The sequence below is a fragment of the Peromyscus leucopus genome, chromosome X, assembly GCF_004664715.2.
Source record: "Peromyscus leucopus breed LL Stock chromosome X, UCI_PerLeu_2.1, whole genome shotgun sequence".
NCBI classification, from domain to species: Eukaryota; Metazoa; Chordata; class Mammalia; order Rodentia; family Cricetidae; genus Peromyscus; species Peromyscus leucopus.
The window spans coordinates 57,952,803-58,529,518 of record NC_051083.1 but is presented as its reverse complement, the minus strand read 5'-3'; the positions used below and the strand labels follow the sequence as shown (position 1 = coordinate 58,529,518).

The window sequence follows — 576,716 nt, the reverse complement described above, 5'->3', positions numbered from 1 at the left end:
ACCCATTCTAAATGCAGGATGCACCATTTCATGGGCTGGGGTCCCAGACTGCATAAAAAGTGAACACAAGCGTCCATCCATTCACTGCTTTCTGCTTTCTCACTGTGGACAAAGCCTGGCAAGCCGCCTCCTGCTGCCCTACCATCTCTAAAGTAGACTCATAAAACCTTCTTTACTTAAGTTGATTTTCATATTCTGGCTTCTTTTCAGATCACATAAATATTTCACCTTTTAAAAGTTGTTGGTTTTTTTTTTTTGCCAGAGATTTTGTTGCAACAATGAGAAAAATAACGAATACAGAGAAAACAGACATGAAGAATGGGGCCACCGCTGTGATAATCCTGAACGGGTGCTTCTTGGGCTTCTGGAAATGTTTTGTGAGAGGAAAGTGGAAGAGTTTAGAACTTGGGGCTAGAAAAATCCTTGATGCTGTAAGTAGAGGCTAATGGTGGTAATTCAGAAGACCTGTCTATGAGGAGAAATTCACACAGTGGAGGCCCAGCTCATGATGTTTCAGAAGGGACTGAGCCAGGTTCAAAAGAAGCTGTAATTGTTTTTCAATTTAATTTTGTTTCTTATTACAGTGCATGTGATGTGTGTGTGGTCTGCATGCATGTGTGACACAGAATGTGTGTGGAGGTTACAGGACAACTTTGGGGAGTTGGTTCTCTCCCTCTACTATGAAGTACAGGGATTGAACTCAGGTTGTCAACCTTGCATGACAAACACTTTTTTTTTTGTATTTCAAATAAATTTATTTATTATTTATTTTACATCCTGGCAGAACTTTCCTCTCCCTCCTCTGCTCCCAGCCCCTTCCCCAACCCCCTCCTCTGTTTTCACCCCCCCAATCCACTCCTCCTCTGTTTCTGTTTAGGAAAGGACAGGTCTCCCATGAGTATCAACAAAACACGGCATATCAAGCTGTAGTAAGACTAAGCACCTCCCAATTATTCAGACCCAGTATGAGGAGTAGAGTCTCAAAAGCCAGTAAAAGAGTCAGAGACAGCCTGTTCCCATTGTTAGGAGTCCCACAAGAGGACCAAGCTACACAACTATAACATATATGCAGAGAGCCTAGGTCAGTCCCATGCAGCATGGAGTCTTCCTTGTAGATTACTGGGAGATTTCCTTGCACCATATTTTTACCTGACCCCATAATGCTCCCCCCCCCATTTCCAGTAGGTTCTTTCAGTACTCTCTCCCTCCACCCACCCCCAATCTGATTGTCCATGTTCCCATCCCCACCAATCCTCAGCCCACTCACGAAATCTCTTCTATTTCCCCTTCTCAGGGAGTTCTGGGTGTCCCTTCCCCCATGAACCTGCCTTGTTACCTAGTCTCTCTGGATCTGTGGTTTGCAGCATATTTATCTTTTATTTTATAGCCAATATCCACTTATGAGTGAGTACATGCCATTTGTCTTTCTTGGTCTGGGTTACCTCACTCAGGATGATTTTTTCTAGTTCCATCCATTTACCTGCAAATTTCCTGGTGTCCTTGTTTTGAATAGCTGAATGATACTCCATTGTGTAAATGTACCACATTTTCCTTATCCATTCCTCAGGTGAGGGACATCTAGGTTGTTTCCAGTTTCTGAATATTCTGAATAAAGATGCTATAAACATAGTTGAGTTAGTGTCCTTGTGGTATGATTGAGAATTCTTTGGGTATATGCCCAGAAGTAGTATAGCTAGGTCTTGTAGATTGATTCCCAGTTTTCTGAGAAACCACCACACTGACGTCCAAAGTGGCTGTAAAAGTTTACATTTCCACCAGCAATGGAGGAGGGTTCCCCTTGCTCCAGATCCTCTCCAGCATGAGCTGTCCCTTGTGTTTTTTATCTTAGCTATTCTGACAGTTGTAGGATGGAATCTCAGAGTCATTTTGATTTGCATTTCTCTGATGGCTAAGGATGATGAACATCTCCTTAAGTGTTTCTCAGCCATTTGAGAGTCTTCTGTTGAGACTGTTTAGATATGTATTCAATTTTTAATTGGATTATTTGGGTTTTTTGATATCTAGTTTCTTGAGTCTTTATGTATTTAGGAAATAAGCCCTCTGTCTGATGTGGGGTCAGTGAAGATCTTTTCCTATTCTGTGGGCTGCTGTTTTGTCCTATTGATGGTGTCATTTGCTTTACAGAAACTTTTCAATTTCATAAGGTCCCATTTATTAATTGTCAATCTTAGTGTCTGTACTGTTGGTGTTCTTTTCAGGAAGTTGTCTCCAATGCCAATGCATTTGAGATTATTTCCTACTTTCTCTTTTAGGTTCAGTGTATCTGATTTCATGTTGAGGTCTTTGATTTACTTGGACTTGAGTTTTGTTCAGGGTGATAGATATGGATCAACTTGCATTCTTCTACATGCCAACATCCAGATAGACCAGCACTATTTATTGAAGATGTTTTCTATTTTCCATTGTATAATTTTGGCTTCTTTGTCAAAAATCAGGTTGTCCAAAGGTGTGTGGATTTATGTCTGGGTCTTCAGTTGGATTCCATTGATCATCTGTCTGTTTTTATGCCAATATCATGTGGGTTTTATTACTATAGCTCTGTAGTAGAGCTTGAATCAGGGATGGTGATACCTCTGGAAGTTGCTTTATTGTACAGGATTGTTTTAGCTATCCTGGGTTTTTTGTTTTTCCATATGAAGTTGAGTACTGTTCTTTCAAGGTCTGTAAAGTTGTGATGGGATTTTAATGGGGATTGAAATGAATATGTAGATTACTTTTGATAAGATGGCCATTTTTACTATGTTAATCCTACCAATCAATGATCCCTGGAGATCTTTCCTTCTTCTGATATCTTCTTCAATTTCTTTCTTCAAAGACTTGAAGTTCTTGTCATACAGTTCTTTCACATGCTTGGTTAGAATTACACCAAGATATTTTATATTATTTGAGGCTATTGTAAAGGGTATTGACTCTCTGATTTCTTTCTCAGTTCATTACCATTTGTATATAGGAGGGCTACAGATTTTTTGAATTAACCTTATATCCAGCACTTGACTAACAGGGTTTATCAGCTGTAAGAGTTCCCTGGTAGTGTTTTTGGGGTCGCTTATACTATCATTGTCATCTGCGAATAATGATACTTTGATTTCTTCCTTTTCAATATGTATCCCCTTGGTCTCCTTTTGTTGTCTTATCGCTCTAGCTAGAACTTTGAATACTATATTAAATAGATATGGAGAGATCGGACAACATTGTCTTGTTCTTGATTTTAATGGAATTGCTTTGAGTTTCTCTCCATTTAATTTGATGTTGGTTATCATCTTGCTGTATATTGCTTTTTATCATGTTTAGGTATGTTCCTTGTATTCCTGATCTCGCCCAGACTTTTATCATGAAGGAGTGTTGGATTTATGACAAGCACTTTTATATACTGATCCTTCTCACCGGCCCCAAAGTAGCTATAACTGTTAAAGAGATTAACACTGTTAAAGAGAAGTCTTAGAACAGCTGCTCAGCAGGTAAAGGCATGTATAAACAAACCTGGAGAGTTGAGCTCCATTTCCAGAACTTATACAAAGGTAGATGGAGAGAGTCAATTTCACAACATTGTCCTTTGACCTCCACATGCACACTGTGATACACACACACACACACACACACACACACACACACACACACACTCACTCACTCACTCACTAATAAATATAAAAACTTTTTTAAAAAGAAACCTGAACTATGCATTGTGACAATAGGAAAGTTGCTCTGGTATGGTGATGGTGAGGAATTCATGGGACCTTTATCATATGAAAATACAAATTAATTTGAAAAGAGAGTCTAAACTGAATATTCCACTACAATAGTTCCCTGCTTAAAATAAAAAAAAAAATACAAACTGGCCAGGCGGTGGTGGCGCACGCCTTTAATTCCAGCACTCGGGAGGCAGAGTCAGGTGGATCTCTGTGAGTTCGAGGCCAGCCTGGTCTACAGAGCAAGATCCAGGACAGGCTCAAAAATTACACAGAGAAACCCTGTCTTGAAAACAAACAAATAAACAAAACCCCCCTAAAAAACAAAAAAAAACAAACTACAAGCTGAACATAGTGGCACATACCTTTAATTCCAACACTCCGGTTGCAGAGGTAGATAGATCTGTGTGAGTTTGAGGCCAGCTTGGTCTACATAATGAGTTCCAGGATAATCAGGGCTACATAGTGGAACCCTTCTGAAAAAAAAAAAAACTAGGAAAATGTTTCTCCAGGCTAGACAATGTGAGGCCAGGTCAGGTCCCCTATATTGCCTGTATATTGCATGGATGAAGATGTGAATGTTAAACCTAAGTTCCAAGATGTTGGTGATGCCAGAACCATGGAATGTCTATCGTAAGAAATTGGAGGCAGAGTAGGGTTGGTCCAAGAATGAGACTAAGTGTGCTCCAGGCAGCAGATATGGAAGGGCAGGGCTACTCAAACCCTTTGGAATCCAGATGATTTCATTACAAGTTCCAGATGCTGGACATAGAGATGTAGGATTTGGTGTTGCCCTCCTGAATTTGTCTAGCTTTGGTCCAATTTTTCCTGCTATGCCTCCATTCTTCTCTTTTAAACAAGGGATGTTTACTCTGTGCCATTGTATATTGGAAATATGTGGCTAGTTTTTTTTTTTTATGTTATAGGTACTCACAGTTAAGAAATGGTCTTGAGTCTCAGATGAGACTTGGACTTTTAGAGAGTATTGAAACTTTTAAAGTTCGACAGATTGCATTTTGCATTATGAGATGGGCAAAAGCCTATGGAGAGAAGGGATGGAAAGTTATGGATTACAACTGATATGCTTGGTTGTGATAGTTGATATTGTCAACTTGATAGACTCAAGAATTACAGAAGAGATAAGCTTCTGGACATGTCTGTGAGGGCATTTCTGAATTAGGTTGAGGGGAAACCCCACTCTAAATGTGGGCAGTACCATCCCATGGGCTTTGGTCATAAACTGAATAAAATAATGAAAGCTAGCATAATGTAAGCATTACCCATCACTCTTTTCTTACTAACTGTGCATGCAATGTGATCAGCCATCTCCTTCTCTTCTTGTCTTATCTTTCCTACCATGATGAAATTTATCCCCCAGACTTGTAAGCCAAGATAAACCTTCCCCAACTGAAGTTGTTTTTGTTATGTATCCTCTTGGAGAAAGACAAGTAACTAATACAGATGCCTAAGCTACACCCCATATATGCTTAATGAGAACCTTAAGGAGTATAGCTTGACACTGGTGATTCTGATGAATGGGTGTGTTTACAAACCAGCTAGCCAGGTGATCCTAAGAGACCTTCTAGTTCAATTCTTCTTTGTGATTAACTCAAGGCAGACTACACCTTTATGCAGTTAAGTTCATGAAACCCTTCTGGCTCCTGAGTTTACTCATCAGCAAGGCTTAAACATTTTCACCAATGTCTTGAATCTCCCTTTTATTTCTCCCCCAAATTTCCAGAGGCCACCATGTTAAATGTTCCAAGCACGGGGAGTTCTGGCAGCTGGGAAGCAGCCAATAATTTCCTTTCTGAAAAATGTCCCTTTCCTTGGAAGAAATTTCTTCCAAGGTAGAGGACCTCTGGATGGCAGAGAGATGGGGTAGAGACTGAAATCCTGTATGTCACAGGAGCATCCAAACTAAGGCCTGAATATGATCTCTAGAAAAGAGATGAGATTCCTTGGAGAAGTGAAATTCCGGCCATTGAAAATTCTGGTCTTCCAGTCATCAGTGCACATAGACTGAGAAATAAGACTTCCCAGCTTAGGAACACAGGGTTCCTGACCATTGGCACACTTGGCTGCTGACCATTAATACACCCACTCAGCACTTCCTAGCCCCAGCAGCTCTTTTCTCAGCTGTCAGAGAGCTCGGTGTATTGAAAGGTAGAGGCGGAGCAGGAGATAGAAAGTCCACAAACAAGTTCATCTATGTTTTCTTGCCAGGCCTAGGAGCCCCTGCCTTAAACCAACCTATTCTATCACTCCAGGAGGCTTTCAGCTTCATCTCCAAACATGAGAGCTCTTCCAGGATACAACTATCTCAGTGGAGCCTCAGCTAGGGTTGAGTGGAGTGGGCCAGCAGTGATTGAGTGCCTTGAAGGGATAGATGTTAGGCATCCTAGAGAATCAAGTCCATCCTGGGCTGTCTGCCTCCCAGTAATCGACACAAGCCAGCTTATATAGCTGACTCAGATCCTGCCATAGTGGAAATAAGGCTCCCTAGAGACTTGGGCTTCTGAGAGGAAGCCCCACATTCAGAAGTGTGTCCTTCTGTGCTGGACCACGAGACCTAGGATAAGGCACTATTAGGTTTCTGGACCATGATTGCCCCATCTACCAATGATGCACAGAGATGGAGGAAGTAAAATATCTGGGCTGTATAGAAGAATAAAAATATAAACAACAATAAAGATGACAAGGATGGTAAAAAAATCTGATAACAGTAAAGAGAAAATATAATGATGAATTGTACCAAAACAGCCACAGTTGTGGCTAATGTACATTGAGCACTTACAACGCACCAGACATTGCTGTACATTTCATGGACTGCCTCATTTATCCCTCACACAAATCTTGTGGATTTGTAGTGATGAGAGTCTTGAGGAGGTTCCAAGAGCTTTGCCCAAATCCATACCGCTGCTAAGTAGTAGGGCCAGGCTTCTAATCCTGGCAGGCTTGCTCCTGAGTCCACACGAGCAGCCTTCATGCTCAACTGGCTTCTGCAAGCAAGTTCTTTTAAAAGAGAGATGTAAGACAATCTCCTTGCAGTTCTTCTTTTGAAAGGTCCCTATTCAGATCATGTGCCGCTTTTTATAAAACTGCTTGACTCACAGATTTTTGTTGTTTTTAAAGTTTTGAGTTCTTTATATATTCTGAATATCAGTGATATTATCAGACAAAGTGTTGGCGAATATTTTCCCGTTCTTGTCTCCTTTTGCTCTGTTGATTGCTTATGTTGCTTTTCTGCTCTCAATGTTGGCAAGAAGTAGCAAAAAAGGAATTCATGTATTGGTAGTAAAGATTAAATTAATACTGTCATTATGGAAAGCAGTATGAAGAGTCCTCAAAAATAGGGATGGGGAGATTGTTCAATGGGTAAGGTGTTTTCTTGTCAAGCATGAGGCCTAAGTTTTGATCCCCAGTATCCACATATACCCCAAATTCCTGCACTGGGAGGTGGAAGCAGGAGGATCCCAGAGTGGTGGGGGGCCAGCAATTCTAACCAATCAGTGAGCTCCAGATCCAGTGAGAGACCCTGTCTCAAAAATAAGGAGGAAACCAATAGAAGACAGCAATGTCAACCTCTGACCCCCACAGACACCACAGAGACACACACAAAGGCACACATACATATACAGACAGATGTATAACACACACACACACACACACACACACACACACACACACACACACACACTAAAACTACCAGGTCTGGAAAGACAGCTCATTAGTTAAGAGTGTGCAGTAGTTTGAATGAGAAATGTCCCCGTAATTTCAGGTCTTTAAACACCTGGTCCCCGTTGGTGGTGCTGTTTGGGGGATGCTGTGGAATCGCTGGGAGAGGAGGTCTTATTGGAGAAAGCATGTTACTGGTGGTTGAGTGCTTACAGTCTCACCACCACCTTCCTGCTGCTTTCTGCTTCGTGCTGGGGTTTGAGGACGGGAGCTCCCAGCTTCCAGTTCCTGCAGCCATGCGTGTCTCTTGAAGCTATCTTTCCATTCCATGGTGGACTCTCAACCCTAAGGATCTATAAGCCCAAATAAAGTCTTTCTTCCCTAAGGCACTTTGGGTCATGGTATTTTATCACACCAATAGAAAAGCAACTAAAGCAGAGTGCTCACTGCTCTTGAGGAATATCCAGTTCAGTTCCCAGCACTCATGTGGGGCCTCTGAGAAATCCTATAACACCAGCTCTAGGAGATCCAGCATCCTCTTCTGACCTCCATGACTACCAGCCCACATGTGCACACAAACACACACTCACAAACATACAAACAAAAATAAAAAGAAATCTTTAAAAAAAAAAACCTGTCAAATGATTCAGAGATGCAGTTCCTGGAGAAATATCCAAAGGAAACAAAACTAGTATGTCAAATAGATGTTTGTACTTCCCTGTTCACGGTAGCACTATACACAATAGCAGAAAAATGGAGGCAATCCAACTGCCTAGCAAATGATTCATGAATAGAGAAAACATGGTATACAACAGAATACTATTCATCCAAGAAAAGAATGAAATCTTGTCATTTGCAGCAAAATGGGAGGAACCAGCAGGTATAATGTTAATGAACTAAGCTAGACAGACACAGAGAGATTAACAGTAAATGTCCTGTCTTTTAAATACAAGCTAAAAAGAATTGACTTGAAAGTAGAATTGAGATTACTAGAGGTTAGGAAGAAGAGAATGGAGGATAAAGGGAGGTTGGATTTAATCAGTGCACATTGTGTTCATGCATGCAAACATCACATTGAATATTAATATATACTATTAAACACTCATCATTTTTCAAGCTCCAGCTACCCCTGCTATCTCATTTTCAGCTAACTGAAGTGTCTACAGTACTGAGGATTAGGGGGTCATGATGCACATTTTCTTCAGTCTCTTAGACTACTGAATGGTTTTAGCCAGCCAGACCTGAGGGCACAGGTTGTGGCTAAGAACATTCCTCTGGAGACAGCTTAAGACACGGCAATTGCAATCGACTTGTTGACACAGATCCTGTCCACGACATCAAATGCCCCTTCTAGGGGACATCCAGTGTACAATCAGTGATGTGATGGTAAACCTTGACTCCGGAGGAGCAGAGATCATTGCCATGAGAGGCAGGACAAAGAGGTCTGGATTAAAAGCCTGTGTCAGCCAGCATCCTCCAACAAGGCCACACCTCCTAATAGTGCCACTCCCTATGAGCTTATGGGGGCCAATTACATGCAAACTACCACACAGCGTAACCAAGGCTGGCCCTGAATTTGAGATCCGACTGCAGTAGCCTACTGAGTGCTGGCATCGTACCCATGTTCTACAGCACGGGGCTCTGGACACGGAATTTCGGATCAATCTCTTCTTTGTATATCTTCAGTTCCCTGTTTGTGCATTTCATTTATGCAAGGAGCCAATAGTTACGCTCCTACAGGAGTCAATTTTCCAATCACTAGCAACACAACAGGAAATGGTCTGGGTCCAGGTCCTGCCCTTCTGGTGCTTATACTCCAGTGGGGAACACAAACGAGAAATAACTAAATACAGAGTAAAAGCAGAAGTGCCGATGATAGAGGCCATACAAGATATGGCTGTGGAAGAAGATGACAGAGATCAGACTGGTGGCCTATTCCAGGGAGGGTGTCTTTAGAGTTCTGGGGACAACGGCCCCTACCTCTCCTTTTGTGACTGAGTCTGGCATTTCAAAGTTGGAAAAAGTGAGTCTTATTTCTGGCCCTGGTGCCCAGCAAGTTCTCCTTTGCCTTTTGCTTGTTCAAAAGAGTTCTTTCTTAATTATGTGGGTGTGTGGGGAGGGTCTGTGCACATGAGTGCAGGTACCCGGAGGAAGCAGAGGTGTACCCGGAGAAAGCTGGAGTTAATCGCCATGGGAACTAAGCAGTGTGGGCGCTGGGAATCAAACTCCTGGTCCTCTGCAAGAGCAGGGTGTGCTCTTAACTGCTGAGCACTCACCCCAGCCCTGCCTGTCTTGGTTTTGTGTCCACAGAGACCCCCTTCTCCCAGCGCCTGCCTCAAGGATACTTCCCGTCCCCTGCTACTTCTGCTTGGTCCCTTCCCAGCTGCCTCAGAAGTTCCCCTTTCCAGAAAGGACACTTCCCAATGAAGAAGGCAGAGCAGATGCCAGAAGCCCAAGTTGCTGCTCCTGTGCGGAGGAAGTGGCACTTCTGGATTTCCGGGCCTTCCACCCAGGAAAGCCAGAGGACCAGGCCAGAGAGGACAGGGCTGGGGAAGTTATCTCTAGATAGCCCCATGCCACTCCTGGGAGGAGACTAGGATGTGTTCTTAGAGGCAACCAGAGATGCCCATCAGCCACCTTGCTTAGTATTGCCCATGGGAGAAGCATGGAGGGACCCCAGTGATGGCCTAGCCTAGTGCTTCATAAAACAAGTGAGAGTTCAGCAGAAAGCACCAGGAACTGTGTGCGAAGACACAGCTGCGATCCGGCCTTCTGACCGGGGATGAGGCCTGTGTACCTACCTACATGTTTGGAAAGAAACTTCTCATAGTGTGCTCTTAAGCAGTCCTGGCTGAGAGCGACTGCTCTAAATTAACAGGGCCTGTGTAGAAGAAAGCGAAACTGAGAAGACAACAAATGTCTGTCTGAAATCACAGCCTGGATCAAGGACCTCCAGGCTAGAACTAGAGCCCCAGTATATCATAGCTCAGCTCAGGCTTCCTTTCAGGGCATCCAACTTTCTCTTTCCCCTCCATCCCACTTTTTACCAGCCTCATCAGAACTCCTGCGTTCCAAATCACCTAGCAAACCCAGGGTGCAGGGTGTATGCCGAGTAGTTTCTACCATAGGCAACGTCCTTTTGCTAGCTGTTAGGAACAGCCGCTCAAATTTATCTTTGTATTTCTCTCTGCATCCCACGCTTATGCTGACCCCTAGTGGCAAGGCCGGGCAATGGGCAGAGAGGCTAGTTTTCTTGGAAGTTCTAGGAACTCATTCCTCACAGTGATCATGGACAATGCTCTGCATCACTCCATGCCTCAGAATCCTCCACAGAAAAACTCTAGGCAAAAGTCTCTGTCCTTCCTCAAACGTCAGCCTACAGAATGGGAAAAGATCTTCACCAACCCCACATCCGACAGTGGACTGATTTCCAAAATATATAAAGACTCAAGAAACTAGACACTATGCAACTCACAACTCCAGGGAGGCTACCTAGTAAAGAGGACCCTAAGAAAGACACGGGGATTGCCCAACGACAGAGAAATTGATGAGATTTACCAATTTACAGAGAAATTGATGAGCAAACTGGGGGTTAAGGGATAATGGATGGCAAGGGTCGGGGGAAAGAGAGCTTAGGGGAGCAGGAGGTCCCAGCTGGATCAGGAGCAGAGTGGGAGTATGGGGAGGGAGATACCATGATGAATGAAGGCCCCAGGGGAATAGGAAGAAGAAATCCACAAAAATACCCACTGTAAACTACTGGCAATGGTCGAGAGAGTGCCTGAGCTGACCTGCTCTGGTGAGCAGATGGCCGAACACCCTAACTGTCATGATAGAACTCTCATCCAGTGACTGATGGAAGCAGATGCAGAGATCCACAGCCAAGCTCCAGGTGGAGCTCCAGGAGTCCAATAGGTGAGAGAGGAGGGATTGTATGAGCGAGAGATATTGAGACCATGACTGGAAAAAGCACAGGGACAAATAACCAAACTAGTGGAAACACATGAACTGTGAACCAATAGCTGAGGAGCCTCCATGGAACTGGACCAGGCCCTCTGGATAAGTGAGACAGTTGATTAGCTTGAACTGTTTAGGAGGCCCCCAGGCAGTGGAGCCGGGACCTGTCCTTAGTGCTTTTTGGAGCCTGGGGTCTATGCTGGGACACTTTGCTCAGAGTTGGTGTAGGGAGGAAGGGACTGGACCTGCCTCGGCTGAGTCTACCAGGCTGGGCTGAGTCCCCAGGGGAGACCTTGCCTTGGAGGAGGTGGAAATGGGGGGTGGATTGGGGAGGAGGGCTGGGGGGTGGGAGGAGGGAGGACTGGGGGAATCCGTGGCTGACATGTGAAATTAAGTTCATTATAAAATAAAAATATTTTTAAAAAAGAAACTAGACATTAACAAGCCAAATAATCCAATTAAAAAATGGGGTACAGGTCGGGTGGTGGCAGTGCACTCCTTTAATCCCAGCACTCGGGAGGCAGAACCAGGTGGATCTTTGTGAGTTCGAGGCTAGCCTGGTCTACAGAGCGATATCCAGGACAGGCACCAAAACTACACAGGGAAACCCTGCCTCAAAAAAAAAAAAAAAATGAGGTACAGCGCTAAACAGAGAATTCTCAACAGAAGACTCTCAGATGGCCGAGGAACACTTAAAGAAATGCTCAACATCCTTAGCCAAGAGGGGAATGCAAATCCGAGTGACTCTGAGATTCCATCCTACACCCGTCAGAAGGGGTAAGGTCAAAAACACAAGTGACAGCTTGTGCTGGAGAGGATGTGAGACAAGGGGAACACTCCTCCATTGCTGGTGGGAGTGCAAACTTGTACAGCCACTTTGGAAATCAATATGGCACTTTCTCCGAGAATTGGGAATCAATCTACCTCAGGATCCAGCTATATCAATCTTGGGCATATACCCAAAGGATGCTCAACCATACTACAAGGACACTTGCTCAGCTATGTTCATAGGAGCGTTATTCATAATAGCTAGAACCTGGAAACAACCTAGATGCTCCTCAGTCAAAGAATGGATAAAGAAAATGTGATACCTTTACACAATGGAGTATTACTCAGCTGTTAAAAACAATGACCTCAACAATGCCCCAGGAGCCACCAAGTCCACCCAGGCCTGAATCTCTGATAGATACAGATGGTGCCCCACTTCCAGACTTTTGGGTCTACAGGGGCCACAACCGACCAGGAGCCCGCCCGGCACCTCTGGCGATCAGGCACCATCATACCAAGAACTGCCCAGGGTCTCTAGGCTGGAGAACAGGAGAAAGGAAAGGCAAGAGCTCCCAACAACTCCACACCATCCTTTATAGCTGGGGCAGGCATTACTCAACCAAGCACCACTTGTGATCCTACCAAGAGCCCTGGCGCTAGGCGGTTGGCCACCATTGTGGTGAGAGAGTGCAGGATGGGGAGGTGGAAGAGAGGGAGAGGCAGAACGGTTTGTGGATTGGGAAGAGAGGCGGATCTGGAAAGGTGAGGCTAGTGAGGAATGGGCTGACATGAATGGTCAGCTGGTCAAACAACTCAAGGGAGATATCTGGGCTTGGGCTGGGATCGAGGGGCAGGTCTTTATCCAGGGCTCTGGAGCCACTGAGGGGGCCTGAGTTAAGGCCTGTGGCTTCTGTTGTCACTGGGGTCCATACAGGGGCCTGTGGTCTGCGCTGCCACCTGGGGCCATGTTGGTGTCTGAAGGCCACACTGCTGTGGGGGTCCATGCCAATCTGGGTGGCCTGCACAGCCACCTGAGACTATGGTGACAATCCGTCCTGAGCTGCTGCCGAGGACGACATCTGTGTCTGTAGTCCTGCGGTGGTCCGGGTCTATGTTGATGTCCGTGTTGCCGCGGGGCCTACGTGCCTGGGGTCTGGGCTATAACCTGTGACTGTGTTGATGTCCGAGGGTTGAGCCGCTGCCAGTGCCAGGTCGATTTGGGTGGCCAGGGCTGTCAACTGTGGCCCTGACACATCCAGGGTCTGTGTTGCTGTCTGTGGCTCCTGAGACCATTGAAGACAGTGTTGATGTCATGGGTCTAGGCTGCCACCTGGGGCCATGTTGGTGTCCAAGGGCCACGCTGCTATGAGAGCCATGCTGACCTGGATGGCCTGCACTGCCACCTGGGACCATGGTGACATCTGAGCCCAGGCTGCTGCCTAGGATCATGTCTGGGTCCATAGTCTTACCTCAGCTGAGGTCTGTATTGATGTCCATGGTCCATGTTACCACCAAAGACCACATAGATGCCCGTAGTCTGGGCTATAACCTGTGGCCAGGTGAGGGTGTCCAAGTGACATGCTGTTAGCAGGGACATCCTGATCTGAGGGGCCTTCACTGTCACCCAGGGCCGTGGTGTCATCTGGGCCAGGGCTGCTACAGAGGGCCATGTTGGTGGCCCTACAGCAGCCAGGGTCTGAGTTGATGTCCAGGGCTCCTGTTGTCACAGAGGGCCATATGGATGATCAGGATCTGGTCAGTCACCTTAGACCATGCCAGTGTCCAAGAACCATGTCGCACCTGGGGCCATGCTGATCTGGGTGGCCATTGCTGCCACCTGGAGCCATGGAGACGTCCAGGCATAGGCTGATGTTTAGGGGCATTTCTGGGTCCATGGCACTGCTGAAGCCAGAATCTGGGGTGGGGTCCATGGTTCCAGTTGCCACCAAGGGCTCTGCAGATGCCCTGAATCTGGCCAGCCACCGGGGACTATGTTGATGCCCAGGGTTGTGCTGCTGCCAGGGCTCTGATGATCTGAGTGGCCTGTGCTGCCACCAGGGCTGTGGTGGTGTCTGGGCCTGAGCTGCTGCTGAGGGCCATGTCTGGATCTGTGGTCCTGCTGGGGTCTGTGGTGATGTCCATGGCCCAAGTTAACACAGGGGTCATTGGAACCATGCTGTGCTGAGCCAGCCCCTCCCTTCACTGGCCCTGGGATGGCTGGTCCTGTCCCTCTCCTCCATGGAGATTGCAACAGGCAAGCTGGCCCTACCCCTAAGGGGAGAGCTTGCCCCTGCACTTGGGCAAGATGGCCCCACCCCTCACCATAGGCATGCACCTCACCTGGGAAGCACACTAGAGCTGACCCTGTGGTCAGGGATGCAGGTGAGTCCACCCTGACAGCATGAGAGCAGAAAGAGCTGATCCTGCTCCCCCTGGTCTGCCACGTGGTGGCATGGGTGAAGGAAAGATGCCCTCTTCCCTACACCTCTTGCTACATGTGGCAGGCAGGAGAGCTGGCCCTGGGGTGGTGAGAGTGAGAGAACCAGTCCTGCCCTACACCAGCTACAGCACATAGGAGAGCAGACCCTGCACCCACCTTGGGTAACACACATGGTTGTCAGGGTCACAGGTGAGCCAGCCCTGAGAGCAGGAGAGCAGGAGAGCTGACGCCCCCGCCTCATATGACCCCTAAAGCAATCAGGAGAGAGGGCCCTCCACCTTGCCTGGGCAAAACAGTAGAGCTGGCCCTGGCAATATGAGTGAGGATCTGAAGGCCTGAGAAAAGGAGAACCGGCCCAGCTCCTTGCTGCAGGCTGCCTTGGGTGAGCTAACCCAGGCAGTGCTGGAGAGCTCCCCCTGTTGGTGATGATGAGGGAAAGCTATCGAACTGATCAACCCAGCTACCACCCAGGCCCAGAACCAGGGCTATCAGTTGGCCCATCCCAATATCCAACAAATCTATGAATGTTGGAGCAGGTGAAGGAGACAAACCTACAGATCCAAAACATCAGGATCTCCATGACACAGGACAACAGGATATCCAAGAGGAGCCCCGTGAGAGTCCATTATTGGTGGTGTAGCAGAAGCCAGAGGCCTCCAGCCAGTCCAATGACTCATGCCAATGTACATTTGCAAGTAAAGATGAATGGACTAGAGGGTAAGCTGTGTGTCTCAATGGGCCACACTACTGCTTCCACGATAAGATTCTTTTTTTGTTGTTTTTAATTTGTATTTTGTTTTGTTTGGTTTGAGTTTTTCTTATAAATTTGGTTTTGTTTAGGGAGAGGTTGCAAGGGCAGAGGATGGATGCAAGGGGAAAGGGAGGTAAGTGGGATCAGAATGTCAGAATGCGTGCTGTGAAATCTACAAAGAATCAATAAAAGTAAAATTAAAAAACAAAAAGAAAAAGATTGTTTAAAAAAACAAAAAAACAAAAAGCAATGACATCATGAAATGTGCAAGCAAATGGATGGAACTAGAAAAAAAAATCATCCTGAGTGAGGTAACCCAGACCCAGAAAGACAAACACGGTATATACTCACTCATTAGTGGATATTAGCTGTAAAGTAAAGGATAACTATGCTACAATCCACAGACCCAGAAAGGCTAGATAACAAGAAGGGTTCAAGGGGGATGCACAGATATCCCTGGGAAGGGAAACAGAAGAGATTTTGTAGGTGGACTGGGAGCAGGTAGGGATGGGAACATGAGGGATCAGATTAGGGGGTGAATGGAGAGGGAAAATATTGAAAAAGCAGACTGGAGAGGAGGTCGTTTCAGGGCCAGATAGAAACCTGGTGCAAGGAAAATTCCCAGGAATCTACAAGGATCACCCCAGCTAAGACTCCTAACAATAGGGAATATGTAGCCTGAACTAGCCATCTCCTGTGACCAGACAAGACTTCCAGTGGAGGGACTTGGACACCAACCCAGCCACATAACCTTCAACCTACAGTCTGTCCTGCCTATGGGATGTCCTGGGGTAAGGGTGACTCAGAGATTGTGGGAGTGGCCAACCAATGACTGGTCCAGCCTGAGACCCATGTCACGAGAGGGAGCCCACCCCGGACACTGCCTGGAGGGCCAGGACCCAGAGGCTGGATGGCCCAGAGACCTAGGATAGAACCAAACATGACTGGAGGGAAAAAAAATGTCAATGTAATGATGCCTAATGATATTCTGCGATACTCATAGATTGGTGTCTAGCCAATAGTCATCAGAGAGGCTTCACCCAGCAACTGATGGAAACAGATGCAGAGACCAACAGCCAAATATAAGGCCAAGCTCATGGAATCCTGCTGAAGAGAAGGGGGAAGGATTGTAGGCACCAGAGGGGTCAAGGACATCACAAGAAAACCCACAGAATGACCAATCTGGGCTCATAGGAGCTCACAGAGACTGAACTGACAACCAGGGAGCCTGCATGGGACCAATCTAGGCCCTCTACATATATGTGACATATATGTGTAGCTTGGTCCTCTTGTGGGACTCCTAACAGTGGGAGCAGAGGCTGTCTCTGACTCTTTTATTGGCTTTTGGGACCCTGATTCCTCATACTGGGTCGCCTTGCCCAGTCTTAATACAAGGGGAGGAGCTTAGTCTTACTACAACTTGATATGTCATGCTTTGTTGATATTCATGGAAGACCTGCCCCCTTCTAAACAGAAATGGAGGAGGAGTGGTCTGATGGAGACAGAGGGGAGGCTCGGGGGAGGGAATGGGAGGAGAGGAGGGAGGGGAAACTGCAGTTGGGATGTAAAATGAATAAATAAACATAATTAATTAAAAAAAAGACTCTGTCCTCCCTAGAGCAGCAGTTCTCAACCTGTGGGTCGTGACCCATTTGGGGTCGAAACAAAATTACAGTTATGAAGTAGCAATGAAAATAATTCTATGGTTGGGGGTCACCACACCATGAGGAATTGTATTAAAGGATCACAACATTAGGAAGTTTGAAAACCACTGCCCTAGAGTTATTCATAGGAACGATGTGAGAAGGAGCAGGCTCTGTAAATGGAAAGGGCCCTGTATCATAGTCTGAGCAGCTAGCCTAGTTGGGGGGGGCAGGGTGTGGGGAGTTAATGAGTCAAGGAGAACATTGTGCTGTCAACTAATTTCCACCTTTGTCATAAGAAGAGAACTCTAGAAATTCAGCTCAGCTTGCACAGCACCATTCACCAAGGGAGACATTTCAATTAAGTACAAATTCACACATGATTTTAAAATATACAAACACCCATGTTCAATCCAATACAGGTCTTGCTGACCTTCAGCTGTTCTTAATAATGAGAAACAAACAAGCTAATAGATATGAAATGGTTTCTGCAAATTGGAAAACACCATGAATGTGTGCTATTATTATCAAATGTAGATTGCATTACATTTCCCTCTAGAATCTCCTAATTTGAGATTCTTCAGTGAGGCCTGACTATCTGGAAGATAAAGGCCTTTGGCATCAAAGATGAGCATAGACTGCCACAGACTGAATGAGTTCCTTGGGTCTTCCTGAGGTCCACAAGGGGCTACCATGCTGCACTCTGGTGGACCTGAGGTAGGAAGGGAGCTCGTAGCTTTCCCACAGCCTCAGGAAGACCAAGACTTAATGTGGCAGTGTAAAGAGAAGTAAGGACTACAGAGGTGGCTCAGTGGGCAAAGAGTTTGCCATGGAAGCACGAGTACCTGAGTTCAAAGTCCCAGAAACTGTGTAAAGTGAGACCCAGTGTGACACATCAGTAACTCAGTGCTCTGATGCTGAGATGGAGGCCAGAGACAGGAGGAGAAACCTCAGAAGCTTGCAGGTCCACTAGCCTGACCTGAAGCAGCACAGCAGCGAACAGCAGAGATCTTGCTTCAAACAAGCTTGAAGGTGAGAATCAACACGTAAGGTTGTCTTCTAATTAAGCTCATTTGTGCGCGCGCGAGCGCACACACACACACACTCACACACACATAAACACACAAACACGGATGGAGAGAGAATTAATTCCAAACTCAGCATCACATACACAACCCCAATTAAACTCGGTGGAACACTAAACAAAATCCAAACTAGCAACTTGGGGAAAAAGATTCCCAGAAAGGAGGTGAAGGCTAGCAGGGTAGGGAAAGAACTGGGGAAAGGCAGAGGGAAGAGTGATCAAAATACATAATGTACATGTGTGAGATTGGAAAAGAACCAAATGTACTCATTAAAAAGAAATGAAGCAGTAAAAGGAGGGAAGGAAGGAGGGAAAAGAAAACTGAAAATCATTGGACTAAATATTGTAACCACCTCTTAACTGGTCTCCATGGCTCAGGTCTCCACTCTTCCGAATCTGCTTTTCAAGACTACTTCCTACTTATTTGGGGTTCTGCAATCGTATTTTCAAGCAAATACTGCATATAAAGGTAGATACCAACAATTAACTATTCTGCAGGCAAGATCTGCCTCAGCACTACTGACATTTTTTACTGAGAATGTCCCTCCCCAACCTTCTTTTGAGACAAGGTCTCATGTAGCTTAGGCTGGCCTCAGAATTCACTGTATAGCCTCCACCTGCTGAGTGCTGGGGTGACAGGTGTACACCACCATGCCTGGTTTTACACAGTACTGGAGAGTGGATCCAGGACTTTGTGTATACTAGGCAAGGAATGCAACAAGTCAACTATTCCCCCAGTTCCAGGACATCATTTCTTTAGGGTTTTCTCCTACCACCCCTACCTAGTGGTAGAGTGTCTCATTATAGAGGTTAACATGCTAGAAATTCATTTCCCCATTTATCTCAGGGGTCAGGGCATAATCCTGGGACTTGAGTGGATGTCTGATGGGGTATTTGAGGGCCAGATTATCCTCCTGACTATAAGGATGCATATGGAGTGGAGTGTTCTTCCTTCTTATTCCCTGGAGGTAGTTGTGCCTGCATGTGGTTCAGTAACTACTTTGCAGTCAAGAAGAGAGATACTATTGACAAATAATGGATAATGGAGCAGAAAGTCAATGTTTGTATCTAAATATTCTCAAAGCCTATGTGCTGAATGTCTGGTCCTCGAGGTAGCAGAATTCAGAGATGGGACACTAGGGAGATGACTGGATCATGAGGGCTCCAGTCACGTGAGTGGATTAATCCATCTATGAATTCGTAGCTCATTGTGCCATTGAAAATTTTAGGAAGTGGGGCCCAGTATGAGGAAGTAGGTCATTATCAATGTACTCTTCAATGAGATATTTGGGGTTGGTTTACGGTTTTGTTTATGTTGCCTTTTTGTTTTGTTTTTAACATCTCACTACATAGATCAGGCTGGCTTGGAACTTTCTATGTAGCCCAGGCTTTGGACTTTAAAGAATATGATTTTTACCTCCCTCCCTTCTCCCCGCACCCCCATCTCCCTTTCTCCCTCTTCCCTCTTCTCTCCTTCCTTTCCTTCCTCCTTCCCCACTTCCAGGCCCAGCATTTTGGCTCCATTGCAGCTCTCCACAGTTGATCATGAGCTAAAACTGTGAGTCACGACAAACCTTCCCTCCTTCGAGTTGATTTCTCAAATAATTTATCACAGTAATATAAAGCAGGGCAACTCAAACAAGAAAGCTCTGGGCCATTCATATGAGCCACAGAACCTGTCTGGAAATCAATTTCCTTTGGACTTCTTGCTATGTGATACAATAAGCTAACTATTACTCATTATTCCTTTAGTTGGGCATTCACTTACTTGCAGTTGAAAGCATCCTAGCTAATTAAATATATATTTGTATATAATATTTATATAACATATTTATATAACATATTCTATATATATAGAATACATATATGTGTGTGTGTTTGTGTGTGTGTGTGTGTGTGTGTGTGTGTGTGTATTCTAGCATTTGTATTTGCCTAACAGACTAGCAAATGCCTTTGTGCATATTTGTGCCTCTGCCTGGACAGAGTCTCTCTCAGACATGACAGGTACACTTCCATGAAGTCCTGTCTTTTGAATTCTCTTGTTATCCCTAGAAACAGTGAAGATCCTTCATGAATTTATTTCATCTTGTGAATATTTTATTTTAAGATGTATTACACTGAATTGGAAGTTATTTGTGGATCTGTCTCTACCATTAGACTGTGAGTCCCATGACAGCTGAGGTTATTCTATATGATTCCTTTCAAAATGAACATGCTCATTGCAAGGTTTGGTACAAAGTAGAGTCCAAGTATATGGATGGTTCAATGGATTATTGAATGAATGATGAAGTGAATGGCCAGAGAAAGCCAGCTAGAAGAGTAAATAACCATTTCTGAGTCCTGTTTCATCCCATGCTAGATGAAGCCCTCAAAGATGAGGGAAAGGAGAGAGTCTTTGGAGGCTCTTACAGAATTTCAGTTCATTCATGCTGTACCTCTACCACTACTTTCCCGGTCAGAGTAGACCTCTGTTTCCATTCTCCTCACTATCAGACTCTAGCTTTGAATCAAAGTAAAGAAACAAAGGTGGGCACTCAGTCCATGTTCAAATGAAAAGTAATCATCTCAAGGTACTTGATTGATCCCGACGATATCATCTAGCCAACTGAACTTCAAAATGTCTGGGTGTTAAAATCACAGAATCGTGAGTCCCATGCCAGGTCTTCACATAAGAACATGCATTTTGCTGGGCACACGCCTGTAATCCCAGCACTTGGGAGGCAGAGGCAGGTGGATCTCTGTGAGTTCGAGGCCAGTCTGGTCTACAGAGCTAGTCCAGGACAGGCTCCAAAGCTACAGAGAAACCCTGTCTCAAAAGAACGCCCCCCCCAAAAAAAAGAACATGCATTTTTACAAGGTCCCCAGGTTGTCTCTTTCACCAAGACCTCATGAAAAAAATCATTCCATTACTTGTTTTAGATGTCTTGTGAAATTGTCTGTTCAGGTTCTTCTTCATAGTTCCTATACAGTGGTGGCTTGCCATCCCCACACCTAGTTCTATTTAGAGACTGCTTGATTTTCAGCCCTTGGAGGAATGTATATACCTAGCGATTGTTCTTTACCTGTCTTAACAAGTAATCCTGGAAGAAAATAAATGACTGAAGCTTGACATATGTGAGCTGGACATGAGGATATGCCAATTTTTCTAAGAGGCCTGGCATGCTAGAAACCCTGAACAGGGGGCATAGTGGCTTAGCCCTGTAATCTCAGGCTGTGGAAGTAGGATCTCAAGTTTGAGTCCTTCTTGGGCTACATAGGGAGGCTATGTCTAAACAAGAAGAAAATAAAACAAAAGTCAAAAATAGAAATCCAGGATAATAGTAAAAATAACACCTAGGAAGTGAGTTTCCAAATATCTCACAATTATTGTGGTCATCTGTGGTGATTTAAAAGATAATGCCCACCCCCATGTGTTTGAATACTTGGTCCCCAGTTGGTGGAACATTTGGGAAGGATTAGGATTAATGGCTTGCAGGAAGAGGTATGCCATTGGGGACAGGCTTTGAGGTTTCAAAAGTGCATGCCATACCCAGTTGGCTGCCCCCTCTCTCCCTTCTCTCTTTTTCTCCATTCCTCTTGCCCTCTGCCTCCTACTTTTGGATAAGGATATAAATTCTCAGCTATTACTCTAGTGCCATGCCTGCCTGTCAGCTGTCATGCTCCCTGAATGATGGTCATGGACTTACTCTTTGAAATTGAAAGTATAATCCCCCAGTAAATTCTTTCTTCACTAAGTTGCCTTGGTCAGATGTCTTATCAAAAACAACAAAAAGCAACTAATAGACCAACACTCTGACCAATAAGGATGGAGTCCACAGAACTGTGTACCTGCTGAATGGCATGTTTGAGCACAAGGGTATTCATAGAGCAGTCAATACTTCCCTAAGCCCCTTCTCTCACTCCATCTTTACATCATATAAACAAAGCTCTGAAAAGCCTTCTTACAATCCCAACAGCCAGGGAATAATGGAGCTGAAATTTCGATCCATCTTTATCAATTTTTTTTTAAGATTTATTTATTATGTATACAATGTTCTGCCTACATGCATGCTTGCAGGCCAGAAGAGGGCACCAGATCTCATTACGGATGGTTGTGAGCCACCATGTGGTTGCTGGGAATTGAACTCAGGACCTCTGGAAGAACAGCCAGTGCTCTTAACCTCTGAGCCATCTCTCCAGCCCAATCAATTTTTTTTTTCTGAGACAAGGTTTCTCTGTGTAACAGCATTGGCTATCCTGAAACTCACTCTGTAGACCAGACTAACCTCGAACTCACAGAGATCTACATGTCTCTGCCTTTCAAGTGCTGGGATTAAAGGTATACACCACCAGGCATCATTTTTAAATGAATATTCATTCTATCAATTCTTTTCCTCTAGAGTAGTGGTTCTCAACCTGTGGGTCATGATCCCTTTGATGCAAGTTAAAGTTATCTGAGAAGAGGGAACCTCAACTGAGAAAAATGCCTCCATCAGATTGCCTGTAGGCAAGATTCTAGGACATTTTCTTGATTAATGATTGATGTAGGAGGGCCCAGTGTTATAGAATATTATTTTAAGGTGTGTTACTTTTGTTTATGTTGCATTTGTTTAACTCTGTGAAGCTGTGTTACTTTGCCTGTCTAAAACACCTGATCATCTAATAAAGAACTGAAGGGCCAATAGCAAGGCAGGAGAAAGGATAGGCAGGGCTGGCAGGCAGAGAATATATAGAAGGAGAATTCTGGGGAAAAAGAAGTAGCCAGAGAAGGAGGAGGACTCCAGAGTCCAGCCACCCAGCTACCCAGCAAGCCACAGTGTAAGAGTGAGATTTATGGAAGTAAGAGAATGAGAAAAACCTGGAGGCAAAAGATAGATGGGATAATTTAAGAAAAGCTGGCTAGCAACAAGCCAAGCTAAGGCCAAGCATTTATATTAAGAATAAGCCTCTGTGTGTGACTTATTTGGGAGATGGGTGGTGGGCCCCCAAAAAAGAACAAAAATAAACATTTTGGTGTTCCAACGTGGGCCTGTATTTCCACATAGGGCTTAAGAAAGCTGACAGAGAGAGAGAGAAAAAAGAGGATATGGCTCCTTTAAGAATTTCTGCTGGACAGGTTCTGCTGGTCAGTTAGCCCTTGAGCAGTCAATACATTAAGTAGCAACAAAAAGCTAAGTGAAAACACCTGCCACAGGGCAAGCATTGGCATTCTAGAGCTCTAGTAAGGTTGAATACAATTCCTGGTCAGACAAACCTCTCACTGGCCACAAGTTTCATGCTTAGTTTTCTTGGCAGAGCCAGTCGAGAGCTACATGCAGAGGATCCAGATATAGGTTATTGGTCTAAAGGTTTGCTCATATGGTCAAAAAAGACAAAAAGATATGCAATAAAAGAGGTCCAGATGGAAAAAACCTCTAAACATGTTACAGTGTGTTTAACAATGTGCATAGGCTTAAGAAAAAGGATATAGTCATAGAAAGAAAGAAATAGTTTAAAAATAATAATAAAGTCTTTAAAGAGAGAGTAAAAGTAATATAAAAGAAAAAAGCCATGTAAGATGGGAAATACACAAGGAACCTGGATCCTTTGTGTTATTGTGTTGACTTTGAATTTTTTTGATTGTTGAAAAGCAAAGGACAGTTGCAAAGAGACCTGGAATTGAAAGAGGGACTGTTGAAATAAATCAGCCTATAAACTTTAGGAATACCTTAATGTTTAAAAAGTCAAAAATACATTTGTCAAATAGAAATCAAAAATGCTTTGGAGATTTGTTTCCATAGGAGATGAGAGATATTGGTGAAATTATTAAGGCCACTCCACTTAGTTAAAAGGGAGATTTATTTATTTACAAAGGAAGGGATAGGTAGGTTGTGGGTTCTGGGAAAGGTGTGGCGCAGTCCTGTGGTGTTCTCTGGAGAACTCTCCTCGGTCTACCTCTAGCGTCCAGGGTCCAGGAAACAAGAGAAGCTGCGCATCCTGATCTTGGGTCTTCAGGGTCCTCTCTCGGCCCTGCCTTGTAGGCGTGACAGTTACCGAAGCCTCAATGGGGGTTGGAACTTCCAGATCAAAGCTGGAATGGCTACCCACTACAGAGAAGTTGTGGATTCCTTCAGGGTTAATATGGATCAGGTTTGATCAGGCAAGACCTCCTGAAACTTGACAGGTGATATCTATCAGCAAAGGTACTGCTGGTCTTCCTGGGTCTCAAAGTCTTTGCAGCTTTTATCCTCCAAGAGTCTCCTTTGCATCTCAGCTTTTCTAAGTCTTAGCAGCTAAGCTCCCCTGAGAGTCTTCTTTCTAGCTCAGATTTCTGCCATCCGAGGGGGACTCTCAGCTTTTATTACTTACACTTGTGGGGGCAGGGAGGGGAGTCAACAGAATCTGGTCAGTTTCAGGGACTTCCTGGAGCTGTTTTGAGTTGTTTACCTTCCTATTTAAAGAGCTTTCCTGCTAGTTTGGAATATTTCAATCTTGGAAAAGTCTGCTATACAACAGCCCTGAAGAAGAGTGGCACTAGTCTATGGGTATAAATGTAAATATTTAGACAGAAGCTTGACAAAGTTTCCACTTAGGGAAACAATGGTAACACTTGGGCCCATGACCTCTCTAGCCATATAGGTTTTTGAACAGGTTTATAGTACTGGATGTATACACTACTGTGAAGTGGTCTCCAATCTGATATCAAATTATTTGGTTGCAATCATATATTTGTGCCACTATTGCACCAAATGAGTATAGCCTACCTAGTAAGTCAGTATTATAGCAAATATGATCGAGAGCTAGGTGAGACAACTGATGAGTTTTCTCTCCCAGCTGTCTACATGGCACCTTCCAGCACTATGAACCTATTTATCTGTGTCCTATAACCAAAGTCATAGTGTCCTGGCCTCTGGTATGTTGGATGTGTTGATAGGGTAGATAGGGAGCAAGGGAATCACTTTCTGGGGCGATCTGTTGTTTCAGAGATATATCACCCCCGAGCCTTGCTGCACCCACCCTTCATCTCTTCTGGGACCTGAAATGGCTACCTATTTGTCTGAGTTAGGGATTCTCTGTGTGGGGCTGGCTCTGCCTCCCCCCAGTACTATGTATGGCAGCTCCATACAAGCAGGGACTGTGATCTTTGGGGCAGCCTGTCTCACTCTTCATCCCTGTGTAATCTGTGCCAACACTTGGCATAGAGATGGTCTCAGTACCAATGGCATCTGGCTGGTTGATAGGAGTATAGAGGAAGCCTCACTCTAACTGGGAGTCAGATAAAAACCTTTGATGGTGTGTGTGTGTGTGTGTGTAGTGAGAGAGTGACTTGGCTCAAGTATGGGGATAGTACTAGATGTGGGCATGCCTGTTCACATCTCCCCATTTCACATTGTGACCTCTTTAGAGCAGGAGTGGGTGTGGTGTCTCGGTGGACATCCTCTTCTATGTACCTGTGCCAGGTTCACCAAGCACCAAGAACTCTGTCCAGGACAACCTACCTGCTGGTGTGGGGTAGGTGGCAGTCCCTTAGGAGGTAGAAGTATGTGTGTGCCCAATCTACCCACAGCGGCAATCCTCTGGCTCCCTTGAGATGGGCCAGTGAGGCCAGGCCAGGGTGAAGCTTGGTGTAGAATGGGGCCTGTCCCACTGCTGTGGCGTGGGGGTTCACTGGGTGGGATCAGGGGGCTGGCAGTCTGGCAGGCCTTGCATTTGTTGTGGGGATGGGATCTCATGGGTGTATAAAGAAAGGCTGGCTTTCTGCCTCCAGTGCCTAGCTCGGGTGCCAGGAGGTGGCCACAAGCTGCTTGGCACTGGCAGTTGAGGAAATGAGTTCTTGGTCAGCATGGAGCTCCTACTGCCTGGGTGCCCTAGGGCGGTAGATGAGCACAACCATATTGGTGCCTTGGGCCATGAGCCTACAGGGCTCTTTGTATTCCAAACACACAGCTTTCTCTTCCTTATCCTCTCTTGGCAGCCCACAAACTGAGGCATGAGTATGGCCATACCTTTCCTATCCCTCCGATCTGCCCTGCTGAGACTGTCCCCACACCTCGGCAATACTTTGCTTTATGAACAATGTCTACTTCATGCTGTGCATATCTGAGCAGTAGCCCCTTTCTTGAGTCTGCATAGGGACCTCAAGCCACCAAAAACCAGGTTTTCCAAATGGGCTTGAATGATGCCTGAGGTAACGTGGGAGCACGTTGGTCTGTGTGCTAGAGCACCTGTGGTCATTTACCTCTCAAGAATTCTTTCCCCCACTTTGTACTCCCCTGCTGATGTCCCTACAACCATTTGCCAGGCCAGTCCCTCAGGCTCCATGGAAAAGAGTAGTGGGAAGGCTTCCTGGTGGTAGGTAGGCCTTTGCTTTCCATGTGTGTGTGCGTGTGCGTGTGCGTGTGCGTGTGCGTGTGCGTGTGTGTGTGTGTGTGTGTGTGTGTGTGTGTGTGTGTTTGCAGAGGTACTTTCTCGAGGGCAATGGTGGGCATTCTACACCTGTTCTTTCAAAAGGCCTGTCCTTTGAGAATGCAAAGAACACTTCCTGGATCTCTCTTGAATCTGGTCACCTGAAAGGAACTAGGGATTGGGAAGTCCTTTCTTCATCTGCCCTTGTGATACAATGGCCTCTGGCCATGTCAACAGCTGCTGGACTGACTTCTCTCACTGCACATGCGAGTACAAGAACCACAGCAGCACTCAGTGATTGTGAGCATCTTGAAGACACATCTGAAACTCTCTGAGCATTTCACTGTCCACAAAATGAATAAATGGACAAATTATAATTGCATTATGAAATGTAGAGCCTTTGGAATTGGAAGGAACGTGTTCTACAATGAACAATGGCTGTTAAATTGAGAAATATTTTAACACAGTAAAAGGGGCTAATCTACTATCTAGGCACAAGTTACCCACATTAAACACATATTTCCCATATTTTCCTTAGCTATTTTTGTTTCATTCCTATTTTTCTCCTCTTTTCCACCAATGAAAGTACTACCTTATTATTAGTTTAGAAAGTATCATTTTCTTGGAAATTTCTTTCTATCTCTGTATCAATTAACAGCGTTTAGGGGTCTTGATCATGCTTACATAAACATCAACAGGATGTTCATATACTTTAACATTGGCTTTGTTCATTTTGTATTTGTCAAAAGTATTAGATCAGATTACAACATATAAATGTTTATTGTGCATACAAAAGACCAATTCCTGAACCAGGAGACTTTGAAGACAAAGTGGTCGGAAGCACTCCATAGCCAGTCCAGCATGCTTTATAGAGCATAAAGGAGAATGTATTTTGACCTATTTTCCTCTTACATATTATACTTTGACATTCCTCAGGGCAAGTAGGACAAGGCACTATCTTTCTAGCTGATTGGTTTAATTCACTCAGGAATGCAACACTTACTTTTGTGTTTTCATAATGACCAGAGTTGACCTTTTGGGGAAGACACGATGGCTTCACACTGTGTGGACAGCTAGCCTTGCACTATGGCTAAATTATGACCTCCATTGTTATTTTGAACACTTTCTCCTAGTTTTTCCACTTCCACATAGAGAAATTCAACTTAACAATTTAAAATGCACCATCAATACCTCATTGTATAACTGTATTGCAACTTATTTCCTATACTGATGGACAGTTGGATTATTTAATATTTCCCCTAAAAACAATGCTGTGACGATGGAAAATTCTACACACATCTCCTCATATACAGATTTATTTTCTGAGATATATCTAGGATTGGCTTACTATGTCTTAAAGTATATGCATTTTCAACTTCACTGAATGTCATAATCCCATTTTCTCTAAATCAAAACACTCCCTCCAGGAGGGATAAGTGAGGGTTATGCCTTCGGAAGCTCCCAAAACCTAGAGGACCTAAGATGCTCATGCGCTTGCAGGATTGACAAGGTCTCTCCCTCTAAAAGGTCGTGTAAGCAATTGCTGGAGAAGAGTAGCGTGGGGCTGCCTGTACATTGTGCAGGGTGCTCGAGGTGAAGTTTTGTGTATTGTCACCCATGCTAGGGTGGGCTTTGGGGACTGCGGCTGCCTTTGAGTCACCCACCCATGCTCCTATGACTAACCTCTCACCCAGGTTCCTGTAAGTAACCCCAGTGACATCGCTGGTTCACCTAAGCAGACATGAATAGAATTGTTTCTGTTCCATTACCAGTGTGCCACTCCGAGTGAATAAACGTTAATTCGCAACTTCCCAGGAAAAGTCAGTCACACGTCAAATATTTTCAAAGTGCTCTTCAAAATATTTCTACTAGCTTGTATTAGCAGTGGATGAGGGCTCCTATTTCACTATAGAATACTTGGCATTATCAAATGTTTCAAAGAATTTTTTAATGTAATGGACATACATAATTTTAAAGCCAAATAGTTCATATTGCCTTTATTGAATTGAAAACTCTGCCTCTCAAAGCCCCCATTCTGACTTCCCAAATGGATAGTTTTTCCATTTCTTTAAGTTACATCTTTGAAGCATTGCTATGTATGTTGTTATATATTTAAAGATCATCCGTTTTCCTCCATGATTTCATGTGTTGATTCCTGTCCTCTATCTCTGTTGCCCTTCACCAGCTAGTCTCATCCTTTTTGCGCTGACTGTGAGTGTCAGCGCAAAAACTCATTGCCAGGGCTGGCAATGTGCTTCAGTTGGTAAAGTGCACAAAGCCCTGGATTCAAGCCTCAGCACCACCAAAAGCCAGTGTGGCAGCACACACCTCTAATCCCAGCACTCCAGAAACAGAGGCAGGAGGATCAGGTGTCCAAGGTCATCCTTGGTTACATAAGGAGTTTGAGGTCAGACTGGGCTACATGAGCTCCTGTCTCAAAAAAAAAATAAATAAAAAATAAAAAAAAAGAATGAATAAATCTGACCTCCAGAGGATTTCTATCAGATGAAGGTGCGGACCTTAGATGTTATGGCTCCCCTTTCCTGGCCTTTACAATATAATTCCTGCTCCATGGCTGCTGAGGGGAAGTTGAAGCTTGTCTCTAGTTGAATTCACATCTTCACTCAACTACTTCTGTCTTCTCCCTTTTCTCTCTTTTCCTTTTGCCTGAAAAACGCTTCCTCCGTACATCCCATGCTTCTTTTCAGTTTATCAAGGACCTGGGGGTAGGCATCATCTACTCTTGGTTGACAATGAAGGCAATAGAGTGTGGATGAAGGTGATGGAGTGTGCATTGTCTGTGCAAATTTAAAAGAGAATAATTAAGTCTCGGGTAGAGCAGCCTAACATGCCCGATGCCCTGTGTTCAAACCCCACTGACAAACAAACCAGTCTTGGTTTTAGTATTGTCTACCACGCGGCAGCAATTCTAAATAATGTCAGTGAAAAAAATCACTCCTTAGGCAACAGAAGTTTTTATTATTCTAAGATGTAATGCCTTAGACACAGCAACTGTTGCAGCCACTGCTGTATCTGATTCATATACACACAAGTATCAAATTAGCGTGGTTTGTTTTGCTTTTCTTGAGAAGGGCTCTCTTTTATGTAAGCCAGACTGATCTGAAACTCGAGAATGAAGGGATTACAATTGTAGGCCCCTTCTCCTGGTTCAAATTAACATGTGTTTGTTAGTTACCCTTTCATGATAAACATTGTGTTGTACATGGAAGTCAATTTTAAGAATTCCATTTTGCTTGTCAGCCTTCAATGAGCTGTTTCAACAGCATGGATCGGAAGGATTCAGAAATGTTGGAGTCAACTTTAGACACAGTTGGTGTTTCTAGCTCCTACACTTTATTCATGAGTTCATACGGTAAATTTGAAAAATATCACCTCACTGTGATTATTAATAAAATAAATAAATAGATAAATTATTAATAAAATTCAAAAAATTCAATACAATAAAATTTTCATTATGCCTGGCGGTGGTGGTGCACACCTTTAATCTCAGCACTCGGGAGGCAGAGCCAGGCGGATCTCTATGAGTTCGAGGCCAGCCTGGGCTACCAAGTGTGTTCCAGGAAAGGCACAAAACTACACAGAGAAACCCTGTCTCAAAAAACAAAAAAAAATTCATTATTTCCTTCCTATTATCAGGATTGCTAATGAAAATAATTTAAATAATTGTGCATAAAGAGAAGGTATAAAGAAATGATTCTCAGACACTACCTACATGGTGATAGCATATGCCTTTAATCCCAGCACTCAGGAGTCAGAGGCAGGCAGATCTCTGTGAATTTGAGGCCAGCCTGGTCTACAGAGAGAGTTCTAGGACAGCCAGGGCTATACAGAGAAACTCTGTTTCAAAAAAACAAAGAGAAAGAAAGAAAGAGAGAGGGGGAGGGATGGAGGGAGGAAAGGAAGGAAGGAAAGAAAGAAAGAAAGAAAAAAAAGAAAAGAATCCTCTCCTAGCTACATATGGTGGTGTATGCCTGTAATCCCAGTACTCATGAGGTAGAAGGACAATGTGAAGTTCAAGGCCAACCTGGGTTACAAAAAACAAAACAAAACAAAAAAACAAAAAAAAATACCCTCACTTCTCTCTTATCCATGGGTGTTACTTTGTCACTGTTCGTTTAACTCCAGAGGCTTTAGAAAACAAATGGCATAAACACAGGCCTGACAGCAGCATGAGTCATGAGTCATGTATGCACACAGTGCTCATCATGCTTACATCATATGCATATCCATAACCTAGCATCTCGGGAATTTGTCAGAGATCCCCAGAGATTCTTATGCACATCTCATTCTTCAGGTTTTCCTAATGAGAAACATAATGCAGCTGTGTGCTGAATCAGACAAAGACACAAATAGGTTGAAAGTAAAATGATATAAATATATATACAATGTAAACACTATTCAAAAGAGCTACAGTGACTATTGAAATATCAGACGAAATAGATATGAGAAAAATCAGTATCAAATGTACTTGATTAGTGGATAAACTGTTCAGCCTTCAATAAGGAGGCTATAATCCATATAACCACAGAGGTTAGGTATAGAGTAAGGGAGTAGTCAGGAGGATTAGATCACTCTAGGAGGGTGAACTAGATAGTTATGGATAGTTGAGGGGGAGGGGACGGGGATGAGAGACTCAAACAGGGAGAAGGGGGGGAAAGTGTGAAGAGGAACTATGGGGAAGAACAGCTAAAACTCGGGGCCATTTGAGGAATCGTGTGGAAACCTAATGCAGAAGATTCCTAAAAAAATATGCACATATGAAGGGGATGTAAATGGAACTACCCAATAATGGGAGAAACAGAGCCCCAACTGAACATCTCTCATCACCAAATGAAACCTCCAGTGCTGGGAATGGGTTACATCTAATAGAGCTGTTGACCAAAGGGGCACTATGGAAAGCCCCAAACAACCCAGGCTGTTGCCAAGGCTATTGATTGTTCTCGACAAATTGATGGTAAGGCCCTATTGCTTAAGTCAACATCTATAGACCTCACCGAATGCAGAGAAGCTAAGCTGGTCCCTACCTCGAGTCTTCAACACTACTGACTAGTGTTCATGTTACTGTAAAGTACTCTGCACACTAGCAGAGAAGAAAGGTTAAACGGCAACCCAGCTACAAGCCCTATGACCTACAATGATGACCTGCCTGCAAGACACACTCGTGCGACAGTGGCACCAAGTTGTAGGAGTAACCAACCAACATCTGTTTGGAATTAAGGCCCACTCCATAAGCTGGAACTCATCCTTGGGTGGCCAAGAACCTGTGACTTGATAGGTCAAGGACCTAGGAGAAAACCAAGCACTACTGGTCTGCTGAAGGAACATAGCAATAAAATGAATCCTAACAACATTCTGCTATATCCATAGATCATTGTCTCTCTCAGTCATCACCAAAAAAGCTTCCTCCTCTGGTGGATGGGAACTAATATAGAGACTGGCAGCTGGACAATGTGCAGAGAGTGAGAGATCCTACAACACTCAGTTCTAAATGGGATGTCTCCATCAAGTCCATCCCCTCGGGGCTCAGGGAACTCTGTGGAAGAGGAGGCAGAAGATTTTAAGAACCAGTGAGGATGGAGGTAACCAAGGAAATGGGCCTTCTAGACACAACAGGACTGGTGCACAGATGGACTCACAGAGACTGGCAGCACAGACAGGGCCCACCTAGGTCTAAGCCAGGTAAGGTCCCAGCACAAAGAAAGGAAGAGGAGACAAGCACCCATTCCTAACCCAGAATCTACCTCCAATTGATAGCCACTAGCAAAAAAAAAAAAAAAAAAAAAAAAAAAAAAAAAAAAAAAAAAAAAAAAAAAAATTAGTTTCTCCAACAGAGTCTGACTGGGTATACTAACCACACTTAGGGGCAGGCCCCATGCCCAACAGTAAATGGCCAACATAAAACAAATTCAAAGGTATTTTGAGAGGGGTTTTGTCTCACAATGTCTTTTTTGGGCTTTTTTCCCTTACAGATCTTTTGCTTATGTATTATGGTTTCCAATTTTTAATGTGTTTTCCTTGTGTTCAAATGCTTGTGTCTGAGTGTCTGTATGCATTTCTTGTGCTTTTTCTTTGGCTCTTTTTTCTGTTGGTTTTCTTGTTTCTTCCCAGTCCTACTCTGGTTTGTTTGTTTTTATTTTCTCTTATTATTGTAGATGCCTCTTTGTATCCTATTGAGAGGGAGAAAGAAAGTGTGAATTTGTTTGGGTGGGGATGTGGGGAGTATCTGGGAGGAATTGGGGAAGGGAAAATGGTAATCAGAATATACTGTATGAAAAAAATATTTTCATTAAAAAATAGTAACAATAAAATTTTAAAGAAAATTCCCTACAGGCTTGCCTACAGCCATATCTTATGGAGGCATTTTCTCAATGGATGTTCCCTCCTTTCAGATGACTGTAGCTCATGTCAAGTTGACATAAAACTGGCCTGTATGGAAGGTATCAAAGTTTCAATGTACCATCCAGCTCAAATTCCTTCTAGAATGTGATAGAATCTAGAAAATAAATAGAAGCCACTTAGCTTCACACATTCCTCCACCTTCAGGCTCTTGCCGGGATCAGACCAGAGACTATAGTCATCATTGTGGGGCGAGATGATGCTGGCCTATGCTGGAGGGCAGCTGTGAAGATGGTGGGATCATGCTCAGATCATGCTCATCATCTGAAGCAGAGTGGCTAGGTCTTGCTTATGCATTCATTGCCTGTGGAGTTTGAGGAAAAAAGATTTCAAAGGTGCTCCTATATGAGAAACTGGACTAGTAGATCATCAGGACAGGTAGGGGAAAGAGCTGCTTTAAAGTAGAATAAGTTGGAACTATGTTTGGAACAGAGTTTGAACTCCATCGTATACTTCTGAGCAGTGATCTCAAATCCATGCATAGGTATAGAAGTATGGATCTTAAGGAAGAATAGATAGAAATTTGCAGTCAACAAGGTCATCTGGAGAGTAAATGTGGAGAAAAGTGTGAGAACTGAATTTTAAGTCTCTCTAACATTCTAATATCAAAAACAGAAGTTGGGGCAGTCAAAGGAGATGGAGAAAAGGTGGGCAGTGAGAAGGAAGAGGGGGGAATGTGGCTTCCTGGAAGCCAAACAAAGAGGTGTTTTAAGGAATACGGAATTGGATGGAGTGTGTCAACTCTCTTCAAATCCATTGGATTTAGCAAGATGGTGATCTTGGAACCCTTAACAAAACAGGAGAAGAAAATTTCAAAGGACCAGCCTCCAGTATATGGCCTCACATGCAGAAGTATATGGACAGCACAAATTGGAATCCATGAGTTATTAAATGTTTACAAAGGACATGAAGTTAGGAGATAGGGAGGTGGAGGCAGATCTGGGAGAAGTTAAGATGAGAAGCTGGGGTGAATATGATCAGAATACATTGCATGAAATTCTCAGTGAATTAATAAAATATTTTTTAAAGAATTGGATAGATAAGTCAGGACTTCAGTAGCACTGGCATTTCTTTCCAGCTTGGGTGGAGCCAGCACCTCCCCCAGGAAACAGTAGCAGATAGACAGGCCACATTCCATGAGGATCAAAATCACTGAAGAGATGCAACAGGACTCAATGCAATGTGCTACTCAGACTTTGGAGATATCTAATATAGAAAGGGGTGTTGTAGGCCATATCAAGGACTTCTTCATTTGTTTTTGTTTTGTTTTGTATTTTGGGTTTTGTTTTTTTTTTGTTTTGTTTTTTGTTTTTTTTTTGTTTTGTTTTGTTTTGTTTTTGTTTTTGAGACAGGGTTTCTCTGTGTAACAGCTCTGGTTGTCCTGGAATTCCCTCTGCAGACCAGGCTGGCCTCAAACTCACAGATTCCCCCTGCCTTTGCCTCCTGAGGGCTGGCATTAAACGCATGCTCCACCACACCCTGCCCATATCAAGGAGTTTGACAACCTTGTCTGGCACTGCATCCTGAGGTGAAGCTTCAGGAATTGTGTGACACATATAAGGAAATATTTCACCTTTGTCTAGCTGGGCCATGTGGCCATTCTTCTGTTCAAATGTAGTCAAAATGTGCCAAACACCTGCTGATCCATCCAGAAACAGAGACTAAGTTCCAAACACCAGAGACTGACATCTTCAGCCTTGCTAAGTGAACCTCTGGCTTCCAGTCTTACTGTGTTTTGTACTAGTTGGTGATTATAAAGTAATTAATAAAGAGTTTATAGTTGTATTTATTTTCTATTCCATACTTCTCTGTCCCATTTCCCCCTTGGTCCATTCCTTAGAAAATAAATCTATGAGAGTTAAAAAAAAAAAAAGGATGAGTGAACAAGGTTGAGAATACTCAGCCCAGAAGATGAAAGGAGAGCTATTTGTATAGCACACGACTGGGGAGTTCTTGGTAGTTGACCTGTGGTATGGAGAAGCATAGAGGTGTGACCCAGAAGACAGGAAAACAGTTATGGTTGCACACGAATGAAAGAGTTTTTTCCTTTATTTTTTTATTTTTTATTTTTTTAGGAGCAAAGTCTTTGAATCGACAGTGGGATATGAGATCTAGTGCACAGTGGGGAGATGGAATCATGCTAAGGGCAAAGTAGCCTCATCCTTTGTATCAGAAAAGGCAGAGAAGATGAGGATAGATGCTGGCGGAGTCATAGGTTTGCTTGTGGGAAGATGAACCACTTCTCTTTAGTCTGTTTATTTCTGGACAGAAACCCAAGCAGTAAAGTTATTTCTAAAAGCAAAAGAGATAAAGGCTGACAGGGAGACATTTGGAGCCAAGAAAAGGTAATGGCCCAGGTAGTAGTGAAAATCTTGGGCTCGCTTCCTGCGGTACCCCAGATGCTCGAGAGTGTATGGCATGCTATGTAGTAATCAGCCCTGACCGGCTTGTCAAGTGGCTCTGAGTGCTCTGGTCTTCTTCCCATTCCTCAAGCACAAGAGTCGTTCATGTGTCAAGCTGTCCCCGATGGTTCTTTACTCTTTCAAGCTCCTTCCCTATGGTCACTAGTTCACTGTAGTCAGGCCCTCATTAAGATGTCAAGCTGTCAGCGGACTGTGCTGGCTCACATCAGCAATCAGAACTCAGGAGACTCGGGTAGAAGGATCAGGAGTTGGAGGACAGCCTGTGATATTTGCAAGATCTTGCTCCAAAGAAAGAACTTCAGAGAAGCCTTCTCTTACCACTCTATTGGAAACAGAACACCCTCTTTCTCTCACTTGCTATCTCCTTACTGTGCTTTTTGTTAAAGTACAATTAATAAACAAAAGTCACATGCATTCAATGTATACAATTTGAGGAGTTTGCAAACACTCGTGGCACCTTCAACACAATCAAGGTAATAAACATATCAAATAGCTCTCAAAGTTTCCTTCTGTCCTTTTGCTCTGTGTGTGTGTGTGTGTGTGTGTGTGTGTGTGTGTGTGTGCATACACATGTATTTGTGCAGGCACATGTGTATCTGAGTGGTAAGAACACTTGACATGAAATCTGTTCTCGTTTTCTTTTTAAAAAAATATATTTATTTTTATTTTATGTGTATGAGTGTTGGCCTACATGAATGTATGTGCACCGTGTGCATGCTTGGTTGAGGAGGTCAGATGAGGGTGTCATATCCCATGGAACTGGAGTTACAGATGGTTGTGAGCCTCCATGTGGGTGCTGGGAACTGAACCACGCCCTCTGGAAGAGCAGGCAAGGCTCTTAACTGTGGAGCCTTCCCTCCAGCCCCCATTACAGCGTTTTAAATTGCACAACACCATAATGTCAACTACAGGAACCATGTGGTACAGCAATTCTTAGAGCTTACTCTTTTACTACACCTGAAGCTCTATACCCACTAAGGAACAACTCCACAGCTCCCTATTCTCTGCCCTGCACTGGTGTCTTATTTCTTGCTAATATGGGTTTTGCATCTCATTATCTGCTGTATTGTCTAATCTATCTGTGACTGGCTTGTTTCACTTAGAATAATTTTGTCACTTGTGGCCACTGGACACATCACCTACATGATCTCAAGACTGTGTGCCTGTCAGGAGCTGGAAGAACCCTTACGTGCTCCCCGCTGACTGTGGAGGTAGTGAGAGGTTCTTTATTCTGGAGATGTGGAATAGTGCCAGGGACAGGGTGACCATTTTTCATCAAGGTTGCTTTAGAGAAAGTAGGTAGACTGTGGAGCAGAAAGGAAGCCAGATCAGCTTCCCATGTCAGGTTCCCCCATGGATAGCAATCCTTCCTGCTCCTCTGTCTCACTGAGACGTATTTATCAGCAGAGAGAACCAGACAGCCTAGCGTTCTCAAAGCTGGAGCACTGAGTGGTGCTGGCAAGTAGCAGAGAGAGCATCTGTTGTTACTGATGGTTAACGGCTCTAGGTAGAAGTGTATAAGATATCAATCTCATGGATCAGGGAAGAAAGAGGACTGAGTCTTGTCATCCTGCCAGGCAGAATGCCAGGACTCTCTGATGGTTTAGTTTTACATACTTCTGAAGGACATGAGCTGTGTAGGTGGGGAGGATGAGAGCTAGAAACTTTGAAAAAGGTATGGCTAGTGAGAGGGTCTTGACTTATTGGGGTGTGACTACATGAGCCCAGTAATTGGCGAACATTCCTCAGATATAAAACATCAAGGCAGTAGGTAGTGGACCTGAAGGCGTGTGACAGGAAGTGACTATCTTGATCAGGAAGTCACCTTTACAACAACTTCATTGTGCAAGAAGGGAGACACAAAAGCATGAGACGAACTCTCAGTATACTGTATTTGGGCATGTCCTTAATCTATTTTTAGTCCGGAATGATTTTTGGGTCTCTCAGAACACTGGACCACATATAGGCCCACCCAACCCCCTGGAAAGCTTCACCAGGCACAATGATGGTTGTCTAAGGGTGATGGTGAACCTAAGGCAGAGCACTTGATGTACAAAGTCTTTGTTGAGGATCCCCCAAAAGGCTGGGCTGATACAAGTGTGTTCCACGTCACATGCCAAGTTGAGGGGATCCTGAAACTCTGTCAAACACAATGTTTCTGGGGGCTGAAATCGTTGCTATCTGGCAACTTGACATGAGGTAAAGAATTCAAAATACCACCAAACTAGGAGTACCCCAAGGTGGAGGGAGAGAACCTGATTTCTCTAGTTTGGGGTTGTTACCAGAACTAAACAAATGTCACTGTAAGCCAGGTCCTGGGTGAAATAGAGTATCTTGGAGGGTAGAGAAAGGAGTCCAGGAGGTGGCATATAACACGGACAAAGCCCACTAATTACTTTGGTGCACTCACACACAGGCCAGAGATCATGCAAGGACCAGGGTAACAGTAGCTGCTGTTTCAGACTATCCCCCCTGTGGTGCCTTGAGTGAGAATGGCCACCGTAGGCTCACGTTTTAATACTTGGTACCCTATAACATGAATCTTAAAAGGTCTTATTAATAAAAACAAACCCAGAGCCAGGTATTGGGGTGAACGCCGAAAGATCAGAGGAACAGAACAAGCCACAGCTAACCTCACCTCGCCAACTGCCAACTTCTCATCCAATCCTGTTTTCTCAGACTGGAAGCCTCTGAGTCCTCATCAGCTGAACTGCTGCTCAAAAGCCTAAAAGCTTAACAGCTCTAGTTACTGGTTTTCACACCTTATATACCTTTCTGCTTCCTGCCATCACTCCCTGGGATTAAAGGCATGTGTGCCACCATTAATCCCATGCCTGGCTGTTTCCAGTGTGGCCTTAAACTCACAGAGATCCGGATGGATCTCTGCCTCCAGAACACTAGGATTAAAGGTGTGTGTGCCACCATTTTCTGGCCTCTATATCTAGTAGCTGTTCTGTTCTCTGACCCCAGATAAGTTTATTAGGGTGCACAATATATTGGGGAACACAATATCACCACAGTTCCCAGCTGGTGCAACTGTTTGGGAAGGATTAGGAGGTGTGGCCCATTAGAGGAGGTGTGACACTGGGGGCAGGCATTGAGGTTTCAGAAACTCACACCACTCTCACTGCCTCCTACTTGTGGGTAAGGATGTAAACCTCAGCTATTGATCCAGAGCCATGCCTACCTATGTGCTGCCATGCTCCCTGACATGATGATCACGACTCTAACCCTCTGTAACCACAAACTCCAAAATTAAATGTTTTCTTTTGTAAGTTGCCTTGTTCATGGTGTCTTATCATGGCAATAGAAAACTAACCAAGACACTCCATCATTGATTAGTGCTCTGTGTAATGGGACAGCCCCAGCTGCATGCCACATCCAATATGAAGTTTTGTCCTTCACTGAAAATAAATGGTTGATTGTGCACATCTGTTGGAACGGTACTACAGGGTACAACTGAGCAGGACTGGGGTCAGTACCCTGTGATGCCATTGAATCAAAGTGCTATATGTCTCCATATTCATAAACAATAGGGGTGCCAACAGAAGAAACAGAGCTAAACTGACCTGGCCTACACGTCCCAATATCACTTGAATTTCAAGAGTCTACGTTTGTAGCCATGCTTGCTTTGGCAAAATCTCCGGGAAGATTAATGATAGAGTTGTGGTTACTGTATGGCACAGCTATTCACAATGGTGATTGGAGTTAGGGCCAGATTCTGGGCCCTGACAGCATGCCTCTCCCTCAAACCCCACCAAAAACCCAGGTTATACTGACCATCCTCAATAATTCAATTAAAGACAAAATAGTAAAAAGCACAAAAAGAAAGTTTGTTCAATGTGGCCACTTTGGGAAGAAAAGCAAAGAGTCCAGCAAACATATCCCTAAGCTCATCTTTGGGATTCTGACCTGAGTTTAAATGAGAGGCAGGAAGCCTGGGACCATGTTGGTGTCCAACGGCCACGCTGCTGTGGGGACCATGCCGATCCGAGTGGCCTGTGCTGCCACCTGGGGCCATGGTGACACCTGGGCACAGGCTGCTACCAGGGACTATGTCTGGGTCCCTGGTCCTACCACAGCCGGGATCTGTGTTGATGTCCATGGCCCATGGTAACACCAAAGGCCATATGGACCTAGGATCTAGGCCACAGCCTGTGGCCATGTTGGTGTCTGAGGGCCATGCCACCACCAGAGTCATGCCAATCAGGGGGGTCTGCACTGCCACATGGGACCATGGTGTCACTTGGGCCTGGCCTGCTACTGAGGGCCATGAATGGGTCTGTGGCCCAGCAGCAGCCAGCGTCTGAATTGATGTCCATGGCTCCTGTTACCACTGAGGGCTGTGCTGATGCTGGGAATCTGGACAGCCACCTGAGACATGTTGGTGTCTGAGGGTCTTGCTGCTGTGGGGGCCATGATGATCTGGTCAGCCTGTGCTGCCACTGGGGCCATGGTGACATCCAGGTCTGAGCTGCTACCGAGGGCCATGTCTGGGTCTGTGCTGCTGCTGCAGCTGAGGTGTGTGATGATGTTCATGGCCCGTGTTGCCACTGGGGGTCATAGGAACCATGTGCACTGAAATCCGGGGGTTGTGTCGAGCTGGCCACGCTCCTCCCTAGCCCTGGGATAGCTGGCCCTGCCCTTCACTGGTCACTGCAACAGGAGAGCTGGCCCCACACTCAGGAGAGCTGGCCTCCACACTCCAGAGGGATGACCCTGCCATACACCTTGGGCATGGGAAAGCTGGCCCTGATGGGATGGGCCTAGGAGAACTGACTCTGTCCCATGCCTGAGGGGGGCCATCCCAGTGGCCCAGACCAACCAGTTCAGCTACCACCCAGTTGCTTAGGCAACCCCCATTTATGCCTAAGTCTTTCAACCCCCAAAGGAGTTGTGACCCACATGTTGAAAACCAATGCTATAAGAATAACTTCAGGGGGTTGGGGATTTACCTCAGTGGTAGCTTGCTTGCCTAGCAAGCGCAAGGCCCTGGGTTCGTTCCTCAGCTCTGGAAAAAAAAAGAATAACTTCAGGGCTGGAGAGATGGCTCAGAGGTTAAGAGCACTGCTTGCTCTTCCAAAGGTCCTGAGTTCAATTCCCAGCAACCACATGGAGGCTCACAACCATCTGTAATGAGATCTGGCGCCCTCTTCTGGCCTGCTGGGATACATGCAGGCAGAATACTGTATACATAATAAATGAGAAAAAAAAAAGAATAACTTCATTCCTGCCAGGACAGTGACACTATTACTCACAGATAATTCTTTCTCGGGATTCCTATTTTCCTAGCATGGCAAAATGTGCAGCTACTAATATTACCACAAGATGCGCTAGGTAAAGAATATGACAGCTCTTCTGAGTCATGGATGTATCAATGATTGACAGCATCCATGGTATTGTATGGCTGATACCCTAAACCACAAAGGTAGGAAGAGTTTCATGGGTTCTTTCCAGCAACAACTGTCTGCTGAGCTCATTCAGTTAGACTTAAGTTAGTTTAAGAAGCTTACTTATGGGGCTAGAGAGACAGCTCAGCAATTAAGAACAGCTCCTGCTCTTCCAGTAGGACAAGAGTTGGGTTCCCAGCACCTATGTCGGGAGGCTCACAACCACCTGTAACTCCAGCTCCAGGGGATCTGACATCCCGTTCTGGCCACCACAGGTATTAGCACACACATGTATAGGCACACACATAAGTAAAAAAAAAAAAAAAAAAAAAAAAAAAGATACACCTTACATTAAATCAATAAATAAACAAAGCTTATATTGGTGAGTCTCTTGAAACAAGGTTCAGCTCAGAACACTATGAAATGCCACCAGGTACGGCATTTAGAAGAATGACAGAAGGATCATGAGTTTGAGGCCAGCCTGAGCTACATAACAAGATTCTGTCTCAATAATCAAGGAGATGGAGTTGGGAGTATAGCTTAGTAGTACAGCAATTTTCCCAATGCTCAAGGCCCTGGCTATGAACCCCAAAATGGAAATGAAAAAAAAAGTTATAAAATGACATGAAGTTTTCCTTCATCTGGATCTGCAGGTAGATCCTAGCGTGCGTGTGTGTGTGTGTGTGTGTGTGTGTGTGTGTGTGTGTGTGTGTGTGTGTAGGGGGGATACATAACAATCAGATCTAAGGATTAAAAACAAATCCTTGATCTCTATACCACTTGTTGATTTTTAAGGTACAAATATTTCAACCGAAAATGATTTCAAGCTACTTTGCTACAGAACAGAGTTGAGAAAACAGTATTATATAACCTTGGTATTTCCACTGTACTAATAAAATGGTCATAATTTCAAAAGTGGAGAGATGAATAGAAGCATGGTGGTTATGTCTGCAATTCCAGAAGTCAGGAGGCAGAGGCAGGGGGATTTGTGCAAATTCAAGTGCAGCCTGGTCTACCTAGAGAATGCTAAGCTACTCTGGACTGCAGTATAAGACTGTTTCAGTCTCTACCTTCAAGAAGAGCAAAAGGTAATAAAATGACCAGGAAGTGATTGTGGGTACTACCTATGTTTTAATACCATGTATGTAAGGGTTAATTAATCTATTTTTATTCATTAATGTTTATTATATTGGAAATATAAAATTTCTTTTAATTTAATAAAGGTAAATTTAGATGATTCAAATTTGAATAATGGCTGTGATTAATAATTAGCAAGCCTAAATTTTTTACAGTTTAGCAACAAGTTCTTGTGGGTGGTACCATCCAGCTCTAGCATACCATTAGTCTCAGCCCTATCACTTCAAGAACAAGGGCAGAGGACAATGAACCTAGAAATGGGTGAGCTCATTTTCTCAGTGACAACAAGGTACCTCAAGAGGCACTAACTACACCTGTCCCTAGGAGAGGAAACGACAGCACATGCTGGTGGCATGTGTTCCTAAAAGAGAAACAGCACTCTTCTAGCCCTGTGAGCTCATCATGAGCTTCAGGGGTGACTTGTATAGTGCACATTGTAAGATGTGCTGGGGCCCCACCAGTTTAGTCAGACTTTTGGTCACATTACTGACATGTGGATGCTTATAAACTCCTGGGATTTTCCTTGTTTAGTATCTATTGCTTATTTTACCCTTCCCTTGGAAAGGGTAGAAAACAGATGAGCTGATACCTTCTGCCCAGGGCAGCAGAAGTCTGACCATCTCCCCTACCTGCCACCCCAGGTCTCCAGCCCCTTCATACACACAGAGCTGGACAGAGACCACACAGAATTATTTTAGAAAAGGAGGGGCAAGCAGGACAGTGGTGGTTCACACCTTTAATCCCATCACTCAGGAGGCAGAGGCAGGCGGATCTCTGAGTTCATGGTCAGTCTGGTCTATAGAGTGAGTTCCAGGACTACCCAGAGAAACTGTGTCTCAGAGAGAGAGAGAGAGAGAGAGAGAGAGAGAGAGAGAGAGAGAGAGAGAGAGAGAGAGAGAGAGAGAGATTGCCTAAAGGGAAGTCTTACCCAGAAATCTTCTACTACTTTATCCTCTAAGAACTGTGAGGCCTGGTGTCCACAGACCTTTTCAACTGTGTGATGAAGAACGCTTCATCCAAAACCATTTGGGCAGTGGCAACAGAGGCATCCTGGCACTCGGAAGAAAGAGGGATCTGCCAGCAGACAGGGTGGTGGGATGTCCCTTTGATCCCACCTCAGCTAGGCATGAAATCTCCAATATCATAAGTTAGTTTTGAGACTGTAGAAGGTGCCCTCATGGCCTGCCTTTGACCTCTGCTTCTCTACAACCTTAAGCTCCCATCATCCCTTACCATGTCAACTCAACCCCTATATTCGCTATCTATTACTGGGCAACAAATGACCCCCTAAACGAAAATGTCTAAAAATCATTTTATGGGTCAAAAATTGGGAGGAGCTTAGCTGGGAGGTTGTGACTCAAGCCACTCGCATGCTGGAGAGATTTTGGCAAGGACTATAGACGCTTAAAGGCTTGGGTGGGGCTGGAGGAACTGCTTTCACGATGGTTGTTGCCAGGAAACCTCAGCCCCTCACAAGATAGGCCTCCACAAGCTATTCAAATATCATCATGGCATAGGAAAAGTCTTACCCTAAGATGTGACAGCAAGTGTTTGTAATTCCAGCACTCGGACGGTAGAGGCAGAAACGTCAAAAGTTCTATAGCAGCCTGGGTTATTGAATACAACCCTGTCTCAAATTAAACCAACCAACAAACAAAACTCTCAAAACTTACCCCAGAGTGAAACATCCTATGCACAATACAGAGCAGCCTGCATGGCTTTCTTTCTGACTTATTCTCTGAGATCAGAGTTAAACAGGTTGCTCAGTCTGTCTTTAGCATTCATCAGAAGCAAGATGTTATAAGTGCTCACTTCCAAGGGGAGAGAAATCAATGTCTTCCTTTTGTTTTGTTTTGTTTTGTTGTTTTTGTTTTCTGAGCCAGGGTTTCTCTGTGTAACAGTCCTGGCTGTCCTGGAACTCACTTTGTAGACCAGGGTGGCCTCAAACTCAGAGATCCATCTGCCTCTGCCTCCCAAGTGCTGGGATTAAAGGTGTGCACCACCACTGCCTGGCTTCAGTGTCTGCCTTTTGAAGGAAGAAATATGAAAGCAATGATGGACCTGTTTCTGAACTACTGTGGTCCTCTCACCACAGCAGCACCCAAAGCTCAGCTTTACATCATCTCTAGCAGGCAGACACACACGAGGCTCTTCCTCTTTAAGTACATTTTAAGTATAAATCTCAGCCTGATGACCTATGAACAAATTACTGGCCCTAAGCCATACCCAGCATGGAATAGTGGGAAAACAGAGGATAACTTCAATGGATATTATTGAACAAAAAAGGGAGTGGGGAACTGGACATAGTGGAACACGCATGTTATCATAGCATTTTGGGAGGATGGCCTTGAGCATGAGTTCAGCCTGAACTATGTAGTGAGATCCTACCTTAGGGAAAGGACTGGAGATGTAGGTAGATTGCCTACCATATGCAAGATACTGGGCTTCACTTCCACCATCCTCAAATGGTAGGTCAGGCAAAAATGAACCACTGCAGGGCTGGAGAGACTTCGTGGTTAAGAGCACCTGTTGTTCTTACAGAGGACCTGACTTCGGTTCCCATCACCCACATCAGTTGGCTTGCAACTGCCTATGAGTTTTGTTCTGGAGGATCTGATGCCTTCTTTTGGCTCCTGTGGATACCCAGACATACATAGCATGCATATTCACACATATATAAAATAAAGTACTTTTTAAAAGGAGCTACTGTTTCAGAAACAGTTCTGAAAACTACCTGGAGAAATGTTTGAAGTTCTGGATCAGGATATTCTTTCTCCTCATGCCTGAGAATAATTAGCCATGAGTCCTAATTCTGGCCCCTGGGCTCTTGGGTACACCCTCTGGCTCATCTTTCCTTTCCAAGTGAAGATTATCTGTTTGCAACAGCGTGGGCTTATTTCAGCTCTATTCTCACCAGTAGGTGTTTGAGCGTCTCAATGTCAATTCTTGTTTTATACTGTCTCCATCCCTTTGGTCCATGCTGGAGGACTTTTCTAACTATAGTTGTCTTTAAAACTCTGTGAATCTCATTAAGGTTTATTCCATTACATCAAAGCTTCATCCAAAAAATATCTTTGAGCTGAGCCCTGCCTCACCTGAGGCTTTGGCAGATATCACTGGGGAGTAATGCCCTTAAGCTTCTTAAGCACCCCACTGACTGAGTCTTAGAGGCACAGCCTTGGATCCTCTTAGGGTCTTAGTGGGAAAGAGTTTACAGGCAGACCTTTAGCTTCAGTTTTAGACCATGCCTTCCCGAGAGTGCCCTGGATTTGATGTTTGCTTCAAAGCCATTTCTTATTTTAGCACTGTTCACTGTTGGAAGATCTAGGAATGACTCTTCAGAGCCAGTGCATCCAGACTCGCAGCTTAACAACCCTCCATTCACTCATCTCTGTCCTTGCACATTCTGCTACCTACAGCAAGGAGAAACCAGGCGAGAAACAGTTGGCGAGAAGCTTCTCAAGCTGGATCATCCATCTCATTAGACACATTTCCAACTTTCCAAATAGTTTCAGGTAACAATATTGTTAAACTTTTTGCCACTAAAAAACACAGCATTCCCTTGTTTTCCAATCGTTTTTGCTTATATGTATACCCTTATTGGCAACATCCTCAAAGCTTAGACTGTTACTAACAATAGGTTCAAGAAATTTTAGCCTCTCATTAACGCTCTCCTGAGAAGCCTTCCAGTGTCTTCCAACTGCTTAATTCTCAAGCTTTTCTCAAAATTTTAGATATTTATCATTATAGCATTCCACTTCTAGGTAGTACTGCATTACTATCTATTACTGTGTAACAGACAACTCCAAAATTCAGTGGCTGTGAACAACTACTATGTATTTATTTTGTTGTATTTTTAAAGATTTATTTATTTTATGTGTATGAGTGTTTTACCTGCATGTATGTGCACCCTGTTGCGGGGCGTTTACCCACCAACCCCACAGCTCCCCAGAGTTTTCTTGAGTGCAAGCAGCAGGAAATAGTAGATAGAAGGATTTAGATTGTGGAGATTATCAGATAGAAAATACAGGATAGCCTCCAGAGGGCCTGGAACCTATTCCACTGGTCCTGACTGTCTCTGACCCAGGGAATTTATAGAGACGCCAAGGGGTGGAGCAAAAGACCTCCTCCCCCCAGCACAGCCAAGTGCAGACCATTTCAGATACTTGCACTCAGGCCCGTGGTCCTAATCATCCTCTATGCGGACCTGCTGGGTAAAGCCACGAGGAACCTGAAACGGGCTCCCACACCCTGTGCAGGGCCTGGTACCCACAGAGGCCAGACAAGAGCATCAGATTCCCTGGAGCTAGACTTATGGATCATTGTGAACTACTGCGTAGGTGCTGGGAACTGAACCTAGATCCTCTGCAAGATGCAAAAATTCCCTGAACCACTGAGCCATCTCCTCAATGCTTGTATTTTTCACAGCGCTGGAAATTTAATCCGGGCCTGGCGCATGCTATACAAGCATTGTACTGCCGAGCTTCACCCTCACTTAGAACGGTAAGCTTTTATTATCTCTGTTTCTGTTAGTCAAGAATTTGGGAGTGGTTTGTAACTAGAGTTTTCCTGCCTTGTCCACAGGCAGGACAAATCTTTGTCACCCGCCAGTCCACAGCTGCTCAGACCCAACCAAGTAAACACAGAGACTTATATTGGTTACAAACTGTATGGCCATGGCAGGCTTCTTGCTAACTGTTCTTATAGCTTAAATTAATCCATTCCCATAAATCTATACCTTGCCACATGGCTAGTGGCTTACCGGTGTCTTCACATGCTGCTCGTCATGGCATCACTGGCAGTGACTCCTTTTGCCTTCCTGTTCTTTCTTTTCTCCTCTCTGTTAGTCCCGCCTATACTTCCTGCCTAGCCACTGGCCAATCAGTGTTTTGTTTATTGACCAATCAGAGTAATTTGACATACAGACCATCCCACAGCAGTGGTTTACCTGGAAATTTTGGCTCAGAGTCTGTCCAATGGCTGCATTTGAGCTATAACCCACTCTTTTGTCATCTCAAGTTTGAATGGTGATGGAGGATCTGCTTCCAGAATGACTCCTTTCCATGCTGCTGACAAGAGGATTCATGTTGTCACCACATAGGCCTGTCCTCAAGTAGTTGGAATGTCCCTGTAACATGGCGAATGACTTTTGTCTAGAGAAGAAAGCTCAGAATAGGCCATGCCACCTCTAAGAACCTACTCTTTGAAATTGCATACTGTCGCTTCTGTCTTATGTATTCACTTGGAGAAATTCTGAAAGAAGGTGGAATGCAAATTCCACCTCTTTCAAAGGAAAAGCATAGAAAAGTTTGTGGCAGTAGGGGACTATCATCATCATCATCATCATCATCATCATCATTATTTAGATAGGTGCCTCACCATGTACCCAAGTTTATCCTCAAACTTGCAATCCTCCTGTCTCTCTACCTCTTCTGTGCTAGACTTGCATATGTATGCCAAGGCCCCGCTATTTTTAAATAATCATAGTCTCTATTTCTCCCAGCATGTTATAGCTGGATCAGGTCCACAGAGTTCTCTAGTCTAAATAGGGGGAAAGAAAGACTCAGAGAAATTGTTTTCGTGGGAACTCCATAATAATGTTTTACGACTCAGTAGAGCCAGGTGTGTGGCTCATGCCTATAACCTCAATGTTCTGGAGGCTTAGGCAGCAGTGAGGGTCAGCCTGCACTACAGAGCGAGACCCTGTCTTAAAGCATTAACAACAACAGAAACAAATAACACCACCACCACCCAAACCACAGACAAAGTCAGTAGAGCTTTCAACTCAGGTCTAACTAAAGCTTGCCAGGACAAAGCTGGAGAGACAGTACTCAGATGATGCCACAACCTTGAAGGATAATTCTCTGTGCCTTGAGCTGCCATGGGGGGGCATGGTGACAACCAGGCCCAAGATGTTGCTGATGGCCATGTCTAGGTCCGTGGTCCTAATGCAGCTGGGATCTTTGTTAATGTTCATTGCTCGTGCTTCCACAGAGACCCATGTACCCCTCACCATGGGCGTGAGAAGAGCTGGCTCCTCCCCTCACCTGAGCATGGTGGTTCGCAGTCCTGACTGACCAACTCAGCTGCCACCAGTGCACACATCCAGGGCTTTGAGTGGGCACTCCCCGACATCTCCCCCATCTGTGACCTGCTGGAGCCTGTGAAGGTACTGCAGAACCATAGCCACAGAATTTCCATGACTCAGGGCAACAGCAGGTTATCTGAGAGGAGTTTTGGTGAGGGTCCAGTATTGATGGTGTACCAGAAGCCTTGAAACTGACCAACAACACATTACACATGGAACACTTGCAAGGAAAGCTCTTTGGACAAAAGGGTCTACTGCATGATACACAGAAGATCCCAATGCCACTAAGATGAATGAAGAGGTGATGGAGAGGTGGGAACAATGGAGGAGTGGAGCAAAGATTTTGTTTTGTTTTGTTTTTTTTCTTTTTTTGCTTGTTTGCATTTTTTGGGTTTTGGGTTTTTTTTTATTTTTGTTTATTTGAGTTAATATTCTTATTTTTATTTTTATTTTTTTCCTTAAGTTTCCCTTTTAGGTGAAGAATAGATATGGAGGGATTGGGAAATGAGTGGGATTGGGATGCATGATATTAAATTCCCAAAGAATCAATAAAAATTATGTTTAAAATTAAAAGAATAATTCTCAGCAACATCACTTGTCCTCTCACCCAGAAAACAGCTCATTTATCCTAAGTGCCAATTTTACTATAGGGTCTCTTCACCAAATATTTTACATGTATCAACCTAGTTAAGACTCATGAAACTGTTTGCAGTAAAGATTTGTATCTTATCCCTTTTACATGTATGGAATCTGTGGCTCAAAGGAAGGAAATAATATGATCACCAAACAATGGCAGAAAAGTCAGGATTTGAACTCAGATTTGTCTGAAATTAGACTGGCTTATACAACACAGGATGAAAGTTCCTGTCTTGAAGATCCAAGAGAAATTTGAGTAAACATAGAATGTCTGTGGGTCACCCTAACTCACTGTAGCATTCAGTGTGTCACAACACTAAGCAATGGGGTATAGCTCAGTGGCTGAGCACTTACTAAATTCTCAAAGTCCTGGTCTGGGTGTTTGAATGAGAGCAGTCCCCATAGGCTGGTATATTTGAATGCTTGGTCTGAGTGGGAAACTTTTGGGGAAAATTCGGAGGTATGACCTTGCTAGAGGAGGTGTATCACTGAGGGTGAGCTTTGAAGTTTCAAAAGCTCTTGACACTACCAAGTACCTTTCCCTTTCTCTCTGCCTCATGCTTGTGGATCTTAGTTAGATAGTTCTTAGTTACTGTTCCAGTGCCATGGCTTGCTGCCATGGTCCCCACAATGATGGTCATGGACTCTATTGCCTTCAGGAACTGTGATCCTCAGTTAAATACTTTATAAATGGCTTTGGTCATGCCGTTTTCTCATGGCAATAGAACAGTAACTAAGATATCTGGGTTCTATCCCCATGTAGTAGTTTAAAAGAAAATGGCCCCTAAAGGAAATGTGGCCTTATTGGAGAGATGTGGCCTTGTTGGAGGAAGTATGTCACTGTCAGGGTGGGCTTTGAGATCTCCTATGTAGTGGGTAGCCATTCCAGCTTTGATCTGGAAGTTCCAACCCCCATTGAGGCTTTGGTAACTGTCACGCCTACAAGGCGGGGCCGAGAGAGGACCCTAAAGACCCGAGATCCAGATGGGGCCGGCTCTCTTGGTTCCTGGACCCTGGACACTGGAGGTAGACAGAGTTCTCCAGAGAACACCGCCGGACTGCGCCACACCTTTCCCAGACCCTGTTACTTATCCCTTCACTTGTAAGTTACCCCACAAAAATAAACCTCCCTTTTAACTAGGTGGAGCGGCCTTAATAATTTCACCAATACTCCTGTGTTCAAGTTACCGCTCGGTGTCACAGTCCAGTCCCTGTTGCCTCCTGATCAAGATATAGCCTGCACCATGTCTGCCTGTATGCCACCATGCTCTCTGCCATGATGATAATGAACTAAACCTCTGAACTGTAAGCTGCCACCTCAATTAAATGTTTTCCTCTGTAAGAGTTGCCCTGGTCATAGTGCCTCTTCACAGCAATAGAAACCCTGAGACACCCAAGTATAGCAAAAACTAAAAATAAAAGAATAGGGACTGGAAAAGTGATTGAGGGTTAAGTGTGCTCTTACTGCTCTTCTAAAGGACCTAAATTCAGAGGTCCCAGCACCACCTTGGGCAGTTTACAACTATCCATAACTCTAGCTCTGGAGGATCCAGCATCCCCTTTTGGCCTTTTTGGGCACTCACACACATGTACAAGTGCATGTAGTCATATAGACACATACATACAATTGCACATACACATATAAATAAAATTAAAAAAATAAATACTCTGCAAATTAAAAATAAAAGAATAAACATTACTGTTTATTGAATCCTTGCTATTTTCTTCATACTTATGAGTTTGCCCTCCCCAGCCAACACTTAAGATAAGTATGAACAGAAGAAACATAGGTTATTTTATTTAACTTTTTTACATTCATCATTTTATTGTTAGAGAATTTCATAGGCATATAATCAGTTTTGATCAAATCCACCCCCCCTATTCCTACTCTTCCAATTCCTCTCCTTCCCCCCTACTTTTCCCTCACAATTTCTCATTTTTTTAACATGTATTCCGTTGGTGTGTATGTGTATGTGGGGGAGGGGGTTGCCATGGCAAGCATGTGGAGGTCAGATGACAACTTTCAGGAGTCAGTTGTCTGCTTCCACCATGTGGGACCCAGGGATTAAATTCAGGTCTTCGGGCTTGACCTCAGGCACCTTTACCCACTGCACCGTCTCACCAGACTGGCCCTTAGAAACATAGTTAAAGATGCAGAAGCACACAGAGGCAATGGGACTTGCTCAAAATGCTCTTGTATGACTCCGAAGCCTGGGGCCACTCCAGGTAGTTGTCATGAGCTCCAAATAGACCTGGTGATTGACAGGGCATTGGAAGTCCTTCACCTTAGCCAGGGCTGCTGCTCTGTGCATCTTCAGAATATAGTGAGCTTGTTGACGGTATTTCACTCGAATCAAGAAGAGCTTGGCTAAAGAGGGAAAAGACCCCACAAAGCTCTTGTTCAAAGATTCTTTTCCTCAGACTTCTGACAATGTTGTTTTTGTAGTTCACCACCCCCCTTTCCACTTCTACCATCATCTCCACATTGAACTGCCCTAGAGATTCCCAAGGGAACATAACCAGGTCTTCTGGAAATACTCCAGATGTTATTTTGCCAGTAACTGAAAAAGGCTGTACATCGCTGTGTTTGTTTCTGAGATGACTGCCAATCATCTTAAGTAGTAATTATTTTTATTTCCCTAGGATGTTGGGCATGGAGCCCAGAAACTTGCATGGGCTAGGTGAGCACTCCATCACTGAGTTACATCTCCAACCCTTAGTAATTATTTTTTAAAATGACAGTAATAGAGTTCGGGGGTGTGGATCAGCAATACAGAGCTTGCCTAGTACGCACAAGGTCCTGGTCCAATCCTTGGTATTTCCAGCAAACCGTTCAATCAATAAATGTAGCAATAATAGCCAGGAATTCCAGTTCTGGGTGAATAGGTTTTATGCTGTCTCATTGAGTGCAGCTCTGAAATCTGACTTATTTGAAGATTGTGGAAAATCGGAGTAGCAGAAAGATTAGGAAAGACTGGAGTTCAAAGTACTCATTGCTGGTGAGTCTACTCTTTTCTTCTGTGCAGTGCTCTGTCTCTGTCTCTGTCTCTCTCTTTCTCTCTGTCTCTGTCTCTCTCTCTGTCTGTCTCTCTGTCTCTGTCTCTCTGTCTCTCTCTGTCTCTGTCTCTCTGTCTCTCTGTCTCTCTGTCTCTCTGTCTCTCTCTCTGTCTCTCTCTCTCTGTGTGTGTGTGTGTGTGTGTGTGTGTGTGTGTGTGTGTGTGTGTGTCCTGGAACTCACTCTGTAGACCAGGCTGGCCTCAAACTCTCAGATCTGCCTGCTTCTGCCTCCCGAGTGCTGGGATTTAAGGTGTACGCCACCACCGTCAGTGAAAAGAGGTCTCTTAATACTCTAAGAGAGTGCGAAAGTTCTCCAGTCACTTCTCTTGTCTTATTATTTTTGCTTTCTCACTCCTGGGCATCCCAGATCCCTTTTCTCTTTGGATGCAAAAGGAAAACACTAAAGAGAGGAAATATTTCCTCTCCAATTGAAATTGCCGTGGTCCCACATGTCCCCTTGGCATTTCTACCTCATTTTGGTCTCATATAACTTAACTAAAATGTGGCCAGTTCCATGAAGTAGATGGCAGAGCAGACTTCCTGAGGTCCCTGCTTTCTGGCAGAAGCACTCAAACAGAAAACTCCTGAAAAGAAAGTGTTAGGAACCTCACTGAAAGATCTTTAAAGGAGGTCATGGAGTCTTACACTTATACTTCAAACAGAATATGCATGGATCTGACTCAAAGTAACAGATTTTAAGATTAATGCCTATTAATATGAATATTAAAGTTTAATACGATGGTAGATTTAGTGTGATATTGCCATGCATGCACACAGCATATGCTAATCAAATTCAACGTCCATTTTTCCACCTTTACCCCTTCCTGTACCCCTATAGTTTTTAGTAATATTTCAAGTCAACTTTTTGAGTTTTCACATATGAAAGAATATGTGGTAGCTGGCCTTTTATTGTCTGGCAAGAGACTGTAAGGGAAAGAGCATCATGAATTCTCACAATGGCCACTGGATGGCATCAGCCTGATGAGCTTTGAATAGTACTGCTTATTTTTTTACAATACAAAACAGAAACTGCAGCCTACTTAAAAGTCAGAACCCACCTACCTGCCCAATAAACATTCTCTTTAAAGTTTAAACAGGAAATAATATTATTTAAAATGTCCAGGATACATTCCAAAATTATTGGGTATATGAATAATCTTAACTTACAAGGGAAAAAATCCAAAGATATCAACACAGAGATGACACACATCTTAGAAATCTGACCAAAATTAAGTTATTGTAAATATTTTAAAAATTATTTAAACTAATATATAAAAACATTAAAGGTGAATTATTATTAGAAAAATATGATGCCTTAATAAATGTTTATATTGTGAAATGGTTGATTTTTTTGTAGATAGGGTCTTGCTTTGTAGCCCAGGCTAGCCTCTAACTACTGTGATCCTTCTACCTCAGCTTCCCCAGTACCTAGAATTACAGGTGTACAGCCCCACACCTCCTTTATGACATGGTTTTCCTTAGTATTTTATTGGTGAATGTTCATTGCACATAGCGTTGAGTTTCATATAGACAATTTCTTCCATGTAGACCATGTGCGCCCACTCCCATTCTTTCCTTTTAACTCCTCCTCACCCTCTTCTCTCTTCCTGCTGGCTTCCTCTGTTTCTCTAGTCTCATCTCCTTTCTGACTTCATGGTTTTTATATGCATACATGGTTTTCTGTATCTATAAAGAATTCTAGAACTCATACATGAGAGAAAATAAGAGATACTTGTCTTTTTCCACCTGAATTTTGTTGACTATGACCTCCAGTTGCACCCATCCCATTGTGTGTATTATGTTTTCTTTAGCCACTCATCCATTGATGGGCACCTAGGCTGACTTTATAACTTGGGGTATATGGATAGCAGTGCTCGAAACATGGATGTGTACCCACATCTGTGATATGACTTCAGGTATATATTCAGGAGAAGTACAGCTATGTCATACAGTAATTTTACTTTTGGTGCTTTTTAAAGAAATAACCATACTTATTTCCTTAGTGGCTAGATCAAGTGATACAATTTTAACAAAGCAAAGCTAAAAATCTCCAGAATGAACAACATACACATTTTAAAATAAAGACAGGATTAGCAACAGTGCTACACTGAGCAGTATTGAAGCACAGAGCAAGGACAAATCAAGTAATAGTCATCCTATCTAAAACACACAGAGAAAAAAAGCAGGAAGAAATTCACAGAGGCTCAAACAATAGTGGGACAGTGACAAAAACCCTTGTCTTTAGACTCCCAGAAGAAAGGAAGAGGGAGATGAAGGAAAGTTTTTGAAAAAAGTAATTAAAATAATTCCAAATTTTGATGAAAGTCTGAAACGTACATACAAGATCCCCAGCACTTGGGAGGCTGAAGCAGGGTGATCAGGAATGTGAGGCCAGCCTAGGAATCTTGTCTCAAAGAAAAAAACAGAAAAAAAGCTTAGTGTATGTTTCAGTGGTAGAGTGCTTGTCTAGCGTGTACAAGGCCCTGGCTTTTCCAGAACTGGGTGTGTAATGGCTCCCTGGAGAAGGGGGATCTCAAGTTCAAGATCAATCTTGACTTCTTAGCTACAAAACTTTATTTTCAAACCTCAACAAGCATCCATTCCTAAACATATAATAATAAAACTACTGAACTCCATCAATGAAAAAAAAAATCTGAAATCAACCAGAGAAAAGGGTGCATTAAGGAATAGTGATTACACATCTCAGTTTCTTATTAGCAAATAAGAAGAGCAGAAAATCCAAAGTGCTGAAACAAGATGATTGTCATCTTGGAATATGCTTTAGAAATTAAATAAAAAATATTCTCATGTATATTCTAAAATTGAAACTGAGAAGATCCATTGCCAGCAGATGCACTCTATAATGATCACTGAGGGACGTTCTTCACACAGAAGTGAAATGCTAGAAATATGGGCCAAAAATGAAAAATGGGGGGGGGGTGTACTTACCTAAGATATGTGTTTTATGCCCAGCAAAGTGTGGTGGCACATGACTGTAATCCCAGTACTCAGAAATACATTTGAGGAGAGTCTGGGCTAAAGAGAGAGATATTTCACAAAAGGAAAAAGCAAGAAAACAGTAAAAGTGAAACAAACACCTTAGTGTTAAACTCTCAGTGATCCAGTCCTCTGTGGTTGAAGAAACTGTAGAAAGGAAGAAAGTTTAGAAAACCCTGTCTGAACTCACAGCAGTAGTGGGCTCATGCACACGACTGGCTTCATCAACATTCCATCATGGATTTTGGGGGGGCATCATAAGGCTCTAGCCCTCCCTGAAGGAGAGTCATCCTCTGGTGTAGCCAGTGGTAAATTGCCCTTGCTCAAGTAACTTCCCACACATACTCATGGAAACAACCCCATTTAAATGAAGTGGAGCATGCATCCAAAAAGATAGGGATGTAGGAAGGGGACTTGTTGGGAAGGAAGAAAATATGGTGTAAGGAAGAAGAGGATAAAGAGGACAATGTAGGGGAAATAATCAACATGTATTATGGGTATATGCAATTGTGAACAATTTAAAAATAAAAAGATAATCGTTTCAAAGACTGAATGCATTTAAAACGGTGGGTGTTATTTGTTTTTTCTCTTTTTGGGGGATTCACCACTCAGCTCCCAAATAAATCACACGTGGAGGCTTGTTCTTAATTATGAATGCCTGGTCTTAGCTTGGCTTGTTTCTTGCCAACTTTTTTTAACTTTAAATTAACCTGTCTGTCTTTGGCCTCTGGGCTTTTACCTTTCTCTATTTTTTGTACACCTTTCTTTCTTACTCCATTGCTGGTTGTGTAGCTGGGTGGCTGGCTCCTGATGTCCTACTCCTTCCTCTCTCATTCCTTCTTCCTTTTTCTACCAGATTTCTCCTTCTATTAATTCTCTCTGCCTGCCAGCCCCACCTATCCTTTCTCCTGCCTTGCTATTGGCCATTTAACTCTTTATTAGACCATCAGGTGTTTTCAACAGGCACAGAAACACAGCTTCACAGAATTAAACAACTGCAACATAAAAAAGTAACACACATTAAAATAATATTCTAGGGGTTGGGGATTTAGCTCAGTGGTAGTGCACTTGCCTAGCAAGCACAAGGCTCTGGGTTCGGTCCTCAGCTCTGGAAAATAAAAATTAATAATAATAATAATAATAATATTCTATAACATTTCCCCCTTTTTTTAAACAAAAATTAAAGGTTTTAACTTTAACATAGTAAGACTATACAATAAAAACAATTATCAAGTAAAGATTACATTCACAATGTACTGAATTCCAATTCATTTGTGCCTGGTAAATTTAAAGAAAATACTACATATCTATCCTGTCTTAGTAAATCCAAAATTTTATACCAAATTTAATTTCTATCATATCTAAGGAAAATGACAACTATAACTATCTAGTCTTCAACTCAATCAAAGGCCTCAGAAGGATATAATATTATTTAAGTAAACAAAAAGTATATTGCAAACAACTTCCAAGACTCTAATAATGACAGGAACATGTGACTGCCTGGACAGTCACACAAAGTTCCTTATGCAACATTGGGGCATCCATCTTCAGTCTATAGGCCTAGAGTAACAGGCAGACCTCTTAGTAAAGCAGGAAATTTGAAGAACTATCCTGCCTTGTATTGGCAAAGTTTGTCAGTCACTTTCCTCTGTGTCCTGCAGAATATCTGGCAGACTCTTATGTGAGCAGGAATTTTGCAGGACTGTCCTGCCTTGTTTTGGCAAAGTTCAACAGTCTTTTTCCTGTGTGTTTTGCATGTTCAGTATGCACAGCACATTGTCAGCAGTCAAAGGCAAGAACAGTTTCTTTGCCCAGTGGCTAACCTTGCCACAGTGAAAGCAAACTCCATAAGGAGTTTTTTAGATGCCCATCATCTTCTCTGAAGTAATTTGGTGTTACCAGGAGCAGATGTGTCTCATTGTCATGAAAAACTTTAACAAATCATTGTAAATGCCATATTCTATAGGTCTTTGAAGCATTTAAAGATCATCAATCTAAAATATATCTATTTAACCTAGAAAACATACCTAACATATCTACAAATTTGATTGTTATAAATGACTAATTACTGACCTATGTTTCTTGATCATCCTAAATAGTTTATAATAATAGCTTTCAATAACTAGAATTTTACCTTGCATTTTTAAATGAACTGCATAGGTACAATACCTTAAACAAGAGTAGAAACATATACAGTGTAACAAAAATAACTTTAAATTTGTATCAATATACCAAAATCCATGCCAATGCAAAATATCTGAGATTAATAGTTGTCTTTTTATCCTATATTTCCATATTCCCTTAAATTATAACAAATATCCATAACCCATCAATTAACCAAAGACCACCCCTACCCCCCTACTCTTTGGAATGTGGATGTTGTTTTCTCCACACTGCTTTCTGCTATCTGTGAGTGAAGGAATCCCTAGGGGTCCCTGAGAAATTTTTGAGATAATGACCAAGTCCTGGGAAGACCAGCAGTAACCTTTGCTGATAGATATCACCTGTCAAGATTCAGGAGGGCTCCCTTGATCATACCTAATCCATATTATTCCTGAAGGAATCCACAACTTCTCATCTTCTGTGGGAACAAAACTCCAAAGCATTTTTGATTTCCAATGACAAATACATTTTTTACTTCTTTTTTAAAGTCATTCCAAAAGTATCTAGATTAGTTCAAATTTAGCAGCCCAGTTCACAATTCCATGACTCTTAGCAGCTGTTTGCTTATTAACAACCAAAAAATCCAAAATCTATACAATAATATACAGGATCCAGACTCCCTATGTGGCTTACCCTTTTTTCATTACTTTACTTCTCTTTTTAAAGACTTTATTATTTTTAAACTATTTTAAACTATTTTTTCTTTCTATGACTGTCCTTATACTTATTTCTTTCTTAAATCTACACACATTGTAAAACACACTGGAACGTGTTTAGAGGTTTTTTCCACCTGGACCCATTTTACTGCATATCTCTAGTCTTTTTGACCCTGTGAGCAAACTTTTAAACTACTAAGCATCACTGACCTCCGCACAGAAGGCTTTGGCAGCTGGCTCCATCCACTTCTCAGTTCCTGAAAGCCAAGTTCTAAAACTCACGGTCGGATCAGAGACGCATGACCAGAAACTGCAGTCAACTCCCAGCTATGGAATGCTGGTGTCCTGCACTGTGGCACTCATTTTTTCTACTTAGTTTTTTGTTTCTACTTATTGTACTAGCTGCCCAAGGGCTCACTGTCTGGCAGAAACTGTCCGGCAGAAACTCTTAAAGGAGCCGCTTTTTTTTTTTTTTTTTAAGCTTTCTCGGGGAATTTTGAAAATTTGAGAGCCACACTGGTATACCAAAATGTTTTTTCTCTTTTGTGGGGCTTGCCACCCAGCTCCCAAATAAATCACACATGGAGGCTTATTCTTAATTATGAATGCCTAGCATTAGCTTGGTTTGTTTCTTGCCAGCTTTTCTTAATTTTAAATTAACCTGTCTTTCGCCTCTGGGCTTTTAACTTTCTCTATTCTATAAACCTTTCTTTACTTCTTACTCCATGGCTTGCTGTGTAGCTGTGTGGCTGGCCCCTGGAGTCCTCCTCCTCTGGCTATTTCTTCCTCCTTCCCAGATTTCTCCTTCCATACATTCTCTCTCCCTGCTAGTCCTGCCTCTCCTTTCTCTTGCCTTGCTAATGGCTGTTCAGTTCTTTATTAGACCGTCAGGTGTTTTAGACAGGCAGAGTAACACAGCTTTACAGAGCCAAACAAATATAACATAAAAGTACCACGCCTTAAAATAATATTCCTCAATAGGTGGGAATGCAGCTCCAGCATTTGAGTGCTTGTTTAGCATGTGGGATACCTCAGTTCAATTCCTGGCAGCCCCGCCCCCCCAAAAAAAATTTACCTTTAAAATTAAGTGAAGCACTGTGATGAAGAGTACCTGCTGCACCCAATCTCCAGTCCTCTTTAATAGCAGCACCCCAACTTTATTTCAGGCAGTGATGTACATAGTTAGGAGTATATTTTCTAGCCTATCTCTGCAGCTAGAGATGCTTGGGTTCAAGTTACAGCTTTGTCATCTAGAATTTGTGTGGCCTTGGGTGTGTCGTGTTGCTCCTTATACATGTCTTGTACTAATATGAAGCGCTCCATGAGTACATATGAGAAAAATGCAGTCCACAGTCTCTCCATTGTTAGGAGAGGACTTTCTTCTTTCCAGAGAAGACAGCAGAGTAACCGGTCTCATGGGTCACTTTCACAATGAGAATGAAATTGTCTCCACTGTGGGATCCCACAGCCTTCATTCTTGACTTTTACGTGTCAACACTATATTTAAATGTATTTGTTTACCTCTCTCTTTTGAGACAGGGTTTCTCTGGGTAGCCCTTGTTGTCCTGGAACTCACTTTGTAGACCAGGATGGCCACCTGCTGAGTGCTGGGATTAAAGGTATGCACCACCACCACTCAGCCTGTTTACCTGTCTCTTCACATTCCCCTTTCACTATGGGCAAAGGCTTGAATCAAAACATCCTCCTTATGAGTTGAACCTTGTGGTGTGCATGCTTTGTAACCCTAATACTCAGGAGGCCAAGGCAAAGAATACTAGCCTGTTATGTGGTGAGACCGTGCCTCAAAAAACCAAGGGACAGGGATATAGCTCAGTGGTGTAGCACTTGCCTAGCATGTGCAAGGCCCTGGGTTTGACCCTTACGGGGTTAAGTGTTAGATAATAATACATGAAAATCCGTAACAGATTGCTTCCAGTTCATTTACTATTTATACTTCTAAGTTGTTCTTTACTCTTGTCCTTAAGCAACTGTTCTCATCAAGACTAAGATACCATGTTCCTTTAGCAGTGATGACACCCATAATCTGACTACTACCCTGCAGGCTTGTATTTGCATTCATGCAAACAATATCACTTTGATAGCCAGAGCCAGCACCTCCTCAGCTGTTCTCAGAAACACACATTCTTCTAGGCCTCAGGCTTCCAAATGATAAACACAGGGACCCTGTTCTACCCATACTGCCCTCTCTTAATCCAATTGCTCTCCATGTCCTTGTATATTGCTTTGAAGCCACTTTGAGCCAGATATTCTACTGAAGGCATTCTACTTCCCAGCACAGTAAGTTCTACCTTCACAGTCCCTGGGTTTTCAATAACTGTTTGCGGCAAGATACCTTTATTCACTCTTTGATGTCCTAGTTGTGCTTATGGGATTGGCACTGCATTTGATTACAAAAAGGCTGGTGTGAATAGGGATACAATGTATTAAGAATTAATATGGAGCCTGGCATACCATATTTGCTCAATAGATGTGATTTCCCCTTTAAACTTGTTTCACACAATTCTACATTTGTATAAGGATTCTGTCCTTAATTACATCATTAGCCTTCGACGGTGTCCCAGCCTAAAATGTGGGTGGGCCCTCTGTGTGCCTCTTTCCTTTCCGCTCCTTCCTTCCATCTGGACCTCCTCCTTCTCTCTCTCTCTCTCTCTCTCTCTCTCTCTCTCTCTCTCTCTCTCTCTCTCCCTCTCTCTCTCCCTCTCTCTCCCTCTCTCTCCCTCTCTCTCCCTCTCTCCCTCTCCCCCCTAATAAAGCTCTAAAAAGAAGCTGCAGCACCGTTTAACCAACATTGGTGCCGAAACCCGGGATAGACCACCGAGGACCTGCTGACTGCTGCCGCTTGCCACCTCCTCCCCCATCCAGTGAGACTTCGAGACCATGAGCAAGCACACGTCCCTCGACTCCACTGGACCCCTAAACAGCTACCACTACTGATACCGCCATGATTCTTCTGATTCTTCACAGTGAGTCAGCTGTTCTCACGGCTGTAGTATGAGCTATATTCTTTGCGACAGACACCCCAGGGGTTGTCCTCGGCTGTACTGGCAATGGCAGGCACATTTTCACTCCTGACTAGGGGGTCAATGCTGTCTCAGGTCTACCCGGTGGACCAACTGCAGTGCAGCCGCAGCCCTTCCCATCCCTTGACATAGAGGATGGCGAACTTTGAGCTGATTTTTTAGATCTCTTCACTCTCAGGGACGCCCAAGATTGGAGTCTGATCCCGGTTTGTTATTTTAATTTTTTATTTTTCTCTCAGCTACAGCCATGAGACAAACAGGTGGAAACAATACATTTACCACCTACATTGGCGGATAGGGACAGGCACAGCGTAAACCTGGCCAAATAACAGGGTAAACCTGGCCACATAACAGAGTCGCAGGAACTTCTGCCAGCGAACAGGCAAATAAAGTTACTTTATCCCAAAGCTTTCTACTAAAGTTCTAAACCCTTCTCCTTCCCCACTTCTGCGCCTGCCATGTGCAACCTTTTCTGTCTGACTTCCGCTGGCAGGGGGCGGGCTCAAATGGGCAGGCTTGGGCGGCTTCTACTGACTCTAGCCCTAACTCACCTTAACTCCACCCACTCATTCTCAAACTGCCTGTTTCTCATGGGCATACAGACAGGGCCCTGATCTTTGCCTTGTCCCTAATTCCAAAAAATAAATTCTCATGTACCACAAGCTTTTCTCTTCCCAGTTCCGTTCTAACTCACTGTTCAGCTAATGGTACAGGACCACCACAGAACTGGAGTCCAGAGATCATCAATATCTTGTCAAACAGAAAGTTCCCAGCCACAGCCAAGAGGGATATATGTCTCCAGAGCAAATGGATGACAGCATCCCACACCTGCCTACCTCGGAAAAATCCCCTTCTCCAGCATTCCCCCCAGAGCCAAACGACGTCCAAAAGTCAGCTGGAAGCAGTTTTTGAGAGGAACGATGCCCCTATTCCCATCTACCTGCTTTTTTTATAATAAGCAAGTCTGGGATATAAGGATTCTGTCCTTAATTACATCATTAGCCTTTGTCGGTGTCCCAGCCTAAAAAGCGGGTGGGCCCTCTGTGCGCCTCTTTCCTTTCTGCTCCTTCCTTCCATTTGGACCTCCTCCTTCTCTTTCCTCCCCCCCTCCATAAAGCTCTAAAAAGGTAACTATGGCTTGTGATTCTTCCAACCAGCACTCTCCTCTGCCGGCATGTCCACTGCGGGCGGCTGTCACCCAGGAGCAGCAGCGCCGTTTAACCAACAATTTGTTTCTTTAGAATATATGTATCATATGTCATCAATATAGTACAAATATTTCTGTACCTTCAGCAAAAAGGCAGACACAAATTGCCCCTTTCCAGTGTTTTTATTGATACATATAACATTCACAAACCATTTTACAGGTTTCTTTGCACAGGTTTCTTGTCCATAGGAAAGATCAGGATTAAAGTAGAATACCCAAGACCAGAAATGAACAAGCTTCATTAAGGCAAAGTCTTTATTCTCACCACATTTACCCAAATAGAAAGGCATTCAGTTCTCGAATGACTTCAATCTTAAGTCTTAGGAATATACCCAGTACCCTAAATGACCAGATACATCCCTATACTATAAACACCTGAAGAGATGTTGCATTTTGAGGCGTAAATCATCATCCCTTTAGGAAAGGTAAAAGTAGTTGATTCTTCAAACTTGGAGAAAAACAGACTATGTATATGTGAAATGGGAAATTTTATAGTAATTTAATTCTTCAAAGTTGGAGAAAAATAGACTGTATATGTGTGAAAAGGGGAAAAGAAAAGGAAAAAAAGGGGGTTTAAGGGCAGCAAACCTATGTCTTTCTAAGTCTGCCTGCTTTGTGTGCTCAGGTGCCAGAGTTCCATTCCTCTGAAAAAAGAACAATATGTATCCACCTCCAGTCAGTTCTAGGGTGCAAAGGTTAGTAACAGGAGACACACCCTGGGAAGGAATGTGTTCATTTCATGTGCCTAACAGTGAAATGCAGACTGCATCTCATCTAATGTGTTCATACCATAAATTCACTTCCTGCATGACCTTGGTCAATTCCTTCCATTTCTGTGCCTCGATTTTCTACTGTGAAATGAAAATTAGAGCACTTTATGTTGAGGAGTCGAGGAAATAGAGCAAGCACTACAAACAGTGCCTGGCCAGATGACTAGACAGAAAGTAGACCGGCAGTAACTAGAGAACAGGAATGACTGGTTTCTCTGCAGTGATAAAGACAAACATTCTCAAATTAGATATCAGTGATTGTTGTAGAACTCTAAATCTAGTAAGACTGCTGAATTGTACACTCTGAAAAAATGGATTTCATGGTAAAGTGAACTTTAATAAAGCTATTACAAAAATTACTTTAAAAGTAGAATAGTAAATTGGTATACAGTAAGTGCCCAATAAGTGTTAGCTATTAATAATCATAAAATTATTACCCCTGTCAGTTCTATATTCATAACAAAAGCACACAGAATCTATCGAAAGGATCTCTAATTTACATACATGGATCCACCCAACTGTCTCAGAAACTGACAGTCTATTTAAGGATCATTGCAGTGCTCAAACCAGACTAAAACATCAGCATGCAATGGATGACTTGACGGTAACCAAAAATAGCAACTGACAAATTTTCATTTTCATCTTCAGGAATAAGCAGGCATCTCAAATGCAGTAAGTCAAGAGATTATATATCTCCAAGTACAGGCTTATTAGCCTTCTAATCACATTTTTGGGGGTACTATTTATAAAAGATAGTCAACAGTGAAATGATTACCAGTCTCATGCTATGCAATTTTGCCCAACAAAAGAAAGATCCCACAACACAATGAAAAGATCAAATTCAACTTATATAACTTTGAGGCCAAAATCCAAACAAAACACATACACAAAAATCCTTAATATTTGATGGTGACTTTCATGAACCATTCAGAACATTCAAATATGTTGTCATTAATAGAGTTTTGTAATCTGAACACCAATTAAACCAAGTCTTCAACTTTAAGTGTCATGATCTCAGATGTAAAAGCAGCCAGGTGATCATCCAAGCTGGCTGATACCCATGCACATTCTGCACGGATACTCAAAAAGCCTGAAATTCACCAGAAGCATGAAATGTCACCAACCTAGAACAGGAAGGAGTTCCTCTGCTTGAGGCTTCCGCCCTTCCAGTCTTCATTTCTAGAATCAACCATGATTGCAGCAAACCAGGAAAAGCTATATTACAACTTCCAGACTCAGGACTTCACAGAAAGCAACAGACCTTTTGCACATATTAAAAATAATTATACCCTTTTATTATTCAATTCTAGAAACAAGTAATTAATCCTCCAGTTTATCCACTTTTTTTCTATGCATGCCTGGCAAATGCTCTACCACTGAACTACACTCCCAGTCCTACATTCAACTACATAATACTATTCATCAATTCACCCAAGAGCAACAGATTAACACTCACAGGATCAAGCTGCCTTATATCCAATATGTGTAACCCTCCAAATCCCCATAAATTGTGGCCTTAGGAATTTCAGAGTAAATGTTTCACCTGAGTAAAATCCAGTAAAGACTAAATTTCCTTTGAGAAATATGGTTCCTTCTTCATTATTATAATTACTTGGGAAGACTACACAACAACAACTTAGGAAAGATATTTGAGTGGAAAGAGACCACTCTCAAATCTCAAAAATCAGGGTCAGTTTCAAATCTTTACTAACTCAAGAGTGAAACACTATATTTATCTTCACAGGGTTTATAATTTAAAAGATAAATTACAATGAATTCAAAAACATAACCCCAAACCTTTAGAAAAGCCTAGACAGAGAGGACAAATTCAGTAATGCTTTGTAACTCATCCCATGAACCCATTTGGCCTAGTGTTGCTCATTTGGTTACTCTGAGAATGGGAAAAATTACGTTTTTAGAATCATCTATTTATATGAAGGTAGTCTTTAAATACAAAATCAATAAATATTTAAATGCTATGATAAAGAAAAAACAAGGAATAAGAAATTCCTATCTCTGTAAGTAAATGCTTATTTACAATGAATGTTCTCTGACTCCTAATTATTGTCTATTAGTTCTTCAATTGAAACATAGAAGGCAACAGTTCTTACTATCTTACAGCAGTCCTGTTCAGCTGAGAATCAGCCTGTCTCACATGTTCTGTTCCCTGAAAAGCCTTCACACTTGTGTGCATAAATATATGAGAGTACAGGTAGGTGCACATGTGCAAAATGTACATATCTAAAGGGGAGCTAATTAGGTTTACAAATAAAGTCTAAAACACAAAATAAATTGCTATTCCCCAGCCAAAAACAAAACAAATAAAACAAAACTCTATATATATATATATAAAATGAAAAAAACTGCTGAGCCCACTACAGGAAAGGCAGCAGCTGTAAACTCAACTTACCATTTGTCATGTTACATAAACGACCTTCTGTTACCTAGGCTTCGGAACACTAAAGTCTGTGTCTATTTGGTTAAATGCACATTTCTGATGTAGCCTTCCCTTCTAGTCTGAGGCTGGACCACACAAAATAATGAATACGTCCTTTTAACTGTGTAATATGTAACCCGTACCTTAAAAGGTGCTCACCTGACAATATGCATTATAAACCATAAACCTAGATTTCTGTCTTCTTTGCTACTTAGAAAAGCTCAAACACTGGACCACCGAGAACTTCAGTCAAAGGAAAGTTGCATGTCTGACTGCTAGTATTGTATATTCAGGATGTAGGAGAAAGATTAAAAACTAGAGTGCTAGCCGAGGTACTGTTACACATGACAGAAAAATAACTATAAAAAATAATTTTTAAAAGCTGATTATTTAGATGTCATTTGCTTAAAAAAAACAAGCAAACAAACCAAGTATAGCACTAACTCTGATCAAAATGTGAAAATTAATTAATGCATGTTTTCTCCTCCCATGTCTATAAACCTTCTTCATAACCTCTTTGCTTTCTCAAGTTTGGGAGAGAAAAGAAGAAGAAAATGGATACAGACTATTACTACTTATGAAAAGAGGCATATTCTAATAGTCATAAGGCAATGTGTTTAAGAGCTGCACCTGAACAAATATTCTCCAAGCTGCAGATGGTCACCAACCCTTTTTAATTTGTAGAGTGGACCCACTTGCTCCTCGAGTCTCTGGCTGTCACCCTAATGGACCACAGTAACTTCATCATGCCGTAGAAAGGCATTTTACTATGCGTGGTATGCACATGTATTTGAAAGAAATAACATTAAGAGGAAAAGGACAGCCTTGCAAATATCAGTTCCTTACATAAATGACAACAGTGCTATGTGGCTCCCTTTTAATATCTCAAAAATTGAACAAGAGAGTGGGGAGGCTGTTGTTGGTCAACCGTTCAGGTGAGCCTTCAGTTTACTGGTTTTGACTGTCTGTATCCAGATTTACTATGGAGTGAATGTGAGTATCATCCAACTGATCACGAAGTAGAATAAAAAGACCGGATACACAGCGAGAGCTTTGCGGTTTGGAGGCTGGCTGTCAGCAAGAAAAGCTGTCGATGCTAAAGAAAACAAAAAGAAATATTTCATATAATCATGGTACCAGAACTACTAATATTTATCAGACTCCAATGTGACTGGACCACAAAAGTACACTAAAAGTTCAGTTTTATCTATGGCTCCTGAGAGAATAATACTTCAAGTTCAGTTAAAGGGCAGGGATGTATGGCTGAATGGCAGAGCACTTGCTTAGCATGGACAAGGCCCTAAACAACAACACATACAAGCAGAGTTCACACATCTGTCATCTTCCAATAGTCCAGGACAGCATCTTTCAAATACTAAAGGTTCAAAAGTTTTTGACTATTTTGGATAGAAATCCTTCTGAAGCAGAGTTCTTGGCCTTTTGTGGAAAGTTACTGAACTATGCTTATGGTATAATATGTGTATGGTTATTTGCTCCTACGGTATAATATGTGTATGGTTATTTGCTCCTATACTAAATGGTCTCATATTCCTTCATTTTTGTGAATTAATTTGGGGGGAGGGTCCTGTTTTGTTACTGTTGCTTTTGTCATTTTTTTTTTCAAACAAGGTCTTATATAGCCCAGGTTTGCCTTGAACATACTATGTAGCTGAAGTTGACTTTGAACTCATAATCCTCTTGCTGCTACCTCTCAAGTGCTGGGACTATAGGCCTACAAGTTATCAGCTATCTTTAAAGTGTTATTCTGTCCATCTAAGAAAAGCCTACTCATCTTCTTACTTAACAAGAATAACCCCTATAGGTTAGGCAGAGTGCAGGTCTGTAACCCAACAATTTGGGAGGCACAGGCAGGAGGATTATGCATTCAAGGCCAGCCTGAGTGACATAGAGAGATCCTGTCTCAAAAAAATGTGGTTATGTCCAGCTTTTTGCTCTATTCTGTGGTACAGAGGCTTGAACCAGGGCCCATAAATGCTAAGTAAGTACTCTACCATAACTACTACTACATTCCCAATCTCATTTTAAAAGTTTTATTCTGAGAGAGGGTATTGCTGTCTAGCCTGGCCTTGAACTTGCAATCTTCTTGCCTCAATCTTCAAAGTAGCTGGGATTATAACTGCACACCACCATGCCCAGTGACTTTCTACATCTTCTAAGTTCAGATGTCCAGCTCACATAACATGGACACCTTCAATACTTATTTAGAACAGCAGGTTCTATGGCTGCTACATTTATTTGACAGCAGAACTTCACTGTTCATAATTGGCTCTTCATCTTTAACCCTTTTTATCTACTTTGGTACTATAGATGTAAGCACATACTCACCAGCCACAGACCAGGCGAACATCACCACCACCACAAAAAGCCGAATCATGAAGTTTATTGGTCCCTGTCCTGCCAAAAGCACCAGACGGCAAACTAGCATTGCAACAGTCAAAGGAAGTATGCAGTATCCCAGCACGCATAGGCTCTGAAAGAAAGAACTACAAACAACACACATCCACAGATCGTAAGTATCACTGAGTGCTACAGGACACATCTTATTGTACAGATGGCTCACAGATTCAATGGACTATTGCCTCCTTCCTGCCATCCTATCTCTCTATACCTTTCTGGTGATGGTAATTTCATGAGACTAGCCCCTTGTATCATATACTTTCACTTTCTCTGTACTCTTCTTGTTCTCCTCAGGCCCCTTAATAGTCAATTTTCTAATATCAGATAATCTACTCTAATTCTTAGAGATCTGCCATTGATTCTCTATTGTGGTTATTAATCTATTCTAGTTAGAGACCAATTTGAGAATGTGTTTTACCATAGGTTCCCCCAAAATGTATGTATCTTCTTAAAGTAAATTTGCTTCTAACTTCAAGGTTTAGAGAGAAAATCTGAAGCTCATCACTGAACTCCAAAATTTATTTCAATTGAGTTGTTGCTCTATTCTAATGGTATTAAGGGAACTTTTTATTTGCTACTTAAGTCAAATTTTCTTTAAAAAAATATCCAAATAGCACTGTTCCCCTAAAATCTATGATGTGCTACCTAGTAAAGAGGAAAAAGGTGCAGATAATGATACTCACATGTTTCCACCAAGAAGTTTTGAATTGAGTGTAATAGTGACTGCTCCAAACCAGACAACAACGAAAACTTCAGCAAATTGCGGTCCTCCATCTTTTTCCCCATCCACAGAACTCTTCTGTAGCATCCTAAAAACAACATAAAAAATACGTAACCTTTTATACAAAGCAACAAAAACATGCATTCTTACCAGATTGCTATGGCATACCTCATCTGAACATCTGTAATGTGTACTTTGTACCGTAAGGAAAACACCAATAGAATCTGGTAAGATTTTATTTAAAATCCAAATGCCTAAGGACTATAAAGAGTGCTATGCTTTGAACTTTCTGGTATGTTTAACTAGCTTACTAAAAGCCTATGTCCAAGCATAAGTTATTGAACTTAAGAGCCAAACATTGCTCACAAATATGAGATATTTTGTTGCTGTTGTTCACATAACATGTAAAATAGCTTTAAATTTAATTTGTCAGTATTTTTAAGTTGGAATGCTGCACCTAAGACTATGTATTTCTGAAGATGGGTGATGTGCATCACAATCCCAACTAAGGAAATTGAGGCAGAAGGCTCTTGAGTTAAAAGAAAAGAATGTACCTTTCTAGTAAGGATTAGCTCAGTGATAGAGAAAGTATCTACCTACCAGGCATGAGGCCCTGGGTTACATTCCCAAAACAAAACAAAAAGGAATTTGTGTTTATGGGTTTATGTGCCAAGTGAGATTTTTTTTCATACTGGGCCTCTGAGATTCCAACATAGTATCGGGTGTAGCTGCCATAGCAATAAGGGCCTCCCAGTCACCAGACCAGTACTCTGTGTGTTTGGATTACTTTTCTACTTTCTACTTTTGTTAGCAAATCTTAGTGTTCGTTTGCTGGCTTGTTTTTTAAACAAGGTCTGCTTGTGTGGCCTAGGCTGGGTTTTGTTATCTTCCTGCGTCAGCTACTTGAGCACCAGGAATATAGGCACCATGCTCAGCTATGAATTTGTATGAATTCTTACCTTAAGGTTTTAGCCCACATGCTCAGTAATATAAACAGTTTTTAAACTTATTTAGTTGCTGATTTTTAAAAATCAAAATATAAATACCATTACTAAAGGACTTTGCTTTGGAACTGAGTAAATATTGAACTATCACCAAAATATTCTGTGTCTAAGAATTTAATAGATGTAAAATGTTTTGAATCCTGGACTTAGAACACTTGGTATGTTTTCCCTGAAGAATAATAATAATTAAAATAAAACAAGTTCATAACTTATTACATAGGATAGAGAAGTTATATATATATTTTTTTCCAGAGCTGAGGACCGAACCCAGGGCCTTGTGCTTGCTAGGCAAGTGCTCTACCACTGAGCTAAATCCCCAACCCCAAGTCTTGTCTGGTTATGCTGACTGCCAATATGTGGAAGGTTTTGTATTGTATGGCTATGTGTATTCCATTCCAAATCCTGACCATCAGGTGCAAAGAATGTGCTGGCACTCTTTGTTGTCTGGAACCCCCATCACTTGAGCATGGTAGGGTGAAAAGAATATTAACTAATCTGGCAGGCAGGTGACTCAGACACTGATCCTGGTTCTCTCACTAGACATGTCACTCAATTTCATCTTAGGACCACAGTTTTCTCTGCAAATAAGTGAAGTGAAACTACCTAAGCTCCAAGGTTAATCTTTTAAAACTAATGAAAATACATACACAGTTTTTCAAGAGCTTTTAACATATATCCTTTCAAGGCACTGAACTGGTTCCCTTCATATGATAACTAAAAGTACAAGAAAGTAATACTGCATTATGATCTAAATGAATACATGATAAATTGAAGTTCTAAAAATTATAGTGTGGTGGTGCATACTTGTAACAATAGCACTCAAGAGGCAGAGGCAGGGGAAGCACAAATTTGAGACAAGCCTGAGCTACACAGAAAGTTCTGGGATAGTGTGAGCTACATAGTACAACCCTGTCTTTTTTAAGAGGCCTTTTACTAAAGGCCTAGTAAAACTTTTCCTTAATTCTAGAACTCCATCAAAAAAGTCTAGTTCAAATGAGGAAGGAAATGTAAATACTTACAAGGCAAGTGTCACGCAGAGTATTAATGGGCCCCACAAATCCCCTACAAGGAAAGAAAAGACAGGCTGCTAAGAAACAAATGTGCCGGGCCGGGAGGTGGTGGCGCACGCCTTTAATCCCAGCACTCGGGAGGCAGAGCCAGGTGGATCTCTGTGAGTTCGAGGCCAGCCTGGACTACCAAGTGAGTTCCAGGAAAGGTGCAAAACTACACAGAGAAACCCTGTCTCGAAAAAAAAGAAAATGAAAAGAAACAAATGTGCCGTATTTCCTACCACTATCCTAATACTTATCTCTCACTCTTAGAATCGAAGCAGTAAGTTTTAGCTAAGCTTCCCCAACCTTTCTGTCCCCATGCCTGTTTTCACCGTACCCTTTAAGGTTTGTTCCCTTCATGAGTCACAAATTACCCTTTCTTCATTTCCTAATCCCTACTCCAGCACATTAAGAGCTATGGACAATCTGTCCCCCAAATGTACAAAATCTCCAAAGCAGAAATTCTGCCCGTGACTTCAGGGCCCAGAGGGAATCTGAACCTCATCAAAGGACTTGAGTGAGAATCACCTCAAATTCCCAACTACTGCCAAATCACGTTACCATGCTCAGCTGTAAGCATTTTTGAGGTTCGTATTTACTGATGAACTGAATACAATGAGCTAAGCCTTTCATTTATATAACTGTTTCTTCCTATAAAACAACATCAGCTTTATAAAGCAGTAATGATAAGGTACCAATAATATGAAGCAAATCCTCAAAAACCTCATATACTCACAATCTCTTAACAAAGCGTTACTTTTCCTTGGATATAAAACGTGCATAAATTTCTTCCCCACAGCTTTTAGATCACGCATCTGAAAGACAAAATAACTTGATGTATTGCGATGATTACAGTTACCAAGAAGTTCCCTCCATTTGCTAAAAAGACTGAAACAACTCACTCTCAAAGAGAGAACCTTAAATTTCAATAGATCAATTACCTTAAAAACCAAAGAGCCAAACAAAACTATTTCAAAATATTAGTAGTATTTACTCCCATAACACTGAAGGAGTTTCTCAACTAGTCTAACTTACGATAGTATGGCGAACAGACTCATTTAATGTGGAGTTGTCAAGTTCTCGAGCGCGAGCTCTCACAGGAATAGTAATCTCTCCTTCTATTGGGATGTCTTGTGAAATTGATATATCAGAAAGGCCCGCGAACTGAGAAAAGATGGAAGGAAGAAAATTAAGCTTATAACAGACTGCAAAATATCTCAAATACATCACCATTTTCTAGAGTTGGGACTATATATTTCATTTGGGTTTTGCATAGTAGTTAAAAGTAAATGTTAGCTCAACAGACATTAAGTAATACAGTTAATTCTCAAACACTCCTTTTAATTAAAGGTGATGAAATATAACGAAAAAATACTGAAAGTACATACTAGACACTTGCCCTCAAATATTTAGTTTTTTAAAGCATAAGTTCCAGGCCAGCCAGGTCAACACAGTTAAGACCCTGTCCATACGTACGTACGTATGTATGTACGTACTACATACATACATATATACATAATAGGCTTCACAGATGGGGGAGCAGTCTGGAGGAAGAGAAACTAAAAACAGGTAGGTTGTCTGTAACTATGTCACAGTAAAAATAATGTTTACATTAGTTTATATACTTGTCACTATTCTGTGATGAGTTTCATCATTTTCCAAATGAGTAAACTAGGGTTTAGAGCGCTTTTACTCAAGGTCACACCTGATCCATAAGATGACCCAATTACTTTGTCCCTTCAGCACTGGTGATTGGACCCATAGGGCCTTCCACATGCAAAACAAGCACTCTACCACTTAGCTACACCCCCAGACCCAGTACACTGGAACACTTTCATTCCTGGTGCCTGAAATACTGGCTGGAACACAGCAGATGCTCAATAAATACTTGCTGAATGAAGAGATGAACAAATGGAGCTACTAAGGAGTAGAGTCAGAACCAGAACCAAGTTCACTTGCCTCTCACTTCAATTCTCTACTGTTAAGCTGCCAATTAAAAAAAAAAAAGGAATCATTTATTGAGCAAACACTGTATAAGCAAATACTGCTTGGAGGAAGAACATCAGGGCATAACACTGACTTCCTTATACTCCCCCTTCATGGCCTTGATTGTATTAGGCACTCCATATAAGTTATGCCATTTTATCTTCCTGAAAACCCTTAAAGGCAGATACTTTCATTTTAGTTCAAGAGATAAACACCCTCTATTGAAATGAATTGCTTAAACTCACACAAGCTTCGGTGTGAATGGACTCTAGCCCACATAAGTTTAACTATAAAGCCTGTATTCTTAAATAGTATGCGCTGTGGCTTTGACTCTTAAGTGTCCCGAAGAGGATGACAATGACCTGGAAATAATAATTAGCCTACTAGGGTCACTGACAAGTGAAGATTCAAGTTACAAGCAATAAAATGACAACGTCCTGTGGAAGGGAAGCAGTTTCTCATTACTTCTGGAGTACTTCACAATGGCTGGTGACACGTCTTGATAAAATGGCAGTGATAGGAAAGACACTTCAGAAAGCACTCAAATCTCAGCATTGAACAAAACGTAGAGGACAAGGCATCCCTAGTGTGGAAGGGCGTGAGAGAGTTCACGAAAAGGCGTAGAAGGATCGCGGAAGGAGGGGAACGGCAATTAACTGCAAGAACAGGGGCTGTGCGATTGCAGCAGCAAAGGCCTGCGGGGCCAGGGCGCTCTAGCTCTCTCCAGCTACAATCCGTGCCCGACTTCCATTTCGGGGAGTTCTGCCTCACTCTGGGTCCCTTCCGTCACAGTACCCTAGCTCACCAAAGGCCTAGGCGTCGCTGTCTCGTGCTCTCCAGGAGCTTCCTCGGCTTCCGCCATCTTGACACACCTTCGTCCTGGTCGTTCCCATGCGCCTTTGCGAAACCTGAGACGTGGAGAACAAGGCTAGGCAGCGCGCTGTCGCGTGGAGAAGGCGTCACCGCAGGCGCCTGAGGTCGGCTGCTGCGGAGCGGGGGCCCCGCCCCTGTGGTCCGGCAGCCTCTGGGTTCGAAGCCGAGCGCCTCGTTGCTCGTTTTTGGGGGGGCCGGTAACGCTAGATGGCGCTCCGGCTTTCACGTCCTCTACCAGCGCAGGCTCGTCTCCCCGAAGCGCCCAGCGGTGCTCAGAGGAGTCCAGCCGAACGCAGCCGAACACGAGCCCAGAGCCCGATTTTAGCCGAGCACAGTCGAGCCCAGCGGCGAACAGCCGAACCTAGCCGAGCACAGCCGAGCACAGCAACGCACAACCGAACCTACCCGAACGCATCTGAGCACAGCAGTTCGCAGCCGACCACCCTCGAGCTCAGAAGCTCACAGCCGAGCCCAAGGGCGCACAGCCGAACACAGCCGAACACAGCCGAGCACAGCCGAGCACAGCCGAGTCCCCTTGGTGCACAGCCGAACCTAGCCGAGAACAGCCGAGCCCAGCCGCGCATAGCCGAACATAGCCGAACGCATCCGAGCACACCAGGTCACAGCCGAACACACTCGAGCCCCAGTTGAACCTGGGAGAGCACAGCCGAGCCCAGCGGCGCACAGCCGAACATAGCCGAGCACAGCGTCACTCAACCGAAAGCAGTCGAACCGAGCGGAGTCCAGCCGAGTGCTGCCGAGCCCAGCGGCGCCCAGTCAAACTCAGCTGAACTCAGCCGAACCTAGCTAGCGACATAGACTATCCCACCAGCGCGGCTGCCAGCCGAACTAACCAGTGCCCAGTCCATCCTAGAGGAACACAGCTGAGCCAAGATGTACCCAGCCAGGACCAGCTGAAAGCAGCTGAGACTAGCAGCGTTGGACAGGACCAGTTCATAAGGGAGTGCCTCTAAAGTGCCAGTCTCCGTGTACCCACAACAACCGGACTCTCTTCTAGGGGAAAAGCAAAAGGCCTTCAGCTTCAGAACCCTGACCTGCTAGTTCCCTGAGCTTCTTAGTCAGCTTCCATCTTCTTCAAGTTCTTAAACCGATCCTGCAAAAATTTCTCCTTTATCCCCTGTGGAATGAGAGAACTTCACTGACCTAACTTTCCAATCCCACTACAACTTTGAAGTTGCAAAGCTATTTAGGGGCATGTACTAAAAATGTCCTTGGTCAGTAGTGGTGCCTGGTTGGGTGGTGGGGAAGGAGTTAGCTACTGTAACCCAAAAAGAAAAAAAAAAAGCCCCTGCCCGAACCAACTTTGACCCCCTACCTCATCTCCTAAATTCAAGGTGTTTCTGATTCTGGCTTGCTCTGGTTCACCTCCTGCCCCCGGCTTAAATGAGGTCAAACAAGACAGCCATTGTTGATACTGTCCCATTTTAGGTATTTGACCAAGAGGGGTAGGAAATGGGTGAAAGGCTCTGATTTATATTTTTGGATAGGTAGTTCAGGAAGGAGCCCAAATAATAAATGAAGAAGGAGATATGTAGAATATGAAAAACCAGACTCCCCAGAGTAAGCTTTGGGGGATGGCTATTATTTATTTTACTTAAAAGTTAGTACCATAATTCTCCTTCAAACTAAGTAAGTTTTCAGTACTTAAATACTCGTGGAAGTGATAACAGCATTTGGGCTTTGCCAGGGCTATGGTGCTTGCTTGTAATCCCAGAGGCAGGAGGATTATTGTAACTTGGAGGTCAGTCTAGTGCATATAGAAAATTTCAGGCCAGTCACGGCTACCTGGCACCTTGTCTTAACAAACGTTTTAGGCTAGTTGATACAAACTCCTATTTTAATTACAGGAAAATATCATATGCAGGGCATGATAGCCCAAGCCAGCCGGTAACATATCATGAAGAGGTAGAGGCAGGAAGATCAGGAGTAAAAGATCATCCTGGGATCCATAGAGAGACCGGTGTCAAAAACTAATTGTAACAACAAAATATTTTATACAAGTCAAAGTCAGCCCCGGTCTCCCATCCTAATCCCTCCTCCTGCTCTCACTTCACCCTGTCTCCCACACTTAGCCACTCAAGTCTCTTCCCACTTCCATTGATAACTTCATTTCCTCACCAGCCTCCAGAATTATTTCAGACTATCAGTGCTCCTTTTTTCTCAGCTAGTTAAGGGGGTACAGGTCTGGTGTGATGCTCTGAGTTGACAAAAAGAAGGCTGTGGATGAAGAGGGTGGCATAAGAGCTCTTAAAGTAGACACTTTTTGTTCCTCATCAAAATGTAAGCTCCCCAAAGTACTAAATTAACTGGGTATTTTATGTCATTTTTTTTATTTGTTTTGAGACAGGATAGTTTATTCAGGCTGGCCTCAAACTCCTTATGTAAGTGGGGATGGTCTCAAACTGCTGACTCTTCTTTCTCCATCTCCTGAGTGCTAACAGGTGTGGGTCACTGGACCCTTCTGCAGTGCTGCAGATTAGATGTAGGGCAGGGCCCCGAGCATGCTAGACACATGCTCTACTATTAAGTACTGCATTCCCAGTACTCAGTATTCTTTACTGTGCTTCCAGTCTTTGCTTTCTGTCGGCATATGGCGACCTGTGGTGCAGTAGGATTTGTAGGGCATGCACAAGTTGCTTAGAAACTTTGCAAGTGCTGGAAGTCAGGTGAATATTTCATCTAACCAAGTACAGAGAAGTTTATTGGTTCTATATTTCAAGACAATATAACTATAAAATTAATCTGAAAAATATGAGGAAATATTTTCTTAGAAAATAATAGTTGGGGCTCTTCCAGAGGTCCTGAGTTCAACTCCCAGCAACCACATGGTGACTCACAACCACCTGTAATGAGATCTGGTGCCCTCTTCTGGCCTACAAGGACACATGTAGACAGAACACTGTATGTATAATAAATAAATAAATCTTTAAAAAAAAAAAAAAAGAAAGAAAAGAATAGTTATAATTGGAGTCAGAAACCAGGTGTGGTGGCACACTTGTAATCTCAACACTTAGGACATGGAGGTAGGAGTTCAAGACTATCCTCAACTCCATAGGGACTACATAGGAACTTTGAGGCCAGCCTGAGCTACAAGAGACTGTCTCAAACACAAATCAAAGGCAGGCATGGGTGTGTATTTCTGGAAGTCTAACACGTGAGAGACTGAGACAGGAGACTATAATAAGATAGTCTCAAAAAAAAAGAGTAAAATTGACTGAGAGAGATAGTAGGAAATTTTATTAGAACAAAATTTTGTAAGAAAGAATTTAAATATATAAAAGGCAATATATACAACCATTTGTCTTATATGATACCATGTGGATTAAAAACTACGTGCTGTAGATATATATATTTTCTATATACATATACTTTAATATTCATGAACTACTCAAGCAGACTGACTAAACCAGTAACTGCCTCTGGGGAAAGGAACTGGGTATGGTTAGACTTTCGCTGGAGGACTGCTCTAGTGTCTGACCTGTAGAACTACTCATTATATGTCCTTCAATAGATTTTGGTTCTTTCTTTATTTTTTTTTCTCCTCTTTTTTTCATGTAGTATCAGACTGGCCTCAAAGTCCTTGTGTACCACAGGCTCGCCTGAAACTCACAATCCTCTTGCCTCAGCCTTCTGAGTGCTAGGATTACAGGAGTGGAACACAGCACTTAGCCAGTTGGAAATTTTTACTATATATGCATATGAGTTTTTTTTTGAAAACTGCCAAAAATATAATCTCCCTTCCTGTTCTGGTTAATTTTATGTCAACTTGACACAAGCTAGAGTCATCAGGGAAGAAAGAGTCTAAATAGAGAAAAGTGCCTCCATAAAATCCAGCTTAGAGCACTTTCCTAATTAGTGATTGATGGGGGAAGGCCCAGCCCATTGTGGTGGTACCATCCCTGGGATAGTGATCCTGGGTTCTATAAGAAAGCAGGCTGAGTTGGGTGGTGGTGGCTCACATCTTTATTCCCAGCATCGGGACGCAGAGCCAGGCAGATCTCTGTGAGTTTGAAGCCAGCCTGGTCTACAGGGTGAAATCCAGAACAGGCACCAAAACTACACAAAGAAACCCTGTCTCGAAAAACCAAAAATAAAAAAAGAAAAAGAAAAAGAAAAAAGAAAAGAAAAGAAAACAGGCTGAGCAAGCCAGGGGATCAAGCCAGTAAGCAGCTCCCCTCCATGGCCTCTGCATCAGCTCCTACTTCCAGGTTCCTGCCCTGTTTGAGTTCCTGTCCTGACTTCCTTCAATGATGAACAGCAATGCTGAAGTGTAAGCCAAATAAACCCTTTCCTCTCCAGCTTGCATTTTTGGTCATGGTGTTTTGTTGTAGCAAAAGAAACCCTAAGACACATCCAACCCCTAAAGTGTTGGACCAAAGTGTTTTCCCAATATGTTCATTCAAGCCTTCAAAACAAGGTAATTCCTACATTCTATAACTGTTCCCAAAGAAAAGGAATGTTTACAAATTTGTTTCAGGAACCTAAGGTAACTATCGTCTCAAGTCTGACAAGAATATCCTTTAAAAAGTTTATCAGTCTCTCATTTTAATATATGCATAATACTTTACAGTATTAGCAAAAGTCTGGCAGAAATATAAAGCAATAAACAGACAGAGTTTGTATGTGTGTGCATCCAGATACACATGTACATGCAAGTGTGTACGCACATGCAAGTGCATGTATTGAGGCCAGAAATGAATGTAGGTGTCATCTCCAATCACTCTCCACCTTATTTTGAGAAATGGTATCTCATTAAACCTGGAGCTCATTGATTCAGCTTGTCTGCTTGGTAAATGAATTCCAGGGATCCACCTTCCCTAGCCCAAGCTGTCCATTTCTGGGTCCGTGGTTCTGCAGCAGCCAGGGGCTGTGTTGAGCTCCATGCTTTCTGTAGCCATCAGGGGCCACCAACTGCCCTGAGTCTGAACCACCACATGGGGCCAGGTTGGAGCCCAGGGAACAAGCTGCTGCTGGGCCCATCCGTATCTGAGAGGCCTTTGCAATGGTGACAACTGGCCCCAAGCTGGTGCAGATGACCACATCTGGGTCCGTGATCCTGCAGCAGCTGGGGTCTGTGTGGATGTCCGTTGCCTTTGGTACCACAGGGACCCATGCAAACCATGTGTTGAACTGTGTGTCCAAGTAGGAGGCCTTGCTAAGCTGGCCCCACACCTCACTGGTCTATAGTGACCTGCCCCACCCCCTCACAGGAGAGCTGACCATGAACCTCCCTGGTCCTGAGATAACGAACACTGATGACCCCAGCATAAGAAAGCTGGCCTTACCCGCTAATAAGACAGCTGCCCTCCACACTTGGGATAGCTCACCCTACCCTTCACCACAGGCCTGGGAGAGCTGGCTTCACCCCTCACCTAAGAGGAGTGGTTCCAGCAGCCTGGAGTGAACAACTAAGCCTCCACCAGGCACACATCCAGGGCTTGGAGAAGGCACACCTCAACATGTATCCCATCTGTGACCTGCTGGAGCGTATGAAGGGACTGGTCTGTGGAACCCTAACCTCAGGATCTCCATGACTCGGGAGAACAGCAGGATATCTGAGAGGAATGTTGGTAGGGGTCCAGTACTGATAGTGTATCAAAACCAGAGGCCTTGAACCTGACCAACAACTCATTACACAATGAACATTTGTAAGTAAAGCTGTGTGAACAAAAGGGTCTACTCCATGATACCAGCTCCCAATGCCACTAAGATGAAGGAAGAGGCAATTAGGAAAGATGGAGGAGTGAAAGGGTTTTCTTTTATTATTACTATTATTGTTGTTGTTTATTTTTAATCTTGTTTTTACTCTTTTTTTAGCTTTCCTTTTGGGAAAACACTACAAAAGGAAGAAGTAGATATGGAGGGACTGGGAGATGAGTTGGATCTGGGTGCATGATGTGAAATTCCCAAAGAATCAATAAAAAAAAACCATGGACATTCTCAAAAGAGTAGCTGATATTTGTTTTTTTAAATCCATAAAACTATATTCATAAACTTAACATGCGTCCTTGTTTAATTTTATAGCAAAGAGATCATTTTCTAATGGCTTGCAATGAGGTTTTTTATACTTATATATTTAATACTCATATATATTACTATACACTTATACATATTAAATTTCTTTAATTCTATTTCAAAGTTAATTTCCTTTATTATACATTTTATTTTGAGACAGGGTGTCACTAAGTTGCCCAGGCTGGAATTTAACTTACTCTGTAGTAATGGAAGACCTTGAATTTGGGATCCTCCTGCCTCAGCTTCCAAAGCAAGCAATAATTACAGACCTATGCCACCAACATTAATTTTATTGCAATACTTTACTATGAAAAAATAAGTGGAAAAGTGGAAAGGAACAAGACAGAATATGTCAGTGCAATTAAATCCCATATAAACCACACTTATATTTCACAGTTAGCATTCATCTGTGCTGTGAGATAATGCTCTTTTACACTGATTTAATAAAAAGCTGATTGGCCAGTAGCCAGGCAGGAAGTATAGGTGAGGTGAACAGACTAAAGGAATGCTGGGAAGAGGAAGGGCAAAGGAGGAGACGCCAGCCAGGCACAGAGGAACCAAGATGACAAGGCAGAACTGAGAAAAGGTACCAAGCCATGTGGCTAAATATGAATAAGCATTGTGGGTTAATTTAAGTGTAAGAGCTAGTCAGTAATAAGCCTGAGCTTATGGCCAAGCAGTTATAATTAATATAAGCCTCTGAGTGATTATTTTATAAGCGGGTTGTGGTTCCACGGGCCCGGGAGGGCCTGGAGAAAACTTTCAACTACATTTCTACTTCTTTTTTTTATCAGCTATTAGCCATCTATCAATCCATCAGTCCATTGACCTATCTCTAAGTTTGTTTTCTCTATCTTTCAAAGTAAGTTGCAGAAATTGCTATACATCACTCCGAAGTACTTCAGCATGTATTATTTTTAAGAGATAAGGCCGGTCCCATGGTGCAGACCTACAATTTCAGAAGAAGGAATTCTGAGGCAGAGGGATCTCAAGTTAAAGGCCAGCCTGGGCCTGTCTCAAAAGGGAAAAGGGACCATAATGATATAGATCAATAGTAAAGCACTTGTCTGGCATAAGAGAGGCCCTGGATTCAGTTTCTAGTATTGCAGACACACAAACACATTATATAAAGTACATATTCATAGATTGGCATGTAAAGACACTTATAATACATTAAACGTGAAAATATTGCTTATAAAAACACCATATAGGGTCTGGAAAGATGACAGCAGTTAAGAGCACTCTGCACTTAGAGGACCTGAGTTCTGTTCCTGGCACCCGCATGGTGGCTAACAACCATCTAGTATAGCTCTAGTTCTAACAGATCTATAGGTCGTGCATGCATGTGGTGTTCTTACACACATGAAAGCAAAACACTCATACACATAAAACAAAAGTAAATTCTTTAAAAAACATTGTGTAGAGCTGGGTGGTGGTGGTGCACGCATTTAATCCCAGCACTCGGGAGGCAGAGGCAGGCAGATCTTTGTGAGTTCGAGGCCAGCCTGGTCTACAGAGTGAGATCCAGAAAAGGTGCAAAGCTACACAGAGAAACCCTGTCTGGAAAAACAAAACAAACAAACAAAAAACATTATGTAGATTTAAGGATCCACGATCACATAGAAATTTAATTTCCTAGCTGATATCCATTTCCCCTTACTTTTGCCAGTAGAATTATACTCCTATTAAGTTTGGCAATGCGTTTAGAACCATGCAATTAATCACAACTGATTGAAGTCAGTTGTAACAATCACGTTATCTAGTTTCTCAGCTTCCTTTTCCAACAGGGATGATCATATATGATTCAGTCCCAGCTAAAGAGAACAAAACAATTCATGTAGGGAGGCTTCTGGGAAATCTTTTACTTTGCTTAATAGAAGAGAAAAACTCAGCTTGCATAATTTGGTTTCCGTCAAATTTTTATTTTGAATAACAACATGTTTGGAGAATAACAACCATTCTGTAAACCAAGAGAAGACAAAGGTAAGTCAAAGTCCATCCTTTAAGGATATTCTTTGCATCTTCTTTGCAACTGGAAAGAAAAAACAAGGCAAAAGATTTAGATCTGATACCATTATCAAGGCCAAGAACCTGTAAATAGGTAGGTCATAGACCCAAGGGGAGAAAACACTTACTATTCTGCTAAATGGACACAATATTAAACTGACTTCTCATGACTTATTTCATAGATTAATGCATCATCTCTCAACCCTCATCAGAAAGCTTCTCCTTGCAGTAAATGGCAATTAACAGAGACACACACCCTCCAACAAACCTGTCAAGGGACAGAGAATAAGAGACTATGCTCAGCACTAAATGGGACATCTATGCCATACCCCTCCCCCCAAGGCTCAGAGATCATCATGGCAGAGGAGCTGGGAAGATTCTAAGAGCCAGAGCCAGTGGATATCTATAAAGCAATAGTGTTTGGGGCACTCAACAGGGCAGTTGCACATATGAACTCGACAGCATTCACAAGACCCGCACAAACTGAAGCCAGACAAATTTCTAGTGTGGTGGGGGGTGAACCTGAAGTCCCACCCCTAGCTGAGGAACTGTTGGCAGTAGAGAGCTGCCAGACTAGGGAGAGTCGGTTTTCTTTAAGGATTTGGCCCCTAGGAGGTTGACTACTATAAGTAGATGGCCCTGAACCTAATAGACTTGATGGGTTTAAAAAATAAAAAGTACACAAAGTTGGGTGGGTAGGGAAAAGGGGTGGAGCTGGGAGGAGCTTGGGGGTGAATATGATCAAAATATATTGTATAAAATTCTCAAAGAAGTAAAAATATTTTTAAAAAATCAATAACATAAATTCTCACAAAAACAGTAAGAATATATTCACTTAAAATACAAATATAGGGGTTAGGAGTGGAGCTACATAATACTGTGATAATATAGCATGTGCTAGGTCCCAGGTTCCATCCCCAATGACACAGATAGATTCAATGAGGATATAGTATTATTAATACAGTTCAGATGAATGTATGAGAAAGTAGTAAAGCCCTAAAAATAGAGTTAAATATATTTTACTGAGTTGGAAAACTGTATATTCTTTTTCTTTTCTTTTTTTTTTGTTGTTGTTTTGTTTTGTCTTTCAAGACAGGATTTCTCTGTGTAGCTTTGCGCCTTTTCTGGAACTCACTTTGTAGCCCAGGCTGGCCTCGAACTCACAGAGATCTGCCTGTCTCTGCCTCCCGAGTGCTGGGATTAAAGGTGTGCAGCACCACCACCCGGCTCACTGTATATTCTTGAGCTTTCTGTACAGAGCAGAGCCCCAAACAGGGATTTCATATACATTTGATACTGTGACGTGATCCTATGCAACAGAAGTAGAGGAGAGAGAGGAGCCAAGCAGAAAAAGAAGGGAAGTCATTAGATAAGTATGTTTTCTCCCTGGGCTGCACACCATCTCCTTTATTATTTCATTATGTTTGAAAACTTAAATTTCTCTGTTCTTATTGTAGTTTATGTTCTAATTGTCTCCCAAAGGCCCATGCACTGAAGCCTTGCCCAGCTGTGGCACTACTGGGAGGTGATATAACATTTAGGAAGTGTGTTCTAGTAGAAACGAATTGCAGTGAGAGAAGAATTCTACAGGGAGCAGCTGGGATTGCTGAGAATCCGAGGTTGGCTGCAAATCCTCTGGAATAGCACTGTGCTAGCTGAATCAAGCTGCCCAGCGAGGAACAGTACAAATTGCAAGGGAAGTGCTGTTCCGCACATAAAATGGACCTGCAGCATCAGAAGACACTAATGTACATTGCAGGGTTCAAGGGACTTCCAAGAGAGGACTTATAACCTCCCTACACACACACACACACACACACACACACACACACACACACACACACACACACACCAGAATCAATGTATTACAGAGGCTGCAAAGATCAATGGCTCCCACTCACTCCTTCCCAACACAACACTAAGTAGAGTCTGCTAGAGGCAGAGAGATTTGAGAACTTCGCTTTTCTACTCTGTATTTCTGCTAGCAATTCACTTTATGAGCATTCTTTTTATTTCTTGTTTTCTACTATTTAATATCCACTGTTGTGAATATATATTATGGTAATTTTTATTTTGTATATTGCTCAGTTAGATTTTAGAGCTGCTTCCACCCCTCTACCATAAGACATTCTATACTACACTCTTCAGCCACATCTCACATAGTCCCTCTCTTAGTTGTATGCCATTTTGCCTTCTGTGATCTTTATCTTCTCCTCTTTTTACTCCATTTTTGTTTTTTATGAAAAAGCATCTTTATTTGTATTTGATGTGCATGACTGGTTTGCTTGCATGTATGTCTGTTGCACCATATATATGCCTGGTGCACAGAGAGTCCAGAAGAGGGCATTGGATTCCCTGGAACTGGAATTACAGACATTGTGAGCTAAGTAGACAGGGCTCTTAGCCACTGAGACATCTCTCCAGTTCCTCTTTTTACTTCCTAACTATAGTCTTTCATACCTTAAACGATATTTAACATCTGTGGTCTCTTAATGGCATCTCAACTCTCTCCTCCAAGCTACTTTACTCCCCTCATTTTTTTCTTTTCAAAGTTGATCAAATATTCAATTCTATGACTATCCACCATACTTCTCTCCTACATTTACTCTTACTAACTAAAGTCATAACATCATTGGTTGTTTATCCTCAGCAGTTATTTTTTAAAAAGGAGGCACTATTGTCAAAAAGATAGTACAACATTTTCACAGTGAAAATATCAAGGAGCTGTGGTTGTTCTTGCAGTTAATATTCTACTCATGGACTAATATAAAGTTGACATCAGACACCCTGAGCTCCTGGATTAAGGAACTATTTTTTTGAACAACACACTCTACTATATCCAAGTCTCAAATTGACACTGCAAATACTTTAACTGAAGGAACATAGATGATAAAAAACAAAACAAAAACAAACAAACAAACAAAACAATTAATGAAATGATATCAAATACCAAAATCCCAATTCAGTAACATAAAAAAACATGAAAAACTAAGACTATATAATTCCTCAAAAATTGCAAATTCATTGGCATATAACGAATTAGATGAAACTCCAGACAGAGAACTCAAAAGAATGATTTTATATATATTCAAAGGTATCAACTAAACAAAGCACTGGGTCAAGAACACAAGCAGCTAAATACATAAAATAAGGAAGGCAGCTGGGCATGGTGGGCATGCCTTTAATCCCAGCACTCAAGAGGCAGAGACAGGTGGATCTCTGTGAGTTCAAAGCCTGGTCAGAACAAGATCCAGGACAGCCAGGGATACACAACAGTGAAACCATGTCTTGAAAAACAACAAAACAAAAACAAAAACAAACCAAGAAGGCAATGGGAGATATAAAAGAGGAATTCAGGGCTGGTGAGATGGCTCAGAGGTTAAGAGCATTGGCTTTTCTTCCAGAGGTCCTAAGTTCAATTCTCAGCAACCACATGGTTGCTCACAACCATCTATAATGAGATCTGGTGCCCTCTTCTAGTATGTAAACATACACACAAAACATTGTATACATAATAAATAAAATCTAAAAAAAAGAGGAATTCAACAGAGAGATATAAATACTGTAGAAAAAACAATATAAAAATGCTGGGAATGAAAAACATATTAAGTTAAATTAAAAAAAAATTCCATGGAAAGTCTCAGCAATATAATGAATCAAGCAAAGGACAAATATCTGAGCTTGAAAATAAAGTAAAAATGAGAATTCCAAGACATACCTTGCATTATAAAAAAAAAAGCCAAATATACAAGTCATGGGCATAAAGGGAGAATCTCATCCATTAGCATAAAAATATTTCCAGAGGATGCTGCAAGCCACAAAAATATATGAAGTAGGATTTCAGCTGATTATGACAAACTAATATCTGGAAGAAGCCAAGGGCCTTCCAGAGGTTGAGCTGAAGCTCAAGGACTCTTGGTGATACTGGCTTTTGATTATTAGCTGTTTCCTACTATGAATTTCTCGTGTGCTGTTATAGCTTTTCCATCATTTATTGGGCACCATTTCCCCTCTACTAAAAGAATATTTAGATAACCTTCTGTGCAGGCTCTCGAATTTCAGGCCTTTCTGTCATTATCAGCATTAGCAGCATCCGGCCAGGACCACTACTGATGAACAAAAGTATCTTACCAGAGATACCTTTGTACTCTCTAAGAACAGACTTAAGCGTCCAGACTATCTGTTTGAGAAGGCCTGGCAGATATGCTAATTAAGCTTAACTTTCTCCCTTTCCAAAGTCTTATCTCTAGTTTTAGATCCACCCTTAATTAACTCAGAACTAAAAGGTTCCAACTTATAGGTACACCTAGCTGTGATGGAAGTTGCCTAGCCAAGTTGCCTAGCAACTGAGCACACTCACCAGAAACGGCAGGAGCAGAGACAGCTTGGAGAGATAAGGGTCAAAGCGATAAAGGGCAGTTTTATTTTCAGAGAAGACTAGATGGAGAAGAGAAAAGAGAATGGACAAACTAGATGGGTAAGAACTTGAGAGGAACAAACTGAGATGGGGAAGAACTAGATTGAAGGGCTAAAAGAGAGTACTAGAGGGATGAGATGGAAGATGAGGAAGAGCCAGATGGGGAAGAACAAGATGAGAAAGAAGGAAATGGGAGAGGAGCTAAGATGGGAAGGAACTAGATGAATGAGAACCTAGATGGGGCAGAACTAAGATGAGAGAATTAAGATAGAACTTAGAAGACAGCAGATAAATGTAGAGAGAAATCAGACAAGAAAGGAGCTAGGCATGAGAGCAGAATCGAAGCAGTGCACAGAAAATACTTATTCAGAAGAGTAAAGTGTACGGGCTAAAGAGTTTCATGTATGTAGATTCATTTAATATCATGAAAGATTATATTAACAGCTGGTTGTAGATTCTTCCTGGACCCTGGGAGAGGAGTATTGAGGGGCAGGACCCCCATAGTCCTTGTTAAGAGGAATTATAACAGAAAATTTCTGAGACTGGAGTATTTAAACCTCTCCAAGGTGTGTGGCAGAGCTTAAGACAACCAATGGCCATCTGAATTGTGATTGGTTCACTGATGATCCCTGGAAAAAAATTAAAGATCACTACTACAGTACAAAATGCTCGACATAAGGGCTTGGGTCACGTATGTTGTGCAGTGGATGGCAAAAGACCCGTACGACTTCCTTATAACAGGTATTTTGGCTCTTGCTCTGCTGTTCCTAGTTAGTGCTGTATAGTCCTGGAATTTGGCCAAGATGATTGAAGCCAGAGAGAAGGAACAAAAACATCAAGAAAATATTTTCAAGGCTAAATGGTTTAGAAAGGATTGAGGGAGTAAACAGGTTTTGCAGGTAGAGAAAAATCCTGTAGAAAATCCTGTAACTTTGGAAGGCGTCACTAAGGATCCACTAAGGCATCCAATTTTATGATAGTATTATTTAGAAAATAAATCCTGTCTCACCTCAATCAACACTGTAGTAACTTTTAGGCTTGGAAATTGAAGTTTGTTGGTGTCTACTGGCAGGTATTATAAGTTAGCATTTATTCTACAGGAGGAGCATGCCCAACCTGAAAATTCAAACCCAAAGTGCTGCAAAATCTGACACCTGTGTTCAGACATGCTGCCAAAGGGGGAAATTCCACACAGGTGCACTAAAATGTTATGTAAAATTTACCTTCAAGCTGTAAGAAACACATATGATTTTTTGTTTAGACTTCTATCCCATCCTCAGAGTGATATGTAAATACTCTAGAATCTGAAAAAAAAATTCCTAGCCTCAAGCATTTACTTTGAAGCATTCCATAACAAATGGGGTGTCTTCATCAAGCCCCCTCCTCAAGGCCCAAGGAACTATGCAGAAGAGGTGAAAAGATTGGAAGAGCAAGAGGAGATGGATGACACTAAGAAAAGTGTATTTTCTAAACACAACAGGCTTAATGCGCATATAAACTCAGACTGGCAGCCTGCGGAGAGCCTACAAAGGTTCAAGCCAGCCGGGGTCCCAGCACTAAAGGGGGGAAGTGAACACAAAGTCCCACCCCTAACAAAGAAGCTATTTGCAATTCACACCTGCTGGCAAAGGAAAATTCCCTTTCTCCGATGGAATCTCACTGGATATGTTAACCACGCTTTGGGGTAGGTACCAGATCCAGGAGTAGATGGCCAACATGAAACAAATGTATTTTTGTAGGTTTTTTTGTCTCAGTTTGCTTTGCTTGGGCTTTTTTGTTGTTGTTCTATTGGTCCTTTGTATAATTTGGTTTCGTGTGTGTGTGTGTGTGTGTGTGTGTGTGTGTGTGTGTGTATTTCTTGCTTTTGTTTTTCTCTGTTTTTAAAGAGAGGGACAGAGAGCATTAAGTTTGGTGGGTAGGTAAGATCTAGGGGAGGGAAAACCATGATCGAAATATATTGTATGAAAAAAAATTCAATTAAAAAAGAATTTGAAGCCTTGGCTTGAGGTTGTGAGGAGCCAAAGTGTTGGTTCCATAGGCAGCTAGATGTTTCCTTAAAGGGCCAGATCCTGTTTTCCTGTTTTCTCTTTCCTAAAAGATGATGATAGCAAAAAAAAAAAAAAAAAAAAAAAAAAAAAAAAAAAAAAAAAAAAAAAATCATTTACTTGCTGGGCAGTGGTGGCACACACCTTTAACTTTTTGTTTGTTTTTGTTTTTCAAGACAGGGTTTCTCTGTGTAGTTTTGGTGCCTGTCCTGGATCTCACTCTGTAGACCAGGCTGGCCTTGAACTCACAGAGATCTACCTGGCTCTGCCTCCCGAGTGCTGGGATTAAAGGTGTGTGCCACCATTGCCTGGCTGGTGAGTTCCAGGACAGCCAAGGCTACAAAGAGAAACCCTGTCTTGAAAAACTGAATATATATACTCAACCTGTAGTAAAGATTCTTTAAAACTGATAGTCATTTGTCATTTTGGAGCTTATGTACTTAAGTGAAAATCATTGTGTGAAGAAAAATGGCTTTAGATTAGAAATACTATTCAAATGGTGTTTTAAAATGGGATCAGTTCTGGACAGAGGATATTGAGAATGTAAAAGAATTTCCTTCTGAGGCGAAAAGTTTCTTTGGCTTAAAATATGTACAATATTTTTGTTGTTTTTGATACATGGTCTCTCTACCTAGCTCTGGCTATCCTGGAACTCACCGTGTAGACCAGGCTGGCCTTGAACTTACAACAATTGGTCCACCTCTGCTTCCCAAGTGCAGGAATTAAAGGTTAAAATGTACAGGTTAGAAGAGGGTGCCAGGTCTCATTACAGATGGGTGCTGGGAATTGAACTCAGGACCTGTGGAAGAGCAGCCAGTGCTCTTATCTGCTGAGCCATCTCTCCGGCCCCAATTTTACAATTCTTATTGCTTAATTATTGGCATGGAAGCATTACTGACTTTCTTAAGGGAAAATGAAAATTAATGAGTGTGTCTATTTGCATTTTTTGACTTTAGCCTTGTGACAACGGGTAATTATCAAGACCTTCTGCATTTTTAAACCAAATTTTAGAAAAGATTCTCATTATCTTGACAATCTCAGACATCACCTCCTGGACTGAATAATGTTGTGTCAAGCACTGCCACTTTCTTAAGTGAGAAGAGTACCATGTTTTATAGCTGGCAGGGAAAATGCCAAGTACTGTCACGACCTTGGGCTCAGTTTTTCTCGTATGTACTACCCATCAGAACTGTGAAACAGTTAACCGGCACTGATAATTTCCTGATGATGTAGACACTACTTCTGTTTTTATTCCATCTGTTTGTAACTCATATGGTGGTGGTGACCTGTTACTCATTACTTGGATAGGTTTAAAATGAAAATTAAAATTTCAAACTTAGGAAGTCGGACTTCATAACCTATAAAGGCTTAGTGGTAAGGCAGGAACCGGATAGAATGGCAGTTAGAAGGGCCTAAGGATCTTTCAGTGGCAAAGCAGACTCCAGACTATTAAACACAGCTTTTCTAAACTCATGGTCCAGTCACTTTATTCACTGCGGAATTTAATTACTTATTAACGTTTTCAGCTCCCCTGGTAATGAATTTTAAGTTACAGTAACTGTCAAATAATCTTAATTAGAGATAAAGCTAGGCTTTGAAATAAATTTGACACTTTTTTCTTTAAGAAGAATGTGTAAGCATATAAAATGTTTTTTTTTTTTTTAATGTGTATTTGTCTGCCTGTATGTATGGGTACCATGTGTGTGACCGGTGTCTGTGGGGGTCAGAAGAGGATATTGGAACCCCTGGGACTGGAGTTACAGATGTTTGTAAGCCGCCACCTAGGTGCTGGGTACTGAACTAGGTCCTCTGCAAGAGCAATCTGTGCTGGGCCATCTCTCTAGTCCTCTATCTCCTGCTTTTTTTAATGTTACTCTGCTAGGGATCAAATCCAGGGCCTTGGGCATGCTAGGCTGTTGGACTACTGAGCTATACTCCAAATCCTCTGTTTACAAACTAATTTCACAGACAGTGCTCCATTGAATTCTCTCTCAGATTCTGTAAGTTCTATTAGCATTTCTATTAGTCTCATAAGAAAATGAGATAAAAAGAGATAAGTGGTTTGCTCTAAATTGTTCAGAAATGATAATAGTGACAAAAGTGAAATTAAACTTAGGTCCTGAAAAAGTGCTGCTGAAGGGGTTTGTATTTTTGATTAACGCGAGAGTACTATGTACTCATGGTGGATAAAACATCCACAATGGTGTTGGGTAGACTGGCTATCCAGCTGTAAAATTCCAACTTAGATCTGCATGTCACAGCTGACACAAAGTGATAAAACTCTCAAAATATAAAAGATAAATTGGGTTTCACAAACGTTTAAAACTCTCTTGTGCCTTCTCTTGGACACTTTTCCTTCTGTTTGTTTTCTCTAATTCTGACAGGTTAGCTTTTGTTCTATCTTGTTTTATTTTATTTTATTTAAATAAATAAATAATCAACAAACAAAAAATTATAAAAAATTATAGGATTTACAGAAATATGTTTTCTACATTATCCCAAATCTGAATTTTATTTTAATTTCCTGGTTGTTTCTTTCAACTTATGCTATTGGTGGTGGTGTGGGTATTTTGGAAGCCACCTTAAATCTCCCAAGAAATAGTTTGGAATGTAAGGGATGCAGAGGAGAAGGAGCTGTGAGCAGCATGGGGGATGAGCACAGTGGAGAATTTGTTGAGCTTACATGTGATAAGGAGTGTGGTCCTTAAGATGAAAATTAACAGATTAGAAGACCAAATAGCTACTTTATTCAAAGACCTGTCTGTGATGGCAATATTGTAGTGAAAATTAGCAAAAAAAATAACGAATAAAATTGTAATAGAATTACAAAAACAAATACCTTTTTGTGCATCGCAAAAGGTATACCTTCGGGCCAGTGGGATGGCTCAGTGGGTAAAATTGCTTGCTTCTGAGCCTGATGACCTTAGTTCAGTCCCAGGAGGCCATGTAAAAATAGGATAGAACCAACTCCATATATATGCCCCTCCCAAATAAAAATAAAAAAGTTTTTTTAAGGAGTCTATAAAGAAAGAAGAAAAAGACAACCTACACAGTGGGTGAAAGTGTTTAGAAAGGAAATACTGATACAGATCATGTATGGTACAAAGACATCAACCTCGAGAGAGTCAGGCCTGTAATCCCACCACTGAGGCTGAGGCAGGAGGTGTGCCATGGATGAGAAGTCCCGGCAAACTGTGAGTCTCACAGCTGCCAGCAGGGGGCGTATGGAGACCATGAGCTTTTAACTCAGTCACTGAGCTTAAGGAAGCGCAAAGCATTTCTTTAGGGAGTTTAAAAGCCACGCAGACGCTCTGGCCAGCATTCCACAGAAAAAGACAAAAGAGAAGAAAAAAACAGTCAGGATTTACAAAGGCAGGCACACTCCTTTAAATTTAAAGGAGATCTTACACTTAATTCAGAAAGACAGTTCCTGTGTACCAAAGGCTTCAAGTCAACATATCACAGAGATGCTTGCACATCAATGTTTACTACTGCACTTTTTACAATAGCTACGTTTTGGAGTCAATCAAGGTACCTACTAGTAGCGGAATGGATAAGGGAAATTTAGATACAACGGAATTTTCTTTTGGCCATGAAGAACAAAGTCCTGTCATTTGCATTAAATGAATGCAACTGGAGATAATCATATTAACTAAATTTTCTCTTATTTGTGCTTCCTACATTTTTATACAGATGCATAAAGTCATGTATGTATTTAGGACATGAAAATAGAAATAAAACTGTGAGAACAGAGGGGACTAATGGAAGGGAGGTGAGAAAGGGGAAGTAATAAGAAGGAGAGCTTGCTGGGTGGTGGTGGCGCACGCCTTTAATCCCAGCACTCCGGAGGCAGAGCCAGGCGGATCTCTGAGTTCGAGGCCAGCCTGGGCTTCAAAGCGAATTCCAGGATAGTAAGGACTGTCACACAGAGAAACCCTGTCTCAAAAAAGCAAAAAAAAAAAAAAAAAAAAAAAAAAAAAAAAGAGGGAGAGAGCTTGACATACAATATACATGCAGAAAAGTTTAAACGTTTAAAGGGGGGAGGAAAGAAGACACAGTGAAACCCACAACTTTCCATGTTAAGTTAAACAATGAATTTAAAGAAAAAGAAGAAAGACAATTTTCATGAGCTTCCTTCTCATAATCTCACCAAGCAGGGAAGATTAACTCACAGGGCCGCCGCCCTCCCCCGTGGGGGGGGGATGAGGGGATTGGGGGTGGGGGCACAAGCAGCCACTTACTGTGAGGACTTTTACCTGAGAGCAAATCCCCGTTTCCTGGGTCAGTCTTCCCACTTTCCTTCCACAGCGTGTCTCTGTCACCTGGCCACCTCCAACTCACGCCTCTTTCATTTTGTAGCTCAGGATGCTACTTATGTCTCCAACATTTGGCTTCTTTTGAAGCCTCCTGTTTCGTGAGTCTTCTGTGTGTGCTGCATTCGTATGCGTTTCTCCTGTTAGTCTACTGCCCGCGTTTTTCACAAGACTGAGCCTTTCAACAGGGTGGGGTGAGCCCCTTTCTCTTCTACAGCTTTTCTCACCCTCTCTGTTTGCTATTTCTCGGCTGCTTTGGGGGTCCTTGTTTTGGATCTGTCTTCTAGACACTTTCCTTTCTCTCTCTCTCTCTCTCTCTCTCTCTCTCTCTCTCTCTCTCTCTCTCTCTCTCTCTCTCTCTCCTATTCACTGTTTGGACTTTTGAACTTGCTGTCTCTCTGTAGCATCGGCAGGCCTGGTACTCCTTCTTGGCACTCTTTGTACCTTAGCCTCCTGAGTGCTGAAGTCACAGCTATGCATGGACATACCTGGCAGGTTCTTTTCTTTATCCTCTTACTTTTAGTTCACAATACTCGCAAGATTATATACACATTAAAAGGACAATGCAGGCCAGGTGTGGTGGCAAAACCTGTTAATCCTAGTACTTGGGAGGCAGAGGTGGGTGGATCTCTGAATTCTTGGCCAGCCTGGTCTACATAGCAAGCTCCAGGCCAGCCAAAGCTACATAGTGAGATCCTATCTCAAACAAACAAACAAACAACAACAACAACAAATGAGTGGGATGTTTGTTAGGAAGTACTTTGAACCCGTATAAATATCACATCACTTACTAAAGTCCAGTTTACTCTTTCAGTATCTCCATGTACAATAAATCTGCACCACAAAAAAAAAATGGCGTTAAGGAAATAAGAAAACAGTGTATTCTGAGCTCCAAATGTGTAACCATGATCCAGGAAAATAAGATTTGAGTTACACTGAATGTCATCTTACAAAATGAAAAATATTGTATTAACTTCAATGCTCTCAGAAAAGAAATCCATGCATCAATGTGTTTACAAAATTCCTAGGTAGAGTCAGCAGGTGAGTGGATTAACCAACATGGGGGAATGTATGCTATGTAGAAGTTGTCTTTATCGAATCCTTGATTCTAAGTTTAGCGGATGCTAGAGATATGCCAAGCTAACTGTAGGGATTTTATCTAAAAAAGGACGCTAGGTCATATTGACAGGTTGATAGGCTGTAGCTGTTAAAAAAGGTCTAAAGGCTGGGCATGGGAGCACAGGCTTGTAATACCAGTATTTGGGAGGCTGAGGCAGGAAGCTCATGAGTTCTAGGGCAGCTTGAACATGTAGTAAGACCCTCTCTTAAAAAAATGTGTTAGGGCTAATGATAGTACAAGGTATTTTGACCTATAACCTCCCATCTCTCCACAATCATGATGTTTGACTTAGCCAAGAAGTCTACAGCTAGATGCAGCTTCTTCAGAGAACTTTAGTTTACAAATGTAAATTTGGCCTCATATTTTTCAGTTTCACCCAGTGGGTTTCTATTTTGTTTCATTTACTTTAATAATTAGATTCTGCAAGACTCCACTAATGGGAACCCCTTTAATCTAGTTCCTGTGTCCTCCCTACTTGTTATTATTTCGTGACACTAGGGATCAAAGCCTGAGTCTCATGGATATTAAGCAAGTGATCCCACTGATAATTCCCAGCCTTCTGTGGCTTTGTGACCAGATTCCTTCATTGTTCAATTAGTATTTGCTTTCTGGAATAAGAACTGTTCTATATTCATATCTTCCCTGCCCCAGCTGCAGGGTCAGCTACGAATCCAAAATGCCTGTATCTTTTTGATATTTAGAAGCTGAACCCTGGGTGCTAGGACTGTCTATTACTACAGAGGCACTGGCCCGCTCAGTCATCGCAGTGGACATAGCTAGATAACTGCCTATCTCAAATGAGAACTGGGAGTCAGACCTTGGATCCCATGCATAGGAACTGAACACATCTGACACTATGTGATAGTTCACACCCTGTCACTCAGATCAGGGTCAGAAACCCTGCCTCGGGTCACCATTGTTCCCCTTAATCGTCACCCTGAAACCTACCGTTCTTAGCCAGTCTTAATGCCTTTGGATCAAATTATTCTGGAAGGGCCGGGTGGCGGCGGCGGCGGCGGCGGCGGCGGCGGCGGCGGCGGCGGCGGCGGCGGCGGCGGCGGCGGCGGCGGCGCACGCCTTTAATCCCAGCACTCGGGAGGCAGAGCCAGGCGGATCTCTGTGAGTTCGAGGCCAGCCTGGGCTACCAAGTGAGTTCCAGGAAAGGCGCAAAGCTACACAGAGAAACCCTGTCTTGAAAAAACCAAAAAAACGTTAGATTTACAGAAAAATTAAGATAGTGCAGAGAACTCCCAATTCCCATTTTTCTCTGTCATTGAGGTTCTATATTAACTAGTACAGTATACTGTTTTTTCCAAATGGCAGCATTGACATGAACCATGTGGAAAACATAGGCTGAGTTACTGTAGATATGAATTAAGCCTCTCATTTGCCCCTAGCTGAAGGCTCAGTGAAGGCAATAAGTCAGGTTTTGGGCTGACATGGCACTCACTGCCTGGGAAGGAGACAGATTTAATGATTCACATAAAGATGGTAATTGAATACCTAAAAACCTGGGTTCCATCCAGGGTATAACCACTGCCTCCAGTGAACCATGTGGCCCTAGGAACAAGGAGAGGGGTGTTCAGAAGGCCTGGCATTACAGTCTAGACCTGATTTCTTGGCAGGAGTGCTGGAGCTAGGAAGAGGAGCTAGGGCCTGGAACTAAGGCAATAATTTGAGGTCTTGCAAAGGCCTCAGCTTAGGAGATCTGATATATGTGAATGGGACTATCATAAATCTAGGGGAAAAAAACCCGAGAGTGGAATACATCTGAAACCTAGTATGCTACAAATACCATGAGTATTTGCCTCCATTTTAGCTTGGATCTTTGACCAAGAGGGCACCTAAAGCCAAGGCTCAGAGTCACAGAGGCAATCCTTGAATGACCGACCAGCTCTAAACTTTTGACTAGTGGCTATCCCCAGCATTTGAGCAAAGACTCTCAATGGAACTCACTTTCTCTTTCAAGCGTACAGAGAGAAGAGGGGTTTGTTGTTTTCCTTGTGTTGTTGTTCTTGTAGGGCTAATGTGGGGGTTACCGTAACAGGCTACTTGAAGCTTCATACTTGAAGGGCCTTATCCATATGAGGTGTTCAATTTTACGGTTCATTTTCTGGTGCCCATATGGCCTCATAAAAAAGTTTAACTGAGTCCAAACTCAGAACTCCAGAGTGTAGCTGTGGCGAGTATACCTACATCTTCAATTAGTGTGTGTCTTCTTTGTACTCCATAACCACAAGAAACCGCTCTGTGTGGTATTTGAGTGGAGGTTTCTTTGTCTAGGCAGCAGACGAGCAGGCTATCCAGGTATTGAAGAAAGATACTACTCGGAAGGAGCTGGAAAGGTGAAAGTTCCTTATCTGAGACCTGGCCAAACGGGTGGGGACTGCTTTGGAATCCCTGGGGCAGGAAAGTCCAAGTGAATTGGTGAGCAAACCTCGAGTCAGGGTCTCACCACTCCAAGGCAAAGGAACTGAGAGTCAGGATTGCAAAGATGTGGATCAAAGTATCCTCTAGGCCTAGGACTGTAAGCCAGGCAGGCTCCTGGAATCTGTCTTAGGATGATACAGGGGTTTTGTTCAACAAGGTGATTACGGCTTCATTGTTAAATAGAAGCATGGTACCAGCTACTAAATGCCACCAGGTTCTTGACTACCCATGTAGATATGTTGAAAGGGTAGTAATAAGGTAAGTTGTCCATAGGCCTCAAACTTATGAATGAGAGGTTATAGTCAGCTCTGGCATTTAGACTTCCGGGGAAACAAGTAGTGCCCAGGAAAGGAACAGAGGTCCTTGAGAAAAAATATGAAGAGGTTAGAGAGTGATCATCCAGGAAGTGAGATAATCCATACCTCAGAGGGAATTTACTGAAAAATAGAGGGATCTATACTAGGAGGCGCCTGGGTATAGAGCCTGAGCAAGTGACAGTACGAGCATCGAGCCTGCAGTTTTACCAAGATGCCCCTCCTAGGAGTGGGCTAGAATGGTTATTAATACTAGAAACGGATACGTGAAGATGTGTAGTTCTATGGAGCAGACCAGAGAGAGTGAAAAGCAGCCTTGTTAGGGTTACCTTTCAGTTCTAAAGAGACAGATCTAGGAAAGAACGGAAACGAGTTCCAGGAAAATTAGTCAAGGCAGAACAAGTGGCCTCATATAAATTCAAAAAAAAAAAAAAATTCTAGGGACTGAAAAGATGGCTCCGTGGTTAAGAGCATTGGCTGCTGTTACAAAGAACCAGGTTTTGATTCCCAGCACCCACATGGCAGCTAACAACCATCTATCACTCCAGTTCCAGGGGGATCTGACAACCTCCACTGGTTCCCAAGGTCACTGCACAGACGTGGTGTAAAGACAAACACGCAGGCAAAAGCACCCCCCACACACACAAACATTAGAAGAAAAACCTTTAAAAATCATTTTTCAAAATGAAATGAATTCTAGTTTTTGCCACACCCAGGGCCACCTGCTACTCATCCATAGGGTCAGCCTCTAGGCCTTCTCAATCAAGCTGAAGGAGGTACTCTTCCTTCATGGGTTCCTCACAATTCAGGGACAGAGTTAAATGTAACCATGGGTCCCTTGGGCTGTAATGTTCCTGAGACTTTTGCTATCCATTAGAGAGGGGTAGTCTCTCTTTCAATGTCCTATTTATTTGTAATATTGACATGGACTAGGTGGTGGGGGATAATGAATTTTGACATTATTGTTCCCAGTTATTAACAGCCTGATAAAGTCCTCATGAGGCAGGGAAAAGCTCTCAACTGATGGTTAGCATACATGGTAGAGTCAGGGCAGCCCCATCATAGTCAAGGAACAACAGTGCTACCATGCCACATTTTCTTTTCTTTTTAGTCCTTGAGGCCTCCTCCAGGTTATTAAATAGCTTGAAGACTATATCAAGTCAGGTGGGAAAATGACCTTCGTGTTCCTTATCTGGTTTTTGACATTTTTGTCTCATATCCTGACTGTTGCAATGGACTAAATGAGTAGAGAGGCCTTTAGGATGCTCTGGGTACTAGTTAGTATATTTACACATATCTTTAGTAAATCTGGAGCCAAACAGGGATGGGTTCTCAGCTGGGCCCTCAACTTCCCTAGGAGGGGCCTTCCATGGGTCACAGGCATAGACCTTCTTGATTTTTGCCTGGCCAATGATTGAATATGGATCTTTTTCTCAAGGGTATAGAAGGTAGTTTTGTGTGTGTGTATGTGTGTGTGTGTGTACATATATATGTAAATTTTATATAATAAAATTTATAAATTTTACATACGTATGTAATCTCCTGCCAAATAGGTCAAAGATAATGATGGCTTAAAATTATTCTTATTCTTATTATTTTGGTTTTTTAAGACAGGGTTTCTCTGTGTAACAGCCCTGACTGTCCTGGAACTTGTTTTGTAGATCAGGCTGACCTCAGAGATCACTTGCCTCTGCCTCCTGACTGCTGGGATTAAAGGGGTGTGCCACCCACCCTCATCCCCATCCCCTACCCTGGCGTCAAAATCCTTTAATAAAGGTGTAGAGATCTTGGATAAAAGGCTCAAGTTTGGTGTCTAGTTGGTAATATCAGACATGTGTGCTTTGATAGCTACCAGCTTTCTAGCAGCTACCTCAGAGCGAGAATATAGGCTTCCTCTAGCAACAGAAAGTGTTTGTTTCCTAGAGGTACTCCCAGAAGTGAGTGGTAGAAGGAAGAGAGAACACCAAGGCCACCAGAAGAGGGGACAGGGGATCAGTAGGATGAGGTGGGACAAAGAAGGACCATTAAGGAGATCTTTGCCTAATGAGGGCCCCCCCCACAACAGGTTTTTCTCAGATTTAGATCCTGAAAAGGGAACACAGAAACTTGATCTGGTAGAAAGGTTCACACAGCTGGAGATGTAACTCAGTTGGGAGAGTGTAGGCCTAGAATGCCAAAGACCATGGGTTTGATTCCCAGTACCACCTTAACCAGGAGGTAGGACACAAGTCCGTAGTCCCAGCACTTCAGCAGTAGAAGCAGGCTAATTAGAAGTTTCAGGTCCCCATAGTGTGCATGGGGAACAACTTTTGGATGTTGAGTCCCAGGCACTGATTTCCAGTCATCAAGTATGGCGCCATTCACCTTTACCCACTGACCTATATAGTAGCAATCTTCCCTCTGTCCTTCCTTTCCTCTCTTTCTTTTTCTTTGGTTTAGTTTTTTCTTTTTCTTTTTTGAAACAGGATCTCATGGCTAACCACACCCTAATGACACAGAAAGGGAGCCCACAAGAGTCCAACATAAGGATTTCATCAATGTCCAGTTCGGTGAAGCAATGAGTTTTTATTGGGATTCCCAACAGGAGGACTGGTGAGGGGCGACTTACCGGAAGCAGAGATGACTCAAAAGCCTCACCAGAAATTCCACCTCGACCTGGGTGATGATGACTCCTGAGGACTGCAACTCTTGGATCTGAACATCTTTCTTCCTGCAGTGATGCTGCTCAGAGCCTCCACCCACAGCAACTGTGACTCCCTTTATACTTGGAAGGGGCCCTCTAGAATCTTCTAAGCTTCTCTTCTTTTCATATATCTGACCATATGTTTACCTTCTGCTTCCCGCCTGAGGCCAGTGAGGCTTTGGCTCCTTCCAAGGGCAAATGTTTCAATGTGGAAGGAATGTTGAATTTTATAAACTCTTCATGATTTTTTCAAACAATGGCTATATTTTTCTTGATATTAGTGCTCCTCTTACAGTACCGGGGATGGACCCCAGGACTTTCTCTTTATGAAGCTGTCTCGCCTAGGCAAGTTCCTTACTAAGTTACAATCCTAGCCCCTAAAACATGTTTTTCTTTTGAGACAGGGTCTAACAATCAATATAGCTCAATAAGGCCTTGAACTTGCTCCTGCCTTAACACTCATAGTGCTGGGATTATAGGTTTCTACCACAATCTTGGCTCCAATTCTAATTCTGTTTCCACAGTGAGCCTATGCTCTTTACTTCTTTCCCTAAAAAATTCCTAAAAAAAAAATTCACTTTTTGGCTGGACTTCATGGCCCAAACCTCCAATCTTAGACTTAAGAGACCGACACAGAAGGATTGCCATGAGTTTGAGGTCAGCCTGGGCAAAAGACTAGATGCTGTCTCAAAAGGACAAGAAAAAAATATGTACTTTTTTCTCGTGATTAATAGCAACACTTTTAGTATAATGTTAAGCTCCTGTATCCATAATTTTATCTGTAAATTATTTTGTTCCACCCATTGGATCTTGTTTTTACTTAGTAATTTTATTTATTTATTGGTTGTGTTGTTTTACATTCCAGGACTTGAGGGATTCTCCTGCCTCAACAGTAGAGAAGAGTACAGGGAGTTACTACCTCACTTCGCTCATTAAGAGTTTTTGGTCAACAGAGGGTATTGAATTCTTTCAAATTCTCTCGTATCTACAGAGACAATCTTAGGGCTTTCCTGATTTATTCCAGCAATGTGGTAAGTGTTACTGGAGGATTTTCTCCTATGAGTTTACCCTTGCGTTCCTGGAATATATATGGTGTGGTAATGGTAGGGATTGTTTTGTGTTTTGTTGTTTTGAGTGGTTTGTTTTGCGGTAATTTCTTTCCCTGGAGTCATGCTTCTGTTTCTCAGTGCCTTTCTGCTGTCCAACCACTCTCTTTATGATCTTGTGCTGCTCTTTCTTTGGAATAGAGCCTTTATATTGGCCTTGCTTTTATTTATTTATTTATTTATTTATTTATTTATTTATTTATTTATTTATTTATCTATCTATCTATCTATCTATCTATCTATCTATCTATCTATCTATCTATTTATCTATCTATCTATCTTTCTGTCCCAGCTGCAGTTTCCCCTCCCTCCTTTCCTCCCAGTCCCTCCATCCACCCCTTCTGTTCCCACCCCCACCCCAATCCACTCCTCCTCTGTTTTTGTTCAAGAAAGGACAGGTCTCCCATGGATGTTAATAAAACATGGCATATCAAGTTGCAGTAAGACTAAGCACCACCCCATGTATTAAGGCTGGGCAAGGCAGCCCAGTATGAGGAGTAGAATCCCCAAAGCCTTGCTTCTAAGTGCTTATAGCCCTATGAGTGCTATAGGTCAGTGGTAGAGTTCTAACAGGGACAATGCCTTGGCTTGGAATCCCAGCTCTCCTCCCCAGATAGTTGTATCTAGTCAATCGCCCCCTACCCCCCTTACTTCCTCTCTCTATCCCTCCCTCTATCCCTTGCTATCTCTCTCTTTCTCTCTTTATAGTATTGAGGATTGAATCTACAGCCTCATGCATACGCTATCGTTGAACAATATCCCCACCCCCTTTTATTTATTTATTTATTTATTTATTTATTTATTTATTTAATTTTTGAGACTGAATTTCCCTATGTAGCCCTGGCTGACTTCACTATGCCTTGTTTGTTATAAATTAAATTGTTAATTGCCATATAGAACTTTGCTAGATATTTTACAGGATCAGGTAATTTTTCTTGCCCATACTATTAAAGTGTTAATTATATACATAGCTGTCTTAGTTAGGTTTTTATTGCTGTGAAGAGACACCATGACCCCTTATAAATGAAAACATTTAATTGGAGTGTCTTGCTTACAGTTTCAGAGGTTCAGTCCATTATCATCATGGTGTGGAGCAGGGTATTATGCAGGCAGACATGGTGCTGGAAAAGTAGCTGAGAGTCCTACATCTTGCAGGCAACAAGAAATCAACTGTGACACTGGGAGGTATCTTGAGCATAGGAGAACTCAAAGCCCACCCCACAATGACATACTTCTTCCAACAAGGCCAAACCCACTCCAACAAAGCCACACCTCCTAGTAGTGCCTCTCTCTTTGAGGGGCATTTTCTTTCAAACCACAACAACAGCTTTCATGAACTATCCTACTTTTGAGAAAATTCATACTTAATCAAAAAAGCTCTTTATTATTGTGCTTGAGATGACACCCAGGTGCAAACTAATACAGTCCATCATTGAGCTACAAGCCCAGCTCTCTGGATATACGATTAAAAAAAATACTTTTTAGGTAGACTATCTAAAAGTTTTTGTCAAATTTTTCTATCTATAGTTATTAGTTAATTGAGCCTATACTTTTTCCATTCTTGTATTATGGTTGTAGGGTTTTTGCAATCTTATTAAATTGTGTGAACTTTTCCGGGCAGACATGAACCAATATCTATTTATTAGACAAAGCACTGGTGATAGACTAGTTAACTATTCCACGCAAGATCATCTTGCCAAACCAGTGAGTTTATTGGGCTTACATACAAGCACATGGAGTGATCCCCAAACAGCTGCATCTCCAAAAATGTTTGCCTCAGCATACACGACTTTCCCATAGCCACATAGATGGAGTTACTTCACTTAACGTGCCATTCTCTCTCTATACTCTGGGGCCTGCAGAGACCAAGCACAGCTGAGGCAGAATTAAATATAACTGGGAGAGGGTGGACAGAAGTGAATGAGTGGTAGGAATCTTTAATCCCAGCACTCACTTGGGAGGCAGGGCCAGGTGAATCTGTGAGTTTGAGGCCAGCCTGGCCTACAGAACGAGTTCCAGGACAGCCAAGCTGGTACACAGAGAAACCCTGACCCTAAATAAATAAATAAATAAATAAATAAAATAGATAAATAAAACTATCATCCTTGATGAGAGTTGAGGGCTGTACTTATTTCTAGGTACAAGGCTAAGTTTTTGGAAGGCATTTTGGAATGATATTACTTGGAAAATAGAGTCAATAACAAGTGATATGGGGGGTTGTTTTTAGATTTTTTTTGAGACAGAATCTTGCTGTGTAAGTGGGGCTGATCTGGCTGTCCTATGTAAGCCACTCTGGCTTTAAACTCATGATAATATTTTTGTCTTAGCTTTTCAAGTGCTAGGATAACAGATATATGCTATACTTCCTGTCTGGCTTGTGTTTTTGTTAGTTAATTAATTAATTAATTAGTTATTTTTTTTATTAAGTAATGGATTTTTCTTTTTCTTTTCTTCTTCCTTTTTTTTCCAGGCTGGTCTCAAATTCACAGAGATCCACTTGCCTCTGCCTCCTGAGAGTTGGGATTAAAGGTGTACACCACCATGCCCAACCTCAGTTTTATTTTAAGTGATAAAATGCTCTGAAATTTATTGTGGTGATAGTTGATTAATTATGTGAGTTGAATCTTGTAAATATACTAAAAATTAATAATGTGTACATTGTAGTAAGCGATGTTGTCCAAAGTATATTTAGAGTTATATAAAGTCTAGGATTATTATAGTAACATATTGATTAGAAATGAAAGATACAAGTTTTCAGTTCTCTCCCTTTTTTCTCTTTTTTGCAGAGCTAAGGGATATGTGAATACAAATGAGCTAGGCTGCCAATCCTAGAGATTTTCATTTCATAAAATAGAGTATTAAAATAGAAGTGCCCAGTTTGGTATCTCTTACCTTTCACATGTTTACTCACTGGTATATAACAGTAATCTAAGTACTTCTAAGTCTGCAACAGGAGGATGGGGAGCTTGAAGCCACTGAGTACTACATGGCAAGTCTCTCAAAAGGGGCAAAACTTCATGTCAACAATACAAAGTAAATGATGTAATATTTTATTTTATTTTTTATGATTTTCACCAAATTTTAATTTTTCAAAATTCATTCTTCAAGTCAGTTTACAAGACTGGCAGTTTTCAATCAGAAAAGGTTTTACTACAAGAAACAATGACAATAAATGATGTAATATTTTAAATATGGTTCCTCATTAACAGTCCAATGCTTCTTCATAGACTTCTTGGTCAATCAACTCTCCTCACATCTTTGGGCTCAGTGGGACTGCCGTGTGTGTGTGTGTGTGTGTGTGTGTGTGTGTGTGTGTGTGTGTATTTGTGCAGGTGGGCCTCTGTATATGGAGGCCAGAGGTTGACATCAGAAATGTCTAATTCAGTTACTTCTCTGCCTTATTTTTTTTATCTTTTGATGAATCCCAAGCTTACTAATTGGCTCAGATTTGCCTGTTCCCACTGCTTCCCATCCCCAATGCTGGGATTACAGGTGCATGCCACCACACTTTACATGGGTACTAGGGATCAGAACTTAGGTCCTCTTGTTTCTATAGCAAGATGGCTTATCCACTGAGCCATCATCCGAGCCTCTAGGTTGTACAGAATTTTTAATATTATTGTAAGTAATTTGTGGTCTCTACACTGACACACTCATGCGCACACACGCACACACTCACACACGGGGGGGGTGGGGGGGAGAGAGGGGTGAGAGAGGGTGTTTTGAGAGAGAGGGAGAGGGAGAGGGAATGAGGGGTGTGTGTGAAAATTTAGCCAGGTGTGATTGTTCACACTTGTAATACCCTTAGGAGGCCCAAGTCAGGAGGGTTGCTGTGAGTTAGTTCATGGCCATCCTGGGCTATACAATGAGATCTCCCATAACAATAATGACTGCAACAACAACAACAACAACAATCCAACTCTCAAACCAAGAAACCAAGCAAAAATAAAAGAGGTTAAAGAGATGGCTCAGTCTGTGAATGCTTGACAGCACAAGAACCCATGTCAGAATGTTAGGAGTGATGGAGTGTGCTTATAATCCCAGGTCTGGGGAGGTGATGGCAGGCTGGTCATCTGACAGGAGGTGAAGATTGCGGCTTTGCCCTTCTAGCCTAATCAATGAGCCCAGGCCAGTGAGAGATTCTGTCTCAAGATGGTGGGGGGGGGCAGTGTAAATAGTGCCTAAGAAATGACATCTGAGGTTGACCTCTAGCCTCCATAAGCATGTGCACATATGGATACGCCCCACCCCACACACCAAACAAAAACAGACATAGTGGACATATGGGCATAGTGGAACATACCTGTAATCCCAGCATTTGGGATGTTGAGGCAAGAAGTTTGGCCACAAGTTTGAGGTCAGCTAGGGCTATGTAGCAAGATCTTGCCTTATAAAAAGCCAAAACAACGAACAAGTGAAACAAGTGAACACATTTACTACCAAGCAGGTACCCTAATACAGTTCAAAGTCTGGATGAGATCTATGGTATAAGGCTGGGAAAGGGAGCATAAAGTAGGACAAGAAGATATTCATACCATTTTATAGTCCCACAGGCTATGAGAGATTGTAGCTTTCCTGTGGACATCAGCTTTTAAGAAAGGTAGTGGTACACACCTTTAATCCTAGCACTCGGGAGGCAGGCAGACCTCTGTAAATTCAAGGCCAGCCTGGTCTACATAGTGAATTCCAGGACAGCCAGAACTACATAGTGAGACCCTGTATCGAAAAAGAAAAGAAAAAGAAAACAGAATTTTTTAAAGCTTTCTAATGCTATAAAATGGCATTTCAGTACAGAGACAGACTAGCACGGAGCTAGAAAAGTGATTTTTGCTGATCCTGGTGGTTGAGGCCTGTAATCCCAGCCATGCAGGAAGCTGAGGTAGGAGGGTCACGAGTCTGAGGTCTGCCTGGACTATAGGATGTGTTCAAGGTTAGTCAGAGCAACTGCACCACTCTTCTCAAAATGAAAATTAAACAGTGGCTGGTGTTGTAGATCATCAAGAGGTTGCTTGCTTAGCATATGCAAAGCCTTGGGTTCTATTTCCAGTACCATTTGGAGCAGAAAAGGATGATGTTCTTGCTCAAAGATATGGGGTGGACTCTAAGTGCACTTTGGATAAGCTATTTCACCCTTCTGAGCTTCAGTTTCCTGATCTGGAGAATAGGAACTATATAAATGCATCCTTAGAGACCAAGTAGATGACTCTGACATAGTGAATGTTAATGTTTGGACTTGGCTTCCTTGTAGTATTTGACATTATCAAAGTTCAATTTGTTTAGAGACAGGGTCTCTCTATATAGCCCAGGCCTGCCTGGAGCTCATTTTTTAGATCAAGCTAATCTCAAATTTGTAGCAACTCCCCTGTGGTGATAGTGTGTCCCCCAATAAATTGTGCACCCTAATAAACTTATCTGGGGGGTCAGAGAACAGAACAACCACTAGATAGACATAGAGGCCAGAAAATGGTGGTACACATACCTTTAATCCTAGCCTTCTGGAGGCAGAGATCCATTCGGATCTCTGTGAGTTCAAAGCCATACTGGAAATAACTAGGCATGATGACACACGCCTTTAATCCCAGCACTTGAGATCTCATGTCTTGCTTGGGAAAGACACATGCCTTTAATCCCAGGGAGTGATGGCAGGAAGCAGAAAGGTATATAAGACATGAGGATGAGGAACTTTAGCTTTTAAGCTTTTAGGCTTTTGAGCAGCAGTTCAGCTGAGATCAATTCGGATGAGGACTCAGAAGCTTTCAGTCTGAAGATTCATGGAAACAGGATCGGCTGAGAAATTAGCAGAGGTAAGGTTAGCTGTGGCCTGTTCTGTTTCTCTGATCTTTCAGCATTCACCCCAATACCTGGCTCCAGGTTTGTTTTTATTAATAAGACCTTTAAGATTTGTGTTACACCCTCCCTCCTCTGCTGCTCAAAACTGCCCCAAAGAAATCTAAAAATAAGCGCAATTTGGTGGCCTAATCAAGCTTTCTGATGGTTGAAATGCAAATTCACTTGCCATTCTTAGCAAGGCTGTGTGAAGGCAGTTTCCTTCCTGTGGTTAGTGCTGGTACCATGTGATAGGGAAAGCATGACTGGCATATATGGAGACTTTGCCAGGGTACCTTGCTGTGTTTTCCCTGCTTTGTGATGCTTTGGAGGTACCCCAGACCTCATGGATGTTAGCAGCCACCCTGCCCTGGAGTTATTTCCTTAGCCTTTGACTTTCTCTTCTTTAGACAATCATCCGAGTGTCCAGCACCTATGTGGTGTGTGTCCACTGCCTGTGTATTGTGTGTTCATTCTGGGTTGTGTGTGCTCTGCCTATGTGGAATGTGTCCACTTACCTTGCATTGTGTGTGCACTACTTGTGTGTTATGTGTGCACTGACTATGTGATATGAGTCCACTGCTTTGTGGTGTGTGTCTACTGTGTGTTGTGGTTACACTGTGTATGTGGTGTGTGTCCACTGTGTGTGGTGTTTGCACTCCCTATGTGGTATGCTCCTACTGATTTACGTAGAGTGTCATTTTGTAAAATTTCTGGCATAAAACTTAGTGTACATTTTTGGAAATTACCTGTTAATACTGACTTAGAATTGTATGTTAAAAGGGTTCTTTTGAAACAGTCTCTCTTAATAGCTCAAGACTGTCTGAAACTCATACTGAGTATCCTATAATGCCTCAGACTTTCTGCATTTGCCCTGCCTCAGCCTTCTATGTGCTGGGATATCAGTCAGAAGCTATTGTACCCACCTTTTTATTTCATTTTAGAATTTCTGGTTCTGGCCAGGTGGTGGTGGTGCACACCTTTAATCCCAGAACTCAGGTTGGGGGAGCAGAGGCAGGCAGATCTTTGAGTTTGAGGCCAGCTTGGTCTACAGAGTGAGTTCCGGGACAGCCAGGACTACACAGAGTAACCCTGTTTTGAAAACAACAACAACAAAATTCCAGTTCTGAGGATCAAACTCTCTCTGCCACTGAGATGCATTCCTACCCTATTGGCTTTTGAGATATGATCTCAATAAGCTACTCAGTTTGCTCTTGAACTTGGGCTCCTCCTACCCCTGCTTCCTGAATAGTTGGATACGGGTCTGCACCAAAATGCCAAGTTTTTAAACTTTGTATTCTGGTATTTTACTGTTAGCATAACTGCACATTACTTTGCAGTCGGTGACATATTATTCTGAGCATTTGTCTTTTTTATTGTATAAGGAAGGGAACTAGAGTTAGCTGTTGGGAAAGAGTTCAGTTAGTTTTCTGATGTTATCTTTCTAGTAGTTCTGTTAGTCATATGCAATATGTTATGTGACATGAATGAAAATGACCTCACATAAAGCACTGTGTAAACTCTAGTTATTGAATTACATTTATTTCATTATTAACCTTAAATCAGACAAGAGATGAAACTAGTATGAAAATAAGAAAGCCAAAATGGGGAATGGAAATTTTCCCTCAAGTCAGTAATGAAAACCATTGTTGTGTGAGGACTGTTAATGTCTCAACAGATTTTTAGTGGATAAAAGCCTATCTTAATACATGGACTTGGATGCTGGTATCGTGAGTTCCTCGATTTAAGTCATTTTTGAAATTAGTGAAAATGTAATGGTTTTGCTCAGTGCTAGAATACTTGCGTGGCAGGTGTGAAGTTCTGGGTTTCTTCCATCTCTAGCACTGCAAGACACAGAAATAGATGAAATAAAAAATTCAGATCCTTGTCCACACACTTGCTTCTCTGGACTCTCTTCTCCTCCCCTTGCCTCCCCCTTCCCCTTCCTTCTCTCTGTTTCTCTCTTCCATAAATTGTCCAGACTGGCCTGTAACTTGTGATCTTCCTGCTTCCTGCTTTGGCATAGCTAGAATTTTATGCTCCAGCCACCTTCCAGTAGCCTCCCATTCAGTGGCTCTTCATTCTTTTCCGGCCCAAGCCCATTTCTCAAACAACATTATAGTATGCATCCCAGCAAACACCAGATGCAAAGTGAAGTGCAAGGACCATCAGTAGAAGCTTAAAATGTAGGTTGTGCTCTCCCAGGGGAACCTCTGGGCAATGTTGAAAAGTTTGCGATCAGTCTACAGATCCGTTTCCCCTCCACTCCTCTTCTCCACATGCTCTTCCTATTTTGAGAGAGAAAGTCTTACCGTGTAGCGCAGGCTAGCTTCGAAACTCAGACTTTCCTGTCTCAGCCTTCCTACTAGTGGAATTATGGGTGTGTAGCACTTACATCTGGTTCTCCCTTCTGCGATAGCATAAAACAGGGTGGCACATCGGGCTGTGTTGAAGTGGAAGGTGTTGCTACTTTCTTGAAAGTTAAAAAAAGTTCAAAAGTAATATAACTGTGCCTTTACTACCCCCATAAGCTTCTGAGAACCAAAATATCGCCCCCCCCTCAACTGCTGCTAACTGGGAATCAAACTGAACACAGAAAATGCCCAGTTTTTTTTTTTTTTTTTTTTTTTTTTTTTTTTTTTTTTTTTTTAACCAGTAAGCACTTTTGACATGGTTCTGCTGAGGTGAAAGTGTACTGAAAATTAGGAATCCAGGGAATTAAAAAAGAATTTTGGTGGGTGAAGGGGCAAAGGTGCTTGCTGCACATGCTTGGCAACCCAAGTTTGCTCTCGGGCACCCACATGAAGGTGGAAGGAAAGAAAACTCCACAAAGTCATTTTCTGACTTCCATATGTATGTGCAGGGGTGTGTGTGTGTGTGTGTGTGTGTGTGTGTGTGTGTGTGTGTGTGTGTGTGTATGTGTGTATGCATGCGCGCGTGCATGCAGAACAGCAACAACAACAGATAAAGAAATTTGCTAGAAGGCCAGGGTGTAGTTCAGTGATAGAGTGCTTGCCTGGCATGTGCAAGGGCCTGAGTTGAGTCCCTCAAACCGCTAAGCACAAGGCAACAAGCACAGGAAAAGTCCCCCAAGAGTTTTGGTAGCTATGCATTAACATGGGTTAATAAATGCACGGCCTCACTATGCTGCCCAGGCTGATCATGAACTCCTGGGCTCAAGGGATCCTCCTGCCTCAGCCTCCTCATAAACTAGATACATTTCAAGGCTGTAAGTAGAGAGGTTTTTTTCCACCAAGAAACACTGAAGGGGGGGTGGAGATGAGTGAGTAAGTGGAGACTTGCATGTGCAGAAAATTTGGAAGAAGATTTTTCCTTCCTTGAAATATTTGCTGCTCCTCGGCTCCTAAAGGTTTTTAAGTTTTGGCTTTAGCTAAGGAAAGAAACTAGGCCAACTCGAGTCAAAGCAGAGGCGAGGCCAGCGCCAAGCCCGGACTGGGAATGGGGCCAATGGTTGTAAAGGCTTTAGGCCAGGCTGGGACGAAGGGCAAGGCAGTGTGGTGGGGCTGCAAATAGTTAGGGCCAGTGTTTTATGGTCTGCTCTGTGCGAGTCTGGAAATTCTAGAGTTGGACATGTGATCATGGGAGCCAGTCTGCCAGCCAGCTCTTCAGCTTTTGTTAATCCTCAACCTTGTACAATTTTCAGTCATTTGCTATAGTTACCAGCAGGTGACCAAAAGCTATTCTTTTCCATGTTGATGTTCCATGTACGCCCAGCCCCCCAAACACGAGGGGATAGAGATTAGATGCTTATGTGTTAGACTGAATTACAATGGAAAAAAAATGGCTTCAGACTCAGGCCTGGATTACTCTCTGGTGACCTGCGCCAACTAGTTAAAGTCTGGAATTTCAGGTGTTATCTGTAAAATGAAATTAACAACAGGACCTTCTTCATGGAATTGTTGAGGGAAGAAAATAAGATCATTTTTTCCTAAAGTACTTGATAGGAAACATCAGTCTTTGTCAGCCTCCTTTTTCCCTCATCACGTCTATTTTCACACCAGTTTGTGTTACATATAAACTTGACAGGTCAGATAACATTCTTAGCTACTTTACTGGCTTGTGAAGGAAGGCTTGAATTTTCCAGAACACAGACCTTTAGATCCTTGAAGTATAGAGAGTAGAAAATATTATTTCTTATGTCCAGGACACATTTTTAAAAGCATACCTAATACCTTCTGAAGCATAAAAAAATGTGATTTGGAAAATTACATTTTTTTCCACAGTCCCAGATAAGTTTTTTTTTTAAAGTTCCTTCCACTTTTTTTATACAGAGAAGCCTAAACAACTACCAAGCATTGTAAAGAAAAATTTGAATGAAGTTAACTGCAGTCCCAGATGGAGAAAAGAGGCAGAAACTGACGTAGTGAGTTTACACTTTCCCAAAGCCCCATAACATCTGGTTTCTTTGTTGTTTATGCGTTTTTTTTTGTTTTTGTTTTTTTTTTTAAGATATGGTCTAGGTAGACCCAGCTGGCCTGGAGTTTGTGATGCTCCTGCTTCAGCATTTTGAGGGAGTGCTGAGACTGGAATTGTGCTTGTCTTTTGATGCCGTCCGTCAGGGGACACTCCATATAACCTCAGAGGTTAGGTGAAGAGTAAAGGACTAGGCGGAAAGGGGAGGATTTCCTCAGGAAGGAGAAACTGAATAGATAATTATGGAGAGACAGCGGTGAGGTTGCAGGGAGGCTGGAACAGGAGGATTAAAAGGAGTTAAATGGAGAGAGGGAAGAAAGAGGGAGTATAGGCAGGGACAGCTAAAACTAAGGGCCATCTGAAGGATCATGTAGAAACCTACTACAGTAGACGGTTCTTAACATATGTATGATTTTATATACATGACATAAATCTAAATGGAATCACCAAATATTGGGGGAGACGAAGCCCAATTAGACACCTCTCTTCACCAAAATAAACCTCCGTTGCCAGGAATGGGTTACATTGAATAGAGTTGTTGTCCAAAGGGGCCCCACGGGAACCCCCAAGCAGCAACTCAGGCTGTAGCCAAGGCTATCGATTGCTCTTCAGGAACTGATTGTAAGGCGCTATTGCTGAAAAAGAACATAACTCACTGAACACAGAGAAGGTGAGCTGGCGCCTAACCGGAGCCTTCACTCCTAGTCACTAGTGTTCAAGATACTGGAAGATATTCTGCTGCACACTACCAGAAGAGAAAGGTGAACACCAGCTATCAACCTTTGATCTGCAATGGTGACCTGCCTCCACGATACACTGGGGCAATAGTGGCACAAAAGTTATGGAAGTAACCAACTGCTATTTGGTGGGATTTAAGGCCCAACCCATGAGATGGAATATATGCCTGACACTGTTCAGTGGCTAAGAACCTGAGACTAGATAGACTACAGACCTAGGAAAAAACCAAATACTATTATTCTGCTAAAGAAATAAATGACTCAGCAATAAAATGACTCCTAACAACATCCTGCTATACCCATAGGTCAGTGTCTTGCTCAGCCATCATCAGAGAAACTTCTACTTGAAGTACATGTGGACAATATAAAAAGTGAGAGACCTTGAAACACCTAGTCCTAAATGGGATGTCTCTATCAAACCTCTCCCCTCAGGGTTCACGGAACTTTGCAAATAGGAGGCAGAAGATTGTAAGAGCCAGCGGGGATGGAGGACACTAAGGAAATAAGGCTTTCTAGATACAGCAGGACACACAACAGGGACAGCACTTGTCTCTGCCTGCCATATGGAGTCCCAGCACAGAGAAGAGAAGTGGACACAAGCCCCCATTCTCAAGTCATATGCTATCTCCAGATAACCGCTAGCAAAGGAAAAAAATAGTTTTCTTCAGCAGAGTTTCATTGGTTATACAAACCATACTTAAGGGCAGGCCTCATGCCCACAGTAGATGGGCAATTCCAAATGAACGCAGCTGTATTTTGGGAGATGTTTGTCTCATAATGCCTTGTCTGGGCACTTTTTTTTTTTTTTTTTACCTTACTGCTCTTTTGTTTATATATTATGGCTTCTGACTTTGTGTTTTTATGGTCTCTCCTCTCTCTGCCTGTCTCACTTTCTCTGTCTCTCTCTGTGTGTCTGCATGTTTGTGTGTTTTCCTTGCTTTCCCTTTCTTTTTCTCCTTTGTTTTGTTCTATTCTGTTTTGTTTGTTTTCTAAAGGGAGAAAAAGGTGTGGAGCTGGATGGATGGGAAAGTGAAAGGACCTGGGAGGGGATGAGGGACTAGAATTCATGATCAGAATACATTTTATGAAAAAAAAAATCTGTTTTCAATAAAAAAGAAAGAAAAAAGTTTTTAACAGAAAAAAAAGAAGTGTGCTTATGTTCATATGCCACCATAGCGGGCTCAACATCTGGTTTCCTTGTTTCTGTTTCTTTCAAGTTGTCAAAGTGTTGTGCAATGGCAAGAGGCTGATCCTGACCCAGATGACTGCTCCATTAAGTCAAATGGTTTGGTTCTGATTCCAGCATAAATGGCAGACACTCAGATGGACCCAAGCTGATAAACATCGAGGCCCAGCTGGATAAACCAGGTCGAAGGGCATGGAGCTTTGCTGACATCCTGCAACTCCACGTTAGTGGTGGTCTGCTACCATGAATGACTCCAGGGTTTCAGGTTCTGGCTCTTAAACCCTGGAGGGGATAGTGATTTCACATTCTGAGACCATTCAGGAAGTTGAAAGATAGTATTAAATCCAGCACAAACCAGGTCAGGGGATTGTAAACTCTTCTGGGAATTGAACCCGTATCCTTGGGCACGGCAGGCAACTCTCTACCAGTGATCCATTATTCCCAGCCTGGAATTTTTATTTGACTCAAAATGTAAATTTCTTTCTGAAGAAGAATGACTTTTAACTGCCCTATGATGATAATGAACAGGTGTCACTGTGTGTGAGTGTGTGTGTGTGTGTGTGTGTGATCATTAGGAATGTTTTCTGTTTCTTAATCACAAGTATCATTGTGATTATTCTGATGGCTCTTTGCCTTTAGTGCTATTCATCATAATAAAAAGCATGGAAGAGTGCTTAGATTGAACTCAGATTAAGGAATGTTTATGTATCAGTTATGTCTACATATATTATCTGTAATTTAATCCTTAGAATTAAAAAGGATTATTTTTAATTATGTATGCATATATGTGTGGGTGGGTGCATATATAAGTACAGGTGCCCAAGGAGGCCAGAGGCATCAGATCTCCCTAGAATTGGCATTTCAGACAATTGTGAACTCTTATATGGGTTCTGACCACCCGAGTCTGGTCCTCTACAAGAATAATCCATGCTATTAAATGCTGATCAGTCTATTAAGCCCTTTCTTTTTTTCTTTTCTTTCTTTTTTTTAGAGGTAAATGCTGAAAGATCAGAGAAGCAGAGCAACCAGCCACTAGAAACTTCTTACCTCTCCACCTTCTCAGACTGAAAAAGGGTTGAGCTCCTGTCTCCGCCCACCTTATCACTTCTTCTCTCCACCGCGCCATATCACTTCCTATCTGCTATCTATATAGACCTCCAGACCTCTATCATTAGCTAATGGCTAGCTCCACCTTCTGATCTTCAGGCGAGCTTTATTTGTTAGAGCGCAAACAAAATATCACCACACACATACACATAATTTAAAATAACAAAAATAAATCTTTCAAAGCACTTCTACATAAATGACTTCATATATTTTTTCTCACTGATCCTACAGAGCATAGACAGTGCTGGAGCAACCACTGCAGCTTTTCTTGACCTTTTCAAGGCTCAGGAGAGTGATGCAAATGCGAGCCCTTTCTTAACATTTGTGTGTGTGTGTGTGTGTGTGTGTGTGTGTGTGTGTGTGTGTGTGGTGCTGGGACTCTAATTGAGAGCTTTGTGCATAAAATTCCATAGAAAAATTTTGAAGAGGAAATTGTTCCAAATGCTTAGGTGATTGGGTGCCCAAACTACATAGAGATCTTAAGTCTACATTACTATGAACTGTCCACACTATCACAGCTGTAATGCAGTAAGTGGCTTAGGAAACACACCAGCTTTTGTTAAGACCACGGACCTGGTGCTTCTTAGACATGGGGAAATGGTTTTGTTTTGTTTTGTTTAAACAAGCCTCTCTATGCATCTCTGGCTAGTGTCAAATTATCCACCCTCTTGCCTCTGTCTCTTATCTTTCAAGTACTGAGATTATAGATACACCACCATGCCTGGAAAGAAATGTTCATTTTTTTCTCTGTTTGGTTATTAAAAATTTTAGGAATACAAGAAACACTGAAAGACGTTATTTCATATATTTCTCTACCATCTTTTATTCACTTCAAAGTAAAATACACCTGTGCCTGGTGGTATATACCTATAAACTTGGCATTTGGCAAGTGGGACTAGAAGCTACCAAAAATGAAATTCTGTCTCAAGAAACCAAAATCAAACAAACAACAAAATTCCAATCCAAAAACGGTGGGAGGGATTCACTTTGCGTCCTTCATCAAATAGTGGCAAATCCTCTTTCCATGTGTGTCCACGTTGGTATTTATTTTGTTGCCACAGATTCATATCACTGTACTTAGTGGAGCTAGTTAAGTCCTTCCTGGCTGTCAGCGACTGGGCAATAACTGAGGCTTTTGGAGGAACCTGTTCCTCATGTAATCATTCGGTTGTTGTCTTTATCCGGGGTATGTCTATAGGTATTAGTCTATGCGGGTGGCCATGACAAACTAGCATGGACAGAGTGGCTCCTAACCAACAGAAATGTATTTTGTAAGGTTCTTGAGGCCACGAAGCCAGTATTAATGCAGACATAGTGTCTACTGTAGGCCTTCTTTCTGGTTTAGAGACTACTTTTTTTTTCTCCCTGTTTTTCATATGGTGGAAAGGAAAAGGATATTTTCTCATCCTGTTCATAAGGAATCTTGTCTTATGACCCAATCATATCCCAAACTCCCCACTTCTTAATACCATCAATTAGAGGTTAGTATTTGAACACATTATAACGGAACATCATGGGTTCATGTCTTGGTGAGTACAAAGTGTATAAGGAAAACCAGAAAGTAAATGAGTGAAGAATAGTTTAGTATTACAGAAACAAGTACAAGAGCACTGGGAATAATTACCAAAGCAGTGTCTTCCCAAGTAAGCTAAGCAAGAAGATTACCAGGTGTCTAGCCAGTAAGCAAAGTACACAGGAGACCAAAGCAGGGGTATTGCTACTTCAAGTTCAGCATAGGCTGCATAGCCAGACTTTGTCTCAAAGGAGTTTAAAAAAATCTAAGTGGCATTTGTTGGAGAAATTCATACATATTCATATAGGCATGCAGGAAAGATTTGTTGTCACAGGTAGAGGTGGGAACGTTCTTGAGCATGCTCTGTTTGAATTCATGCTTCCGACAGGGCACATTTTTAAAAAAGGGTGATGAAAGTATCTCTCCTAGGGTTTGGGTTTAATGTTGAAATACACAGTTATTCTAGGCAACCAGGAAGGAAGCAGCAGGTCAGTTCAGCCATTTTGGCTAGTTCTAGGCAAGTTTCTCTGATGGGTCTTATTAGCAACAGAAAACATCAGAGACTGTTTTGTCATTAAAGAGAAGTATCTTTTAGTTTTACAAATACAGGTGATTGTCCCTGACAATAAATATCTAGTGCCTAACATTATAAATTTTGAGAGCTGCACATATTCATTCCTCAACAAAGTACACTTTCCAAGGACTATGGTGTCCCCATAGCTGAAAGGAACCAATTTCCAAATCCTCAAATTACTTTAGAGGTGACTTTACAAAGAACTCCTCTTTGGTTGAGCTTTCCTATCCCCCTTTATCAATCCCTCAAAAGGAAAGCATGGCCTTCCAAAGTCAGGATTCTTACAAGCTGCCCATGTGCAGAAGTCTTAAGGTTAATCAGACTAGCCAATATTTTAAATGCTGAGGTTAAAAAAATTGAGGCTGAGAAATCTTTGTTTTATTTCTGTTTTCAGAGGACTCTTGTTTAACTCTACATCCTGTAGCCTATACCTTCCCCATCCTTCTGATAGGAGTTACATGTCCAATCATTTTGTTTAGCAATAATAATAATAATAAAATGTGATATTTTAGAAATTTACATACATAATTGCAACTATAACTCAATTCAAAAGACTTTTTATATATGGGAGCCTTATAGCCATCACAAGGAAAAATTTCTATTTTTGGTCACAGTTTTGTTGGGAAGAAATTCAGTATGGTAATCAATAGCAGATTTTAAGTAAAAATATTTTATGAGAGGACAAAATTCTTTGAGGAATATGTAATATAAAATGTCAAAGAGAAATCAAATGGTAGAACAATGTAAAAAATTTCAGGGTTATATATTTTGTTTTCCTTAAAATTTTGAAGCTCGGTGTTAAATATCTTAAGAGTTGGATATGATAGCTGGCACACACCTGTAATAACAGCACTCACAAGGCTGTGATTTGGAATTTAAGGCAAACTTGGGCTAAATGAAATGTGCTTTAGGACAGCTTTGGAGGTTAGATTCTGCCTCAAACAATCAAACAAATAAAAAAATAAAGTAAAATATTTATTAAAAGCAAACCAACCAACATAACAAAATAAAACTGCTTCTTAGATGAATACTGCTTATTGAATGAATGAATGATAGCCAAAAGGAGATGTGACAGTGTGAAAAATTGCCCCTGTTCAATGGACATCTTTCTACTACCTGCATTTCTCCACCCACAGTGCATTTAAAGTCTACTTTGAGTATTTTCTAATAAAAGATAACCATTTCCTCTTCTATCTTTGCTTTGTTTTGCTCTGCAGTACTGGAGATCAAACAACATGGTGGCACATACATAGCACTAGGGACACAGTGGCAGAAAGATTGTTAAGAGTTTGAAGCCATGTGAGCTGTATAGTGAGATTTAGTCTCTAAAAGTATCCAACAAAACAAAACAAAATACCTAGTAACCCAGGGTCTTGGTCATTTGAGGTGAGTGATTTACAAACCAAGTTACACCCCAGCACTTGTTAACCTTTAAAATAATAAGGGTAGGAAATAGGGCTGGGGATGTCGATCAGTTCATAGGACACTTGCCTAGCGTTAGCATTGTCCTTGTGCAAGTCGGCTTCTCTTTGATGCAATTTCTCCAACCTTAAATGGGTATAATAATACCAACCACACGGGGCGGGGCGTTGAAGACTTGGGAGGTGTTTTTTTTTGTCATTCTTTTGATTTTGTTTTATTTTGAGACAGGGTCTCACTGTATATTCCTGGGTGGACTGGGGCTTGATTTGTAGAGTAGGCTGACTTTGAACTTAGACATCAGCCTGCCTCTACCTCTTGAATGCGGGGATTAAAGGGCTGCCCCACCACCTCCAGCCACTTGTGAGATGACTTATAGGAGTATACAACAATTGATTGGAGTGTCAACAAAGGGCCCTCCTGGATATCCATGTCTAAATCCTTAGTACCTGTGAATATGTTATCTTAAATGACAAAAAGGACTAATGTAGATGTGGTTAAATTAAGGATCATGTGGTAAAGTGATGATCCTGGTTTATCCCATGAACTTAATGTAATTCTAAGAGTTCAGAAAGGAAAAGGGAAGGCAAGAGAGTCAGGGTCATAATAATGCAGGACAAGAAAGGACCTGACAGACCATTGCTGGCTTTGAGAATTGACAGTTTGAGGGCACCATTTAGAAGCTGCAGAAAGCAAAGAAAAGGATTCAAATCTAGAGTCTAGAAGAACATAGCCATTCTGACCCCTGGCTTTAGCTTAGTGATGCTCTATTCTAACTCTCATTCCCACAACCATAAAATAATACATTGATGTTAATTTAAGCCACCAAGTTGGTGGTAATTTGTTACAGAAGTAGCCAGACATTAATATAGTTAGGTTAGCTGTTATTACTGTATTTTTCAGCTTTTTTGTTATGGCTTTTATTGGTGTAATTTAATGTAAACACTGCTGCAAAATCAAAATGGATTTCTCAGTTTTCCCAACTGCAGCTATTCTTAGAGAGCTGTCTTTAAAAGGAGCCCAGGTTTCCCTACAATAGACAATGGACATAAGGCCTTTTGGATAAACTGCAAGATAATTTATAGTAACCTCTTTTTGGGTTCTCCATTAACAGATGTTATCAGCCTGTGTATTGATGTGTTGCAGAAACCATTCTCTGAGGCCCTATTCAGGAAGAAGTTCAAATCTAGTTATGGCCTGTTTCTTTTTCTTTTTTATTTTTATCGATTCTTGGTGGATTTCACATTATGTGTCCTGATCCCACTCAACTCCTTGTCCCCTTGCTTCTGCCCTCTGCCCTTGCAACTGCCCCCAAAACAAAATTTAAAAACAAAAACAAACAAAAAACCCCAAGAAACAAACAAAAACCAAAAAAAACCCAAACAAACAAACAAACAACCCATCCCAAACGACCATCACCAAACAAACAAACAAGCAAGCAAGCAAACAAACAAACAAACTCTCGCCCTGGAAAGCTGTAGTGTGGTCCAGTGAGTCACACAGTATACCCTTTAGTTCAAACATAATTATTTGGAAGGGTTGGCCTCTGGTTCTTCAGCAGAGGGTTCTGGGTCTAACAGAGATCCTACAGTAGGCACCATTGAGAATTAGTGTCTGTACTGTACCAGGAGACACAGGAAAAGGAGGAAAAGTGTTGGTGGATCCGAGGAAGGGTGACAGTCCAGCCAAAATACTGGTGAGAGACTGCTTCCCATCATCCATCCTTTTGAGTTTCTGATGCAGTTATGGAAACTTTGCACGCACCCTCGGGGGCCAGGGCGGTACACCTGCCCCTCTAGGATTGCTGTGCCTGGGGCACGCTTAGGGAAGTAGATCTGGGAGAGTGGCCACCCTGGAGGGGTGGTGGGAGACTGCAGGGTGGAGTCATGGGACGTGCAAACGGAAAGACTACATCTCCCAGGCCGCCACGCTTTCCAGATGGAGTCCTAGGGCGCTGACTGCTCCCCAGTTTCCGTAGGGAAGCACCAGGCTACCGCGGCTATTGTGCGTAGCGCTGTTGCCCTCCTCTTCCCGCTGCCGCTGCCGGGTTGTTGGTGGAAAGCTACGTTTCCTTGCCGCTGGGTTTAACCCTTTAAGCACCAAAACCGACAGCCCGCTGGCTCCCCGGAACGAGTAGGCGGTCTCCGCAGCTGCCGAATTGTGGGCGACGAGCCCCGAAGACCCGAGGAAGATAGCCGAAGGGAGCCCGTGTTCTCGGTTGGTCTCGGGCTTGGGGCTCGGCCAGCGTGAGGCAGTGGCATTGGCTTTAAGAAGGGGGAGGGGAGGCGCGGTCCGCCGCTCGGGGAGCCGGGGAAGGAAGCCTAGGCTGGCTTGGGAGAGCAGAGGCGGCCCCCCGCGCCCGTGCTCTCCCCGCCTCCACCCTGGGCCGCCCAGGACTCAGCGCTGCGCTTCGGGGAGGCGATGACCAGGGGGCGTGCTGCTCGCTAGGCTGCACCCTGCCGGCGTCAGAAGGCGTTGGTAAGCCTTCCCGGTCAGCCGCAGCCACCACCGGACTACGCGCTCCTGCTACACACCAGCGGGCGCTCCCAAGAGTTTCATTGGAACAGGTACCTGTCCTCCAAAGGGAGTGGGCTGGGTCGCCTCAGAGTGGCTCCTGAACGCAGGCCACTAGGTCTGTTCTGCTGATTGTGCCACTGATGCTCTCGCTCTTTGTCTCTAACCCCTAGTCCCTCCGCTATCGTAACCATGGGGCATCCCCCGCTGGAGTTCAGCGACTGCTACCTCGACAGCCCCGATTTCCGCGATAGGCTCAAGTATTATGAACAGGAGCTGGAGAGGACCAATAAATTCATCAAAGACGTGATCAAAGACGGCAGCGCGCTTATCAGCGCTATGAAAAGTAAGTGGAAGGCTTCTCTGAGCTGTTTCTCTTAGTAGGTGGTTCTGGCCTTTAAACCTTTCCATACCACAGGGGGAAGGGAGCATCTGCAGTGACTCTCAACCCAGGTCTCTGAGTCTGATGGGTTTCTGAATCTTTGAGACTGGGGTCAGTAATAATGGAAAGTGGTGCAGACAAGCAGGACTTTGGCCTTTCCCTTTAGTGGCCCTGACCTTCCAAGACTTAATGTGTAGCTGGGACAGGGACCCTCTTGCTTTGCAGTTACTCTTACTTAGCAGATCCTTATTGAAAATGATAGTCTACTCAACCGGTCAGACATGCCCAGCACCCCTGTCTGGTACAAGGTGACTTCCATGCTGACCAAGGACTTACTCCAGTACCCCCTAAAGAATTGGGAATTAAGGCAAATAGCTCCAGTATAATGATTTTTGTCCTAGACTCTGGTTATTACAGAAAATTGTGGGGCAGTAAAAAAAAAAAATCACCCTTCCCAAATCACTTTCTAAGGAGAGCACCTTTGCCCTCCCCTGAAATTTTTTTTTAATATATATTCTGTTAATGTCATAGTTAGTCCAAGTACAGGATTATTGGTTGGCTTCACAAACAACTGAATTCTGCTTCAGTATGGAACAAAGACCTGTCAAGTTCATGGCCCAAGGGGTCCAAATCCCCTGGGTGTAAAATACAGGGATAGGGTGTGGGGTTGCTGCGCTGAAAGGACCTTACCAAGCTTTTCTTTTTCAGTGGTCACGACTTCCTCACTTGTGGGATTGTTTTTTCCTCCTCTGTGTGTAGGCTTTTATTTCTGCTGGTTGTCAGGAGGCTCAGAGAAAAAGAAAGAATAATAAACACCCCCAATGAGAGTATAAGTAAGCCAACCCTCTGTGCCAAAATATATACCCAGAAGAAGAGAAGAGAGGGTAATGATTAAGTAGAGTGATGATTAATTATTTTTTTCTCTCCTTGGCTGAAAGATAACTGTGAAGGGTAAAGTCATTGTGAAGGAGTCTCTCTATGCCTTTAACTTTGTTTGGAGTGGATTTACCCCCACCCCATCCCATGTCAAGGTTATGTGGCCCCTTGTGGCAGGCTGTTACAGCCAAGCAACAATGGAGAGAGTCTTAAAAGCTTTGAAGCCACAAGAAGTGCGACAAGCCAGCGTTTCCCATGCAGCAGTTCTCGTATGTGGTTGGGCAGAATCTGTCAACTGTTCCTTCGAGTTCTTTAATTGAGTTTGATCAGTTAGTGCTTTGTTGTCCAGTCACCTGGTCAATAGTAAACCTGTGTTTGCACCTAAAAGATGGAATATTTGAAATGCTGAGCCTTGCAGACTTGTGGGCCAGGCTTTTGGGTGTGTCTTCTCTTGAGAGAGTTCATTGAGAGGTTGAGGATATGGAGGTTGTGCCACAGAAATGGAAATTTGAGGACTCTGAAAGGAAAAGGGGGTCTCTTTGGATTGCAGATTTCTTCTTACTGCAAACTGCTTGGTGTAGCATTCCCCGTAAAAGAAAGGCCATTATACAAATGCTAGTTAAGAGGTAGTTTTGTGATGTGTATGGCAAGCTGAAATTGTGCTAAAAAGGATCAGCTAAGTCATATCTGAGTGATTAAGCTTTGTCAGAAAAAAAAATCGATTCAATGAGGCATTTTGGGGAAAGGCATTTTTTTTTCTCCAGTTCTGGGGACTGAATTCCGGTCTTTGCATATACTAGCTACATACATAGGTTCCGGTTTTGGGGAAGAGGCTCTTAATTTGTAGGTGGTTCTGGCTTTGAGCTGCTGGTCTTTCTGCCTTAGCTTTCCAAGTGCTGGTTTATAAGCATGCAAATGTTTTGTAAATTAAGAGGCAAGTAGTGGGTTTTCTTGCTCCCGGGATTTTATGAGACTAAGAGCGGGAAGATACAGCAATCACGCAGGCTCAGATCTTTGCTCATGGGCTGCAGGTCTACAAGCTGTTCTAGGATAGGGAATTCTTGAATATTTGGGCTGATTTTCTATTTCAGAGTCAGTGTAGCTCAAAATGGGATGGGGAGGTATTAAAAACCGCCATGACTAACCCTTGCCTTATTGCTTTTCTTTAAGCTCCACTGGTTTTAAATACTTGGGTAGCTAAAGGCAAACATGGAATTGCTTCTTACTATCTGTAACACAGTAGTGTTTGCTCCCCACACTGCTTCTCCACACTGTGCCAGCTCAGCCACCTTTTTCCAGGATAGGTAGGGTGGATGCAAAACACAGGTGTGCTCTCCTCCCCAGTGAAGGAAAGATGAAAATATCCCACTGGGATTGGATTTGGAGGACTTGGGTTACAGTGGTGGCTTCCCCATTTTGGGATCTGGCACAAACCATTTCAACTATGAAATGTAATTCAAAAATTAAGAAAAAAAATCTTTAAGGAGAGAGAAATGTTGAAGTACCCCAAATTTAGTTAACACTGGATAACGTTATGGTAACGTACCCCAATAGATTTGTACAATATGAAATTGGTGGTGGGCTGGGCATGTAGCTGAGTGATAGAGTGTTTGCCTATCATGTGCAAGGCCCTGCATTCCATCCATCATACTGGAATTTTAAAAAAGCCATTGCCATAATAATGGTGGTAAAAATATCCACCTCATGGGGTAGTTGTGAGACTTAAGGGGATTAATTCTAAAAGTGTTTTGTAAAATGGAAATGACTAAAACAAGTACACTGTTGCTCGTCTATCTTTTGGTGACTAATACATTTCTTGATGAATGTATAATTTTCAGTGAAGTTCAGAAAGGAAATACATAAGCAGCCCTCTGCCTTGTTATCTTGTTGGAAAAGCTCACTCATCTGGGCACAACTTGGTGATGAGTTTTGTATTCATGCACATGGATACATCTTAGCATCTGGAACCTGGCAATAAAAGGCAGGACAATGACTGACACTTAACTAATTTGGGTATTAAATCAAATGGCTAGCATTCTTGCAAACCTTGAGACATGGCACGGTAGCTGTGAAACTCCTCTGTAATTTTCTTTCAGGTTGTTAACCCAGGTGAAACTTGATGTCAGTACTTTATCCCACTGTGTGATTTTTGCGCAGAGCTCTGGATAAGGCCTTAGGCAATAAACATGCTTGACTATTAGTGCGTTAAATGTGGGCTTGTTTGAATACTGTACTGGTTAGTTTTTTGTCAACTTGACCCAGCCAGAGTTTTCTGGGAAGAGGGAAACACAATTGAGGGATTGCCTCCATCAGATTGTCTGTAGGGGTATTTTCTTGATTGTTATATGGAAGGCCCTAGCCTACTGTGGGCAGTGCCACCTCTGGGCAGTTGGTACTGACTGGATGGCGTAAATAAGCAAACCGGAAAGCAGTGTCCTTTCCATTATCCTCTGCTTCAGTTCCTGCCTCCAGGTTCCTGTCCTCAGTGATGGATTGTGACCTGGGAATTGTAAGCAGGAATAAACTGTTTCCTCCCTGGGTTGCTCTGGCCAGTATTTTTATCACAGCAACAGAAAGCAAACCAGGACAAAAACTTCGGTGTACTTAGTTTGGTGTTCAGAGGAAATTGATGTTCCAACGCCTGCCTCCTTTGATGGTGCTTGACCCCTCCCTCAAATGTGATGTATTTAGAATTTTTAGAGCATATGATGATTATAACTTAAACTAATAGAAAATAAAGCACCATCGCTCTGAAAGATGAAGAGTGTATTGTCTGCTTTTCTATGGTCCTTGGCACTCTCTCTCCGTCTCTCTCTCTCTGTGCATACATGTGTGCTGGGGACAGAACACAGGGCTTTGTGCATGCTGGACAAGTCCTCTCCCACTAATCTATATTCCGGTGTCTCTCCTTTTTTGTGTTGACAGTTTTAGTCCTGTTGATGTTACTGAATATTTGCTGAACACCAGGGCTAGGCATTGTTCAGCATAAATGCTTATATGGCCCCAGAAACCCGAGACACTTAATGTAGACTATATATAGTTCATGGACCAAATACCATTCATTCAGTAAATACCTGCGCACATACTATGTTCTAATCTTTGTTCAGATGACTGTTAAATACACAGAGTGAGTCACAGGTGGATATTGACCTCAAGCAGCTCCAAGACATGTGGGGGAGATATGTAGAGGAGAAATTACTGCTGTATAAGGTACTAAAGTTCAGAGCTTTAGAGTTGGATGGTGGGCATGATTGTATGTGACATTAGAGAGAGGGAGAGAGCTCATTTCTTGGTGGAAGACAGAGGGAGCAAAGGAGGAAATAGCATTGGAACTTGGCAGAATTTACAGCACTTTGACTTATTAAGCTGTTTAAATATACCAGTAATTTCTTAATTAAAATTTATTTTTAGATGTTGCACTTTATGGACAGGCTATGCCAAAAGAAATGGCTAGGCGGGAGTGTAGTTTTAGGAAGAGTCACAGAGAGATTAATGAGTGAGCATTCTTACACAAATGTTTGGGACTTTTTTTTTTGACAGGGCCTCATGTAACTCAGGCTCACCTTGAATTACTTCACTATGTATCCCAGGGTGGCCTTGACTTTATTATCTTTGTTAGTGTCTCAAGGGCTGTGATTAGAGGGGTGTGCCACCAAACTTGACTATATTTGTGACATTTAACATGTTTTGCTTTTTTTTTTTGGACAGGATCTTGTTCTGTAGCCCAGGCTTACCTGGAGCAGGCTAATTAGCCCAGGCTGACTTCAAACTTTATAATCTTTTTGCTTCAATTTCCTGAATGCTGGGTATACAGGAATGAGCAACCACACCCAATTTAGGAGTGCAGTATTTGAGATGATACACTCTATATAGCTCAGGCAGACTTTAGGCTCAAAATTCTCCCATCTCAGCTTCCTGAGTGCTGGAATTATAGGCCTGTATCACCTTCCCTGTCTATATTTTTTATATAGCTCAGGATCAATAAATCTTGTCTGTAAAGTATCGTATTATATGTATTTTAGACTTCAAGGCCATGCATTCACTCAAAATTAATTCTCCTATTGTGTGAAAGCAGCCTTAGAGGAAGAGTCCGTGAAACAAGCATTGTAAGAAAACTTACTAACATTGAAATGGGATTTTCTGACACTTTTCACGTGTCACGATATTTTATTCCTTAGAATTTTGTCAGGCATTAAAACTATCACTAGTGGTGGCATATGCACCCAGCACTCAGGAAATAAAGGCAGGAAAACAGAGTTCAAAGCAAACCTGGGACAGAATGGATTGTAGGACATCCTGGGATGTAACAGAGAGATCCTGTGCCTAAAAAAATATCAAAAGAAAACTTCCCTAAAAATGTGAGAACCATTTTTAGTGCTACTGGGGGAGGGTGACATATAAAAATAGTAAGCTGGGCTTCTTTTACCAGTTGCAGTTTGTAGACCTTTGGTAAAGCTATTGAAGTGGACTTTTACTGGTAATCCAGCGAATGTAATTATTGGTAGGCTGGAATGCTATAGCTCCCACTTTCTCTTTCTTTCTTTCTTTCTTTCTTTCTTTCTTTCTTTCTTTCTTTCTTTCTTTCTTTCTTTCTTTCTTTCTTTCTTCCTTTCTTTCTTTTTTTGAGACAGGGTTTCTCTGTGTATCTTTGCGCCTTTTCCTGGTACTCACTTGGTAGCTCAGGCTGGCCTCGAACTCACAGCCTGCCTCTGCCTCCCAAGTGCTGGGATTAAAGGCGTGCGCCACCACTGCCCCTCACATTTTCTAGTAAATAATTTTATTTTGGTATGCTATAAATTATGTCTGCTGTGAATTCAAGGATCCCAGGCTCAAAGGAGACAAGAAGGAAGGATGAAGCTGCTGGAAATGGGCTAATGGGGCTGGAGTATCTATGGGGAAAATCTAAGTCTTACCGTAACCTTCAAGAAGCTGTATCATTCTTAGTTAATGTTTTTCAAATGTTCATTTGCTGGTGGTATTTCCTTTTTCTTTTTTGGTGTGAGCGAGTCTTGCTGTGTAACCCAGGCTAGACTCGAAGTTGTAGCAATCTTCTTGCCACACCCTCCTAAATTCTGAGATTACAGGTATGTACCAAAACACCCACAAAGTCTGTCATTATTGTTTTAGCTAAAGAGAACTCTTTTTTTCTTTTTGCAGTGCTAGACATGAAGTCTAGGGCCTCACACATGCTAGAGACATGCTCTGCTACTGAGCTGTAGTTCCAGTACAATCCAATGTTGTTTGTAGGCTAGACTGAATGAATTATAATCCCTAGGCTACATCATCTAGATTTATTAACCAGCAAGGCTTGGCCTCTTATATGCTAGGGAAAGGGAGTGTGACAGTCTTTAGGGAGAAAGGTTTTCAAAGACTAAAAACTGTTTGGTATTTAGCAAAGGGAGGATTATAGTATAATGGCAAAGGATCCTAGTTGGTTATGATGTGGTTTGTGTCAATAAAAAATGGGGAAGGAGTAGGACTTTTATGTAGCTTTCTCTTTGAAAATTCCATTGTGTATTGTAGTTTAACAGTTTCAGAAAGGGATGATTAGACTAGTTATGGAATTCATGTTTACATCAATTTTCACAAATACTTTAGTGCACAAGGGATTATTTAAACAAAAAGAAAACAAAATTTAGTCTTTCAAAACAAAGGGTAATACTATGCATATATAAAACAGATGTCAGAAAACATACATAACCATTATGCATATGTTGTTTTGGATCCAAAATAGCAGAGCATGCTGGCATACCCGTGATCCCTGCACTCAGAAGTTAGTGTCAGGAAGATCAGGAATTCAAGGTCATCCTCAGCTACACAGTGAGTTTGAGGCTAGCCTGTGATCCATGAGCCCCTGTCTCAGAAAAACAAACAAACAAACAAACAAACAAATAAGCAAGCAAACAAACAAACAAATAAAGGATTCTGGTCTGAGGTGGTGGCATACATACGTAATCCCAGTACTTGTGAGATGGAGGCAGGCATGTAAGGAGCTCAAGGTCATCATCCTTGGCTATGTATAATTTGAGGCCAACCTATGCTACATGAGCTCCTGTCTCAAGAAAAAAAAATCCCAAAGATGTGTTAGTCCTTTCATGTTGCTGTGATAAAATACCCTGACAGAATTAACCTAAGGGGGAAGGGTTTCTTTTAGCTGTGGTATAATCTAGCGTGGTGGGAAGTGAAGGCAGCAGGAACTTGAAGCAGCTGCTCAGATTGCATCCACAGTCAGAAACAGAGACAGACAAATGTGTGCTGCTGCTCAGTTCCTTTTCTCCATCGATACAGTCCGGAATCCCCTGCCATGATTGCTCCTGCCTACAAATAGGATGAGTCTTTCCAAATCACTTCATCAAGATACATCAAGATAACCCACCACAGGCTTGCTGGAAGCCCATCTTCCACTGATTCTAGATTCCGTTAAGTTAAAAATAAACATCGACCATCACAGATGCATTCTGTACCAAAAAGGAACATGAAGTTGATAAATTGGTTATAGTATAATTTGTGTTATTTTGATACCATAGTCTTAATATTTTAAAAGAAAACCACTTTTTTACAGTCTACACTTTTTAATTTTGAGAGTTAATTACTATTTTTTCCTTTGATATACATTTGAAGACAAGAATTTTACATGATACACTCAAGTTACCTCTGGTATCTTTTCAGTTTAGAATCGGCAACTTTCTATGGATATTGTGCCTATCTATGGATTGCTTTCCTGGGAGGATAGGCTGCTTCCAAGCCTGCTATTAGCTACCTGTGTGATCTTGAGTAAACCTTTGACTTTTGAGTGTGGGTTTTCTCATTGATAGAATTAGGGGCCTACTCAGTGATCACGAGGGGTTCTTTTGGATTTAGCATTCTGTTTTTTGGTTACCACTGCTTTACTCAGAAAAAAAAATTTCTGAAATGATTGTATAAAACTCAAGCAAATGTGTCTTGATTCTAGGAGAGTAGGTCACAGGAAAACCAAAACTAATATATCCGTCATGGATAGACAACTTGAATTACACTGGCCTATTTGAGTGTGGACTTGTTGAGTGTTTTTTGGGGGAGATGTCGAGCTGATGTCTTTCAGTTCTGCCCAGAATACCTGGGACTCTCTGCAGAGGTGGGTTTAGTACCATGATACACAGGAGTGTGATATGATGTATGTTCTTACAAGTTCACCTGTCTTTATTTCAGTGATACTTAGTTAATGCCGTTGAGCATGCAGAGTTGTTTTAAACCCCCAGAGTAAATTGATCAGTTTGCTGGTGTGTGATTTAAGACTGCTTTAATAGATGTGAAGCGGGACTCAGTGGGATTTAATGCAGCTGTATTATCATGTTTGTTAGAAAGGCTTCCGAAGATTTGCATTGCAGAGTAGCTGGACTGAGGGTACTGTGGGAACTATGATGGAAAAATGTGACAATTTATGAGAAATAATTTTATTAGGGGTGGAGGAGTATGCTGCGGTAGGGTACCAATGATTTTAGCTTGACTTGCCTATTAAGGAAAGTTTTCCAATCAGGCTTAAGGATGATGAAGGAAAATGACTTTCCAACATAGCCCAAACCATTTGTTTATAGATCTGGCATCTGTTTCTCTAATCAGCACTACAGAATTTTCCTAAAAGCTCATGAGGATCTGGAAAGATACACAGTTTTCCAGGGGAGTACCATGGAAATCTCAAGCTGATTTTTTTTTCTAGTCAGCCAGAGGATCCTTATGAGGCATTACCAGGCTTACATCAAGTCCTAGACCTTGGGCAATGTAAAGGCAGAATTCAATTTAATTCAACAAAGATTTACTAATCACCTAGTGTGTGTTAGTACTGCCCTGGAGATTAGGGATATAGTGGTGAATAAAGCTGCTCTCTTGGACCACACAGTAAATATCTAGTTATCTGCTTATGTCAAGACAGTTTTGAGAAGGGGTATGAAGAAGTTCAGGGTGAGATATCTGTCATATCTTTTGAAGTTGAGATTTGTGGGGGTAAGAAAGGGGAATTTGACGGTGACAATGTGCTATCTACTGGTAAGAGGAAACCAAGGAGGAAGAGTACCTAAGTCAAACAGACCTGTGTTTTACCACTTGGATAGTGACCTTGGTACTGAGCAAGACATTAATCTTTTCTTTTGCTTTTGTTGTTTTGAGACAAAGTCTTACTATGTAGATGAGGCTGGCCATCAACTTTTTTTTTTTTTTGAGACAGGATTTCTCTGTGTAGCTTTGCGCCTTTCCTGGATCTCACTCTGTAGACCAGGCTGGCCTCAAACTCACAGAGATCCGCCTGCCTCTGCCTCCCAAGTGCTGAGATTAAAGGTGTGTCCACCACCGCCTGGCAATCATCAACTTTTAAAATATTTTTTCTTTTTACTTTCTGGTGTGTGTGTGTGTGTGTGTGTGTGTGTGTGTGTGTGTGTGTGTGTGTGATGTAGTTGTGTGCCTATCTACCTTATTTTAAATAATTACTACATTTTAGCTTATTTGGTGTGGAGGTATGACTGTGTGCCCGTATGAACAGGCCACAGAGCACATGTGGATATCAGAGGAGAGTCACAGGAGTCCATTCTCTCCTTCCACCATGTAGGTCCAGAGGACCAAACTCAGCTCATTGGGCTTGGTGGCTGGTGTGTTTATTCATTGGGTTACCCCACTTGCCCTTCACCTTAGTGAAGGCAGCGCCTCTCACTGAACCTGATGCTCACCAATTTTGCTAGGCTGTCTGGCTGATGAGCCTGAGGGGTCCTTCTGTTTCGGTCCCCTCCGTGGTGGTGATACAGATGCACACTGCCACACCTAGACTTTTATGAACTCAGGTCCCCAGGCTTGTGTGACTGGCACTTTAACGACACTGCCATCTCTGTAGCCCCTGGCATCTGTTTATCTTGCTTGAGTTTCTGAAGTGGTGAGGTTGCAGTTATGGGCCACGATGCCCTGCTTCTTTTTCTTCCTCCTGTGCCATACTTCCCTATTTTTTCTCCCTAGAGGCAAGCACTGTCAAAGGTTTGTCTAGCCTATAAAAGATGACTTGATTTCAGTACTTCCTTCAATTTCTGTTGCCCTAGGAGTGCATTCCAGTATAGGCAAATCTTAGCTACTCTGGGACAAGCTTTCTTCAGTATTATGTCTGGAGGAGACCAGACACTGAGGTCCATGCCTGTAATCTCAGCACTTGGGGACTATAAGTTTGAGGCCAACCCAGGCTACATAGCAAGATCCCATCTTCTTCTTATTTTTTTAAAATGCCCCTTGATGAACTATAGACTAAAGAAGCCTGAAAAGCCACTTCTGCCTAAAAGCAAATGGACACCGACCCTGCACAAACAAGGTCAAATAAAAAATTTCAGAATTCTAGTTATTAAAGGCAACAATAATATGAGCTTGTTTGTTGAAGAAAAACTGATGGACTTCTCTAACAGTGGTGTTGTGACTTCCATTACCTCCTCCTTAACTTTAGGGTAGTGTTGAAATGGAAGCTTAGTAGTAATGGTAGCCTTGCTGCATCTGAGCAGGTAAGATAGGATTCTGGCATTCCTATACCCAGAGCCTTGTCATATTTAATCACCTTTGAAGATGACTAGATGAGGTTCATTCACGGGGCTGCTTACTACTGCACCTAACATAGTTGGCTTGCTGGGAACACCTCTTATCTCCACAGGGTTGACATCACAGCTATCTGAGACTTCTGTATCAGTCAGGGCAAGGAAGAACTTGAGCCAAAACATGAAAGAAATAATTGGGAGTTCTAACCTGTATGATATGACATATCATTATTTTAGTTAGGCAGGGAAATGGGGCAGGAAAAATAAATAAAAAGCATTCAGATGGAAATAAGTAATAAAGCCATCTCTACCGTCACAGGACATGATACTGTGAATAGCAGTGGGTCTAAACCTTCCTAATGCTGTGGCCCTTTAATAGTTCTTCCTGTTGTGGTGACCCCCTACTGTAAACGTATTTCATTACTACTTCGTAACTGTAATTTTGCTACTGTTATGAATTGTAATGTAAATATCTAATCTGCGACCCTCATGGGGTTGCGACCCACAGGTTGAGAAACAAATGGTGTATAGCCTGGAGAATTTGTAGAGGATTACTCAAGGTGATAAGTGTAGAAGGGTTGTAGGATGCAAGGTAGTATACAGAAATCAGTTGTGTTTCTCTATGTTGACTGTTCTGAATTTGAACTAAGAAAAATATTATTCACAATAGCACCAAAGGAATAAAATCTGTACAAATGAAAAGTTAAGAAAAATATGACATTCATTTATCTATGAGTGTATGTGTGTGCATATACACAGAGATCAGAGGACAAGATGGATCTCTGCATCCCGAGTGATAGGATTAAAGGCGTGTGTGCCACCACTGTCTGGCCTTTATGTCTATCTAGTGATTGTTCTGTTCTCTGAACCCCAGACAAGTTTATTAGGGTGCCCAATATATCAACCACAGTGGGAAAGTGGGGAGTTAGGAGCAGGGAAAACATAATCAGCATATATTGTATGAAAAAATACTTTTCAATTAAAAAAGACAAAATTTGTTATGATGGCAATATATTCCACCTGATCTATAGATTCAACACTGTCTCTAGCAAATCGCTAGTAGCTTTGTTATAGAAATTCATTGGCATCTTATACAATAGTTCAGGCTGACCCATAATTTATTATGTGGTATAGGCTGGCTTTGAATTTGTGATAATCATCACACGTCAGTCTTCTGGGTGATGGAGGTATGAGCCATCATACCAGACAAAATGCACAAACATTTTAACATTAATATAGAAAGGAAGGGACCCATGTCAGGTAAAACCATCTTGAAAAAGAACTTAATTGGAGAACTTGCCCCACTCAATTTCAAAGCATTTTGTTGAGCTGTGCCCATCAAAAAATGCTTAAGAGGTCAGTGGAGTACAGTATTGGGGGAATAAAACCTCACATTGATGGTCAGTTGAATTTTATCAATGAGTGAAAAGAAGAGGCATCTTGGATCAGCCCAATGGTTATCCACTAAAATACCGTTGGGTCCCAGCCTTTAAACCACACAAAAATGAACTAAAATGGATCAGATACTTAATAGTAAGGACTAGAGCTGTAAAAATCTTGAAAGAGGGCTGGAGAGGTGGCTCAGAGGTTAAGAGCACTGGCTGCTGTTCCAGGGGTCCTGAGTTCAATTCCCAGCAACCACATGGTGGCTCACAACCATCTGTAATGAGATCTGGTGCCCTCTTCTGGCCTGCAGGGGTATGGACAGATAGAAACACTGTATATATAATAAATAAATAAATATTTAAAATATATATATATGCCGGGCGGTGGTGGCGCACGCCTTTAATCCCAGCACTCGGGAGGCAGAGGCAGGCGGATCTTTGTGAGTTCGAGGCCAGCCTGGGCTACCAAGTGAGTTCCAGGAAAGGCGCAAAGCTACACAGAGAAACCCTGTCTCAAAAAAACAAAAACAAAAACAAAAACAAAAAAAAACAAAACAACAACAAAAAAATCTTGAAAGAAAATGATGTTTTAAAACTTTTTGACTTTGAATCAGACAGTGCTTTCTTATTTGTGATGCCAAGTGACAAATGGTAAACTTGGTAAGTTGGAGTTCTACAAGGTAAATTTTGTGGTAGAAATAATTGTATTCAGAAAAAAAGATTGGAGCCCAATTATCCTGTCTAGAACTCCTAGTACACTTCCATAAAAAGGGAAAACTGAAAAGTTATGTTTGAGAACACACACACACACACACACACACACACACACACACACACACGTGTATGTGAATAATGCTTACAATTCAATTTTAAAAATCCAATTAAATGACAAAAGTAGGGGCTGGAAAGATGGCTCAGTGTTTAAGAGCACTGGTTTCTCTTCCAAAGGATCCAGGTTCAATTCCCAGTACCCACATGGCAGCTAAGATCTCTCTGTAACTCCAATTGTAGGAGATCCAACACTCTCATATAGACATACATGCAGACAAAACACCAATGCACTAAAAATAAATTAAAAAAAGAAAAAAAGTGACAAAAATAGCCAAGTATGGTGGTGCACACCTTCACTTCTATCCCTCAGGAAGTTGAGGCAGGAGTGTCAGGAGCTCAAGGTTAGACACATAGTTCATTCAAGGCCACACAAAACAAAAACAAAAACAAAAATAAAAACAAAAATAGGGGCAGGTAAGCTTGAAGGCACCTAACTTCAAGCTTGACTCCTGGATTTCCATCTCTGGGACCCGTTGTGGTGAAAGGAGAGAACAGAGGCCTGTAACTATTCCTCCGGACTCCACATGCGTGCTGCATCATGTATGCACCCACCCACACACATACATACCTACATAAATGTAAAAGTAGAACCAAGCAGTAACAGAGACAAACAGTAAACACATGACCAGTTGAGTTCAGTGAGATGGCTCAGTAGGAGAGGGTGCTTGTTGCCAAGCCTGATGCCCTGCATTCCATTCCTGGAACCCACATAGTGGAAGGAGAGAATCTACTAGTGTGGTTCTTTTGTACCATTAAGCTTGGCTAAAAATCATTCTTCAGGGAAATGCAAGTGAAAACCACAATAAGATCGCACATCTCATCCACTAGGGTGGCTACAATAGCAAGACAAAACATTATTGGAGAATTTGCAACCCTTATTTACTGTTGGTATGCATAGCTAATCTTTGGCAATTCTTCACAAATAGGGAGTTACCCCACAAATGAACAATTCTACTATATTATCTATCTATCTATATCTATCAGAATTACTATTATTTATAATGAGCAAAAGTGGGAAATCACCTAAATGTCCATTAACTGAGAGGTGAATAAATATACAATGAAAAACCATTTATAAAAGACTACGCATTGTTTATGATTCCTTTCCAGAAAGCTGACCTGCTAGAATATTACCAGGCTAATGTTCGCCCAGGGTTGAAGGGTTAAAATGTACTGTGACTGTCCGTGGGTGAGGAGTGTCTTTTTTGAAGCTGTGCAGATTTCTTATTTGCAGTATGATGGTGGTTTTGCAGCTTTGTGAGTATACTAAAACCCACCTAGTTGTGCACTGGGTGAATTTTATGGTCCATAAACAGTAACTTTGTGCTGTGTGTAAAACATACAATGACACCGTGTTTGGAAAAGGAGAAGTGCTTGTCTTATAAACTTAGATATGTCCTTGGTTCTCCCTTGTAGCAAACTTGAAAGGCGGTTTCCAAAGATTCACATCTGTAGCATTGGGTGTCTATCCAGGCAAAAGGAAGCCAAGAGAGAGAATTACTCCTTCTGTAACCAGGAGGAGCTAGAGTCCAATTTGGGACTAGCATGGGATTTCCTGTACTGTACTCTGAAGCAGGTACCTTGCTTCGATCTGTTTGGACACCCTTTGTTGGGGCTGGGGAGTGTGTTTGTTGGAAATGACCCAGTTGGCAGCAAGATACTATATTAGTGGGAAGTTCTCCTTTATTCTTTGCCTGTATCATGGCTGAGATCAGGTGTCTTCCCTGCTGAGCAGTCTCCTGCCACCCTAATTAGCATCTGATGGTGTTTTCTTTCCTTGTTATAGAATGGTAATATATCTTGGTGGTGTGATACCTGCCCTTTTTTGTTACTTCCCTAGGAGTCTAGAAGTAGTTGGTAGGGCAGTTCTAGGCTCCTCCCGTCTCTGCTCATCTGTTGACCTAATGCAAACAGCTGCTTTTTGTGTAGTGTGTAGTATGCACTGGGAAATGTGTGGCATTACTCATGGGTGACAAATTCCCCTCCCCTCCCAACATTATTTTTGTCCTAGGGCGGCTTGGAATTTCTCACAAGTGGCAAGCAGTAGGCCCCCCACTACAGCACCATATTAGGAACTTCAGAAAAGGCAGTTCTTTTGCAAAAGGTTTTCATTAAGGACTTCTCAAGCAGGAGGGCCACACTTAGCTTCCAGCTCTCTTTCCAGAGCCAGGCTGTCGTGGAAATGCCTTTCTCCATGACTGTAAAAATATGTACTATGCATGTGACAGTGGATAGCTGGAGACCAATACTGAATTCACCCATCCCTAATTTGTTAGGTGGAGGAGGACAGTGAGGAACAGTCCGTGGAGGTGCTTTGCAGTTGCCCCTTAAAGTTTTCTCTAGAGTAGAGAAATCAGAAACAGGAGGGTGGTAAGGTGAGTCGCTGCCTAGTGGACATGTTGCATGTCTCTTGGCCTTGAAACACCAGTGTGGCCATCTGCCATTCAGTTGATTTGGTGAGGTCGTCTTCAGAAGTGCCTGCCACTTTTCCAGGCTCTGTGGGATGACTGTGAGTGGTACTAGATGGGGAAAGAAGAGGGAGCAGTGTGCTGATTGGCAGGCAGCTCAGCCAGGGCGTGCACAGTTTCGTTGGTGGAATGGAAGGAGGGAGAAGGCTGGGCTTTCTTGGCATTTTCTTTGCTTTTTCCTTTGTGAAGACCAGATGCTGTTTAACCATTTTCATTCCTTCTCTCGTTTTCTTTTGCCCAGGCTGGTCTCCAGCAAACCTCCCACCTTCACTTTCTAAGTAGCTGGGATGTAAGGACCATTGTATCGGGACCCCCTCTTCTTCTCCCCTCCCCTCCTCCCCATTCCTTTTCGAACAGTGTCTTACTGGGTAGCCCACTCACAACAAACTCATGATCCTCCTGGTATTACAGGCCTATATCACCAATGGGCAGTGTCTTGCCAGAAATAGACTCAGTGCAAAGGGCCTGTGTGACATTTCATTAAACTCCTCCATACTTCAGATGAGGAAACTGATGGCTAAGATATATCTTAGAGCCAGTTATTCACAGAATCAGCACTGAACCTAGTATCCGTCCCATCGTCGTGCTCTGTGCACAGTAGTACACACTAGAAGTGCCCTTCACCAACCTCTGCATGCTGAGCTGCATTTTTATTTTCAGAATCATTTTCACCTTGTGAGAGTCTCGTGGGCACTTCTCCCCAAGAATGCACCTCCAGTGTGTAGTCCTGCATATAACCATACAACTACACATTTTACAGATCTGCTGGAATGGAGTAGGGGAAGGTTCAGTGAGTCTGAAGTTAAAGATGCAGGGTTTTTTTTGGTTGATTTTTGCATGCCAGAACCTGGTGCTATCGAAGATCACGAGAACTTCTCTGACCACTCTCAGTCTGTGAGTGAGTGAGAAGTAATTCTAATACAGTCCAGTTGGAGTTTACATACAACCATGTTTGTCTAGGGTAACAAGGTAAAGTTGTGTGTGTGTGTGTGTGTGTGTGTGTGAGAGAGAGAGAGAGAGAGAGAGAGAGACAGAGAGAGACAGAGAGAGAGAGATATTCTGCATGTGAATCAGAGTGTAAATGACATTTCTGAAGTACTTTATGATACACAAGGTCTTTTCTTTAAGTGATATTTTTATTTATTCTTTGAGAATTTCATACAATAAATTTTGATCTTATTCTTTTCCTCTTCCCCAATTCCTCCTAGGCCCGTTCCACCTCCCTACCTAGCTAACTTCATGTTCTTTGTGAGAAGGTCATTTAATACGCATTCTTCAACTTAATCCGAGAAGGAAGTATTATTACCTGCAGTTCACAAATGAGGAAGCTAATGCTTTGTGAACTTAAGTATGTCTTTAAGATTTCCCTAATCAGATTTGTTGTTGTTGTTTTTGGTTTTTTAGCATCTCCACTGTCTACAAATTGTTAAGGTAACATATATTGCTTGACATGATTGTATTTTTAGATGGACATGTGTCTATACTGATGCCACAGGTGACAGTGATTCATAAAAATAAGGACATCAGGGTGTTAGGATGTAGCTCAGTGGTGGAGCATGTGCCTAGCATGCTTGACTGTGTGTGTGTTATTATCAGCACCACACAAAACATATCTTTCTTTACGGTCTTTTTCAGTTCAGCAGAGTCTCACCTGTGATTTTTATGAGTTAACCAGGCAGGGCATTATGTTGTTGTGAAGGTAAAGTAACCCAGAGCAGACAAAATTTTACTGATGATGAAATTAAAGTTCAGTCATTTGCTCAAAGTTAGTGCAGCCATTTGGACTCTCAACCCTAATTTGGATTCTGTGGCCTTTATTTATTTATTTATTTTTCCTGCTTGGTCACACTGTGTCAGGAGTCAGCAGTTATACCTTGTCGAGTGTGTGACATCTTTCTCTCTGCCCTGTTGTAGCTGCTTGGATTCTCCCAGGTGGCTGCTCAGCTCCGGCCTGCCTTCACACTCAGCCTTCTGTTCCTTAAGCCCAGCCTCCTTCTATCATATCTTTAAGCAGCTTCTGCACTTCTGGTACCCCATCAGGGGCTTATGTTGCCAGCTCCATCTCCCTGCAAGACCCCAGGAGGTGCTTTCAGGCGCCCCCCTTATTGTGCCTTGGTTTGTCTCTCTTTGACAATTCATCAGCCCCACTTCCAACTGTGATTTCAAGTCCTTCAGATCTTTCGTTGCCACGTGACAGGCAGCTTCCATTCAAAGAGCTCATAAATATCGGGGAAGCCATAGAGGTTATTTAGGACTTTCCTCTTACCCATGTGACTTTAATCTGTTCCTGCTTTCTTGGCAGTGGGGGAGTAATTGGCATGGTTTTGGAGAAGCGCCCCATTAGAGGGATTTCCATTGCACTAGGCAGCTTTGTGGTAGCTAGCCTGGCATCATTACTGAAGCAATTGTTGCTTTTGGGTCAGGTCTAACAAGTCCAGCAAGATCTGGCTGATTGAAGCATTCAGTTGCCCACTGGGCGAGGCAGCACTTGCTTGCTTGGTTTTCTCTTCAGGGAGAGTTTTGAGAGAGAGAGAGAGAGAGAGAGAGAGAGAGAGAGAGAGAGAGAGAGAGAGAGAGAGAGAGAGAGAGAGAGAGAGAGGAGAGAGAGAGAGAGAGAGAGAGAGAGAGAGAGAGAGAGGAGAGAGAGAGAGAGAGAGAGAGAGAGAGAGAGAGAGAGAGAGAGAGAGAGAGAGAGAGAGATGGGTGGTGGTCTCACCTTTAAGGAATTAACAATTCTCTTAGAACTGCTGTTGCTAACATGTGGCTCTCCTGTCGGTAGCTCCTGGCTGTTCTGGAGACTTGTGGTCAGTTGTGCCTCTCAAGTTTCTCATGGCTGTGCGTCTGAGTTTATGAGCCAAGCAAGAGTTAATAACATGATGTTTAATTTTTCTTTTTAATTAACATGTAATAACTATTTATGGGCTACAGTGTGATAGTTCATTCCATAGATACAGTACACACTGATCAAATAAGGGTGAGTTTAATTGTCTTACAGTGTCTGATATTTGGAGACATTGAGTAATTTCTCCTAGGTCTTTATAACATGTGTAATAATTTATTGTGAGCTACACTCACCCCAATGTACTTATTTGCCTTTCCATGCATTTTGGTGCCCATTGTCTGATTTTCCTCTATTCTCCTACCCCTCACCCCTTTTCGGTCCTAGTAATTAGTAGCCTTTTCTCTTCAGTTGGAGGTAAACTTTTTAGCTTTCACAGATAAGCAAGAACATGCGGCATTTGTTTTCCTGTGCACGGCTTATTTCATGCAGTATACAGCACCCCAGTTCCATTAATTTTGTCACAAATAATAGCTCTCCTTCTTTTTTTTTTTTGAGACAGAGTTTCTCTGTGTAGCTTTGGTGCCTGTCCTGGATCTCACTCTGTAAACCAGGTTGGCCTCAAACTCAGAGATCTGCCTGGCTCTGCCTCCCCAGTGCTGCGATTAAAGGCGTGCACCACCACCGCCCGGCAGCACTTCTTTTATGGCTAAATCTATCGCATATAATTTTCTAAAAAATTCTGATGCTCAAGAGCCAGATGTGGTGGTGCGTGCCTATAGTTTCAGCACTGGAAAGGCTGAGACAAGAGTATTGTTGTGAATGGGAGGCAATCTGGGCTCCATAGTGAGTTCCAGGCCAGCCAGTGTCTATGTAGTGAGACCCTCTCCTCAAGCATACAAAAATCAAGAAGAAAACTGTTTAATAGAAAATGTGTCATCTTCTTGGCAGAACAGATGAATGTAGCCCTGCTCTGCCCATTGAACCCGGGGAGATTCTTGTTTTCTACTGGTGATGAGAAGCAGGGGTCAGCATGCTATGGCATGTAGCCAAATCTTATGCACCACCCATAATGAATAATATGTACTCTTGTAGAAAACATTTTTTAATGTGTAAGCTCACCCCTTTGATTTTATATCATCAGTGGTGGATATGGCAGATGGCAGAATTAGTTCATTGAGTCAGAGAAACAGCAGCGCTCACAAGACTGAAATAAGTGGGACAGCGCTGATTGGCTGCGGTTGGGTCTGGCAAGGCAGCTCATTCCTTGAATGTGTCTGGCGTTAGCTGGGTTGTGTAGTGAGGTGTGCAAGGAAGTGGTTCTGGAAATAGCCTACTTCCTCACACAGTATGAATGCTTGGTATCCAGAAGGCACTCCTAGGTGTTTTACCATTTGAATGAGCGAAGCGTTGCCCCTAAGCAATGTTTTTCTGGTTCCTACCCTGCGGTAGGACACAGTGCCAGTTCTGATCTAGGAGTTTCACTTTCCCTAGTACCCACTCAAGTCACAGTGGTTCTCTAGTGTAAAACTGTTCTCTTTCCCTCTTTTTGGTTTGGATAAAGTTTCATTATGTGGTTCAGGCTCATTTCAAATTTGCCATCCTCTTGCCTCTCACGATCTGTCTTTGGGTGTTTGGGATCATTTATGAAGGTCCTTTTATGTATGTCTATTTGTTTGGAATTTTAAGCTCTGAGATGAACTGTTCAATTAAGGTTATATAGAAGCAACCTGCAGCCCTGTTCTCAGAAAAAGGCAAGGTTTCAATATTACACTCTCTTTGTCAAAAGCTAAGAGGGGCTCTTTTCTCTCTTTGATAAATTTGGGAACTTCTGGTTCATTAAAGGGGGCAGACAGCAGCTCCCTTTCTAGTTAACAATGATGTAATATATCAAGATGTGAAGGCAATGAGACAGGAACCACAGAAGTCACCACAGGGTACATTGCCCAGGCAGGCTGTTTGCGACTGGCCAGATAATATTTCACCGAGGCTTAGAGAAAAGGAATGCGATGGATAACTTTTCAGTTTCTTCAGTTCCTATTTATTCCTTGTGTTTGATTATATGATTCTTATTTCACTGGAGTTATTTTGGTATGGTTAATAAGGATGTTTTCTTATTTTTATTTATTATTTTATGTACATTGATATTTTGCCTGGAGGTATGTTTGTGTGAGGATGTCAGATCTTGGAGTTACAGACAGTTGTGACCTGTCATGTGGGCGCTGGGAATTGAACCCGGGTCCTCTGGAATAATAGCATGTACTTTTATCCACTGAGCCATTTCTCCAGCCCAAGGGTATTTTCTTGAAGTGTGAATGCTTATGTTATTTCTGGCAACTTTAGCAAAACGGAGCGAGCCAGGCTCTAAAGCTCAGCTTGAGAGAATACTCACAGTTTCTCCTTTGTAAGCATGGCAGAGAGATTAGGAAACTGATTTTAGATGAGGTTCTGGGAGGCCATGGAGTCGAGCCTTCTCCTCAGCGTGAGAGCTGGAGAAGACATCGATTGTTGCCTTGTAGATTTTTTTCCCATCAGTAATTTCTGTACATGGAGAGCACTAGAAACTCTTTTGCTATGGAGATTTCTAACTTTTAAACCTCAAGGTTTTAATTAAGTTTTCTATTTTTGCCATTTTATATACTTATAGGACATTTGGGGTGGAAATAGTTGAAGACATGGTTTTGGCTGAAGTTGAATTTCTTTTTTTTTAAGATTTATGTATTTATTATGTATACAATATTCTGTCTGCATATATTCCTACACCCTAGAAGAGGGCACCAGATCTCATTACAGAAGGTTGTGAGCCACCATGTGGTTGCTGGGAATTGAACTCAGGACCTCTGGAAGAGCTGCTGGTGCTCTTAACCTCTGATCCATCTCTCCAGCCCTGAAGTTGAGTTTCTAATCTTCAATTTCAGCATATTTGCCATCTGGGAAATTAAGCTTTTCAGCAAAGAATGGTCTTGCAGAAATTACGATTTCCTTTGGAGGCATGCAGACTTGGGCTGTGGACTTGCCCGGTGACATTTGGCTAGCAATGTATCTACCTGCCCCCCCACCCTCCCTCTCTCTGTCTCTGTCTCTCACTCTGTGTGTGTGTATGTGTTCACACATGTGCATGTGTGTTTCTGGGTGTGCTAGGTGTCTCCTGTAGTTGTTCTCTTTCAGTTGCTCCCCACCTTGGGTTTTTTGTTTGTTTGTTTTTTGTTTTTGTTTGGAGACAGTGTCTTTCCTTGAACCTGGAGCTCATTTATTTGGATCTAACTCTTCTCTTGCTGTTTTGAGACAGGTAGGCCTGAACCTGGCGAGGATGAGGATGCAGCCTCATGTATTTAGCTAGGCTGCTCCTAGGATCCTTGTGTCTCTGACCTTCCCCTCCCCCAGCACTGTGGGTACAGATGTGTGCCACTATGGCTGGGCTTTACATGGGTGCTGGAGATCCCATGTCAGGTTCTCATGCTTGCATGGCAAGCACTTTACCCACTGAAACACCTCCCTAAGTTTCTTAAAGTCTCAGCTTTCTCAGCTATAACTGGAGACAGCAGAGGCAACTTTGGCCATTGAGTATGTGCATGAGATAATGTAGTTGAGAATAATACACTCCCCCACGTCTCTGCAGTGCTGGGTACTGAATCCAGGACCTTGCACATGATAGGCAAATGCTGAACTATAGCTTTATAGTTAAAAGTTCTTAATAAACTATTTCAGTACTTACATATCTGGTAGTGTTTACGCCATTAGCTTAAATGGGTTGTACTGGTAACTGTAGCAGGAGTTATATGTACATCATTCTTGGGAAATCCGGAGTACATTTTAGGAAGTGACAAGCAAAGGAACATGAGTGTAAATATCATCCTGCCCTAGGGCCCTATGGGTACTTGAGTGACAGTAAAGTAGACACTGATGAGAGAGCCCTCCTAGGGCACCACATCCGCTCAGCCTCATTCTCACAAAGGTATGGATGGGTGTGTCTTCTTCCCGGTAAGTTCCCCTCCCCCCACACCATTTGCAGTTCTCTAGAGTGTACCAGTATGTCTCCAGTATGGTGCTTCCGATGGTGTCAAGAAAGGGGGCAGTCTTTGGGTGCTAACGTTCCTAACACAGTGCCTGGTTCTCGGTATTCTATTTGATTTGAATGCACTAGTCTACAAATCGAGACCCCAGACAGTTAAGTGGCTTGTGGGAGGCTTTACAGAGACAGCATGGCCTCGTTGATATTATTGATAATGGGTTGTCTGCTTTGCTTCTTACCCACCACTCTTCCCTTTCTAGGCTTTCGTTCTTGTCGCTTCCTGAGTATTGTGCGGTAGAGGGACTTCCTTCTCCCTGATCAGCTGATGGCTGGCTTCTTAAATTAGGAGAGTGGGTTAAAAAGTGTAGTAGGAGTGGCATGTAGCAGTTCAAAGTACACTGTTTTATCTGGGATTGCTTGGTTAATGAAAGAAATTTTACAATCTGTTGATGGTATTTCTTTCTAAGAGAAAAATAATTGAATAAACCCAGGAATAGATGAACAAGAAGAAAAGAAAGGAAAGAAATCACATCAAAATTTTGCCTATTGCATCAGAGCTAAAGTTGAACCAAAGTCCCTGGGTCCAGGCAGAGAAGGCTAGACAGTCCTGGTGTGGATTTTCCCAGCATGGCAGGGAGGCGGGCATTGGCTTGGAGGAAGAGCATATTAGCGTTAGTGTGTTGTGGATATAGAGGGGATGAGACCTTCCCCAGCATGGAGTCCTTGAATCTACTACCTATGCTGTCTGTGATTGATTACCTGGCAGTTGTTTTTCCTGATAAGGCCACAGGGCTGGCCTAGCAGACACTGACTGCAATGTTCAGAGAACTCCTTTCAAAGAATCGACAGACACTGTCTCTAGAAAGCTGGCCTCTTTTTGAACTTTATACTATGCCCCAGTTGTTATAGAAGTCATTAAAAACCCCAGAAGAGATTCACAAACAGGGTCTGTGAGGCACTAGACCTAAACAAGCTGGAGAAGAATAACTTGGCAGTGATGGATGACTGTTCCTCTTGCTTGTCTCGCCCGTTGCTTCTTGCTTGGTTTAGAATCATTGCAGCAGCCCCTTCTGGTGGCAGGATGCAGTGGCTGAGGCATTACTGAATCAGGGATACTCATTCCTAGTCTACTATCAGAAATGATCGAAAAGATTAACAATGGACAGTGAAAGAAACATTTCCAAATGAAAGTCCATACTAAGTTTCCACTTTCCCTTTTTGGGTCTCAAGTACATAGTTCAGATGGGACACCCATTTGCCTTTATTTGAACCTTGTTAAGCAAATTCTTCTCAGTTATGAGTAGTTTTTTCATTCTCAATCCTTATGTGGCTAGGAAAGAGGCTATGTTAAATAGTGTCTGGTAAATAGTTGTTTTGTTTATTGAGTTAGGGTCTCATGGTAACCCAGTCTAGTCTGAAATTCACTGTGTAGCCATGGTTGGCCTTGAAATCTTGATCCTTCTGGCTCCACCTCTGTATTTTGTATTATAGGTGTGTGCGCCACCAAGCCCGACTGTTTGTTTTTGAGATGAGGTTCACTGTGTATCTCAGGAAGCCATCAGTTTGTTGATGTTCCTGCCTTTGGAGTGCTGGGATTATAGGCATATATACCAAGCTGATAAATAGTTTTAAAGCGTGGCAAAATAGATACAACATACATGGTACCATCATAGCTGTTTAATTTCTCCCCTACCCATTGTAGGGATGGAACTCATCTAGTTCATGCTACTGACCTATACTGTCAGAACAGTTTTCAACTGTGTGGTTCACTGATACTAAACACATTCACATCGCTGTGAAGTTATCAACATGATGAATTGTCCAGAGCTCTTTTCATCTTGTAAAGTTAAACCTACCCTCCTTAAACAATTGCTTCCAATTGCCCCCGCCTCAGCCTCTGACAGCTGCTATTCTATTTTCTGTCCCTAAGAATTTGACTATGCTTTCTTTCCAGATGATGATTGAGAAACTAATTTTTTTTAAATGGTGCCAGGTACCACAAGAATAACAGAACTGTTTTCTGTTTTTTTTTTTTTTAATGGAGTGTGCTGGATGTCTCTACAGTTTTGTTCAAGTGACTGTAGAACCTGGAAAAGCTGTTGCGGCTATTGATGCATAACATACTGCTATTATTGTTTTTTTAATATAAATATAACTATATATATACAAACATATATATATATATAAAATTTGATTTTTTTGGAAACTAGCTGTGCTGAGTTGGCATTGTACAGAAATTAACAGCCATATTGGTCTAGAAATGTTGAACTTAATTTTTTCCTATTTGTACAGGGGTAATGCACTGTATTAAATATGTAAGGTCTTATCTACATGGGTTTGATTACAAAAACTAAAAAGTGTTCTCTAAATAATGGGAAAAAAGAATTTGACTAAACTAAACTAAGTATCTCATGTAAGTGGAACTGTACAATATTTATTTAATATGCAGTGATGTCATAACCTGTGTTAGACTTACTACTTTTTTTTTTTTTTTTTTTTTTTGGTTTTTCGAGACAGGGTTTCTCTGTGTAGCTTTGTGCCTTTCCTGGAACTCACTCTGTATCCCAGGCTGGCCTTGAACTCACAGAGATCCGCCTGGCTCTGCCTCCCGAGTGCTGGGATTAAAGGCGTGCGCCACCACCGCCCGGCTAGACTTATTACTTTTAAAGGCTGAATTGTGTGCATAGACCAAATTATACTTAGTCATTCATATATTCCACCTTTTTTTGCTGTTGTGAAAAAATGCTGCTATGAGAGCATGGATGTGCAAATACGTCATTTATTTGGTGTGTTTGTCTGAATGTGTTCCTTAAAATTTATAAGGTGGAAGTAAACACACAGAGGCTTATATTAATTACGAACTGTATGGCCATTAGCTCAGGCTTATTACTGACTAACTCTTATACTTAAATTAACCCATAATCCTTATCTTTGTGTAGCCATGTGGCTTGGTACCTTTTCTCAGTTCTGCCTTCACATCTTTCTTCCTCTATGTCTGGCTGGTGACTCCTCACTCAGCCTTCCTCTTTCAAGAATTCTTCTTGTCTGCTTGCCCCACCTAGATTCCCACCTGGCCACTGGCCAATCAGTGTTTTATTTATCAAGCGATCAGAGCAGCACATATTCACAACATACAGAACTTCCCCCAGCTTTTCAGCTTCATATTTGTTTCTGACTTTCACACACTTGAAATTAAGGAGTAATTTACTGTATTATCGAGATAATGTAAACTAAATAATGTAATGAGATGCTGAAAATTTTAAAAGAAATACAGGAAAATATTATAAAAGCAAATGAACAGGGCAGTCTCCAATAAATACTGAGGCCTGAACTACAAAAGAAATGGAGTTTGCATCTTACTATAAAGTGGAAAAGTATTTATTTTTATTGTACTACCCCAATTGTTACCTAAAATAACAACTATACATAGCTTCTAACAACAGAATAGAGGCAACGTTTCTCCCTTTGGTTCCTGGTATCAAGTCCCAAATCCACTTCCATTTCTTTTTTGTTTTGTATTTGTTTCTTGACCTACTGGTGTCACTGGGGCATGGGTGAAAGGCTACTCACTGGGTCATGAGTATCTGACTAGTGGCCATATCACTGGAAATGATGACTTCCTCTCTCATAGCAGGCCTCTACTACCTATGGCCCTCTTAAGCTTGGTGGCATTCCATGATTTCATTCCTATATATGATTGGATGTTAAGAGCTAGGTCTTACGCATGTAGTCACATCTGGTACAAGTTCATGATTGTCAAGACTATAATCACACCTGTAATAAATCATTCTTACCCATGTTAAAAAAAATTATAAGGTGGACACCTAATTCCGAACATAACAATATTGGGAGGTATGGCCTTTGGGGAGGCTTTCAGGTCTTGAGGTTCAGCCCCCAGGATTGGATTAACTCCGTTTAAAGAGTTGGATGGCCAAAGTCTCCCCTTTGACCTTGTATTTTCTGTGGCATTCTGCTCCTCTACATGTCTGGAATTGTGAGAAATAGATTCTTAGAAAATATACCTTTTTTTGTTCAGAGCAGGGTCTTGCTGTGTAGTCAAGTCTGGCCTTGAACTCACCATTCTCTTGCTTTCACCTTTTGAATGATTAGAATGCAGCCATGTGCTAATATGCTTGACCAACATTTTAAAAATAAACTATCCTGTTTGTTGTTTTTGGTTTAGTAGCACAAATGTACTACGGTATACTCCAGAAGTACAATTGTGGTATCATACAGTAATTCCGTTCTAATTTTCTTGAAGAACATAATATATAATTTTAACATTTTCCTCAGAATTCATAATATGCATGCAAATTAACTCATAAAAGCACTGGATAAGTGACTTTGATTCAGAATGAGGATCCATTCAGCCAGACATCTTGTATTGGACAATGACATTAAGAAATGCTTTATGGGAAGAGTGATATTAATTTCCAAAGTGGTAAAATACTAAGAAGTCCTCATTTCTCTGTGCCTTGATCTCATATCAATTCTTCTAAGCCCATCTTAAATAGGCTTATAATTCTAGCTGAAATAATGTGGAGTAGAGAGTTTCCTATGTTGACTTCATGAAATTATAGCATTGCTTAATTTTTCATTGTTGTTTTGGCTTTTTAAATTTTGTATGTGTGGTGTGCATATATACATACATGTTCATGTGTGGGTGTGGGTATGGGTATGTATCTATATGTATAGGCCAGAGATTGATGTCAGAGTCCTTCTTCAATGGCTCTCCACCTTATATTTTGAGACAAGGTCTCTCACTGAACTTGGAGCTGACTGATTCAGCTAGACTGTTGGGCAGCATGTGCATTCTAGGCAAGCACTGTACTAGAGAACCACATCCTCAGCCTTTGAGATCTATCAGTTCTATAGGTCTTTCCTGCAGCTGTTGTTTCATTATCATGTCTACAGTGGGATAAAGTATTTTTGCACCCATTTATAGATGGGCATACTGAAGCTTATGATAGGATCAATAAATAATATATTCATGTCAGTAAAAGGCAATGGATTTAAATCTATAATGGAGCTTTTGATTCTAAAGCTTTTGTTTTCTTCAGGTCTTCCATGTGGGCACCATCATTCTTCCTTGTATTTTTGAACAGTTCTCGAAGCAGCTAAGGCATGTAGACATCATTACCTCTTATCCCCATTTTACTATATGAATGAATTTAAGTGAAAAATGTCAGGTGACTAGCTCAAGGGACACTGATGGCCAGCCAGGACAGGACAAAAAACATTTCACATGGGATAATGGGCTAAATGATGGAAAACAAATGCTGTATATTTCTGTAGGACTTTGTCATTTCAGGGTAAATAGTGTGTGTCAACTCTGTGATCATGTTTGCCTATCATAGCAATTCATTTTATTTTAGTGTGTGTGTGTGTGTGTGTGTGTGTGTGTGTGTGTGTGTGTATGTGCATGCATGTGCTAGTTTTATGTAAACTCGACAGAAGTTAACATCATCAGAGAGGAGGGAGCCTCAATTGAGAAAATGCCTCCATAAGGTTGGGCTATAGGCAAGCCTGTAGGGCATTTTCTTAATTAGTGGTTGATGAGGGAGAGACCAGCCCAGTGTGGGTGGTGTCATCCTTGGGCTGGTGGTCTTGGGTTCTATAAGAAATCAGGCTTAGCAAACCATAAGGAGCAAGTTAATAAGCAGTGTTCCTCCATGGCCTCTGCATCAGCTCCTGCCTCCAGGTTCCTGGCCTGTTTGAGTTCCCGTCCTGACTTCCTTCATTGGTAACGGTGATGTGGAAGCGTAAGCCAAATAAACCCTTTCCTCTACAACTTGCTTTTGATCATGGGGTTTCATTACAGCAATAGAAATCCTAAGTCAGTGTGTGTGTGTGTGTGTGTGTGTGTGTGTGTGTGTGTGTGTATGTACATGTACATTTGTGCGTGTATGAGTGCTGATGCTTGTGGAGGCCAGAAAAAGGGTTTCATTCTCTAGAACTGGAGTTACAGGTGGTTGTGAGTCACCCAAAGTGGGCGCTTCAAATTTAACTCAGGTCCTCTCTAAGAGCAACACACAGTCGTCACTACTGAACTTTCTCCGTAGCCCCACCAGTTTCTTTTTAATGATGGTAAAAACACTAAATTTCCTACCTTGACCACAACATTTTCATCTTGCATTACTGAAATGCCGGCCCTCCTAACATTAATCCTCTCTTCTTTCCCCAGGCCTTTGCAAGTTTCTCTTTTCCATTAATATTGTTTTTGCAATTTTATTTACTTTATATGGGTAGAATTATGCCATGTTTGCCCTTTTGTGACTGCCTTATTCTGCTTAGCATAACGTCCTCAAAGTTCACTCATGTTATAGTGTATGTCAAAATATCATTCAATTTAAAGGCTGCCTATGTCCTTTCATGTCTATGCCACATTTTGTTTTATTGGCTTGTTCATCAGTGGACATTTGGGTTGTTTCTACCTCTTAGCTATTGTGAATGGATTAATGCTGCATTGAACATGGGTGTGCAAATACCCCTCTGAGGTTTGGGTTTGAATTCATTGCCTATAGAACCTGAAGTGGATTGTCTAGTAGTTCTATTTAAACAATTTAAGTAAACATGGGACTATTATCCATAATGGCTGTACCATTTTGACATCTCATGGCATTTTTTTGACATTGGTAGATTTGTTAACTTGTGTAAGTAAGTCATTTGGCTTCTTGGTCTGTACAACAAGCTTAATGATAACAGTCGTCCCCATCACAGACCGAGTACTGTGGAACCTCACAGAGTGGTGCCAGCTGGGTGCTTTGCCATGTGTGCCTCGTGTACAAGGAAACTGCTGGAAAGTGAAGTTCTGGGGCCCATAAGCGTTTCCCTTGAACTTGGCTGTGCAGCTGTCCCATTTGCTCAGGAAGTTCCTGGCCTATCAAGCAGTGCGTGACACGCAGTACCCAGAGCCTTAGAATTCAGAATGCTGCCTCTGTTGGGCTTAATCATTGCTCCTTTTATTTGCTGTGTTGAGCCCAGGATCACACACACGAGGCGCATAAGAAAGCTCTGTGAGCTTCCACAGCATGACGTCTGTGATAGGGAAATCTTTTAAAAATATTTGTGTATTTATTATGTATTTATATTTGTGATATGGTCCCACTAATGTAAGCGCAAGCTGGTCTTAAGCTAATGAAGCTCCTGCCCACATTCTGGGTACTGAGCTGATAGGCATGCTGCAGCCTCATCCAATTAGTGTATTTAAGTTGAAAGGCATGGTTCCTCTTGATTCACTTACGGAGTAAGCCCCCCACCCCACCCCCCACCCCGCCTAGATTTCTACAGATTGGAAGTGGATTATCATTTCAACATCAACACCTTTGCAAAGAAAACATGCTCACACATGTGTAAAACGTTGCTGATCTGCAGCGAAGAGTAGCAATTTGAAGGCTCCTGGGGCTCACATTCGGCTGTAATAAGCACTACACTTCTCTAAGAATGTTTCTTACCAGGACTTGTGTCTTCCTGATTCAAATTTCTTTGAAGATAGTGTTTTACTACATAGCCCAAGCTAGCCTCAGTTTTACAGAAATCCTCCTGCCTCTGCCTCCTGACTGCTAGGATTCCAGTTACAGGCATGCATTATAACCATTGTGTTGCCACTGTGCATGGCAGGGCAATTTTTTTTTGTCTCAATACTGGGGATGGAACTCACAGCCTCCTGAATGCTAGATGGGCACCATCCCACTGTGGTATAGCCAGAGCCCTATGTGAGGGTTTTTAATTGAGTTTTCAATGTGCCTCCCTTCTTTTTATTAAGGATTGTTTCCTCACTTGATTCTGTGCCCCTCACGAGTTCTGTGTCTGGATTCTGAGGCTTGTGGTCTGAAGACTTCCAAAACAAACTGCAGAGCATAGATTTCCCAGTAAAGCATGGTCTGCTGAAGTTTTGGACTTGGAACCTTTAAGAGCTGGCTTCCTTTCCTTTCGAGCTTTTTTTTTTTTTTTTTTTTTTTTTTTTTTTTTTTTTTTTTTTTTTTTAATCTTCTCACTTCACTGTCTAGCATTCAGTGTTGACTTCTGAAAATTCCTATTTTGTAGGATACTTTCATCCTTTCTAGGCAGGCTGCTTCTGATGATCCTGTACAATTACAATTCTTTATTGGACATTCTGTAATTTTTGATGATCTGGTTTTGTTTCTTTATTGCAGAGGAAAACAATATACAGTATTCAGTTTATCAGTTTCAGAACTCCTGGTCATGTGTGTAATCTATTTTGACTCTTTTTTATTATGAAAATGAATGGAGTCATTTGAAACCTGACCATGTCAGCATGCCTCTGAATATCTTCTCAGGCTTCTCTCTAGTTGTTTCTTGATTAGCATGTGCTATGTGATATGTAGTACCACTTGTGAGTCTTACTGGGTACAGATCAGTACCAGTTTGACGAGAACAGATCACAAAGCCTTTCCATATAAGATGATAGGATTTATTTACACTTGGGGTTTAATGATTACATTCACTCTGGCATTTAGTCATTTCCTTTTCTTTGCTTTGAGTCAAAACCCAGCTAAGCATTTTTCCCACATCCCACTGACTTCCTTATTTTGGTTTCTGGTATTGCTAGCTGTAGCCAGCTGCGAAACTTCAAAGTCAGCCTGTCCATTTGTCCTCCCTTCTTCTTTCCCTCCCTACTTCCTTCCTGTCCCTCCCCACTTCCTCCCTGACACCTCACATGCCGCAGAAGAGCCACATCTGGTAGTTTCCCCTTCAGCAGTATTTTTTGCAGTTATCTGCGTTTTTTCTCTTGCTCGCATGCCTCCTGCTGCTTTTCAAACCCCGGGTACTTTTATCTGAGAAAACAGTAGCTCCCCACTATTTTCCCCTTTTAGTTCACTCAGTACTGCCTGCAGATGACGTGCTCCAGATCAAAGCCCTCAGCATCTGACTCCCAGAAACAGTCCGGGATTTCTCCCACTGTTGCCTTCTTCATTATGAGTCCAGTTGCCTTTGCAGTTATATTTGAAAATTTTAAATATGCTGAAAGTCAGAGAGAATACTAAAATTAACCTGTGCTCATCTGTATTCAGTGTCAACAGTTAACTAATTTATGATCAGAGCCTACTTTATTGATATCCATTGCCAAGTACCTCCCCCTTCCCCCTTGGGTCTGGATTAATTTGAAGCAATTCTCAGATATCATGTCACTAATTTATAAGTACTTTCCATTAGATGTATTTGTTCATATATGTATGTACTTCTGGAGACCAGGGCTTTGTGCATGCTAGGCAAGAACTCTCACGGAGCTCCACTCACAGCTCTGAAAACAAATTTTATACTATTGAAGTGTAGCAATGGTATCATCATGACTAATTCAGGCCACTGTGGAAATAAATGCACATTGAGAGACGACTTGGAAAAAAAGCAGAGCTGATGACCTCACTTGGACTGGGAAAAATATAATTGGGCATCTATCATCAACTGGGATGATCGATGTTGGTAAGAGTGTAAGTCGGTGGTAGCAGGCTTTGTTGGTGGTGCAGTGGAAGATCCGGCCCAGCACTGTCCACCACCAGCAGGAGGAGTTAGGCTTTCGGGGCCTCCACTCTTGGTAAATCTGGATCCTTGACTTCACCATACCCAGTTTATGCAGTGCTGGTGATCAGATCCAAGGCTTCCGATATGCTAGAGAAGGGCTCTGCTAACTGATCTAAGTTCCCTGGTCTCGGAGAATTCCTGTGTTGGAATTCTTGTGTCTCAGCTGAGGCTGGGCTTCAACGAGGCTCTTAACCGAGTGGCTACTTTCCCTTTCCATGTGCCCCCAAACGTTCCTGTGTTTTTATCTTGCCTCATTCATTCTTGTGCTGTTTGATAATTTTCATGAGGCATTGTAAAGAAATGTTTGTTCACTCCAGGTCAAGAGGGCACCGACAGAGCAAGAAAGATTCCACCCACGTTCAGCTTGGTGAACCACTGGGTTTATTCAGGTTACTTCTAAGAGCATGGGTGAGGGGTTGTTTATAAGAACCCGAGTGACTCGAAGGTATTTATACCCTCTCTGATAGTCTCTCCAAAGCCACTGCAGCTGGGGCCAGGAGGGGGTGCTGCCTAGGTTCTCAGGTGAGTGTCTGGTGCCTCACCATGCTCTCCTTCTAGGAGAGAGTGTTCATTCCCATCACAGTCACAATCATTACCATGATTGTGGGCCAGTGTATTTGGAGGTCACCACAGTAACTGTGCTTCATGTTGGCTGATGGTCATGTCACACAAGAAGGAAATAGCTCCACTACAACAATCTGCTGGGCATGTGTGACACCTCTGCCATCCCCCTTCCAAAAATGTTGCGGTTTTCACTCTCATTATATCTTTGATCATTTTTCTTTCGGCAGCACTGAAGATCAAATGCAGAGCTTCACACATGCCAGGCAAATGCTTTACCAGTGAGCTGTACTGCCAGGTCCTTTGAACCATTTAAAATTGTTATTATTTTTGCCTATGGTAAGACTCCAACTTCATTCTCTGGTACGTAGATGTCAGCTTCTCCAGTACCACTTTTTTGGGAAGATTGCCTTTTCCCCATTGAATGATCTTGGGATATTTGTTGAAAATTAATTCTCTGTGGTTTGTTCCATTCTTTTATGTGTCTGTCATCATACCAGTACTACATTGTTCTGATTAGCATAGATTTTTAGTAAGTCTTGAAATCAGAAGTGTGATTCCTCTGGTTTTGTTCTTCTCTTTCAAGGTCATTTTGTTTATTTAGGGTCTCTTGAGATTACATTTGAAGTTTAGATTCTTTTCTTTCCTTTCCTTCTCTCTCTCTCTCTCTCTCTCTCTCTCTCTCTCTCTCTCTTTCTTTTTTTTTGAGACAGCCTGAGACAGTGTTTCTCTGTGTAGCTCTCAGCCTGTCCTGGAACTCACTTTGTAGACCAGGCTGGCCTCGAACTCACAGAGACCCACTGCCTCTGCCTCCCAAGTGTTGGGATTAAAGGCGTGCGCCACTGCTGCCGGGCTAGATTTTTTTTCTATTTCTGAGAAAAGCACTTAGGGCTTGCACTGAGTTTCGATGGCATTGAGTGTTTCCTTCTACAATATCACTTCTCCTAGTCCATGCCATGTCTTTAATTTCTTAAAGCAATGTTTCGTGCTTTTCCTTAAATGTGTCTTTACATCCTACTTTAAATTTACTTGTTTTTGTTTAATGCTGAGCTAAGTGAAACGATTTTCTCATTATGGAACAGTTTCAGGCTTGTAATTCAGAGTGAACCCTGAGGCTGATTGTTCTATTGGATAAGAGATTTATTAGAAGAGTTATTAATGCCACAACCAGACAGACAGCACTATGATGGGGGCCCATGTGGAAGAGTGAGAGTCCCTTCTAGGTTTTAGAGGAAGCAGGGTGGTTCTATGCCATGTGATTGATGAGTAGCCCATTGTCTGTGTTTGGAATCAGACTGTCTTTAAATTAACTGGGCAGGTAGGAGGGGAAAGAATCTAGAAAAATAAGTTACTTCATTATTGCTTTACTTCTATTTTATGTACGTGAATGTTTGTCTGCATGTTTGTGTACCCCGTGCCTCAGAAGCCTGAAGAGGTCTTAGATCCTCTGGAAATGGAGTTACAGATGATTGTGAGCTGCCATGTGGGTGATGTCCCCAACAAGAGCAGCAGGTACTTTTAACTGCTAAGCAGTTTCTTCAGCTCTGAAAAGCAAGTTAGTTTAGTTCTGGAAATCAAGTTACTCTAGTTTAGGAGTTATCATGGTTCAACCAAAATAGAAGAGCTTTACAAAGTGGTGTGGGCCTGGCTAACATTTACCTTTTTGGATTGTTCATCACTAATATAAAGAATTGTAACTGATTTTTACATGTAGATTTTGTCTTGCACTTTTGCTGAATTTATTAGCGGTGACATTTTCTAATGTAGAATATTTAGAGGTCTTTTTTTAGTTTGTTTAGATAAAATATTGTTACTTGATTATGGAGATGGCTTTCAAGTTTCTTTTTATTCCTTAATTGCTCTGGCTAGAACTCTGCTTATGTGGAATAGGAGTGGCAAAGGTGAGCTTCCTGGTCTTGTTCCCAATCTTAAGGGCCCAGACTTCCAAATGTTCACTATTGAGAAGTTTATCACCCATGGGTTTTTCTTTGCAAAGATTTATTTTATTTTAAACAAATGAATGTTTTGCCTGCATGTATTTCTGTGTGCCATGTATGTGCCTTGTGCCCTCAGAAATCAGCAAAGGACATTGGATGTTCTGAAACTGGAGTCACAGATGGTTGGGAGCCACCATGTGGGTGCAGAGAATCTATACAGGTGCTGTGCCTCCTCTCCTCCTTTCGCCTTCTCACCTCTCTCCCTTTCTTTTGTTCCCAGACAATTCTCATTACTTGTGAAATTTGGAAATGTTGAGGTGTTGTTGGTTGTTTTTACTCTTTTGGGGGGGCCTGCCACTCAGCTCCCAAATAAATCATACATGGAGGCTTATTCTTAATTATAAATGTCCGGCCTTAGCTTGGCTTATTTTTAGCCAGCTTTTCTTAACTAATTATTCCATCTACCTTTTGCCTCTGAGTTTTTACCTTTCTCCATTTCTGTATGTCTTTTCTTTCCTTCTTATTTCATGTCTGGCTGAGTGGCTGGTTCCCAGCAGCCTCTCTCCTCCTTTTCTTGCTCCTCCTCTTCTCTTTTTCTCCTATTTATTCTCTCTGCCTGGCAGCCCCACCTATCTTTTCTCCTGCCTAGCTATTGGCCATTCAGCACTTTATTAGACTAATCAGGTGTTTTAGACAGGCACTGTAACACAGCTCCACAGAGTTAAACAAATGCAGCATAAAAGAATACTCACTCTCTCTTTTTTTATAAAGTCCAGCCCAGGGAATGGTATCATCCCCATTAAGGATGGGCAGTTACATTTCACTTAAACATCTCTGGAAATATCTTGTCTTAGTAAGGTTTCTATTGCTGTGAAGAGACACCATGACCACAGCAACTCTTACAAAGGAAAACATTCAGTTGGGTGGTTTACAGTTTCAGAGGTTTAGTCCATTATCATCATAGCAGACATGGCAACATGCAGGCAGCCATGGTGCTGGAGAAGGAGCTACATCTTGATCCTGCAGGCAACAGGAAGTGGTCTGAAACACTGGGCATGGCTTGAACATATATGAAACCTCAAAGCCAGCCTTCACAGTGACACACTTCCTCCAACAAAGCCATACCTCCTAATAGTGCCACTCCCTTTGGGGGCCATTTTCTTTCAAACCACCACACACCTACACAAACACAGATATTTGTTTCCTAGGTGATTCTAAATCTAGTGATGTTGACAGTAAAGATTAATCCATCTCATACTCCCGTTGTCTGTAAGAGTATCAAACTTTAAAATTTTTAGCATTATTAATTTTTGTGGTGCTAGGGCCTTGTTCATGCTAGGAAAGTACTGTATGAATGAGCTAAATCCCTAATCCCTAATTCCAAAGTATTTGTTTTCTTCTTTTGAGACAGTGTCTTATTAGGTAGCCCTGGCCAGGGTTGTACCTACTATGGAGCCTTGGCTGGCCTCAAACTAGCTTGGTAGCTGTAGATGAACTTGAGCTCTCGATTCTTCTGCCACCACTTCCTGGGTACTGAGATTTTAGGCCTGGGTTATCACATCTGGTTTAAGTGATGCTGAGGATCCAACCTAGGCCATTGTTCATGTTAATAAAGCACTTTACCATATTCCAGCCTCTTCATATATATTCTAAGTCAGGAAATTTTGCTTATTCTTCAAGATCCATGTTAAGTAAAATTGTTCTCCGTTGAGAAGCTCTCTGTACCATACTACAACATACTCAGTTTATCTTGTATTCCAAAGTGCTAGGTAGAATCAAGTTTCTTCTTTCTTACTGAATTTATGGAATGCCTTTACTTATTTATTAGCAGATGTTAATTGCATAAAACAGTGTGCTTCATGGTAATATATTCTTATGTATATATAATGTGCTTGATTCTATTTACCTTCCTCATACTAGTAGATTTTAACAAGGTTTATGTAGATCCATTTAAAGTTAATAACAGTTGCAGAAAATTTGGCTAGGAGAAGTCAGTTGGTGGGTGGTAGAGAAAATAATAGCTTCATCAGAGCCAGATATGGATATTAGTTCCCCTGGCATATATGAAAATTTGCTGGTAGCAAAAGATTATTAGAAATAAAACACTGCTAAACAATGAGGATTGTGCAATATTGGGTTTGGCCTTCTTTTGAAATATTAGACCCTAGAGTTTGGATACCAGCCCAGTGAGGCCACTGGCAACAACTACTAGTGCAGATTCAGGATTTTTAAATTTCTGGAACTTCAGGCTATATTCTGGGAGACTGCTGCCAAGGTGGAGCTGGCCACAAAGGCCTGCCTTTTCTGCCATAAAATGACTGGCTTTTGTAACACATCCTTAAAAGGAAATGGTTTATTCACTGTACTCATTTGGTTTCAGGAAGGGGTTAATGTTGGCTTTGGTTAGCAGTGGGTTTGGATAGTGTTATCAATATTTGTGCCCAGAAACATCAGTAAAAGCAGTTTCCTTAATGCCATCTTCTCAGAGACTATGTAGATGCTGGTCATTCTCATCCACATTGATGTTCTCTCTGTGTGCCTGTCTCCTTGAGTTCATTGCTGCCGCCTGCATTTTCTAGTTAATGCCCTGGAAGTCGAGTCTTTATTCTAACTGGTTTACCTTCAAGTTGACGAGTAGCAGAATTAGAGACCTCATTTTTTTTTTTTTTAGTCTCTAAAATGGAGTTCATCGTGAGATTTGTAGGGAGAATTTCAGAGCAGGCATTGACACTGGTAAATGAAATGAATAAGCAAAGCTTCCTCAACCCCACCCTCTCGACTCCTGGGATGAAGCTGATGCACAACCACACATGTTCTTTTAGTGGAGGTAAACAAACGGTGCCTGCTGAGGGACCAGTTCTACACTTCCCTAATCCTTTCTTAATGTGCTCTCAGCTCAGTTGTACTTGGATTTCAAATGTGAACAACAGACTCTAGTGGAATTTACTGTTTGGGGATTTTTAAGGGAATAGTTATTAAGAAACATCTGGTTGCAGTTGTAAAAGCTCCCCCTCTCTGAGTGTGTGTGTGTGTGTGTGTGTGTGTGTGTGTGTGTGTGTGTGTGTGAGAGAGAGAGAGAGAGAGAGAGAGAGAGAGAGAGAGAGAGAGAGAGAAAGAGAAAGAGAACACAAGTTTCTTAGGTAGTAAGACTCCATGCTAGATCAGATCTTAGTCTCAATGTGCAGAATTCTACAAGAGATTTTCTCTTTCATTTCTTCCCACCCCTCTTTCTCTCTCTCTCTCTCTCTCCCCCCTCTCCCCTTCCCTCTCCTTTCCCTCCTCCCTCCCTTCTTCCTTCTACCCACCCCCCCAACAGACAGGGTTTCTCTGTGTAGCCCTTGCTGTCCTGGAATTCTCTCTGTAGCCCAGGCTGGCCTTGAACTTAGAGATCCACCTGCTTCTGCCTCCTGAGTACTGGAATTAAAGGCGTGCTCCACCACACTTGCTAAGAGGTTTTCTTAATCAGATGTTTTAGGGAATGCAGTGCTTAACTCCTTTCTATTTCTTTATTAATGTCTCTACATTTACAATGCAAACGATCTCTCTCTTCCTCCCTGCCCCCAAGGTCTTCTCTTTTTGGTATGAGCTATTCTTGAACTCCTTTCTCCTGTCTCCACTTCCTAAATGCCGGGACTGCAAATGCATCTCACTGTGCCTGGATTTAATGATCCCTCCTCCCCCCAAACCTAGGACTTTGTACATCTTCTACCACTGAGTCATACCTCTAGCCTTCACTGTTTAGACTTAATAAGACAAAGGACAGCAATGTTTTTTGTTATATTGACCTGTGACAATAACTTTTAGGGCTTCATGAGATCTTAATTATTTTGTTCATTTTTTTACCCTTGGGGGAGCAAAAGTAATATGATCTTGGCATTGGGCAGGATATGTCCTCCCTTTGATTGTTCTGGTCATTGCTATTTCTCTTGTGTTCCTAGATGTTTTTATGTAATCTGTAATCAATACCAGCAGTTCTCTACACATTGTCTAGGGGCAGTAATGCTTTGAGTTTGAGAACTTCTGATCTAGTTTAAACCTCTCCAATTTCACAGACAGAAACTGAGGACTTAGAGGGACCCACTCAGGATTACACAGCTTGCTAGAGCACTCTCCTGAGTTGAACCTTAGTGTCTTTTCTGGCAATGTATTTTGAGGGGCCCATTGAAATATTGAAGTCTGGTGGAGTAGTCAAGATTTCTGTGATCTTTACTAATGGGAAGGTCTTGGGTAGTCATAAATGTGGTCAAATGGTAGAATATGGGATTTAAGTAAAGGAAAATATACTCTTAATTTTATTAATTCAGGAAATTTACTACATATGCTGTGTGATAGTATGGGGAAAATGATATTTCTCATTAGGCTTTTTTTTTGAGACAGGGTTTCTCTGTGTAGCTTTGCACCTTTCCTGGAACTCACTCTGTAGCCCAGGCTAGCCTCGAACTCACAGAGATCCGCCTGCCTCTGCCTCCCGAGTGCTGGGATTAAAGGCATGCGCCACCACCGCTCTCGGGCTTTTTTAAAATTTAATTTTATACTTTTTCAAACAATGTCTCAACTTAGCTCAACTCACTATGGATATGATGCTGTCCTTTAACTTACAATAATCCTCTGGCCTTAGTCACCTGAGTAACTGGTACCATTGGTTCATTTTTAAAAGAATACATGAAGTGAGGACAGTGTTCCAGAGGCCTTGAACCAGACCAATGACTCATAGCAATGAACATTGTGTGGGTGGGGCTGATGGGACAAAAGGATGTACTGTGTGACACCCGATGCCACTAGGATGAATGAAGAGGTGTTGGAAAGATGGAGGATCGAAGTGGATTTGTTTTGTTTTTAATTGATTTGGGGAGGGGTTCTTTTGGGGAATGCTGCAGGGGTAGGGGGAAGATATGGAGGAATTGGGAGGTGAGTAGGATTGGGGTGCATGTTGGGAAATTACCAAAAAATCAAGAGTGAAATTATTTATGAATCTAGAGCAGTGGTTCTCAACCTCTCGACCCCTTTGGTGTTGAAGGACACTTTCACAGGGATCACATATCAGATATTTACATTACGATTTTTCACAGTAGCAAAATTACAGTGAAAATAATTTTATGTTTGGGGATCAGCGCAACATGAGGAACTGCCTTAAAGGATCACTGCATTAAGAGGATTAAGAACCACTGATCTAGAGCGTGGCTGTTCCAGTAAGCTGAAATGCAATGAAATATTGTAACCCATTCTTGTCTTTTCCAACTGCCTCCTACTATTCACTAGGAGTCAAGTCAATCACTAGCTTTTTAATTTGTGATAGTCACTCTGTCCTCTAGTTGTAGATGACATAGAAATTTAGCCTCACTCTTCAGTTCCTTCATGTTGGTTGGAGTGGGTGGTGCCTGGCAGGTTTGTCAGTAGGGACATCATTATGAACCTAGGCCTTGCTTAAAGTGGAGTCCAGTGTTCAGCTTTGTTACCGGTAAGGCTGAGGGAAAGAGTAAACCGAGAAGCCTGTGCCTTGGGGCTTCTGTCTGAGATCAGCAAATGTGATTAGCTCTCTCATGGATGAGAAAAAGCATTGAGAGAACAAGTTGGAGCTCTCTGAGGATCCCCGGGGATTTGCCCTCTTTAGGACAGCCTGTTGTTTTCCAGTTCTTTTCCCTTGTTTTCGTGTGGAGTTTTCCTTAGAGGATTCTCCTCCAGCACTGCCTGTTGAATTTCTTTTTGATTGTGCCAGAATGTGTTTTGAGTTGACCTAGGCGTGTTGTGCTTGGTCTGAAATAAGAGGTGATCTGCTTTTCTCCCCTCCATCCCTGATTCCTACTTAATATCATTTTCAGCGCAAGCTCTATGCTTAGCAAGATGACACTCACCCTCCTCCAGGGTGGCCCAAATGCTGCCATGTCCTGCCTATCCCAACAAATGAAAGTGGACTTTGTGGATTCTATAAGCGTTAGGAAAATAATATTTATAATTAAATATATTTTATAATTTTTCTTTGTAGAGAGACCTATTTTTTGTTCTGCATTCTATTGTAACTTGCTTGTAGATATGCCTTAATTTTTAGTTAAAATGAAGATAATTGGGTTCGCCGACCTTTTCTTACACATATTGTTGTACTTTGCTCATGTTTTTCTCCACTGTTACTCCCTTGGTACTCCTCCCCACTCCCACAGATTCCCTTCCTCCCCCAAAATAGTTCGGCTTCTGCTTTCAGACATGTGCATGCATATAGACAACTAGGTTTTGCATATTAAAGAAAATGTGTTATATGTTGTCATTCTGCCCCCATCATCCCTTCTTCTTCCTCCTTCCCTTTTAGAGGAAGGATCAAAGTGGGTGTCTGCTGCCTTCAGACATCTTTTCTTTCTCATTTGAAAATATTCCCCCAACGACTTAGCTTGGTATTCTGGTCATGTCTCATATTAGTGTGTCTTCTAAGAGTTTGTTGTTCAAGTCTCAAGACCAAAACCAAAAACGCCTCTCCTTATCCTTGGACGTTGGATCCTGGTACTTTTAGTCAATACTTGTGTGCAGGCTTTTCCCCTTGGCAGTCGCTGAGCTATTCTCAATCTTTCTAATTTTGGCTTTTTCTAAAGTGTTATATAAATGGAATCATGTAATATGTGACCTTTTAGATAAAATGTTCCCCACTCAGCATTATTCACTGACGGCCCATATAAACGTCAATAGTTCATTCGTTTTTGTTACTTAACAGTATTCCTGCATGTGTTTGTGCCAGTTTGTTTACCCATTCCCCCGTTGAAGGATGTTTGGATTGATTACAGTTTTTTGGTAATTGCAAATGCAGCTGCTGTCACCTTGTGACTATTTCTATAAGGCAAATGCTGCAGATGGATTATGGGCTAAAACACATGTGTTTAGTTTTACAAGAAACTACCAAACCTTGGTCCAAAGTGTAATAGTTCCACTATGTTCCCATTAGTGGTGTATGAGAGTTTTAGTTTGTCTGTATTGCTGCTAGTACTTGGCACTGACACTGTATGTTATTTCAGTCATTTTAGTTAGTGTGTAGTGAGTGGAGTGGTATCTAAACCTTAGTTGCTTCACCATAATGACTTGGCTCTTTTCTCTCTGTATATTTTCTTTGATCACGTATTTTTGCCCATTACATAATTGAGTTGTTTTCTTTAGAGTTTAGTGGGTGCTTTCTGTATTCTGAGTACGGCTCTCTCGTCAGACATATACCTTCAGGTATTTTCTAACAGCTTGTCTTTGCAAATACTTTCAATGGGATAGTTCACAGAGCAAAACATTTATAATTTTTGTATTTACTTTATTTTGCATGTATTAGTGCTTTGCTTGCATGTATAGTATATGTACTATATATGGTATACACGGAGGTCAGAAGAGGAGGCCAGATCTCCTGGAACTGGAGTCATAGACAGTTGTAAGCCACCATGTGGGTGCTAGGAACTAAACCTGGGTCAAAAGCAAGTGCAACCAATGTTCTTAACCACTGAGCTATCTCTTCAGCTCCAGATTTGTAATTTTAATGAACTCGAGTTGTTTCCCTTTCCATTAGTGGATGGTGCTCATGAAGTTGTGTCTAAGGACACTTCACCTATCTTTAAGTCATAAGGAATTATGTTCTCTTTACTTTTTAGTGCTCAGGCCCAGTCCCAGGACCTTGCAAATTTCTAAGTCTAGAATTTTGGAGTTTTAGCTTTTTAGTTTAAATTTGGCATCTGTGTTGAATTGACTAATTTGGAAGGACTGAGATTTAAATGTAAGGTTTCTTTGAAGCCCGTGGCATTTGACTTTGAGATCGTAGAAGTCATTTAACCCTTCATTGACCTCACTTTTATTTTCTCTAAAATGGGGATAAGCCAGACTGAGTAGTGTATCTGTGCTTCCAACTGCTCAAAACACTGAGTCAAGAGGAGCTCAAGAGTTTGAGCTACAGATGGAGGCTTTGGCTCAAAACAAAAACCAAAAATGAAGTGAAGATAATAAGATCTGCCTCTTAAGGCTGGGATGAGAATTCCCAACTCGAGATGTAAACACCTAGCTCACAGTAGCCACTGTGTTTTACAAGTTCAGATTCTGAGATTTGACTTTGTAATTTATAAACTCGGTAAGATATACTACATTGTCCCTTTTCACTCCTTCCAAGCTTGTTGGGTCATATAGGCCAGTGCTGAGGTTAGAGCTTGGCAGTTGGAGTCTAGGGATGATGTCTGTCACCACTTAGCAGAAGAGATAGCACTTTCTGGTTAGGGCAGCTGAGGCCAGGGACAGCTTAATACAAGGCAAGAATGTGTTGCCAAAAACAAAATGAAAAAACGAAGTCAAATGTCATTGAACAAAGAAAGGCAGTAGAGTTCAGGACCATGACTATGAAGAAACTGGGTGTCAAGTATCCTTTTACTGACTGCTGCCTTGTGTAGAGTGATTGGCCTGCCTCTTTCCTTTCAGAATGCCCCCCCCCCTTTTTAAATAGCTGATTGGTGTTGGAAGCACTTAAGCTTTGTTCTCCAAAGGGAGTCAGGCTAAGATGTGTTTTGCTGTGAGCACTACTACTTTCAAGACAGCAGTCTGGCAATGTGCTGGGGACCCCTGTTGGGAAGCTTTCTAATATTTACTGCTGAGCAGGGGGAAAAGGGGAAGAACCCTCTCCGGAAGCTGTGTCTGTGGTAGGTCTTGTCTGGGCGCCATTTCAAAAGCTGGATGCCACAGCCACATTATTGATCCTCACCATGCTTCCTGGCACTTTATGCCACGTAGACTCCCTGGAAACTATTCTTGCTTCCTCAAAGCAAGAACTGGCAGCCACAATGTTGTTTTTCCTTTCCCTTTGATCAGTGTTTTGCCAGCCTAGGTGAATGAATCTTTTGTGTCTACATGTTCATAATACACTGTAAGGAAGTATTGTTAACCTGAATAATGGAAGCCATAAGCAGTTTAAGCAGAATCTTTATTTATCAAGTGAAATGTTTTACCTGCCTGAAATAGCATCATTGAAAACTGTCCCTGCAACTGAAAAGGTTCTTCAGCTAAAAGGCAAAACAAGACCAATTCATTTGAATGCCTAGGACTGAAGAAATGAACACTGTGGTCTTCGTATGCAAACCTCCAAGAAAATAATGACACCTGACTTAAACATGTTGCATACTAGAAGTTCTGTCGTGGTTTCTATTTAATTTGATCTGAGAACTACAAGCATGAGCGCACTAGGGCAGGAATTATTGCCCATATTATATAGAAGGTAGGTGGAGCTTGGGGGTGCTGTGATGCCGGTGGTTGATGGAATGGACTTTGAAGAGACTGGGGAGCTTTGAAATTTTGGGGTTATAAATACATTCGATATATATTTGGAATCGTCTCCATGTGTAAGTATACTACTCATGGACATTATTTGTATCTATAATATACAACCATCATTACCATTTCTGAATATTTTTCATTATCCCCAACAGAAACTATAAACAATTACCCCTTTCCTTTCAGATTCTAGTAACCTCAAATCTACTTACCTGCTTATTCTAGATATTTGATAAAAATTAAAATAATATTTACCAGATCTGTCCATGCTGTAGTATGTATGTAAAATGCCACTTTGTTTTTCTTTTTGTCTCTTCCTCATCTGTAGTTGGTTGTTTTTTACCCTTTTACTCTTTTGGGGGCCTGCCACCCAGCTCCAGAATAAATACATGGAGGCTTATTCTTACTTGTAAATGCCCGGCTTTAGCTTGGTTTGTTTCTAGCCAGCTTTTCTTAAATGATCCTGTCTATCATTTGTCTCTGAACTTTTACCTTTCTCTATTTCCGTATATCTTTTCTTTCCTTCTTATTCTGTGTCTGACTGTGTGGCTGGCTCTTTCTTTTCTTGCTCCTTCTTCTCTTGCTTCCTGATCCCTCTTTTTCTCCTATTTATTCTCTCTGCCTGCCAACCCTGCCTATCCTTTCTCCTGCCTTGCTATTGGTCTTGCTATAATGGCTCTTCATTAGACCAATCAGGTGTTTTAGATAGACAAAGTAACACAGTTTAACAGAGTTAAACAAATGCAGCATAAAAGAATGCAACACATCTTTGCATCATTAAAACAAATGTTCCACAGCAAAAACAAATGTAACACATCTCAAATTAATATTCCAAAACACTTATCCTCCTTTTTATTTATTTTTTGGTCCTGGCTATCCCAAAACTCTCTATGTAAACCAAGCTGGTGTTAAACACACAGAGAGCCTGCCTTTGCCTCCTGAGTGGTGGGAATAAAGGTGTGCACCACCACCACCATGCCCTGCCTTTCCTTTTTTTAAATACTGGGGATAGAACCTTATGTCTTTATGCATGCTAGGCAAGTTACCTATCATTGAGCTGTCTTTTTTCCTCTCCTGTCCCCTCTACTCTTTTCCTTTCTCCTCTCCTCTTCCTTTTTTATTGTGCTAAGTCTTTTTTGATTAAAGTTTTAAAAATTTCACATATGCCTACTGTATTTATGTCATTTTCTCCACTCCCTCTCCTTACTCCACGTTCTCCCATGTACTGCTTCACATGCTCCCTCTCAAATTTATGTTCTTTTTTCTTTAATCATTATTTATATATATTTTTATATATACATACATACATATATATACATATGTACACATACATATACATGAATAAATATGTAAATACTACCTGCTGAGTCCATTTAGTGTACATGTCTTTAGGGCTGACCATGCCATTGATTACCTATAGCTGTTCATGTAGGGGTAGAGCCCCATGAGTTTTCCTCCACCCATGTTGGCATGTCAGGTGTTCAGCCATATTTTTTATGTTTAGACAGCCATATTGTTGAGATTTCATGGGTGAAGATTCTCTGTCATATATCAAAGACACAATCGCGTAGGTCCTTTGGCTAAATAGAATCTTTACACCTCCCTTCCATGATATTCCCTGAGCCTTAGGTGTAGATGTGATGTTGATATATAAATTGGATCTGGGCACCCCACAGTCAGTTGTTCTCTGCATTTTGACCAGTTATGTGGCTTTCTGGAATTGTCTCCATCAGCTGCAATAAGTTTCTTTGATGATGGGTGAGAGCCACACTTATCTGTGGGTATAAGGATAAGTAGAATGCAGGTCAGTATTTTATTGGTTTAGCAAAATGGCAGTAGATCTATGACCTCACTAGCCATAGGTACTTGGCTAGGTTTGCAGTACCAGGCATGATTTCCCTCCTGTTGAGTGGGCCTGAAGTTCAATTAGCTGTTGGTTACTGCCAAGATATGAGTGCTGCTATTGTACCTTTAGGGTTATCTTGCATACTGGTCATTGTTGTGCTTCGTAGACTTTACATCTGGCTAGGACTGTTAATTGTGTCCCTCCCTTGGCAGTTTATATAGCACCTTCTGTCACTATGAAAGCTAGTCCTCAGGGAGGATGCTTTCTGGTCAGATCCTGATTCCTCAGAGTCCCGTGTCTGAATAGCATGATGTCTTCAGTAATAGGGACTTACTTTCAAATTCTGTGAAGGCAATGACAATAGCTTATATTAATTTGAGAGTTTCTTGGACTCCCCTGACTAACAACTTGAAAAGAGGTTTCTCATGCCTGGTACTAGAATTTATGTTAGATGGTCTATGGCTCTTATGGGATCATTATCACTCCAATTGGCACAACTTCATTTAAACTATATACATACATACATACATACATATATAATTATATGTAATTTTGGTAAATATAAAATAAAAGGATTCCCTATAGCTTTCCAAATATGCTTGGTGTTACTTATCCTTCCTTCCTCCCTCTCTTTCTGTATTGTCCTTCCTCTCTTCTTCCCAGTTAAAGTCCCCCCATTTTCTCCCTTATATCACCTGTGTTCCATTACTCCTCTCTCTAAATCTGGGACCTCACTGTGTAGCTCTGACTACTCTGGAATTCACTGTGGAGACAAGCTGGCCTCAGACTCACAGAAAGCCACCTGCCCCTGCCTCTTAAATGCTGGGATTATAGGTGTGTCCGTACACCTGGCCTTTTCCTCCATTTTGTTTGATAGGGTCTTACTCTATAGCCCAGGTTGGTCTGGAACTTATAACACAGATTCCTTTACCCCCTGACTGCCAGTATTACAGGGGCGCACTAACAGCTGGATAGAATACTTGGGGGAGAGTTTAATTTTTAAAATCTGTTTTTCTTGTATCATTTTATGCCATTTCACTCTCTTCTGGCTTCTGTGGTTTCTGATGAGAAAATGGCTGTTGATTTTAATGAAGAACAGTTTAATGAGATAAATTACTTCTCTCTTGCTGCTTTGCAGACTGTGCTTTTGAATTACGAAAAAGATTTTTTTTTTTTGTGTGTGTGTGTGTGTCTGCTCACATGTGTAGGTGTGTGTGCAAATGCACATACAAGTGCAGGCATCCAGAGAGGCCAGAAGAGGGTGCTAGATTCCCCTGGAGCTGGAGTTACAGGCAGCTGTGAGTAGCTGGAAGGTGCTGGGAACTGAATTTGAACCCTCTGGAAGAGTAGCATGTTCTCTTAATTGCTGAGCCATCACTCCAGCCCTATCAATTTGGATTTTTCAGTCCATTTATAGTATGTTTCCGCTTGTATCTCTTTAAATTGATCCTGTTTGGGATTTGTTGTGCTTCTTGAGTGCATAGATTCATATTTTCAAAAATAATTTTGGGGGCACTATTAGACCATTATTTCTTCAAACATTCTTTTTATACCCTTATGCTTTGATTTCTGCAAGTTCCATAATATGCATTCTGCTCTAATAATGATGTTCCTTAGACTACCCATTCCTTATCATATATATGTAATAATAATCTTATTTTTTTCATACATCATTTTCCGGATTCTCTTTAGTTCTCTGTATTTTTCTTTAGGTCTGTTTATATATTTAAGAGAGGCATTTTGACATCTTTGTTTCCCAATTGTGGTAACTTGATTTCTCCCAGGGGCAGACTTTTTCCCCCCAGTTCATTCCTTTGGTTTGACCATACTTGTTTCTTCGTGTGACTTGTAATTTTTTGCCATTAATTTTTAATGTGAATAATTATAGATTCAGGATATTCTAAAGTAAAATATACACATACCATCACATACATGTATCATAAATTTGACCTCATGTTCTTTATAGAAGTTTTCTCTGACCTTTTTACAAGCTAACCACCTCTGCCCTCCTCAGAAGACAATTGAATTATATTTATATCTGATAGGATTTACCAGAGCTGTAGCTGTGTTTATGGCTTGACATCCTAATCTATCCCAGGTGAATACAATTGAAGCCATTAATTAAAAAAAAAAGTTATTTTCATACAATATATTCTTTTTCTCTTTTTTGTTTTTTCAAGACAGGATTTCTCTTTGTGGTTTTGTGCCTTTCCTGGATCTCACTCTGTGGCCCAGGCTGGCCTCGAACTCACAGAGATCTACCTGCCTCTGCCTCTCGAGTGCTGGGATTTAAGGCATGCACCACCACCACCACCACCACCACCACCACCACCACCACCTGGCTCGTACAATATATTCTCATGACTGGGTTCACTTATGAGGAAGTTTTTCTTAATTAAATAATTTGAGGTGGGAAGGTCCACCTTTAATCTAGATCTTTTGAGGTGGGAAGACACACCTCCAATCAGGACCACATCTTCGGGTGGCAGCCTGTATATAAAGGACATGGAAGAAGGAAGCTTTTGCTCTTTGCCCACTTACTGTCACGCTTGCTAACACATCCATTCCTTCACTGGCATTAGAGCCTACTTATTCAGGATTCTTGGACCTTCCATTGGTAGACAGTCACTGTGGGAGTAGCTGGACCACAGCCTGTAAGTCATTCTGATAAATCCTGTATGTATATTTTTTCTATAAGTTCTGTTCCTTTAAAGAACCCTGACTAATACACCCATTAAAAACATCAAATCAGGCCCGGGCAATGGTGGCACATGCCTTTAATCCCAGCACTCAGAAGGCAGAGGCAGCTGGATCTCTGAGTTCAAGTCCAGCCTGGTACATAGAGTGATTTCCAGGACTGCTAGAGCTACACAGAGAAACCATGTCTTGAAAAAAAAAACCCACAAAAATCAGAAAGCATAATATACATAATATATAAGCTAAAGACTAGTAAGTTAAAAAAAAAAAGCCCAAATAAAGCAATATGAGACAAAAAGTCTTAAAATACCTTTGAGTTAGGTTTGTGTTGGCCACCTAACACTGGGCATGGGGCCTGCCTTAAGTGTGGTTTGTATACCCAGTGAGAGTGGGTATCATTTGCAGATAGCTTCTTGGTTAGGGATGAGGACTGGTGTCTACATCCCCTTTTGGCTTGAACCTGTAAATGCTGCCACAGTCACTGTGAGTTCATATATGCATCTGTCCTGTTTCTCTCTCTCTCTCTCTCTCTCTCTCTCTCTCTCTCTCTCTCTCTCTCTCTCTCTCTCTCTCTGTGTGTGTGTGTGTGTGTGTGTGTGTGTGTTTTGAGACAGAATTTCTCTGTGTAGCCCTGGCTGTCCTGGAACTTGCTCTGTAGACCAGACTGGCCTCGAACACCTGCCTCTGTCTCCCAAGTGCTGGGATTGAAGGTGTGCACCACCACTGCTCTGCTGATGTCCTCTGGTATCTGTGAGACACAGTTTCCTTGGTGTCATCTACCCCCTGTGGATCTTAGAGTTCTGCATCATCTTCTGAACAGTTAGTTCTCCTGAGGGGAGTTTCATGAAGATATCCCATTTAGGACGAGTGTTCCAAGGTCTTTTCATTCTCTGCACATTGTGCAATTGTGGGTCTCTGTGTTACTTCCTATCACTGGAAGAGCAGTTCTTTGGTGGTGGCCGAGTGAGACATTGACCTGAGTCCAGGTCAGGTGTGGCCAGTGGGAATCCAAGGTAGAAAGTGTGACTTGTGATTTTTGTTGTTGAAAACTCAACATTTGAATAGTATAACGTGACAATTTTGGAAATCAGATATGCTTTCATTTTAGGATCATCCATTCATCCTTTTGATTACTGAAGTGCATATAGTAGTCTCTGGATTAGTGATTTTTCACAAAGTGTATTTGCAATGAATATCTTCTTTTTTAATAATTTTTTTATTTTTTTATGTGCATTGCTGTTTTGTCTACATGTATGTTTGTGTGAGAGTGTCAGATCTTGGAATTACAGACAGCTGTGAGCTGCCATGTGTGGTGCTGGGAATTGAACCCCAGTCCTCTAGAAGAGCAGTCAGTGCTCTTAACCACTGAGTCATCTCTCCATTCTTTATCCTGTGTGGTCACTGGTCTTAGTTGATGTTCAGTAACAGTTTGGCATATACATTTTTCATTAATGTCCAGAGCTTACCAACGAAGACACAAACCACCACCATTAATCATCATCATTGTTGTTGACAGCCACAAACGTCTACTAGTCTTTGCAGATGGACTTCCCTCCATTGCATACCCCTATGCTCAAGCTCTTCTTACCTCTCTTCAATTTAGCCTCTGGGTGGTTTTATGCATGCTAGGTAGGTGTCTGACTGCCGAGTTATCTCCCCAGCCCTCCCTTCCTTGTTTCCTTTTGTTTTGCCGAGGCTGGACTTAAATTTGCTATCCCCCATGAATAAGCTGGAATAGTAAGATATGCCACCACTGTCTGCCAGCTTACAGATTTCAAGTGATAGATTTTCTAGGCTGAGTGCAGTGTTAGGTAAAATTCCCAGTGCCTGGCTTCCGTCCTTCATGTCACCTCTCAAATTGGTTAGTACAGAATTCACAGTAGCTTGTTTGTAAAATCTGTTTTCTTTCCCGTGGAACCAGAGCCCAGGGCCTGCCCACACTAGGATACAGAATGAACCACTTTAAAACATCAAAATGCCACTTTCAGTAGGCCAAAGGTCATTGGCCGGAGGCATGTAAAAATGACAACAGAAGGCTCCTACTCTGAGGTTGCCTTTTTCTTGATTCAGTCTTTAGTTGGTTGTTGTGAACCTTTGCCTACATTCCAGAGCTCTGATAAAGTCTGATTTTAACTATTTCTGCTTTATTTTGATGTTTCTGTGGGGGATGGGAAATGTCATTTTTGTCATTTTGTTAATGTTACCCTGATTACAGTTTAAAAGAGAAACTTCCATGGTTTTATTTTGTAATTTTACAAGTTAGCCAACAAAGTAATGGGTTTCACTGTGGTGTTTCCTAGTCATCATTTTGCTTTCTTCTTTCCCTTCTTCCTCCTCCACTGTCTTCTCCCATCAACCCCAGACTCATCTTGCTGGCCCCTCCTTCCTCCCACTTCTACTTCTTATGCCACGTGTATTTCATTACTCTATTTTGAACACTTTAAAAATATCATTTATTTTATATGTATTGATGTTGTGTGCATGTATGTCTGTGCACCATGTGTGTGCCTGGTTTTTGAGGAGCCAGAAGAGGATATCAGCTCCCTTGGACCTTGGATTCTAGATGGTTGTGAGCTGCCATGTGGGCATTGGGAAATGAACCTCAGGTCCTCTGCAAGAGCAGCCAGGGCTCTTAAACATTAAGTCATCTTTCCAGCCTCTTTGAACTCTTTTTAATTTAGATTGCCTAATGTTGAATTCTGCATCAAACAGTTACTAGCTGTGTAACCTTGGAGTAGTTATTTAACATGTTTTTTCCCCTCTAATGCCAATAGTATCTGTCTTTAAGGGTGATAGATAGTAAGAAATAACAATCCTTCTGTCACACTAATAATAGAATGTTATACGTGTTAAATTATTCCATAGTTATATCTACCACTACTAAAGAACATGATTTCAAAGTGTGATATGAAGCATGATGTACATGATCGTATGATATATCATGATTCTAGAAATGTTAAAATGTAAAAATATTTTATCTCAAAACTGATATGGTATCATCATCATCTAGTTTCAGGCTTTGCATTTTGCTTTTAGAGTACCCAGCTCCCAGAGGGCAAGTGACTTGCTTATGGATATATAGTAAATTATGATGTAACCTAATTTTGAATCCATGTCCCTGATGCATGTTGTGTATATTGAGATATCAGAGGCCTAGTTGTCTCTCCCATATAGTAGTTTGCCTTATAAATACAGTCTTGCTAAGTTCGTAGCATTGCATATATTAGATGTGTGCTAGCAATGTGCTTTCAGTGGAAAGAAAAGGAGGATGGTTTTTAGGGAGGGTGTGTGTGTGTGTGTGTGTGTGTGTGTGTGTGTGTGTGTGTATGTTATTTTGTTTTATTTTCTGCTTGTGTTGGGAATCAAACCAAGGCCTTGCACATGCTAAGTAGATGTTCTAACAGTGAACTATACCCTGTCCCTTGAGTATTTTTTTTGCAGAAAATTGTACTAAAATTGGACAGCATGAATTGGGTCGGTACATGATTCAAACTCACTTTCTTGCCACGAGACCTTGGGAAGCCATTTTAATTCTTTGAGCAGAATAGTTGTAGAAATATGAAAAATAAAAGTAATTTTTATTCCATAAAGCTATTTTAGTGTGTGAAATGATACCCTCTCTAAACATAGTTATGGGTACATGGTAGACTTGCACCAAATATGACTTTTCCATTTAAATTTTTATTACATTTTAATTCTCCATGCAGAATAGCTTTAGAAATATAAAGGGGAGTCAAGATCATGATGGGGAAATCTTTAGAGACAACTGAACCAAGCTCATAGGAACTCACAGACTTTAGACCAACAGCTGTGGAACCTGAATGGGACCAGACTAGACCCTCTGCATGCGGGACACCTTTGTGTAGCTGGGTTTGTTTGAGGCTCCTGGCAGTGTGATCACGATCTATCCCTGGTGCATGAGCTGGCTTTCTGGAGCCTATTACCTATGGTGGGTATTAGTTAAATGGCACGCTGCCCGAAGCAGCCATGCCAGCGGAGGAAAGTGCTGGTCAGAAGGATCACAGACCATGGTTACCTTTTTAGAGCTTTATTGGAGGGGGGAGAGGGAGAGAGAGAACAGACGGAAGGAGAGAGCTGAAAGGAAAGAGAGGAAGAGAGAGGACAGATGGAAGGAAGGAGTGGAAAGGAAATATAGGGACGCACAGAGGGCCCACCTGCTTTTTAGGCTGGGACGCTGTCGCAGGCTGATGATGTAATTAAGGACAGACTCCTTACATCCCAGACTTTTGCTTATTATAAAAAAAGCAAGTAGATGGGAATAGGGGAATTGTTTCTCTCAAAAACTGCTTCCAGCTGACTTTTGGACGTCAGTTGGCTCTGGGGGGAGTGGAGAAGGGGAGTTTTCTGAGGTAGACAGGCGTTGTGGGATGCTGTCTGCTGTCGGTTTGCTCTGGAAACATGTGTCCCTCTTGGCTGTGGCTGGGAACTTTCTGTTTGACAAGATGCTGGTGACACAGAAAAAAAACCTTAGAGAGAGAAAAGAATCATTATTATTTTATGTTGACATTTATCTGAGGTAGATCCGGCTTGTCTCTATGGATTTTGAAACATGTTAAGCTTTATCAGAGACAGATTATTTTAAAGCACCTGTTTCCTTTATTAGTTTGGCATCCAGGAAACAGGTGATCAATTGTTAAAAGCATCTCACAGTAATAGATGTTTATATTAAAGTCTTTTTATAGTGCCCAGATGCTTTTGGGTCTGGGGGTGTAAATACCTTTAGCTGTTAGAGTTTCTTACTTGATGATCTCTGGACTCTGGTTCTGTGGTGGTCCTGTATCATTGGCTGAACAGTGAGTTAGAACAGGGAACTGGGAAGAGAAAAGCTTGTGATGCATGAGAATTTATTTATTTATTTATTTATTTATTTATTTATTTATTTATTTATTTATTTGGAATTAGGGACAAGGCAAAGATCAGGGCCCTATCTGTATGCACATGAGAAACACAGGCAGTGGATCTGGAGTGAAGCAATGAGCTCTTATTCTAGGTGGAAATCTTTTTTCATTAAGTAACTCTGAAAGTGCAATTAAATCTGGTGAGGTGGTAAGGCTGTCCTCTGTACCCGACAATAAAGGAGAAGTGATATCCTAAAACTCCCAGAACTGAGTCAGTGGCTCTGGTGTCCAGAAGGAAAGAAACGGATCGCTTCCCTGCTGCGTTCCGGGTTCCCTGCCATGACTGTAGCCAAACCTAGGTCTGCTGGAGGTCTTAGCTTGATGTACCCATGCGTCTTGGTGCCTGGGGGCAGTCAGCAGACTCATGTTTTTCTAGGTGGCACTTTTAACAAGGCTGTTGATGGCCTGGCAGGGCATTCTCTAGCCCATGGCCTTTTCCTCACTTAAAACAGGAACCCAACAGCTTTTGGGAGTCAGCAAGTAACAGCACTTGGCAATTTTGTTTTTGGGCTTTTTATCTCTTCCCTGGCACACCTTAAATGCCACAGATGACTCTTGTCTGTGGGGTCAGGAGCCTTGCTCTCCAGATGTTAAGTTGTTTAAGTCGGGGAGGTCTGGGGAACAAGAGATGGATTTTACTCCGTGTCCTGAATTTTTTTCCCTGATGATTGGTAGCTTAAGGACAGGTTTTGGAAGATCTGCCAGGAGACAGACTATAAACCAATCCTTTTGGAAGACTTGTCTGAGGCTATAAGCTGATTTTTTGGCTTAAGAGCCATCCTGACTACTGTAAACTTATTTGTATGGATCTTGGCCGCTTCCAGACCCGTCTGTGCTTCTCAAGGCAGTTTGAGAATGGGTGGGTGGAGCTAAGGTGAGTTAGGGCAAGTCGTAGAAACCACCCAAGCCTGCCCCTTTGAGTTCACCTGCCCACTGCCAGCAGAAGTCAGACAGAAAAGGTTGCACGTGGTAGATGCAGAAGTGGGGAGGGAGAAGGGTTTAGAGCTTTAGCAGAAAGCTTGGAGATAAAGTAACTTTTATTTGCCCATTCACTGGCGAAGTTCACGCAACACTCTTATGTGGCCAGGTTTACAGGTGCCCGCCCCTATCTGCCAATGTATCCGCCCCTTTGTCCCATGGCTGTAGCTGAGAGAAAAATAAAAAATTAAAATAACAAACCAGGATCAGACTACAATCTTGGGCGTCCCCAAAGAGTGGAGAGAGATCTGTGAATCAGCTCAAGTCACCGTTCCTCTTCGTCAAGGGAAGGTGAGGGCTGCGGCTGCACTGCAGTTGGTCCACCGTTGAACCCTAGACACCATTTAACCCCTCGTCAGGAGTGAAAATGTGCCTGCCATTGCTGGTAGAGCCCGAGGACAACCCCTGGGGTGTCCGTCACAAAGAATATAGCTCAGACTACAGCCATGAGAATGGCAGACTCACTGTGGTGATGGCAATGGTAGCTGTGTGGGGGTCCAGTGGAGGCGGCGAGGGACGCATGCATGTGCTCGTGGTCTCATTGGATGGGGCAGGAGGCGGCAGGCGGCAGTGGTCACAGCAGGTGCTCGGTGGTGTATCCGAGTCTGAACGGCACCAATGTTGGTTAAAGGTGCGCTGCTCGTGGCTGGCCGTCACCCGCAGCGGCTATGCAGGCAGAGGAAAGTACTGGCCGGAAGAATCACAGGCCTTGGTTACCTTTTTAGAGCTTTATTGGGGTGGGGGAGAGAGAGGAAGAGAGAGAACAGATGGAAGAAGAGAACTGAAAGGAAAGAGAGGGAGAGACGGAAAGAAGCAAAAAGGAGTGGAAAGGAAAGAGAGGGACGCACATAGGGCCCACCCGCTTTTTAGGCTGGGACGCCTTCGCAGGCTGATGACGTAATTAAGGACAGAATCCTTACAGTGGGACGCCTTGCTCGCCCTTGATGCAGGGGTGGGGGTACGGGGCTTGGTCCTACCTCAACTAAATGTACCAGGCTTTGCTGTCTCCCCATGGGAGAACTTACCCTTTTGGAGGAGGGGATGGGGTGTCAGAGTGGAAAGTGGGGGGGGCAGGAGGAGGATGAGAGGGGGGATCTGTGGTTGGTATGTAAAATGAATAAATTTTTTTAATAAGAAAAGAAATATAAGTGGAAATAATTTTTATTTCATAGAGCTGTCTTAGAGTATGAAGTGTTACCTAAGTATAGTGATGTGTACATGGTAGATGAGACTTGTACCAAATACTACTTTTCTTTTCTACTTTATTTTTATTATGTTTATTTATTCATGTGTGTATGGGGGAGTGTAAGTGAAAGGCCAACATGTTGGTTCTCTCCTTATACTACATGGATCCTGGGAATCAAACTCAGGTCATCAGGCTTGGCTCCAAGTACCTTTATGTGCAAAGTCACTTAGCCCCCCCTTTTCTGCCTTTTTGTCGGCAGTACAGAAATAGGTTCACTGACATTCTCCCCTCTCAGTTCAAACCTTGCTTATGATTATGGGTGTGTAAAATGAGGACAACCTCACTCTCTGGGGTGAGTTTGTGACTGCAGGAAAGGTGGCAGCTGGAAGCTGTAATTCTCCAGGCAGACATTCCTGGTGCTGACTGAAGAACTGTTTGTGAAAAATGAAGATGGCAATTGCTTCATGTCAGTTTGTACATTCTGAAATGCTCACATCCTGTTGGTGTGTTCTTCAGAGACTGTCGTAAACATGCCCCTGCTCATTTGCCGTACTGATCTTGTGCTAATCTTTTTCAACATGCTGGACTCTGTAGTCCTTCTCCAAACTGAGTTTCATTATTTCTCTCTGCCTGGAAAGTTTTCTTGATTTCCATGCCTGGATAATGCCTACATAGCCTCTCTATCTCTGTTCACTGTCACTGTCTTGTAAGACCTTCAGCAGAATGGCAGTAGTCCTGTCTCTGGAATAGCAAATTATAATTTAGTTTAAATACTATTTATTTTCCTCTATTAGAGAGTGTGGTCATTTGATGGCAGTGATTAGTGAAGTGGATGCATTCATTTATTCTTTGTAATGTAAAAGTCTTGCCCATGGAGAAGTACTGACAGCTGAAGTCTATTATGGGATATATAATCTTAGTAATCATAATGCTCACAAATTTCTGAGGTGAGGGTTAGAGAGAAGATTGTGAATCAGTGTTGGATAGGTAGTTGAGGAGCCTGGAGTAGAAAGTTCTTCTAAATTTCAAAGTTCGCGTTCTCAGCTACAGTACTGTAGTATGTTGTAGCCCAGTAGAACTTTTGGTAATTGTGGAACTGTTGTCTATGTGTCCCTTCAGGTACAGTACCCATTAGCTGCATGTGACTGTTTAGGTCTTCAGATGGAACCAATGTGACTGGAGAAGTGAATTTTTAATGTAATGAATTTCAGTCTAAATAATCCCATATAGAAAACTGAAGTCCCATCCTTGAACAGATGCCTAGGGATTCTCTCTTGACTTTAAGTCAGTTGATCTCTCAATTGTTTTTTATTCTACTACTTAATTATTGTTAAATGAAAGACTTCAGGTAAACTTAATGTAGCATTTATTTGAGCAAGGAGTGATTCATGAATCTGGCATTCCTTAACCAGGAGAGGTTCAGAGAGCTCCACCCAGCAATGTGGGCAGACAATGTTTACAAAAAGAAACAAAGAAGTGTCATTACAGAAACAGCTGCTTAGGTAGAAGGCTGCTGTGCTTGGCTGAAATTCAAAACTACCTTTTACAAAAAGAAAACAAGTTTATGTTACAGGTTGTTTTCATAATATATTAGGTTGCACTTCACTGTTTATGGAGGTGGATTTAAGTAAAATAGAATCTAAAATTCATCTTTTTTTAAGTTTTTGGAGACAGGGTTTCTCTGTGTAGCCCTGGCTGACCTGAAACTCACTCTGTAGACCAGGCTGGCCTCGAACTCACAGAGATCCGCCTGCCTCTGCCTCCCCAGTGCTAGGATTAAAGGTGTGTGTCACTACCACCCTGGCTTTAAAATTTTAATGGAAATTAAATTTTAATTTTAAATTTTAAAATCTTAATGGAAACAGTAAACTAATCTCTTATCTAGGCATGGTGACTCAGGGCCTATAATCCCAGTACTTGGGAGGCAGAAAGATTTCTATGACTTCAAGGTCAGCTTGAACTACATAACATGGGATTTGCTTCCTGTTCCCCTGACTCCCCTCAAAATGTAAAATTTTAAACTTTCTTTTATGGAAAAATGATTTATTTATTTTTATTTCATGTGTATGATTATTTTGGCTGCATGTAAGAGTCCCACATATGTGCCCTGTGCTGGAGGAGACCAGAAGAGGGAGTCAGCTGCCATGTTGATGCTAGAAATAGAATTCTGGTCCTCTGAAAGAGCTCTAACCACTGAACCACCACTACACCTCCTAGATCAACTTTTCTAAAGACAGTAAATATGTATATATGCACATATACATCTTTGGCACAGGATATCATTATTTAGATTTGTTAAGGTTTTAGACATTAGAAAAATTGAAAAGTTGAATGGAATCAATGTCTGTAGATGTAACAGTCTTATTAAATAAGAAACACAGAGCCAAATGCAGAGTTAAAAGCCCAAGAGGTCAGAGCAGTAGCTAAGAGCTGAGACTAAAACTGCCTTCTTACCCCCCACTATCATCCTTCCCCTGAGAAAGAGACCTACTTCCTGTGTGTCTGCCTTTTTATTGACTTTCTGTTCTGCCTTCTCATTGGTTGTAAACCCAACCACATGACCTCCTTGTCACTGCCTGTCTATAAGACCTCCAGGTCTTCTATGGTTGGTATTGAGATTAAAGGCGTGTGTCTCATGCTGGCTGTATCCTTGAACACACAGAGATCTGCCTGTTATGTGATCGGGATTAAGGGGGTGTGCTACCATTGCCAGACTTCTGCTACGGCTTGCTATTAGCTCTGACCCCCAGGCACTTTTATTTATTAACATACAAATAAAATCACATTTCAGCACAAATAAAATATCACCATAAGTGTCCATTGTTGTAATTTTTAAAATCTAATTTTCCACAATAAAAGATGAACAGATTTCAGTAAATTGTGGATGGAAAATGTTATTGTAGCTAAGCTACAAATACATTAAAATAATTATTTCAAAGGAAGTTTAAAATCATAGGAATATTACAGTCTGGAAACATCTCATTGAAGACATTTGCTATTGGACTAATGACATAGGAGATTACAGAAGGTACTCAGTGGCCAAAGTGACTGTTAATATCCATGACAGTTGTTTTGGGAGTGGATGTTAGAGATCAATAAAAGATAATTTATAATTTTCTTTGTTATTGATGTTGGAGGTTGAATCCATGGTCTTAAATATACCAGGAGAGTATTGTATCACTAGATCCAAGCCATTTTTATTAATTATGGAGGATCCCAGTCTCCCACATAGTATGTACGTTGAATATCAGCTGGCAATTTTAGGCTATAGAGCCAAAGAACCTTGGGTTCAGAAGGAAAGTATGTTTGTCTTGTAATTTAATGCTCACATATTTTCAGAAGTTCTTATTTATTTTTATTTTATGTTTATGAGTGTTTTGGTTGCATGTATGTGTATGCACCATGTACAGGCTTGGTGCCTGTGGAGGCCAGAAGAGAACTTCTGATCCTCTGGAACTGGAGTTACAGACAGTTGTCATGCTGGCTAGTTTTATGTTAACTTGACAGAAACTAGAGTCATAGCCGGGCGGTAGTGGCGCACGCCTTTAATCCCAGCACTCGGGAGGCAGAGCCAGGAGGATCTCTGTGAGTTCGAGGCCTGTCTGGGCTACCAAGTGAGCTCCAGGAAAGGCGCAAAGCTACGCAGAGAAATCCTGTCTCAAAAAACCAAAAAAAAAAAAAAAAAAAAAAAAAAAAAAAAAAAAAAAAAAAAAAAAAAAAAAAAAAAAAAAGAAACTAGAGTCATCTGAGAGGAGAGAACCTCAATTGAGAAAGTGCTTTCAGATCTGACTGTAGGGAATTTTCTTAGTGATTGATGGGGGAGGGTCCAGCCCATTGAGAGTGGTGCTATCCCTGGGTTGCTTGTCCTGGAATCTATAAGAAAGCAGGCTGAGCAAGCCATGAGGAGCAAGCCAGTAAGCAGCACTCCTCCATGGCCTCTGCATCAGCTCCTGCCTCCAGGATCCTGCCCTGCTTGAGTTCCTGTCCTGATGTCCTTTGGTGATGAACAGTGATATGAAAGTATAAGCCCAATAAACCCTTTCCTCCCCAACTTGCTTTGGTCATGGTGTTTTGACACAACAGTAGTAACCCTGGCTAAGATAGATGTGAATTGCCATATAGGTACTAGGAATATAAACTGAGTCCTCTGCAAAAACATCATGCTTTTAATCACAGAGCCATATCTCCAACCCTGCTCACATATTTTTTTTTAAAGTTAAAACCTGATATTTTGTTTATAGGTATCAGTACTCCCCTTCCCTGAATCCACAGCAGACTTGTCTTTACATTATTGGATAACACTTTTGAAATAGGAATGTGTGTGAACTTGTTGCATAATTTACATTATGCATGTTTCTACAGAGAAAATGCTCACATTTTATAGCTAACAAGAAGCAAACTACAAAAAGCGGCTCATGAAAAATTAAGAAATTTTGGCTGGAGCTCAGATCTTCACAGTGTAGCTGAATTTCTGAGGCAATTGCTCTGTGAATAAAGTGCTTGATCTATAACATAAGGAGCAGCATTTGTATCCCCAGCATCTACAAAGGTGGAAATAGTGGTCTGACTGAAATCGCAGTGCTCCCGAGACAAAAACAGATCCTCAGAGAAAGCCAGTATATTTAGTCAGGGTTCTCTAGAGTCACAGAACTTATGGAATGAATATCTCTTTTTTTCTCTATATGTATGTAAGGGAGTTTATTGGAATGACTTACAGCCTGCACTCCATTGATGGCTAGTTGTGAATGGAAAGGCCAAGAAACTAATAGCTACTCAGTCCCATGAGGCTGGTTGTCTCAGCTCGTCTTCTGTATATGCTGAAATCCTGAAGAAGTTGGCTCCAACACCAGTGAAGGCAAAGGCTAGAGGGCAAAGAACACACCCTTCCTTCTTCCATTGTCCTTATATAGGCTTCCAGCAGAAGGTGTGGCCCAGATTAAAGGTGTGTTGTCCAGCCTCAGGATCCAGATCAAAGGCATGTTGTCTTCCTGCCTCAAGATCTGGATCACAAGTGAGCCCTCCATTTCTGGATTATAGTTCATTTCAGATATAGTCAAGTTGACAACCAAGAATAGTCATTACAATCCACTCCTTGTCAACTTGACAATCATATCTCCTTATATCATGATTAATTTCCAAATAAAAACAATAATCAGGTCATAATAATGTCTGCTCGCATATTTAAAAATGTATTATTATGGAAAATTTCAACAACACATAAAACCAGAATCTGTAATTATGAGTATTATGTATATGTCACCCAATACCTTTCCTCCAAAATCTCATTTCAGGTACCATCACCCACTAGACAACATACACACAGTATTTTTATCTATTGGTTTTAAAAACAAATCCCATATATTTTTTTGGTACATTCCAAACCAAAGTTTCCCCTCCCTCCTCTCCTCCCAACCTCTCCCCCATCAACTCCTCCTCCTCTATCTCTCTCCTATGGATATCAGCCAGCCATCAAACTACAGTGAGACCAGGCGCCTCCTCTTCTGTTCAGGTTGGATGAGGCAATCTGGTAGGAGGAAAGGGTCCCAAAAGCAGGCCACAGAGTCAGAGACAGCCCCTGTTTCCACTGTTAGGAGTCCCACAAGACCAACTTACATAGTTGTAACTTGTATGCAGAAGGCCTAGTTCAGTCCCATGTGGGCTCCCTTATTGTCAGTTTAGTCTCTGAGATCCTTTAGCCCATGTTAGTTGGTTAACTGGGTTTTCTTGTGATGTCCTTGACCCCACTGGCTCCTACAATCCTTCCTCCCTCTCTTCAGCAGGATTCCCTGAGCTCAGCCTAATATATTTGGCTGTGGGTCTCTGCATCTGTTTATTGGGTGAAGCCTCTCTGATGACAGCTGGGCTAGGCACCAATTATGAGTATAGCAGAATATCATTAGGAATCATTTTGTTGACTTTAGTCATGTTTGGTTCTATCCTAGGTCTCTGGGGTATCCTGCCTCTGAGTCCTGTCCCTCAGGGGTGAGTTCCCTCTCAAGGTATGGATCGCCAGCTGGGCCAGTTGATCACTCCAACAATTTCTGTGCCATTCTTACCCCAGCACATCTTGTAGGCAGGAAAAATTGTAGGTCTAAGGATTTGTGGCTGGGTTGGTGTCCCAGTCTCTCCATTGAAAGTTTTGCCTGGTTATAGGAGATGGCAGGTTCAGGCTCCATATCCCCTATTGTTAGGAGTCTTAGCTAGGGTCACCCTCATACCTTCCTTGGAATTTCCATTGCTCTGGGTTTGTAGCTCATCCCAGGGATGCCCCCAGATTCCGGTTTTCTCTCCCATTACTCTCTTCCTGAGATTCCATCTTACATCTGTCAGAATGGCTAAGATCAAAACCACAACTGATAGCTCATACTGGAGGGGATGTGGAGCAAGGAGAACACTCTTTCACTCCTGGTGGGAGTGCAAACTTGTCCAGCCACTTTGGAAGTCAAAATGGTGGTTTCTCAGAAAATTGGGAATCAATCTACCTCAAGACCCAGCTATACCACCGCTGGACATATACCCAAAGGATGCTCACTCATACCACAAGGATACTTGCTCAACTATGTATATAGCAGCTTTATTCTTGATAGCCAGAAACTGGAAGCCGAAAACAACCTAGATGTCCCTCAACTGAAGACTACATAAAGAAAATGTGGTACATTTACACAGTGGAATAGTACTTAGCTTTTAGAAACAATGATATCAGGACATTTGTAGGTAAATGGATGGAACTAGAAAAAAAAAGCACCCTGAATGAGGTAACCCAGACTCAGAAAGACAAACATGGTATGTACTCACTTATATGTGGTTATTAGCTGTAAAGTAAAGGATAACCAGGCTACAATTCACAGACCCAGAGAGGTTAGGTGACAAGGAGGGCTGGGTTGGAGATTGCATGAATCTCACTGGGAAGGGGAAATAGAATGTGCATTTGCAGTGGATTGTTGGGAGAGGCTGGAAGGGGTGACATGGGATGGGAATAGGAAAGGTCACATAAGTCATTTTTAAGCTTTAAATACTTCAGTATGCATCTGTGAGAAGGTCTCTCATTTATTGTAGGAGGTAGGTAATTCTATTACAGAATAACATGACACACTGTCAAGGGCAATAGTGGGCAATGGCCAAAGGGGACATTGCAAAGGAAAACACTCTCACAGAGCAAAAGTAGACAATAGTCAGAAAGACGGCTATTTACTATTTATTTTAATCTCCCGAACAGACAAGCTTCCCTAAGAACTATTTTTCTTGTCAATGTGATTGACAAGCCCATTTGGATCAACTCTTTAAGGGATGGGGCAGCTAGTCTTTCTGATAGTTCAGGAAAGCATGTGTGCACCCCAGGCCACAGACAGACTCACATTTCATTCCCCCTCTCCTTTCCTTCCCTTCTCCTCTCTCTTCCTCCTTCTGGCATGTAGCTCAGGCTAGCATTGACCTCTTGATCCTCCTGCATCTACTATTCAAGTGTTGGGATTATATGTATGACCCAATATGCTAGCTTCTTGAGATCCCATTCGTTTGGCCATTAATCAAAGTCTTTCTTCTTTCATTCCCATTTTACAAGCAGCTGATTTTGAGGGAAGGGGTCCAATTTCATTGACCTTTTAATCTTGCTCATTTCTAACTAGTTGCCTCATAACCCTCTCTCAAGAGCTGAGACCATAAAACCAAGTGTCAAGTAAACATGACTATGTTTCCATGAAATGGGGTATAGAAAATTTAAAGGTCTTTATTCTTACTGACTTTCAGATCTTAGGAGGAAAATCAAGGAGCTAAATCAATTATAATTATTTCTCCCATTGAAACCCAGTCATTCAATTCCAAAGCTGTTTGACAAAAGGATGGTGGTGTCTGAAGTGGTTTGAATTGTGTTTTGTAGATCATGTACAAAGCAGATTAGCATTAGCATAATGATCAGAAATACATACACCACTTAACCTTGATTAAATGTCCTCTAGTCCTAGAGAGGGAATAAAAACACAAGGTAGATAATACCAATGGAAGACATTTTTGAATCCAGTGGATATAATTTCAGCAAATCGCCACCATAATTGAGAGCTTTGATCTTGAGTATAAGAAAGCAGAAACAAAAATCTGACTTAGAACCAAAGGCGGACATGAGGCAGGAGCCACCAGTAAACTTTTTGTGCCTGCTCCTGTTTCCTAGATAGGTAAGGTCACTTTAGTGTTCACTTTCCTAAGAGGCTATGTTTCCAAGGTTTCATTCAGGAACAATGAGTCCCATTGGCAATTCCAGAGAACTTTCTGGTGGTAAGAGACAAAGAGCATGGTGCAGTGGGAGAAAGCACCTTTCCAAAGAGACACTAATTGTTGGTCCCGAGGGCCCCGTAGGCAAGTTTTAATTAGTGTCTGTTTTGCCTTAGAAAAGAGATTTGTCCTGTTTTTCCAGTGGATTAGGCAGTCTTTGTAACCCATAATCTTTGATAGCCTGCTCAGATTTATTGAGTCTAGGGGCAAATTGTCTTAGAGATTGGGTTTCCTCATCTGGGAACAGATATGAATATAGAAAGAGGGCATCCATAAAATACCCCTGAAAAGCTGAGAGCAGAATGAAGGTCTACAGAAGCTCTAAGGAGAGCTGCTGGCAGTATTGCCTTCCAAGTAACGAGAGTCTCCTCAGGAAGCTTTTTAGCAGATTACTTTTGGGTCTGAATAGCACATTCTATCTTTCTGGGTGCTATAGCCAGGAAAAGTAATGAAGATAATATCTGATTTCCAGGGATTTAACTACAGATTTAGTGATCTGGGAAACAAAGGCAAGAAGGATCGTTACAACTTTGAAAAGATCTCTGGAGACCATATCAGGGAATGATTTTAGTGGCTGGCACTGGGATGTAACAGGGTGACTGGCAGGGAATTACAAAGTCCATAATGAAAAGATTTTACTGATTAAGTACTGAAGTAGACTGGGGCTTCAGGCTAGAGAAAATAGTGCTTATGGTTAGGAAAAGCTTGGGAAATTATAGCTAGAATAGCTGTTATTGTCTTATTTGCATGTCAGTGGTCCATACTTGGGAGTTAATAGGCAGGCCTGTAAGGACTGAACAACTGTCTCTCAAGCATAGGTGATTATGGTGATATTTTTGGAAGTTTGAAGATAATTTGGGTTCCAAGTTTTGTTAATAGGTTTCTGTCCAATAAAGGGAGAGAACATTCCAGGATTCCTAATAAAGTATGGTTAAATACATTATTTCATAGCCAGCATAAAGACAGAGTGAATGTTTGGTCACAGATGTCCATTATCTGTTAAGAGCTGAAGAGCAATTGTCCAGAATATGAAATAAGAACACAGTAAGATGTCCCACTACCAAATAGAAAACTTACTGTAGTATCTGTGGTTTAAGATTCACCCGAGGCTCTGTCTCGTCAGTGATGAGGGTGTTGGTCAAGTTGGAGGTCTGCTTGGCCTGAAGACTTCTTCATTCCAGAGAGAGAAAGGAAGGGGAAAGGGGAAAGGAAGGGGAGGAGGGGGGAGGTGACGGGGTCATCTGAGGCTTTGATATGGGAGTTCTTTCCCCAAGTCAGTAAAGCCCTCTGGCATCCGGTGTCCTACCTTGTCAATTTAGGGCCAAGGAATCTTAGAGGGATGCTTGATATTTGGGTGGTTGTTTTTTCTCACTGTAAACTTGCCAGACATGGCATTTATGGGCCAGTTTAAGAAAGGAGACAGCTGGAGATCTTAAGTCACCCTACAAGGGTACAAGAAAATATGCATAGATCCCCATAGCTTTAGCCTCTTTTTTTTTCTCTTCTGTTCCTTTTTAGGTCCCTGTTATAGAAAACTGAATATTTGAATATTCCATGATTGAGAGGGGAGATACTTGCCTTCTATAGATGGTCTTTATTAAGTTGGGGGAATTCCCCATTGGTATTCTTTTTAGTCAGAATCCATTTTTTTTTTTTTTTGGTTTTTCGAGGCAGGGTTTCTGTATAACAGCCCTGGATGTCCTGGAACTCACTCTGTAGACCAGGCTGGCCTTGAACTCAGAGAGATCTACCTGCCTCTAGCCTCCTGAGTGCTGGGATTAAAGGTGTGTGCCACCACCGCCTGGCTTTTAATCAGATTCTTTTGATAGAATCATATGTTTTCTTCTTTAGCCTATTGACAGGATGGTTTGCATTGAATTTTAAGTGATAAACCAGCTCTACATACCGGACATATAGCCCATTTAATTGTGATACATAATTTGTTTTATACTTTGTTCGATTCAGCCACAAATATTTTGCTAGTGATTTTTTGCAGTTATATTCATGGGACCTATTAGTGTTCTCTCTCTTTCTCCCTCTCCTTCTTGCTCTGACAAGGTCTTAATGTAGCTCTTAATGACAGGCCGTGAACTCATGATTTTCTGACTTTAATCTTTCAAGTTCTGAGATTGTAGGTATATACTTGTAAATCTAGTAAAGTGGACTAATTTTCCTTTCCTGTAATGCTTCCCAAACTGCCTTTTTGTGGCTCAAATTGCTCATTTTAAGAGCATTATTTACTTAGTGTTATTGAACTAGTTTGTAAAATTCAAGTGCTTAATGTATTTATCCACATATGTAATTGCAGGCATTGTTCTAATTGCTTTATCCTTATTTAATCCTCACAGGAAAACCTTTAAGATTAGAGGTATTAGGAGGTTAAGTCCCTTGTCTAAAATCATAAGGCTGTTTGATTCAGACTGAAAATTTAAACTTAGCTCTGGTGCTATTGTTTGTCTTGATTATTCCTGCCAATGATGAGACATTACTACTGGATGTGGAACACTGTACCATATTTTTGTGCTATCTGTAAACTCTTCCAGGAGGCTCATGTCCCAGGACGATTTCCTTCCTCATCACCCGTTATATTTCCATTGTGTGATTTCTTGTACTTCCTTAAAAATACTGAAACCCAGACATTTCCTCTTCTTGCTATCCTACTAAAGCAGTAAGACCTCTCGGGAGTGTAAGTCCTGGAGGACTGTAGTTATTCTAAAGAATGTGCAAACCTATACCTAGGCTTTCATAGAATTATAGTGTGAGCACAATTTTCAAATTAATCTAAAGAACAAGACAGCAGTTCATTTGCATTTTCTTGCTTGGTATATGTTAAAAGTTACAACTATGATTTTATGATAACTTTCAAAGACGGGGGGGGGGGGGGCGGGGGCCGGGGGGCATGGAAAATGATTATACCTAAGAGGAGTGACCATTGCTGAACCGAAAGGGTGGCTCAGGTTTTCTTTTTAAAGGCTGAAATGCTGTGTTCGTAAAGTTCTTTTAAGGATCTGAACTAATAGAATAAAAAATGGGATTTATTAGACTGGGGCATGGCCTGAGAAACTGGACAATGGCTGTCCCAGGGCAGAAAGGCTGAGAATCTGATAGTGGATCAGTCCATGAGTTGGGATGGCTCTTCAGTCCTAGTCTGGCACTGATGTCTGGGATGGTTCTTGGAGAGCTGCTGATCTTTAGTGACAGTAGAATCCTGACGAAATTGGCAGCGACAGGATAGGCAGACTAGCCAGTGAGAGTGAGGGCAAGCAGGCAAAAAGCACAATTGTCTTCTTCCATGTGGGCTGCTCCCAGAAGGTGTGGCCCGGATTGGATCTTCCTTCAAAGAATGTTTTTAAGAAAATTCTGAACAGGAGGACCTAAGCAGCTTGGGTCACAGATAATTCTAAATGTAGTTAAGTTGACAACCAAGGTTGGCCATCACAGATGTGTTTAAATGAATGCTTAGGTTAAAAAGTGAAAATCTTGGAGCCAAGAAGATGGCTCATCAGGTAAGAGTGAGTGTTGTGAAAATATGAAGACCTGAGTTCAAATCCCGAGAATCCATGTAAAAAGCCAGGTGTGTTTAGAGCTGTGTGGTGTGGAAACAGCAGTTAAGGGAAGAGACCCTGTCTCAAAAAAAAAAAAAAAAGCAGAGACTGGTAAGAAGGACCCTCGACATATTCCTTTGGCCTCTGCACACACGTGCACTTACAACACACACACACACACACACACACACACACACACACACACAAACTTGCATACACATACAAAAAAGGAAACCCTTGAGAAGAGTCAGAAAGGACACACTACTTGGTGCTGTGGCTCATGTCTCTAATTCCAACATTAGGAAAGCCGAGGCAGAAGGATTTCTGGGGAGTCTGAGGGAAACCTGAGGTACATAGTGAATTCCAGTCTGGTCAGGACTGTAGAATGATACCCTGTCTCAAAAAGTGAAAAGAAAAAGTCACACAAAGGGTAAGCAACTCCATTGTTTTTTCCAAATGAGAAACTCTTCCGACCTGCAGCCCAAGACTGCCATTATTAGAGAGTAGGAAAGGAAATGGAGGAGGCCTGTAATCAGAGCACTAGCTTTTGGGTAGCCTTTGGCTGTGGTATTCTTAGATTCAAATCGCATTTCTACTACACAATAATTGTGTGATTTAGGGTAAGTTAACTTGTTCTCTGTAAGGTTTATTTTCTTAACCTGAAAAGTGTAATTCCTTTTTCTTAAATAGACTAAGTGCAGGAGCCATTTTTATTTAGAGTTCCATTTTAGCCTTTGTTTTGCTGAGGCAGGGTCTCACTATAGGGTGCCAGGCTGACCTGGAGCTTTCTGTGTAACTAAAGTGAACCAACCGGAAACTGTTGATCCTCCTGTCACTGACTGCTGAGTACAAACCAAGGATTGCAGTAGTGTACTACCATACCTAGCTTGTAAGTATATAATTTTTATTTCTGAGGCCGAGTGTCACTGTCTAGCTTGTTTACCTCTGGCTGGCCTTAAATGTGCCATGTTAGGCCAGGCTGGTCTCAAACCCACAGAGATGGCCTGTTTCTACCTCCTGAGTGCTAGAATTAAACATGAGCACCATCCTGCCTGGCCAAAATGTAATTCCTAACCTAAAAATGAAGCAAAATATAAGCAAGGACTGACATTTTGATAGCATGAATTCATGAACAAGATTATGCTTATAAAAGTTTCTGACACTGAAGTAAATATGATAGAGTGAGAATCCTATAAGAGCATAGTCTCAAAGTTTAGTGTTAGTATTTTGGAGAGCTGTGACATAGCAATTGCCTGATCCTTTTGTCTTATTTTTAACAGATGATGAACTATATATATAATTTGGAGAAATAAATGAACTATCTAAGAGGCTGGTTAAATATTCTTTCTCTAGCCAGGAAAAGTTCGAAATACAGGTTTTTTTTCTGGATTATGAGCCACATTTGTAAAGATGATACATTGAGAAAATGATCTCTGAAGGTGATCAGGGTGTTGTGTATGTTAGTCATGTACTTTGCCACTGAGCCACATCTTCAGCCCCAAATTATTTCCTAATATAATTAATATTTGCTTCTTATTGCTCAAGTCTCTATGATTAGCATGTATTTTTAGACTAATGTCTCTTGACTTTTAGATGTACCCATCTCAATTGAAGTATCCCAACAACACTGGTAGACATCTAACAAAGACAGAAAAAAATCCACTTTGTTGAGAGGTTGAAGAAAGCTATGAAAACATAGAAGTAGCTGTGAAAAAATACAGTATACACATGTTCAGATATAATTCAAACAAGCTACCCTTTAAACTGTGCAATCTTATGGCTTTTCGTATATTCACAAAATATTACAACCATCACTACAATCAATTTTAGAACATTTTGCTACCCCTTTTTATAATGCTTCTCATTGGCAGTCTCTCTCTCTCTCTCTCTCTCTCTCTCTCTCTCTCTCTCTCTCTCTCTCTCTCTCCCCCCTCCCTTCTGCCTCTTTCCTTTTACTATCATCTTTCCTCTCCTTGTCCCCTCTCTGCTTCTTCCCTTCCCCTCTTAGAGATCAAACCTCAGGTCTGATCAAATGTTAGGCTCAATTTTAAACTCCAGGCAAACTTTCACTCACCTTTTGATGTTTTTGAAATAGGAAAATACTTCATCTTGAAAGAATGTGGCCTCTTGTTCTTGCCATAGATAGCTTACAACCAAATAGAACAGGTGGAGGGAAAGCTTAAGCCATGTTTATCAGCTAGGAACTCAAGTTATTGAATGTCAGGAGCATGTTTAGATTTTATTCCATAGCATTCCATAGCAGACAATCATCTTACACATTGGACAGCAATAATGTTATATGAACTTCAGTACTCCAGTTTCCGATACTGGCTTCTTAAAGTGAATGTATATTCTTGCACATTCCAGATGCAGTTGCCAGATTTTCTGATGCAGTTAGAAAGATTTTCTACTTCATGAGGAGGTTTCTCTAGTTACTGTCATGTAAGATTTAAACCTTTCAGAGTTTACTAATGGTGGGATTCTACAGAGCTCCAATAGATATAGGCTGAATAATCCATAGGGAAAGTACTCTCCTCATTCAGATTCTTCAGTGTGATTTTGGTGACAGATGTACTTCCTGGGCCCAGGAGCAGGGTGTGTAGACAAGGTCAGTCTGTTTAGGCCAGACTAATAATTATATGCCCCAGCTTCTGAGAGAATGGTTCATCACAGGTAGGAAATACTAAGAATGAGGACAGCCTTACCTTTTTTTTTTTTTTTTTTTTTTGTAATTTGAAACAGACATCTGGTGCTCTACCTCATTGTGGCTTTTGAAATATTAGTTACTCCTGCCTTGGCTACAGGCATTGTTGATAGCTTAGGTCATTGTAATGCTGTTTTGTTAAAACTGATAGATTGGCTTTGTTTGAATAACCATGGGTTTAAAATGTCTACCGGTGAATCAGAAACCCGAGGCTTTGAAATCATATACTTTCACTAACTTTCTTATTAATTTGTATGCTTGTTTGTTAGTTATGTAGGGTCTTGCTATGTAGCTGGTCTGGAACTTGTGATCCTCCTGTCTCAGTCTCCTGAGTGCTAGAGGTGGGTGCCACCATGCCTGATGACTTTTTGGTCTTCAACATCTATTTGCTGATTTTCAATCACCGTGTTCTGGAATGATGATATCTTAAGTTATATCACTTGTGATACAACTAGAGATAATGACATTAAGTGTATTAAGTCTCAAAAGAAAAAAAATCACATGCCCCCTCATTTGTGGGTCCTAGACATTGTGGGTACTTAAAATCATATAGGTACTGATGAGATGAAAATAGAAGTGAAACTGTTTGAGGGTCAAAGAATATTAATGGGAGATAGAGGGATACAGAGGACATGTTCAAAGTACATTATATGTGTGTTTGAAAATGGCCAAATGTGACTGTGTATATATAATAAAAGAAAATACTTTAAACACTTTGTATAAGAGTATATGCTAGGAAGAAAAAGACTTATATAACTATATTGAATATGTTAAAAAAACAAAGACATTGCAATAAAGAAGCTTTATAAAGAATTATAAAGAATACAACAAAATCTTACAAATAATTAACTGTAAGAAGGAATTGAAAGGTATCACTTTTGCATTAGGAGATATTACCATGTTTTAGTGTTTAAAAGTTGTGTGTGTGTGTGTGTGTGTGTGTGTGTGTGTGTGTGTGTAACATGAATTGCTAAACTGTCTTATTAATAAAAAACCCAGAGCCAGATATTGAGGTGAAAACTGAGAGATCAGAGGTCAGAGGAATATGACAAGCCACAGCCAACCTCACCTTACCAACTCCTCAGCCTCCAGAGAGAGCTACTTCCTGTATACCCATGCCTGTATCTTTCCTGTGCTCTGCCATCTTACTTCCTTTCTCCACCCAGCTACATCATTTCCTCTCTCTGCCCAGCTCTATCACATCCTGTCTATCTGTACAGACCTCCAGACCTCTATGGTTAACTAGTGCTGGGATTAGAGGCATGTGCCACCACGCCTGGCCTTTTCCCAGTGTGGCCTTGAACTCACAGAGATCTGGATGAATCTCTGCCTCCTGAATGCTAGGATTAAAGGTGTGTGCTACCACTGCCTGACCTCTACATTTAATATAGTGGCTAGCTTTTTCCTCTGATCCCCAGATAAGCTTTATTGGGTTGCACAAATAAAATATCTCTCTCTCTCTCTCTCTCTCTCTCTCTCTCTCTCTCTCTCTGTCTCTCCTGTCTCTCTCTGTATGTGTGTGTATATGTGTGTATGTGTGTATGTAGGGATGAATACCTATAACCCCAGTACTCAGGAAGCTGAGGCAGGAGGATCATGAGTTTGAGTTCAACCTGGACAACATATAGCAAGATCTTTTCTGAAGAAAAAACAAAAAAGTTCCCTGGTGGTCTAAAAAGTTCCCTGGTGGTCTAGTGGTTAGTATTAGGCATTTCTCAAAACAATACGAAACAAAACAAAGTAAAAACAGTATATATAAGCAGATAATAGAAACAATATGTCTTATACTTATACTTTAAATAAGTAAATTTTGTGGTATGTGAAGTATATCTTCATACACACATTTTATTATTTTTTAACTTTTTTGCTGGATTCGTGGATTTCTTCAGGTTTTTTGTTTATTCTTCTGGCTTAGGAACAATGTATGCCTTTTCAATGAGGACAATCATAGTATGGAAGGAGGAGTTCATGTATTGGTTGATCCCACTGTGAACTCTATAAGTTCAGTGGCACATTTTGGGGCGCTTTGTTTACCTGTAGATGTTCCATGACCACAGGCTCTATATCTAAACCTGTAAGTCTACTATTACTGTGCATTTTAAGCAAGTACAGCAAAATTTACTATTCTTTTTGGGCTATTAGTTCTGGGTATATATAGTAACTCCATGGTGTATCATTGAAAGGATACAAACTGCTTTAAAGTGACATGTTTCAGATGCTTGGTGGCTTTTTGGATATGTTTACCTTTGGGGCCCTAGGAAGTTTTATGGGTAGAGTTAAAGTGAACGCAATCTCAAGTCAAAGATAAATATTGCATTTTCCTCATATAAGGAATATAGATTTTAAATATGTGTATATGACATGAAAGTAAAAGGGAATAATTTGGGCCTAGAAAGGGAACCAACAGGAAGGGTAATAGAAGGCCAAGAGAGGCTAATGGAGAGGGGATAAATATGAGCAAGGTACATGATTTGTATGTATGAAAGTGTCATAATAAAACCCATCATTTCGTACAATGGATATGTGCTAATAATGAATAACATTTTCATGAAACTTTGCTGGGTTTGGTGGTGCATACCTATGACCCCAGAGTTTGGGAGACTGAGGCTATAGGTCATACATTTGAGGCAAGCCTGGACTACATAGAAATCTCTGCCTCAAGAAACTGAAGGGACAGGGTGGTGGGGGGGGGAGAGAATTTTTAAATCCTACTATATGGAAGTTTTAATAGTAAATAACCGTTCTTAAAGAAGCCACAGAGACCAAAACAAGTAAAGGCACAAGAGGCAGGTCCATGAAGTACTTGCCCTGTTATATTTGGTGGCATTCCAGAAGAAATACATAGTACAGTTCTCTGAGCACTGAGTAAAAAGCACAGTTCTCAGAAATGATGAGCTTGGGAGAGAGGTGACCAAGAAGACAAAACTCTATTAATAGAAGGCTGGATCAGAGAACAATAGAGTCCACTGAGAAATGAACTAGCAGAGAAACAACAGTGAAATGGAAGAGAAAACAAAGACATCTGCATAAATGGAAACCACAGCATGCCCTTCAGTCTGTGGCAATAAACAATCTGACTAGGACTGGGGACGTGGCTCAATTGTAGAGAGTTTGTCCAGAGGTAGGCAGGCAATGCAGAGAGGATGCAAGCTTCTATGCGAACAGGAAACAGCTGGGAGAAATGGTTGCTTCAGAAGGATGCTAAATGTGCCCTTTGAAATTAGCAGGTCAACACAGAAAACACAGGGCAGGAATCAGTGTAATCTATGATTTTACATAAGAGGAAACTGAAGCCAAGAAAGGGAACATGGCCTTATTGAAGTTTAATCCCAGGCCAGAACTCTTACCATCAACCTCAGATGCTTTCACCAAAATTCTGTCTGTATATTGTAAAGAGTATTATTTTCACAAGAAAAATCTGAAGTGCCCAAACCATTACATTCTAAATTGTGTTAATCACGAGCATCTGGCAATATAATCTTAATTCTCTTTCACTTTTGTTCATTTATATGCACTAATGACCTCTTAGTGTGTTTTTCAGAGCTAAGTGTGGTGATGTATGCTTCTAATTCAAACACTCGAAAGACTGATGCAGGAGGGTTATGCGTTTGAGGCAGCCTAGGCTATAAAGCAAGTTAAGTCCCTGTCTTAAAAAAATAACTGTTTTAGTGATACCTACTAAATTTTCTTAATATGGAATGCTTTTAAGGAATTACATCAATCAATATATTTTGGGGTAAATTCCTAAGTTTAAGCATCTTCAATAAGTGGTTTTACTTTCTGGATTTAACATTTATTTGGTAGCTATCATGAGGTGTTAGATCCAGGGGATAGAGACAATCTCCATTTCTACCTATTTTTCCTGAAAATGGCAGAATTTTGTTCTTTTTGTGGATGAATAAAACTCCACAGCATCATTCCATAATGACTATTTGGAATAGTTCTACAATAAATGTGGTTGTGCATACCTGGCAAACTTACTATTACTATTGTTTGAGATAATTTCACCATGTAGCTCATGGTCTTCCTGTCTATGAGTGCTGGGTAACAGGCATGTGAGTTGATATGTACAGCTGCTCTTCTGTGTCCAGATGCTTTCTTTTAGTCATTCTCTGCCTCTGACTGTTACACTCTTACCATCTTCTCTTCTGCAGTGATTCCGGAACTTTAGAAGCAGAAGGTATGGTATGTATGTTCCATTTAGAGTTCAGCATTCTGCAGTTTCTTATTCACCTTGTCAGTCTCTGTGTTAATCACTATCTACTGCAAATAGAAGCTTCTCAGATGAGGGCTGAAAGATGCATTGATCTATGCGAGTAACAATTAATCATAGGAGTTGGTTTAATACTATGTGCATTTAGCAAAATGATAATGGTAGGTTCTCAACTAAAGCTTATAACCTGTCTAGTAATAGGTGTTTGTTCTTGGCCCAAAAATGGTGCCCAGGTATGTGTTTCATCTTGCTGAGTGGGACTTATATCCAATCAGAAAATTGTCAGTTTCTCCCATGATCTTTATGGCACTATTACATGAGTGGGCATGGATTGCCAGGCTAGTCATTATTGTGGCACACAAGATTCACAAATGGATATAACTGATGATTACTTTTCTCCTCTGGTAGTATGCTTACATCTTCTGGCACTATGACAGCTAGCCAGTAGGGATGAAGCCTCTAGGTCTGTACTAGCTTGATTTTTCCATGTTCCAGGATGCAAGTATGTGATATCGTCAGCAGTATGGTCCTGCTATCAAGTTCTAGAGGGCATACAAGAGCAATGGCAATGGTCTGTAATATTTGGGGGTCTTTGGGTCATTCCCTTGAAAGCCTCTCCCCATGACCCTTGTTGTGGTTTTGAATAAGAATGGCCCTCAACTGGGTCGTGATTGCACATACTTTTAATTCCAGGACTCAGGAGGCAGAGACAGACAGATCTCTGAGGCCAGCCTGGACTACAGAGTGAGTTCCAGGACACCCAAGGCTATACAGAAAAGCCTGTGTGTGTGTGTGTGTGTGTGTGTGTGTGTGTGAAAGAATGGTTGTCAAAGGCTCATTTGAATATATATGAATGCTTAGCCATTATAGGGATTGGTACTATTTGAGAAGCATTAAGAGGTATGGCCTTGTCCCTGCATATGTCCCAGGATTCAAACAGCCAACTCATGCAACAAGCCCAGGACCCGGCACCAACACACGGCTGCCTCCCAAACAGATCAAGCCAAATGACTGTCTCACCCGTTCAGGGGGCCTGATGTCTGGGAGGGGGGGACTGGTCCTGGCTGGACTGAGTCTACCAGGTCGATCCCGGTCCTCGGGGGAGACCTTGATCTGGAGGAGGTGGGAATGGGGGGTGGGATGGGGGGAGGGGGAGGGGGCGAGAGTGGGAGAACAGGGGAATCTGTGGCTATTATGTTGAACTAAATGATGTTGTAAAATAAATTTACTTAAAAAAAAAATTTAAAATGTTTTAGCATTCAGTAGTGCTATGTTGAATGCATAAGTTCCCTTCTTTTATACAAAACTAAACTTTTACTCATTAAAAAAATCTTGGAAAGCATTTAATTATAAAAAAAAAAAGAGGTATGGCCTTGTTAGAGAAAGTATGTTACTAGGGGGTGGGCTTTGAGATTCCTAAAGCTCAAGCCAGGCCTAAGAGATCTCTCTTCCTGCTGCCTGTGGATCTGGATGTAAAACTCTCAGTTATTTCTCTAGCACCTGTGCCAGCATGCTCTCTGCCATGATGATAATAGACTAAACCTCTGAAACTGTAAGCAAGCCACAATTAAATACTTTCTTTCATAATAATTGCTTTGGTCATAGTGTCTCTTCAAAGCAGTAGAACCACTAAGCTAAAAGTTGGTATCAGCGAACACAGTATTGCTGTGAGAGGCCGTACTATTCTGCTTATTGGTAGAATGTGGACTTTGGGAGTTTGGATTAGGAAAGTGGTTGAATGCTTTAAGTGGGGCTTAATAAGCTATCCTAATAGGAGCATGGAAGACACTGCTGAGGGTGATTTGAACTGTAGGGTCCCAGCTCAAAAAATTTCAGAGGGGAAGAATATTGCTAAGTGGCCTGGAGACTATTCTTATAATATTTTGGCAAAGAATGTGGTTAGTTTCTGCCCTTGTCCTAAAAATTTTGTCTGAGGCTAAATTGAAGAGTTTTAGATTAATGACATTGGCAGTAGAGATTTCAGGACAGCCTAGTATTGACTGTGTTGCTTGGTTATTAGCGGCCACTTTTATGCAGATCTATAATGAAAAGGAGCAACTGAGTAAGGAAAAATTCAAAATGTACAGTTGAGGAGAAAAGTAGCACCAGGAAGTATAACAGAGCTAAATGCAGTGCTCAAGGACTTAAAATGTTTGAAGAAAAGCCTGATGCTAAATTGAATAAAGGGAATAGCAATCTCAGGATAAGATCCCACCCAGCTAAACATCCAACTTGTGAAAAGGAATTAAAGAAAAGCTTAAGCAGTGAAGGATACAATCAGCAACAGAAAGTTGATGAAGATGTAATTGAAGGAGGGGGTAAGTTCTAGCCTCAGCATTCAGCAGAATGTGGACCATGTGGTTCTGGTTTTAGAGTTAAGCATATAAGAAAGGTGTAGTCAGAAGTTTTCCTGTGTCCTACCCAGTCCTGCAGCTGCTTGGACCCAATTAAACACACAAAGGCTTATAATACTTACAAACTGTATGGTCTAATGGCTCAGCTTCTTGCTAGCTAGCTCTTATAACTTAACCCATTTCTATTAATTTATATGTCGTCATGTGTTTCGTGGCTTTACCTGTGTGCAGTTACATGCTGCTCTCTGGACGGTGGGATGGCATCTCCTCTGCTTCTGCTTTTCCTCTTCCTGTCTATCGGCGTGAATTTCCTGCCTGCCTCTAAGCTGCCTTGCCATAGGCCAATATAGTTTATTTACGAACCAATCAGAGCAATACATATTTACAGCATACAGAAAGACATCTCACAGCAGAAAGGGGTTGTGGAATCTACCTCCTTGACTAAGGAAAACCACTGAGGTCAGGCATATGTCAGGGGTGTCCCTGTATGGATGTCCAGTGGGGCTACTGCATGAAGCTGTGAAGGTGAAGCGTGGATTATGTTGGAGACCCAATATGTTGGAGATGCTAGTGTTGTGGGATACTTGCCAAAAAGAGCTGCAGACCTGGTGTGGAAACAGTCCAAAAGAGAGAACTATGTTATAATAAACAAAGCTGAAAGGAGTTGGAGATCTGAAGAGTACTTTGATATCACACATGCAGAATTTGGAGTTTGCCCTGCTAGTTTGGCCCATTATTTCTTCATTTTGCTTCCTTTCTTCCCCTTTGGAATAGTAATGTGTATTCTGTTCCACTTTGTGTTGGAAGTATGTGAACTACTTTTTGATTTTGATTTTATGGGGGGTTATGATTAAGAAAATGTCATGAGTCTCATAGACTTTGAACTTTTAAACAGTGTTGAGATTGGACTATGGGAACTTTTGAAATTGGACTGAATGAATGCATTTTACTTTATGATATGGCTATAAGCCTATGGGGGCCAGGGAGTAGAATGTGGTGGTTTAAATAAGAATGGCCCCCCACAGGCTCATATATTTGAATATATGAGCTTAGTCATTAGAGAGTTGGCACTACTTGAGAAGGATTAAGAGGTGTGACCTTATTGGAGGAAATGTGTTACTGGGGGTGGGCTTTGAGGTTCTAAAAGCTCAAGCCAGGCCTAACAGATTTACTGTGTGTGGATTTGGATGTAGAACTCTCAGCTATTTCTCCAGTACCAAGTCTGCCTGCATGCCACCATGCTCCCTGCGATGATGATAATGGACTAAACCTCTGAAACTGTAAGCAAGTTCTAAATAAGCGCTTTCTTTTATAAAAGTTGATGTGGCCATGTTGTATCTTCACAGCAATAGAACACTGACTAAGACTTTAGCAGTTTTCTAATGTTTATGGGCATCCCAAATGAAACATATATATCTTAAGATTCAAGGCTAATATCCACAGATGAGACAAAACATGTGGCATTTGTCTTTTTTTGAGTGTGAGTTACCTTATTCAGAATGATTGTTTCTAGCTCCATTTATTCACCTGCAAATTTCATAATTTCAATTTGAATTTATTTGTTTTAGACTTCATTATAAAAGACACTGGAAATAAAGACTGTATAACTCAATGAACTTCTATACAATTAGAGTAGTCATTCAGAACAGAAGCTGAGGAGTGTCACATTGGATTTTTTTTCCAGACAGAGTTTCTCTGGAACTCATTCTGTAGACCAGGCTGGCCTCAAACTCAAAGAGATCTGCCTGCCTCTGCCTCCTGAGTGCTGGGATTAAAGGCGTGCGCCACCACGCCCAGCTTATGTCACATTGGATTTTATACTTTCACTATCAAGTATATTTTTATGCATTTATCCATTAATGTAATTTTTCTGAATCCAATAATATCCTATTGTGTAAATATACCACATTTCATGGAGTAGTGTCTGAGAAGGGTTTTCCTGTGATTAAAGAAATAAAGGTGTTCCCATGGGAGGTTCACTGCTGTAGGCAAACAGACCTTGTGTGGGTGGCAGAGTCTGTTAGCTTCTTTTCCTTAAGGCATAGGAGCAACCTCTGCTCTCAGGATTTGAAGGATTCAAGTTATTTTTTATTTCATTTTTAATTTCCACAATGACAACACAGAGGTAAGAGCAGTAATAGGGATATTATAGTTTTTTCTTCTGTATTTTGTGGGCCCACAAGTCCCCCTATTTGTTTACTTAAAAGCTGAGTTTTATTGTGGAGGCACTACCAAAGAGAGCTAGAATATTCCTTTAGGGATCACAGACAGGCCCAGTACTCAGAAAAATGGGGAAAAAATAAGCTTTTCAGATGTTAACAAGTATACACTGGGCCCAGAAAGTTCTGCAGTCTGGTGGGCAGACTAAATGACCAAGTAATATAATTTTTCCCTGGCTGTGGCCAGATTCTGACTTTTTATATTAACTAAGAAAATATCATACAAGTGGAGTTCTCTCAGAGGTCATCATGCTCAACTTGGAATCCAGTGCAAGCTCTAAAAGTCACAGTAAGCAAGAAGGTCTGGCACACCAGGAACTGTTTGAATGCCATAGTTTTACACTTTCTTTGGAATTTCCTTCTTTTTTAATTCTCTTTGGAAACTTGAAAAAAAGTGTCTCTGCCTTGGAAGGGCCACAGGAGCTACAGAGAATAGCCACTTGCTTATTGTTATCATGAACACTGTCATGATTATAACACATTTATCCAGTGTAATGATTTTTAGTGCTGCTATGAATATGTACTTAAACAATTAAATCATGTAAATGAGAAAATTGTGAGCTATGTGAGTATTTATCAGTAATTATTTTATTAAAAGGATAAAGGTGTAGAGAATTACACAATAAATATAATTGTCTTCATACTCCAGCTGGGAGTTATCTTTTCACCATCTTGGTGTGCCATTTTGTGCATGCATTTTTAATTTGACAAATCCAGTTTTCCTATGTTGCTTTTGTTGCTATATCTATGAAATAACTGTCAATTCCTTTGTCATGATGATTTCCTCTACAGTTTAAGCATTTTTTAGTTTTAGCTCTTGTTTTAGAGGTTTGATTCTTTTTCAGTTAATTTGTATGAATTTTGCACAAAAGAGTTCAACTTCATAATTTGCATTGTGTTTATCATGGTTTTGTAGCAGGAATCTTAAAAGTTCTTATTAATAAAATCAAACCCGAGGTGAGTTATTGGGGTCCATGCTGGTAGATCAGAGAGACAGAACAAGCCACAACTATCTCACCTCGACGGATCCTCAGCTGGTCTTGTCTCCTCAGACTGGAGGCCTCTGAGTCCTCATCCGGAGTGGTTCTCAGCTGAATTACTGCTCAAAAGCCTGAAGCTTAACCAGGCCAAATGCTTAACCAGCCAAAATGCTTCTAGTTTCTGGTCCTCACACCTTATATATCTTTCTGCTTTCTACCACCACTCTCTGGGATTAAAGGCTGGCTTTCTGGGATTAAAGGTGTGTGTCACCATGCTTGGCTTTTTCCAATGTGGCCTTGAACTCACAGAGATCCAGAGGGGTTTCTATCTCTGGAATGCTAGGATTAAAGGTGTGTGCTATCACTGCCTAACTAGTGGCTTTTCTGTTCTCTGACCCCAGATAAGTTTATTAAGGTACACAATATTTTGGGGAACACAATACCACCACATGGTTTACTCATTATATTCTGTTTATAACTTGTTTCTATACTAAGTAATCTTGGCCAGGTGTTGTACATGCATTTAATCCCAGTACTCAAGCAGTAAAGGCATATGGATCACCATGATTTTAAGACCATCCTAGTCTACATACCAAACTCCAGGCCAGGCTACAAAAATTCTTGGCACACTTGTTGAAATTCAGTTGACCATAAATTCTAGGCTTTTCTTTTTTGGCCATTGAGTTCTGGCAAACAGATCTAAATGAGTGTGTTTAATCCAAGTTCTATATTGGTTCAATTATAATTCATTTGATGTAAGTTTTGAAATCAGTCAGTGTGAGATTTACAATTTTATTTCTTATCAACATTATTTTGGGGCTATCAGGATGGCTCAGCAGGTAAAGACATTTGGTACCAAGTCTGACAACCTGAGTTCCCATTCCTGGGACCACAATGCAGGAGAGAACTGACTCTTGAACGTTGTCCTCTGACTGCCAAAAACATCCTCTGTAGCGTGTGTATGCCCCCCAATACTTAAATAAAAGTGAAATTTTAAAGATTTTGTTTATTTGAAGTTCTTTGAGATTACATTTGAATTTTAGGATGAATTTTTCTTATTTCTGTAAAATGTACTTTGGGATTTTCACATGGTTTGCACTGAATCTATAAATTGCTTTCAGTAATACTCTTATCTTAATGTTATTAAATTTTGTAATCCGTAATCATTGATGCCTTTGCATTTATTCATATCTTTAATTTTGTCATTAGTATTTTGTAGTTGTATGTGTACAAATCTTTTGCCTACTTATTTAACTTTCTTCAAAAGTATTTTATATGTTAAGACTATACTAAATTTCTCAACTTCTTTTTCAAATTGTGCACTATTAAGTATATAGAATACAATTAGTTTTCATGCTTTGATTTTCTGTCTAGTGACCTTGCTAAATTTATTAACTTTTATTAACCTTTGGGACTTTCCATATATAAATTCGTGCCTTTTGTGGACAAAAGAACTTTCCTTCTTCCTTTGTATTAAGAATACATTTTATTTCTTTTACTTGCTAAATTTCTTTGGCTAGAACTTTCAAAACTATGTTCAATAGAAGTGGAAAAAATGTCCTTAATGGTCTTACTCAGCTGTTGACCCTGTTTGCAATAATTCTGACCAGCCAAACTACATGATCCACTGCTATACTAGTGGCAAGTCTGTTATGCAGTAACCAACCACTTTGTGATTGGATTTGTTGCCCACTCCACACAAAGGAATTCATGTCTGTGCTGCAAACTTGAACCAAGCCCATGGTTGAGGGTATCATAATTCTTACTGGGGAAGCTACTGCTTTTGTTTTACCAAGTGTGTCCATCATTTAGGTAATTCAACGTGCTTCTCAAATTGCCCTCTAAAAGCTGTGTTCATGACCATAGAATAGTGCTGCTGGCAAGATTGTTCAGGAAAGCCTCTTTAGGGAGTAGTCAGCAGTGAGTGCAGAGACTCATAACTCATTAAAATACTGAGAACAAATGCCACCTGAGTGTCACATCATAAATATGGCAGTTATATCACACCTTCAATGCTCAACATTGTGCAAGAAGGGATGGAGAATCTAAGAGCTGGAGGATGAAGCAGGGAGTGTTATGGAACAGCTTCCAGGAATAATGTCTGTTGCACTGTTTTTTTTTTTTTTCGAGACAGGGTTTCTCTGTGTAGCTTTGCCCCTTTCCTGGAACTCACTCTGTAGCCCAGGCTGGCCTTGAACATGCAGAGATCCACCTCTCTCTGCCTTCTGAGTGCTGGGATTAAAGGTGTGTGCCATCACCGCCCAGCGTCTGTTGCACTCTTGAACGCATAGCAGCTGTGATTACTTGTGTAAAAATTGGACCCATTAATACCCTGTTCTGGAATGGGGAGGGGATCATGAGGCCCCACACTTTCTGAGGAGTTCTAAATAATAACAGTTTATGAGGAATGGAACGACATTGTCTTCAGTGGTGTAGCTACTGTGAAAATGCCCATGTTCCTATAAATGACTCAAATGAAAGTCATTGGGTCACACATACTGGAAAGAGATTAAAATAGAAGAGGGAGCATATTTGTGGAGAGAGAGAGATTATTAAGCAGGCATTGGATGGGTCATATGTGATAATAGGGGTGAATATGATCAAAATACTATTAAGTATATATACACAAATGCCATACTGTTTGGCAGACATGTGCATTTTTCTAGGAAAACCTCCGTAAGTTTTTAAAGCTTTTACTTTTATTATTTTTAAGTACATGTCTCTGTGTGGGTATGCACATATGTGTACAGATGTCCTTGGAGGCCTGAGGCTTCAGATATTGCAGAATCTGGAGTTATATACAGTTGTGAGCCGCCTGCCATAGGTGCTAGGAAATGACTTGGGGCCTCTTAACCACTGAACCATCTCTCCAGCCCCAAACACCATCAGTTTCATCATATTCTAAAAAGACTCTTCTAGTCTTTCAAAATTCAAGTCACTATTTTCAGTAGTTCCACTTTATACACAATTGCACATATTTTTTATTAGTTCTTCATATCAAGCCAGTTAGTAACAGTACAATTTATAAATAAAACCAACTGTAGTTATGTTACTTTTTTTTTTTTTTTTGAGACATCATGTATCTATATAACTCTGGCTGTCCTGGAACTCAATACGTGGACCAGGCTTGTCTTGAACTCTCAGAGATCTATCTGTGTCTGCCTCCTCAGTGCTGGGATTAAAGACATAGGCACATGCCACCACACCCATCAAGTTATTTATTTGCCATATATATTATTGCAGAAGCTAAGGGCAAATAATAGTATCTGATCCAGAACCAAGACTAGATATTCAATCTTGGTCACATTTTCACTATCTCATTCTATCTTGGAAAAGCATAGAGTCCTACCAGGTGGCAACATGAGGATGCATGTAAACTAATTATTAAATATAAAGACAGTACATTTGTGAGAATAGCACTCTTTTTTCACAAATAAAAGCAATGTGGCCAATCCCAGCAATCTCAGGTATTTTCTTTCTTAAATTTTTTAAAATTCATTTTATATACCAACCACAGATATCCCCTCATCCCTCCTCCTGCTCCCCCTCAGCATCACCTCCCCCGAATCCCCTTCGCCAAAACGGTAAGGTCTCCCATGGGGAGTCAGCAAAGCCTGGTATATTCAGTTGAGGCAGGACCAAGCCCCATGCCAACTACCTTAGGTTCTATAATTGCAGCTCTCAATTTTAATTTCATCCCAATTAAATATTGAGTATAAGCCAGGAGTAGTATGAATGCCTACAACCAGTTTCAGCACTTGAGGTTAAGACAGTTGGATCAGGAGTTCAAGGCTAGGCTGGCCTACATGAGACCCTGTCTCTAAAAATCAAAACCAAGTCAAACCCACATAAGAAAGCTATGGTTCCACATGCAGTAGCTGCAGCACTCAGGAGGCTGAGGAAGATGATTTCCACAAGTTCGAGGATAGCCAGTGATGCATACTAAGAGTATATTTCAAAAACAAAACCAACCACAAAGGCACCAAAATCTTAGTGTAAGTGGAGTTGCTGTGCATCATGCAGGTTAATATAGATACCCATATCGTGCATAATACCTTGTTCTTGCTTCTTTAGTATTTGTCTTCACTATGACTCAAAACTAACTGGAACTTTGGTTCTACCATTTCTAATTTTATTAAAGATTTTTTTTGGATATTTTTTAAATTGAGTGTTTTCTCCACATGTATATTTGTATACCATATGCATGCCTGGTGCCTATGGAGGTCAGAAGAGGGCTTTGGATCCTTTGGAACTGGAGTTTAGGGATGGTCGTACACCACTGTGTCAGTGCTGGAAACCGAGCCCAGTCCTGTGCAAGTGCAGCAAATGCTCTGACCTGTTGAGCCATCCCTCCAGCCTTTCTTTCCTTCCTTCCTTCCTTCCTTCCTTCCTTCCTTCCTTCCTTCCTTCCTTCCTTCCTTCCTTCCTTCCTTTCTTTCTTTCCTTTTGAATACTCTTTTGTTTTCAACTCTAGGTTAAATATGCTGTATGAATTCTCCTTATGCACTTATAGGGCAAAATAGATCCCTTGTAGAAGTCACAAGGTGGTTTCTGTGCTGGGGATAAGTGGTTCTGGCTAACATTGAGAATATACTTAATTTAGGGTAAACCATTGCGACTTATTTTAGAGTAAAACATGATCATTTGACACACTTTTATCTTGAGTTGAAATCAGTTTCCCTCTCTGAGTAAGCAACAATATTTGTTTTCGATATCTTTAGAAATCCCTGGTGGCATACAGCTATAGTGCTAAAATTTGAAGCCCCGTTGCCTTTCCCAACATTTAGTATTCTAGTTTAGTAAATTGGGAGCAAATGGCTTATGTTTTAAAATGTGTGTAGAGCATGTCTAAGTTTCTTTTCTCATTGCTATGATAAAATACTCTGAGAAAAGCAACTTAAGGGATAGAGTGGGTTTTTTTTGTTTGTTTTTCTTTGTTTTGTTTTTTAGCTCATAGTTCCAGGGTACAATTCATCACAGTAGAGGAGTCAAGACAAGAGCATGACCCAGCTGGTCACATCATATCATCCCTAATCAGGAACATTGAATAATGACTGTAGGCATTCTAATGCTCAGCCACTTTCTGCATTCTTACACAGCTCAAAACCTCCTATTCAGTGAGGCTTTTCCTGAAGTTCTTCCCTAACCCTTGGCCTCTTGTGGAGAGCACTGACTTGCAAGTTGCTCACATGTATTTTCTATATGCTAACTCTCAGTAGGCAGAAGCTGACTCTTTTATACTCTCTGCCTTTCAAGTACTCACAGCAGTATCTGACACACAAACTGCTTTTGGTGAGTTCGTTCATTCATTCATTCATTCATCGAATCATTCAACTTCTGTCCTGTGCAAGATGTCTTTTAGGTGCTGGAGATAAGGGGTTCTGGCTGTCATTGAGAATATACTAGGGCTGGAGAGATGGCTCAGCTGTTCAAGGCTAGGCTCACAACCAAACATATAAGAGAATATACTATAGTTTTTGAATAAAATATTGGGACTCACTCACATGGTGTTAAGTGCTGAAGGCAGACATACTCTCTTTTTCTTTATTGAAATAAGTCCCTCACAGCATTTGTTGTCAATAATGAATTTCATATTCTTCATAAGGCTGTACATCTGATTCTCAACACTCTCTCACATAAAAATTTCAAGAAAATATTGAAATTATGGAAAGCATATATTCACCATTGTGAGCGTCATAGCCTTTCAGTATTTAGAGGCTTTGGATTTTATATGTTGAATAATGAAGTGTATTAAAATTTATGAGACTTGCATATCCTAGTGAACTAGTGTTTCCCAAGTGACTACTGCGTGATGCTATAAAATTACACATATGTAAAAGAGTCAGTCATACATGGGTTGAGATCCATTCAAAATCCAAGACAGGTCAGTTTGTGACTGGAGATATGAAAAGGTCACTGATACAGTTTCTGATTTCTACTTTGCCACTAATCTTTGAGAAACTACTCTTTGTAAGATTTTGGTTGGCTCTGCACTTTGCATACAATTCGAATGTGTCTCTCAGAAGTCCACGTGCTATGTTCAGAGGTTGTGGAATGTTTAAGAGATGGTCTGAAGAGAAGACAATTAGGTACTAGTAGCATTGCCTTCAGCAAGTGTTAATGTAATTCTTGTAGGACCTTTAATTATTTTTTCATGAGAGTGCAACGCTGAAACTATCTGGCTTCCCGTCTTGCCATGTAACAGCTCTGTTCCTCTTGCATATACACCTACCATGTTACCATCTTCTATGTTGTGATGTTGCCAGAATGTCCTTACTAGAGGCTGAACAGGTGAGGAGGCATCCTAATTTTAGACTTTCAGCTCCCCAGATGGTGAGCTGACCCCTGCCATTACATTACAAACCTGTTTCCTTACATATCCCTCCACCTAGGTGTTTTGTTGAAACAATAAAGTGTAGCAGCCAGAATGGGAAAAGATTTTCACCAACTACACATCTGACAGAGGGCTAATATCCAAAATATATAAATAACTCAAAAAGATAGGCATCAACAAACCAAATAATCCATTTAAAAATGGGATACAGATCTAAAGAGAGAATTCTCAATGAGGAATCTCAAATGGCCCAGAAACACTTAAGGAGATGGTCAGTATCCTTAGTCATCAGGGAAATGTAAATCAGAGCAACTCTGAAATTCCATCCTACACCTGTCAGAATGGCTAAGGTAAAAAACACAAGTGACAGCTCATGTTGGAGAGGATGTGGGACAAGGGGAACACTCCTCCGTTGCTGGTGGGAATGCAAAGTTGTATAGCAACTTTGGAAGTCAATATGGTGGTTTTTCAGAAAATTGGGATTTTTATCTACCTTGAGACCCATATATACCACTCCTGGGCATATACCTAAAGGATGCTCCAACATACTACAAGGACACTTGCTCAACTGTGTTCATTGCAGCTTTATTTTATAATAGCTAGAAACTGGAAACAACCTAGATGTTGAATAATGAAGAATGGATAAAGAAAATGTGGTACATTTACACAGTGGAGTATTACTCAGCTGTTAAAATCAATGACATCATGAAATTTGCAGGCAAGTGGATGGAACTAAAAAAAATCATCCTGAATGAAGTAACACAGACCCAGAAAGACAAATATGGTAAATGAATATTAGCTGTCAAGTAAAAGATAATTATGTTATAATCCACAGACCAAGAGAGGCCAAGTAACAAGGAGAACTTAAGTGGGGATGCCTTGAGAAGGGGAAATAGAATAGATTTCACCAGTGGACTGGGGGCAGGTGGGGATAGGAACAGTAGGGACCAGGTAGCGGGGAGGGAGAAAATACTGGGAGAAATGACTGGAGTTGGGGGGTATCAAGAGGGGGAAGTAGAAACCTAGTACAATGGAAACTCCATGGAATCTACAAGAGTCACCTTAGCAAAGACTCATAGTAATGGCGGACATGGAACCTGAACCAGGCATTTTCTGTAACCAGGCAAGGCCCCAAGTGGAGGGGTTGGGACACCAACCCAGCCACAAAACCTTCGACCTACTGTTTGTCCTGCCTGCAGAGTGTTCTGGGACTGAAGCCTAGCATAGTCCTCATCAGAGACCAGAGAGACTTCATCTAGAAGCTGATGGGAGAAGATGCAGAGTCCCACAGCCAAACATTAGGCACAGCTCTCAGGGAGTCTTGCAAAGGAGGGGGAGAAAGGATTGGAGGAAACAGAGGGGTCAGGGACACCATGAGGACAAGGCCCTCAGAATCAACTGACTGGGACTCATGGCTTGCAGAGATCAGTGAGCCTGTAGGAGTCTGACCTAGGTCCTCTGCATACTTGTGGGATTCCTAATAGTGGGAGCTGGAGTAGTCTCTGACTCTTTTGTCTGCTTGTGGGACTCTATTCCTTCTATTGCCTGGTCTTATTGTAGTTAGTTATGCTGTGTTTGGTTGATATTTCTTGGAGGCCTGCTCTTGGCTGAGGGGAGGTGGTGGTGGGGTGGATCTAGGGGAGAGGAGAGGTTGGGCCGGGGGTGGGGTGGGATTGGGGGAGAAGAGACTGGGGAGGGGAGAGGAGAGAGGGGAAACTGCAGTTGGGGTGTAATATATGAGAGAAGAGTTAAAAAACATAACAACAACAAAATAAAGTGTGGTAGCAAAAAAGATTGCTACAATTATCTGAAAGGTTTTCCCCTTTCTCTTTTACAATTACATGTTTATGTGAGGACAAGACTTCACATTTCCTCAACCAAAAAAACAAAACAAAACAAAACCCCAAACCCATCAACAACAAAAAGTACATGTGGTGGTAATCTAATTGTACTGAAATATTATTTTGATTGTATGTTAATAAATAAAGTTGTCTGGGGGTCAGAGCTATTAGAGCCATAGCAAGAGTGTGGCGGTGGTGGCACACGCCTTTAATCCCATAAGATCTCTGTGTGTTCAGGGTCAGAGATATTAGAGCCATAGCAAGAGTGTGGCGGTGGTGGCACACGCCTTTAATCCCATAAGATCTCTGTGTGTTCAGGGATACAGTCAGCATTGGAGACATATACCTTTAAGACCTAGGGGGCTGTACATTCAGACAGTGACGAGGCAGTCATGTGTTTGGGTTTACAACCAATGAGAAGGCAGAACGACATACTATAAAAAAACAAACCGACAGGAAGTAGGTCTCTTTTCGCGAAGCTGGGACAGCAGGAGGAAGGGTGAGATTTTAGCTCTGAGCTCTGACCTCTTGGCTTTCTCTTTTACATTGTTTCTGTGTTTCTTATTTAATAAGACGGTTGGTTACATCAACATCTGGCGCCCAACGTGACAAGAATCCATTAAAAACTGCTTGGCTTGGCGGCAGGTCCGCTTTCCCGCAAGGGCGGCAGGCGGCCCGCGGCGGCGGCGGCGGCGGCACGTGGCGGCCGGCGGCGATCGGCTTCTTAGTCCTTAGCCTGGGTCTAGTTCTGCTTGACCTCAGGCTGGACTATCGGTGAGCTGCTTGCTTAAATCCTGCTTGCTTAAAGCCGGTGCTACAAACAACTCAGAGTTGCCCTGCCGAACAGGGCCCTGCCTGTAAAGCCAACGCACGTGGTCGGAGCTTAAGGAAGCCAGACCCAAGCCTTGACTCGGCACAAGAGGGAACACGTGGCTGCATTTAAACTTTAGCCAGCTACGCTTTCTTGCGCTCTCTCTCTCTCTCTCTCTCTCTCTCTCTCTCTCTCTCTCTCTTTCTCTTTGGATTTACACCTGGGACACTAGGTGGCTGCTTTGAAAATCCCCTCGGATTTCTACTGTTCTACGCAGATTTGGTAAGTCATAACATATCAGATATTTTAAAGGAAACTATCTAAAAGAGAATTTTTTCCACATCAAAAAAAAAATGGGTTTTATGTGTACATTGGAAGAAAATTGGTTTTTGTTCGAAATTTTAGGCAGTCTGGCAATGGAACAACTATATAATATTAGTATTGGTGGAATTATGCACCTTATCACTATAATAATCCACATTTTAATATTTAAAAAGATAGTCAATTTAAGTGCCAGGATAACAGCTTTAGAAGAACTTGCTAAACCTGTAAAAATTCAGACAGAAGAAATTAACAGTGAAGTTGTTTCAAGTCGGGATCATAAGGTTGCAGAAAGAAAGCCTGTTTTCACACAGTCACCCTTAATTTATCCTGTAACCGTACAGCAGATGCCTGATCAAATGGCTACACAAAATAATTGGGCTCCAATTGAAATGTTGGATTTAAAAAGGTTTAAGGAGGCAATAGTATCTTATGGCATGCATTCCCCATATGTAAAGCAAATGTTAAACTCTTGGTCAACATATAATAGGATAGTACCACAGGACTGGCGGGACCTGGCACAAGGTGTTCTGGAACCCAGCCAGAGACTTCAATTTCTGACTTGGTTTAAGGAGGAGGCTAAAAACATAGAAAAACAATGGAGGGATAAAGGAATACAAGTTTGCCAGGATCAGCTTATGGGCGAAGGCCAATATGCTTCAGCACAAACACAATGTTTATATGATGTCCAAACCCTAATTTTATGTCGAACGGCAGCCTTGAATGCATGGGACAAAGTTGAGGAACCAGGAAAAAAATCTGAGTCATTTACAAAGGTGAAGCAAGGCCCAAAAGAGTCTTTTACAGATTTTTTACAAAGACTGGCTTCAGCAGTAAAGAGAATGGTCTCGGATTCAGAAGCTAGTAAGGCAATAATTGAATCTTTGGCCTTTGAGAATGCGAATGCAGCATGCAAAACAATAATCAGGCCATTAAGGGCAAGATCTGCACCTATGGAAGATTGGATTAGAGAAACAATTAATGTTGAAGCTGATGAGCATGATGATACATGGGTAGGAGAAGTAATTTCAAAAGGTTTGAGGAGTGTTAGATGTTTTGGATGTGGAAAGCAAGGACATTTGAAAAGGGACTGTAGACAGGTCATTCCCAGAAACAATGTTTCTTCAAGGAACAATGGCAACAGAAGGCCCCTTCCTTCTGGAGTATGCAGAAGGTGTGGTAAGGGAAAACACTGGACCAACGAATGTAGATCAACAAAGGACAGACAGGGTAATCCTTTGCCTCAGTCTTCGGGAAACTCCCAGAGGGGCCTCGCGCAGGCCCCCAGTGCAAATCCAGTTCAAACCTTTCCTGCAGCCATAGAGGAAATGCCTGCTCTGGAGAGCGATTAAATAACCAAATGCCTATTGGAATAAATCATGCTGGTCAGGATGATGAAACAGAAAGAATAGAAAATTCAGGAGAAAACATAAAGAAAATTTTTTGGCAAACTTCTATTAATGAACAAAGACCAAAATTAACAATAAAAATAAATGGTGTTTTGTTGTCTGGTCTGGTAGACACAGGTGCGGACGTTACCATAATTGCACCAGAATTTTGGCATCCAACTTGGCCTCTTCAGGAGGTAAACGTTCAACTGTTAGGAATTGGGACATTATCTCAGGTGAAACAGAGTGCAAGATGGCTCGAATGTATAGGTCCAGAAGGACAGAGAGGAAAATTAAAACCATATGTGGCTAACATAACTATGAACCTGTGGGGTCGAGACTTGTTGCAACAATGGAATACTCAGATTAACATCCCTCCAATCTCAGAAACAAATCATAAACTAGCACATATTACTGAGAGAAATATTAGAAGATATTGTTCTAATGAGTGGTCACCAGCCATCCATATTATACAAGAACAGGGCACAATAACTGATGATCTTCCAAAGACACCAACAGCTCTACCTTTAAAATGGTTAACAGACAAGCCTGTATGGGTCCAGCAATGGCCTTTAACAACAGAGAAACTCCAGGCTTTAGAAGAGCTGGTAGAAGAACAGTTAAATGCTCAGCATATTGAAGAATCAACCAGCCCTTGGAATTCTCCTGTATTTGTTATTAAAAAGAAATCTGGTAAATGGAGAATGGTAACAGACCTTAGAGCAATTAACAAAGTAATTCAGCCAATGGGCTCTCTACAATCTGGGATGCCTTTGCCTACTCTGTTACCAAAAGGATGGCCTCTCATAGTTATTGATTTAAAAGACTGTTTCTTTTCAATACCCTTACAAGAAAAAGACAAAGAAAGATTTGCTTTTACAGTGCCTACTTATAATAATTCTCAACCAGTTAAAAGATTTCAATGGAGGGTCCTCCCACAGGGAATGTTGAATAGCCCAACTCTGTGCCAATATTTTGTACAACAGCCATTGGAAGTGATACGTAAAAAATTTCCTAAATCTATAATTTATCATTATATGGACGATATTTTACTAGCTGACTCAAATGCAGATACTTTAGAAATAATATTTGAAGAAGTAAAGAAAATTTTGCCTTGCTGGGGATTACAAATTGCTCCTGAAAAGATACAAAGAGGAGATTCTATTAATTATTTAGGATATAAAATAGAGCTACAAAAAATTAGACCCCAAAAGGTGCAAATTCGGAGAGATAGACTACAGACTCTTAATGACTTTCAAAGATTATTTGGAGACATTTCTCATCTACGAACTATTGTTGGGGTGAAAAATGATGAACTGACTAATTTGTTCAAAACCTTAGAAGGAGACAAGGACTTAAATAGTCCAAGAGAATTATCACCTGAAGCTGAGAAAGAATTAGCCTTGGTAGAAAAGAAAGTGCATGAAGGACACGTGAATCGTATTGATCCAAAGCTGGATTGCATTTTGGTTATCTTACCTTCTAGGCGTTCTCCTACTGGAATATTAATGCAGAGGGAAGATATTATATTGGAATGGATATTTTTACCAAATAAACCAAATAAAAAATTAAAAACTTATGTGGAAAAAATCTCTGACTTGATTTACAAAGGAAAATTGAGACTTCGTCAATTAGCAGGCATAGACCCAGCAGAAATTGTCGTACCATTAACTAAGGAGGACATTGAAAAATTATGGACAGAAAGTGAACCTTGGCAAAGAGCTTGCAGTAATTTTTTGGGAGAAATTAACAGCAAATATCCCAAAAGCAATAGAATTGATCTTATAAAGAGAGCTGAATGGATCTTGCCTCAAATTGTACGCCAAAAACCCATATCTGGAGTTCGTACATTTTATACAGATGCCAACAAAGAAGGAAAGGCTGGTTACAAATCAGAAAATTTAAGTAAAGTGGTTCAAAGTCCGTATAATTCAGTTCAAAAATCAGAATTGTATGCTATTCTGTTGGTATTAATGGATTTTTCAGAACCTCTCAACATAGTAACTGACTCTCAGTATGCTGAAAGAGTGGTGTTACATATTGAGACTGCAGAATTTATCCCTGATGCTTCAGAATTAACTTCACTATTTATTCAATTACAAGATACAATCAGGAAAAGGGATCATCCTTTATATATAACTCACATTCGATCCCATACTGGTCTGCCAGGCCCTCTAGCACAAGGCAATGATGAGATTGATAAATTATTGATAGGAAATGTGCTGGAAGCCTCAGAATTTCATAAAAAACATCACGTCAATAGTAAAGGTTTAAAAAAGGATTTTTCCATAACCTGGCAACAAGCCAAAGAAATAGTAAAGAAATGTCCTACTTGTTCCGTCTACAATCAAACGCCATTACCAGCAGGATGTAACCCAAAGGGTACTCAGAGAAATGAAATCTGGCAGATGGACGTGTTTCACTTTGCAGAATTTGGAAAATTGAAATATGTACACCACACTATCGATACTTATTCAGGATTTCAATGGGCAACTGCTTTGAGTTCTGAGAAAGCTGATTCTGTAATCACTCATTTGCTAGAAGTTATGGCCATCATGGGTATACCTGCACAAATCAAAACTGACAATGCTCCATCATATGTCTCTGTTAAAATGAAACAGTTTTTTGCTTATTACAATATAAAGCATATTACAGGCATACCACATAATCCTACAGGTCAAGCAGTTATAGAAAGATCAAACAGAACTCTAAAGGATATGCTAAATAAACAGAAATGGGTAACAAAAACCCCCAGAAATAGACTGCATAATGCTCTTCTAACTTTGAATTTTCTGAATGCCAATGAGAAAGGAACAACAGCTGCAGAGAGACATTGGATAATAGAAAAAACTACAGAATTAAATCAGCCTATATACTTTAAGGATGTACTGACCTCAGAATGGAAACCAGGGTATGTATTACATTGGGGACGTGGTTTTGCTTTTGTTTCTACAGGAGAAGATAAGCTGTGGGTACCATCAAAATTGATAAAGGTTCGATTTGAACAAGAGAGACCTCTTAATTGAGGAGGTGATAGTTCATCAACCAGCATGAACATCCAATTTAAACTAACTTGTATCAATAAAACATGCCTTTTCATTTAATCAGATAATAACTTGCCAAAAAGGAACATCCCCAAAATTAGTCTTGGGGAAAGGTTTTTGTTTTTGTCTTTTAGGAAAATGAAGGTTAAGGAATCTGAAGAACACTGGACAAATGAGACAACTGAAGAAAAGGGACAAATCATCTATCCCAAGAAACAGAATGAAACGGTGTATGGATATATATTATCTAAAAAATTTTATGTCTTCCTAAATGTTTGTTTCTGCTTTTCTCTAAAGATTTAACACTATTGGTTTTCTAATAGTCCCAGTTCAATTAAAATTTAAAGCTGACTTTGGAGTTGGAGAATGGCTCTCTCCTTCTTTAAAATCAAGCATGTTGTTAAAAGGTAAATGCAAACTCCCTGTATCATGCCAGAATAAGAGCCATCTTCTGCTATGGTACAGGACAAAAGCAAAATTAATTAAGGGACTATTCTATTACTAATCTCAACTCTTTGATTCTATTCTGATTCTTTAAACTTTTCTCAAAGTATAAATTTTATATCAAAATTTATAAGATTAATATATATATATACATTTTAAACTTTGTTAAGATATGAATGGTCACATAGAGTACTAACTAATTCTAGAAAAAAGGCTAGCTGCATATATATGTTTTTGTGTTCGAGTCTCTTATCAGTTTTCTGCAGGAAATCACGGCCAGGCCTAACATCAACTGAAGTCTACAGAAAGAAGATGGGGCCCCACAACAACAAAAATTCCACGTGGACAATAATAATATCATTAAGCTGACAAACATCATCCACAGATCAGCTTTGAACTACAAGGTGCTCAGAGCAAATTTGAGATGACTAGCTGAGATGATCCAGTCTCAAAGACTACTTGAATAAGGACTTGAGATAAACCCTGAACTTTGGCATTATATACAGACTGGATAATGAAGGATATAGTTACCTCTCCTAGAATTTGACAATTAACCTAAAATTTTTCTTTCAGGATAAAGAAAACTTCGCCCATACCCAGCAGGAAGCAATTTTAAGAATACGACGCCCACATTCCCAAAGAGGTGGTGTGGGGCGGGTGGTTTTTTGGTCTTTTTAATGGGTTTTGGGTCTGGGATAATTTTCAGTATTTAGGGGGGTTGGTTACAAGTTATTGTCAAGGGTTAGGAAAAAGGCTAAGCAAAGGAGATTAGATTTAAGGTTCTTGTTTAAAAAAAAAAAAAAAAAAGAAAAGAAAAAGACAATTACTAATTTTAAATACTTTACATTGGATTGGATTGTTTTATATTGTATACAAATTTGAAACTGATATTGTTAGAAAATGCTATATGTATATTTCTAATTGTATTTATTCCATCCATTTAACAATGTAATGCAAATTTCTGATCCTTGAATGTTATTATTATCAACTATTAGGATATAAAGAAATGAAAGCTAGTAGTTAGACATTATCATAGAACTTGTAGTCAGATTAGATATGTTTTAAAAAATTAAGCAGAGATGTTTTAGACAGGTCATCTTCAAACCCTTCAGAGATCTACAGAATATGGCATTTAAAATGTTTTAATAACTTAGAAAATTTTTCTTTTTTGAGACATGTCGGCTCCTGGCAGTACCAATCTACTTTAGAGAAAATATGGGCATTGAAGAAACTGCATATGGAGTCAACTTTCATTCTGGCAAAAGTTAGCCACTGGACAACAAAGTATCCTCGAATCAACAGGACAAAATGGACAGACAGATCACGAAACAAGGGACTACTGATTCTTGCCAAAACAAGTGTGGTTATGGCTTTATCAAAAGGCATCTTCTGAGGCCAGGACAATACGGCCCCATCCCTGAAATGGCCTTCGCATCCGGAAAAGGTACGGTGCCCTTTTCTTCAAAGCAGCTTAACAGGCAGAGGGCCGATGGATTCTGTTGTACAATGGAACAGCAGCTGAAAGCTCATGCCTCTCAAAAGTAGACTGGCATTTAATAGAGGGATGTGGAGAAGAAGGGGATGCTGAGATGAAGCCATATATACACAGCCAAGAAGAATGGACAGTTGAATTTAAAAACTGTCAACAACTTCCAGAATTTAAAATCCTGAATCATGACAGAACACTAGTGGAATTCAGGTGTTTCTGGTACGTGGACTGCTCTCACCCAATGTGAGGTTGAACTGTTGACCTTGTGTACATCCTACTTCCAAATGAGTCTGTCAGATACACTGAGCCTATAGGCTGAAGATGATGCCCCAACACTGCGGAGAAACCTCAGGTGACTGCCCAGGCAGCTGGCTGTTTCTGTCAACTCACAAAATTTTTTGGAAGTTGCTTGCATGCACTTCCTGTTTTTATTTTTGTTAGCTAATATTATTCCCTTCTTGGGTCTCTGAGGGGTTGAAGATTAGTTAGTTATAGTTGAAAATTAATTAGGATAGAAAGTGCATTAGATACATCTTGGATTTACCAAAATAGGATAGATAATGGAATTATTTTCTCTGATTTGTCAAATACCTGTTTAGGTATTTATTACTTGTATATATTGTATATAGTTATTGTACTTTTGTATATAGTTTTTCTTTTGTTAGTTATAACCTTTTGCTTTCTTTTTCTTTTTATTAAAATAGAAAAGGGGAAATGTGGTGGTAATCTAATTGTACTGAAATATTATTTTGATTGTATGTTAATAAATAAAGTTGTCTGGGGGTCAGAGCTATTAGAGCCATAGCAAGAGTGTGGCGGTGGTGGCACACGCCTTTAATCCCATAAGATCTCTGTGTGTTCAGGGTCAGAGATATTAGAGCCATAGCAAGAGTGTGGCGGTGGTGGCACACGCCTTTAATCCCATAAGATCTCTGTGTGTTCAGGGATACAGTCAGCATTGGAGACATATACCTTTAAGACCTAGGGGGCTGTACATTCAGACAGTGACGAGGCAGTCATGTGTTTGGGTTTACAACCAATGAGAAGGCAGAACGACATACTATAAAAAAACAAACCGACAGGAAGTAGGTCTCTTTTCGCGAAGCTGGGACAGCAGGAGGAAGGGTGAGATTTTAGCTCTGAGCTCTGACCTCTTGGCTTTCTCTTTTACATTGTTTCTGTGTTTCTTATTTAATAAGACGGTTGGTTACATCAACAAGTACATATCTAAACAGATTGCATGCACAAGCAGATATGACAGTCTAGGTATTTTATGTTACGCCAGATGTTAAACATATTTGCAACCTTATAAAGTAATTCCAGTTCTTAATGTATTTCTTGTTTTATAACATAAATTTGTTCTCATAAAATATTAATGCTGATATATATATATGTATATATATAATTGTCTTACTGCTATAATTTGAAATGTATTAATAGATACCCTAAATTGATTCAATATTAATATATATAATTTACATAAACAATGCTTCTTGGAGCCAATTATAGGAGGAATCTCAAGGCCATTTTAAGTATATTATAGGCCGGAAATTAACATTGGTACAGTGGTGTATAACACTTTATCATGTGTCGATTCAAAACTGGGTGTGGTGACACATGCCTATAATCCTAGCACTGGAGAGGTAGGTACAGGAAGATGAGGAGTTGAAGGCCAGTCTTGGCTCATGATGAGCTGGAGGTCATCCTAGGGTACATGAGACCTTGACTCAAAACAAGCAAGGAGAAGATATTACTTGTAACCAGTTTTAACAGCTGAATATTCTATAAAACTTTATAGGTTAACTGGTTTTACATACTTTAAACTACAGAATGGTGGTAGGTTGCAGTAATAAAAATGTGGTACTTTGGGGCTGGAGAGATGGCTTAGTGGTTTTAAAGTAGTTTTTGCCCTTGCAAAGGACTCAGGTTTGATTCCCAGCACCCACATGGTAGCTCACAGCCATCTGCAACTTCAGCCCCAGGGTAGCTAATGCCCTTTTCTGACCTCAGGTGGTAGCTATGCATGTGTTGCATAGACATATATAATATTCTGCCAAACCATCCATAAAGTAATAAAATAAATCTAAAAAATTGTGGTACCAGTCAATCCAAAGTAATGTCAGATTTCCATATTTTATAGCTTTCTGACTGATCAGGGAGTTCTAAGTATAAACCTCAGGATCATTACAAAATGAGGCCTGGGTTTTCTTTCTTTTTTCATACATTCAATATTATTGCAATGTCAGTAATCTGACAGTATTTTTCTGTAGTTAGGAATCAGTCCCTACTTGGGAAAGGAATGAACATGTATATTTCCGCTGTGAATTCTTAGACATAGTATAGTATTTAGTATGTGATAGATATATTAGAGCTAATACAGAGCACATTAAGTGTCAAATACAAAGTAATTTTTAAAAGTTCTATAATTAACAGTATGCAAAAATAATTTTATGTTATTAAATAAAATTTAAATATTTTAAATTAAATATTTAAATAAGATTTAATAAATTTACATGCAAGTCTAAGTGAAACAAATTATTGTTTATAAATGTAAAATTTTTTTTGGTGCAATACACCAATCTTATCTGCATATAGCAAGCCAAAACTGTATATAAAGTAATATTTTCACTGTAATTAATAGTATGAAAACAGACTTTCTACTTTATTAAATAAAATATATCTTAAGTGAACCTAAAATTATACTCTATAAACTTAAAGTTTTTCTGATGCAATACACCAATCATATTTACAAATAGCAAACCAAAACTTTGCATAAAGGAATACTTTCCAACAAGCAACAAGAAGCAGTTAATTTTTGAAAGTGTGAGACATCTGTAAAACACACTGGGACTAACTTACAGATTTCAAACATTCTAAGACTAGCTTTGTCATTCTTACTTATGCTACTCAGTTGTACACTGATACTACAGTAGGAGCTTTCTTTAAGAGAAAGAGGTCTCTTCATGTTAACTGGGTAAAAGCTGGACATACTTAACAAAGGAAGAAACAGCTGCTCTTTCAACGTGAACCCTAAGTGCATGCTGAGATCTTTCACCGAAATATTTTTCCTAAAAACTTTTTCCCCCCTTTTTTATTGTTTCAGAATTTCCCATTCTTAGGGTATTTTTACCTCTCTTCCTGGAGAGAAAGGAAACGTCTCAGATCTCTATTTAGAAAGGGATGTGATTCTGGCTAATATCCCTTTAGATTCTTTGTAAAAAAGTAAAGAAAGCAAATATCACACCAGAAGGAAAAGAAATGAAGAAAACAAAAATTATTTCAGACCTTTTTGTTACCTGAAAAGAATGAAATAGTCATTTTTAATATAGTGCTGGCCAAAGAAGTGCTCACCATTACCTTTTCATACTTGCTTGTATATGAATATAAGATAAGGACATTGGATTAAAGGTACTTTGCAGTTAGTGATTTTAAAGTCACAGTTCTTTAAAAGTCTTTGGTGATAGCTTTGGTGTTCCAGTTCTACTTCTAGGCATGAGCTACAGGTGACATTGTTTCAGGCTTTAAAGTTTTCATAACTGGGAACTAGTGGTATCCTAATGTTCTACTTAAAGCAGTTCCAGGGGCATCGGTGTCATTGCAACTTGTCAGTACTCGATTTTCTTCTGCAAGTATTTTATCATGGCATCTACCCCTTCCACAGAGCCCCAAATATTCTTCAGCACTGTGCACTCCCTCTCATTGGCCTGCTCTAATTCTGTCTTGGTGTTGAAGCGCATGAGGGCTTTTGTCTCTTCCAGGACAACTGCATTGCATGAGGCCAGCTCCTTGATTCGAATCATGACTTCTTGGGTGAAGGTCTGTGGCCAAAATACCTGGGAGACCAGGCCCTTCTTACAAGCTTCCTGAGCTGTTAGCTTCCGCCCACTGAGTAACATTTCATTTGCAGAGGCTTCTCCCATAATCTTGGGAAACGTAAAGCTGGAGCAACCATCTGGACTCTGTCCAAAGGTGGTATAGGGTGTTTGAAACCAAGCCTTTTCATTAGCCCAAACCACATCACAAAGAGGCAATATAGATGCTCCCAGTCCAATGGCTGGACCATTGACTGCTGCAATAATAGGCTTCTTAAAACGAATGAAAGTATTCACAAAATTTTTTATCGATCCTGCCATTTTAGTGCTTTCTCTTTTCTTGTCTCCTGTGAGACGCTGTATAAAATAAGAAAAGTCCAGGCCAAAACAGAAGACACTGCCAATCGCACTGAGAAGTACCAACTTGCTGTCGTCATTAGCAGCCTTGTTCAGAGCATTCTGAACTTCATTCATCACTTCTAAATTTAGTGAGTTATTTTCTGATGACTTTGTGGATAAAAAGATGTGGGTGAAGCCATCTTGCTTCCTCACTACGATATCTCTGAATCTGAAGGAACTCTCTGTCACCCTTACGCTGAAACGCACCTGCCTTTCAGGTCTTTTCTTGCTAGTAAGTTGCTTGTTTTTGGCCATCTCATCTGGAACAGGTGTCTTCTTGTTAGTTGTTTCTGTAACTGGTTGTTTCATGTTACTTGTATCTAGGGATGGAGATTGTCCTGTAGTAGCAATAGTTAATGGTGTGGCCAGGTCTGTGGTCATGGGGCAAGATGAAGATTGACTTTTGCTGGTAACAGCCAACTGCATGGGTATGGCTGCCATCTCTTTGTCAGACAGAGAATGACTGTTTTTGGCAGCTACCAAGTGTGTGGCAGTGGGGGCAGTTATCAGATCAGACATCAGTTGACTCTTTTTGGTAACAGCTAAGCCTGTTGCCATGGCTGTGGTCACAGGGCCAGATAAAGAATGGCCATCATTGGCAAATGCTAAGCATGTGGCTGTAGCTCTGGTCACCGGGTCAGATGGAAATTTATTTTTTCTGTGACTGGCCAATCGCGTGGTTATAGTTGTGGGACTATTTCTGTCAATGGCCAAGCATGTGGCCATTGGGCCTGGCGAAAATTGGCTCTTTCTGGTCACAGAGAAGAGCGTGGACATGGCTGTGGTCCCCAGGCCAGATGAAGAGTGACTTTTTCTGGCAACGGCCAAGCGCATAGCCATGGCTGCGCTTATTGGGCCTGGCGAAGACTGGCTCTTTCTGGCCATGGACAAGAGCGTGGACATGGCTGTGGTCACTGGAACAGATGAAGACTGACTTTTCTTGGCAACACCGAAGCGTGTAGCCATAGCTGTGGCCATTGTGCTTGGCGAAGATTGGCCTTTTCTGGTCATGGACAAGCGCGTGGACATGGCTGTGGTCCCCAGGCCAGATGAGGATTGACTTTTTCTGGCAACAGCGAAGCGCGTAGCTGTGGCTGTGGTCATTGGGCCTGGCGAAGACTGGCTCTTTCTGGCCATGGATAAGCGCGTGGACATGGCTGTGGCCACCGGGACAGATGAGGACTGACTTTTTCTGGCAACAGCCAAGCTCGTAGCCATGGCTGTGGTCGTTGGATCTGGCGAGGATTGGCTCTCCCCGTCCACGGACAAGCGCGTGGACATGGCTGTGGTCACCGGGCCAGACAAAGACTGGTTCCCTCTGACAACGGCCAAGCGAGTTGCCATGGCTACCGTCACTAGGCCAGAGGCCTGCGGGTTTACTAGTGGATTTCCACCGGTCTCGACTTTCTCTTGGAGGCCCAGTAAAGCCTCATTGGGTTCCTCTGTGGCTACTTCCTGTGTTAGCATGCCCTGGTGACCCTGTTTGGCTTGACCCAGTTTTTCCGGGTTCTTAGTCTGAAAGTCAGCCACCCGCTCCCTTTTCTTAACTGAACGGCTAGGAACAGCTATTTCCACAACCGAGCGTGTCGAGTTCCTGTTCTTTGCCATGGAGAGCCGGGGTATTTTTTTTGAATTTCTAGAAGACATTTGAAAACAAGTCTTTAGACTTGGTAGTTTTAGAAAAAGAGTGCTTTTAGGGAAACGCAGGTATTGTCTGACCTGAAGACCGATTTGCTTTCCGTTGTTGCTGTTAAAGGTCTTATGGGCAGCGCTAGGTTGCTCTCCGCCTGGCTCTTCTAGGGCTACAGACTAGATATATATGTTCCGCTCCACAGGGGCTACTTCCGGTTCACAGGTGATATCCTAGCTGTTTCAGCCTTTCCATGGGGGCTATAATAGTCTGGCTTGCATTTCTTGTCATTTTTTTTTTTTTTTTTGGTTTTTTCGAGACAGGGTTTCTCTGTGTAGCTTTGCGCCTTTTCTGGAGCTCACTTGGTAGCCCAGGCTGGCCTCGAACTCACAGAGATCCGCCTGGCTCTGCCTCCCGAGTGCTGGGATTAAAGGCGTGCGCCACCACGCCCGGCCTCTTGTCATTTTTAAAATGATTCTTATTTATAATTCATTTTTCTCATATATATATATATATATATATATATATATATATATATATATGCAATTGATTATGAGGAACCAGTGCTACTCAAGAGAACAATGACTGAAAAAAAAAAACCTCTTTTTTTACTCACAATTTTTTTTGTCTGTGGGTACCACATTTATTTATTTACCTACTCATCTAATTGAGGGAATTTCATTGCTTTCAAGTTTTGTTTTCTAAAATTTTTCAACTAAAAATTAGTATACAAAACAATGGACTTAGTTATAAAATATTCATTCATGCATAACACGGATTTTGCAAAAATATGGCTGTTTCACAAAAGTGCCTGCCATCCTTGTGCAACAGCCATGCCAATGGTCTCCAAATCATTTCACCTTTAGTATATGTGCCACCAAAGTCAGCACTGGTCATATTTTTAATGTGGTGAAATATCATGGACTGTGATCACTGTGTTTTGTTATGTTTAGGTGGTTTAAAATCTTAATATTTTCAAACGGGTCATCTTGCTATATTATTATTAATATTTTCAGACAGGATCTTACTATGTAGACCAGACTGAGATGGAACTCACTGTGTAACCTGAGCTGGCCTCAAATCGAGGATCTTCCTGCATCAGGCTCCCAAGAGCTGGGATTGTAAGTTTGGCTCACCATGCCAAGCTATTGTTTAGTTTTAGAAGAGGGCCAAATTGTCTTCCTAACTGGATGTACCATTTTGCATTCCCACCAGCATTGAGAATTCTAATCTTCCATATCCTCAGCAGCATATGATGTTGAGCATATTTTTTTTTTTTTTTTTGGTTTTTCGAGACAGGGTTTCTCTGTGTAGCTTTGCGCCTCTCCTGGAACTCACTTGGTAGCCCAGACTGGCCTCGAACTCACAGAGATCCTCCTGGCTCTGCCTCCCGAGTGCTGGGATTAAAGGTGTGCGCCACCACCGTCCGGCTGTTGAGCATATTTTCATCTGCACTTTTTTATTCTCTAGATAGGTATGAGCATAGAGTGTCTTACTATTTTTTTTTCAGTTAGTTGTTTCCTTATTGTTAATTTTTAAGACTTCGCTGCATGTTTTGGATAACAGAGTTTTCTTATCAGCTATATCTTTTGAAAATATTTTCTTCTAGTCTGGCTTGTCTTTTTCTTGACCATTGTCTTTCACAGAGCAGAAGCTTTACAAAAATTTAATGGAAGTCCATTTTATCAACTGTTTTTTTTCATCAGTTATTATTATTTTTTGGTTTTTGAGACAGCATTTCTCTATATAGTCCTGGCTGTCCTGGAACTCACTCTAGCGTCCAGGCTGGTCAAGTGCTGGGATTAAAGGCATGCACTCCCACCACCCAGCTCATCAATTATTCTTTGATATTGTATGTAAAATGCCTTTGCCATACTTAAGGCCATTCCAGTTTTCCCTTAAGTTATTTTTCTGGTGTTTTCTATTTATATTCTTTTAGGGTCAGGAAATATACTTTGGAGGATTTCAATCTTGATAAACTTATCAAGGCTTATTTATTGTCCTACTGGGTTATATATACTGGGAAATTTCCTTGTGAACTTGAGAAAACTGCCGTTTCTTAGTAGAAATACTTAAAAGCCTTTATAGATGTATGTTGTGTCTAGCATATTTGCAGGTTTGTTAATGTTACTTTTCTTTTTGTTTTTTAAAGATTGATTTATTATGTATTAATGTTCTACCTGCAGGTATGCAGGCAGGCCAGAAGAAGACACCAGATCTAATTACAGATGGTTGTGAGCAGCCATGTGGCTGCTGGGAATTGAATTCAGGAACTCTGGAAGAGTAGCCACTGCTTTTAACCTCTGAGACATCTCTCCAGCCCCCAATGTCTTACTTTTCCTGTTCCATTTTCTACCTGGTTGTTTTGTCTATTTTTAAATGCACCACACTGATATCTCTATCTAGTTTTCATTGATTTGTCTATTCCTAAATTGCTGTCTGTTTTTTGTTTCAATGTTCTTTGCTCAATGTTATGTTTGTAATTATAAATGTCTTTCTGATGGATTTTGTCTAGTACTATAAAATTTCCTGTCTCTAGTCATAATTTTGTCTTTTTTTTTACTCATTTTATTTTCTTTATGTGTATATGTGAGTTTATATTCACCACATCTAAGCAGTATCTCGGAGAGGCCAGAAGAGGACATCAGATCTCCTGGTATAGGAGTCACAGATGGTGTGAGCTGTCGTATGGTCACAGGGAACCAACCCCAGGTCCTCTACAAGAGCTAAAGTTGACACTAGTGATTTTTAAAAAAATTTCTTAATATGCTGTATTTATTTATTGAAAATATATTTTTTCGTACAATATATTCTGATCACAATTTCCCCTCCACCAACTCCTTCCAGATCCTCCCCACCTCTCCACCCAACCAAATTCACACTCTTTTTGGCTCTCTCTCATTAGAAAACAAACAAGCAACTAGAAAAAAAAACCAGAATTGACCCAAATAAGCAAACAAACAGAAAAAAGAGCCAAATAAAAAGCATAAGAAACATACCCAGAAGAAGGGACACACTCATTTGTACACACAGAAATCCCATAAAAATACAAAATATGAAACCATAATATAGAAGCAGAAGACCTGTAATGTAAAAAAAAATTGTACAGATACAGTTTTATGAGACAAAGAACCTTAAACAATTCTACTGAGTTTGTTTTGCATTGGCCAGCTACTGCTGGGTATGGAACCTAGCCTTAAGTTTGGTTTGTATACTCAATGAGACCCAGTAGAAGAAAATTAATTTTTCCTTTGCAAGTGATTGTCAATTTGAGATAGCTTTGGTTAGGGATGAGGGCTTATGTCTACTTCCCCTCTCAGCTGGGAGCATGCGTGGCTTAGAACCATGCAGCTCCTGTACCTTCTGCCACAGTCTCTGCTAGTTCCTGTGTGTTTCTGCTCTATTATGTCTAGAAGGCTTTGTTTCCTTGGTGTCTTCCATTCCCATTGGCTCTTACAATGTTTTTGTCTCCTCCTCTACAAAGTTCTCTTGAGTGGAAGGATTTAATGAAGACATGTTGGGGAATATTATTTTAAAGTGCGTTACTTTTGCTTATGTTGCATTTGTTTAACTCTGTGAAGCTGTAATACTTTGCCTGCCTAACACAACTAATGGTCTAATAAAGAATTGAATGGCCAACAGCAAGGCAGGAGAGAGAAATAGGTGGGACTAGCAGACATAGAGTATAAATAGAAGAAATCTGGGAAGAGGGATTGAAAAGGAGCAGTCAGAGAAGGAGGAAGACATCAGGGGCCAGCCACACAGCTACACAACCAGCAAGCCACAGAGAAAGAGTAAGATTTACAGAAGTAAGAGAACAGGAGAAGCCAGAGGCAAAGATAGATGGGATAATTTAAGATAAGGAAAGCTGGCAAGAAAGAAGCCAAGCTAAGGCCAGGTATTTATAATTAAGTATAAGCCTGTGTGTGTGATTTATTTGAGAGCTGGGTGGTGGGTCCCCTCTAAAAAGAGAAAAAACAACAACAAAGACATCCTATTTAGGAATGTGTGTTTTAAGGTATCTCACTCTCTGAACATTGTCCAGTTGTGGGTCTCTGTATTTGATCCCATCTGCTGTGGGAGGATGCTTCCTTGATGATGGCTGAGCAAGACACTGATGTATGAGTATGGGAGAATGTCTTTTTGAGTAATTTCTTTGCTATGTTCCTTTAGCAAAATAGTATTTAATTTTTCCCTTGGCCCCTAGACTATCTAGTCTCAGGTCTTAGCCATCCAAGCAGTGGCAGGGATGGGTTCCGTTTCTAAGAGTAGTCCTTATGTCCAATCAGATATTAGCTGGTTACTCTCACAAGCTTTGTGCCACTATTGCAGCAGCACCTCTTTCAAGTAGGTCCCCATTGTAAATTGTAGGCTTTGAAGCTTGGTTTTTGTCTACCTTTCTCCTTTGTTAGTGTACAGAGTACCTTAAAGTACCCTGAATACTAGTAGGAGTCAAGGCTTTAGGTAGGCATCATCTCAACTTCACCACTTTCAATGAGTTCTGTAGGTGTTGTCTTCAGCAGTAGGGCCTTACCTTCAGTTTGTGGAGAGCAGCCCACAGTTTTGGCAATAGCCTAGTTTGTTTGGGAATTTCCATGGAGCCTTTTGGCCAATAATTGAGCTAGATATAACCCATTCCTGAAACTGGAGGTTTCATTTGGTGGTGAGAGATGTCTAGTTGGAGCGTGTCTCCCTGTTATTTTGTTATCCCATTTTGATTTCTTGCATATATGTATATATTTTCAGAAGCTTTTACTGTATTAGGTTTCCAACAACCTCTCAAATGGCCCTTAGTTTTAGCTGTCCCTCACCACATTCCCTCCTTTACACTTTGCTTCCCCCCTTCCCTGTTTGATCCTTCTGTTCCAGTCCCCATTACTGTCCATCTATAACTCTCTATTCTATTCCTCTCCTTAGGTAGATCCATCCCCTTGCCAAGCTCCTTACTATGTACCAAACCTCGGTGCTTAATGTTGATTGTAGCCTGCTTATTGATAACTTAACAACTAATATCCACATATAAATGAGTACATAGCATATATGTCATTTGGGGTCTGGGTTACTTCACTCAGGATGATTTTTTTCTAGCTCCATTCATTCATTCTAGCTCTATTACTTGCAAATTTCATGACTGTTTTAAACAGCTGAGTAGTATTTCATTGTGCAAATGTACCACATTTTCTTTATCCATCCGTCTGTTGAGGAACATCTAGGTCATTTCCAATTTTTGCCTATTATGAAAAAATACAGCAACATTGAACATGGTTCAGCAAGTGTCTCTGTGGTGGGTTAGAGAGTCCTTTGGCTGTATGCACAAGAGTGGTATAGCTAGATCTTGAGGTAGATCTATTCCTATCTTCCTGAGGAACCACCACAAAGATTTCCATAGTGGCTGTACAAGTTTGCATAAGTAAGGATAAGTGTTTTCCTTACTCCACAACTTTGCCATGAAGAGGTATTGGATTCTGTCAAAGGTCTTTTCTGTATCTATGAGATGATCATGTGTGGGGTGTTTACCCACCACCCCCACAGTTCCCCAGAGTTTTCTTGAGTGCGATCAGCAGGAAATATTAGATAGAAGGATTTATTGTGGAGAATATCGCGGAGATAAACAGATAGAAAATAAAGGATAGCCTCGAGAGGGCCTGGAACCTATTCCAACAGGCCCCGACTGTCTCTGGCCCAGGGTTTTTATAGAGACGCCAAGGGGTGGAGCAAAAGACCTCCTCCCCCAGCAGAGCCAAGTGCAGACCATCTCAGACACCTGCACTCAGGCCCGTGGTCCTGATCATCCTCCATGTGGACCTGCTGGATAAAGCCACGAGGAACCCGAGAATGGGCTCCCACAGGTCCCCCCTTCTTAATATATAAAAAAATAACTATTAATGGCTTATAGAAATCTCCATAGCTGTTACACCTCCCATGATGGGAGTAGAGGATGATATAGATGGCATTTCTCTTTTGAATTAGGTCCAAGGTGACCACAGCAGTCTTAGCTGCCTCAAGCCCTTTCGAAACCAAAAATTCTTAAGGCAACTACAAACTTGAATCCCTTAGCTTCATCATTACCATTAACAGGTTAACATTAATATTGCTATACATAGTCACAATTCTCTCAATCTTACAACTCAAAGCAAACTCTTAACAGAACCATTTGAATTAGCATATATGGTGCTATGTATAGTTAACAATTTTCTCCATCTTACAACTTTAACTCAGTCATTTGAATTTTCTTGATAACAGAACATAGGAAAAACTTCGATGTATTCACATCAAACTTAAACATTTCCTCAACTCCACAAAACCAGGGTGCATTAATATCAATAGGTTTCTGCGAACATAATTCAATCTCATAGCTCCTCCTTTTCTTTATAATTTTTAAACAAAAACTCAAACTTAGTTAGAGGAACCCAAACTTATATAATTCCTACAAACCCATATTGAAAAGCAATAATTTCAATCTAACCATTAACACTTCGAAAACTTTTAGCAAAACATCCAAAAGCAGCTTCTTAATAAAACTCTTTACACACTTTAAAAGTAGTCTCTTAGTATACCCCATTTGCATTTCTTACTAACAAAACATGACATTAATCCACTCAAACAACAATTTAAATTAAATAGACTAAGGAATATTAACTTTTTCTTTATAATTTTAAGGAAAAATCTCAAGCCTATTTGAAAACCCAAACTTTTCTGTTTAAACAGTTCCATTTGTAACACAAAACCAGTTCCATAAGTAATTCCATTTTTACATAAACAGTTCCACAAAACAATTCATAAATCACCAGTTAATAAAGCATATACGCATACACAAAATTGCATCTTGATTCTAAGTAGAAATACATTTCTTCATTTAAACAGTTCCATTTTTAACCCAATTCCAGAAAACCGTTCCTAGGTCATTACTCAAAACTGTCCCATTGCAATGAAATCTCTATTGTTTATTTCATTTAAGTCTTAAAATTCAAATGATAAATTCTGGTACTAGCCTTCCAAATATGAGAAATCCATAACCAAAATTTTTGTAATTTTATCTCATTTTTAAGTTCAAAAAGTTCACACAAGAAAAATTCTGGTATCAGGCTTTCACTTCCAAATACGAAGAGATGTTTTTCAACCAAAACTTTTTGCAGTTAATTTTTGTTCAAACAAGCGTCTCTGCAACTTTTGTTCTCACAGACAGACCTTTTTAGTTATAGTAATATTTTAAACCGCATCGTTTTTTGCTGTTAGCTCAGGTTTTTCTGTGCTGCGTTGATATTCCACAGATCTCAGCTGCGGATGCCTTGTGCTGGTTCTGGCGTCCGCCATTCTTAGCTTCTTAGCGGCTTCTGGAGCTTTTGAAACCATTTAGACTGCTTACTTTGCAGTCTACTAGGACACTATCTCCTGTGTCTCACCATATACATTAATAGACTCACATTTAACATTTACATTTTTTCAAACTCACATATAACATTTTTTGCCTTGCAAAGCATTTTTACAAACTCACATATAACATATTAACATCTACTTATTTATACTTTAAGGAAACTATAGAACTACTTTAGCAAATATATTTTTTATTAATTCTTATATACTTATATTCATTTCATCTTATTTTTATTTAAGCTTACATTTACAACTAGCATCTTACAAGCTTATTACTACGTCTTAAGACTACCTTAGATACTTCTTACAAGCTTATATTTTTTTTTTTGAGCTGAGGATCGAACCCAGGGCCTTGCACTTGCTAGGCAAGTGCTCTGCCACTGAGCTAAATCCCCAACCACAAGCTTATATTCTTAAAGGAACTCTATAGATCTATTTTACAAACTTATATAGGCTACCATTAGCATATATCTAACTTAGCAGACACCTAAAGATTTCTTAACACAGATATAACAAGACAGAATTTCTACAAACTCACATATGTTATTTTCATCTTTCTACTTCTTACTCTTAATTATTATCACTATCTCTATTATAAAGATTCTCTTAACTAGACAGGAAGTGCATACATCATTTCTAAAGTTTAGAATTCATAGTCAGTTTTGTTATAAAGCACTGGGATTTAGTGAGTGTTGTCATTATAGAGTTGTGATACTTGTTGCTAGGGGACTGTAACATTCTCAGGACAAAGCCACACCCCAAAGTTGCCAGTTCTCTCAGCAGTTCCAGACCGGCAGAGATGCACTGTCAGCGGTAAACGGTTTTTAACTAGAGGCTGTCCCTTCACCCAAATTCATAGTAGCTCCCCTAAGTGCTTCAATTCAGACAAACGTTTCCATTACAGCAGTATTTTTGGTTCGTTCTACCGGAAAACTTCACTTCACGCTGAGGGTGAAATTACCGTATTTAGCTTCTGTAAAGCTCTTCGCCAATACTGCACAGCTATTAGGTGATATAAGGTATTTTTCTAAAGAAGCTAGTAAAGCCAAAAACAGCACAGCTCTGAACTCTGTTTCCTCACTGTTTGCATTAACCAGTGACAAAACCTCAGACATACTAATCGAGCCACTTTCATTCTGGTTCCTTTATAGGAACCTCATTGGAGCTGACCTTCCTTAGGTTCCACGCTCCTTACCACACGCTCCGGTAACCACCGAGCTTCATTCTCCTCTTGTGAAAAAACACAAACATGTCCTCGACCCCATATTAAAACAGGATCGGGACCCTTCCATAATCCCGAGCAGGGATCTTTCCATTTCACTTGAGTTTCAGGATTTAGTATTTTCACTTCATTAGCTTTAACTCCTGATGTTATTAGCAGCGGTGATATTTAGCATTGATTTCTTATAAGGAACTTTCAGGTAAAGCAACTCTTTTGTAAGACAGCTAGATTTTCTGAAGTTTGTTTCCCATCTATAAAGCAGTCATTTCTTTTCTGAATGCCTGTTTCCTTGTCTCCTTATTAGATTTGCAAAGGAATTACTCATTGCAGGCAGTTGTTCAAAAGGCAAAAAACTTTTTTAATTTCAACAAGTTTTTTCATATCTAAGACAAAGTTCAGTGTATAAACTGCTTTCCCTTGTTTTGAGGATTTTAAAGTGGCTTGTTTGCTCTTATAGGTAGCTTTTTGTCATCCAACTACTGTAAAAACTTTTCACAGCTATTAGGGTAAATAAGGCATTTTACCAATGGAGCCCCAAACCGCGAAGCGCCTAGTTCCATATCCTTTCAATTTTTCATTGGAACTGACACTTAAACTCTCAGATGATTTTCCTTCTTATTCTTTTTAAAGGCTGTATTTTAAGTTTACCATGAACGTATTTTTGAGCTGACAAAAGTGTTTCAGGGCAATGTCGCCATCTTCAGCGGAAAAACTACCTTTTCCAGAATGCATTTCCCTTATATCAGTCCATAATAATATCAGTCCCATATCAGTCTCATATCAGTCCCTTATATCATTTCCCATAGTTCTTTTTGGGTCTGAGAGTCAACTGGTTCTCTTTTACCAGACTTGCTTACAAATTCTTGCCTGGGAGGTTTGAACAAAGTTTTTTGCTCTTGCAATGGGAGATTTGAACAAGCATTTTACATTTTCAGCTATGGCACATTGGGAGGTTTCTATTCTCCTCAGCTGGCTTTAACAGGTGTTTCAACTTCATCATACACTGGCCCCCGAATCAGAACCACATCTGCCTCGTTAACCGGCATTGAGGCTGGCATTTCTGATAGCAACTTTCCTCGGGGCTTGCCTTTAGCCAGTCAGTGAAAAACAAGATCATGTGAAAAACAAGATCATGTACAACAGCTTTTCCATAGCTCCTTCAGAGAGATTTTCTCCCACTGATTTATCTCATTTTGCTTGTTCGTTCCCCCTCAGATGCAAAGCTTCAGGTATCTGTCTGTGGCTCTGTACCTCTGCTAGCTGCCTTTGGAGGTAGGGGCTTTTTTTTCTCCCCCCGAATCTGCCTCAAACTCTAGCAGCTTTTTCAGGTCATATTTTCTGGGGAGGAATCTGTCTGCTCTGTTTCTTCAGAGTCTTTCTCCCAGACAGTATCCAGTTTGGTCTCAGTTTATCCCCTCTACCCCAGAAACAGTTTCCGACACTACAGTGGCGGCTTTCCCTGCTACTGAAGGTAGGGGCTTTAGTCCGTTTCTGTTTTCCGGGTCTGTGTGGTTTGCGAACAGACTAATAATCTAATAAGGGAGGTTTTTTGCCATTTCTAAACTCCCATTAGGTCAGGTGTTTTGCCTCATCAGGCCTTCACCTGGCTCAGTCCCCCAATGAGTTGCATTTGCTTGTCTGGGTGCTCAAGGACAGAGCTTATGCCAGAGGCAATCACCCCTCAGGGCTACACTCCCTCATCTCACTGGGAGTCAGTTGAAACAAAGCTTTGCTCAAAGAGGTGCTTTCTCTGACAGAAAAGAAAGCTTTACTCCTGGATAGTTCTGTTCTGCCCTGGCTGGGCTCTTTCCCCAGACAGCGTTCTGACTCGGCAGCACAACTGCTTCAGCCACAGTTCAGCTTTACTGTTTTCCCAGAAAGGTCCTTTCTCTGATAGGAAAGCTTTTCTCAGATTTCTTTTTGCAGCTGTGGACCTATCAACCCGGGACTTGTAGGAAAGTGGACAACTGTGCCGTTCCCACCAGCTTTAGCTTTGTTTATTAGCAGTTTTCCCCTGGGTCCTGCACCTTCCTGCCTCAGCTCTGTGCTCCAGGAAGTTTGCAACTGCGAGAATCCTAGTATCCCCGAAATGCACTCCAACTCAGAGACACTGGCCAGTCACCTCTGGGTTTTTGGTCACTAGTGAGGATACAATGCTAACAGTTTGCATTGCTTCAGGGGATCTTTGCATTAGGGCGATTAGGAGCACCTTTTCATTCTGAAATGCTCACTCAAAACCTTTGCTGCCTCAGCTCGGTTGTAACTGAAAAGCTTGGCTTTTTTCTCTGGTAAAGTTTCCGGCCCTTTTGGGCTCTCTGTAGCTCTTTACCCTTAATTCTCCCCAAGCGTTTCCCTCAGGGTACTCTGACCCTCTGTCTTTTACTAGCTTGAAGAGTCAGAGCTTAGAAGAGGTTTTTAGGAACTTGTTCCTGCCTCCTGCTTTGCAGGGAGGATTGTTAAAGCTTGAAAACTTAGAGAGGTTTTGCTGTCTTAAGTTTGTTGTTTTCCCTTAGAGTTAATCTCAGGTGGTCCCCATACTAATATCTTCAGGTGATTCTACTTTTTGTCCTCTGAGAAAGTTAAAGGTTTTAGTTTTTAAGTTTAAGAGAGCTTTTGAGAAAGATTAAGGCTTTTTAGAGAGATTTTTCCCCAAAAATTTTCCAAGAAGAGCTTTTAGTTTAAGAGAAAGATTTTTCCCCCCATGAGAAAGACCAACTTTTCCAAAAACTTCCCATCTTTAAACTTTGATTTCTTACACCCCCATTTTTGCCTCAGGGAGAAATTACTTTCTCCTGCCGCTTGGACTTAGCATTTCAGCTGTCCCCAGACCAAAAGCTTCCATAGGAAACTTTTTCTTCCCCATAAGCTCAAAGAAGTGCTTTTTTACTACCCGTAAAGCCCAAAGAAAGATTTTTTCCCCCAGTTTGCTTTCAAAGCCCCCAAAGTAGAAAATTGAAGAGTTTTTCTGTCTAGTTGCATTACTTATTTTTTCCTACACAATCTTACACTTCTAAGTTTTTCCTAAACTATATTACTACCCTATACCTTATACTTATCACAGATAGAAATTGAGAAAGGGATAGAAGATAGAAAATTTTGACAGAAGAGAATTTCACTGCAGCATCGGACATCCTTCCAGTCTGCTTTCCTTTTCTCTCGAGGATAAAACCCCTGCCTCCCCAAAAAATATATATAAAAAATATATATATTCCATAACACCGGCATGCCTTTCCAATGGCAGGGCTGACTTAGCACTTTCACCAAAAACTCTGTAATAAAACTATTATTTTCCTTTATCTTTAGTCCCTATTACTTTGTCTTTAGTCCCTGTTCATTTGTCTTTAGTCCCCCCCTTTTTTTGTTCCCCCTTTTTTTTCTTTAGTCCCTTATTTTTTCTTTTTTCTTTAGTCCCTGTTCAGGCGCCATTCTGTGGGGCGTTTACCCACCACCCCCACAGTTCCCCAGAGTTTTCTTGAGTGCGATCAGCAGGAAATATTAGATAGAAGGATTTATTGTGGAGAATATCGCAGAGATAAACAGATAGAAAATAAAGGATAGCCTCGAGAGGGCCTGGAACCTATTCCAACGGGCCCCGACTGTCTCTGGCCCAGGGTTTTTATAGAGACGCCAAGGGGTGGAGCAAAAGACCTCCTCCCCCAGCAGAGCCAAGTGCAGACCATCTCAGACACCTGCACTCAGGCCCGTGGTCCTGATCATCCTCCATGTGGACCTGCTGGGTAAAGCCACGAGGAACCCGAGAATGGGCTCCCACAATCATGTGGTTTTTGTCTTTTGGTATGTTTATATGATGGATTACACTTATTGATTTACACATGTTGAACTATTCCTTCTTCTCTGGGATGAAACTTACTTGATCATGCTGAATCTTTTTGATGTGTTCTTAGATTTGATTTGCAAGTAATTTTATTGAGAAATTTTGCATCTATATTCATAAGTGAAATTGGTCTGTAATTTTCTTTCTTTGTTGGAACTTTGTGAGGTTTTGATATCAGGATAATTATGATCTCATAAGAATAATTAGGCTATGTTCCTTCTGTTGCTTTTTTTTGGAATAATTTGAAGAATAATGCTGTTAATTCTTGAAAAGTATGGTAAAATTCTGTGCTGAATCCATCTGGTCCTGTGCTTTTTTGGTGGTGTGTGGTGATATTTTATTTGTGCTTTAATAAATAAAGCTTGCCCGGAGATCAGAGGAAAAACCAAGGCATTATAAGTAAACAAAAAAGTCAGGCAACAGTAGCACACTCCTTTAATCCTATCACTTGGCAGGCAGGGACCTGTCTGGATCTCTGTGAGTTCAAGGCCACACTGGAAACAGCCAGGTGTGGTGGCACACACCTCAAATTCCAACACTAGTTAATCAACGAGGTCTGGATGTCTGTATAGAGAGATAGGAAGTGACAGAACTGGACAGGAAGAGGAAGTGATCTAGCTGTACAGAGAGAGCAAATCAGATGGCAGAACAGCAAGGCATATAGGCATGGGTAGACAGGAAGTTGCTTGCATTTGGAAGCTGAGGTATTGGTAAGGTAAAGCTAGCTGTGGCTGTTTCTATTCCTCTGATTTCTCTTAGGCTTTAACCCTAATTTCTGGCTCCAAATTTTTTATTTCCATTTAGAAATTTGTCTACAGTGGTGGGAGACTTTATCTATTGCTTCTATTTCAGTAGGGGTTATAGTTATAGTTCTGTTTAAATTGATTATTTGATCCTGATTTAACTTTGGTAGGTGGTATACATCCAGAAATTTATCTTTTTTTCCCCCTCAGGGTTTTCCAATTTGCTGGGGTACAGATTTTTAAAGTATATACTTTTGATTCTCTGGATTTCTTTTGTGTTGTATGTCCTCCTTTCATCTCTAATTTTATTAATTTGGACTTTCTTTGTTTTTTAGTTGTTTTGGTCAAGGGTTTATCAATCTTAGTGGTTTTCTCAAAGAACCAACTCTTTGTTTCACTGATTATTTGTATTATTTTTGTTTCTATTTTATTTTAGCTCTGAGTTTGATTATTTCTTGCCATTTACTTCTTTTGGATGTTATTTATTTTTTTTGAGCTTTTTTTATTTATTCCTTAGAGCTTTCTGGTGTACCATTAAGTTGCTGTTGTGAGATCTCTCCAGTTATTTTATGTAGGCACATATTGCTGTAGACTTGCCTCTTAAAACCACATTCATTGTGTCCCATAAGTTTGGATATGCTGTGTTTTCATTTTCATTCAATTAAAAAGTTTCAAGTTTTTTCTTACTTTCTATCTTGACCCATTTTTCATTAAGTAGTGCATTGTTCAGTTTCCACAAGCCCATAAACTTTCTGTTGTTTCTTTAATCTGTGGTGGTCAGATAGGATACAGGGAGTTATTTCACTTTTCTTGTATCTGTTGAGCCTTGCTTTGTGTCTGAGTATGTGATGAGATTGGAAGAAGGTTCCATGAGGTGCTGAGAAGAAGGTATATTCTTTTGTGTTTGGGTGAAATGCCTTGTAAATATCTGTAAAGTCCATTTGGCATAACATCAGTTAGCAACAGCATTTCTATGTTAATTTTTGTCTGGATGACCTGTGTATTGGTGAGAGTGGGGTATTGAAGTCTTCCACTCTCAGTGTGTGAGGGTCAATATATGATTTAAGACGTAGAAGTTTTTTTTTTAAACCTATTTGGGTGCTCTTGTGTTTAGTACATAAATGTTATAAATTGCAATATCCTGGTGGATTTTTGTTGTTGAGTATGTAGTGTTCTTCCCTATCTCTTCTGATTAGTTTTTGTTTGAAGTCTGTTTTTGTCAGATACTAAAAATGGCTACTCTGGCTTACTTCTTGGATCCATTTGCTTGGCATAAATTTTCCCTTCCTCTTAATGTGTGGTGATGTCTATCCTTGATGGTAAAGTGTGTTTTTTGAATTCAGCAGAAGGATGGATCTTGTTTTTTTTCCCTTCCCCTTTCAAATCCAATCTGTTAGTATAGTGTATATTTTTTCTTTTTTTTCTCTTTTCTTTCTCCTTTCTCTTTCTTTCTGTCTTCTTTCTTTCTTTCTCTCTCTCTGTCTCTCTCTCCCTCCCTCCCTCCCATCCATCCATCCATTCATCTATCTATCTACTTATTTTTGCATTTTTTTGCTCTGTAGACCATGCTGGCATCAAACTCAGAGATCTGCCTGCCTCTGCCTGCCAAGTGGTAGGATTAAAGGTGTGTGCCTCCACCACCTAGCATTCTGTGTTTTTTAATTGGGGACATTGAGAATATTGTGTTGAGAGTTATAAATGAGCAGTGTTTATTTATTACTGTTATTTTGTTGTTATGGTGTGGGGTTCCCCCTGCCCTTTGATTTGCTCATCTGGTATTATTTATTACTTGTCTTGATGTTGTTAACCTCCTCAGATTGAAGTTTTACTTCTATACCAATATAGAACTGCATTTGTAGATATGTACTAGTGAAATTTGGTTTTATTTTGGAGTGTTTTTCTTTCTCCATTTGTTGTAATTGAAAGTTTTTCTGGGTATAGTAGTCTGGGCTGGCATCATTGGTCTTTTAGAGTCTGTAGAACATCTGTCCAGGCCCTCTGGCTTTTAGAGTCTCCATTGGGAATCCAGGTGTTATTCCAATAGGTCTGTTACTTCTTTCTTCTTTCCTTTGCAGGTTTTACTAGTCTTTCTTTTTTCTGTTCATTGAGTGTTAGGATTCTTATGTGTCATAAGGAATTTCTTTTCTGGTTCAGTCTCTTATATATGTTTCTTGTACCTTCATAGGCCTCTCTTTCTTTAGTTTAGGGAAATTTTCTTCTATTATTTTGTTGAAAATATTTTCTGTGATCCTGACCTGGGTTTCTCCTCCTTCCTCTATTTCCATTATTTGTAGATTTGGTCTTTTCATTGTGTCCCAGAGTTCCAGGATATTTTGTGCCTGGATTTGCTTAGATTTAACATTTTCTTGGACTGAAGTACTCATTTCTTCTATCTTGTCTTCCATGCCTGAGATTCTGTTTCATCTCTTATATTCTGTTGGGGAACTCTGAGGTTTTTGTTTGACTTCCTAAACTTTTCTCTCCCTGTTTTAGCTCACTTTGGGTTTTCTTTAGTGTTTATATTTCTACTTTGTTGTCTTGAACTGTAGTCATCATTTCATTCCACTGTTTTTTTGTGTTTTCACAGATTTCCTTAAAGGATCTATTCATATCCTCTTTAAGGTCCTTGAGCATATTCACAATAGCTGTTTTGAATTTCTTGTCTTGTGCTTTAGCTATATTGCATTTCATAGGGCCAACTGTGGTAGTGTTGCTGGATTCTGATCGAGTCACATTGTCTTGGGTGTTAATGATTGTGTTTTTGTGCTGGTGTCTCAGCATCTGTTTTGAGATGACTGTGTTTCTTGGTGTGGATATCAGTTCTTCTTTGGGTGGGTGTGAAGTTTCTTGGTTTCTGTTGTCCTCTCTGGATCTTAGGAAAGCATAGTGGCTATGGCTTTCCTGGTAGGGAGTGCTTTTGAGTCCCTTTGAGGTGTGGCCTCTGTGGGTCCCATATAGAATGTGTTTCTTGGTATTGGGGGCTGACAGGAAGAAATATGGGTAGGCTAGAACTAGTGCTGGGACTGACAGGGTCCACAGGATGGAGGAAATCTCGATCTGCCTTGAGTTTAGGCAGAATCCCCAGGGAATGGAGTTTTCTACTGCACTGGGGGCTGGGGATGTGACTGAGGGGTTTACAGTGGAGGACAGGAAGGAAAGAAGATCCCCTCCTGATTTTCAGGTTGGTGTTGTCAGAGGTCCCAGGTGGAGAGTACATCTGGGTATTGGTGGCTGACATGAAAAGATAGGGTGAGGGAGGAAGGCTGCATCCTGGGGAGGTACTGGACAGTACCCAGAGAATAGAGGCAGAGAGGGAGGAGAGACTCCTGGAAGTGGTCTGCTACAGGGCTGGGATAAGACTGGGGAACTTGCAATGGGGAGAGGAAGTAGAGTGAAGATCAGCAGTAGGCACTTTTAACCACGGAGGCATCCATATTTCTAGGCCCATTTTGTTTGCTATTTAAAAGACTAGATCTCATGTGGCCCAGGAGGTCCTTGAACTGGCAATGTAGCTAAGGCTGGCCTTGAACTACTAATTCTTCTCCCAGTACCTCCCAAGTGATGGAATTACAGGCATGATTTTGTGTAAAACATTGTTTTGAAGCCATTTCCCGATTTGTTACTTATTTCACAGTGTGTTTCACTAGGACAATTTGTACTAAGTACATACTTTTTTTGAACATTGTACTGTTGTTTTCTGTGTCTGTGTCATGACCGTTTGTTAAGAATTGAACATTGAGCCTATGCAGTGGCTTGGCAGGTAATGGCATCTGACAACCTGAGTTTGATCCGCAGCACCCATATGACAGAAGGGAAAGAAATGACTTCAGAAAATTGTCCTCTGATATATATGTGTGTGTGTGTGTGTGTGTGTGTGTGTGTGTGTATGTGTATGTGTGCAAATTTTTACAAAGTGTAATTTAAAAGAAGTGAACAAGGGTTAGGAAGATGGCTCAGTGGTTAAGAGCACAAGTTGTTCTTCCACAGGTCCCAAGTTTGGTTCCCATCACCCATCTGGCAGCTCATAACTTCCGTAACTAAGGTTCCAGGTGATTTGATACATTATTCTCAACAGATACCTCACATATTGCATAGACATATATGCAGGCAAAACATTTATACATATACTTTTCTTTTGGCTTATGCATGGTTAGTTAGTCTTGGATGATCAGGGACTTCACAAGTCTATCTTGGGCATTCACACATCTCAAGGCATGCATCTGTTTGCATGCAAAAATGTCTTTCTGTATTTCTAGTAATAGCTTGGGGCCTTTCAGAGCATGTCATTTTCTGCTCTACTATTCTCCAATTTTTAACCAAATATTTTGATCACACTCTTACTAACTCAATTTGCCAAGCTGCTTCCTGCTACTACAACTTAAAATAATTATGGGTGATTGTTTTGTGACATTGTCCATAGTGTCTTTTAAGCAGAATTAGTTTTGTCAGGACCAGGAAGCTCTCAGGATCTGTCAAATTGGATAAATGGAGAAAATTTCTTAGAGTTGGAACTTAAAAACCTCCAGGCACATTTTGCCCCCTCCAGTGGCTTCTGAGCTATTGCTTTGCACAGTTACTACAGTTATTTCCAGTGTTGTTGCAGAATGGAAGGATAGTGCTTTTCTTAGGATACTTGAGTGGACCACGAAGGAGATTTTGTTTTTTCCTTGAATAAATAACACTCAAGTTAAGCTTTTAGTTGTGTATTTGCAAGAGATATGGTAAGAAATAAACCAGGAGAGAGACTGAAGACTCAGTTTGACCTCAAACTATGAGAGCCGATTTTTATTAGTCTAAGAGGTTGGCACCTCAAGAGCCTCCTGGGAACAGGAGAAAGTGTCCGCCATGTGGGGTCTGAGAATCCAATTTTATAGTTGAGAGTAGGGAGTGGGGAGGACCTGCCTTTGCAGAGCCCAGAAGCTCTTTTTTGTAGAAATGGGATTTTGACCCTGCAGGGTGGGAAGTAAGTCACATTGTCTGTTTCTGTAACCTCTGAGCTCCAGGACTTGTGATATGGGTTTGCTGCTTGCTACAATTTCATGGGGCAGGGGACAGATTTCTCGAAACCTTGGGCCTGTTTTATGGTCATAATTTTGCAGAGGGGATATTCTTTATTCCAGACCCTTCATATAGAAAGGCTAGAGAGAGTCCTTATCTGTCTGGCTGCATCCTGCTGATGGAGGGGATATTGTTTTGGAGTTCTGGGGTCTGGAATGACTCCAAAAGAAATATTATTTTTCTTTTGTCCTGTGTGGTGGACTGAGTGATAGCAGTGATTTGATCCAGGAAGAACTTCTGTAAAATGTTGAAAAGACAGATTTAAAGCATGCAGGGGCATTAAGGGGAGGAGCCAGGATGAGACGGAAGCAAACTCATCCAGAGGAAGAGGCTTGTTGTTGAATTTTGTGAGCCTGAACTAGCTTAGATTTGTTGATCTAGAAGCAGCGTTGTTTCTGCACAGATTGCTTCATTCACAGCAGTCCGGAGATCTAGCTCTCAATGATATCAGAGTACCACATTGGCCAAGGAGTCAAATTGATCCCTAATGGTGTCAAGCTGATCTGAAATTTCTTTAAGGCTTGCTCAGAGCTGGTTAGACAGAGAGGTTAACTGATGCAAAGAAACCCCTACTCCTACCAGCATGAGTCCTGAAAGAGTGCCCAGAGTGGCAAGAAGAGCGATGAGTCGCATGGCCCATAAGCTTGGTGAAAGGTACTGATATTGAGGAAAAGCCAGTAAGATGAAGGGGTTTTTAAGAGCTGACGGATTAGCTTTGACTACAGCGTGGTGGTGGGTAAGTATTTGAAAGGATTTCCCTAGAGCAAGGAAGTCAAACCTTTCTCCTCATCCTCAGTAATACTGGGAACCAGAGAGAACTCAGTCAGATTGAAAATGGGAAGGCCAGTTAGGCGGATAGTGCCAGAAGGGCCATCTGGGATGAAGTGGTTCAGATAGTCTTGTGGTGAAGGTGGTGACGGTGAGTTTACATTGGTAAAGTTGGAGGGAACTGACAAGATTGTACATAGGGAAGTGGGGGGTCTGTGAACACATTGGGGGGCCTTGTGAAGAAGGCTTAAACTCTCTAGGGCAAATGTTGGGGAGGAGCGAGTTTTTACAAATTTGCCAAAAGATGAGAGTTCTATCTTGTTTAGGAAAGCCCTCCCTACTGTTTCAAGGGTCCCCCAGTATCTTTAGAGGTGAAGTCAAAGTCCAATGTAAACTAGACCAGCAGCAGGATAGGGGATGGTTGGTTAACAATTTGAGAAGCAATGACATACCCAGCAAGGAGACAGAGAGAAAGACCCTGTAGAAACTGGAGGGGGCATGGGTTGGGGATTTAGCTCAGTGGTAGAGAGCTTGCTTAGCAACCACAAGGACCTGGGTTCGGTCCTTAGCTCTGGAAAAACAAACAACTGGAGGGGGCACTTGGGAGCCTGAAAAATCCAGTCTCTCCATATGGTAGGAAGAGGACAAGAAAACCATATAAAAACCTCTGTCAGCTTTGTCATAGATATTAGCAAGGCTGATTTTTTTGTCATCATTATAATAAAGATACAAGGCTATTAGTTTGGCTCAAGAGCTTGAGACTTCTTATTGACAATCTATAAGTTCAGAAGCCAGCCATTTGATCTCCTTTATTCTAACCTTGTGGGGAACATAAAGAGATAAAGTTAATAAAAACTTCTCAACATCATGCTTAACATACTTTTGTTTAGCAAGGTGAAATGTCATCATGCAGCTTAATGGAATACATACCAGAGGCTTGTAGAAGGATAAGTAACTGCGTAAGGAACAAACACCTGGAAGCTTTGGAAGAGAAGTCAGTTAAAGGCAGTTTCTAATTGACAACTTAAAGGAGAAGTGGAATCCCATCAGTTTTTTTTTTTTTTTAAATAGGCTATTTTCCAGCAACTTACCAAGGATTAGGGTGTACAGGGACATATTGAAGTTGTGAGAATCACCAGTGAGAACTAGTAATGTGTGAGGAATGCAGTCCTTTGGACTATTAGAGAAGCATACTGATAATGTTAATCCTGCTTATTCTTTTCTGCTGGGTGCTTTAGGTGATGTAGGTTGTGAAATTTAATTACATTTTTTTTTTACTGTTAAGACCAGTTGAAGTGGTCCTCAGGGGTCACTTGGGATAGGGTGGAACCCCTGGCTCCTCTAGTCCTTTTACTTTTAACCAGTTAGTCTACCTATATCAGGATAAGTCAAAGGCCTTATTTGAACATTGTTTTATTTGGAGGCATGAGGGAAATTTTCTTCTGTGTTGACCTTCCTTTTTGTATTCTGGACACTGGTTAGCATTTACCAGATGGGATCTTCATGGCTTCCCTGAACAAGAGAACAGGTGACTGACTCCCCATGGTCACAGAACATTTTAAGAGATGCTCCACAGTCCCCTGGGATCTAATTGACCTGGGAAGACAAGGGGGAAATATTTCCTATTTAATCCTTCTAACGACATCAGTATAGGCCTCCAAATGTAGTCATTGAACACCCAGAAGAGCACTTAGTAATTTTATAACAGTCTGATAAATGAACTTTGATTAGATATATAGTTTAGCTAGTCCTTTTAATTGTTGATCTTTGAGCTTAAAAACAATGTAAGGAATTTTTGTGGACCTTTTAAAAATTATTATTTATAGAAAAGCTTCGAGGTTTAAAATTATCTTCCTAAGCTTTTGAGGGTTTAACTTGCTCCAGCTGTTTGAGAGGCAAGCCAGGGGGTATCCTGAGAAGTGTATCACTTTTCTTTTAACCTTGTCTGTAGTACAGATCAAGGTGGGAAGTGCTGCATTTGAAGAGATAGTGGCTAGTTCCCTTCTGTCCTTATCTGTAGGACAGAGCCAGGTGAGCAGCACCTGAAGCTGAAGAGAATAGGACCGAAAAAAGGACTACACAATGCTCAAGGTCCTGTTGTTTGTGGTGATGTAAACCAAAGTAACCTCTTGCCTCATGCAGAGGGGTGTAGGGCCCCAGCATGTCTCAGGTAGCTTGAACAATTGATGGCTAATGAGAAAGTGCCAGGCCCTTGGCTTTCCATAAGTGCTAAGAGTTCCCTGCAGGTCCTGGGCTTTGAGGAGGTGGGGGTGGGGCGTGGATAGGGAAGGGTCGTGTTGTTCCAGATAAAATAGAAAGAGGAGAAATTCTTCTGCCATAGGGTCTCCTGATCTTGTGTAAGTCTATAGTACTTAAAAAAAATTAGGTAGGAGGCAAGCACTGTAATCACTTATGGTAATCATTTTAAAACCGTTTATTGAAAGAGGACCATCTGGACTGGGAGAGGCTTTCGGTAATTTATCCTCTATAAGTTGGATTTAAGTCTCTGTAAGCTAGAGAATAAAACAGTAACAACAGACATCTAAAAAACTCAGAAGGCAATGCCCTCTTAACCTTTTTTTGTAGTAACTGAACGGTGAAAGCAAAAGCAAGGCTACCCAGGGTGCCCCGGGGCGGAAAGAAGCAGACCAGTGTGGAGCAGTGCTGTTAAGGTGGTGGGGCAGAGGATTCCATCTTAGAGGAAAACGGCTCTGGGGATACCCATCAGCCATAGCAGGCAGTAAGACCCACCCGGCAACTTGTCATTTGAGTCTCGCCCTGTTGGGAACCATTTTACCAATATTCATCCCCGGGGCACTGTGAATCTCAAACCATTAGCTCCCTTTGTTAACAGGCCAGTGTTGGGAGCATATGACTGGGAAAAGGCTTAAGTCCCTCTTAGCAATCAGTAAATATGTCATGTAAACACTCCCAAAATGAAAACAAAACAAAAATCTCAGAATTAAGAAATGCCTGGAGGTCTGGTTTACTTCCTTAGTCTGATGTAAAAGGGGATGCAGTGACAGACAGTGTTGCAGCCCTTATCTCCATTGACCTTAGCCTAAGAACAGCCTTCAGGGCTCCTTTAGCCTAAATGTCCTATAGATGTGAAGATGGAGCATGTGGAGGAAAAGGAAAAGTTTGAGCTCATCCTCTAAGATGCCCCAATGCTGCCTAGTTGGTGTGATAATTGCCTTCAAAATTTCAAGAATGTTACTGTAATACCTGATTTAGTAGGTCTAGAGTTGGGCATGCCATGTGCATTTCCTTCAAGCTCCCAGATAACGGCAGATCTGAGACTCACTTTAGGAGTAGCAAGGATCAAGAGGTTACCTGAATCCCTTGCTGAAAGTCACATTTTAAAAGTTGGCACAAAATCATTTATATTGTGTATATTATATGTACATTAATGTGATTTCATTTTCACCATCATTGAATATTTGAAAATGCATAATGAAAGTCATTGACAAAATAAAAGCATTTGTCTGGCTGTATAATCACACTGACTTTTTAAATTCATTACTTGTTTGGGTTTAAGCCCTTCATAAATACACTGTGGATTCTGCTTGACAGTATCCTATTCCAAGCCACCATCTGATTAGTGTATAAAATTCCCAGTTGGTACCCCTGTTATTATGGGATGGGCTATGGAAAGTCAGGTATATCAGCTGGCTTCTAGACCCAGCTTTGTTGGATACGTCTTGAATTTTGAGTTCCACACATAGGAAATAGAACTAATTGTTTCTTTGTAGGATGGTTGTTAATATTGTTGTATGCAAGATGAGAAAATATTCGCCTATTGTGTGTAATAGAGAGTTCAATTAAGTGGTTTCAAGTTAGAGAGGAGAGGGATTGAGGATGAAAATATGCTGCAAAATGTTCAACTATTTTAAATGGCTGCTTCATTTGTTCAGACTTTTCTTCTGAAAGTAAGTACTGATTCAAAGTTCTTAACTTCCTCAAATACAAGTTGCTGCTTGGCTTATGTCCCTTTGAATTTCCCATGTGCTGTAACTGTGAGGAGGAACTTGGCGAGAGGATAGCAGTGTTGACCATCTCTACCGTCCTCTTCCTTTGCAGATTACTCTTCTGCGGTTCAGAAATTTTCCCAGACACTGCAGTCGTTTCAGTTTGATTTCATCGGGGACACTCTGACCGATGATGAGATTAATATTGGTAAGTCTTCAGCAGCGTGTGGACGTACAACTCAGGAAGCCATCCAGACTCCACGGAATTGCCTTCTGTTCTGGATAAAGAGCAGCACAGGGACCTCCTCATCCCTTTTGATCTAGTGCAAGGCCCTGGGAGGCTGCTTAAGAATGTTAAGAAAACATCCCTTTTACTACCATTTCCCCCTCACGCCAAGCAGAGAAGAGGTCTCCCGAACCTCCGCTGTGGCTAGACTGAAGGGAAACTTTTCTTTAAATCATCTAATAAGTTAATCATGAGATGTTGGACAAGTTATTTCCCTTTCAAGTCTCATTCTCGTCTTCTGCAATTACAGTTAGTAACTCTCTGAAAGTTATTACAGAGGACATTGAGCAGTGGACGTGTTTATTTTTATTCTGATGAAGGTAAATAAAGCAAGGACCAGTAAACTATGTCTCTTGTGCCTACCTCTTTTTGTATGTAAATTTTATTGGGTCCTAGCCACACTCTCTAAGCATTGTCTATGGGTGTTTTGTTTAGTGACTGATGGCCCTCCAAATTTAAGATATTAACTTTACATTCTGACTAGATTGAGTTTGCTGACCCTTGAGTTAAGCATACATTATTTGCTGGGCTGGCCATGGTGGTGCATGTCTTTAATCCTGGCATCCAGGCCAGAAGCACGTGGATTTCTTTGAATTCCCTGCAAGCTTGGTGTATGTAGTGAGCTCCAGGCCAGCCAAAGCTACATAGTGAGACCTAGAGAGACCCCGTATGAAAAAAAAATATTTCCTAGATGAGAACAATGAACCACACAGCTGTTATGAGTGATAATACTGTTAGTAAAAAGAAGTGATATATGCAGTTACATTTTATAATCTCAAAGATTAAAATATAAAACATTACTATAAAATCTCATTGTAGCTAATTTGAATGATATATAAATATATAAATGATGCAATTACTTATGATACTATTCATGTATAGTTAGCAGCATGTTGGGCACACTGGAATATTAACTTTTGAATATTTTCTTGTATACTTACTATTTTATTTAAAATTTTTTTCTCTTCGCTTTTTCTTTATTTTCTTGAGACAAGGTTTCTGTATGTCCCAGGCTGGCAGTGAAGTTTAAAAAAAGAGTGATTTTGTTTTCAATTACATATTTCAATATGTCTCTGTATGTAGGTATGGGCAGGTGAGTGCAGTTCCAGAAGAGGCCAGAGAGCCAGATCCCCTGCAGCTGGAGGTGGTTGTGAGCGATCTGACATGGGTCCTGGGAACCAAAGTCAGGTCCTCTGCAGGAACAGTAGCTGGTCATAACTGCTGAGCCATCTCTCTAGTCCCTGGCTTTGAACCCTTAATTGTCCTGTCTCAGCCTCTCAGGTGCTGGGATTGAAGGCATATGTCACCGTGACTAGTTCATGTATCCGTTTTCTTTGCATGGAAATTACTTTTTTTTTTTTTTTTTGGTTTTTCGAGACAGGGTTTCTCTGCGTAGCTTTGCGCCTTTCCTGGAGCTCACTTGGTAGCCCAGGCTGGCCTCGAACTCACAGAGATCTGCCTGGCTCTGCCTCCCGAGTGCTGGGATTAAAGGCGTGCGCCACCACCACCTGGCTGGAAATTACTTCTTAATGAATATAAAATTTAAACTGGGGATATAGCTCAGTTGGTAGAGTACTTGTCAGGTATGCAAGAAGCTCCAAGTTTGATTCTAGCACTGCATAAATTTGAATGTGGTTGCACACACCTATAATCTCAGCGCTTGGAAGGCAGAAGCAGGAACATCAGAAGTTCAAATTTATCCTCTGCTGCTGTTTGAGTCCAACCTGAGCTATGAGGGAGTTGAAGATTAGATAGTTATAGTTATAGTTTTCCTTGTTAAGAATTTCAGCAAAGAAACTCACTAAAGAGGTTTAAGTGTATAAATTTGAAAGACATTATAAGTTCTGTTAGTAATATAAGTTAGGATAGAAAGCGAATCAGGTACATTTTGGACTCACCAAAATAGGATAGATATGGAATTATTTTCTCTGAATTTGTCAAATGCAAATGGACTAGAGACATTGTTTAGGTATTTATTGCTTGTATATATTGTATATAGTTATTGTACTTATTGTATATAGTTTTTCTTATATTAGTTATAACTTTTTTTCTTTTTTTATTAGAATAGAAGGGGGAAATATGGTGATATTTTATTTGTGCTGAAATGTGATTTTATTTGTATGTTAATAAAGTTGCCTGGAGATCAGAGCTAAGAGCAAGCCATTTAGCATAAGTCTGGCAGTGGTGGCACACACCCTTAATCCAATCACATGGCAGTCAGAATCTCTATGTGTTGAAGAACACAGCCAAGTGGTGACCTGAACCTTTAATCTCAGTACCTGGAGACCATAGAGACCTGGAGGTCTGTATAGACAGGCAGTGACGAGGAAGTCATGTGGTTGGGTTTAGAACCACTGAGAAGGCAGAACAGAAAGGCAATAAAAAGATAGGACACAGGAAGAAACTCTCTCTCTCAGGGGAAGGATGGCAGCGAGTGGTAAGATAAGGTGGTCTTGGCTCTTGGCTACTGCTTGATCTCTGGGATTTTAACTCTTTATTTGGCTCTGTTTCTTATTTAATAAGACCATTTAGAATTACATATACAGAGCTATATCGATCCTGTCTCAAATAAGCGTGTATGTGTGTGTGTGTACATATTTTTGTGTAGGCTCAAATCATAACATTTTATATTTACTTAAAATCTTATACAACAAATTTCCCATGTTGTTGAAATTTCTTCCTAAGTTTCATGAGAAAGCAAGGACATTGTTTCATTAACTGCTATTTTGCCAACACCTAAAAGAATGCTAAGCATGTAGTAACTGCTGAACACATGTTTACTAAATGAGAATAATAGCTATATAAGCATTATTATATTATATATATATTTGATATATTTATAGTTTATTTTCTATTTCACTACTTTTGAGGATTCACCTTATTTATGGTTTTTACTATTTTAAATAGTATCATGCTAAATACCTTTGGGTTAATAACATTGATGAGTATTTTATTAAATGTGGTCGTGTACCTAGTGAGGTAGATACTTGTGTTTGAGTTGTTTCCAATTTGATTGGATTTCATTCTACTTACACAGGTCTGTCCTGGTCCAAGAGCATGACTTACTAAGATTATCACTGGCTCTGGAGGTAGACAGCTTAAGTTTGACTTGCAGATCTACAACTTATTTGGTGTGTTACTTGAGCAAGCAATTTCACCTCTTTGAATGTTATTTTTTTAATGTGTAAAATGGGTCTATCAGTTACTTTTTTATAGCTGTGACATAAAGGTAAGCAAGGTTTATTTTGGCTTAGTGTTTGAGGACATATAGTCTTTGTGGCAGTCTAGTCATGGCATTAGCAGACTGCTGGTCACATTGCACCAACAATCAGACAGCAAAGAGAGAGGAGATTTGTGGTGCTTATTTGGCTTTCTCCATTCCTCCTTTTTATTTAGGTCAGGACTTTAAACCATGGGATGTTGCTGTACACATTTTGAGTGGTGATTCTCTCCTTAGTTAAACATCTTTGGAAACTCCCAGTCAAGTCCAGATGTGCCTACACATCTAAATTCTAAATTCCATCAAGTTGATAATGAAGATTAACCATGACAGTGGGGATGAGATAAAGATAGGTGTGCAAAATGCTTCAATAAATGTTAACCATGTAAAATTATTATCAATATAAAATCTAATTTATTTTTACCTGTTATTGATTGAAGACTTGCATGTATATGACATATGCAATTCCATAAATGCCTCTTTTTTCTGTTAGCATAATCTGATAGTGTGCCCATTTGCCTCAACAACAACGAACAGAGCAGAGAATTGTCCACTGTCACTGAATGTCACCATAAATGTTAACTCGTGCTATGTAAGAAAAAGGGTATATGAAGTTAGCATAATGACAGTCCAATTCCTCCTTTTTATTAAGTCTAGGACCCAAGCCTATGGAATGGGACCATCCATGTTTAGAGTGGGTCTTCTGACTCAGTTACTCTAATCTAGATAATCCCTCACAGATATATTCTCTCTCTCTCTCTCTCTCTCTCTCTCTCTCTCTCTCTCTCTCTCTCTCTCTCTCTCTCTCTCTCTCTCTCTCTCTCTTCAAGACAGGCTTTCTCTGTGTAGCTCAGGCTGTCCTGGAACTGGCTTTGTAGACCAGGCTGGCATTGAACTCACAGAGATCAGCTTATCTCTGCCTCTGAAGTGCTGGGAATAAAAGCATGTACCATCACTGCCCAGCTTCCTCACAGATATTCTTAGAGACTAACCTAATCTAGATAAAGCCTTCCAAGTATGTTCTGAAGCTTCTCTCCTGTGTTTTTATAATCCTGTGAAATTGAACATACTAACTGTCACAGAAGTCAAAGTTTTTGGAGTCTCATGTCCGCTCCCAATTTGACTTTTGTTGGATGTTAGCAATGTTACTTGAACACATTGAGTCTCCATTGTTCTCTCCTATGGAGTATAATCTACCTCATAAGGTTATGTGGAATAAGAGCCAGACAGTGGTGGTGGTGCACGCCTTTAATTCCAGCATTCGGGAGGCAGAGTCAAGTGGATCTTTGTAAGTTTGAGGCCAGCCTGGTCTACAAAGTGAGTTCCAGGAAACGCACAAAACTACACAGAGAAACCCTGTCTCGAAAAACAAAAACAAAAACAAAAAAATAAGGTTATATGGAATAAATAGAGTAACTCATATAGATCAGAGTTTATGTAAATTATTTAGCTTGGTATCTGGCATGTAGTTACTGGTCAGTAACTGATAGCTATTATTGATCCTACTAGGAATTTTGGAGAGACTAATGTGTGGAAAAATATATTGGCTTAAAATTGCATTTTATAAATAACAAGGAACCTGAAGATTCATACAAATGTCAGTGCTAGTTGGTACCTGAAATAGTATCCATTTATTTCCAATATAGCTCTGCATTGGAGTCATTTGGGAATCTTACTGATTTATAGTCTCATGGACTTAGTCCAAAAGAATAAAAATTTTGGTAGTAGAATCCAGGGCTCTGATTTCCACAGTAATAATGACAAAGTAGGAATTCAGAGCCCCAAGACAGGCTTTAGGCTCTTTTAGACTGTGCTTTCTTGGTTCCTTAGTGTCTCCCATCCATCCAAGTTGAAAAGAAACAGCTGTTTACATTACAATTCCATATAAGGACAACAGTGATAGACATGCTAACATGGATGGAGTAAATGAAAACAACAGATTTCTATTCTTTGAAAATTTCATACAATGTATTTTGATCGTAGTTACCTTACATTGCTCACCCTAATTACTTCCAGATACTCCCCGCTTCTCACCAGTATTTTAGTTTTTAATGGATGTTTCCCAAAAGAGAAAACGAAAATTAATGAAAGAAGAATTACTGGCCCTTTAAATCTTATAGAAACTACTTTGAAGGAGGAGGTCTTTCAACTATTCAGGGAGGTGTGACAATAGCTGTCCACCTCTGCACTTTTGATCTGAAGCAGCAGTTTCCTATCAGAGCACACCTTCACCTAAATTAAGGTCCATTGGCTCACTGCAGCTCCTCCCAGATGTGGAAGGTAAGTCCTGTTGCTTAAGACACTATGCACTTCAGACCCAGAGCCCAGAGGCACTGAGCTGGAACAACCAGAAAGCCTCCTCATGGTACCATAAGGTGCCATGCTAGCTTCCAAAGGAGGGAAGTTACTAGTAGTCCTCCCCTGCTATGATGCCTGTGAACCACTACAATGACCAGCATGGCACAATAACCCTAAGGGTGCAGTAGTGGCATGCATACCTTGGAAGTAACCAACAGCTCTCTAATTGTACTTAAGACTGGCTCAGCAAGAGGGAAATTGTATCTAATATTGAAAATTAGCCAGCTACCCAGGCTTAATGAAGTCCTGGATCTTGCAGGTAAACCTACAATAGCTGCTTTGCTAATCTTAATCCCCAACTGAGAGACCAAGAGAGCTATAAGTCCCGGAGAACATTTGAAACAAAAACAGAAGAGCAAATATGGGGAAAATGTGAAAGCAAATTCGTATGCCCAGGAAAAAAAAAATTCCAGGTTCATTCAGAAGAGATCTAAGATTTTATGTTTATATCACAAGCTGATCTTTGGCTTACAGACTGCCCACAACAATAAGCAATAATTACCAATAACAAAAGAAAGGTAATCCCTGAGAAAGAGAATCTGAACTCAACTTTCAACAAAAAGTCACAAAACATACAAATAAATGGGGAAGTGTGCCACTTTCAAAGGAGATGGAGACAAAGGATCAGGAGTTTAAGATTATCCTTGGCTACATAGCTAGTTTAAGGCTGGGTTGAGGGGCTGGGTGGAGAGGATGCTACGAATCTAGTTAGAACTATGTTGACCAGTTTTGCCACTCTAGACTATTAGAGCTATAGACTTTCTTCTTTTTTTCTATTTCGTTTTGAGTCTCTTGTAGTCCAGACTAGTTTTGAAACTCACTTTGTAGCAGTGCAGCTGATGAGAATGGTCCTCTTGCCTCTGCCTCCCAAATGCTGAAACACCACTCCTGTGTTTCTTCTTTCTTTTGAAATCTAGGGCCCCCATAACAGCCCAGCGGTCATAAATTTCATTTGTGGCTTAAATTTTTTGCTATAGCACCAAGAGGAGCCGTTGGCTTGCTATTTTTTTTAACAATATATTTTATTAAAAATAATTGTGTCAAGGAGGGGGATACTTGAGTGGAGGGGTACTTCCAGAGGCCAGAAGAAGGTGGCCCACCCTTGGAACTGGAGTTACAGCCAGTTGTTAGCTGAGCCACCATACATGGGGAAGTGCTGAAAACTGAACTCCAGCCCTCTGAAAGAGCAGGAAATATTCTTAACTCCTGAGCCATATCTCCTGCCCCCGATTTTATTCTTGTAATGGAGTTATAGCCAGTCTTCCACTTTGAAAAATGGCTGGTGAGGTTCGCCACAGCTCCCCTTCTTTTTTTTTTTTCCTCTTTCCTTCTGCCTTTTTGACAAGTTCTCACTATATAATCAAGGCTGGCCTCAATCTCATAGTCCTCACTGTGGCTGGTTTGTTATTGTTACTGTTTCTGTTTCTGTTGTTGTTAATGTTTTGAGACAGGGTCTCACTATGTAGCCTTAGCTGGTCTAGAATTCATTATGTAGAACAAGCTGGCCTAGAACTCATAGAGATCCACCTGCCTCTATCTTCCCAATGCTGGGATTAAAGGTGTGTGTTTACCTAGCTTCTTTTCTTTTCATGTCTTGGTTAAGTGGGATTTTAAATAAACTAATCTTGATTCATAAATTTATATGTATGTACTTTTCATAAAGAACTACCATTGAGTACTCCCTTCTTCTTGTCTTGGCATAGATTTCTGTAGTTGTTTGTAATCATATTGTACATATAATTTATTTTATTTCATACCCACAAAAATTATTTTAAAACATTTCATACAATATATTTTGATATTTTTCACCTTCTCCAATACCTCCCAGATCTTCCTCACTTTTCTACCCACTCAACTTCATGGTTCTCTTTTTCTTCGAAAAACCCAGGAAAAACAATTTTTTCATCAATCTGTCATACTTAAAAATTTTTATATTCTGCTTGTTTCACATAATATGATACCATAGGCATTTTACTGTGTTCATAAAATGTTGTGTAATGTTCTTTTTAAGAAGCTAGAAAAATGGTCCATTAAGTAAATACACTTAATCATTTCTTAGACATTTGGACATTTTAATTGTTTTTAATTATTTCCCATCATTAATAATGTTGAGTGCCTACCTTGGCTCTAAAAGTTTTTCCCTTGTGGTCTGGGTTATTTTTAGGCTTGCTTTCCAAATGAATTTTCTAGGTAAAAGAGTCTAAGCAGCTGTCAGCCATTTTATCAATGTTGTATCAACATCATTGAAAATGTATGACACTTTTGGAAGGCGGTGACTATTTTAACGTTTTAGACATTTTACTTAGTCTTACTGAACCTCAGTTTTCTCATTGCTAACGTGGTAAAAATGGATGCTATTAAATCTGAAAGACATGTATGGTATTTTCACCACCTTTTTATTTTTATTTTTTTTGGTTTTTCGAGACAGGGTTTCTCTGTGTAGCTTTGTGCCTTTTCCTGGAACTCACTTGGTAGCCCAGGCTGGCCTCAAACTCACAGAGATCCGCCTGGCTCTGCCTCGCAAGTGCTGGGATTAAAGGCGTATGCCACCACCGCCTGGCTTTACCACCTTTCTTAACTTCTTTATTATTTTTTTTCTTCCTTGAAATTCTCCAGAGTGAGTTAATTCTTGCCAGAGTCTCATTTTAATATTTTGAAATTATTGAAGAATGTTGCAAACAATTTCTCTAGCCATGTTTATGGTGGTTGTTGATGATAGTGCTGGTTTTGGCTCCACAGGACATTTTCCTTCCTTTTCTGTAGCCAATTTTCCTAGTCACCATTTCTTTTATCTGAAGAGGGAGCAAGAAGTTCTCTTTAGTGACTCTTCTCTTCTAATTGCACACTAATGGATGATCTGGTCTCCTTACTAAAGCTCTTATTTTTTTTCTTCACGTCTAGCGAACCATTTGCCTGGTTACCTCTCATCAGGGGCTGCAATTATCCATGATATTTCACTAAAAGTGTATCAGTAAGATATGATTGTTTAGTTAGAAATAACCATTGTCCAGAACTTCTGCTTTTGTATTTGAAGCATTTTCAAAGTTGAAAAGAAAGGGATAGACATAAGACATAAAAGGTGAATATGAGAATATACGCAGAGAGAAATAAATCCACCATTTGGAGAACAAATGAATAGACAGAGAAAAGGATGTGACGGGAGTTTTGTCTGTTTCTAGTGACACCTTGTTATCTTAAAGTAGAAATGCAACCTCTTTCTGACAATGTAGTCAGCTTTGTGAACTTGGCCAATCAAGTTCTAATTCCTGTTTTCAATTTCCTTAGGACTAAAATGAACCCATACCTGCTGGTAGCCACCTATAATCCCAGCATCCAGAATGCTAAGGCAGGATTATTATTATTATTGTAGGTCTACAAGCCTGGACTATATAGTGAGTTCAAGCCTAGCCTAAGATACATAGTAAGACCTTGTCATTCAAAATAAAAAGAATGAAATGAGTTACTTGGAGTAAGAGAGATGTTTGGTAGAACTAGGAGACTTTGGGATAGTGAATATCTAGAATGCAGATACTGTCTTGACTTCGCTAAGTATTTTTTGCCTCATACCACTTCAGTAAGATCTTGGAATCCACTTTCAACAAATAAATTTATAAAAGATTTTGTAGGCCAGACAGAGAGCAGTGAACTTCTTTTAAAAGTATTTATTCATTTGAGACAGCACCTTAATATTTACTTCAGGTGAGTAGCTAACTCACTATGTAGTTGTCAATGAAAACAAGAAAGAAAGAAAGAGAGAGAGAGAGAGAGAGAGAGAGAGAGAGAGAGAGAGAGAGAGAGAGAGAGAAGGAGGGAGGGAGGAAAGAAAGGAAGAAGGAAAGGAAGGAAGGAATGAAGTAAAGAATAGACGGTTAATAAAACCCATAACTCTTACCTCAAGGTGGATAAGAAATAGCTTATTCTAGAACCAGATATGAGTGATCACAGCCTGGGAACATAGATTTAAGTTACTCCGGTTTTTGTGTCCCAATATGGAAGAAATTTCAGGAAGGTTTTATAGTAATAGAACAAAGAAAGTCATGAATCAAGACATCTTCATTGGTGGAAGTATTAGGTAGGTGGGTTAAAGCAAGGTGGTAGAATGTCTCTTCTAGGCCTGAGATGCTGTCTGATGGTATCCTTGCCTCTGTGGATGGTTAGAAAATGAGAACTCGGCCGGGCGGTGGTGGCGCATGCCTTTAATCCCAGCACCTGGGAGGCAGAGCCAGGCGGATCTGTGAGTTCGAGGCCAGCCTGGTCTCCAAAGCGAGTTCCAGGAAAGGCGCAAAGCTACACAGAGAAACCCTCTCTCGAAAAACCAAAAAAAAAAAAAAAAAAAAAAAAAAAAAAAAAAAAAAAAAGAGAGAGAGAGAGAAAATGAGAACTCTGTCTCTACCAATTGATTTACCCAATGCTCACAAAGCTGTTAGGTCAGGCCCAGAGAAATACAACACATGGCCATGAAGAGGGCTAATGCTAGTCCAAGATAATTTGGCTCTGAACTTGCCACTATTCTCAACTCTGCACCATCATTGAAGTTCTCATCAGTGAATCAGTCTTTCAGAAAGTTCAACTGGAGTGGCAATTTCTTTCTGGGACCTTGTGCTCATATAGCTTACACCTTCCTCAAAATTGCAATCCTGTCTCCCCATTGATGATAGGCCTGTTCCACCATGCCCAATTAGTTTTTTCCTGACTCAGCAAATTAACTTTAAATTAATTTAAAATTATTGAATGCCTTAAAAATAAAAGTAAAGATTGAGAGCCTGGTGTGATAAATGCATGTCTAAATTACTAGCACTTGGGATATGGAGGCAGGAGATCAGGAGTTGAAGGCTATCCTTGTCCACATAGTGAGTTCAAGACCAGCATAGGATACAGGAGACCCCCTCTCCAAGAGAAAGGAGGGATCAAGCTGGATATGGTAATACATATTTGTACTTGGCAGATTGAGTCAGAAGGATTACACAAGTTTTAGGACAGCCTGGGCTTCAGAGTGAGATATTTTTTTTTCCAAAAAACACAAAACCAAACAAATCATAAAAGAAAGTAAGAATTGGGCAGAGGATGTAGCTAGCTTATGGTAGAGTACTTGCCTACAATATATAAAACCTAGATTCAGTGTGATATTTAAAATCTCTGATTACGTTGCCTCAGCAGCACTGGTGGAGACGACACCTTCAAAATATGATCTTCTATAAAAGCAGCAAATATACTGAGAAACACTTTCATCATCAACTTTTCATTAACTCAGAACCTTATCCAAATGAATGCAGCCACAAATAAAGCATACTTACTTTTAAAAAAATGGGTTAATATATGAAACCGCAATGAACTTTGTGGCATTTTATCTTGGTGTGTGTTCCCAGTGCCTTAAAAAAAAAATGCTCTGCGGTAACTTTGAAAACGAATTGCATAATCCTAGAACATGTGAAAACCACTATTTTTGTAGCCATTTGAGAAAGCAGAATGATTTTTCAATTTCCCCAGTTCTGGGAATTATGGCTTCTACAGTTTGTCTTATTTGAAATGAGTCAGAGCTTGCTTGTTTCAAAGTTCTTTTTTTCCAGAGCATTTTAAAAATAAAATTGGGTGGGTAGGGAGGTTGGGAGGATCAGGGAGGGAAGAAACGTGGTCAAAATATGTATTACTAATTTTTTAATGAACATAAAAATAAAATGCTCAATGGTAGTTGTTTAGAACTCCAGTTACTGCAGGCAGCAGAAAGAATAAACAGCAAACAAATTTCTGGACAGTATTCATAAAAGGTAAAAGGAGAATAAGCACCTTTGAGAGCTCTGGAAAGCTGCGGCATATTCCTGGACCTCTAGGTCATGCGCATGTATAGAGCTTTGTACATGCCCAGTGTTTGTGCTTAGCTAGAAAAGAACTGAGAAAGCCCTGTTCCTGAACTTCTAGATGACTTTTCTTTGGGAAAGAAGCAATTGAAGGCTGGAATAGAATTGTAAATTGCCTGGCTAAGTGTTGAAGGCACACCCTCAAATACATACATAATAGTTCAAGGCTGACTTAGTTAAGGTTTCTATTGCTGTGTAGAGACACCACAACCATAGCAACTCTTAATAAGGAATGCAGTTAATTGGGTCTGGCTTACAGTTTCAGAGGTCCATTGTCATCATGACTGGAAGAATCACAGCTTGTATACAGACATTGTGCTGGAGAAGGAATCCAGATTTCTACATCGGCTGGCAGGCATTGGGGAGAGAGAGAGAACCACTGGGCCTGGCTTGAGATTCTGAAACCTTAAAGCCCATTCTTGGTGACACACTTCCTCCAACAAGGTCACACCTACTCCAACGAGGCCATAACTTCTAATAGTGCCACTCCCTATGGGGGCCATTTTCATTCAAATCACCATGTTCCACTCACTGGTTCCTATAGGCTTGTAGTCATATCACAATGCAAAATGCATTTAGTCCAACTTTAAAACTCCCCATAGTCTGTAACAGTATTAGCACTGTTTAAAATTCCAAAGTCCAAAGTCTATTCTGAGACTCATGCAATTTCATAACTGTAATCTCCTGTAAAATCAAAATCAGATCACATACTTCCAACATACAATGACACAGTATATACATTACCATTCCAAAAGGGAGCGAAGGGAGCATAGTAAGGAAATACTGGACCAAAGCAAGATCAAAAACCAGCTGGGCAAACTCCAAACTTTGTATCTCTATGTCTAATGTGAAAAGACTCCAGATCTCCAATTCCTTTCAGCTTTGTTGACTACAACACACTTCTTTCTCTTGGGCTGGTTCCATTCCCTGTTAGCAGCTGTCCTTGGCAGGTATCCCATGGCTCTGGCATCTCCAATGTCTTGGGGTCTCCAAGGCAATCCAGGCTTCACCTTCACAGCTTTGCACAATGGTCTCTCTGGACTTCCATTCAGGGACACTCCTCACACATGCCTGGCCTCAGAAGCTTTTCTGAGCCATGGAGGGAGATTCCATGTTTTTTCTTGTATTCTTGATTCTAAAACCAGAACCACTTGGCCGAAGCTGCCCAGTTCTGCTGCTTGCTGGGACTGGAACATGGCCCCCTTGTTCAAATACATTTCCACCAGCTTTATGTTTTGAGTGGTTTCATTCATTGCCTAAGCTTGCTGTCATGGGACTTGCTCTATAGACCAGGCTGACCTTGAACTCAGAAATCGCTCAGCTTCTGTCTTCCAAGTGCTGGGATTAGAGGTGTGCACCATCACTCCTGGTCCTAAGCTGTTCTTTACTTCCTTTTCACAAATTGGAAGCTTAGCTGGGTGGAGTCTTGCTCTGAGGTCACCACTTCCTTTATTCCATTTAGCATCAGGTTTTTATTTAATCTGTTTACATGTCCTGGTACCCCCTTTATCCTCAAACTGTACATTTTGTATTTTTCCTTGCTCAGCTTTTTCCTTTTCATTATAGATCTTCATAAGCATGGCCACTAATAACCAATCAACACAGTCAATACTTGGCTGTCTGGAAATCTCCTCTGTCAAAGCTGTTAATCCATAACTCTTCAATTTATCCTCAGACAAATTCTTCTGGACAAGGGCAGAAAGTAGTCACATTCTTTGCCAAACTATCACAAGAATGATGCCTAGGCCATATACTAATATTATTCTTTTCTGAAATCTCTTCTGGACCACAGTTCAAATCGTCCTCAGCATCACTGCCTTCTATGCTCTTACTAGCATGTCCCATTAAACTCTGCTTAGTGTCCAGTTGTTTTTCTAGCACAAAGTTCCAAATTGTTTCATATTTCTCCAAACAAAAACATGGTCAGGCAAATCACAGCAATACCCAAGTTCCTGGTACCAACTTTTCTTAGGGTTTCTATTGCTGTAGAAGCACCATGACCAAAAAGCAAGATGAGGAGGAAAGGGTTTATTCAGCTTACACTTCCACATTGCTGTTCATCATTGAAGAAAGTCAGGACAGGAACCCAAACAGGGCAGGAACCTGGAGGCAGGAGCTGATGCAAAGGCCATGGAGGAGTGCTGCTTACTGTCTTGCTCCCCATGGCTTACTCAGACTGCTTTCTTATAGATCCCAGGACAACAACCCAGGGGTGGCACCACCCACACTGATCTGGGCCATCCCACATCAATCACTAATAAAGAAAATGCCCTACAGCAGGACCTTATGGGGTCATTTTTTCAATTGAGGTTCCCTCCTTTCAGATAACTCTAGTTTCTGTGTCTAGCTGACCTAAGACTAGCCAGCACAGGCACAGAGACTTATTGGTTCAAACGGTTTAAAGGAATCTCTTACCTGGCCCTGGTGGTGCAGGCCTGGTTGAAGCTGCTTGGAGTCATAGGCACATCACATGTTCAAGGCTTGTCTGGGCTATAAAGTGAATACAAAGTCATCTTGGCTTGCTTAATGTGGCCCATATTTTTGTTAAAGCCAGAAATGGTTTGGGGATATAGCTCAACTGAAGTAGATCATACCTAGCATGCACGAGGTTCTACATTTAATCCCTACTACTGAAAAGGAAAGAGAGGATTCATGTTATTTCCTGGACATTGTACAGTCTTTATGAAGTCGTTAAATAAGTAGCATGACAAGAGCAGCAAAGCTAGGAAAGGAAGGGGATCTGATTTTTTTTATAATTGCCACATTGCATTACTTAAAATATTCATTAAAAATGACACCTGGGATGAAATTGCAAAAAAGCAGTTCACTAACAAAAGGAAAAAAATATTCATAGAAACTGTTCCTGGGGAATCTCAAAAAATTGATTTCTTTGACAAATACTTTTAATTAGCTATTTAAAATATATTCAATTTAAGGAATCTGTGTCAAAAAAGCTACAGGAGTGGATGAGAACAATTTCTCACAAAATAGAGAAAATATAAAGACTTAAAATATTTTAGAAGGAAACAGCTAAAACTCTGTATCTTATTGGGAACTTACTCCTTATACTGAATCACCTCGCCCAGCCTTAATACAATGGGAGGAACTTAGTCCTACTACAACTTGATATGCCATGTTTTGTTGACACCCATGGGAGGCCCGCCCCTTTCTGAACTGAAGTGGAGGGGGAGTGGATGGGGGTAGGGGAGCACAGGGGAGGTTGCCGGGAAGGAATGGGAGGAGAGAAGGGGGGTGGAAACTGCAGTTGGGAAGTTAAAAGAAAATGTACAGTAAATAAAATTCACCACGGTGGCTCAGTGTCAGATTTGTACAGTGAATAGAAAGGATCAACGAATCGAAGGGTAAGTGAATTGAAGAAAAGAAAGGAAAATAATTGAAGGCATCTATTTGAAGTCTTGGATCAGTTAGCATATTATGGATTAAAAATGACCTTTGTTACTTGTCTGTTCATTATTGTTAAATAAAATTGAATAGAGGAATATGGGAGTGGTAGACAGTTAAGAAAAGTGGACCTAGGGCTTGGCAGATGGCTCCATGATTAAGAGCACTGGTTGTTCTTCCAGAGGACTGGGGTTCCTTTACCATTGCCCATATGGTGGCTTACAGTTGTCTGTAATTCCAATTCCAGGGGATCTGATGCCCTTTTTTGTCCTCTACCCAACAAGTGTAGAGGCTATTCTTTTTCAAGCTTATGTAGAATATTCTTCAAGTGACCATATGTTAAATCAGAAAATAGGCTTCAATAAATGCAAATAATAAAAAATCATAACTTATTTCCTGACCACAATAGGTTACTAATAACAGCAAGTTTTTAAACTTACAACTTTGTGAAAATTAAATAGCATATTCTGAAATAGTCAATAGATTATGGAGGGAAGCTATTAGAAGTCTTTTTGCTTAAAAAGCACCAGTTTAGGGGGCAGATATGGTAGTGTAGTCCTGTGTGTAATCCTGGCACTCAGGAGCCTTAGTGAGCCAGCCCCATCTACATAGTGAGAAACTAAATAGCTAGCTAGCTAACTAACTAACTAACTAACTAAATAGCTAATAACTAACTGTTTGCCCAGGCTTTTATATATTCGGAGAATGTACTTGATGCTTGTGGTGGGAAGTTGGGGAATTTGAAGACACAATAAAAGCTATTTAATTTATCTTGTGTGTATGAAGAAATTAAAATCCAGGGCGGAGAATTGAATGGCTGTCACACTGCCAATAAGTGGCAGAATTGGCTTTAGAAGGGGAGAGATGTTAGTATTATCTACTTTGTATGCATACTCCACATTTGCAACATAATTTCACATACACTACACACTAAAGTAGATGTGATTATGCCTGTTGATAGGTATGGCAGCTGAAGCTTAGGGTCAAGTCATTTACACAAAGTCACTCATGAAGAAAGTGATGGAACAAGACTTCCAATCCAGGCCTACTTCTCTATAAAATTTTTGTTTCTTCTCTTTCTCTATATTGTTTATTAAACTAAAAGCCTTATCTCACACCGTATCTGATGTTTTTTTCAAATTTATAAATTAGTTTCTTGCTTATCTGTGACTAAGAGAATTAAATACAATGTTAATTGTGAAATAATTCTCTAGTTGGGGATTAGCAGAAAAGGAAAGAAAAAGAAGAGAAATAATCAGTAGGTACTTAACCTGTCTTCCTGCTCACCTTAGATGTCATTCTCTACTGTCTCTGTGAGATTAAGGTGCTTGTTCCTACTTCAAGTTGCATAGATCTTTGCCTCCTTCATTACTAATTTGCTTTATTTTTATTCTCTCTTACCAGCGGAATCATTCAAGGAATTTGCTGAATTGCTCAATGAAGTAGAAAATGAGAGGATGATGATGGTAGGTCACTGTATTAGTAAAGGTTCTGTAAAGGAACAGAACCATTCAGGTGAGTATATGTTAAAAGGAATGTATGTGACTCTGTTCACATCAGAGAGGCTGGGAACCTAGTAGCTGCTCAGTCATTGAGGCTAGATGCAGTCTCAATAGAGCACTGAAGCATTTCTGGAGAGTTTCTGGTCTTCAATCCATGTTGAAGGCCAAGAACCTGGGTTCTAATGTCACCAAAGGATGGCAGGCACAATAGCAACAAAGTATTTGTGTTCACCAGAAGGTAGTGAAGGTGAGCAGACAAAACACAACACTGCTTTTCCCTCAGACCTCTTTATATCTGGATCACCACTTTGGAAGATGGTCTTCCTCTATTTCATTAATACTTCCATGAAATACTGTCACAGACATGGTCACAGAACACTCTTATTGGATCCCAGGTCCAGTCAAGTAGACAAGCAAATTAACCATACTAAGTGTCTTTTGCAGAGCAGATCTATAATTTTATTGAAGCTCAATTCACCTTTTTTTCTTTTAAAATATTTAATTTTTTGTGTATGGCTGGTTTGCATGCATATATGTTTGTGCCTCATATGCATGCCTGATACTTGCAGAGGACAGAAGAGGGATCCCCTGGAATTGAACTTACATATGGTTGTAAGTCACCATATATGTGCTGGGATTTGAGCTGGAGTCCTTTGGAAGAGCAGTCAGTGCTCTTAACTGCTGAACCATCTCTAACCCCCATTTTTTTCTTTCATAGATCTTGCTTTTGGAGTCTAAAAATATATCATGAAATGTAAGGTCATCTAACTTATTCTGATATCTATTAGGAGTTTTGTACCTTTAGGTCTATGATCCATTTTGAGTTAATTTTCTGAAGGATTCAAGATCTCTAGTTTAATTTTTTACTATGTGGTATCTAGTGGTCCCTTTTTCTCCACACCCACCCCAGTATTTGTTGTTCGTTGTTTTGCTGTTCTTTACTGTTCTGGCTGGTTAAGGTGAACTTGAAAGTCGTTTGGATTTGTATTTCCCTAGTTATTGGGGATGATGACCATCTTTTGAAATATCATTTTAGTCATTTCCCCCCTTCTTTTAAGAACTCTCTGTTCAGATCCCAGGATCATTTTGTTTGAATGGGCCATTTGTGGTTTTTACCCTTTGTTTTTTTGAGTTCTTAATATATTCTGGATATTAATCCTCTGTCAGATATACAGATGGCAAAGATCCTTTTCAATCAATTCTGTGGGCCTCCTCTTCACCCAGATGGTTGTTTCTTTAGCTGTACAGAATCTTTTAGGTTTTATTATGTCCTACTTGTCAATTGTTGGCCTTCATTCTTAGAAAAATGGAGTCCTATTCAGGAAGTCCTTTCCTACACCTATATGATTTAGGTACTGCCGGTGTTCTCTTCTAGCAGTTTCAGTATTTGAGGTTTTAGGTTTAGGTCTTGGATCCGTTTGGAGTTACTTTTTGTACAAGGTGATAGATACGGGTCTAATTTCATTCTTCTGCCATGTGGAATTCCAATTTTTCCAGTATCATTTGTTGAAGATGTTCTCCTTTTTTCCAGCATACGTTTTTGCCACCTTTTTCAAATATTAAGTTGCTGAAGTTTTCTGTACTCATGTTTGGGACTTCAATTTTGTTTGGTTTTTGCCGGTGCCATAAGTTCTTTAATTACTGTGGTCCTGTAGTATATTTTGAGATCTGGAATGGCAATCTCTCCAGCGTTGTTCTTTTTGCTAAGGATTATTTTGACTGGGGTCTTTTGTGGTTCCATAGTAATTTCAGGATAACTTTTTCTATTTCTGTGACAAACGAGATCAGGATTTTGATTGGGGATTATGCATTGAATCTGCAAATGGCTTTTGGTAAAATGGTTCTTTTTTTCACAATATAAATCTATGAGTATAGGGTATTTTTCCATTTTCTAGTGTCTTTTTCCATCTCTTTCTTCAGAAATGTAAACTTTTCATTGTAAAGATACTTCACCTCCGTGGTTAGGTTTACTCCTAGATAGTTTATTTTCTTTAGGGCTATTGTGAATGGGATTATTGTGTCCCTTGATCTTCTCTGTATTTTTATTGGTGATATATAGAAAAGGCATTGATTTGTGCAAGCTGATTCTGTATTCTTCCATCTTGCTGAGTTTGTTCATCATTTCTACAAGTTTTCTGGTGGAATTTTGACATATCTAATGTATGATATCATAGTATATGAAGATGGCAATAGTATGACTTCTTTTACTATTTGTATACTTTTAATTTCTTTTTATCTTGCCTTGTTCAGAACAGTTTATTTGGGGAGCAAGGAAAGGTTTATTTGGCTAACATATCTTAAATCACAGTCCATCAAGGAAAGCCAAGGAAGGAACTCAAACCAGGTGAGCTACTGGAGGCAGAAGCTGATGCAGAGGCCATGGAAGAGTGCTGCTTGCTGGCTTGCTCCTCATGGCTTACTCAGCCTTATTTAAAATAATTTAATTTTTTAGATAACAATTACAACATTTTCCCCTCCCTTTCATCCCTCCAAACCCTCCCATATATCCCCCATTGCTCTCTTTCAAATTAATGGTCTTTTTATGCATATATGTATAGGAATATAATATAGATTCATAAATTCAACCTGCTTAGTTTCTATAATGTTACTTGTATGTATGTTTTCAGGGCTGACCATTTGGTACCAATTGGTGTGGTCTTCCCTGGGGAAGACTATTTGTCTTTTTCTCAGCATTCCTTAGTTTCCTGTAGTTCTTTGTCTAGGACTGGGGTCTTATGGGCTTTTGCCCCTGCACTATTTCTTAAAAGATTATCCTTTCTCAATGCAAATACTTCCTTTTTCTTTCTTTTATTTCTGTTTCATGTATAAATTCTTTTATTTGTTTCTCCAGTTCCATATTGTTTTCATTACTATAACTTTGTAGTAAGCCTTGAAATAAGGTATATACCGTAGGGTCAGTTTGTTAATATCCACAGAGTAAGTTGCTAGCATTTTAATTGGCATGACACTGAATCTATAGATCCAGCTGGGCAAGCTGTTATCTTAAATATGATGACTTTTTGTGTCTGGGACCATGGGTCATCTTCCTGTTACTACTTTTACATGATATATTACATCAGTGTTTTGTAACTTATTTATAAAGGTCTTTCATGTATGCTTCTAGGTTTGTATCTAAGAATTTTTTTATTCTAATCATTTTAATGGTTTTAAATATAATCTTGACCTGAGTGTGGTAATACAAACAAGTCTGTACTCCCTGATCCCAGGAAAGAGGTTGAAGCTGGAGATTCAGAAATACAAGGCAATATTCAGCTACATAGAGAATTCAAGGCCAGTCTGAGGTACATGAGCTCCTGTTTTGAAAAAAAAAGCCACCCTACAACCAGAGAAAATGTTTTTGTGTGGTCCCTAGATCAGCAGGATCCAAATTTCTTGGGTTATTATTCATCGCCTCAACCCAGACTTAGTTGGTACCCAAATCTGGAAATAGCTGGTTTGAACGGTTTTCATTTTGAGCAGTGGCCTGTGTGGTAAGGTGAGAACTCTATATAGGATAGCAAAATGGTCTTTCATCCCCATCTCTCATGGGATGCCTATTTATTGGCATCCCAGTTTTGTGGAATAGCTGTTCCATTTAAAAGAGTTTTACTCATTCCATCCCTTCTCCTTTCCAGCACTGTGGCACTAGCTTTTCAGAGTCCTGCTACTGTTTTCTCAGCTCCTAGAGAAGTGTGGTTGAAGATTGGCTTTGAGGGGAGGGTATTAAGTATTTGATTCTGACTCAGCCACTACTCACTTTTTGACTTTGTACTAATCAGTTTACTCTCTTGCAAAGCAAGGAAAATAATTGCCACTCCTCATGTTATGAAGCACCTTAAATGACATCATAATATGGGAGTGTTTTATAAAGGTGAAAAACATTGATTATATAAGCATTGTTCTTAGTAATCTCTGGTTGCTCATAAGAAATGACAGGACTTTTCTGAGTTTATGAAATTTGCTTCTAAAGACAGTAAGGGGGACAGACATGAGTGCTTTCACACAAGCCTCAGAGATGGCCTGCTAGCTTAGACAGACTTCACTGGATGTTCTCTTCTGTCAGAGCTTCCATTTCCTGCTGCCCACGTCCTTCTCGGAGGCATTCACCTCTAGCTCATTCAGCTGCCTTTCTCCACGGCACTTTGACTCTTTCATTTACTTGATAGCAAAGCTTTACACTACTGGAACAGGAATCATTCTTTGAGATGTTGTTTTCCTTACTCTTCTTCCTGGTTCTTTGTCACACATTTATTTCTCATTCTTTCTAAAATTAGAATCTAGAATGGATTTATGATGACGAACAATAAGGAAGTTCATGGTCCAAGAATGTGGCAATGGCCCTTGCCTGCTCATCTCCATGAATGAATGTAGACTGTGGCAGGAACTATGAAGAGAGAAAAGGTGGAGCATCCCAGCTGGGATGTTCTTTCGAGTACTATTGAATAGGCGTCACATCTCAGAAGTGGTGTGTAAGCGTCTGGATGGCAGACTTCCTGCATAGGAGGAAGCCTGTCTGTATGCTTTTCTTACTGACAAGGGAGTTTTTCTGGTGATGTACAAAGTCTAAGTTTGAGGAATGACAGAAATAACATTAAGAGGCCCACACCACTGCAAACAGTGTCTCGTTGAAGCTGATTTTGGCAGCTTGTTTACCACCAAAGATTCCTGAGCAATCCTGTGGTATTAGAGTGGATGCCAGCTCCATTTATCTAGACATTGTTCAGCTTTAATTTTGTCTTTATTCTGTGGGAACCTGGTTCTATAAACTCTTACTTGCTTCTCACAGTTATGTTCCTATCTAGATAGAGTTGTTGGCGTTTTTTCATAGAGAGCTCACAAAAATTAATGCAGTGGTCAAAAAGGCAATTAACGACAAAGCTTTCTTAAAAGGGATTCTTTAGGTGGTTGCTGAACTAAGAAATTTAAGGTTAAACAATGAAAGAAAAGGAACAAGGGTTCAGCATGTTTTGTCCCCATATCCCCAGATTTCTTCTAGCAGAAAATAGTATTATAACAACTGGGTAACAAGGTTTGTTGTGTGAGAGACTGGGCAATGTCAGCAATTCAATTAAGGGAAGAATGTAGAGTCCCAATTCAATGAAGCATGTGCAAATATATAATTTGCCTGGATTGTCAGTTAAGAGTTGCTTATACACTTGCTTGCTCAGGACAGGCTTCCTCTGAACATGAAAAACTAGAAACTGTGCCTTCCTGGGGCCATCTGAATATACATGCCCAATTTGGACATCTGTACAAAGAATTGCTATGTGGCACTTTTTTTTTTTTTTTTTTTTTAACAAGCGGCATGTTTACTTCCTGTTCCAAGTCAGACTTCCTCAGTGTTTCACAGACAGTCACATTTTACATGTTATCTATGTGAGATTGGAACTAGTTTTTTTTTAATATCATCTATTGCTTTATAACAACCCATTCTAAAACCTAATGGCTTATAGTAAAATTATTTAGTTATAGGCCATTTGTGAATCAGGAATTTAGGTCAGTATCACTGAGTATTTCTTCTTCTCCATATTTAACACTCACTGAACACATGACTTCTTTTAGTGTTCTAAGTGGTGCTCCTGACAAGCTTGGAAGGCTGGGTTCAGCTGGTAAGAACTTTGACCAGAATGTCTGCATTGGGTCTCTCTCATTTTTAGTCTCAGGGCCATTCAGCTATTTTTTTTTTTAACAATACTACCTCATGTATTACATAAAGGAGTGTGCAGAGTCAGACTTTCAAGAGAACTGAGTAGTCTCTGGTGGATAATTACGACTTATACTTAGAACTCCCAGAGTGTCATCCCTGGTGGACTGGTTCAAAACAATAACAAGCCCCCTCACAATTAAGGGGGGAGCTCAGGTTTCATCTTTCAATGGAAGGCATGTTTTTAAAAGGCAGGTCATCTACTCTGGTGATAGGATGGCCAAACACCCTAACTGTCATGTTAGAAACCCCATCCAGTGACTGATGGAAGCAGAAGCAGAGATCCACGACCAGGCCCCAGGTGGAGCTCTGGGAGTCCCATCGGCAAGAAAGAGGAGGGATTTTATGAGAGAGAATTGTTGAGACCAAGACTAGAAAAATCACAGGGACGAATAGCCAAACTAGTGGAAACACATGAACTATGAACTGATAGCTGAGGAGCCCCCAACTGGATCAGGCCCTCTGGATAAGTGAGACAGTTGATTAGCTTGAACTGTTTGGGAGGCCCTCAGGCAGTGGGACCAAGACCTGTCCTTAGTATATGAGCTGGCTGTTTAGAACCTGGGGCCTATGCCTGGACTGAATCTACCAGGTTGAGCTGAATCCCCAGGGGAGTCCTTGCCCTGGAGGAGATGGGAATGGGGGGTAGGCTGGGGGGAAGGCGGGAGCGGGGGGAGAGGGAGGACAGGGGAATCTGTGGCTGATATGTAATATTAAATAAAATTATAATAAAATAAAAAATAAGAGTAAGGTCATGTTTTAATACTGCTAAAAGAAAAAAGAAAAATACTTCCTTGATTTTAATTGGTCTCTAGATGAGTAAACAAAACCATAATCCACAATCCAGCAAAGTATAGAATGTGTTAGATAGGAGAATTCCTTGTGTAGTTTTCATTGAATGAAAGATCAGTGTGTTTTGGCATGAATGAGGACACACACACACACACACACACACACACACACACACACACAGACATACACACACACACACACACGTCCTACAGAGAATATTGGAAGCAGTACTTCAGACTGAAGAGAGAATAAGCCAGTGCAGGAGGCTATAGCAAGAAAACAAATGGAGCTATAATTTCAGAAACACAAAATAGAGCTAAGAACACACTACCACCACCAACAAAAAACACAGCAATCAGTGGACACCATTCACTAATAACTTTAAACATTAATGGCCTCAACTTGCTAGTCAAGCCACAGGTTAAATGAGTAGATCACAAATGAAATTTTGAATGAAAGTTGTGGAAAAAGATATTTCAAGCCAAATGGACTTGAAGAGGCAAGATGGAGTAACCATTTTTAATATCTGACAAAATAGACTTTAAAACAAAACTAATCAGATGATGAGACAGGATAGTACATACCTTTCAAAGGAAAAATTCACCAAGAGGACACTGCAATTTTAAACATATGCACCAAACACAAGGGAAACCAAATTCATAAAAGAAACACACTACTGCTTAAATCACATATTGACCTTCAAACAGTGTTAGTGGGTAACTTCAATACCTCAAGTCATCCAGACAGAAACTATACAGAGAAACACTGGCGCTAACTGGTGTTATAAACCAAATGGAACTAGCAGATATTTACAGAACATTTCAACTAAACACAGAAGAAAATATATTCTTCTAAGAAGCTCATGGAAATTTCTCCTCCAAAATTGACCATGTATTTTGACAAAAAGCAAGTCTCAACAGATACAGGAAAATTGAAATAACAGTGCATTCTTCTGGCCACCACTGATTTAAACTGGATATCAACAACAATAGAAATAACAGAAAGCTTACAAACACATGGAAACTGAACAGTTCATTACTGAATGAAAAAAATCTGTCAAGATAGAAATTAACAAAGAAGTTGAAAATTTTTAGTATTGAATGAAAATGAAAACACAATATACCCAAACTTGTGGGACACAATAAAGGCTATTCTAAGAGCCAAGTTCATAGCACTAAGTGCCTACATAAAAAATTGTAGAGATCTCATATTAGTAACTTAATGGCATACTTGAAAGCTCTAGAACAAAAGGAAGAAATCACACCAGGCACAAGTAAATGACAAGAAACACTCAAACTTAGGGCTGAAATTAATAAAATAGAAACAAAGAAACAAAGTAGTACAAAGATTCAATGAAACAAAGAATTGGTTCTTGAGAAAATCCGTAAGATTAACACATCCTTAGCCAAATCAAATAAAAGGCAGAGAGAAGAGATCCAAAGTAACAAAGAGATGGGGTACATAACAACAGACACTGAGGAAATCCAGATATTCATAAGGACATAATTTAAGAATCTGTACCCCATTAAATTTGATAAATCTAAAAGAAATAAGTAGATTTCTTGACACATACTGTACTGACTGGTTTTGTTTATCAATTTGTCACAAGCTAAAGCCGTCAGAGAGAAAAGAGCCTCAGTTTTGAGGAAATGCTTCCATGAGATCCAGTTGTAAGGCATTTTCTTAGTGATTGATGGGGGAGGACCCAGCCAATTGTGGGTGGTGGCATCCCTAGGGTGGTGGCATCCCTAGGGTGGTGTTCCTGTGTTCTATAAGAAAGCAGGCTGAGCAAGCCATGAGGAGCAAGCCAATAAGCAGCACCCCTCCATGGCCTCTGCATCAGTTCCTGCCTCCAGGATCCTGTCCTGTTTGAGTTCCTGTCCTGACTTTCTTCAGTGATGAACAGCAATGTGGAAGTGTAAGACAAATAAACCCTTTCCTTCCCAGCTTGCCTTTTGGTCATGGTGTTTTGTTGCAGTGATAGAAACCCTAACTAAGATACATACCACCCCAGAAAGCTAAATCAAGATCTGATAAGCAATTTAAACAGACCTATAACCCCCAGTGAAATAGCAGCAGTAAAAATCTTCCACTCCTGAAAAAGCCCAAGACCAGATGGACTCAGCGTAGAATTCTACCAAAATTTCAAAGAATTAATGCCAATAGTACCCAAACTATTCCACAAAAGAAACAGAAGGAACATTGCCAAATTCTTTTTATGAGACCAAGTTTCCCTAATACCTAAATCACATAAAAACTCAAGAAAGAAAGAAAATTACAGACCAGTTTTCCTTATGAACATAGTTGCAAAAATTTTCAATCAAGTACTTGCAAACCAAATACAAGAACACATCAAAAAGATCATTCACCATGATCAAGTAGCCTTCATTCCAGAGATGCAGCAATTGTCCAATTTATATAAATCAATAAGTGTAATCCACCATATAAATGGACTGAAAACAAAATCTACACGATCATCTAATTTGGTGCAGAAAAGGCCTTTGGCAATTTCCGGCACCTCTTCATGATAAAAATCCTGGAGACAGTAAGGATACCTGGGACATAGCTCAACATAATGAAACAAATTCTTATTAAGCCCATAGCCAACATCCACTTAAATGGAGAGAAGCTCTAAACATTTCCATTAAAACCAGGAATAAGACAAGGTTTCCACTCCCTCTACCTATTCAGTATAGTACATGACCTCTTAGGCTAGAACAAGATGACTAAAGGAGATCAAGGGGGATACAAATAGGAAGGAAAGAAGTCAAAATATCTTTGTTTGCAGATGATAAGATTATAATGTAAATAACCCTTAAAACTCCACCAGGAAACTCCTGCAGCTGGTAAACACTTTCAGCAAAGTAGCAGGATACAAAAATTAACTCACAAAAAACAGTAGCCTTCATGTATTCAAATGACAGACTGAGAAAGAAATCATGGAAACAATACTCTTCACAGTAGCCTCAAAAAATATCTTGGGGGTAATTCTAACCAAGCAAGCAAAAGATTTGGATAATAAAATCTTTAAGACATTGAGGAAAGAAATTGAGGGAGATATCAGAAGATGAGATTTTACATGCTTATGGATTGATATGTTTAGGTTAGTAAAAATGGCCATGCTACCAAAAGTAATCCATAGATTCAGTACAATCCACATCAAAATTCTGACACAATTCTTCACAGAAATTGAAAGGACAATTTTCAGCTTCTTAAGGAAACACAAAAAAACCAAGATAGCTAAGATAGTTGTGAATAATGAATTACCTCAAATTTTACTACAGAGCTATAGTAATAAAAACAGCATGATACTGTCAGAACCTGATCTTTTATAAAGAAACCAGAAATACACACTGGAGAAAAGACAACATCTTCAACAAATGGTGCTGGTTAAACGGGGTGTTAGCATGTAGAAGAATCCAAATAGATCCATATCTATCACCCTAAACAAACAAAACTCAAGTCCAAGTGCATCAAAGACCTCAACATAAAACCAGATAAACTGAACCTGGTAGAAGAGAAAGTAAGGAATAGCCTTGAACACATTGGCACAGGAGACAACTTCCTGAACAGAACAACAATAGCACTGACACTAAGATCGACAATTAATAGATGGGATCTCATGAAACAAAAAGGCTTCATAAGGCAAAGGACGCCTTGACAGGACAAAACAGCAGCCTACAGAATGAGAACAGATTTTTACCAACTCCACATGTGATAGAGGGCTAATATCCAAAATATATAAAGAATTCAATAAACTAGATATCAACAAACCAAATAATCCAATTAAAAAATGGAGTGCAAGTCTAAATAGAGAATTATCAACAGAGCAATCTCAAATGGTCAAGAAACACCCTAAAGAAATGTTCAAAATCCTTAGTCGTCAGAGAATTCAAATCAAAAGAACTCTGAGATTCCATCTTATAGCTGTCAGAATGGCTAAGATCATAAACACAAGTGACAGCTCATGCTGGAGAGGATGTGGAGTAAGGGGAACACTCCTCCATTGCTGGTGGGAGTGCAATCTTTCCACTATGGAAATCAATATGGCAGTTCCTCAGAAAATTGGGAATTGATCTACCTCCAGACCCAGCTATACCAGTCTTAGGCATATTCACAAATATCCTACACCCCATCCTAATACAAAGACACTTGCTCAACTATGTCCTTATTCATAATAGCCAGAAACTGGAATCTAGATGTTCCTCAACCAAAGAATGGAAATAGAAAATGTGGTAAATTTATACAATGGGGTAGTTTTAAAAAATGACATCATGAAATATGTAGGCAGTGGATGGAACTAGAAAAAAATCATCCTGAGTGAAGAAATGCCTTCTATGTTTCTTTCCTCAAAGCATTTATTTGGTTTTAATAAAAGAACTAACAAAAGTCAATAAAAAGAAAACAAGTTAATATTTTTTTCAAAGCTGAGAGACTTCATCTCCTGGCCCTGAACCTGATAAGCATGTCCACTACTCGTGAGATATGCCCCGAGTCCAGTTAGTATGTTTCAGGATGATATACTTTTCATTTTACACAAAAGCAGTTTATTATTCCTTTTATTGAAAATAATTTTTTTCTCACATAATAAATCCTGATTGTTGGTTCCCCTCCCTGTACTCCTCATAGTTACTCCCTATCTCCACTCCCACCTTTTTGTATTTCATTAGAAAACAAACAGGCTTCAAAGGGATGATGTAAAATAAATAATAATATAAAACAAAAATTCATACATTGAAATAGGACAAAAGAAATAAATAGAAAAAAAAGAGCCCAAGAGAAGGCACAAGAAATAGACCCACTCATTTGTACACTCAGAATTCTCATAAGAACAATAAACTGGAAGACATAATATAGATGTAGAGGACTTGTAGCGTTAAAAGAGAGAAAAACATATATAAATTAAATAAACATTAAAAAATAAGATTTAAAAAAGTCATGATACTATATTATAGGCAAGGAACTTCCAAAGATGCTATTGCATTTATTTTTTGTTGGCCATCCACTACTTGGCATGCCATCTACACTTAAGAGTGTTTGTTTCCCCAGTGGTTGTCAATTGGAGATTGCTTCTAAGTTAGGGATGGAGACATGTATCCTCTTCTTCCAGGTCTAGGACACCATCTGGCTTACACCCATGTAGGTCTCTGTGACTTCATATGTGCCTCAATCCTTTTATATTAGAGGGCTTTGTTTCTTTGGTGTCCTCCATCCCTGGATCATACATCTTTTTACCTCCTCTTCAACAGTGTTCCCTGAATCCTGAATGGAGGTATTAGGTGGAAGCATCCTGGTTAGAGCTGAGTGTTCTAAGGTCTCTCATTCTCTGCATATTGTCTGGGTGTGGGTCTCTGTATTTGTTCCTATCTGCTGCAGGAGGAATCTTCTCTGATAGTGGCTGAGCAAGGCACTGATCTGAGTATAGCAGAATATCGTCAGGAGTCATTTTATTTGTACATGGTTTTAGTAGAATATTAGTATTTGGTTTTACCGTAGGTCTCTCGGCTTGTTAGTCTCAGGTTCTTGGTTACGCAGGCAGAGCTGGGTAAGTGTTCCATCTTATGGATTGGACCTTAAGTCGAACCAGATACTGGTTATTTACTCCGCCAAGCATTGTTCCACCATTGGACTAGCATTTCTTGTAAATCAAATGGTTTGTACCTGGGTCAGTGTTTATGTTTCTCTTTTGTAGCATGTAGAGTACCTTCCTCTACCAAAGACCCTAGCATGTAGGGGTGAAGGTTCTAGGTAGGCACCATCTCAACTTCTCCATGTTCAACGAGTTGTCTAAGTATCTTCAGCAATAAGGCCTCCATCAATTTGTGGAGAGCAACCTATAGTCTTGGCAATAGCTTGGATTGTTTCTGGGTTTTCATGGGACCCCTTTGGCCAACAGCTCAATTAGATGTTACCCATTCCTGGTACTAAAAGCTTTATTTTGTGACAAGAGATGTCCTATTAGGGCTCTGCTTTCCCCATTATTTGGTGATTTCATTCATATAAGTATATATTCTTCTATTGTATTAGATTTTTATACTACCCCTCAAATGTCCCTTAATTTTATCTATCTTTCCCCATATTTCCCCTCTCATCATCCTCTTTCTTCCTCCTCCTCACTTGAACCTCCCTTTCTAGTTCCATAGCCATCTATTTTATTCCCCTTTCCTAGGGAGATCTATCTGCCACTCCACTCCCAAATCCATTATTCTATGCATAACCTCTGTAGTTCTATAGATTGTACCTTGGTTATCATTGACTTAACAGCTAATATCCACATATAAGTGAATATAGTCCAAATTTGCCTTTTTGGTATAGATTACCTTAATCAGGATGATTCTTTTCTAATTTTATCCATTTATCTGAGAATTTCATGACTTCATTTTTTTAAGAGCTGAATTGTGTATACCACATTTTCTTTTTTTTATCTTTCCTTTTTTCAGGACATGGTTTCTCTGTGCTGTTTTGGTACCTGTCCTGGAGCTCTCTCTGTAGACCAGGCTGGCCTCAAACTCACAGAGATCTGCCTGGCTTTGCCTCCGGAGTGCTGGGATTAAAGGCGTGTGCCACTGACGCCCGGCCTGTACCACATTTTTTCTTTAATCCACTCTTCTCTTGAGGGTCATCTAGGTTGTTTCCAGTTGCTGGCTATTATGAATAAAGCAGCAATGAACATGGTTGAGCAAGTGTCTCTGTGGTAGGTAGGATCAAGTGTTCTTTGGGTATGTGCCCAAGAGTAGTATAGCTGGATCTTGAGGCAGATCAATTCCCATCTTCCTGAGGAACTACCATATTGATTTCCATAGTGGCTGTACAAGTTTATATTCTCTGCAGCAATGGATAAGTGTTCCCCTTACTCCACATCCTCATGAACTGTCAAGTGTTTTATTGATTTTAGCCATTTTGACAGGTATAAGATGAAATCTCAATAGAGTTTTGATTTACATATTCTTCATTACTAAGGATGTTGAACAATTTAAGTGTTTTTCAGCCATTTGAGTTTCTTCTTTTGAGAATTCTTTGTTTAAATTTGTACCCCATTTTTATTTGGGCTATTTGTTTTCTTGATATTTAGTTTTTTGAGTTCTTTGTATATTTTGGGTATTAGTCCTCTATGGAATATGTAGTTGATAAAAACCTTTTCCCATTCTGTAGGCTAACACTTTTTATGAGTGATGGTGTCCTCTGTCTTACAGAAGCTTTTCAGTTTCATGAAGTCCTATTTATTTATTAGTTGTTGGTCTTAGTGCCTATACTAACAGTGCCTTGTTCAGAAAGTGTTTGCAGGATAACATATACATACATATATATGTATACACACACACACACACACACACACACATAATCTCGAGTATATTCTCAAAATATATTTGTTTTTTTCAAGACAAGGTTTCTCTGTGTAGACAATGCTGTCTTGGAACTCACTCTGTAGACCAACTGCCTCTGCCTCCCCAGTACTGAGATTAAAGGTGTGTGCCACCAACACCCAGCACGATGATATATTTTAAAGAAAAATCCTAATGATAAGGAATAACATGTTTGTATTTGAACCTTGTTAATCTAGACATTGTTTTCTTTCTTTCTTTTTTTTTCTTTAGGTACAAAATGCTAGTGACTTGCTGATCAAACCCCTGGAAACTTTTCGGAAGGAACAAATAGGTTTCACAAAGGTATATTTTTTGTACTATATAAGGTCATTTTAAATAGTAACTGAGTAGTTATTTGGACTACTACTCATTATTCTTCAATGATACAGTGCTTAACTATATAGGGCCATGAGATGCTCAGATATCCCAGATAGCTAATAACAGTATTTTGGAGTTTATTTCTGTGGGTGTTTCCCAAAGAATTTGGCATTTGAATTACTTGGTGGCCCTAATCCCTGTGGGTGGGTATCATCCAATCCACTGAGAGTCTGAGTAGAACAAAGGGGTAGAAAAAGGTTGAATTGATTACTAGGTCACATGACTTAGAACATGGAGCCTTTGCTCTCAGTATTACTGGTTCTTAGGTCTTCAAACCCAAATTGGAATGCCCAGCAATAACTCTCAGGCTATTAAAACTTCTTACTATCGTATTGGTATTTCTTACAGTTTCCATGTAGCAGATCATGAAACTTCTTAACCTCCATAATCAAAAGAGCCAGCACCTTAGAATAAATTCCCCCCTCTGTCTCTCCCTGTCTCTGTCTCTGTCTCTGTCTCTGTCTCTCTCTCTCTCTCTCAATCTCTCAAATAATACAGAAATTAGTAATAGGAAGTGTGCTGCTGCTATAACTAGTAAGAGTAATGTACCATGTAACAATGGGGATACATTCTGAGAAATGCGTCGTTAGCTGATTTTATCATTATGTGAGCATCATAGAGAATACAAAAATAGATGGTACAGATCACTCACTGTAGTTTTTGATACAGTTAGGAAATTCAGTAGAGCAGGAGGTATTTGAGGCTCCACCAGCATGACATCACATACTATTTAACAGTAAGTGTTTTCCAAGGCTTATACTCGAAAATAACAATAAAGGTATGGTGTAGTAAATATGTATTCTAGTAACATAGTTATTTTTCTTATCATATATTAGGCATATAATTGGATGTGCTAATTTTTTGTGTTATTGATAGCTCAGTACACAGCATCACAGACATATAATTGATGCCTGATGCTATTATGGCTATAATGTCATGGGCGTGGCAGAAATTTTTCTACTCTTTTATAATGTCCTTCTCTCTCCCCTTTCCCTTTCTCCTCTCTTCCTCCACTTACTCTCCTTCTTTTCTGTAACTTCCTCCTTCCCCTGTGTTTTCTTTACCCTTTTCAGACAAAATGTCAGTGTTGCTCAGGATGGACTCAAATCGCTGATCTTCCTTTCTTAGGTTCCCGACTGCTGAGCTTGCAGACTTGTCTCCCCACACCCAGTTCTATTAATAATCCTTTGAGGCCGCTCTCGTGTATGCAGTCTCTTGTTGGAAAATGTCAAATGTCATTATGCAGCATATAACTTTATGTTAACCTGAAGGCACCACTAGAACCAAATGCTTGGTGGTCCAGAGGAGTTTTGAGGAACATACCGGGGAAAGTGGAGGGTGCTGTGGAATGGCTTGTTATCTGGAGAGGATTCAGCAATCAATGAGAGGGATAGAGAAAACTTCTACTGTCTTAGATTATATATTGTCAGTTATGTAGTGTTGTGAGAAATGTGGGCATTAAGGTCATCAATCTGGATCTATTTGCATACTTCTACATGCAGACATCCAGTTTGACCAGCACCATTTGTTGAAGATGCTTTCTTTTTTTTTCCAGTATGAATTTATGGCTTCTTTATTCAAAAATTGTCCATAATTATGTGGATTTATGTCTGGGTCTTTGATTCAATTCCATTAGTCCACCTGTCTGTTTTTATGCCAATACCATGCAGTTGTTAGTACTATAGCTCTGTAGTAATCTGGGATGGTGAAACTTCCCGAAGTGGTTTTATTGTACAGGACTGTTTTAGCTATCCTGTTTTTTTTTTTCTTTTTCCATATGAAGTTGAGTATTGTTCTTTTGAGGTCTGTAAAGAATTGTGTTGGGATTTTGATGGGGATTGAGCTGAGGAGAATTTTAAGCAGACTATGTAAGAAGCAGTAGTTTTCTTCTGCCTGCCAGTAGTAAAATTCAAGAGAAAAATTGATGATGGACTTACTTATTTTTAACTTTTATTGATTCTTTGTGGATTTCACATAATGCATCCAGATCCCACTTATCTCCCTGTCCTCTTACAGCCACCCTCTGCCCATATAACACCCCCCAAAACAAAACAAAATTTAAAATTTAAAGAAAGACCAAAAACCAAACCAAACCAAACCAAACAAACAAAAAAAAAAAAAAAAAAAAAAAAAAAAAAAAAAAAAAAAAAAGAAGAAGAAGAAGAAGAAAGAAAGAAAGAAAAAGGAGAAGAATCTCGTCTCGGAAACTGTAGTGTGGCCCGTTGAATAACAGTTTATCCTTTCATCCGTTCATCTTTACTTGTAAGTGTTCATTGAGAAGAATCATAGGTGTGACTGGAACTCCTCTTAGATAATTGGTCTGGCTCGAGGCCTCTGGCTTCTGCTTCACTACCAACAGTGAGCTCTCCCTGGGGCTCTTCTTGAATATCCTGTTGTCCTGTGTCATGCAGATCCTGCTGTTTTGGATCTGTAGGTTCATCCCATGCCCCACAAGTTCATAGATGAATGAGGTGGATGTGAGGTGGGTTAACTCATAGCCCCAGTTCTGGGCCTGGGTGGTAGCTGGGTTGGTGAGCCTGCCAGCTTTCCCTCATGGTAACTACCTGGGGAAGCTCTCCAGCACTGCCCTGGCTAGCTCACCCAATGCAGCTTGCAGCAAGGAGAGGGGCCAGGTCTCCTGCTCTGGGGCTCTCAGATTTGGGTCACCTAGGCACACACCACCAGACTCAGCTCTACTGTTTTTCCCAGGCAAGCTGCAGGGCCCTCTCTCCTGATTGCTGTAGGAGGCTTACAAGGCGGCGGGGGTTGGGAGTGGGTCAGCTCTTTTGCTCTCACACCCTCAAGGCTGGCTCACCTGCACTCCCAACCACAGGGTCAGCTCTAGTGCGCTGTCCAGGTGGGGTACAGGGCCTGCTTTCCAGTTCTATAGCTGGTGAGGGGCAGGGCTAGTTCTCTCATTCTAGCGACCCCAGGACCAGCTCTTTTGTCTGCTGAACGTAGCAAAGGGCGAGGCGGGAGGGCATCTTTAGTCACTCATGACACCACATGGCAGAGAAGGGGGAGGGTCAGCTCTGCTGCTCTCATGCCTTCAGGGCTGACCCACCTGCATCCCAGATAACAGGGTCAGCTCTAGTGGGCGATCCTGTGGTGAGGGGTGGGGTCATCTTTCCTGCATGTGGGGGCCAGCTCTCCCCCAATGGGCAGGATCACCTCTCCTGCTGCAGTTATCCAGCTAGGGGTAGGGACAGCTATCTCAGGCACAGTGAAGGGCAAGGCTAGCCCAGCTCAGCCCTCAGATTTCCACAGGCATGAGTCCTATGACCCCATGTTAACACGGGCCAAGGACATCATCAAGGACCCCAGCTGCAACAGGACCATGGACCCACATGATCCTCAGTAGCAGCTTGGGCCCGACATCTGCATGACCCAGACATCTGCATGGGCCCGGGTGCCTACACAGGCTACCCAGATCAATATGGTCCTGGCAGCAGCATAGCCCTTGGACACTGAGATGGTCTCATATGGCTGACCAAACCGGGTCATCTGCATGGCCCTTAGTGGTAACAGGAGCCATAAACATCAACTCAGACCCTGGCTGCGTTAGGGCCAGGGACCCAGACACAGCCCCGGGAAGCAGCCCTGGCCCAGATTACACCATGGCCCTGGGTGAGAGCGCAGGCCACTCATATCTGCATGGCCCCTGTGGCAGTATGGCCCCTGCACACCATCATGGACCCAGGTGGCAGTACAGACCACAAGCCTCTGTGGCAATAGCCCAGGCCTGGATATCACCTTGGACTCAGATGCCAAGCAGGCCATTCATGTCAGCTTGTTCCTCACCGCTCTCACCTCTTCAGATCTGCCTCTCTTCCCAGCCCATGAACCATTCTGCCCCTCTCTCTCTTTCATTTCCCCACCCTGTACTTGCTTACCATAAGGGTCCCCTGACACCTGATGGGTTCCTGGTTGAGTCACAGGCGGCACTTGGTTGAGTACTGCCTGCCCCAGCTGCAAGGCATGGCACTGATACGTTGCTTTTTATCTCTTGTGTGCCCGGGCCTAGAAATCATGGACTTGTTTAGATAGTGACTGATGCCTGGCATAAAGGTGCCAGTCAGGCTCCTGCCATCTGTGCCCTCAGCCACTCAGACCTGGAAAGTGCTGAACAGCTTCTGGTCTGGGGGGTGGGAAGTGATCTGTGTCTTCTGCCGCTCAGGCCTGGAAAATCTAAATAAGTACTTTTTAAACAAAAATGAACCAAAACTTTAAAATAATTGGTTCAGTGTATGTATTCACATTGCAAAGAACAAGAAAGCAGGTTCTGAAGAGAAGTTGAGAAGATTAGTATGGCTGGAACTGGAGATGACTCAGTGGTTAAGAGCTTGGGTATTGTTTTGTGGGGTGGGGTTGGGTTCCTAACACCTACATTGGGCCACTCAAAGTTGCCTGTAACTCTTGCTCCAGGGAAGAGAATACCCTCATCTGAACTCAGTTGAGACCTTCACTCATGTGCACATACCCCCCCCCCCAGTCATACATCACACACAGTATATATAATTTTAAAACGATAAAAAGAAATCTTTTAAAAAATATTCCCATGGCAAGAGTCGAGGACCTAACACATTGTCTCAACGCAAGGCTACATAGATGAGATTACACTACCACTACCACCTGAGACTATAGGAAATAGAAATTAGAATGGGTTGAGTTTTGCAAAATGTGCTATTTTTCAAGAAATGAGAAAGTGTATTAACGATAATCCCAAACCACTAGGATTCCTACTCCCATTACAGGCCCTAGGGACAGGGATAGTTCCTTCTCAGTTTAAAGATCTGACTTTGTGGTAGTTCAACACTAGGATGCCCCTACCCCATGCTTCCAGAGATGGGCCACTGCAGAAGGCATAGTGAGTCTCCTCTCCTCCTCCTCCTCCACAGGAAGTATCACAATGAACAGTGTTTGGGGCCAACCAGCCAAGATAACAGTAATATTTCCTTCTTCGGAGGTAGAAACCATGGCACTCAGCCAGAGAGGATTATTCTGAAACCTTAAGATCACATGGAGTTTGATTTGTCTGATAATCACTGCTTCCTTCTTGTACATTTCTATCTTCTAGAATTGAGATGCCTGTCTTATGCCCATACCTGCATTTTGTTTCGAGAAGTGTATTTGTTATTTGGTACCAGAGGCCCACAGCTGAAGATAATTGTATCTCAAGTATCAGCCATATCGAAGTTACATCATAAAGTGAATATGTTAAACTTTGAACGTTAGACATTTGAAGTGATGCTGGAATAAGTTGCCCATTGAAGTTGTTGACATGAAGTTACTGTATTTTGCCTGTGAGAGAGGAGTGAGAGGGTAGACAGAATGTTACGTTTGTGTCTCCCCAGGTTCATATATAGAAATCTTAAACCCTGGAAACATTTGTTTCCTTTTAGGACTTCAGTTGCTCCATTTGGAAAATGAGAGTCATAGAAATAATAGCCATCACTGGGCTAAGGGCTTTGCAATCTTCTTTTAACCACAGCAATCCTGGGGGCGTCTGGCAGTGAGGTAAATGAAACTTATACAAGACAAATAAAATGATAAAAGTTATAGAGTTAGTATCAATGGCCTGGATTGAGATATGAGGATCTTTTTAGCTTCATTTTTAATCCTTTTCAAGATAGGATCTCATTGTGAAGACCAAGCTGGCCTGGTATATCTTTCTGTTTTTTTTTTTCAGCCTCCCTAATGTTGGAATTACAGGTGTACACTATCATGCCCAACCACATCCTTCTATTAAGCTATGCTGTCTAGATCTGTGCCGTCCATCAATTTTACATTGTGTGTGTGTGTGTGTGTGTGTGTGTGTGTGTGTGTGTGTGTTTAAGTTAAAGTCTCTCTATGTTGTGGTGGTATTGTGTTTTCCAAAATATTGTGTACCTTAATAAATTTGTCTGGGGTCAGAGAACAGACAGCCACTAGATACAAAGGCTAGAAAATGGTGGCACTCACACCTTTAATCCTAGCATTCCAGAGATAGAAATCCCTCTGGATCTCTGTGAGTTCAAGGCCACATTGGAAATAGCCAAGCATGGTGACACGCCTTTAATCCCAGAAAGCCAGCCTTTAATCCCAGGGAGTGGTGGTAGAAAACAAAAAGATATATAAGGCGTGAGGACCAGAAACTAGAGGCATCTGGCTGGTTAGAGATTTTGGCTGGTTAAGCATTCAGGCTTTTGAGCAGTAATTCAGCTGAGACCTATTCCGGATGAGGACTCAGAGGCCTCCAGTCTGAGGAGACAAGACCAGCTGAGGATCCGGCGAGGTGAGATAGCTGTGGCTTGTCCTGTCTCTCTGATCTACCAGCATGGACCCCAATAACTCGCCTCAGGTTTGATTTTATTAATAAGAACCTTTAAGATTCCTACTACATCTGGCGCCCAACGTTCGTGTTACGAATTCATGAAAAAGCTGTTTGCCTGTGGCCTTGTGAACCCCAGCTCAGACCCAAGCTACACTCAGGCGGTTGTGGTGGCACACACCGGTAGGATTTGCTGAAGGAGACAGAGGCAGTAGGATCTGGAGTTTGAGCAGGCCTAGGAGGCTTGGGAGAAGCTTTGGCCCAGACTGAGCCACAAACAGTGGTGGGACCATGGAAGCAGTGGTTACTGCTCCACGTTGCCAACTCCTTCTCATCGTGTTGGTGACTGCAGTGATGCTGCTACCTGGAACGAAAGGTTTACTGCTGCTGGTTCAGAGAAGAATTGCCAGGACCATCGTGTTACAAGAAAGCATCGGCAAAGGTCAGTTTGGAAAATTTTGGCAAGACAAATTTTGGTGGGGAGAAATTGTTGTGAAGATTTTCTGTTCTAGGGTAGAATGTTCATGGTTCCTAGAGACATACATTTATCAGACTGTGATTGCTCCAAACCACAGAGGAGGCAAAAAAAAAAAAAAAAAAAAAAAAGTCTGCAGGAAACCATGACCATGCCTAACAGTGACTTTGACTTTGAAATCTTCAAAAAGATGACAGGATTCTACAACGATGATTCCACATGGACTATGATAAAGCCATTAAGCCGATTAACACCATGGAAAAATTGACTTTGGACTACAAACTGGTCAGAACAATTTCGAGAGGACTAGCTGAGATGATCCAGCCTGACAGACTACTTGAACAAGGACTTGAAACAAGCCCTGAACTTTCCTATTATGCAGAGACTGGACAAATGATACAGGACTTGATGATTAACCCAAAACTTTTCTTTTCAAGATTCCCTAAAGATATCTTCACCCCTAGAAAGCAAAAAGAAAAAGAGAATATATATATGAGATAGATCATCGAATCTACTCTGAGAAAAAAGATAAAGAAATAATAGGATAAATAGGTAGATCATTGAATCTACACTGAAGAAAAAGGGGAAGATATAAAAATAACAAAAGGTAGACTACTGAATCTATTATGAAAAGAAAAAAGAGAAAATATGGATATGATAAGATAGGGAGATTATGTAATCTACTTTTAAAAAGGAACTACTTCTTTTAAATAAGATAAGTAATGAAAATTTTTTGGTCTGAGTTTATCAGACGTTACTGGACTGGACATTGTTAATATATATAATGGAGTTTTTATCTGAATCTGTCAAATGTTAATGGACTAGACATCATTAATGTAATTTTTGGCTGTATATATTGTATATACTTATTGGATAGTTTTTTCTTGTATTAGTTATAAGCTTTTTTTAATTTTAGACAAAAAGAGAGGAGATGTGGTGGTATTGTGTTTTCCAAAATATTGTGTACCTTAATAAATTTGTCTGGGGTCAGAGAACAGACAGCCACTAGATACAAAGGCTAGAAAATGGTGGCACTCACACCTTTAATCCTAGCATTCCAGAGATAGAAATCCCTCTGGATCTCTGTGAGTTCAAGGCCACATTGGAAATAGCCAAGCATGGTGACACGCCTTTAATCCCAGAAAGCCAGCCTTTAATCCCAGGGAGTGGTGGTAGAAAACAAAAAGATATATAAGGCGTGAGGACCAGAAACTAGAGGCATCTGGCTGGTTAGAGATTTTGGCTGGTTAAGCATTCAGGCTTTTGAGCAGTAATTCAGCTGAGACCTATTCCGGATGAGGACTCAGAGGCCTCCAGTCTGAGGAGACAAGACCAGCTGAGGATCCGGCGAGGTGAGATAGCTGTGGCTTGTCCTGTCTCTCTGATCTACCAGCATGGACCCCAATAACTCGCCTCAGGTTTGATTTTATTAATAAGAACCTTTAAGATTCCTACTACACTATGTAGTGTAGGCAAGACTCTCGGCTGGCCTCTTACTCTTGATTCTCCTGCCTTAGACTCTTGAGTGCTGGCCTTATAGGTATGTGCAACTGCACCCTTTTTGACTTACCCTTATGATAGCACCAGACATTTTAAGTCTCAAGTCTTCCATGTTGTTAGCCTCATTTTAAATATTTAGTTGTCACAGGAGGCTAGTAGCTATTTTATTGGAAAGTTTATACATAGACCCTGTTCATCGTCATTGAAAGGCCCGTTGCACAGTGGTATACCAGCTAAATTCAGTTTCACTATCCCTGGATCTCCTTTATTACTAAATATATAAAAAAGGGATATGAATACTTTCAGTTTATTTTTTTTCAGGCTAGTGTGCAAAACTATTCCCAGCATGTAGCCAAAATGCTCTTTCCTTTATAAGTTAAAATGTATCATCTTAACCAAACATCCAGTCCTAATTTTTGGAATAAGAATACACTTTACAGTGGTTATTATTGGCAATCAGTTTGGATAAAGAATATGAAAGTAGCAGGAAAGAGATTTATTGTCAGGTCAGTAAGAATCTTCAAGGTCATTGAGATATAAAGGCTATGAAATGTGATGTTGGGATTATAGCTCAGTAGTATAGTAGTTGACTCGCATATGTGAGGCTCTGGGCTCTATGACCACCCCTCCCACATAAAATGGAAAATGAAAAGGAGAAGAAAGGGCAAAACAATTAGTGGATGTACTCTTACTTCTTGATATCATGACTGAAGTTGATATGAGCATTCAAGCATAGTGAGTAGTCTGGATAGTCCAGAAATACTGTGTTCTACTAGTTTCATCTGGCATTTAATTAGTGTTAATACTACTTGGGGGGAAAGTATATGTAAAAGACACAAGAAGCTTTGAAATTACAAATGTGATAGAAAAATAATTGTCTTTTTTTTAAATTACATGACAGTTATATGGCACTGAAAAGGGTTGAAATGGTCATGTGTTTTGAAACCCATGTATCTGACTTGCTTTCAAGCCTGGATAAGACCAGCAAAAGGAAAGTAAGGATATGCTGTCGTGGTTGACCACTTATCATACAGAAGGGGAAATTTGGTGGTGTGTTTTGTGTGTAGCAGGCTTACTAGTTTGATACTTTTATAGACAACTTTCTTTCCACAGCAGACTTAAAGTAGGACTTAAAATTTATTATCCTAGTAAACAGACTGAGACTCTGAAGGGTTAAAACACCCACCAGACTTTTTCCAATCTTAAAGACCCCTGTTTATCAGTAGGGCTAGCCTGGACCACTACAAAGATCAACTCAGTGTTAGCGTTATGTCTCAAATAGACTACCTGGAATTTTCCCAATAATGAAGTTTAGGGTAGAGGAAGTTGCACTTAACTAAGGGGCAGAAGATGAAGTTATTAGTTTACTGTTCTGTGCTTTCTTTTTATTGCCTTCTAGTTCCAGAGTCACCCCTCCATATCTGCTCTGTGATAACAGACAGTTCCTTCAATTGTTTCTCTGTAGTTAGCATGGTGTGAAGCTTTCACAGTAGACAATACTGCAGGTGAAAGGGTCTTTCTCCAAGCTTTTAGAGGCTGCCCAGTGGGCTGCTTCAGGGGTGGACCTTTGATTTAGCTATTTTCTCAAAACACGTGGTGTATCCCTGACCTTGAAGCTTCTGTCAAATTAATAACATTCTGCAGGTGTATCAACCTTGAAAGGCCTTACACACTCATCATTTGTCCCAACCTTCTTCTATAGTCAACTCCCCCCCCCCCCCCCCCCCCCGCATAGGGACTGTCTGATGTAGGAAATGTTAGTACGAAGCATCAGATCTCTATGCTGGGCCTTCATATAGTCTGATTATGCTTGGGCAGTTCCCACTGAGCCAGGCAGGCCCTGTGAAGCTCATCTATATCTTACTGTATCCCCCTCTTTCTGCAAACTGTGTGCTGGTTATCTCTGGAGAGATAAGTCCTTCTTATTTAGTGAGTATAAACTTCCAAGGCAAACAATCAGACTTCACTTCTACCCAGAGAGTTATATTGCCATGTTCCTAGTGAGGTCTGATCCTATCCAGTTTTGTCTTGAGTATTTTCTTACGTCTTATGAGACCATATAAAGTTTCCTTAAATTTTATAGATACTCTGTTGTAATGATCCCCCTTTTTGTATTCCTGGGGATAGAACTGAGGATCTTGTGTATGCTGGGCAAATGCTCTACCCCATGAACTATATTGCCCTTTAAATGTTTTTGTTTTGAGACAGTGTCTCAATAAATTGCTGTCCTTGAACTCACTCTGGAGTCTAAGCAATAAGCAAGATTAAAACTTGTGATCCCACCCCCAGCCCCCAGCCTTAGCCTCTAGAGTAGCTGGAATTACAGGTCTCTACCACCAGGCCTGCCTGCCTTGTAAAAATTCTTGGTAGTATAATATGTGTCCTAATTAGGCTAAAGCTGAATACACAAAACTCTGTTGCTAGCTTGGTTTGTGACTTTACCAGTCGTTGCTAGGTACTATCACCAGTGACAGAAACAGAGCCCGTGCTACCTACCACCAGCGTCCTGAGGCGGTCCCTTCCCACTTAGGGACTTCTATTCAGGTAAAAATAGATTTTTTGACTATGTTTTGGAAAAGGATTTCAGGATGAATAATTATAAATCAACATTAGTAAATTTTAAAGTATTTATATAGAAATATATAGGAATAAAATAGGATATGATCTCTGGGCTTCTCCAGAAACTGTCATGCTTAGATTTCCTTATATTGGCTATTTATGTGATTTTGGGAGAAGTTGGAGGAAGGAAAGGGGTGGGAAAGGGAGATATAAATATATTTTAATAAAAAATAAGGTTACATTACTCAAAGAATATGATTTACAACAAGATTAGGCAAAGCTTATGTAAAGTTTGAAAGTTAAGTAAAAGTATTTTAGCTAGCGCATTTATGTTTCTTAGAGAACTTCGTTTTGTCAATGAAATAAGTCATTTTTTGAAGTATACTACCTAGTATTAGAGATAAGAGAGGATGGATAACACGGTAAAACAAGTTTAAAAACATTCTAGCTCTAAGTAAGAACCATTTATTTATTGTTTTTAAGATTCACATTGGAGATGTCTTTAGAAAAACAAACATTATTTCTACAGATAATTTTTAGTTTGTAAGTTGTGTTGAAGTTTCTTGACTCTGAGTCAGTATGAAAGACTAGATCCTGGGATCCTGGGGTGACAGGCTTCTTTTCCATCTTATGTCTCATTAATTTTCCCTGACTTTTTGTCCTGCCTCAGTGTAATGCCTCCCCTCCCCCCACATGCACATGCACATGCGTGCATGTGAGTTCTCAGTTATCAAAACTTTGAATGACCCTGGGAATTAGAGGCTGTTGTTCCCTATTAAAAGATGAAGACACTAAAGTTCATTGTGGTATAGTATCTAAAGTCACTCAACCAGGAGTGGCATTGCTTGGAATAGAATTCAGGGTTTCTGTACCCAACTATATAGCTCATCTTTGATACTACCGCCTGATTCTAAGGCTAACAACAAGCAGCCTGCCCCCACAGCAGTTCTCGTCTTCTGTGGCTTGGTTCCATTCATTATCTCATCAATACAAAGACTTTCATTCCAATAAATTTCCTGGATTTCCTTCTTAGGCTGTTTTAAAACTTGTAAAACTCTTTACCTCTTTAAAACTTTACACTCATTCTGTAATTCTGTTTTTTATATGTGTGTGTATGTATATACATATATAGATACAGATACAGCTATATTTATTGTGGAAAGTAAGGTGTAATCTGAACGTTAATGTTAATAATTGAGAATAGAATAAAAATTGGCCTCAGCATAGCAATCACAGAAAGCAAATTGCTGCCATTGAAATGCTGTAACTTGTACATTTGTTGTTGTCCAATAAATTCTGACATTGTGGAAGGACACAAATATGTTAATCTATGTTTCTGATGTATGTAGTGCACTCACAACACTATCACAGTAGTCTGTTTATTGTTGTCAAGACTACTAGGTCAGTCATTTTGGAGGTCATACAGTAACCTCTGTTGTATGATTACCATTGGTCATATCAGGCTTGTCCACCTAGTGGGGTATTTTCTCCATGAGTCATTTCCCAAATTACCCTAGCTTGTGCCAACTTGACAAAACACTAGCCAGCACATTCCTACCTCCCAACTTCATATCTTCCTGTTTAAAATTTAATAACCTATCAATGCCAATTTATACTGTTTATATTCTCCTTGGTATGGAAGCCACCCACTACTATATTCTAATATAGTAGACCTACCAGAAACCATACCCTTAAAGAAAACTGACTCTCCCTCCCCTAAAAGCCATCAACTGTTTATAGCTCCTAGGTTGGGGTAGGTCACATGAACACCTTCCAATTCCATGCTAGAATGTTGACTGGCTTGATCTTGTTCAGGTCTGGTGCATGCCGCCACAGATGCTGTGAGTTCATGAATGCAATGACCCTGTTATACCCAGAAGACACCGTTTAACTCTTGTCCTCTCTGATGGCTGGCTCTTTCTCCTCCCTCATTTGTGATGCTCCCTTAGCCTTGGGGAGGAGGACATGATTATAGATGTTTCATTTGTGGGTGAGCCCTCCACTGACATGTAATCTCTGCAGTTTTACAAGTTGTGAATTTCTGTGGTAACCACCATCCACTGAACAAGGAAACTTCTCTGATGAGGTCTGAAAACTGCTTTAAATTATGAGTGATGGGAATTTATTTATTTATTTTTATTAAGGAATTTTTAAATTCATTTTACATATTAATCACAGATCCCCTCTCCTCCCTCTTCTCATTCCTCCAACCTCCCCCTCCAACCTACCCCCCATTCCCTTTTCCAACAGGGCAAGGTCTCCCATGGGGAGTCTTCAGAGCCTGGTACATTCAGTAGAGGTATATCCAAGTGCCTCCTCCTGCATCAAAGCTGTGCAAGGTGTCCCACTATAGGTAGTGGGCTCCAAAAAGCCAGCTCATGTACCAGAGATGGATCCTGAACCTACTGCCAGGGGTCTCTTAAGCAGACCAAGCTACACAACTGTCTCACTTATGCAGAGGGTCTAGTCTGGTCCCATGCAGGCTCCATAGCTGTTGGTCTAAAGTTCATGAGTTCCCACTAGCTTGTTTTGGTTGTCTCTGTAGGTTTCCCTATAATGATCTTGATGCCCCTTGCTCATAGAATCCCTCTTCTCTCTTTGACTGGACTCCTGGAGCTCAGCCTGGTGCTTGGCTGTGTATTTCTGCATCTGCTTCTATCAGTTACTGGATGAAGGCTCTATGATGACAGTTAGGGCACTCACTGATGTGATTACTAGGGTAAGGCAATTCAGGCACCCTCTTTACTATTGCTAGTAGTCTAAGCTGGGGTTATCCTTGTGGATTCCTTTAACCTCCCCAGTGCCTGGCCTCTCCCCATCCCCATGACATCTCTGTCCATCATGGTATCTCCCTCACTGCTCCCCAAGTCTGTCACTGCTACAGCTCGACCATCCTGTTCCCTCATGTTCTCATCCCCCACTCCCCCACCTCCGTTGCTCCCCCCTTCCCCCGCCCACTCATCCACAGTTTACTCATGGAGAAGAGAGATTGGGAATTAAAGAGCAGTGTGATGCTATGTACATTTAACGAAATAATATTAATAGATTCATTCTTGAGGCCTGTTAGCTCTCCAACCATAAATTATGTCTAGTGCAGTGCCAGGCATGTGTTTCCTCCTGTGTATCTGGACTTAAATTCAATTAGGAAGTAGCTGTTTACCTCTAAAACATTCTCATACATGTCAAGCAATTTATCTGTTTCTTCCTGTTTTCTAGCTTGTTGGAGGATGCAAATTTGCAAAGTATTTTCTAATAAGTCTGGATTTTATGGGAACTTGTAATATACGCCCTTTTATCTCTAATTTTATTAATTGTAATTTTTTCTTTCATTTGGTGAGTTTGACTAAGGATTAAACTCTTATTTCTTCATTGACTTTATGCTTGGAATTGAATCTTACACATGCTAGGCAAGAGCTCTGCCATTGAACTACAGCTCGCTCTATCCCTTTTGATTGTAGCTTTGTGAGATAAAGCTATAAATATGTTCCTTTTCCTCTGTGTTGCTCACAATGTTTTCATAGTCATACTGTCACTTTCCAGTTTAGGATTGTTGTAGTACCCTTACATTAGTCTGGAACTATTAGTGAAATCTTCCTGTAAAATAAACTAAGGGATAAAATAAACTATCACTTCGTTTACAGTGACAAAAGGCAGTTGTAAAATAAATGCAAGTTTTCACCCGTGTTTCTTTTACTGTGTTTTATATTGGATTAATGTATGTGTTAATCTCCTGTAGCTAGGAGATACCAAGAATTATCTTGGTGAGGATGTAGTTCAGTTGGTAGAATGCTTGCTGAACATGAGTGAAGCCCTGGGCTCAATTCCCAGCATCACATAAACCAAATGTGGTGGTGCATTCCAATAATCTAGCACTCAGAGGTTGGAGGCAAGGGGATCAGAAGTTCAAGGTCATTTTCTCTATATAGCAAGTTTGGGGCCAGCCTGGGCTACATGAGACCCTGTTTAATGAAACAGAAAGAAAGAAAGGTGTTTACTTTCTTCCCTGTAATTTCTTGTCTATGAGGCTGAGTTATTTACTTTGTCTGTCTGCTTTATGTTCTCTCTCTCTCTCTCTCTCTCTCTCTCTCTCTCTCTCTCTCTCTCTCTCTCTCTCTCTCTCTCTAAGACATCATTGTGCTGTATCTCACTAGCTGGCTTGGTATTTTATGTACAGTCTAGGTTGCCCTTGAACTTCTTGCTCTCCTCCTACCTCAGCCTCTCAAGTACAGGTAATAAAGGTGTGAGCCGCAATATTTACCTTGCTCTAGGCATTTGTTGGTTAAATTCTTTCTCTCTTACTTCTAAGAAGGCCCATTGCATACCAGATTTTGGAGTTTTCCCCAACCCCCTGTGTGTATCATAGCTGTCACACGATTAAGAAAACTTCTTAACATCATTTCCCTTACACCTACCATGTAACTTCCCCATCCCCTGACCCAAGATCAAGGATGACAAGCAAGGCTTAGTTTAGCTCTGTTCATACATAATGAGTCTTTCATCCTGCAGTGTAGAATGCTGGACTGTCCACTAGAGATGGCAGAATAAAGATTCAGTGATCCCTTCTATACACATGACAGGGAGAGTATTTGTCCCCTTTGATTCATATTTTTTGAGTCTTGTCAGAGTTGCCCACAGTATGATGTTTTCATTCTTAAGGATTCTTTTGCCAGAGAGGAACAGGTCCTGAATGAGGCCTTTGTTTAGATTTCTGGTGAGACCACGGCCAAATCTTCTGACTAAGACATCTGAGTATGCATTTAACCCTCTTTGAGAGTTAAAGCTGGCATGGAAGCAATGATGCAGTGTGTTCTTACTCAATAGATAGCAGGCAAGAGGCCACTGACAGCATGACCTGGGTTTGTCACTCTTCTTGCTGTTTCTTCTTCTCAAACAGAGTTTATAGAAATAGTTTCAAGAAAAGGACTTCTTCTGCTGGTAGATGAGGCTGAGAAAATTCAAACAATCGAGAAAAAAATGAAGCCAGCAGTCTGAGCAAATAAAGCCAAAGGTTATTGGTGCTGGCTCCCACTCCTAGGCCACTGCATCCCCTTGGAGAGTGTGAAAGGAAGCAGCCCCCCCCCAATAGCTTTTAAGAATTTGCATTTCAGAGAGGTTCCTGCATGTTTTGGAGCTGGTGGTCACTAGAATACATTAGAAGGGAAAGTCAAGTTGTTAAGGTTTCTGAGCTAAGTTATGTGACAGTAATCCATAAATAATTTAGAAATCAACAACAAATACTTTATAAGCCTTATAATAATAAGTACTGTTTAGTAGGGACTTCCTATATGTTATATTTGTTATTGTTAAGTATTATTATCTATAGCCTGTAGATGAAGAAATCAAGATACATAGGGAACAAATACCTTGTTTGAGGGCACATAGCTATTAAAATAGAAAGATTCATTCAGATTTTTGGTACTTTAGAGACCTTTTTCTTTCTGTGTTTTCATTCATCTTGGGGAGATGCAAACAGCCTTCTCTTTATCTCAGCTAGAGCACAGATGGCAGCAAAGTAATGATTTCATTAAAGTCCAGCTTGGCAAACCAAGGAGTTCTGTTTTCTTACTAACAGCACAGGTAAGAGATGATTTACAGGAATCTGAGTGACTCCCAACAGCTTCATCACCCTAAAGTTCCACCACACCATGAAAGACAACTTTATGGAAGCTAAATTATGGAGTCTTTACTGTTTCTACTTTATTTAACTTTCTATTTTCTATTTTGCTTGTATATTCCAAGATGACTTGCTGCTGGAATAGGACAAGGCAGAGCAATAGCTGAACTCCTAGGTGAGGATCCCGTGACCGCTTCCTCCATCCTTTTCTTAGAGAATATCTAGAAAAAGTTTCTATTGCTGTTACCATAGACCTGGCTATCATTGCAATGATTTATTATGCCTAACTTGCCAAGGTATTCTCTATTTGAAGCTAGCAATGGGGTAAGCATACTATGCCTTAAAGGAGAACATCATACTATAACACTGTCACACTCAACTTTGAGCTTAGCTCTTTGGGGTTGCTGCGAGAAGTTTCACAAATGGTCGATGATGCCTGTGAATATTGGAGTGAATGAATATATTGGGGCAAATTTTAGGAGAACAAATGAACTAGAGCTGTTGTGGATTTGCCATTATGTGGATGAATGTGACAAATACATGCTGGAGTAAAAAAAAAAGAAGTATTATAAAAAAAAGAATTATTATAAAACACTCCATGCTATGTGAATAAATTTCTACACAGCTCAATACCAGTCAAACAAAGTGATAATGTAGATTGTATTTATAAATACAACCTTCTGAGTCCCTTTAGTGCTGTTCATATGTATTTGGTTTAGGGCTGATCACTTGGGATTGAATAATGTATCAAGGTCTTTGTCCCTGGAAAAGACTCTTACTCTCTCGGCAGCCATTTATTGCTCTTTATCTAGAAGTAGGCCTTATGGTATTTCTCCCATCCACATCGGCATGTTGACTGGTGATGTCATTATTCAGATCTTACTTAGGAAACCATATTGTTGAGATTTCATGGGTTCAACTTCCCTGTCTTGTAGTCCTCCATCTTTTACATTCTTTCCAGCCCTTCTTCTGTGAAGTTTCCTGAACCTTAAGTGGAGGGGTTGTATTGTAGCTGTATCAACTGGGGTCTGAGTACTCCATGGTCAGTTGGTCTTTGCTTTGTTCAGTTGTGAATCTCTGTAATAGTCTCCATATGCTGCAAAAAAAAAAAAAAAAAAAGCTTCTTTGATGAGGGCTGAGAGCTATACTCATCTATGGATATAAGGATAAGTATTTGGAATGCACTTAGAAATTATACTAGTTTAGGAAAGTAGCAATAGTAGATTGTCCACTAGGGTCCATGGCTTCACCAGCTACAAGTACTTGACTAGGTTTACAGTACCACACATGAATTCTATTCTATCGAATAGGTCTTAAGTCCCATTAGATAGCTATTTGTTAGCCCTATGATATAAGTTCCACTATTGTACATCTTGGGATATCTTGCTGTTTTGGTCATTACTGTGGTTCATAGGTGTCATAGCTGGGTAAGGCTATTGATTACTTTTTTTCTCTGGGCAGCTTGCATAGCTCCTTCTGATACTATGAGAGCTAGCCCTCAGGGAGGAGACTTCCAGGTCAGTTCCAGTTGAATTCCTCCAAGTCTTGTGCCTAAAGTTGGTGCTGTATTGAGCAATAGGGTCTTACATTCAACTTCGAGGAGGAAAGCAAGGGCAATGGTAAAGTCTGTGTTGTTTTGGGAGTCTCTTTGGCTTCCCTGATCGACATCCTGAAATGAAGCACCGACGTTTTTGTTTGATGGTTCATGGCTTTGCAGGGAGCATTGTCACCCCAAGTTGTCTAATTTCATTTACACACACACACACACACACACACACACACACACACACACACGTACAAACATACTTATCTATAATTTCAAGTAAATAGAATATGATCCCCATGGCTATTCCAATCACCCCTAGTGTTACTTTCCCTTTTTCCATTCCTCTCCCTTTGTAGTGCCCTCCCTCCCCTCTCCTCAGGTAGCTCCCCTTTCCCCATTCACAGCACCTGCGTCCTCCTTCCCCTCTCTAGAGCTCTACTACCATGGTCCCTTCTTACTCTCCTAGTAGATAAAGTTACTCCAGATGTGAAGATTCAGAGGATCCACAAATAAGAGAGAACATACTGGTATTTGACGTCTTTAACTTATCTTATTCATTGATAGTCAGCTGTTTCCATGTTTATGAGCACAAAAATATTGTCATGAAAGTACTTTATATGTCTTCCTATGTACATTTGAAATACTTTTCAGGATCTCTCTCTCTAATATATATAATAACTTGTATATGTATTTCTGCATTGTAGGATCCATGTGTCTTTAATAGATCTAGTATCAAATGTTCCCTTGGTGGTTGTAAACAGTTTTTAACATCACTTGCCACCATCAACACAACAGAACTTTCTTTGTGTTATATCCCAGAAAAATATATCCTAATTTAGAAAAAATGCAAGAGAATTTGGTTCATCAAGTGTTCATTCTTTGTTTATAGAAGAGGTCCCTTGTAGTGCACAAATGTACTCTCTAGCAAACACAAACACAAATACTTAGCTTAACACCAGATGTGATCACAACTGTGAAGTAGCTGGCTCAGAGTAGATGCCTTGATAAGGTCTTTGTACAAGGTGTTCTATCTCTGAAATGTAGGAAAGTAACACTTTTTATCCTGGGGATCGGAGTTGAAGAGAGTACCATCCTCATAGTAAATGACATAGAATAGAAAATGATCTAGGAAAGAGTTTTATTTATTTTCCATCTCTTTTGCCACCCTTCAGTGGTAAGAAATTGTGCCACAGAACAAAGGCAGCAGCATTTTTCTTCTCTTTCATAACCAAAACGAGACTGTTATGTCTACCTTAAACTTCCCAGTGCCCTTTCCATTTGAACTCCCCATTGTGACATTCTGTAATTCTTAAGCGTCATCTTGCTTGGGTTAACAGAGCCTCTATGATCTTGTTTCTTTGTTGTTATCATTATCTGGTTTCAGTGTTGCTGTTGAAGTACAAGGAACGGTCAGAAATCAAGAGCATTTGACCTTTTGCTTTAGATTGTAATTTGGAGGTTCTTTTATCTGCCCCCTCTCTGAAGAAATATCAAATGTTTACCTGAGTTGTCACTAGAGTAACTTCTAGTCACAAGTGCTTAGATACTGCATACTTGATTATGTTTCCAGTGTGACTAAGGGATGGAATTGAAAATTTTATTAAGTTCTAGTTGAGTGATTATAACTATGCATCGCTAGTGGTTAGTATATAGGGTAAGTAAAATTTTTATACTGTGTAAGTAGAAGAATGTGTAGGAGATAACATTCATTTGGTTCTTACTATACATCAGGCTGTGATGTGTAGTGAGAAAAATTACATTCTCACAATATCCCATGAAGAAGATATTTGTTATTTTACCAGTGAGGTAACAAAGGCTCTGAGAGGATAAGAACTTATTCAAGGTCACAAAGCTACAAAATGTCAGGGTCAGGACTTAAACCAATGTCTGTTTGGTCTTTCCAACTTCAAGGTCTATTTATTTAGAAAGATTTATTTCTCTTCTTCTACTTAGTTTTGTCTTTGCACTAGAGAAGCATAAATTAAATTACTTAGCACAGTTAATTCTAAATTATTAGCTGCTAGTTTTGATTAATAAATGAATTTATGTGAATTGTAGTTTGTTTCCTGGGACTTCGATAATGCTTAGTATGTTAAGAGAAATAGGTATCCTGGATTGTCTTAGGGTTACTATTGCTGTGAAGAGACACCATGACCATGGCAACTCAAAGAAAACATTTGATTGAGGGGGTTCTCTTACAGTTCAGTGGTTCAATCCATGGAGGGGAGTATGGCCACATGCAGGCAGACATGGTGCTGGAGCTGAGAGTGCTACATCTCGACTCAGAGGCAACAGGAAGTCCACTGACAGTCACACTGAGGGAAGCTTGAGAAAAAGACCTTAAAGTCTGCCCCCACAGTGACACACTTCTAAAAGAAGGTGTGGTCCAGTTTAAAGACGTGCACTCCAGCCTCAAGGTCTGGATTAAAGGTGTGTATCATCCAGCCTCCTCCAACAAGACCACACTTCCTCCAACAAGGCCACACCTCCTAATGGTGCCACTCCCAATGAGCTTATGGGGGCCAAATACATTTAAACTAATACAAGGACTAAAGTGACTGAATGAGTCACTTACTCCCAAATCATTCCAAATGTAGGATTAGATCATGTATTAGGTTCTTCAAAGAATAGAATCAATAAGAGGTATGTAAATATGGTCTCTGGTATAGGATGTCTTGACTTCATAATTTTTTACTATACTGTGTTGCTAAAGCAATATGCACTCAGTACAAAAAATACTTAATGTTTGAATTTTAATATTTCTCAGATTGACAAAATGTGGTGATGTTGGGTGCTGGCAATAAGCCAGAGCTCCCAGTCACCACATGCTCACAAGGGAAAACAAGTTCTATTTGATGGTTTACTGTGTTACTAGCTGTTTTTCCCCTTATTTAAAGATTGAGTCTAGAGATTTGTGCATGTCAGGCAAGTGTTCTACCATGAAGCTGAAACACCAGGCCTTCGATTTCTTTAAAAATTTTGTGATAAGGTCTTGTTTAATTGTCCAGGCTGGTCTCAAACTTCTAATTTCAGCCTCCCAGGCTCCCAGGTGCAGTTATTAAGGCATGTGTTACCACACCTCGCTCTGTGTTTGATATTCTGTAAGTTAAGTATAGTTGACACATTTCTTACTTGTAACACTTTCAACTTATGATGAATTAAGCAGGACATAACCCCTTTATAAGTCCAGAATAGAGAGAAAGGGAGTGGGGGAGTGTATGTGTGCATGTGCGTGTGCATGTATTGGGGTAGAGGGTTAAGGAAATGATTGTGGGAGTTACCAAATTCAAAATTTACAGGGCAGTTTGGAAACCCAGACAAGAGACCACAGTTGTCTCTTGTAATATATTACATTGCAGTTGAAGTATGAAGATATCTTTCTTTGTTGATTTGAAAACATTATTTCCTAAAGCCTCTACTAACTGGATGAGTCTCACACTCATTCTGCTAGGTAGTATGATTTGCCCAAAGTGCATTGATTTAGTGTTAATTGCTATCTACAAACTACCTTAAGAGCAATCCTTGGACTAGTATTTGACCAGACATTTGGGCAACATGGCCTAGCCATGTTTATGCATAAAATTACCCAATACCATGACAACATTTGTTATTAAGAGCTCTGGAGGGTAAGATGTTCCAAGTTTTCCTATGTCATCTCCAAGTTGTCTTTTCTACAATTCTCTTAGATGTTACTGCAAGGTCATAGATGCCACACGTTAATATATTACATTGTTATTTTCCAGTACCCCATGTAAGAATGAAGGCCTCTAATAATATACCATTTTTATTCTTTTGTCTAGAGAGACAAATGTCTTCTCAGAGCTGCCAGCAGACTTTTCCTTATATTTCATGGGTTGAGTTGTGGGCCAACTCTTAGGTCAATAATTGGCAAAGACAAATGGGAATAATAATAATCCCCTTGGCTTAGGAGACAGGCTGTCCTTGCCCTGAGAATACTTGCCTGCTTGATAGCTAAGGAAATAGGAAGGAGGAAGGCTGTTATGTTGGCTAGGAACTCTGACTGTTAATCAAGGACTTTTATGAACAGAGATGTTATAACTTAACCAGGAACTTTTAGAGTAGAGTCAAAAGGCAGGGAAGGGAAAATAAAATTGTCTGTACCATTTTAACATGCGCTGAGGAGTTTTCTTTATATCCTGTCTTCTCTAAAGAGATTGCATTCAAGTCTGAGCAAGGGAAACGGACCCCTCTAAGAGTGCACAGCAAGTCGGTGGCACAGTTTGGGATAGGTTCTGTAGTCTGACAATTCTTTCTTTTGGGTAGCATTTTATGACCCAGAAGTTTGCAAGTATATTAAAAAGCTTATGTAGACAGTTCCTGCTGTTGTGTGACACTATTCCAGGGGAGACATGAACAACTGTCTACTCATCCCATATAGGAACCTGAGGAGGGACCATAATACAGACATTGCCAAATTCCAATTTGGGGAGCCAATGAGATTTATTGGGGTTACTTACAGAAATATGGGTGAAGGGTGACTTACAGGAGCAGAAGTGACTCAAAGACAGCTGCAACATCAAAATCTACCCAAGCACGGGTGACAACTCACAAAAGCTGGAAACTGGAGCAAGCAAAAGCTCCAGGCAGCTCAGCGGCTTGTAAAGTGTCTTTCCCCAGCACTGTAGTTGATCTAAGCTTGGCTGGTCTGTTTCTTTTTGGCAGTTTGGCTTCTTTCAGGTTGTTTTGTTTTCTCTGCTTCTTCTGGACTACTCAGTTTGAGTATCTTCTAAGCAGCTCAGCTGGTCTGAGTATGCCGCTCAATAGTCTTTACTGCTTAATATACTCTTGGGGAAGGAAGGTCTTGTGAATCAATTCATTTTCAGGGACTTCCTGAAGTTATTTTGAGTTGTATGCTTTGTCTTAACCAGCTTCTCTACAGTTATGAAATGTTTCACTTCCCCTTACAATACTTGACTGTTTTATGTCCTTGTAAACATCCTTAGTCTTAATGAGCTTCCTTCCAAAATGGAAGGATATAATCTTGGGGGAAACTGCTAAACAATACCTGCATATATAATATAGGTTTATTTTGATTTTTAATTTTTTAAGAGCAAAGCTGAATTTGATCTATTCCTATTCATTTATATTGTATTATATTACTACTTGTCAGAAGTAATCACACTTCCCTTCAAAGGTGTCCACTAGTTGTGATATTTTAGATAGAGTTCTTTTTGTATTTAGATAACTTATACTTCTGTGAGAAGACTTGGAACTTTAGGTAGGGGGATTCTGCTGCAATGACCTTCCCCAGAGCCATTACTTTCACATAATGCTATCTTGTCACCAGCCCCTTTCTTATAGACAAAATTAGATGCATCCATTTTATACTCTGCTCCCATTTCTCCCATAACAAGCTGTGCCTCTTTAAGGGTACATTATCTCATCTGAAAATGCCATTTGAATAATAAATTTTCAAGGTCCTTTCTGCTCTTAAAAATAACCACAATGTAAAAGAATAGTAGTAGATCAAATTCACTTTCCTTATCTGAAAATGAGAGGAGTGAGCTGTATAATTTATATATTTTTAAAATTCTATGACTAATACAGGCCAAGAACTTGGCTAGGTCCTTAAAACTGCCATTTCAAAAGCCAAGGAATACATTTTTAAGTTTAAAGAATATTCTAAGCCAAATACCTGTCTAGATAACTTAGCTAATATAATGTTTTATTTATTTGCCCATGTTTTAAACAAAGCATACACTTGTGAGTTCTGCCTTTTAACTGGCAGTGTGTTGTCAGTCCTGTCTGGTACAATAGTCCTGGAGGACATCCATTTTCCAAAAGGCTGCCTTCCTCTGGAAGATCTCCTCCCGGAAACAAAATTCTGCTCATAGAGATGTGTATACCCCCTAAGAGAGCATGACCAAAGATTGTGTTTTTGTGAGACAGGGACTTACTATGTGTGCCAGGCTAGCTATGAGTTCATAATCTTCCTGTCTGAACCACTAGAGTGCATTATCACACCTGGAAAATCAGAGATGTTTTCTGCTTATTAGTTTGTGTAGCCTTTGTGCATTTGAACTATGATGTACTTAGTTCCATATATGCTTGTTATATCATTTGATACTTAAAGAAAGTTATTATTAGATAGCAAGAGGGATAAAAAGCTTTTAACCATATGCAGAGTTTGGATTTGAGTGCTGGTGACTGTATGTAGAGGCTCATAGATGTGAAACATGTACAGAGATAAATCCCACACCCTACCAACCAGAATTTTATAGTCAAAGGGGAATATTTTAATGTAATATTTTCAAAATATTTACTTTCTCTTCTTTGACAATATCATAGAAGGTACCACCTTTCACCCTCATCCCTGTCCTTATCAAATATTCAATATATGTGTTAAGTATTTATCATGCATTATCTCTTTTGAGCTTGCAACAACCCTATGATACAAGTATTACCTTTGTCTTCATTTTGCATATGAGGTAACTGAGGCTGGGAAATAAGAATTTTAAGAAAGCTAGTATTTGAGCGTAGTGATAAGCTCCAATATTAGAAAGGTTGGTACATGCATGATGTCACTTGGTAATGTGTATGAAATTTAATTTTGACTCCAATTTTCAGTCCTTTTAGATATTTATCATGGCCTTAAAATACTTTTGTCAGAGACTCTTTAAACCCTACATATTGGTTACCTATTATAAAACTAACATGACAAAGCAACTTAAAACTCAATGGCACCTATCAGTAAGCATTTATTTTTAGCTCATCTATATATTAGCTAAGGTGGCTCCCTTGACTTCAGTTGAGTTTGATGGGACTTGGCCAGGAGCTTTCTTTTGTTTTGTTCCATGTATTTGTATTCTTCTGGGAAAAGAAAGTGGTAGTATATTTTTCTTATGATAATAGCAACAATTCATGGCAGTTGAGCAGAGAAATAAGATACTTTAATGAGAGACACAAAGCTGCTACACTCTCACTTCTTCACAAACTCGGTGATTAAAATTGTCAATATCAGAAGTGAAGTACATTCTGCCTTTAGTGAAAGGCAGTGCAATATCACATGGGAAGGCCCATGAATATAGGCAGTGGGAAGTTTTGGGATTCAGATGGCTATATCCTGGCTGAAAGTCAGTGGTAATGAGGAGTAAGAGGACATACTTAGAATTTATTTTTAAGACAATGTCTCAGCCGGGCTGTGGTGGCACACACCTTTAGTCCCAGCACTCAGGAGGCAGAGCCAGGTGGAACATTGTGAGTTCGAGGCCAGCCTGGACTACTGAGTGAGTTCCAGGAAAGGCGCAAAGCTACACAGAGAAACCCTGTCTCGAAAAAAACAAACAAACAAAAGACAAAAAACAAAAAACAAAAACAAAAAACAAAAACAAAAAAACAATGTCTCATGTATACCAGATTGGCCTCTACTCTACTATGTTGTTGAAGATGACTTTGAAATTCATTTTTCTTGTCTTCATCATGTGCTGATGTTACAGGCATGCACAGCTTATGCAGTGCTGGATGCTGGGCCTCTTGCATGCTAAGGAAACATTCTACAAACTGAGATGCATACTCAGAAAAAATAAGTCATGGAAAAATTATTTTTGATGGCAACCTAGAGGTATAATGAGAAAAGGATAGGGGCTAGGGGATCTCTCTTAACCCTTCATTTTTTCCCCTTTCCTTTAAAAATATGTTTTTAATTGAAATACATTTATGTTGTTGTTTTTTTCTTTTACTCTAGCCCCACAGTCTGTGCCAAAATGTTGTTGGTTGTTTTTTACTCTTTTGGGGGCTCGCCATCCAGATTCCAGATAAATCACACACGGAGGCATATTCTTAATTATAAATGCCTGGCCTTAGCTTGGCTTGTTTCTTGTCAGCTTTCCTTAACTTAAATTATCTCTGACTATCTTTTGCTTCTAGGCTTTTACCTTTTTCTATTTCTGTATACCTTTTCTTTCCTTCTTACTTTGTGTCTGGTTGTGTAGCTGAGTGGCTGTGTGGCTGGCTCCTGAAGTCTTCTTCCTTCTTTCATTCCTTCTGTCCCTCCTCCCAGATTTCCCCTTCTATATTTTCTTCTCTTTACCTGTCAACCTCACCTATTCTTTCTCCTTCCTTGCTATTGACTGTTCAGTTCTTTATTAGACTATTAGGTGTTTTATACAGGCAAAATAACACAGCTTCACAGAGTTAAACAAATGCAACATAAACAAAAGTGACACACCTTAAAATAATATTCTACGACAGATTTACTTCGCTTCCCCCTTTTTCTCCCTCCAGCACTCCTTGCCTTGTTACCTTCCCTGATATCCCTGCTCCCAAATTGATAGCTTCCCTTTGTTTGATTTCCTTGATGATACTTGGGATAGAACTTAGGCACTCACATTTAGAAGGTCTGATTCTCTTGTCCCCACAGAGAGCTGGGAGTCACACATACTAAGCAAGTGCTTTATATCTCAACTATGCCCCAGGATCCCAACCTTGAGTTGTTCGATATGATCTTAAGCAAATTATTTACTCTACAGATACTTTAACATCTAGTATTTTTATGATCTCTTCATTGAACTGTTCTCACTTCATGCTTTGCTTTGTTTTTAGTTTAATTCTGTGACAGGGCTTACTATGTAGCACTAGCTGGGCCAGAACTCACTATATAGACCAGGATGGCCTCAAACTCAGAGAGAACCTCCTACTTCTGCCTCTTAGAGTGCTGGGATTAAAGATATGAACCATCACACCTGACTATTTTCACTTAGGCAATTAGCTTAAGTTTTCTCAACTAGTTAGTAACAGAGTCTAGACTAGAACCTTGAGGTCTTTTTCTCGTTCTAGATATTCATCACAGAAGGGGAAATATTTGGAGGTGAGGGAGGTTCTCAGTTCTCTTATCCTCTTGAAATTAACTGCTTTTCTATAATTCTGTTTCTCATATTGCCATGCTTGTCTGTTTTCCATTTCCTGAAATGTCTGGACGAAGAGAGGAAGACCAAAATCATGCCAGGAAGGGTGGAAGTTCAAACTGAGGAAGTATTTGCTGCATGCAATCATGTTTAATGATTCTTTGCTATTAGGGACAGTTGGCAGCATCATTGTCCCCCCAGAGACCTTTCAAAGAGGCATCTGTTACCATTAGACATCTTAATTTATATTATTCCTGAAAGAAGCACATTGGGCTAGATATGAATTGTGGAGTCTTCAAACTTTGCAATATTCTAAGCATATACATGTGTTTGCATATTCATAAGATGCTCATATAGTGTTTAATTTGGGGTAAGAGTCTCTTATTGCTGTTTCAAAGATTAAGACAATCAAGTAAATAGAGAAGTGACATAGCTCCTGAGTCTAATATACTGTGCAGCCAAATGAGAGTATCACAGCACATCAACAGATGTGAGCAGACTAGTTCTTCTATTTACTAGTTGTGTGACATGGAATAATTTTGCCTTTCTTAGCTGCAATTTTGACTGTAAAGTATGGGTAATAATTCTGTTCATGTTGTAATGATTAAGTGAGATCAATTATAAAAAGTGCTTGATGGTGAAATGGTAGTTCCTTTACTGTGAGTCATTAATGTGAAAATTTAAACTGTCTTTATACATACTCCCTTTAACTTCTGCATTGTAAATTAAACCTTTGTGGTGCTTTAGATGAAAACCCCTCTTAGGTTCATTTGGAATGAAATTGTTCATAAGCTCTCATATTTGAATACTTGGTCTCCAATTGGTGTTACTTTGGGGCAGGGTATATAACCATAAGGGGATACAGCCTTGCTTGCTGGGAAGTGTATCATTGGGCATGGGCTCTGACAGTTTACAACATTGCCCCATTTCCAGCTTACTCTATTGTTTTATGTTTGGCACAGTGGCTGTGCCTTAATCCATTGCTATTTCAGACTCTACAGTTACCACCCTGCTTCTCTGGCAGGGGCTTGACTCTTAGGCCCCAGCCTGGTGGGAATTCTGTTCCCACAGGTACTGGCTCTGCCACTGCCACTAAAAGTAGCTTTAACTAAATCTCTATCATTCTATTTATAAATAAGACTTGAGATTCAAAGGCTGGGATAAAAACCTGCTAGCTCAGAGAGTTTGAGTAGCACCTAGATAAATTTCTGTCCTTTCTGGTGTCTCTGGAGTCCTTCCACTCCACCAAACAAAAATGCCACACTACTCCAAATCCCTCCATACTACTTCTAATGCAGCTCTTTATCTCTTCCAGATGCCCTCTGATGCACTATGAGATAACTTTCTGTCAACTAGTTGCTAAATCAGCCTTCTGACCCAAGGTTAATTTTATTTAATTAACACAAATGCAAACTCACACTATGATTGAATATTGCCCAACATTTCCCCCTTTTTGTCTAAATATAAAGGAAAGTTTTTAACTCTAACACAGTAAAACTATATACAATTAGAACAATTATCAAGTAAGGATTACATTCACAATGGCCAGCCTATTTGTATTTGGCAAATTCCAAGAAACTACTCTATTATCTATCCTATCTTGGTGAGTCTACAGGTTTGTACCTAATTTCTTTTTTATTCTAACTTGTATTACCAACCCAAAACAATTTTTTTTAGCCCTTAAAACATTTTCTTAGATAAACAATTTAAGCTTTTATGTCTCTGAACTTAGACACTTTATACTTCTTTTGGGAGTTTCTTTTCTGAATCTGTTGACAAGGAAAACTTTATTACTATCCCATCTTCAACCCCACCAGAGACCCTAGAAAGATACAATATTACCTGAATAAACATGAAGCACAGAGCAAACAACTTCCAAATCTATAGAAATAACAGAAGCAGCTGGCTGCCTAGACAGTCACCCAAGGTTTCTCTGCAATGCTGGGGCATTCATCTTTGGCCTATAGGCCTAGAATGTCTGACAGACTTTTCTGTGAAACAGGTATTTTGGTGGACTGTTCTACCTCATCTTGGCAAAGTTTGACTGCCGCCTTCTTTGTATCCTGCTTGTCCAATTTGGACAGTATACTGTCAGCAGTCAAGGCAAGTGTAGCAGGAATCTTAAAACGTCTTATTAATTAAATCAAACCTGAGGCCAGTTATTGGGGTAAATGCTGGAAGATCAGAGAGGCAGAATATGCCACAGCTTCCTCACCTTGCCAATTCCCCCGCTGATCCTGTGTCCTCAGACTGGAAGCCTCTGAGTTCTCATCCAGAATGAATCTCAGATGAACTGTGCTGCTCAAAGGCCTGAAGCTTAACCAGCTCTAGTTCCTGGTCCCCACACCTTAAATACCTTTCTGCTTTCTGCCATCACTTCCTGGGATTAAAGGCATATGTCACCATGCCTGGCTGTTTCCAATGTGGCCTTGAACTCACAGAGATCCAGAGAGATTTCTGCCTCTGGAATGCTAGGATTAAAAGTGTGAATGCCACCATTTTCTAGTCTCTGTATCAAGTGGCTGTTCTGTTCTTTGACCCCAGATAAGTTTATTAGGGTACACAATATTTTGGGGAACATAATACCACCACAGGAAAGGGCAGTTTCTTGCCCAGTGTCCAACTTTGTCACAATAAAAACAAACTCTAAGTAGAGGTACTTTGATACCCATTATTTTTTTTGAAGTAAATTGGTGCTGCCCGGAGCAGACATGTCTCATTGTCATGCAAAGCCTTAGGTTATTAAAACATCTTAAATGCCATATTCTGTAGGTCTCTGGAGTTGTTTGATGACTACCTATCTCTCTAAAATATATCTCTGTTTAACCTTGAAAACATACCTAACATATCTACAAATTTAATTATTATAGATGACTGACTACTTACCTATATTTCTTAATTATACATTATATTTTTAAATGAGCTTTATAGGTACAATACCTTAAACAGGAGTAGAAACATATATGAGTATGTTCTAACAAAACTAAACTTAAATTTGTATCAATATACAAAACTCCATACCAATATAAAATGTTTTAGATGAATGGTTGATTTTTAGTTTAAGGTAGATTCAATAATCTATTCTTTTATCTTATCCTTTCTATACCCCTCCCTTTTTTTTAGAAAGAGATCTTCATTACCCCTTTCTGTTTATTAAGCATATCTCTAAAGTGTGAGTAGATCTTTCTATAACTGCTTGTTTTATAGGGTTGTGTGGTATATCTGTAATATTCTTTATGTTGTAGTATGCAAAAAACTTTTATTTTACTGGAGACATATGCTGGAGCATTGCCAGTCTTAATTTGTACAGGTATCCCCATAATGGCCATGACTTCTAATAAATGTGTAAACTACAGAATCAACCTTTCCAGAACTTAAAGCAGTAGCCCATTGAAATTCTGAATATGTATCTGTGGTATGGTGCACATATTTTAATTTTCCAAATTCTTCAAAATGAAACACTTCCATTTGCCAAATTTAATTTCTTTGAGTACCTTTTAGGTTATTTCCTGTAGGTAATACAATTTGATTATACAAAGAATAAGTAGGGCATTTCCTTCTAATTTCTTTGGTTTGTTGCCAAGTGATAGAAAAATCTTTCTTCAAATCCTTGCTATTAATGTGGTGTTTCTTATGAAATTCTGAGGCTTCTAGCACATTTCCTACCAGTAACTGATCAATTTTATCATTATCTTGCCTTAGAGAGCCTGCTAGACCTGTATGGGATCTGATATTTGTTATATACAAAGGATGATTTATATTTCTGATTACTTGTTGAATAGATAACAAAATTAATTCTGAATCATCTAGAATAATTTCAGCAGTTTCAATATGTAAAGCAACTCTTTCTGCATATTGAGAGTCAGTAACTATATTAAGTGGTTCTGGAAAATCTCATAATACTGTGAGAATAGCACATAATTATGATTTCTGAATTCAGTCATTAGGGCTTTGAACTACTTTACTTAATTTCCCTGACTTATAGCCTGCATTTCCTGATTTATTTGCATCAGTATAGAATTTAGGGGTTCCAGAAATTGGTGTTCCCTTTATTATATGAGTGAGATTCCAATTAGTTCTTTTTGTAAACTGAAGTCTTTTCCTTTTGGGATATTTGTTGCTAATCTTTACCAAGGAAGTAACGCAAGCTCTTTGCCAATGTTCACTTTCTGGTCATAATGATGCAGTTTCAGCATTAGTAAAAGGTACCACAACTTCTACTGGGTCTATTCTTGCTAATTGATGAAGTATCAATTTTCCCTTCATAATTAATTAAGAAACCTTTTCTATATAGGTCTTTAATTTTTTACTCTGTTTGGTAAAAATATCACTCTAAGATATTATCTTCTCTCTGCATAAAAATTTCTGTAGGAGAATGAGTAGAAGGTAAAATGACCAGAATACAATCAAACTCTGGATCTAGGCAATCCACATGTGCATCCTGTAATTTCTTTTCTATCAGAGCCAATTCTCTCTCAGTCTTACCTGTTAGTTTTCTTTTACTATTTAAGTCCTTATCACCTTGTAACATTTAAATAAATTGTTCAGTTTTGAGTTGTTTATTTAATTGTAGGCCATAGCCAGTTAATATTTGCCATCAGTTTTTGAAAATCATTAATGCTCATAATTGATCTCTTCTGACTTGTACTTTCAGTGGTTGAATTTTCCATAAATCTATCTTATAACCTAAATAATTAATAAAATATCTTTTTTAGGAGCAATTTGTAATCCCCAAGAAGGCAAAATTCTCTTTATTTAATCAACCATTTTTTCTAAAGTATTTGTGTCTGAATCAGTCAATAATATATCATCCATATAATGGTAAAATATAGGTTGAGGAAACTGTTTAAAAATTAGTTCTAATGGCTCATGTACAGAATATTGACACAAGTTGGGGCTGTTTAACATTCTTTATGGAAGAATTTTCCAGTGGTACCTTTTAACAGGCTGGGAATTATTATAAATAGGCACTGTGAAGGCAAAATTTTCTATATCCTGTTCTTGTAAAGGTGTACTAAAAAGCGGTCTTTTAAATCAATCCCTGTAATCCACCATCCCTTAGATAGTAAAGAAGGCAAGGGAATTCCATGCTGTAAAGAGACCATTGGCTGAATTACCCTACTTATGGCTTTTAAATCTGTTAACATTCTCCATTTTTCCAGGTTTCTTTTTAATAACAAATATGGGAGAATTCCAAGGACTGGTCAATTCTTCAATATGTTGAACATTTTGCTGCTCTTGTACCAACTGTTTTAATGCCCGTAATTTTTCTGACATTAAAGGCCATTGTTCCACCCATAATGGTCTATCAGTTAACCATTTTAAAGATAGGGCTGTTGGTTCCTTTGAAAGATCAGCAGCTGTTATGCCCTGCTTATGTACAATGTTGACAGTTAGTGACTGTTCTTGATAATACCTTTTAATGTTTTTCTCAGAGGCATACATTAATTTAGTTTGTTTCTGAGATTAGAGGAATTTTAATCTGTGTTTTCCTTTGCTGCAACAAATCATGTCCCCATAAATTCATTGCTATGTTAGCCACATATGATTTTAATTTTCCTATCTATCCTTCTGTACCTATATACGCAACCTATCTTTCACTTTGTTTTTGTTTTACCTAAGATAAAATTCCAATTCCTAGAAATTGAATATTTATCTCCTGAAGAGGCCAATCTGGATGCCAGGATTTGCGTGGAATTATTGTTATATTTCCACCAATCAAATCCTCAATTTCAATGCCATTTATTTGTATTTTTAGCTTTGGCCTTTGATCATTTATAGAAGTTTGCCAAAATCCTTGTTTTATTATCTCTTCTGAATTTTTTTTAATTTACTGATGCTGTTATGTCATCCAATGCAGTATAGTTTTTAACAACATGTGGTGATATTTTATTTGTGCTGAAATGTCATGATATTTTATTTGTGCTTTAATTAATAAAGCTTGCCTGGAGATCAGAGGAAAAAGCAATCCATTATAAGTAAACAAAGAAGTCAGACAACCTAGCACACACCTTTAATCCTATCACTTGGCAGGCAGGGATCTGTCTGGATCTCTGAGTTCAAGGCCACACTGGAAAGAGAGCCAGGTGTGGTGGCACACGCCTTAAATTCCAATGCTAGTTAACTATAGAGGTCTGGAGGTCTGTACAGACAGACAGGAAGCGACAGAGCTGGGAAGGAAGAGGAAGTGATGTAGCTGTACAAAGAGAGCAAATCAGATGGCAGAACAACAAGGTATATAGGCATTGGTAGATAGGAAGTATCTCTCATATGGAAGCTGAGGAGTTGGTGAGGTTAGCTGTGGCTGTTCCTATTCCTCTGATCTCTCTCAGGCTTTAATCGCAATTTCTGGCTCCAAGATTTTTATTTAATAAGACTGTTTAGAAATTCATCTACAACAACAGGTATTAATTTTTTAAATTCTTCTGTAGAGGGATTTCCCCAATGCTGACAGGGAGTGATTGAACCAAATTTGACATTCGGGCCTGCTAGAGGCCCTCTAAATCATTTCCCAATGGCAAATAATTATCTTGCCTGTCTCATGTTATTCTGCATTCATTAGTCCAATGGTGGCCTTTGCCACATGTTCTAATAGTCCAGAAGGCTGAGGCTTCTGTTTGGATTATCTCTAGAAGAAACATTGTTTCTAGGAACACCTTGCATATAATCCCATTTCAGATGACCTTGTTTACCATAATTAAAATTTCTGACCTTTTGGTTTTTCTTAAAATTTTAGAAATCACTTTTTTTTTAATCTAGGCATCATCATAAATGTGAGATCCAATATCAGCTGTGTTTCAGATCTGTTCATCTGTTGGTGCTGATCTTGCCTTTAAAGTCTGAATCACCCTTTTGCATTCTGAATTAGCATTTTCAAAAACTGAAGAATTGATTTTTTTTCACTCTTTGGGGGCCCATCACTCAATTCCCAAATAAGTACATGGGAGTCTTATTTTTACTTAAGAATGCCTGGCCTTAGCTTGGCTTGTTTCTAGCCAGATCTTCTAACTTAAATTATCCTGTTTCTCTTTTTCTACATTTTGCCTCTGGGCTTTTTACCTTCCTTTATTATATCTTTCTTTCCTTCTTACTCTGTGGCTGGCTGTGTAGTTGAATGGATGGCTCCTGTCATCCTCCTCCCCTTCTCTTGAACTTGGATTTCTCCTTCTATTTATTCTCTCTCCCTGGCAGCCCCACCCATTTCTCACTCCTGCCTTGCTATTGGTTGTTCAGCACTTTATTATACCAATCAAATGTTTCAGACAGACAAAGTAACACAGCTTTACAGAGTTAAACATATGCAACATAAAAGAATGCAACACATCTTTGCATCATTAAACAAATATTCCACAGTATAAATGAATGTAACACATCTTAAACTAATATTCCACAACACAAAGATTCAATTAATATTTGTCTAACTTCTGGATCTGATATCATTCTATTTACAGCTGTTGTCAATCATTGTAAAAAAAAATCAGTGAAGGCTTCTTTTGGGCCTTGTAAATTTTTTTTTTTTTTGGTTTTTCGAGACAGGGTTTCTCTGTGTAGCTTTGCGCCTTTCCTGGAACTCACTTGGTAGCCCAGGCTGGCCTCAAACTCACAGAGATCCGCCTGCCTCTGCCTCCCAAGTGCTGGGATTAAAGGCGTGCGCCACCACCACCCGGTGTAAATTTTTAATAAATGACTCAGTCCTCTTTCCTGATTCTTCAATTCTGCCCCAAGCATTCAAAGCTACTATACGGCATAGAACCAAGATGTGACCATAAAATATAGAAAAAGTTAATTTTATTTAATTAATGCAAATGCAAACTTGGGATTCACAGTGTGGTTGAATATCCTCCAATATTACTCTGCTTCATATTTCTGCTTCACAATTGCATTTGAAGGTGCGATTTCTCAGCTTCCTATACCTGCCACCTGCTCTGTGCCTTCCCTACCATCATGGAACCGTAAGACAAAATAAAATATTTCTTCCATGAATTGCTTTTTGGCCATGGTATTTTTTTTATTATAGCCACAGAAAGTAACTAATAAAACCTTGTAAGATTTACAAACCTTAGATTTATGTCTTTGTATAATTCCTTTGTTTTTGGAGTTTTTGAGAAATATTGCTGTTACAGCTCAGGCTAGTCTGCAATTCACAATCCATATTCCTTAGCCTCCTGAGTGCCACCATTCCCAGGACACTTTCTTTTTTTATTGTGCTTCAAGACTTGTTAATATTGCCTTCTCTGTCCAATCCAAGGTAGAAAGCAGAGACAACCTCCCTACGTGAAAGTTTTAGTTTTTAGGTGCCTATTGAAAGTCAGTGACACTCTGTTGTGGCTCTCTGTCAAATTGCAGAACTGTGTTATTTTAATCCATACTATTAACTATTACTGAAGACCTGAAAGCATATCTTAGTGTTAGAACATAGAGCACTTGCCTTGTGTGCTGAACATTTTCATGTCAACTTGATACAAGCTAGAGTCATTTTGGAAAAAGGCACCTCAATTAATAAAATGTCCCCACCAGACTGGTCTATGGGCAAACCTGTGGTTTGTTTTCTTGATGATTTATGTGTGAGAGCCCAGCTCACTATGTGCAATACTGCCCCTGGACTAGTGGTTTTGGATGCTAGAAAAAGGCATGCTGAGGAAACTAGTAAGCAGCACTCCTTTATGATTTCTGGATCAGCTCCTGCCTCTAAGTTCCAGTCCTGGTTTCCTTCAGTGATGGACTGTGCCATGGAACTTTAGGCTAAAATAAACCCTTTTCTCCCAAGTTACTTAAGCTCATGGTGTTTATCATAGCAATATAAACCCTAAGACATATACATGAGGCCATGGGTTGAGCAAACCTAGCATTACCATCACTTCCATCACAGGAAAAAATCCTGAATTATTGTTCTGTTTTCAATTTTTTGAGGTCATCATTTTCATCATTTTTAATAAGCAACATAGTAAGTCTTTTCTTTGTATTCCCATGAAAGGCCCTCATATGTTGTTGTATGTAAAGGTCTCATTTCCTACTGACAGCAGCATCACCATCATGTACAAAGAGTCATTAATACCTTGTCCACACAGACCTCCCTGTGCTGTATTCTGGGGCCACAGACACTGGTGCAAGTGGGTGGAGACAGTAATATAAGCTCATATTCTCTCCCCAGCAGGAGGGAGAGAGAGAAACAGCTGTCAGCTTCACAGCTGGTTTTGTCAACCCAAGTGATCCCAATTTCATCTGGCCAGAAAAAGAGCCTCTTCAGTGCATGGAGATTTGCTGAACCAGAACCAATGTCTTAAACCTTTGGCAGCTCATGTTAACTTTCTCCAGAGAGGACAGAAATTGATTAGCTCTGCCTGCCTGGACATAGTGTTCTCTAGACATTTGTCATGCTCCTTAAGTGCCCCATCCAACTGCTTCCTCACAACAGGTTTTTTTGGTGGAGCTATGCAAAGCACATGAAACATTTTTCATTGGACACATGGTTTCTTCAGCACTTACTTCAGTACATAACACTAAGAAAGAATGGCTTTTTTCAGTGGAAAAGAAAGATAGACCCTTGCAAAAACATAAGAAACAGTAATCTCAGTCAGACATGGTGGTGCATGCCCATAACACAAGCACTTGGGTGACTAAGGAAGGAGGATTTTAAGGCCAGTCTGAGCTATATAGCAAAGCTCTGTCGAAAAGCCAAACCAATATAGAAGAAACAACACTCTCCATAGGTAATTTGTGTTTCATTTATTTTGTTTATGAAACATGATGTTAGCTTATTGCCAGCATTCATTTTTATAAAGTGAAAGGCAAAATGGACTTTTAAGGTATATTTCTAGCCCTTACTGGAGTATGAAGGCCTTGAAAGCTGGTTCCAATGGCCTTGCCTTCTCTAGATTCCCTCAGGGCAATGCCTGTGCCTGACACAAGCTTATTTCCTATATTTTGTCTAACACAGATAAAAAAATTTGTATAACTAGAATGCTAAATGTATGCTTACAAAAAGGCCTTAAAAGTAAAAGGAAAGTTGTAGTTTGCTTATAGCTTTCACACTTTGATAGTCCGTTCTCCTTATGTTTTGTGTAGCAGTCTTAGTGCATATAAATGGTATTATAGTGTCTCATATACATATGATAGAGCAACAGTGTTTCTTGTTTCTAGATTGTGTTAGAGTGAACAAAATATTAATGTAATGCATATAATTCTACAATTCTACAATTCTTTTCATCCCTATCTTCGTTTCCTCCTATTTACCCACTCTTTTCTTTTCTAAAATTTTCGTTCTTCCTCACAAACTTCTGAATTCTGATTTATGTTATTATTTTATGTATATAATGCTGAGGGATCAGAGGAAGCACTCCTAAACCCAGACTAGGATATTGGGGCATTGAGAAAGACATAGAAAAGACTCCATTGAATAAAGGGATAGGATCTTGAAGGATGAGTTGTAGTTGGCTAGTGAAGTAGAAGGAGGAAAACGAGAAGTGGAAGGCACCCTTTGTACAAAGACAGAAGGTTGTTCCATATCACTGTCTTTGCTGGATACTTTTCTGTCAACTTGACAAATGCTGAAGTAATCCAAGAGGAGGGAACCTCGATCTAGAGAATGCTTCCATAAGATCAAGCTGTAGCAAGCCTTTAGGGCATTTTCTTAGTGATTGATGAGGGAAGGCCCAGCCCATTGTGGGTGGTGTCATCCCTGGGCTGATGGTCCTGGGTTCTATAAGTAAGCAGGCTGAGCAAGCCAGGGGAGCACTCCAGTAAGCATCACTTCTTCCTTGCCTCTGCATCAGTTCCTGCCTCCAAGTTCTTGACCTATTTTGAAATCCTGTACTGACTCCCTTCAATGATGAACTGTGATGTGGAAATGTAAACTCTTATCTCCCCAAGTTACTTTGGTCATGGTGTTTCATCTGAGAATTAGTAATCCTAATCAAGGCATCATCTCTCTCAAGGTGTATAAACTGAGTCCAGTAGTCAATGCTGGCTTTAAGTAAAGATATTGTAAGTAGTTTGCTCTAGCTCTTAATGGCTGGGTCTCCTTGGATAAGCAAGTTAATACCTCTGAGGTTTGGTGTTTTCATTTTTAAAACAATAGTACTATCCAGCACATTTTATAATGCTAGTACAATAACATATGAAAAATTTCAGAATGAAGACAAATTACTTTTAGGAGCATAAATACAAAATTCCTAAATAAAATGCTAGCTTTCTGAATCTTACAGTAATGAAAATATACCATGAGAGGCCTAGAGAGATGGCACAGAGGTTAAGAGCACTTGCTGTTCTTCCAGAGGACCTGAGTTCAGTTCCTAACACCCACACCAGGTGGTCACATGTGTCTGTGACTCTAGCTCCAAAGGATCCAATGTCTCTGGCCTCTGCTGGCACCTGTACTCATGTGCACATACTTCCCCCCATACACATACAAAATTTTAAAAAAATATTAAAAATAAATCTTAAAAAATACATCATAACCAGGTAGTGCTTATCTTGGACCCCTCCCTCAAAATCAGCCTTGGAAATGAAGCAGTGGCTTCCCTTCATTATTCATGTAAAGAAAATAAATCATATATTTATCTTAGTAAATCTAGAACTGAAGATGAATTCATTAGTTCAGTAATGATTGCATGATAAAAACCTAAAGTCAACATAAGTTTGTGGAGAAACTTTGAATATATTCCTCTTATGTGAGGAAGAAGATAAGGGTACCCATTCCCATAGTGCTGTTTAACCAGATTCTGCAGGGCCTCGACTGGTGCTCTAAGAATGGAAATTTAGTAATGTGTCAATATGAGAATATAAATTGCCACACTTTGCAGATGATGTAGCTACTTAATGCAAAAATATTATCATTAATTATTAGCATAAGCCTTATATGAAATTTAGACAGCCTGACAATTATAAGTCATTTATGAAAATCAGTATTGTTTTCTACATTTGCCATATTTAGCCAATGTAAGTAGTAACACCTTTTATATTAATAATAAATACTTTAAAACGTGTGATATTTCATGATCGCAAATGTTTTGCCTTATTTTACAGATGTTAATTCAATTCAAATTAATCTGTAAATTCAAATTTAGTTTAATATTTATCCTAGCAGTTATTTGAAAGTCTTAAAATTCACCCACAGTATACCTTAAAAAGGAATTCTTACCAGCATGAAATGCTTTTTTTTTTATTGGCACCACACCGTTCAACGTGCACATTGTGAACACAGTCTTAGAGGGCCTCTATCGTTTGCAGTGCTGTCAGCATTTTCTTCTCAATTACCTTAAATAGTTCATCAAACATGAACACTTTTCTAGCCCAACATCCCAAAATCCTTACATAGCCCTCCCAAAACCTGGGGAGGTGTCTGGCTCAGTCGTACTCCACTCTCTGGTACCAGTCTCTGTCTTAGTTAGGTTTCTATTGCTGTCATAAAACACCATGAGAAAAAAGCAACTTGGGGATGGAAGGGTTTCTTTGGCTTCCATATCACAGTCCATCATTCAGGGAAGCCAGGGTGGGACTCAAGGCAGGAACCCGGAGGCAGGGACTGAAGTAAAAACCATGGAGGAGTGCCTTTTACTGGCTTTCTCCTCATGGCTTGTTCCACCTGCTTTCTTATACATCCCAGGACCACCTACCCACAGGTGGCACCCACTCAACAGTAAGCTAAGCCATCCCACATCGACAGTTAATCAAGAAAATGCCACACAGACATGTCTACAGGCAATCTGATGGAGGCATTTTCTCAACTGAGGATCCTCTTCCCAAATAACTTGAGCTCCTGTTAAGCTGAGAAGAAAATCATGACAATGAGTCTGTGACAAATGTGTACTGTCAGCATTTCTTTAGAAGCTCTGTGACTGATACTTGTACTGAACAGCAGAGAAGTTAATTACATTTCATGCCCCAAGGAGAGTGAAGGCTGAGTCCTCCACTTCCTCCGTAAAGCTAGCTGTGAATTCTTGTTTCCTATCTAAATCTTCGCGGATTTCTCTCCATCAGCTTTTAATATGCAGCAGTAAATATTTAAATAACACCAAATAACTTACTCAAAGAAGTAGTCCTTGATTCTTATTGTCTTGGAATGGAGGCTGTTTGAAGTCATTCACATTCATACAGATTAACCTTTCCTGGCTATATTTGCTTCACGTTTGTGTTTCTTTTTTCTCTTTGAAAGATCAAATAAATGATAACCATATGTGAAGAGAAGAAAGGGTGTTCAACAACAGAGAGCCCCCCTCCCCCACAGTGCCATTTTTGGAGCGAGAGTTTGCAGAGGCTTTGGCTCTACCAGTAGGAACTGCCTTTTTTGCAGGTAGAATGACTTGGGGTTATAGTTGAGGAAACCAAAACAGCCTTGATCAGTGCAAAGGAGCACATTCTTCACTGGCTGTAGTTCTTCTTTCCTTCCCAGGAGCTGCAGGAACTGACCACAGGAAACCTGAATCTTCCCTTCTCATTTCTGAGTCCATGGTATTAAACCATAGAAGTTTAATGCAAAGCTTCTGTTCCATGTCTAGGAGAGGAAGAAGAAATTTGAAAAGGATGGTGAGAGGTTTTACTCATTACTGGACCGGCACTTACATCTGTCATCCAAAAAGAAAGAGTCTCAGTTGCTAGAGGTATGTTTACCATGTCTATCCCTGACTCCATCTTGTGCTGTGCCTTAGAAACCACAGTCATTTCTGCTGGTGAGCTTTCTCCATAAAATGGCTCAACAGGAGCAATGGAAACATTTACAGGGAGTAGCCCAGGCTCAGGCCCCGGGCTCTCTGAGTCTCGAGCCAGTTCCTCCATTAACTTCCCCTGTTAAGGAACTTTATTCCTGGCGCCAGTCCCACTGTGTGAAAGAGTCATAATCAAGTATCTCCAGTGTCACTTTCAATTCCAAGTTCCTAAGTCTGTGATTCTAGATTCTATGTAGAATTGGGTAGATTTCAACTAGCATTGGATTTGGTATAGAAGGAGCAGATATTTTCCCTTTGTGGTATCCCATTGCCTGCTTTGGTGGAGGAAGGAAATGCTGCACCCCAGCTGCTGCTTCTATGAGACTTACAGTGGCTACGATTCTCCCAATTCACTGTTTACTAGATATGTACCAAATCATCTTTACACTGGGTGGAACAAGACTACAGGGACACGAATTCAATGTCCTTGTCATTCTACACCTTATAGCTAGGATCTAAGTTAAGAATGTGCATTAATCTCATAGCAGTGAGGCTCTTTCTGTACTGTAAAAAGTTTGTGTATTAATAGTCTTGAGGGACCTGGGGAATGAGAAGGTGAAGACATAAGCCTGGATTAGGAATCTTCTCTGTGGAAGAAAGGTGCCTTTCCAATTTGGATAATAATTTTTAAAAAGATAAAATGTATAACAAATAGAAATGGAGAAATTGCCCTAGACCAAAGCTAGTAGCCTCAAGGCTGAAAGGCATGAGGAACTCTTGACAAGTTATTTGTTCAGAATTGATGTTACTCTAAAAGACAAGATAGTGTAGTCAAATGCAGTGGGCTCACATCTTGACTAGTGCAAGAACAGAAAAAATAAAAGAGGAGGAAGGGAGAAAGAAAGAAAGAAAGAAAGAGAAAAGCAAAACATGGCCAAGACATCAAAGAGTGGAGAAATGTTTATTATTTGCAGCAGGTAAGGAGAGCACAGGGATAATTTCCAAAGTGATGCTGTCTAAACAGAAGGAGGGTGAGGGAACTTTTAGAAAGGCTATTTTAATAGTGGCTCTCTGTGCAAAGCTGCATTTGCAGACAGTGTGGCTTTTCTCAAGTACCTGTTCCTCAGACAGTCTAGAATTATAACTCATGTTAGGCAGGGCGTGCCTATGTTACCAGGCCCAATGGAAACCTAGGGCTATCATCAGTCTCTAGAGCACCGTCTCTGGCAGCTCTTTTTACTCTATTGTTAGAGCTTATTGAAAGAGGAATTTCATGTACCCTTTGCAAAACTGCTATGGAGTCCCTTAGTAACTTACATAAAGTTTCTTCTAGACTGGATCTCTCACACCTTTCTTCTTTGGTGACTTTTCTTTGTACCCTTTCACTGAAATAAATGCTATCTGGGATTATGACTATATGTTGAATCCCCAGTTCTGTGAATCCTCTTAGTGACTACCAAATCTGAGGATAGTCATAGGGACCCATGAGGATACAGTCCACATGTTGGTGGTTTTGCTATGAAGATATCTAGAGTATTTTAGTGGTTTTGTGCACTATGTAGATGTCCTTGTTTGCACTTTGTCCAGAATGTCCTCATATTCTCAGAAGTCTCCCTGTGTCTGCCTCCTAAGTGCTGGAATTGTAGGCATGAGCCAGCATACCCAGCCTTTGTTGACATTTCTGATGAGCTGGGCTGCAGCCATTGTTCTGTTTATTAAAAAATGAAATAAGGGAAATTGAGTCCCTTTTTTTAAAAAAATGAAGAGGTTTTATTTTTTTAAAGCTATTTTAAAGCTAGGTGTAGTAGGTAATTGTTATAACCTCAACACTCAAGAAGTTGAGGCAGGAGGATTGCTGTGAGTTTGAGGGCAGCCTGGGTTGCATAATCAATTCTATATAGTGAGACTCTGTCTCAGAAATGAAGAAAAAGGAAGATTTGAAGAGATGGAGGAAGAGAGAGAGAGAAGGCTGCAATTGTAGCTCAGGAGTTCAAGGCCATCCATGGCCATATAGAGAGTGTGGGGCCAGCCTAGGATACTTAAAACCCATGCCCCAAAAGGAAACAAAGAAAGAATCATGTCATTGCTAAATCACTTTTCTGTTTTATTCTTACATTGCCTCATTTCTCAGAATACTGTGAAAGATGTCAAGAGACACTATGTAGGGTATGTCTAGGCTTTTTTCTGGGGAAGGAAGACAGGGCAAGAAGGAGTGTGTACTGGGCTATAACCTAGACAAGTTTCTTTCCTTTCACTTTTTATTTGATGATTGTACATTCACATGTGGTTATAACAAATGAGACAGATTTCATGTAACTTAAAGAAAACAATGAAAGAACAGAGTAGAACTGTTCTACTGAACTCTGTAAAAAGTACAGAGATGAAGTATTGGATCCCTGACATACATTTTCACTATTATTAAGATCCTGGGCTTATTTATTACAATTGGTGAGCAAATGGGTGTTATGTTCCGTGGGACACGGATTGTTTGTTTTTACTTTGTTGTGTTTGGAAGCTTGCACATTCTAGGCAGGACCTGTGATACTGAATTACTCTTCTTTTAGCCCCATTCTGTGGTATTTGACAAGTGTATAATTACACGTGCCTAGTGTAGTATCATAGAGATTAGCTTCACTGTTCTGAAATTCTCTTGTCTCCATGCTTGTTCATCTCAAATCCCTGGCAGCCACTGATCTTCATATTTTTGTCTTTTCTGTAATGTCATGTTATTGGAATCCTACAGCATGGAGCCTTTCATATTGATTTATTTAGCGATATGTGTCTATTATTCCTATATTTTTTATGACTTGATAGCTAGCTCATGTCTTTTCAGGGCTGTTGTCTGGTTGTACCACATATGTATCTTATAGTCTATGGAAGGATATTTTTTCTTCTGAATTTCAGCAGTTATTAATATGGCCATGGTAAATATTCATGTGTAGATTTTGTTGAGGTTGTTTTGGTAAATGCTATAGAGTACAAAAGTTGGGTTGCATTGTAAGCAGATGATTTATTTTTTAAGAATCTGCTATTTTCCAACATGTACCATTCTTCTTTCCAACAAGCTCTAAATCTTTCTTTTGCTTGATGTTCTTATCAGCATTTGGTGTTGTCAGTGTTTTTACTGTTAGCCACTCTAATAGGTGTACAGTGGTATCACATTTCTGTTGTCATTTGAAATTTCCCAATGACATGCAATATTGAACCCTTTTCATTTTACCATAGTTGCTTACAATCCATGGTCTCATCATTCTGCAGCCTCTGCCTTCTCTTCGTTAGTTTCTGATGCTTGTTCTCTTGCTTCTGATTTTTTTGTGCCTTTTTGCTTTTCTGCTTAAAAGGCAGACAGGATGTTTGGATAAAGAAACTGAAGTAAGTGCTTAGTGTGAACTTTCATGCGTATTTGGATAGGGCTTAAGTTGGTCTTAGTTCGCTGTTGCTGTAGTTCCTTTGCAGCCCTTGCTTTGCTTTGTATTTTCTTAGCAATTTATTCTGTGAGTGTGGTGATCCCCTAGCATTGAGCACCTTTCACTTCCAATGTCTGTTCTCATGGAGTTCCGATTCTCTCCATTCACCTTTAGTCCAGTTTTTGCGGCGGCACTTATCCCCATCCCTTTAATTTTCTGTTGGATTTGAGAAGAAATGTTTTCCAACTTGTTCAGTGTTTTCCCTGATCTGAAAATCAGTTTTGTAACTCCCAAGCTTCCTCCATGCTAGACTAGAAATAGAAAGCCTAGTCTTTAATCTCCTAGTTTCATATTTCCTCTCTGTAAATTAAAGTAAAAAAGAATTAAAGAAAACAATAGAAATAGGATATTTGCAGGTGACTCAATGCCTCTTTAGCTGTAGAATTTTACTGATTCGATCATTCCTGATTTTTAAAAATGACCATGCCACTTATGACATTTGTTGCCCTTTTTCTACAGGCAGACCTCCAGGTGGATAAGGAAAGGCACAATTTCTTTGAGTCCTCTCTTGATTATGTCTATCAAATCCAGGAAGTTCAAGAATCCAAGAAGTTCAATATTGTGGAGCCAGTAAGTTTTACCTATTGGTGAATATTCTAAAATAAATTTTCCCAAATCTTCCTGTGAATGTGGAGAACTTTGGTCATAAAATTGGAAGCTCAAAGAATAAAAATGTCAGTCAATGCTCAACAATATAACATCAGCACATAGACTTGTATTTTCTCGCTCTTTTAGAAATGTTCACTTTCTTCCTTACCACATTTACACTATTTTCCTTTCTAGTTATATCCATTTTCTTTCTTCATTTTCCTTGATTCAACTCCCCCCCCCAAATTTCTGTCACACTTTATTTTTTTCTCGTTTAAAGCATTTAAAGCTTTACAATAGCCACAAATAATATAAAATACCTTGGGGTAACTCTGACTAAGCAAGTGAAAGACCTGTATGACAAGAACTTTAAGTCTCTCAAGAAAGAAATTGAAGAAGATATCAGAAAATGGAAAGATCTCCTGAGCTCATGGATAGGTAGGATTAACATAGTAAAAATGGCAATCTTACCAAAAGTAATCTACAGATTCAATGTAATCCCCATCAAAATCCCAACACAATTCTTCACAGACCTGGAAAGAACAATACTCAACTTCATATGGAAAACAGAAAACTCAGAATAGCTAAAAGAATTCTGCACAACAAAGCCACCTCTGGAGGTATCACCATCCCTGACATCAAACTCTACTATAGAGCTATAGTAATAAAAACAGCTTAGTATTGACATAAAAACTGACATGTTTTTGGACCAATGGAATTGAATTGAGGACCCTGACAACCCACACACCTATGAACACCTGATTTTTGATAAAGAAGTCAAAACTGTACAATGGAAAAAAGAAAGTATCTTCAACAAATGGTGCTGGCATAACTGGATGTCAACATGTAGGAGACTGCAAATAGATCCATATCTATCACCATGCACAAAACTCAAGTCCAAGTGGATCAAAGACCTCAATATAAAGCCAGTTACACTGAACCTGCTAGAAGAGAAAGTAGGAAGTAGTCTTGAACACATTGGCACAGGAGACCATTTCCTAAATATAACACCAGTAGCACAGACACTGAGAGCAACAATTAATAAATGGGACCTCCTGAAACTGAGAAGCTTCTGTAAGGCAAAGGACATAGTAAATAAGACAAAACTACAGCCAACAGAATGGGAAAAGATTTTCACCAACCCCACATCTGACAGAGGGCTGATCTCCAAAATATATAAAGAACTCAAGAAACTAGACATCAAAGTAATGAACAATCCAGTTAAAAAATGGGCTATAGAACTAAACAAAGAATTCTCAAAGGAAGAATTTAAAATGGCCAAAAGATATTTAAGGAATTGCTCAGCATCCTTAGTCATCAGGGAGATGCAAATCAAAACGACTCTGAGATGCCATCTTGTACCTGTCAGAATGGCTAAGATCAAAAGCACTGCAGACAGCTTATGTTGCAGAGGATGTGGAGCAAGGGGAACACTCCTCTACTGCTGGTGGGAGTGCAAACTTGTATAGCCACTTTGTAAATCAGTGTAGCGGTTTCTCAGAAAATTAGGAATCAATCTTCCTGAAGACCCAGCTATACCACTTTTGGGCATATGCTCAAGGAATGCTCAATCATACCACAGGGACACTTGCTCAACTATGTTCATAGCAGCATTATTCATAGTAGCCAGAACTTAGAAACAACCTAGATGCCCCTCAACTGAAGAATGGATAAAGAAAATGTGGTACATATACACAGTGGAATACTATTCAGCAGTAAAAAACAATGACATCATGAAATTTGCAGGAAAATGGATGGAACTAGAAAAAAATCATCCTGAGTGAGGTAACCCAGACTCAGAATGACAAACATGGTATGTACCCACTCATAAGTGGATACTAGACGTAAAGCAAAGGATAACTAGACAACAACCCACAACTCCAGAGAAGCTAGCTAACAAGGATGACCCAAAGAGGGATTCATGGGTCACCCTGAGAAGGCGAAATAGATGAGATCTCCATGAGTAAACAGGAGATGAGGGGTTGGCAATGGAGGATAGGGGATAGGGGATGAGAACATAAGGGAATGGGAAGGTTGAGCTGGAATAAGGATGAAGTAGGAAAGTAATGAAAAAGATAACATGATAGAGAGATATCATGAGGATAGAGAAACCTGGTGCTAGGGAAGTTGCCAGGAATCCCCAAGGATGACCCCAGCTTGGACTACTAGAAATAGTGGAGAGGGTGCCTGAACTGAACTGGCTTACCCCAGTGATCAGACCGGTGAATACCCTAACTGTCATCACAGAGCTTTTCTCCAGTGACTGATAGAAGCAGATGCAGAGATCCACAACCAAACACCAGTCAGAGCTCCAGAAGTCCAGTCAAAGAGAGAGAAGAGGGAATCTATGAGCAAGTGCATCAGGCTCATGATGGTGAAAACTGCAAAGATGACCAAACCAAACTAGTGGGAACTCATTAAAGTTGGATCAATGGCTGTGGAGCCTACATGGGATTGGGCTAGATAGACCCTCTGCATATCCAGACAATTATGTAGCTTGATCTGCTTGGGGGCCTCCTGGTGGTAGGATCAGAATCCATCCCTGGTGCATGAGCAGGCTTTTTAAAGTCCACTACCTCTGATGGGACACCTTGTGCAGCCTTGAGGCAGGGGGAAGGGCTTGAACTTGCCTCTACTGGATGTGCCTCCCCATGGGAGGCCCTTACCTCCTTGTGAGGGGGGGAGTGGAAGGTAGATTGGGAGGGGGAGGCTGGGGAGGGGAGAAGGAAAGAGGGGGATCTTTGGTGTGTAAAAAATGAATGAAAAAATTTTAATAGGAAAAATAAATAAAGGTAATAAATAAAATTAGTATTTTATTAATTCTTAGAGAATATGGTGTCTTGATCATATTCTTCCCACTCCTTCCCTTAACTCCTCCCAGACTCACCCTCCCATCTCTCCCCTGCCCCTGTTTTTTTTTTTTTTTTTTTTTTTAAAGAAAAGACTATATCTCACATCAGCTGTCCTGGCTCTTAACAATATTTATGTCCCCTTTTCTGTGATGTCCCTAGAGCCATAAGGGTAGGGGTTGTGTTCTAATGTGTTGATTGGAGGCAGAGACCCTACTATCAGTTTATTTTTGCATTTTGGCCAGTTGTGGCTTTCTATAATATTCTTCATCTACTGTAAGAATAAGCTTATTTGATGATGGATGAGAGCAATACTTATCTCTGAATATAAGGATGAGTATTTAGAACACAGTTACAGATTATGCTAGTTTAGTCGCAGGAGCAGGTTCTCTAGGTACCCTGGTCTGACCAGCCATAGGTAGCTGGCTAAATGAATGGTGCCAGGTATGAATTCCCTCCCATTAGGTGGACCTTAAATCCAATCAGATGACTGTTGGTTACTGATGTAAGTGCCACAGTATACCTTTCAGGATATCTTGCCATGCTGGTCATTGTTGTTATTCATTGGCATTATAGCTGGGTAGGACTTGATTGCTTCCCTCCATTGGCAGCTTGCATGGCTCCTTCTGAAACTATGAGGACTAATCCTCAGTGAGGAATCTTCCAGGTAAGATCCAGATCAGTTCCTCCAAATTCTGTGTCTGAGGTGTATGCTGTCTTCAGCAATCAGGTCTTATCTTCTAGTCTGAAAGGTACCAAAGGCAATGGCAATGGCCTATATTGTTTTGGGACAGTGTCTTGGACTCCTCTAACCAACAAATTAAAAGTAGGTTTCATATGCCTGGCACTGGGTTTTTTATTTGGTAGTTTATGTTCTTTTAGGGGGAGCATTGTCACCCCAATTGATGTAACTTCAATTAAATGATGTATTTCTCTTTGTGTATGTACACACACTCACTCACTCACTCACTCACTCACTCACTCACCTAATTTTTTTTTTTTTGGTTTTTTTTTCGAGACAGGGTTTCTCTGCGTAGTTTTGCGCCTTTCCTGGAGCTCACTTGGTAGCCCAGGCTGGCCTCGAACTCACAGCGATCCGCCTGGCTCTGCCTCCCGAGTGCTGGGATTAAAGGCATGCGCCACCACTGCCCGGCCCTCACTCACCTAATTTTAAGGAGCTATTAAAAAATGATTCCTCTATGCCTTTTCTAAACATCTTTAGTGTTATTTATCCCTCTTCCTTCCCCTTCCCTTTGTGTTACCATTCTTCTTTCCTCCTTTAGGTAAGTCTCTCCTACTCATTATCCCTCTTAGAACAACTGTGTCCTACAGTTCCCTTGTCCCATTCCCTGCCATGTTCTCTTTTTGCTTCTCTGGCATTTGCAGTTATTTCAGGTTATATCCTCACTTCTGAAGATTTAGGTTAGGATCTAAGTTACCCCAGTCAATATAATATTTTCTATTTTCATCCATTTATCAGCAACGTTCATGATTTTATTTTTCTTTACATCTGAATAATATTTTATCATGTATGCCACATTTTCATTCTCTATTCCTCAGTTGAAGGACTTATAGGTTGATTTTATTTCTTAGGTATTGTGAATAGAACAGTAATGGTTATTGTAGATTATGATGAGGAAGCCTTTGGGTATATTGCAAGAAGTGCTAGGTAGGTCATATGGTAGTCTATTTTTAGCTTTTTTTTTTTTTTTTTTCCGAGAAGGGTTTCTCTGTAACTTTGGAGCCTGTCCTGGATCTCGCTCTATAGACCAGGCTGGCCTTGAATTCACAGAGATTCACCCATCTCTGCCTCCTGTGTGCTGGGATTAAAGGCATGTACCACAACCACCTGACTACTTTTAGTTCTTTGAGAATTCTCCACACAGATTTTCAGAGTGGCTGCACCAGTTTGCAATTCCAACAGTGAATGAGGGTTCTCCTTTCCCCATATCCTCACCAGCATTTGTTGTGCTTGTTTTGTGGATCTTGGCCATTCTGACTGGGTGAGATGAAACCTCAATGTTATTTTAATTTATATTTCCCTCATTGCTAAGGATATTGAGCATGTTTGAGGGGTGGGTTTTTTTTTGATATTTTTTATTTCTGCTATTGAGCATTCTCTGTTCAGTTCTATAGCCCTATTTTTAAATTTTTAATTTTTAAAAAATTTTAAAATATATATTATGGATATTGCTTCTCTTTGGGCATCCTCTATACTTGATAGATTTATTCCTTAGCTATGTGTTTTTTAGTTTTATGAAGTTCCATTTGTCAATTGTTGGCCTAATTCCTGGGCAAATGAAGTCCTATTCAGAAAGTTCTTTCTTGCACCCAAATCTTGTCTGTTTTCTTCTAGTAGTTTCAGTGTGTCAGGCCTTACACTAAGCTATTCGATTCATTTGGAGTCACTTTTGTGCAGGTTGATAGACATAGACCTAATTTTTTCCTCTGCATGTGGACATCCAGTTTTTCCAGCACTATGTGCTGAATATGTCATCTTTTCTGCAAAGATTTTTGTCATCTTTGTCAAATATTATATGGCTGTAGTTACATTTACTCATGATGGAGTTTTCTGTTTTGATCCATTTGTCTACAAGTCTGGTTTTCTGCAACTACCACGCTGTTTTTTACTACTGTAGCCCTATCTTGAGATCTGGTTTGTGAAGCCTACCAGCATTTTTCTTTTCTTTTTTTTCTTTTTATATATTCTTTGTGTCTCTCACATCATGCATCTCCATCCCACTGATTTCTCTGCCCTTGTAACCTCCCCCCAAAAATAAAATAAAATAAAATTTTAGAGAAAAAAGAAGAAAAATGAAAAAAAGAGAAGGAAAAATCAATTTCATCATGAAAGCTGTAGTGTGACTCAGTGAGTCACACGGTAAACCCTTTTATCCATGTATCTTTACTTGCAAGTGTTCATTGCAAAGGTCTGGTTTGAGGCCTCTGGTTTCTGCTACACCATCAATGCTGGGCCCTCACTGGGACTCTTCTTGGATATCCTGTTGTTGCCCTGTGTTGTGGAGATCCTGACGCTTGGATCTGCAGGACAGGTCCCTTTATGTGCTACAACAGATCATGCAGATCACAGATAGGGTGGATGTTGGGGGTGGGCCAACACATAACCCTGGTTCTGGGCCTGGGTAGTTGCAGGGTTGGTCAGCCTGCCAGCTCTCCCTTGTCCTCACCACCAGGGTGAGCTCTTCTGCCTGGCCCTCCTAGTTCACCCCTTGCAGCAATGAGCAAGGGGTGGGGCCAGTTCTCCTGCTTCATGTCCTCAGGGCCAGGTCACCCACATCTACACCTTCAGGAAGTAGAAACAGTAAAGCATAGCTAGGTTAGAAAACCATTTTGCAGGGTTGGGGATATAGTGCAGTGTTAGAATGCTTGCCTAGCATGTACAAGGTCCTAGGTTCTATCTCTAGCATTTAAAATGGGATTTTGGAGGAAACACTAGCAAAAAATTCTGTTGAATTGGACTTAAATGTGAGTTAAAAAGAAATCAGGGCTGATTGTTTAGTTCCTGGTTTGACTGATTGCTGAGTGGCAATGTTATTTCTTGAGGTGAAGTTTGGGAGAGAAACAGGAAGGACTGTGGATATAAATGTGAAAGCAGTGAACATATCTCTCTACCACATACTTGTCATAAATGTACGTGTATGTGGCCATTATATTGTTTTTATGTTTATACCTTGTTTATGTCAGGTACGTGCACACGTTTATACATTTCATCTATTTGCTATCTAAAACAAATGGAACCATGTATACGTCTACCTATTATACTTTGCAAACATTGAACATTTATTTTATTTACTTATAATTTGATGAAGGAAAATTATATTTTCTTTTAGTTTTGTTTACATACATTTGGTTTTTAATGGAATTGAATGAAAAATAGATTTATTATTATTGTGAGGAATATATATGCTATGGCATATATGTAGAGATAAAAGGATAACTGTGGAGTCATTCTCTCCTTTCAACTTTCTGGGGATTGAACTCAGGTCGTCAGGCTTGTGATGCAAGTGACTTTACCCACTGAGCCATCTCACAGCCATGGCTTGAATGTTTTGAAACTTAAAAAGTGTACTACTCATCATTTGTATGTCATCTTTTGCAAGAAGCAACTACTATGGGCTATTCCTGTGGATATATATGTTGAATATCTGTTACCCAAAATGCTTGAGACCAAAAGTGGTTGGGATTTTCGAAAGAAATGTTGGAATATTTATATGCATATAATGATATATCTTAAATGGGCCTCCAGTTTAAACACAAAGTCTTAACCCCCCTATACTCATAACCCAAAGATTTAATGCAATATTTTTTGTGAGTTTACATTTTTCACAGTGTGCCTGAGATTTACCACATGAGGTCAGGTGTAAAAATTTCCGTTTTTGGCATTACATCTGTCCTTGAAAATGTTCAGTTTTAGATTTGATGTTTTTGGATGAGAGATGCTGTACCAGTTTAGAGAAGAGAGGCAGTCAGTTCCTGCAGCACCTAATTCCTGCGTGGCTTTGTATGTACTCTAAAAAGACCTGGATTTGCTATTTCCTTTCTGAGACTGAATGCAGGTGAAGTGTTTAACTTAACCCAAGAATACTAATATGTGTGTACCTGCTTGTGCCACTGTGACTGCTGTGAACAGTGTACTCGGTACACACTTAGGAGGAGTTCTTCCCTGACTTTCTGGTTCCTTTATGTGATCAGTTAGGTGGTGATAGATAACGGTAAGTTTCTAAAGGTGACTTTTGTCTGTTTCCCCTAGGTCTTGGCCTTTCTTCACAGCCTCTTCATTTCCAACAGCTTGACTGTGGAGCTCACGCAGGATTTCCTCCCATACAAACAGCAGCTGCAGCTCAGTTTACAGAATGTGAGTTGCGTGTGGATGTCTTCCCCTGCCATTGAGATTTGAGCCCCAGTCGTCTTAACTGTGGAATTACAGGTTATTGCACCGCAGCCCATTTGTCAGACAAAGTGGTGTGGAGTACAAACATGTTAGCGTAGTGGTGTGTTCTTGCTTTTTCAGTTTCGACTCTTTCTCTCTTTGAGGCTTCCTGATGTTCAAACCTATCCTCTATTCAGGAACGCCTCTATTTAGCCAGGATTTATTAAGTGTGGGTACTTTACTGTATCGCTCACAATCACAATCCAGCTGTAGGCTTATTTAAATATAAGGCTTAGGCCTTAAGCTAATTCCGAAGTCAATTAAGACACTTGTGGGCTCTATTATTATGAATGCCCTTATTTATCTTCTTCTTTCTCTCAGTGTTAAAGTACTTCTCCATCTTGTTGTGCATGCTAGTTCTTATAAATGAGCACAGACGACATTTTTATGTATTGGAACATGAGAATTTACTAAGTTTATCACTTAGCCCACATTTGATGCGTATTTATGGATACCATGAAAATATACCCTGTGTAAGACAATGTAGAAGTCTCTGGCATACCAGAAGGAGGCATCAACATTTGTCTGACTTAGATGATCATATATTTTCTTTGAGTAGAGGCTTAACCACAGATACATCATAATCCTTTATAGTATTTGTTGCTATGTGGAATAAGACCAACAGAGAAGGTATTACTAAGATCAGGTGACATTGGACTGGGTGCTACATTGCATGGCCTTCATAGATCTGTTTTTAAATTCAAAACTGCTGATCAGATGCTTGCTTAGGGGGATTGTGATAGACAGTTTTACCTACTTTTTTCTTTCTGCATTTATTCCTTTCTTCTGGGTTCTTTCCTTTACCTGAATGTGAGAGTGCCTGTTTTCTGCTGACTTACACAATCTTTCTACAGTCAAGTTGACTCCTCTGCCATGTGTAACTTGACAAATGTGAGCTAATCCCAGGCATTTGCATGTGTACTCATGCCTGACTCATTGTTAGTATAGTTGACAGCTGGGGCCGACCAGTGTAGTCCTCCTTTTCTTCACTAACATAATTAAGTTGTCCTTAGGTTAAAGTAGGGTCAGCCTAATCTCATTTACTTGAAGCTTGAATTAACCCATTGGGTAGAACCTCTGGCTTCTTGTGGTAGCTGTGTTTTTGTTTCTTTTCTACTTCATAATCCCATTAAACTCTAGAATTATTTCTAGTCACTACCATTCAGCAGTCTTCTATATGTTTTAGCACATGCTGTGAGCAGAGAAATCTCTGTACTATACCCATGACTTGTAAATACACAGTCCTGCTGATGATAGTGGTGCTAATGACTGTAATGGTCTCTTGACAGACAAGAAATCATTTCTCCAGTACCCGAGAAGAGATGGAAGAACTTAAGAAAAGGATGAAAGAAGCTCCCCAGACATGCAAACTTCCAGGACAGCCAACCATTGAAGGCTATCTCTACACACAGGAGAAATGTGTGTGGGCATGCAGGGCTCCAGTTGGCTTGCCACTTTACCTTTCTGAATGCTGGGAATTTCTGTTCATAGATCCATGCCAGATACAACTCCTTGGAGGGCAGGGTGGGAATAGAAAAAAAATGTAAAAAAACAAAAAGAAACTTGAGGGGGAGTTGGGACACTGTGTCTCTAGAGCAGTAAGATCTAATTTTTTTCCTCTGAGATTCAATATGTGGAATGTTAATTGTATACGGTGAACTTTGGGTCAAAAAGGAGGTAGGGCAAAGAAGGCAGAAAGATCATATTGATTGCACATATGATGTGCAGTGCTCTAAAAGCCTCATCCTATTTAATCTTTGATTCCACATTATGTTCATTTTTAAACCAGAGACCACTGAGGCTTAGAACAAGCACTAGATCTAAGATCCAATTCAGGTGTATCCTATGCTCAAACTGATACTCTTCCCAGTGTATCCTATCCCACTCACCACCCTCAGAGCCTGTACAGTGTAATGTGGCGAGCAGCATCCTAGTTTTCTCCATACATGACAACCTAAACTGTCTACAGTGGAGTAAACACGCCCCTAGTTGAGAACCTCTGCTACATACTGTACGGTGCCTCTGTGCCTCAGTTTTCAGTCAAATGGCTGTCCCTCAGTTGAATGAACACTCACAAGCATTGTTTCTGCCAAATGCTATGCAACACATTGAGAGTACAAAAAAAAAGTGATAGCATGTTTTCTTTCTCTTTTTTTCTTTTCTCAAAGCAATTCTCAGACTGATAGGAGAGATAGGAAAGTATTAATGAAAGATTTCGAGCACCCTCTTTGGGGCATATATCTAAGAACTTCTCTGAGGCAGTGATGCTTGACCCAGAACTTGAATGTTCAGTGAGAGTGTGACAGGTAAATAGAAACTGGGTTAGGACTTGGTAGAGAACTCCAGGTGTGTATTACTATACGAGTTAAGGCACAGGAGTGATGGAGAACATACCTCATGCTTAGGTCTTGGTTTGTTTAGGATAGCCCTTGTTGTTCTGATGTAATTCTTCATTCTTAAATACATGTTGTGTGCATCCATTTTAAACACATGCTGAGTTTACAGTACAAACTATATGCCCACTGAAGTATTTGGGAACTGGAAGTAATTCACTGACACAGGGTCATAGAGGTGATGGATGCCCAATGACAAGTCCAGAATTGTAACTAGAGTTTTCCTTGTCTTTCCCACAGTCAGGACAAATCTCTGTCACCCGCCAGTCCCACAGCCGCTCAGACCCAACCAAGTAAACACAGAGACTTATATTGCTTACAAACTGTATGGCCGTGGCAGGCTTCTTGCTAACTGTTCTTATAGCTTAAACTAATCCATTTCTATAAATCTATACTTTGCCACGTGGCTCGTGGCTTATCGGCATCTTCACATGCTTTTTGTCATGGTGGCAGCTGGCAGTGACTCCTTCAGCCTTCCTGTTCTTTCTTTTCTCCTCTCTGTTAGTCCCGCCTATACTTCCTGCCTAGCCACTGGCCAGTCAGTGTTTTATTTATTGACCAATCAGAGTAATTTGACATACAGACCATCCCACAGCACAGAATGGCCAGTTTGATCAAATTATGCAGGGCTTTGAAGGTGGACTAAGTTGTCTGGAGAGAGTAGGAAAGCCATGTGTGATTTGCAAGGGAAATGACATCAATGGAAAGGTATTTACAGTACTGGTCTAGTATAATGATGAAGATGGGTTGGACAGGAGTGCATCAGAAATGGGGAAATGAGAGACATCTGCTTGAACTGATTAATGAGAGGAAAAGTAAATTTGTATTTCATTGGTAAACTTTATAACTATTAGGAAAACAAGACAGTGATGACACCCTTTAATTCATTGCTAAAAGGGTAGAAGTGGAGATAGCTGAAGGAGAGACACGTAAGGAGTGGCATGGACACAACTCAATGGTAGTCAAATGAGAGGTTTCAGGAAAGAGGAACACTGGCAGGGCTTTCCAGCTTCTGGATGCATAGGTGTCTTGATTCCCAGCAACTGTTGCAGGGAGAGTAGGTTTGGAATGAGCCAAGAATGGATATGGGAAACAGTTGGTGAGGGTCTCTGTGGGTACAGCAGTTAAGTGGGGTAGGTATAGATAGAGCACAGGTGAAGGGCAGAGATTGACCTGGGGTTTGTCTGCAAAAAGTAAGCAATAGCCTGGGAATCTGGATAGAATGTAGAGGCCTTGGACTCAACTTCAAGCACTGGAAAGGAAAGCAAACGTCTTCTGCTTTGGGGAGCTGAAATATTCTGCTAGTTCATTTTCTTCTGTCTTTGTAGGGGCTCTGGGGATCTCGTGGGTGAAATACTACTGCCGCTATGAGAAGGAGACCAGGACACTCACCATGACACCAACGGAACAGAAGCCAGGTGCTAAGCAGGTCAGTTCTAGTTACTGCTACTTTGTGAGTGTATCTCAGAAAAGAACATATATTGACAAAGTGTTAAATCATCAAGTCTATCACTGTTATGTAAAAACCAGGATTTTATGTGTTCTCTTTGGCCCAAGTTTATGTGGGCCATGGCCAAGATCAGGACTTTTGTTACTATTAGTTGTTTTGGTTTTTGAGAAAGGGTTTTGTTCTGTGACCCAGGCTGGCCTGGAACACATTATGTAGCACAGATATGCTTGAACTTGTAGCAAGTCTCCTGCCTCAGACTCCTGAGTGCTGGATTAAAACAGGTGTGTTCCATCATACACAACTGTAGACGAATTTCTAAATGGTCTTATTAAATAAAAAACACGGAGCCAAATATAGGGGTTAAAGCCTTAGAGAGATCAGGGAAATAGGAAAAGCCACCAGCCAACCTTACCTCACCAACTCTGCAGCTTCCAAATGCGAGCTACTTCCTGTCTTACCCACACCTTTATGGCCTGGCTGTTCTGCCCTCTCATTGGCTCTTAGCCCAGCTACCTCATTTCCTTGTCACTGCCTGTCTGTACAGACCTCCAGGTTTCTATTGTTGGTATTGGGATCAAAGCCATGTGTCACCACAATTGGCTCTGTTCCCTAATATGGCATGGAACACACAGAGACCCTGCCTGATAAGTGATTGAATTAAGGGTGTGTGCTGCCTGACTTTTTGTTTACTTAAAATGGCTGGCCTTTCCCCTTGATCTCCAGGCAAGCTTTATTAAAGCACAAATAAAATATCACCACTTTTCAGCACAAACAAAATACCACCACACACAACTCCTACCATCAGGGTTTATGATGGTGTTTTTCTGTTTTCAGCCTATTTAGTATTGCAGTTGCCTATCACTTGTATAAAGAACATATCCAAAACATGGATGATTCTTTTAAGTAGTGAGTTTAAAAAATATAATTTCTGAGCCAGGCGGTGGTGGCGCACGCCTTTAATCCCAGCACTCGGGAGGCAGAGCCAGGCGGATCTCTGTGAGTTCGAGGCCAGCCTGGACTTCCAAGTGAGTTCCAGGAAAAGGCACAAAGCTACACAGAGAAACCCTGTCTCAAAAAAATATAATTTCTGGAATGCCTTTATTAAAAGTATGTGTATATGAATTTCTCTCTCTCTCCTCTCTCTCTCTTTCTCTCTCTCTCCTCTCTCTCTCCTCTCTCTCTCTCTCTCTCTCTCTCTCTCTCTCTCTCTCTCTCTCTCTCTCTCTCTGTCTCTCTCTCTCTCTCTCTCTCATCTGTTGCCTGAAGTTAGAATCACCTACACCACATTAAAATCTCTATAAGTAGCTCATGTTTCTTCCTCTCCTCTTCAAGCCTTCTCCTACCTTTCAAAATGCCAAGGTAAGTTTACCACTGAGAGGGTAGTTTACTCCCTGGAAAGAACCTGCTCCTTTCCATGAATGGATGTTTTTACAGGTAAAAACTGATCTTCACATAATTTGCTTTCTGAAAGTATCCCTTTCATTTGCTCTCATACATGTTGTTCGTATGCACCTTTTAAATACTTACATATTGTTGGAAGCTTTAAGTATACAATTGAAGGCCCAAATTAGGTAGACAGAAATTTGGAAAACTGCCTATTTCTATTAATAACAGTTTCTGTAGATGACCAATCCTATATGTGTAGCTTTGCATAGAAAACTAGAGGGGACTGATTTTGATTGCAGTGTTGTAAACTACTTTTTGCCTTGGTCTTTAAGCACAGAGCCTTCTATTGTACCTTAAATGTAGGTTCAAGCTGGGTTACACCCTTAGGTAAATGTGTCAATAGGTGTTAGCAAATTCTTTGGGGTATAGCACAGAAATTGTTTCCAATCAGCCTGAATGTGTCTGTTGTATCTAATTGGCAAGTGCTTATGAGAAATACTAGCTTCAGTCTTTTGTTTTGCCATTTCATGTTAGAGCATGGGGATTGTTGAGATGGGATTTTGAGGAGCCCGGGATGGCTTCATACTCATTATGATGTAAAGCATGACCTTGAGTTTCTTATCCCGCTGCTCCATTTCCTGAGTTCTGGAATTACCCGTGTGTGTCACCATGACTGGTTTATGTGGTACTGGGGATAAACCCTGGACTTTGTGCTTCTTATAACTGAGCTACTTTCCAAGCCCCCATTTTTTTTTATTCTATACAAATTATTATCTGGAGTCTGGACATTAGCTCTCCTCTCACAGAGAGTAATATCTTTTAGATTTTTTTTGCATTCCTTACCAAAAGAGCACCGTGCCAAGGACAAAATCAGTAACACCACTTTTGTGTCCTCCTAGCATATGAGAACAATTTAGCTTTTCTTTCCCCCTTGTTTCATTGACTGCGTTTGTGGGAGCCCAACAGTGAGCCTAAGCAGGCATTTTCTTTTGTGAGACAGACAGAGTCTCTGTAGCTCTGGCTATCCTGGAGCTGACTATGCACACTAGGCTGCCTTGAACTCTCAGAGATCCCCCTGCCTCTCTCTCCTGAGTGTTGGGACTAAAGGCGTGCATGCCTGGCCCTGAGCCTGACCACTTTTAATGTGGAATTCCTTAAGGAATGGAAAGAGGCACCCAGTTCCCATTTAGAAGGTAGTGACTGAATAGAAGCAGTTACTGGATTCATTCAATTTGTATTTGGAAATAATTTATTCTTGTCAATCTTCTAACACCATGCCTAGTAGTAGTCCATGTTCCTGAAAGGTAAATTGTTGATGTAATCAACAGTCTTATTAAATAAGAAACACAGAAACAATGTAAAAGAGAAAGCCGAGAGGTCAGAGCTCAGAGCTAAAATCTCACCCTTCCGCCTGCGGTATCCCAGCTTCCCGAAAGAGAGCTATATCCTGTCTGTTCGTTTTTTTTATAGTATGTTGTTCTGCCTTCTCATTGGTTGAAAACCCAAACACATGACTGCCTCGTCACTGTCTGAATGTACAGCCCCCTAGGTCTTAAAGGCATATGTCTCCAATGCTGGCTGTATCCCTGAACACACAGAGATCTATGGGATTAAAGGCGTGTGCCACCAGCACCACCACCACCACCACCACCACCACACTCTGTCTATGGCTCTAATAGCTCTGACACCCGGGCAACTTTATTTATTAACATACAATCAAAATCACATTTCAGTACAATTAGAATACCACCACAGTAAATGATATAAATAAATGAATCAAAGATGACAGTAGTAGTGATGGTAGTATATTAGTAGTAGCAGCAGTAGTATAGTAGTAGTAGTAATAGTAGTAGTAGTAGTAGTAGTAGCAGCAGAAGCAGCAGCAGTAGTGTAAGAACCACATTTTCTTGAATGCCAGTTGTATTTCAAGGATATATGCTACCATGCACCTTATTTCCTCTCTTAGCAGCACTGTGGAGCACATTATGAACCCAGTGTGCAGATGGAGTAATTGAATCTCTTTCTTACTGTGACACTTAATAGTGTTCCCTACTAGTTCAACCTGTGAAGTCTTATTTATATTGCTCAGTTTACCAGTCTCCTCCAAAGCACTATCTTATCAGAATTTTATCCTTCCATGTTAGACATACTGGAAAAGAGAAAGAGTGATGGATTTTGAGATTAAATAACTGGGTTTATGTGACTCGTGACATGGCATGTCAGGGCACTTACTGCCAAGTCTACATGTGTGCTGCCCCCACCCTCCCAATTAACCATACATAAAAGAACTGGGTTTAAATCCTAGTTCCATGGTAAACTTGCCTTTTGACCTCAAGTTAATTATTTCATGTTACTCAGGTTCATCTTCTTCATCAGAAAAGTAAAAAGGATAATGATTGTGTTCATAAAGTCTTTTGAGCCCTGTTCACTAGGGACTAGAGATATATAGATGAATAAGACTGTAGCTGAAAGTTTTCCTGTGTCCCACCCGGTCCACAGCTACTCAGACCCAAGTAAACACACAGAGGCTTATATTAATTAAAACTGCTTGACCATGAGCTCAAGTTTCCTACTGACTAGCTCATACATTTAAACTCAGCCTCTTTTTGTTAATCTATATGTCACCACATGTTCTGTGGCTTTACCTGTGTGCCATTACATGCTGCTTCCTGTATGGTGGGCTGGCATCTCCTCACTCAGTCTTCCTCTTCCCAGAATTCTCCTTGTCATACTTCCTGCCTGGATACTGGTCAATCAGCATTTTATTTATCAACCAATCAGAGCAACACATTTTCACAACATACAAAAAGACATTCCCCCATCATAAGACATTATCCATGGCCTTACGGATTTCTCAGTCAAGTGAGACATTGAAAACAGGGAATTTTCACATGAATTACAAAGCATGGAGCAGGCCATGTGTAGAGTTGGAGGAAAGTTGAGTGTGGTTTATAGGGCAAATAGCAGTTTATTGAGACCAAGAGTCACTTTGGGTGGAGAGAACAGTCCATGCAATGTCATGGAGTCATTAAAGAACATGATTTGTATGTGAAATGTTTTGCACCTACAGGCCATAGACTATTTGGTGGTGGCTGGAGATGCAGCTGGAGTGGTGTGGATGAGGCCTAGAATCCTAAGCTGCTACATGATGCTAAATGGTGTGAAGGCTAAAGAGGGAGGATGCCTACATGACTCTGTTACCCACCTTAAGAAACTTGTACATGACACCCCATGTGTTAGGATAAGAATGGTCTATTGAAGGGTTAATGGAGGGTTGAGTTCTTGTATTGGAAGCAGAAAGGATTGGCCCCTAAAAGGCCAAACATACTGAGAGGAGTACTGGGTAGTTAACCAAAGAGCATCAAGATCTGCAATTATTTATTCATTGAGTTTCATTTATTTTTACAGTCTAAATTTTGAGAGAGGATCTCACTGTGTGATCCAGAACAGCCTTGAACTTGACCTTCTTGTGCGTATACCACTGTGTCTGTCTGAACTGGGTATAAATCTTAGCTCTGTGATCTAGGTCTTTTTTGACTTTGAGTAAATTGGTATTTGCCAATGAATCATATTGTTTTGGATGGCATAGTGCCATAGGTACAGATCTGGAGCTTAAGCAATGTTTCTGATTTTGAGACAGTAGGCCAATGGTGCTAGTGTTATTTAATGGAATGTGAAGTTAAGACTTAGAGAGGGAACTTGATTTCTGAGAGTCACATAGCTAGTAAATGGCATAACTGAGGCAATACCCCAGATTTTAAGCTTCCTAGGTTAATGCTACTTTGACCTTACCAACTTGCATGACCATCAGCCATTTTACCACTCAGATTCCCCTCTACGTAAGGGCTGCTGCAGTGAGGGAAATTGGTGTAAAACCAATGCAGAAAATAAGAAACAAGCAAGTAATCAAAAATACCATGTATAGTATGTGGTTCATTTTAAGGGTTAACCAAACCTAACCTCGCTTTCGGTGTCACGTTGTCCCTATTGAGATCAGAGAGGAAAACCAACAATGGAGGATCATGTAGTTTGTATATGGCCACCAACGAGTTTGGTGGATTTGTTTTCCTGCAGGACTGTTATGAACCACACTACCCCATGTATATCAAATATAAAAATGTTGCTGTGATTAATAAACACATTGGCTTGTTTCCCCACTCTTTCCCTACCTCTGGAGAGACTGTTTTTATGGTTTTTGATATCCTGAAGGTGTGCACTGCCACATTCAGTAGGAAGCTTCTATACTCAACTTTTCTCACACATTCCAAGGATGATTTCAGATAGCTGCTTATGCAATTGCAGCTTCCCTTCTCAGAAGCCTCATGAAAATTTTATTATGTATACTTAATGCCATTTGGGCAATCCATTTCTCCTGCGCTGCCCTTAGATGATGTGTACTGGACTTCGTATTGAATCTGCTGTGCTTGGGAAAGAACACTCTGAGCATTTTCCCCTGGTCTTGGCCACTTATGCTTAGAACAGCGAGAAGCCATCTACCATGTTATTGCAAGATTTGAAGGTAAAGCTTCTCAGTGACTCAACACATTGCTCCTGCTGTCTTGGTCAACATCATCCAAGTGACCCTGAGGATACTACAGGAGACAGAAGAAGCAACTGTGCATTTTTACTAAGTGTCTGTTAATACTTCTCTCCTACCAGGGCCCTGTGGACTTAACTTTGAAATATTGTGTGAGAAGGAAGACAGAGTCGATTGACAAGAGGTTCTGTTTTGATATAGAAACTAATGAGAGGTGAGTTGTGATGCTGGGACTTTATGGGGTTACTGTGTACCACCATGAGTTTGGCTGGGTCTTGTATTTTCTTCTCTTATTCCTTGTTGCTGAAAATAAGCAATTTATAGATAGGCCAGTGGTAGTCCTGCCCCTCAGTCTGCCCTTCACAAGGGTCTCTGTTATACCAGGTCCAGGGCTGGTTTGTTTCTGTTTTCGTTTTCTATATATCTCTCAGCCACATTTCCCTCACTGTCTCTGGACAGAAAAAGTCTTTCCTAGAATTTCATTTGCTGTCATATATGCAAAAATTTGTTTTTTCTCAATGGTGCAAAACTGACAGAATAATCATGCTTGTTCTTTTTAAGCTGCTGTTATTATAACTTAGGAAGTAGATTGACATACTTTTTAAAGGAAGACAGATAGAGTGAAGAGTAGAGGTGGTATTGGGGATTTTTTCATATCTATTGTAAAATGATGCAAGCTTTTCCTACTTTGACAATATGTATGTAAACTAGAATAGTTTATTGACTTCAAATACTAGAACCACTGCTAGCAAATTTGGGGCATGATTATATTGTTTTTCTCCAATGCCTTCTTTTTCTCTCCTCTGAACATGAAGAGTTTAATGAAGGATAATTATACCTTATATTTTTTAAAAATTGAAAATAGATTTTTTTTCATACAATATATTCTGGTTATGATTCCCACTCTCCCAGCTCATCCCAGATCCTTCTCATCTCCCCACCCATCCAAATCTATACCCTTTCTTGCTCTCTCATTAGAAAACATACAGGCATCTAAGAAAAGGAAAAAAATAGATAAAATAAAAACAAACAAATATGAATATGGCAAAAGAAACAAATGAACAGAAAAACAAAGAGCTGAAAACAAAGCACAAGAAACACATAGACTCAGACACACACACACACACATTGGCAAACCAAAAATCCCCTAAAAACACAAAATTGGAAATCATAATATATAAGCAAAAGATACCTTTACCCTTTAAAATAAAAGCATTTGATATTATTTTGGTGATAGGCATGCTTTGTGGTTAAGAAGTTGCTCCAAAAGTCAATGAATTAGCTATATGATTTATTGTTATCCATTTTTTTCTATATACCAGGCACTGGGTAATAGAGAAGAATTTAGTAAAATTATCAGATTGCTAGAAAGCAACTTAATAAATTATAGTATCATAACCACCAGGGACTGATATCAACAAGATCAGTTAGACTGAGAGATTAGGACATTTTTCCTATCTGGAAATAAGTAACTGTCTGTTGCCCTATTTAAAAATTGGGATATGTTTGGACCCTCATGATTTTGGTTTGTGGGTTTATGACTTTGTTTTTAAATAGATGATCCCAGTCAAAAGGACTGTGATATTAAACATTGCTACCAGTAACCACATTTTCCCAATAACATCAGGCCGTGTAGGATGAGACAAACAAATGTGGACTCTGACTTCCCTGTGTGAACCTGTAGCATCTCTGGTTCTTCAGCATCAAGGTGCTTAAAAGTGATCAAATTTTCCATATCTGATTCCATGTTGATTCCCTTTTTACCTTAAATTTGCCAGCTACCTGTAAATAATATCCCTAACTCAAAGCAATCACACTTTGGCCCTGGATGACAGACTGAGTCACTTTATTTTTATATTTCTTGCACAGTGTGCTATGCTTGGCTCATTGTAGCTGGTAAATTTGTTGTTAATTCATAGATATATATTTTCTTTCCCATAATTCTGAGGAATTTTTAGAGTAGAACCCAGGAATTAAAGTTATGATGCATCTGTGACTTTAGTTATCATATTATTTGCACTTTAAAAACCATTTTCTTATTGAATCCTCTTACCACATTTTATACATGAGGACACTTTTGCTGCCTGGGGGCCCAGCATCCAACAGTGCAGGGCTCTAAGGGAATCCACAGAGTCGGTGTACTAAACTTTTTTTATCTGAGGGGGTAATGGGAAAAAGACACTCACACACTCTCCTGATGGTTTCCTTCTTTATTCTTCTTCTGTATTCTCTGTTCTTTATTTTCTGGTAATTTCCTTCACTCATTCTTGATGATGTTTTCCTTCTAACTCTATCTCTATTCTTTCCCTTATAGCTTATATACCCCAGCAAAATCTTTCAGGCAATATAAAAATTGCAATGTGGTTACATTCTATTTTTCAAGTGAATGATTACAATGAATATAAGTAAAAATCAGCATGTTTTCCACATCCCTTACATGATTAAACATTTTACATATTACAGGTGAAAAACAAATTATCCCAAAAAACCCACATACATGCATACCCAAGCAACTTGTTATAGACTAATAGTGTAGGCAAACAAGGTATTCTTCTCAGTTAGGTCTTTTACTGGCAGGCTGCATTTTGTGGTTACAAAGAAAGTACCAAGCACTTTATTACTTATCTTGAAAAATAATCTTTTAAGGAATCACAAACCTAAACTTTTATACATGAAAAACAGTCAGCTCTACTTTAAATCTTTAGGGGGCATACAGACTCATCAATAGTATATATATGTATATATCAGGAGATTGAGGGCAAAAATTGGTACAAGGAATTAATCATTACCTTTGGTGATTAACCAATCCTAGCAAGAAAGGCATGTCAGCCAATGATAATTGGGCTGCTTTGTTCTTGTTCCCTGACCTTAAAGAGTTCCTCACTCAACTATGTGTCTTTCTAAAACTTCAGATTGTCTTCTTGGGTTTTTCACCTCAAAAGTATTTGACAAAACATCTTAATTTAACTTTAAGGTATTTTCAAAGCTTTGTTTCAGCTATGATGCACTCCAAATCCTGTGAACACATCTCCTAATATTAAAGTTAAAAGAATTTAAGCTAGCTGGGCTACTGGGACTCAATTGTTTTTCATAATCATTAACCTAAGTCACAGTCTATATGGCTCCTCTATATAAAGTCATGTGTTCAAGCTGTGTGACACTTCCTTGTTTTATTTTTATCATCAAAATTCTATTTAAACTAACATTATTGTTAACAATTAGACAGTACAGCTTAGGAAGAAATCATCTTCATAATAATCCACAGGTAAAAATGCCCAGTAGAACGGGATATTTCCATGAGATAAACACACTACATTACAGGCAGTGAGGCTCTCCCCACACCCATTCACACCATGTCAGATACCAGAGAAAGATGGCATAGCAAACATGTAAAGGCACAGCAAAAGCAAAAAACACTCTGAGGTCTGTGGTCTCAGGGCCTTGCTTATCTGAAATTTACCCATCAGGGTTTTGTTTCCTGGTGGATTGATCCCCTGAAGTCAATTGCCATTTGCTGTTCCTCTGACATGGCTACTGTCAGGACACCAAGCCTCAAATATATTAACTGACTCTGTAGCAAGGCAGAACCCTGGTCTGTGGGTCGCCACAGTCATTTCCTTTGTTGTCTTATGTCGTTATTGATTAGTATAGTCAATATCATAATGAAAACATGCTGACACATCTGTCTGCAAGAGGGACTTTGTCAGGTCTGTGGCAGCTACTTCCCTCACTTGTCTATCTGATCTCAGAAGAGCCACGCTTCCTGGCACGTACCACACACATTAACTCATACTTTCTGGAGTGCCATGCAAAGGTCTCTTAATCCATTTTTTTTCTAGTTCAGAAAGATCGAGTAGCATTACATAAATTAATGTTTGTTCCAATACTTGAAATTGTAGGCTCATTATCTCACAAGAGTTTGGAGGGTCTTAACGATAATTTTAGCAAGTGATGTTGCTTTCCAAGTGCCTCCTGCCTGTCAGACCCTGTTCTTAGCCCCTTAAGTGTAATTTTCTTTAGTTTTCATCATTAGAGTAGAGGTTACTACTACCTCACGTTCATAAAGGAAGAGAAGTAAGCAAAGAATAACGCAGCTACTAAATGGTAGAGCTGGGGCCCGAGTTCAGGTGTTTGAATCTCTAAGGAAGGCCACCTCCTTAACCATTTGTACTCTACTGCATATGTGCCATACATTGCCTATTGGTTCCAGATGGGCAACTGGAACTTCCAGGAGGACAAACAATTTGTCTAAGGTCATAATGAATCCTATGTGAGGGAGCCTGGACTAGAACTTAGTCCTTTTTCCAGTCTCTTGTCTTGTCCTTAATACTATTATTTGAATTTGACTATGTGTAGCACTAAAGAATCTCCAAATGCTTCCCCAAGAGTCATACATTTATACTTCTAGGCTCTCTCTATGGTCAAAAGTGAGCCCACGGCAGCTGGATTTGATGAGTGGCTCCAGAGCGTTTCTTTCTCTGCCTGTCTGTTTTTCATGTCTGTTGTTCATTTGCTTGCTCTCCTTCCATTTGGCTTTGCAATTTGGCTGATAGCTATCTTCATAGAGATCCCTCGACTTTCCAGTCCCGCAATATATATCCCGAAGGATGAGGTTCTTAGAGAAAGATAAATTTGAAAGGGTCTAGTTTCTAGAGCCAAGTGCTGGCTTTTGGTTAATTTTATCTTAAAGATCATATGACTTGCCGGGTAAAGGGTATTTTGAATGAAACTGGCAAGTATGACAGGAATCCCGTGATGTCAGCACTGGGAAGTACTTCCCAGAGTGTATGTTCCAGCATCCTTAGAGATGAAGAAGTGGCAGTGCAGAGAGGCATGGTGATTAACCCAGCACCGCTGAATGTTCTTGTTATTGCTCTTACATTCTGCAACTCCGAGTGAGGCTGAACGATACAGAAAGCTGAGAGGCAAGCTAGCTAGAGACTGCACCAAGACTTCAAGCTTGCAGTGATATGGTCAACCCCAAGTGCCCAATTTGGTTCTGAAGGTCAGAATATATTATACTAGGTATAACAATCTTTAATGTATCTGGATAAAAACAGTGTTGTCCATTCATTGCTTTAATACCTAAGAATGGGTTATACATAAGCATCAGAAATTTCTTTCTTAGAGTTCTAAAGTTGAAAGTCCAAGATTGCCAAGCGGTGGTGGCACACACCTTTAATCCCAGCACTCAGGGAGGCAGAGGTAGGTGGATCTCTGTGAGTTCGAGGCCAGCCTGGTCTACAAAGCAAGATCAGGACAGGTACCAAAGCTACATAGAGAAACCCTGTCTCGAAAAAAAAAAAGTTCAAGATCACAGGGTTAGCAGGTTTGGAGTCTGGGAATCTTTGTTTCCAGGATAGTACCTTGCTTTTTCATCCCCCAGAAAGAACACATTTCTTGTTTTCACATGGAAGAAGGGATAGAAGGGGATGGACCCACCTCTTCAAACTTTTCTGTAAAGGTGTTTTGTCACTTCCTGAAGACTCAATTTATTATTATTGTCTCATTGGTGATTACGTTTAATATAGGAATTTTTGGAGGATGTGTGTGGGTATGTATTTATATTTCCAGACCATAGTAGATGGCCAACAAGTAAATAGAATAAAAAAAAAGTTTGGAGCAATTTTCCACAGAGAAGAGGCCTTATAGTATAGATGTTCAGAATCTGGTTTGTGAAATACATTGTGTGCATGTATGAAAATGTTCTAATAAAATCCATCATTTTGTACACTGACTATCCACTAATTCAAATTATATAAAAACAATGAAAGAAGATACCATTCTCTCAGGAAAATTTTCCGATTTAAACTTTTCTTTTTTCCACACAGACCAGGAACCATCACTCTGCAGGCGCCTTCAGAAGCCAATAGAAGGCTATGGATGGAGGCCATGGATGGGAAAGAACCTGTAAGTTACCCCAGTCTCTCTCTCTCTCTCTCTCTCTCTCTCTCTCTCTCTCTCTCTCTCTCTCTCCTTATTTCTCACTCTCTCCCTTTCTTTCCCTCTCTCTCCCTCTCTGTCCCTTCCCCCTGTCTGTCTGTCTCTGTGTCTGTCTGTCTCTGCCTCTCTCTCTCTCTGCCTCCCTCTCTGCCTCCCTCTCTGTCTCTCTCTCTGTCTCTCTCTCTGTCTCTCTCTCTGTCTCTCTCTGTCTCTCTGTCTGTCTCTCTGTCTCTCTCTCTGTCTGTCTCTCTGTCTCTGTCTCTGTCTCTGTCTCTCTCTCTCTCTCTCTCTCTCTCTCTCTCTCTCTCTCTCGTGTGTCTGTGTGTGTGTGTGTGTGTGTGTGTGTGTGTGTGTGTGTGTGTGTGTGTGTGTGTGTAACCTAGGGAACCTAAGCAGCATAGGTCAGTGTATGAATGCCCTCTAGTGGTTCCAGTAGGGAATTGGCCATAGGTTATTCAGATTCTAAATCTGAACAGTCACTTCCTGAACTCTTGTTTACTCCAACTTGAGTTCTAGAGGTGAAGGACTTCCCTAGTACTTGTCTGTCATTGCCTCCAGAGAAGGCACCAAGGCTCCCTACTGAAGTATTAGACTCTGTAGCTATTCCCAAGTTCTTAGGAATGAAATGTAATCCCTCTTCATATTATAGAATTGATTTGTCCATATAGAAGGATGAAAAATAATTGTCATGGATGTAAGTAAGTCTCCATTTAGCGTTCCTTTAAAGTGATTTTCTAACCTCTCTCGCATCACAGACTTAGCGGGTTCTCTTTCAGAATTCACTGTTAGGCAGGTAGAGAGAAAAATTCCTTAGAAGAGTCAGAAATGGTTCTAGATCTACAACAATAAAAGCAGAAATCATTGGAAAGTACTGTCTCTTCAACATCTTTCTAGTAGTTTCTTTTAGTGGCATATGGCATAACATGAGCTTTGTGTGTTTGAACTACAAATGCCCGGTCTTGGGTTTGCTGTTACATGGTGATGGCTTTAGCAAGTTATTTTACTCTCTGTCCCCCAATTCTCTTCTTGTTAATGCAATGTTTTTATTTTTTTTATTTTTTTATTTTTTTTGGTTTTTCGAGACAGGGTTTCTCTGTGTAGCTTTGCGCCTTTCCTGGAGCTCACTTGGTAGCCCCGGCTGGCCTCGAACTCACAAAGATCCGCCTGCCTCTGCCTCCCGAGTGCTGGGATTAAAGGCGTGCGCCACCACGCCCGGCTGCAATGTTTTTATTTTTAATGATTTCTATTCTGTGTATCTCCCAGGATCACTTTGAACAATCAAGGGAAAACCATCCTACAAACAGTAGAATGCTGTGTTAGTTTTGGATCGTCCTCCCTGGTTGGAAGGACAACTGTAGGACTATTACAATGTTTGGATCCAGCCTTATCTCCTTACTCTCCTCAAGTGAAAAGCTGAACAGCTCGCCTGTTGGGGAAATGTTTCTTTCTTTGTGTCCTCCATTCTCTGTGGAGGACAGAGGCATAATGAAGGACAGTGAGCGAGCTTAGTGGGTCGAGGCGCCTGCCATCAAGCCTGGGACCTCCTAAGTTCAGTTACCTAGTCCCTACAAGGTAGAAGGAGAGAACTGACTCCCATAAGTTGACCTCTGACCACCACGTGTGCTGTGACATGCACACCCCTCCCTTAACATAAATAAAATATAAGTGGAAAAATTGAGAGTGTAGTAGCCATCTCTGAGATTGCATCTATAGTAGCTAGAAGCAGAATGAGGTTCACTTTCTGGAAACCTGAAGCTTGGCCTTTCTATGCCTGTGGTGTTTCTCCAGGGGATGCTAGGTGTAAGGCATTCATATGTCCACTCCCTCTCCTACCCCTGATCTCCCTTTAGGCTTTCGAAGATCAGAAGATATTAGTGGCTTGTTGTGGAGAATGATTCTTAAGCATAGATCCTCTGAAGAAACAGCCTCAGCAGTTTGATTGCCGCTGACTTCCCTAATCTCCTTTATAAAAGTCGCAGCAAATGCTGTACAATGCAGAAATGCCTCTTACTGAAATCTTCGTGAGAACACTGACATATACAGCACTTTTCCTTTCAAAAAGGAGGCTGGGCTTAATTCCCTCAGCCTCACCCCACCAGTGTGGCAGCTTCGTTAAACACCAAATCCACTGAACATACACATCATGTGTATGCCTTTGCTTCAACTGTCCAAGAGGATCAGGGCTTGAAGGAACATCTTTTTCAACCCTGACCCTTGTATTTATGAGGAACATGAAATTTAGAGACTGGAAAGGGTGTGTCCAGTCTACTAATGGCCTATGGGCACAACCAAGCCAAGTCTCAAAGAAGCCAAACTCTCCATTCTGGTCTTGCACATAGTTATCAGAGTGCATACTTCAAGATGACTCTGACATTCACCAATCTCCTTCAGAAGAACTCCTTTGTTTTGAGACAGGGTTTCTCTGTGTAGCAGTCCTGGCTGTTCTGGAACATGCTGTGTAGACCAGACTAGCCTCGAACTAACAGATTCCCCTGCCTCAGACTTCCAAGTGCTGGGATTAACGGCGTGCACCACCACTGCTTGGCCCGAAGAACTCTTGTCTTTCCAAAGAGAAACATCAGTTAGCTATTTTACTATTAATGCCTACTAGCCATTTTTTATGTGTTGCTCTACCCCAGAAACACCCTAAGCTTTACCTGAGTCAATGTCTAAGGTGAGTCAGCTCCAGCTTCAGCTGTGCAGACTGTGTGAACATTGAGGACAGTTCTCAGGGACTGTGTTTTCTAGGAATCTGGGCAAAGGTAACTGGTTAACCTCCTTTCCTTTGCTGTTACAGCCCGGGCATCTCTAATGATTCTGATAGTCTAGGGAATGAAATTTAATCCCATTTGCCCTACCTATCTGTAGTGAGTCACAATAACTGAGCCTGTTTTGGTTTCTCTTGTTTTGTAGATCTACCACAGCCCTATAACAAAACAGGAAGAAAGTAAGTAATTGTATTTTATACTCTCCTGACGTAAGTGCAAAGCTGTCCTGCTGACAGTAAATGCTAGTGTTGGTGACATGTACCATTCATGCAAATCTGTGCAAAATGAAACCTAGCCCTGATTTGAAACTGTGTATTGATTGGATTAGGGAAGTCACTCCATTGAAACGTACGGTGTGAATGGTACTGAGGATACAGAGACTATATTATCTCCTCTTCGTTCTAGACAGATGATAAAAATTGTGTGCATTTCCGCAGTAGCGTTTCATGTTTGGTATTGCTCATGTTGAGGGTAGATGTGATATAAAGGGCTAAACAGAAACGTTTTGTGTTATGAAAGTCCGAGCTTACCCTGAGCATGGCGTCATTCCATCGAAGGGTGAGTGGAGATGAGCACTTGCCCACCACTACTCTCACCTTTGTTTCTCCTGTGGCTCTTGAATGCTGGGTGGGAGCTTCTTAATATGCTCCAAATTAACTCTCCTTTCCCTTCCTCAAAACAGTGGAGCTGAATGAAGTGGGGTTCAAGTTCGTTAGGAAGTGCATCAATTTTATTGAGACCAAAGGTAAGACTGAAACCATCACCTCGACATGGTTGAATTTGGCCACTTTGCTTTTGTCCTAAGGAATCTTCTCAAAAGGAAGAATGGCATGATCTGTTAGTCAGGATCCATCTTTAGGATGGCAACTTGTTATAAATCTTGTGTTTACTGATCTGTTTGGTGGTTTGACCTGGAAGAATGGATTCTGAAAATGAGGCAGACTAAAGTCTAATGCAATAGTTAACAGAGCATCGGACAATTTATACTCTGAGGGTTAAGAAAAGTCACATTAGTAAAGTATACAATCCACACAGGGCAAAAAACGTGTTTTTCCATAGAGGTTTATAAACAAATAACAATATCCAGTTGTAATGAATAATCTGAAGTAAACTTACTCCTATCCACTACACACGGGAGGGGCATAAAGACATAATCTAAGGACAATTCTGTGTTTTTGAAGAAACTGAGGTCACAACACTTCTGTTTTCTTGGAGTTTTCTTACAAGAACTCAGACTTGCTTCAACATTGCTCCATTTTTGGACTGTATTCCAACAACTTGTATACTGGACACATTTGTTTAAATTTAAGCCAGTTCCAAACTGGCTACCATCATAGCATTCCTCATCCAAACATACATGCATAATTTGTTGCTTCCACATTTAGAGAGGAGAAACTTGCAGTTCAGTGATAGTTCCATTTCAAATGACCAAGAGCCCAGCTTCTACCACAGTATCATTTTCCTATCAATTTAAAAATTGATGGGACCATCGAAACTCAGGGACATGTTGAATCAGCATGCTTCTTCATGAACCAAATGTCTGTTTCCATCTCAGGATATTTGGAATGCAGGTAGCTGTGGTGTATGATTCACTCTGTTTTCTTTGAAACTTTGCTTCAGCCTTTCTCAATACAAAAATGGACTTTTGCTTCATATCTTCCATACTCCAACCCTCTCCCCCTTTATATCACTGCTTGAGAGTGATCTAGGGGGTTGATGTCACCTCCCTTCCCTTTTAATCACTAGCTCCCTTCCAACGTGGCAGACTGTTCTCTCATGCCTCCCTATACTATAGGGTGTGTTCTCTTCCCTTCAGACCAATAGGGGATAGGTACAAGCAAATGGAGTCCTGAATGATTTTTGGGTACGATTAGGATGGTAGGACTGTTCCTCTGTAACAGGGAAGGGCTGGTGCACTAGAAGAGAGAGGGAGGCCTCTTTGTTGTCTGTGAATTGACACCAGGGTACAAGGGCTTCCTTCTCTGCCTTGGGGAACATAAAAGCTGGAGCTATGCTAACTAAGATAATCTGGTTTGCTTTTCCTAGGGATCAAGACAGAAGGGTTGTACCGAACAGTGGGCAGCAACATCCAGGTTCAGAAGCTGCTTAATGCCTTTTTTGGTAACAATTTTACATATTTTTAATTGGGAGTGGTTTATATAGAAACAAATGAGACTGAAAGGGAAAGAACACATTTCTCAGGAAGATGGAAGAAGAATATTTTAAATTTGATTTGTAGTCTTATTTTGTTGTTCATGCTAGTCTCAAACTCCTAGACTCAAGTAATCATCCTGCCTCAACCTCTCAAGTAGCGCCATACCTGGCCTGTAGAATATTAAAAAATGTTTTCAGAGATGAAACAGACAAATATTTTGCACACTTTGAGTCAGAGACCATCATGCATTGAATACATGTCTGTCACCTCTCGTCCCATCCACTCCTCAGGCCCTAGGAAATCCAGTTCTACCACCGCCTCTTTGTTGAAACTTCTCTGGCCATGATGATCATGTGTGTGCTTGCCAAATCCAAGGAGCACTCCAGTCCATCTTACTTGTTCTCCTGGTTGAACACTGTCTTCTTTCTGGGAACTGTCTCCTTACTTGACTCCCGTGATACAATACTCTACTCATTCTTTTGACATTCTGTGTTACTCTTTTGTTAGTGACTCTTCCTGGATCCCTTTTCCCCTCCTACCTTTTAAAGTTTTAAAGGCATTTTCCAGGGTTCTGTCTTGACATGCCTTTACTTTTTCCTCTCTTGAGTGATATTTATCTTGGATATGGGTTACATTTTCCTTTTAAAAGTGTGTGTGTGTGTGTGTGTGTGTGTGTGTGTGTGTGTGTGTGTGTGTGTGTGTTGTCATCTTTATTGGATGTTGACTCTTAGGACTTATTGAGTGTCTTAGTTCCACTGAATAAAGGACCATTGAGGTGCGTTTTTTTATTTTTTTGGTTGTGTGTGTTTTGGGTTTTTTGTTGTTTTGTTTTGTTTTTGTTTTTGTAGATAATTATTGATTCAAGCTTTTTGTTAGTTTGTTATACCAGACATGAAGTATTCTCTACTGGCTTGTTTAGACCTGCTATTAAGTCTTGACTTCTCTTGTGTCTTCATTCTTACTGGCTAGAACATACATTTGAGGCTGGAGAGAGGGCTCAGTGGGTAAATCAGTTGCCATGCAAGCATGGGAACCTGAGTTTCGGTCCCTGGAACTCATGTAAAAGCCAGATAAGGTAGGGATCATCTGTGATCCCAGTGCACCTGTAGCAGAATGGCTAGTGGAGACAGGAGCATTCCTGGAAGCTTATGGGCCTGCTAGCTTGGCCATGACTGAGTGAAGAAGAGACTATCTAAAAAAGTTTAGATGGTGAGGAGCAGCACTGGAGAGGGAGCTTAGAATCTAGCAGCACTTACAGGTCATGGATGATCATATCTTTTCCTCTCAAAATAAATTAATACTACCCCTGTCATAGGATCCTGTTGATCCGTATTAGTGAGAACCAGGTTATGAAACCATATAGGTGGGCTGGCCACGGTGGTGTATTGGTTATATTGATTATATATGGTGATGTATATTTCTAGCCCAGCTTGGACTACGTAGGATGCCCTGTCCCACAAACCACAGATAGCAATAACAACAACAACAAAAAGAAATATTATAAGTAATTAGAGAAAATAAATTAAAGTTTCATAAAAAAGTAACCTGTTTCTTGACTTGAAACCTTTAACAGTATTAATATAAAGCTCATAAAGAGAAGGTACTAAGTTTGGAATATGTAAAACTCATTTTCCTGCTGTGTGCTTGTGATGGTTAATGTTGGTTTATCAACTTGACAGGCTCTAGACTCACAGGCAGGACTGTGAAGGATTTTCTAGATTGGATCATTTGAAGGTTGGTGACACTTATCCTACACTCTGGGTTACTGACTGCATACAAAGAAAACAGTGAGCTGATCACTAGCATTCATCTCTTTCTCTGCTTATGGAGATACCCTGAAACTGTCAGCCCAAACAGACAAACAACACCAACACCAGCACACCTTTTCTTCCTTAGGTTGCTTTTGTCTGGATATTTTGTCTGAGCAATAATAAAAGTAACAGTGGTTTATACCATTTTCTCTATCTGATTACCATTGGTTCTCATTTTCTTTGAGGGCCTATTAGTTATTTTCTGCCTTGACCTACCACTTATTGATTTTCCTTAGACTCATATTCATCTCCATCACATTCTCTGGTTCCTACTATGTATATTGAATGTCTACTATATGCCAGACACTAGTGTTTATTGCTGCCACTTATCTTTATGCATCTTTTTTTGTTATTTTCTTTATTATTCTTACATATTTCTTTGCTGCCTAGTTTGACTATCAACTCACTTCCATTAAATGCTCTCCCACCACCACACACTAGAACTCTTCCAGGTACAGGTAGCTGGTCAAGATGATAAGAAATACAATACTCCTCTCTAGATCATGAAGCTGTCATCTGAAAAGTGTATTTATAGAATTCTCAGGTAGGTAACATATGCTCTTGAGTATCTCTGTCCCTTTCTCTACTAGTTTCTCAGATCTCTAGGAGTCTGGTATTAAGTCTAGTATTTGTATAAGAAATGAATCTTTCAATTAATTAACTACCTGTATTTGTCAGGGTTCTCAGGGGAACAAGTAGAGTGTTCATATCTCTATCTATCTCAAAAGGGGTTTTTTTAGGTTGGTTTATGCAATACCACCTGAGTGGTCCAAAATGGCTGTTTTCACATTGGAGAGGCTGAGAACCCAATGGGATTCTCAGTCAGTAAAACTGCAAGCCTCAGCAGTTCCAATCTGGCACTTATGGTCTGGAGGATTTCTGGAGAGCCCTGAAGCTTCAGTTGCTGTTAGAGGGCTGAAGAAACTCGATTTTGATGCGGGTGATGGAGTGCAGTGGCAGTAACAAGGTAGATAAACTCGCCAGCATGATATAAAGGGAAGCATCCCCAAAGCAAAAAGGACCTCCCTGCAAACCCTCTTCCCCTTTTTTACTTTTATTGATTCTTTGTGGATTTCACTTCATGCATTTGGATCCCACTTATTTCCCTGTCCTCTTGAATCTGCTCTCTGTCCTTGCAACCTTCCCCCAGAATAAAACCAAATTTAAAAGAAAAACAAAAAACTCAAACAAAACAAAAACAAAAAGAAGAATCTTGTCATGGAAGCTGTAGTGTGGCCTGTCGAGACACACAGTTTACCCTTTAGTCTGTTCATCTTGACTTGCACCTGTTTGTAGATGAATTTCTAAACAGTCTTATTAAATAAGAAACACAGAGCCAAATACAGAGGTAATAGCCAATGAGTTCAGAGAACTAGTGAAGAGCCATGACTACCTTATCTTACCACCTCGTCACTGTTGCTTCTCCAGAGAGAATCAGCTTCTTCCTGTGTAACCTGTGTTTTTATTGCCTTTTTGTTTTGCTTTCTCATTGGCTCTTAGCCCAGCCACATGACTTCCTCGTCACTGCCTTTCTATACAGACCTCCAGGTCTTTGGTTTGTATTGGGATTAAAGGTTTATGTCACCACACTTGGCTGTGTCCTTGACCACACAGAGACTCTGCCTGCCGTGTGATCAGATTAAGGACGTGTGCTACCACTGCCTGACTCCTGTTTATGGCTATGTGACCTCTGATCTCCAGGCAAACTTTATTTATTAACATACAAATAAAATCACACTTCAGCACAATTAAAATATCACCACATTTTCCCCTTTTATTTTAATAAAAGAAAAAAGGAAAAAAAAGTTATCACTAATACAGAAAAACTATATACAATAAGTATAATAACTATATACAATATATACAAGCAATAAATACCTCAACAATGTCTAGTCCATTTGCATTTGACAGAATCAGAGAAATATTCCATTATCTATCCTATTTTGGTAAGTCCAAAATGTACCTGATTCACTTTCTATCCTATCTTATATTACTAACAGAGAAATATCTTATAATGTCTTTTAAATTTATACACTTACATCTCTTTAGTGAGTTTTTTTTGAAATTCTTAACAAGGAAAACTATAACTTTCTAATAATCTTCAACTCACTATAACTATCTAATCTTCAACTCTCTCAGAGATCCAAGAAGGAAATAATATTACCTAGTAAAACATGAAATGCAAGCAAGCAGCTTCCAAAAAGTTGTGAGTTGACAGAAACAGCCAGCTGCCTGGACAGTCACCTGAGGTTTCTCCACAGTGTTGGGACATCATCTTCAGCCTATAGGCTTGGTGCATCTGACAGACTCATTTGTGAAGTAGGATGTACACAAGACCTACAGTTTGACCTCACATTCGGTGTGAGTAGTCCATGTAACAGATAAACCTGAATTTCAATAGTGTCCTATCACGAATCAGGATTTTAAATTTTGGAAATTGTTGATGTTTTTGGAATTTAGCTGTCCATTCTTCTTGGCTTGTGGGTGGCTTCATCTCTTTTATTAAAAGCCAGTCTACCACTGAGAGGTTAGACTCCATTAGCCTAGTTACTCTTTCAAGAATAACTGTTTCAGCTGCTGTTCCACTGCACACCAGAAGCCATCAGTCCTCTGCCTGTTTAGGTGCTTTTGAAGAAAAGGGCACTGTACCTTTTCCGGATTGCAAAGGCCACTTCAGCGATGGTGCCATATTGTCCTGGCCTCAGAGGATGCCTGTTACTAAAGCCACCACCACACTTGTCTTGGCAAGAATCGGTAGTCCTTTGCTTCATGTCCTGTCTGTCCATTTTGTCCTGTTTTTCAGCAGTTGATTTGAGGACACTTTGTTGTCCAGTGGCTAACTTTTGCCACAATGAAAGTTAACTCCATATGCAGTTTCTTTAATGCCCATATCTTTTCTGAAGTAGATTGGTGCTGCCAGGAGCTGTCATGTCTCATAGTCATAAAATAAGGAAAGAAATTTAAATTTTTAAAGTATTTTAAATGCCATATTCTGTAGATCAGCTCTAGTGTGCTGGGTGCAGGGCCTAGTCTCCTGTGAGCTGTAGCTGGTGTAGAGCAGGGTTAGTTCACTCACTCTTGTGACCCCAGAGCCAGCTCTCTTGCCTGCCACAGGTAGCAAGGGATGGAGTGGGGAGGGAAAGACACAACCTCCTTATATCTAGCCCATAGCTATTAAGTACCACCCTCAGTCAGCTTGGATCTTTCCATGCAGTTAATGTAACCAAGAAAATCCCTCACAGGCACTCGCTTCTTAGTTGATTCTAGATCTAGTCAAATTGACAACAAATATTAAATTTCACAGTAATGTCCCCAAAGTCACAAAGCTTATAGTTCAATGCTGATTGTAGTTCCATATTCAGCCATCTCTGACACATTCTGAATGATAGTAGAGGTTGCCACATCAAGTGTGACTTGGTCTTGGAAACCTGACTGGGGTGATATGGGAATGAAGAAATGACAGACACTGAAAAAATGGGACACACTTATGGAAAAGCTGGGATTGGGTGAGCTGTGTTCAAGTGAACTGTGCTCGCTCTGATCGAGGACACCTACTATGCCACAATCTGGAAACTCAGTGTTTTTTATATACAGCACTCAGAGTGTTTACATGTATAGCACAAGGAAGAGGAGTTAGCTAGTCTTGATGGGAGGTGTCTGTAAGGAAGCAGTCTCAGGCTGTAGTTGGAAGCTGATGTTGCTAGTTTTTGCACACATTGCCAACATCCCCTACATGAACAAGAGGAAGGCTTTGCTGATTCCCTGAGCCTGATTTTGGGAGCATTTTGCCATTCCCATGAGTCTGGTTTTGGAGTTCTTGACATGACTATGCTCATGGAAATAGTACATTTACTCAGAACTTCATCATTCCCCACAGTATAATTAATTGTCAGATACTTTTTGCAATGTATTTCCATGTACTTTTCAATTTAAAATAAAGGAAAAATTAGAGACCAACTGAATTTATTGAATAAACGTTCTCAGTGTGTCCCACTGTAGTATGAGTGCAATTCTCAGTTGGTTTCATGGGTTGATCAGTCAATATGGTCATTGAGAATGTTGCATTCCATAGAAAGCATATTTATAAAATAATATGGAGTATTATAAAGAGAACAAATCAAAATTGCAAGCATGAAGGCAACAAATGATAGACTTATCCATTAAGGATTTCTTTTTAAAGTTTTTTTTTTTTGAGACAGTGTTTGGCTGGCTGCATAGTCCAGACTGGCCTTGAGCCTGCTATATAGCCCAGACTGACTCTGAATTCACTATTTACTCCAAGATAGTCTCAAACCTGCCACCTTCTTGCTTCAGTCTATTGAGTGTTGGGATTGCAGATGAGTGACACCATACTTGATTAACATTAAGAATTAAAATAGATCTTGAATATATATATTTTTGTTAAAAAAATCAGACCTAAGGCATTCTAAATGCTAGAAAGTTGTCTAACACTGATCTATAAACACCCCTGAACACATGGCTTGTTGTACCTATCACATTATATTGAAATTATCTTTGGATATGTCTTTCTTTCAGTAGAAGTCTTTTTCTTCAAAACAAGAACCATCTGTTACATGGCTGTATTTTATACTACAAATTATCTGCCACATGTTATCACAACATATAGTTAATTGTGAATCCCTGCAAACAGCATTAGCATCACTCAGTCATCTGAAATGTCATGCAATTAAGACTTGGGAATAGATTATAATTGGCAAACCAGTAGTATTAGTACAGAAGGAAAAACTTTTAATGATACCAAAATCCCAGTCAGAAGGGATTCTTCATTTAATCCAGGTGGGTTAGAATTGACAAAAGCAAACTGCTCCATCCTCTGGTGAAGAGCATCTTTTATTTGTTGTTCTTAAGCCCCTGTCTTTCTCCCAGTGATATTGTTCATTTGCTTGCCAGGTGCATGTGGATTTCTTGTGAGTGTAAGCTATTATTTCCTGCTTAGTTCAGGATTCATTCTTCCAAGCCTCATTCAGATTTCTGTTTCATTCTTATTACAGCATGCTATGGTTTTCCTCTATTGGAGCAATTGCCACCTTAGAACAAGAAAAAATACGTTATCTGTGTAGTCAGACAGTTTTGTTATTCCTCCATATCTGTCTACTTTGGGAACTCGGTTAATTAATAAAGTCTCACTTTGATATTGTAAGGGAAGAAAAATAATTATCCCGAACTGTTCATAGGTTCTTATTTGGAATGGATGCCTATAATAATAAAAAAACAAAACAAACAGAAGTTAATGCCCATGCATATTTCGTATATAAAGGAGTGACATCCAGGAAATGAGTAGTTCTCAAAGAGTTATTTTTGAGTTATAGCCTGTGCAGCATCTTCAACAATTTACAGAGAAATGACAAGACAGAAAGAAGAGACTCTGAGATTAGGGGCAACAGTTTGTGACAAGACAACTACCTAGCCAAGGCCAGTTAGTAGACCTTGTTCATTCCTCTGGCACTGTGTTCTGGCTGACAATGTCTAAAGTTGTGGCCAGTCATTGGTTATCCTTGGTTCTCTCTAGTGGATGTGGGATTCTTTTATCTGTAAAAATATGTCCTGCTTTTAGAAATGCAGGGGTGGGGGGAGGTCTTATGGCCTTGCTGCATCTGCTGCTGTTTAGTTGTCTCTGTTTGCTTATTTGTTTCTTATGTGATGCTGGGATTTGAACCCAGGGCCTCACACTTGCTAGACAAGTGCTCTATAACTGAGTTTCCTTTCCAGTCTCCTTGCTTGTATTAATTGCTTTCAGTTGCACAATGCTTCACATTTGGGATGGCATATTCTGTTCTTCAGTAGCACTGTAGTCTCTGAAGCCAAAGCTCACTTTACTTTCTGTGTGTGTGTGTGTGTGTGTGTGTGTGTGTGTGTGTAGTGTATCTGTATTAGTGTATGTGTATGTGCTGGTGGGTCTGCCTGTGCGTGTGATTGTAGAGGCCAGAGACTGACCTCAGACATCTTTGTCTCGACCTTATTTATTTAAGATTTATTTATTTTTTACTTTATGTATATGTGTGATGTGTGTCTGGGTGTATGTATGTGTATTACACACATGTGGGTACCTGTGGAGTCTGAAAAAAGTTGTCTGATCCCTTGGATCTGGAGTTGTGAGCTTCTTGATATGGGTACTGAGAACTGAATTCAGATCCTCTGCAAGAACAACTACTGTTCTTTACCACTGAACTGTCTCTCCGTCTCCATGATTATTGAGACAGGATCTCATAGGGAACCTGGAGGATACTATGTTAGCTAAATTGACTAGCTAGAGATTCCTGGGATCTGCCTATATCTATCTGCCCTCATGGCCAGCACTTGGTTTTGAGACAGGTACTTCCATACCTACCATTTTACATGGGTGCTGGAGATCCAAATTCAGGTTCTCATGTTTGCACAGCAAGTGCATTCCTCATTGAATTATCTCCATAGCTACCCCCACAACTTCATTTAAAACAAAACCCTTTATCACTTTTTCATTAACAATTCTGTCCTTTGCTATGTTTCTATTATTGTACATTTCCTGGTGTGATATAATTATTTCGGGGTTCATCTATTCTGTTCACAATGAGCATCTCAAGGAAAGGGACCATATCTTAATCTGGCTTATAAATCACACATTCATGCATATTTGCAATGTGCAGGATTTTAATGTAATGGAATATGATTTTGGACAATTATACCCTCCATTACTCTCTGAAATACTTAGAAAATCCTCAAATTTGAGTTTAAACAGTTAATGTGCTTAACACAAGAAACTATTGCCATCAAGTTACTTGAATGATCCTTAGAAATTCCCCACATGCTCATGAATCAAAGCTTTTAAGGATAAGGTTTCTGATTTTAGGATTAACTTCAGTCTTACCATGGAGGCCCGTAGGCTAGCTCATTATATAGTTTGCTTTACAATCATATACATGTGCTGGTATCTCTGCCTATCTTGTGCATGTTAACTGCTTATCCCTTTTGGATTTAGAAGAGGTTGAATAAAAATCCAGAAGTTTCTCTTTTCTGTTTTATTTGGACATTTCTATGCATTCTCTCTTTTCCCTTCCCTCCTACCCTTCTTACTTTCCCCTTTCCCCCTTTCATTCTTGTCCTATTCAGAGTTTCCTTCCTTAGATGTCTCCATGTAGTGTTGTTGGTGTTTTTTTTTTTTTTTTTTTTTTTACTCTTTACTCTTTGGGGGGCCCACCACCCAGCTCCCAAATAAATCACACATAGAGGTTTATTCTTAATTATAAATGTCCAGCCTTAGCTTGGCTTGTTTCTAGCCAGTTTTTCTTAAATTATACCATTTATCTTTTGTCTCTGGACTTTTATTTTTCTCTTACTTCTATGATCTTACTTTCAATTCATACTCCATGACTGACTGGGTGGCTGGGTTGCTGGATCCTAGCCTCCTCCTTTCCTTGTTCTCTTGCTCCTTGATTCCCCTCTTATGGTCTTCTTCTATTTATTCTCTCTGCCTGCCAGCCCTGCCTATCCCTTCTCCTGCATCACTGTTGGCCATTCAGCTCTTTATTAGATCATCAGGTGTTTTAGATAGGCAAAGTAACACAGCTTCACAGAGTTAAACAAATGCAACATAAAAGAATGCAATACATCTTTGCATTATTAAAACAAATGCTCCACAGCATAAATAAATGTAACACACATTAAACTAATATTCTACAACAATGTAGTCCCTTGCCCCAGGTCTCTCCATAATCTTCTAGTCCTCAGGATAGGGCCTATTCATTGTGTATTTGTTGTTGCCTTGTGCTTTCACTCCTGAGAATAGGAACCATCTTACAGAAGAAAACTAATACATACTTTCCAAGTCAGTCCTGAGGTTTTATGAAACAGTAGTTGTTAGTGCAGTCCTGTCTCTTCTTCATCCTAGTGTCCAAGTTTGCATTCACCAACCTTATGGATACACACCTGTTGTCTGTGGGCTCCTCCCAGCTACTCAGGTGGACAGTTGAATTACTTCCTGCCTTGGGCAATTACCTGCTTTAATGGCTTCAGCCATTAGGCTTCTGATATGGATTCTGGTTGGGGGGGTTTTGTGAACTCCATAGGTTTGTTTTCAGAATTGAGATTTAAGTGGGGTAGTGTTCCTAAAAAAATGATGGAGGATCATTGCAAGTAAAAATATGTTTTTCAATTCAATTAAAATTCCAGACAAACAGACTTACACTTGTGAGAAAAAAGTAAAATGTAAAATTCAACTTAACTGTTCATTATATATTTTATCTGGTAATCAATCTGGTGTCAGGTTCTGCAGGACTATATCTAGTTCTCTTGGGTAAGGACTTTGATATTTAGTTTAACAGCAATGTGAAGCCCCAGAGGTGTTTTATGATTAGATTTCCATCTTGATAACTTGATGATTCCGAAAGCCACTAAAATAGACTGCTGATGTAATGAATCCAGGTTTGTTATTTAGAGTACAGAGTAAAGCCACTACCATGACAACACTTGGTCCATTTAACCTCTTAGAAAAGGAAATCAAAGATTAGGGATGCTTATTTATAATACTTTTGGAATCTGGTTTTGGCAGGTCTTTGTTGGAATCTGCATACTTAAATTTGGATAAAGTTAATGATACAAATTGATATTAAAATCATATCACAGCTTGTGACTTATGTCTTCAAAAGCTTTGAAGTGAACTTTGAAGAGCAAGCGTGCATTTGATAACCTTGTTCTCCACTCTTCCAAGAAGTCACTGTTTATCTAGTTGCAAGCTACTTGATCGCTTGTTGTTCAGATAAATGGATTCCAGGAAGTTTCTGAAGTGAAGCTGTTTGCAACTTCCATGTACTGGCAGGAATTTCTTGGAATACTAATTCAAGTTAATGCAGAGAATTAAGCCACACACTCATACTGTTCAACATGGTAAATTGTATGGCTGCCTTCAGTTTCAGTTCTTATTCTTCATTTTTCACCCTGAGGTGTGCCTTTCAAACTTTTTTATTTTAATGTAGCTTTAGTGTCAGTAATTTTTTATGGTGTCTCTAATCCATAAGTTCCTAACATTTTCATTTATTAAGTAAGAAATTCCACCCATCTTAACAAGGAGGCATATTCTTGGAACTTAGTAGCCCTTTTTATTTTAATTTGAGATGAGAGAAAATAATGCATAGGCTACCAATAAATTAGCATAACATCTCTGAAGAAAACATAGGTCTGTTCTATGGGCAACAGATAAAATCATCTAGCTGTGCCTGTATATTAAAATTTTCCATATAATCAATCAGGCCTCTATTGAGGGATATCTACTTTTTAAAAATTTTGCTTTTTGTTTTTAATTGTAGTAAAGCATGTGTAATAAAATTGTCCATATCCAGCGGATTCTCTGACTCCGGAATCTCTAACTCTAGATCTTGCTAAGGAACCAATAATTAAAATTCATGTTCCATCCTCTCTCTAACAGAACTCTCTCAGATACAAAGTAAGCTGGGTTCTTATACGTCTAATTCTGCTTCCTTTATTAAACAGTTTCAATATATAACTCAATCTTATAGTCTCACCTTTCATGACTTCCTGAGGAGCTCAGGCGGGTATTGGAGCAGGCTAGGACTCATGCAGACGAAATTCATCAAACTAACCTTTCACACCCCCCAGGAGCCGAGGCGGTTCCTGACCGGGAGCCACACTGGGACTCCAACACCCAGCGTGGCTGACTAGCCAGAGATAGGTTTATTACCTGTCTCCTGACAGGCCTCCGTAAGGCTGCCCTAAAACCAGTAAATAATTCAGGATAAGGACGAAAATCCGTCTCTTGTTCCCCAGACCTTCCTGACTAAACTTAAGTATCTGGAGAGCAAGGCTCCTGACCCCACAGGCAAAAGAGTCATCTGTGGCATTTAAGGTGTGCCAGGGAAAAGATAAAATCCCGAAAACAAAATTGCCAAGTGCTGGCACTCGCTGACTTCCAAAAGCTGTTGGGTCCCTGTTTTAAATGAGGAAACGGCCACGGGATAGCAAATGCCCTGCCAGGCCATCAACAGCCTTGTTAAAAGTGCCGCCTAGAAAGACAGAGTCAGCTGACTGCCCCCAGGCACCAAGATGCATGGGTACATCAAACTAAGACCTCCAACAGACCTAGGCTTGGCTACAGACATGGCAGGGAACCCAGAACGCAGCAGGGAAGCGATCCGTTTCTTTCCTTCTGGACACCAGAGCCATTGACTCAGTCCTGGGAGTTTTGGGGTGCCACCTCCTTTATTGTTGGGGTTGGGGGACAGCCTTATCTACCTCAGCAGACACCGCCATTTAATTGTATTTTCAGAGGCATCCCTCTCACACATACATTCTTAGTGGTGCTAAGTTGCCCTGTACCTTTAATGGGGAAGGATCTCCTAGCTAAGGTAGGAGCGTCCATTTCTTTTCACTCCACACATTTGCCTCCTCCCAGACACGCCAGCAGCTCTCCGATTTCTCCTCCTAGCCACTAACTCTACAGACTCCAAATATGCTTTTCATATCCTCCTGTCCCACGCTGCTATTTGGAGGGAGCGTGGCCTTCTCACAGCAAAAGGAGGATCCGTATCTAACTCAGGCCATATAATGGCCATGCTGGAGGCTTCCCACCTCCCCAGGGCTACAGCTCGATTTTACCCATATGCCCACCATCAGGAAAAGTTAAATATCTCCTCAGACCAGTTCTAACACCAGGTCTTTTTTCCAAGCCTCCAACTGTTCCAGATAGCCTGTTAACTCCTCTTTTATGTCACCTAAGGTCTATTCTACGGAGCTATGCGGACTGTTCACTGTCTCAGCCATGTGACAATCCTTGCCCATCTCCAATACACACTGGAGATCAGGTTCTTCTCTCTCCTCCAGGTCATTTCCCTAAGTGGCAGGGACCCTTCAAAGTAATTCTTGTAACCCCTACAGCTGCTAAACTCGAGGGCTTTCCTCACTGGGTCCACCTGTCTCACCCTAAAACCTTTTATCTCACCTCCATCCCAGAAAAATCTCTCTTCATATACAGTGAAACAAACAGGGCCTCTCACTCTCAAGCTCCAGAGGACATCAGGATCCCCTGCTTTGTCGCCAATTCCAGAGGAATAAGGTACCACCCCTTCCTTTTCCAACCAGGGCCACACAGAGCCGGAGGCAAAAGGACCATCAAAAATATCCAGGCAGTAAGGAATAATGTAATACAATAATTTATCATTGTTCAATACTCAGCAACTGATCACCTGTGTTTCCCAAGTGCTAACATAATAAGGGAAACAGGTGCCTTAAATAAACTACCTCCAAGGCTTGCCTAAGGAAAACAGGTGCCTTAAATAAACTACCTCTAGTGAGGCTTGTCTCAGATAGAAATTAAGCAGGGTACTAAGACCAGATCTACCTCAGGTAAATGTCACATGCCTCTATCTGGGCAGGCCAGATCTACCTCAGAAAATAGAAAAGAAAAAAGAAAAAAAAATTGTCCATATCAACCAATGTTCAGCAATGTTAAATGTATCCACATTATTGTGCAGCTAATATCCAGAGCTCTTCCCATCTTGCAAAACCAAAAATCTGTACAATTATGTAACAACCTTCCATCTTTACTTTCCCTTAATTCCTGGCAGCTGCCAGTCTACTTTCTATCAACTTGACTACCTAAGAGTCAGGGAACCTTATATTAGTGGAACATTTAATTCCTGTCTGCATATGACTGTCTTATTTTACTTAGTATAATCTTGTGAAGAGTTGCTTATATTGTAGTGTGTATCCAAAATTTTAGCTCTTTTTATTTCACTGTTCTTATACACCACAGTATGATTATTTATTCACCTGTTGGTAGACATTTGTTTCAACCTTTTATCTCTTATGAATAATGGTGATATAAAAATTGATGTATAAATATCCAACCCATCAAGATCCCACTTTAATTTCTTTGAATATATAAGCAGATATGGAATTGCTGAATCCTATGGTAATTCTATTTTTAGGAATTTTTTTCTTTGAGATACCGTAGACAATTTTCTATAGTACCTCTGCTATATTTCCTTAATAGGTTAACTATAAGTATGCAGTGCTCATGGAAGCCAGAAGAGGGTGCCAGATCCCCTAGAATTGGAATTACAGACAATTGTAAGATACTATGTGGTTGCTTGGAATTAAACTCTGGTCCTCTGTAAGAGCAACACTTGCTGTTCATCACTGACCCATCTCTCGAGCCCTCATTTTACATTTTTCACACCAGTGTACAAAGTTTCAGGTTGTCCACGTTGTCACCATTACTTGTTTTCTGATTTGCTTTCTGTTTTAGTAAGTAAGCAATGAAAAGGATACGATACCATATCTTATTGTAGTTTTAAAATTACATTTCCAAATGTTGGCTTTGAGCACTCAGTCCTCCTCCCACTGTATCCTCCCAAGGCTTTTCTTCTTTTTGTTAGAGTTATACGGGTGTCTGTCATGTAGATCAATCTATTTTGAGTTCATTTTTGTAGATGGTGTGTGGAATAGGTCCAGCTTCATTCTTTTGTTTGTAGATAATGATAAAAACATAAAATACTGTTTTTCCCCACTGAATGATCATGATACCCTTGTTAAAAATAATTTCAGCATACTTGTAAAAGTTTTTTTTGAACTCTGCTCTATTACATTGTTCTGCATGTCTACACTGTTTTGATTCCTTTGTTAAAGGCGGATTCACGGGATAATTAAAAGGATACATTTGTTCCCCTATTGAAGCAGGGAAAACTTTCATTGTTGAGGTATTTCACAAGAAGAAGTAAATTTGAGATTTTATAGAGGTAGACAATCAAGGGAGTCATTGTGAGGTTTATATGAGTCATGAAGAAGGTTGGACATGTCTCCTATATGGAAGGGTGGGGTGATTCTTTGAAATTATTTGTTTTTCAGAACACAAAGGCCAAGGGGATCTCCCAATCATCATGAATGTTTCTTTGGGACACAGGGTTCGTGCAAAGTTCAACAAATTACTATATTGAAGGCAACTTTCTTTTCTTTGCCTGGATGTTGAACATAATATGATTTGTTGTTGTTTTCTATTTAGATGTTTAAATAGGGAAAGAATCCTGTTTTGGTTAAATAGTAAAATTTCTTTTTTTAGTTACTCTACAACTTACTTTTCCAATTAAATACATTATAAACACTGTGTACTTAGTTTATTCCTAGCTTTCCAAAACAATGCTATGTGACTCAGAATAGACTCTTAAAATGTATTTAGAAGTCATACTTATTAAATTTGCAATATAAAATTTGTCCCTAAAACTACAGTTTTACAATTGAAAAATCTTGCACATAATGGTCTCCAGCCCTGCTTCCTTATCCTGGAAGAGAGTTTCATGCTTAGTTGTCCGACCTATGATTAGATGTCTTAGTCACAGGAAACTCATTTGTCCTGGCACATGACCCCTGGCTCTGGTTTGACCAGTTCATTCCTGCCAGCATAGCCACTCTCTAAGGGAACCCTATCTGGATTAAAGTTAAATATGAATGTGTCATTCTGGTGAGACAGAGAGGAGGCATCAGAACACAAATCATGAAATAACACAACAATTTATTACTCACAAGTTCCTGAGATAAAATGGGTACTGGTGAGTGTCATTGATTGTAGGGCCCATGTGCTCAACCTGCAGATTAAGCCACTTTGGCCTATAAGATGAGGTCCTTATTTGGGTCCAGGACAATAGCCAAGCAGGTTTTCCATGGAGAATTCCAGTTGATGGGTTTAAAGCAAGTTACAAGTGGTTACACTGTGGGAGGAAGGCTGTCACTATGTCATATAAGAGCAATCTGTGCAGGGGCATGGTGTGAAGGGTAGGTTATGCCTGCTGTGTCGAGGAATATAGATACCTGGACCACAACACTGAGGAACTTGGAGGACATGGAGAACTGGAAGTTATGGTGAAGGTGAAGTACTAATCTCTGCTGAACGTTTAAGAAAGTTAAGCGTTCAAAGTGGATGCTGAGCCAACAGCGAATTATAATTATAAGAATTCACCATAAAATTATGAGACTATTACAAATACCATTGCTATGAATGTTCTAGTACATGTATCCAAGCGAACAAGTTTTTAAGTGAATGTGTACATACATGTCTGTTGCTAATTCACTTAGAAGTTGAATTGCTGGTTCATAGTATGTTCATATGTTTAGATTTAGAAACAATCTTGTTTGAAATATTTTTACAGATCATCATATTACTGATTTGAAGTGTACAATTGAAATTTTTTTCTCTAACTTTACTGAGTAATGCACTCATTCTATAATTCTGTTGTAGAACATTTTCATAACCCCAGTAATATCTACCTCCCCTGTTCTAATTTCTGGTAATATGTTTGCCTTCTGAATATTTGTAAAATTGGTCTTATATGTGGCTTCTTTCATTTATCATACTGTTTTCTAAAACATCAGTGATAAACACATACTTCTCTAATTCTTTTCCTTTCTATTGCTGAATAGAATTCTCTGATGGGTTGCTATACATTGTTATTCTATTCCCCAGTTGATGACCATTTGAACTATTTCCAGTTTGGGAGTATTGTGAATAAATGCTTGTGTCTTAATCTTGGCATGGATATACAATTTTATTTTTATTGGATAGATACTTGAGAGTGAAATTACTGGGTTGAATAGATAATTGATGTTTTAACTTTTTGAGAAACACAAAAACATGTTCTAAAGTAACTGCACTGATTTCTATTTCTACTACTGCTACCTTAGGGTTCTTGTTTCTCCACTTCCTCACTGTGGTGGTTTGAAAGAAAATGCCCCCCAAAGAGACTGGCACTATTAGGAGGTATGGCTTTGTTGGATTAGGTTTGGCTTTGTTGGAGGAAGTGTGTCACTGCAGAGGAGGGGTTTAAGGTCTCATATATGCTCAAGATATCACTTAGTGTGACAGACAACTTCTTGTTGCCTGCAAGCCAAGCTGTAGGACACTCAACTATCTCTCTAGCACCATGCCTACCTGCACGCTTCATGTTACACCATGATGATAATGGACTGAACCACTGAACTGTAAACAAACCACCAAATTTAAATGTTTTCCTTTATAAGCATTGCTGTGGTCATGGTGTCTCTTCACAGCAACAGAAACCCTAGCTAAAACATTCACCAACATTTACTATTATCTGTTTTACATTTATATAAGAATTCATGAGGGTCTAAAGTGCTATTCTACCATAGCTTTAATTTACACTTCCATTTTAACTGATAGTGCTGTGCATTTTCCATGTGTTGTTTAGCCATTTATATAACTTATTTGATGAGTCATATATTTTGCCCATATTTTTTCATTGAGCTATCAGTCTTCTCATAAGAATTATTTGATCAGATAAGTGTTCCCTAGTCTGTTGTTGCACTGTTTTTTTAAATTAAAAACTTAATTAAAATATAATTTCCCCTTCACTTTTCTCCCTTCAACCTCTCCCATGCTCCCCAACTCTCAAATTCCTGGCTACTTTTTTCTTTGATTATTATTGTTACATATATAAATATATAAATACAACATGCTGAGTCTGTTTGGTGTTGTTTGTATGCATGTGATTTCAGGGCTGACCACTTGGCATTGGATAACCAACTGAGATTCATTCCTTGGGAAGACTAATTCTCCCTATCTCAGCAGTCATTATTTACCTGTAGTTCTCTGTCTATGAGCAAGGTCTTATGAGATTTCCCCCTTCTATGATAGATTGTCTATTGGTGTTGTCATTGTTCAGGTCCTGGCTAGGCAGCCGTATTGTTGAGGTACCATGGACATAGTTTCCCTGTCGTTTCTAGGAGACACAATCTCACAGCAGCCTTCCTGTTCCTCTGGTGTTTACAATCTTTCCATCCCTTCTTCTTCTATGTTACTTGGTGCAGTAGTTATGTGGTAGGTGTGTCCATTGGTACTGAACACCTTACCACCAGTTGATGCCTTCATTTAGGCCAGTTGTGATGTTTTATAATAATGTCTACTACTGCAAAGAAATGCTCCTTTGATGAGAGGTGAGAGCTTTATTTATCTATGGATATATGGAATGTATTTAAAATGCAGTTAGGAATTATGCTATTACTGCAATAGTAAGTTCTTCTAAGATTCATGACCTCACTAGGCCCAGGTAGTTGCCTAATTTCCCCCTATTAGGCATGATTTCCTTCTTGTTGAATGGGCCTTAAGTACAATTAAATGGTTAGTGGTTACCACCAAGATATAAATGCCACTATTACATCTTTATGGATATCTTGCCTTGATGGTCATTGTTGTGACTCATAGCCATGACAATTGGGTAAGACTACTGATTGTGCTCCTTCCTTTTCGTACTCTGAGAGCTAGACCTCAGGGAGATGGTTTTGGGTCAGATTCAGCTGGAATCTTTTGAGTCCTGTGTCAAAAGTGTGTGATGCTTTTGGCATTAGCGAATTACCTTCAACCTCTGGGAGTCAACCAAGGGCAACAGCAATAACCTATATTATCTGGGGAGTCTCTTGGACTATGCTGACCAACAACTTGAAAAGAGGTTTTTCATGCTGGGTATTGGGGTACTTTTAAGATAGCTTATGGCCCTTGTGGGGAGCATTGTCAGCTCAAGTGATATAACTTCATTTGAACTATATATGTATACACATTGTTTTCTGTATTATATGTAATTTTAAGTAAATATAAAAATGTTGCATTCCTTAAGGATTGGAGTACAAAATTTGAAGGTTGGTGATTTCAAATTTATCTTTCTCTTTCGAGCTTATCTTCTTTAAGGAATCTTTGATAAACACAAAATCTCACAGACTTTTTTCTTGTTTTCTGTAAAAGAAATTAGTTATAGGTTGAGGATTTACCTCAGTGGTATGGGAGAATACTTGACTCGTATATGTGATGACCTAGATTCAGTCCCTAGTACCAACAAAAAACAACAACAACCAGTGACTCGGGTTTCCATTGATAATACTTTACTGATAAGAGTGCACATTGTTCTATGAGAGGTTGCTCTTAAACAACAAAGCTCCAGGGCCTGTCACGTATTTAAATGATCAAATAGTATCAGTCTTACTTTCTTTTTTTCTTTTCTTTTCTTCTATAATACCATTCAGTTCTACATAACAGCCACAGATTCCCTTGTTCTCCCCCTTCCTGCCCCCTCCCCTTCCCCCCAGCCTACCCTCTATTCCCACCTCCTCCAGGGCAAAGCCTCCCCCAAGGAATGAGATCGACCTGATAGACTCAGTCCAGGCAGGTCCAGTCCCCTCCTTTCAGATTGAGCCAAGCATCCTTGCATAAGTCCCAGGTTTCAAACAGCTAACTCATGCAATGAGCCCAGGACCTGGTACCACTGCCTAGATGCCTCCCAAACAGATCAAGCCAATCAACTGTCTCACCTATTCAGAGGGCCTGATCCAGTTGGGGGCCCCTCAGCTTTGGTTCATAGTTCATGTGTTTCCATTCGTTTGGCTATTTGTCCCTGTGCTTTATCCAACCATGGTTTCAACAATTCTCGCTCATATAAACCCTCCTCTTTCTCGATAATTAGACTCCCGGTGCTCCACCCGGGGCCTAGCCGTGGATCTCTGCATCCAGATTCCTCAGTCCTTGGATGGGGTTTCTGGCACAACTATTATTTCTTCCTTAACCCATTGGTGATTCAGTTGAGCATTATTCAGTTTCCATGAGATTGTAGGTTTTCTGTAGTTTTTGTTGTTGTTGAAATCTAACTTTAAACCATGGTGGTCTGATAGAACACAGGAAGTTATTCCAATTGTTTTGTATCTGTTGAGATTTGCTTTGTGGCCAAGTATGTAGTCAATTTTAGAGAAAGTTCCATGGGGTGCTGAGAAGGTATATTTTTTGTTAGGATGGAATGTTCTGTAGATATCTATTAGGTCCAATTGGGTCATGACATCAGTTAAGTCCTTTATTTCTCTGTTAAGTTTCGATTTGGCAGATTTGTCCAGTGGTGAAAGTGGGGTGTTGAAGTCTCCCACTATTAATGTGTGGGGTTTTATATGTGGTTTAAGCTTTAGTAATGTTTCTTTTACATATGTGGGTGCCCTTGTGTTTGGGGCATAAATGTTCAGAATTGAAACTTCATCTTGGTGGATCTTTCCTGTGATTAGTATGTAATGCCCTTCTTGATCTCGTTTGATTGATTTTAGTTTAAAGTCTATTTTGTTGGATATCAGGATGGCTACACCCGCTTGTTTCTTAAGACCATTTGATTGGAAAGTCTTTTCCCAGCCTTTTATTCTTAGGTAGTATCTATCTTTGAAGTTGAGGTGTGTTTCTTGTATGCAGCAGAAAGATGTGCCCTGCTTTCATATCCATTCTGTATGCCTATGTCTTTTTATAGGTGAATTAAGTCCGTTGATATTAAGGGATATTAATGACCAGTGATTGTTCATCCCTCTTATTTTTGGTGGTAGTGTGTGTGTACTTCTCTTCTTTGGGGTTACTGCTGTGGCTTTATCTATTGCCTTTGTTTTTGAGGGTGTATCTGACTTCCTTTGGTTGGAATTTTCCTTCTAGTGCTTTCTGTAGGGCTGGGTTTGTGGATAGGTATTGTTTGAATCTGGCTTTGTCTTGGAATGTCTTGTTCATTCCGTCTATGATGATTGAAAGTTTTGCTGGGTATATTAGTCTGGGCTAACATCCATGGTCTTTCAGTGTCTGCATTATATCTGTCCAGGTCCTTCTGGCTTTCAAAGTCTCCATTGAGAAATCGGGTGTTTTTCTGATGGGTTTGCCTTCATAAGTCACTTGGCCTTTTTCCTTTGCTGCTCTTAATATTCTTTCTTTATTCTGTACGTTTAGTTGTTTAATTATTATGTGGCAAGGGGACTTTTTTGGGGGTGTCTAGTCTGTTTGGTGTTCTATAGGCTTCTTGTATCTTCATAGGCATTTCCTTCTTTAAGTTGGGAAAGTTTTCTTCTATGATCTTGTTGAATATATATTCTGTGCCTTTGAGTTGATATTGTTCTCCTTCTTCTATCCCTATTATTCATAGGTTTGGTCTTTTCATGGTGTCCCAAATTTCTTGGACATTTTGGTTCATGACTTTGTTGGCTTTAGTGTTTTCTTTGACTGATGAAACTATTTCTTCTACTGTATCTTCAATGTCAGAGATCCTCTTTTCCATCTCTTTTATTCTGTTGGTTATACTTGCATGTGAAGTTCCCGATCTTTTACTCAGATTTTCTATTTCCAGCATTCCCTCTGTGTCTTCTTCATTTTTTCTATTTCCCTTTTCAGGTCTTGGACTGTTTCCTTTATTTGTTTCATTGCTTTTTCATGATTTTCTTTCAGTACTTTATTGTTTTGTTCCAGGGCTTTATTGTTTTCTTCTAGGACTTTATTGTTTTCTTCCAGGACTTTATTGTTTTCTTCTAATTTGTTTGCCCTTTCCTCTAGTTGTTTATAGCGTTCTTCCCATTTTTTGTCTTTTCCTCTACACAAGCCTTTACCTTCTTCATGATATTATTCATAAGGCTGTTTTCTTCTGCTTCTTCCAATTTTTGAAGTTCAGGTCTAGATGTTGGAGGTGGGTTAGGTTCTGGTGATACTGTATTGCTCTTCATTTTGTTGTATGTACTTCTGCCTTGATGTCTGCCCATCTCCTTGTGGTTCGTTCTTGGTCTTATCAGTGCACTTGGTTCAGACAGAGCTGACAGATTCAGGAAGTCTCTCTCTCTTGTCCAGATGGGAGCTCTCTTGTCCAAATGGGAACTCCGGGGCAGGATGGAAGCTCTTATCTGGATGGGAAGTCTGGGGTAGGATGGGCGCTCTTGTCCAGAAGGGAAGTCCGGGGCAGGATGGGAGCTGGGGCCGGTCTCTAAGTCCCAGGAAGTGGCTGGGGTCTCGGGCTGATGGCCGTGGGGGCAGGGCGTGGAGATTGCAGGGGCTGCTGGGGGTCTTGGAGAAGCGGATCCTTCCTGGTGGGGCTGGAAGGGGACCTGCCTGGTGGCCAGAACCTGGGGCCAAGTTGGGCAGGTCTTCCCCGGAGTGGCTGGTGCCCAGGGATGGGGTCCGGGCTGGGTCCGGATACTCGTACCTCTGGTCCAGAAGGGAAGTCAGGGGCAGGATCCAGTCTTACTTTCTCTACTGAATTACTTTGGGAATATTTAATTAGTTGTAAATATAAGGATTTTTCTGTATTATATATTCATCTTTACCTAAGTAGGTTTAGAAATCAGGAAATGAAAATCCTTCAGTTTTCTTTCTACCTTTGCAAAATTGTTTTTACTAGGTAGGTGTTTTGCAATTCTGTTTAACTTAATGTTCTTCTTGTCCATTGCTATAAAACAGCCCATTAGAATTTTGATGGTAACTATATTGGGTATGTAAATTAATATTGGGGAGAATTGCCATCTTGACCCTTTCAAATGAAATGAGATTCCATTTAATTTCCTTTGCAGTTTTCTGTATACAAAAAGTTTTACGTCAAAATATTTCATTCTTTTTATGTTATAGTGGATTAAGTTCTCTATTAATTCTTTTTAATATTATTCTTTAGTCATATATAGGAATGCAATTGAGTTTTTCCATTGTTGAGCATCTAACACTGGGCCTTGTACATGGTAGGCAGTTACTCTATGACTAAATATAAACCTCCTAACAATTGGGTTTTATGTATTGACCTTGTGTCCTGTAATCTTACTGAACTCATTTGTTAGGTCTGATAATTTGTGTAAGAGGATTTTTAAGAATTACCTATGTATGGGACTATGTCATTAGGAAATAAAACTTAAGGGCTAGAGACATGGCTCAATGGTCAAGAGTGCTTATTGCACAGGCCTAAGGAATTGAGTTTAGATCCCAGCACCCATACAATAACCTGGGCCTGCAAATGCTTGTAACTTCAGCACCAAGTGGGCAGAGACAGGATTACCTTACTGGCTTCTAGCCTAGTCGAGAAGTTGTGAGCTCAGGTTCAGGGAGAAACTTCCCTCAAAGTGTAGACAAATAAAAAACACGGAGCCAAACATAGGGGTGAAAGCCTTAGAGAAATCAGGAAAATAGTGAAAGCCAACCTTACCTCACCAACTTTGCAGCTTCCAAAATGTAAATTACTTTCTGTCTGCCTACGTTTACATGCTTTGCTGTTCTGCCCTCTGATTTGCTTCTCTGTTCAGCTACATCACTTCATCTTCCTACACAGCTCTTGTTACCTCTTGTCTGTCTGTACAGGCCTCCAGACCTCCATGGTAAACTAGTATTGGAATTTAGTGTGTGTGTCATCACACATGGCTCTGATTCCAGTGTGGCCTTAAACACATAGAGATCCTGCCTGCCAAGTGATAGGATTAAGGTTGTGTGCTACCACTGCCTGACTTCTTTGTTTACTTATAATGGCTGGCCTTTTCCCTCTGATCTCCAGGTAAGCTTTATTTATCAAAGCACAAATAAAATATCACTACATTTCAACACAAATAAAATATCACCACATCAAAACAATAGACAGAAAGTGATAAACAATGCCATCTTCTTTTGACGTTTATGCACACACCTGTAAACACATGAGTGCAGACATTTTAGGCACCTATAAACATGTATATACATGCATAAAAATAAATGCTTTATAAAAGAAAATAAAACAGACCATAGGCAATTTAAAAAGGCAAAATTGGATATCCTTATCTTTTCTTCACTCTTTAAAAACATTTATTCCTTCCCATTATGTCATTTATTAGGTGAGAAAGTTCTCTTCTAACTTAATTTTGTTATTATTTTTGTTATTATAAACTGATGCTGAATTATGTCAAGTGAATAGGTAGTATTACAGTTTTGTCATTTATTTTATGAATATGCTTTATTACATTATTGAATTTTCAGATATTAAACCAGTCTTGTATAGCTGCATAAATCCCAGGTGGCCATGTTAATCTCTTTTGTATGCTTTGGATTTATTTCCTAATATTTTGTTGGAAATGCTTGCATTTATATTTAGTATAAATATTACTCTATAGTTCTTAGTGGTGGCTTTTTTGGCTTTGTTATGATACTGTCTTTTTTTAATGAGTTCAAAAGTAGTATGCATAATATTTTCTAGGATAACTTGTTGATTATTGGCATTGACCTTTTTTTAATTAAGAAAAATTTTTATTCATTTTACATACTGACCTTTTTTTGTATAATAAAATATACTAGTGAAAATTTCTGGGCTTGGACTTTTCCTCATGGTAAGATTTTGAATGGCTAATTAAGCTTTTTATATGTCTTTATAAGTTTTACTATGCTGAACGATTATTTCCATCTCATTTAAATGTAATGTGTTGGTGTATATTTACTCAAAATATTTCTTTATAGTCATTTTGGTTCCTTTTAAATTAGTAGTATACATTTTTTAAAGATTTATTTTTATTTTTATTTATATGTGTGTGTCTGCCACTTGTGTACGTTCCCACAGAGACTAAAAGGGCATCATGTACTATTACCTTTACCTTGTCTTGTTTTTCTATGGATTTGTTACAGGTTACAGTAAATTCAATTGCCATTATTCCAGCGTATTTGAACTATAATTATCTATGATGAATTTATATGGCTCAAGTGAATACACGAATACACATCTATGTACTGGCTTGTGTTATTTTAATGATACTCCACTGCAATATTTTCCTACCATTTACTCTTCTCATTCATAATTATCCTCTAGGAATTTGTCCATGTTTCTATGCAAAGCCCCATTCTTCATCGTTTTTTTTTCTATATAGTATTCTACTATGTGAATATTTTATAAATCCTTTGTCCATTTTCTTTTAATTGACATTTATCATTTAATATTTCTGGCATTTGATCTTTATAAATAGTACTGCTATACATCTTTTTGCTCATAATTCTAATACTATCCATATATAATTATCAGAGTGAAATTGCAGGGGACTTGGATATATACACCTTAATTTTTATGGATAGTAAATTCTCCAAAATTATACCCTCATCATGAGCAATATAAAGGGTGTTCTTATATTTTTTACCAACAATATTTTTTACTTTTAGTTTTTACCCACCTGGTAGATAAATGTGATATTCAACTCAGGTCTTAATTCAGGTTTTCTTTACTAATGAAGTAAAGGAATTAGAATTTTAGTTTTTCAAGACAGGGTTTCTCTGTGTAGCTTTTCACCTTTCCTGGAACTCACTCTGTAGCCCAGGCTGACCTCGAATTCACAGAGATCCTCCTGCCTCTGCCTCTCGAGTGCTGGGATTAAAGGCATGTGCCACCACCGCCTGGCTAGGAAGTAGAATTTTAAAAATGATTTTGTTATCTTGAGATAGACTTTTACTATGTAACCCAGGCTGGACTTGAACTCAGCCTTCTGAGTATTTGGGAATACAGGTATGTGTTCTATCTTTGGCATGGGAACTTTTAAAATATATATATTTGAAAGACATCAAGGAAAACTATATGGATAATATGGAAGGAGGAATGCAAAGGGGAAAATGATATAATAATAGTCTAATCTTAAAAAGGAGAATAAATAATAAATAAAAAATTGAAAAATTAAAACATATCACTTCCCCCTTCTTTTTTTTTTTCTATTTCCCACCCCTTTCTTGTACGGCCTCCCTCCCTCTTGATTTTTGGGTTATTTTTATTTAGTTCTTCTTATTATATATGTATAAATGCATATATAAATACAACCTGCTGAGTCCATTTATCATTGCTCTCTCTCTCTCTCTCTCTCTCTCTCTCTCTCTCTCTCTATATATATATATATATATATATATTCATTTATATATATATGATTTCAGGGATAATCACTTGAAATTGGATAACTAATCATTGATCTCATCCCTGGAGATGACTAATTTTCCTTCTCTCAGAAGTCCTTATTTGTCTAAGGTCCTTTGTATAGGGTGGATTTCTATGAGAGTACCCTTCCATGATAGCATATCTATTGGTGTTGTCATTGTTCAGGTCCTGTTTAGGCCCCCATATTGTTGAAGTACCTTCAACAGATGTAGCTTCCCTGTCATTTCTAGTAGACACAATCTCACAGCAGACTTCCTATTCCTCTGGAAATTACAATCTTTCCATCCCCTTTTTGGCCATGTTCTTGAGCCTGAGGTCCAGTAGCTGTGTTGTAGGGTCTTGGTACCCCACAATCAGTTGATCTCTGGAGATTGACCAGTCATGGTGTTTTATAATGATCTTTGCTGCAAAAAATAGCTTCTTTGATGAGGGTTGGGAACTCTACTTATCTGTGGGACTAAGGATACATATTTCAAATGTAGTTAGGCATTATGCTGGAGTAATGAAGTGGAGGTAGAATGTTTTCCTCTAAGGTCCAAAGCCTCATTAGCTCTGGGAAGTTGGGTAGGTTTACCCAACCAGGTTTGACCTTTCCTGTTGAGTGGTTTTTAAGTCCAATTACACTACTCTTAGTAAGTGCTGAAATGAACGTCACTGTTGTATCTTTAGGAATACCTTGCCATGCTAAGTCATTGCTGTGGTTCATAGGTGTCACAGCTGGGTAGTCCTATTGGTTGCTTCCCTTCCTTGGTAGGTTGTCCAGTACCTTCTGATACTAGGAAAGTTAGACCTTAGGTTGGAGGCTTTTTAGGCCAGAGCCTTCTCGGATCCTCCAAGTCCTATGTCAAAGTGTGTGGTGTTTTTAGCAATAGGAACTTGGACTCAACTTCTGGGAGGCAATCAAGGGGAACAATAGTAGCTTTTATTGTTTTGGGAGTCTCTTGGATTCCTCAGACCAACAACTTTGTGTGTGTGTGTATACATTAATACATATATTTAATATATTATATGTAATTTTATGTAAATTAAAAAGAATTCCTTATGGCTTTTTCTTATATATATATTTTTTGTTGCTGTGAGAGTAGTCTTTAACAACCTAGCCATCTCTCTAACCCTCCTTATGGCTTTTTCAAGCACACTTAGTTTTATTTTTTTCCTCTTCCTCCTTCTGGGTTGACTTCTCTCTCTCCTCACTAGTTAACTCTGGTGCCCATTTTTCCCATTTCTCCTGTCCCATCACTTATATCCTGCTAGTCCCCTCTCTAGTACCCCTTTCTAATAATTCTTTTTCCTCTTTGATTTCTGCCATTACTTCAGATTATCTACTCACATTTGAAAATTTGGGATGTTTGTGTTACCTCATTTAACACCGTATTTCCTGGTTCCTTCCATTTATCTGCAAATTTCATGATTTCATTTTTCTTTACAGCTTAATAATATTCCATAGTGTGTGTATATATATACATATACATATATATATATATATTATACCACATTTTCATCATCCATTTGTCAATTGAAGGACGACACTTAGGTTGTTTCCATTTCCTAGCTATTATGAATAAACCAGTAATGAACAAGGCTGAGCAAGTAACTTTGGAGTAGAATGTGAAGTCTTTTGGACATATGCCAAGGAGTGGTACTGAGTCATATGGTAGATTTAGTTTTACCTCTTTGAAAGTTATCCAAACTGATTTCCAGAGGGCCTATATAAGTTTGTAGTCTTAGCAGTAATGAATAAGCTTCAGCTCACCAAGTGCAGTGATACCAGGCATGGGCCAACAAACCCAGGCCTATATGGGTTTTTTTTTTAGTCATCTGTTTCTTTAAACTTTTAAAAATTAAGTTGATGTAGTCAGTGTAACATTTTATTCATGAATTTTCACTTTATATATGTATTTTCTTTTTTTAGTTCCTACTCTAAAACTTAAAACTTATACCCATATTTACTAGAATCTGTTTAGATGTTCTGTTTCAGTGATGTACAGAAATGAAGTTCCACCTTTATTTACTTGTTTCCTCTCTATTTTTTCCTTATTGGGTGCTATTATTGTTATATATATTCCCTAATATTATAAATCCAACCAATATTGTTGTGATTATATTAATTCATATGATTTTTCATCTTCTAAAATACTAAAGAATGGAGAGCCAGTATATGTTTATAAAATATGCTATATTAAAATTTCCATTTAGTTTTCTTTTAAATGTTTGTATTCTAATTCTTTTCATTTTTTTCTGTAGTTTCTCATTACATACCTCTCCCTGTCTCCTACACATTCTTTGTACTATTATTGTGAAATAAGTTTTATTTCTTTATGTTTTAGGTCTAATAAATAGTCTGTTAAATCAGCTAAGGAAAGTGTGTTTATAGTTTCATGCTGGCTGGTTTTGTGTGTTAACTTGACACAACTTGGAGAGAGTCATCAGAGGAAGGAGCCTCAGTTGAGGAAATTCTTTGATGACTAGAAATTTGCATTACATTTTTGTTTTTTAAAAAATATTTATATATTTTATGCATGAGTGCTATCTACATATACACCTTTATACCAGAAGAGGGCATCAGATCCCACTAGAGATGGTTGTGAGCCAGCATATGGTTGCTGGGAATTTAAGTCATGATCTCTGTGTGATCATCCAGTGCTCTTAACAGCTGAGCCATCTCTCCACCCCTGCATTATATTGTTAAATGAGTATAAGTACAATACCTTGAATGATATTAGAAAAGCATGTACAGTATGATCTAATAAAAATAACTTCAAACTTGTATCAATATACAAAAACCCACATCAATGTAAAATATTTAAAACTAGTATTTGCTTTTCTGGTATAAAAGTAGATTCAATAATCTACCTTTTCATCCTATATCTATATCCTTCCTTTTTCTTTTTAGAACAAGATCCCTGAATCTAATCTCCTTTGTTTACCTTTTTTTCCTGACCATTACCAATAACAAATTGTAACCAGTCCCCTAAATGATGACATGCTCCATGGCATAGGGTAGGGTGTGGTCATCATAAAGAGACTGTCTTTGTATATTAGCATAATTGGCCTCTCCAAGCAGTTGGTCTTGGGAGATTCAATACTTCTAGTCCTACTTCACTATTCAATAGTCCTAGCCTCATCTTTTCATCAGGTTCTCCATTGTAATTGAGGACCGGCTTCCAAGACTGCTGTAACCAAATCTCTCCAGTCTTGAGGGATAATTCTATTGCAAGTTGACATCTACTTCACAAAAAGTGAATACATGCCATATGAGACTATCACTTCCGTAAATCTCAATTCTAACATTTCCACAGGAGTCCATTCAGCTCTTGCATAGCCTTGAGGATACCTGTCATTTGGCAGTTTCTGTAAGGTGACTGGATAAATTAAATGTGTTTGTTTGAAAACCTTGGGTTGTTCTTATAATGCAATGCTGAGATTGGTTCTGCTCTAAATTCTTCTGTCTGGGTCTGAATGTCTGTATGATCTGTTTTAATAAGTTTTTCTAAAACATATCTTGGCACTCATATTAACCAATGTTTTTAGGGATAAAACAAGAATGATCAAACCAATAATATTTGTAATTGACATTATGTAAATCCCATCTAAGTTAATTGTCCTCTCATTTAATTGTTCCATTTTTAAACCATTCATTGTCTAATCATATAGAGACCTAACTCCATCTATCTTAATAGTGTTTCCCATTTTAAACGTGGGAAAATTGTCTTTTTAAACTAATTCCCCCCTTTAAGAAATTCCAATTGTCTCACCAAATCTGTTGCTGCTGAAGGTGAAGATGTGAGACTGACTGCTGCTGTGTAGAACAGTAGAATCCCCAGCAGGTTTTCAAGGCAGCTACCTAGTTTGGCAGCAGCCTGATGAGGGGGTCCAGGGAAAACCCACAGCCTACCAGGAGAGGGAGTCTGAAGGCAGAGCTGGCTGGTGGTGAGAGGCTAACTCTGGCAGCATTTGGAGCCCATGCTCCCGTGAAGTTTGCTGCGGAGAGGCTGCAACAGAAAAATCCCAGATTTGCTCGAAGAGTTTGGGGAAAAAAAGGAAAACCTAGCCAGTGGGTTAGTGACACTGGCCACATGTAGCTCCATCCTGTGCAAGCCACAGGCAAGCGGCTTTTTCATGAATTTGTGCCCCAAAAGTTGGATGCTAGATGTAGCATGATCCTAACTAGTCTTAATAATAAAAACCTGGAGTCAGATATGGGGTAAAAGCTGAAAGATCAGAGAAGCAAAGGAGCAGCCACAGTCACTTCTTACCTCTTCTACTCCTCAGACCAAAAAGGGCTGAGCTCCTGTCTCTGCCTGCCTTTATCACTTCCTCTTTCTGCCCAGTCTTATCATTTCCTGTCTGTCTGTACAGACCTCCAGACCTCTATGGTTAAATAGTGGCTAGCTCTACCCTCTGATCTTCAGGTAAACTTTATTTGATAGAACACAAACAAAATATTGCAACAGTTATCTGTCTTGGTTTTGAGATGAGCATTAACTTGTCCATTTAGCTAGGCTGGCTGACTTCCCCTCAAGCTCTAGTAATCCACATGCCTGTACTTCCTTGGTGCTGACATCAGAAGTATGCACTATACCACCTCGTTTTTTCTGTAGGTTCTGGAGGTCCCACTTGATCCTCATGCTTATTTAGAAAGCAATTTACCAACTGAACCATGTCTGTAGCTCCAACCTCAACAATTTTTTAAATGCTAGTACCAGAATTCTGTGCCTTTAAAAAAAATTCGTTCTACGTTTTTTCATTTTGGAAAGATAGTTTGGCATGAGATTTGTGGTTTAAAATTATTTTTTCTTTCTCCTATTTATTTTTGTTGATATATTTTTTATACACAAAGTATCAAATTTCTTTACATTTTCATACATTACTTTGTTTGGGTTGGTTCTCCTTATCACCTGACTCCTCTCCCTAGCTCTCTCTGTCTTCCCTTCTTAAACTATTTTGCTCCCCTCTGATATCACATGTCTATTACTCTTCCCACAGCCCAACCTTAATGTTTGCTTTCCCCCCAAATGGATGACTTCCTTATTTCATTACTTATACCCATACTCACTCCCCTCAAAAATACACATACATAAAAATTGGAAGTTTAGACAAATATATGAGAGAGAAAATGTTGTATTTGTCTTTCTGGGCCTAGGTTGCTTCACTCAGCATGATTTTTTTCATTTCCATTGATTTAACTGCAGATTTGATTTTACTTTATTGCTGAATAAAATCCATTGTGAATTTGTACCATATTTTCATTATCAATTCATCTGTTGATTTACATCTAGGCTGATTCCAACTTTTGTGAAGAAAACAATAAGCAAGGATGTGGAAGTATCTCTGTAATATGATATAGAATCCTTTGGGCATATGTCCAGGAGTGGTAGAGCTGGGTTTTAGTTTTTCGAGAAAATTCCACACACATCGATAGATAGTTAATATATAGAATATATAAGTAACTTCCAAAATTAAATGTCAAAATAAAAATCCTGCTAATCAATAAATGGGTTAAGCATTGGTGTCCTGTTCCCTGTGCCAGTAAGTTTCAAACCTAATCTATAATTTCTCTTTTAACACATTCAAGGTGGTTTTATGTTGATGTTCTTGAATCACTTGGAGTTGAGTTTTGTGTTGGCCAATACATGTGGATCTGTTCTCATTTGTCTACATATAGACATCTAGTTTGATGAACATCATGTGTTGAAGATGCTGTCTTTTCTTTAGTGTACATATTTGGATGTTTTTTGTCCAAAACCAGGTGTTCATATATGTGTGGATTTATGTCTTGGTCTTTAATTTTATTACATTTATTAACTTGTCTATTTTTAGGCTAATACCATGCTCTTTTCTTTACTATAACTCTACAATAAAACTTGAAACCTGGGATGGTGATACCTTTAGCAATTCTTTTATTATTCAAGATTGTTTTAGCTACCCTGGATTTTTTTTTTATGATTCCATATGAAGTTGTTTTCACAATTTCTGTGATAAATTGTTTTGGAGTTATTACTGGGATTGTATTGAATCTATAGATTGTTACTGGTAGGAATACCATTTTTACAATATTTATTTTATTGGTCCATGAACATGGGAAGTGTTTCCATTTCTGATGTTTTTTGCTGTGGGATGTTCTGTATGGGAAATGTGTTGCTCTGATTGGTCAATAAATAAAATACTGATTGGCCAGTGGCTAGGCAGGAAGTATAGGCGGGACTAACAGAGAGGAGAAACGAAAGAACAGGAAGGCAGAAGGAGTCACTGCCAGCCACCACCAGGACAAGTAGCATGTGAAGATGCCGGTAAGCGATGAGCCACATGGCAGGGTATAGATTTGTGGAAATGGATTAATTTAAGCTATGAGAACAGTTAGCAAGAGGCCTGCCACAGCCATACAGTTTGTAAGCAATATAAGTCTCTGTGTTTACTTGGTTGGGTCTGAACGGCTGTGGGACTGGTGGGTGACAAAGATTTGTCCTGACTGTGGGCAAGGCAGAAAAATTCTAGCTACAGTATTCTTCAATACCTTAAAATTTTTATTATGCAAGTCTTTCACTTGCTTGTTTAGAATCATCCCAAGATTTTTTGAGGGTATTGTGAAAGGCACTATGTCCCTGATTTCTTTCCCAGTCTGTTATTTGCATATAGGAAGATGACTGATTTTTGTTTAATTTTGTATCCTGCTACTTTGCTGAAAGTGTTTGTCAGATGTAGACTTTCCTGGTAGAGTCTTTACTGAAATAATCTATATCATCTGAAATAATGATACATTGACCTCTTTCCTTCCTATTTATATTCCCCTGGTCTCCTTCAGTTGACTTATTGCTCTAGCTAAGACTTCAAGTACTTTATTGAGTAGGTCTGAGAGAGTAGCAATCCTTGTTTTGTTCCTGATTTTAGTGGAAATGCTTTGAGTTTCTCTCCATATAGGTTGATGTTTGTTGTGGGTGAGCATGCAATGAACTGCCTTTATTATGCTGAGATACGTCCATTTTATCTGTTGTTTGTCCAGGACTTTTAACATGAAGGTGTATTGGATGTTCTCAAATGCCTTTTCTCCATCTAATCAGATGATCATGTAGTTTTTGTCTTTCGGTCTGTTTAAGTGGTAGATTATATTTATTACTTTGTGTTTGAACCATCCCTTCATCTCTGGGATGAAGCCAACTTGATTGATCATGTTGGAACATCTTTTTGCCATATTTTTGGATTTGGTTTGCAAGTATCTTTTGAGTTTTTACATCTATGTACCTAAAGGATATTGGTCTGTAGTTTACTTTTATTTTTACCTTTTTTTTTGGTTTAGCCTTTGTGTGATTTTGGTATCAGCAACAGTGGCTTGTGAAAAAGAATTAGGAAATGTTCCTTCAGTTTTAATTTTGTGGAATAAGTTGAAGAATTTAGTCTTTAGTTCTTTTTTGAAGGTCTGGTATGATTCTGCACTGAATCTACCTGATGTTGGACTTTTGGAGGTGGTTAATTACTGCTTCTGCTTTTATTTCACTAGGGATTATGGGTCGGTTTAAAATGCTTATTCGATCTTGATTTAACTTTGGTAGGTCATATACATCAAGACATCCATACTTTTAGGTTTTTCAGTTTGGTGAAATATAGATTTTAAAGGTATGCTCTTATGGTTCTCTAAACTTCCTTAGTTTCTGTTGTAATGTCTCTCTTTTCACCCCTAATTTTATTAATTTGGATCTTCTCTCCACTATTTGGTTAATTTTGTAAAGGTATGCCTATGTTGTTGATATTCTCAAAGAATCAACTCTTTGTTTCATTGATTCTTTATATTGTTAGGTTTGCTTGTTTTTATTTCACTGATTTCAGCTGAGTTTATTTCCTCTCATCTGCTCTTCTTGGGCATTATTTTTTTTTATTATTTTTCCATAGCTTTCAAGTGTGTTTTCAAGTTATAAATATGGAACTTTTTTTTAGGTATTAATGCTGTGATCTTGACTCTTAGAATTGCCTTCATTATGTATCATAGATTTGGGTATATTGTATTTTCTTTTTTGTTAAATTCTAAAAAGTTTTTGACTTTTTCTTTATTTCCATCTTGGCATAATTGCATTCCATTGTGATTGATAAGCTCCTTGAGTTTTTATACTTCCTGCTATTTTTTTTTTGGTTATTGATATACAGCGTTAATCTATGCTGGTTATATAGGTTGCAGAGTGCTATTTCAGTGTTTTTATATCTTTGTGCTTTATGCTTTAATATGTGGTCAATTTTTGACAGAGTTCCATAGGCTGCTAACAAGAAGGTATATTTTTTGGTGTTTGGGTGAAATGTTTTGTAGATGTCTATTGGGTACAATTGATTTATGATATTATTTAACTCTAATGTTTCTTTGTCCAGTTTTTGCCTGGATGACCTGTCTGTTGGTGAGGGTAGGATATTGAAGGCACCCATTATTACTGTGTGAGGGTCAATATGTGATTTTAGTTGTAGTAGTGTTTCTTTTATGAACTTGGGTTCCCTTGTGTTTTTGCATAGATGTTAAGAATTGTGATATTCTTTTGGTAGATTTTTTTTCCTTTGATGAGTATGTAATGGTCTTTCCAGTTTCTTCTGATTAGTTTTGACCCCTGCTTGATTTGCATTTTCTTCAAAAACCTTTTTTCCTATACTTTTACCATGTGGTGATATTGTGTGATACCACGTGGCAGTAAAGTGTGTTTCTTGGATGTAGCAGAAGAATGTATTTTTTATTGTAGAATTAAGACTATTAATATTGAGATTTATTAATGAGCAATATTTATTACCAGTTTTTTTTTGTTGTTGTGGTGGTGGTGGTGTACATTTTTCCTTCCTCTTCTGATTAACTGTTCTGGGGTTATTTATTACTTGTGTCCACTTTAATGTAGTAAACTTTCTCTTCAGGCTGAACTTTTCCTTCTAGTGCCCTCTGTAGAGCTGGATTTGCAGACAGTACTTAAGTAGGGTTTTATCCTGGAATGTCTTTCTCCCTGTATTGTGATTTAAAGTTTTGCTGGGTATAATATTCTGGGCTGCACCTAAAGAAGAAATAGAACATCTATATATCCAGGCCCTCTGGCTTTCTGAGTCTCTATTGAAATGTCAGATGTTAATTATAATAGGGCAGTCTTTATATGTGACTTGGTATTTTTCTCTTGCTGCTTTTAATATCCTTTATTTGTTCTGTACATTTTATATTTTCATTGTGTGTTGTGGGGAGTTTCTTTTCTGGTCCTGTCTATTTGATACTTGTAAAGCTCTTGTACCTTGATAGGCATCTTTTTCTTTTGGTTTGGAAAATTTTCTTCCATGTTAAAAATATTTATTCTGCCTTTGACCTAGATTCCTTCTCCTTCTAATTCCTATTATTCATAGATTTGGTCTTTTCATAGTGCCCCAAATTTCCTGGATGTTTTGTGCCTGAGTTTTTTTTTTTTCATTCAACATTTTTTTTGACTGAGCTATCCATTTCTTCTATTGTGTCTTCAACACCTTTAAATTCTCTCTTCTTTGTCTTTTAATATATTTGTGACACTGATTTCTGAGGTTTGAATTTTTTTAATTCTAGTTATATTTATTTCAGTTTGGTTTTACTTTTAGTGAATTTATTTCTTTGTTAAATTCTACCTTAATGACTTTAATTGTTTTTATTATTTTATTCAACTGTGATTTCATGGTCTTCATTATGATATTCATTCATATCCTCTTTAAGGTTTTTGAACATATTCATGATTGTTATTTTGAAGCCCTTGTCTTGTGGGTTTTGGCTAAATTACTTTTCTCTGGGCATATAGTATACATGCTGGCTTCTGGAAGAGGCATATTATCTTGGTTGTTCATGATTGTGTTTTTGCACTGGGATATAGGTTTCCTGGAGTTAGGATGTTTGAGATGATTTTGGTGTAGATATCTCATTTCATCTTTGTTGAGTTGGTATTCTGTTCTTTGGTTCCTGTTGCCCAATTGTGACAGCTGTGGGGTCCCTGAATACTAGCCAAGTGTGGTGGCTATGGAATTCCTGGTAGAGTGGTTCTGGTTCTCAGCCAACTGTAGTAGGTGTGGAGTCCCTGGTGTAGATTGATTATGTTGGTCAGTGGGAAGTAACAAAGGAATGGAGATGAAGTTGAAGAAAAAGCTGAGAGGGGCTGTGGGAAACAATAAGAGGGACCTGGGTTCATACCAAGAGGTAAAGTACACAGTGGGTGAAGGTAGACTGCAAGAACAGATTCTGTGGTCAGGCTGAGGCAGGACTAAGGGCAGATTGGGTGTGACTGAGTGAGGCTAAGTACCTGGGGAATAGGGATAGGCTGGGAGGAGGGGCTTCTGTGGACAGGCTGTGACAGAATTAAGGGTAAGTCTAGAGAACAGTAACTAGTATATTAATTATAAAACTCACTAGTACTAAATATAGAAAATGTTTGAACCACTGTAATATGTATGTGACACAAACTTGAATTAAGTCAAAATGATAGCATCGTTCATCCTGATATTCCTTCCCACAGCAGAACATTTTTATTAATTATTAATTATATATCTTTTAAAAATTTTATCTTTAAATATTTTTAATTCTTTGATAGTTTTATACAATTGTAAAATTTGTTTAGCATATCTATCCACTACTACTGCTCTCCAATTCTTCTTAGTGTGCCTCCATCCCATCCTAACTTCATATCCCACAGAAATATATTTATAGAGCAGTTTGATGCTACATCCATTTAGCAAAATAATAGTAGTAGGTTGATGTCTGGAGTCTCTGAGCTCCATTCTCATAGATTCTTGAACAGATTTATAATAGCGGACATGTACTTCCTCCTAAGGATTGGGTCTTAAATTGAATAAGAAAGTGACTTCATGACACTATTGAACCCAATAGAGTTCAGAGGTTGGGAAAGACTCTTGATGACTTTTCTCTCCCAGAAGCTTGCATAGCATCTTCCACGAGTGTGAAAGCTAAACACCTGGGAAATAGCTGTCTGATCAATAACAACCTGATTTCTCCAAGTCCTGTGACCAAATCTTAACAATAGGGTCTTACCATCCAGTCCTGGTGGGCAACCAAGAGCAACAGCAATATCCTACATTGTTTTGGGGGTTTCTGCCAACTTCCAATCAACAAGTTGAGTAGAGATATATACCTCACCTGACACTGGGCCTTTTATTTGGCGACCTATGGCTTTTTGGAGGAATATTATTCTCTCTTCAGGGCAACTCCATTTTTAAACTCGTGTGTGTGAATATGTGTGTGTGTGTGTGTGTGTGTGTGTGTGTGTGTGTGTGTGTGTAGTTATTAAAACAGTTTTCCATATGGATTTTTTCAAGCATTTGCTGTGTTAGTTATCTTTTTTTCTTCCCTTCCCTCTGTCCTACACTTCCACCATCCCCACTTAACCCCTCTTTATTTTCATTTCCTCCTTCCTGTGATATGTACTCTATCTGTCCACCTGGAATTTTATTATATGTCTTGAGATGGTGTTCTGTTGTTGCTTTTAAGACTCTCTTTGTCTTTGTCTTTGAGAACCTTTATGCCATTTCTCTGGGTTTGGATATTTTTCTTAAAACTTTCTTTCTTTTTTTTTAAGGTTTATTTATTTATTATGTATACAGTGTTCTGCCTGCATGTGTCCTTGCAGGCCAGAAGTGGGCACCAGATCTAATTGCAAGTGGTTGTGAGTCACCATGTGGTTGCTGGGAATTGAACTCAGGACCTCAGTGCTCTTAACCACTGAGCCATCTCTCCAGCTCTGGATATTTTTTAATGTACTGTACTTAGATTTTTTTTTGGCTTTCACATATATAGTTTTCATAAAAATCTTGGATTTATCACTATTAGTTATTAAAATATTATCTTGTCATCTCTTTTGTTATTTCTTGCTTAGTGGCATCACATTTTGTGATTATTCTTATTTTTTTCACTTTGTTATAGATTAGAAACCCTTTATCTACAAGTTTGCTGCTTGTTCCTTCCTGTAGCTTCAAATCTACTATTGCGCCTCACTAGTCAATTTTTATTTCACTTATTATACTTCATATTTTTTGGCTTATAGTTGTTTTATGACCAACATTTCAATATTTCTTTGACCCTAGATGGGCTCTTCATAGCTATTTCTACTTTTGATTCTTCTGCATAAAGAGGCTGGCCTGTGATTTAGAGAACCAAGAAGCTTCCAACATCTCCTTAATTGCTTACCACAAAATACTCACTTGAAGTAGCTGGGTGTGGTGTTGTACACTGGTAATTTCAGCACTCAGGCAGCTAAAGCAAAAGGATTAAAAATTCAAGTCCAGCTGGAGCTACTTATTGAGATCCTGTCCCCAAACAAAACAATAAAATGAAACAACAAAAAATATGACCTGGGAAATTGACTCAGGAGGTAAAATGTTTACCATGTAAATGTCAGGATTAGAGTTTACTTTAGCAGTGCCATGTAAATGCCAGGGAGATGTGATGATCTATATAAGCAAAGCTCTGGCTTTAGGTGAGACACCCTGACTAAATATATCAGGTGGACAGAGATGGAGGACAGTATCTATTGTCCTCCTCTGGTCTCCACATCTGCCCTTGAGATACACCTGCACATGCCTACCTACTTTGAACATGCAAATATGCACACACACCACAGATACCCATACAAAATATCAAACTACACACACACACACACACAAAAAAAAAAAAAAAAACATGGGATTTTATTGTTTTCTGAGAGCACCCTTAATCACAAACTCCTTTATGAGAAGCTATGGAACTCGCAATTTTTGTGGCCTTCTTCTCTCCTTGGAGTGAGAACCTGGGTAGCAGTGGTCATGGATCTTCTTTGGGGATAATGTAATCCTTTTCTCATATACTCCAACATTATGGTATTGTACGGTGGCAGCAATCATGTGTAGTTAAAGTTTTCCTGTGTCCCACCTGGTCGGCATCCACTCAGAACCAAGTAAACACACAGAGGCTTGTATTAATTAAAACTGCTCAGTCATTAGCTCAGGCTAACTACCGACTAGCTCATATACTTAAATTCAGCCCATTTCTCTTCATCTATATGTTGCCATGTGTTTCGTGACTTTACCTGTGTGCCATTACATGCTGCTCCCTAGACGGCAGGCTGGCATCTCCTGACTCAGGCTTCCTCTTCCAGAATTCTCCTTGTCTGCTTATCCTGCCTATACTTACTTCCTGCCTGGCTATTGGTCAATCAGTATTTTATTAAACCAGTATACAAAAGCATTATCTCACAGCAATCATGTGTCTTCTTGTCCTCCTTTGTGCCTGGCACAGGCATGACTGTGGTTCTCATTTATTCTCTACAATTAGGCTACTTTCTTTATTAAAAGATTTGCTATATATATATATATATATATATATATATATATATATATATATGTGTGTGTGTGTGTGTGTGTGTGTGTGTGTGTGTGTATGTGTGTGTGTATCACGTGCCTGGTGCCCATGGAGGTCAGAAGAGTATGTTAGATTCTCTGAAACTGGAGGTGTAGACAGTTGTGAGCTGCCATGGAATCTGGGTCCTCTAGAAGAGCAACTATTGCTCTTTAACCCCTGCTTTAGCCCCTAGGGTACTTTCTAGAGACTCTCTTTTTTTGGGGGGGGTTTTTTCGAGACAGGGTTTCTCTGTGTAGCTTTGCGCCTTTCCTGGAGCTCACTTGGTAGCCCAGGCTGGCCTCGAACTCACAGAGATCCGACTGCCTCTGCCTCCCGAGTGCTGGGATTGAAGGCGTGTGCCACCACGCCCGGCTAAAGAGACTCTTAAATGATTGTTTTTAAAAATATTTTTCCCTATTTATTGACTGGTTTGCTGTGATAATGCATGAATCTCTTTGTATCACTTTTCCAGGAATATCTCTTCTGATTTGAAGTTCTTGATATAAAAAAAAAAAAACTGTACTAAAACAGTTTAATCAGGCTTTCCAAATGACAGTAAGATTTTTATTTCTAATCTGTATTACTTGCACAATTACTTAGATTTTCCTTTTACTCATTCATGTGTCACTGGGGTATAGGTGCACAGCTTTTGGAGTATGCCCAGCTTCTACCTGCCATATGCCCTTTGAACTAGTTGTTTTATCTTTCTGTGGTCATTTTTCTGTCTCAGACTTGCAGAGATTCAGTCCATATTTCTTCTGATCCCTACATCCTTCTGGAGTACTTTTATCTACTATTTTAAGAACAACTCCCCCTCATCTATTTTATCACCACTAAATCCATGTCATACACTTGGCTTATTTGTTTATCTTTCGTTCCATATCACTAGCATCGAGACTCCACACAGAGGGCTTTGTCAGTTTTGTGTGTGGTGGGATTCCTAGAGCCACATGATGCCTTGCACATAACACACACCCCCTCTCTTTCATGTGTTGTTAGTAATGGAACCTAGGACCTAATCCACACTAAACACATATTCTACTATTGAGTGATACCCCCAGGGCACATAGGAGACTTTTAATAAATATTTCTAGAATGAGTAAATGGGTTAGGCTCTGACAATTTTATGGATCTGGAGATCAGAGCTATCCAAAAGGATTTTCTGTGAAGATGGAAATATTTTTATCCGTGTTCTCCAGTATGATAGTGACTGGGTTCATGAAGCCATCAAAGTCTGAAAAGGTTGTTAATACAGCCAAGGAACTGTGTTTTTATATTAATTTAGATTAAAAACCCTAAATCTGAGTATGACTACTTAAGATCATAGTTTCTGAGAGCCATCGGCCTTGGCATGGGGTCCTTTCAAAGCTTATTTATTTATTTTTAAATTTTTGAGAGTCATGAAAACGAAAGTTTATTCAAAGAGGAACATTTTATTAGAGTTTAAAAGAAAAACTCCAAGGCAGACAAGTTGTAAATCTCAGCAGCTGCCCGGAGGAGGAGAATGAAGAATGGAAAAATGCCGTGCTGTTTTAAGCCAACATGGAGGTCAGCCACATGGCAGACAATCCGCCTCACGGCAAGGAGGGGAGCTTTAAAGAAAACACCAGAAAAAGCATATTTAACTTCTACCTACCATCCAAAAGAAAGAGGCAGAGAAAAGAACGTGGAAGTTACACTTTTCTTTCAGAAAGGTGGGCCGACTCAACATGAGCTCATGGTGGCCTATAGGGACTGCATTTGGGGGTAGGAAAAGTTTTATTTTTATTTATATTCATTAAGTTAATGTCTGTGTTGCTGCCATTTTCGTGTATATTCTGTGTTCTTTAAGTTTCTTGAGTCCTTACAGAAACTCCCTTTGCTTATAATTATTGTGGATAAACAAGCCTGGGATTCTGGGGAGTTGCCTACAGATGACAGCACATTCTGATTTTTCCTTGCTTCAGAAACAAACAAACAAACATCTAGTTGTCTCCTTATTACTGCTTTTATATGGGATGCTTTACTAAAATATGGACTTTGGTGTATCCAGTTTTCTGCAATAAAAGTGTGACATGTAACATATGGAAGAATTTTTAAAACATTACACTAACAGAAAGGAAACTGTGATAAAATACCAATTTCTGGGATATGAGGATAGCTCAGTTGTTGATTACTTGACTACTGTGTATGAAGCTTTGGGTTTGAACCCCAGAACCACAAAAAAGCATCAAATGATGTAGATTTATATTTGCATAAAATTTCTCTATATATTAGTGGTAGTCTAGGGTAATAGTAGATAAACGGAGAGTGTTTACTAAAGGGTATGACATTTCTTTCCTTTTTTTTGAGTGATGACTATCCTATTATGGTCATGGGTATCCAGCTATAAAAATATACTTAAAGCCTGTCAAGTTATAATCTTAGATATGTTTATGTTCATACATTTTCTTGAAAACTTTTCCACTCTTGTTCTATAGAACTTAGATTAGAATCCATATATTTTTTTCTTTATTTATTTATTCTTGTCTCATGTATTGCATCCTACCTCAGGTTCTCATCCCTCCTCTCCTGCCAACCCCCCTCCCCCACTCCCACAAGTTCTGTGGCACCTTTACTCCAGCACATCTAGCAGGCAGGACAAGTTGTAGGTTGAAGGTGTTGTGGCTGGATTGGTGTTCCAGTCCCTCCACTGGAAGCCTTGCCTGGTTACAGAAGATGGCTGGTTCAGGCTATGTATCTCCCATTACTCAGAGTCTTCACTAGGGCTACCCTTGGAGATTCCAGGGAGTTTCCATTACACTACATTTTTACCTTGACCCCCAGATGCCCCCAATTCCAGTCATCTCTCCCAATACTCCCCACCCCACTGCTACCTGATATCTTCTGTTTCCATCCCCACCTACCTCCAGTCTACATGTGAAATCTATTCTATTTCCCCTTCTCAGGGAGATCCATGTACCTATCCCCAGCCCCAACCTTCTTGTTACTTAGCCTCTCTGGGTCTGTGGCTTGTAGCATGATTATCCTTAACAGCTAATATCCACTTATAAGTGAGTACATACAATGCTTGTTTTACTGTGTCTAGGTTACCTCACTCAGGATGCTTTTTTTTTCCTGGTTCTATTTATTTGCCTACAAATTTCATGATGTCATTTTTTAACAGCTAGGTAATACTCCCTTGTGTAAATGTGCCACCTTCTCTTTATCCATTCGTCAATTGAGGGACATCTAGCTTGTTTCCAATTTCTAGCTATTATGAATAAAGCTGCAGTGAACATAGTTGAACAAGTGTCCTTGTAGTATGATTGAACATCCTTTGGGTATATACCCAGGAGTGGTATATCTTGGTCTTGAGGTAGATTGGTACCTGATTTTCTGAGAAAATACCAAATTGATTTCCAAAGTGGCTTTACAAGTTTGCACTCAGATAAGCAGTGGAGGAGTGTGTCTCTTGCTCCACATCCTTGCCAGCATGAGCTGTCACTTGTGTTTTTTATCTTGGCCATTCTGACAGGTATAAGATGGGAGTCTCAGAGTCATTTTGATTTGCATTTCTCTGATGGCTAAATATATTGAACATTTCTTCAAGTGTTTCTTGACTATTTCAGTTTCCTCTGTTGAAAATTCTCTATTCAGATCTGTACCCCATTTTTAATTGGATTATTTGGTTTGTTGATGTCTAGATTCTTGAGTTCTTTACATATTTTGGAAATTTGCCCTGTCTTAGTTAGGGTTTCTATTGCTGTGAAGAGACACCTTGAACATGGCAGCTTTTGTAAAGGAAAAGCATTTAATTGGGGTAACTTACATTTTCAGAGGTTTAGCCCATTATCATCATGGTGTAACTAGATGGCATTCAGGCAGACATGGTGCTAGAGAAGGAGCTGAGAGTCCTACATCTTGACCTGAAGGCAACAGGAAGTGGTCTGTGACACTGGGCATAGCCTGAGCATAGGATACCTCAAAGCCCACCTCCACAGTGACACACTTCCTCTAGCAAGGCCATATCTACTCCAACAAGGCTATACCTCTTAGTAGTGCCACTCCACTTGGGGGGCATTTTCTATCAAACCACCACAGGCCCTCTGTTGGATGTGGGGTTGGTGACCATCTTTTCCCATTCTGTGGGCTGCTATTTTGTCCTATTGATGGTGTCATTTATCTTCAGAAGTTTTTCAGTTTCATGAGGTCCCTTTTATTAATTGTCTTTCATAGGGCCTGTGCCATTGGTGTTCTGTTCAGGAAGTTGTCTCCTATGCCAATGCATTCAAAGCTTTTTCCCACTTTTTCTTCTGTCAAGTTTAGTGTATCTGGTTTTATATTGAGATCTTTGATCCACTTGGATTTGAGTTTTGAGCAAGGTGATAAATATGGATCAATTTACATGCTTATATATATGTGGACATCCAGTTAGACCAGCACCATTTGTTGAAGATACTTTCTTTTTTCTATTGTGTATTTCTGGCTTCTTTATCAAAAATCAAGTGTCCTTAGGTATGTGGATTTGCTTCTGGGACTTAGATTCAATTCCATTGATCCACCTGTCTGTTTTTATGCCAATACCATGCAGTTTCTTATTAGTATAGCTCTGTAGTATAACCTGAAACCAGGGATAGCGATACCTCCAGTAGTTCTTTTATTATTCATGGTTGTTTCAGCTAGCTTGTTTTTTCCCCATATGCAGTTGAATTCTAGGTCTGTAAAGAATTGTATTGTCATTTTGATGGGGGATTGCACTGAATCTCTAGATTACTTTTGATAAGATGGAATCCATATTTCTTAATAGAGTCTCATGTGGCCCACACTAGTCTTGAGCTCACTAAAGTTGGAGAATGACCTTGAATTCCCAACCTTCCTGCCGTAATTCCCAAGTGTTAGGATTACAATTGTACACCACCACATTATATTTTGAACTAAGCTTTTTAGTTTTTGAAATCCTAAGTCATTTGCTCTCGATATTATATGCCACTGCTACTTTAGTATGATAATGATAGCCAAGTACCATGTGGTACTTAGATGTCTTTATTTCTTCAGTTGAAATTTATTCTTCCTTTGCATTCTTTGAATAAATATGACTGGTATTTATTATAGTATACTCTGTACAGCATGTTCCACATAATGGAAAAGCCTCTTTGCAATAGGTCATTCTTTCTGTCTTCTATCAGGTATTTGAACCTGAAGCCACAAACATACTGTAGAATAGGTTTGACTGTTCTTTCACTATTTGTGATGGTTATATATTTCAGATTTCTTATCCATATCTTTATTTACATGTAATTCATGTTCTTTGTATTCCTATGTTAACAAAATTATACATATACATGCTTATGTATATGTATAGTTATCCATTAGTGTCTACAAGTGGTTGACTCCAGGCCCTCTATGGATATCAATATGTACAGATTTTGATATCCATTGTGTATGAGATAGCATAGTATTCACATAAACCTATGCATGCCATTGTTTATACTTTAAATCATCTCTAGAATTCTTATAATACATAATATAGTTTAAATCCTATGTAAATAGTAGTTCCATTGTATTGTTTAGCAATGACAAGAAAAAAGTGTACACAAGTTCAATCCAGACACAATTTCAATGAATATTTCTGGTCCAGAGTAGATTGAATCCACATGGAATCCATGGATACAGAGTTCTATGTATATGCATGTGGTGGTTTGAATAAAAATGGACCCCATAGGCTTGGTCAGTGATCTTGTTGTAGTAGGTATGCCTTGTTTGAGGAAGTGTGTCACTGGGGGTGGGCTTTGAGATTTCAGAAGCCTATGCCAGGCCCAGAGTCTCTCTTCCTGCTGCCGGCAGATCGGGATGTAGAATTCTTGGTTACTTTTTCAGCACGTCTGCCTGTATGCTTCCATGCTTCCTGACATGATGATAATGAACTAAACTTTCGTCTTTGTTGGGTTTCTATTGCTATGAAGAGACACCATGACCACAGCAACTCTTAAAAAGGAAAGCATTTAAATGGGGCTGGTTTACAGCTCAGAGTTTCAGTGTGTTATCATCATGGTGGGACATGGTAGCATGCAGGCAGACATGGTGCTGGAGAAGTAGCTGAGAGTCCTATATCTTGCAGGCAACAGGAAGTGGTTTGATACTAGGTCGTATCTTGAACATATGAGACTTCAAAGCCGTCCTCCACAGTGACACACTTCCTCCAACAAGACCACAGTTCCTAATAGTGCCACTCCCTTTGGGGAGCCATTTTCTTTCAAACCACCACAATCTACTCCCTGACCACCAATGGCTTGAGCCCATATCATGATGCAAAAATGTATTCAGTCCAACCTCAAGAGTCCCCACAGTCTATAACAGTCTCAAACTTATTTAAAAGTCTAACATTCAAAGTCTCTTCTGAGATTCATGCAATCTCTTCTTAACTGTAATCCTTTGTAAAACCAAAATCAAAAAGCAGATCTCATGCTTCCAACATATAATGGCACAGGATGTACATTACCATTCCAAAATGCAGGGAAGGGAGAATAGTAAGAAAATACTGGACCAAAGCAAGCCTGAAAACCTGCTGGGCAAACTCCAAACTCTGTATCTCCATGTCTGATATCAAAAATGCTCTTCAGGTCTCCAACTCCTTTCAGCTTTGTTGACTACAACACATTTCTTTCTCTTGGACTGGTTCCAATCCCTGTTAGCAGCTCTCTTTGGTAGGTATCCCATGGCTCTGGCATCTCTAATATGTTGGGATCTCCAAAGCAATCCAGGCTTCACCTTCATAGCTTCATGAAATGGCCTCTCTGGGCCTCCATTCAGGGACATCTCTGACTCATGCCTGGCTTCAGCAGCTTTCCTTAGGCATGGAAGCAAATTCTATAACTCCTTTCTTCTATCCTTGACTCTAAAGCCAGAACCATGTGACTGAAGCTGCTAAGTTTTACTGCTTGCTGGGTCTGGAACATGGCCCCCTCATTCAATTATATCTTCACCAGCTTTCATTCTGTTTTCCATGGTTTCCTTCACTGCCTAAGTTTGGTTGTCCTGGAACTTGCTCTGTATACCAGGCTGGTCTTGAACTTAGTGATCTGCCAACCTCTGCCTTCTCAGTGCTGGGGTTAAAGGCATGTACCAACACATCTGGCTCTAAGCTTTTTTTTTTAAATTCCTTTTCACAAGTTGGAAATTAGCTGGGTGGGATCTTGCCCTGAGGTCACCATTTCCTTTATTCCATTTCTTAATCTGCTTATCTCCTTGGAGTACAGGATTTAGCTTCATCTCACTGTTTAGTGCTCCTTTTCTCCTTAAATTTTACATTTTGTAAATTACCCTGCTCAGCTTGTTCCTTTTCATTATAAATCTTCATTAGTTACCAGTAATAACCACACAACAGAGTCTATACTGGGCCATTTTGAGATTTCCTCTGCCAATGGAATTAATCCAAAACTCTTCACTTTAGTCTCAGGAAGAACTTTTTTTTTTAAAGAAGAGAATAGAATTTTCTTTTTTTGTTGTTTGTTTGTTTATTTCTTGGACATACACTTTCATTCTGTGCATTCTTTTTTTTTTCATTAAGAAATTTTCTACTCACTCCACATACCACCCAAAGATCCCACCTCCTCCATCCTCCCACCCCTCAGTCCTCTTTCCCAAGCCACCCCGCAGCTCCTTATCCCCCAAATCGAGGTCTCCCATAGGGAGTCAGCAGAGCCTGGCACACTGAGCCTAGGCAGGTCCAAGCCCCTCCCACTGCACCAAGGCTATACAAGGCTTCACACCACCAGCACTGGGCTCCCAAAAGCCTACCTCTGCACCAGGGATGGATCCCAATCCTCCTGCCTGGGTGCCCCCCAAACAGTTCGAGCCAAACAACCGTCTTCTGTATCCAGAGGGCCTAGTCCAGTCTCATGGGGGCTCTACAACCACTAGTCTACAGTTCATGGGCTTCCACCAGTGTGGCCAGTCATCTCTGCAAGTCTTCCCATCATGATCTTGACGTCCCCTGCCGGCAGATTCCCTCCTCTCTCTCATGGATTGGATTCCCAAAGCAGCCGGGCACCTGGCCGTGGATCTCTGCATCTGCCTCTATCAGTCACTAGACAAAGGCTCTATGATGGTGTAGACCAGTCCAGGAACCCTCTAGACCACTGCCAGCACTCCCAGATGGGGTCATCCTTGTGGATTCTCAGGAAGACTTTGAACAAGGGCAAAGGCAGCCACATTCTTTACCAAAATATCACAAGAGTGCACTCTAGGCCATATATTAATATTCTTCTCCTCTGATACCTCTTGAGCCCCCCCCCCACAGTTTACCAAATCATATTCAGAACCACTGTCTTCCATGTTCCTACTAGTATGGCCCATTATGCAGTATTTAATGCATTCTACTGCTTTCCTAACCCAAAGTACCAAAGTCCAAATTCCTCCAAACAAAAACACATTCAGAACTATCACAGCAAAACCCAAGTCCCTGATAACAACTTCTGTCTTAGTTAGGGTTTCTATTGATGTGAAGAGACACCATGACCACAGCAACTCTTAGAAAGGAAAATATTTAATTGGAGTGGCTCGCTTACAGTTCAGAGGTTTAGTCCATTATCATCATGGTGAGACATGGCAGTGTGCAGGCAGACATGATACTGAAGAGATAGCTGAGTGTCCTACATCTTGTAAGCAACAGGAAGTGTTCAGACACTGGATAGTATCTTGAGCATATATGAGACCTCAAAGCCCACTTCCACAGGGACACACTTCCTCCAAGACCACACCTACTCCAAGAAGGCCAAAGCTCCTAATAGTGTCTCTCCCTTTGGGGGCATTTTCAAACCACCACAACCTCTGAATCTGTAAGCAAGCCTCAGTTAAATGTTTTGTTTTATAAGAGTTGCTGTGGTCATGGTGTCTCATCACAGCCATTAAGACAACACATATATAAAGAGAGAAGGCAAGAGAGACTTGTATTCCAATATACTTTCTAACAATGTAAAATATTAACTAGGAAGTGTTATAATGCACATGCATAATAATGGGCTGGAAACTGAACAGGGAGATGAGAAGAAGGAAATATAAAGGGGATTTTAGGGAAAATTAACACTTTGAATGTAGATGATGGATATTAGTATTGTTTCAAATTAAAAACATCAGTTTTTTTTCATTTTAATGCTTTTACTGTTATTTGAAAGGATACCTTTTTTAAGAAATGAAAACTAAAATTTTTAGGGGGAAAGTGATCATAATGTCTGCAATACATTATCAGAAAAAAATTTCTTGTGGATATGATAGCACATGGCTGTAATCCCAGAATTTGAGAATCTAAGACATGGGGACCATGATCTTAAAATTATACTGGGCTCTATAGTAATACTCTGTGTCAAAAATACTGTGTCAAATGGTATCTAATAATGCATGTGTATAAACCCAGTACTTGGAAGGTAGAAGCAGGAGAATCACTAATCAAGATCATTCTCAGCTATATAGCTTATATAGGCAAACCTGACATACATGAGACTGTCTGAACATTTTTAAAAACTCCAAAGTAATTGTGTATGTTCACATGCTCATATGTAGTACACAGAAAAAATGAAAAAACTATGTATATTTTTTTTTATCCTGTTAAGGGGCACAGTAGGAATTCTTTGGATGTTTCTTAACTTTCATGTGAATTTGAAATTATGGAAACTAAAGCCAAACTCTTAAATGTTTAATTCTTTATATTGTCAACTTTTGGGTTCACCATGAAGAAGTGGCTTAGATAAAATTAGTTTTTAAATGCTTTACTTTCAGAGCCATTCCTTCAAAATTGCAGGTTTTTTTTTACTTAGCTGTTGTACCAAGTTTAACTGTATTTATGAATCCATTTCATCAATCACTACCTGGCAAGTTTAAATACATTCACCAGTCTGTTTATACTTTTTATCCACTTTAGTTGTAAGTAAACAATTTCTAGTTCAAGTTCTCATATGCTCTTTTTAATTCTTTGAAACTTTCCGATGAAGGCTCAGTTAATGTTGCTGGACAATTACTCTTTTACTAATATTTCTTTTATTTTTGAAATTTCAATATAGTTAAAATATTTCTCCCTTCCCTTTACTCCCTCCAAAAACCTTTCCATATACCCCACTCACTCTCTTTCAAATTCATGGCTTCTTTTTTCATTCATTAATTCCTATATATTCATTTTTGATTCCTAAATATAACCTGCTCTGTCTGTATAGGGCTACTCATGTTTGTTTTCAGAGCTGACCATTTGGTGTTGATTAACCAATTGGTGTGCTATTCTCTGGGGAAGATTATTTCTCCTGCTCTCAACATAACTATCAACATAGTTACTAGTATTTCTTTGTGTAGGCTTGAGCTTATGATCTTTCTCCTGTCCACTTTAATGTGTCTGTTGTTGTCATGTTCAGCTCATGTTCAGGCATTCATGTTGGTAAGACATTATGGGTGTAGTCTTTGATATTACTAGGTGATACAATCTTACAACAAACTTTCTGATCCTCTGGATTTTTAACAGTGTTTCTGTTCCCTCTTCCCCAATGACCCTTTAGCCTTGGGTGGAGGAGTTATTGTTGTAAATGCATCCATTGGTACTTGGCCCCCAAACTGCATTTTGATGGGTTGTGTTTTTCTGTAGTGGTCCCCATCTGTTGCAAGTAGAAGTTTCTTTGATTATGTATGAGAACAACACTTATCTGTGGGTATAAGGACAAATATCTAAAATGTAGTTAGGGGTTACTGCTTTAGTGAAGTGGTGGTTGGAGAGTCTACCCCAAGTTTTATGCCCTGGGTTTCCACTACTGGGCATGAGCGACTTACTGTTAAGTAGGGTTTTAGTCCAATTAGAGAATTGTTGGTTACTCTTAAGGATTATGTGCCACTCTTGCACCCTTAGGGTTATTTGCCATGCTGATCATTTATGTGGTTCATAGGAGCCATATCTGTGTTGCTTCCCTCCTTTGGAAGCTTATGTCTTCGGTACCATGAAAACTGGTCCTCAGTGGGGGAGGATTTCGTGTCAGTTCCAGCTCAGGGTCTTCTGGGCCCAAATTTACTTTTAGTAGTATTAATAAAATGTTAAGTTATATATGTACTAACTGTTAGTATTGTGTCCAGGTTTAATATCTCGTCAAAATAATTGTGACTATCATGTTTTAATGTTATATTCTTCCTCATTGAGATACAATTCAAATGTTAAGCATTTTTATGGTAAACAGTTGAGTGTCATACCTGTTGAACAATCTGCCCTTCCCCTGAGAACCATTGATCTTTTTATTTTTCAGTGTCTTTTTTTGTTTTGTTTTTAGACAGGGTCTCACGATGGAACCCACATCTTGCCTTGAATTCATGGCAGTTTTCCTGCTTAAGCCAACCAAGTGCTAGGAATATGGATATGAGTTACAAAGCTTGTCTTATTTCTGTCCTTGTGGATTTGTCTTTTCTCAATATTCTAGAGCTTGATGACTTATATAGATGGGATTGTACAATGGTGAATACTGTATAACAAGTTTCCTTCATTTAGAATATTGCTTAGGAATTTCATGTACTTATTAGCATACTCAGTATTTTGTGTTTTATGACTGATCTAATGATGTCTGAGTATACTGTGAAGATTCTACAAGGTCAAGTGATTGAACTTCATGACCACAAAGAACTAAAATGTTGCAGACCAAAGTCAAATTACCTTAGGCTATTTTTAGTCCTTTTGAAAGACATTCATTGTCCACCCCTAAATCTAACTAATACCTTTGTGACCTTCAAAACCTTAAAATGTATTCTTTGTAAACTGTCAACTTCCTTCAATTCAAAAGCTAAGAATGTGATCAGATAGCATCTGAGGCCTGTAAAAGATTTCCCTTGTTTGGTATATCCCACCCACCTGATGCTTCCTCCAATGTATTTGAAGTGTGATGATTTATGACTTTCTCTGTGTGGTATTGCACTAACTTTCTGAAAGTGTTACCATGTTGTAACTTGGCATTTAAAGTAACAAAGAATTTATATTCTTGGTCCTCCATCACTCATATTTGACTCCAGAATAAACTATTTCTTATTTCTTTTGAAGTGAGAGCTGTATTTTTGAATTGACACATCCATGAACACTTGAGCTATTTCTGTCTGTCAGTGCTTGTGACTAGTCCTACTGTAAACATGTGCATGTACTCATTTGCATCCCAGTTTTTTCTTCATAAAAAATTAATTAATCTATGTGTGTTGTATATGTGTGAGAGATATATTTACATTTGTGTGAGTGTGCACATGGATGTCAGAAAGGATGTCTGGTATCCTTCTCTATCACTCTACCAGATTCTCATTTCCTCATTGAACTTGGAGCTAGATTTCCAGACAACAAGGTCCAGAAATCCTCCTGTGTCTATCCACTTTCCACAGTTCTGGGATTACAGGCACCTGTGTTTACACCCGGCTTTTTATGTGGATTTTGGGGCTTTGAACTTAAGTTCTCATGCTTGTGCAGTAGGCATTCTTACCTGTTCAGCTCTCCTTCCTCCTTTCACCATGTATCTAGGAAGTGAATTGCAGGATCACATGTTAACTCTGTATTTTGCTTTTTAAAAGACTCGCTAGTGTTTTGTATAGGAGCAGAAAAATTTCATATGTTAACTAATTTTCTACATTCTAGCCTCATTTGTGAGAAATGTTTTCATTTGTTTCCAAGACCCACAGCCTGTTTTTAATTGGGTCATTTGTTTTATTGACTCTTCCTTTGTTGAGATCCTTAGCTCTGCAGAATCTTTATAGTTTTATGAGGCCCCACTTGTCAGTTGTTGGCCTTTATTCCTGAGCAAATGGAGTCCTATTCAGAAAATCTTTCCTACACCCATCTTGTATTGCACACCTATTTTTTCTTAACAGTGTTTCAGGTTTCACATTGAGGTTTTTTGATCCATTTGGAGGTTATGTTTTTGTGTGCATGATAGACACAGGTCTAATTTTATTCTTCTACATGTTGACATTCAGTTTCCCCAGCACCATTTGTTGAAGATGCCATCTTTTCTCCACTGTGTGTTCTTGGCATGTTTGTCAACTATCAGATGTCTGTAGTTGTGTGTATTCAGGTTTGGCTCTTCTATTTTTCTTCCATTTGTCTACATGTCTGATTTTATGCCAGTCTCATACTGTTTTATTACTATAGCTTTATATTTTTTGAAATCTAGAATGACAGTCATTCTAGTATTGTCCTTTTTGCTCAGGACTGCTTTGGCTATCTGAGACCTTCTGTGATTCCATGTGAATTTAAGTTTTTTTTTTCTGTTTCTTCAAAGAATATTGTGGTATTGTGGTTGGGGCTTTCATTGAATTTGTAAATTGCTTTTGTAGGCATGGTCACTTTCACAATATTAATTCTACTAATGGGTATGGATTTCCATCTTTTTATGTCTTCCTCAATCTCTTTCTTTAAAGATCTAAAGTTTTCATTATAGAGGTCTTTCACTTCCTTAGTGAGGTTTATTCCTAGATATTTTATTTTCTTTGGAGCTGTTGTAAATGGGAGTGTGTCCCTGATTTTGTGCATCTTTTTATATGCTTGTTAGATATTAGTATATTTTCTCTCCATTCTCTAGGTTTAGATTTATTTCAACATGAATTTAAGTGGTAGGGTATATATGAAAGACTATGATTGTAAGAAAAGTTATATTGGTAGAAAAATCTGAACCTTCAGGTAAATGACTTCATACATTGATTGGGAACAATGCACCTGATTGTTAAATTAATGCACACTGGTTAAAACTTTGGCAAACATCTCATAAATTGGTCTGAGCCATGTTCATTAGAGCCTGCCACTCAAAATATAATGATAGTCATTTTGACTATTTACAAGGGATTTGCAAAGGTTAATATATGTAATGATTTTTTTGATGAATCAATTACTTAAATTATATGAATTTGAAGTCAAGCTGCAGGTGTGAGGAGTTAGTTATTTACTGGAGTGATTTTGGCAGAGCCTTTAGCATACAATTCTTAACTATGGCTTTGTTATTCTTCACAATGTTATTCTTAATTTTGAAGAATGTGCCAAGTAGCTGCAGGGCTTCATTATACCTTGCATGTGTGTTTGGGATTTTTTGTGTTCCATTACAAATACTCCTCTATTAAAAAATATTGAAATCTCCTTCAGAAATATTAACAATTTGAGTTTGTGACATTCATTTACACATGATTATTATATAAGCTACAGTGTCTTCCTATTTTATTTGGATTTTAAAAGAAATTAACACATTACAGGAAGACTATAAAAAGTATCAGATGATATAGACATCGTACCTACAACACATTGTGTATTGGATATTAGTTCTACATTTATGTTTATTATCTCTTCATACTGTGTATTTCTTTGAGAGTTTTATCTTTGCTAAGTACATTCTTTTTTTTTTTTTAATTTATTATGTATACAGAGGAGGGTGCTAGATCTCATTACAGATGGTTGTGAGCCACCATGTGGTTCCTGGGAATTGAACTCAGGACCTATGGAAGAGCAGTCAGTGCTCTTAACCTCTGAGCTATCTCTCCAGCCTGCTAAGTACATTCTTAAGAATAAGGTGCTCCTTACAATGATTTCTGTGATGCCTGTTTTATATAATGTAGTCTAAATGAATTTATCTCTTTTTCTTCATTCCATCAGAGACCCAAGGCATTTTAAGGTCCTAGTTTACTCCATTTAATTTTCATTTTCTTTCTTATATATGGACCATTACTGATGAATCTCTTATGTGCTGGGAAAGCTTTGGACTGGGCTTTTAACTCAATTAAGCAGTTTTTGACTAAATCCAGGTATGAATGGTTACTTTTGTAGTCATTTGATTTCTATTGGCAGCACTAGAAAACATAATAACCCTCGTAGGCTAAAACTCAATAAAAATTCAGTATCCTTTCTGCTCAGACCAAAAGGGACTTAATGACCAATATTCCAAACACAGCTATAGACAGTGTGGACAAGGAGAACAGACCAGATTTGGGATGGTATACAAGTTAGTGACTAATTCTTCCTTTTTCATCTCTTTTGGGTGTCTTTAATATTCTTTTTGTGTTTCTCATTCCATTTTTAAAAATTACTTAATTTTAGTTAGTTTACTGGTTAGGTTTTTTGTCTGTATTCTTCTCTCATACATCCCAACTGTAGTTTCTCCTCCCTCCTCTCCTCCTAGCCCCTCCCCTACCTCCCTTTTCCTTCAGATCCAGTCCTCTTCCATTTCCCCTAAGAAAAGGGCATGCCTCCCAGGGATATCAACTAAACATGGCATAATGAGTTACAATAAGACGAGGCACAACCCCTCCTATCAAGGCTGGGCGAGGCAATCCAATAGGAGGAAAAGGGTCCCAAAAGCAGGCAAAAGAGTCAGATGTACGCTCACTCTCACTGTTAGGAGTTCAGCAAAAGCCCCAAGCTAAACAACTACAGTATGTATGCAGGAGACCTAGTGCAGACCCATGCAGGCTCATGATTGCTGCTTCAATCTCTATGAACCCCTATGAGCCCTTGATTCTTTGGGCCATGCTCTCTTGGTGTCCTTGACCCCTCTGGCTCCTACAATCCTCCCTCTCCTTCTTCTGTGGGATTCCCTAAGCTCCACCTAATGTTTAACTGTGAGTCTCTTTGTATCTGCTTCCATCAGCTGCTGGAGAAAGACTCTCTGATAATGATTGGGCTAGGCACTGATCTAATGAATAAAGTAGAATCATATCATTGATTTTTTTGTCCATCTGTGTTTGGTTCTATCCTAGGTCTCTGGGATATGCAGCCTCTGGTTCCTGGCCCTCCAGCCAGTGTCAGGGGTGGGCTCCCTCTTGTGGAGTGGGCCTCAAGTTAGACCAGCTCTGAGCACCACTGCCCCACTGCAACTTGCAGGCAGGACAGGTTGTGTGTTGTAGAAAGGAATCTGGAGGTTGAAAGTGAAAAAAAAAAGGAATCTGAGCATGAGGCAGAGTGAGCAAGTTAGTAAGCAGCATTCCTCTATGGTTTCTACTTAAGCATTGCTTCCGTTTATGTTCTGACTTCCCTCAGTGATGGACTGTTGCCTGGAAGTATAAGCCAAATAAATCCTCTCCTCCCTCAAGTTGCTTTTAGTCAGAGTGTTTTATCACAGAAATAGAAAGCAAATTAGAATAGTTGGCATGCAAAATAATGGGTTTCATCTTGACATTTTCATACATGGTGTTTTAATTTGCTCATTTTATCCCCATTACTATCTTTTTTTCTCTTTTCCCCTCCCACTGTTCTCCCTTGCTTCCTTCAAATAGTACTCATGCATATATATTTTTCTGCATGTGAGAGAAAACATAAACCATTTGTCTTTATCCCTCATTGCCTTCTCATGTCCTCTTTTTCTACCCTTTTCTCCTTTTGTGGTGTGTGTACCACAAACAAGAGAAAACATGTTTACCCAAGTGGGACTTACTTCACTTAACATGATCTGAGGTTCCACCCATTTCCCTGCAAGTAACATAATTCCAGTCTTCTTGATTTATATTTACTTTCTAAATCTCATTGCATGTCCTTATCTTCCATCATTGGCATGTTTGAATCAGTGACTTCCCTGCCTCTGTTTCCATAAAGTGTCTCTTAGCAATCTTCTTTAAAATCTTCCTCTTTATTCAAGCTATACAATCATAGCCCTAACCCTTTTGTTTTTCTTGCCAAGAGTAGAGAGAATAGGTCTTTGATTTCATTGCTGAGGGATGTTGCTCAAGTCAAAAGCTTAAGAGCTCACTTAGACAATGCGTTGCTTAGAAATCTCTGGTTCCCGGAAAGTACAACACAAATTGTATTTATAGACATTAATTATTTTAGGTAGTCATGAAGTTTAATCAAATTGACTTTTAGCTTAGGGGTGGTAATTTGCCAACTCTGAACTTAAGTAGGGAATATCAAAACATGTATAAATCTCAGAAACATAATTTGACTAAGGAAAGAAAGTTTCAGAAGGATTCATACATTTTATTACCACTTGGATATAGTTTAAAGATCTGAAACAAACAAAATAGTGTGCATGTATGTGTGTGTGTGTGTGTGTGTGTGTGTGTGTGTGTGTGTGTGTGTAGTGCATCACATGAATCATAAATACTGAATTCCTGTAACTATTGCTAGTGATTGTCTCTGAGTAGAAGGGAATTGGTGCCTAGACTGGATCAATTTAATCATAATAGTTAGCTTCTTTAACTTTATGATTAAAGTTTAAATCATTTAACAGAGTGATCTGGCAGAAATAGGTTATGAAGGTATCATTAGCTTGATGCTTTTAAAAAAGTTTTTCTCTGTATACTTGAAATATTTTATAGGTTAATAAGACACACATCATAAATCAAACAAAGTATGTCTGTAGATTGAATCTGACCCCGATGCCATCTTTACCACCTTGCTGTTTATGGAAGCAAGCATTCATTCTCTGTGGTAGAAAATGGAGTGTCTTTATGTCAACAGGTTGGAATCTATTCCATATGTATCTGGAGGCTATTAATGTAATAGCAGTTCAGGATGAGTGATCTGGATTTTAACCAACATGTAAGCTGGTTTTCATCAACCTTTATATATTTACTTCCCTTTGCAAAATCATTGCACAACTTCTTGACAATATATACACAGTACAGTTACTTCTTATGACCTTGTTTTCTATCATACTTAAATTAAGTTTTTATTCCCCTCGTGGCTTCATGGACTCATATGCAGACTCAGCTTGTTCTGATTAGATCTAATTATTTCATAATCCAATTGACCACTTCTATTCATCATGGAAGGCTGTTTGCAGAGTTGCCTCTGGCTATATCAGCACTATGTTAGAAACCCTGGAAAGCATTGTGCCTTTCTAATAAATAATATGATGTTCCATAATCATTGTCTGTCTTGTGCCAAGATCAAGACTCAGGCTTTTCTGTTAACCTTGAACCCACTTAGTTATGAGTTATGAAATGATTCATATAGTGAATCTCCAGAGGGTAGAGATTTTATTTTATTTACTGTATATTCTTAGCTCCTTGAAACAGTTCTTGGAACAGAATAACTACTTAATATGTGCTGAATAAATGTGTCAATAATGACGTTATTCTTGTCAGTGGACACAATTTTACTGTGGTTTCTAGGGGGATGTGGAACTAGTCTTAATGCAGTTTAGATACCGCAGTGAGAGAGGAAAGCTTTCAGAATACCGAGTTTGTGATTAATTAACTGGGAGTTTCACCCTGGATTTGTTCTTTCTTTAATTATAATTTGATTTTTTGATTTCTCAATGTTTCCATTATACTTTTTTCAAATTCTGAATACTTAAATGCCAACTTGTAGTTCCTTTTAATAACTGAAATGTCTCTGTGTATCTGTGCAAACTTTCTTCATATTTAATTCCCATATCTGTGCTTTGTCATTTCAGTGTTGATTTTTAGCACATTGCACTCAGTCATCATTACTATAACATGCTTAGTTAGTTGACTTTTCCAAAGATTAAAAGGAAATTATATCTTCCTCACCAAGTTCTGAAAATATGTCTCTGATATTTTAAAGGTCTCCAAATCTTGTTTCAGGTTTGGTAAATAGAGAAACTAGCAAGACTTAGCATGCAGTTAGTCTCATGGCTGTAATTTATTTATTATGGTCAAAACACAAACCAAAATTAGAAAAGAGGAAATGTGTATGTGGTAGAATCTGGAAGAAAGAAGGCACAAGCTTCCAGAAATCTTTTTCTAGTGGAGTTACCTGAGATCCACTCAGTTTCTATAGTATTGGTTGTGATAGACACCATACTGCTTTGTTTGCATGGTGAGATAGCCAGAGAATGATTTGCTGAGACTTTTATCAAGGCTGGTCATGAAAGCCACTTCTGCCTAGCATGTCCCCAAATTTCACAGCCTCAAAATCAAAGCAAGTCTTCAGCATAAACTCTACTATACAAGACATCCAGACACAGTGAGCCACTTTATAAATTCAAACAATGTTGGGGACCCTTGCAAATTCCAAGTTCCAAGGGTCTACCTTGCAAGGAAACCTTTCTTAGAACAATGATCTCAGGTCTGCTTTGTTAACTTCTTTCTGAATACTACATTAATACAGTTATTTTGCCTAGGTGATTACCCCCATAGAATGAAGCTATATTAACATGTTGCTTGTCTCCAGGCCCAAACCTTGTAACTACATTGAAATTTTCATAAAATAATGTAATTCTAAGCAAATGTGTCATGTTGTAACTCTGTCCAGGGCCATGTTCTCATGCTGTCAAACTTCTGTACCTGGAAATTATTGTTACTTTCTAATTGCTAAAGGTAAAAAGTAGTTCTCTTGCCAGCATTTTCCTTTCAGATAGTCTCAGTGTGACTCTGGCAGTGTCTATCTCTTACCTTTTTTGCTAGTGACTACATCCTCACTTAGTCATGTTGTCTCACCTGTGGACGGGCCTTTGTTACCATTTTCCATAGTTGAAGAAATTCAATTTCCTTTTGCTGTTTCTTGGTATGTAAGCCTTTTCAGTTCTCTACCTTTATCACTGAATATGGCTGAAATCCTTGTTCTAAAATCTTTGTTCTAGAGTATCGATCTGAACTACTTCCTACTCTGCCATAGACATTACTATAAATATTTAGCATATAATTTTTTAAAGTTTCTATTGACAGCCAGAGTTGGTTAGTTTGCCCTCCTTGCAATTAGGTTATGTTTGAGAAGTAAGGTATGACATCAAAGAATATTATAATATCTTGTTGTTAGCCAAGCGTAGTGGCACACACCTTTAATCCCAGCACTTGGGAGCCAGAGGCATGTGGATCTCTAACTTAGAGGCCAATCTGGTCTGCCTAAGGAGTTCTGGGATAGTCAGGACCACATAGAGAAACCATGTCTCAAAAACAAAGCAAAGTAAAATAAGACAAAACAAAAATCTTGTTTATTGAAGTGCACTTGAGAGTTCCAGAATTTTTCTGAAGATCACAGATTTCCTTAGTACAAGAGACCTTTCACATTTTAATCCAGGGTAAAGGAACTTACCTGGAAGCGAACTTTGTAAACTTACTCAGAAAGTTTATTTCATGTTGAGTCTTCAAAGATAAAAGAACACAGAGCATATCCAACCACAATTTTGGAGAAACTAAGCAATTTAAATTTGATGTAATAAAAAGACGATTGCTAGAGAATAGATACTGAGTAGTGACAAAGTCATCAGAGTTCCGAAAATTGTGCCATTTCCATTTGAGAACTTACTGTTTTTATTACACACACACACACACACACACACACACACACACACACACACACACACACACACACGAAGATTATAAGATTATAATTACACCATCTGCCCTTCCCTTTCCTGCTATAATCCCTCCCATTTACCCTCTTGATCTCTTTCAAATTAATGGCCTCTTACTTATTGTTCCATACATACATACATATCTACACACACACACACACACAAACAAACAAATGCATAATATAAACCTTCTCAGTCTTTATAATGTTGCATGTATATGTATGTTTTCAGGGCTGATCATTTGGTATTGGAAACCATTTAGTGTTCTCTTCCCACTTTGAGCATTTCTTAGTAGTTCTTTGATGCTTCAAGGAGATGAACTCTCACAGCAGACTTCCTGTTCCTCTGCCTCTTAAAATTGTTTCATCCCCACCCTCCATACTGACCCCTGAGCCTTAGGTACAGGAGTTGGGTTGTAGATTTGTCAGTTAGGACTGGGCTCCACAACTCTACATTTTGATTGGTTGTGGTTTCTATAATGGTCTCTATTTGTTGCAAAGAGAAATTTTTTTTTTTTTTTGGTTTTTCGAGACAGGGTTTCTCTGCGTAGCTTTGCGCCTTTCCTGGAGCTAACTTGGTAGCCCAGGCTGGCCTCGAACTCACAGAGATCCACCTGGCTCTGCCTCCCAAGTCCTGGGATTAAAGGTGTGCGCCACCACCGCCCGGCCGAGAAATTTTTTTTTGATGAGGAGCAAGGGCCAACACTTTCCTGTGGGTATAAGGACAGATATTTAGAAAGTTAGGGATTAGGTCAGTTTAGTAAAGTGGTGGTTGTAGGTTCTCCTCTAAGATCCATGACCTTACTAATCTTGGGTAGTTGACCAGGTTTCTGGTATCAGGCATGATTTCCCTCTTGTTGAATAGGTCTTCAATTTTAGAGAGCTTTTGGTTACCACCAAGGCATTCTTGCCACTGTTTCACCCTTAGAGTTATCCTGACATGCTGGGCCTTGCTGTAGTTCATAGACATAGTACCTGGTGGTACTATTAGTTGTTTCCTTCCTTGCATACACGGTTCCTTCTTGTACCATAAAAGCATATGTGTGAAAGAGGCTTTCAGGTCAGATCCATTCCAGGTCTTCTGAATCTTGTGGATGAAGTACATGGTGCCTTTATCAATAGGGCCTTACCTTCCACCTCTGGGATCGGTTCACCAGGTACAGCAGCAATATCCTCTAATGTTTTGGGAATCTCACAGAAGCCTCAAAAGAGGGCTTCTCCTGTCTGGTATTAGGGATTTGTTGGATAGTCTGTGGTTCTTGGGGGAGCATTGTCAGCTCTGATGGGAATATTTCATTTAAACTATATGTATTTTTATATAGAGTTTTATATGTGTCATAGGTATTTTAGGTACATAGTTAATAGTATGATTCCTTAGGCCTTTTCTGATAGCCTTTCTATTATGTTACCTTCCTCCCTCCTTCTTCTGTATTTGCATCCTCCTTTTAGACCTGTCCCTTCCTCAGATCACTTGTACCCTGCTATTCACCTTTCTGTTATTACTCCTTCCCTGTAATGGTATTTTTTTTAAAACTTTCTTGATTTCTGTAATTACTCCAGATTATCTATATATTGACATCTGAAGATTTGTAGTTAGGAACCTCAGATGTGACTGTTTTTTTTCTTTCTGGGTTTGTGTTACATCACTCCATATGATCTTTTATGGTTTCTTCCATTTACCTGCAAATATCATTTTTCTTTACAGCTGCATAGTATCCATAGTAAAGATGTACCATGTTTCATCATCTATTTTTTAGTTGAAGGGCATTTAGGTTGTTTCATTTCCTAGTTGTTGTGAAAAGAGCAGCAGTGAACATGGCTGAGTATCTGTGGAGTAGAATGTTGAGTCTTTTGGGCATATGCTGAGGACTGGTGTAGTTTGATCATATAGTAGGTTTATTTTTAGCTTTTTGAGAATTCTGCCCACTGATTTTCAGAGTGGACAGACCAGTTTACAATCCCACCAACAAAGAATGAGGGTTCCCCTTTGCCCCACATCCTCGCCAGCTTTTACTGTCAGTTGTGATCTTTGCCATTATGACTGGGTAAGGTGAAATTGACATCTAGGTAAAGATTTGTTATGCCCTACTTGTTTTCTGGGTGTTCTCTTCTGGAATCTATAAACCGAGTCCCTAGACAGAGAGCTAGTAGCCAACCTGTATTCTTTTGTAGGGCTTTGCTATATTGAGATTTGTTTTGCTGGAAGTTTAATTTAATTTTTGTCAGTTATAGATGTATAGATGTTTTTCATTTACAATATCAGCTGAAAATTATAGAAGTCTAAATCCTCATTCACTGAATGTTGTCATTCAGCAATGTAGCACTTTGGTGTAGGGATTGCATTGTAGTTATAGTAATTGGGGCTGGGCACCTTACAGTCATTCTCAGCTCCCTCCCTCCCTCCCTCCCTCCCTCCCTCCCTTTCTCTCCCCCCCTTCCCTACCCTCCTTTTATTTATGTTTTCTGATGAATCCTTTCTGCATTTGTGGTTTGACATTTATCATTAGTCTTATGAAATTCGTAGTTGTTCATTCAGTTCTTTATCTTTTCTGTTCTTTATCTCTTTTCTTTTTCTTTCCTGTTCCCTTACCTCCCCCCACCCCAGCACTGGGAATTGAACTCAGGGCCTTACACATGCAATATAAAAGCATTCTGCTACTGAGCTACATCCAAAAACCTCTTTTATCTTTCTTTTCATCATGCTGATTCTTAACACATGTATATTACAACTTTCATAGCTTTAGATCTCTGTTTTCACTTTTTCGGTCTGTTTTTCCATTGTAGAAGTACCTATTGCATTTCTTCAGACTCACTAGTGTTTGTCTCAGACATGCCCAGTTCTTAAAGGCATTCTTCCTTCCTATTAGAGTGTTGTGAGTTTTTGCATTTGTTTTTATGCTTCCTTAGGTTTTGTATCTATCTCCTGTTTATCCATCTCTTGTCTTATCCACGTTTGTGTATCATAGCCCATAACATTAATCACAGATGTTTCAAATTACTGAGTTCATATTTCCAAACTCTCCATATCAAAGTGTGGTTTTTATGTTTCTTCTGCATCCTTAAGCTGCTTTTTCTGACATTTTGTAAGTTAGACATGATGGAATAGATAAAAAAAAAATAATGGAGGTGCGTGTACCTTTAGTAAGAAACTTCATGTTTGACTCAGGTTAAGTTTGTGTTTTTGACTGTCCTCTATCTTTTGTTTGCCATAGAAACTTGGTGAATTGTCAGAATGGGTACTGTTAGTATGTAGAAGGATGTGGTGGTAAGGTGTCATGGGAGGGGGAGGCGGTCCATAACTCATGTGATTCTTTGTCTACTCTCCTCCTGGCTTGTGACTTTTCCCAGTGCCTTTCAGTTTGTTTTTGATGTTTCCTTTAAGGAGAGATAGTTTGGGTATGGAGTTGAATGTTTTCTTCAACTACCCACTTCTTTTAGATTGTGGTAAAACTGTAAGACTTGGAGTATGGTAAAATAGTTTCTGTTTAGCCCCCCAAACTCTGGGCATATGGTTAATTTTCTTCCACCTTTACTAGAAGCATGAATTCTTAAGGGAATTTTTCTCAGAGTTCTACTCAAGGTAAAACTATTAGGGAACACAAACTTGTGCTGTTCTGTGATGGGATTGGGCTACTCAGTTTTTAACTCTGAAACTCGTCTATATTGGGTCTTAGCAACTTTTTCATCTACAGATTAGGTTTCCTGTGCTGGTCATGAATGCTTTCCATGGTGTTTCTGCTCTGAGCTTCTGTCTGAAGGTGCTGACTCTGTGCAGCCTGTTTGTCTTCCCAGTTTGGCAGCAGCACTTTCCTTCACCATCTCGGAACTTTGGTGATCTACAGAGCTCGGTTGGTTCAGCGTTGCTTTCTCACAGGGTGTCTGGAAGTGATCATTTCCAAATTTCTTACATACTGAGCCAGCATGCAAGATCATTTTTGAAAACTGAAAAAATTTCTTTTTATAAAATTTTGGTCTCTTGAAAATTTATTAGAGTAGCCATCTAAGTAATATACTTCATTTTTAAAATAGAAGGTAACAGGTAAAATCTGTTGGAAGATTATTTTTTGTTTTTTTTTCCCTTAGATCCAAAATGCCCAGGAGATGTCGATTTTCATAATAGTGACTGGGACATTAAGACAATCACAAGCTCCTTAAAATTCTACCTCAGGTATGCTTTGCTTCAGTTTGGATTTTGCTTTTCATGATTGCTGAAATTTGTCTAGGTGGAGATTGGAGTTGAGGTAGTCTCAGTTTCAGAAGCTTGAAAAAGATTGCTAAATAAAAGAACAGAAGAGAGAGGAAAAAGATGTTTTATGTTTGTCTTTGAGACAGGGACTAACTATGTAGCCTAGGCTGGACTGGACCGTGATACAATCATCCTGCCTCAGCCTCCTGAATGCTAGAATTATAGACATGGACATCACCTAAAGCTCTAGAAAACCTATCTTTGATATGAGTTTTTAATATGAAAAGCATTTGTTACTGAAAAAATATTTTTGAAAAAAACAATATTCTTTAAAACTGTCCTCTTGTGGGTATAGCTCAGTAGTAGAGTCTTTGCCCCAGAGAGGGAAAGAGAAATAGAATATGGCTATACTGTACTGTCATGTTTTAACCCGTATAGGTGAAAATATAAAGAAAATACAGTGTTGGAGATAAATGAAGTGACAGCAGTAAGAAAAAAGATAAAATTTATGTCCTATTTATTGGCATAAGTATGTTATTTAAAATATGTTTGAATATGTGTATATAGACATATATGTATATTTATATACATCCAAACTCTCTATATATCCCTAAAATTTTTGAGACAGTGAGACAGGGTCTCACTTTGTAGGCTGGCCTAGAACTCTCTCTATAGATCAGGCTGGCTTCCAACTCACAGAAATCCACCTGCCTCTGCCTCTGTACTGCTGAGATTAAAGGTATGTGCTACCACACATGGCACTCCCTTCAATTTTTCACTACCATTCTTTATGTCCTATAAAATGCACTGTAGTTTCAGGTGTTTTCTTTTCAATTTTGTGGTCTTTTAGCATTATGATAGATATTTAAACTCTGCACTCTATCATTATTCCAAACAGTTGGGTCATGATATTGCTGTTGAGTGACCTTCCACTACAGCATCACCTTGATTTAGTTCTAGTTTCATATAACTATGTTTCAGAAACATGTCTACTTTATCTTACAAAGAAAGGAAATGCTATTGGAGGGCTTATCCCACGATAGGAAGTGTGCTAGTTGCTGTTTTTCACACTTTCATTGATACTTTTTATCCCAAAACTCATGTACCACAGGAAGTGCAATACTCCTATTTATAGGTGGGAGAACTGAGGTTCTTGCTTCTTCAACAAAGTATGTTTGTGGTTATAGCTGCTATTTTTTGAACTTAAATCTCTGACTTAAAAGGCTACTTTTCCTGGGGTGTCTTTTTTTCCTAATATCTCTTTTCAGGAGCCATGGCTGACTTTGGAATGTATGGATAGTTTAATAATGAGAGAGCAATCTTATATGAATAATTTCTGAAGACTTGAGATAAGGAATGTAGTCAGTGAGTAAGTGATGTACTGTCCCTATCCTCCTTAAAAGGAGTCAGTATTTTCAAAGATGTGTTTCAAAGGCTTTCTTAAATTTAAATTCTTTCTAGCTCAAGCCTAGTCAACAGAAGGGAAGGCCAAGCCTATGAATGAACAACACATGTAGTAAGAGTTGGTCATCAGTAGGACTGTCATATGTACTAGGCTGTGATCACTCTTGATTTATTTCCATTTAATTTTTAAGAAAGAAGAGTTTGTTTTGGCTTGTTTCTTAAGAAAGTATCCAGCCCATCATGGCAGGGAAGTGGTGGCAGTAAGAACATCAGGTCACATTGTATGTGTAGTCAAGATGCAAAGTTGATTTATTCTTACTTTTGTTTATATAAAGATTCATATCAGTGGCATAAATGGTAAGAAGGGACCTTTGAAAGAGTCTGTGAATGGAATCCCTTCACTGCTTATGGTCATGAAGGAGAAAGGAATCTGGTTTGTGCAAACAGACAGAATAGGAATTGAGAATAAAATGAATGTGTTAGTCCATGAGGCCATTTGGATTTGCCATGGAGAAATAATGTTTATTAAGAAATTAGAAGTAGAGCCCTTCTTGTGCCCTTCAATGGCAGAAGTGGAAACCATGATGCTGTGCTGGTGCTTAAAACCACAAAAACAGATGACCCTCCACTCTATGAAACATGGCAGACTGTTGGGAAAACAGCAATATAACATTTTATGGCACCCCCTTTTGTCTAGTAGTAGATACCACTGAAATAGAATCCAATCAATGGCCAAAATATGAAAATGAGTGTATTTCATAAAAAAAAATTCATTTTCCATTTCTGTTGAAGATGGAAAGATTTGACTCCTATGAGTCCATGTGCTTATTTGTGTAAGTAAATATGACTGCCACTGTAGAAAAATAAAGGCACTGTCATGTAAATGTAGCTTAAGTATGAGACATGTGCAATATGAAAATTTCCTAGTCTGTAGATTTTTGAGTTATCCAGGCCTCTAGTGTTGTAAAAAGAGAAAGGAGCCATGATAAATTCCCAGAGGAGAAGGTCTAGAAAGGCCCAAGTGATTAAGAGAAAAACCAAAATCAAGGGATTCAGGAAAATCCAAAGGCTAAGTCTCAAGGAAGTTTGTTAACAACATCAAATGACACAAAGAAGGCAAGTAAGGTAAAGAATGACAGTTGTCTTTGTGTGCAGCATTGGAGCAGTCACTGGTGGTACTGGTAAGAACAGCTTCCTTGGAGCAGTTGAGGTGAGTCAGATTATAGTGGATTAGAGAGTAAATCAGCGGATTCCGGGACTAAGAAGTAGAAATAGCATGTACATTACTTTCTGTAGAAACCTGGCTGGAAATGTGGACACTTCATCAAATGATCTTGTCTAAGCTCCTGCCACTATGGTTAGCCATTTCCCAAGTGTTAGTTCCATCCCAGAACTCATCTCTTGGTTTCTATCCTGCTCTACTTCATAGGATCAATGGAAGGGTCAAATAGAACAGCTATAAAAGTGCTTTGGAAAGTCTTCGGATCCATCAACTTGTAAGCACATGGTCATATTTAGAGTAGGTCTGTCTTAGAAGCAGCAGGACTGGTTTTTATTGCCTTTCACTTTGGGGAGCTAATTGGAGACCTTACTAGAAGCCTCAGCCTATATTTTTGCACACCTTCTTTTAAACTTTGATCCCACGGGTAAACCTTCTGGGAGATGTGTGTAATCAGGCTAAGCTGTGGGCCCAGAGTCCAAGGGCTGATTGCTCCTTCCTCCAAACAAGTGATTGTCTTCATTCATTTCAGGAATCTTTCAGAACCTGTCATGACTTATAAGCTTCACAAAGAGCTCGTCTCTGCTGCCAGTAAGTATGTGCACTGCTAGTTAAATTCTGTTGTCCTGGTTTCCTAGTAAGTTTACAACAAAAAAGCTAGAAAACTTCTTTGAGGGAAAAACTCCCAACATAAACTCAGATTTTGCTCACTGCCAAATGAGAATATTTTTGTTTGCTAACTTTTCGAGGTAGAGAATTTTGATAACCAATGTTAGTGGCATGGTTTCAAGTAAATTGGCTAACTGGAGGCATGTGGTGTGTACTTTTGGGCTCTTTCAATAATTGGCTTTGGAAGGCAGCAACCTTAGCACCGCACACATAGTAGGTGGGGAAAGGGTTTCTCACTGGAGGCTTTGTTTGCCGCTTTAGAGACAGCCTGCTGTGACCACAATTCTGCCTGCCTCTGAGACTGTCTTGTCCACAAGCTTCCATTCCCCACTGTCTCATTTCTTCACCCCTTTAGGCCTATATTTTGTTTCTTTTGCTTTTTAATCTCTCCTTGCCATTGTTGGTTTTTGTTTCTATTTTTTCTTGTTTATTCTGTGTCTGTGTCTATTTCTTTACTTATTTCCTCTTCATTTCTTTTACTGTCTCCCTTTTCTTCTCTCTCTCTGTCTTCCTTTCCCTGTATTCAGGTGTGTGTGTGTGCGTGTACGTGTGTGTACACATGTGAGAGTTTTCTTAATCCAGTCACCTAGAAGCTAAACTGTTTCTCTATGTTCCGCCAGAATCTGACAACCTGGATTACCGTCTGGGAGCTATTCACTCCCTAGTATATAAGCTACCAGAAAAGAACCGGGAGATGCTGGAACTTCTAATCAGACACTTGGTAAAGTAAGTAACTGCTGGGTTTTCAGAGTTTCTGTTGAGGGTTTGGCACACATGGTAGGACCGAAGAAAAACTGACTCCCAAATCATTGAGCACCAGCCCACAACTTTTTCTTGGGCCATCTGAGTATTCTCTGAGGGAGGCCGGTTTTGCATTCTCCATTGTATGTATCCTAGAGTCAACACGCCCCTGGTCTGTTTTAACTGAAAGGTAGCAGTAAGGTAGTGTGCTGTGCACCAGGACCCGACGTGTACTTTACTGTCAGACAAGCCTAATTTGGGATCCCAGTTCTACAACTTACTTAGCTGTCTAATCCTAAGCGAGCCCCTCTGAGCTTCTATGTGTTCATCTCTATGATGAGAATACTGATGACTGTGAAGTAGGAGTGTCATGCATTAAAGGAACGTAGGAAAGCATATGACATATAGTGAGTTCTTAAGAAGTGTGATTTTTTTTTTTTTGGCCAGGCACAATCTGTGTGTCTGTAATCATAGCATTTGGGAGGATAATGTAGAAAGACTGTCAGTTTGAGGCCAGACTAGACTATTATGTAGTGAGACCTTGCCAAAGGAAAGAAAGAATAAAAGAAAGGAAGTAAGGAGTGAGAAGGGGGAAGGAAGGAAGGGAGAAAAGGAGGGATAGATGGACAGAGGGAGAGAGGGAGTCAGGGGAGAGAGAAATAAATAAAATGAGAGATGCTAGCATCTGGTCAACCTTCTGGCCTGGTGTGGTACATTAGGAGACTTAGAAGGGGTACACATGCTCTATGATGTTGCATCATGGGAAAGATTCAATTTTGTGAACAAAGACTAATTTGCATGGATCAAAACAAAGACAGAAAGCATGCAGTTCAGAAGTTATCAAACTTGGAGTGCTTATTTCAGTTCTGTTGCTAGCTCATTTGATTGGTCTGTGCCTCTTTGGGCCTCTCCTAGTATTGTAAACAGTAATGTGTAAATAAGCTTCAAAATTATAATGCATCTTAAATATATATTTAGCAAATAAGCCTATCTACACACTCCCAAAGTTCATCATGCTACATTGCCCCTTTTCTAGAGAGGATCTAAACACTTAAAATTAGTTGCTCCTGTGATATATATATATATATATATATATATATATATATATATATATATATATATATATATGAGAGAGAGAGAGAGAGAGAGAGAGAGAGAGAGAGAGAGAACTCTGCCTATCTGGACCTCAGGTGTTCCTGTGATGTGAGGTATCTCCCAAAATCTGATGCAGCTTGTACCTTCTAAGATTTTTTTACACTTCTACAGCAAGTGGATATTAAAGGTGCTGATATAGATAATGAGCAGGGATAGCAAAAAGATGGATTGTGGTTTATTGTTGATGTCTGCAGCTCAGACTAATAAAGAATATTAAGAGACATGTTCTCTTCAAAATGTACTTTGATGTAATCTTAGTAAAAATACAAAAATCAATAAAGAAATTACTTGTGCATTAATTTGAAGTTGCTCTAGGGAAAGTAACTTTGAGTTCCATTTCTAGGTCTAACTCTAATTTGTTATGTGACCTAAAGAAAGTCCTTCCATTCTTTGGCCCTCAGTTTGTTAATATAGAACTTGTTCGTCTATAGTTGGAAGGAGCTGAATCAGCTATTTTTTAAAGCAATCTTTTAGCTGTGACTTTCTGAAAATCTAATGTATAACAAGAGCCTAAGAACTCATGATAACTTTCTTGCTGGTAGTGACTGATGGGGTATCTTCCTCCATTTTCCTATCTACCTGATTTACTTCAGCATTTCTGCTCTTCAAAATCTTTGAAACAAAAGAGATACATATAGATGTATCACAGAAATAGAAAGACTTAAACGTGTGGAAATTTAATGCTAAATTTCACCGTAGTAATGAAATGCAGATTGAACTTTTACTGATCTCCAATTCATTGACAAATTTCAATTAATATTTTCTGTCAATGAGATTATGGGAAACGTGCACTCTGATTAATTGCAGTATTAGTTTAGTATGCTCCTAGAGAAGGGGTATTCAGAACTAGTTAACACTTGTGCATATTAATATTCACTTAATCTACCAGTCACATTTTTTGACATCTTCTCTAAAGATACATCTCCACAAATTCAAAACAGTGTTGGTCGGTGCAGCATACTTTTAAGAACAAAAATTGGACATAGTACATGTCCAACAATGAGGACTTGTTGAATGAGTAAGGGTCTATTCTACCATGTAGTATTGTGCACTCATAAAAAAAAGGATAAGGACTTTGTCTATGCAGGTTTTTCCCCCATGATATACATTGTACATATTAGATTATAAAACAAGCAACAACAGCAGCAGCAGCAACAACAAAAGACCTAAGACATAAATCAGGGGGTGTAATATTCTAGATTTTTTTTCTAATAGAAGAGGAAAATTAAAAATGTAAGAAATCACACACATGTTAAAAATTTGTCAAATGAAGCACAATATGATTTTAAAAATACCTAATGATTCCAAAAGTTAAATATAGGGTTCTACATGAGCTGGGAATTCTATTTCCTCACTATATACCCAAGATAAATAAAAACAGATGTCCATACAAAACCTTACACACAGATATTTATAACAGCATTATCCATAATTATTTAATGGTGTAAATAAACCTAGCATCCATCAGTATATAAATTGATAGCTAAAATATTCCATAGTAATTAGGAGTTGCTGATGCTGGATGTGGCAGGTTTTTATGGAATAATTAGACATTAGTGACAGTTATACCACTCTATAAATATACTAAAAGCCATTGAGTAATACTCTTTCAAATGGGGAACTTTATGGCAGATATACCTCAGCAAAGTTCTGCAAGTTATGAAAATGGCTATACATGGGGAATGGTACCAATGACATGGAGGGGATAGGGACTAAGTCACCTTCTGGTACAGTTTTTACTTCCAGTCAATGCTAATTTGTACAAATTCAAAAACAAAACTAAAACAAAGCAAATTTTAAGAACCCTAAAATGGGACACCAAAAAAGCAGATGAATGTTTGTCAACTTGATAATAGAAACACATAGAGAAAGCGGCTATTTCAACTAAGTTGTCAGCACATGCCTCTGACTCATCCTTAATGAAACAGCCTTGGAAAATAAGAAGAGCTACAGAGAAACTTTAAGCATCATCTGGTTGACTTATTAGTAGTCATATAAATATGATCTAAAATATGTACACATTTTATAAGGAAGAGACATATATGTGCACACATATTTGTATGTGTTTATACATTAGTTTAACAGAAGCTAAGGTTCATGATGTAAGAAAAGGAGAACTGGATACAAAGTTAGAGGTGAAGAGCAGAGTTTTGCAATATTAAAGGTAATGGGGAATGTCTGTGAATTCACTATACAAAGTAAAACAAAACCATCTCTTCCAGCCTTCAAATGATTCTCTCCCTTCTCAAAAAAATATGTGAGTGTACCTAGTGCCCAGTTCTTTGTTTCTAAATACTATTCCCTTTTCAAAGGGACCAGAGTGGCTTCGGAAAGTGGCCATTCCAGATCTGGGGTTTGGAAAAACTAGGTGAGCCTTGAGTAAATGATACCACAAACAAAGGTATTTACTTGATAGGGATGACACCAATGATATTTGGGAAACCTGAACATGAATATTTGCTCATAGCACATTGAAGAAGTAGAAACTCATGGGGAAGATGGTAAAGAAAGAAGAGCTACTAATAGAGGAATAGCAGTTAATGAATGTGAGAGTGATAGCAAAATCATTAGCTTGTAACTGCACTACCTTGTTTTTAAGCACTGATCAAAGGATCAAAAGAGGAAGTAATATTGAGAGACAAGATACTCATATCATTTCAATGTATTGCCTCAGGCTACTAATTATAAGTGGACAATGTGGATCTTTAAAATGAGGCTCTGTAACAGATAATTGTTTTATGTCCTTGGTCAATGTTAGCACCACCAATAGTGATAAAAGTTGACCCTGTATGTCTCCTAATTTGATAAAGTGTGAAGTATAAAGCATAAACTATGAAATGTTTAACATGAATCAAACTAAGAAACAAAAGTTTACAAATACAGAGAATGCTTGACATTCTATGACACTATTGACTTGGGTTTATAAAAAAGTCAGTATCATGGGAAAGGAGGTAGGGATCCTAATAAGCAAATGCAGTGCATGAATTTTGATTTTACCTACATGTGAAAAGTTCAGTTTAAAAGATTTTTTTTTGACACTTGAGAAAATTTGAGTATGGCATAGATATTAGGTGATGTGGAATTGCATATTTTCTTGTACTTGAAAATCTTGGTGTAGTCTAGTAGGAAAGTTTGCTTTGTCTTTAAATTCGAATGCTGGTACTTCAGGGATTAATCAGTTTACTTCCAGAGAATTCAGAAAAAATACACAGAGAAAGCAAATGTGGCAAAATACTGACTGCTGAATCCTCCTGTAGGCTGGCCAAATGTCCACAGTACTTGTTTGAGTCTTTCATCACTGTGACACAATACCAGAACAAAATAACCTTAAGAGAGAGGATGTTTATTTTAACCCATCACTTCATCATGGTAGAGTGAGAGAGGATGTCCATGGCAAAAATGAACATCTTATATCATAATGGCGAGGATTAAGAAGGGGAAGGGAGGGAGGGAAAAGAGAGAGATGGAGAGAATGTGAATATGAATAGTTTAGTGGACTTTGTCCATTTCCCCCTTTTGCTCCACATATGTCCCAAGACCATGGGATGTTGTTGACAACATTTAGAGCATGTCTCCCACCTTAGTTAATACTCTATGGAAATGGACTACCAGAAACACTCTGAGGTGTCTCACATTCAATCAGTTGCTACTCAAGATAATTCATTGTAGTAACTATCTCCAAAATTTTACATGTGTTTTACAACCTTTATAACCATATATTTCAGACAATGTAAATCTAAAAAATAGAGTTTAGAAAACTTATATGGGGAAAAGAGAAAATTCACGTGCTTTCAAAATGCATGTAACGCGGGGGTGGGGGGTGGGGGGTGGTGGCCCATGCCTTTAAACCCAGCACTCGGGAGGCAGAGCCAGGCGGATCTCTGCGAGTTCAAGGCCAGCCTGGGCTACCAAGTGAGCTCCAGGAAAGGCGCAAAGTTACACAGAGAAACCCTGTCTCAAAACAAACAAACAAACAAACAAACAAACAAACAAAACAACAACAACAACAAAAAAAACAAAATGCATGTAACTATCCTGCTTGCCAATTGCTGCTTTCATAGTGTATTTAATGATTATATCCGTGCCTTTGTAATGTATTTCTGTTCCTTGCTCTTTTCTAGGTTAATAATAGGCAAAAATAAATAGACGTCTGCCAATTTGTGGTTCTCAGTTATTCAGTTCTTTTCCGTGTTGTAGTTTCTATTAGTCACAGATCGGAGATTCCTAATAATGTCCTCTCCAGCAATCTCACCATTCGTGGAAAACTACAATGGAAGCAAATGTCATGCCTAGTTCTACCATTCATACATGTGTTTATCAGTACGCAGACACAAAGGGAGATGTACAGCTTGTTCTATCAACTCAATGAAGTACCATTTCCCTGTGCTTTCAGATGTGTTGACAACATCTTTTGTGAAAGTCTCACTCGAGGCAAATGAGAAAATGGAGTAGTATAATTGGAGTCAGGCAATAAAATTCTTTAATCTAATGGGAGAGATGTAAGACTCTTTTACAGTTTTGCCTCTGTACTGCCATTTGAAAGGTTCAGGACTATTAGGTTTACTGGATTCTTACTTTTGTAATAATCCCTATATCTTTTCAGAAGCAGTACTTTGTGCTACAGAAATTAGAAAGTACAGACAGCAAAACAAAAATTACCTTTCTTTATTCTAGCTCTCCGTAATCATTTCTGATAATATAACACATATTATTCTAAATCTTTTGTGCAAGTGTGTTTATATAAAAGCATATTTGTGTTTGCTAATAAGATGAGATTACAGTGTTCTCCAGCTTCCCTCCCCACTTTTTGGAGGCAGTCTCAGGTAGACTAGGCAGACATGAGTGTAGCTGAGGAAGGCTAGGGGCTCCTGATCCTCTTGTTTCTGTCACTTGAGGTCTGGGATTACAGGTCTGCACAACTATGCCTGACAACTTCTACTTACCTTGTTCTATAGTTTCTGCCTTTCCAGATTATAGTATCATTTTCCTAGTTGACATTTAAATACTGCCCTTTAAAGGTGTTTGTCTATTTTACCAGCATATTACCATACATTCTACCTATCTCTTATATCCTTTTCATCTCTTTAATTTACCACACCCCAAACTATAATGACACTGGTGTATTGATGAGAGCACACCATTGCCCTGCACATTGTTATTCCTTGTTATTTGTTTGTAACAGACAGACTCATTTTACACTCCTGGTAGGCCTCATACTAACGATACCTGTGCATTAATATTCTCAGTGCTGGAATTACAGGTGCTTGGTTCCTACTTACTAGTTTTACTTATTTTTAGCCTATCTCCTTATTGCTAGTGTTTCTTGTATATGGCAGGTTACCACTAAAGGCTGAATGGATTCAGGTTAACTGATTTGGAGCTACAGCAAATAGTAGGGGATTATTATGTAACTTACATTTCATCACCTCCGGAGAATCATAGTATTGCTTTATTCACTTATTGATGTCCACATTATCCAGTGCTATAGTTTTCTGTCTGTTCATATAAGGCTAGGTGACTGTATGTCAGTCACAGTCAATATCTATATTGATATTGAGAGCCGATGAGAAATCATTTTTACCACCTGTCATGCTAACTAACACAGCCTTCATTATTGTAATGAAATTTTATTGTAACCCTCTGTGTTCTTGTTAGTCTTTGAAACACAACTAGTCACTCTTAGAGTATAAACATGGATTCATGACTACAATAATACAATCATAAATGTATGAGAATACACATGCAAGTAAAAAATATGTAAAAATTTTCTCATTGATTCAGAGGGCACTTTCCTTTTTGAAGTTGTTATCTGCCTTCTGGAAGCATCTTAGAATCATCAACAGTTTATTAAAATTACTGTTATTAAATAGTTTTGATATAATTATCATATTCTCTGTACATCAACTTGCTAATGGCAGCTCTGTTATCATATTGTCATTATTGTAGTTGAGTTATATTCATATTCAGTTTCTTTTTGTATTTAAAATGTCTTAAAATATTATATAATGATTTGACCATAAAATTTTCTTTCTTACATTAAGTAATGGTTTGGTTTTAATTGGTGGCATTGAAGTAGTCTAGGACATTGTACTATGTTGAAGTATATCTCATAAATTACAGGTAGTGTGCCTACTGATGGAGAAAGCCAAAGCTGTCTATGCTTAAAAGGGCACCCACCATTTTGAGGGAAAGGGACTGGTCATTTTTGGTACTGACTCTCTCTGTTACTGCTTTTCCTTTTGAATAAATTTGTATTATGCAAGACTTCTAGTGTGTATATACAAAAATTAAATGAAGGAAGCAGCATAAAGAATTTGTGTTTTCATCACCCAGATTCATTTCTCAAGAACACACCTTATTTTATCTATTGCCCCCCAGTTTCCATCTGCCTGTTGTGTGATTTTTAAATAAATCCACGACACTATATTTATTTCATTCATAAATATCCCAGCTTCAATTTATCTTGAAAAGATGAGAACTCTTTGTAAGCACATCTCTAACAAAATTATGATAGCTGAAAGGAAATTAATTGTAATATTAAATAATCTGTGCTAAAATTTATAGTGTTTACAGGTATATTGTTTCTTTCTCTAAATGAGGATTATACACATAGCAATCTGATTAAATGTGTTTCAAGTATCTAATTTCTAGTAAAATTTGACTTGAAAGTACATATGTGAGGCTTTGTTAACTACATGGCCAGTCTGTATCCATCTCCACAGTTGTATAATTATAGCTTGGATGAGGCATATATACTATTTAAATGAATAGAAAAGCTGTGTTCAAGTAAAGCTTTATTTATAAAACACATGGTAGTGAGATTGTGTTTGGCTGCTTCATCTCTAGCATTGTTTTTCAAATTTATTGTATATCAGAATCACCTGTAACATTATAAAGCACACAGAGGCTCAGATTTGATATAGTGTGCAATAGAGACTATATTTTTTTTACTGTATACTCAATATATAGGTTTCCTGTATGACTTTACTTTTTCTTGTGATTTGTTAAAGAAAAAAATGTTACTTGTCCTTTAAAGTTTCCTGTAGTTGAGAATTGAGTATAGAAGTTTTGCTTTGCTCAGTTTCCAGTTTGTGTGTGTGTGTGTGTGTGTGTGTGTGTGTGTGTGTGTGTGTGTGTGTGTGTGTGTTTAGAATGGGGAGAATATACATAATTGATGGTTCAGGAGACATGTAATGTGTGGCTCTCATTGTTTTCGAGAGCAGGATTTTCTTAGTTTCATTTCCTGGCAGGCTAAAATACACTTTCGATCACCTAATAACTTTTTCACCTTACATATGACAGAACGGATTCTTAAGGATGGGAAAAGATAGGCACAAAGCCACACAGTACATTAGTAATAGAACCAGGGATATGATTGGAAATGGATTCCTTATTTAAAAGTCAAAGTACATCGAGTTCTTAGAGTCACTGAACCCTAAAGCTGGATGCTCCTGACAAGTTCACATAAATAGCCTCCGCTCCTTCCGCCAGCTATCTTTGTAAACCAGAAGTCTCACTCAACTGAAGGACCTGCGGAGAAAATTCAGAGTGCAAACATGTTTTATTTGTCTTAGACTATTTTGAGGGGGGAAAAGATTTAGCTCCCCAATTTTAAATTTTAAGTAATTCACATTAATGCCTGGATTTCAGGAAATGAGACAATTTACCCACACTGGGCCTGGTATGCTGGAGTTGAGTAGTGGTTCCTTCTTTGAAGTAGTACAATTTTCTGACTTGCCACAGACTCCAGTGCTCTTTTAGGTTTTTTTTTTATTAGTTCTTTGAGAATTTCATGCAGTGTGTTTTGATCATATTCGCCCTCCCCTGCAATTCTTCCCAGATCTACCTCTCGTTCGGTACACACCCAATTTTGTGTCTTTTTACACATCAAGTACATTTTTTTGCTTCCCAAATATTTGTAGATGTGCGGCCTTCCTCTGGAATATGGTCAAATTATCAGGGCCTATACTCTTAGGAAAGACTGATCCTTCATCTCCTAGCAACTGACATTTGTGAACAGCTCCTCATTGACGAGTGGGGTTTCACACCCAACTCCCTTCTCCATGTTGGAATTTGGTATATCCAGATCTTGTGTGTGACGTCACAACCATTGTGAATTCATATGTGCAGCTGCCCTGCTTTGTCAGGAGGACATTTTTTCCTTGTAGTTATCTATTACCTCTGGACCTTCCCCACTTTTCATCCCCTCTTCTATAATGATTAGATTAAAGATTATGAAAGTCATTTCATAAAGCAAGAAATAACATTGAATGGTACCATAGTCATTTAGAGAATGTGTACGTGTCTAAAGGGATCAGCCACATGTTCCAGGCCAATACACCCTATTTGTATGACCTCTTTGGTCCTCAAAGAATTTTAATTTATTTCTTCAAATCTAAACCATCAAAGAGAGTTATTATCTTCTACAGTGGAGAGTATAACCTCCTCAAATCTTATTCTTTTGTCTTAATCTTGCATTAAGTTCTTTGACATTTTCATACATGTTTGTACAGTTCTCTGGACAGTCTTTTGTCTCTTATGCCTGTCATCTTCCTCCATCCACTCCACATGCCAGTCCCTTTCCCAAATTGATGACTTTTGGGTTTGCTCTATGGCCTACTTAGTTAAAAAGGGCTATCTGTGTAACCATTACATTGGGACTCTCTATTGGAACTTGGTGGGGTCACTAGTGGGTACACAACTGTTGACAATGACTCCCCCTCTCCCTAAATCTGTCAGTAGCAAGTAGTTGATCAGTGACAGATAGGGCCCCTTGAGCCCCTTCTCCCTTTTTATCTGACAGTGACAGCCTCATTCTTGAGCAGACCACATGCAGACAGATGTCCCCAGTTGTTATGTGTTTGTGATTGCAATAGCTATTTCTTGCCCAGAAGATAGCATTTCACAGCCCCTTTCCCTGTCTTCTGACTCTTCCAGTCTTTCCTCTTCCACAATAGTCCTTGAGCCTTAGCAGGATGGTATTGATGTTTTGTTTAAGGCTCAGCCTGTAACAGTCATTTCTTCTCAGCATATCTTGTGGTCTTAGGTCTCTGCATTCATGCACATTCCCTGAAAAGAAAGGCTTCTCTGCTTAAGGCTAAGAGTAGTATTTGTCTATTGATATAAGTATAAATAAAGTTATGTTGATTTAACTAAACATCTTATTTTTAATTTTGATGCTGAAGTTGTATCCATTTGTTCTAGTCCTTATGGATTAGATAGAAATAGTACTGTAAACTTCTACATAATTTGCTGTTTACCATGTAGTTGGGGGTTCACTCTTCTTATTAATCTACAATTTGATCTGTGACTTGTACTTCTATTTTTAAAATTAAATTTATTGTAAACAACTTGAAAATAAAAAAAAATCATGCAGTGAGATTAGCCAGACCATATATACATATATATATGAAGAAATTTCTATATTTTGTACTTTTGTAAATAAATTGTACTTCCCAGTGTATCATTGCTCTTTCTACCACTTTTTTCATCTGTCATTTTGAACATCATTCATTATTTCTGTATATAAGATCTTGTTACATTTCTCAGGCTGGCTTCAAACTCTTGAGCTCAAATGATCCTCTCACCCCAACTTCCCAAGTACCTAGGATTATATAGCCCTAGGCCATGGTGATCAGCTGTCCTCATTCTTTTTAGCTGCTGGGTGGTGGGTAAGGCAGGAATTTATAACTAGTCAAAGTGCAGAGAATAAGTGCCTGTGGAGTGTTCAGCCACATATAGCACATCTATGTCACCACCTTCTCAAGGTTCAGGGACAATAGCAGAAGGATGATAAGATCCAGAGGTTGGGGAAGAACAGAGCAAATGAGTGATGAAACATGTCAGAGTTGCTGCACTCATGAAATTACAGCAGCTGTGGATGCCTGTACAAGATCAAGGACGCCAGCATTCTATCATGGAGGGGCAAGGAGTTCATTAGGACCCCCCCCCCCCCGCACACACACGTGCACACCTTTGGTGCTATGGACAGTTGATTGCTTCTAGAGGAGGGAGAATCTGTTTTCTTTAAAGTTGTGACTCCTGGTAAGACTACTCACTCCAGTGGATGGCCCCACACCCAGAAGTATGGGTGTCAAATGGGTTGTTACTTTAAAAGTAAAAAAGAGGACATATAGTGGGGGTATGGAAAAGTTGGGGGGACTACTAGTGGGAGATAAATATAATCAAAATACATTGTATGACATTCAACGAATAAAATCTTTTTAAGTGAGATAAAGCAAAAATGTGTGCATTTAAAAAAGGTTCTACATGGAAAAATGTATATAGCTTGGGTGTAGCTCAATGATAGAGACCTTACCTAGTATGGATGAAGCTCTAGGATCCATCCCTTGGGCCGAAAACAAAGTGTGTCATAAGAGGAGGGATAGCACTTGCAAAGAAATCTCCCCAGGTTTCACTGGAAGACCGTGGAAGGTGAATATAGTAGGGAGAGCAGGAAGCTCCTTCAGAGAAATAGAAGTTCAGCTTAAAACCCTCCCATAGAAGCTGCTGTTTCCTAAGAGGAATTTACAGTAGCAGGCAGTAAGATGCAGTGGAATATGCTTACACTTGAACACCAACAAATTCAGGTTTGCATCACCTGCCTTTTCAAACTGACATTACTGACCACTTTACCCTGGATGCTTCAGCTCAGGCCTCAGAATAAAATGCCCCTCGTTTTGCAGTTGTGAATATTCAGCAAACTGCTGTGGTATTGAACAAACCTCAGGTCCCTTCAAGGCTCACAAAAGGAGATGAAGGTTCTTGCCTAGTCCGTAGTGGTTTAGCCATTCCAGATCACTTGGTGGCAGCATGGGGATTCTTTTCTATTTTAATAACTGAACAAATTCTGTCACTAAAGAATAAAGGTTAATTGCAGAGGCATTTAAACTGTTGAAAGGGACTGATCAGCAGCCAGAAATATCAAAGGCCTGAATGCTGGCAGCTCATTACCATCTGAATGGCACCCAGCCTTTGTTAAGGGCTTAAGAGACTTTATTATAAAGATTGGTCTAAGGATTCTGTCCCCCTTAATTACCCACTTAATGTCAAGAACTTGCTTGTTGATGGGTCAGTGTCTCAGGGCCTTTGGCTTGGGTGGGTTTGAGTATTTGTATTTTGAGTGGGCAGCTGGCCTGCCCCTTATTCTAACCTCTACACCCCCACAGCCAAACTGGCCAAAGGGCTGCATGCCTTTCACTTGCCTGCCTCTAGTAGTTTAAAAGAGCTTTAGTGGAGTTCAGTTCCTATAAAAATAATTAATTAGTAACTGTAGTGTGCCAGGAACACAGTTGGAAGATGTTTACCACCTAGTAGAAGAAGCAGATAATTAAACTGAAAATTGCAATGTATTCTCCTTGCCAGTAGTATTAGTTTAAGATGAAGACAGCAACAAATGGTCAGACCTGAAATCACATACACCCAAAGCAACACTAAACGGACTCAGCAGGTTGTATCGATATATTTGTGTATATGTTTATCCATAGCAAGAATAATCAAAGAAAAAAAGAGGACATGAAATTGAAAGGTGGTACGCAGGGTATGGGAGGAAAGGGGAGAGGGAAATGGTATAATTATATTTTAAGTTTTAAAGGAGAGATGGAAAATTGAAAAGACATTTTGAAGAAATCAGGAGAGAGGGAGACCAGGAATCCATTGTCTTGCTCACACCCAGAAGGAAGGCTGCCTTCCAAAATGCTGCCTTTACTTCTAAATTTGTACTTCTTCATGTTCAGCCAAACAATGCCAGAAAGGCTTTTTTTAAAAAAAAAAAAAAAAAAAAATGAGACTCCAGTGAGATGCAGCCACCTAGAAGGAGATAGATGTCACCTAAAGTAAATCAAGACCAGATATGGGGGATAGGGGACATTTAAGGGAAAGGGTTGGCATAAGAGAAAGCTAGGAAATTCTGTCTGCAATAACCATGGTGTAGCCAGAAAACGCTAATCTAAGCAGTTCAGTGCTACACTTGTCAAAGGTTAGCAGTGCCTATAATGGAGGTTCTTAGAAAGATAACAAATTGCAAAAGAACTGTCCTCTCTAAAGGCTGTTTGCCTTCTCCTATAAGAAGGTGGGTAGCCAGTGGGGAGAATTTACACAAGAGTAGAGATCTGACAATCAGATTGCAAGAGCTACTCCCTAGCTCAGCAATTGTCATTCCAGGAATGTGCTTTTTCCGTCTTCTTTGTTTTGTAAAAGATGAAGATGGTCAAGGGACAGTCAACACTAGTATCCTTTTGGCCCTTTCAGGTTTCTGTTTTTTGAACTGTGGGACTAGAGTGGCTACATTCCTCACTAGAATGACTAGTAGGCACACTTTCAACTGTTGTTTTTTAAGAAAAAAAATGAAGTGCTAGGAAAGCCCTCCACCTCTGGGTTGTACTCCTAATCTGCTTTGCTGTTCATTAGACCTGCTGTCCCCCTTGCCTTGCACACACTCAGGCCTTTCTCCTGCCTCCCGACACCCTTTACTACCTCCACATCTGTCTCGTAACTCCTGGGGTTGCTAACTCCTTCTTTAGGGTTGCTAACTTAGGTCCTTCTCTCCCACTTTGGCTCCTACTCATGTACTATCTTGTGTGGAATGGCTTACCCACTGCACTAGTCTTTCCATTGTGTTTTTTTTTTCTTTCATGTATAGTTTAGGCCTCTTCTTTTTCTATTTTTTGGTGTCTCTTACCTCCTTTAGCACCTAGCATAGTCCTAGTTACTAGAAAAATGAATCTTTTTCATCATTTTCTTTTTCTTCTGGCAGTGTGTGTGAGCACAGCAAAGAGAATCTTATGACACCTTCCAATATGGGGGTGATCTTTGGGCCCACCCTGATGAGAGCTCAAGAGGACACTGTGGCTGCTATGATGAACATCAAATTCCAGAACATTGTGGTAGAAATCCTGATTGAACACTTTGGCAAGGTAATCATTTCCTATCTTTAATATCTCCCCTCCAAAGAAGTGACATCTGTCTTGTCTACCTTTTAACTGTGTTTGTCTAACTGCCTGCCTCCATCCCTCCTTCTCTCTCTCTCTCTCTCTCTCTCTCTCTCTCTCTCTCTCTCTCTCTCTCTCTTTCTCCTTCTCCTCTTCCTCCTCCTCCTCCTCCTCCTCCTCCTCCTTCTTCTTCTTCCTTTTGTTTAGATTTTTAAAGCAAAACATGCTATAAAACATGCTTGGCTATCCTGGCACTTACTATGTAATGTAGATCAAGCTAGAACTTGGCGTCCTCCTGACTTATCTTCCAGACTGTTGGGATCACAGACACAAAGTTGTGTGTCTTATTATTTGGTTCAAGTTGACACTGAAAAGAAATCCCACTGTGCCACAATGACATATTTTTGAAGATCTATAGATTAAAAATAGGGCCTTGTACACGATAAGGAAATACTCTATCATTTATCTATCTTCAAGTCCTCTTTTTCCTTTTTTTTTTTTCAGTCAGAGTCTTACTAGGGTGTCCCTGTCAGCCTTAAACTCACTCTGTAACCCAGACAGATCTTGAAGTTACAGTTCTCCTGCCTACGCCTCCCAAGTATCTGAGATTACAGGTCTGCACCACTAAACTTGGCCACAATGATGTTTAACATTAAATCTAACACTTGGCATTTCATCTATTAAGCAACTGTTGCTTGAACATGTACAGTTTTTATTATCAGGCAAATGCTGGGAATATTAAAGAAGAAAAGCTACTGACTGTTTCTGTGACACTAGCCATGGAGTGTGGTGATATATTTAAGCAGAGAAAAATGATAAGGAAGAAGGTGATACATATACAATGAAATTATAGGATAAAGAGTTATAGTTCTTCACATAATACCAAGTCCATGATTGACAACCCCTAATCAAGTGACAGATTAATAAGAGAAAAATAAATATCTATGTAAGTTTTATATGACATATGACTTGGTAATACTCTAGAATAACACCCCCAAACAACAGGTAAACTTGTACTCTGTGATGAAGTTTATAGTTGTAGAGAAATATGACTACAGGACAGTAGGGTCTGATGGAGTGCTAATACACTGGAGGCAGGCCTATTTGTTCCAGTTTTTTTTCTTTTGGTGTTTCTGTACCTTTGAAATTACCACTGTTTTCTTTGGATTCCTCTTGATTTAACTTACATAACATACTTTAGAAGAAAGTCAGAAAATTCTTTTATGACCTGCTTCAGCAAAAATGGGTAACAGAAGGTTTGAGAACCCTTACGTTTGTTCTTTCCTAAAATGTCAAGTCCCATATTTCAGGATAGCAAGTCTTGAACCCCCTTTCAAGACCATAAATAAATCAATATATTTATTTTAAATTACATTGCTTTCTAAAATGTTTCAAGGTAGTGTATTTGATGTATTTGATGTCATGTATAACTTATAAGGCAGCATACATTATAATTTGGCCAAATGAAAGGGGATAAAAATAAAGGGAGACAAAAATGAACATGGTAATGTGGTTGAGACAAGAAATACTTCTTAACATGTATTGTTCACTTGCCACAAATATCTTATATTTGTAAGAGTTTTTTAACAGACAGTGTCCTCCATGGGAAGCATTATTTTAAAGCAACTTTATTTGAATTGCGGAGGCTGATAGAGTCTGAGTCTATCCATAGCTCAAGTCCAAGCTTGATCACTTGTTAACTGCATTAGGTAAGATGCTCATGTGCTGAGATGCTGCACATAAACATACCATGGCTCTAATATAAGAGATGTTTATTTAGCAGTTGTAAAATAACCCCACCAAGATGACTTGATATAATCAGGATTCTTTGTTCTTTCTTAGTGCTCCGAGCCTAATATCCTGCTTTTGCTCCAATGGTCATTCATCATCTACATTCTAGCAGTTGAAAAGAATGAAAGACAGAAGTACAGTTTATAACACTTTGCTTTAAGGTTCTGATCTGGGAGTTAGACATAGTTTCCATTACATTCCATTTTCTAAAATTTAATCTTACAATCATATTCACTGAGAAGAGATGTAGGAAACTAGTCCTTGTTTCTTTTTTCCTTGTTTTTTAAGCCACAATCTTGCTACAGAGCCCAAGCTGGCCTTGAATTTGTAGTCAGTCTGCTCAGCCTCCCAAGTGCTGTCTCAGGAAGGTAAGTAAAGTCTTTAGTCCAGAACATTCCCATCTGAGACTTAAAAAGGAATAGGAGAATGCATATGAGGAAACAGTGTTCTCTGCCATATTGTCTGTGTTACCTCAAAAACCTTTCATAACTTTTCTGAGTTTTGTCATCAGAAATTCAAAGAGGATTATAACCTTGGTGATAGCCACAGGTCCAAGGTTATTATTTCTCCAGGAAGTGGCAAAGATAATGAATGCCAATATTCAGTTAAGGAGAAGTTAATTCCAGTCTTCCATAGCACAGTAGGGTGACTATCATGCATAAACTATGCTGAAAGAGAAGAATTTGTGAGTCTCATCACAAAGAAACAATAAATATATAAGGAAATGGAAATACTATTTGATTCTTATGCACTGTGTGTGTATGAAATTATAACACGGGGCCACATATATATTATTTAAATTTTATTTATTCATTTATTTATTTAGTCATAATATATCTTGTTCATGATTTTCCCTTCCTCTAATTCTTCTCAGATCCTCCCCACTTCCCAACTGACTCAACTTAATGTTCTTTCTTTCTGTCCTTTCTCTCTATCAAAACCAAAACAACAATAACACAAAAACCAAAAATCAATTCAAATCAAACAAGAAACCAATAAGACAGAAAATGGCAAAGGACAACAAAGAAAAATAAAAAGCCACAAAAAGATGTACTTTGCCAACTCTAGACATGGGGGCTGCCCTGGAATGTTTTTGATATAACAGTGACACTCTATTGAAGAAAACTGATTTTCCCTTCCCCAGCAGATATCAATTGCAATAGCTTCTTGCTTAAGGATGGGGACTTTGTGTCCACTTTCCCTTCTCAGTGCTGGGATTTAGTCCAGTCTCTCACTCTCTGCACATTGTCCACTTGTGGGTCGCTGCATTAACTCCTATATGTTGCTGTGGGATATTGCACATACATTGGTAATGAAAGTGAATCTCAACTTAAATCGTATAGCATGTGCAAAAGTTAACTCAAAATGGATTGTGTAAAAAAGAAACAAAATCAACCGCAAAAAAATGGAGTATTCGGTTGTAGGTAAACTTTTGAAAAACTGCATAGGAGAAAGTCTGCAGGCCCTTGGACTTTTTGCAGAGTTTTTCAGCATGACACCCAAATCCAACCCAGAAAATAAAAACAAACAAACAATAGATTGGATTTTTATCAAAGTTGTTGCCAAGTGGGCAAAAGATTCATATCTAGAATATATAAAGGATTCTCAAAGCCAACCACAAAAAATCACACATTGTAATTATTAAACTTGGTAAAGTCATGAACTGTATGTACAGATGAAAAGTACGAAATTAAAAGTTTTTGGGATAACTAACCAGTAGGGAAATACAAATTAAGGCCCCAATGAGATAGCACTACATATTTACTAGACCAGCTAAAATAAAAAATAGTGACAATCCAAAATGCTGATGTGGGTACACAGAAGCTCAAATGTGTCATGCTTTTCAAATGGGAATAAAATATAGGACAGCCTCTCTGAAAAATAGATGTGCAGTTTCTTAATTAAAGCAAAACAAACCAAGCATGGACTTCTGTGGAACCATATTTTACTCTCCTGAGCATTTGTCAGAGAGAAACAAAAGCTGTTTACATGGAACCTCTGCAGGGACTTAAATTTCCCCATTATATTACTACTGTATGCCAGGCATTATTGGAGACATTTTACACTAAAGTTCACATTAGGAGAATTGAAGGTGTAGTCAAGTGACTTGTCCAGGTTCACAGAATGAGCACGTGTCGGATCTCAGATGTAACACAACTCAAATCTACACTAGGCTACTTCAGTGGTGGAGATCATCATTAGAGATGAAAAGGCCAAGGATATTTGAGAATAGAGTTCCCAAAGGGCCATCCACATAGTGAATATTTGTGTTAAAAGATGTCTGTGGTAGTTTGAATGACAGCTGTCCCCCATAGGTTCAGATATTTGAATACTTGGTCGCCAGTTGGGGGGCACTGTTTAGGGAAAGTTCTAGAAGCTTTAGGAGGTGGAGCCTTGCTGAAGGAAGGACATCATGGAGGTCAGCTTTGAGAGTTTATAGCTTTGTCCCACTTGCCTCTCTTTGTAGTTTGCTCTTCCTGCGAGTGGATAGAAATATGATCTTTCTGCTTCCTGGCCTTGCCCCCATTCCATACTTTCCCACCATTTTGGACGTTCCTTCTGGAACCATAAACCCAAATAATCTCTTTAAGTTGCCTTAGTCATAGAATTTTATCACAGCAACAAAAGTAATTAATACAATATCCCAATTTTAACATTTGATGGTCAACTTCTGAATCTTGAGTGAAGAGTTTAGCTCCAGGCAGAAGGGAGCCATGGAAATGCTTCAGTATGTCCTGACTTACTCCACTTTAAATGTCCTTTTTGTGACAAAATTCATTTGTGATTGGATAGAGGAATGATGATGGAATGTTTAGTCTGTTATCAGTCAAAACCCCCAAATTTCTGGCTGGGTGGTAGTGGCACATGCCTTTAATCCCAGCACTTAGGAGGAAGAGGCACTGTGAGTTCGAGACCACCATGGTCGACAGAGCAAGTTTTAGGAATGGCCAGGGATACACAGAGAAAGCCCGTCTCCAAAAACAAAGACAACAAAACACACAAAACCCCCCAAAATTCTATACATTTTAAAGATAAAAGGCCAACTTTAATTTTACCAAAAAGATCTGCTCCTGAGTAAATGACCTTAATCCCAATGGGGTTTACTTCATGTGAAATATCTTATGTGGATATAGAAAACACATTCTAGTTTACTATGCATTTATGAAATTGCCCTTTTTGAAAAAGAGAAAAAATGATATGTGAGGTTGTTCCAGAAATTATGGACCTTATGTAGGTGTAACTACCTAGAATAGTTGTGGGGATTAAAAGAGATAATATATGTGAGAGTTGAGGCCGCTCGGCAAGTACTAGGGATTATGTGTACTTGCCAAGTTGTTCAGCTAATGGGATATGATTTTTTTCAGTTGACATATATTATAATTTCAGTAATATTTTTTTCCATCTATGTTTGCTCTTTAATAGAAAGGGCTTAAACACACTGGTTTTAAGTTTTTCTATCTGCTTCTTTTTTAAAGAATATCCAGATAGTCTGAAAATAAAAGTTAAATGTATAAGGCAAACTGATGTTTAAAGGAGTCCATTCCTAGATCTGTCTTGGCACTGTTTTTTTTTTTAAGTAATTTGAATCATCTCTAAATTTCTAAGTAGGAGAGCAGATAAGTAATGAGGGAAAGGAAGTTCTCCCCCTACACTAATCCCCTAGAATAGCACTGTCAATTATTCTGAAGTTCTCAGTCTCTTTAGCTCATGGAATAGTGTGTAGCAGGGTTCCCGAACCCAATACTGCTGGCTTGAGACACAGAGGATTGGATTGACAAAGAAAGGTTGTTTTTTGTTTTCTGAACATTTTGTTTTGGGAAGCTGTTGGGGATTGCAGGGAAAGAGAGAGGCCGGCCAGCTGGGAAGGCAGTTCTTAGCGATTAATTCTGAGGACAGATTTGTATGTTCCTTCAGGAGATGGAATATGGGATGGGTCCATTTGAACATCAGAACTAGAGAGTGACTTTAAAGATCTTCTGGCCCAGGCACTTCATTTTACATAAAGCCTCTTCTCTTTGCAAAGTGTACTACCCCAATGTCAGTCATTCCCACTCCTAGTCTTTGGAGTCGTATCCCTATGGTTCTTCACAAGTACTGTATAAAAGAGCTCAGATGCCAGCTTTGCATCCTTGCCTATCTGCTATCTCAAGGGTACTTTGAAAATGCATTTGTCAGCCACACAGCCAAATATTAGCACTTTCCTCATTTATTGCTCTTGATTGAACTGGGTTAGTGTTAGAAAGCAGTTGGTCAACTTCCTCAGACTTAGATTTTTGTGCAATGAACCTGAAATCAAGCTGGGTGCAGTGGGGTGAACTGTACTCTTAGCTCATCTAGTCCTCCTTCTGACTCTGAAATGATGCATGTCATGGATTTTCTAGATTATGGAACAGAGATACTGAGTGTGTTAAGTGGCAAAACTCAGACAAATCTAGTTCTATCGGCTTAAGGCTGCATCTCAAGGAATGGAGACCTATTTTCTTTCTTTCTTTCTTCTTTCTTTCTTTCTTTCTTTCTTTCTTTCTTTCTTTCTTTCTTTCTTTCTTTCTTTCTTTCTTTCTTTCTTTCTCTCTCTCTCTCTCTCTCTCTCTCTCTCTCTCTCTCTCTCTCTCTCTCTCTCTTTCTTTCTTTCTTTTTTTTTTTTTTTCCGAGACAGGGTTTCTCTGTGAAGCTTTGCGCCTTTCCTGGAACTCACTTGGTAGCCCAGGCTGGTCTTGAACTCACAGAGATCCGCCTGGCTCTGCCTCCCAAGTGCTGGGATTAAAGGCATGTGCCACCACCGCCCGGCTGAGACCAATTTTCAAGTGAAATATTAAGAACAGTAGTCAGTTGTGCTTGTCTTTGTATCACTGACATTGACTTAGTTGTTTTTGCTTCCTTTAAGTTCCCTCTGCACTGCTAATATGTGTATTCCAATACTTTCATTTTCCTTATATGTATTTTTTAGTATTGGGGATGGAACACAGGGCATCACTTATACTATGACTGCTGTACCACTGAACTACAGCTGTAGTCCAACATTTCCCTTCTAGTGAGTGGGTAATTGCTTTTCAATTATGCACAATGTTGCTTCATGGTTTTCGTGTAGTTTTCTGGGAAAGAAATTATTTTCAAGGTAATTAGGAAATCCACTACTAATATATATCAAACTGGATTTTACTGTAGCTGGAAGTTTTTCTGTGTCCCGCCCCATCATTTTACTGTCTCTAAAGATGAATGGTTAGAAGCCATGGTTGAAGGGACTGGAAAACTGAAGGATGCAGTCCTTGCTGCAAATGACTGACGGCAATTCTTATTGTAAACTAGCCAGAGAAAGCTGGATTGTTCTCAATATGAAGTTTGTGAGAACTCAAATGCTGCCTGTGTTCCCAAATGTCCAAATAGGAACTTATCCAGGAAAAAAAACCTCATTGATGTTGTAGCAACATGATGGATTTGAGGAGGCAAACAAGACTCCCTTTTAAAAAACAACTCTGATTTATGTATTTTTCTGACACCCAGTCTAGCAGCCCAGAGGACACAGCCCACAGCCCTGTATGCTGCTTCTTCCTGAAATATGGCTTCTGTGAATTTGAGTCTGCCGCCAGAGGGCAGCAAGAGAACAGTAAAATACCTCTCCCTCTTTGTGGCGGGATAAATGACAGACACACGTAGATATAAAGATTAATTTGAAATGTAACTGATGAATACAAATTATAATGTATTTTACTATAAAACTTGTTTTTATATTTATGTTTTAAAATGTACCTATCTTCATCCACATATTCATTTATAGTACATACACATGCATATACGTGTGTGTGTTCATGCGATGTGGGTGTACGTAACAGAGGCATATAGAGAAGGTGAGAGAATCTAATTAAGCCAGATCTGTGCTTCATTGTGTTTAATTTCTGAAATGATAAGGTTAAGCTAAAAAGTTATTAAAAATAACATTTTTTATTAGCTTGTACATGTTAAGACATTTTCAGAATCTAATATGTAGTTAGCTGAGAATTTGACAAACATTTTCAAATGAATCTTCAGAAAAATATCTTTAAGTATTAAGATTGGGATCAAAGTGTAACCTGAAGAAAAATACGTTTGAGCAGAGAATTATTAAGATTGAGAAATTTCAGATGTGTTCATTAGTCATAGTGAATCTTTAAAGATACAGTTTTGAGCTTTTAGCCCTGGCTGAGTTGAGATCCTCATACACTCTCCAGAAGCCTGATTCTCTTAGCCTTTGGAGCAAGGTCAGGACTTGTTTCAGGTGACTAAGCATGTCCCAACCCGATGAGACGGCGTGTGAAGTACAGGGTGCATTTGGGAGTGACATTTGCCCCCAGTGTTCAGAGACTTGAAATGCTCAGTATGAGTCACTCTTTGGATTCTGGTCACCCTGATAGTTCTCTTGAAGATTCAGTGAAAGGTAACACTACATTCTCCTCCCCCTTTCCTTTCTCCAATGGCACTACAGCCATTCCAGCAGTAAAAACAGTGATATTCAACGTCCTATTGAGTCCTGCCAACAAATCTATGAGGTGTTCTCCCATTTTACTGGTAGGTAATGAGACATAGAAAGGCTAAGTTTGTTGTGGGTTATCAAAATCAAATATTTTTATTGTTGTTGTTCATATCTAGTTTACATGTCCAGGTGGAAACATACATAGATAGAATAAATAAAGAATCAGATTTTTTTAAAAAGGTATTAACTTTCTTATTGTTATTTTAAGTGCTGGGGAGAGAACCCTGGGCCCCACACCTGTGAACTGCTAGGTTTTACCACTGACCTACATCCTTAGCCCTTGAAGATCTAAAAAGATTTCCAAAATCATACAGACCCTTTTCCTCAGTAGACAGTGATTGTTTCATAGACTTTATCTCTGCCTCTGCCATTGCTTTGGAGTGCTCTGAAGCCTCCGGTCAAAGTCTAGACGATAGAGTAAGACTGGGGTCAGTAGGCTACAGGGCCAGATGGTGGACTCTGGCAGTCAGACTTGGAACAGCCTGACTTTCTGCAGTCAGACAGTTGTGCCAATAAGAGTTTTAGAGGCTAGGGATCAGTGGAGGAGCACTGAGAGACTGTGTGGTTTATTTCTGTTCTCTGAGATTTTGTGGCTGATGACTGGGACACTGCTACTTCTCTGGATTAAGACAAAGAACTCAGGAAGTGTCCAGGTTATCTATATAGGATTTTCAACTATCTCTAGTGATGAGAAAGCAATGAAAAGAATGGAAAAATAACTTTAGAACCAGACAGCACTGGAGTGTAGTCCTACTTGTATTCTTTGCTAGCTGGGTGGTCTTGAGCAAGTCGGTTTATCTTCCTGAGCCGTGTTTGCCTCTTTTAAAAAGGGAGACTAATGATTAGCCCTACCTCAGAGTTATTAGGATGATTCAATATGATAAAGGTGTTGAGTGCTTTGTATATAACACATTGCCCATCTCCATACCACCTTCCACCAGTGTTTTATAGTATGGATGGGAAATGAACTTGATCTCAGTGGTGACATTCTCCTATAATCATTTTACCTGCCCTTTAATTCATTGTAGTAAAATAAGCTTGTCTAAGAGGTCCTGAGACCCTTATTTACTTACATTTCCTTGTAGTAAAGAAGCTCTTAACTTCCACAGCATAAATCATCCTATGCTGGTCCAAAAGATATCTACCAATCCATTCTTAGTAGAAAACATAATTATCAATTCCAGTCAGAACATTCTTAGCAGGATCTGACTGCATTCTTTTATTCCCTTGGTGTTCTCATTCCAAGGCAACCAACCAAGGGAATGGATAGACAATCAGAGCATGGGTTACAGACCTAGTAAATATATAGTTAATGGAGGACAACAGCTATTTTCTACAGAAGATGCTATACTTTAAAGGAAAGGATACTATATTGGGCCTTAGAACTTGGGCTCTAATCACAATTGTACCTTCTACTAGTTTTGGAGCCTTGGGCAAGTCATATCTCCTCTTTGAATATTAGTTTTTCCATAAGTACAGTATATGAATATGACTAAATAGCATTCTACAATATTATATCTAAAAAAAATCTTAAAGAAAATGTGTTACTGAGTCAAAAGACGGTCTTAATGACAGCGCTCTTTTAAAAGTTGGCTCTTGTTTACAGCAGACGTGACATTTTCAAAGTTCTGTACATACTCCAAGCAAACTTGGTGACACATTTGATGTTTAAAGTGGTTTGTGCCAAATGCTAAGAGCTTATTATTTTTGACCCCATTGCCACCTTTGTCTCTAATGTAGTTCAAAATACAGTTTATGCTAATATAACCAAACCTCAGAAAAGCTCAATCTAGTATCAGCCAGAGTATAAATGGAGAGTTGATAGAAAGCTGGGATTCTTCAGGGCCAGATATTATAGCTTTGATTTATAGAAAGTCAATGTAGGTTTTTGTTTTGTTTTTCTTTTCTTTCCTTTTATTCTGCTGCAACCTGATATATGCAACCTGGAAACCCCATGTGGTGTGAATCTCCATAGTTGTTCAGCTCTGTGAAGATTTGCAAGAGTTGAGTTTGATCTCTTGTTTTTTTGACAATTTGAAAATGACTACCTTACATTAAACTTTATTTTCACACCTAAATACATGACACAGTAGTTTATGACCCCCCAGTTCTGGCTGTGCCCCAAAACCTAAGTGTTATTATCCAGATTTAGTCCTCAGAACCATTTAGAAAGAAGACAAATGTACTGGAATTGGACACCTAACTCCAACCCCAGGCAACAGCCAACAGCTATCTGAATAGAATATAGTCTTGGATATTGATTTCCTTTAGATCAGACATTGAGGATTCCACTTGGTAATAACCATGTGTCCACAAATAAGCACAATTTTGGCCCCAGATTCTATTCTGACTACTCTCTGAGATTGTTTTCCTATACTCACTCTCAGTGACTTCAAGAGCCTATGTATGCTTACCTAGTTTGTAGAGGGAAATCAGTCAGTTCTATAGTTTCTAGAGTTTTGATCCGTGGGAAAACAAGCTCTGTCTGACCCTGTTCCCATTCAAAGAATTATTTGTTAAACTTTAAATGTTTCCTTCTTATATAGTAGAAAGAGTGTTAGCCTTGAAGTCAGACACTTCTGAGTTCATAACATGGCCTTGCTACTTATTATCAGGTGGCCTTGGAAAATACTCACTCTTTATTCCCAGCCAAGCCCTTGGCCTCAAATCCCCTTTCCAGCCTCTTCTCCAAGTTGATCTAGTCTTTCTGTTAGTTAACAATGCATACTTACTCTTTTAGCTACATAAGAGACCCCAGAGTACAACGAAGGGAAAATGAGAACCAATGCCCTGTCAGATTCTAGGGATAGTTACTTACCTCTCATTTATATTTTCAACCATTCTCTCCTCTTTTAATATTGTCAAAAGGTGTGGATAGATGGATTAATTCTGTGCTGACAATAATGTAGTAGTTAACTAATCATGTATTTAAAGCCCAAGTTTTCTTTGGAGAGAAAAGAAATTCAGAAGAGTCGCCAAGTAAGTTAATATAATAAAGTACTTAGAACTGTGCCTAACATAAATATGGTATAGGAGTTTCCCATGAAAACAGACCCTGACCCATCGCCTGACCTTGGGAATAGTTTGTACTATTGAAGCTGTACTTTAGTCACTTGTCTCAGTCAACAGCTAGAATCACTCTTTCTTCTTTTCCTCTTATCGCTGTCCCCTTCTCTTTACAATGATACCAGAAAGTATAAGAGAAAACTCAAGTTAAGTCTGTAGGTTATAGCCCTGTTCTCAAGCCCCCCATGATATTCATTCAATAAATGTTTACTAAATTCATACTATGTAACAATCAAACTTCTAGGCACTGGGAATACTCCTATAAACAAAACAAAAGCCTTTTAAAATGAGTCTTATATTCTCCTGGGGAAAGATCAATTAGATATATTTATCAAATGATAGTAAACACTCTGAAAAAAAATAAAGCAAGGTAAAGGTTGATATTTATAAGACAATGAAAGAAGGCCTTTCACAATGGGAAATTTAGATAGTGATCACAATTGATTAAGCGTATAAGCCACAGAAGCTATCTTAGATAAAGTTCTATGAATACTAAAAACCAATTACAGGGGCCCTGAGGAAGAAGTATGGTTAAAGGGCATGTTAGACGACAGTAAATGGTAGACAGTAGTGAAATGAACTTCATTTCCCTTCTCCAAGGCAGTAAAGTTGCACACACTTTCAAGTTCACCCTTAAAATGATGTGGCCCAGGCAGTACACGCCTAATAACAGTATTCCAGAAGCTGAAGCAAGAGGATTGCTGTAAGTTAAAGGCCATCCTGAGCTACATATAATGAGTTCCAGGACAGCCTGGGCTATAGAATGAAACCCTGTTTCCAGAGGTAAACAAAACAAAACAAAACAAAACAAAAATACACAAAGTGAGGTCTTTAGAGGGCCCACAGAACAGAAAGAGGTAAATCACTTCTCTTACCACAAGAATTGCCAAAATTTCCACATTAAAGTTTGGCTCCATGGTTTACATCTGCAGACCAGCTTTGGGAAGGATGTTGCAATCTGTGATGACTTTGGGGTTATGCAGGCCACATTTTAATTTCAGAGTGGTCACATAACCAGGATTATATGGCCCCTTTGCTTTTCTATACATCTCTCATTTAAACAGAACACAGCTTTAAGCTTCCCATTTACCTTCTCTGAGGCCTGATTACTGATATATTGGTAGAACAGGTCTCAGAAGGTTCCTGATTAGTGTCTCAGTCAACTTGGTGCTGCTTCCTAAAGAAAAGCAGGCCTCAAGGAAGTGCTGTTGTCAATGAGATGTAGATTGTATAATGAGGGGAGGGATAAAAAGATCATTTGATGTGGCAGAGACTTTGGAGAGCCTCTGAGTCCATATCCCCTGTTTGTGAGTGTACCACAGAATCATTCCAACCACCCCATTTCTTCCTTCCTTTGATCTTTCCCCTGACAACAAACGTTTCTTTCTGCCTCTGTCTTTACCCAAGTATATGTAGATGTCAGTTCTTTTTAATGTTGTTAATATTTATAATTATTACCATATATCGATAGCATACTATTTTGCAGTCTAGGCTCATAATCTGGTTCAATGACCACAACTCTATGAGGTAGTCATTATATTTGTTTTACAACTGAAGCCTCATGTCTTACCTAGGGTCGCATAGCTAGTAAGTAGCCAAACCTCAACACAGCTGAGCCTGACTCCAACCAGACTCAGGAGCCTTTGTGTGATGCACTCTCTTTCCTACTCCAGTGGGCCACATGGTGAAAAGGTGTCTGTTATGTAATGTAGCTGGGCCTGGTAGCCAAGATTCATCTGCTCATTGCAAAAACTGTTGCTGAGCTGCAACTTCTTATCTGGTGCCCTGTTCCACCCTAGCTTTTACACATTCAGGAAATGAATATGATTGCCTCAGAATTTTGTATTCCCATTAATATTCAACTAATACTTGGGATGTAATGTGCACTAGATTCTGTAGAGGTACATGGAGAAATGGTGGTGTTTTCTCCATCACCACAACCTCCTCTTTCGTGTCTTCTCCTATTTGTCCTCTTCTTCCTCTTCATTTTCAGTCCATTTACTTTGGGTGAAATATAAGGTGATATAGTTCAGGGTTGCCTGAACCCTTGATCCTCCTGCCTTACCCTCTCAAATTCTGGGACCACACTTGTGCGCAAGCACATCTGGCTGCAGAAGTTTCCTCACAGCAGTTAATTCATGAGGAGAATCCTGAAAGTCAAAAGAGTAGATTAAGTGAGGTACCAGGAAACCCCCTATATTAAAAGTCTTCTATAAGAAGGTATTGTAAATTCAGTGGTTCAAGTAAGGCAGAAGTTCATTTTTACCTTGTATAGAAAATGAGAGGTGACAGTCCATGATAGGATACCTCACCATCCTCATTACATGGACTCAATATTTAAGTTTTAGTTAGTGTTCCATTTGTCCTTTTTTTGGCCATCCAGATACAAAGGGAAAAGAAGCAGAATGGAACATATACAGCTTCTTTATAACATCACAATTCAAAAAATTATGTGCATAATTTCCACTTATATTCCATTGTTTAAAACAATTCCATGGCCTTGCCTCACAACAAGAGAGGCTAAGAAATGTCAGCATGGGTATTCAGCTAAAACACACTGACCACTATTAAGGAGGAAAGAGAGGATGGGTGTTAGGATGAGCAGTGAGTAGCCTCTACCACAATTGGATATGTGGTCTGCTAGTCACAGAAACTCTGGGTACACACAAGAATGAGAGACCAAAGAGGCAAAGAAGTATTACGAAGTCAAAGAAAGACACACCTAAGAGCAGAAAGAGCTATCAGGACTCAGCATAGGGGTAGTATATAGGAAAATAGGTACTTGAGGTTGGGAGCAGTGACCAGATTTTAGAGTACCTCCTGGTAATCAAGGAATTTAATTTGAACTTTGTCCTTAAATCAATGAGGAATTACTGAGATCTTTTAAACTGAAGAACAGCACAATTCAATTTGAGTTAAGAAAGATCACCCAGCATATACCAGAGTAAACAGATTCAAGAAAGGAGTGACTGGAAGCAAAAGGAACAATTAGGAACTATGTAGTAATCAGAAAGACATAAAACTCTGAGCTAAGGCAGTGGCAGTAAACAGAAGAGAGAGAGATCAAAGAGATAGAAGGAGGTGTAATTAGGCAACCTTGGTGAGTAAATGGATGTGAAATTGGAGACAGGGAGGATATTGGAGTGATGTACAGATTTCTGGCTTGGGCATTACCATTGTTTTAGGTAAGAAATTATAATAGAAGAGTCAAGTGGTGATGCTTTTGAAAATGTTGTTTGAGATGCTTCTGGGTTGACCATAGCTTCACTGAATAACTAGATACACTGGTAAAGAAAAATGTAGATGAGTCTGGGAGTGTGGGAAGTGCTAAAGGATGGATGCTGTGGTGAGTCTATGTTCATGGGAGTACCAGAGCATTGAGAGCACAGCCCTGAACAATGTCAAGATTTATTGGGAACCAGGGAGAGACAGACACAGGGTAAGGCTCCAAATCAAACAGAAAGTAGAAAGGAATGGGAAAGACATTGTTGGAGAAGGACTAGGTAATTGTTGCAATACTGATGAAAAGTCAAAGTGAGGATTCAAAGTTGTCCTTTGGGTCTGGCAAATAGGTGATTACTGTAAACATTATTTAGAGCTGGAGAGATGGCTCAGCAGTGAAGAGAACCTGCTTCTCTTCCAGAGGAGCCAGGTTGAATTTGCAGCTTTCATATGGAGGCTTACAACTATCTCTAACTCCATTCCTGGGGGTCTGATGCCCTTTTCTGACCTTCAGGCATGACATACATGTAGTGCACAGACAAACCTGCAGACAGAATATGTATACACACAAAAATAAATAATCAAATTTATAAAACATTCTTAAAGAGAAGAGGTGTGACCATGAGCTACATTGAGGAGCAAATAAAAGATGAGCAATGAAAGTCAACCAGGTTGGGGAATAAAGATGAAAAAGTGTATGATGCCAGGTCAGGGAGAATGGTCCAGAAGAGAGAGTTCAATAAGTCTGAATGCTGCAGAGAATTAGTAATGTACAAAAGTGGCAAATGATGGAAGAAGGTCCTTCAGGCACTGGGAAGAAATCACACGGGGTAGAGGGCACAAGTGAAGGTTTCTATCTCCTGAATAGAAACTGGGGACAAGGTAAGCTGAGTTTATGAGTGTTGATATTAGTGAGAAAACAGAAAATTGAAAGTATTTCCTTCTAAGGACCTCTGCTTTCTCTGAAGTGTGAGACAGGGTCATCTAAATGGAAATATCCTTTGATCTAGTGTGTTATGAATGCTTGGCAACAATTACATCTAATTGAGCAAGAGGTAGCAATGATGAGGTCTTCAGGAATAATGTTCACTTTAGTGCTATTGGAAGTGTTGGATGGATGGGTGGATGGGTGGTTGGATAGATGGATGGATGGATATTAAAAAAAATTCTAACAAACACTAACACACCATGTATTCTGTTTCCTTACTCTGCTGAACTTTCTCAAAGTATATTCAGAAACTCAATCCAGGCTAAAATTTTTCTCGGATCCCACCCACATTTAGTAATTATTTGCCATTCTTATTCAGTTTTAATAAAGTGAGTTTTCAACTTTGACTTTATTTTGGCAGTTTAGGCCAATAGTTCTTGGTTGTAGAGATTGTCCTGTGTATTATATGAATGACATGTTTAGCAGCATCCTTGGTCTTTCTCTACTACATACCATTCCCATTTCTACAGTTGTGACAACAAAATATTTCTATAGGAACATGAAAGATGCTCTCAAAGACAAAATTGCCCCCAGTAGGGACATTCTCTTGTTAAAATAGGTCCTTGAGAGAGAAGAAGGGAATTAATGATAGAGAAGTACTTATATTTACTAGCTGACCATTATATTTGAAGTAGGAGTAATCTCTTTGGGCAGATTGGCATATTGAGTTTCAGAGAAGTTAAATAACTTTACTTACGATGACTAGGTAATAAATGATACAGCTGAGATTTGAACTCAGGTATGTTAGATTCCTAAAAGTTCGGTTCTTTGTTAAAGATCAGTAAAAAGCAAGTAAAGATTAATACATTATGTACACATGCAGAACCATGTTTAAATTATACTGTCATATCCATACCGCCCTATCAGCTACTTTAAAGTATTTACTAAATCTTTCAATTTCATTTCCTATGAATCCACATCACATTTTAATAGTTATATAATATTCATCTCTAGTTGAATCATAATTTCTGTGACCTGCTTCATGTTATATGATTTTAAAAATTTTGTTTGAGGAATGCTGCATGGAAGTTATCAGCATATAATTATGTCAGTGTTTTTTGCTCAATGAGAGTCCTAGAAGTGATGAAAATGAAAGGGACATTCAAAGTTGCTGCTTGAATGAATGCAAATATAGCTAAAACAAATCACTCTCTCAACAGAGCTTATAAAGATGACTTTTATCCATTTATTTACTAGTTCAGTGTAATAAATTAGTCTAATGGAAAAATGTGGTATAATGTTCTTTTAATATACATTTTATGATTGCCAATGAAGCTGTTACATTTTCATGTTTCTGAGCTGTTTCTTTTTTCTACTTTTTCATATGTCCTTTTTAACCTTTGTCCATTTTTCTGTTTTAGCAGCTTGCTTGTTTCTTACTATTTGATATTAGCTCATTGACTATTATGTGCATTATATTTTCCCATAATTTACCTTAAAATGTATTAATAGTATCATTTTTCTAGATGAATTATTTTTATAATAGCTACCATTTATATTTTGCTTAGGAAAGCATAATTGGATTAGTTTTAAGGTTTATAGTAGAGGCTAATAATATGCTAATTTGCCTGTTATATTTGCTAAGCTTAGGATTATGTCTCTCTCATGAGACACAAAAATAACTCTGAAGGGAATATGTTGTCTAAGTGTTAAAAGAAGAAAACAATAATTAGAAAAATAGTGGTGAAATATTTTAAGATCTTAATACAGAGATAGTCTTACTAAGACGAGAAACATTTAAAGCTATTGATAGATGTATAGATTGTATGCAGCTTTATAGGGGTATAGAATTTTAACTTATGTAAGATAAAGCACACTTACTATGTGTACAACTTAGTAAGTTTTGACATATCTAAACATCTCTGAAATCATCACCACCTTCAAGACAATGGGCATATTTGTTTTCTTGAATACATTCTTTCTGTCTCCTTGGAGGTTCTACCACATCTCTCCTACCGTGGGAAACCACTGATCACTTTCTGACAGCACAGGTTCATTTTCATTCTCCTATAAATGGAAACATATAGCTTACTGACATTTTTTCTTTTGCTGTGAATTTTGAATTTACCATAACTATTCTGATAATAATTCAAGTCTTCCATAGAGGTTTCATGTAGCATAAAACATGTATGTACTGTTACTTTGCTCTTTATTATTTATCTAGCATAATTATTGTGAGGTTGGTAATTGTACAAATCACTAGTTTCTTACTTTTATTTCCTCATAATATGTCTTTCCATCTACCATGATTTCATTATCTTTGAGTTATTTGCACCTTGACAACATTACAGGTAAAGCTGCTATAAACATTTAATATTACAGATAAATGAACATTTGTGTATAAGGCTATATGATTAATGTTTTTTTTTTCTTTAGGTTGCTTGGTAATAAAATGTTTAATGTTTTCAGATTTTTTTGTCAAACTGTTTCCTCAAATAATTTTGTGATTTTACTTTCTGGAAAAGGCTGTGAAAATCTCATTATTTAAACACACATGCACACGTGCGCGCGCGCGCGCGCGCACACACACACACACACACACGAAAGTGAGAGCAAAAGAGAGAGAGAGAGGGAGAGAGAAAGAGAGAGAGGGGGATGGAGGGAGGGATGGAGGGATGGAGGGAGAGACAGAGACAGAGAGAGTAGACTTTTCCAGTTAAAACATTTGGGCCTGGATACTTCTGTTCTGCACTATTTATTTATTTATTCAATATTTTCAAAAGTTATATGACCATTTAGATGATTTCTTTCAATGAGTTACATCATGTGATGCTGGGGACTTAATCCAGGGCCTTGAACATGCTAGGTCTACACTCCACTACTGAGCTACTTGCACTTAGCCAACCCCTAATGCACATTTTTTTTTTGCATTCCTACCAGGAGTCAGAGTTCCAGATCCACCATATCCTTCTCAATGTGATATTCTCTGTCAGTTCATCATTTTGATAAGTGTGTAGTAGGATCTTACTGTAGGTATTTTTGGCATTTCCCTGATGATCTAATGAAACCAAACCTCTACTTATGTTTGCCATAAGTGCACACTTTTAAACTTGATAAAGTCTAATATATCAATCTTTGCCTATAAATTAGTTTTAGCTTATCAATTTCTTCTTTTATAAATGTTTGTGTCTAAGATATCTTTTTCCATGCCAAAGTCAGAAGGACTTTTTTAACAGAATTTTTTTTCATTTAAGCCTATATATTTGGACATAGAAAAAGTTTGTATTACCTTTTATCTATGATCTAAGATATGGATTCATATTCTTATTGTCACAACCTATTGTTATGAGTTTTCCATTATTGTATTATTATTGCTGATCTTTCTGAAAAAAAAATCTAGTCATCTGTATAGCTATTAGGACTTTGTTTGGACTTTCTGTAGCCAATGATCCATCTTGACACTGATGGCAGTGCTGCACTGTCTTGATTATCATAGGTGTCGATGATAAGGCTTAAAATCGAGTAATAGCAGACCTTCAACTCCATTTTTCTTGTAAAATATTATTTTGGTTAAGTCCTTTGCAATTTCCTATAAATCTTCGAATGAGCTTACTAACTTCTATCAAAAACCTTGTTGGTGTTGCAAACTGAAGTACTTTGACTTTTTGATAACTGGTGCAACTGTCCCCTCTCTGGTATTTTCCATGGTTACTTCTTATTTCCTTGTCTTTTCCCCTGCATGCACTGCTGTCTGCATGCTTCTCTGACATGTGACAGTGTGATAGTGATCAAAGACTGGTCTTGTTGGTTTTTGTCATCTCTAAGAAACCACTAACTGTCACTGCTACATTCTCAATGGCTCAGAAACCATTGGTACATATGTTTCTTCTGTTTGGTTTTGTCCTTTACCCCCCTTGTGTCAGACTGGAAGAAAATGAGGCCCTATTGCCATATCTTAGAAAGAAGTAGTTGAAATGGTGTTTTCCAGAAGGGGATGCCTTTGCCCTTGTGTGTCTGATTTATAAGTGTACGTGATTTTTTGAGCCACCAGGTGAAGGCATTCTTCTGGGTCTCAGAGACAGAGTGGTGAACATAGTAGACTTGTTTCATAAAGCTTAAAATCTATTACAGCCATAATGGAAATTAGTGTGGAAGTTTTGAAAGAAAGAAAAAGAGAAAGAAAAGCAGAGGAAGCGGGGAGGGTAAGACAAAGCAAGAAAGAAACTGTCTTAGTTAGGGTTACTGTTGCTGTCATGAAACACCATGACCAAAAGCAACTTGTGGAGGAAAGGGTTGATTTTTCTCACACTTCCATATAACAGTTCATCCTCAAAAGGAATGAAGGCAGGAACTCATGCAGGGCAGGGACGTGGAGGTAGGAGTTGACTCAGAGGCTATGGAGGAGTGCTGCTTACTGGCTTGCTTCCTTTGGCTTGTTCAGCCTGATTTCCAATAGAACCCAGGACCACCAGCACAGTGGGCTGGGCCCTCCTCCATCAATCACTAATTAAGAAAATGCTTCACAGGCTTGCTTGAACCCGCATCTATGGAGGCATCTTCTCAGTTGATGTTTCCTCCTCTCAATGATATAGCTTGTGTCAAGTTGACATAAAACTAGTTAGCACAAAAACTAGCAATAAAACTACTATATGAATCAGCTATACAATTCCTGAGCATTTACCCAAAGGTCTCACATGTTTACTGCTCTTCTGTACACAATGGCAGGGAAAAGGCACCAGCCTAGATGTCCAACAGCAGATGAATGAATAATGAAAATGTTGTACACATACACAATGGATTATGTTCAATCATATTTAATGAAATAATTAAATATGCAGGAAAATAGATGGAATTAGAAAATACCATATTGAGGCAACCCAGATTCAGGGAGAGAAATACTACATATTCTCTCTCATATAGAGATCCTAACAAATTTTGAAAGATGTGCATTTATATGGGAGTGACTTTGTGTAGATGCCAGGAAATAGAAAGGGGCCTGTGAGAGGAGACAAAAGAGATTTCAAGGGAAAAGAGCAGGGAGGGTAATAGAACACATGCGGTCTGACTGTGATAAGAGGAATACTGGGTGTGGAAATGTTTAAGAGACATTGGTGGGGGGTGGGGGTGCAGAGAGATGATTGAGAGAAGAGGAGGAGTCAACAGCAGCAACAGTAATAATAATAATAAATCTAGTTAGGAGACAGAAAATAAACTAAATGAAAATGTTTGTTTAAATGTATGTATTTATGTATGTATGATTAAAAAGTGATAAATGCTAACATCAAAACAACGAAAAATAAAAAGGGAAGAAAGAAATAGGAAGTGTTAGGTAGAGGGAGGTACATCAAAGTTTAGATAAACTGAGTTGGAAAGTCTTTATGAGAAGTGTATTTGACTGGGATCCTACCAAACAGAGCAAGCAAGCTATATGGATAGTTGGAGAGAGAACTGTCAATACAAAGGTTGTGGTATGTGTAAAGTATAGTAAGGGATATTTGTAACTAGTACAGTACTGCAGCAGAAGCTCACAAAAATGCTATCTAGCTATTTTAGGTCTCTGATAGGAGAACCAAAGGAATGACCTAGAATTATGTGGCTCAATACTCATCTATGTACTATTTTATTGTCTATTACTTTCAACCATGAAATATATTTGGCTTGTGATTGTACATACAATGTTCCTGCTAACACTTTTACACAGGCATTCCACATGTTAACAATTCTAATCACAGCTATTCTCGTACTCCTCCAGCTCATCTTATATATAATATCCAAGGTACTTTGAATTTTCTTCTCAATTTTATTTATGTTTTAAATAATGAACATGCCGTATTATGAAATTTTCTGTAGGAGAACAAAATAATTTTGAGAGAAAACCAATTTTCTTCTTTCTATTCCTCAGCATTGAGACAAACAACATATCTAGATCCTTAAGTGTCCTTTTAGAAATATTGAGTACATATATGTATATGTACTCAATGTACTAAACATGAGTGTGTTTAGTAGCCCTTTACCCTCACCTTCACCCATACAAAGCGGCTTGACAACCCTATTGGGTAGTTGCTATTATCCTCATATTCCAATTGAGAGAGGATGCTGAAGCTCAAATAGATTCAGGTAGATGTTCCCTGAAGTCTCACTGGTAATTAAATATAAAATCCAGGGTTGCATTGATGTTTTTTATCTGCACTCTTTCTCCACACTGAGGGGGTCAGTTCCATGCATTCATCAAGGTAGGAGACATTGAACACTTGCTGGTAGTTAGAGGAAGCAAGAAAATTCCTCCACTCCCATTAACCATTTTAGTATTCACATGGTCAACAAGATACAGTGCTGGAATGCATCAGTGAGTACCTTGCCTAATTGTCACCCGGGTATCTTCCTTCCTTCTCTACAGATATATTTAGGTCCACCTGAGGACAGCCAAGTACCTCCAGTGCCTCCACCTCGAGTGACAGCAAGAAGGCACAAACCAATCACAATCTCGAAGCGTTTGCTGAGAGAAAAGACAGTGTTCTATACTTCTTCCCTGGATGAAAGTGAAGGTCAGTGCTTAGCTCCTGCATGACAATTACATGCAAAGAAAATATTGAAGGGCAGAAATGGGAGTGTGGCTATTTTCTCCGTACAATGATAGACCTTTCCTAGTTCTTTGGCTTACCAGCAGTCAGGAGAAGCAAAGCTTATAGTTTGTATTCTAAGAGGAAATTAGGTTATTGGCATTTGACGGGGCAGAGGTAAATCTTTAATGGAAGCTACAAGATCCCTTGCAAGGCTAGTGGCAAATCCAAGTTAATCTTAGGCGTGTTCGTCTTGTACATTGAAATATGTGAACAAGGTTCTTGCTAATGTTCCGAGAATGTCATTTAAATACAGCTACAATGGATTGAATAACTGCCATGTTCCAGGTAATTTGATAGAGGACAAATGAAATTAAGCCACATGGCCCTGCCTTCGTGGAGCTTATAGGATAGAGAAAGATATGGCTATGTGAAAAATTAACATCATCCAATGGAATGATTGATTATTCTTCGTGAAGAGACTTCACCTTTCCTTAGTGGGCTTTAGTTCCCTGCCACTCCACTCAGACTACTTTATCAAGGTTACCTAAAATCTCCACATGACCAAACCAAGCACCCCACTATTCTTGTGAGCTGGTGAGCAACATGTGACAGTTAACTCCTGTCTCTTCATGGACTTGGCCTTCAGAACACTAAATTTGACCCTTCTTATTCCATCTCATCCTCCTCTACTGCTTTTCCTTCTTTTTTCTAATTTTGATGTTTGAAGACTCCAAAGGTCTTAACTCTCTTCCCTATGCTGTTTTTATATATCATCTCTCTAGGTCTTGTGTGTAAATATCGTTTAAATGCTACAGATGACTCTCCAATTTTTTAAATACAGGATTTGTTCTCCCTTTTATTATTATCTCAAAATCTGTTGAACTATTCTCTACAGATTGACTCACTGACCTCTAAAATTAGAAATTCAAGATGAGTAGAACCTGATTTGTATTTTATTTTAATGGTGGTGGCTGGAATCTAAGACTTTGCACAATAACAAGTGATCATTCTATCACTAAGCTACACACCTCTTCCTCAGCCCAAAGCACAGTTCTTGATTATATATTGCTTCTCACCCTACTCCTTTTGTGATCCCTCCCTTCTAAACAACTTTCAGCTCCAGTCACCTGAATACCAAGGTCAAGGACGTTGGTCTTTCCTGGTGGCTCTTTTCCTTCACCTCTTGCATTAGATCCATCACAATTCATTTTGGCTGTGGATGGACATCACGTGCTAAATCCTTAGTTTCCCTTTGGACCACACACGCTGGGGCTGTGCCATCTCTTCCCCGCTGTCTGTGCTGGCCTGCTCGAATGCCTCTAATTCATTCTCCAAAGCAGCCAGTAAATTGTCCATCCTTTCAAAAATGGGAAGCACATGACCTCACTCCCCCTGCTCCAAACTTTCAGTGACCTCTCTTCATGTTTCGAATAAAATTTGTTTTTTATGCTGTTTTCAGTGACCCCTGCTTATCTATCTGAACTTGCTTTATGTACTTTTCTGTCCCCTTTGCTCTCTCTCCTCTAGTTTCATGAGCCTTGATATTCCTTATGGGTCTCAAGTTTACAAATGCCATCTCCTTGTAGACACCATTTCTGAGCACCCAAGTAAAATCTTCCTTCCTATCCCTTTACATTGCTTTGTTTTATTCATGTCACCTGCTACTACTTGATGACATATTTAGTATCTACTTTTCCCCTCAGAATGTTAAATCCATTTTATCACCAGGACTGGGAACAATCCCTACTATACAGTGTGTGTGTTTAGTACATGCTTATAATGGGAGTGAATGGATGTATTAGGAATATGAATAGAAAGAAATCACTTCCATAAAGGAGGAAGAGAAAGTTGAAAATGGATGGGAGTGCTAAATCTTTGTTTTGTTGCCCCATAATTAGATTTTTATGAAATAAATTTGTTTATAATGTTTCCTCGCAAAAACTTTATACCAGCAGAACCTTTTATTTAGCACTTTATACCCTACACCAGCACAACACTTGCTACATAATAAGTGTCCAGTTAATGAATGTATCAAATGAATGAACTGGGTGTCAGTAGACCTAAGGTCTAATTTCATTTTGGTCACTAACTTGTTAAGTAACTTGAACTAACCACTTCCTGTATCTGGAGTTCAATTTGCCCTGCTCTATGGTGAGGGCTTTGTAGCAGATCTTCAGTGAGATTACAGTCTACACATTAATTTTTTTTTGTTTTTGGTCTGATAAAGAATGCTCAGGCCATAAAATATACCCCTTTAAATTGTAAATCTCAGTAAGATATATTTTGTGCAACCACCTTATCTGAAAATATTTGCATTATTCCAAAAGGAAACCTTCCAATTCCTCCTCTTTTTCCAGCCTCTGGCAATTACTTTCTATCCCTAGAGAGTTATTTATTCTGAAATTTTCATATAAATGGACTCATATTCTATATAGGTAGCAAATTATTCTAGGGTGTATGTACTTTCTGCTGCTATATGGTATTACAGGGTGTGACTGTAACACATTATATTTATCCATTCCTCAGTGAATGGTCACTTAGGTTGTATTTGTGTTTTAGCTATTATGAATAATACTGCTGTGAGTATTCAGGTTGTTGGGTGAATGTCAGACTTCAGTTGTCTTGAGTATATTGCTGAGTTATATATTTACTCTGAAGTTAAACTTTTGCAGAATAACCATGCTAATTTCCAAAGCATGTATGCCATTTTACTTTCTCACCAATAAAGGATAGTGGTTCAAATTTCTCTATATTCTGATCAGTGCTTGTTACAGTAATCTGACCTTTTCATTCTGGGCATCTTAAGTGGTTATGAACCTATAATCTCATTTAATCCTCAATATTACAGTATGATCTTCAGGATCTTCCTGATCTTCAGGAAGTCCTTTGTAGCTCAGAGAAGGCAAGTAATTTGTTCAGCTAACACCACTACCAAATTAGAAGGCAGCAGTTTACACCCTTACATTTTATCCCAAATCCAATATGCCTACTAAATGTAATACTATACTTCTTAAAATGTGCCTCAGCACCATTCTAAATAGGAACCAATCCTACTCACCACTTTTCTTGACAAGTAGCATTTCATTATTTGATTTCCAAATTTATATTCTGTTTATAAATAATATTTTAATAAACCCTTCCCCCATCATCATGGACCCTTTCATATCCTATATCAAATCTTTGGTCATTCTAAATCTGTTTTATTTGTTTGACACAGGGTCTTGCTATGTGGCTTAGGCTAGAACTGAACTTTCAATCCTTCTTCCTCAGCTTCCTGAGTGCTAGGATTACAGGAATGTGCAACTAACTACACCTTACATCTATCTATTCTACCTTTTTAACAAAAAGACTGTTTCTTTACTGGTGTGTTTCCGTTCAGGTCTTTGTCATCAGCATTCCCATATGTCCCCAAACCACTAGCTTGTCTGCCCTAATCTGCTTTTCATTCTGAACCCAAGTGGATGTTCTGGAAACATATATTTGATACTGCTTCCTTTCCTCCTACCCGGGGTATGTTCATATTCTTAAGTGTGACATCAGGCCTTAATGAAATACCACCAAGCTACCATAGACCAAGATCTAGCTACTCACATCTTTTATCATAAATGCTCAAGACAAACTGAACTTATTATTTGCTTTTTAAAGATATTTTGTTGTTTTAAAATTAGCATTTGTTTTTGAAATTATAATGTATTTGCATCATTTCCCCCTTCCCTTTCCTTTCTTTATAGCCTGCCATATACTCCTCCTTGCTCTCTTTCAAAATCTTGGTCTCCTTTTTAATTGATTATTGTTACATGCATATATGTGAACATATATGTATATATATGAATATAAAAACATCTATATTCCTAAGTATAACGTACTCAGCCTGTATCATGTAATATTTTCTAACAAAGCATGATTATTTTTACTCCTCCAAGCTGTTGTTTTTTCTGAACAATTTTGATTCATTTATACTCTCCACCCGTTTCTCAGCCAGAGTTCAACAATTAACTCTAAATGATCATTATAACAATTATATCTAAATGAAAAGAAAACAGAACAGTAATTCCTTAAGATTAGCTGTCTAGTCAATGTTTAAATTTTCCCATTGTCTTATTACAAAAAACAGGTTACAAATAAGATCCCTGTGTTATCATTGGTGAATACACCTCTCAAATTTCTCCTTTTGCTGAACAGAGACAATGTGCTTAACTACTGAGCTCTAATACAGCTTTATTTACATGTCTTTTTAAATTTATTTTTGTGGTGCTGAGAATGAAACCCACAAACTTGCACATTCTATACCAGTGCTCTATCACTGAGTTGTTAATCCCAGCCCTAAGTTTCCTATTATTAATGAAGGTGACAATTTCCATAGTAGATATTGTTAATCTGGGGGATTCGTTGATTGTTTCTGGGGACAGTGAATAGCTTAAGGTTAGCTTTCAGAATTTTAAATATATGTGTGTGGGCTTATTTTTCTAGCAAAAGATTTTCTGGCTGTTATTGTGTTCTCTGAAGCTTTAACTATATTCAGAATCACTTAAATGCCTATTCTAATGGGCATAGGAAATTATGGACCACAATGGCTAAAGGAAGAATGTAAATTGGCTATTTGAAGATATTTTTACATGGATGGAGAAAGAAATTAAATTCTATTAGGCTTGTTAGCTTGAGATTTGAGAAACCTTAAAAAATGCTTTTAAAAGAACTACTTGAGAATTAGTTGATGCACTTATTTAGAAAAAGTAAATTAAGCAATTGATTGGGCACTCTGTCCTTTTTAAATTGCATCCTCTTGAATAAAACAGCTTGGAATACTAGTGTTTATTCAGTTGTGTTGGTGAAAATCATATAAAATCTTTAATTGAACCTCATTTGAATGAGACCTGTGACTATATACAAATTGGGTAGGGTGCATACTCTTCTTGTGGGATGTAGTCAGTCTATACTACAATAATAACAATTTTCAAAGTGTGCAGATTTTCAAAGTTAAGTATGTATCCATGCATCAAAACAAAACAATTTTGAAGGTAATCATTAATCTTTCTTCTTTTTACCAACTTTTTTCAGATGAAACCCATCAAACTCCTAATGGTACAATCACTAGCAACCTGGATCCCCCCAAACTACCGCAGCACCTCAGACTACCCATTCAGAAAAGTGGGGAAACTGATCCTGGAAGAAAGTCCCCAAACAGACCTGTTTCTGACTGCCAGTCCGAGCCCAGCCCAGAGGTGGATGTGGGGAAGTTGGTATTTAGGTTGCAGGATGGAGGGACCAAGACTACTCCAAAGGCCACTAATGGACCTGTGCCAGGCTCTGGACCCACAAAGACTCCTTCTTTCCATATAAAGAGACCAGCTCCCCGGCCAGTGGCTCACCACAAGGAAGGTAAATGTTTAGCAATTCTATGGGAGGCAGAACTGAACCAAGGTACTTTTCATCTTGGAAACTTTCTAGGGTTAAAGGTATCTTCCTTCCTTGCTCCGCCCTCCCTCTCTCCCTCTTGTCACGCTTCCTCCTATTCCTTGCTTTTTTAATTGTAATTTTTAAAATTAGCTTGCAATGTAATTAGTAGGTTTGAGTATGAGGTTTTAATACACATTTCATTTGAGTTGATTGATCCCCCATTTTCTTGATTTCCCCTTCCCTGCTGTATAGTTTTACCCTCAATATTCCCCCTTCCACTTGGTTCTATTGCCTACCTTACTTGCTCCCGTAGAGCCTCCTTTTTCCTAGTCACATGGGTCTCTTTCTAGTTTCCTGCCCTTTACTCATATTTACTTTTTTGTGTAGGTGTATTTCACAGTTAGAAACTAAGATATGCGTATGAGAGACAATATACTGCAGCTGTCTTTCTGAGTCTGGGTTAACTGGCTTAAAATAATTGATTCTTGTTTCCATCCATTTTCTTGGCAAATTTAATTTTTCCTTTATAGACGACTAAAATTCTTTTGTGTATAGATACCACATTTTCATTATCCATTTATCTGTTGATGGACATCTGGGCCTAGCTGTTATGAATAGAGATGCAGTGAACATGGATGTGCAACAAATGATGTGGTCGGATATAGAGTCCTCTGAGTTCATGCCCAGGAGTGGTAGAGCTTGGGGAAAAGGAAGTTCTATGTTTGCTTTTATAGATGCCTCCACACTACTCTCCACAGTGGCCTCAGCAGCTTACACTCCCACCGGTAGTATGTAAGTCTTCTTCTTTCCCCACATTGTGTTCTTGATGGCTAGCCATTCTCACCGGGTGAGATGGGATCTCAAAGTTGTTTTAATTTACATTGCTTTGATGGAAAAAGATGCTGAACATTTTAAAAGATATTCATTGACCATTTGTAATTCTTCCTTTGAGAACTATCCTGTTTTGGGTTACTTCTGTTTATTGCTGTGAAGAGACACCACCACCAAGTCAGCTCTTATAAAGAAAGCATTTAATTGGGGACTTGCTTACAGGTTCAGAGGTTCAGTCCATTATCATCAAGGCAGGGAGCATGGCAGCATGCAGGCAGACATGATGCTTGAGGAATAGCTGAGAGTTCTACATCCTGATCCACAGGGAGAGAGGGAGACTAGGCCTGGCATGAGCTATTGAAACCTCAGAGTCCACTGCGAGTGACACATTTCCTCCAACAAGGTCACACTTCCTAATCTTTTTAATCCTTTCTAACAGTTCTACACCCTGATGACTAAATATTCAAATATATGAGCCTATGGGGCCCATTCTTATTCCAACCACCAGAGTGTCTGTTCAGATTGTTGGCTCATATTCTAGTTGATAACTGGTTTTTTTGTATTTACTTTTTAAAGTTTTAAAACTATTTATTATAGATATTAACTCCTTGTATGTTGTCTAGCTGATGAAGACTTTCCCCCATTCTCTAGGCTGTTTATTCTACTGAATTGTTGGTGGTGGTAGTGGTGGTTGTGGTGTACAGAAGTTTTTAAATTCATGTGGTTCCATTTGCCAGTTCCTGGGCTATTTCCTGTTCAGAGATTTGTTGTCTGTAATTGTATTCTCAAGTGTTTACCCTTTGTTTCAGTGTTTCCAGTTTAAAATCTAGGTCTCTGATCGACTTTGAATTAATTTTTGTGCAAACTGAGAGATAGGAAATCTAACTTCATTATTTTGCAAGGAGTTATTGATTTTTGCTGACAGTTTGTTGAAAGGGCTGTCTTTCTTCCAGCATGTGTTTTTTGACACTTTCATCAAAAATTAGCTTTCCATAGCTGTGCATGTTTATCTCTGGTTCTTCTGTCGTGTTCCTTGGTCTACATATCTGTGTTGTGCCAATAGCTGGTGTATTACTACAGCTCTATAGTCTAATTTGAGGTCAGCTAATGTGATGTCTCTGGCTGTGTTTCCTCTGCTTAGAATTGTTTTGATTATGTTATTTCATATTTCCTACAAATTTTAGGATTGTTTTTCTGTCACTATGAATAATGGATCTCAACATGTAGCCCATTAAGGCTTTGTACAGTATATCCTCCTTCCTCAGCCTCCTGAACCTCTGAATGCTGGGATTATAGGCATGCACCACTGCACCTAGCCAGAGATCCTTTCAAAGGGAATGTGTTACTGTTCACTAGCACAGTGCTAGAGCACGTGTAAATAAATGTGGTGTAGAGTTGGGAACTGGGAAGCAGGAGAGTAGAGAAATACCAGGAATGGAATTGGTGTGAGAAGTATGCACGGAGCCTTTCACACATGCTGAATAGCACCACAGATTTCTTTCTAGAGAGGAGAGAGAAACAGAGAGAGGGGAGGGAGGGAGATATTTCAGAGTATACATAAAGGCAGAAAGAAGTTGGAGGAAAAACAAGGCTGTCCAGATAAAGCGGAGGAAAGAAATTCTGTGGCAGGCTTAGTACATGCTGACAGCATTGTCTTTGGGCAGTTTGGTAAATGCTGTTTTGTGTGGATGCCAGCAAGATTTCCACAGAGCAATTGACACTTTCTAATTCTCTGGTTTGGTCCTCTAATGCATTTGTATGCTCATGTTATTTTCCATGTCTGTACCTTGGGCTTTATAGCTTTAAAATGGGAAAAAGAATACCTACAAACAATTTTTAGGATTATAAGGCATAACAAACAAAATACCTGGCTCATAATCAGAAAATGAAATATGTTATTAATTTTCTTCCTCTGTCCTGTCTTTCCTCCCTACAATTTGCCTCTTATGGGAGGCAGCCAGGAAAGGCCAGACATCTATGGAGACATCTGCTTCAGTTTAGAAGTCATATATTGATCATCACATTAACCAAGTAGAAAGTTGGGTAACTGCACTTCTGCCCCCATGGTAAACTTTGCCCTGCCCGTTGTCAAGCCAGGTCCTGTCAGCTCAGCACACACAGTAACTTTTAGCCTTCTACATCACTTCTGCCTCCAACATCTTTGGATATAGAAATCCCTGTGCTCTCCCTTCTGTTGCTTCTCTCACACTCCCATCCTTTGGGCTGCTGGCAGCAGCAGCTGTGATCTAATGGTATCAGTTAATATAAGAACTGATCTGACTTGTCCAGAGTCATCCAAGCTTTCTCAGTCTGAGCTGCAGCATTGCCAGGTTTTTTTTTTTTTTTTTTTTTTTTGCTCTTAAATCAGTTAGCAACAAGCCTATGTGGTACAGTTTCCCTTAAAGCCTCTGGCCTTCAGCCTTGGCAGAACTAGAACTGGGATGGGTTGGGCCATGGTGGAGGCCTATAGCCAAATCTTTGGTATAGTTGCATCTTTAAACCTTCCCCACCTATCTCTTCACCTCTGCTTCCCACCCTAGTTTCGCTGATGCTCATGGTAAGTTCCTGGACACCAGAAGAGTTATCAGTTAATCAGTTGCTACACATAGTTCTCCCTCTGGGCTGAAGCTGATGATTAACCCTGTGTGCTAACAAGCAACCTGAACCGCAGGCTTGGAGAGAGAGTTGTCTCTTCTGCTTACCCACTCTACACCAAGCAGTTGTTATTCTTTTTCACCTTTGTTGTTGAAGATACTCTGTTGCATCCGCTATTCTGAATGTGTCACTCTCCTAACCTCTCCCCAGCTTTATGCTTTTCACAGATCTAACGTGTGAGTGCATTTCATTGTTCTCCACATTTTCCCTCAAAGCAATTAGAAATAGCAGAAGTGTGGTGCATGTTAAAGGGCTTACTTCCATGACAGTCAAGTAACTTTGCGATACCTACTATTGTTTCTTGATGGAATTTTATTCAGGACCCTTTTCTATCCAAGATAAGGACATGTATGCTTTCTCTTATTCATTAAATATTTTTATTGCTGGTAAATGTGTGAGGTAGGTTTTACCTTACCCATCTCAAAGAAAGAGTGACTCAGACATGAAACAAATTGCCCACAGTCCCTTGGGCTATAATATGCATAGATGTTGCTGGAAACTAGATGTTTGGGATGCTTTATAACACATTCAATTTTAAAGATTTACTTTATGCATATGGACATTTGTCTGCATGTGTGTATGTATGTATCATGTGTGCACCTTGTGTCCATAGAAGCCAGAAACGAGTATTGGGTCACCTGGAACTGAAGTTATAGATGGGTGTGAGCCACCATGTGAGTGCTGGAAATCAAACATGATTCCTCCACAAGAGCAGCAAGTTCTTTTAAACACGTAACCATCTCTCTAACTCCTTAGTCTTATGTTTTTTCTACCTTAGCTGCCACCTTCTTTTCTGTCAGGCATTACTTTGAGGTATATAAAATTAGCATGTCTCCATTTGACCATTTGATATTGTTATCTTTTAAATTATTTTTTTAGGTTAGCGTTTAAACAAATGGATGGTCCATCATGGCATCTTCATGCATGTGTATTATACTGTGTTGCCATTTCTTGCTCTCTTTCACTATCCTTCCCTGTGCCTCCTCTAACTCGTTCCTTTTCGCTCCCCAGTTAGCCCTCCCTCCTACTTTCTTTCCTGTTATATGTATTACATTACTCTCTCTATTTCCTGCCTCCCTTATGATGTCTTCCTCCACTCTTCCCACTTTCTATTTTTGTGGCTCTCCACGTAGGTACCCCCCATACACACACATCTATTAAAATCTAGGCTCTACATGTAAGAGAAAACATGTAGTGTTTCCTCAATGCTACTTTCTCTTATCGGTTCTGGCTTTACAAAATGCAAGTGTGTAGTTTCTACAAAAAAGATTTAGGACTTTGGGGAGAATGAAGAGGACAAAGGCTATATGCCTTTTGCTTATATTTGTACATTCGTTCAGATATCAAACTAAGCAAAGAGAAAGACCAAGATGAAAAGCCATGTTTCTGCCTTCCCTTTGTTCATAGTGAGAATGGCCCATAAGCTATCAGTTCCATCCCAGTGTGAGCTATGTTCTTGGGTGATAGTGAGAGCATTCCAGTAAGAGCAGGGTGTAGGAAGCCCTTCATTCTGCCTAAGGTATAGATAGTAAAGTGAGTGGCATACCACACAGAGGGGCCCTATGACATGTGGGTTTAAGAGCCCTGCTCAGAGGCTTTCTTCTCTTTGGTGATATGCTCCTGGGCTTGAAGGAAGAATATTTGCAAGACCTTTTTCAGTCACACAGCCATCAATTCTTCACTGGGGTGACTAATGCTGTAAGTGGCATTTGTATCTGCTCTAAAAGTATTAGGAACAGACTTGCTCCTGCAGTAATGGGCGTTGCTGGCTATTATCCACATTTTCTTGTTTGGACTTATTATACTTAGGCTTTAGTAATCTACTGTTTGGTTTTCATTCTCTGCCTTTCCTGGAGTCTAACTCCAAATTGTTCTATAAGGATAATTAATGGCTAAGGGGAAAGGAAGGCTATATGGTGAGTATGGAGGAATGTCATAGAAAGCAAGAGATCATTCTAGAAGGCTGGGGGTGTGCTATAGGAAGAAACAATATTCTCCCTGCTCTGTAGCCCAAGGTTGGGTATAGGTGGATATAAGGAAAGGTACAAGAAAGTTGCATAAAGTCAAAAACTGATGACTGTTGCATCTCCATAAATCTGCACATGCTAAGATATTTGGTCACCATCATTTGACAGAGGATTGGAAAAGAAGTAACAAAATGTTTTGGAGAGGCCAGTAATTTTGTAATCCATGTTTTGGACCAAGATTCAAAAGAAATTAAAATGATTTCAATTTGGTGGAATACTCTAGACTAGAGAGAATTTGTGGTTAAACCCCATCCTCCATTACTTCCCTCAATGTGTGTTTTACATTTGACTCTGTCTCTCCTAGCTGTGGTATTTCAGGTAAATCATAACTTCTCTGAACCTCTCATTCGTAAAAGAGGTTCATAATTGTGCCCATTGGATTGCTATATAACAAGGAAGAATGGCATGTGTATACCTGTCCCATTCCAACTACCCTGTAAATGGAAGGAGTTGTTTGGCTTTAATAGTAGGCTGTTGTAATTAGGTCAGCTTTACTTTCTATTTCCCACTATGAGTAGGGTGGGATAGCACCTCCATTACAGGCAAGTGAAGAGCGTGTGTGTGTGTGTGTGTGTGTGTGTGTGTGTAGGTAGGTAGATGTGGCCTATAAAGCACCTAGTTATACAGTAGAGGCTCAAGAAGTGGCAGATTACAAGACAGAGACATCCGCTTTCCTGTATTCTAGAGTCTTGGAGAAACCTCAAATGTAAAATACAAGCTGAAGAAAACACCTCAGAACTACATATTTTGTCTTTAGCCTGTCTATACGGGTGATAAACACCCAGAAAGAAAAAAGCATTGGGGAGGAAAGGGACAAAAAAAAAAAAAAAGATCTTTAGCTCTTCTTAGCTCAATTCAAGTCTAGTTTGGTCTGTGGATCCTCTGATGGTCCTACTCAAGGGTATTCACTCATACCTCACTTCTTAGAGCACCCATGTTTGGCCCTTTAATGTGACTGCTGAGTCACAGTGCTCTCACTTATTTCCCATGACTATGACTTCTCATCTCAGTTTGACTTTCAGACCCCAGGGAAACCGTATCAGATCATTTGTATGCATTCCTTGTTGGACACAAATGCCCTCACAAAATTCCCAGTATACTGAATACTTACTTTAGGTTTCAGAATGCTCTTGAAGCTTGAGGGTATTATGCTTTGTGTGTCCTACAAAGCTCAGTTGGAAGCCTAAAAAGGGAAAGCTTTCTTCACTGTCCTTCTAAAAGACTGAACTGCATTTTTCTTTACTCAATAAATATTTGTTGAATATCTGCCGGTTACACGCAGAGCAGTTTACTTGGGTCTCTTGGGGATACAGAGATGAGTCCCACCTGGATCTTGCTCTCAAGTTGCTCCCATTCTAATAGGGGAGAAAGAGCCATGAAAACAAAGAGCCAAAGTACAAGATTCAAAGTACAAGACAACCAGTGCCTTACGAGCTAGAGAAAGGAACTTGGAGAATCTTAAGCTTCCTAAGAGACATGGCACTTAAGCGGATGCAAATTTGGGCATGTGGGAATAGGATAAAGAGTATCTTGGAAAGATGATTAACTGCAAGACATGCACACAGAACAATAAATAATGTTTGTCTGGATTGTAGCATATGTGAAGAAGAACGGTGGAAAGCTAGATCAGAAAGGACTGCTGAAGCCCAATGGAAGAGGGTATTGAATGCCAACTTAAGCATTTTGGGTATTGTCTGCAGGCAACAGGGAGCTATGAAATGGAAATCCATTTCTTGAGAGGTAACAGGAAGAAAGGAAGGGGGAAACTGATAAAGAAATTGAGGCTTCCATGGTATTTCCAAAGCAACATACAAAAGTCAGCAGAGAGAGGTAAAGGTTTACAGACTGATACCATCTGCTGATTCATCTGCAAAACAGTCCAATATTCATATTGTACTGGCAGAGAAATGAACTGCTGACTTACACAAGCTAGTTTTAGTACTAAGATGAGAACCCAGGTTTCCTGACTTCTAGTTATATGACTTCTTTCCGTGCCTTGCCAATTTGACACTGTGGCTTAACTGTGACGGAGACAAATTAGAGGCAAGAAAGAACAACACCGGGGTCTTTCAGCCAAGAAAACTCTTTGCTGCTACTTCAAAGCATGACTTGTAATGAATCATCAAGTTGGAGTTGCATATAAAAAGGGCCTAATCAGACAAACAGTTAATGGTGCTTACTTTCCAGGCCCTAGTTAGATGTCCATTTGGATGTGGCTGTAAAGGTAATGAATGAGGGTGCTGTTTTGAGGATGCTATCTGCTGTACTCATCAAGAGAAATGAGCCCTAGGATAGGCATGACTTCAGGTAGAAACATTTTCTGGCTCAAAAAGTGTAGTATCTTTCCTAGCAGACTCCCCGCTCCAGTAACCAGTAGAAGTGGGATATCACTGTCATCGCTGGTCATCTGTGACCTGAAATGAGGAAGCAGTGTTGTGTGGCTTATAACTTTACAGCTCACACTGCCCATCATCACATGTACCTGGGGAACACTGAAATACTCATGAGCAAGTCCTACTCCAGTCAAACGAGGAATGCTGAGGAGGGGATTCGGTTACTGTATATTTAAAGGTCTTCACACGTTCTAATGTGTAGCCAAGGTTGAAATCCACTGCACCACTGGGACCTGAAACAACATAGGTTTCAGAAATCACATGCGCATGGATCTGTTAGTGGTAAATGCTGAGGTTCCTTTTCATTTTGGAGTGTCTTCCTCAATACTAGAAAAGGCATACAATCTGTGCAGAATGATGGCCAATCTTATCTATGAAAACTGTGTAAAAAGCATTAAGCGCAGTGTTACAATACTTGGAATACAACTGGTGTTTCATAATTAAAGTAGCCAGAACTGGAACTGTGTGAGACCCTGGGATTAATCCCTGTACTGCAAAATCAGTCAATACAAATAAATAGTAACTATTTTTTACTTATTTTTTTTACTGTTATCATTTGCAATTTTATATTACTACTACTAATAACATCATAGCAGACACCAGAGGAAAAGTGAATATGAAAACAATCTAAGCATACACGTAATGGGGAAGTGGATTTGCCATTATGAGCCTCAGTTTCCTTCTCTGTAAAGTAGAAATGGCATGAAGTCTTTATTCTTTCCTTCTCAGCTTACTATGAACATCATCTGGGAGAATGTTCCAAACAGTATCAATTTGTTAGGGAAAAAAATCAATTATTATTACTTTGATTATTTTTTCTAATGCAATTGTACAAAATCGCCCTTAAATGTAAGATAGAGCCTAGATGTGGAGATAGAAATTCTTTCTGTAAACAGGAATAATGTTTTACTCATTCCTCTACTAGTGTACTACTTACACTGTACTATTAGAATCCTACCTTTTCCCCTGAGATTTCTCAGTGGATGATTTATTTTAATATGTAGCTCAGATCTGAGCTGGGTCTTGTAAAACATAATTATAGTATTTTTATTAATTTTTTGCAAATTTCATACTTGCATATAATATTTTTTATAATATTTACCCCCTCCTCTCCATAACTCCTCCCAGATCCCTCCATCCTCTCACCCCTTTCAAATTTGTTTCCTCTCTTTTGTTTTTATAAAACGTTTTGAGTCTGATTTGTGCAGCTCACATACTCCTGAGTATGGGAGCCATCCACTAGAATGTGTTTGCTCTACTGAGAGCCATAGTGCAAAGAAAACTGACTCTCCCTTCCCTGTGGGGCGTTTACCCACCACCCCCACAGTTCCCCAGAGTTTTCTTGAGTGTGAGCAGCAGGAAATGTTAGATAGAAGGATTTATAGCGGAGAATCTTGCAGAGATAGCCTCAGGAGAGTCTGGAACCTTTTCCAACGGGCCCTGACTGTCTCTACCCCAGGGTTTTTATAGAGACGCCAAGGGGTGGAGCAAAAGACCTCCTCCCCCAGCACAGCCAAGTGCAGACCATCTCAGACACCTGCACTCAGGCCCGTGATCCTGATCATCCTCTATTCGGACCTGCTGGGTAAAGCCATGTGGAACCCGAGAACGGGATCCCACACTTCCCTAGCAGCTCTCAGCTGTCAGTAGCTCCTCACCTAGGTGTGGGCTTACATGCCCCTCCCATCTCCATCCTGGAATGTTGACTAGCTTGATCTTATACAGGTCTTGTGCACAAAACCACAGCTGCTGTGGGCTTATGACTGAAACAGTCCTGCAATGTCCAGAAGACACTGCATTACTCTTAGAATCTTTCCAGTCTTTCTTCTGCAATGATTCCTGAGCCTTGGGAAGGAGAAAGGTGAAACCACTGGCACCTATTCTCTGTACTTTGACTAGTTATGAGTTTCCATGTTAAATGTTATCCATTGAACAAATAAAGTGTTCTGATGATATCTGAAAGCTACATTAATCTGTGTATATAGAGAAACAGATTAGAGGGCAGTTTAATTCTATGTCTATTTAGCAAAGTGATAGTAGTAGGTTTTACCCCTTGTCCTAGTGAACTCTGCAACCATGGATTTGAGACCATACTTACAGTACTAGGCATGTTCTTCCTCCTTTGGAAACCCTAAATCCAAGCAGAAAGTAATTGGTTACCCCTATAACATTCATGCCATTATTTCACCTACGAGCATATCTTTTCAGGCCAGTTGTTTTTTTACCATATAGGATTCACAACTAGGTATGACTGCTGGTAACTCTGCCCCCCAAGCAGTATTATGAAAGCTAGCCATCAGAGAGAAGGCTTCCTGGTCAAGTACTAACTTGATTTCTTCACATTCTGTGTCCAAAGTATGTGGTATCTTCAGCAATAGGGTCTTATCATCATGTTTTGGTGGGCAGCCAAGAGTAATTGCAATAGACTATATTATTCTTGGGTCTCAAAGACACTTCTGACCAACAAATTGAGGTGATATATCTCACTCCTGGCACCATACTTTTTATTTGGTAACCTATAGCTTCTGGAAGGTACTTTGTTCCCTGTGTATGGAAACTCCAATTTAATTATTTTATGTATTTAGGAATCATATAAAATGATAGATCTTCATATGGCCTTTTCAAACATCCTTAGTATTTTATTTCCCTACTCCTACCCACTCTTATGAATAGATATAGTGCTTATGATGTGAGCTCAGGAGTACATAGAAGGAAAGAAGCAAAATGGTCTAATGCTCACTTACTCCTGCTTGTTTTGGACACTATATCATCTAACTTAATTCTTATAATCATCTTGTGAAAATGACATTGTTATAAACCCATTTCCCAAATGAGAAAATGGTAGATATTAAATCACTGTCTAGGTTCTCACTGCTTGGAAGTAGCAGAATAAAGCCACACATCCAGGTCTTCACAGTTCTAGACCCTCTGTACTTTCTCCTATAGTATACTATATGACCTAAAATTAACACTTGTTTTGATGGGGTGGTGAAGAAACCAGTTTGAAAGTAGACTTGGTAGATAATGTCCAATGATTATTCCTGTGACAATAATTTGGAGCTAGCTTAAAGGAGGTCTTGAACTTATGTTGAAGAGTTTAAACTTTATCCTTTGCATTTTAGAGCTACTAAGAAGGACTTGAAGAAAAATAAAACTATGTAAACTTAAGTAAGTCCTACAGCAAGCAGTATTATACAGATGGAATTTAATGTCTTATTTTTACTTTAAACACTTGAAGAAAGAATGAAAATCAAGATTTCCTAACATTAAGCAAATATCAAGATCTGATGCACTTGCATTGTTACACATATGGCTTTATTAATATTGTCTTCATTGAGACGCAAGTACTTTTTGTGTGGAGTTTTGTTTCCTTTATTTGTTGAGACAGAGTCTCACTCTGTAGCTTAGGCTGGCCCAGCACTCACTATGTAGACCACGGTGGCCTTGGACTAATGCCAATCTGGTGCTTTAGACTACCCAGCGCTGGAATTATAGATGTGAGCTACCATGCCCAGCTTTATGGATTCATTTTTACTTTATTTCAGATACATATTTTGTCTTGACCTTGTCCAAATTCTTGTCAGTTTATATGTTAATTCTTGTCAGTTTATTGGTTAATTGCTTGTAAGAATAAATTGTTTGTTTAGCCTTTGTAGTTGTGTCTGATGTTTTGCGACTAGAGTATGTTTTGTGCCAATTGATTTTTCTTATTTTTTATCTTGGGTGAATTTCTTTGAGCTTTTTTTTTTTCCAAAGTAGAAATACTGGATAAACAAGTCTGAATTATTGCCTATGCATGGATGTGTTTCATCCAGATTGTTCCAGAATGCTTGATAGGTATCAAGATAGAATAAGTTCATACTGCCACCAGCAGTATGTGAGTCCATCTGTTTTTGTCATAATCTTGCCAGTACCATTTCATAAAATCTATATGTTTATATCTTATGATTAACCTGTAAGCCAGAATTGTGGAGGTAGAAAGGTGAGTTATGAGAGTACTTTAGTACTGAAAAGGACCTTTTGAGAATTATTTTAGTTTTAATTATGTGTACATAGATGTGCATATGAGTACAGGTGCCCACAGAGTCCAGCAGAGAATGTTGGATCACCTGGATCTGGAATTACAGATTCTTATAAGCCTCCTGACATGGGTGCCAGGAACCCAAGTTGGGTCCTTTGCAAGAGCAGTAAGTTCTTTCAGTTGCTAAGCCATTTCTCCAGTCTCAGGATCTGAATTTTAGTGGTTATGAATTTATCAAATTCAAGTTTCTCATCAATCACCTACTATGTGACTGGCACTGTAGTAAACATATTAGTTCCTAACTTAATGCCTTCAATTTCTGTAAACTGGTGTGTTGCTACTCTGAATTACAAAGCCAAGGAAATGTAGAATTAGGAAAGTCATAACAAACGTAAGGTACATGAAGTTGTACAGTCCAGGTTTAAATGTAGGCTTTCTAAAGGACAGCAGCCAGAAGAATTTTAAAACAAAAATAAAGAGTTGTTGTTAGCCAAGAAGAAATAGGGACCAGAGAACATGGCCCAGCCAACCCCAGGTTACCTACTGATGCTTAGTGTTCTATTTGGCTGACTATTCATGTCCTTGGTGTTGTCTTCTCTTTTAGGAGATACTGACTGTTTCAGCAAAGTTCGGCCCCCAGGAGAAAAGCAAACAATCATCCGTCCTCCAGTGAGGCCCCCAGACCCTCCTTGTCGGGCCAGTACTTCACAAAAGCCAGAACCAAAGCCAGATACTGTGGCTGGCAATGCAGGGGAAATCCCATCATCTGTGTAAGTAACATTGTCTCTCAACTTGACCTAAGGCCTGTGCTGGCCACTAGAGATGCTTTCAGGGTCTCCATCTCTGGTTGCTAAGTGTATACAGCACACAACTCTGGAACATCATTCTCTTCATAATCTAGGAGACTATCCACTGTCATCCCTGTGTGAAGTATTCCATTCAACACCCAAAGCTGAGCTATTTCACTAGAGATGAAGACTTTTTCGAAGTCTTATCTAAAGACTCATTCTTTTTCTTAGCTGCCCTGATGTCTGTAAAGTAGAAAAATTACTTTCAGTTTTTTTTTTGCTCTAGAAATCTTTTCTTTATCTTGTGTTATTGCTACTGGTTTTAAAGCAATTTAATGAGTACATTTTTTTGTCATTGTACTTGTGCTTGCAGCTTTCTTTCTTCCTTTTCTTTTTCTTCAAGAAAAGGGCACATTTAAAAAAATTTCCAGAATGACTCAGGTCCCCTAAAGATCCTCTCTCAGTACAAGGAGCTGAGCTGACATCCCTGTGGTGGCTGGGCAGTAAGCTGGGGAGCCAGGGAAGAAGCAGAGCTAAGGAACCAGCTTTGCTTGACCCTCCTCAGACTTGCCTCCTGCACCCTTCTTAGCACATTGCCCCCTGATCCTCCTTTTTCTTGTGTCTTTTATTGCTGGTAATTGTAAAATTAGGGAAGGAACAAAGCCGCTACAACTTCAGCCGATTAACAAAGCATATTTACAAAATGCCCTAAACCACAATTTGAAACCAAAGATTGTTTTCACTTAGTTTTCAAAAGACAGGTCTGAGTGGACCACAAACTTTGACCATTCTGGATCAATAAGTAGTAAAGGGTCTTATTTGTTGCCTTGGGATGCGTATGGCTTTGGAACCATTTCTCATTCTGAGTTTTGCCCAGATCCTTGGCTTTTTGCCAGCCAAGTAGTGGGGAAAGTAGGACCTTTCCATTGGTCCTTGGTTCTCACATGTATTTTACTATAGCTCTGGCTTCTATTTGCAGGGTGGCATCCAGGACCAGATTCTTTGAAACAGCATCCCGGAAAACTGGAAGGTAAGAGATGCAGGAGACAGAAGAGGAGGCAAAAGGCAATTTTGAATAAATGCATCAAATGCGTCTCAGCAGTTTCTGCTCTTCCCATCTCCTTTTCTGTTTCTCTATAGTTCTTGTTCTCTCTCTACCTCTCTCCCTTCTCTCCCTTGTCTTCTCCCACCTCTTTCTACTGCAGTTATTGTAGATTGCCTTCTATTTCTCATCTGTGTCCTGTCTTTTTCTCTTACTTGGTCTTAACATGTGTCTCTGTCATTCTCAGCTTCTTTCTGTCACCTTTTGTGTTTCTCTGTTTGTGTTCTCTTTATGCTACCCTCCTTCTTGTTTATCTTGTGTCTCTATTGTCTCTTTATTATTCATTTTTTCCCATTTCTTTCTTCTGTTTCTCTTTCTCCTTCACAGACATATATATGCATGTACACTATTGTATGTACACACGTCTTAGTTAGGATTACTATTGCTGTGATGAAACACCATGACTAAAGCAACTTGGGAAGTATTGCTGGAGGGCTTCTCTCCAGGTTCCACCAAGCCCCACAGTCCCACAATCCACGTATAAAATAATCACTCAGACACTTATATCACTTATAAACTGTATGGCCGTGGCAGGCTTCTTGCTAACTGTTCTTATATCTTAAATTAACCCATTTCTATAAATCTATAACTTGCCACGTGGCTGGTGGCTTACCGGCGTCTTTACATGTTGCTTATCCTGGCGGTGGCTGCACTGTCTCTCCCTCCTTCTTCCTGTTTCCCCAATTCTCCTCCCTCCTTGTCCCGCCTATACTTCCTGACTGGTCACTGGCCATCAGTGTTTTATTTATATAGAGCGATATCCATAGCACTTCCCCTTTTCTTCTTTTTTTTAAAAAGGAAGGTTTTAACTTTAACATGGTAAAATTACATATAACAAAACAATTTTCAAGCAAGAATTACAGTTACAATATTAAAGAAGATATCCTATTTATCTTATATTTGTGAGTTTAAGGTTTTATATCTAAGTTATCTTTTATCATAACTAAGGAAAATTATAAGTATCTAGTCTTTAACCACATCATAGACCTCAGAAGGATATAATACTACCTGAGAAATGGGAGAAGGATGCAAGCAACTTTTGGGAGTTTTGCAGGGTAGACAGACACAGCTGACAGCCTGGACAGTTATCCAAAGTTTTCTTGTAAAGTTGGGGCATTTGTCTTTAGCCCACAGGCCTAGAGTCTCTCATTCACTTCTCTCTGTGTCCTGTAGAATGTCTGCCAGTTTCCTCTTTGAAGCAGGAACCTGAAGGACCATTTTATCAAGTAAAGTTTAGTGGTCACCTTCCTATGGGTCCTGTATGTCCAGTTGATCAAGCAGTCCTTGCCCAAATGGCTATTTTTGCCAAGGTGAAGATAAACTCCATATGGAGTATCTTTGATGCCCATCCTCCTCTCCGAAGTAAATCCAGTACTGTCAGGAGCAGACATGTCTCACTGTCCAGAATTTCTAAATTTTTAAACATTTTAAATGTCATATTCTGTAGGTCTTTGAAGTGTTTAAAGACTACCTATCTATCTGAAATATATCTATGTATACCTAGAAGACTTAACTAACATGGCTATAAATATGATTATCATAGATGACCAATTATTAATCTATTTCTTAATTATCTATTACAATTTTAAATGTTACATAAACATAATACCTCAAACAAGAATAGAAATATATATATATATATATATATATATATATATATATACAGTATAACAAAATTAACTTCAAGTTTGTATCAATAAACTAAAATTTATACCAATGTAAAACATTTTAAACATAAACTAAAATCTATACCAATGTAAAACATTTTAAACAAGTTGTTCTTTAAAAGTAGGTTCATTAATCTACCCTTTTATCTTATCATCTCTATATCCTATATACCTATATCATATTTCCTTTTCTTTTTTAGGAAGAGATCACATTTATAATCAACCTGTTTTAAATAAAAATATTGGGTTTTTTTTGTCCCACACCAGAGGGCTCTTCTGATTTGGGACAGAAGAATCTCAACCATTTTTTTAAAAAATATGTCTGGGTTTAGAGGGGGAGTGAGCCAATTCCACCTCTAAAGCCAGCTTGGTATATTTGGGAATTTGGGCGTAGCATCTCTTACCACTTCCTGCTGGAGGGGGCCACTGTATCTTATGGGGACACAAAGAAAATTTTAGGCCTATGGGGTAGTCCATGAGGCTGTATTGTGTGAACCAGTTGCCTTGAAACCGCTCTGGATGTTAGATCATCTGGGCCATGGTGTCATCGGAGACCTTTCAGGGGGTCTTGGCTGGTGAAACCTGATGTATCTTAATCTGGAACAAATCCATAGCCTCTGGCTTTCTGTGGAAACAAAAGCAGAACCTCTTTTCCAAAGCAACATATTCTTTTTTTTTTTTCCTTTGGTTTTTCGAGACAGGGTTTCTCTGTGTAGCTTTGCGCCTTTCCTGGAACTCACTTGGTAGCCCAAGCTGGCCTCGAACTCACAGAGATCTGCCTGGCTCTGCCTCCTGAGTGCTGGGATTAAAGGCATGTGCCACCACCGCCCGGCAAAGCAACATATTCTTAAATCCAAATTTTGAAGTCAAGGTACCTTTAAAATATACATATTGGTTTAATTCAACATCTTTTTTGATCAAATGTCTTTTTGCAGTTAAAAATCCCAAAGACAACACAATCCAGATTTTCTGTGTAATATTCATCTTTACGTGGCTTTTTTATATTAATTTATCTTTTTTTGTCTCTTTCAAGCCTACGTGTATTTTACACACATTGTAAATGATTTTATCTGAATCAGTCTTATTGTGAATCTATTGCTTTAAACTGTAGTATTCTAAGACTGAAATGGCACTGTGGCTTCTGGCTCCGCCCATTTCAGCTTACCAACATAACGTTTTCTGCCAGTTCTGTGAGTCATCAAGTCTCAGAAATAGTGGGTCTAAGCTTTTATCAAAGCAACGTGTAGCCCAGAAACCTTTTTTTTTTTTTTTTTAATACTAGTAAAGACTAAATCTACCACACAGCTTAATGTGCTGCTGGCAGATGCCTCATTCCCGCCATACTGCCGGTCAAACGCACATGCCAGGAACCCGCCAGTAGTTCAAACCTGCGTTTTGTGGTGTCTAGCTGCCCTTATGAGACATGAAGCAGGAAACTGGTTTGGGCTCTGTTTAGAATTGGTTATCAAATATTCTCAGGTTTAAGGTGGAAACTCGAGCCATTGGGTGCCATTTGTTGCTGGAGGGCTTCTCTCCAGGTTCCACCAAGCCCCACAGTCCCACAATCCACATATAAAATAATCACTCAGACGCATAAACTCTATGGCCGTGGCAGGCTTCTTGCTAACTGTTCTTATATCTTAAATTAACCCATTTTTATAAATCTATACCTTGCCACGTGGCTGGTGGCTTACCGGTGTCTTTACATGTTGGTGGCTGCAGTGTCTCTCCCTCCTTCTTCCTGTTTCCCCAATTCTCCTCTCTCCTTGTCCCGCCTATACTTCCTGTCTGGTCACTGGCCATCAGTGTTTTATTTATATAGAGCGATATCCACAGTAGAGAAGGAAGGGGTTATTTGGTTTATACTTCCATATCATAGTCTATAACTGAAGGAAGTCAGGACAGGAACTCAAACAGGGCAGGAAGCTGGAAGCAGGAGCTGATGCAGAGGCCATGGAGGAGTACTGCTTATTGGCATGTTCTTCATGGCTTGCTCAGCCTGCTTTCTTACAGAACTGGGACCACCAGCCCAGGGATGGCACAACCCACAATGTGTTGGGCCCTCCCCCATCAATCACTAATTAGGAAAAAGTTCTACAGACTTGCCTACAGCCTGACCTTATGGAGGCATCTTCTCAGTTGAGGCTCCCTCTTCTCAGATGACTATAGCTTGTGTCAAATTGATATAAAACTAGCCAGCACACATCCAAAGCTATATTGAAAAAAAGAAACCTTACACCTAATGAAGGTCTTTTTTGTTGCTGTTATTTTGCTTATTTAGACTTCATAGGATATAAGGTCAGCTGACAAAGGTATGTAGAATATAGCATTCTATTATCTATGGATTCAGAGTAAGTGTGGCTCCTATTTCAAAGATAAATAGTTGACTCAATGATTATCAAACTGACCATCCACATAAATCTCTTGTAAAACTGTAAAAAAGAATAATCCCAGATTCCTGGCTTCTATTCTACACTCACTAAAATTGGTCTTTTGAGTTGGGCCTGAGACTCCATTATTCCTCCTTTTGTTGTCCCCCTCTCGTATTTCCTCTCTCCTTTTTTCCTTCTGTTCATCCTTCCTTCCATTTGTTTTTAAATTTTTTCAAATGCTGGTACAAACTGTTCAAGCCCCTGGGCATTTGGGAGCATTTGAAGGAATGGTTGCTTAGTCTTCAAGGTGTTTGCTGTGAGTTTGTTCCATATGGCTAATTTGAGATTTTCAAGTTGTGCTTCATAGCCAAGAACAAGAGTTAATTCTTCTAGGTGGTCAGTTCAAAGCAGAACAATGCACCTTTACCATCAATGGGGCCAGGATAGGTTTGGCATCCTCTTACCAATACCATGAATCTAATTCACCAGGATGTGATCCACATGACAAGTTACATAGTTAGCTTGGCAGCCACAGATAGCTCTGGGATCAGCCAAATTCTGTTTAGACAATAACTTATCATTTAGTTTACTATAACAGATGAAAGTGAGGTCAAGTCCCTGATCCCTTTTACCAGAGGCAAGAAAATAAAAAGGGTTTGGATTTGGATCTGGGGATTATAGCTCAGTGCTAAAGTATTTGTACATCATGCTTGAAGCCGTGGGTTCCATGGACTGGGGCAGGGCAGAGGGGGAGAGAGAGACATTCTTAATAAGGTGCCTCCTATGAGTAGCACTACTTCCTGGCATCCTTTCTTCATCGCTAGGATAAATAAATTACTTGAGAAATAAACACCAGAGAAATTGAGGGAAATAAACAAAGATTCAGGTGTATTGAAAAGAAAGCTTTTGGGAAGAGTTAATACATGAGATGGGGCTTGATAAAATAGAAATACACAGGAAAATTTGGAGGGTTGATCTGTTTCTTAAGATAGGCATCAAGAGGGGAATATTTAAGAGGCATGAACAAAGTCTAGTAGAATTGTTAGTACAGGCTAACTTTCAGTAGGAAAACTATTGCTAAAATGAGGTTGAGGGCATCAAAAGATTGGTAATATTGCCAGTGGATTTGTGAGCCAGTGCTCAGGGAAGACTTAGACCAACCACAATGCCAGAAGGCTTTCAGCCCATGCTATTCTATCTACTCTTTATCTGGGCTTCTAGAACTTAGACTTAATCCTGTTCTGTGTCTTAAGAATCACCTTGGAAGGAATGTAGGTAAGACTAAAGTACACCTGCCTTCAATATGCCATCTTGGCTACCTGTAGATTCTTCTTACTCAGAAGCTGCGTAGAAATAATACTCCTCTCACCTCAAATCTACCACTAACTACTATTTGTGTATTTACATCCTGGCCACTTAGCAAGATGTTACCAGTCATGTGGCTTATATGACCTTAATATGGTCATGGTTGCCAACCTCTTCTATCATCTCAAATAAAAATAATGCTGAGTCGTTTAACCATTGTCTTGCCTCTTTTAGTTTTTCATTTGCATACTTGACTGTAGCCTGCCATTTTGATTGCATCTGTTCCTCATTCCCTTGCCCTCTGTAGCATTCAAAAAGAAAAAACCCAAAGGAAACATTATTAGAAATTTGTCAAGAAGAGAAGAGAGGAGAGAATATTTCATAAGGCAATATAACTTCAGAAGTGATTAGTGTCCCACTTTGTCTATAATGTGGGGTAATAAGAAGAAAGCTCAGCTGAACATAACACCAGGAAAATGGATTAGAGCCAGACTGCAAAGGTCTTGTATGACATATTAAGGTGTTTGTTCTTTGTATTGTAGTCTACTGGGGGCAGGTCATGAAAGATGTTTAAGTGGTGGTGCACATTCTGAGCTGGCTGAGTTGTAAAAAGATCACTTTGGTGGTAAAGATTGGAAGCAAGGAGACCAATTAGGAAACAAATCTTGCTGGCAAGGGTTGATGAAAGTCCTGATCTAAGGTGTTGCTGTGGGAATGGAATACAAGGACAGATCTGAGATCAGTTCAATCAGACCCTGCTGACTTTTCAAATATAAGGCATTGTGGAAGCGCTGAGAGAGATAAGTCTAGCTTGGGCAATTTGGTCGATGGTACAACAATTAATCATAAAAAAAACAGGTTTTGTGAGACAATTGCTGTGCTCAATTTCAAACAGTCACTGTGAAGACACTGTGAAACATTCAGATAGAGATGTCCAGTGAGTAACTGGAAATTAAACTAATTGTCAGGGTGAGGCCTGTGCAGATTTAGTAATAGAACTCTTAGGTACAACCACTGTGTTATAGAACTCTAGTTTGGGGCATCACATATATACTGTAATATGAATAGTGACACTTTGGAAGAAGATTCCCAATATTTGGTGGTAATTGAAACCATGAATGGAAATAAGATAATTTAGGCAACTTGTTATAAGTAGTTTCAAGAGATGGGATAAAAGTAGAAGGCTATGGATATAGCTGTGGGAACCAGCTGTTAGGTGGGATGCTCTGGCCATATTGTTGAGGGATTTATTGTCTATGATTGTCTCTCTTCCCCCAGTTCTTGGCTGAGTAAGCAAGACTAATTTAGGGCTGATCAACAGGCTGAGCAGAGATGGGTTGTTTTTTTAAGACAAAGGAGGATTTATCTCTTTCATGGTACTTCCCCTGCCTTCTTGCTCTTCTCACCAATAGTGGTAATCACAGGATGTAAACTGTGGTCTTGGGCCAACTTCTCTATTATATCTACTCTCTCATAGTCTAGTACTCAAAAGATGTTTTAGCACCTGAAAGGTGGCTTTATGGCTAGAATACTGGGTTCTCTAAACCTTCCCAATCTAGGAGAATGGAACTAAATGCAGTAAAACATCTGAGCAGAATAATTTCCCACTGATAATCAAGTGACTTTTTTGGCATTAGACCTTTTAGTCTTAATTTCAAGGGCTTCATTGACATCTTTGTTTTGTCCTCAGTTCTCAAGGAAAACTTCCTGGAGATGAGAGCTGAGGCCACAGGTATGTTGTTTCTACCCTTCATTACAAAACATTGTTCAAATAAGCCCTTTTCATGGTATCTAGGATTTTGAAGACTAGAATACTATACAAGTCCAGAGGGTGGGAACTTACTCCAGGCCTCAGTTCACTACCCTAAAATTACATTTCCTTGAATCTTACTTCATTTGTGAGGTTTTGTATGATTTGAAGTCCTCTTTCTCCTCTGTTCCCCCTCAGCTACATTATTTTAAGATTGCTTTGCAACTGAATTCAGTAGAAATCCCAGGCTAGATATTTTTGCCTAAGCACATTTTCTTTGCCAAGTCTCAATTTCTGTTTGTAAAATGAGATGATGGAACTTTCTGACTCTGCCATCCTTTAAGTCTAGAAGGCAACCAGTGACCTCCCTTTTGATATTATAACAAGTGCCAAAGGGTCATACCAAGGGTCATACCAAGTCACTATGTCAGTTCTTCCCACCTGAACCATCATCTTTAGTCCTTTATGTTTTTTTAGTGCGTGGAACTTTCATATCCATGATCTCATTTGATCCACATCACATGCCAGAAATAAGGAGGATACTATGTGTTCTAACTCAACAAACAAAGGAACTTAAGTTCAGAGGGGATAAGTGACTTGCTAAGGTCACAGGAGACTTGGGGGTCAGGGAAATGGCTTTCTCTGCGTAGGACTTTTGATTGCTTGGTTATCAGATCTCTGGCATGACATGAACCAATATACACATTAATGAGGCCCAAGTATCTGGAGTTTGGCTTGCCATGTGCTCCTTAGCCTTCTATTTTTTCCTGTCACTGCCAGTCCTGCATGGCCTAGAGATAGATAAGTCACTCCTTATCAGCCTTAGAAATGAAGGCCTGGTCAAAGGAAGTTTGGAGATACTGAAAGGACCATAAAGGCAGTGGCTACGATGCAAGGGAGTCCAGTGGGCGGCACTCTCAGAAGTTCTAGTATCAGGATTTGCTTCCCCTGTAGATAGGTTTTTTTTTTTTTTTTTTTTTTTTTTAAGGAATTGGAGGTGTGGTCAAAGGCACAGTCTCTAGTCCTAATTATAGTAGCCTTGAGCCTGTTGCTTGGGGTCTGAAGTGCAAAGTCCCTTTTCCAGATCAGGTACCAGTTATAGGGTAAGTAACTAGAGAGACCCAACTGCTCAATACCTGTTAAATATTCACCCAGGCCCACCTAACTCCCTACTTTTTTCTTTCCATTTCAGGTTTGAAAGGACTTGGCCTTGAGGGACCCTTTCCAGGTCGTGAAAGGGTCTACTTCAAACCCTTGTGAGCTATTTGGTGCTGAAGAGCAGTTCATTTCTGGCCCTTGTGCCTTCAGTGTCTGGGAAGCTATAAAATAAGGAGCACATGTCTTAGACACGTGTTTGTTTCTCCTTTGTATTCTGTCTTCATCTCCCCAGAATGTCTGTTGTGAGCAGCTCCTAGGATACTGGATGGCTGGATTCTCTCAAGCTCCAAACTCTACTGAAGTGAAAATACCCACTGACCTGTATTAAAGAGGGAAACCTAGTTTTCCACTCTTCTCTGAACTTACTGTTTCCTCAAAGGTCATTGGACTCTGAATGATTCAGGGCTAAAGCCTGATGTTAGGGGTCTCACCCTGATCTAAAGGCCACTTGAGTTGGGGCCATTGTTTACCTTATTTGGAAGGGAGTAGGGATGTTAGCTGAATATTGGAAATTGTGTCATGTCTCTTTCTGAAGATATGGACACTGACTAGTACCAGATTGGCACCCTGGTACCATGACATGTTAATGAAATCCAGTGGGGCCAGACTGCATGAATGATTCCCACACAGTGGCCTTCCTCAGGACGGCCTTAGGAAGGTAGCCTTTCTGCTTTTGCCTCCAGCCTCTGAGAACAAATCTGCTAAGCATGTTTTGCATGTCAAAGCCTAGGCCTGTCTGGATTTCCCTTTTTCCTACTTTCACCCAATAGCTTCCTTTTCAGCAATCAACAAATAAAACAGAAAATGTTTCTGTAAAAAAGGGTCAAATGTTAGGAAAAATTGTTAAGATTGACTGAGTCCAAGGAATTGTTGCTATTGCTTCTTATTTGCTTCTATCTCACATGCTCTTTTATTTCCTGAAAAGCAAGCAAACAAACAAAGCTACAAACAAACAAAACCAGATCTTAGCCAAGGTGCCTGTGGATTCTGGAACTCTATGATGCCCCCAAGATGACATATACAATTCCGTGAGGGTAATGCCTTTTCTGAGCAGATGGTTCATAACATTCTACTGGGTTTCAGATGGTACTGCAACCCAATAAAGGTTAAGAACCACAGCCCTTGAGATAAAAGACTCTTTACAGCCCATAAAGGGTTAGATTAGAAGGAACTTTCAAACGCATTTATACTAACAACAGCTTAGTTTACATGAAGAGCAAGTTAGTGACCACAAGAGGACAAGATCCCAGGTGTCTGAGCTCCTACATAAGGTTCTTTTTAGTACAGCACATTTATCTAGGAAGGGGCCTTGTAGGTGGTGGCTTTAATGGCTCTTTTGGGAGGTATTGGCTTTTATCCTCTTTCTTGAGCCTCTCATATTTGCCAGCAAGTAGAAAATGTCAAGATATAAGCCGCTGGTCCTTTCATTACTGCTGGAGTCATTGAAAGTGCACTAAAGTAAAAGCCATGCAGGAAGTATGAAATCTGAGGACTAAACCTTTTTGAGCCCTGTTTTTTAGGGTGTTGGTGCTTCTGTTTCTGTGCAGATGCCTGGGCCACAGCCTCTGAGGCTTGCAGGGCTCTTATTGAGTTCTGGTGTTAGGGATAGATCTCTCTTAGGGCTGGATCTTCTCTGTTATTGAGGGAAAACCAAGGATGTGTGTAGAACTTGGCCACAGGAGTGGACCAGAAGGGCTTCAGATCCATGAAAGATTATAAATACAGTTTGAGTCTGGTTTTCCTGAGACAAAATGCCATGGTAAACACTAAAAATATTAGAATATTCTTCAGAGGCAGGGAAAGACATTGCACTCCCAGTGGAAGAAGTATCTAGAAACTTTGCACCATGATTGCTGTGTTATGTGGGACATGGATAAAAACTCAGCTGGGAAAGGTGGGGCCACCAACTTTGGAGGCCAGGGAGCAATTGGTGGGGTAGTTCTACTTCTGTATCAACTCCGTTTATACAAGGAAACAAAGTATCTCCTTTTACTATCTGCTTTAAAGAGCAAAATTGCTGGGGTGAAGCATACTGTCATGAGATGAGATTGTCTTGGGGTATGCTTGATGCATAAAAGAGGCGATCAGAAGAGGTGATATGTGAGGGGTAACTATGGGAAATTAGCAGCAGCCCTAGCAAGTAGGTAAGAGAACTGTAAGTCTTCAACCGATAGTGATGACAAAAGTGCTAACATTTAGTAAGCACCCGCTGAGTCCTAGGTACTTCAAATACCTTATCTTCCATCCTTATAACAATCATGCAATTCCTCATCTTTTTGTACAGACTAAGAAGGTGCCCAGTTGCATTGTTGCTGACTGTAATAGTACACAGACATAGTGAGTCCTAGAAGTGTAATTTCTATCCAGTCCTCTCTGAGTTTGCACCCTGTGCAGTTTGCACTATGCCATTCAGAGCTAGGTATTTAAACAGAGGGCGCATTACAGGAGGTGGGTTGACTCTCGACTCCTGTGTGCCTAACCAATATGGAAAGGAATACAGAGAGCGAGGGAAGCAAGTGCAAGCCCACTTCAGAAGGGAGTAAGAACACAGGCTGAAAGATAATCAAATCCATGGTGGCTTTTCTTCTCACTCTGAGTTGATCCAACTGGTAGTATGTTTTAGAAGATCATCTAACCTCCCCTTGTGACGTGAAGAATTTGTTACAATTGGTAGCCGGGAATTATTTGCCTTGGTTGTTTTCCAAATAGAAAGGGTCCTTCTAGGTGTTGCTGTACTTTCCCAGTACATCACTATGCCATTACATGGATGGTTTCATTGAGAAGTCTGGTGATAACCACGCATGTTTTAAGAAACAGGCAAGTTCTCTGTGCCTTTGTGGAATTCGATGCCCTGGGGTCATATCCCTACCAAGTTTTTCTGTGGTGAAAGCAAAAGTCAGGGGATCATTTCATAAAAGAAATTTCATTGAATTTTTATATTTCAAGTTGAAAAAGAGGTGTTATGGAGTATCCAGCCACCACAGGGCAAAACTAAGCATTCAAGTAAGTAGCAAAATAATGTTATGTAAGAGTACTTCGGAAGTAATGGCTACAATAGGGAAGCACCTTTCCCTTTTCAAGACGTTCCTTTATTCTGTAAGAACTACAAAAGAGTAAAGAAAGTAGTTCGGCAACTCATAAAATAATTGCTTTTAAGAGAACATAGATCAGTGAAGCTGTTAATAAAGAAGCAGTAGACAGTTGACCTTGACACATTAGAAGACTACAAAAGCTTTAGAAACAACAGCAACAGAAAATCCAGAGTGAAGCAAGATAACTTGACAAGAAATTGTCAATGAAGAAAAGCCTTCATTTTCATAGGGAAATTGCCTATATGAACTATGTGTGTGAAATCAGAGAAAAGAATAAGATCCCTGAGCCCATTCATGTGATTTTCAATGAAGTGTGCAGATTTTCTTGTATAAATGTCCTCCATCTCCTATCTCATCATGGAAATAATCTCTCAGAATATCAGAATCATGGTCCACCCACTATCTACCACTTGTGCTGTCTTGTAGAAAAAAATCTAGAGAGAACTCGGCAAAAAAAATATTTTGAACCCAAGACTCTTAATCTATTCTCCAATTTGCAACATAGCTTTGCCATTCTGTCAGGCCTCATAGCATCAATAAGTGATAGCTGGCAATTCTGTCTTATAGATAAGGAAACTTGAGGCACAGGGAGGTGAAAATGACTTGCCCATAAGATACTAGAAATTTATAAAAATCCAAGATTGGAAACTACAGATGGCTTTCTGTTTACCACACTGCCCCAAAATAATAGTGAACACAAATCCCGGGGCCAGAGAGATGACTCTGCGTTTAAGAGTACTGGTTGCTCTTCCAGAGGTCCTGAATCCAATTCCTAGCACCCACATGGCAGCTCATAACCATCTATAAGTGTAGTCCCATGGGATCCAATGCCCTCTTCAGGTGTGCAGAAGTACATGCAGACAAAACACCCATATACATAAAATTCATAGGTAAATACATATTCAAAAGAAAATGAACCCCAAATGTAACTGGAGATGTTTAGAAATAGGATTAATGAAAACATCATTTTCAGCATTAGCATTACCTAGAGACTTGTTAGAAATGCAGATTCTTAGGATCTACCCTAGACATCTGGAATATGAATCTGTATTTTAACAAGACCCCACAAGAGAATTCTATGCACATTAAAATTTTAAGAAACACTTGGCTAAGTCTGATCTAATCTGTTGAGAGTCCATAACGTCCTGCTTTTTGCATTGTTTTGCACGTGGCCTGTAACTGTGTTGACAAGTGAATGAAGTTCCTCTATGTCCAAGAATAGCAGAACGAGTCTGGGGAATAAGCAGACTGAACGTTACTTGGCTGTTAGACTGTGTAAAGGAAGCAGTAAGACAACGTGGCAGTTGGAAGGAACTTTTCAGGAGCTCTGTGGTCAAGACTCAGCTCGGTTACTTCCTCCCTGAGATGCTGAGCATGTCATTCACATTGTCTACCTTTTGCCTCAAAGGATCTTTTCAACTTTTATACACAGGCCATGATGTAATGGAAGTGGACAACTCTGCTGGTCTTTGGCCAGTTTAGCATCTTCATTTCACATAAGAAAGGCAATACTGGGAGGACATTTTAATCACAGCAAAGCGGTGTTAACAGAAATTGCAAAGAGCAGGAGGAACATAGCTAGTTAACCAGCTGGAAATTAGTTAATTTTCCAATTACAGTGTAACAAATAAGGCCGAGTTCTGAGATTCAGCTGCTGCAGGCCATATACTCGATGAATCAACTCGTATTGCATGATTTAATAAAAACAAGATTCCTTGCTTCAGGCCTTTTTGGGGGATGGTGGGAGGAGAAACAAACAAAGGGGAATTTCCTGCTTTCCATCATCTGCTTCTTACCTCTCCAGGTGAGTCGAACACCCATTATTTGAGAGCCACTAGCTACAAGGTAACTTCTTACAGATCAACTCAGAGAGGGAAAAGGACTTGCCTAAGGTGGCACACCACAGCCAAGGGTAGAAACTAGGTGTTCGTAGTACCAGCATACAGGACTTTCCTTGGGTGATCTGTTTGCCGGAGTCTAGTCAAGACACCTGCTCCCAACAGCAGGACAGCCACACCGAGGTAAACTGCTATATTTGTCATCTGGGAGTTTTGTTTCTGTCATACATCCACAAGCACTGCTTCATTTGAGTCACACACAGCCCTTATCCCCTTATCAGAGCAGGTGTGATTTTTTTTTTTCCCATTTTCTTGATGCTCAGAGGGGTATCATAGCATAGGAAGCAGAATGACCCTTTGGTCTTTCAAATCCTCTCATGCTGTGCTATTTCTCTAGGGGAGAAGAGGCAGGCCTGCAGCCCCTTAGTCTTTTTCCTGGGGCATATCATGAGCTCTAAGTTGTTATAGTTTGGGTTGTAAACCTAGACTTTAACAGCTGAGCTATCTCTCCAGCCTGAGCCCTAAATTCTTAATTGCTTCAATTTCATTGTTTCAAACCAGATTGATTATTTTTCCTGTTGGAGTACATAGAGTTTCATGATTTGAAATTTTGCAGAACAGTCTTGGGTTCTTTCCATCATTTTGTCCTCACAACAGCCACTTCAGGGGACAAAGTAGTATTTCTCAATGTGACAGATTTGGGCAACTTGAAATACAGCAGCACAGTATTAGTATTTATGGCTGTTATAACGAATTATCACAAATTTAGGGCTGGAGAGATGGCTTAGAGGGTAAGAGCACTTGTTGCTCTTCCAAGGGACCTGGATTCAATTCTCAGTACATACATGGTGGTTCACAACTGCCTATAGTTCCAGGGGATTTGACTTCCTCTTCTAGCCTCTGAGGGTGCCAGGCAAGCATGTGGTGTGTGTGTGTATATATATATATATATATATATATATATATATCATGCATAAAAATAAAAATATATCCAGGTTTTTAATTATCAAAAATTTAGCACTTCATCATCCATTTATTGTCATCTCACTGTTTCTGTTGGTCAGAAGTTTTCCTATAGAATAGTTCAATTTTCTGAGTGGTTATCATCTGAGATATACAGCTCTCTTTTAAGTTCAATCAAGGTTATTAGCATAATTTAGTTTCTTCTGAGAGACTGAAGTCTTCAGGTTTTTTTGGTTATATATTTAAAAATTTTTGACATACAATATGTTTTGATTATATTCTTTCCCTTTCCCTAACGTCTCCTAGATCCTCCCCATCTTCCTGCCCACCTAATTTCATGCCCTTTCTCCAAAAAAATAACATAAAACAAAAAAATCCAATAAGACAAAAATATAACAGAACAAAAACTCTCTCCATTTTAAAGCCAACTGCCCCAATCCTTCTTGAATTGTTTCTTCTGCTTTTTTTTGCTTCCTTTTTTTGCCTCTTCTGTTTAGGGTTCATTCCATAACAACGATTAAATCTACTAAAATCAGAATTTTCTCCATATCTTCATATCTACTTCAGCCTTAATTACATCTTAATATTTTTTGTAATGAATCACAGTTTGGGGTATGGAATTTTCTTAGGGGACATAATGGATACTTGCACAAAGCATGAAATAGCTACCTACATAATTCCTGCCTTGCAGTTTTCCTAAAGATCTGAGGTGGTAATTGTATTTTTCCATTGACATATCACTTGGCTGTGACAGTAGACACTTGTCTACTAAATGAAACTCTGTTTATAAATTCTTTGAATTTGCCTTCATAACATTCTTATGAGGTACCCATTGGCATTCGCCCATTTTATAAAGGAGAAAACTGAGGCACAGAATGTTATAACATTTAACAAGTTCCCACAGTCAGGATATAGTGAATTCAGGATTCTAATCCAGATCATTCTTTTTACTATATATTGAGAAAATTCTAATTTATCAACCTAGAAAATTTCAATAGTGAGGAGATAGAGGCAAGTTTGATTTGAAGATTGTTCTGGGCTTGTTCCCTGTGTCCTTACATTTTGGTAACACAACTAATACAGATGAGATTCTTGAAGACTTCTGTTAAATTTAGAGACTTGCTAGGTTTTATATGGCAGAGTGAAGGTGCAATCTTTTTGTAAAGGCTCAGAGGTGATAATCTGTGATGGGTAAAGTCAAAATGGAGCATCAGGACTGTGTTCTTGAGCAGTGTTTCTACTTGAAGGCAGGCTTCCCATTAAATATGGAATTCTTCCTGTGTGCAGTCTGTCACTGCAACAAACACCAGAGATAATCAACTTTGTTTTGTCTCAGTTTTAGGGTTTCCAGTTCACGGTCATTTGGACCTATTGCTCTGGGTGAAACAACATGGGGGCAGGAGGAGCACATGGCAGAGCCAAGTCACTAAACTCAGTCATGCAGCAAAATAGGACAGAAGAGGAAGAGGCTCAAGTCATACTCTATTCATCAAAAGTACACCCTCAGCCGGCCGGTGGTGGCGCACGCCTTTAATCCCAGCACTCAGGAGGCAGAGCCAGGCGGATCTCTGTGGGTTCGAGGCCAGCCTGGGCTACCAAGTGAGCTCCAGGAAAGGCGCAAAGCTACACAGAGAAACCCTGTATCGAAAAACCAAAAAAAAAAAAAAAAAAAGTACACCCTCAATGACATGGTGACTTCCCATTAGTTCCTACTTATAAAGCAGCCGTCACTTCCCAACAGTGTCATAATGGGGACCTAGCCTTTAACATGTGGGCCTTTGGAGGCCATTCCATATCCAAAGAGAGTACACTCCATTTCTGTTAATTTCTTGGGACTCTATAAAGTCTGATTATGTGGGCCCTTAGAATCCCCACCAAAATGCCACCTGGAAGTAATGCTGAAAAGAAGGTTTTGTAACTCTGACAGTGAAGCTACACAATGACCTTTCTCCAGGCCCGCCTTTTCCTCTAGTATTGTCAATCCTACATTTATTCCTCTGGTTTCTGCTTCCCCAGCTACTATTACCCAAAGTACTGGACAGTGCCATCCTATGGTTAATCCCAGACACATCATGATGTGAGATATTGGGACCTCAGTCGTGATTGTCTGTCATCTCTTCCTTACACTTACTATTAGCCTCCCACTTCTAGGCCTGAGATCTAGGCAGACTCAGTTACACTGAGTACCTTTATTACTCCCTGACTTCTTTTCTAGACATTGCAGTCAGACTCTAGCATTTACATTCCCACCCCTAGAAGCAGTGTAAATAATGTTCACACATTCACACACACACACACACACACACACACACACACACACACACACACACACGCCATAGAGCATAACCTTTGGCTTCAGTACTCATGTTTCTCTGGATTTCCATGATTAAGAGTAACAGGCCTCCTGTGGTAGCTTCTCCTCCACAACCAAGCACTGGGCTGAACTCCTAGACTTCGTTGAAGAGAGGATCACAGGAGCAAGTGAGGTCAAGATCATGATGGGGAAAACCACAGAGACAGATGACCCAAGCTTGTGGGAGCTCATGGACTCTGGCCTGTCAGCTGGGGAACATGCAGGGCACTGGACTAGGCCCTCTGAATGTGGGTGACAGTTGTGCGGCTAGATCTGTTCAGGGAGCCTTTGGCACTGGAACCCGGACTTATCCTGGATGCATGAAATGCTTTTTTGGAACACATTCCCTAGGGAAGGATACTTTGCCCAGCCTTGACACAGGGGGAGGGGCTTGGTCCTGCCTCAACTTACTATTCCAGGCTCTGTTGACTCCACAAAAGGGACCTTACCCTCTCTGAAGAGTGGATGGGGGGTGGGATGGGGGGGAGGGGAGGTAGGGGGACTGGAAAAGGAGAGGGAGGAGGAACTGGGATTGGTATGTAAAATAAAAATTTAAAAATAAATTAATTTAAATAAATGAAGTGTATACCAAGAGTAACAGGCCTTAAGATAGACTATATGATAGGAATTCCAACCATGCCCCCATGGTCACACATGCCTGGCGGGACACTTAGTCATTTCCACCTAGTTATTTCCGGGTCATACATCCTACATAACTCAAGCCCCGCGGCTTTGTGGTCACGTAATTGCACGGCACAATCACGTGATCTATGCACATGTGTGGAGTAGCCATGTGGGCCTATGTGTATAGGTGCGAGCTGGCCTTTAAAAGACAGGCCCCATCTTCCCCTGCGCCCTTAACACATATGTCCTTCCACAGGCCTGATCTTGTCTGTCCCTTTCTCCTTGTCTTTTTTTTTAAATTTTTTTCTTTATTAAGAAATTTTCTACTCATTCCACATACTATCCACAAATCCCCCTCCTTCCTCCTCTCACTCCCCAGCCCTCTTTCCCAAGCCATCCCACATCCCCACATCCCCCAAATCGAGAGATGACTGGCCACACTAGTGGAAGCCCATGAACTGTGGACTGGTGGCTGTGGAGCCCCCATGGGACTGGACTAGGCCCTCTGGATACAGAAGACAGTTGTTTGGCTCTAACTGTTTGGGGGACACCCAGGCAGGGGGATCAGGATCTGTCCCTGGTCTATGGGCAGGCTTCTGGAACCTGGTGCCTGTGGTGTGGCACCTTGCACAGTCTTGGTGCAGTGGGAAGGGGCTTGGACCTGCCTAGGCTCAGTGTGCTGGGCTTTGCTTTCTCCTTGTCTTAATAAAATTCTTGTTTATAGATTCTGTCATGTTTTGTGACTTTTCCTTGCAGGGTAAGAGCACCGCAAAACAATCATCACTGGTGCCATGATGCCTAGTAGCTACCACTGCAGCAAGTCATTGTCACTCAAATATGTGTTGTCAGTCACCTTTTTGTCAGTATTAGTCATTATCAGCATCATCAGTGGCAGTGCTGTTTCAGTAGCTTTCCAGGAATGGAGTCTCCTCTACATCTAACCTAGATCAGAGCACTGAGCTATGCTACACAAAGAGACATTCCTAAATGCTGACCACTACCCAGTCCATTGATTCTTACATGCTTTAACCTGACTCAAATGGAAAATTTTGTGTCTCTCAGCCCCTCACTAACTATTTCTGACTCCTACCAAGCTGTGTCTCTATATGCCCATAGCTAGGTCTGTTTGTTTGTGCTTTTCTATCGTGCAGAGGTTTTCTTCTCATAACTCGGGCTCACCTAATTGGCCCTGTGCATTTGCCAACAGTGAGACCTTGAGGATTCTTATGTCTTTAAAATTTGACAAGGGCTGCTTTTTGTTGCAGCTCAGCTCCTGGTGGTGTGGCATGGGTGCCTTCAACCTCCTGACCATCCCACCTGCTGTCCTGGGAAGTAACTCAGTTCCCCACACTCCATTGCTTTCTCCTGCTGTCCCAACAGGCACGCAGGAAGGGGGCAGCTATGTTCTGGAGAGGAGAAAGGAGATGAGAAACAGTGTACTACTGGTTCATTTCATCCATAATTGGAAATTAACCTTTGACTCTTGGCTAAGTTACATCACATTATTTTTCCTGACATCACGAAATGCTTTAGGGAGTGAGTCTAAATATAATGTAAATGGATTATAAAAGCTCTAGGAAAGAAGCACAGACAAACCAAAGAGCTATGCCAGTTTCCATTGTGACAAAGGAGGTGGAATACTTAGCTCTGACATAAGGACACTTGATGATAATAAGACACAGAGCTTCTGAAGCTGTTCTACTAGACTTCAGAGTCTTGACTGAAGCAACCTGCAAGGAGGTAGGCTACTCTGTAATCAAAGAAAGGAAACAAATATCACTAAGTACTGCTTATGTTCCAAACATGTAGTGGGAGAAGCTTCAATCCTTGGAACTTCCCAGTGCTCTGGGATTACAGTTAGAAGAGTAATTTGGTGAAAGAAAATACTATCATGTTCATGTGCATGTGTGTGCATGCACGAGAGAGAGAGAGAGAGAGAGAGAGAGAGAGAGAGAGAGAGAGAGAGAGAGAGAGAGGAGTAGAGTTTTATTTGAGCATCTTGCCACTTCATTTTAGTCCCATCTTACACATGAAGAGATGAGATTCAGAAAAATCCTTACTTGCTCAAAGTCACAGTAAGTAAATAGTGAAAACCAAAGTAGAAGTAAAAGCCTATGGGGCTCCTGAGGCTACAAAAAGGTTTCCAATGCTGAAAACTCCTGTTGTTGTGATAAAATATCCTGAGAAAAGTGACTCAAGGAAGGGTTATTTTGTCTCACAAGTTCGGGGTAGGGAAGTCACAGCATAGATGCTTCAGGCAGTTGATCACATTGTATCTGTGGCCAGGAAGCAGGAGTGATGATGCAGCTGCTAAGCGTTCCCTTTTTGATTTGGTCCAAGACTCTAGTCCAAGGGATGATGCTATCCACATTTATGGTAGGTCTTCCCATCTCAGCCCTGTCTAGAAACTCTCACACAGACATGCCCAGATATTCATCTCATATGTTATTCTCTTAGTATTATCAGAATAATCAATGTCCCCCAAGCTCAGTGTTGGACTTATGATGGGAAAGAAACTTATTTGTGTATGCTGTGCTGCTGAAGTTGGACCATGGGGGTTAATTAAATATGTGGTTAGTGCCTGAAATAAGTTGAGGATGGGAGATGTATAGGGCACCTTTGACCTTGTGTTTGGAAAAGATGCTCCCTTCTCAAGATAGTTAATGAGCATCTCCTAGAAAACTCTTAAGTACATATATAGCTCTCAGAAATCCAAGAGACATCCCTAAATGTGAATATCACAATGGTACTCATAGTTCCTGGCAAGTGTCCAGGAGAACATCCAAGAATTAGAAGAGTCTTTTCCTATGTGACTTAGTGAGGAGTTCTGAAACCTAATTAATAAGAAAGGAGTTTTGAATTTCTAATTCAAGTCAGAAAGCTGTTAAAATTATTCAACTCCCTGCTAATTTTAAGATGATAATTGTCGGCTGAGAGAAAATATTAGACACTGGAACAGGAAAAAGCCCTCTATCCTAGGTATTCTCATATCAAATGTCTTTTTTAATGTTCACAAAATTCCTGGAAAATGTAGTGTTATATGTAAGGAAACCAAGGCTTTGCAAGATTATAGTTCAAATCACACAAACATTATGCTACTGCTACTTTACTCCAGTTGTCTCTAATACCACCCACTGCAAATCACACCTTTCCTTTCACTTTCTCTATTAGTCCAAGTTCTCCAGACTACAACTAATGAGAGATTTTTTTCCCAGAGGGCATCAGACAAGAGCCAGAAAGAGAGGGGAGAAGAGAGCTAGCTGAGGAGGGAGGAGTGATGTAGAGAAGCAGAGCAGGGTTGAGGAGAGAATTATATCACTCTCTGGAAATCACCTCACCTCTTCCAGCCTTAGCTTCTTCACTTGTAACATAGTGGTGATGACATGTGCCTGATGTATAGTAAGAAATCAATGGGAAGCATTCAAAGTTGCTGATCTTCATTTTCTTTAAGTTTGGTTTCAAACTATGACTTGGTATCTGGGATCATTCTCAAAAATCAATCTAGTGTGCCCACTGCTTAGTCTGCATGGGCTGGGAATGTGGATTGCTATATTCATGCCTACTGAAAGGTGAGATTTCTATCAGGGGAACTTAACTGACTGTCATTTCTAAAAATAGACATCTATCAGAATTAGCCATATGGTTTTCTGTTTACCCAGTCATTAAGGCAACAGGGACAGCAGGAGATACATTTGAAAGAAAGGATGACATTGTCCTAACCATGAAGTCTCATTTATATCACTGCATGTACTACTGAAAGAACCCTCTGGCCATAAATCTGTCACTGTCACCTTTCACTAATGGATGGGCCACTGGGCTTAATCTGAGATGCCTGCGTACCTTGCAAATTTATGGAATCGTAGAGCTGAAAGATAACCTAAATGGCCATATAAACTGATTCATAATTTCACCATTGTCATTTGTGAAAGAATGCCTGACAAAAACAAGTGAAGGAAGGAAGGAAGGGTTTATTTTGGCTCAATTTGAGGGTACAACCTATCATGGCAGACATGCCATGGTGGTGAAAGGATGAGGGAGCTGATGCCATCACATCTATAGCCAGGAATCAGAGGGCTATGAATGTCAGTGCTCAGGTCCCTTTCTCTTTTGAATTCAGTTAAGGGCTGCATCCATGGGATGAAGCCACCACATTCTGGGCAGATCTTCCCTAGTCAATTAAACCTTTTTAGAAAAGGCCTAGTAGACATACTCAGAGCTGTGTTTCTATGATGATTCTGAGTCCAGTCAAGTTGACAATGAAAACTAACCATCAGAGTTATCATCAGTATAGTGATGAATTCAGGCTCTAGACATGGGCAGATATGTGCTGAAATTTTTCCTCTTCCATTCAAGTGATCAAGTGAGTATGTTAGTCTTCTCTGAACCTTACAGGTTTTTTTTGCTTGTTCTTGCAGTACTGGGGGTTGAAACTAAGGCCTGTCTATCTTAACTGAACTATATCTCTGTCCCTTTTCAGATGAACACATTCTCTTATTAAGAGGCTGTGAGGGTTCAGTAAAAGACATTAAAAAGCAAATAATCTGACCTATAGGAAACTTTCAATATGTGGGAGCTATTAATTTTGACATCATGTGTACATTGGGTCACCAAAGTTTTCAATAGTTTTCTATTGGCAAAAAATTAAATTGTCTTATAAAGCTCATTTAGGTTACTTACCTTGACTCTTAGCCTGTTGGGTAGTGTAACCATGGCCATTGGTCTACTTTTGTTGACTTTGTCTCCTAGCCTATAACATGTGTGAGTATATCTCCATCCAAATTGGCCAGGCTGGTATCCAAATTAGCAATGCTTTCTGGGGTTCCACTTCCTGGAACATAGCATACAGCTGGATGGCCAGATACTAAGTGACAAAGCCATTAAGGAAGAAGATGACTCTTCAACATTTCCTTCAGTGGCATAAATGATGGCAAACATGTGTCTCGGGTACTGTTTGTAGACTTAGAACCCACTGTTATTGATGAAGTTTACACTGGTACTTACTCTTTATCCTGAACAGCTCATCAAAGGTAAGGAAGATGCTGCCAATATCTAGGGCTATGAACACTCTATCCTTGGAAAGTAGATCACTGACCTAATATTGGGCGAAATTCACAAGCTACCTGACTTGTACATAGGTTTCTGTGGAATAATGCTTTTGTACATTGGTTTAATAAAACACTGATTGGCCAGTAGCCGGGCAGGAAGTATAGGCAGGATAAGCAGACAAGGAGAATTCTGGGAAGAAGAAGGCTGAGTCAGGAGATGCCAACCTGCCATCCAGGGAGAAGCATGTAATAGCACACAGGTAAAGCCACGGAACATGTGGCAACACATAGATAAACAGAAATGGGCTGAGTTTCAGTGTAAGAGCTAGTCAGTAGTTAGCCTGAGTTAATGGCCAAGCAGTTTTAATTAATATAAGCCTACTTAATATAATCTACTTTTTAAGAGCAGCAACTTGTTTAAAATGTTTTACATTGGTATAGATTTTAGTTTATTGATACAAATTTAAAGTTAATTTGTTATACTTTATATATATTTCTACTTTTGTTTAAAGTATTATGTTATGTAACTCATTTAAACTGTAATGGATAATTAAGAAATACATATTAGTAATTACTCTTTTATGATAGTCAAACTTATAGTCATGTTAAGTTTTCTAGGTATACATGGATATAATTCAACTAGGTAGGTAATCTTCAAACACTTCAAAGACCTACAGAATATGGCATTTAGAATGTTTTAAAACTTAGACTTTCTGGACAATGAGACATGTCTGTTCCTGGCAGCACCAGTTTACTTCAAAGAGAAAGATGGGTGTCAAAGGCACTCTATATGGAGTTTATCTTCTTCTTGGCAAAAATAGCCATTTGGGCAAGAAACTGTTTTTGCCTGGACTGCCTGAGAAAATGATGTATCAACTGGACATGCAGGACCCATTAGAAAGGTGACCACTGAACTTTGCAAGGCAAAGTGGTCCTTGAGGTTCCTGCTTCGTAGAAGAAACTGCCAGACATTCTACAGGACACAGAGAGAAGCGACTGTAAGACTTTAGGCCCATGGGCTGAAGATGGATGCCCCAACATTACAGATGAACTTTAGATGACTGTCCAGGAAGACAGCTGTCTCTGTCATTCTAGATTTTTGGAAGTTGCTTGTAATGTACTTCCTGTTTACTTAGGTAATATTATATACTTCTGGGGTCTTTGATGTAGTTGAAGATTAGATAGTTATAATTTTCCTTATTTATAATAAAAGATAAGTTAGATATGAAAACTGAGACTCACAAATATAGGATAAATAGAATATTTTCTTTGAATTTGCCAAATATAATAGACTAGATATTACAACTGTAATTACAACAAATAGACTAGATATTACAACTGTAATTCTTGCTTATAACTGTTTTGCTATATCTAATTTTACTATGTTAAAGTAAAAACTTTCTTTTTTAATTAAACAGAAAAAGGGAAATGCTGTGGAATAATGCATTTGTACACTGATTTAATAAAATGCTGATTGGCCAGTAGCCAGGAAGGAATTATAAGTGGGATAAGTAGACAAGGAGAATTCTGGGAAGAAGAAGGCTGAGTCAGGAGATGCCAGGCTGCAGTCCAGGGAGCAGCATGTAATGGCACACAGGTAAAGCCACGGAACACGTGTTGACATATAGATTAACAGAAATCTGTAGCTAGAGTTTTCCTGCCTTGCCCACAGTCAGGACAAATCTTTGTCACCCGCCAGTCCCACAGCCGCTCAGACCCAACCAAGTAAACACAGAGACTTATATTGCTTACAAACTGTATGGCCGTGGCAGGCTTCTTGCTAACTCTTCTTATAGCTTAAATTAATCCATTTCCATAAGTCTATACCTTGCCACGTGGCTGGTGGCTTGCTGGCGTCTTCACATGCTGCTGGTCATGGCGGCGGCTGCAGTGTCTCTCTGCCTTAGCCTTCTGCTTCCCACAATTCTCCTCTATCCTTCTCCCACCTACTTCCTGCCTGGCCACTGGCCAGTCAGTGTTTTATTTATTGACCAATCAGAGCAATTTGACATATAGACCGTCCCACAGCAGAAATCAGCTGAGTTTAAGTGTAAGAGCTAGTCAATAGTAAGCCTGAGCTAATGGCCAAGCAGTTATAAACAATATTAAGCCTCTGCATGACTATTTTATAAGCAGGCCACAGGACTTCAGGACCTAGGCAGGACCCTAGCTACAATGGGTCTTTAGTATTTCTTTGTTTTCTACAGCTTTGTTGGAGGAACTAGCTCTGGGTTCACTTTTCTGATGATGGAATGTCTATCTGTTGATTACAGAAAGAATTCTAAGCTGGAGTTCTCCATTTATCAAGTCCTCCAGAATTCTAGCACTGTTGTTGATCCCTGAAAGTCTATCCTCAACACTCATATCACCCTGGAACATCCTGGTTGTACCTTTATGGTAGACGATGGGGCCATCTAACCCATCGGTCATAGAAACCTCAATTTTGAGCATCCAACCTACATTGAGCTTAACTGTCTTATTAACCAGATTCAGTCTTCCATCTCTGCCTCTCTGAAATCTGGTGGATCCCTGAATGTACAACTGACAGAATTCAAGACCAAACCAGTGCCCTACCCCTGCATCTTCTCCCTGGCTACATACACCTGTCACCTCTGCTGAGAAAGACACCAATGCCTGCTTGTGCCAGTCAACCAGTTGCTGAAATGTAACCATCACCATTTTAAATACATGATTTGCTGCCTGTTGCACTGTGGTGACATAGTTTCCAAAGATATCAGTGCCGACATTGTCACCGACAAGACTGAGTACTGCATAGCATATAGTTTGTGGATATAGGTATCCTAATGGCTTCAAGGTTAGCGTGAATTACCAGCCTCCCACTGTGCTACCTGATGGAGACAAGGCTAAGGTACAGTGAACTGTATGTATGCTGAGCAACATCATAGTCATTTCTGAGGCTGGGGCTCAACTCTACCATAGGTGTGACCTGTTGTCTGATGAACATGCCTTTGTGTACTGGTAGGTGGGTGAAGCCATGAAGGAAGAGCAGTTTTGTGAGTTCTGTGAAGATATGGCTGGCCTAGAGAAGGATTATGAGGAGATTTGATGTGAATTCTATTGAAGGAGAGGATGAGGAAAAAGGAGGAATACTAATCCATTCCTTTCAGCATGTCAATCTTCTAGAACTTCAGTTTCAGCATTAGCTGACAGGCATCCATGTTTTCTGATTAGGTTATCTTCATTCTGTAATTATGCCTATCTTTCTATATGGACCTGTGAGTTTATTCTATGATGCTTTAAAGTAATAGCTTTAAGAAGAAAATCCATCTTGTATAGGCCCTTCAAGCTCTACCTGCACAGTTTGTCATGCAAAATGCCATAGATTATTAAGTATGTATCGTCTGTTCTCTTTTCTGTCCTTCTTTGCCTCCCCTATGACCCTGCATTTTATGTTCTCTGAAAATGGATCCATAGGTGGTCTCATTATATTTATAAGAGTTGGTGAAAACAAAATCAGCAATTCCGGGCAAGAGAGTGAAACTCTTAGGACCTATGAGCAGCAGGAAGCCATTAAATCCTCAGCTTTGAGGGGGTAAAGGCATGGAACATTCTTATACAACTAAGACCTGGCCTTGTGGAGAGAATTCTAGTAGGAGCCATTCTCAGGGAATATTCTAGTCAGTAGAGCTATGAGTGTCAAAGAAAAGGAGGAATGGGAAACCAGGACCCCTCTCCCTCTTGCTCTGGTGATTTCTCTCATTAGTGTTAAAACCAGTGTGTAGGTATGAATATCTAATCAGTTCCCAAAGACAGTTTCCTGGGACACAAAGCATGGAAAAGATGGCCAGAGACTAGATCTAGTAGCAGGAAGGATCATCTCAGGACAACCAACATGCAGGTTATTTTCTACTGCCACCTTTCACATACAAGTTCCTCAACCTGTAATGATCTGTGAACAGAACGTCAACTAGTCTCTCCCTAAGCAGCCCTTCACTTTGTTATAGTCACTCCTTCCCATGTGAAACTCATTTCATCATTGATAACACTAATTTTAACTAACTATATCTATTCCTGCATTTCTCAGGACACCATGCATTTATTAGGGTAAGAGGGCCTTGTTATTCAGCTCTGCCCTAATCTCATAACACAGAATCTGACTAACACATAGCCAATATGGTTGAATATTGGAACTAATCACTGAAAGATCTAAGGTGCAAGTTCAAGAGAGACATGAGATGGTGCTGTGGGATGTTCTGTATGGCAAATGTGTTACTCTGATTGGTCAATAAATAAAACACTGATTGGCCAGTGGCTAGGCAGGAAGTATAGGCGGGACTAACAGAGAGGAGAAAAGAAAGAACAGGAAGGCAGAAGGAGTCACTGCCAGCCACTGCCATGACAAACAGCATGTGAAGACACTGGTAAGCCACAAGCCACGTGGCAAGGTATAGATTTATGGAAATGGATTAATTTAAGCTATAAGAACAGTTAGCAAGAAGCCTGCCACAGCCATACAGTTTGTAAGCAATATGAGTCTCTGTGTTTACTTGGTTGGGTCTGAGCGGCTGTGGGACTGGTAGGTGACAAATATTTGTCCTGACTGTGGGCAAGGCAGGAAAACTCTACTTACAAATGGTGCCCAACGTGTTGGCAAGAGTTTCCACCTAAAACCTGAGAAAAAAGATTCTAAAATGGAGCTTAAAACAGTTCCTAGTTGTTTCTCTCAAGTTAGTGGCAGCCTGCGAGTTTGAGCTACTATGGCGGGTTTCTGGCATGTGCACTCGACCTGCAGTTTGGTGGGAATGAGGCCTTTGCAAGTGGCACATTAAGCTGCGTGGTGGATTTAGCCTTTGCTAGCACAAAACAAAAAAGAGGTTTCTGGGCTACACGCTGCTTTGGATAGAAGCATAGACCCACTATTTCTGAGAGTTGATGGTGCCCAGAGCTGGTGGAAAATGTACCACTGCCATGTTGGGAAGCTGAAGTGGGCAGAGCCAGTAGCCACAGTGCCATTTCAGTCTTAGAATGCTGCAGTTTAAAGCAATAGGCTCAAGGTAATATAAAAATAAGCCACGTAAAGATGGCCACCACACAGAGAATCTGGATTATGTTCTCTTTGATATTCGTAACTGAAGAAAAACATTTGATTGTAAAAGCTGTTGAGTTATGCCAAAATGTGTATTTTAAAGGTACCTTGACTTCAAAATTTGCATGTAAGGATACGTTGCTTTGGAAAGGAGGCTCTGCTTTTGTTTCCACAGAAAGCCAGAGGCTATGGATTTGTTCCAGATTAAGATACATCAGGTTTGACCAGCCAAGACCCCCTGAAAGGTCTCTGATGACACCAAGGCCCAGATGATTCAACATCCAGAACCATTTCAAGGCAACTGGCTCAGATGATACACCCTCATGGACTACTCCATAATCCTAAAATTTTCTTTGTGACCCCATAAGATACAGCGCCCCCCTCCAGCAGGAAGTAGTAAGAGAAGCTACGCCCAAATTTCCAAATATACCAAGCTGGCTTTGGAGATGTGTAAAAGTAAAAACCTTCCTCTTTGAAAAAAAAAAAAAAAAGAAAAGGGGAAGTGCTGTGGGATGGTCTGTATGTCAAATTACTCTGATTGGTCAATAAACAAAACACTGATTGGCCAGTGGCTAGGCAGGAAGTATAGGTGGGACTAACAGAGAGGAGAAAAGAAAGAACAGGAAGGCAGAAGGAGTCACTGTCAGCCTCCCGCCATGACAAGCAGCATGTGAAGATGCCAGTAAACCACAAGCCACGTGGCAAGGTATAGATTTATGGAAATGGATTAATTTAAGATATAAGAACAGTTAGCAAGAAGCCTGCCACGGCCATACAGTTTGTAAGCAATATAAGTCTCTGTGTTTGCTTGGTTGGGTCTGAGCAGCTGTGGGACTGGTAGGTGACAAATATTTGTCCTGACTGTGGGCAAGGCAGGAAAACTCTAGCTAAAAGATGGATTGTTGGGGGTAAGTAATTTATTAGGAGTTAGGTAATGCCATGGATAGACAGATAAATAACAGCTTGGTGGAGGATTTGAGAAGAATTCAGGCTGCAGAGGCAGAGCCAGACAGCTTGGTGAGGGCTCTGGAGAGTGGAATCAGGGTTATGGCAGATTCCAGGTCCTTTCTTACAGCTCTCTGAAGAAATGGGGATTTCACAGTATGAAGGTGGCTGCAGGCTTCTGATTTCTTGGCAAGAGGCAGAGAACAGGGTGGAAACAGCATTATGTGTGGCCACTAATATTTTTCTGATGTAAACTCACTTGTCTGGTGAAGAAATCTTGGTACCTTGAAGCCTGTTAGCTAGAGGCTCACAGACAATGTGTCAGCAGGGTGTCTTTCGGTCTCTGTGAGAACTGGAGGGCTGCTACTGGTAAAGTGGCCTGACCAGCAGCTGGATTCTAACATTCCATTTTTAGAACCAAAGGTACCTAAAAGGCTTTGCCAAGGAACAGTAAAGATGCCCATCATTTTCTAGGCCCTGCCTCTTTCCTAGACAGCCAGATGCTACGACACATTATACTTTAGACCTAGCTTCACTCAGAGGTCTCACAGAAATTATTTCTTGGTAGTTGCTAAAAGCTTTTAAACCCCCTTTCCCCAAAAAAGAGAAATCCCAATATTTATCATTTGAAAAATTAGAGGAAAAGCTCAATGCTTTGAAATAGGTAGTTACATTTTCCACCAGTTCCTGAATGTTGCTTTAGGTCTTGCTTGCAGTACTTGTCCCAGCCTAGAAGTCAAATAAAGGCAGTAGAAGTGATGAATTTTGTGAAAAGTTCATTCGAGGAGTCAGATGAGAGCAATTCTCTTTAGGTGGCCTGTAGAGCACCTGCTGCCTCCATAACCACTCTATTTAAGGACAATGATTGGCAAGAAGTAGAAGAGAAATTACCACTTTTAAAGGACAAAAAGACAAGAATACCACCTATAAGTTGCTTGTAATTGCTATCAACTTGTGTAAATACTGATAGGCTGTCCTTCTACAAAGACAAAGTCAAGACGGATTTCCTCAAAACCATTCCAACTAAGAATGACTTTCCAGTACTGGACATTGATCCCAAGGCCCTTGTGCATGCTAAAGAAATGTTCTACCACTGAGCTACATCCTCCATCTCCAGAACCTTTTCCTCATAGATTAATTTAATTTAATCCTTTAATCCTTCCAGTCCCTCTCATGCTTCAAGTCTTTGCCACAGCATCTATAGAGGGAACTATGGAAAGAATTCTGGGAATTTAGACACTTGCTCTGTTATTCGCTTACTGTAGGATCTAGTAGAACTCTTTTCTTTCTTTGAACCAAGGCTTCTTCATGTGCAAAATTAGAATAGTGATGATTATGAACTAAACCTCATAAACTGCACTGGTGAAAAGGGAATCATTTGAATGTATCAGAAATATGGGTGTTTGGATTGGGCTAGATATAATAGGCATAAAAGTGTGGGTGAGTATATTAGTGAGGGTTCTCTAGAAGAATAGAACCTATGGAATGCATGTATATTAAAAAGGGGATTTATTAGATTGACTTATACTATATGGACTGGGTAGTACATCAATGGCTATCTTCACACTGGAAAAGCAGAGGACCCGATAGTTGCTTAGTCCATGATGCTAAGTACCTCAGCAGTGCCTGTGTGGGACTGAAAGCTTGGAGAGCCACTCCTCTTCCATCCATGTTGGAAGGCCAAGGAAGCTGGGTTCAGATGCTAGCAGCAGTGGCAGCGGCACTCAGCAACAAGACAAGAAGGCAAGCAAGTGAAAACTCTGTTTTCCCCTCCAACTCAGGCTGCCAGGGTCTTTTCCCTTCAGACAACCAGCAATTGCCTTTAGAGACATGCCCAGGTACGTGTTTCTTAGTTTATTTTAGATTCAGATAAGCTGACAATAATGATTTACTATCATAGTAAACATAGAAGTGTGAAGAAGCTCCAAGTTACCTGATACAGATTCAGCTGTGTTGTATATGGGCGAGTGACAGACATCAGACTTAGACAGAGAAGCTGTAAGCCTGTACTCGAAGATCCTTGAATGCTTGTAGACCTTTTGAAGCTTAATAACAAGGGAGGTGACATGACCGTTACAGAGGAACTGTCATCACATATTTTTGTCTCAGGAGAATTTAAGACTCTTAATAAATTGTTGAAGAATCTCAAAGAGCTTTTGTTTCTGTGATTTACATCTTTTTATTTTTGCCATGCTACTCATTGAAACAGAGAATTTAAAAATTAATTCATTTAAAATTAATGCAAATAAACCAGTTATATATTGCTGTGGGATGGTCTGTATGTCAAATTGCTCTGATTGGTCAATAAATAAAACACTGGTTGGCCAGTGGCCAGGCAGGAAGTAGGTGGGACAAGGAGAGAGGAGAATTCTGGGAAGTGGAAGGCTGACGGGAGAGACATTGCAGACGCCGCCATGACCAGCAGCATGTGAAGACACCGTAAGCCACCAGCCACGTGGCAAGGTATAGATTTATGGAAATGGATTAATTTAAACTATAAGAACAGTTAGCAAGAAGCCTGCCACGGCCATACAGTTTGTAAGCAATATAAGTCTCTGTGTTTACTTGGTTGGGTCTGGCTGTGGGACTGGCGGGTGACAAATATTTGTCCTGACTGTGGGCAAGGCAGGAAAACTCTAGCTACAATATATTATAAAAATGTATTGGTTGAGGGAAACAACTATATTTTCCAAAATAAAATAGGAAAAAGAAGAATATAATTTTACAGTTTTCAAAACGTTTTGTTGTCTGGTTTTATTAATAGACCATACCTGCTTTCTGTGGTGCTCTGTTAGGGCATCTGGTTTTGTTTGAAGAAACAGGATACCTAGCATATGGATATTCTCCTTTGAAACTACACCAAATATCAACAACTATAGTATCTTGAAAGTTAGGTGCTATGTGGAACCAGAAACCATATTAGTGGCTTGGCATATTTTGCTACATTAAAATCCATTGGTCTATCATGTACTTTTAATGAATCTTCCATATCACTCATGCATTAGTCTATGCATGCTTTACTCATGCATGCTTTAGTAGCAGCATTGACTGGTCATTTGGAATATGTTCGGCCACCAAATCATGAAAATCTTGAATGTACACTCACTAAATAGTATGTTTTTTTTTTTAAGTTGTGGGTTAATAGATCCATCAAACTCATCAGGAAAATCAGCATATAAACTTTTTAAGTTCATTTAAAATTTAAAGCTCATGAAACTTTCCTAAATTTTCAATTTTTATTTGAAAAAGTCAACTTTTATCATTGGGAACAAATATCGTCAGTTGTTTTCCTTAATGGACAAGATTGTATCATTTATTTGTGAGAAAATGCCTGCCAAATATTCAAGTTTGAATGACTATAGTTCATCTGTCATTGCCATCTAAAAATTGTGTTCCACGAGAAAAAATCTAGTTCAATATACAATTCACAAGTCCTTTCTCCTGTGACAAGTATCAACTTTGTTGTTATTACTACAAGTGTTCTCTATTGTGTCAAGCAAAGTATTGGTAGTATATTCAAGGATCAAAATTCAACAAAATTAACAAAATTAATAAATTTACTGCTTAGTTGAGGGCATTCTTTTTCAATGTATTTTTACTAATTATTTGAAGATTTATGTGTGCAATGTATTTTGATCATTTTAATCTCTACTCTTCTCCCTTACTCCTCTCTGGGATAGCTCTGTGGGGTATCCTTATACCACAGACACTTACAACTTCATGCCCTCTTCTTTTAAAGTAATATTTGAGTCCAGTTTGTGTTTTCCATGTAAGTATGGGTACAGGACAATGCACTGCCCTACCAGAGACACCCACCTAAAAAAAACTGACCCCTGCTGCTCTGAAGCCATCATCTGTCAAGAATTCCTCAGCTAGGGTTGGGTCTCATGAGCCCCTCCTCTCTCCATGCTGGAATAACGACTGGCTTGTTTTGGTGATAACCACATGTGCTGTTAGTTCACGAGTGTAGTGGTTCTGTCATGTCTAGGAGCCTCAATTATTGCCTAGTCCAAGAAGACAATGAATTATACTTTGAAAACTGCTAACATAAACATGTTTTGAAGAAAAGAGTATTGGAGACAGAAAGAGCTATCAGGTAATGGCTAAAAATAATACTTGTGAGAAATGGTGAAGATTGAACTAAAGAAATCCTAATGTATATAGGGTGACAGGTATTGATACAAAAATGATTAAAATATAAAGATTAAAATAATCAATTGGTTCTTCTGTTCTATTTTCAGACACTCCCTCTAAAACTGCCATTTCTCTGCAGGATTGTTAATACAAATTCTCCCTCCACTAATATTTTGTTCTTTCTTGTGTCACTGCCACCTCTAGCTCCTTTCAAATTGTTCTCCTTCTATATATAACGTAAACTCTTGCCAAGTTCATCAAGCACCTTGGTGACATTAAATCCATTGGTATTTCCAGTGATGTTTCTGTTTATTCTTTCTGCCACATCTAACCCAATAATCACTTTTTCCCTTATAATTCTTCCCATGATGATATTTCAGTTTTCTTCTGGCTTTTTTATTATTTTGTAGTGGGTAGCTGACCCAGCTTTGATCTGGAAGTACTACCCCCGTTGAGGCTTCTGGTAACTGTCATGCCTACCTATGGCCTGCCCCTGAGGCAGGGCCAAGACAGGAGCCCTTAAGATCCAAGATCCAAATGTGCCAGCTCTCTTGGTTCCTGGTAATCCTGGATGTTGGATGGTAGACCAAGCAGAGTTCTCCAGGAACACCGCTGGACTGCACTTCACCTCTCCCGGATCCTGCAACCTATCCTTTTACTTGTTGTAAGTAAAACCCCCAAATAAACCTCCCTTTTAACTATATGGAGTTGCCTTAATACTTACACTAAAAATTTTTCTTAGTTTTGTTTCTTGATTTCTTCCCTTCTAACTTCCAAAATTCTGTACTTTCTTCCTGAACTTTGTACAAACTCCAGACAGCATTTCTGTGTTCTGTCTCTCTCTTTCTCACTCTCCTTTCCCTCCCTCCCTTCTTCCTTTTTCCCCTTCTTCCTTTTTCTCCCTCCTAATTTTCTCTCATCTGTATCTTTATCATCTGAGTTCTATATCTACTAACATAATCACTCAATTGACATATCTTCCATTGTTTCTCTAACCCCTCAAATTCAGTGTATTCAAAACTGAACTCTTGTTCCTTTCTTCACAGTCCAAATTTTCTCTTCTTTTGTTTTCACCTCAATAAATGATAGCTTCTGTCATCTAATGGTTCATATCAAGATTCTTGTACATGGGGTTGAAGAGATGGCTCAGCAGTTAAGATCACTTCCTAATCTTTTGGAGGATCCTAGTTAAGTTCTCAGTACCCACATCAGATGGCTCACAACTATCCAACTCTGGGGATCCAGTGGCTTTTTCTGGCCTCCATGGACACATTCACACATGTTGTATGCATTCATACACAATACAGCACACACACACACACACACACACACACACACACACACACACACACACACATACATACACGGAGGGGAGGAGAATATGAATCCCTGGGTATCATTTGTATCTCTCTCTTTCAGTTACCATTCTTAGTCACCAAATCTTGCCAATTCCATTAGCAAAATGTAACTAGAATTTGTGTACTTGATCCCTCTCCATTGTCATCTATTAATCCAATTCCCTCCTTACTTCATAGTCCAAATTGGCCTTAAAGGTATAATCCTCCTGAATTACCCTCTTAAGTGCTGGGTTTATAGAGGTATACCACCAAGCCCAGCCCAGTTTTAAACTATCATCATTTCTTGCCTGGACTCATTTAATGGCCTCCTATCTCTTCATATCCTCCCATTTCATCTTGTAAGGAATTCATTAGATGACAGAAAGAGGGATCTTTGATAACCTGTAAACCATACCTAATGTCGCCTCCTTGCTTAAAGCTTCTAAGAGATTTTCATTGTACTTGAGATCCCAGGTTCTTAATATACTTTGCAAAGTCCTGTCTTCTTTCTAAATATCACTTCACCAATCTAATCTGACAATATTATTTCCCTCATGCTCACATTCTCCCAGCTACATTAGCCTTCCTCCTTGCCATCAAACAGCTCTTTTCTTTTTTATTCTAGACATTGCATACACTGTCTGATTTGGACCTTGCTCCCACCTCTATTTCTTTGTATTAATCCCTTCTTATTTTTTATTCCTGTTATATATTATTTGTTCAGAAAATCTATTCTTGAGGCCCCAAATAAACCAGGTGATTTCTTTGCTGTGAAAAATTATCCCACTCTCTATTTAATAATACTTGTCATGGTCTATAATCTATAATTGTGCTTTCCTTCTTTTCTTTCAGGGTCATGCTATGAAGTCCAGGCTTTAACTCACTCTGTAACTCAGGCTGGCCTTGCATCCTTCTGCCTTCCAGTCTTCCAAGTGCTATCTGGAATCCTAAATACTGGCAACAGAACTTGGCAGTATTGTTCATATAATATTGGCTCTGCATGCATGCAAAATACAGGTTGTTCAGGGTTACAGAATATTCAGTTACATTTACAGAAAGTTGTTGAGGCCAGGCAATGTGTAGCGGATCAATGTGTGGCAAGGAGATGGGTCCAAAGAGGCTACTTCATGGAGCTGTGCAGGTAAAACCCAAGTCACAATTGTGATTCCAGGATATTGGATATACTCTGTGTCTGTGGAGTATCTTCCAAAGAAAGCTCCATGGAGAGTATAGAACTGTGTGCACAAAACACACTGCATGTACTATAGATGACAGAACTGGTGTGGCAGCTACTCAGAAATGTTGGTGCCTAGATGATTCCATTTCAAACCTCAGATACAAGACACAATGCAGAAAGATTTGATGTCCTTGCTGGATAGCTTTTCTATGGTCTCATCTTTTCTGATCATAGTTCTCATCTCTTTATTTTGGATTAGGAAAGTTTACTTTGTGCTGTTGTATATTATGACTTAGTAACTTGTTTAGTTTTTAGGTGCTCAAAGTTAAGAGGTTGCTTTGGCTCCCAGAAGGGGATATTAGAGTTGTTTTCAAACAGTGTTGAAAATGTTAAGACTATGGAGCCTTTTGAAGTTGGAATTAATACATTTTTCATTATGACATGACCTTGAGTCTATGTGTGAGAGGAATGAAATGTCATGATTTAAAAGTGATATAAGTTGTATTTAATCATAACCACTATATACATTTCCAAATTAAATATGTCTATAACTCCATAAAGTATAATTTACAATGATAAACTCAAATAAAATAAAACAAAAAATAAAAAACAAAAGCAAAACCAAAACCACATAAATGAAAGTGATGTATTTGGGTGTCAAGTTGGAAAGAGATTTGTTGTAATTGTCCATTTTTATTGTCATGTGATAGGATTTACAATCAGCTAGGGGATCCCATTTGTCAACTTTGGGGATTATTTTATGTCCTACTGGAGTGATTGTACACAAGTCTATGATTATGCTTAAATCATGAAATGTTTTCCTAATGTTCTTTTCTAAGAGTATCAAAATTTTAGGCTTTACATTAAGGCCTTTCATCCATTTGAAGTTAATCTATGTGCAGGATGATAGATACTGAGAAAATTTTATCTTCTATAGGTTGATATCTAGTTTTTCCAGTGTTGTTTGTTAAGGAGGCTTTCTATTCTCTAAAGTTTATTGTTTGAATCTTTGTAAAAATCAGATTGCTGTAGCTATGTGGGTTTATTTCTGGGTCCATTTAATTCCAGTGGCCTCTATGTATCTGATTTTGTCGCTATAGGTCCACACTATGTCTTAAAATCAGATAATGTGGTATCTAAAAAAAGTGTTAATTTTGTTCAGAATTTGCTTTGGTTATTTGGGAGTATTTAGTGGTTCTACACAGATTTTATGTTTTTTTTCCCTAGTTTGAAAAGAAAGTTATTGGAATTTTCATGGGTATTACATTGAAACCTTGAATTGTTTTTGGTAATATAGCCATTTTTACCTATTAATTTCTTCACTCTGTGATCTTGGGAGTTTTTTCCATCTTGTGCTGTCTTTCTTTAATCTTTTTTCAGTGCTTTGAAATTTTCATAGTTCATTTATTTTGTATCTGGTTATGTGTATTCATTCGTAGATATTGTTGAATCTGTTGTGTATGAGATTATTTCTTTTTTTCATTGTGAATAAGTCTTTATTTTAAGAAAAAAATTTAGTTAACAAAAAATTTAACAAGTTCCACTTAGCAAAATACACCCAAAAGGAAATCACAATACAAAGAAAGCTTTAAGTCAAGGCCTCACCGATTCCTACAGTATTAGTATTGTGTCTCAATTCTCAAAACTAACTTTTAAAAAGCTTAAACTTAACCTAAAGATTTAAATGAAAATATATGGGGGGTGAGCTGGGGGGAATAAGAGGGGGCGGGAGGTGGGGAGTACAAGGGAATCCGTGGTTGATATGTAGAATTAAATTATATTGTAAAATAAAATAATAAAAAAGAAGGAAAAACAAAACAACCCCCCCCACACACACACAAAAATAAACTTGAATGAACATGAGAAATGCTTCTCTTTTCATCAGGGATCTGGCACCTTTGAGTTCTCCAGAAAAGTATATGTCCCCAGTGTGTTCACAGTGGTGTGCTTTAAGATCCACTCAGCATACTTAAAACTACTCAACTCAGATACCATTTTTCAAGTATACTACCAAAAATGTTAATTGAGAAAAGCAGAAGAAAATATTACATGCTAGAAGAAAAGGTGCAAGAGAAACACTGACTGAAGAGGTAATTTTTTTTTAATCCAGATTTCACAAACTCATGGTACAATGTGGGTCCCCCAGCTTCCTCTAGAGTTATAAACTGCTCTTAACTGCTTATTGGCTGCCTGTGAAATTTTGATCGAAATAAGTCAAATGCTCCTACAATACTAGTCAAATCCATCCATGCTGTTCTGACCACTGTAGCCGGCCCCATAACAGCCACTCACTGACTGGCTCTCCAGGTCACTGTAAGTCTCCTGGGCAGCTGACACTTCCATGCCCTGCATCACCTGGCTGCTATAAGCCCTGTAGCTAGCCCCTGTTGTGGAATTCAGGAAGAGTTCTATGTATCTGTGCTGCATGTTGGCCCTGTCCTTCGACATAGCTGCCACTGCTTCTTCATGGGTGGCAAACTCAACATCACCTTCTCCTGTCATTCTTCCATCAGGACCAATCTCAATATGAACTCTCACGGGGTTGAGTGGAGAGAAGAAGTTGTAAATGTCGTTCTCCGTTGCTTTGTAGGGCAGCCCTCTCATGTGGACGCAGTGGCCGGTGGTGCTCTGCACTGTGAACTCGCTGTCTTCGTATCTGTGGTCATACATTCCTGAGAGACAGTAGCTGAGATCTCTCCCAAACAGGTCAGTGGTGAAGCCATAGCCATCACTGAGGCCACTGTATCCTTCATAGACCCATAGCTTGCACTATAGGCACCAGATCTCATCCTATCCAAGCCTGCCTGTTTCACAATGCCAGTGTACCTCTGGGCTGTGCCAGGCCGGTCATAGGGCCCAGGACTCTGTACAGACATGAACTCCAGAGGTGGCTCTGAGTATGACGTAACTTCCTCCTGGCTGCTCTTGAACACTTCGATATACCTGTGTCCTATTCTCTCCTTGTGCTTCCCCAGAGCTTTCTCAGCTAAGTCTTGTGAGGCAAACTGAACGAAGGCCTCCCCTGTAATCTTGCCTTCTGGGTCCACAGGTAATGTGATCCCGTTTGGCACAATTTCCAACCCTGAGAAGAACTGAACAATTTCTTCCTTTGTGCATCCAAACGGGAGTCCTCGAAGCCTCACAAAGCCATCATTGGCATTGTCGACGCTGTTTGGACCACTGTGCTTCAATACCCAATCCATCTCGATTCTGTGTGACTTGAACACCTCAATATATCGGTGTCCCATGCTTTCTCTGTCTTTTTTCAGAGCCAATTTTACATCATCTTCTGACTCAAGTTCAACAAAAGCCTCACCACTCTGCCTGCCTTCTCTAGTATAAATGAAATGAACACCGGAAGCCCCATCATGAATTGCGCAGTTGGAGAGAAAGTTTTGTATGTCCTCAATTGAGCAGGACCAGGGTAGGCCACGGAGTTTGACCACATAGCCTTCACCTCCGTCAGGGCCCAGCATTATGTACACTTGACAGGGTTGATGTCACATAAACTTGGGCGATTTTTTGTAGCTTAACGAACTACCACAGCTGCCTTCTGTAGGAAACACTTATGGAAGGTCCAAGTTTTTCACGGAGGCAGAAGTGACTTCTACTTTCAATAAGCAAGAACCACAACTCCACCTGACGCTTTAAAAAACGCAGAGAGCTCCGGGGGCAGTCCAGGTGCATCTTCTTTTTGTTCTCAACCTCGGGCTCCTTATCTCCATGCTCCCACTCACATCCGGAACCTCGCCGACCCTCAGAGCACCTAGAGGAGGGTGGAACCCCCGGACTTGGCAGTTGTAGCTGAGATAGTTGAGGCTTGTTTACTATTACCATGGAAACCCCCTGGAACTCTTGGTGGGGCCTCAGGGGATGACTCAGCCACTCTGCCTGGGGAGCACCCACTGTGCTTCCCATGGGATTATTTCTTTCTCAGCATGTTCATTATTGGTATATAGTAAAACTAATCATTTTTCTATGTTAATTTTGAATCCTACTTCTTTTCAGGAAATGTGCTATTCAGTTATCAGTTTTCTGATAGAAGCTTTAGAGTTTCTTACATATAAAATCACACCATCTGCAAATAAGGATAATATGACTTCTTCCTTTCCTATTTGCATTAATTTTATTATATTTTCTTGTCTTGCTTACGCTAAGATTTCAAGGTCTATGTTGAGCAAGATTATAGAAAGTAGACACCCTTGTCTCAAGCCGAATTTTTTGGAAATGCTTTGTGTTTGTCTTCATCCTTGCATCCCTAAAATGAAGCCCTCTTGGCTTATTTTGAGTGCAGTTTTCAAGTAGTTTATTGAGAGTTTTTCCATTCATGCTTATTGTGGAGATAAGCTTATAATTTTTGTGTGTTTCTGTTCAATTTTAGCGCCAGGGTAATACTGGCTTTATAAAATGAGTTAGTGTTTCTTCCCTTTCTATTTATGAAATTGTTTATGGGAAACATCGTTGTTAGTTTCTCATTAGACATTTCGTAGAGTTTACCTTTGAATCCCTCAGGGTCTGGCCATTTTTAAAATAGAGACCCTTTATTAATGTTTAAATTTCATTCTTTTATAGTTCTGTTTATGTTGCTTATGTATTTTTGGTTTAATTTGAGTAGATCATCCATGAGTAGGAATTAATTCATGTATTCTAGATTTTCCAATGTATTTGAATATAGGTTTTTAAAGTATGTCTTCAAAATACCCTCTAAACATCATTGGCATGTGTTGTAATATCTTTCTTTTCACTTATTATTTTATTGATTTGGAGTTATTTCTCTTTTGGTTATTTTGACAAGGAGTGAATGTTGTTTATCTTTTCTATTTACTACCTATTTATTTCATTGATTCTTTTTCAGTTTTTGAGGTTATAGTTTAATTACAAAATTTCTTCCTTCCCTTCCTTTCCTACCTCCAATATACTCCTCCCCATTCTCTTTCAAATCATGACCTCTTTTTTCACTAATTGTTATTGCATGTATATAAGTATACATACATATATACATACTTACACATTCCAAAATATTACCTCCTCAGTCTATGTAATGCAACTTGTATGTATGTTTTCAGGACTGACTATTTGGCCAATTCTTTATATGATTCTTTTTGTTTCTATTGTATTGACTTTTCCATGAGCTAATATTTCTTTCCATTTACTAATAGTAGATTTGGCTTGTTTTTCCCCCTAGCTCCTTGAGGTAATTAAACTCTTTAGTTAAGAGTTCTCTGATTCTTTTTTACCCAATTTATTCTTCTTTTATAGAAAATAGATTCTTTTTTTCATACAATATATCCTTGATTATTGTGACCCCTCCTTCTACTCCTCCCAGTTCCTCTCCTCCCTCTCCTCCCCTCTGTATCCACTTCCTTTCTTTCACTGGAAAGTAACAGGCTTCTAAGAGATAACAACCAAATAGGATAATAAATAAAATATAATAAGATAAAGCAAACAAAACAAAACAAAACACTATACTGAAGTTGGGCAAGGCAGCCTAACAGAAGGAGAGGAGTTCCAAGAATAGGCACAAGAATTAGAGACACACTTGTTCTCACAGTCAGGAGTCCCATAAAAATGCTAAGCTAAAAGCTATAATATATCTGCAGAGTACCTGGTATAGAGCCATGTAGGTCCTCTGCTTGCTGCATCCATCTCTGTAAGTACACATGAGCCCTGCTTAGTTGATTCAGAGGCCTTATTCTCTGGTGTTCTCCATCTTCTCTGGCTCTTACACTCTTTCTGTCTCCTCTTCCATGCGGTTCCCTGAGCTCTGAGCGGAGAGATTTGTTGGAGACATTCCATTTAGATTTTTTTCTGTGTATAATATATGGCTGCAGGTCTCTGCTTCTGTTCCCACCTTCTGCTTGAGGAAGCCTCTCTGATGATGACTGGACAAGGCACTGAGTTATGAGTGTAGCATAATATCATAGAGAGTCATTTTATTGACTCTTTTGTTTTTAGACCAGTAGTGTATGGTTTTCCCCTAGGTGTCTGGACTATCTAGTCCCTGGTTCTTGGTTACCCAAGCAGTGTCAGGAATGGGTTCCATCTAGTGGATTGCACCTTAAGTAAAATCAGACATCCCACAAGTTCGATGCCCTCATTGCCCTAGCATATTTTGCAAGCATCACAGATTGTAGGTCTAAGGTTTTGTGGCTGGGTTGGTGTTTACCTTTCTCTTTTGGTAGCCTACAGAATACCTTTCCTCACAAAAGAGACTAGAACGTAGGGGTGAAGGCTCCATGTAGGCACCAGCTTGATTTCTTCATGTTCAATGAGTTATGTGGGTGTTCTTGGCAATGGAAGGCTTGCTGTCGGTTTTCAGAGAGCAATCTGTTGTCTTAGCAAGAGCCTGGGTTATTTAGTGATTTCCATGGGACCCCCTTGGCCAACAACTCAACTGAATGCAACCCAGTTCCACTATTGGAAGCATCATTTAGTGACAAGAGATGGCCAGTTGAGACTCCATATCCCCATTGTTATGAGACCTCATTAGGATCACCTTCATATATTTTAGGAAGTTTTCACTGCACTAGGTTCTCATATCATCCTTCTTCATTTCCAGGTGTCTCTTCCTTTTTTTTCTCCCTCTACTCTATGTCCCTTACACCTTCTCACCTGATCCTCCCATTTATGTCCCCATCCAATTATAGTCCATCTGTAAAATCTATTCTCCCTGCCAGGGAGATCCAGGTATCCCCTCTAGACACTTCCTCTATACCTAACCTCTTTTGGGTTTATGTATTGTAGCTTGGTTATCATTTACTTAATGGCTAATATCCAAATATAAATGAATGCATACCATATTTATCTTTCTGGGTCTGGGTTACCTCACTCAGGATGAGCTTTATTTCCATCCATTTGCCTGCAAATTTCATCATGTTATTTTTTAAAACAGCTGAGTAATACTCGATTTGTAAATATACAATGTTTTCCTTATTGATTCTTCAGTTGAGGGGTATCTAGGTTATTTCCAGTTTCTAGCTATTATGAATAAAGCAGCAATGAACATGGTTGAGCAAGTGTCCTTGTACGATGGAGCATCCTTTGTGTATATGCAGAAGAGTGGTCTTGTGGTAGATCAATACCAATTTACTGAGTAACTGCCATATTGATTTCCATAGTGGCTGTACAAGTTTGCACTCCTACCAGCAATGGAAAAGGGTTCCTCTTGCTCCACAATCTTGCCAGCATGAGCTGTCACTTGTGTTTTTTATGTTACCATTTTGACAGTTATCAGATGGAATTTCAAAGTAGTTTTGATTTCATTTCCCCAATGGCTAAGGATGTTGAACATTTCTCTAAAGTGTTTCTCAGCCATTTGAGTTTCCTATATTGAGAATTATGTTTAGATCTTTACTCCACTTTTTAATTGAATTCTCTATTTTTTTATATCTAGTTTCTTGAGTTCTTTATATATTTTGGATATTAGCCCCCTGTCAGATGTGGGGTTGGTGAAAATATTTTTTCATTCTGTAGGCTGCTGTTTTGTCCTGTTGAAGCCACCCTTTACCTTACAGAAGCTTTTCATTTTCATGAGGTTCTGTTTATTAATTTTTAATCTCAGTGCCTGCAGTATCAGTGTTCTGTTCAGAACATCTACTCCTGTGCCAACACATTCAAAGCTGTTCCCCACTTTCTCTTCTATCAGGTCCAATATATCTGGTTTTATGTTGAGGCCTTTGATCCACTTGGATTTGAGTTTTGTGCAGGGTGATAAGGATGGATCTATTTGTATTTTTTTACATGCAGCCATCCAGTTAGACCAGCACCATTTACGGAAGATGCTTTCCTTTTTACATTGTATAATTTTGACTTCTTTGCTGAAAATCAGGTGTGCAAGGGTATGTGGATTTATGGCTGGGCCTTCAGCTCGATTCCATTGATCAACATGTCTATTTTTATGCTAAGACCGTACATTTTTTATTGCTATAGCTCTTTAGTAGAACTTGAAATCAGGAACAGTGATACCTCCAGCAGTTCTTTTGTTGTTCAGGATTGTTTTAGCTATCTAGAGTTTTTTGTTTTCCATATGAAGTTAAACAGTGTCCCTTCAAGGTCTGTAAAGAATTGTGTTGGAATTTTGATGGGGATTGCATTGAATCTGTAGATTGCTTTTGTTCAGATGGCCATTTTCACAATATTAATCCTAATGAACCATAAAGATAGGAGATATTTCCAACTTCTGATATCTTCTTCAATTTCTTTCTTCAAAACCTTGATTTTTTCATACAGGTCTTTCACTTGCTTGTTTAGAGCTATTCAAAGATATTTTATATTATTTGAGGCTACTGTGAAAAGTATTGTTTCCCTGATTTCTTTCTCATTCATTTGTCATCTGTATGTAGGAGGGCTACTGTTTTTTTGTGAATTAACTTTTTTTATACAGCTACATTGCTGAAAGTGTTTATCAGCTATGGTAGTTTCATGGTGGAATGTTAAGGGTCTTATTCCTGATTTTGGTGGAATTGCTTTGAGTTTTTTTCCACTTAATTTGATGTTGCCTGCTGCCTTGCTGTAAACTGCCCTTGTTATGTTTAGGTATGTTCCTTTTATCCCCTAATCTCCCCAGGACATTTATCATGAAGGGCTATTGGACTTTGTCAAAGAACTTTTCTGCATCTAATGAGAATATCATTTGGTTGTTTTCTTTCAGTTTGTTTATATTGTGGGTTACATTTATTGATTTTTGTATAGTGAACCATCCTGGCATCTCTAGGATGAAGCCTAGTTGATCATGATGGAAAATCTTTTCAATTTGTTCTTGGACTCAGTTTGCATGTTTTTTATTGAGCATTTTTGCATCTATGGTCATAATGGAAACTGGTCTGGAATTCTCTTTTTTTGTTGGATCTTTATGTGATTTTGGGATCAGGGTAACTGTGGGCCTCATAAAATAAATTGGCAATGTTTCTTCTGTTTCTATTTGTGGAATAATTTGAGGAGTACTGGCATTAACTCTTCTTTGAATGTTGGTTAGAATTCTGTGCTAAAGCCGGGCGTGGTGGCGCACGCCTTTAATCCCAGCACTCGGGAGGCAGAGCCAGGCGGATCTCTGTGAGTTCGAGGCCAGCCTGGGCTACCAAGTGAGCTCCAGGAAAGGCGCAAAGCTACACAGAGAAACCCTGTCTCGAAAAAACCAAAAAAAAAAAAAAAAAAAGAATTCTGTGCTAAAACCATCTGGCCCTATTTTTTTTTTTTTTGATGGAAGATTTTAATGACTGCTTTTATTTACTAGGAGTTATAGATCTAAAGTAAATTGCTTATATGTATGGATTTAACTTTGTTAAATGGTACATACTGAGAAAAATGGCCATTTCTTTTAGATTTTCTAATTTGATGGAGTACAGGTTTTTAAAGTATGTCTGTATGATTCTCTGGATTTCCTCTGTGTCTGTTGTTATGTCTCCCTTTTTGTTTTTGTTTTGTTTTGTTGATTTGAATATTCTCTCTCCATCCTTTACTTAGCTTGGATAAAGTTTTGTCTATCTTGTTGATAATATCAAAGAACAAACTCTTTGTTTCATTGATTCTTTGTATTGTTCTCTTTATTTCTATTTCTATTTCATTGATTTTAGCCCGAAGTTTGATTTTTTTCTTGTCATCTACTCCTCTTTTATGTAATTACTTCTTTTTGTTGTAGAGCTTAATTTCCTAGTATGAGATCTATCCAACTTTCTTTTAATGTAGGCACTTAGTGCTATGAACTTGCCTCTGAACTACTTTCATTGTGTCCCATAAATTTGGGTATTTTGTGTATTTATTCTCATTGAATTCTGGAAAGTTTTTAATTTCTTTATTTCTGTCTTGACCCATTTTTCCTTCAGTAGAGATTTTTAAAGTTTCTATGAGTTTCTATGCTCCCTTTTGTTTCTGTTGTTGTTGATATCTAGCTTCAAACTATGGTGGGCTGATAAGCTGCAGGGAGTTTTCTATTTCCTCATATCTGCTGAGACTTGGTTTGTGTTTGAGTATATGGTCAATTGTGGAGAAAGTATATTCTTTTGTGTTTGGGTGAAATGATCTGTAGATATCTGTTAGGTCCATTTAGTTCATGATGTCTGGTAGTTCCAGTATTTCTCTGCTTAGCTTTGTCTGGATAACCTGTACATTGGTGAAAGTAGGGTATTGCAGCCTCTCACTATTAATATGTGAGGGTCAATATGTGATTTAAGCTGTGGTGTTCCTTTTATAAACTTTTGGATCCCTTGTGTTTGGGGCATAGACGTTAAGAATAAAAATGTCATTTTGGTGGATTTTCTCTTTGATGAGTATGTACTGTCATTTTCATCTCTTTTGATTAATTTTGGTTTGAAGTCTATTTTATTAGATTTTAAAATGGCTACATGAGCTTGCTTTTTAGATCCATTTGGAATATCTTTTTTTCCAATCCTTTACCTTGAGGTAATGTCTATCCTTGGTGTTGACGTTTGTTTCTTGAATACAGCAGAAGGATTGATCCTGTTTTTGCATACATTCTCTTAGTCTATATCTTCTTATTGGGGAATTGATACCTTTGGTATTGAGAAATATCAATGACCAATATTTGTTGATGTTCATGTTATTTTGTTGCTGTTGCTGATGGTGGTGGTGTGTATGCTCACGAGGGGGTATGGGTGTGTTTCCCTTCTTTTGTTTTTGCTGGTCTGAGATTATTTCCTGTGTATTCATGTGTGTAGTTAACCCCTTTAGGTTGGAGTTTTCATTCTAGTTCCTTCTGTAGGGGTGGCTTTGTAGATAGATATTGTTTAAATTTGGATTTATCATGGCATATTTTGTTTTCTACATCTATGGTGATTCAAAGTCTTGCTGGGTATAATAGCCTAGACTGGTATCTTTGTTCTCTTAAAGTCTACAGCACATTTGGCCAGGTCCTTCTAGCTTTTAGGGTCCCCATTGAAAAGTCAAGTATAATTTTAATAGTTCCGTCTTTATATATATAACTTGGTCTTTCCCCTTCCAGCTTTTAACAGTCCTTCTTTGTTCTGTACATTTAGTGTTTTGATTATTTGTGGTGAGGGGACTTTTTTTTGCCCCAGTCTATTTGGTGTTCGTAAGCTTCTTGTATCTTTTTAGGCATATCCTTTTTTTTTAAACATAGTTTATTTAACATATATGAGTGACCTGTCTTCAGGGACACCAGAAGAGGGAATCAGATCCCATTATAGATGGTTGTGAGCATGTGGTTGCTGGGAATTGAACTCGGGACCTCTGGAAAAACAGCCAGTGCTCTTAACCGCTGAGCCATCTCTCCAGCTCAGGCATATCCTTCTTTAGGTTGGGACAATTTCCTTTTATGATTTTGTTGAAAATATTTTCTGGGTCTTTGAGCTAGAATTCCCCCTCTATTCTTATTATTCTTAGGTTTGGCCTTTTCATAGTGCCCCTGACTTCCTAGATTTTTTTTTGTGTGTGTGTGTGTGTGTGTGTGTGTGTGTGTGTGTGTGTGTGTGCGTGTGCGTGCGTGCGTGCGTGCGTGCGTGTGTGTGTGTGTGTGTGTATGATGTCTTTTAGATTCATTTTCTTTGATTGATTTATCCATTTTTCCTATCATATCTTCAACACTTGAGATTCTTTCTTCCATATCTTGTATTCTTTTGGTGAAGCTTATCTCTGTAGTTCCTGTTCAAATCCTTAAATGTTTATTTTTCAGAATTTCCTCAGTTTGTTTTTTCTTTATTGCTTCTATTTACATTTTTAGGTCTTGAACAGTTTTGCTTATTTCCTTCACTGTCTGTTTGTGTTTCTGGGATTCCTTTAAGGGATTTATTCATTTTCTCCAATTATTTGTATTTTCCCAAAATTCTTTAATGGATTTATTCATTTCATCTTTAATGACCTCTATCATCTTCATATAGTTGTTTTTAAGGTCTTTTTTTCTTATGCTTCAGCTATTTTGTAATACTCAGGGCCTGCTGTGATAGGATAGATGGGCTCTGGTGGAGAAATTGTCCTGGCTGCTATTGATTGTCTTTTTATGCTGGTATCGAGGTATCTGGGTTTGGAATGATTAATAGGTCTAGGAGCTGATTTCTGGATTTGTTGTTATTGGGTGGGTGTTTTGTTCCTTGGTGTCTGTTTCCTCTTAGTTTCTGGATTTTTGGTTGAGTGTGATGCCTGAGTGTTGCCTGTTTTCCTGTCCTGCTCAACTGGTGTGTTCACATGGAGTACCTGCTTGTGTTGGAGGTTATTGCCCTGCCTTGCTCAGCTGGTGTGTTCCCAGTAGATTAAAAGTTCTCTGATTCTTAATGTAGCCATTTAGAGCTTTAAATTGCCCTTTTAGAATCAGTTTAATTGAATGGCACACATTCTAGTATGTTCTAGTCACACTCTGTATGAGGTGAGTAAGGCCGAAGCACTGGGCCTCACCTTAAGCAAACAATGAGATGTGACACACAGAGAAGGGTACTCTGGCCAGAAGAAACCTGATCCATAAACTCCAAACTGGAAAATGATGACATGCAGCCCAGAGCCAACCAAGAAATGCCACAGCAGCTAGGAGTAAAAGTCCGCCAAACAGCCCACACATAAATACCTTAGCCCTTTGTTTAATAAATGAGATTGCTTGCAAACTTCCAGAGTCTGTGTTATTGCCTCCGTGTCTACCACCCCTGTCCCCGGGTATCAGAGACAGTGAGATCCCAGCTGCAGAGCCAGCAACAGTTGTATTTTCATTGCATGAAATTCCATGAAGTTTTAATGTTTACCTTCTGATTGCTTTAATATCCCAGTCACCATTCAACAGTGGATTATCAGCTCTTGAATGTGCTCATATTTTGTTAAGGCCCTTTGATCTGGATTGTCATTGATTTCTGATATTTCTTTGTTGATATTTTTGTCTGGATTATATATTTGTTAGTGAGAATAGGGTAGTAAAATCACCTATTATTGTTTTGTTGAATTTTTTCTGTGTCTTTATAAACAGTAGCTTTTGTTTATGAAATTATTTTTCTTGCATATATGTTTAGAATTATAGTCTCATTTTGATGACTTGATCCCTTAATCAATATGAAGTTAGTTTTACCTCTTCTGCCTAGTTTTGGGTTGAAATCTATGTTTTCAGGAATTAATATAGATTCATCTGCTTGCCTTAAAGTCCTGCGTGTAGGGATGAGGCCTCAGGGGTTTTCCTCTGTCCACGTTGGCATGTCTATCATTGTCCTTGTTCAGCTCATGTTTAGATGGTCACGTTGGAAAGACTTTATGAGTATAGCTTATAACATTACTAGGAGATCAAGGCTCACAGCAAAACTCCCTGATCCTCTGGCTTTTATAATATTTCCACTCCCTCTTCTACAATGTTCCCTGAGCCTTAAGTGCAGGAGTTGTTTTATAGATATATCAATTGGAACTGGTTCTTATCTGGTCTTTTCTATTTGGCAATCTAAATGTCTCCTTTATCTAGTTGGCCATCACTTTCCCTAGTTCTAGGAAATTTTCTATTATGATTTGTAGAATATGTCTATGCCTTTGTTTGTGTTACTCCTTCCATGTTTCTGCTTAAGAATTTCATCCTTTCATTGTGTCCCACACATTTCACAGGTTCTGGTCATACTTTCTTGTTCTATTTTTATTGTTAGAATATCTAATTTATCTCCCTTGTCTTCAATTCTAGATATTCTGTTTTCTACTTAATCTGATTTATTGATGATGTGGTTTACTCAGATTTTAAAGTTTGAATTATTGAGATTTCGATTTCCAAAATTTTAAATTGATTTTTTAGTATTTTACTTCCTGAATTCCTAAATAACATTATTACCAATGTCCTGGTTTCATTTAGAAGCTTATTTGAATTCTTTTTAACTGATTTTTTGATTTCACTGAACATTCATTGGAAGTGTTTGTCTGTGATTTCACTTGCTTGTTATCTATTCCTACAGAATTGGTAATTTTAAGAAGTTGTGTTTTCTTGATATTTTTTAATGTTCCTTATTTTATTGCATTGGATCTTGTATAACTTGGATTAGGTTTTTAATCAGATTGTAAAAAAAATCACCTGTATCCTCTCAACTGAAACATTTGCAATATTCTAGGGAGAGTGGTAACACTAGAGTCAAGGTATAGTTTCTCTCTTCTAGACTGTGGCATAGTATTTGTAGCTCAGGGCACTGCATATGATATCCAGCACCACTCTGGGAGTATAATATGAGAAACATGAAAATACTGAGATGGTATTAATGGGCAGACTGGGGAAAGATGTTATTAGGAAACATAAATATTGTAATCATTCACATATTTGTATTTATCAAAGCTATGGGAACAAGTGAAACCTCCAGAGGAAGAATGTAGAATCTTATGAATCTCCAATGATGTAGAATAGACTGACAAAGACAAGGAAAGTGTAGGAACATAGATAGTGAGAAGTGTAAATGAGAATCCTCACAGTGTAGCAGGATTGATGGATTAAAAGGGGTTTGGCATGAGAAAAAGCCACTGGACTGGGCCATCCCACACTCATTTTGAGTGGTACATTAGAGAAAGGAAAGCAAATTGTGGGTCATTGGTTCCCAACAAATATTCATTCAATACTTTCTATGGGATGTTAACCAATTTTATCCAAATGCTCACTAGGGACAAATCTTGGCGTAAATAAATTATGCTTATTCTCCTTCTTGGAATTCAGAGGAATACACCATGTGGAGACAGCAGGGTATGATGAAAACATGTGCTTCAATGAAGCGACCCAGGATTTGGGCTTTGTTGGGTGTTTTTGGCAAGGATTGAAGGAAGTAGGGGTTCCTTCGAGATTGGATGCTGCCAGAAAGTGGGGGCAATTTTATGACCCTGTTTCATTCTGTACTTAGATTAAATTATGAAGTGCTCTTGCTTTGTTTCATTTTATTGTGATCTCAGAGTAACCTTGTCTGAGGTTGTTTTCTTTGACATTGTTTATGCCCAACAGGAGAACAAAATGGCCTGGTAATGATGTCAGACCAGTTTTAAATATTGTTGAGATCTATCTGAATGAATGCCAGATGAGTTCTGGATGTCAGAGACTGATTATTTTTCTCAGTTTTTCCTTATGACTAGAGATATATAAATCCAGGATGCAAGACATTAATGCATATTATCTAGAATTTCATCATTGCCAACAGTTTGTTTATTAAGTTTAGAAAAGTTTCCTTTGATTGCCATCTGTAGGTGAACCACCATTAAGTTTGCTTCTGTTGTAGGATAAACTTTTGGACCACCAGAAATGACTTTGGCTGTTAATTATTATTTAAGATTCTGAACAGGCTATATCAGACAACTATAAGAAAAACATCTATTAGTTCCTAGCAAGTGTTGAAGCCAGGGTCCTAGGTTATGTAATTCAGGCAGTGGGAGTACTTTCCAGAATTCAGCAGAGCCTGTTTTAGACATCCAGGTGATTTTTTCTTTTAGCTTAGTTACAGACTGTTCTATTTGTCCTTAATATTTATATAGATGCAACAAAAAGGTTTACTGGAGTACTAGCTTTCTCTTTGTTGGTTAAGAGGAAATAAAAGACTATATAGTTGTCTATGATAATTCTCATTAGTGAACTTAGACTAGTTTCTTGGTTCCCAGAGAAGAGTATTGTTATTTCATGAATTCAGCTATAGTCAGTGCCAAGTTTTGACTCACTCAACTTTTTTTGGGGAGGGGGGAGTTAATTCTCTGTGTGATTTCTATATAGAATGGATGTTCATGTGTGAAGTTGATGGCTGGGGATGAAGGTGAGTAGCAGAGCACCTGCTTAGCATTCATTCATGAGGCCATGGATTTGATCCCCAACACACACACACACACACACACACACACACACACACACACAAACACAGAAACACACTTAAAAGACATGCATATTTTGATCTGGGAATCATGAATGTAAGCAACAATACTTTGACATTTTATTGATATGTCAGTCATTAACAACACATGAGGAATGTTTTGTTTATTGTTTGTTTTTATGAGACCAACAGAGTCTTGCTACACAGCCTGGACTGCCTTCCAACTTGAGATTCTCCTGCCTCAGCCTACAGAGTGCTGGCATTACAAATGTGTACTACTATGCCTTGCAGATAAGATCTTTTAAATCAAGGACTCAGGAATATTTTTCCTACATCCTTTAGATATGAGTAAATCTAAAGGGTGTAGATTCTGTAGGGGCTTTTAGATTTTTAGGTGAGTGTTTTGAAAATTCAAATAGTGCTTCTTGACAAAGTTTGACTCCTTAATAGTAATAAATCAACAATTAAATCTGCTTGCTATACCATATGAATGTAATGAACTACGATGATTTATAAGGAGGTAACCTGTAAATCCCAGAGGACATAAAAGCAAATAGTAATAATTTAAAAATTGGAAGTCCGATAATTTCTGATAATGTTTCTAGTTTTAGAATTATATTAGTCTGCTCTATTTTTTCCTGAGGACTATAGATAAAAATTTTCATGATTTTTTCAAAGAAAAGTAAAAGAAGAAATATAAAGTTCCTTCATAACAGTAAAGTTGTATCTTTTGTGACAAGATGAATGAGGTTCTTTAGTTTGGAAAAAGTCAATAAGCTTTAGAGGGCAAGGAGATAATGAGATGAAATAGGGACAGGGGATAGTATTATTGACAAACAATGCATTTGGAGATGCACTCAGGAACATCTCTAAACTGTACAACAAATGATTTAATAATATTTTTAGTTTATAGGAAAGCAACAAAACATTTTGTTTACTAAAATTTACTTAGACTTATTTAGTACAATCAATTAGAAAATCTGTGAATGACATGGTTTTTCTTTTGGGGGAGGGCAGGCAGGATTTCATTCTGTAGCCCAGACTGATCTTGACCTTGGGATCCTCTATCTCAGCTCTTTCCCCTATACCCCAGTGTTTCGAGTATAGGTGTGGGTTTCCCCATGGCTCCAAATATTATTTTATGCCTCAAGTATCCTAACTTTCCCCATCTCTTTATTTTCAGAAGTAGGTGGTTAATAATAGCTGTTTGAGTTTTTCTGAGGATTCCTTTTTGTGTATCATCTTGGTTACTGCTGCTTGCTTACTGCTGTGGTCATTTGAAGCCTTACTTTGAGATTTTGTATTTTTGTACGTTTCGTGACTTTTAATATAGTTTGGTATTTCTTTCCTTAGGTAAGAGCAAAATGTCTAAAATGTCTTCAATATATTATTTTGTTTTGGCTTATTCAAGATTTAAGTATCTGTTTTCCTTAGTTTCCAAAGCATTTCAAACTTTCAAATTGGTAGGGTATCCCCAAAGTACATCAAACTGTCAATATAAATATTTTCGTTTGCTTTTTCCAGTTGACAGAGCAGGGTAAGGGTAAATATTTGAGTCATCTGAGATGATTTAATTTCTGAGATTCCTTTATATTTTAAGAGGGCACTTGGCTCTATGATACCATTTCTTCAAATGAACAGATAAAACTAGGTGAGGGCTGCCCAACAGAATATCTAATGGAGTGATTAAAGACTGTGCTAAAAGCACTGCAAGTTAACACAACAATGCTGCAACAGCAGGAAACACCCAGCAAACCGAGTAAAGCATAGCTTAGAGATTTAAGGGGAAAAGTCCAAATTTGAATTTTCTTCTGCTGAGGCAGTGTTTAATAAAAATATAGTAAATCTATATTCTAGACATATATAGACATAAAATATACAATTATTTCATAATATAAGGCTTTAACTTTGAAAATAACTTTAAAATATATCATGTTATATTTAATATTTTAATGAAGAATAACTTCAAAAACTAAAAAAACAATCACATGTCCATATAAAACCATTACACTTATTTTGTTTAGTTAAATATAATTTTATAAATAAAATTTTAACTTTGAAGATGCTGTGACAATGTATTCTATTCATAAAAGTAAATATGAAGCAATTTAAAAAATTTGAATCATTAGAAATTTAATCTCGGTCCTAAACAAACCAAAATATTATGATATCTATTTTTGGTAAACTAGTAGTTGATAGAAACACATTAAAATTTCAATTTAAAATTGAAGGGTTGTCCAGCCTGAAGGTCAGACAACCCTTCAATTTTAAATTAAAGTTTTCAAGCATTGGGTCAAGCTCCTGGAGTTCAGTTGAAGAGAGGGAGGAGGGATTATAGGAGCAAGGGGGGTCAAGATCATAATAGGAAAATCACAAAGACAGCTGACCTGAGCTAGGGGGAGCTCACAGACTCTGGACTGACTGCAAGGGAGCCTGCATGGGACCAAAGTAGGCCCTCTGATGTGGATGACAATTGTGTGGCTTGATCTGTTTGTGGGGCTCCTGGCAGTGGGAATAGGACTTATCCCAGGTGCATGAACTGGCTTTTTGTAGCCCTTTCCCTATGGTGGGATACCTTGCTCAGCAAGGGGGCAGGAGTTTGGTCCTGCCACAAACTGGTATGCCAGCATGTGTTGACTCCTCAAGGGAGGTCTTAAGCCCTGTGAGAAGTGGATGGGAGTGGGGTGGGGGGAGAGATGGGGATGCAGGAGAAGGGGAGGGAGGGAACTGTGATTGGTATGTAAAATGAAAAAATTAAATAGATAAAAAAGAAAAGAAAAAGAAAAGCACATATGTAACACTACCCCTAAAAAATAAAATTGAGTCAGGTGGTGGTGGCATATGCCTTTAATCCCAGCACTCAGGAGGCAGAGCTAGGCTGATCTCTGTGAGTTTGAGGTCAGCCTGGTTTACAGAGCAAGATCCAGGACAGGCACCACAACAACACAGAAAAAATCCTGTCTTGAAGAAACAACAAAAACAATAATAATAATAATAATAATAATAATAATAATAATAAAATGGAGGATTTTTATCATTTCATAGCTGGAGTCATAAAATTTATTGCAAAAATATACTTTTATTGTCCACAAAAGCAAAGCTAAATAACTTTTCATTCTTTCAAGAATTTTGACTGTTTAGCCTACATTTTAAGGCTATATTCATAATAACTGGTTAAATTTCAATCAGTCTTTCCAGTACAGAAAGATAAGAGAGAGACAGCTAGTTGGCTAGTTATGCTAGCTAGTTTCATGGAGAAAAATATATTGTAGTATATATATATATATTCATAAAAGAGCATGTGTCAGGAATTTTGACATAATTTGTGTTCTTGACCATTTTATTAACATGAGAATTTAAAGAGTGTTCTTATTAAACCTCAGAATAATAGAAGAGGAGGGCTTTTGTGGTTGTTAATAAAATAGTGTCATTTTTAATAGTATTTTTATTTTTATTTTATAATTAACTTAATTTCACATATCAGCCATGGATTCCCCTGTCCTCCCTCCTCCCACACCCAGCCCTACCCCCCAACCCACTCCCCATTCCTACCTCCTCCAAGGCAAGGTCTCCCCTGGGGAGTCAGCCCAGCCTGGCCAACTCAGCCAAGTCAGGTCCAGTCCCCTCCTCCCTACACCAAGGCTGAGCAAAGTGTCTCAGCATAGGCCCCAGACTCCAAAAAGTCAGCCCATGCACCAAGGACAAGTCCCGGTCCCACTGCCTGGGGTCTCCTAAACAGTTCAAGCTAATCAACTGTCTCACTTATACAAAGGGGCTGGTCCAGTTCCATGGGGGTTCCTCCGCCATTGGTTCACAGTTCATGTGCTTCCACTAGTTTGGCTATTTGTCCCTGTGCTTCTTCCAATCATGGTCTCAACATCTCTTGCTCATACAATCCCTCCTCTCTCTCGCCAATTGGACTCCTGGAGCTCTACCTGGGGTTCGGCCATGGATGGCTGCATCTGCTTCCATCAGACACTGGATGAGAGTTCTATCATGACAGCCAGGGTGTTCGGCCATCTGCTCACCAGAGCAGGTCAGCTCAGGCACTCTCTTGACCATTGTCAGCAGTATACAGTGGAGGTATCTTTGTGGATTTCTGGGAACCTTTCTAGCACTCTGCTTCTTCCTATTCTACTGGAGTCTTCATTCATCATGGTATCTCCCTTTCCATTCTTTCATACTGCTCATGAACCAGCTGGGACCTCCCTCTCCCCTAAGCCCTCTTTCCCCTGACCCCTACCCTCCATTATCCCCACCCCCACCCCCAGCTTGCTCATGTAGATCTCATCATCTATTTCTCTGTCGTTGGGCAATCCCTGTGTCTTTCTTAGGGTCTTCTTTACTAGGTAGCCTCCCTGGAATTGTGAGTTGCAGTCTGGTTATTCTTTGCTTTACATCTAGTATCACACTTATGAGTGAGTACATGCCATGTTTGTCTTTCTGAGTCTGGGTTACCCCACTCAGGATGATTTTTTCTAGTTCTGTCCATTTGCCCAAAAACCTCATGATGTCATTGTTTTTCTTTGCTGAGTAGTACTCCATTGTGTATATGTACCACATTTTGTTTATCCATTCTTCAGTTGAAGGGCATCTAGGTTGTTTCCAGGTTCTGGCTATTGTAAATAATGCTGCTATGAACATAGTTGAGCATCTGCCCTTGTGGTATGATTGAGCATTCCTTGGATATATGCCCAAGAGTGGAATAGCTGGGTCTTGAGGGAGGTTGATTCCCAATTTTCTAAGAAAATGCCATATTGACTTCCAAAGTGGCTGTACAAGCTTACATTCCCACCGACAGTGGAGGAGAGTTCCCCTTGCTCCACATCCTCTCCTACATAAGCTGTCTTTAGTGTTTTTGATCTTAGCCATTCTGAGGGGTATAAGATGGTATCTCACATTTCTTTTGATTTGCATTTCCCTGATGACTAAGGATGTTGAGCAATGCTTTAAATGTCTTTCAGCCATTTGAGCTTCTTCTGTTGAGAATTTTCTGTTTAGTTCTATAGCCCATTTTTTAAATTGGACTGTTGGGTATTTTGATGTCTAACTTCTTGAGTTCTTTATATATTCTGGATATCAGCCCTCTGTCAGATGTGGGGTTGGTGAAGATCTTTTCCCATTCTGTAGGCTGTCATTTTGTCTTATTGACCATGTCCTTTGCCCTACAGAAGTTTCTCAGTTTCAAGAGGTCCCATTTAGTAATTGTTTCTCTCAATGTCTGTGCTACTGGTGTTATATTTAGGATGGGTCCTGCTTTCGTATCCATTCTGTAAGCCTGTGTCTTTTTATAGCTGATAAGTCCACTGATATTAAGGGATATTAACGACCAGTGATTGTTCATCTCTGTTATTTTTGGTGGTAGTGTGTGTGTGTACTTCTCTTCTTTGGAGTTTACTGCTGTGGTGTCATCTATTGCCTGTGTTTGCAAGGGTATATCTGACTTCCTTAGGTTGGAATTTTCCTTCTAGTGCTTTCTGTAGGGCTGGGTTTGTGGATACGTATTGTTTAAATCTGGTTTTGTCTTGGAATGTCTTGTTCCTTCCGTCTATGATGATTGAAAGTTTTGCTGGGTATATTAGTCTGGGCTGACATCCATGGTCTCTTAGTGTCTGCATTACATCTGTCCAGGTCCTTCTGGCTTTCAAAGTCTCCATTGAGAAATCGGGTGTTATTCTGATGGGTTTGCCTTCATAATTCACTTGGCCTTTTTCCTTTGCTGCTCTTAATATTCTTTCTTTATTCTGTACGTTTAGTTGTTTAATTATTATGTGGGGAGGGGACTTTTTTGGGGGGGTCTAGTCTGTTTGGTGTTCTACAGGCTTCTTGTATCTTCATAGGCATTTCCTTCTTTAAGTTGGGAAAGTTTTCTTCTATGATCTTGTTGAATATATTTTCTGTGCCTTTGAGTTGCTATTCTTCTCTTTCCTCTATCCCTACTATTCTTACGTTTGGTCTTTTCATGGTGTCCCAGAGTTCTTGAACATTTTGTGTTATGATTTTTTGGCTTTAGTATTTTCTTTGACTGATGAATCCAGTTCTTCTATTGTATCCTCTACCTTCAAGTCTGTCTATATACTGTTTACATGGTAGGGTCATTGGAGCCTCACTTGAGTTTCCAACCATTCCTCACAGTCATATGCATGCATTCTGCCTTAATTGTTCATGGCCTCAGGGACTCTACAAGAAGGTAGAGTATATAGGCTGGGGAAGAGTAGAGGAAGGGACCTACATCTACACAGCCAGGTGAGAAGCCATGGTCCAAGCTGGGTGAAGACTTTCTAGTGTGGTTGCTTTCAGGTCATTCACATTCTTGTCAGTATTTCCTCACTTATGCTCTGTAAGTAACCCTAATACACTTATTGATCCCTGAGGTAACCCGTGGATAAGTTGTAATTTGGTTTGTCATTAGGACCATAGGAGATCAGGGTAGATATTATCACAACACATTTTAAGAGAGTATAAGAATCTCTCTAGGCTTTCTTCTTCTATAACAAACCTATCCTGGGAACTACTTTGAGGTTGCTGGGGATTTATGTCCTACTCCCAACTTCTGACCAGGTCCAACCTCTTATATTTTTAGACATCCATGGGAACTAAACTTTAATGTGGATCTTTGAGGGACATCTAAACAATATCCAAACCATAGCAAGAATGAATTTGTTGTTTAGATAAAGATATTTGCTATTGTGAGCACACAGAAACCAGGAACGACTGCAAGAAGGTCATTTTTTTAAACAATGTGTCTTTTTCAAGCCAAGGTCCCTGTGTGGTGGTATTGTGTTCCCCAAAATATTGTGTACCTTAATAAACTTATCTGGGGTCAGAGAACAGAAAAGCCACTAGTTAGGCAGTGATAGCACACGCCTTTAATCCTAGCATTCCAGAGATAGAAATCCATTGGGGATCTCTGTGAGTTCAAGGCCACATTGGAAACAGCCAGGCATGGTGACTCACGCCTTTAATCACAGGAAGCGAGCCTTTAATCCTAGGGAGTGATGGTAGAAAGCAGAAAGGTATATAAGGCGTGAGGACCAGAAACTAGAAGCATTTGGTTGGTTAAACATGTGGCTGGTTAAGCATTCGGCTGGTTAAACTTTCAGGCTTTGAAGCAGCACAGCTCAGCTGGGATTCATTCTGGATGAGGACTCAGAGGCTTCCAGTCTGAGGAAACAGGACCAGCTGAGGAACTGGTGAGGTGAGATAGCTGTGGCTTGTTCTGTCTCTCTGACCTTCCAGTATTCACCCCAATAACTGGCCTCGGGTTTGATTTTATTAGTAAGAACTTTTAAGATTCCTGCTACATCCCTGTTTTACTGTTCTTGACTTGTTCTGCAATGCTGGAAGCCTCTTAGTATTTTAAGACATTATCTCTTTATTAGTTGTATTTTAATCATATTTACTACCCTCCCCCAATGCTTTCAGATCCATTCATCCTTCCTTACCCACCCAACTTTGTTTCTTCTTTTTTAAACCGTGAAGTATAAATTGTACTACTCACACACTCAGTGCGGCCTTCCACTGGCTTATGATCAACGTATCAGGGGGCTACGCACTTAAAGTAATCTGACTCTCCATATTTTAGCATCTATTATTTGCCAATAGCTCCTCAGCTAGGGTTAGAACTTCATGATCACCTCCTTTCTCCATGCTTGGATTTTATCTGACCTGAGCCTGCACAGGTCTTATATATACTGTCACATCAGCTGCTAGTTCATATGAGAAACTGTCCTGCTATGTCCAGAAAATAGTTTCTTTGTAGACATACACTACCCCTTGCTCTTGAAATCTCTCCACTCTTTCTTATGCAATGATCAACAGGCCTTGAGAAAAGGGGGTGTCATACAGATAGTCTGTTTAGAGCTGAGTATCCCTCAGTCTCTCATTTTCTGTACCTTGACCAGTTGTTTTAATCAGCATCTACTGCATAAAGAAGCCTGTCTGTTGAGAGCTGAGAGATGCTCTAATCTGTAAGTCATTAGGAGTCAGTTTGATGCTATATCTATTTAACAGAATTATAGTAATGGGGTATCCCCTACAGTGTATGACTTGGTTTTACCACAGGTTCTTGACACTGATAACGGTGTCTAGTTGCATTTGATGGAGTGGGCCTTATATCCAATCAGAAAGTGATTAGTTATTCTCATGGCTTTCATGACACTAATGTACCAGTAGCTCTTAGGGTTCACAGGTGGGTAAGATTGATGATTACTTTTCTCCTTCAATAGAATGATGCATAGCACCTTCAAACACTATGAAAGCTAGCCAGTGTGGATGAATCTTCCAGATCAGCACCAGCTTGATTTTCATGTTCTAGGACTTGTGTATGCAGTGTTTTCTGCAATAGGATCTTGCTATCCAATTCTAGAGGTAAACAAAGAGCAATGACAATAATCTGTAGTGTTTGGAGGCCTATGGGACCTCCATGGCCAACAGTTCTAAAAGAGGTAACCCATTCCTGGAACTAGGATTTTTATTACCTAGTCTCTGGTGTCTAGTAGATGCATGGACATCTGTTATTAGTAACACCATTTAAACTCTTTTTTATATATGTGCATGTGTATGTATATACTTTAGGATATTTCATGAGACACATTCTTATTGTGTAGCCCAGGCTGGCCTTAGACTCATGGAAAACTTCCTGTCTTACTCTTCCTAGTGCTGAGATTGCAGATTTGTAATACCCTGTCAGCTTTAGATTTCAGAGTTCAAGTTTACTAACTGCTCTCTATCACCCTATCATGTAGCTATATAAACATGTATAAATCTGAAGAATAAGTACAAAGAGAGGTAAACAGAGTCATCTATAGGTATTTCTTCATATTGCATGAGAGACAGCAGCCCCTTGGAGAAGAGCAAGAGTTGCAGTAACTGTAACCAGGTACAGATGCTAAATAACCTGTCACAGCAGTGGTTAGCATAAGAGAGAACACTTATAATAGATGTCCATATTAATGTGAATTCTACTTTGTTTTCCTATAGAAATCACATATTATAGATTAGTATATAGAGCCTAAGGGAGTTTAAATCACTTACCCCGTAGGTACACAGCTGCTTAGTGACAGAGTCAAGATTCGAACTCAGTTGGTCTGATCATAAAGTTACACATGATATGTGAGATAGAAATGATTCAAGAGCCCAGTCAACTTTATACATTATTAAACACTTTGTATGTTTCCATGTCCTGGGCATAATTTATCTAAAATTAAATCTTTACCAGCAATCCATCTGAAAAATGAAAGGAAGCTTGCTTGGAATGAAGTGTGATCTCTGAAGTTATAGAAATTGATTACCAGTGATGAAGAGTACTAGAGTGGTTCTAGCTTTATTCGCAACAGTGGAGAGGAAGCAGTTCTAGGTATTACGCTCCTCTTTAGAAGGACATTGTGCTTGTCATTTGTTTAATGCTTTTGTAGGAGTATGTGACAGGTGAGTAGTATACCACAGATTAAAAGGCCCAGGACACAGGACACATACACAAAACAAAACCCCATAAAGTGCTCTTCTACCATACTACAACTACCCACCCCTTCAGGGGATCCAAATTTGAATGGATATAAATTTGTGTAGTGGGAAGTTGCTGAATCAAGGTTCTTACACATATCCATTAAATTGGAGAGTGATACAACAGATGCTTACAGAAGTACAGAAGTCCATCAACAAATGGTCCACTGTCCTACATTATATTTGTCGGATTGTAAATTAGTCCTTTGGACTAGGGAAAAGAAAAACTGGTATAAAATAGATATGATATACTATGTAGTTAGTTACATATTCAGATATGAGATACTATATAGGTTGGCTTTATGCAGTTTTATGTAACTATATTTGCTTGGAAGAAGGAATTCTAGTTATAGGAGAAAGGTTTAACTACCTAAGGCAAATCCTAACTTGATTTGGAAAAATTAGAACTTGATAAAGTAAAATAGACTGAGTGGGTGGGTAGTTAAAAAAGATATGTCAGAGGAGGTGACATTTCATCTAGGACTTTAATAATGAGAAGAAATCAGTCCTCAGTTATTAAGAAGATTGACATTATTGAAGAACATTCTGAACAGAGGGATTTGATTAGGAAAATCCTGAAACATAATGGAACTTAGTGTCTTTGCAGAATATTTGTATAGCAGCAGGGAGATGGGAGGGGGAAGGGACAAATTATTTGTTATCTTTCATGCTTTTTTGTATAAATGAATAGAAAATATTTATATGCTGTGGATATTGCTCTGTATAAATAAATACTGATTGGCCAGTGGCAAGACAGGAAGTACAGGCAGGACTAACAGGAGAATTGAGGGAACAGGAAGGGAGAGGGGGAGACTGCCTGGAGCCACTGCCAGGACAAGGAAGATGTAAGGTACCAGTAAGCCACGAGCCACGTGGCAAAGTATAGATTAATAGAAATGGGCTGAATATAAGAGTAACAGCTAGACAATGATAGGCCTGAGCTAATGGCCAAACAGTTTAAATAATGTAAGAGTCTGTGTGTTTATTTTCTAAATGGGCTCCTGGACTGGCAGGACTTGGCAGGAGCTGGAGAGAAATTCTCCAGCTACATTTATAGGGATTGTAGGTACTAGATAAATAGAATTATCTGGCTTGTAGTTTAAAAAAAAAGACTAATGGACTGTTAATATGACTAAGCAGATAAACTCACCTACTGTTTATTGTATATAGTTATTGTACTTATTATATATGGTTTCTCTTATGTTAGTTATAACCTTTTTAAATTTTAGACAAAAAAGTGGGAAATGTGGTGATATTTTGTTTGTGCTTTAACAAATAATTCTTACCTGAAGATCAGAGTACAGAGCTAGCCACTACAGGCCAGGCAGTGGTGGCACACACCTTTAATCCCAGCACTTGGGAAGAGGAAACAGGAAGTGATATGGCTGGGTGGAGAGAGGAAGTGATAAAGCAGGGTGGAGACAGGAGCTGGGCCCTTTCAGGCTGAGGATTTGGTAAAGGTAAGAAGCCTCTCTAGTTGCTGACTCCTTTACTGATATTTCAGCATTTACCCTGATATTTGGCTCTGGGTTTTTATTATTAAGACCAACTAGGACTCATACTACTGTTGTCAAGTTGATATCCTGAGTTCCTTCCCTAGGACCCACATGGTGGGAGAAGAGAAATGACTCCTACATACTATCCACTGACATTAACATGCATATGTGACAATCAACTCCCCTTAATAAATAAATAAGTTTAAAATAAAAATTTAAAGCTATTATGATTATTTTGTATAGAATAGACTATAAGCAGGGAGAGTGAATCAGGGAGACCCATTAGGAAGTCATCAAAATAATCTAGGTGACAAGGATCATGGTGGCTCCACCAAAGTTAGCAACTGTAAATGTGTAATAAAGTACAGAAATTCAGTATATGCTGTAGAATTCCATCTGACAGAATTCTATACTACCCATTATTTTGATGAATAAAGAAAACAAAACAGGCAAGGAAGACTCCAAGTCTAAGGCTTTCTGTGTAAGTAGCTAGCTGGTGTCATGAAGTTCTGCAGATTTTTCACTGTGTTTGGACTTCTTTATAAAGGTAATGGGTGAGTTTTGGAGAACTTTAAGAGGGGACATGTAATAGTCATAATGGGAGAAATCCAGGGAGTCTATTTAATGAGCAAAGGAATTTATTTGGGGGTTAACTCATTACCATGGGAGATTCATCATAGGGTTCAGGAAAGTGGAGCTATGTCCCACAATGATTTGCCTGGTCCAAGATATCAGCATCTGATACCATAAGGAGGCAAAGAGAGGGCCGTGTATATACATCCTAGGTCTTAAGCATCCCCGGTGGCCATGTCCCAGGGGCAGGTACTTCAAGGTCATAGGTAGAATAGCTACCCACTACATCCCCCCTTTTTGTCTAAATAAGAAAGTTCTAACCCAACACAAAATTATATGCAATAGGAATGATTATTAAGTATTGACCAGGAGAAATAAAGGGTAATGACCTAAACAAAATGGAACTACAACCAAAAAGAACAGCATCAAACAAGAGACAGGTACTAAAATCCAGAGATGTCCAGAACATAGGTAAATGACATGTTACAGAGATTATTCCAAAAGCTGTCTTATCCTGAAGAGCCTGAATCTAGTACTTAATATGTTATAGCTAAGATACGAGAAGATTGTAACTGTAACTATTAGTTTTCATCCCCATCAAAGACCTGAGAAGGAATATAATAATACCTGAGAAAATGAGAAATATATGCAAGCAATTTCTGAAAATCTTTTGAGAATAGACAGAGAGGTCTTGTTATTAAAACCAAAGGTGATCTGGGTTCTTGTAGGTCATTTCCACAATCTATTCCTCACATAATTTCAATAGATTTTATATAACACAGATCTGACTATGTAGTGGGTAGCTGTTTTACCTATGACCTTGAAGTACCTGCCCCCGGGGCATGGCTACAGTGGACCCTTATGACCTGGAATGCACATCACATACACAGCACTCTCTTTGCCTCCTTGTGGTATCAGATGCTGATATCTTGGACCAGCTTGGGACATAGCTCAGCTTTCCTGGACCCTATGATGAATCTCCCATGGTAGTGAGTTAATTTCTCTCATTATCGGGTATATTTCTATTTGCTGTTGCTCATATGCGTATATGTTTAGGGTTGGCCATTTGTGACAGACAACCTATCAGAGGGCTCATATCCAGAGAAGATTATTCTACCTGTCTCAGCAGTCATTAACTGGAATAGGGCCTTGTGAGATTTCTCCCATCCTCGGCATATCAACTGGTGCTGCCACTGTGCGTGTCTTGTTTAGTGACCATATTGTTGACATTTCATACGTGAAGTTTTCTTGTCATATACAGAAGATATAGAAGAAACCATCTCTTAGCAGACATCCTGGTCTTTTGGCTATTACAATATTTCTTTCCCCTGTTCTGAAGTGTTCCCAGAGTTTTAGGTGCAGGTGTTGTATTGAGGATGTATTTATTAATTAGGTCTTCATGGCCAATGCTCATTTTTTTTTCTGCAATTTGACCAGTTGTAGATTTCTCTAATGGCCTCCTGCTCTCTAAAAAGAAGCCTATGCGATGAGGGATGGGCACTACACATTCCTGTGGATGTAAGGATAGGTATTTAGGATGTAGCTAGAAAGCATAGTAGAAAAGTGGCAGTAGTAGGTTTTCCTCTAGGATCCATGATTTCATCAGCCACCACTAGTGAGCTAGGTTTACAGTACCAGGCAAGAGTTCCCTCCTGTTGATCAGGCCTTAAGTCCAACTAGACAGCTGGTGATTATCCCCAAGATAGAAGTGCAGCTATTGCACCCTTGAATATATTTTGCCATCCTGGTCATTATTGTGGTTCATAAGCTACACAGCTGGTAGGATACTGATTGCTTTTCTCCCTTGGCTGCTTTCATAGAAACTTCAGATACAATGAGAGCTAGTCCTTAGCGGGGAGGCTTCCCAGTTACTTCTATCTCAATTCTTTCAAGTCCCGTGTCCGAAGTATATGTTATCTTTATAAATAGTATCTTACCTTCAATCTCTAGGAGGAAACCAAGGGCAATAGAAATAGCCAATATTATTTTGAGACTGTTTTCAAATCCTCTGGCCAACAACTGGAAAACAGGTTTCTCAAGCTTAGCATCAGGATTTTTTGTTAGGTAGTCTATGACTCTTTGAGACAGCAATATCAACACAAGTGGCCTAACTTTATTAAAACTCCTCTCTCTCTTCTTCTCCCTCCCTCCCTTCCTTCCTCCCTCCCTCACTCCTTTTCCCACCTCTATGTGTGTGTGTGTGTGTGTGTGTGTGTGTGTGTGTGTGTGTGTAGTCATGATATGTATATATACAATGTATGTATATTATATATGTGTTTTTAAGTAAGCATAATGTTTCTCTATGGCATTTTCAGAATCCTTAGTGTTGTTTATCCCTCTTCCTTCCCTCTTTCTCTGCATTGTTTTCTCTCTCCTCTTCCTATCTAAGTTCCCTTATTTTTCCATCCATTGTACTTGTGTCTTACTATCTCCCTTTGCAGAACTCCCCCCAACGTGGTCCCTTTTTACTCACCTGGTTTCTATGGTTACTCTAGGTTATAGACTCACATCTAAAGATACAAAGCAGAGATGCAAAAATAAGAGCAAACATTCTGGTTGTCATTTTGGAGGTCTGAGTTACCTCACTGAGTATAATACCTTCCAAATTCAGCCATTTTCTTGCAAATTTCACATGAAGTTCCTGAAATCTGCAAGAGAAAACTCACAAGTCACATATAAAGGGAAACCTATCAGAGTAACAGCTGATTTGTCAATGGAAACTTTCAAAGCCAGAAGAGTCTGGAACAATATACTTTACTGTCTAAAAGATAATGGAAGGCAACCTAGACAATAATATCGAGTAAAACTTACCTTCATAGTTGAAAGAGAAAGAAAACTTTTATATCATATAAACAAGCTAAAATAATTCATGCTTACTAGAACCTCCAGCCCTACAGAGAATACTGGAAGTAATACTTTGGACTAAAGAGAATATGCAAATCTAAGAAATAGTAGAGAAAATGACTTGTAATTAGTGAAAGACAAAATAGGACTAAAAACACAAACAGCAAGAGAAACATAAAAGCAACATGACAACAATCCACATATACTGTCTTTGATGGAACACCACAACAAAAAACAGCTTGGGGATAAAAGGGTTTATTTCAGCTCACACTTCCAGGTAACAGTCATCTTGAGGGAAGTCAGGAGAAGAACTCAAGCAGGGCAGGAACTTGAGGCAGCAACTCATGCAGAGGCCATGGAAGAGTGCTCCTTACTGGCTTGCTCCCCATGCCTTGCCTAGCCTTTTTCTTTACTATCCATGTCCAGTTGCCCAGTGGACAATGTTCATGTATCCATGACCCACAGTGATCTTGGCCCTTCTACATCAATCAGCAGTCAAAAAAATGCACCACAGACTTGCTCACAGACCAGTCTCATGGGGTCATTTTGTCAATTGAAGTCCACTCTTCCAAAATGACTATAGCTTGGGTCAAATTGACATAAAAACTAAGCAACAATACACACTACTTTTAATAATATATTTAAATATTAATGACCTCATCTCTCCAATCAAAAGACACAGGATGGCTGAATGAGTTAAGAAATAATCCTTTTTGTCTGTGTCTACAAGAAGTTTATCTTCAAAGATAGGCGCCACCTTAAAGTGTGTGTTGCAATCTGGAAAATATACTTCAAAGGAAAAATTAATCACAAAAGATAAAAAGGATACTTCATTATATTCAGGGAACAATGAACTGAGAACATGTTACAATCACAAACATATGTGTACCAACTACTAGTGCACTCAATTTCATAAGGCATACTACTAGACTTAAAGACACATGTTAACTCCAACTCAGTAATGGTGGGTGGTTTCAGTACCCCCAGTTTATATAATGGACATATAATCTGAAAAAAAAAAAAACACTTCAACATTATGTACTATACAAGGAAGGTAAGATCCCAAAAGGCTAAGTTACTTGACTAATGTCACAGATACAGAAAGTGGCTCACATAGTCAATTATCTCCATTTGTTCCACTACCAGCTGACTATTCTTCATTAAGATAAAGTTCAGTATGATGGTTAACTTTAATTGTCAACTTGACATAATCTTGAATCACTTGGGAAGAGAGTATCAATAAAGTATAAAGTTTGCCTGTGGGCATATTAGGAGGGATTAGCTTGATTGTCTTTCATTGCAGTGGGAAAATCTGCTCACTGTGTTTAGCACCATTCCACAGGCAGGGTATCCTGAACTGTATAAAAATATAGAAATCCAACTGAGTACTAGCTAGCATGCATACATTAATTCATTCTTCTTTATGGCTATGGATGCAATGTGATCAGTGTTTTACAAACTTCTGTCACTGTCTCTTCTCCACAGCAATAGACTATAATGTGGGACTGTGATCTAAAATAAATAAATTCTTTATCATTTCATTTTCAAAGAAAAGAAAGTAAGACACTGAGCTTGATACTCATTTTAGGTAGGTGGCTTTTTAAGCTTCAGAGAGCAGAGACTTGCTACCAGACACAAAGTGGGAAGAAAGGTAAAAAGCCCAGAGGCAAAACATAGATGAAAAGAAACAGGTTAAATTAAGTTATAAGAGCTAGTGGGACAAGCATAAGATAAGGCTGAGCATTCATAACTAATAGTATGTCTTCATGTCATGATTTGGGGAGCTGGCTGGTGATCCAAAAGAAAGCCTCCTACAGAAATATGACAATTACTGGTGAAACTTAATTTTAGCAGCAATGTCTTGTATGCAAGAATTAACTTGAAAATCATTGTATAGTGTAAAGGACAGTTTTCTTTTTCTTTTTGAGATATGGTATTGCTATGTAGGTCAGGCTGGCTTTGAGTTCATAACAGTATTGCTGCCTCAGCCACCTAAGTGTTTCTATGACAGGTGATTACCACACCTGGCTAAAGAATTACTTTTGAGGGCATGTTGTATCACATAATAACTACATGACTGTAGAGGGTAGCTGTTCCAGCTTTGACCTGGAAGTACTACCCCCAGTGAGGCTTCCAGTAACTGTCATGACTACCTATGACCTGCCCCTGAAGTGGGCCTGAGATGGGAGCCCTTAAGACCCATGATCTGGATGTGCCAGCTCTCTTGGTTCCTGGTGATGCTGGATGCTAGATGGTAGACCAAGCAAAGTGCTCCAGAGAACACCACTGGACTGTACTTCTCCTCTCCCAGATCCTATAACCTATCCCTTTACTTGTTGTAAGTTACCTCAAAATAAACCTCCCTTTTAACTATGTGAAGTTGCCTTAATAAATCCCCCAATACATGACCTTGGATATATATTTCTAATACTGCTTCCTAAATAGAGAAATAGATTTTTAAGAAAACAGTAAACCCTAGGGAAAATACAATGATACAATAGCCCAAGCGTGCTGAGTCGCAAAGAAAATCATTTATGTGTAGGACATGAATCTAAGTTTTGAAGAAGTGACCAACATGGAGTACATGTTCCACTTTTATTATTTTACTCCTGGGGAACCACATTTGTGGAATAGCATTGTGATACAGAAAATTATGGCTGAAATATTTCTGTGTTTTTGGTTACACAGACTAAAGAGGTAATTCAGAGACGAAGTGTCTATTAGAGACTGAGGAAGAACCCCCAAAGGGGAAAGTCTTTATTGCAGCACTATTCACAGCAGCTAAGATATGGAATCGGCCAAAGTGTTAACTGACAGATAAATGAACAAAGATGTTTTACACACACACACACACACACACACACACACACACACACACACACACACGTATTATTTAATCCTAAAATAGAAATCTTGTAATTTCTCTTATAATATGGGTGAAATTGAAAGTCACAGGGTTAGGCAAAATACAAAGCATACATGTTCTCACTTCTGTGTGAAAGGTACAAAAGTTAATTTCATAGAAAGAGAAGAGAATAGTGGTCACCAGCCAAGCATGTAGCACAATAGAACATAATAAAGGACACAGAAATAAACACAGTCATCTCTAGTCATCATACTGTCAACAAAAGTTCCAAAAAATATACATTAGAGGACAAACAGACTCTTCAACAAATGCTGATGAGAAAACTGGATATCCACATGTAAACAATGAAACTTGACCCTTATCCTTTTCCTGTAAAAAATCAATTCTAAATAACTTGAGGAACTTTTTGTCAGACCTTAAAATTTGAAACTACTCAAGGAAAGTGTAGAGATTTTGGAATATGCTTCCAATAGCTCAGTAAATGAGAGCAGAATTGCCCAACAGGATTGTATGAAATTGAAACAGTTTGCATTCAGCAAAGAAAGCAACCAACAGAATTTTAAACAATGCAAAACGTTTGTTAGTTTTTTCAAGACATAATAAAATTAGAAAAACAAAGGCAATTTGCTAATGGTTAAAGAGGGTAGGTATATAGATCAAAGCAAACTAACACAACACAGGCAATTCCCTTTTGATGTCATTCAGTTGAGAACGTCTTTCTAACAAATGATTCTATGGTTCTAGAACAACTGACTATCTATACAGAAAATGAACTTTAAAACTCAGCTTACATTATATCACCCCCAATACCCCCCACCCCCCGCTGTTACCTCTCTCTAAATAGTAGAAATCACTGATATTTTCTTCAGAATTACATCTTTGCCTTTTAGAGAATTTTAAACAAGCATAATGGGGCAATCGTTTCATGCAAGTTTCTTATGCTCAGCATTATTTCTCTGAGATCTGTTTAAGTTGCATGTATCTTTGTACACTTCTTTTTATTGATAATTGTTATTTTACTGTATGGATGTACCATTTTTATCAGTAACTGTTAGATATTGTCATCTTTCCATACTTTCTCCATACATTTATAGATATAAATGTTTATAGATATGTGGTTTAGAGGAAGATGTATCATTTAGCTCCCCCTTTAAGAGAACTTGCATCAGGGAAAAATAGTTGACTGATAATTGGAGATGCAGCATGTATGGATTCAGTTCTTCATAAAGATTGCAATCATGCTTCCTCTGGGATGTTCAGAGCCCAACACTGAGCATGCTGGGAGTACTAGTGTGGTGATATATTGTGTACCCTAATAAACTTGCCTGAGGATCAGGACAGAGCCAGCCACTAGATTAGACATAGAGGCCAGACAGTGGTGGTACACACCCTTAATCCCATCACTTGGGAGGCAGAGGTCTGTCTTGATCTCTGTGAGTTCAAGGACACATTGGAAACAGATCCAGGCAGTAGTGGCACATACCTTCGTAGCTGGAGTTATCTTCAGTCCCACCCAGGTCTGCAGCCACTCAGAACCAAATAAACACACAGGCACTTATATTATATAAACTGTTTGGCTTAATGGCTCAGGCTTCTTGCTATCTAGTTTTTATATCTTAAATTAACCCATTTCTATTAATCTATAAGTTGCTTCGTGGCTTACTGGTACTTTACATCTTACTTTTCATGGCAGTGGCCGCTGGCAGCGTATCCTGACTCAGCCCTCCTATTCCCAGAATTCTCTTCTCTCTTTGTCCCACTTATACTTCCTGCCTGGCTACTGGCCAATCAGTACTTTATTTATTAACCAATCAGAGCAACACATTCACAGCATACAGATATCCATAGCATATCTTTAAAACCAGTACTGGGAAGCATACATGCCTTTAATCCCAGGAAGTAATATGGCAGGGCAGAGAAAGGTATATGAGGCATGAGTAAACAGGAACTCTCTCTTTAGACTGAGGATTTTGTAGAGGTAAGAATTAGTGGCTGGCTGCTCTGCTTCTTTAATCTTTCAACTTTCACTCTGATATATAGCTCTGGGTTTTTTGTTAAAAGACCATCTAAGATTTGAACAACATACTAGAGATAATTTCTCCAATGGACTTTTGTTCATGGGCTCTGAATTGGTGTGGCCAAAGTATTCTCAGATTTTCAGTACCTCTCTTCTTTTACATGTATCAAAGCTACATAAAGGCTGAAGACTATCCTTGACTATTGCTTCCTTCCTCTTTATCATGCCCAAGTGTTTCAGTGACTCTCTTATTTCTTTAGTTCTGTTTTGCCATCTGCTTTTTTAATGATCTGAAATTAGTGTACAAATATATTTTTTATTTATGGTGTTCAAAAATGTAAATTATTTCAGAACATGAATACTGTTCCACAACTAGTTCTTAGCCAAAAATGTAATTTATTGTTAGTGGAAAGAATGTAAGAGCAAGGGGAAGGGGTAGAGTGCTGTGGAATGTAGTGGGTAGCCATTCCAGCTTTGATCTGGAAGTTCAAACCCCCACTGAGGCTTTGGTAACTGTCATGCCTACAAGGTGGGGCCAAGAGTGGGCCCAGAAGACCTAAGATCCAAATGTGCTGGCTCTCTTGGTTCTTGGACCCTGGATGCTGGAGGTTGACTGAGCAGAGTTCTCCAGAGAACACCGCTGGACTGCCCTACGTCTTTCCCAGACCCTGCAACCTACCTATCCTTTCATTTGTAAGTTACACCACTAAATAAACCTCCCTTTTAACTACATGGAGTGGCCTTACTAATTTCACCAATAGTGGAATTCTGCCTTTCAAGCTGGAGTGTTTCTGAACTCACAACAGTTGTGCTTAATGATACAAGGCCTACATGTGTAGCCACTGAAAAAGTGCCCGTGCTTCTCTAAATACTTCCTCACCTATGCTCCTGTAAAGTAACCATGATGATGATCATTTGGTCACCAATAAATAAGTAAAAGATATGAAGAAGAGGAAGGGGATAAGTGAGAGTGGAAGGGGGATAAGAGAAAGTAATGGGGGCTAAATAGGATCAGAGTATAATATATAATATATATGAAAAGGTCGTAATATGACCCATTATTATGTATAATTAATATATTCAAATAAAACATTAAGGTGTGATTTTTGATTATTTCAAAATTAGTTTCTCCTCATTTTAAATTACTACATGATGAGCCATAAAACAAATATGCCATGGTATGTCTTGGCATTTCTCTTTGGCTGTCTCCAGTAATGCAACTAACTTCCATATGCATATATCAAAATATTTCTTTTAATTACTTAGAAGCAGAAACTCAACAAATGATGCCTATATTTTACCCTTAGTGGACATTATCAAATTGCCTTCCAAAATTTTTACAACACTTTACATTTTCATTATTAGTGCATGGTAAACTGTTCCACATGCTGTCTTCAGTATTAATATTATCAATATTTAAAATTGCTGCCACTTTGATGGGCAAAATGCTCTTTTATTAAAGTAGAATTGTTCAAATTATAAGTGACATTTGAACATCATTTCATGTGTCAATTGGTCATTTGGATCCCTTATTCTGTGAACCTCTCATCTCCTTTGTCCACTTTCCAATCATATTGATTATTTTTTTAATTTTTTGGTTTACATAAATATGTATATTTGGCTTATTTTTCAGTCCAGACATTAATTTTTGGAAAATATTTTCTCTTAGTGTGTCAGTTGTTTTACTTTGCTTGTGCTGGAATTTTTGCTGTAAAAAGCTTTTCATTTTAATGTTGTTAAGCTCACAAATACCTTTATATTTCTACATTTTGTGTCTTATCTAAGAACTTTCATTCTCCAAATTTATACACATTTACCTATAAAATTTTCTATAAATAATTTTAAATTAGGATTTTAATTAATGTGGAATTACTTTTGCTAATAATATCAGATAAGAATTTTTTTTTCTTTCTTTCCTCTTTTTTTTCTGAAACAAGGTTTCTTTGTTTAGTTCCGGCTGTCCTGGAACTCTCTTTGTAGACCAGGCTGGCCTGGAACTCAGAGATCTGCTTCCCTTGCCTGCTGAGTGCTGGGATTAAAGGCGTGTACCACCACTTCTTAGCAAGAATACTTTTTAAAGGATGATTAAGTGTTTCCAATTTATGAATTAAATTGAACTATTTTCTATACTAAAATGTAATATCACCTCTGCTATATATCAATATCTGTATTTATATTTATTTATGTATGCATTTCTAATGTTTATTCCTGGTATACTTTCAATTTAGTCCATTAGTCAAAAAAATTTTAGTACCAATTATAAAATTTCAGTTATTACAGTTTAAGTCTTGATATCAGGTAGGACATATCTTTCTTTATTACTTTTATTTCCAAAATTTCTTGGCCATATTTATGCATTTTCTCTTCCAAATAAGTTAAAACAATCCTATTAATTTTTATGTAAATAAAACACATTAGATTTATTGAGATCCTTTAGAATTTATAGAGCAATTTGGAGAGCATTGCTATTGTATTAGTACTGAGTTGGTCTTTCCATGTCAATGCATATCTCTACACTTCACTGAAATGTTAAAATACCCTTAAATAATTTTATAAGTTTTTGTTCTATATTAGTACTCCATATATTGTTAGGGTTATGTCTAGCCCATTTTTAGGCTTATTTGACATTATAAATAATTCTTTTCTCGAATATTTTCTAATTGGAATTTGCCAATGTATATTGATTTGGTATCTGAACTCCTTTATGCACTGAGTGACCAAGCCTATACTGTGAACTTCTTTTTAAAAAATATTCTTTTTACATTTTATTTTTTATTTATGTATGTGTATGTGTGGGAGTCCACATGTGCTGTTGCATGTTGTGGGGATCTGAGGAAAATTTTGGGAAGTCAATTCTTTCCTTCTACTATTTTGGTCTTGGGGATTGACACTGGTCGTTTGTCACAACAGCAAGCACTTTTACAAGCCCCTGACTTAGTTAGGGCTACTACTACTTTGATGAAACACTATGACCAAAAGGAAGTTGGGGAGTAAATGGCTTATTTGGCTTACATTTTCACATCACTGTTTATTACAGAAGGAAGTCAGGCAGGAACTTAAATAGGGCAGGAACCGGAGGCAGGAGCTGATGCAAAGGCCATAAAGAAGTGCTGTTTAGTGGCTTGCTCCCCATAACTTGCTAAGCTTGATTTCTTATAGCACTCATGATCACCTGCCCAGGGATGGCTCCACCCACAATGGGGTGGGCCCTCTCCCAACAATCACTAATTAAAAAAATACCCCACAGGCTTGCTTATAGCCTGATTTTATAAAGGCATTTTCTCAATTGAGGCTCCCTTCCCTCTGGTGACTCTAGCTTGTGTCAAGTTGACATAAAACCAACCAGGACAGCCCTCTCTCTGGCCCATGTTGTCAGTTTTTTAAGCCCTCATATACTAGGCCAAACCTACAGGGTAAGTGAAGTTTTTCTTGTATCTAATGACTCAAAATACCGTCTCAGCTCTGTTTAGCATTCTTCTATAGTACGCTGGGTCTAATTCTCTTTCCAGTAGAAAGAAAACCAGACTTTATTCGAATCTAGGGATGATTACTAAGACCTCCCTTGTTTCTTTCATCTTGTGTTCCACGAAGTCTCTTTACACCCTGAAGCCTGTTGGTTTACATGAAAGCTCTCAGTCTTCAGCTTTTGTGTTAGCCTTTTACTAAATAATGGGAGATGCCTACTGCTGCTGCTGTTTTATGGAATTTTGGTTTCACGATTTCTGGACTACACCCAGGTCATCCTTAGAGTATTATATTTCTAAAGTTTTTGGTACACAGTAGGTGCTATGGAAATATTGGCTCATTGGCTTCAACTTCTTATGTGGTGAAATTATAAAATAAAATACAGCTGGGGCAAGTCTGGGGCACCCTTTCAGTAGTAGAACACTAACTGAGAATGTATAAGGCCCTGAGTTTGCCAGCACTGAAAAAAAAAATACTGAGCACAGGCAGAACTAAAAAAATAAAATAAAATTGAAACAAGTTTTCAAATACTCAAAGTAGGCACAGAGTTCTGTATATGATAGGAGTACCATAATGTCTGAAGAGTAGCAGTGTTACTCTCTAACCTTAGGGGGACACTGAGATTTCTTGAACTCTTCCCCTTTCCATCATCTATAAAACATAAAAATGAAGGGAGGAAGAAACAAAATAAATATCACTGGATATAGATCATCAGGCCATGCGGTTTAAAGATAGTTTTTTTTTTTCTTCAGGCATGGTTTTCAGGGTGATCTACTGGAAACTGGAAACCAAGAGACTCAATCTCGATAAGATTCCGAGGAACCTGTGTTGGAGCAGGTGAGAATGTCAGCTTTTCAGTCATAACTTTGTTCTCTGACATCCCCAACCCAGTCTAGCCTGAACTTGGGGGTAAGAAGGACAAGGGGTTACATGGAGACCACTGAAATGGAATAGAAAGTGTATGTTGGCCTGGACTGTCTATTCTCTGAGCAGTATGTTTTTTGAGGACATAGCATGATGGTCTACAGCTGGTCAAGGAAGCAGAATTGTGGGGTTCTAGCCAAGATCTTTTCTCATCAGACGCAAAACTGTGGTCAGGGCCAATATCTCTCCTAATTGTTGGCAGATGTGACCAGACATCCATTTTATTTTATTTTTAGTGACTAACTTGAAGTTCTGAAATGTGAACTGTGTTTACTATAATTTGGAAAGTGGAACAGATATTTGAATGCTTAGCTCTTCAGATTCCAGCCCACCATCCTAATAGGCTCCCTGATCCTCACACCCACTCACATCTGTAGTTCCTTTCTGCCTGTGGACATGCCTGTAAGATGCTGCATGAATCTCTGGATAAATCCTATTCTGTTTGTCTCCATTAGTGTATTCTATGAGCCCACTAGTGAACTGTTGGATCCTTTGCAAGTATTTCTTAGTGCACTTAAAGTATACTTTTACAGGTGACATTAAAGTTTTCTTTATGTATAGCTTCATTCCTGTTCTGTTTCTTTTCCCCTACAATCAGCTACAATAATTAATTTATTATAGATGATTTCCTATTACTTTTATTATTTTATTATTTTGTCTTGGTTTTGTTTCCTGTTGCTGTGGTAAAATATCTTGATCAAAGCAACATTGGGAGAAAGTGCTTATTTTGCTCTCAATTCCAGGTTAAAGTTCATCATGGCAGGGAAGTCACAGCAATGGGTGTTTGAAAGAAAGGATTACATTACATCTATAGTCAAGAGAGTAGCCTCCCTCCTGACTTCCTTCTTGAGCACTGAGGCAGAGGCAGGGAGAGGGGTGTGTGTTGGGAGGCAGACAGGATGATGAGCTTGGCCTACACCCCAGCACAGCAGATAGCCAGCACCAGTGGGCTCCTTCCATTGCAGAAGAGGCAGCTCCTGCTGCCCTCAGCCTGTGTGTGGGCATCCACTTGCCTCAGAGGAGGGAGAGTGTTCCCTGATTCTCTTCTGGCACCCACATGGTGGGGAGGATGAAGACCTGGGAACTCAGAAGAGTTGAGCGAGTTGTGGGGACTGTGCATCCTGTCCAAGCTGACATGTAGCAGTTCTCCCTCTACTGGTAACATCCCTACCTCAGTTTCCTTGTTCTGAAGCTGCTTGTGGTAGCATATGGCTTCTAGACCCAACATGAGTGACATTGCTTGCAAAAAACTGGATGACTCTCTGGAATGGCCAGAGTATTTTATGGCGGATTTCATGGTAGTGGCCTTTTTTTTTTTTTTAATCAGCACAAAGGAGCAAGGATCCAAGTTCCAAGGGTGGGGCCTGCATTGTGAATACATAAAATGAGATTGTTGGGATGGGGTACAGTGGAATGACAAGTAGGTACAGTGATGATTTGGTGCCTCAGAGAGCAGCAGAAAATAAGCTGGATACTAAGTATCCTTATGTATGCCATGCCAAGCTAAATGCCATCATGAACAAGAATGCAGCTGATGTGTGTTGCTTTGTTCCCATGTAATGAATGTGCTCAACTTATTATCCAAGCAGGTATGAAAGCTGTTATGCCCTTGGGGAAAAATAGGACCAAAGGATGGTAGCAGGAAAGTATTTGCTGCAGAGTTGAGAGACCGCTCACTCACCTACCCAGAGAATGTTGAGGCAGATAATCAGTGTCCTGGCAGATAATCAGTACAAGACAACCAGGAATGTCTTATTAGTTTCTGCTTTTCTGCCACACATAGAGCAGTGACACACTATTCCTCTGGAGTGTTGGGATCCCTATGGTTCCACCTTCTTATCATTGGTGTGTTGGTTACACAGCACTGTTTAATTTATCTGAGTAATAAGTGGTTCCTAGTGGAGGAAGCTTATCATTCCCCCTAAACCTAGCACTGTTTGTGGTGACAGCTGGGGTTGTTTGGTGTGGGATATCCCCCATCCTCTTTCTCTTGCTGTGTGGAAATATGTCACACCTGCTCCATGTGAAAATATGGCTACTTTCCAAGGGCACCCTAGAAAAAGAGAGTAAATTAATTCCTGCCCTATAAGAGAATTGTTGGAAATTTGTCTACCTGGAGCGGGTCTATTCCAGATCCACCTTAGACTGAGTTTCATTTGTGTCTCCGGTGCTGTGCCTTCAGTCACACAGGCAGCATCTTCCTTATCAGTGTTGTTGGGGAATCCTCCACTGTATTCTGCAACCTGGAGAATTTTTGTGAAATTTTGTGATGTGTCACAAAGGATAGTGCTAAAAGAGGAAACAATAGATGCTAGAAGACAAAAACATCACTATTTCTTCAGTTCTGTGTCTTCTTTCAAGCACATAGAGACTATGGAAAGTGTAGTCAGAAGATTTCCTGTGTCCCACATGGTCTACACCTGCTCAGACCCAAGTAAACACACAGAGGTTTATATTAACTAAAACTGAGCAGCCATTAGCTTAGGCTTATGACTGACTAGCTCTTACACTTAAACTCAGCCCATTTCTGTTAATCTATAAGTTGGCACGTGTTTTGTAGCTTTACCTGTGTGTCTCTCCCACCTGTCTCTCTTGAATTTCCCTCCTGCCTCTAAGCAGCCTTGCCATAGGCCAAACGACTTTATTTATCAACCAATCATATTTGCAGCGTACAGAAAGACATTCCCCCATCACCTCCCCTTTTCTGTCTAAACAAAAGAAAGGTTTTAACTTAATCTATTAAAATTACATATAACAAAAGTTATCCCACCCATAGCCAGTAGGCTAAAGGCATTTTAGCCATTCCCTTCCTTAATGAGCCTTACTGCACATTGGAGTCCTTGTAAGATGGTATCCCAAAAGCAAATGGAACTTGGGTTTATAAATTTACAATTTTCAAAGCCAATCAAAATGTATATAACTATTGAATTAAATTTATCATGCCCAATAGAACGAAAGATTAACTAACTGTGGTAGCTACTTTTGCTGCCAGGGCCTCCACTGTGTTAGCTGTAGTAAGCAATTATGAAATGGTAATCCCAGGAACAGTAGCAGCGGTGGCCACCATTGCTATAACAGCAACAACGGCAGCAGCAATGTGAAATTCTCTTCTGGAGTGTGTTGGTCTTTTCTGTGTTGAACACACAGATTGCAAGCCCAGTGCCACTTTGAGATCTTTGGCAGCAGTTAACTCTGCAGCTCACACACGATTGATCCTGTATGATAACGAGTACTCAGAGATAGGTAATGCCTGGTGGGGGGCGCTCACCAACCTAAGACAGAGCACCTGTGTGGCCTGGGCAGGCATCTCCATGACGGGTAAGGTGACCTGCTGACATCCCATGCAACCTAAGTCAGAAGCTCATTTTTTAGTAAAAGGGGGACCTGTAGGGTCCTGCCCCTGTTTTGGATAGCTGTTGCCTTGATTGCTGACCTTGACCTTGATATCTTCCCTATGCTAATTCCCTTCCAGGTTCCACCCTCCTGAATGCTTAAGGGAAGTTCCTTGTCTGTATATCCTGTATAATGGGCATTAACAGCTTAGATGCAAGATTGTAAAACATCTGTAGCGAACTTCTGCCCTCCAGGGTTCTCCCGTTGTGCTGTAAGCCTGTATTTAAGACTTCTTCCCTCCTTCAATAAACAGCATTTGGCACCAAATAAAAAAATAAAAAAGTTATCAAGCAAGAATTACAGGTACAATATCTAGTCTATCTGTATTTTGTAAAATTAAAGAAAAAAATTCTATCTATTCTATATTTGTGAGTCTAAGGTTTCATATCCAATTTATCTTTTATCATAACCAAGGAAAATTATAAATATAACTATCTAGTCTTCAACTACATCAAAGACCCCAGCAGGATACAATATTATCGAAGTAAACAGAAAGAGCATTGTAAGCAACTTCCAAAAATCTAGAAATGACAGAGATGCCTGTACAGTCATCCAAAGTTCCTCTGTAAAGTTGGGGCATCTGTCTTCAGCCCACAGGCTTAGAGTGTCTCAGTCACCTTTCTCTGTGTCCTGTAGAATATCTTGCAATTTCTTCTGTGAAGCAGGAACCTGAAGGACCATCTTGCCTTGTAAAGTTCAGTGGTCACCTTCATATGGGTCCTGCATGTCAGTGGATACAACATTTTCTCAAGCAGTCCAGGCAAGAACAGTTTCTTGCCCAAATGGCTATTTTTGCCAAGAAGAAGATAAACTCCATATAGAGTGTCTTTGACGCCCATATTTCTTTTTGAAGTAAATTGGTGCTGTCAGGAGCAGATGTGTCTCACTGTCCAGAAAGTCTAAGTTTTTAAAAATTTTTTAATGTCATATTCTCTAGGTCATTGAAGTGTTTGAAGATCACCTACCTAACTGAAATATATTTATGCATACCTAGGAAACTTAACTAACATGAATGTAAATTAGATTATCATAGATGACTAATTATTAATCTGTATTTCTTAATTATCCATTACAATTTAAATGAGCTGCACAAACATAATACCTTAAACAAGAGTAGAAATATACATACAGTATAACAAAATTAAATTTGTATCAGGGAAGAATTAAGTTCTTTGTGAATGTAGGGTCGAGTTTCCATTTACTTTTTGTTTGTCAGCTAGAGAATAGGAACCACTGTCCTTAGATGTCACCATACAGAGTTCCTAGCTGTAGAACTCTGACATAGCATGGTGAATCCCTTTCCATTGTTCTATTAAACATAATCATGAGACTGATGATCTCATTATCTTTGACTCAGAATGTACCTCATACAGAGAATGCCTATTAAATGCTATTCACAGGTGCTGCATACATTCTAGCAGGCAGCATGTTTGCAAGAGGGAACTTGGGGTCATTTTACAATTCTGTTTATTACAACTAGCAAAAGGACACATATAGAGAAACCACAGGTAATATAAATATGCATTAATATGTGAAAATGATGTCAGAAAGGCAAATACAATATTTTTCTCTTTATGAAATAAATGAAATATTGAAACTTGATAGAACACTATTGTGCAGAATGCAGGAACTAATCATTTATATATACTTTCTCCATGCTGTCCTTGTCAGTTTAAATCAGTATAATCCTTCTGAAGGGTAGCTTGTAACTTAATTCATATTCTTTTAGTTTGCTTCTCTACTACCAGGAGGAATTATCTTAGACGTTGTCCCCAATTTAAACATAGGGCTGTTCTTTCTTGTTCTGTTTGTAATCACAAGATGATTTGCAATAATTTTGAGTATATAATATTATAAATCAGAATTATCATTGTGTAGACTCTGGAAACATGTTCTTTTCAAAAGCAGATTAAATGTTTAGAATCATCTCATAAATAAGTTTCTAGTATTCTGGTATTATCGAGTTCCTTGGGTCTGAGTATTTCATCTCACACATATAGCAATCACTATACAATTTCCAAGAAATCATCCTAGTCTGCAGCAGTGTGAGATGTGAATGAAGACAACTGCTTGGAAAGGTTGTGGTGATCTTTCTGCTGTATAGAAACATGTGTATATGGCTTTGAAGGAACTCTGGACTGCAATGCTATTTTGCATTGAGACACAGTGTAGAGAAAGAGAGGATAGGATAAGGAAACAGGATACTTATATTTTAACTTTGTTGATTAACCTTCATGACATTTTGTACATTAATTTTTCTGTATGTGAACCTCATTCCCCTGTACTTATGCTGAGAAGTTTGAACTATATCAACTTTGTCACTTTAACTGCATGTTCAAATTATACAAGGAGCTTTAAAAAATGCTGGCACTCTGACTTTACATATGAGAATATCAATGTGGATCTTTGGGGGATAGGGACAAAGGGACTGGTAATTTTATAAAGGTTGACTAGCCTTGTCTCAGGAAATTTTCTCTCATTTCTATGGAATATCTCAATTCTGATATTTGAGACCCCATCATTCATTGTTTGAAAGATCAAATCCTGACATTGAGTTCATCGTTTTTAGTGGCTATGACAGCTCTTTCTCCAAATTGGACATTCAAGGCATATGTGGATCATGGGGCTCACAGAGAATATGGTAGAGCCAGCTAACAAGGACTGATGGGAGAGCAAGCTCTGCATAGGATGAGATTGATGTTCACCACTTTCTCTCTCATGGATGGTAATCACTTTATGTGCCTATCAATAACACCTGAGGTGCTGAACATGGGACACTTTGGACATCTTTGATCACAGCTTTTCCTTAGGTCAGATGAAATGCACTTAAATCCTTTTCCTTTTCTCTCAACAATAGAAGCACTGAAATTATCTTAAAAATTCAAAGAAAACAAACGATAAAAAGAAGGGAGATTGTGGCATTTATAGAGAATATAGATTTCAAGTTAAATTTAGGTGATGCATTGCCTAGCTATCTTACCGCTTATAAGACACTGGGCCCCAGTTCCTGTCTGTGGCCTTAAAATTGCAATTAATTTTTGTTGTAGCACAAGATATCCAGCATTTGGTCCAAAGTGGATTTAAGCAAGGTGCTGAGCCAAGTATTCAATTATTTGCCCTATTTACAAGGCAGTCTCCCTTGTCTGAGGTTTGTGTTACCCTTTGGTTCCTGTTGCAACCTTGACCCCAAGACTATTCCCTTCACATGGAGAGACTTCTCTGTCACCTGGCATCTACTCTCTGAACATTCACCTCCTGCTACCCTTCTTTTGGGAGCCCTTAAGGATGCCAGTCTCTAAGAATATAACTTTGTCTTGTGGTCAGACTTTTTAGGGGGTCTTATTTATATTCCTTTCCTTGGATTAAGACTCTGCTGTCCCTCTTTGGAACTGTATTTCTTAACTTACTTATTGCAGCAGATGAATCTGATCTTTCTAAGCTTGTAACCAAGATAAGTTTGCATGGAAAACTCTAAATGCTCATTTGAATCATCCTGAGAAAATTTGTCTTGCCTAAGGTGGTTCTTAGCATTGAAAAAAGAATACCTGAAAAAAGCAAGGACAAGCAAATATATAGAAATACCAAAAGTCAAAGCTAGAAAGATGTATTTTGTCAGAAAATTCTGAAAATGACCATAGGGCAGTGTATTAGTTTATTCAGTTTTATAACAAAATTTCTGAACAAGGGTACTTAAAAAGAGAAGGGGATCAGCAGGTAAGTGTTTACTGTGAAGCCTGATGATCAGTGTTTAATCCTAAAGTTTTCCTCTGTCTAACTTGCTCACCTTGGCATACACAAGGCCACATATACATACTAATAATAACAAGGAGAGATGAGGTTTTTAGCTCCATTTTGGAGGCTGGAAATCCAGACATCTTATTGTGCTCTGGAAAGACATTCAGAACTACATTAACTTGTCATGGCACCAGAATGGTAGGCACATATGTCAAAGGGAACCATCACATCACTAGTAGCAAGGTGGTAATTTAGAAGCCAGGCAAAGATTTTTATAAATCCTTATAAATGCTTGTTCTTATATGAACTACCTCAGTGACCTAAGAGAACTTCCTTAATCCTTTCTAAGGCCATGTTCCTAGTGACCTAAATATTTCCCACTAGGTCTCACCTTCTGACCCTGTCATCTTAGACACCAAGAATTCAACATATAGACGTTTGTGGAGGAAAGTCCCCTGTCAAATCATAGCAGCCTTGGACAAGAAGACAGAACAAGTATCAAATGTTAAGGCTATTCTCTTAGAAAGCTGTAAAAAAGGAAAACGGCTGAAATAAAAGAACAAAAGAGTTGCCTTGAAAGAAATTTAAACTCACTTTGTTGACTGCTTTGTGAATGAATTGACCTTGGTTATTTTTAATTTTTCTGGGTTAAAGTACAGCATTTGAACTGATTGACGTTAAAATCTTTTTACATTTTCCACCTCTGCACCACAGCTGAGAAGCTCTCGCCTCTCATTTCTGAGGGCTGCTGTCACATATTTCACCTATGATTCTTAGATATTCTGATTTTACACCCCTCTGGCACTACACACTTAGAAGTCTATCATCATATGCTCATTCAAAATTTTATATTCCCAGCAGAGAAGTAGACAAATATCAACCTTGTAAAGAGGAACTGATTTCCCTCTAACTGGTAGTGGAAGACAATAGATGAGCACCGAGTTAGACAGCAGTGATGGGAGATACTGGCCTTAAATTTCCCCAGAACAAGGTGTCCACACAGTATACAAAGAGGGACAAACATTGGATTTAGCAGGATGGAAAGCCAATGCTAATCTCTCTTATAGCAAAATGTTTTTGTTTTTGGTATTTATTTATTTTTTTTCTAGAGACACAGGGTTTCTTTGTGTAGCCCTGACTTTCCTGGAACTCACACTGTAGACCATGATGGCCTAGAACTCAGAGATCTGCCCACCTTTGCCTCCCAAGAGCTGGGACTAAAGGAGTGTGCCACCACTGCCTGGCAGCAGAATGTTTTTTAAGAGCATGGAATTTAGAATTAGGCAAGTAACTTCATGTCTCAGATCCTGTTTTATTATATGAAAAAATGGATATTTGAATAAGACTCAGATTCTAGGATTGTTGTGAAGTCCACTGATGTAATATATATGGAGTGTCTGGCAAAGTGCATGGCTTAGTAAGTAAATGGAACTTATTATTAATGTTGCTTGTTGTTGGAGTTTCCTGTGACTCCTAGATCTCAGTTTCTTCAACGTAAGAGTCCAGATGATGAAGCCCAGCCTGCCTGTCTATGGGAGGGGATGAAGCAAAGATGAAAGCACTCCGCCAGCTCTGATGGCCTGCCATAGCTTCACTTTAACCAGATAGAGTCAGATTGCTGAGATAAGTCGACATTCTTCCATCTGTTTCCACAAAGAACCAATATACAAAGAATTTTCTCTTCGATGTCTTTCTGTGGAAAACAGCATCCAAGCATGTCTGAATGTGGCTCTCTGTGCCGGAGATGTTAATCAATTGGGAAAGTTACAGATAAATCTCTCATCTACTGAAGACTAAAAATGTGTTTGGAGGGACTGAGTGAAATTCTGCATACAAGTATGGCCAGCACATGCCTGAAAAAAATATTAAGTTATGATCTTTTTCTTCTTTGTCTCCTTTGATTCTGCAAGAGATATACGTAGTATCAGTTCATCCAGCTTGGAAGATGACATCTTACTAAGGGGAGCATCTGGCTTCATGCCCAGTGACTAATTTTCTGCAAAACACTTCCTGAAATAGGTCTTTTTGCATAGACAGAAGTCCATAGTTCCCATCAAAAGAACTAGTCAGTTTAGCAGAATATAGTTACAAAATTCCAAAGCCATAAGGTATTAGCTACTCTAAACTGTTAGAAATCTAGCTCCCTCTTGAGTAGATGAACCAGGGTGGGATTTCAATGTTTTTACTGATTGACTTCCTGAAGAAGCAATTGGTGTGTGCTTACAATTTGGAAGATACATAAAATGAGTATATATTTGTGAGTAGCAAAATATTCTTTCCTACATTGAGTCTATAGTCTGGTGTAGGGAAAGACAGTAGATTAGCAAAGAAATCAATAAATAACACACATGAACAACATTTGAAGTGCTATGCAAGTAAACACATATAGAGTAATCATATAGTGGTGAAGAAAAAATTTACTGAGATTGTTTATATATGGTGTATGCAGGAGGTTGTCAGAAATAATTTGACTCATTTTTAACCTGCTGAGTTTAATTCCATTGCTTGCATGAGCATGGATGGGGATGGCTATTTATAGAAACATGGATAACTTACCAATGGCTTAAGAAAATGACACCTTCTTCCCCAGCAACCATTAATTATCAGTAGTCCTTTAGGAAGACTCATGAGACCCCCCACCCATTCATAACAAACTGTTTACGGAGACCAGTCTTTTGTAGGTCTTATGAAGGTAACCAGAGCTGTAGTGAAACCATAAATGTAACAGCTATGCCATATCCTTAAGAAATCTTTTCACAGTAAATATATCTATCCTCTAGTTTGAACATTCTTCCCAATCTTATTCTGTGATGTTCCATGAACCTTGAAGTAGTAATATAGATATATTGCTTGGGGTCAAGCACTCAACAGTCACTTATTCTTGACACTCTTACCAGTTATGAGTATCTTAATTATTTGCTGTCTACTGCAAAAAGAAGCCTCTCTGACCAAGGCTTAGGGTAGCACTAATGTATTGACAGAAACATAAATATTTATATTTAGGAGTCAGTTTGACACTTTACCCAATATAAAAAACAAAACAAAACAAAATAAAGCACCAGTAGGTTTCCCCCTAGGGCCTGAAAACCTCCCAAATGCAAGCTCTTGGTAAAATTTCAATCCTAGACATATGTTTCCCATCTATGGAGCAGGTGTCAAGTCCAACCAGAAAGTGATTGGCTAGCCCAATAACAGTCATGTCACTATTAAACTACTGGACATATCTTGTCTAGTGGTCTAATTATACCATGTAGGGTCCACCACTGAATAAGACCATTGATGACTCCCAATCTCCCCAGAAGTCTGCATAGAGAACCTTCTGGTACTGTGAAAGCTAGCGAGTAGAAAGGAAGTTTCTAAGACAGTTCTAGCTTGATTTCTCTAAGTCCTGTAACCAAAGTATGTGATGTCTTGAACAGTGAGGTCTTAACACCCAGTTATGGTGGGCAACCAAGAAATGACAAGTCCGTGTTATAAGTGGGAGTACTGGACTCTCCCTGATGAATCTAGGGAAGTATCCACTGCCTGGCACTGATATTTTTGTTTAATAACTCATGTTTTCTAGGAGGGACATTGTCCACCATTCACACTAACTCCTTTCAAACCACTTTTAACTTTACATTTTTGAACAGGCTTATAAAATATTAGGCTTATGATTTTTCAATACATTCTTACCTTTTTAAAGCTCTTATCCCCTTTCTTATCCTCCCATCTCTAACCACAGTTCAATTTTTATGCACCAAATATTCTCTTCTTTCATGTCACATGGATTCTACAAAACACCCCGTTTAAGGCCTAATTTTTCTTCTCTTTTGGTTTCTTTCTAAATTTTGGGCCTACAAGAACTCCATGTTAAACAAAGTAATTAGAGTTTGGAGCTATCATCCACTTATGAGAAAAGCCATGTGAAATTTGTCTTTGTGAGCTTGTGTTACCTCTCCCTGGTAACTATTTTTCTGTCCTATAAATTTCCTTGCATATGACTGAATAAAACTACCTTGTATATGTACCACAATTTCATTATCCATTCATTTCATTGGTGAATGGATATCTAGGCCAGTTCCATTTCCTGGCTTTTGTATACTTGTATACGAACATGGGTATACTAGTATCCCTGTGAAGGACATAGAGTTATTTGAGTATATGTCCAGAAGTGGTGTAGCTATATCATATAGATGATATAATTTTAGAATTTTGACAGCCATTCACAGTGATTTCTATAGTGGCTGTACCAATTTTCACTCCCACCACCAATGAATAAAAATTCCCATTTCCTTATATAATTTCCAGCATTGATTGTTTTACTTTGTTTTCTTGATTATGGCCATTCTACATGGAGCGAGATGGAATTTCAAAGTAGTTTTGATTTGCATTTCACTGATGGCTAAGGATATTGAACATTTTAAACAATGTTTATTATTTGTATGTCTTCTTTTGAGTTGCCAAAATTTATATATAGTTTGTTTTTGAGACAGGGATTCTCTGTGTTGTTTTGGTGCCACCTGGCTCCAAGTTATATTTTTAATTTTTTTGTTTTCTTGATGTTTACATTTTTAATTCTTTGTATATTCTAAGTATTAATCCTTGGTTGGATATACAACTGATGAATGTTGTCTCACATTCTATTGGCTACTCTTCACTTTATTGACTGTTTCCTTTGATGAACATTTTTTTTATTTTTATGAAGTCACTTCTGTCAATTTCCTTATATCCCAAGGAACCAGAGTCCTTAAAGTCTATACCTACTCCTACATCTAGTAGTGTATTCCTTACTTTTTCCTTTATTCACTTCACAGTCTTGGATTTTATGTTGACATTGTTAATTCATTTGTGGTGAAAGATAAGGGTCTAGTTCCATTTTCTACATTTAGTTTTCCACAACACAGCTTTTTGAAAATGCTGTTTATCCAAGTGTGTAATTTTAGATTCTTCTAAAAAACAACAACAAAAAACATGTGGCTATAGTTTTATTAACTTCTATCTGAATCCTCCATTCTATTTCTCTGAACTATATGTGTTACTTTGTGCTAATAATATGCTATTTTTATCAGTATAGCTTTGTAGTAGAATATGAAATAAGGTATGATGATATGTCTGGCACCATTCTTTCATTATTGTTAGTATTTGCTGCTTTTGTGTTTCCATTCAACTTTAAAGATTTTTATATATACATTTGTAAAGAATTCACAGGAAATGTAGGAAGGGCATTATGCTGAATGGTCATTTTTACATTAGTCCTATGAATCCATGAGCATTGGAAGTCTTTCCATTTTCTAGTATTTTCTTCAATTTCTTTTTTTTTGTACTTTTAAAGTATTCATTGTAGAGACCTTGTACTTCCTTGATTAGGTTTATTCTAAGGGAGTTTTGTAGCCAAATTTCTAAGTGGTCTTATTAAATAAAAAACACGGAGCCATGGGGCGGTGGTGGCTTACACCTTTAATCCCAGCACTTGGGAGGCAGAGGCAGGCGGATCTTTGTGAGTTCCAGGCTAGGCTGGTCTATAGAGCGAGGAAAGGCGCAAAGCTACACAGAGAAACCCTGTCTCGAAAAACCAAAAAACCAACCAACCAAACAAACAAACAAAAAACACGGAGCCAAATACAGGGGTGAAAGCCTTCGAGATCAGGAAAATAGTGCCACCAATCAACCTTATCTCACCAGTTCTGCAGGTTCCAAAATGCCACAACTTCCTGTCTAGCCAGGCTTTTATTGCCTTGCTGTTCTGCCCTCTCATTGGCTCTTAGCCTAGCTACCTCACTTCCTTGTCACTGCCTGTCTGTACAGACCTCTAGGTCTCTATGGTTGGTACTGGGATTAAAGGTGTGTCTCTATGCTTGGCTCTGTTTACTTGTATGGCCTTGAACACACAGAGACACCCCACACACACACCTGCCAAGTGATCAGATTAAGGGTATGTGCTACCACTGTCTGACTTTTGTGTTTACTAAAATGGCTTGCTATTTCCTCTGATCTCCAGGCAAACTTTATTTATTAACATGCAAATAAAATATCACCACATTTCAGCACAAATAAAATATCAACACATTTCCCCTTTTTTGTCTAATAAAAATAAAAAAGCCAAAAATTATAACTAATATAAGAATAACTATATACAATAAGTACAATAACTATATACAATATATAAATCAATAAATACATCAACAGTGTCTAGCTCATTTGCATTTGACAAATTCAGAGAAAATATCCCATTATCTACCCTATTTTGTTAAGTCCAAAATATACCTGATTCACTGTCTGTCCTAACATATTACTAAAAGAGAACTATCTTATAATGTCTTTCAAATTTATACATTTTACACCTCTTAGTGAGTTTCTTTTCTGTAATTGCTTAACAAGGAAAATTGTTACTACAACTATCTAATCTTCAACTTCCTCAGAGACCCAAGAAGGAAATAATATTAACTAGTAAAATAGGAAGTGCAAACAAGCAACTTCCAAAAAACTGTGAGTTCACAGAAATAGCCAGCTGTCTGGCCTGAAATTTCTCTGCACGTTGGGGCATCATCTTCAGCCTATAGGCTTAGAGTATCTGACAGACTCATTTGTGAAGTAGGATGTACACAAAGCCTATAGCTTGACCTCACATTCTGTTCGAGTATTCCATGTACCAGATAAACCTGAATCCCACCAATGTTCTGTCATGATTCAGGATTTTAAATTCTAGAAATTTCTGGTGTTTTTGGAATTTGGCTGCCTATTCTTCTTGGCTTGTTGATGGCTTCTTCTCAGCATCCCATTCTTCTCCACATCTCATTCTTGGCTTGTGGGTGGTTTCATCTTGGCATCCCATTCTTCTCTGAATCCTATTCTTCTTGATTTGGTGGTGGCTTCATCTCCTTTATTAAATGCCACTCTACCATTGAGAGGTTAGACTGTGAGCCTAGATACTCTTTCAAGAATGACTGTTTCAGCAACTGTTCTACTACACACCAGAAGCCATCCGTCTATTGCCTGTTCAGCTGCCTTTGAAGAAAGGGACACTACCTTTTCTGGATTGCAAAGCACTTCAGCGATGGTGCCATATTGTCCTTGCCTCAGAGGACACCTGTTGCCAAAAGCTTTAACCACACTTGTCTTTGCAAGGATTGGTCCTTTGTTTTGCATCCTGTTTGTCCATTTTGGATAACATACTGTCAGCAGTCAATTCCAGGGCACATTGTTGCCCAGTGGCTAACTTTTGTCACAATGAAATTTAACACAGTATGCAGTTTCTTCAATGCCCATATCTTCTCTGAAGTAGATTGGTGCTGCCAGGATCCTATATGTCTCATAGTCATATAAAAAGAAAAAAATCTAAGTTATTAAAACATTTTAAATGTCATATTCTGTAGATGACTGAAGGGTTTGAAGATGACCTGTCTATCTAAAATATATCTCTACTTGACCTTGAAAACATACCTAATATGACTACAAGTTTGATTGTAATCTCTAACTACTAACTTTCATTTCTTTATATCCTAATAGTTGGTAATAATAACATTCAAGGATTAGCAAATTGCATTACATTGTTAAATGAATTGTATAGGTACAATATCCTGAACAAGATTAGAAATAAATACACAGCATGTTCTAACAATGTCAATCTCAATATATATAGATAATTTGTATACAATATATAAAAATCCAATCCAATGTAAAGTATTTAAAACTAGTAGTTGTCTTTTAAAAGTAGATTCAATAATCTACCTTTTTATTTATATCATATCTATATCCTCTCTTTTCTTTTCAGAGTAAATTAAATAATCTACCCTTTATTCTATCATTTCTATATCTCATTTTTTCAGAGTACATTCAATAATCTACCTCTTATTTATATCCTTTTTTCTTTTCTTTTTTTCCAAACAAGAACCTTAAATCTAATCTCCTTTGTTTAGCCCTTTTCCTGACCATTAACAACAACTTGCAACCAACCCTCCTAAACAATGACAACTATCCCAAACCCGAAACTCATTGAAACACCAAAAACCACCCACCCTACCCAACCTCTTTGGAATGTGGGTATCATGTTCTTAAAATTGCTTTCTACTGTTTGTAGGCAAAAGCATCTTTAGGGGATCCTGAAAAGAAATTTTTTGAGTTAATTGCCTAGTTCCAGGAGAGGTAGCTATATCATTTGTTGTCCAGTCTCTGCATAATGTCAAAGTACAGAGCTTTATCTCAAGTCCTTGTTTGAGTAGTCTGTGAAGCTGGATCATCTCAAGGATGTGGGATAATGCTTTTATACACTGGTTTAATAAAACACTGATTGTCCAGTAGCCAGGCAGGAAATATAGGTGGGATAAGAAGACAAGGATATATAGGTGGGATAAGAAGACAAGGAGAATTCTGGAAAGAGGAAGATCAGAGTCAGGAGATACCCCTCTGCTGTCCAGGGATCAGCATGTAATGTCACACAGGTAAAACCATGGAAAACGTGGCAACATATTGATTAACAGGACTGAATTTAAGTATAAAAGCTAGTCAGTAATTAGCCTGAGCTAATGGCTAAGCAGTTTTAATTAATATAAGCCTCTTTGTGTCTACTTGTGTCTGAGGGACTACCAGACTATGGGGCTGTGGGGCTGCTGGGCTTTGGGAGCCAGGTGGGACCAGGAAAACTTTCAGCAACAGAGTTTATTTTTAAAGATGCTGTGATTAGGTTTATTTCTCTGATTCCATTCTTAGTGTTTGTTTTTGGTACATGGGGAAGGTATTTTGTTGAGTATTTTGTGTTAGTATTTATTGGAGAGGTTTGTATTTATCTGGCTTTATTATTAGGATGTTAGTGGCTTTGCAAAAATGGTTTGGGAGAATTTATTTATTCCTGTTTTATGAAATAATTTAAGAAGGATTAGTGTTGATTATTCTTTGAAGTGTTGGTAGAATTCTGTAGTGAATTACATCTGTACATGGGTTGTTATTAGTTGAGAGATTTATTTTTTGTATTGTATTAATCCTATTACTTTTAATAGAGCTATTAAATTATTTATATCACATTGGTTTAATTTTGGTAAATTGGATGCATGCAAAAATTTAATCATTTCTCTTAGATTTTTCCAATTTGTTGGTATATACATTCTTTAGATGTGCCTTCATGATTTTGTAAGTTTCTTCATTATGTCTTTTAATGTCTACCTTCTCATCTCTGATTTGAGTAGTTTGTATTTCTCTCCATTTCTTTGGGTTGACTAAATTAAGGGTTTACCAATCTAGTTTGTCTTTTCAAAGAATCAACTGTTCATTTCATTGACTTTTTATGTTTATTTATTTCTTCCCTAGACTTAATTATTTATTACCATCTACTACTTTGGGCTTGGTCAGCTCTTGTTATTCCAATGTTGTAAGATGCTTAATTAAGTTATTTGAGATTTATCTGGTTTTTAATGTAGGTAATCAGAGTTATAAACTTCCACTTTAGGACTGTCTTATTGTATCCCATTTTAGGAATCTTTTGATTTTCTTTTTATTTCTTCATCGATGTTTCCATCATTAAATAGTTTGTCATTTCATATCCGTGAACTTGCGTATTTTCTGTCATTTCTCTTGCTGTTGATTTCTAGCTTTATGGCATTGTTTCAGAGTGAACATTTCTTTGCATCTTAGTATGTGATCCACTTAAGAGCAAATTTGATGGGTTTCTGAAAAGTATGTGTACTCTGTAGAGTTTGGATGGAATGTTCTTTAAGTTTTGTTAGATTTATTTGATCTATGTTGTCATTTAGTTTTAATGTTTACTGTTACTTTTTGTTATTTTTATTCAGTCCAATTGTTCTGTATAATGGTGACAGTGGGGTATTGAAATTATTCACTATTATGGTGTTTGTATCAATCTGTGTTTTTATACCTAATGGTGTTTGTTTTGTGAAATAGGATCTGCCAGTGTTCTGTATGTGTGTATGTTTAGAATAGTCCTATACTCTTAACTTGTTGATCCTTTGTCCAGTGGGAAGTGATTATCCTCTTCAGACTAGATTTTGAATGAGGTTTATTTTATTAGATATTAGAATAGAAATGAGTACTTGTTCCCTGATTCTTTTCATTTGTTATGCCTTTTTCTATCTTTTCACTATATAATAGTTTCTATCTTTGATATTTAGATGTTTTTTATTGAAAAAATATTATATAATATTTTGCTCATATTTTTCACTCCCCACCTAATTAACAACCCGACTTCATGTTCTCTTTTTCTATGTCTTTCAACGAAACAAAACACACAAAAAACAAAAATAAAAGACAAAACAAAAAACACAAAACTTCCCAGCAAAAGACAAAAATCAAAACAATCAAGATAAAAAAATCCAAAACAAAACAGAATGAAACACAAAGTCCACAGTAATACCATTGAGTTTGTTTTGCTTGGGGAGTCATTTTATTGCTATGTTCCTTTAGCTAACAGTAGTATTTTTCCCTAGGTCTGTGACCTACCTAGTCTCAGATTCTTGGCCATTTTAACAGTGTTATGTATTGGCTCTATATCATGGAGTGGGCCTTAAGTCCAATAAAAATGTGTTTAGTTATCCCTGCCATTATTACATCTGAGTATCTTGCAAGAAGATCACTGTTGTGGGTTGCAGGGTTTGCACGGTTTGCAGCTAGGTGATATTGATGATTACTGTTCTCCTCCAGTAGTTGCAGAGTGCGTTTTAGTACCATAAATGCAGTCAGGACGGGTAAAGCTTCTAGTTAGGCACCAATTCAACTGCTTTGTGTTTGATGACAGAAGTAAGTGTTGTCTTCAGCAATAGGGCCCTACCATTAGGTTGAGGGGAGAATGACCAAAAGGCTTGGTAATAGCCCATAGTATTTGAAGGTTTCCACAGGGCCCTTATGGCAATAACTCAACAAGATGCAACCCATTCCTGGTATTGGAGGTTTTATTTGGTGGCATAAGATGTCAAGTTGGGGTATCATCTCCCCAATTATTTGGTGACTTCACTTAGATTCCTTGCATATATATATATATATATATATATATATATATATATATATATAAAGAAGCTTCTACAGTAGTAGGTTTCCATGTGGCATTTCAAATGGCCTCTAGTGTTACTTATCCCTCCCTATATTCCTTCCTTTACTCTTATTTCCCATCTTTACCTTATTTGATCCTTTTATTCTAGATTCCCATTTGTTTCCCCATAAAAATACATTCTATTTATTTCAGATTGTAGCATACATATTAAAGGTTTAAAAGCTAACATTCACACATAAGAGAAAAAAATACAGTATTTGTCTTTTTTGGTCAAGGTTACCTTGCTCTGTATTTATTTTTTCTTGCTCTGTCCATTTACCTGAGAATTTCATTTTTAATAACTGAATAATGTTCTGTTGTGCAAATATACCACATTTTCATTAGCCTTTTATCAGTTGATAGGTAAGTAGGCTCTTTCCAATTTCTGGCTGTTATGAATACCAGTAGCAATGAATACGGAGAAGCAAGTATCTTTGTAGTAAGGTGTATAGGCCTTTGGGTATATGCACAAGAGTGGGATAGAAGGATCTTGTGGCAGATAAATTCCCAGCTTCCTGGGGAACTGCCACACTGATTTCCATAGTGGCAGTATAAGTTTACATTACCACTAGTAATGTATAAGTGTTTCCCCTACTCCACATCCTTACCATCATGAGCTGTCATTTCTTTTATTTATCTTGGCCATTCTGTCTTATGTAACATGAAATCTCAAAGTAGTTTTGATTTGAATTTTCCTGATGGTTAAGGATGTTGAGCACTTCTTTAAGTGCTTCTCAGCCATTTGAGTCTTCTCTTATGAGAATTCTCTGCTTAGTTGTATACTCTATTTTTAAATTTAGTTATTGTTTTTTTAGTGTTCAGAATTTTTTAGTACTTTATATATTTTAGATACTAACTCCCTATTAGCTATAAAATTAGTAATTGAGTGTTCTCATTCTCTAGGATCTTGCTTTGCCTGAATGATGGTATTTTTTCATATCAGAAGCTTTTTGGCTTTATGAGGTCCCATTAACTGTTGGTCTTAGTGCCTGTGCTATTAGTATTCTGTTCAGAAAGTCCTTTCCTGTATCAAAGAGTTCTAGCCTATTCCCTACTTAGTCCTTAGTCAGATCTAGGTTATCTGGTATTACATTGAGGTCCTTGATCCATTTGGAATTGAGTTTTGTACAGGGTGATAAATATGCACCTATTTTTATTCTACATGTAGCCACTCAGTTTGACTAGCCCCATTTGTTGAAGATGTGATTTTTTCTCCATTGTATGTTTTTGGCTTATTTGTATAAATCAGGTATCCATAGGTATGTGGACATATGTCTGGGTCTTAAACTCAATTTCAGTGACTAATGTGTCTCTTTTTTATGCCAATACCATGCTTTTTTATAACTATAGATCTGGAATACAGCTTGAAATCTGGGATTGTGATACCTCCATCTTTTTTTTTTTTTAATATTCAGCACTGTTTTAGCTATCCTGTATATTTTGTGCCTATATAAAGTTAAATATTGTTGTAAGAATTGCTTTTGGTAGGATGTGATTTTTTTTAAGTATACTAGTCATACCAATCCATGAATATGGGAGATCTTTCCATCTTCTGATACCTTCTTCAATTTCTTTCTTCAATGTCTAAAAATTTTTAAAATACAAGTCTTTCATTTGGTTGTTTAGAGTTACCCCAAGGGTTTTTTATTTGGTTTTTTTTTTGGTTGATTTGAGACTGTTGTTAAAGTATATTGTTGTCCCGATTTATTTCTTAATCTGTTTATCATTTGTATATACAGCAAGACTACTGATTTTTGTCTACTAATTCTGTATGCTTCTACTTTGCTGAAAGAGTTTATCAGCTGTAGTAGTTTCCTGTTGGAATTTTAGGGCCACTAATGTATAATATCATATCATCTGCAAATGAAGATACTTTTGACTTCTTCCTTTCCAATTTGTATCTGCTTGGTCTCTTTCTGTTGTCTGATTGCTCTAGCTAAGACTTTAAGTATTATATTGAATAGGTATAGAAAAGTGGATGACCTTGTTTTGTTTCTGAATTTAGTGAAAATTCTTTGAGTTTCTCTACATTTAATTTGGTATTGACTATGGGCTTGCTATAAACTGCCTTTATTATGTTGAGGTATGTTTCTTGTATCCCAAGTCTTTCCTGGAGTTTTACCATGAAGAGGTGCTGGATTTTGTCAAAGACCTTTTTTGCATTAATTAGATGATCTTGTTGTTTTTGTCTTTCACTTTGTTTATATGGTGGACTACATTTATCAATTTACCTATGTTGGGCCATCCCTTCATCTCTGGGATGAAAACTATTAGATCATGGTGGATGATCTTTTTGATGTATTATTGGATTCTGTTTGCAAGTATTTTATTGAGAATTTTTGCACTGATGTTCAAAGAATTGGTCTATAATTCTCTTTAATTATTGGGTCTTTATATGGTTTAAGTATCAGAATAACTGGGGCACTGTTAAAAGAAATGGATAATGTTCCTTATGTTGGTACTATTATTCCACTAGATGAACACTATTAAACTGACTTCTAATGACTTATCTTTATACCCATATATTAATAAATCTCTTAACCCTCATCAGTAAAACCTCTTTTGTAATATATGGTGATTAACACAGAGTTCCATAAATAGTCAAGGTGCAGAGAATGATAGACTACTGAATTCTCAGCCTTAAATGCCCTATCTACATCATACCCTTTCTTCTCAAGGCTCATTTTGAAAGAAGGGAGGATGGATTGTAAAAGCCAGTAATGGTGGAGGACTACAATGCAACATTGTCTTCTTGACACAACAAGGCAGGTGCTTATATGACTGGACAGGAGTTGTGGTTGTGACAGCATGCATAAAACCCATTCAGTCTCAAGCCAGATAAAATCTAAGCATTGAGAGGTGAATTAGGCATGCACTCTTAACTCTAGCTTAGGAGCTATTTGCAATTGACAGCTGCTCAGAGCAGAAGATTTCAGTTTTCTTTAGTAGCATAGCTCCTTAGAGCTGGTGATCTCCTATCATGTAGGTCCCATAGATCAAACTCAGGCCATCAGGCTTGGTGCCAAACTCATTTACTCTCTGAGCCATATCACCATCCCCTCCCACAAATGTGATTTATTTTTAAATTGAGCCTCAAATAATAAAAAGAGCAAAGATTTTGGGAGGCAGGATTCCAGTAAAAGATAAAAATGTGCTCAAAATTCTTAATGCTCTGAAAAGTTAAAAGTGTAATTTTTAGTTTAAGGACACAGAGAAATCAGGTTTATATTGACCTGAAGCTTTCTCACTGCTGACCAATATTCATGGTTCTGGAAAGTGCTATGGAGGCTACTGTGGAAGAAAAACCATTAATGGTCTTACCCAGCTGTGTCCCCTGTCAGGCAAGATATGTCCACTGTTGCAATAGAGAATGGAGTTATGGGAGGAACCAACTGACTTTTGAATGAATTTGAGGCCTGTTCCGTAGTAGGCAACTGATGGCTGATGCTATGAACCTGGTCAAAACCACATGGATGACAAAGGTGAGTTAGGGAGAAACCTGTCATGTTTTTTCCTCAATAGACATGTTGCCAAACTACTCTCTAAATATTTATAATATAATCATACACTGGTGCTGTTCTCATCGTTGGTCAGTGAAGCTTCTTTTGACAGTGTGTGGTGGTTACTGCATAGACTCATAACTGATTTTTGAGAGTAGCTGTCTGCACCAAGCACATGTAAGGTTTAGAGCAGAGGAGTAACACATAATCTATGTCCCTAAAACTTAATCTGACTATAGTGATAGTAAAATACAGGAGAGAAAGAGAGAGAGAAACAGACAGAGACAGAGACAGACATACACAGAGATCAATAGAGGAAGTTAGCAAAAAATTCCATGTAAGAAATTACATCAGCTTAGAATAAGTTGCAAGGGGGGAATATGAACAGCAAATGGGCCCCAAATTTCTGTTTTCAGTAATTGACAAATAATGGTATCATTTATAGAGACTCAAAAGATAATTGGAATTTTGAGGGGCCATTCATAATAGTCATCAAGATTTTAGTTTCTAATATAGTAATATTAAGACATTTACAAGAAGATGTCTCAATGCTTAAGAGGTACTTGTGCTTGGTACTCTTCTAGAGAACTTGAGCTCAGTTTCCAGAACCTATACCAAGCAGCTCACAACCACCTGTAACTTCACATCTCCAGGGTGTAGCTAGAGTTTTCCTGCCTTGCCCACAGTCAGGACAAATATTTGTCACCCGCCAGTCCCACAGCTGCTCAGACCCAACCAAGTAAACACAGAGACTTATATTGCTTACAAACTGTATGGCTGTGGCAGGATTCTTGTTGACTGTTCTTATAGCTTAAATTAATCAATTTCCATAAATCTATACCTTGCCACGTGGCTCGTGGCTTACTGGCATCTTCACATGCTGCTTGTCCTGGTGGCAGCTGGCAGTGACTCCTTCTGCCTTCCTGTTCTTTCTTTTCTCCTCTCTGTTAGTCCTGCCTATACTTCCTGCCTAGCCACTGACCAATCAATGTTTTATTTATTGACCAATCATAGGAACACATTTGCCATACAGAACATCCTACAGCACCAGGGGGTTCTGATGCCTTCTATTGGCCTCTGAGTGTACCACCTTTACCCACATGCACATACTCATGCACAGATGTATACACACAGACATAATTTTTTTTAAAAATTAAAAAAAGGAAAAATATTTATAAATACTAAAGTAGAGGTATTAAATAAGAAAGTAAATAGTCTCTTACAAAGAATTTTGTGCTATTGCAATGGTTTGAGTATGCTTTATTGTCTCCAAAGTTAATGTTGGATTTTGGTCTTAAGTGTTGTATGGTGAGCCTTCCATAGCTGATTAGACCAATAAATTGGATAATTGTCTTACTTGTAGGATTAGGCCAATTCTTGTCTGATTTGAATAATAACTCTGCCCACGGATTGTTTGTATAACAAGGCTTACTCCTACATTTTTCCCTTTTTCCACATGCTTAATTAAGGGGATCTATTTCATATCATTCAAGTATATTTTCTTTTCCCATTGATTAGATAGCATCTCTTTCAGCGGTAAATTCAACAAAGATTTTCAAAGTATCTGGTATATGTGAGTCACTGTTATAGGAGCTCAAGAAAGATCAACAAATAGACAGAAAAAGAATCCTGCTTTTAAATAGCATACATGCTAGATGATAAAAACAAAAGCAAAAGACTAAAGTCAGTTAATCAATAACATATGCTAGAAGATTACCTGTGTCCTGATACATTGATCTGGATAGAAGGTTCATGAGTTCTGAGAAAAAGGAGCATTGAAACTTAAATATTTATGTTAGGTTTCACTAAGTAAATGACATTTGGTTAACACTTAAACTTACAGGAAAGAGGCAGATATGTAGTTTTCTAAAAAGGCTTTCAGGTAGATTGAATAGTTTATGCAATAGGTTTGAAAGTCTGTTCAACAATAGCTGTGGGCCCCACTTATCTCAGGATAGCTATGAATATAACCCAATGCATTAATAGATTACAACATCATGTTGCAATGTCAAAAACTTGGGCACACCTACAAGCTTAAGGCAATAGCACATCTAACATATCTAAGAAACAGCAAAGAGTAGTGTGGTAGAAGCAGAGTGAGCAGTGAGGGGAGAAAATAGCAAATAAAATCAAGCTCATGTATGCCCATAAAAGCCATTGTAAGTCATGAAACATTTCCGCTAAATTAAAAGGAAATCTGCTGGAAGATTTCCATTGGAAAAATGATCTGATTCGGTTTATATGTTAAAAGGATCACTCTGACTGCTATGCTGAGAATATGCTATAGCTTTCCTTTTGCTACTTCTGGCCAAATAACCCCAACTAATACACAGAAAATGTAAGAAGAATAAGCAAAGGCATGGAAGCTGTAAATATCAAACTGGAGGAACAATTTGTTCTGGGAAATGGCAGAGGTCAGATGATGAATTTTGTGTTCCATGTTAAGAAACTTGGTCTTTATAAATTCTGAACATCAGCCTCTAGTCTGAAATATGTCTGGCAAAGATTTCTCCCACTCTGTGGGCTTTATTTTCACTTTGCTGATAGTTTTCTTTGTTCCACAGAAGCCTGTATATTTCCTGTAGTATCATTTGCTATTTTTGAGGACTATTTCCTGTGCTACTAGAATCCTGTTCAGAAACATCTTGCATGTACCCAAATCTAGAAGAGTATTTTCTAAGTTTTACTCTAGCCATTTAGGCATTTCAAGTTTTAAACTAAGGCCCTCAATCCATTTTATTTGATATTTGTATAGGGAGAAAGATTTAGATCTAATTTTATTCCTCTGTAGGTTTGGGTTCACTTGCCAGGACTCTTTATTTAATAGGCTGTATTTTATTCATCTGCATGTTTTCCCCACCATTGTAATGATTTGGTGGTCATGGAAGAGTTGGTTTGAATCCACTAATATTACTTCTATCAATTCATGAGTATGGATGATCTTTTAATCTTCTAGTATCTCCCTTAATCTTTCACCAGAGACTTAAAGTTTTTATTTTAGAGGATTTCACCTCCTTGGTTAGGTTTATTGTTAGATATTTTACTTTAAAATATTATGGAGGTTATTAAATGGAAGCATGTGTATGATCTCTTAGTGTGTTTGTCTTGGTAAATAAAATGACTCCTTATTTTTTATGTTAATTATGTCCTGCCACATTCCTGAAATATTTGTCTTTTATAGATATTTCTTATGGAATTATTCACCTCTTATGGATATTATATCATCTGCAAATAGGGATGACTTGACTTCTTTATCTATTTCTATCCATTTAATTTCCTTCCCTTGTCTTATTGCTCTAGCTACAGATTCAAGTGCTTTATTGAAAAGGAGTAGAGATAGTGAACACTCATGCCTAATTTTAATGGGACTGCTTTGAGATTTTTCTTCTTTTAGGATGATGTTGGCTTTGAGATTGTAATATATAGCATTTATTATATTGAGCTATGGAAATAACACCCTGGATTTTATCTGACCACAGTGGAACAAAGGTAGATATCAACACAAATACAAAGCAAAGAAATTACAGGATCACATGGAAACTAGACAACATACTACTAAATAATGTTTAGGTTAAGGTTGGAATAAAGAAGAAAAATTAAAAATTCCTAGAATGAAATGAATATGAACCATAGCATATAAAATCTATGCAATACAGTTAAACAAGTCCTAAGAGGAGAATTTGCTATTGCTAAAATCCTACACCAAAATTTTGTGAGATCTCAAATTAGTAACTAAATAATGTACTTATTTAAAGGCCTTATTTAAAGGTACTTATTTAACAGCCTTAGAAAACCAAGAATAAACAGCACCCCACAATAGTAGAAGAGAAGAGGTAATTAAAATAAGGGTGAAAGTAAAGAAATAGCAATGGAAAAATACAAATAAACAGTGAAATTAAGTGTTAGTTCATTGAAACGATTAACAAGATTGACAAACTTTTAGCTAAACTAATGAGAGAAGACCAAAATTAACATAATTAGAGATGAAGAAGATGGAGGCATTACCACAGATTCTGAGCAATTTCAGAGAACTGTAATGACATAATTTAAAAATTGATGTTCCATTAAACTGGAAAATCAAAAAGAAGTGAATGAATGAATGAATATATATATTGTGTGTGTGTGTGTGTGTATGTATGTATATGTATTACCTACAAAAGTTAAATGAAGCTGAAATAGGTAATTCAAACAGACACATAACCCCATGAAGATAGAAACACTAATTTAAATTCTCCCAACTAAAAAACTGTTCAGGGCAATATTGTTTTTTTTTTATTGAAAAATTCTACCAGACCTTCAAAGAAAAATGACACCAATACTCCTCAGATAATTGCATAAAATAGAAATGTAGGAAACACTGCCAAACCCTTTTTACAAAGCTAGGATCACTCAAATAACAAAACCAGATGAAACCCCAACAGAAAAAGAAAATTATACTTATATCTGAGCACTGGAACCTAGGAACTACAAATGAACGCGAACATATGACATTTGTCTTTCTGGATCTGGGTTATCTAATTAAAGCTTCTAAGGGAGGGTAGCAACTAAAAGTCTTACCTAACTATGATGCCTATGAAATAAAACAACAATCAGCATGACAAAGATATACCTAAGGGTGCAACAATGGCACACACCCCTTGGTGGTAATCAACAGCTCCTTAATGGATTTAAGACCTGCTCAACAAGAGGGAATTCATGCCTGGTACTGGAAACCTAGTCAACTATCTGGGACTAGTGAAATAATGGATCTTGTGGCAGAACTTACAACTGCTGTTTTACTAAACAAGCATAATTCCTAACTATATTATAAACATTTATACTTACATACACAGATAATGTATCAGTCTTACCACTCATCAAAGACATGTCTACTTGCAACACATGGACACAATTATGGAAAACCACAACTAATCAAAATGCCATGAACAAGTGACAGTCACCAGCTCTAACAGACTCATCTACAATACAATTCCTGCATCTAATGCTCAGAGATCATAATGCAAGAAGGGTTAGAAGATTGTAGGAACTAAAGGAATAGGAAGTTTGCTGTGAGATTTTTGTCTCAAAGTAATTTCAGAAAATCTACACCCGTGAAATCTCATGAAAATGACTGCCTAAACAATATCTGAACAAGAACAGCACCAAGAGACATCCTCATACTGAAAGTGGGAATTCCATGGGGCCACAACCCTTGACAAAGAATTACAGACAATTATATGGGGTAAATAATTTTCCTCAGGGAAGAACACACCAACAGGTTATCCAATGCCCAATGTTCAGTCCTGAAACTGCATAATACAAGGAAAATTATATGGACTGTGAAGACTTTAGAGATGCCAGAGCCATGTGATACCTAATGAGGAGAGCTGCTAATAGGGAATAGAACCAGCCCAAGAGAAAGAAATGTGTTGCAGTCAACAAATTTGAATGGAGTTGATCTTAAGACCATTTTGACATTAGATATGAAGATGTTGAGTTTGGAGTTTGCCCAGCTGGTTTTCAGACTTGCTTTGGTCCAGTATTTCCCTACATGCTCCCTTTCATATGTTTTAGAATGGCAATGTATATCCTATGCCATTATATGTTGGAAGTATGTGATCTGCTTTTTGATTTTGATTTTACAGGGAATTATAGTTAAAAGCTTGCATGAATCTCTTCGGACTTTTAAACATTGTTGAGACTGTGATAGACTGTGGGGTCTTTTGAAGTTGGACTAAATACATTCTGCATTATGATATTGTTAAAAGCTTGTGGGGCCCGGGGAGTGGAATGTGGTTTTTTGAATGTAATTGGCCCCCATAAGCTCATAGGGAGTGGCACTATTATAAGGTGTGGCTTTGTTGGAGTAGGTATGGTCTTGTTGGAGGAAGTATGTCACTGTGGAGGTAGGCTTTGAGGTTTCCTATGCTCAAGGTACTGCCGAGTGACACAGTCCTTCCTGTTGCTTTCTGATCGAGATGTAGTCAGCAACATCTCTGCCTGCATGCCACACGCTCCCACCATGATGATAATGGACTAAACCTCTGAACTGTAAGCCGCCACCACCACAATTAAATGTTTGCCTTTATAAGAGTTGTCATGGTCATAGTGTCTCTTCACAACAATAGAAACCCTAACTAAGTCAGTTATATTTCAATTTAAAAAATTATTATACAAATAGGAAAGTAATAGACTAATCACTCTGTTGAACATAGATACCAAATTCTCAACAAAATACTTGCAAATCAAGTTCAAAAATGCATCAAAAAGATCATTCCCCATGATAAGTTGGCTTCATGTCAGAGTTGCAGGGATGGTTCAACATGCATAAATCAAGCAATGTGATCACCCACATAAATAGACTGAAGGACAGATACTACATGACCATCTCGTTAGATGTAGAAAATGCCTTTTACAAAGTCCAATAGCCTTTCATATAATGTCACAGAGAATATAGGAATACAGGGGGTATAATTAGCATAATATAGGCATTATATAACAAGCCCAGAAACAACTTGGTATTAAAGAGAGAAAAACTTCAAAGCATTTGCATTGGAATCAGGAACAAAAGAAGATGTTCACTTTTTCCATTCATGTTCTATATAATGCTTTGAGTATTACCTGTGGGAATAAGACAAATGAAGGAGATAAAGGGAGTATTAATAGGAAAGGAAGAATTCAAAGTATCCTCATTTGCAGATAATAAGATTCTATATATTTATGTTCCAAAACTCTTTCAGCTGATGAACACATTCTTCAAAGTAGCTGGATACAAAATTAACATAGCAATCTCAGTAGCCTTCTTATATATCAATAAAAAACATACCATGAAAAAAGTCAGAAAAATAACCCTATTTACAATAGCCTAAAATAATCTTTTAATAAATCAAGCCAAGAAAGGGGACAATTTATATAACAAAAACTTTAAGATACTTAAGAAAAAATTGAAGACATCAGAGGATGAAAAGTCCTCCTTTCTTCATGAATTGGGTAGAATCAGTATTTGAAAATGACTATTCTACCAAAAGCAATCAATAGATTCAAGGTAATCCCCATGGAAACTGCAATACAATTCTTCATTTAAATTGAAAAAAAAAACCTTAAATTTCACAAGGATACAAAGAAGATGCAGGAAAGCCAAAATAATATTGAGCAATAAAATTATAAGAAACAAAAAAATCACCATCCCAATTTCAATTTATTCTATAGAGCTATAGTGAAAAACAGCGTGGCACTGTCTTAAAAGCAGACACATTGATCAATGGAATAAAACTGAAGTCTCAAATAGTGCAATTGTAAAACAAACTTGAGACAAGTTTGGTAATATTTTCTAGGGGGTCATCTACTACTATTATTCTACTAAATTGACACAGAATTAAACCAATTTCTAAAGACTTTGCATTATACTCATACATAAGTGCACCCATTACTCAAGCAGGAGGGTCAGGGAGAATATTGAAAGAGATACCTTGATGGGGGGCGGGATTTGTGGGTTAGGAAGAAACCTGTTGCCAGGGAAACTCCCAGGAATCCAAAAGGATGATCCCAGCTAAGACTCCTAGAAATGGAGAGGGTGTCTGAACTGGCCTTGTCCTGTAATCTGGTGACTATCTAATTGTCATCAGAGAGCATTTATCCAGTAGCTGATCAAAGTAGATGCAGAGATCTACAGTCAAGCACTGGGTTGAGTCTAGGAGCCCTGTTGAAGAGAGAGAGAGGAGGAATTGTAGGAACCAGATGGGTCAAGGTTATGACAGGGAAGCAGCAGACCCGAGTTCATGGGAACTCACCAACTCTGGACCAACAGTTAGGGATCCTGCATAGGACCAACTTAGATCCTCTACATGTGTGTGACAGATGTGTAGTTTGGTCTGTTTGTGGAGTTCCTAGCAGTGGGATCAGGACCTGTCCCTAGGTCTTGAGCTGTCTTTTGGAAACCCAATCTCTAAGTTGGGTTGCCTTGTCCAGTCTTGATGCAGGGGGAGGAACTTAGTCCTTCCTCAACTTGATGTTCCATGCTTTGTTGACTTCCATGGGAAGCCTGCCCCTTTCTGAATGGAGATATAGAAGGAGTGGGTGGGGGAAGGGAGTAGAAGAGAGATGGGGGAGGGAATGGGAGGAGAGTAGGTAGGGGAAACTATGGTTGGTATTTAAAATAAATGATATATATATATATATATAAATTATTTTTCAGAGTAAATAAGAGTGAAATAATATCACTTGCAGGAAAATGTATGAAACTGGAGATAGTAATATTAAGTGCATTAAGCATGCCTCAGATAGTCAAATAACATGCTTTATCTTATTTGTGGGACATACATTTTATATAGATACATACAATTGTATATATATTATGTGACATGAAAGTAGAAGTAAAACTCTCTATAGAGACAAATGGGACTACTGAGAGAAGGTTGGGCAAGAAAAAGAAGGACATGGCTGTATGGGAAGAGTGGTCTCAACATGCGATCTATACTTGTATTAAAACTTATACATTAATTATTAAAATAAAATATTAATTTTTTGGTCTGAAATGACAGTGAAAGATGGCTGAATATACAATCTATGTTCCTTTTCTCCCAACAAAATAGGAGAAAATAATGAATAAATAATTATATTCTGACTAGATTGTCTCAGAGAGAGCACTGTAGTAAAAGCAAAAGAAATCTGGAGACACTGTGAAGTTTGGAGACTCAGAAGGCAGGGGACAATACCAACATATATGCTACACTTTCACTTCAGTCATGAATAGGTCATATGTCCAAGGGAGCTGATGTAGAGTGAAATGGTAAATAGGAACCCAGTAGTCTTCTTTAAACAACTGACTTTTGACAGTTTTGTTACCAGTTGTTGTAGATAACTTTTCTTCTCAACTTGGCACAATCTTTACATCACCTAAAAGGAAAGTCTCAATTGAGAAATTTTCAAGGTTAAGTTGGCCTTTGAGCATGTCTTTGGATTGTTGTCTTTATTATAATTGAGTACAAAGGTCTAGTCCACTGTGTGTAGTACCTATATAGAAGTTAGCTGGACATGAGCCATCCAACAGCATTTCTCCAATGTTTCTGCTGTAGTTCGGGCTGTGAGTTTCTTGGTTAGAAGTAATTCTGTGTGGAATAGTAAGCAGACCTTCTTTCAAATTCCTGCTTGAGTTCCTTCCTTGGATTCCCTCAATGGTGGACTGTGACCTGGAGATATAAGCCAAATAAATCCTTTCCTCCCCTAGGTTGCTTTTGACCAGAGTGCTTTATCACAACAACAGAAATCAAAGTAGGACAGAAACTGATACCAGGAGTTGGATGTTGCTGTGATGAACCTGACTATGTGGCTGTTTATACCTCTGAACTATTTTGTTGGAGGATTGTGGAAGACTTTGGAGCTTTGGAGTAGAAAAGCCATTTAGTGCTATATGTGGAGCTTAATGAATACTTTTTTAAAAAAAGATTTATTTGTTTTTTGGTGCGCGCGCTTGAATGTGTGTGTGTGTGTGTGTGTGTGTGTGTGTGTGTGTGTGTGTGTGTGTATGTGTGTGCATGCCTGAGTGTATGCAGATGCACTAAAAGCATGCAAATGAGTGTAGAGGCTAGAAGAGACTGTCAGAGGTCTCTTCCCAGTGTGGGTACTGGTGATTGAGCAAAGGTCCCCTGGAAGAACAACAAGTGCTCTTACCCACTAATCTGTTTCTTCAGCCCCCCTTAATGGGCCATTCATTCTTGTGGGAGTTTGGAAGATAAGAATACAGAGAGAAACAGAGACAGTGGAGGCATGGCTTGTGTAGTTTCAGAGGGAAGAAAAGACTTATGGAGAATGGAGACTTTGGGAGTAGGCGCTCTTTTGAAAATTTTATATATGTTTTGATAGCGTGTCTGATAGGTGTTGCAGCTCTCCCTAGATCTACCCTACCCTTCTATACTCATCCAAATTTGTGTTCCTTATGCCACATTTAGGTAAATTTGTGTTGCATGAATATCCTTCAGTGTGTGGGATTTCAATGAGCTGTGATTAACTTATCAAGATCTTCACTCTTAGAGAAAACTGACCTTTCTTTTCCCAGAAACTAACAATTGCCAATGGTGCCACAGTTACAGGGTTGAATTTCATGCCCAACTCCCCTCTGTATGGTGGAATTAGGTCTGGCCTGGGCTTGTACAAGTTTCATACATGATATCAAATTGCTATGAGTTCATATGTGCAGCTGTTCTGCTATGTCCCGAAGACACAGGTTTATTTGTACTCATCTATCACCACTAGCTTTTGTAATTTTTCAGCCTTCTTTTCCTCAATGATCTCTGAGCCTTTGGAGGAGAAAGTATGGTAAATATGTTCAGCAGCAGGGTTTTAGCATCAGGTTCTAGAGGACATCCAATGGCATTGGCAAAAAGCCTGCAATGTTTGAGAGTCTATGTGATCTCACTGACCAATAACTCAAAAAGAAGTAGACAAAAAGACGCAGAGCTTTTTATTTGTTAGCCTGTTGTGTTTAGTGGGCAGACTGTCACCCACTTTAATTATTTTTTTTGTTTTCAGTATATGTTTATGAATGAATTTGCTTTTTTATATGGAAATGCTAACCCCATTATTTAAGTAATTATGCTGTCTTCCAAAGTGACTACCCAATTTTATACTCTGAAAGACAATGTATGGGAGTTACAGTTTTTCAACATTGTTGCCCAAACCAGTTTTCCCCCTCTTATTTGATTATAAGCATCCTATTGTCTGTAAAGTGCCATTTTATTTCTGGTTTCATTTGCATTTTTTTCTAGTGACTAATACTGAGTGTCTTTTCATGTGATTATTTTCTTTGTTGCCATTTGTAAATCTTCTCTGAAGGGGTATGTTTAAAGCATCAACTCCTTCTTAAATTGTGTTATTTTCCCAATCTTGTAGTGGGTAGCCATTCCAGCTTGGATCTGGAAGTTCCAACCCCCATTGAGACTCTGGCAACTGTCACGCCCCGAGAGCTGGATGGGCCAGCACTCTCTCTGTGCGCTCTCGGTGCCGGGACGCTGAACGGTGAAGGTGGACTGTGCAGAGCTCTGGAGAACACCGCTGGACTGCATTATACCTTCCCCAGACCCTGCGACCTACCCATTACTTAATTTGTGAGTTACACCATTAAATAAATATCCTTTTAACTACGTGGAGTGGCCAAAATAATTTCTCCAATACAATCTTTTCAAAGTTTATGATGTATTGCCTCCTAGGCATTGTGGACATGATTCATGCAGTCTCCTGGACACACATGAAGTAGTTAATCAGTGCTGGATGGGATCACCATAGGCTTTCAAATATGTGGAGGATGGCCAGCAACTTCTGAGTGGCACATGGTCTCCTTCAAATATAGTTCATGATTCATAGGGGCAGTCTAGTTGACCTCAGATACTAAGACATACCTTCCTTCTTGATGGACATGATCACCTAATCTTTGGATGATGGAATCCTGTATAGATTCTGACACAGAGTTGATAGCTACTTGCATTAGGATTCCTATACCCATAACTGTTGTTCTACATGAATACATGTAAATAAAATGAAATAATAGTTGCACCTGAGTGTCAGAACATGGCCCAATAATGGACAGGATTTCTGAGTACTTGTGAGAAAATGCCAGGAAAAATAAGACATGAGTCTTGTTACCTCAGTTTCTTCAAAACACAGAATTGTTCTTGGAATGTATTTTCCTGGTCCTCTCAGATGTAGTGGATAAAATGAGTTTATTTCAGGTGTTGTTATTCATATGTCTCTATGGAAAAACATGTTTTTG

At 39.7% G+C, this 576,716-nt stretch overlaps 3 protein-coding genes, 1 non-coding gene and 3 pseudogenes across 5 annotated transcripts; 3 read left to right on the top strand and 4 right to left on the bottom strand.

Moving 5' to 3' along the window:
* Positions 1 to 61,708: 61,708 nt before the first annotated feature.
* Yipf6 (Yip1 domain family member 6) lies at positions 61,709 to 72,959 on the bottom strand. The gene is made up of 7 exons (XM_028883892.2): positions 72,798 to 72,959; positions 71,042 to 71,170; positions 70,743 to 70,821; positions 69,974 to 70,016; positions 67,913 to 68,038; positions 67,158 to 67,315; positions 61,709 to 65,907 (listed from the first exon to the last, which is right to left on the bottom strand). The coding sequence occupies exons 1-7, from the start codon at positions 72,852 to 72,854 to the stop codon at positions 65,792 to 65,794; spliced, it is 708 nt and encodes a 235-aa protein (XP_028739725.1). The 5' UTR covers positions 72,855 to 72,959; the 3' UTR covers positions 61,709 to 65,791.
* Positions 72,960 to 85,990: 13,031 nt separating this feature from the next.
* On the top strand, positions 85,991 to 86,203 carry LOC114703160 (annotated as a pseudogene).
* Positions 86,204 to 118,064: 31,861 nt separating this feature from the next.
* Ophn1 (oligophrenin 1) lies at positions 118,065 to 477,702 on the top strand. 2 transcript variants are annotated; one of them, XM_028883889.2, is made up of 25 exons: positions 118,065 to 118,699; positions 118,820 to 118,992; positions 242,717 to 242,812; positions 259,130 to 259,191; positions 273,319 to 273,390; positions 313,830 to 313,931; positions 317,903 to 318,013; positions 325,652 to 325,756; positions 327,121 to 327,250; positions 329,553 to 329,653; positions 335,720 to 335,811; positions 341,429 to 341,507; positions 344,454 to 344,487; positions 344,991 to 345,053; positions 346,355 to 346,429; positions 409,578 to 409,662; positions 412,836 to 412,894; positions 413,593 to 413,698; positions 427,623 to 427,782; positions 449,710 to 449,857; positions 454,934 to 455,254; positions 467,804 to 467,969; positions 468,967 to 469,017; positions 476,124 to 476,165; positions 477,376 to 477,702. In XM_028883889.2, the coding sequence occupies exons 2-24, from the start codon at positions 118,839 to 118,841 to the stop codon at positions 476,155 to 476,157; spliced, it is 2,406 nt and encodes an 801-aa protein (XP_028739722.1). In that variant the 5' UTR covers positions 118,065 to 118,699; positions 118,820 to 118,838; the 3' UTR covers positions 476,158 to 476,165; positions 477,376 to 477,702. The 2 variants fall into 2 exon arrangements, with proteins under 2 accessions (XP_028739722.1, XP_028739724.1); XM_028883891.2 differs by lacking the exon at positions 313,830 to 313,931.
* On the bottom strand, positions 217,088 to 219,919 carry LOC114703164 (testis-specific chromodomain protein Y 1-like). The gene has a single exon (XM_037199463.1). The coding sequence runs from the start codon at positions 219,651 to 219,653 to the stop codon at positions 217,401 to 217,403; it is 2,253 nt and encodes a 750-aa protein (XP_037055358.1). The 5' UTR covers positions 219,654 to 219,919; the 3' UTR covers positions 217,088 to 217,400.
* On the bottom strand, positions 220,421 to 220,526 carry LOC114703190. Its single transcript, XR_003736105.1, has one exon. It is a non-coding gene; the product is annotated as a U6 spliceosomal RNA (small nuclear RNA).
* A 9,217-nt stretch (positions 477,703 to 486,919) lies between the features above and the next one.
* On the top strand, positions 486,920 to 495,527 carry LOC114703156 (annotated as a pseudogene).
* Positions 495,528 to 505,979: 10,452 nt separating this feature from the next.
* On the bottom strand, positions 505,980 to 507,719 carry LOC114703162 (annotated as a pseudogene).
* Between the last annotated feature and the right edge of the window lie 68,997 nt (positions 507,720 to 576,716).

Excerpts from the sequence above, each read along its gene's own strand:
- Yipf6 (XM_028883892.2), bottom strand. The coding sequence starts at position 72,854 with ATGGCGGAAGCCGAGGAAGCTCCTGGAGAGCACGAGACAGCGACGCCT. Across the intron at positions 71,171-72,797 it reads CAGCGACGCCTAGGCCTTTG|TTCGCGGGCCTTTCTGATAT; the intron begins GTGAGCTAGGGT and ends ATCTTTTCTCAG. Across the intron at positions 70,017-70,742 it reads TAACGCTTTGTTAAGAGATT|GGGATTTGTGGGGCCCATTA; the intron begins GTGAGTATATGA and ends CTTTCCTTGTAG.
- Ophn1 (XM_028883889.2), top strand. The coding sequence starts at position 118,839 with ATGGGGCATCCCCCGCTGGAGTTCAGCGACTGCTACCTCGACAGCCCC. Across the intron at positions 329,654-335,719 it reads AGAAGCCAGGTGCTAAGCAG|GGCCCTGTGGACTTAACTTT; the intron begins GTCAGTTCTAGT and ends CTCTCCTACCAG. Across the intron at positions 409,663-412,835 it reads TCCTTAAAATTCTACCTCAG|GAATCTTTCAGAACCTGTCA; the intron begins GTATGCTTTGCT and ends CATTCATTTCAG.
- LOC114703164 (XM_037199463.1), bottom strand. The coding sequence starts at position 219,653 with ATGTCTTCTAGAAATTCAAAAAAAATACCCCGGCTCTCCATGGCAAAG.